Raw genomic sequence first — 498,823 nt, 5'->3', positions numbered from 1 at the left:
TGTTTTCAGGAGCGCCCTTCCTGGCTATCAGGGCCAGCTGGTCCAATGGCAGCTTTGGTCCTGGAATAGGCTGTGTGGCCGAGGATCCCAAGGGCTGTTGCTGTGCACAGGAGCACACATAGGACAGTACAGACTCAAGGCTCTAGGGACATCTGCAGCGTCTCCCCTGTATCCGTTTCCTCCCCACTGAGACTCAAGGTGGAAACTAGCCCAGAGGCCACCCCAGGGGAGGTGACGAAACAGAATCCCAGGACCAGCCTGGCCTCTGTGAGACTTGGTGGCCAAGCAGGGTGGCTGCCGGGTCTGCAGCCCCCTGTGACGTATTTGCAAACACGAGGGGGTTTGAGCTGCAGAACCATCCCATTCTCCGTGGTGCAGGCTCAAGTTCCCGCCCTGATTTTCTGGGCTTAATCCTCTTCCTGTGGAAATCAATAAGGACATTGTGATGGAATGATTCACGTTCAAGGTCAGGCCGGAGCAAATTGGAGGCGACATGCTGATTTTACTACCCTCACCAAGAGAGGAGCCAATCGGGCTCACAGAAGCCTTAACTCTTTCCATGCCACTCCTGTTAGCTCTATCGGCACCAGGCCCCACCCCTGGGCCTACCTCCCCAGGGCCTTGCACCCATCTCCCTGAAGCCTGCACCACACAAGGCCTGGGGTCCCACATGCTTTTGAGATGGTTTAGGGAAGGCAGAGGGCAAGTTCAGGAACAACTTCAAGTTGAACGTTCAATGGTACAGTCTCAGGAAATCTCTCTCCTGAGTTCCGGGTCCCCTCGTTCCTGCTTTCCCAAGTTGTCCCTCCTGGGGAGGTAGAAGGAGGGAGGGACCAAATTCCTTGTATATTTTTTCTTGCACAGCAAGTCAGATCTTTTCTGTAGTTCAAATATGATAGTTTATTCCTCCCCTCTAATAAAAGAAAAAGGCCAAGACAGATGTTTCTGAATATCTGAAACCTCGTGTTCAAAAATCATTCAGTGCTCCTGGCTCCTCTGTCTTGAGGCTACACTGCCTGCAGCACAAGCCTCCCAGCGTGGCCATGCTCTGGTCCACCAGCCAGTGCAAGTGGTGCCTGGAGGTGCTCTGGAGTTGGTTTTCCTCAGCTCACGCTGACCACAGGTGGCCACACCCAACTGCAAGGCAGGCTGGGGGATGTAGTCCAGCTGTATGCCTGGGAAGATGAGGAAGTGGGTCCGGTGCACAGTGTCTGCTCACCAGAAGTAGAGATAAAGCTGCCAACCAGAATGAAGTGAGGCAGGATGTAAGGTCCTGGGGCAGTTTCTTTGATTGACAGTGACTCAACCACAGGTCTTGGAAGGAGCCACTGGAGAAAGTAGGGCTTCGTGTGGTGGGAAACCCAGGGCTTCACTGGACCACAGCAAGCATGAGAAGGGATAGTGATGGATCCAGGCACCACTGGCTGGGAGGACCCCACCTTAGATCTACATGACCTCCGTGTCTCTAACATCCAACAGAGGGGAGTACAAGCATGTCTCTGAGCCTGAAGGAGAGGAGCCTGGACAGCAAGGAGTTAAAGGGTGCAGGGGAGCCAGGTGCCCCCAACATACTGTGGTGGTGCCAGTTAATCCCCTGCAGCAGGCAGGAGGCCTGCACAGCTGTCTCTCCCAAGCCGGGACTCTACTACCCCCGCCCTGCCCCGGCCCCTTGCCCAGAGATCCTGGCAGCCCAGGGATTGGGTGGGGGTGGTGGACACGGGCAGACAGCATGCTGGGTAAGCGGTGCAGCCCCTGCACCCGTGGAGAAGCCATTCCCAAGAGCTCTGCTACCTTCTAGGCTGCTACTTAGCCCCTACTTGCCAGGAAGACCCCACCTCCCCAAGCCGGCCAAGCTATTCACATCACACACCTCCTATTACTGTCTCTGTACCTTTGCCTAACCTGGAATTCTGCAGAAGCCCAGCCCACAGGAGCCCTGCTTTTGGCCTCTGGTGCCCCAGGGGCAAGGGTCCTGCTGGTCTGGGGCCTCCCAGGCCTGTGTCTGCACTCTGCTTGGGGAAGCAGGCCTTGCACCCTGGCTCCAGCCCTCCTTTATTCCTCACACGACATTCACCTTCCAACAGACGAGAAAGCTAAGGCTCAGAGATGGGAGGCAACCTGCACAGCAGGAGAGTGGAGGAAGCAGGACTGGAGCCCCACACTCCCGTGCTCCTTCTCAGCCAGAGAGGAGACCAGGATGGTTGCTGGGTGTCTGGGAGCTGGGGCTCAGGGGCCCTCCCTCCAGGAAGCCAGAGGGGGCAGTGGAACAAGGACTCTCGCTGCTCTTCAGCCAGTTGGCAGCTGGAGGACATGGGCCAACTCCAGTTCTCAGTGCCCGATGGCGTGGACAGGCAACAGGTTCTTCATTCCCGGTTGGCATGAGGGTCAAATGAGATCATGCATGGGAAAAGGGCTGGACAACTGCAGAAGCCATGCCTGTGTGCAAGGCTGCCCGGCTGAGCCAAGGGATTCCAGCTCAGCCAGGCCCAGGGCACGAAGAAGGCACCCCATACAGCCCCAGCCCACCCTTACCCAGCAGAATCCAGGCTCACAGCTAAGCCTTTGCCTCTCCTGTGCCACAGACACAGCAGTGCCTTCGCCTTGGTCCCCCCTGAACTATGTCCCCACATAGAGAGAGTGGGAGCTGAAGAGGGAGCAGGATGCTATGGGTCAGCCTGCATGGTGGGGTCAGGCCGCCTCTCAACAGCTGTGTGCCTGAGCACCAAGTCTCAGTTTCCTCGTTGCTAAACTGGGAACAAGGGTCTGGCCAAGTGGTGATGAGGACTTTTATAGATCAGGCCCCTGGCCTAGCGTAGGTATTCAATGAATGGTGCTATTGTTACCAGAACCTTAAAGATCATCTTCTTCAATCTGCATGTTGATCCAAGAGAGAGACAGTGACTCAGCCCAGTCCCACCACAAACTGAGCAATGGAAGAGGCAGCACCAGATCCCAAACCGCGTGCTCCCTCCACTGTCCTTGGTGGGGTGTCCTCCCTACACACGGCCTCTGCCATCTCCCGGGCCCTCTGAGAAGCCTGCTGTCGTCTAGGACAGGAGCCCCCAGGTAGCACCTGAGCCTCCTGCCTGAGCCTCCTGAGCATGGCCAGGAGCTATCACATGGGAGATGAGTGCAAGGTGTGCAGACCCAGCCAGGGAAGTGGATTCCTCAGGGGTCTCCTGGGCCAGCCGAGCTGGGTGACATCAAGTCCCAGGATGCAAGGAGACAGAAGTGAGAGAGGGAAGGGTTAAAGACTCGGCAGCTGGGACAGGCAGCGTGCAGACAGCCCAGCCCAGTGCTGGGAGGCCTGCACCATTCCATTCCTTTGCAGATCAGTTACACCCAGCTGTCTCCCTCCCCACTGCCAGCGCCCCTTGGATTAGGCGGGAAAGGCTCCCCGGCCTGCAGCCTGCACACGGCCCGTGGGGACCCGCGCCTGCAGCCCACGCCTCCACGACAGCTGCCGAATGTCAGGCAAGAACATAGATCAGCAGGATCCTGGCAGAGGTGCCCCAAGCCCAGACCCTGCCCCCGGACGAGAAAGGGGGTCTGTAAGGGATTTGGGAGATACAGGGAAGTGACTGCTCCCAAAAATATCTCCCCCGTCCATATGTCACTGTGCCTCAGATTCCACCATTAGACACCATAAAACTTCAGGTCTTCCAAAGACACCAGTTAAAAAGCTACCTCACGGAGTAGCCCTCTGATGCACTGTTGATAGAAGGTACTGGTAAATCGTATGCACGTTGCATTTTCTTTTAATTTTATAATTTAAAGTAAGTATGAAATCCCTAAAAAATATTTACCCTTTGTCTCAGCAGTCTCACTGAGCACTAAAGAAAATGCTTTCCAATATGGAAAAAGTATGGGCTATAGTTTCAAGATTGAACAAAAAGTTAGAAATGAAAAGACTAAATTTTAACAGCAGACAGTATCTGTCCCTGTTCTGAAAACCATGAACAGTTCCACCCAGGGGGCAGACACAGTGAGCTTCTAGAAGTGCCAAGCAGAAGACAGGGCACAGAGTGCAGGTTAGACAGACTGCCTGGGTTCTAATCCTGGCTCCTCACTCACGAGTTCTGCGACACTGGCAGACCACTGAACCTCTCTTAACTTCACCTTCCTCACCTGTGAAACTGGAATAGTAATTACAGTGGTTGTGAGAATTCTGTGAGGATTACAAGAGATCACGTGCGGGAAGCTTCCTTCCAATCCCACCACCATCAGAGGACCTTGATTACAGAAACCAACATGAGTGAGCAGTTTCAAGGGGCCCCCCACCACCCACCTATGCAGCTGAGAAAGCACACACAGTGCCAGTTCTGATTAAACTAGAATTTACTAAACATACTACTACCAGCCAATTGAAACTCACTGTCTATTTGAAAAGAATAGATACCCCCAAAATTGTGCCCAAGTGGAGATAGATGGCAGGCTAAATTTCTCTCAATGAAATACCATCAGCTGAAGAAACAGGAAGGACATGAACAGTACTCTAACTAACATGATGGGAGGATGACTCATGAGGATACCATATCCATAAAACAGGAGATGTATATATAAGGGCACAGTCAGAAAACATGTGTTGAGTTTGTTGCTGAATACTAAGATGCATATATGCAGGTGAAGAAATCCCTAAGACTGGTCAAAGAACTCCTGGGTAACAATAAACTGAGGAATTCCTGAAGCTTACACAGGGTTAGGAGACAAACTCCTAACATTCAAACCAGAGAGATCTCACTGAACATTTAGGACACTTACTGAGCCTGTAAAATGGTCACACCTTAGAAGTAGGACTAAACTAGCCTTTGAGCAAAAGCTACCCTTAATCTGCCCTACTAAGCTTTGAAACAAGCTTCAAACTGACCACACTGATACCCAAATAACTTCACTGCAAGACATAAAACAGAAATATTGTTTAAAGGAAAACTCTTCACACATTCAGCAGTGTTAATGTTAATAATGTCCAGAATTTAATAAAAGTTACTAGATAGCTGAAAAAGCTGGAAAACGTTACCCATGACAAGGAGAAAAATCAGTCAATAGAAACAGACCTAGAAATGACAAATCATGACATTAGCAGAGGAAGACTTTAAAATGGCTATTATAAATATGTTCAAGAATATAGTGAAATACATGAACATACTGAGCGGAGAAATGGAAGACATTTTTAAAAACAGAACTTATAGGGATGAACATATAAAGCTGTAAATGAACATGGGGTTAACACAAGATTTGAGAGGGCAGAAGTAAAGATGATGATCTTAAAGACAGCAGAGAAAGGTCATTTCAAAGAGGGCTTGTGGAGCTGTGAAACCAAGAGCTCTCAATGCTGTGACCAGAGACTGATGTTCTCCATGGGATGCTGTAGTCACCTGAAGTGCTGTGTTTTCCTGTGGAGGTATAAGGTTAAAAAAAAAAAAAGACAGCAAGAGAAAGTACCAAAAATGAATTACAGAGTGAAAAAAAAACCTGCTTTAAAACGTGACCAGCACTTCACTGACCCGTTAAACAATACAAAGAGATCTGTTTGAAGGCACAGAAGGACAGCGGAAAGGAGAGACTGTCCTAAGAAATAATAGCAGAATCCAGAATATACAGAGAACTCCGGAAATGCAACAACATCAACAAACAGCCCAGTTGAAAAATGAAAGAGGATTTGAATAGACATTTCTCTAAAGAATTTCTTCAAATGACCAGGAAGCCAATGAAAAGATGTTCAATACCTCTAATCGTTAGGGAAATACAAAGCAAAAATACAATGAGCTGCTACTTCCCATCCTTTAGGATGGTCATCATTTAAACAAACAAGCAAACAAAAATAGAATCTAACAAGCTCTAGTGGGAATGTAAAATGGCACAGCTACCATGAAACCAAGATATGAGTTCCCCCAAAACTAGAAGTAGAACTACCATATAATCTAGCCCTTTGGGGGCATGTACCTGAACTACTTGATGGCAGGAACATGAACAGGTACTTTTACAACCATGTGTATAGTGGCATTATTCACACTAAAAGGTAGAAACATCCTAACAGTCCATCAATACATGAATGATGAACATCACTATGGTAGAGACATACAAGAGAATATTATTTAGTCTTAAAAAGGAAGAGTTCTCTGACACATACTACCACATGGATGGCACTTGAAGACTATGCGATATAAGCCAGGCACAAGGTCAAATACTACATGATCATACTTATATGATGCACCTTGAGTAGGTAGCTTAGTGATCAGCCAACGAATGGAAGCTTATGTTCAAACACCTCAAAACCTAGAAATCGCCATAGTTTATCAATCTGTAAGACGGTTGACTTGTGCACTCAGAATTGCAGACATGGTACTGACATATGCGTAAACATAGACCAATGGAATAAATTGAAAGCCCAGAAAAAAAGTCCTCATGTTTACAGTAACTTGATTGTTGAAGAGTGTGGTAAGACAATGAAAAGGGGGGATAGAATAGTCTTTCCAACAAACAGAGCTGAAACAACTGGATACCTGCGGAAAAGAATGAAGCTGGGCCTATTCTTAAACTGTATTTACAAAAAAAAAATGAACTACAAGTGGGCTGTAGACCTAAATGTATGAGGTAAAATTATACAATTCTTAAAAGAATACATAGGAGCAACTTTTCATGATCTTGGGTTAATTAAAACCTTTGATGTCAAAATCCCAAGTGATAAATAAATACTTCAAATTTCATCAAAAATTAAAGCTTTTGTGCTTCAAATAAAATTAAGAAGATGAACAGAAAACTCACAGAATTGGAGAAAACATTTGTGAATCATATGATAATGGACTTGTATCCATCATATATAAATAATTCTGACAAATAGTAAATGGCAGCAAAATAACCCAGCTTAAAGGACAGGCAAAGGATCTGAATGGCTATTTCTCCAATGAACATACAAGCATCCAATAAGCACATGGAAAGAGGATTAACATCATTAGTCATCAGAGAAATGTAAATACAACCTACAGTGAGATACCACTTCACATCCACTAAGATGACTATAATTTTAAAAAAATCAAAGAATAAGTGTTGGAGAGGATGTGGAGAAATTAAAACCCTCATACACTGCTGGTGGGGATGTCAAATTATACAACTACTTTGGAAAATATCCTAGCAGTTTCTTAAAATGCTAAACATGAGACTACCAGATGACTCAGTGATTCTATCCTAGTATACAGCAAAAATAATTGGGAATACAGTTATCCCTTGGTATCTGTGAAGAATTAGTTCCAGGATACCTTCCTCCATGTACAACCACAAATGCTCAAGACCTTTAAATAAAATGGCGAAGTATTTAGTACTCATATTTGCATGTAAACTACACATTCTCCTATATACTTTAAATTATCTCTAGATTACTTACAATATCTAATACCATAAAGTTCTATGTAAATAGTTATTATGTTGTATTGTTGCAGTGTACTGCATACCTTGCACACATCTCCCAGTGATAGCTCCTGGCCATGCTCATGCAGGAGCAGGAGGCTCAGGTCCTACCTGGGGGAGGGGAGGGCTCCTGTCCTAGAAGACAACAGGCTTCTCAGAGGGCCTGGGAGATGGCAGAGGTCGTGTGTTCAGAGTAGGGAGGACACCCCACCAAGGACCGTGGAGGGAGCACCAGGTTTGGGACCTCGTGCTCCCTCTTCCATTGCTCGGGAAATAATGACAAGGGAAAAAAGTATGTACATGTTCAGTACAGATGCATTTTTTTTTTTGGACAGGCAGAGTGGACAGTGAGAGAGAGAGAGAGACAGAGAGAAAGGTCTTCCTTTGCCGTTGGTTCATCCTCCAATGGCCGCTGCGGCCCGTGCACCGCGCTGATCTGAAGCAAGGAGCCAGGTGCTTTCTCCTGCTCTTCCATGGAGTGCAGGGCCCAAGCACTTGGGCCATCCTCCACTGCCTTCCCGGGCCACAGCAGAGAGCTGGCCTGGAAGAGGGGCAACCAGGACAGAATCCGGCGCCCTGACTGGGACTAGAACCCGGTGTGCCGGAGCCGCTAGGAGGAGGATTAGCCTATTGAGCCACGGCACCAGCCCAGTACAGATGCATTTTTAAAGGAATCTTTGTTCCATGGTCAGTTGAATCCACAGATGCAGAGTCTTTGGATACAGTGGGCTGACAGTGAAATCCACACAAAAAATGCTCACAGATGTTTGTAGCATCACTATTTCTAATAGCTAACAGTGGAAACAAACCCAATGTCCATGGTCTGATGAATGAATAAATATAACTCCCCCTAATGGAATATTATTCAGCTATAAAATTGGATGTGGTAATAAATGCGATCACAAGGGTGAACCTCAAAGAATTCATGCTAAGCAAATGAAGTCAGTCACAAAAGACCACAGACTGCATGACTCCATGTATATGAACCGTTCGTGAAAAGGAAATCTATAGCAATAGGAAGTAGGTTTGCTTACAGCTCATGGGTGTTAAAGGAAACAGACAGTGACTACTAAAATGTACTTCTGGGATGAATAAAATACTCAACAACTTACTGTGGGGATGTCTGCACAACTCTATCAATATAACCTCAGGAAAACATAGAATGGTATAATTTAAAGGGACAATTTGTATGCTATGGGAACTATATTTCAATAAAACATATATATTATATATACTTACATACATACAAATATGTACTGATTGTGACTGGATAAGAAAAGAACTAATTATATTCTGGCTGCATGAGACAGAATTTAAAAGCAAATAAAAGGATGAAATTTTGTATATTATGCATATAGTAACCATGAAAGAGTTAGGCCATACTAGCTTAGAAAAAATAGATGTTAAGACAAGAGATTGTTCTGAGACAGAGAAAAATGATAAAACAGTAAATGAATCAAGAAAGTACAACAATCCTACATGTAAGAGCATTATTCAAAAAAGCCCCAAAATACTTACAGCAACATACCATTAATTGAAAGAAGTAGAAAATTAAACAGTTATAGTTGAAAATGTAAGGAACTAAAATTGATTCAAGAAAGAATAGAAAATATGAAAAAATATGTATCTCTAATTAAATAATTGAATTGATAATTAAAATCATCCCACAAAGAAAACCCCAGGCCCAGAAGACCTCATTGGTAAATTCCATCAAACATTCAAGGAATAAATAACCCAAATACTGTACAAACTCTCATAGAAGACAGAGAAGGAGGGAACACTTCCTAACTTATTTCACAAAGCTGGCATTACCCTAATAACAAAGCCAAAGACAAGGCAAGAAACAAAACAACATTCCAGTGTCTCTCATGAACATGGGCATAAAGCCTCATATTGAAATATTTGCAAACTTGGGGCAGGCATCAGCTGCAGTGATGAGTCGCTTGCTTGGGACCCCCACATCCCGTATTGCAGTGCCTAATCCTGATTCCCACTTCCTGTTGGTGTGCACTCTGGGAGGCAGCAGATGATAGCTCAAGCATTTGGGCCCCTGAACCTGCAAGGGAGACCCAGATTGAATACCAAATACCCAAGATATTTGGAGGGTAAACAAGTAGACAAGAACAATTTTCTACCTTCATCATCACGATCATTTTCTACCTATATTATTTTTCTATCATCTCTCTGCCTCTCAAATAAATAAATAAAAATTAAATATATATGCATACTAAACCCTGCAACAAAAAGTGAGGATGGTATGCTATTACCAGGTGGGGCATATCCTAATGATGCAAGGTTGATTTAACACCCCCAAATCAGGTAACATAACACACTGTATTAATAAAGAGAACAGAAAATTCCACAAGATCTTCTCCATAGGCACAGAAAAAGCACTGGCAAAATTCAACATTCACCCATGATTTTAAAATAAGTCTCAGGGCTGGTGCTGGGGCGTGGTGGGCTAAGGCTCCGCCTGCAGCGCCAACATCCCATATAGGCGTGGGTTTGTATCCTGGCTTCTCCTCTTCCAGTCAAGCTCTCTGCTGTGGCCTGAGAAAGCAGGGAAGATGGCCCAAGTCCTTGGGCCCCTGCATCCACGTAGGAAGCCTGGAAGAGGCCTCTGGCTCCTGGCTTCAGACCCACCCAACTTTGGCTGTTTGGCCGTTTGGGTAGTGAACCAGCAGATGGAAGACCTTTCTATCTCTCCCTCTGTCTGTAACTTTACCTCTCAAATAAATAAATAAAGTCTTTAAAATAAAGTAAGTCTCAAAAAAGTAAGAATAGGAGGAAACTCCATCAATCGGATAAAAGACATGCACGAAAAAGTTTACAGTTGGGGCCGGCACTGTGGCATAGTAGGCTAAACCTCTGCCTGCAGCATTGGCATCCCATATGGGCACTAGTTTATGTCCCGGCTGCTCCTCTTCTGATCCAGCTCTCTGCTATTAATTGGGAAACAGCAGAAGATGGCCCAGGTGCTTGGGCCCCTGCACCCTCATGGGAGACCCAAAAGAAGCTCCTGGCTCCTGAGCAATCTTGCTCCAGCTGTTGCAGCCATTTGGGGAGCGAACCAGCGGATGGAAAACCTTTCTGTCTCTCCCTCTCTAACTCTACCTCTCAAATAAATAAATAAAGTCTTAAAAAAAAAAGCTTAGAGTTAACATTATACTTAACAACAAAAGACTGGATGCTTTTCCATTAAGATCATAATTGTGGCAGAATTTGTGGTGTTATCACTTGTGAATGGTAGTTCCAGTTTCCTGAAAGTCCCCCTAACAATCAAGAACAAGAAATTAAAAGCATTGAGCAGAAAGACAAAAGTAAAACTGCCTTTACCCATAAACTACATGCTCATCTCTGCAAAAAAAAAAAAAAAATCCTGCAAAAACAAATGAAAGCTACAAGAACTACCAAGTGAATTTAGTCAGTTTATGCAATACAAAATCAATATGCAAATAGCAATTATATTTCCATATAATAACAAGCAACCTGAGAATTAAATTACAAAAAGAATTCTAATCATGCTGGTATAAAAAGGAATAAATATTTTGGAATACAGTTAGTAAACACTCAAGACTATAAAATAATTGCAATCATGATAGTATAAAAATGAAAAAATACTTTCAAATGCATCTATTAAGTATATAAGATACATATGCTGAAAATTACCAAGGGTTATTGAGAGAATTTAAAGAAATGAATGACTAGAGAGATAGATCTTGTTCATGGATTGGAGGACTCAATATTATTAAGCTGGAAATTTCTCCTTAATTTATCTATAAATCCACTGGAATTTTCTTCAAAATCCCAGCAAGATTGTCTGGTAGAAAGTGACAAGCTGATCCTAAAATATGTACATAAATATGAATGACCTAGAATAGCCAAGTACAAAGCTGGAGAACCTACACTGCCTTTATTGAAAACTTAATGCAAAGGTACACAATTAATTAAGACAGTGTGGTGGGCCTAAAGACACACACACAGATCAATGAACTAGAACAGAGAGCCTAAAAATACACCCACACAATATTCAATAAAAAGCTAAAACAAAAACCTAGTAAGTACATGAGCACAAATGTGAAATAACTGTTCATCAAACAAGATCTATGACAACAAATAGGCGTATGAAAGCACAAGGAAAATTCTAAGGAAGACCGTTGTTTGTCAGGGAAATCCAAGTTAAAACAATGAGATAACACTAAGCATCCGCTAGAACATCTGTTAAGACAGACCTACTAACTTTTGCTGAGAATAAATGGAATCCTCCCATGTTGTAGGTGAAATTTTAACTAGTAGAGCCCTTTCAGAAATCAGTTTGTGAGTCTTTCAAAGTGCTAAACACGTATTTTCTATAGGACCCAGGAATTTCACCTCTAGGCAGATACACACGACTGGCATGCAAAAGTTCACAGGAACATTATGCATCATGGCTTGAAACCAGAAACAGCACAAATGTCCATCAACAGTTAATAAGAATAGTATGCACATATAATGGATTTCTACTCAAGAATAAACAAGAAGTGAACCATGAATAGATGCAGTAAGGGTGAAGTGGAAAAACACTGTGTTAAGTGAAATGTTGCCAAATACGAAATGCTACATATTATTAGATTCTGCTTATATGTAATTCCTAGAAACACCAAAAACATAGATATAAATCAATGGTTATATGGAAAGCAGAGCAGTAGTTATCTTATGTCTGGGATGAGAATAGGATGACTGCAAATAGAAAGGGAACTTTTTGAAGTAAGAGACTTGTTCTAAAATTGATTGCGGCAGGTGCAGGCACTGTGGCGCAGCGGGTTAAGCCATGGCCTGCAATGCCAGCATCCCATAAGGGTGCCAGTTCATGTTCTTCTCCTCCCTGCTAATGGCCTGAGAAAGCAGGGGAAGATGGCCCAAGTGCTGGGGCCTCTGCACTCACGTGGGAGACCTGGATGAAGCTCCTGGGTCCTAGCTTTGGCCTGGTTCAGTGCTGGCCACTGTGTCCATCTAGGAGTGAACCAGAGAATGGAAGAGCTCTCTTCTTCTCTTTCAAATAAATGAGTAAAATCGTTTAAAAATATTGATGTGTCAATTATGGCAGAACTGTATAAACTTACAATGAGTAAATGTACTATTATCTAAATGATACCTCAGTGAAGATGTCTTTAAAAGATATTTCACTATTAAAGCAAAAATACCAATGTTTTTTATGGTAAATTATGCAGGTAGATGTGAAATGTATAACCCAAAGGACGGAATGGCGGTATATTATTGTAAAGTCACACACTGTACAATCTTCCCCAGCACATATACAAGAGGCTAGCATTATATGAATGTAGACTGACATATGCTACAAAACAGTGAAAGATGTTTATTTCAAGCCATTCTGCAGTCATTAAGAAAAGAGTTAAAGCAAATACAGAACTGGTAGAGACATTCATAAAAAAAAAAAAAAACAGTGGCAGAATACAAGGTAAATAAGAAAAAACAATAGTGGAACAAATATAAATAACCAAATGAGAGCTTAAAATCCACTTTTTATAATATGTTAGAAGTAGGACTTCCGGTTGAAAGTGGCAGAATAGGGAGAGAGCTCACGGCTCTAGTCTAGGGGAGGATAGTTTAAAAAAAAAAGTGGAGAGAGTGCAACCTCAAGGAAGGGTTAGGGAGAAAATGGCAGAGGAAACGCCACGCAAACTTGGGGGACACTGTGGACCTATGGAAAATTCCACCTGCAACACATGAGGATTATATTTATTCTCACCAAAAGTTAGCAAGTTCATCTTATAGATACTGTGCGGGGTGTCAATGCCCACAGCTAAGGACCCAGCAGCTGAGAGCCTCAGACCAGCTTTGGAGTGAGGTGAGAACAGACAGCAGCCCAAGCCACTGGCGACAAAGCTGCGGGAAGAGCCTGACATAGGCCTGGCTTGGAGCCCTATGGGAGACAATGTACCTGCCAACCTAGAGGGGGAAAACAGGGGCATGTTTCTCTCTCCCTGACTACACAGCACTGTCCTGTAACCACCCGAAAGAAGGCAGGCACCTTTTTGGACATACGAAACAGCTGCACCAGCTCATGTCCACACACCCAGCAGCCAGCCAAGCAGGGACTATTGAGTCTGGCTGGGAGAACTGACAGAGGGCAGAGTGCTCCTGACAGGGGTGGCACTGTGTGCTGTGACTGTGAAAACCCTGTGGCTGTGTGGGAGGGAAGAGTGTGGCTGGGACATTGGGAAGCCACTGTTGTGGCTCCACATGCTCGGAGCTCCCTAATTCCCTAATGAGGCTCATTGATGCAGGATCCATGTTCACACCAAGGACTACACGGATCCTTTGTATGTTTCTTGTGGCAATGCAGATGAAAAGTGAACCCCCTGGGGCTAGTGCTCAAGCATTGGTCTCCTGTGAGGAAAGAAGGTGAGCATGAGAATACACCAACAGAGCAGAACAACCTCCCTTCTGATTAAAAAAAGATGACATTTACCATGCCCAACTTAGGTGTCACCCTGGACACTCACTTCACCCTGGAGCACAGAACAGAGCTCCCTGACCACACCTAGCACATGCCTCTGGGTATTCATGGAAACACAGAAACATGGTCATCACTATGAACGAGGTGAAGGCAGAAAACCTCCTAGTAAAAGTACAAGGGAAATCCAAAGAAAACAATAGGAACATTCATGGAAAACACCAGGGCCAAGTGGTTACTTACCAATAGTCATGTTGAATGCAAATGGCCTCAACTCTGCAGTTAAAAGATACAGACTGGCAGAATGGGTTAAAAAACAAAATCCATCTATTTGCTGTCTACAAGAAACATATCTCACCAATAAAGATACAGGCAGACTGAAAGTGAAAGAATGGAAGAAGATAGTCCATGCCAACAGAAGCCAAAAAAGAGCTGCTGTAGCCATTCTAATATCAGACAAAATAGACTGTAACACAGAAACTGTTAAGAGAGACAAAGAAGGACACTATACAATGATCATAGGATCAGTTCAACAGGAATATGTGACTACTGTAAACGTGTATGCACCTAATTACAGGGCACCTGGCTATTAAAAGAAATGTTAATGGATCTAAAGGGAGATATAGATTCCAATACAACAGTAACAGGGGACTTCAATACTTCATTTTCAACAATGGACAGATCAACCAGACAGAAAATCATCAAAGAAACAGAGTTAATTGACATTACAGACCAAATGACCTAATACATATCTAGAGAACTTTTCATCCTATAGATGCAAAATACATTCTTTTCACCAGTGTAGGGAACTTTCTCTAAGATAGACTATAGGCTAGGCCATACACCAAGTTTCAGCAAACTAAAAAAAAAAAAAAAATCAAAATCAGAACATGCATCTTTTTTTCTTTTTAAGATTTATTTTATTTTTTTTAAAGAGTTATAGAGAGAGGCAGAGGCAGAGAGAGGTCTTCCATCTGTTGGTTCTCTCCCCAAACGGCCACAACAACCAGATCTTAGCCAATCCAAAGCCAGAAAGCAGGATCCAGGAGCTTCTTCTGGGTCTCCCATGTGGATGCAGGAGCCCAAGGGACTAAGACATCCTCTGCTGATTTCCCAGGCACATTAGTAGGGAGCGGGATTGGAAGTGGAGCAGCCAGGACTAGAACTGGTGCCAATATGGGATGCCAGAGCTGAAGCCTGGGGCTTTAACCTGCTGTGCCACAGCACTGGCCCCAACATGCATCTTCTCTGACCACAATGGAATGAAGCTGGAAACCAACAACTCAAGAATCTCTAGAATATATGCAAACATATGGAGACTGAACAACGTGCTCCCGAATGAACAGTAGGTCATTGAAGACATCAAAGGAAATCATAAATTTCTGGAAACAAATGAAGATGACAATACAATATAGCAAAAATTATGGGGGGATGGTGCTGTGACTTAGTGGGTAAAACCACTGCCTGTGGTGCCAGCTTCCCATATGGGTGCCAGTTCGAGTCCTGGCTGCTCCTCTTCCAATCCAGCTCTCTGCTATGACCTGGGAAATCAGTGGAAGATGGCTTTGCACCCCCGCACCCACATGGGAGACCCAGAAGAAGCTCCTGGCTCCAGATCAATCCAGCTTCGGCTGCTGCAGACATTTGAAGAGTGAACCAGCAGGTGGAAGACTGATTTTCTCTCTCTCTCTCTCTCTCTCTCTCTCTCTCTCTCTGCCTCTGTCTCTGCCTCTCTGTAACTCTGCCTTTCAAATAAATATTAAAAAAAAAAAACTTATGGGATACAGCAAAAGCATCCTTAAGAGTAAAGTTTATAGCAATTGGTAACTACATCAAGAAATTGGAAAGGCACCAAATAAATGAGCTATCAATGCATCTCAAGGACCTAGAAAAACAACAGCAAACCAAACCCAAAACTACTAGGAGAAAAGAAATAATTATTATTAGAATAAACAAAATTGAAACCAAAGAACAACACAAAAGATCAGCAAAATGAAGAGCTGGTTTAAAAAAAAAAACAAAATTGACACACCATTGGACCAAATAAACAAAAAAAGAGGGATAATACCCAAGTCAATAAAAACAGAAATGAAAAAGGAAATGTAACAACAGGCACCACAGAAATTACTACCCCAGTCAGGGCGCCGGATTCTGTCCCGGTTGCCCCTCTTCCAGTCCAGCTCTCTGCTGTGGCCCGGGAAGGCAGTGGAGGATGGCCCAAGTGCTTGGGCCCTGCACCCACATGGGAGACCAGGAGAAGCACCTGGCTCCTGGCTTCAGATCAGCGCGGTGTGCCAGCCGCAGTGCGCTGGCCGCAGTGACCATTGGAGGGTGAACCAATGGTAAAGGAAGACCTTTCTCTCTGTCACTCTCTCTCTCACTGTCCACTCTGCCTGTCAAAAAAAGAAAGCAAGCAATTTACAGATTCAATGAAATACCAATCAAAATACCAAGGACATTCTTCTTAGATGTAGAAAAACTGATGCTGAAGTTCATATGGAAACAAAGGAGAACCTGAATAGCTAAAGCAATCTTATACAACAAAAACAAAGCCGGAGGTATCACAACATCAGATCTCAAGACATACTATGGGGCAGTTATAATCAAAACATCCAGGTACTGGTACAAAAATAGGTGGATAGACCAATGAAACAGAATAGAAATTCCAGAAATCAACCCACATATCTGCAGTAACCAACTTATCTTTGATAAGGAAACTAAAGTCAATCCCTGGAGCAAGGACAGTCTCTTCAACAAATGGTGCTGGGAAAACTGGATCTCCACATGCAGAATTATGAAGCAACACCTATATCTTACACCTTACACAAAAACCAATCAAAATGAATTAAAGACCTAAATCTACAACTTAATACCATCAAATTATTAGAGACCATTGGGAAACTCTTTAAGACATTGACATAGGCAAAGAGTTCTTGGAAAAGACCCCAGAGGGTCCAATCAAATTGGGAAGCTTCTGCGCTACAAAAGAAACACTCAGCAAAGCGAAGAATCAACCAATAGAATGGGGGAAATTATGTGCAAACTATACAACTTATAAAGGATTAATAGCCAGAATATGTAAAGAGATCAAGAAACTCAACAACAAAACTGCCCACCCAGTTAAGACATGGACCAAGGACTTAAACAGACATTTTTTAAGAGAGGAAATCCAAATGGCCAACAGATACATGAAAAGATGCTCAGGATCACTAGCCATCAGGGAAATGCAAATCAAAACCATAATGAGGCTTCACCTCACCCCTGTTAGAATGGCTTTCATACAGAAATCAACAAACAACAAATGCTGGCAAGGATGTGGGGAAAAGGTATCCCAACCCACTATTGGTGCTAATGCAAACTGGTACAGCCACTGTAGAAGACAGAATGGAGATACCTCAGAAATCTGAATATAGACCTACCATATGACCCAGCCATCCCACTCCTGGGATTCTACCCCAGGGAAATGAAATCAGCATATGAAACAGTTATCTGTACCCCCGTGTTTCTTGCAGCTGAATTCACAACAGCTAAGATATGGATTCAACCCAAATGCCTGTCAGCTGAAGACTGAAGAAGAAATTATGGGATATGTACACCATGGAATACTGCACAGCAATATAAAAAATGAAATCCTGTCATTTGCAACAAAATGGACCAAACTGGGAAACACAATACTTAGTGAAATAAGCCAGTTCTAAAAGGGCAAATACCATATATTCTCTATGATCTGTGATAACTAATGAAGCACCTAAAAGGTAATCTTTAGAAGTGAAATTAACAACTTCAAGATGCAATGACTTTGAACAGCCCGTGTCTTGACTGTTGAGGAACAGGTCTTTCTCCATACAATCTGTTTAACTCTTTACTTAGTAATCGTATGTGTATACAGTTAATTGAAAATAGACATTAGTAAAAAATAAGAACAGGAGGCTGGCGCCGTGGCTCACTAGGCTAATCCTCCGCCTTGCGGCGCCGGCACACCGGGTTCTAGTCCCGGTCGGGGCACCGATCCTGTCCCGGTTGCCCCTCTTCCAGGCCAGCTCTCTGCTGTGGCCAGGGAGTGCAGTGGAGGATGGCCCAAGTGCTTGGGCCCTGCACCCCATGGGAGACCAGGAGAAGCACCTGGCTCCTGCCATCGGATCAGCGCGGTGTGCCGGCCGCAGCGCGCCTACCGCGGCGGCCATTGGAGGGTGAACCAACGGCAAAGGAAGACCTTTCTCTCTCTGTCTCTCTCTCTCACTGTCCACTCTGCCTGTCAAAAAAAAAAATAAGAACAGGAATAGGAGAGGGAGGAGGAAGAGTGGGTGGGAAGGCAGATATGGTGGAAAAGAACCACTATATTCCTAAAGTTGTATTTATGAAATACATGAAGTTTGTATTCCTTAAATAAAAGGTTTCTGGGGGAAAAAAGTAAATGGCAATAGGGCTGGCACTGTGGCTTAGTAGGCTAAGCTTCTTCCTGTGGCACTATCATCCCATATAGGCATTGGTTTGTGTCCCAGCTGCTCCTCTTCTGATCCAGGTGTCTTGTTATGACCCTGAAAGCAGTAGAAAATGACCCAAGTTCTTTGGCCCTGCACCCATGTGGGAGAACCAGAGGAAGCTCCTGGCTTTGGATCAGCCTAGCTCAGGCTGATGTAGCCATTTGGAAATGAACCAGCAGATGGAAGACCTCTCTCTGTCTTTCTAATAAATATAATCCTTTAAAAAAAAGACTGATTCATTTATTTGAGAGGCAGAGTTACAAACAGGGAGAGGGAGAAGGGGAGGGAGTAGAGGGAAGAGGTAGAGAGGAAGGGGGAGAGGAGAGGGGGAATCCTCCACTTGCTGGTTCACTCCCCTAAATGGCTGCAATAGCCAGATCTGAGCCAATATAAAGCCATGAGTTCCTTCTGTGTCTCCCACGTGGGAACATGGGCCCAAGGACTTGAGCCATACTTTGCTCCTTTCCCAGGCACATCGGCAGGGAGCTGATCAGAAGTGGGGCAGCCAGGCCTCGAAGCAGTGAGCATATGGCATGTTGGCACTTAAGGCTGGGGCTTTAACTCTGTACCACAGTGCCAACCTCATATGAATCAATCTTAAAAAAAAAAAGTAGGGGCTGGCACTGTGGTGCAGCTGGTTAAAGCCCTGGCACCCCATATGGGCACTAGTTCGAGTCCCAGCTGCTCCACTTCCTATCCAGCTCTCTGCTATGGCCTGGGAAAGCAGTGGAAGATGGCCCAAGTCCTTGGACCCCTGCATCCACATGGGAGACCCAGAAGAATCTCCTGGCTCCTGGCTTCAGATCAGCACAGATGTGGCTGTTGCGGCCATCTGAGGAATGAATCACTGGATGGAAGACCTCTCTCTCTGTCTCTAACTCTCTGTGTAACTCTTTCAAATAAATAAATCTTTTTTAAAAAAAAGAGTAAATGGTGCAATCCAATAAAGAAATTAAATTATTGTGCCGGCACTGTGGCACAGTAGGTTAATCCTCTGCCTGTGGTGCCGGCATCCCATATGAGCACTGGTTCTGGTCCTGGCTGCTCCTCTTCCCATCCAGCTCTCTGCTATGGCCTGGGAAAGCATTAGAAGATGACCCAAGTCCTTGGGCCCCTGCATCCATGTGGGAGACCCAGAAGAATCTCCTGGCTTCAGATCGGCGCAACTCCGGCTATTGCGGCCATTTGGGGGGTGAACCAACGGAAGGAAGACCTTTCTCTCTGTTTCTCCCTCTCACTGTCTGTAATTCTACCTTGCAAATAAATAAATAAAATATTTTTAAAAAGAAATTAAATTATTATGTTTTTTAAAAATAGCCAATTACATCTGCACAAGAATCACAGTTTAGGGCCTGGCGTCGCCGCACAGCTATTAAAGCCTCTGCCTGCAACACTGGCATCCCATATGGGTGATGGTTCATGTCCCAGCTGCTCCACTACCAATTCAGCTCCCTGCTAAATGCCTGGAAAAGCAGCAATGGATGACCCAAGTGTTTGAGCTTCGGCCTCCTGCATGGGGATCCAGAAGAAGCTCCTGACTTCAGCCTCACCCAGTGCTAGCCATTCTGGCCATCTGGGGAGTGAACCAGCAGATGGAATATCTCTCTGTCTCTTCCTCTCTCTCTGTAACTCTCTTAAACAAATAAGTTTTAAAAAGAAACAAACAAACACAGCTTAAAGATGCATATAAACTGAAAATCAAACAGTCTGGCATCGTGGCATAGCAGTTAAAGTCGCCACCTGTGACTAATAAAAATGAAAGTACAAAAATGAAAACCCAAATCAATGACATTGAAAAAGAAGTTATAAAGAAAAATCAGTGAAACCCAAAGCTTCTTTTTTTTGACAAGAGCAATAAAATTGATAAGCTCCTAGTCAATCAGATCAAGAAAAAGAGAGATGTTAAAAATGATCAATATAAAGAATGAAAGGACTTCACTACAGATCCTAGGGAAACTATAGATAAATAAGATATTATTATGAAAATAAAGTACCCATAAATTTAACCACTTAAAAGAGATGCAAAACATTCTTGAAACACACATACTACCAAATGTTATTCACCAAAGATGGGATAATTTGAGTAACACTGTATTTAAGAAACTCAGGACCGCTCAGTATGGAGCATCTCATCTCATCCTATCCTTTCACTTTCAGCCTATGTGAGTCCTTAGAGGTGAAGTGAATTCCTTCTAAGTAGCATATCATTAGTTGGGTTCTATTTTTTAATGGTCACTCTATGTCTTCTAATTGGAGAATTTAGTCTATTGACATTTAACATAATTGTAAATAGGTAAGGTCTTAACCACTGCTATTTTGGTGCCTGTTTTGTATTTTTATTGTAGTTATTTTTTTTAATCCCTCTCTTACAACCTTTATTCATGGATATGTGATTTTTCTGTAATGATATACTTCAGTTCCTTGCTTATTTTTGGTAATTCTGTTATAGGTTCTTGCTATGTGGTTACCATAAAGCTTACCAAAAAACTTTTGACTATAACAAGCTATTTCAAAATGATGAAAACAACAATGATTACAAAAAATAGTGCAAGAGTTGGGGCCAGCTTTATGGTACAGCAGGTTAAACTGTCACCTATCCCTTATGATCCACTTCTGATATATCCCCCTGCTTATGTGCCTACGGGGGCAGCAGAAGATGGCCCAAGTACCTGGACCCCTACCATCTGCGTGGGAGACCCAGAAGGAGTTCCAAGCTCTCTGGCTTTGGCCAGTCCCAACTCTGGCTGTTATGGCCATCTGGGGAGTGAACTAGTGGATAGAAGATCTCTCCCTCTCTTTTTATAACTCCCTCAAATAAATAAAATAAATCTCTTAAAAAAATATAGTGAGGCCAGCGCCGTGGCTTAACAGGCTAATCCTCCGCCTCACGGCGCCGGCACACTGGGTTCTAGTCCCAGTTGGGGCACCGGATTCTATCCCGGTTCCCCCTCTTCCAGGCCAGCTCTCTGCTATGGCCTGGGAAGGCAGTGGAGGATGGCCCAAGTGCTTGGGCCCTGCACCCGCATGGGAGACCAGGAGAAGCACCTGGCTCCTGGCTTCAGATCAGCGAGATGCGCCGGCCGCAGCGGCCATTGGAGGGTGAACCAACGGCAAAAAGGAAGACCTTTCTCTCTGTCTCTCTCTCTCACTATCCACTCTGCCTGTCAAAAATATATACATATATATATATAGTGAAAGAGGGGTTGGTGCTGTGGCGTAGCAGGTGAAGTCACCGCCTGTAGTGCCGACATCCCATTGGGTGCTGGTCCTCTTCCCATCCAGTTCTCTGCCATTGCCTTGGAAAATAATAGAGGGTGGTCTCTGCACCCATGCAGGAGACCCAGAAAAAGGTCTTGGCTCCTGGCTTTGGATTGACCCAGCTCCAACTGTTACAGCCATTGGAGAGTGAAGCAGCGAATGGAAGACCTATCTTTCTCTCTCTGCCTCTGCCTTTCAAATAAATAATCTTAAAAAAAATAGTGGAAGACAGGGCCCAGAGCCATGGCTCATTGGCTAATCCTCTGTCTGCGGCGCTGGCATCCCATATGGGCGCTGGTTCTAGTCCCTGCTGCTCCTCTTCCAGTCCAGCTCTCTGCTGTGGCCCGGGAGTGCAGTGGAGGATGGCCCAAGTGATTGGGCCCTGCACCCGCATGGGAGACTGGGAGGAAGCACCCAGCTCCTGGCTTTGGACTGGCGCAGCACGGGCCGTGGCGGCCATTAGGAGAATTGAACCAATGGAAGGAAGACCTCTCTCTCTCTCTCTCTCACTGTTTGTAACTATACCTGTCAAATAAATAAATAAATAAATAAATCTTTTTAAAAAATAGTGAAATACAAACAAAAAACTAATAAGGAATTCAAATAAGGAATCCATATTTGTGCTCCACTCCTCATATTTTGACGTTCTGATGTTACATTTTACTTCTTTTCAATATTGCCTCTTAACATTCTAGGGTAGTGATTTTAATTTTTTAGTCTTCAGAGTAGATATAACTTAAAATTGTGTTTACAAATAAGAGCATTCTGAACTTTATAGTTACTCCTACCAATGAGTCTTCTACCTTCTAATATTTTCTTCTTCCTTGCTAATATCTCTTTTAGTTTGAAAAAACTCCCCTTTAGCATATTTCTGTATGGTGGTAATAAATCCTCTTTTTATTTGGGAACATTTATACCTCTCCCTCATATCTGAAGGACAGCTTTTCTGGATATAGTATTCTTAGATGGCAAATTTTTTTCTTTGATACTGTAGAAGTCTCATCCCACTCCATCGTGGCCTCATCTTCCATCTTGGTTCTTATCTCCACAACTGACTTTTGTTTGCTCAGCCTGTGTCATTCCACCTTTATTAGGCCTACAAACTTATTTTATATTACAATTGCCCAAACAGATGAACAATGGTGTCTCTGGAAAAAAGAAAAAGTTTTTTTCTTGCTTTATGATCTGCATGCCTTTTATTTCTTTTTCTTGCCTTATTACACTTCTAGAATCTCCAAGATAATGTTGACCAGGAATGGTTAGAGTATTCTAGATTTGTTCTCAAATTTAGGGAGAAAGCATTTAGTCCTTCACATTAACTATGATTATATCTATAAGTTTTTTTTAAATTCCCTTTGTCCAGGGGAGGATATGGCTATCTGTTTCTAGTTTGCTAAGACATGTTTAAATCAGGGTTGAATGTTGGAGTCATCAAATACTTCACTTGTATTCACTGATATGACTGTGGGCTCATTTTTTAAATACTATTAATGCGGTAGAATATACTGACATTACTTAGCCATTTTTGGTATAAGTCTCATTTGGTCATGAGTATTAATTCTTCCATCAATGGACTAAATTTTAATGATAATTTCTGCAACTATATTCATGAAGAATATTGCACTGTATTTTCTCTTTGCCCTGCTTTGCAGCTAGCATAACACTTGCCTAATAAAAATGAGTATTTCCTCCCCTTCAAATATATGGAACAATTTGTGTAGAACTGGTATTATCTCGTTCCTTTTTTTTTTCTGCCTGTTGTTTAATACTGTCAGGATTTCATTTTATCTACACTATTATCTTATTATTTATGTTTTCTTCATAAATGATCTTGTGGCTTCAATAAGGTTTGCAGTACACCCATTTATTTATATACAGTATATTTTAAGTAACATTTTACCATTTTTCATGTATTGTAGGACCCTTCCAAGACTATGCTTCCAATAACTCCTTCCCATCTGTTATGCTCTTGTTGTTTGAGTAATTAAAAATAATTTTAATCATATTCTATAATTTAACAGAATTTTTAAAAATGTTATCTTCATTTACTTTTGGTATTTTCATTTAAAAACTGAAAGTCTCTCTGATATCAAACTCCTGTCTACAAAACTGTTTCTTTAAATAGTTCTGGTTTATCCTGTTGGCAATGGATTCTCCCATTTTTTCCTGCCTAAAAATGTTTCTTTTGCTTTCATTTTTGAAAGACCTTGGAATACAGGGAATAGGGGAGGGAGCTTACTGCTCTAGTCTAGGTGAAAATAGTTTTTAAAAAAAGTCGAGAGTGTAATCTCAGGCACGAGTGCCAGCTCCTGTCCGTGCGTCCAGCAACCAGCTGGTAGGAAATGACTGAGTCTAGCTGAGAGAATTGACAGGAGACTGGGACGGGAGCTTGTGACTATGGGAGGATTGTGTGCTGAGACTGTAAAATCATGGTGGCCCTGCGTGGGAGGGGGCAGGGTGTTGCTGGGATGTTGGGCAGTCACTGTGAGTGGCTCCACATGCTCAGGGCCACCTGATTCCCAGGTGAGGATCATTGCTGCAGGATCCATGTTTACACCGAGGACTGCAGGGATCCTTTGAGTGGTTCTTGTGACTACATGGATGAAAACAGTACCCAGTGGGGCTAGTGCCCAGGCATTGGTCTCCTTAGAGGAGAGGAGGTTAAGCATGAAAATACTCCAACAGAGCAGAACAAACCACCCCTCTAATTAAAAGGGGGGCCAGTTTTACCACACCCAACCTTGGTGTCACCTTGGACATTCCCTTCATCTTGGAGCACTGAACGGAGCTCCCTTGACCACACCCAGCACATGCTTCTGGGTAGTAAATGAAAGAGTAGACACTCCACTAAGCCACAGAGGTATAGTCCAAAGATAATAGTCATCACAGGGGGAAAAACCCAACAAGTATCACCATAAATACCTAAAAATAAATGCAGAAATTCAAGAAACAAGAATAAGGAAGGGGGCCAGCACTGTGGCATAGTAGATAAGGCTGCCACCTGCAGTGCCAGCAACCCACGTGGGTACCAATTTGAGTCCCAGCTACTCCACTTCTGATCCAGCTCTCTGCTATGGCCTGGGAAAGCAGTAGAGGATGGCTCAAGTCCTTGGGCCCCCACACCCACATAGGAGACCCGGAAGAAGCTCCTGGTTCTGCCTTCAGATCGGCCCAGCTGTTGCAGCCAACTGTGGAGAGAACCAGCAGATGGAAGACCTCCCTCTCTCTCACTCTCCTTCTCTTTCTGTGCAACTGACTTTAAATAAATCTTTAAAAAAATAAGGAAGACAACATGACACCCCTAAAAGAACACTTCAATACTAGAATATGAAGATGAAGAGACTGATGAAATTCTAGAAACAGAATTCAAAAAATCGATCATAGGATTACTCAGAAATAACCAGAAGCAAATTCATAAACTAAAGAAATCCATACATAACATGAATAAATTTTTCCCACAGAATTCAGATTTTAAAGAGGAATCAAAACAAAATATTGGAAATGAAGATTCAATAAAACAATAAAAATATAGGGAAAAGCCTTAAGAACAGACTCAAGGAGGTAGAAGAAAGAATATCTGAGTTAGATACAAAATGCTAAAAATTTTACAGTCAGACCAAAAAACAAAAAAGAAATTAGAAAACTAAAAAACAGTGTAGAGTTATGGGATACTATGAAATGATACAACATGTGGGTCTTTGGAGTTTCTGAAGGTGCAGAAAGAGAATTGGAGGGCCAGCACTGTGGCTTAGCTGGTAGAACCGCTGCCCGCAGTGCTGGCATCCCACATGAGTGCTGCTTCAAGTTCCAGAAGTTCCACTTCCAATCCAGCTTTCTGCTATGGCTTGGGAAGGCAGTGGAAGATGGCCAAAGTCCTTGGGACCCCTAATCCATGTGGGAGGCCTGGATGAAGCTCCTGGCTTTGTATGGGCACAACTCCAGCGCTGCTGCCATCTACGGAGTGCACCAGTGGATGGAAGACCCCTGCCCCATCTCTACCTCTCTGTGACTCTGCCTTTCAAATAAATAAACACATCTTTTTTAAAAGAGAGAGAGTGGATTAGAAAAACTTTTTAGTAAAATAGTTACAGAAAACTTCCCTAATTTGCAGAAAGAAAGGGACATCCAAGTACAGGAAGCACATAGAACTCCTAGCAGACATGATCAGAAAAGATCTTCACCAAACACATTGTAGTCAAACTCTCCTCAGTAAAACATACAGAAAAGATTCTAAAAAGTATATGAGAGAAAAACCAGATTACTTTCAGAGGATCTCCAATTCAACTCACAGCTGACTTCTCATCAGAAACCCTAGTCTAGGATAGAATGGCAAGAAAGATTCCAAGTCTTAAAAGTAAAAAACCTGTCAACCAGAATACTGTACCCTGCAAAGCTCTCACCGATGAATGAAGGCGAAATAAAGACCTTGAATACAGGTCCGGCACCGTGGCTCACTTGGTTAATCCTCCACTTGCAGTGCTGGCATCCCATATGGGAGCCAGGTTCTAGTCCCAGTTGCTTCTCTTCCAGTCCAGCTCTGCTGTGGCCTGGGAAGGCAGTGGAGGGTGGCCCAAGTGCTTGGGCCCCGCACCCACACGGAAGACCAGGAGGAAGCACCTGGCTCCTGGCTTCAGATCAGCGCAGCACCAGCCGTGGCAGTCATTTGGGGGGTGGGGTTAACCAAAAGAAGGAAGACCTTTCTCTCTGTCTCTCTCACATCTAACTCTATCTGTCAAATAAATAAAAAAGTCATTAAAAAGACCTTGCATAACAAACAGAAATTGAAAGAATTTGTCCCATTCGTCAGCCTTACAAAAAATGTTTAAGGATGTGCTACACACCAAAACATGGTCATCACTATGAAAGAAGTAGAAGGCAGAAAATCTCCCAGTAAAAGTACAAAGGAAATCCAAAATAAACAATAGGAATATTTATGAAAAAATGGCAGGGTCAATTTCTGACTTATTAATAGTCACCTTGAATGTAAATGGCCTCAATTATCCAATTAAAAGGCACAGACTGGCTGAATGGATTAAACTACAAAACCCATTTATTTGCTGCCTACAAGAAACACATCTCACCACAAAGATGCACACAGACTGAAAGTGAAAGGATGGAAAAAGATACCATGCCAACAGAAACCAGAAAAGAGCTGCTGTAGCCATCCTAATATCAGACAAAATATATTTTAACACAAAAAACTGTTAAAAGAGACAAAGAAGGGCACTATGTAATTATTAAGGGATCAATTCAACAGGAAAATGTGACTATTGTAAACATGTGTGCACCTAATTACAGGGCACCTGGCTATTTAAAAGTAATGCTAATGAATCTAAAGGGAGACTTAGACTCCAATACAATGGTAACAGGCACTTTAATACTGTACTTTCAGCAACAGACAGATCAACCAGACAGAAAATCAGCAAGGAAACAGGGTTAATTGACGCTGTAGACCAAACAGACCTAATAGATACCTACAGAACTTTTCAACCTACAGATGCAGAACACACATTCTTCTTAGGAGAGCATGGAAGTCTCTAGGATAGACCACATTCTAAGCCATAAAGCAAGTCTCAGCAAGTTCAAAAAAATCAAGACTATACCATGCATCTTCTCTGGCCATGATAGAATGAAGCTGGAAATCAACAACTCAAGAATCTCTAGAACATATTTAAATACATAGAGACTGAATAACATGCTCCTGAATGAATAGTGGGTCATAGAAGAAATCAAAAATTTCTGCAAAGCGACAATACAATATATCAAAACTTATGGGATGAGGCAAAAGCAGTGTTAAGAGGAAAGTTTATAGCAATTGGTACTATATCAACAAATTGGAAAGGCACCAAATAAATTAGCTATCAGTGCATCTCAAGGACCTAGAAAAACAACAGCAATTCAAACCCAAAATTACCTGGAAAAAAGAAATAACTAAAATCAGAGAAGAAATAAAATTTTAAAAAATAGAAAAGAGAAGCAAAATGAAAAGTGGGTTTTTTGAAAACATAAAATTGACACACCATTGGCTCAAGTAAAGAAAAAAAGAGAGAAGACCCAAATCAATAAAATTAGAGATTAAAAAGTAAATGTTAACAACAGACATGACAGAAATGAAACAAATCATCAGAAATTACTACAAAGAGCTGTAGGCCAACAAATTATGAAACCTAGAATAAAGAGATTCCTGGACACATACAACCTACCTAAACTGAGTCATGAAGACATAGAAAACCTGAACAGAACAATAACCAAGATGGAAACTGAATCAGTAATAAAGACCCTCCCAACAAAGAAAAGCCTAGGACTGGAAGATGTCACTGCTGAATTTTACCAGACTTGTAAAGAACTAATACCAATTCTTTCCAAGCTATTCAAAACAATTGTATTGGATGGGATCAGGGGCCAGTGCTGTGGCACAGTGGGTTAAAACCCCAGCCTGTTGTACCGGCATCCCATATGGGTGCCAATTCAAGTCCTGGCTGCTCTACTTCTAATCCAGCTCCCTGTTAATATGCCTTGGAAAGCAGCAGAAGATGACCTAAATCCTTGGGCCCCTGGCACTTATTTGGGAGACCCAGAAGCAGCTCCTGGCTCCTGGCTTTGGACTGACTAGCCTGGCAATTTCGGCCATTAGGGGAGTGAACCAGCAGATGGAGACGTCCCCTCTTCTATGTCTTAACCTCTCTCTGTAACTCTGTCTTTAGATTAAAACAAGATCTTAAGAAAAAGGGGAGAAGAAAATCCTCCCAAATTCCTTCTATGAAGCCAGCATCACCTTAATCCCTAAACCTGAAAAAGATACAACAGAGAAAGAGAACTACAGATCAATTTCTCTAATGAACATAGATGCAAAAATCCTCAAAGAAATACTTATCAATCGAATCCAACAAAACATCAGAAAGATCATTCACCCGAACCAAGTGAGATTTATCCCTGGTATGCAGAGATGGTTCAACATTCACAAATCAATGTGATACATCACATTAACAAGCGGAAGAACAAAAAACACATGATTATCTCAATAGATGCAGAGAAAGCGTTTGATAAAATAAAACACCCTTTCATGATGAAAAATTTAAGCAAACTGGCTACAGAAGGGACATTACTCAACACAACCAAGACAATTTATGACAAACCCATGGCCAGCATCCAATTAAGAAGGGGAAAACCTGGAAGCATTCCCACTGAGATCCTGAACCAGACTTGGATGCCACCCTCTTCATTGTTATTCAATATAGTCCTGGAAGTTTTAGCCAGAGCCATTAGGCAAGAAAAAGAAATCAAAGGAATTCAAATTGGGAAGGATAAAATCAAACTATCCTTATTTACAGATGATATAAATGGAAACCAAAAGACTCCACTAGAAGACTACTGGAACTCATAAAAGAGTTTGGTAAAATAGCAGGATATAAAATCAACACACACACAAAAAAACAATAGCTTTTCCACTGACAGAATGGGAGAAAATATTTGCAAATTATGCAACTGATAAAGGATTAATAACCAGAATCTACAAAGAAACTCTACATCAAGAAACTCCACAACAACAAAACAAACAACCCACTTAAGAGATGGGCCAAGGACCTCAATAGACATTTTTCAAAAAAGGAAATCCAAACGGCCAACAGACACATGGAAAAATGTTCAGCATCACTAGCCATCAGGGAAATGCAAAACAAAAACACAATGAGGTTTCTCCTCACCTCAGTTAGAATGGCTTACATACAAAAATCAACTAACAATAGATGCTGGGGAGGATGTGGGGGAAAAGACACACTAATCCACTGTTGGAGGGAATGCAAACTGGTAAAGCCACTATGGAAGATAGTTTGGAGATTCTTCAGAAACCTGAATATAGCCCTACCACACGACCCAGCTATCCCATTCCTCGGAATTTACCCAAGGGAAATTAAATTGGCAAATAAAAGATCTATCTGCACCTCAATGTTTATTGCAGCTCAATTCACAATAGCCAAGACATGGAATCAACCTAAATGCCCATCAATAGAAGACTGGATAAAGAAATTATGGATATGTACTCTATAGAATACTACATAGCAGTAAAAAAAAAAAAATGAAATCCAGTCATTTGCAACAAAATGGAAGAATCTGGAAAACATCATGCTGAGTGAAATAAGCCAGTCCCAAAGGGACAAACATCATATGTTCTCCCTGATCTGTGACAACTAACTGAGCACCAAAGGGGAAACCTGTAGAAGTGAAACTGACACTATGAGAAACAATCACTTATTCAGCCCTTGTCCTGAACTGTCAAGGAACAGCTTACTATTTTATTCTTTTTAGTATTTTCTTTTTCTACTTAATGCCATTGGTTGAACTCTTTGATTAACACACAATTATTCTTAGGTGTTTAAATTGAAAATTCATCCCTGTTAAAAATAAAGTGGGAATAAGAGAGGGAGGAGATGTACAGTTCAGCACACGCTCACTCAGACTTACCCCTAATGACTCTGGCCTAAGAATAAGCCCTTAAGGCATTTGGATCTGGCTAAAAAGCCCATGAGAGTTTTCAGCCATGGAAAGCCAAGACACTGTGGCAAAAAAAAAAAAAAAAAAAAAAAAATCACCTAAATGAAAGATCCCTGTGAGTGAAATCCAAGCAGAAAGAACGGGCCATCAAAGAAGGAGGTACCTTTCTCTGAAGCAGGGGAGAACTTCCACTTTGATTATGGCCTTGTCTAAATAAGGTCGGAGTTTGTGAACTCAAGAGGCTTCCATAGCCTTGGCAGCTCATGACAAGAGCCTCTGGTGATTACTGACACCATAAATAAGAGTTGTCAACTATTTTTTATATGTTAAATCAACAACAGGAGTCACTATACTTACTTCCCAAATAGGATCTCTGTCCTTAATGTGTTGTACTATGAATTAACGGTAAAACTAGTCTTCAAACAGTACTTTATACTTTGTGTGTCCATGTGGGTGGAAACTATTGAAATCTTTACTTAGTATATTCTAAGTTGATCTTCTGTATATAAAGATAATTGAAAATGAATCTTGATCAAGAATGGGATGGGAGAGGGAGTGGGAGATGGGATGGTTTGTGGGTGGGAGGGTGGTTATGGGGAGAAAAACTGCTATGATCCAAAAGTTGTACTTTCGAAATTCATATTTATTAAATAAAAGTTTTCTAAAAAAAAAAAAAAACAGCCTTTGTATATACAAACAACGCTATGGCTGAGAAAGAACTTTTAAGATCAATCCCATTCACAATAGCTACAAAAAATACCTTGGACTGGCCGGCGCCGTGGCTTAACAGGCTAATCCTCCACCTTGCGGCTCCGGCACACCGGGTTCTAGTCCTGGTCAGGGCACCGGATTCTGTCCCGGTTGCCCCTCTTCCAGGCCAGCTCTCTGCTATGGCCCAGGAAGGCAGTGGAGGATGGCCCAAGTCCTTGGGCCCTGCACCCACATGGGAGACCAGGAGAAGCACCTGGCTCCTGGCTTCAGATCAGCGAGATGCGCCAGCCACAGCGGCCATTGGAGGGTGAACCAACGGCAAAAAAGAAGACCTTTCTCTCTGTCTCTCTCTCTCACTATCCACTCTGCCTGTCAAAAAAAAAATTAAAAAAAAATACCTTGGACTAAATTTAACCAAGGAGGTCAAAGATCTCTATTATGAGAATTACAAAACTCTAAATAAATAGAAGAAATTAAAAAATGGAAAAAACTTCCATGTTCATGGATCAGAGGAATCAATATCATCAAAATGTCCACTCTTCTGAAAATAACTTAAAGATTCAATGCGATACCAATCAAAATACCAAGAACATTTTTCTCAGATATAGAAAAAAATGCTGAAATTCATTTGGAAACACAAGAGACCTTGGGTAGTTAAAGTAATCTTATACAACAAAAGTAAAGCCAGAGGCATCACAATTCCAAATTTCAAGACATACTGCAGGGCAGTTATAATCAAAACAGCCTGGTACTGGTACAAAAACAGATTGATAGATCAATGGAACAGAATAGGTATGCCAGAAATCAATCCAACCATCCACAGCCAACTTATATTCAACCAAGTAGCTAAAACCATTCCCTGGAGCAAGGATAGTCTCTTCAACAAATGGTGCTGGGAAAACTGGATTTCCATGTGCAGAAATATGAAGCAAGATCCATACCCTATACCTTATACAAAAATCCATTCAAAATGGATTAAAGACCTAAATCTACAACCCAATGCCATCAAATTAATAGAGAGTATTGGGGAAACCCTGCAAGACATTGACCTAGGCACAGAGTTCCTGGAAAAGACCCCAGAGGCATAGGCAATAAAAACCAAGATTAACAAGTGGGATTACATCAAATTGAGAAGCTTCTGTACAGCAAAATAGTCAAGAAAGTAAAGAAGCAACCAACAGATGGAAGAAATTATTTGCAACTGATAAAGAATTAATAACCAGAACATAGAAAGTGATCAAAAAACTCAACAATAGCAAAGCAAACAATCAAGAAGTGGGCAAAGGATTGAACAGACATTTCTCAAAAAAGGAAATCCAAATGGCCTACACATGAAAAATGCTCAGGATCACTAATGATAAGGGAAATGCAAAACAAAAACACAATGAGGTTTCTCCTCACCCCAGTTAGAATGACTTTCATACAGAAATCAACAAACAACAAATGCTGGTGAGGATGTGGGGAAAAGGTACCCTAATCCACTGTTGGTAGGAATTCAAATTGGTAAAGCCACTATGGAAGACAGTTTGAAGATTCCTCAGAAATCTGAATCTAGTCCTACCATACGACCCAGCCATCCACTCCTCAGAATTTAGCCAAAGGAAATGAAATCAGCAAATAGAAGAGTCATCTGTACCTCACTGTTTATTGCAGCTCAATTCACAATAGCCAAGAATCAACCTAAATGCCCATCAATAGAAGACTGGATAAAGAAACTATAGGATATGTACTTTATGGAATACTACACACTGGTTAAAAAAAAGAAAATCCAGTCATTTGCAACTAAATAGATGAATCTGGAAAACATCATACTTAGTGAAATGGGCCAGTCCCAAAGGGATAAGTACCATATGTTCTCCCTGATCTGTGATAATAGAGCACCTAAAAGGAAACCTGTGGAAGTGAAACTGACACTATGAGAAGCAATGACTTGAACAGACTGTCGAGGAACTGTTTATTATTTCTTTTTTTTTATTCATTTTTCTCTACTTAATACCATTTGTTGAACTCCTTACTTAACATAGAATTAATCATAGATGTAATAAGTCAATTGAAAAGAGATCCCAGTTAAAAATAAGAGTGGGTAGGGGCCTGTGCCATGGCTCATTTGGTTAATCCTCCGCCTGCGGCGCCAGCATCCCATATGGGTGCTGGATTCTAGTCTCGGTTGCTCCTCTTCCAGTCCAGCTCTCTGCTGTGGCCTGGGAAGGCAGTGGAGGATGGCCCAGGTTCTTGGGCCCCTGCACCCGCATGGGAGACCAGGAGGAATTACCTGGCTCCTGGCTTTGGATCGGTGCAGTACCGACAGTAGCGGCCATTTGGGTGCCATGGCGCGCTTGGTTAATCCTCCACCCGTGGCGCCAGCCACAAACATTGCTTTTGCCAACTTCCCAGTGGCAGAAACTTAGTTGCAAAGTCCCAAGTAAACTGCCAAACAAGCTGGAGATGTCTACACAGAAAGAGGATCGGTCTGATATTTTATGGCTATGATAGTCTCTCAAATTTCTTGGAGTACAATAATTACAATTCCAAGTTCTCCTTTATCAACATCACTAACTGTTTTTCTTGAGGTGTTACCTGCGCCTGTTTAGTTCAATGACTGTTTCTTGCTATTGAATCAATCCAATATAACCATATATTTTCCAGAAAATTCTTAGACTCCTATGCTATTGGTATTCCTTTCTGCTTTTCCAGATCTACTATGGTTTTGTTCTTAGTTTTTACATTTCTTCTGTCATTTTCATAAGATTTTGGCAGTAGCATGTTTAGTAGTTTATGCCAAGCATAAACTTGGCAGAGTATCATAACAAGAATAAATGACAACTTTAATAACCTCTAAATTGTTCATAAGTAATTTCACGTATTTGAGACAGGAAGCTATAATGTCACTTCCTTACAATAAGCTGAAATATTTTTTTGATCATGAGAGATCATGATTGATCTTAGATATTGCGCTCATTAGGGTTCACCAGAGAAACACAAAGAGAATTGACTCATGTGATTATAAAGGCCAAGAAAGTGTACCATCTGCTACAGAATCAGGAAAGCCACTGATGTCACTCAGTTCGTGTCTGAAGACCTGAGGACCAGGGGGCTGCTGGTGCAATTCCCAGAGTTCAAAGGCCAAGGACCTGAAGCTCCAGTGTCTGAAGGCAGGGGGAGATGAGTGTTCCAGGTTAAGAACAGAAAACCTGCCCTTCATGCACCTCTCTACTTCAGGCAGGCCCTCAGCAGACTAAATGGTGCTCATCCATATTGGTGAAGGAAGATTTTTCCCCCAGTCTTCTAATTCAAATATTAGGCTATTCCAAAAACACCAAATATACATATCCAGAAACAATGTATTACCAGCTATCTGAGCATCCCTTGGCCTATTCAAATTGACACATAAAATTAACCATGACAGACACTGAATTTTTTATTAAGGAAACTTCAGCTTAGTCCTCTATCTCAGTAGTCACAGAGCATAAGTTAGGGAATGTGAATAATAAGGCTTTATAAGAATGCTTATAGTACTTAGCTTAAGCCTTGCATTAAGATGAGGACTGTTGTGTTAATCTTGGAGTATAAGTGGAGCTACAACCAAGGCGGACACGTGAGACCAGATAAGAAATAGAGTGCCCAGGGCCTGTGCTGTGGCATAGTGGATAGAGCCTCCACCTGAAGTGCCAGCATCCCATATGGGTGCCAGTTCGAATCCCAGCTGCTCCACTTCCAATCCAGCTCTCTGCTATAGCCTGGGAAAGCAATGGAAGGTGGCCCAAGTCCTTGGGCCCCTGCACCCATGTAGGAGAGCTGGAAGAAGCTCCTGGATCCTGGCTCAGCTTGGTGCAGCTCCAGCTGTTGCAGCCATCTGGGGAGTGAACCAGCAGAGAGAAGACCTTCTCTCTGCCTCTGCCTCTACCTCTCTGTAACTCTGCCTTTCAAATGAATAAATAAATCTTTAAAATAGAGTACCCACCCAAACTAATCAAAGTATCTTAGAAATTAAATATAAAGTAGAGAAAAAAAATGTAAGACTCACAAAAATAATTCTGGTATAAAGGTTACAGTGAGTAGAACCTAAGTCAGCAAGCCATGAATGGGTAGTACCAGTCATCAGCAAGCCATGAGTGAGTAGAATCATGAGTCAGCAGAAGCCAAGAGTCAACAGGGACCCTAGTAAACAGAGCATATGAATAATTACATGAAAAATGATATACAAACTGGAGCATGTGGCGGGTAATGGCTAACATGGAAAAAAGCAAGATTTCTGGTGCTGAAGAAGTTAGCACATTACACCAGATTATGAATGATTTAGTACCTAAACTACTTTCAAGACTCTCTGCATTTCAGTAAATGGTTTTTTTCTTGGGTTTTTATGAGGTCTGACTACATGGATATCATTTGTGCTATAGCTGACACCGTTAGTTTCTACCCCAGCCTAGCAATCTTCCCTCTCACACAGAATCCCAGATTTAAACACGTTTCCACTTGTCCTTCTCACAGGCATGGGCTTTGGAGAAAGCTCAAATCATTCCCTCAAATTCAGAGGGCAGATCCTAGGCCAAGGGTTGGAAAACTTTTCTTTATAGGCCTAAGTAGCAAATATTTTATCCTTTGAAGTCTAGGAGTCAACATGAAAGTTATTACAAGGGTATTTAGATAACCTTTAAAATATAGCCATTTAGGCTCTACTCCCGACCTGTGGGTATTGATGGTCCTCTCCCCCACTTAATGTTGTATGATTGTTCAGGATTTCCTCCACAAACTCCTCTACCTGCAAAGTTGAGTGGCCTTTCTCCTGGTCTTGGCTGGGATCAGCTTTAAACCACGTCCATCAAACAGTCCTCACAAGGGTCCAGAGACCCCCCCTCATTTCCTCTCCTCTATGAAATCCTCTCATTACCTGGCTAATGCCACTCCTAGGATCATTGGTTGTTATTCTCACCCCGTCTTGTATACTACAGTGTCTGTTTAAGTGTTTACAGGAGTTGATAATGGAATGAACCAAGGCCTTCAGCAACCTGGTGGTCAATCAAATGCTACTACAGAGATATATTCGGCTCCCCACCCAGGAGACAGCGGCTTGAGACATCGCCCCATGCCAGCGAAGAGTACCTTGTCGCCCCATGTCAGCAGGAAGTAGCTCTAAAGACAGATCATCGTCCCTCTACCCCTCCTGGACTATTGGAACTAATGTAACCCCCATACAACTCCTGCTTTATAAAAAAACAAAAGGGGGAAATGTTAGTAAAATGGCGCAGTCTTTCTACACCCTGATACCATCCTAGGCTCTAGCCCCTGCCGCCATTTCTGGAAGCCAGATGGCCACATGGCCCAACCACTGGTGTCAGCCCCAGCCCCATCCTAATGGGATTCGATGTTCCTACTTCCCTGCCTGCCCCCCGGCGAAGTTTTTAAAAGACCTGTTCCTGAACATGTGTCTCTCTCTCTCTTTCTCTCCATCTCCTGACCTCTGTCTCTCTGTCTCTGTCTCTCTATCTCTCTCATACTCTCCTTCTCCCTCTTTTTCCTTCTTCGCCCCTTCCCTCCAGTTTGTTAGGTTTCCCCCAATAAACCCTTTCCCTTAAAAAAAGAAAGAAAGAAAGAAAAATATAGCCATTTAAAAATATAAAAACCACTCTTAGCTCACAGCCTGTAAACAAATGGCTGGTTTGGGACCCGGGACTGTAAGTTGCCACCCCCTAGTCTAAGCCAATAAGACTCTCTTTGTAACTACTATTGGTTCAGGGATGGACATGTGACTTTAAGTTGCCCAATTAGACTCAGAGAAAAACAAATTCCACAGTGAAGAAGAAACTATTTTTCCTCCTTCCTATTAAACTGAACAACAAAAAAGGATCCTCCTTTCCAGTCAGCAGTTGTTGGACAGCTAGAAGGCAGCCATCTTACGAAATGTAGTAAGGCAAAGCTGAGAAACAAGGAACCCGAGCCGGCGGTGATATGACTAAACCACTGCATTTGGAATTCTGGTAATGTGGATAAACAAATACTCTTCTTATCTGATTCAGTTTAAGTGGGGTTTTCTGTTAGACATAGGCAAATCTATCTTGCACTTCTATAGTCTTCCATTACTGAATGAATCTCTTCTTCGTGCAGAAAGAGGTAGACTCACATGGGAGCCGACCTAAGAAGCCTGGCCTCCTTGACATTTACCCTTCTCTCATTCCCTAATCCTCTTGAAAACTTGTCCCTCTTCTGCAATCTGTGGAACCCAGACCTGTCATAGGTATCTTTAGAACAACCCTGCCCATCACTGACTATGAACTCAACTCAGCCTGTGGATCATGACAAGTGTCTTCTACCACTAGACAGCTCCATAAGTGAGGGCCTGACTGCCAGGTTCTCACTCCAGCTCTGTCACAACTCCATGATCATTCTCCTCTTTCTGGGCTCTAGCATTCTTTTACATACAATAATTGGGATGAACTAGATGTCTCAAAGTCTGACATTCCGGGATTCCTCTACTCTGAGATACATCATACTCAACCTATTCTGGTTAAACCAACACACCACTTTGCATTTTGCAATGGTCCCTTGCACTGTATGATGACTGTGCAAAAGGGAAAAAAGAACAAGTTTCCAAAGTGCTTGGCCCATGGCCCTGGAAGTCCCTGATTTCAGGCATAACAGGGCAGCTTGTGTCTAGACTCACTCCTGAAAGACCAAGATAGTTGGTCTCCTAATCTGTGGAGACACCCAGGGGAGAAGTGGCAATGGCAGGCTATGGCTTCCAGGAACATGGGACAAATAAAGGACTAGGCTGAAGGATGGATGCTGCTGGAATATGAGGAAGAAAGGATCAGAGATCCCACGGGGCCAGAGTTGGTCACCTAAGAGATCCCTGATTTTCCTCCTCCCCTGGACGCTCTGTTGGCCAATTCCTCCTCCCGTCCCTCCCCACCAGCCAGAGAGGCACCCCCTCCCTCCCATTCTGAGCCTTGCTCCAATTTCAAAGCCTTCTCTGGCCACAGCTGGGTTGGGAAACCAAGGAAGGGAGAAAGCATAATTTTCAGTCCCGTTTTGGGGAGGGAGTGTAAAAAGGGGGTTGGTGGAAAGAGAGAAAAGAAGTGGAGCCTTTTGAAATGGAAGCCAGGCCAAGCCCATCAGAGATTAATGTAGGAAAAGCCTGCTTGTCTGATCGGGCCCAGATGGTGGGCAGACTTGCAGGGGCTGCTGACAGATCCTGATGGGCTACAGCCTGTCTCCCACTCATTGTCCTCATCCGAGGGAAAAAGATGCAGGTTCCCCTCAGGAAACCTGAGGCTGCCCCGGGGCTGGCTCCAGACCAGGTGGGGAGCCAGAGCTCTAACCTAGCGGCTCCATACTCCAGCCGCCTGCCCATACACACGGTGTGCAAGCATCCACAACATGCTCACACAGAGAAAGAGGAAGAGGACAGACAGGTGACCCAGGCGCTCTCGCCCATGAGAAGCCTGGCTAGAGGAGAAATATCCACAGCTAGGAAATTGGTGGGAAGGTGATGACAGCCCTCAACCCCCCAGTACCCTGTCACTGCTCCATCTCTTTCCTTCTCTTTCCAAACAAGTTCCTCACGAGTGTTGCCCCCACTCATTGCCTCCTTTTCCTCACCCTGCACCTACCTTCTGGCCGACTGTGTTCCACTCTCCACCGATGGAAACCTCCCTGTTCTGACCACTTCAGTACTAAATTTAATGGGCACTTCTTGGTCCCTACCTGCTTGGGCCTAGCGAGACCTTCAAATTCTCCAACCGCCCTCCCTTCCTTTCTTCCTCGCCCCAGACCACTGCTCTCTCCTGGTGTTCCTACCACTTCCTTCTCTTCTGTCTCCTTCGTGGGCTCCTCCTCCTCTGTTTCCCTTGACCTTCTTTCCCTTCCAAACAGGTAGGGACTCCTCTTGGCACCACCTTCGGTTCCTTCCTCCTCCTAACACACATTTCTTTCCCTCCAAAGGCTTGGTTCACTGACTATCGACTAAAAGGGCCCAAAGCAACACCAGCAGCTTCAATCTCTCAGAGCCCCTGATTTATCCACCCACCTGCCTCCTGGTACCTCCTCTCAGGCACCTAAAACTCAACACAGACCCAGACCACAGTCTTTATCTGACCCCAGCTTCTGCTCTTCCTGGGTTCCCCACATCAGTAGAGAATACCGCGGTCTACAGAAACCCGACACTCACCACATCCACTTCCTCTTCACCCACAGGGCCTCTCGACTCTGCCTCTCTCCCCGCTCAATGACCTCAGACTCACACGGCTCTTCCATTTCTCCTGGGCAACTGCTAGCCATTCCCACCTGGTCACTCGAACTCGATTATTACCCTTCCCTAATGCATCTTTTAAAAGCATCACCTGAACATCCTGCCATTGTTATCCTGTTGCCCCTCCCCAGCCTACCACACTCGTGGGCCAACACTGCCTACCCTAGCAACCAGGGCTCTTCACAGCTGACCCCAGTTCACTCTCCTGATTGCTGTCCTACCTCTCCTGCACCTCACCACCCCCACGTGCCCGGCAATCCCGCTACACAGAAGTACTGCCCTCTCCGTGCCTGAAATTACTTTCAAGCTTCTCCTCTGGAAAACCTAAATGGCACCTCCTCTAGGAACTCTTTGTATCCAAGAAAAATAACCTTTCTCTTCACTGGACTTTCATGACACCTTTCACAAGTTCCCAGTGGAGCACTTTGGGGACATCGACTTCCACCTCATCCCTTATATTTCTGCTTCCTCAGCTAAACTGAGGGCAGAAATAGTGTCTGAATCATACTTGCAGAGCCACTCCTTGGCCCAAGGCAAAGTGATAAAAAAGCATCTGATGAATGACTAAATGATCCCCTATCAGGGACTGTGGCTGCCTTCCTAAAAGTAAGCCAATGTAAGGCTCATTCCTCTGTCTCAATCCAGAACTCTGAGGACCAGGCTGGCTGGCCTGGGGTGGAGCACAAAGCTGAGCAATTATTCCCTAGACAGGTGTTTTCCAAGCAATGCTGTGGCGAACATCTCTGTGCATGGGATATTTCTATATTCGGGATTCTTTCCTCAGGACAAATAGAAAAGGACAGCAACCTGACTGCCTGGTTCTTCTGTAGGAAGCGATAGACACCCTTGGGAGGGGGAACCTTCTGGAGCTTACCACAAACAAGATCACTGACATCACATCTCATTAAAGTCACAGAATGTGAGCACCCAGGAGCCCTAAGGACAGGACGGGATGATTCCACTCCACTGTGGAATGGAATCCAAGGCTCAGAGAAGGAGAACAGCTGGTCCAAGGTAATCCTGATTCAGTTTAACTACTGTACTTAGTCTAAGGACCAGGGTTCCTGACTGCCCTATCTTGCTCTTACCCTGCATCCCCTGCCTACCCTGGAACTCCTGGCACTTAACAGATTCCGAAGAGAGGTGGTTAGAGGTGGTTTCAGGAATGAGCAGAGCGGGGGAGAGGGGAAGGTGGGGCTGGCCTCTTCCCTATCCGGGTCCCACATCAGAAGAAATCAAGATGTCCCATAGTAAGTGAATGAATGTGTTATTTCAGTCCTGAAAAGAAATGAGCTACCAAGTCATAAAAAGACATGGAAGAAACTTAAATGTATATTTCTAAGGGAAAGAGCCTAATCTAGAAAGGCCACATACTGTATAATTACAAAAATGTGACATTCTGGGAAAGGCAAACAATGGAGACAGTGAAAATAGCAGTGGTGGCAGAAGACTTGGGGGAGGCACAAGCAGGCAGAGCACAGAGGGTGTTTAGGGCAGGAAAGGTACTCTGTAGGCTATCACAGTGGAGGGTGCTTGGCAAAACCCATACACTTCCCAACAGTCGGAGTGCTCCCCAAAGAAGAACTATGGGCTTCGGGTGATGATGCCTCAATAGGCTCACCAACTGTAAGCCGTGCCATGCTCTGGTGCAGGGTGCTGATGGTGGGCACATGCGAGGGGGCAGGGATGGATGGCCACTGTGTTTACTGCTCAATTAGGCTGTGAATCTAAGTCTGCTCTTTGAAAAGAGCCTTTTTAAATATTTACTTATTTATTTCAAAGAGAGAGGAGGAGAGGGAGAGAGGTAGGGAGAGAGGAAGGGAGGGAGGGGGAGAGAGAGACAGAGACAGAGAGAGACAGAGAGATTTTTCCATCCACAGATTTACTGCCCAGATGGCTACAATGGCCAGGGCTGGGCCAGCCCAAAGCCAGGGGTCAGGAGTTTCTGCCGAATCTTCCACACAGGTGCAGGGGCCCAAACACTTGGACCGTCGTCCACTGCTTCCCCAGGTGCATTAGCAGGGAGCTGGATTGGAAATGGAGTAGCCAGGACTAGAACTGGTGCCCACATGGGATGCCAGCACTGCAGGCAGAGGCTTAACCTTCTACGCCACAGCACTGGCTCCAAAGAGTCTGTTTTTTAAAAAGATGGAAACACCTGGAGTGCGAGAATATATTGCTGCACATACATCCAACAAAGCATTCATATCTAAACTCTTACAAATCGGGATGGAAAAGAAATAATTTTTTTTAAGTGGCAAAAGCCTTGAACAGGTACTTCTGAAAAAAAATAAATCCAGGTGGTCAGTAAATGTATGAAACTGTGCTTACCTTCATAATTGTCAGGGAAGTGCAAATTACACCCAGCACCAATGCCACGTGATACCACTAAATGCCTCGGAGAAAGCAAAACAGCAAGACCTGATAATGACGTGGAAACAAGGGCTCTGTGGGCTGCTATATAAAACGCTATAACCACTTTGGATAACTCATTTGCAGGATTTATCAAAGATACATGCATACATACCCTAATACCCAACGATCCCATTTATTGGTTTATAACCATCAAAAATGCTTAGAGATAATACCAGAATGTTTATAACAGTAATCCATAATAGACAGAAATTGAAAACTATCAAAATGCCCACCAAAAATAGAATATGCAAATAAGTTGGGGGATATTCATGCAGTGGAATACAACCATGACAATAAAACAAATTACAGTGACAAGAATAAATTATGTCAACTTAATAGAAGAAAAATATACTGTCTCATGCCATCTAAAGTCCAAAAGCAAGTACTATTAAAAAAAAAAAAAAAACTACTGCTTTATTTGAGAGACAGAGAGGGAAAGCTGCCATTCTCTGGTTCATTCCCCAGAGTCAGCAATGGCCAGAGCTGGCCCAGGACAAGTCAGCAGCAGGGAACTCAATCCAGGTTTCTCACGTGGCAGCAGGAATCCAATCATTTGAGTCATCACGCGTTGCATCCCAGGGTCGCATTAGCAGGAGCCAGAGCTGGTTGTTGAACCCAGGTACTCTAACACGGACACAGGTGTTTTAACCACTAGGCTAAGTGCCCATCCCCAGGCAAAATTCTTTAGAGTGATTGGACATCTCTGTATCCTATTGTAGTAATGATTGGGTGAATCCATGTTGGTGATAAAACTTCATAGAATTATTCACCAAAAAAAAAAAAATGCATGCAAAAACTGGTGAAAGTTAAGGCATATAGCTAAGTTACTATTATTGTACCCACGAATTTCTTGGTTGATATTGTCTTATTGTTCGGTGATATATCATTGAAGGAAGCTGCTCAAGAGAACACAGGAACTCTGTATTACTTTTGCAACTTTATTCCAAAGAAAACCCTTAAAAAAATTGTTACGAGGACTCTTGGGAGAGCCCAAAGAGACAGAAGGAGTCACTGAGAGGCTTCTAGGGTGTGGCCATGCTCTATTTCTCAGGCTGGGGGCTAAATACACAGGTGTGCTCATATTGTGACAACCATCAAGGTGTACATTTATGTGCACTTTATGTATACTGAACCTCAAGAAAAATTTTTACTTTAAGCAAGGATATGCTTACAAAGAAAGTGGCACAGTGCTCAGCGCACTTTGTTGCTGTGCATTGGTTCTGAGAGGAGGAGCGTGGTGGGGGCAAGAGACGCAGAGTCACCACACAGACTCTGGGAGTTGGGTAAAAGTGGGCCAGAGGCGAGCAGCCAAGCAGCCGGCAGACTTGTTTATTTCAGTTGGTGCAGCAGCTTAAATAGCCAAGGCAGCCAATCCGGTCAAGGGGTGGTTTATGCCCTAACCAATCACAGCCTGTTGCCAGGCAGTATCCGAAGCCATCCGATCACAGCCTATTGCCAGGCAGGCTCCATTGCCAGATGGGTTTCGAAGCCATTCCTGAGTAACTGACTCTCACTTGCCGGTGGCCATCTTGCCATGGCCTTCTCATTCCACCACAACACTTGGCAGAAGTGTTTCTCTGTATCTGTGGCTGGCTCCTACCTCACTCTCCTGATTACATCTCATGCTGCCCAGGTGAGCACCTTTCATCAAGGAGGCCCTTCAGGGGCTGGCGCTGTGGCATAGCAGGTAAAGCCGCCGCCTACAGTGCCGGCATCCCATATGGGCACCGATTCGAGTCCCAGCTGCTCCACTTCCAAACCAGCTCTCTGCTATGCCCTGAGAAAGCAGTAGAAGATGGCCCAAGTCCTTAGGCCCCTGCACCCACATGGGAGACTCAGAGGAAGTTCCAGGTTCCTGGCTTCGAATCGGTGCAGCTCCAGCTGTTGCGGCCATCTGGGGAGTGAACCACTGGATGGGAGACCTCTCTCTCTGTTGCTGCCTCTCTGTAACTCTGCCTTTCAAATAATAAATAAATAAATCTTAAAAAAAAAAAAAGAAAAGAAAAAAGGCCCTTTGCCCATGAGACTCCAGGGTGGGAGTTCCAGGCAACTTTTCAGGAAATGGTAAAACCTTCCAGCAGGAAAAAAGAGACCCCAAGGTGAAGTTTATTGTGCCTCCTGCCAGCAGAGAGAACAATATAAAGCGCCTATTACCATAACCTGGGTTTCAACTAACCACCAATAATTTCATTGCTTTGATGCTTAAAACAAAATAAGCTTCATGGAAAAAAAATATAAAGTAAAAGTTAATAGTATAACAAACAATAATTTGTTGCTCTGAAGAACGTTTTACAAAGTACAAGGGGTATGCTCTGATTTAGCAATTCCTGGGCGGGGGGAGGGAGTGGGAGGTTCCAGCAATTTAAGCATTTTTCTTATTTATTTATTTATTTATTTATTTATTTATGGCACAGAGAGAGAGAGAGAAGAGGAGCGCCAGAGATTTTTCCATCTGCTGATTCACTGCCCAAATGCCCACATCAGCTAGGTCTAGGCTAGGCTGAGCCCAGGAGCCTGAGACTCACCTGCATCCCTGCCACCCACGTAACTTGGCCATCACCTGCTGCCTTGCAGGGTGCTCAGCAGCAGGAAGATTGAGGACTCAAAGCCAGGCACTCCAGTATAAGGTGTGGGTATCCCAAGAGTCCCAAGGTCGTAACTGCTGTGCCCTATTTGAGTCTTTTTGCTACACCCTCAAATGGTGCTGTCTCTTCTAGTTCCAGAAAGGGTCTGTATTTTTAATCTGGGGAAAGTCCATTCAGCCAAAGTTAAAAGTGATAGAAACTGTTGAACTTAAGGGTACACTACAGAAACAGGTGCTTGGGTGGCAATATTTCATGGTAACCATCCGCAACTTTGCTTTAATTTTTTTTTTTACCAGTTTGGCTTTTTAATGATTTTACACAAAGCGGCATCGATGATACTTTAGACGGTTACTTGAGAATTGTTTCCTGACCTTTGGTGTGTCTGCCACATTGGATTTTTCACCCATTTTTAGTGGAACTGGAGAAAGCAATACAAGCAAAGCCGGGAGTTGGAGCTAGCCTCTGAAATCTTGTGTCTCGATGGGCAGTTGCTGTATCAATTACAGGATGAAAAATGACGAACTATAATCCTTCCCCCTGAAGAACCCACAGATCAGAGAAGCAGCATACACTTCGGAGCACATGACATAGAAAGTTTTCAAGTATTATCCTTTCAACCAACAGGGTTTTACGATGTGGGAAATGTGATTTAAAACAGTTGGTTCTTATAAAGCCTTAGGACAGTGACATTGTCCACTGTATAGTTTGTAACTGGATTACAGTCAGATATGCAAGAAAATACAATGTTTCTTTTATTATCCCGTCTATGTTTTTATCCTGTTCTGAAGTCTCCAAGCGAACTGAAGGCAGAAGGAGGAAGAACTTCCATCCAGCTCTTGTAGTTCACAAAGCCGTTGAGTAAACTCCCCTTCTAGGAGCAGTTAATCAGGCCTGCAAGGCTCTCCCCGCTGACCCCTCCCCTCTTCTCCCCAGGGCTAGGGAAGAAGAGAGAAAGGATTGTGCTGCGCACCCATGGAAGGCGAGACCCTCTGGCCTCAGCCATATGGCTCCTGCTCACCCCCGGAAGGGCATAGCCCAACCTAGAGAGTCTCCAGCCTCCACCCATTGCAGAGCACTCTCGTGGTCTGTGCTCTCAGCACAAGCAAATCATTCTGTGACTGCTTCCCTACCTTGCTACTAGATTCCTGCTCCAGCTACTGACCCTCTGAGGCTCGGCCACCACCCCCACCTGGACCCCCAGCCCCTTGCAATGAGAATCTTCAGGCCTCCAAACCACGGGGGAGTCTTTGTATCTCCACACCACAGCAACCCTTAGCAGAATCTCCTCTGCTGGTCACAGCTGTGCAGAAGCTTCTGTATCTGCTCCACAGCACGCAAAGGTTGCTGCAGGCTATCCGTGTGGTCACAGCTCGCAGTGTGTGACTGGGACAGGGAGCATAAGCACTTGCAGCGTCTCCTTGAACCTGTTGGGAGGAGTATTCTCACCGGGGCATCTGACGCCTTTCCCTGCCTCTGTGTCCCTGATCTCAGGTCCTCCTTTCCTAGCTGCTGGGAAGCTCCCTGTGTCTCTATATCACCTCCTCCCTTCTCCTTACCTGCTCCAGTCCCATGGCCTTAAGGCTGATGAAAATGCCGTACAGCACAAACCCAGACATTTAGAGTAGGAAATTATACCGAGCGGTTTTTCTTTTTTTGAAGGGCAGAGAGACGGCAGCAAAGTGGGATCTCCTATCCACTGGTTCACTTTCCAAATCCACACGGCGTCCAGGGCTGAGTCAGGCCAAAGCCAGGAGCTGAAACTCAATCTGGATCTCCCACATGGGTGGCAGGGACTCAACTACTTGAACCATCACTGCTGCCTCCTAGGGTGCACATTAGCAGGGAGCTGGAGTCAGGAGTGAAGCCAAGATGAGCCAGGCACTCAGCAATGGGATGCAGGCATCCCCAGCACAGTCTTAATGGCTATGACAAACATCCACCCCAGCAGTGGTTTTTAAATTATATGTAGGGGCTGGTGCCATGGCACAGTAGGTTAATCCTCCCCTGCAGCGCCAGCATCCCATATGGGCGCCGGTTCTAGTCCAGGCTGCTCCTCTTCCTATCCAGCTCTCTGCTATGGCCTGGGAAAGTAGTAGAAGATGGCCCCCAAGCCCTTGGCCCCCTGCACCCACATGGGAGACCCGGAAGAAGCTCCTGCCTCCTGGCTTCGGATCGGCCCAGCTCTGGCCATTGCGGCCATTTGGGGAGTGAACCAGTGGATGGAAGACCTTTCTCTCTATCTCTCCCTCTCACTCTCTGTAACTCTACCTCTCAAATAAATAATAAATAAAATCTTTTAAAAAATTATGTGTGATCCCTGACACATAATCTGACCAAGTTTTCTCTATATCTTGAGCTAGAAGCAGCTGAGTCTCATAGGGCTAGCAACCACGACAGCAGCATTGCTACTGATGCTCACACAAACGTTCTGATTCTGCTGGCAAAGGCTAAGCAATGACCAATTTTCATAGACCTCCCAATATACCAGATTATATCATTTTGTACACACAAGTCCCACGCATAGTACAGCCTGATCCAAAGATTTTAGGTTAATGAATGCAGGAGAAACATTCTTTGACAAAATAAAGTCTGAATCCCCAAAACTCTTGATCAATACAGCAATTTCTTATGCCTCTCTTTGTTGAAAAAAAAATTGATGTTTTTATTTTTAGAAGTACAGTGTATTAGGGTACTTTGACAAGTCTGTGGAAAACAGAATTAAAAGACAAGTGTATTTTTGTGCTTACTAATTTGATGGCAAGGATGGAATGGGCTACATTAACAAGAGCTATTGAGCTCTTGTGTCTGGGCTCCATAGGCAGAAGCCTCATGCGTATTATGCATGTAACAGTGTGAAATTTCCATCAGCTTTTTCAATGTTTATTTTTTATTTTCATGTACTTGAAAGGCATGGTGAAAGAGAGAGAGAGAATCTATCTGCTGGTTCACTTCCCAAATGTCAGCAACAGCTAGGGCTGGGCCAGGCTAAGCCATGAGTCCAGACTCCATCCAAGTCTCCCACATGCGTGGCAGGGGTGCAAGCACTGGGGCCATCATCTGCTGCTGTCCAGGATGCACCAGCAGGAAGCTGGACTGGAAGTGGAGCAGCTAGGACTCGAACCGGCACTGCAATATGGGATGTGGGCCTTGCAAGTGGCGGTTTAACCTGCCGTGTCACAATACCTGCTCCCATTCCATGAACTTTTGAAAGTATCCTTGTATTTTGGTCTTGTACCTGCTTAACCAATTAAAGACTAGTAGGATGATAATTAAATGTTATTGGGCAACTGGCAGAAAATCACATTAAAAGAATAGTGCAAAGATGCATTGTAAACTACCTTAAATCTCACCTTGTCTGTTGTAGCAATTGTTAGATATCACAAGTGTGTTTGAAATTGGATCCTGTATCCTATACCTGAGTCCCATGTAAGTACGCGTTTCTTTCTTTGTTAACGGTTTCACACTAGCACCTAAATGCTGCAGCATATCGTGTAGACACAACCAATGCTCTTGCCGTCTCTGACTCTCAGAGGCACTGATTGTAATGCCATGTCCTTCTGCGCCCTTCTGCCCCTCCTGGCTCTCTGGCTCACTCCTGAAGTCCCTGCCTGCACCCTGTGAGGGCCCAGGCTCAGCCAGGACCTGGTGCTGAGGCTGTCCTCACCAGGAAGGTCGAACCACACCCACCACCAGGTGTGCATGTTGAATGGAACTGAATCTGTGGCCACCTGAGGACATGGCTGGGTCTCTATTCTTCAAATTCCCTTTTCTCTAAACACAGAAGAGAAATAGTTACCACTTTTTGAGAACTTATTTTGTGCCAAATATTTTTCTTTTTTTAATTATTTATTTACTTAAACGGCAGAGTTACAGAGAGACAGATGCAGAGAGAGAGTGAGAGAGAGAGAGGGAGGAAGGGAGAGGGAGAGAGAGAAGTCTTCCATGTGCTGGTTCACTCCCCAAATGGCTGCAATGACTGGAGTTGGGCCAATCTGAAGCCAGGAGCCAGGAGCTTCTTCCGGGTCTCCCAAGCAGGTGCAGGGACCCAAGGACTTGGGCCATCTGCTGCTGCTTTCCTAGGCCATAGCAGAGAGCTGGATTGGAAGTGGAGAAGCCGGGACTCAAACCGACATCCATATGGGATGCCAGCACTGCAGGCGGTGTCTTTACCCTCTATGCCACAGCACCGGCCCCCAAATATTTTTCATTCGTTATCTCCTTTCATCCTTACTACAAGTCTTATGGTGTGTACTATTAATATCCCTATATTATAGCCAAGAAAAGTGAGGTTTAGAGAAGTCAAGTACCTACTTGAGATCACACAGCCAGCAAACAATAAGGTTATAATTTGAAGACATCTAACTCCAATGCTCTTAGCTATTAAAGTTGGGGCACAGAAAAGCTAAACAGTTTGTCTACAGTTATAAAGCTAACAAGCAGCTAGGCTAGAATTCAAGTCCTGATCTCATCCAGCTCCAAACCTTTGTCCTAACGTTACAGGAGAGGGAAAAGAAATAGAACAGGAAGCTTCCAGATGGGTCTGTGAGAGTAGCATAGATTCAGATGATCATAGTGGTAAGCGCTCTTTAAATGAAACTGAATGGAAGGTTTATGACAGAGGGCCAATCAGAAGTTCACTTCTCTGACCAGACAGTAGAACCCACCTATCAGACAACAAGGTCTTTAGAGAGCATATGATGGGCCCAACCAATGAGAGCTGCACATTGTAATGGGTGGGGTAAAGGCGCTGGCCAATCAGTGACTGAGAAAAGGGAATTACTCCATGAAACTGACCAATCAAGGAGTCACAGCTAGGCCTGCGTCTCTGAGTTGGGAACTCGCTCCCTTGACAAGTAGTCTAACTTATGGCAAGAGGCCACTTTGGGCTCTGACTGGCGCCAGGGCTCCAGGAAGCAGGTCTGAGGCCGGTCCTGCACCAGCGGTCACTGCCAGCGCGCCTTTGCTCATAGATGAGCCATGAGGTCAACCGTTTGAGTGACTCACCTCGTGAAAATGAGGCAGCAGTGTCAGGCCTTACTGTTTTCTCTGGAAGCATTTAAATCAATTTTTCCAGCTGGTTAAATTCCCCCCTTTGTGTCTATACAGAAGCTTAGGATGCGGTTGGATATAAGGTCCAAAGATATTACCAGGTACAATAGCCCTCCTGCCCTGGGCTGTACAAGATCCAAATTCTGTGACACCCATGAAACTGGCTCCCTGACACTCTCTGAGAGTCACTGCCTGACACCGCTCCACTGAGCAACAGCCTGGAGAAGCTGCCATCAAGGGCTAGGGGACAGCCTCACCCCAAAACTCCTGGCGGAGTGATGATCCTACCCCTGCCACAAATCTCAAGAAATCACCTCTCTTTGGACCCTGGCAAACTACATGATGCTGCTCTTATGGGTAGAAATTTAGGGCCTCTGGGAATTTCACACGTGGAGAATCTTCAGAGGTGGAAAGGGGGTCCAGGCTGCTACATCTGTCACCATTTACCTTCTGTTCAAAGTTCTTTCCTACATCTGTCCCGTGTGCCACCTTCCCACCCCCATGGTGCTGCTCCCCATTGCACATAGCCTCCCAAGCACAACCCACCCTCCTGGTTGGTGATGCCCCAAAAGCAACAAGGACTTGTTGGAGATGGTCTACTTGGAAGGTGATTTGAGGGAGCGGAAGCACAAGGGTAGGAAGAGTGACGCAGGCAAGCAGGCAAACAAGCTGAGGCTGTTTCCTTGAGGTCATGTCCGCTCTCAGGTCTCAGAGCGCCTCCCCGAGGTATTCTCCTGACTGGAGTCTTCACCCACTCTCCTCTCGCCCTCACAGGATGAACACTGTGCCCGGGGAAGCTGACTGCCTTGTGCTTCTAGGCTGAATTTGCAGACTGTGAGCAAGGTGCTATGGCATGGGAGAAACTGAATCAGAGTCTGGAAGGACTCCAGCCCCTGCTTGAGGTAGGACATTGACAATGAGTCTGAGCTCACACAGAACTGTCCCCTGCGGTTGTGGCTGAAATCAGAATGGGCCAAGGCTTGTGGTACAGCACCAGAGACTATACACACTGACTGGAACCTTCCAGAACAATTTTATGAACTCTGATGGAGAACGGTAGGGAAGTAAACTCAAAGGAAGCAAGAAATAGGAACCTGTTTACCTTATCCACACTGAGGTATGTAGTATTCCAACTTCTACCCAAAAGGCACTGGAGGAAACCCTATTGGCTTCTGAGTCCTGCAAACTTGGGTTCAAGTCCTTGCTCTGTCACTTAGTAAGCTGGTAACCTTCGGCATGCCACCTGGCTGCTCTAAGCCACAGTTTTCAAAACATACAATAGTGATTGAAAACTCCCATGTTAAACAGTTGTATGCAGTGCACCTGGGGCAGGGGGAGCCCTTTCTCTGACTGAAGGGCAGGAGCCACCCCTGAGCTCCCGGCTGACTCTGAGGCCGTTTTGCCTGCTCTAGACAAGAGCTATCTGGCATCCTGACACTTGAAAAGCCAACACCAAAAAGCCAGATCATCTCGACTGTCCTCATCCAGAACACTGAAAGTCCTAGGGATTGGGCTTAAATCATTTAGGAGATACAAGGGAAGTGCGTCGGGTAGGATATGTCAGATATGAACACTTTTTTAATGGAATGATGTGAGAAAGACCAATCTTCAGAAAACTGCCTTGACCTTTCCCTCAGCAAGTACACAAAATGCAAACTTCCTCCCTCTGAGTTTTTCTGTTTCATAATCTGGGTCTCCATCCTGTCAGGTGAAACAAACAGGACGTGGTAATAAGCAAACTCAGGCTCCAGAAGAGAGGGCTGCTCTGTCACATGCAGCGGTCTGTCTGTGCTCCTGTACTGTGCTAGAAACTGGTGGTATCTACAAAAGACATTTTAAAAGCACATTACTGAGGCTGGCGCTGTGGTGCAGTGGGCTAGGTCTCTGCCTGTGGCACTGGCATCCCATATGGGCACTGGTTCTAGTCTCAGCTGCTCCTCTTCCTTTTTTTTTTTTTAAAGAATTATTTTATTTATTTGAAAGACAGAGTTACAGAGAGAAGCAGAGAGCTAAAGAGAGAGAGAAGTCTTCCATCCACTGGTTCACTCCCCAAATGACTGCAACGGTCAGAGCTGAGCTGATCCAAAGCCAGGAGCCAGAAGCTTCTTCCAGGTCTCCCATGTAGGTGCAGGGGCCCAAGGAATTGGGCCATCTTCTACTGCTTTCCCAGGCCATAGCAGAGAGCTGGATCGGAAGAGGAGCAGCTGGGACTTGAACCAGTACCCATATAGGATGCCAGCGCTACAGGCTGGGGCTTTAACCCGCTGCACTACAGCGCCAGCCTAAGTGCTTGGGCCTCTGCATCCACATGGAGACCCAGAAGAAGCTCCTGCCTCCTGGCTTCAGATCAGCCAAGTTCTGGCCATTGTGGCCATTTATGGAGTGAACCAGTGGATGGAGGACCTTTCTCTCTGTCTCTCCCTCTCTCTGTCTATAACTCTACCTCTCAAATAAATAAATAAAATTTTAAAAAAACAACATTTCAGGCATGGAAGGCCAAGATACAATGGCAGAAAAATCCTACATGAAGGACCTGGGTATGTGAGACTCCAGTGGAAAGAAGTGGGCATCAAACAAGGAGATACTTTTCTCTGAAGGGAGGAGATAATATCCACTTTGCTTATGGCCTTGTCTAAATACTGATGGAGTTTGTGGATTCAAAAGGGTTTTCCACAGCCTAGGCAGCTTATGTCAAGAGCCTTGGGTGGTCACTGACATCATACATAAGAGTGTTAACTGTTAAATTAACAACAAGAGTCACTATGCACTAACTTCCCATGCAGGACCTCTGTCCTCAATGAGTTGTATTATTATTGTGTCTAAGTGCTCCCAAAAGATGTATCATTCTTGGGTGCTTCATTAAAGTTAATTAAGTTTCTAAAAAAAAAAACAAAGCAAAAAAAAAGAAGTGAAATTAATGTCAAGCTGCAATGACTTTGAACAGCCCTTGTCTCAACTGTTGAAGAATATTTTTTTTTCCTGTGCAAATTGTTGAACTCTTGACTTAGTATACAGAGTTGGTCTTCTGTGTATAAAGTTAATCAAAAATGGATCTTAGTGGAGAATGGGACTGTGAATGGGAGAGGGAGGAGAAGGAGAGGTGGGAGAGTGGGTGGGAGAGCGGGTATGGTGGGAAGAATCACTATATTCCTAAAGTTGTATTTAGGAAAGACATTAAGTCTGTATTCCTTAAATAAAATGCTTCTTTTGGGAGAAAAAAAATTAAAATAAATAAACCACATTTCTGCCTTTACTTCAATTGCTGCCATATTTTCATTCCTACCACTCCTCAGATTTCTTCTTCAAATGACCTAGAATTTGATTTCTTTAATCTGAGTTAAAAGGATCATGTGCTTTGGTCCAAAACCCTCCTTCCCTTGACCTCCTCTGCCCCAGGGGCCTAGGGACAGAGAGGCGCCCCCATATGGACGCATGTGATATGCAGACAGTAGGTGGGCAAGGAGGTGGGGACAGCTCACGCTATTCCTCCTGCCAGGAACGGCAAGCCTGGGGCTCTGCCATGAACTGTGTGGCCGTGGGCAGGTGCCTCACACCTTTCCTCGAGGCGAGGGGCTGAGACATGAGGCACCCTGGGGTTTGCAGATCTCATCCTTGGAGCCTTAGGCAGAGGTCCCTGGATAACCGGGATTTTGCAAGCCCCGCCATGACGTGGCCAGCTTGCCTGAGGGCTCCCGCAGGGCAGGATCACATTGCCCCAGATTCCAGGACTGGCTGCGGCACAGGCCCAGGATCGGGTGACAGATCCATCCAGCCTGGACTGGCTCAACCTCGGGCTGCAGCCACAGCCATGGGGGCTGGAAAACCAGAGCTAATGCAAGCCAGCTGGAGGCCAGGACAAGATTGATGAAGGACAGGGAGAGGATTTGGTCAGGTTCAGAGGGGGTACTGGGGCTACAGAATAATTAGTCCTGCCTGCTTCGCTGAGGCCCCCACGCTGGGCAAACCTCATTAATTGGGAATTCCCAGTGGGGAATTCCTGCCCATGACCCAGAGAAGGAAGGGCTTGTTAGGAGTTAATTAATAGTGAAAGTGCCAATCTGGGAAAAGTGTTTAAACTATTAAATGGCCGAGCACCTGTTTACCTATAAACAACTGATATGTCAATTATCTGACTATCAAAGCAGATCCCGTATGACAGCGATTACCAACTTCAGGATATCCTGAGGGTTAACTGGGAACATTGTTCAGCATCAGTCTCCAATGCAGTGATCCTGATTGGTCAGCCCTGGTTGAGACTTGCTGCCCCACACTATCCAGTAGCCTGGGTTCTCTTAGCCCTACCCCTCAGCAGCATGAAAGAGGTGCTACTGCCTCTGGTCTTCCTAGCAACCACTCAGCGCTTACTACACACCAAGAACAACGCTAGGCTTGTGGGATGAATTGTCTCAGTGCTCACAGTCGTCATGTGTAGTAGGTGTTATCATCACCTGAGCTCCAAGAAAGGAAGAAACTCACTAGGTACAACAGAGTTAGGATGTGGCAAACATTAAATTCAATCCAAGAAATGTTGACCCCCCCCCCCCAAAAAAAAAAAATCCCCAAAGCCTATCCTGTCCTTTCAGGAGATTAAGGCAAGACTTTTTTAGCATGGTCATAGCATTGTTCAAGATATTCTCCATTACACAAATGGGGAAACCAAGTTCCCCAAGGGGGCATTAATTGCTTGAGAGAGTCCGGGTTATGGCTCCCATGCATGGGCCGTTTCTTGTTAGACAAAGCTATCACCTGGGATTGCAGACTGGAAGGGGGAAGGGAGCTGGGCCTCCCATGCTGAATGTCCGTGTACAGGCGCTGGAATTCAAGAGGATTTAGTGAGAAGCACCAAGCTCTCATCAGAGCCACACCACTGGCCTCAATGGTGAGCGGACACAAGGCACTGAACCTCTGTGAGCTCAGCCATTCTGTCAAATGGGAACTTCACTCTGGTCTGCCTTCTACCTTATGAGTGGAGTGAACAAAGTAGTCTCAGGCCATGAGCAATTGCTCTGACTGATGGCAAGCAATTTAGTGGCCTCTTGCATGACTAAGTGGCAACGTAGGGCTTGAGAAATGTCCCATTAGGCCACCTTCCCCTCCATGGGTGATGAGAAACTAAAGAAAACACTGACTTCTTAGTTTTCTCTAGGGAGCTGGCAAGATGGTCGCCTTCTTCCGGGGACCCCTGGGTTTGCCCTTATTGGCCAGACAGGCTCACGACCCTACCCCATAGACCGCGGGCAGCCTCCTCCAGAGGCACCCTCACCTAAGGGCCCCACCCGGATGCCCGCCCAGTCCCCTTCCGGCCCTGGCGGAGGCATGAGCCTCCCCCGCCGCCTGCTCGCTCGGTGCTCCTGGGCCGCCAGCCCAGCAGCTGTTGCCTCAGATCAGTGTGGACCATCTAATCCCCTCTCCAGAGCCCTGGCCCCCTCCTCAGGCAGTAAATTAAGGAGGATGTAAGAACACAGGGCACCCGCGTCAGCAGAGCGGCATCCAAAACATCCTCCCCCACCCGGCGCCTGAGTCATAGGGCCCCCGGAGTTGGCCCCTCTCCGCCTGCGGTGGGGGAGGAGGAGGAGACGGGGACAGCCCGGCCTGTGAAGAGGGGAGCAGAACCCAGAGGCGGGCAAGGGCTGATAGAAAGAACCCGGCCGTGTGTGTCTAGGGCGTGCTAGATCAGCTCCATTCCTGGAGCTCTGAGACCTGGGAGTGATATGGCCAGGGAGCAGTTGACTCCCTAGCTCTGCCTCTGACACGCCACACCCACCCCTGATGGCTGTGCCTCTATCCCTAAGACAGGCAGAGAGCAGTCAACTATCAAGGGTAGGAGACCTCCTTCCAGGTCCATCTCAGTCCCGGTGCTGAGTGGCTGTGGCAGCAGAGGCCTCACTGGCCGTGTGTGCACCTCCTGCCCCTGAGAATATGATCTATAGAGCTGACCTCCAGGTTTGTGACTCTGACTTACAAACACCAATGGAGACTCCCGATGCCGGTCACACATTGATGTTAAATCCAGCAGCTTCCTGGTCCGACTTCAGTCTACCAACACCCTGAAAATGGAGGAAGAGGGAGAAGGCTGACCATATCTAACTGGTATATGTAGCAGCCACAGATATGACCTAGAAAGAACGGCAAAGTAGGTTGCTGCCCAGCCTTTCTGAGATGTCAGCTTGGAGGAGGGGCAGGTGAATAGGACAGTGACATGGGACTCAGAGATCTGAGTAGGATCGTGAACCCCAGGAGCTGGCGATTTTAAATCAGCAAAACCAAAATCACCTGAGGAATGGGATGAACTGTTTAAAGTACACAAGGAAAATGTGTCGGTTCAGAGGGAACACAGGCAATCCCATATGTCGGAAACATCAACCCCTGGGTTTCAGTCTTACTTTAAACACTTTGTGTGCTGATGACCATCAAATATTCAGTCCAAATCTCTCAACTGAACTCCAGACTCCTACCTGTCGATCTACATGTCGGTCTATCGAATAGACCTCTAAAACTTAACCCATTCCAAACTGGACTACTGTTCTTCCCACAAACTTACTCTCATGGGCAGCTTTCCCCTCTCAGCTATGGCAACTGCACCATTCATGCTACTCAGACCAAAACCAAGACACTGAATCCGAATCTTTGTCTCCCCTCTCTACTCCCACCACATTCAATCTACCACAAGATTCTGTTGGCTCTACTATCAAATATTGTGTCAAAAAAAAAAATCCTGACTACTCTTACTCCCATCACCGCTACCATTGTGAATCAAGCTACAGTCATTTTGCCCTTGGATTACTTCTGTAGTAGAGCAACATCATCACTGTAAAACCTCTTGCTTCTGCCCTTGCCCCACCTGACACTCCCATCCCATCCATTGTCAGCACAGCAGCTAGAGGAATTCTCTTAATATGTAAATTAGCTCTCTTAACTCTTCTGCTCAAAGCTCCTCAAGACTTCCCCATTTCACTCAAACCAAAGCCAAAGTCCTGGCAATGTCTACAAGACTCTACAGGAACTTGTTCCATGAACACTTGAAACTCATCTCCTTGCTCTGCTCCAAGTACACTAACCTAATTATCCTGCCATAGAACCTCTGTTGTAATTGTGCCCCTTTACCTGGAAGGTTCTTCTTCCGGGTACCTATTATCAAGTCTTTGCTCTCAAATAAGTCTTGTTCAAGGAGGTCTCCACTGACCACCCTTTGACAGCAATGAAGTCTCCTTGCTTCAGCATCCTGATTCCTCTACTCATCTATTTCTTTGTGAATTTTATTTTATTGTATAACCCTCACACACTTAGAGTATGTAACTCACTTTTGTCTTATCTTTATGTCTGTTGGCCATCTCTCCACCTAAAAGGTAAACCTCACAGAATCTGCTGTCTCCTAAGTATCTGAGACATAACTTAGCCCATTCATGAACAAATTAATTCATCAATCAAGGTTGTAAAGCTCTCTTGGCTAGATTAGGAAATGGAGGGTTGAGATACTGAAGCGTGTCCGAGGATTTGCCCAACGACCTGATTAAGCAATGGTCGCTATCCATCTGGCTGCCCTGCTATAAGGGACTTGTGGCTAAATATCAAACATCAAAAACGTCGAGATACCTTTAATGCAGTCATACCTTTGGATGACCTAATAGAAAATGGAAAAAAAAACAGGGGCAATTTATTCCCAGTATTCCCCTGGTTCACATCATGCCTGCTGCCCTGTTTGTGCCTGTCCTGGTTCTTGATTAGCCCCACCCCTTCACATCGATAGCAGTCCAAGCCTGCCTTAGAATGCTGTTAATTTACTTCTTTGCCTGATCAACTCAAATAGAATATTTTTTTAATCAACTTTTGCCCCACTTCAACACCTGGGTGTGAGAAAGCACCCATATTCACATCTTACTGCTGTGTTAAAATTTACCATAAATTTGTTGGCTTAAAACAATACTCACTCAATATCAGTTGTCATTAGAGAATGCAAATCATAAGCACATTCCCACTGGGATAGTTCTAACACAAAAGAAAGATACAAGTGTTGGTGTTGATGTATTCCCACCACACATTTCTAGTGGGAGTGGAAATGGATGCAGTCTTACAGTACCTCAAAAAGTTAAACCACCATGTAACCTAGCAATCAACTCCTGGAGAGATAACCAAGACAATTGAAAACATACATTGGGTCAAAAAGTAGAAATAACCCAAATGTCCACCAATTTTTGACTCATAGGTAAATATAATCTAGTCTATGCATACAAAGGAATATTATTCAGTCATAAAAAGAAATGAAGTACTGATATATAGTACAACTTGGAGACTGAAAATATTGTGCTACTCAAAGACAGACCCAGAAGGTTACACATAGTATGTTTCCATGTATATGAAATTTCCAGAATAGACAAGTACAGAGACAGAAAGTAGATTAGTAATGGCCAGAGACTAAGAGAAAGGAAGAATGGAGGTGACTATTTAGTAAGTATGGGCTTTGTTTTGGCAAGAGTGATGAAAATGTTTGAAATTAAATAGCAATGTGGTTATACAACCTTGTGAATATATTAAAAATGAATTGTTCACTTTTTAAAAAGATTTATTTAGTTATTTGAAAGGCAGAGTGACAGAGAGAGAGAGAGAGAGCAGGAGAGCGAGAATGATGGAAAGAGAGAGAGAAGGAGATCTTCTAACCACTGGTTCACTCCTCAAATGGCCACAATGACCAGGGCTAGGCCAGGCTGAAGCCATGAGCCTAGAAAACCAGCCAAATCTCTCACATGGGTATCAGAGTGTGGAGCCCTTGGGCCGTTATCCACTGTTTTCCCAGGCATATTTGTAGGGAGCTGGATCAGAGGTGGAGCTGCCAGGACTTGAACCAGCACTCATACGGGATACCAATGTCACAGGCAGGGACATTCAGGTAGTCCCTGAATGTCCACTTTGAAAATATTCATTAATTAGCCCGCTATTCTGTAGGTTGGGAGTCTGTAGGCTTGGCTGGGTTCTAATGTCAAGGTCTCCTAAGAAATTCTGTATCCATGGAGGATGGGCAAGAGACATATTCCAAGAATCTGCTCAATTTGTTGACAGACGCTAGTCCTAACAGTCATAGGGCTTCCCTCTCTGTCTACAGCTAAAGACCCCCTGCATTCCTTCCCACGTGGCCTAATTTCAGACCTCGTATGCTCAGGAGGCAGCCACCATGCCACAAGCTGTCCCATGGAGAGTCCCACAGGGAAGGAGCTGAGGTCTCCAGCCAACAGCCACATGAGTGAGCTGGACATGAGTCCTCTGTGGTCCAGCCTTGAGATGACCACAGCCCTAGCCAAGCCCTGAACTGCAGCATGCGAGAGACCTTGAGCCATGCTTCCGCTAAGCTGGTCCTGGATCCTGCCCCATAGCAAACATGGAGTTATAAATGTTTAGTGTTCTACACTGCTAAAGTATGGGTAATCTGTTAGGCATCAGTGGAAAAGGAACACAGGAAAGAGTATAATAGATATAATAGTAATTATATATAATACTATATAATAATACTTCAAAATAGGTATAATAATGAATATAAAGTCTGTACCCAAAAATCACAGGCAGGACACACACCTGAAGTTGAGCCACACTGGGCTTCTAAGGGCTTCTGAGGTCAGTGAGGAAGGGACAGAATCTATGCGAAATGAGACTTGGCGAAACACTAAAGACAGCAGGAAAGGTTTTCCTGGGTTTTGTTCCAGACAAGAAGTAGAAGAAAGCAGGCTTCCTGCTGGGGCTGAGTGTGGCAGTGCAGCAGGGTAGCTCCCCAATCTCATGCTGCACCTATGGTGTCCACAGCGGTCAGTGAGCCGCAGGCTGTTTGGTTCACTTCGCAGGTATCTCAGATACTCAGGGTAGAATTAGATGTGTTTGGAGCCGACTGAAGATGGGACAGGAACCCAGAAGTCCATCCTAGTCTCCCATGTGGGGACTTGACCTCTGCTACGTGGTGCCAGGCTTGGGAGCGGGGGCTTCACTGGCTGCACCGCAACACAGGTCCCGGTGCACACGTTTTTACGGACCTACTTCTACTAGAAACCGTTCCAAGCACTTCCTATGGATTTTCTCATTTGACTCTCAAAACAATCCTACGAGACAGACCCTTGTTATAATCAGCTCCCTTTGACAGATGAGGTGCATGGAGGTTAAGCAACTTGACAAGCCCACACCGTTTGGATATCCCAGAGCCAGGACAGGCGTCTGGCGATCCAGACGTATTATCTTTGGCTCAACTACATGTTCCTGCTGCCACAGAGAGAGCAATGCCCACTCTCCCACCTGCCTTGACTTGCGTGAGCACGAAGCAGGCACCGAGGGGCGGCGTGCATGCAAACAGCCCTGTGTTAGAGCCTGTGGCTGCGAGTGCAGCGTGAATCTGCATATGCATGATATTTGTGTGCTGTGTGCTCCCAGCCAGCAAGTTGTTGGGAAAAGCTGAAGGGAAGGGGGCGGGGCACTGCACACACAGTGCCCAGGGTGCTGGGGAGTGGCAGGAAGTTGGTCAGTGGGTCAAGCAGCCGGTCACCCGAGCAGGAGGGTGACAGGTGGGCAGGGCTCTCAGGGTGACCGGCCGGCTCCCACCTGCTGGGGCTGTCCATCAGCACCAATGCTGCCAGTGCCAGAGGCCAGGACCCCCAGCAGCTCGGCCCCAGAGATGCACCCTTCCAGGGCACATCCCAGGGGGGCACAGACCCCTCACAGCCAGCCCCAAGTCTTGCCCTAGTCCTAGGCACTCAGGTTCTGCACTGTTCCCTGTTACTGACCATCACACCACAGGCTAGAGGCTGCTCAGCCAGCTCAGACCCTGAGAGCTAAGTGACAGGCTGGGATGGAGTGGGGACTAGCGGCCAAGGGGTGTCCTTTCCAGCCCCTCTGTTCAGATGCATGGAAGTCCACGACCCTGCTAATGTGGGAAAGGAAAAGGCAAAAGAATTCCCAGAAGGCATCCAAAGCACACCCCTTTGTTTTTCAGGTGGGTAAAACTGAGGTTCAAAGCATCCCTGGGAATGCTCCCCTGCTAGGATCCGGGGATTAGAACTCAAGTTTGGGGAGATGAGTCCTGCCTGGAATAGCAAAAGCAGGTGCCTGCATGGGGAAGTGGGGATCCTGGGACTTGGCGAATCCAGGTAGGGGAGAGGGTCAAGGCGGTACCTGAACAGGGCAGAGCAAGCACAGAGGAGGCGGCAGGCATGGAGGGTAAGGGACTTGGAGGGTCCAATGGGAGCGGCGCGGGGGAGGGGAGAGGGCCGGTAGTAAGGGCACAGGTGCAGAACAGGCAGGTGGGTGGGTGGCTTCTGGTGGGGTTGGATCCTGCAAGTCCCGCCTTGGAGAAGCTGGGATGGAACTGTGCTCTGATCAGCTTGAGGACACAGGTGGTGGCCGGCGCGCCAAGGGGGAGCCCCTGGGGGCGGAGCAGCGGGAGGAGACCGCAGGGCCGGAAAGCCTGGGGCAGCCCCGGGGCGGTGGGAGCCGGCAAGAGCGCCCGGGAGGGGCCGGGTCGGGCTGCGGCGAGGGGGTGAGGGGCGGCGCGTGGCCGGCCGCCCCCAGCTGTGGCGTCGCTCAGGCCGGGCTTAGCGAGGCCGGGGCCAGGGATTAGGGGCAGTGGCCGCACCTGGCGGGCCGGCCGCAGGGCTAATGCTGTGTGACCGCGGCCGCCCCGCCCGACAACTGGCTCCCTCCCGCCGCGCAGAGCTGCGGGCGCGTGGGCCCCTCGGCTCGTGCGCCGTGTGTGCGGCTGCGGCGGCGCGCGCACATGCGCCCTGGGCCTGCGGCTGTCGCCGGGGGCCACCGGCAGCGCCAGCCTGAGAGGGTCCCCGGAGTGAGGCTGCCGAGGGACCACGCCCCCAGGGTATCCTGCAGAGGGTCCGGGCTCTGAGGGTCAGGCGGAAGTGGCTGGATTGCCTGCCCCTGTAGGCAGGTGTCACTGAGGACGTGTGTTTACAACTTCCATCCTCCATGGGGCCTGCTGCCTGGGTTTCCGCTGCAAACATAACCTTTGGGGAGCAAATCCCCCACCGGCTGCCTACTTCCCAGCAGGGGGTCTCAGCCCTGCACCCTACAGGGCCTCAAATCCCTGGTGCTGACCTGGAGACGGAAGGAGGACGGTTCAGCCCTGTGTTCCTGCGCCTGCACAGCTCAGGCCTAGCTCAGGGTCCCCAGGCAAGCTTCACCATGCCCGCTGGAATGGCATCTGCACAAAGCTTCTGCCGGAGCTAAGAGCGCTTGTCCAGTGCCATAGATGAGCCTCCGGGCCTTTGCATCGCTGTTCCTTCTGCCCAGAAGGAGTCCCCCGCCCCATTCCTGGAGCTCAAGAGTCACATCCACCAGGATGCCTTCCCTGCAGCCACCCACCCCAGCCCACTCTGCCTGCCTGCAGAAGCTTGGATCACACCTGGCTTTGTCTGATCCGGTGCCACGTGTCTTCTGGTGAGAGCTGAGAAGACAGACGGGTAGGCAGGGCGTGTGATAACAATAGAGAATGGCCACTGAGCTGAGACACCAGGCAAGGAGAGCCCTCAGCCCTGCTCTTACCACTCACTGCTAGTGAGAGCCTAATGGGGGCTTCATTTCCAAGGGGCAGGAGAGTCTGGCCAGCCTAACTTCCACCCACTACACACACACACACACACATGCCCAGTCTCCTCCCCCTCTCTGGGCTCCTCAGCAGTCCGGAGCTGGGCCGGGCTGTCCTCACTCGCTCTCCTGGCCTCACCCTGGCCTTGCCCTGGCCTTGTCCTGTGCCAGGACCCACAGCAGGTGCCTGGACAGGCTTGGGGCCTGAGTGAGGACTGGGCACAGACAGACAGACTCTGGCCAAGAACAGGACTGAGAGAGAGACAAGTTCCAGGATCCCCCTCTTCCTTCTCCTCGCCCACTCCCTAGCTAACAGCTACCACTTCTTGGCTGCCTATTGTCTGCCTTTGCACAGTGCTGCACACGCCCTGTCTATTTAGTCCTACGTCAGTCCTGAAAGACAGTCATTATCACCCCCATCTTTCCGACGACGAGACAAGAGAAATGCAGTGAGGCTATAAGCCAAGGTCATCAAGATTCACACCCGGAACTTTCGTGCTTTGTCCGCCAGTGCTGACCCCGGTGCTGCCCTCCTCCCCTGAGTGGGGACTCCCCGCATTAGAGGGGAGCTGTGCAGTAGCAGGCTGTGTCCTGTCTGCCCAGCTGCCCTGGGAAGGCAGTGAGGAATGCTTCCTCGGCAGGTCGCTGGCACAGCACGGCACTTACGGCAGGGGCTCAGGAGCACAGGTGCCCGGGTTCGAGTCTCAGCTTGTCTTACTTGCTGTATAATCCTGAGATACTAGTCTGTCTCAGTTTTCCCATCTATAAAATGGGCTCAGCAGGTTGAACTGACCGAGGGAAAGTTCTTGCCCGGGCATGGGCAAGATGTCGGATGTTACTCTGATTATCTCCCATGGACTAGAGTGGGCCCTGGCTCTCTCTCCCCGCTGTGCCCTAAGAACCCAGCACTAACCAGGCCTGTAACGGGTCTTTCCATCTCCTCATGGAAAATGTGGCTGCCAAGGTGAAGGGGGTGTGTATTCAGTGTCCGGCACAAGGCAGAGGTTGGTGTCTGTAGTGGCAGCAGTGGGGGCTGGGAGCAAGGACGTGAGGTGAGGGGCCAGGCTGGGCTGTCCTGAACACCACCGTGTTTGCTTTTAGAAGCAGAGGCTGCACCGGGCACCATCTTCCTGCCCACAAGCCCGTGAGGCCTCGCTCCAACTGCAGCCCTTCCACCACGCAGAGCAGTCCCCGCACCAGCAGGGCCCCTGGAGCTAAGAGACCTCCTCTTCCCCTCTTCTGGGGCCTTCTCCCCAGGGCCCTGGCTGCTCACGGTTTGGGGAATGGAGTGAGGTGGACAGGGAGACACCCAGATCATCCAAGGTTTAACTTGTACATTTCACAGTGGAATCCCGATACACCACGCAGAGCAGGGAGACGGGCCATTTTGTTGTCATAAATCAATGGATAAGTTCAATTGTGTAACTTTCATTTTTTTGTTCTTTATCCAGTTCAGCACTATGCTCCACCAGCAGAGCCTGGCACACAGTAGGCATTCAACAAGTCGCTGCTGGGTAGATAGCTGATTGCAAGATCAATGAGGCTGTTTGGATGAATGCAAGTATGTGAAATGGGGGTTATGTATGGTCGCTGGAGAATCCCAGGAGCCTGAAACCCAAAGCCCGCATGGTTGTGTAGGGGTAGGTGAAACACAATTTGAAAGCTACTGGTCAGGGCTGGCACTGTGGGGCAGCAGGATAAAACTACAGCCTGCAGCACTGGCATCCCATATGGATGCCGGTTCGAGTCCCGGCTGCTCCACTTCCAATCCAGCTGCCTGCTACTACGGCCATCTGGGGAGTGAACAAGCAGATGGAAGATTTTTCTGTCTCTCCTTCTGGGGTCCAGAAGGCCTCCTTTGGCTGACCGAGGACCATAAAGCCAGCGGGTCGGTGACATAGCCTGGATGAAGCCCAGGCCTCCTCAGCATTGGCCGTCACTAGGCCTCCTGACAGATGCACTGTGGGCTATGGGCGAGGGCCTTCTCATCCATGCCAGTGACCCACCATCCTGCTGGGGGCATCCCCGTCGGCCTCTGCCCCGGGCCTGAGTCAGGCAGCGGCAGCCAGGCCCTGGCCGCTGATGCCAGGGTGGGCTCTGCTCCTGATACAAGGAGAGGATGTGTCATCCAGGCCAGAGAGGCCCATCACCCAGGAGCCTGCGTGGAGCTACGTGGCCCTGCAGGGCAGCCATTCCCAGTGAGTGCCCGATTGGCAAAGGTGGATGAGGAGCAGGGGCAGGAACACAGCCGCTGAGGGCCTGGGCAGGGGGAACACCCAGGACGGCCCCAGATCTTGGGCCCCACGGCGGCTGAGGGCATTTGTGGGCCTTCCTATAAACTTCTGAGAGGGTAACTTTATCCTGCTTCTTTCGGCCAACTATCCTCCTCCAGCAGCTGGTCACAAAGCTGCTTAATCTCCCAGAGTGCTCAGCTTAAAACCCGTGACTCGCAGCACAGCCAGTGTGGGGGAGGGGGCGGCTGCCTCCACAAAACGTGGCGCCCATGGTCAGCTGTTCTGGGGGCCTTCTCCGGTTTCTCCGACACAGGCCTGAAGTTGAGGGCCTCGTCTTCCTTCCTGGAGTCCTGTTTTTCCTTGACCCCTAGATCCAAGCCACGAGAGGTCCAGGCCCTGGCAGGAGGGCCAGTGCCAGGGTCTGGGCCATGGCCAAGCCCTCTGGCCGTCCCCAGGAATGGCCAGCAGGCATCGGCCTTCAAGGGGGGGGGGGCGAGGTTCCGAGTGTAAGTCTGGGTGGGGGTGAGGGTGGCCCTGAAATCGAGGCCCCGGCTGCACAAGCAAGACTTGGAAAAATCTCCTTCAGCTATAACACTCCCAGTAGCCCACACGGTATGTGTCACATGTCACTGTGTCACACATGTCACTGTGTGACGTGGCCATGTGGGGAAATGCTGAAGGGAGCTGATAAACACAGCCATCAAGCAGCCTCTGATCCGCGACCAGCAGGATGGCCACAGGCCTCGAAGGCAAAGTAGAGTACTGGCCTTGGAGCTGGAGAGACCCCGGTTCAAGTCCCCGCTCTGCTGCATGTGAGCTGAACGAATTCTCTGAGCCTCAGTTTCCTCATCTGCAAAATGGGGCCAGTGATCGCACTCACCTTGGTAAGTTAACGTGCGGCTCACATGAGATTTTGTTTTGCCTCCTTGGAAGGTGGGTGCTGTTGGTATTATCGTTATCATCCTCTCACGATTGCTAGTGAGGCAGGAGAGTCCATTTTCGTCTGTCGGGGACCCAGGTCTCTCTGGCGGGAGGGAAGCTGACGGTTTGAAAGGCTTTTAGTGACACCCTCATTTGACAGGGCTTCTACTCAGATGAAAATCACTCTGTAAATGCAAGTACTTGCCAACCTGCACACGGACCTTGTCAGGACTGAAGACCAAACCCAGGCAACCATGCAAGTGGATACGTGATGCAGGCCCTACCGGGAGCTCTGCTGAGCAAAGCCCAAGTCACGGGCTCGCCCTTGCTCCTGTGGCTCCAAGGTTTCTCAAACCCTCAAAGAGTCCGGTGGGTGGGGAGGAAATAACCACTTCATTCCTGTTGAGGGCCAGGCGCTATCTTAAATACTCCCTCTATTTAACCCCGTCTGCCCCTGGCAACAGCTCTTGGGACAGGTGTACTATTATCCCGGTGTGGTAGACCAGTTGCACAAATGGACCCAACCCTGCACCCCTCCTTGTGCCCAGGGTCTTTCCTGTGTGAATCTGCAGCCCCTCGCATCAGGAGGCCCATCGTGTGCTTCTCCACATCTCAATGCCAAGTGCAGCCACATAGCTTGTTTTAACCCAAGGAATGCTCAAGCAGAGGCGTAAGGAATGCTTCTGTGTTTCCCTTGCACTTTTGCACCACTGCCATCAGTGTGAAGGCATGCCCAGGCTAGCCCCCTGGAGGGCAAGAGTCCTGCAGAGAAGAGCTGAGTTCCCCGGCTACCCCAGCCTAGGCCAGCCTGGATCGGCCAAGAGCCGGTCCACCGCAGCCTGGAACTGAGCCCAGCTGGGCCCAGAACTCTTGCCCAGATGAGCACAGAACAGCCCAATTCAAAGGGCCAAAGTGCAGACTCACACACTCAGAACGGTGCTTATTGGTGCAGGGGTGGGGACCCTTGTTTACCGCCAAGGGCCATTTGGATATTGATAACGTCACTTGTGGGCCACACAAAATGATCAATTTAAAAAATTAGTCTGCTAATCATCGTATCTGAGTCCTACATATAGTTACCATGGCAGGGCCAGATCCAATGATTTTGCGGGCCCGGTCAGCCTGTAGGATGAATGTTCCCTACCCCTGGAAACTCACTGGGCTTGCAAGTGGCTGCTTACATAGCATTACCACAGTAATGGATAATAGATACAGACTTTTTTTTTTTTTTTTTTTTTTGACAGGCAGAGTGCACAGTGAGAGAGAGAGAGACAGAGAGAAAGGTCTTCCTTTTGCCGTTGGTTCACCCTCCAATGGCTGCCACGGCCGGCGAGCTGCAGCTGGCGCACCGCGCTGATCCGATGGCAGGAGCCAGGTGCTTCTCCTGGTCTCCCATGAGGTTCAGGACCCAAGGACCTGGGCCATCCTCCGCTGCACTCCCGGACCACAGCAGAGAGCTGGCCTGGAAGAGGGGCAACCGGGACAGAATCCGGCGCCCTGACCCGGACTAGAACCTGGTGTGCCGGCGCCACAAGGGGGAGGATTAGCCTATTGAGCCGCGGCGCCGGCCATTACAGACCATTTTTTAAAATACGTGGTTTTTAAACAGTTTTAGGTTCATAGCAAAATCAAGTACCATGTACAGTGAGTTCCCCAATCCCCCATGGTCCCCCGCACACATAGGCTCCCTGACTACGAGCATCCTGCCCCAGAGACCCGCATCTGTCACAATCTACAAACCTATGCTGACGGGTCTATCATCCGAACTCTATGCTGTACCTTAGGGTTCACTCTCGCTGTTGTACGTTCTCTGGGTTTTCACAAATGGAGAATGGCACATGTCCATTGTAGTATCACAAGGAGTAGCTTCGCTGCCTTGAGAATCACCTGTGTGCTGCCTCTTCATCCCTTTCTAGCCTTAACCCTTGGGAATGAATTGTATCAGCTGTCTTTTCCAGAATGCCATATGAATGGAATTACAGAGAATGTAGCCTTTTTAAGATGGGCTTCGTTCACTTAGTGTTGTGCATTTGAGCTTCCTCTATGTCTTTCGCATGGCTTGGTAACTCGCTGTTTAGTGCTGAATGACAGTCCATTGCCTGAGGCTACCACAGTCCATCCTTTCACTTAGTGAAGGAGGTCTGATTCCTCTAAGTTTTATTCTAGAAGTCATGAACTTTTTATTCCACTGTAGAGTATCCTGAAGGACCATGCCCTTTTAGATCTCTCTACTTTTGCTTCTTGTGGCCCCTAGATTAGAAATTTTTGTTCTGGCTGGCATCGTGGCTCAACAGGCTAATCCTCCGCCTTGTGGCGCCGGCACACCGGGTTCTAGTCCCGGTCAGGGCACCGGATTCTGTCCCGGTTGCCCCTCTTCCAGGCCAGCTCTCTGCTATGGCCAGGGAGTGCAGTGGAGGATGGTCCAGGTCCTTGGGCCCTGCACCCCATGGGAGACCAGGAGAAGCACCTGGCTCCTGCCATCGGATCAGCGCAGTGTGCCAGCCGCAGCGCAACGGCCGCGCCGGCCATTGGAGGGTGAACCAACGGCAAAAGGAAGACCTTTCTCTCTGTCTCTCTCTCTCTCACTGTGCACTCTGCCTGTCAAAAAAAAAAAAAAAAAGAAATTTTTTTTCTAAGATTTGTTTACTTATTTGAAAGCCAGAGCCACAAAGGCAGAGAGAGAGAGAGAGAGAGAGAGATCTTCCATTTGCTGGCTCACCCCCAAAATGGCTATAATGGCCAGCACTAAGCCAATCTGAAGTCAGGAGCCAGGAGCTTCCTCTGGGTCTCTCGTGCAGGGGCCCAAGAACTTGGGCTGTCTTCTACTGCTTTCCCAGGCCACAGCAGAGAGCTGGATCAGAAGCAAAGCATCTGGGACTCGAACCGGTGCCCATATGGCATGCCAGCACCTCAGGTGGTGGCTTTACCTGCTTCGCCACAGCACTAGCCCCTAGAATACTTTTTTTTAAAGTTTTATTTATTTGAGAGGTAGAGTTACAGAGAGAGGGAGAGACAGAGAGAAAGGTCTTCCATCCGCTGGTCCTCTCTCTATCTACGTTTGGCTCAAAGTATATCTCTATGAGACGTTTCCCCACGTCTCCTCACTCGAGCCAAGATTCACTGGTCCTTCCTCTGTGGTCCCACTTTGGCTCCTATTGAGGATCATATGGAAGTTCTTGCTGAGGCACTCCGCATCCTAAGATGCAAGCATTTCTAACCTGGTGGCTGAGACTCCATCATCTTAGAGCATGGAGAGTTTGAGGCAGAATTTTCTTTGGAGAGAGCTTTGAAGCTATGAAGACTCCCCTTCTGGGGTGGGTGGGTGGGCTGTGCTGCCCCCTTCAGCCCAAGCAAGAGGAGGAGCTCTCTGGAGACCATGTGGGGATCTTAATATGTCTCCCGCACTGCTTAGGGGACATGGTAGGCTGCCATCGGAGTCATACTTTAAAAAGCCAAACAGTGAGAAAATCAAATGACCTGGGGTTACAGGGTAGATGACTTATTGAGAGAGAGAGAGAGAGAGAGAGAGAGATCCCAGCAACGGTTCACGTGCACACGTGCATTTCCTATGGGCCATGCATAAGAAAGAGCCACCATGAGGTGTCTTCAGGCCTTGCCCTGGAGAGCAATGGGAACTCAACAGAAGAAAACTGGAGGTAGACCACCCGAAGCATAGAGTTGCAAGGGATGATGGGAATTGAAATAGCGGTGAGGAGGAGTCTCCAGCTTTGGAGACAGGGAGGATCTCCAAGGAACCCATGGGAGCACCCAGGAGTGAAAGAGTGAGTTGTGAAACACTTTTCACCCCTGGTGAGCATTGGCACCAGAATATTATAATGGTACCAGTCAGATAAGAACATTCCTGCCCTTCTCATCCCCTGCCCCCTGCCCCGTGTCCTGAGCAGCACATCTCATTGACTGCAGATTTCCTGTCCACAGAAGACCCAAGCTGAGGGCGTGGAGAGTAGCCTCCACTCAAGCCACTTTGCAGCATTTTGATCATGCCATGAGGCTCGACATTGTAATTTCTGAGTCACGACATTGTATACTTCTCTATTGCTGTGTGACGGACTTCCCAGCTTATGACAGCACCCAGGTAAACAGTTCACAGTTGTTTAGTTACAAAAAAAAAAAAAAAAAAAAAAAAAAAAAAAAAAAAAACAAACACCTGACATGGCATGATCTGTTGTTATGAGCAGCCCGAGTTGACGAATACACTTTATTTTCAAGTGAAAATTATATCATTATGTAAGAAAGTACAAATGAGTGACCTATCCTTTCTGGCAGGGACTGTCTCGGGCACTGGGGCCTGCAGCATGAATTAGGTACATCTGACACCCTGGGATGGAGGACTGAAGAGAAAACAGTGTCAGCAAGGACTGTGTCATGTGGGAAGAGACAACACATTGAACCACTTGTTGTGTTTGCTGTTTTACATCCTTTACCCATAGACGTTTTATTCAAATAATCCCTCTTTACAGGTGAAGAAATGACGGTCTGGGGGCAGAGAGAGGGCACGGGACCAGCCTGCAGGCCGGTGATGGAGGGCTGGAGTGTTAAAAAAGCTTTGTCAATGGGACCTTGAGCTGCGTCTTCCAGGACGAGTGACAGTTCCATGCAGCATGAAAGGAAGAGGGAGCATGTCTGGAAGAAGGAAAAGATGAGCCGGTCATCCTGTAGAAAGAGCCCACGATCCTTCCCGGGGACACTGGGCCACGTGGCAGCAGAATGTGTAGGGGCGCCTCCTGGAAGGCCTCGGATGCAAAGCCGGGACGCGTGGACTTTATTCTGGAGGCAGCGGGGCCCTGTGAGAGGTGGCCGTGCGGGACAGACACTGCTGGACTTCGGTCCTGGAGTCACCGGCCCAGTGGCAGGGTTGAGGTGGGGTGAAAGACACTGAGACTCAAGGCGGAGACTCCCAGGAGGAGGTTGTTGCAGTACCAGAAACGAGAACTGCGAGGGCTGCCACCACAGGGTGGTCAGAGTACAGAGAAGAGGATGGTTTGAAGAAATGCTTAAGAGGAGCAGGCACGGCGGCACAACTGATTAAACCGCCCCTAGGATGCCAGGGCCCACACAGGAGTGTCAGCCCAAGTCCTGGCTGCCCTGCTTGTAATCCAGCCTGCTCATGCATCCTGGGAGGCAGCAGATGATGGCCCAAGTGCTTGGGTCTCTACCACCCACGTGGGAGAACTCGATAGAGTTCTGGCCCACAGCTGGCTGTTGCAGTCATTTGGGGAGTGAGCCAGCAGATGGAAGATTTCTTTCTGCTCTATCTCTGCCTTTCAAGTAGATGAAAATAAACCTTTAAAAAGTGCTTAAGAAGGGCTGGTGCTGTGGCGTGGCAGGTACAGCCGCCACCTCCAGCACTGGCACCACATATGCACGCTGGTTTGAGTCCCAGCTGCTCCACTTCCTATCCAGCTCCCCGCTAATGTGCCTAGAAAAGCAGCAGAAGTGCTTGGGCCCCTGTACCCATGTGGAAGACTGGGAAGAAGCTTCTGGCTCCTGGCTTTGGATTGGCCCAGCTCCAGCCATTGCGACCATTGGGGGACTGAACCAGAGGACGAAAAATATCACTCTCTCTCTCTCTGTAACTCTGCCTTTCAAATAAATATTACAAAAAAAATGCTTAAGAGCTGCAGGCACCATGTTTGGCCAGGAAGAGGGCAAGAAGAGGCACCTGAAACAGCCCAAGAGGCAGGCTCAGGAGACGAAGACAGGGCTTTCAAGCAAAGCCGGAAAGAGGAGCAGGAGAAATGGGAGGTGCTAAAAGCAAAGGCCACGGGGAAGGGCCCCTTGGAAATCTGGCAACTGCAAGCCATTCCTTGTGCCCCCCGTGATGGTGCCGTTGACTCCTTTCCTATCAAAACAGCCGGATTCCCAGCCACCGCGTCATTTGCCACCCATAGTAAGAACGAAGTGTTTTAGAATTAAGTGTTATCTTGGAGCCTGTTGTACATCTACAAATCAACTTTTGTAAAAGCGTGGGGGAAAACACCATACTATGGCTCACGGTCTCCTGAGTTGTTTTCACTCAGCCATTGTTAGCCGTGAATTTCAAGTAAACCCAGCGGAGATCCCTTCCAGAGTCTGCTCTGTGATCTTTGCTCTCCAAATTCTGTGTTACCTGGAATTAGACCAGCTCATTGGAGAAAAAAATGCCTGAGAGATGAATCAGCGATATTTGATGACTGGTTAAGAGCCTTGAAAAAGCAAGAGATGGGCTAGCACCGTGGCTTAACAGGCTAATCCTCCACCTTGCGGCGCCAGCACACCGGGTTCTAGTCCCAGTTGGGGCACCGGATTCTATCCCGGTTCCCCCTCTTCCAGGCCAACTCTCTGCTATGGCCCGGGAAGGCAGTGAAGGATGGCCCAAGTCCTTGGGCCCTGCACCCACATGGGAGACCAGGAGAAGCACCTGGCTCCTGCCTTCGGATCAGCGAGATGCGCCGGCCGCAGCGGCCATTGAAGGGTGAACCAACGGCAAAAAGGAAGACCTTTCTCTCTCTCTCACTATCCACTCTGCCTGTCAAAAAAAAAAAAAAAAAAAAGCAAGAGAGGACATCCTCGCCCATAAGCTGGGTGGCTCCAGTGAATAAGAATAAGAAGAAGGACAGCCTGGCTTTCTGGCAAAGACAGGGAGCTCATTTGGGGACACAGTGAATTTGAGGGGCTATGAGATATCCACATGGAGGTGTCGAGTCCGCAGTTGGACACATGAGGCTGAGGCTTGCAGATGAGTTCTTGGCCAAGGGAAAGGACGTGAATTAGCTCATCAATGTACAGGCGGTGGCCAAGACTTTGAAATAAATAAGGACTCCACAAAGAGTGGGCCAAGGACAGAACCCGGGGGGACATCAGCACTTAACATGAGAGTGGACTTGAAAAGAATGACCAGCGGTCAGAGCCAAACAAGAGGATGTGTCTTGGAAGCCAGGGGGTAGAACACTTTGAGAAGAGGATATATGGGGGGTGGGGGTGGGGGGTGTTGTGGTGTGGCAAGTCAGATAGGGATGCCCACATTCCATATCAGAGTGCCCACTGCTCCACTTCCAATCCAGCTCCCTGCTAATGTGCCTGGGAAGCAGAAGATGAACAGGAAGTTCAAGTACTTGAGTCCATGCCACCCAAGTGGGAGACCTGGAAGAAGCTCCTGCCTCCTGCCTCCTGGCTGTAGCCTAACCCAGCCCCAGCTGTTACAACCATTTGGGGAGTAAATCAGTAATCAGTGGAAGATGTCTCTCTCTCTCTCTTTCTCTCTCTCTCTTTCAAATACATAATTTTAAAAGAGAGAGAAGACATAGTCAATGATACCTACATGAGTCCTACAAAGCAGGGAGCAGAACACCCCCAGCCCTGAGCAATAACAAGGTTATTGGTGGCTCTTTGCGTGAAGAGGCTAGAGCTTGATGAGAAGGCAGGAGGTAACAATGAGTGGCCAGCAAGTGTAGACGCTCTGCAAGAAACTCTGCTGAAGACACCCAGATGTTTGTGCCTGTGAGGGGAGAGCAGGATACAGCCTACAGAGCTGCCTCGCCCATGCAGATCAAGCTGGAACCTGCCCATGCCTCTGGGCTACCACCTGGGAGACAGGACAGAGGACAGGGAAACCACACCAAAGGGATGCAATCAGAGAGTGCCCATCTATGAGAAACTCTGCAACATGGACAACCCAGGGTTTTTATTTTTTTCCCCAATAAATAAATTGCATAGGAAAAAAAGGATATGTGGAGGGGAAACTTTTAGATTTAATGAGACTTATAAGACAGACCAACCAATCGCAATGCGTAGGCCCTATTGGATCTTGAGTAAAATGAAATGTATCAGACAATCAGAAATTGGACTGCTGACTTGATACTTGATAGTACAAGAAATGACTATTCATTTTTTAGTCCACTGATGATATTGCGCTTTATTATTATTTATTATTATTATTATTTTACTTTTCCCTTTTTATTAGTCTACAAATACAGCTTTTAAACTGCCTAAGAGAGAAAAGTCCACATTGGCAGAATCCCTGGGAAGGAACAAACAAGAGGACTAAATACAGAAAAATGTTGCCTATTCATGAACTACTACTACTTTTAGTACATTTGACAGTAGCTTAGTCTTTCAACAATGTTTAAAAAGTCATTACATGTTAGAAATATAAAGTCAAGGCCGGCGCCGTGGCTTAACAGGCTAATCCTCTGCCTTGCGGCGCCGGCACATCAGGTTCTAGTCCCAGTTGGGGCGCCAGATTCTATCCCGGTTGCCCCTCTTCCAGGCCAGCTCTCTGCTATGGCCCAGGAAGGCAGTGGAGGATGGCCCAAGTCCTTGGGCCCTGCACCCACATGGGAGACCAGGAGAAGCACCTGGCTCCTGGCTTCAGATCAGCGAGATGCACCGGCCGAAGCAGCCATTGGAGGGTGAACCAATGGCAAAAAGGAAGACCTTTCTCTCTGTCTCTCTCTCACTATCCACTCTGCCTGTCAAAAAAAAAAAAAAAAAGAAATATAAAGTCAAATATATCGAAATATAAAATCAAGTATATCAAAATATAAAATCAAGTATATCGAAATGAGTGGGTATGATAGGATGTCTGAAATGTGCTTCCGTACAATCTATGGAGAGGAAGGCAGCATCCAGGACATTAATGGATCAGGATGGGACATGGGCTAATAGCTGTCGCAGGTGGTAACAGGGATCATTACAGTATCGTGTCTATGTTTGAAATTATTCAAAGAATAGAGTGAAAAGGAAGGCTTGGCTAGGAAGGGAAGAAAAGACAGGTAGGGGGAGCAGATCTGATGGGCCCAGCAGGGCCCCAAGGCCTGACGTCTCTGTCTCCCCACTTCTCTGAGGTTACTGGAACAAACCCACTGTTAGCACCCATCCCGAGACAGCTGAGTAGGGACAGTGAGATCTAAGACTCTTCAGTTGGACTGATCCAAGGGCAGCTGTGAGACAGAAGTGGCCACCTCTTAACCACAGAGAAACCAAGCCAGCCCCCGTGGCCTTGGGTCGGCCCTTGCCTGCCACTGATGGGTGGCACCCAGGGCAAGAAAGAGGGGAAAGTTCATCCCTAAGCCAAGACTCTGTGGCAAAAAAATATTCTACACAGAGGATCTCTGTGAGACCTCAGTGGAAAGAAAGGGCCATCACAGAAGGACGCACTCTTCTCTGCAGGTGTCAGGTAGGAAGTCAGATATGAACTTATGTATGACAAAGGCCTAAAGAGTTGACATCTAGGTCCAACAGATGCATCTCAAAGTCATCCCAATAAAGTTTCAGGGGCAGCCCAGTATTTGCATCCTGCCCTGCCCCTTCTACCCAATAACCTGCCAGGTGGGGGTCCCCGCCCCTTCTGCCTGAAAATCTTCCAGGTGCAGCCCAGTATCTGCAGGATCCTGATCCTCCAGGGGGTCCTGCTCATCCTTCCTCTAACCCAGGATGGTCCCAGCCAGGCTTCCCCCTGTCTGATAATTTCAGAGGAAAAACTCAGAAAGGAATTTTTAGTATTTACATCCAAAAAGTCTTTTGTTTCAGGAGGAGAAGATGTGGAAGTCAAGGCCCATCCCCTTAAAAAAAACCCCAGCCTCAACCGGACTGCGCGGTCAGCCCTCTGCCTCTCTGCTGAGCCGCCCGCCTGGCCTGGCCAGGTGTACTCTCTCCACTCAACCATGCAACCTCGCTCTCCCCCAGTCTGAGTGACTGGGCACTCTCTCTCAGGTGCTGTCTGGAGAGTTGCCCATCCATTCTTACAGATGTTCCTACCCTAATAAACCTTGCTATTTTACTTTCCACTACTCTCTGTCTCACACCTGAATTCTTTCTTGCACGAAGACAAGAACCCTGCCATTCACTGGTAATAAAGAGAGGAGAGAACATCCACTTTGCTTATGGCTGTGTCCAAATACAAACAGAGTCTGTGGTCACAAAAGGCTTCCACAGCCTTGGCAGCTCATGGCAAGAGCCTCTGGTGATCACTGACCTCATAAATAAGAGTGTTAATTGTTAAAGAAACAACAGAAGTCACTGTGCACTTACTCCCCATATAGGACCTCCGTCCCTAATGAGTTGTACTATGAGAATCAACTGCAAATTTTGTTCCCAAACTGTACTCTATATGTTGTGTGGGGGCATGGGTGCAAACTGTTGAAATCTGTGCTTAACGTGGAGTTGGTCCTCTGTATATAAAACCAAACTAAAAATGAACCATAATGAAGAAGGGGATGGGAGAGGGAGGTAGGATGGGAGAAGCGGTGGGAGGGTGGGTATGGGGGAAAGAACCACAATATTCCTAAAGTTGTATCTATGAAAAAATGCATTCCTTAAATAAAAACTTAAAAAAAAGAAAGTTGATCCCTATCCACTCTAGGTGTAAAGGGACCTCAAACAGTGATCAAATGCATTCCTGAGCCAGGGCTGGGCTCCTCGAGGTGGCCAGATAGGAAGATTCAAGGGAGGTGCGTTTCCATCCCAGAGTCTCCGATCCTAAGCCCACGGGAGCCTGGGCAAGCGCTGTCACCTCTATGGGCAATGAGCACATATGGCGTGGCCTCCGTGGGGGCTGCCTCCCTGGGCCTCCCCGGCCCCTGCCCTGGCCCCGCCTGCACCAGCCCCTCTGCATCTGTCATCATCCAGATCTGCTCCCCACCCCCAGGCCCCTACCCCAGGCCGGGCTTTGTTCGGGGGCACTTGGCGGGCTGCCCGCGCACACAGTGGAGGGGGTGATGCCTGCTGCCGCAGACGACACTCCACAGCTGCATTGTCACCCACTAGGCCCTGCCATGGCCCCCAGTTCCAGGAGACCCAGAGCCCAGAACAACCAGACCCATCTCCCAACTGCCTCACCCCCCAAAACCTGCTTCTTTCTGGTAGTTTCTGCCCAGTGCCGGGGTGGGGTGGGGGGAGCAAAGGGTTGAAGCAAGGCAAGACCAATCTCAAAGTTCCTATTGTGTGCTATGGGGCAGGCAGGACACAGCAACACTATTCACTGTGACTATACAACCCTTATGAGCCTCAGATGTAGGTGCTGGAACCAGTCACACTTTGCAGCTGGGAAAATGAAGTCAGCTAAGGGGCGGGATTTACCGAAGGCAAGGAAGGGTGCAGCTAGCACTTGAGTCTGCCCTAGGATGAGCCCCAGTCTCACTCAGGCTCGCGCTCCACCCACTGTGGGGCTGACAGTGCCTGTGTGCACTGTCCCACATGGACGGGTCACAGGATGGGCTCCGGCCCTCCTGTGGGGAGAGGAGAGGCTGAGAGGCCCCAGCGAAGCAAGTACTCCAGCCAGACCCAACCTCCAGTGACTGCAGCCAGGAGTCCGGGGCCTCCATCCTGCACGTGGACAAAGGGGACACAGGGAGGGGCCTGAAAGGGCTCAGAGAGGGCGACACAGCAGGGTGCAGCACCGCAGGCCCAGGCTCCGTCCTCTGGTCCAGGGTTTTGTCTTCTTGCCAGCCGCCCACAGCTCCCCTGCACCCTGACACCCCCTCTCGTCTTGCCTGGAAAACTCAGGGGCTTCAGTTTAGACAGAGCCCATTCCCTCCTCAGAGTCTAAGGCAGTGGGTCCGAAATGATCAAGGAAACCTAGACACAGTGTCGGCCACATTGTCACATCTCCCAGCCTTTGCTCACACTGTTCCCTAAGCATGGGATGCTTTTCCCTCCACTCTCCCCTGGGGCTCCCCAATTCATCCCTCAGTCTGCAAGGAACGCCAAGGTTTCCTCCTGGGAGCCCTCTTCTCATTATCCCCTCTGGGCATCCCACAGCACCTCTCTCTCCCCACTAGAGGGAGCCCTCTGAGGCTGTGGGTGCCGTCCTGATTATCCTCTGATCCCGCCGCTGCCCCTGGCAGGGGCCTGGAAGCAGAGTGGGAGTTTAGGGAATACTGCAGGATGGAGGGAGATTATACCTTCGGGGTACATGAGTTGTAAGTCACTTTTCCAAGCCAGCAGGAAGCAGCAATCCAGGAAAACTTCATGGAGGTGGCAGGACAGCTTGTAGGGCAGAGGTAGTGGCAGGAGTTCCAGGCAGCCAGAGGATTGGCCGTGAGGCCCTCTGTCCCCCTGCCAGGAAACTCCTTTGTGGGTGCCACTGGCCAGGGGTGGGCAGGTTTGAGGCAGAGAATCAGGCTTCCTCTAGGCGCCTGACCTCCCCTCAGGGGCATGTGGCCAGGGCAGCTGCTGGGACAGCAGCTGGCGTCTGTCCCTGGAGCCCAAAGGCTGTGTGTGCCTTAATCCTAGCCCCTTGGAGCCCCACAGGCTGGCAGGTGGGCTGATGAGGCAGAAAGGAGGCAACAGGAGAGGGGTGGGGAGATGAGCACTCCTCCCAGGACCCCACAGCTGCCCACCGGACCCTGCCACGTGTGCTGTCCTCATCACCAGGCCTCCCCCAGTCCCAGAGCACTGCTTCCCTCAACCCTTGGTTAGAGGCTCCTCCAGGCAGGAAGACCTGGCGGGTAAAGCCGCCGCCTGCAGTGCTGGCACCCCATATGGGCGCCAGTTCGAGTCCCGGCTGCTCCACTTCCGATCCAGCTCTCTGCTATGGCCTTGGAAAGCAGTAGAAGATGGTCTAAGTCCTTGGGCCCCTGCACCTGCATGGGAGACCTGGAAGAAGCTCCTGGCTCCTGGCTTCGGATTGGCCCAGCTCCAGCCGTTGCAGCCATTTGGGGAGTGAACCAGCGGATGCAAGACTTCTCTTTCTCTGCCTCTCTGTAACTCTGCCTTTCAAATAAATAAATCAATCTTTAAAAGAAAGAAAAAGATAAAGATAAAGCGTGGACTGGAGCTGCAGAGAAGAGATGCATATAGCAGCCAAAGCATCCTTCTCCTTGGTGTCACTTTCCTGGATTGGGACTGCCAGGCACATGGGAGGAGGCCCACACTGGGACCAAGATGTGGACAAACCTGACCTAGAATATGGGCAGAGGGGACACAAGTGTACAGGGTATGGGAGGCGTGTTCTATGGGTGACAGACACACCACATAGGAGGAATGTGCACTGCACAAGGTATCCATGTGACGTATGGGACGTCACATGATGATGTGCCTGTGAGGGGTGAGATGGAGGACACCGAATGGAAGGTGTGCCCTGGGTGTGAGATGTACTCACGAGGAAGGGCACAGGCAGGGTATCAAGCATATGCACAGTGCCAGGTGTACATGACACTCAAAGTGTGTGTAATATGAGAGTTGCAGGCACGTGTGAGGCATCAGAGTGTGAAGTGTACACAGAGTGGGTGGGGCACGCAGTGTGATGGGTGCACACGCCTGTGAGTGACCATAGAGCATCAGTGTGAGCGCACATTGCGGATGATGTTCTGGAGATGTGCACGGGGTGTGAGGTGCATCAGGCATACACAGTGTGTGGGTGTGCAGTTTTGTTTAAGGTGTACATGGAGTGGAGTATGTGTACAATGAAAGACATTGTAAGAAAGTGTATGAGTCCTGCATTGAGTAGGAGAGGTGTGAGGCATGTGAGAGGTGTATACAGTGCATAAGGTATTCACAGTCTGTGACGTGTGTGTCACTCAAATGTGTGAGTGTGTGAGGTGCACACTATGTGAGGTGCATAGTATGTGAGGTTACATGGTGTGTACAGTGTGTGAGGTGTGCAGTGTATGAGGTGCACAGTGTGTGAGGTGTACACAGTGTGTGGGTGCACATTGTGTGAGGTGTACACAGTGTGTGAGGTGTGCACAGTGTGTGAGGTGTGCACGGTATGTGAGGTTATACAATGTGTGAGGTGTGCACAGTGTGTGAGGTGTGCACGGTATGTGAGGTTATACAATGTGTGAGGTGTGCAGTGTGAGGTGCACACGTTGTGTGAGGTGTGTGCATTGTGTGAGGTGCACAGTGTGTGAGGTACACAGTGTCTGAGGTGTGTGCAGTGTGTGAGGGGCACAGTGTGTGAGGTGTGCACAGTGTGTGAGGTGTGCACGGTATGTGAGGTTATATAATGTGTGAGGTGTGCACAATGTGTGAGGTGCACATTGTGTGAGGTGTGCAGTGTGAAGGTATGAACAGTGTGTGAGGTGTGCACAGTGTGTGAGGTGTGCACGGTATGTGAGGTTATACAATGTGTGAGGTGTACACAATGTGTGAGGTGTGCACAGTGTGTGAGGTATACACGGTGATGTGAGGTGTGCACAGCCTGTGAGGTGTGCAGTAAACCTGCGGTACTTGGGGGGGGGGGGGTGAGGATACACAGTGAATACACAGTGAATGAGGTATACACTGAGTGTGAGGTGCTCACAACTGTGACACACTCCCAGAGTGTGAGAGGAACAGGGCGGGAGCTGTCCACAGTTCTGCAGTACACGTGCCTGTGACACACTACCATGGCCCAACACTGCAGCCTTGCTGCACCTCATGTGGAGAACCCAGGCTGAAAAGACACGTGGACATCCCCTGGCTTCCCACAAAGCCTTGTATGCAAGAAGCTGACAGCCGCCCATGTGTCCCCCTGCCTGCGGCTGCCCCAGCCTAGTCATGAACTACGGGCTCTCTGGGGGATACTGAATATCGCGTCTTTTATCTGGTGTCAATCCCTCGTGCTGCAAGTTAAATTCAACTTTTAGGTTTTAGTCCTCTGATCCCTGGAGGTCATGAACTCTCCTTGCCCTCAACAGCCTGGGGTCCTTAGGTTGGAAGAACAGCGCATTTATTGCACCTGCCTGCTTTACCACTTGTAGGCACCAAGCTATGGTCGCCTTATTTGCGGTGCTTAGCAAACTGCCGTGGGTGTGCATTTGAGATCCCAGGAATCTGGGCCCACAGCGACCCCTGCACTCACCCACAGACAGAGAAAGACTGATTAGCCAAAGAATGGGCTTGCCGGAAAGGCTGGGAGAGTGCACTCCTCGGGTCTGTCCAGAAGCCAAGCCCAGCTGGCTCTCCCACTGGGCCTCAGCTTCCCCTGCCCCTGTCACAGGTCCAGGTCCTGCCATTTCTGCTTCCCTTGCTGCCCGGGACCCTGGGGAAGAAGCAGAGGTGACAGGCATTCGGAGGCACATGGCAAGGGTAAGGTGGGCACAGCCTGTGGGCCAGAGGGTGAGATGCTGGGCGGGTTCCTCTCCCATGGAGCCAAGCTCACTGTGGGTGGGCACAGCCCTCGCCCCCCACCCCTTCCCTCCACAGCCTCCCACCCGGAGCTGGGCAAAAGCTCCGTTCTCGGTGAGCCTGCGATTACAGTGAGGGATTTCATCCGGAGAAGCCCCTCTCGAGGGAAAGTGTTAGGTTTACTTGCTATGTCGGTGTCAGGGGCAGGATTTTAATAAACTCATTGAAGAGAGGAAAGAAGGCTCTAGCCCATTCGGCCAAATTCTCAAAGAATGTCTTGGGTTTGAAGAGATCCTCGCATTAGGAGTGACAAGTCACCCATGGCACCCCAGCCTCGGGCTCTGCCTCAGGCCAGCCGGTGCCCCTCTCCCAGCCCACGCAGCACCAGGCATGCCGGCCACACACTCCCAGGAGGGCAAGAGCCAGGTCTGTCTCGTCAGCCACAGGAGTTCTTGCTCTTAGCAGAAGGCATGTCCCCGAGAAGGCTCTCAATAATTAGGTCCTCTCCGCCTGGGCTGTTCCCCAGAGGGCCACTTAGCTCCCTCCCAAACCTCTTAACTCTGCTCAAATGCCGCCAGGTCAACCCCACCACTGCAGCTGGCCCCAGGCTGGTGCCCCAATCCCACTCATCCTGTTGTGCTTGCTCACCCTGCGGACCACCTGCTAACCTACCATAGAACGTGTGTGTTGTGTTTATTGTCGGGTCTGTGCTGTGCCCTGTTATATTCCCAGCACTGGAACAAACGCTTGTTGCTTGAGTGAACACCAGACGTTCCACATCTATAACCTGGCGGCTTCACAGCACCTCAACCAGTCCGGCCCCTGCACCATCTGCACCCCTGTGATGGGCAGTTTCAGGCTGCAGAGAGGAGGGTGAGTGCGCAGGGAGGGCCCAGGTACAAGAAGGGAAAGGCTGGGGATGGAGGGCCCCTGGGGTGGGTCCTGCCTCACTCGTGTTTTCACCCTCTGGCCCTTGGGCACCTCCCACCTCCTGGTCAGATCAGCAGCCTGTGCCAGCTCAAGGGCAGAGGCCACGGGTTCAGCCTGGGCAGGGCCAAGGGTGCTTGAAGCCCGGGGCAGGTGCAGCCTGGATTGGGTTTCCTGAGCTATATATATATAAAGGCTTCCAGGAGCCCCAGGGCCGGCCGCTCCCTGAGGGTGCGAGGCGGTGTGGGCTGGCCAGGCCAGCATTCCTGCCCAGAGGCCATTCTCCATTTATAGCCCCTAGGCAGGCCGGCCAAGGGAGCTGAGTAGAGAGGACTGGAAAGGGCAGAGGGAAAAGAAGGCACCCCAGGCAGCCCCCTTCCCCACCTCCAGCACAGGAGCCCCTCATGGCAAAGACAGGAGAACCAAGGCCCAGAGCCCAGAGCCCAGCAGTCTGCACAGGCCTCGGCTGGCCCAAGAGGGACCCGAGAACCCCACCCCACCCCCTAGCCCTTCAGGCTTTTGCCAAAAGTCTCTCCAGAGCAAGAGGAGGCTAGACAGGACTCTGCGGTACAAGAATACGACACTTTCAGCTTCCAGAATGGTTGCGGTTCTCTCTGCCCCTAACTCAGCACTAGGCTAAAGGGACGCCAGGACAAATCAAGTTCAAAACTGTCAAAGCAGCTTCGGTTTATAACCTGCGAGTCACAGTAAATATCTTTGATAAGTTCGAACACACAACATTTGCTTATTGTAAAGGCACCTTGATGACTGTCTCAGGGAGGTTTTTATGAACACAAAACACAAAAAAGCAAAGTTGCAATCACTTAAATCTCAACTCTCAACTTATTTCTATATTTCCTTTGCTTATGTTTGAGAAAAACCTAGATTAGTGTAGACAAGCGTTTTAGAGAGCTCACCTGAAAACCTCAGGATGCCATCTGTTACCTGGACTCATCCGTTAATTCACCCACCAAACATTTATTGAGTGCCTACCAGGCATCAGGCATTTTGTCGAGGCTCAAACAAATAGGAAGAAATACTTGCTGCAGTCTAAATAATTAATAGAACCATTATTTCCATTTCTCATTGTGAGTAAAAATCAAATGTAAAAACCTAAGCTCTTCCTGGGTGCCAAATCTCTCGACTGCACGCTACTACCAGACTGCAGCAGGCCGCGTGTCGTGGCACAGTGTGAGGGTGCCTGCCCCGGGCAGAGGGACCTGAGCTTTCTCTGGGTGACAGGGCAGATATGTTTAGTCATGTACGTGACTGTGCAGTTCTGAAGAAATATAACCACACTCATGCTGACACACGTCACAGAGTTCTCATATGAAGGGACTTTAAAAAGTTTGTGGAAAAGTGAAATTAAAAAAAAAAGTTTATTTGATTCAAAAAAAAATGTTGAAATGCACATTTTTTCAAACTACAAAGTTTCCAAGAACTTTCTGAAGATCATTCTTCTATGGGTAGAGCTCCAAAGTGCACGAGACCACCATTCATTCATCTGATACTCACCAAGTGGCTACTACGTGAATGCTGGTGAACCAAACGTCCTTGCCTTCATGGGGCCACGTCAATCAATGAAGAAATGAATAAAGGAGAGGGTTTCTAAAGGGGTGCATGTTGTGGTGCAACAGGTTAAGCGGCCATTTGGGAAGTCCACATCCCGTATCAGAGGGATTGGCTCAAGCCCTGGCTACTCTATACTTCTGATCCAGTCTCCAGCTAACGCACCTGGGAGGCAGCAGATAACAGCCCAAGTACTTGGGTTCCTGCCACTCACATGGGAGACCCAGATGGAGTTCCTGGCTTGCTCGCTCACTCTCTCTGCCTCTGCCTCTCTGAAACTCTGTCTTTCAAATAAACAAATCAATAAATCTTGAAAAAAAGTTTCACCAAAAAAAAAAAAATGCAGCCAGAATTCAACCACTTTTCTCCAACTCCATCGCGCCACTGAATTCCAAGCTACCATCCTCACTCACTCGGATGGCTGCAGCGACCTCCTAATTCATCTCCCTGCTTCTGCCCCTGCCCTCCAGAAATCGGCATGCTGCTGTTAACATGTGAGGTCAGGTTCTTTCCTTCTCCTAAAGCCCCCCCACCCACCCACGTGCGGCTTTCCATCCCAGAATACAATTCCTTCTCTCCCTTTCCGACCCCATCTCTCACCACCTCCCCCCTTGTTCACCCTGCTCCAGACAATCCAGCCTCTTTGCTATATTTCTAACTGTAAGATATAGCCCTGCCCCGGGACCTTTGCACATGCGGTCCCTCTATCTGGCCTCACATAGATGTGGCTTTCTGCTTCCCCTCTGGTCAGATGTAATCAGCCCACAGAGGCCTTCCCTGAGCACTCCACATAATGAAAGCATCTTCACGCTTTGCTTCCTGTTTCTTCCTAGAACCTGTAACCTCCTAACACTATGTCATTCTTTGCTTATTTATGTGTGATTTTTCACCTTGTCCTATAATGTAAGCACCATGTGAGCAGGGTCTTGGCTTTGTTCACTGCTGGATTCCCTACACCTGGTCCTATACAGAATACTCCATAACGTGTGCTGAATGCGTAAATGGAGGAGGTGGTATGAAGTGGGGGTGGGAGGTGAGGGAGGGCCCTTCAGCACCACTGGCAGGGTGGGAGATGCACCACAGTTAGGGTCCCAGAGCGCCTTCTTCCCAGAACAGCCAGGTAGGAGGCCTTCCCGAAGGTGGTGGGAAAGGCACTTCATACTTCAATGGCGGGAATCCAGAAGGGGTGAATGGTGGAGAGCAATTTGCAACCCGAGTAGGGAGAGGAAGGTGAGGACTGCAGATTCAGGAAGATGTTGTGAAGCCCCATGGGGGGCGGGGGGTGTGCTGAGGCTTGTAGGGGAGCCAGATTTGGGGCGGCTGCCTGCTCCTTCTGCTCCCAGCCTCCCCAGGAAGCCTGCAGGGGAGCAACATGGCTGAGGCTTCTGCAGGAGCCCAGCCTGGGGATTGCTTGGTGCTTCAGGGGAGAGCTAGGGAGCCCACCGGGCACACTGCTGCAGCAGGTGCTCAGGGCAGAGCAGGCCCTCTGCCTACCACGGCCCTGCACCTCGAACCGAGGACTTCTACATCCTTGGTCTCTCCAGCTTCTTAGCACCACGCAGCTGCCCCAAGAGAGTCCTCCTATCCCCATATTTAAGCAAATGGCAACTGAGGCTGGGGAAGGAGGTGTGGCTTCCACAGAATCACACCGCTTGGAAACTGGGGAGTTGGGTCCCCCCTGGTGGGCAAATGCCATTCTCAAAGAGTTCTCAGACCAGGTCCCCGCCTTGGGGACCTCTGCGAAAGGCATTTCCCGGGTCTGCGGGGGTCTGGAGCAGACTCAAGCCCTGAGCAAAGGGAGTTCACTTCCCAGCCCAGGAGGCTCTCAGCCTAGCCTCAGGGACACCCGGCGTCAAGGGCGAGGGTGGGCTGGGCGTGAGTCCACCTCGCTGCCTGCAGACCCCACACGACCCGAATTCGGAGAGAGGGGCTAGATTAAGCTCCAGCAGCGAGATCCACACCCGAATAGACGCAGCTCGGTTTCTCAGCGACCAGGAAAGACAAGCAGGGCCCGCGCAGCCCTCTGAGTGACTCGCAGGACAGGGACAGGGACTGGCCGAGTGGCTCTGCCCCCGCGTCCGGTGCGTCTCTGCCTGGCCCTGAACACTCCCCGAGCCTGTCTCTCGCAGCGCGCTTCTCCGCTCCTGACTCCAATGTTCTCCCCCTCCGACTCTGGGCCTCTTTGGTGGTGGTGGTGGGGTCTCGCCTTTGCACCATCTCAGCCCTAAGCGTGTCTCTGCCCCATTATTTTGCATCTCTCTCCAAATCTCTCCCGATCTAATTTCTGCCCCGGCTCTGCTCCTGGTTTCCCCACAAATACGGGACCGAGTAAGAGCCAAACTCCTCCCGGACGGCAGTGAGCGCCCAGGGCCAGCGTTTCCCGCGAACACAGGAGTCGCGTGTTGGAAAGGGTGTGCCTGGGAGCCAAGCGCAGCGGGTCAGGCTGCCAGTCCGCCATGCTCCCTGCTCGGGGAGGGACCGGAGTGTGCGCGCGCGCGCTGGTGTCCACGGGCGGGAGGGGGGCGGGAGGGGGGCCACTCTCTCGTCCTGGCGGCCACCCCGAGGACCCAGAGCTCCGCCCTCCTCTGTTCCTATTGGCCTCGTGCTCCCCCGCCCCCGCCCCCCTTAACCCTCCGGCTTGGGCTCCCGGGGCGCTTAGGCTACTACGGATAAATAGCCCGGGGCGCCTGGCGCTAAGCTAGGGCCGGGGAAGCCCCAGGGCACTGCCGCCGCTCTGCTCGCCGCAGGTCCAGCTGGCCAGGACGCGGCGGGGTGGCGGACAGTCGGGTGTGCCCTCAGACCCCCGGCACTCTGCCATCGCACGGCTGGGGTTCCCCAGCGGCAGAAAGTTCCGGGCAACCCCTGCCGCCCGGGTTGGTGAGGCCGGGCCGCGCCGCCCTGCGCTGGGACATGGAGCTGCTGTCGCCGCCGCTCCGAGACGTGGACTTGACGGGCCCCGACGGCTCCCTCTGCTCCTTTGCCGCAGCGGACGACTTCTATGACGACCCGTGTTTCGACTCCTCGGATCTGCGCTTCTTCGAGGACCTGGATCCGCGCCTGGTGCACGTGGGCGCGCTCCTGAAGCCCGAGGAGCACACGCATTTCCCCGCCGCCGTGCACCAGGCCCCGGGCGCGCGCGAGGACGAGCATGTGCGCGCGCCCAGCGGGCACCACCAGGCCGGCCGCTGCCTGCTGTGGGCCTGCAAGGCGTGCAAGCGCAAGACCACCAACGCCGACCGGCGCAAGGCCGCCACCATGCGCGAGCGGCGCCGCCTGAGCAAAGTGAACGAGGCCTTCGAGACGCTCAAGCGCTGCACGTCCAGCAACCCCAACCAGCGGCTGCCCAAGGTGGAGATCCTGCGCAACGCCATCCGCTACATCGAGGGCCTGCAGGCTCTGCTGCGCGCCCAGGACGCCGCGGGCCCTGGCGCCACCGCCTTCTACGCGCCCGGCCCGTTGCCCCCAGGCCGCGGCGGCGAGCACTACAGCGGCGACTCGGACGCGTCCAGCCCGCGTTCCAACTGCTCCGACGGCATGGTAAGGCCTGGACGCCAGGCGGGAGGAGGGGAGGCAGCCCTTGGGGCGGGGGGGGGGGGGGGATGAGGAGTGGGTGGGTCTGGAGCCTTTTCCGAGGGCGGGGATCTCGCCCTCGCGACAGGCGTGGGCGGACAGGGGCCCGACCCAGGGGTGGACTCGCGTGGCCCCGGCAGCTTGTCGCTGGGGTAGCCTAAGGCTTTGGAAGCACACAGGACGGGTACAATCGGCACGGCTGGGACGCTGTTAACAAAACTTGTTGAGGGATCTGCTCCTTTCCTCCATGGATCCCTGTTTCCAAAATGCAGATCTGCGAGTCCTCCCTCGTTTGGCTCTGCGCTCTGCGGTGCGCGGCTCCTGTCCACCCAGGACAGATCCAGGACCAGAAGCCCTCGGCAGAGTCTCGGGGAGCTGGGGAGGGGGTTGCTTCTGGGAGTGGCGCTCCGGTCCCGCGGGCCTGACGCGGTCCCCCCAACCTTTTGCAGATGGACTACAGCGGCCCCCCGAGCGGCGCGCGGCGGCGGAACTGCTACGACGGCGCCTACTACAGCCAGGCGCCCAGCGGTGCGTATCCCGCATCTCCTTCCCATGTCCCTCTCCCAGCCGCCCTGGCTTCCCTCCACCCAGGACCCCCCCAGCCCCGCCCCACATAGCCTGGCAATGGTGCGGGGGATGAAGCCCCGGCGGGTCGCCTGCCCTGCCGTCGTCCCACACCCTCGCTGGATGGTCTCAGACTCCCGCAAGTCCTCCGAAGCACACGGGGCTCGGGGTGGAGGAGGTAGCCGCGGCTCCACCCCTGCTCACTCCCCTGCCCTCCCCGCACAGAACCCAGGCCCGGGAAGAGTGCCGCCGTGTCCAGCCTTGACTGCCTGTCCAGCATCGTGGAGCGCATCTCCACGGAGAGCCCCGCTGCGCCCGCGCTCCTGCTGGCCGACGCGCCACCGGAGTCGCCCCCTCGCCAGCAGGAGGCGGCCGCCGAGAGCGAGGGCGAGCGCGGAGCACCCACGCCGGCCCCGGACACCGCCCCGCGGTGCCCTGCGGCCGCAAACCCCAACCCCATCTACCAGGTGCTCTGAAGGGGCGGGATGCCTCGTGCGAGGGCGCCGCTGCCTACGCGCCCGAGGGACGGAGCCCCTGGGGCTCCTTCGTGCCCCCAAGATTGAGCTTAAAGCGACCCTCCCGCCCCTCCTCCGCGGCGGCAGAGGTGGGGGAACCCGGCCCCCGGCCCCCGGCCCCCGGCCCCAGGGCGAGCTCACAGTGGGTGTCTTCCAAGCCGCCCCTGCCTTGGCCGCTGGGCGATCGCCTGCGAGCTGGGGATGATCCTTCCGCTTCCTCGACGCCTCCCCTGTGGGGGGAACGGGGTCCCAGCAGACCCACGCCCGGCCCCGCCCCCCTCCGTAGCTACGTCCTTTCAAGCTCCTCCCATCGCACCTGCGGGGTGCGCGCCAGTCCCGCAGGTAACCCACCCTCACCCCGCCCTCCGGTTCAGGACCACTTTTTATAATACTTTTTTGTAATCTATTCCTGTAAATAAGAGTTGCTTTGCCAGAGCAGGAGCCCCGAGGGCTGTATTTATCTCTGACGCATGGTGTGCGGTGCAACGGCGACTTTCTATGTTTATACGGCAGGCGGGCGAGCCGCGGGCGCTCGCTCAGGTGTTCGAAATAAAGACGCTAATTTATGCCGCGGTGGCTCCAGCTTTCCCCGGGGCTCGGGGGCGGGATCCGGAGGAAAACCCGCGAGCCGGGCCAGCTGTCTCGCAGCGACCCCTAGAGGCGACAGACAGATTGCAAGGAGGAAGGCCGCTCAGGGTCGAGGGAGTGGGGATGCCTCCAGGACACACGCTGGGGTTTCTCTGAGTTTGACCTGCATCACACGCAAGGCGGTGGTTCTCATGGAAGCGTGCACATCATATGGACAGCACTGGGTTAAAAGAATCCGTGCCTTGCCCCGCCCCCAGCCGCAGAGATTCTGATGAATGAATCTACTCCAGATCCCCAGGGGGCGCCCCCAGCTGATTCTGAAGGGTGTGCAAAGCTGAGAACGATGCCCCCCTGCACCCCACAGGATGACCCCAGGTGTCTCCCGAAGGGTCACGGAAAGGCGGTGGCCTCAGGTGCCACACGAAGTCCTAATGGAGTGCAGGCTGGGATGGGACTATAGGGGTGATGTAGGCTGCAGGGCCCCTCCAAGCTTGTCACCACAAGGGACAGCATAGCTAGACGAGCACGGACACCTCTGCTGAGCCAGTAACCCGGCGCTTGAGCAGCCTTGCACAGCCAGGTCTCATAGAAGACAGGAGCCGCCAAAGAGAGAGACTCGCAGGACCCGGCATGGCCACAGGTGGCGCAAGTGCTCTTGTCACACTAAAAAGTCTCTGAAAAGAGCAGGGGTCTGGAGGGGGTGCTCTCTGGAGGAGGTGCCCTTAGAGTGGCATCTTGAGAAACAAGAGTAGACAACGCACTTGCAATGCCCACCGACCCACACACACACACCTCGACCCCCAAGGCTGGTTCCCTGCTGGTTCCAACTCACATGTTGTCCCCCTACTCCCAACCCACATGGGAGGGGTACTTCAAAAAGTGTGTTGACATTGGCATTAAAAGAGTTTATTCTGGTGTAAGAAAAATTTTGAAACCATGCATAGTTTTTTCATACTGTGCATTTTCCACGAACTCTTGGAAGATCCTATGCATGTGCCACTGGGACCCAAGTATCTACCTTCCACCCTGCAGATCTGCTTCCTGAAAATCCAACATGCCCACTCTCAAGGGCTTTGTCTGGTGGGGGGCCCGCGGGAACGCAGGCAATGCATGATGCCAGAAGGCATGTCCTCATTATGTGTCTGAGGATCTGCGTTCCACCCTGAGCACGGCCTCTGCTCTCCCCAACACAGCGCCGCAGAGGAGCTGCCCAGAGCTGTTCTGGGACTAATGATCCTAGCCTGTCTGCTGGCTGCCTCCCCAGAGGTCCCTTGGGGTTTTTTACATGCCTCTGAGACCCCTGGGACTCAATCAGCACATGCCAGGTCCGAGGCCGGCTGCACACAGATACCACTGGGTGCGGTTCCTGCCTGGGAGATGCACCCAAGACATTTGGGGGAAGCAGCTGGTTGTATCACAGTGAATGCAGCGCTGGAGTTGGGTGTTTGTCGCAGAGAACACTGGGAGCTGAGAGGAAGGTGCCCTACCCATCTGGAGAAGTGTGGTCCAGCAATTGCTTATAGGAGTCTTGAATGAGCTGGCCAGGGGAGAGGGGCCCAAGAACAGTGTACCAGGCTGAGGAAATACCATATGCAAAGACCCTGGGGTAGAGAAATAAAACCGTGCCTTCATAGAATGGAAAATGCTCTAAGGTAGGCTAAAGGCAGGGGCAGAGTGACAGTGAATCTCATTTAGACTTTACTCCAAGGACAAGTAGGGAGCCAGAGAGGAATCTAAACCTGGTGTGTGTGTGGTGGGGGTGGGGGTGGGGGATACAAATAAATCTTTATTTTAGAAAGGTCAGTTTGGGCTGGCAGAGTGGACATAAAGGAACAAGACTTGAGACAGCACAACTCGCCAGGAGGTCACTGGGGTTGCCCAGGGGAGACAGGACAGGCCCTGGACTAGGGGCTTGCCTGGGGGCGGACACAGGCACAGGATTGGGGCTGGTTGTTGAGGCGTCAGTAGAAGCCGGCTGTGGGAACAGCTGTGAGACAACCTACTTAGTGCTGTGTTATAAATGGTGAGCTGCTCTCTAAGGGACAGCAAGGATGCTGGGAGAGAGTCATGGCATGAATGAGAAGGAAGTGGGGTGAAGAAGAATTTCTGCATGGAGAACCAATGGCATAGGTGAAGACGGCCCCAGATCCCTCCATGTGCAATTAGGAAACAATGGGAACCTGCCCTCCACCAGGGTTTTGGCCAGGCAAGCAAACAGCAAACGGGACTTCAGCCCCCACACGTCAGGCAGGTACATTTGTACAGTGAACAACTTGCACAATGGTTCACAGCACCTTGCTTGCAGAGGCCCTAAGGGAGTGAGGGGAAAGGAATTGTGGATGATGTAGGCTCTGCTTTGCTTGTGAGTAGGTGGTGCCGTTACAGAGGTGGGGACCTCAGGAGAAACAGTTTGGTGACACTTTTCAGTTTCAAGTAACAGAAACCCCATTCCAACCAGCTTAGACCCCACAAGGGCTGGGGACACCCAGGGCAGTGCCCCACAGCACCTATGGGCCCTGGCAGCTGGGCCTAGAGCCCCTCTCCTCATACAGGCTTCCCCCTCCTTGTCTCTACATGCCCCTCCCCCATCCACACTGATTTCCCCAGCCACTCCGAGGTTACTGTAGATCTCACCCTTGAACCCCAGTTAGAAGAACTCTCATTGAACCAGCTTAGGGCATGAGCTAGGATTTGAACCCAGACCCAGGATGAGCGAGCTCCAGAGGCTGCTGTCTCTGTGGACTCTGCAGAAATCAGGCGAGAGGAAGTGAGGGAGGGGGGCAGGTTGAGGTTGGGTCACACCATGGAGGATGGGATATGAGGTCCCTGCCTGGCCTGTCCCTGACCTCAGCCCCCCGGTGGTAGGGGTGGGGGTGGGTTGGCAGGGTGGGGGTGAGGAGTTCCAGCTAAGTCCAACTCCATTTGCAGTGTCAATGAAACATCCCTTGTTTGTGGGACCCTTTTTGACCAGGGTTGGATCTGAGGAAGTCCCAGGGCCGTGCACTCTACAGATACACAAGGAGCCCTCAAAAAGCTCAAGGAGGGGCTGGCGTTGTGGTGCACAGCGAGTAAAGACATCACCAGCATTGCCAGCAACCCATATGGCTTGGGTCCCCACTAATGCGCCTGGGAAAGCAGTGGAAAATGGCCCAAGTGAGCCCCTGCCACCTGCAGGGAGACTCCGATGAAATTGCAGGCTCCTAGCTTCAGCCTGGCCAGCCCTGGCCATTGCAGATGTTTGGGGAGTGAACCGGTGAATGGAAGATCTCTCTGTCTCTCTGTCTCTCTGTCTCTCTCTCTCTCTCTCTCTCTCTCTGAAACTGCCTTTCAAGAGAAAAATAAATAAATGAATATTTTTTAAAAAAAAGTAAGTTCAGGGAAAATGCTCATTATGAAAAAGCTGTCTGTGGGTTTCAAAATTTTTTTTTTATTTTTTAAAGATTAATTATTTATTTGAGAGGCAGAGTTACAGAGAGAGGGAGAGGCAGAGTTAGGTCTTCCATCTGCTGATTCACTCCCCAAATGGCCACAACGTCTGGAGCTGGGCCAATTCAAAGCCAGGAACATCTTCTGGGTCTCCCATGAAGGTGCAGGAGCCCAAGGACTTGGGCCATCTTCCACTGCTTTCCCAGGCCATTAGCAAAGAGTTGGATTGGAAGGGAGCAGCTGGGACTTGAACTGGCACCCATATGGAATGCCAGTTCCACAGCCAGAGGCTTAACCTACTACACCACAGTGCTGGCCCTGGGTTTCAAAATGTTTTACACCAAAATAAACTTATCTTTTAATTCCATTTTTCCAAAAACTCTTTATAGCACCCTCATATGAGATGTGCAAGACTTCTGCATACAAGGATACTTCAAAGGAGTCATAGAAAAATGGAATTAAAAGATACATTTTAGTGCAAAAAATATTTTGACATCCAGAATGGTTGTTCAGTCTTGCAGCTAAGACACCTACATTTTATTTCCTGGTCCAGCTCCTGACTCCAGTTTCCTGCCAGTGCAGACCCTAGGAGGCAGCCGTGATGGCTCAAGTAGCTGAATTACTGCCACCCGCATGGAAGAATCTGGATTGCAGTCCTGCTGCCAGCTTCAGCCTTGGCCCAGCCCAGCCTTCGTAGGTGTCTGAGGAGTCAACCAGCAGTTGGGAGTTTCCACCCTCTCTCTTTCTCTGGATATAGATAGACATAGATGTAGACATAGACATAGACATAGGTATAGATGTAGATATAGTTATAGGTATGGATATAGCTATAGGTATAGATATAGAAACAGGTATAGATGTAGATATAGGTATAGGTATGGATATAGACATAGACATGTAGATATATGCATATATAATGAAAAAGTATGCAAGGCTTCACTTTTTTAATTATTTGAGAGACACACCGAGACACAGATACATGTAGGGATTAGCATTTTTCATGAACTGTCTGAAACTCCTGTGTTGAACTTCAAAACTTTTTACACCAAAATGGACTTGTGTCTTAATTCTGTTTTCCTCAAACTTGCTGAAGCATCCCTGCATGTGCTCGCACAAGAGCACCGGTGTCCCCAGAGGGCCCCACCAGTGGCTGACCCCGTGGAGACAACCAAGCCTGCGGCACAGTGCCCCTCCCTTACCAGAACTCCTTCCAAGGCCCTGCGAGAAGCCTGGTTTCTTCCATTTTTAAAAAAAAGGAGTTATTCATTTATTTGAAAGGTGGGGAAGAGGGGGAGAGAGAGACACACACAGAGAGAGACAGAGAGAATGAATGTGAGAATCTTCCAACCTCTGGTTCACTCCCCAAATGACCATAATGGCTGGGGCTAGGCCAAGCTGAAGTCAGGACCCAGAATTCTACCTGGGTCTCCCCACATGGGCGCCAGGGTTCCAAGCATATGGGTTGTCTTCCTCTGCGTTTCCAGGCTTATTACCAGGGAGCTGGATTGGCAAAGGAGCAGCCAGGATTCAAACTGGTGCTCCAACATAGGATGCTGGCAATGCAAGTGGCAGTTTAACCTGCTGCACCACAGTGCCAGCCCGCTAGTTTCAGTTTGCCATAATAAATCCCCTTAGCCAATCTGTGATGATTATTGAATCTTCCTGTTCTGACTTCCTCTTGCACTGAGGGGCATTGATGGGGATGTTTGAGTCCCATCTACAGGCATAAATTGCACTGGAGTTTAGTGGAATCTATTTTAAATAAATGCAATTTAAAACAGAAGCAATAATAATGAGCAATTATATAAATTAAAATAATTCTGACATTGAGAAGACAATTGTAATCCAAACTATATTTAGATTATACCCAAAATAGTTTATTAAAAGAAAGAGATAACTTTCAACTGCTATTATGGGAAAGACTCTCAATATGTTTGCTAATGCAGTCGGTAAGGAATAGCGAATTAAGGGAGCACAGATTTACCTTTTTTGGTGTTTGGATACAAAATACTGCCATCAGCAGAAGATAGCTTTACAACTCCTGTTGTGCCACCATAACAAAACCTCAGCAACATCCACATAACGTTTAATGCAACTTGTCGATTTACAGTATTTCAAATATCCCACCACACCAGAAGGTCCAGGATGCTTTGACCTCTTGCAGCCCACAGATGACAAACACTTGACTGAGCACTTCCCAAATTTGACCCAAACCCTGACTAATGTGCGTGATGTTTGCCAAAGACTTGTGAAAGACGTTTCCCTAAATTATAAGGAAAACAGTACAAAATTAGTCCTGGTAGAAAGCCATTGTCACATGAAGAGGCAGTGGAAGAATCTGCCGTTGGGTGCATGCGGGAGGGGAGGGCAAGACCGAGAGATAGGAGAAAGGGGGAGCCAGAGGAGGGACACAGAGGGATGAGATGAGGAGGGAGACAAAGACGGGCAAAGACGGTGATGTGAGAATGATGAAGCAGCATCTACCCCACGTGCACGCAGAGCCCCGGCATTTAGAAAATTACATCTGAGACTGCAACACTTGTTCTTATGCCATACAGGGTCATTTGAGCCTAGTTCCCAAGTTTTGTTTCTTCAGACCACATTGAACGGTAGACTCCAGTTCATGGAGAACTCTTCCCAGGAGCAGGGGGAATGAGTCCCAGAATCTGTCACCGGCTCCAGGAGTCCCTGGAATCCAGGCCTGGCTGTGCCATTCACCAGCTCTGACAGCCTGGGGATGCGACCTAGCCTCTCTGGACTTCAGCTTTCTCTCTGGCTAATGATGTAGTGATTTTGAAAGGCCTGTGCCTTAAAGCGCTTCAGAGAAAGAACAAAGAAAATGAAGTGGATGTTTTACGGAGAAGAGGATAGGGACCAGGTTCATCTCAGCACAGACAAACAACATAACCTCCTCCTGAACTGCTCCCTTCCTTTTCCCCTCCCCAGAGTCTTACGGAGATATAACTTACATATCATAAAATTCACCCTATAAAGTGTGCCTTTCAGTGGTTTGTAATCTATCCACAAGGTTGAGTGCTATGATCTGAAAATCATTTGGTCCTTGGATGTATGCAGCTTAGTCCGCAGAGTCTCACGTTACTGGTTCTGGGAGGGTGGAAACTTAGCCAATTATGGTGCTTGGAGGCAGGGCCTTTGGGAAGGGTTCGGGTTGGGTTAGGGCACTAAGGTGACACCCCAGGACCCCATCCTGGTGGCTTTATAAGGAGAGGCAGACAGGCAGACGCACACCCACCGTCTCCTGCCGTGTGCTGCTCCAGGCCACCTGCAGATTCTGCAATCACCAGAGGCAGAGCTGCCCAATCTTGAACTTGAACCTCCACGACTGTGAGCTAAATCAACTCTCTTTCTTGATCAAGTCTGTGTCCTCGGGTATTGCATCATGGAAATGAAAAACTGACCAATGCGCTGTGCAGCCATCACCACTGTGAAATTCCAAACATCTGTATCACCCCCATTAGTAGTCACTCCCTACCCCCGACAGCCCCTCACCTTTCTGGCTGTATGGACAGTTTATAAGAATGTAATCAAACAACGTGTGGCCTTCTACGTGTGACTTTTTCACAGGGTGTTTTCCAGGTTCATCCATCTTGTAACATACATCGATACTTCCATTCTTTTTCATGGCTGAGTAACACTTCACTCTATGGCTACAACACATTTTGTTTATCCATTCATTAGCTGAGGGCATTGGGTTGTTTCCGTTTCTTAACCATTATGAACGTTCCCATGCAAGTTTTTCTAGAAACATGTGCTTCTAATTCTCTTGGGTATATATACCTAATATTGAAATCTCTGTTAATTTTTCAAGGAAATGCTAGGCTTTTGCAAAGCAAATGCGCCATTTTCCATTCCCATGAGCATGCACGAGGGCTCCGGTTTCTCCGGATCCTTGACCACCCTGATTATTATTGTTTTTTTTTTTTTTTCATTGTCGTCTTAGCGGATGTGAAGTATGACCTCGTGGTTCTGAGTTGTAGTTCCCTAATGACTAGTGAGGTTGGGCATGTTTTCATGTGCTTATTGGCAGTTTGTACATTTTCTTGGGAGAAATGAATATTCAGACCTTTTGTTCATTTTAAAATTAGGTTATTTGTGGGCTGCGCATTTGGTCTAGGGGTTCGGTTGCCTGTATGTCATGTCAGAGTGCCTGTGTACCGGTCCTGCTAACGCACAGCCCGGCAGATACCAGATGGTGGCCCAAGTACTTGAGTCCCTGACACCCCGTGTGAGTCTGAGACCTGAACTCAGTCCCTGGCTCCTCCTCCTCCTCTGGCCCAGACCTGGCTGTGGCAGGGATTTGGACAGTGAACCAGTGGACGGGAGCTCCGTGTTTCTCCCTCACTCTGTCTCTCTTTTGTTTAAAATAGGTTAATTGTGTTTTTCTTGCTGAGTTTTCAGAGCTTTTTTGTACATTCTAGACACTATTTACAACTGTTTTCTCCCACCATCTTATAATGTTCTTGATCATGTTGTTTTATTCTGCCGAAGTCCAATTTACCAATCTTTAGTCTCTTTTTGTTAGTGTTTTTGATGTCATGTCTAAGAAGCCATATCTAACCCAAGTTCTTCTAAGAGTCTTGCAGTTTCAGCTCATGATTTAATAATTTGATCCATTTTTAAGTTTCTACACAGTGTGAGAAAAGGCTCCAAGTTCAATCTTTGGGATTTCCAGTTGTTCCAGCGTTATTTACTGAAAAGACCATATTTTTCCTATTAAATTGTCTTGACACCCTTGTCAAAAATTAATTGCCGATAACTTCATGGTCTTGTTTCTGGATTCTGAATTCTATTCCAGTGAACAATGGACGTGTCCTTACACCAGCGCCATATGGTCCTGTGTACGGCAGCTTTGTAGTTAGCTTTGAAATCTGGAACCAACACTCTTGTTTGGCTTTTCTGAGGCCCTGGCATTTCAAGTTCGTCTCTAAGTAGCTCTGACCTGATGATACTTTCAGTTACATGACCCTTGCCTAGTACATCCTGGGAGCCGTAAATGTGCATGAAAATTTAAAATAGGTCTTTCTGGTATACAGGAAAGAAATGCTTATCTGGGGTAGGGTCCATGATTTTTCATTCTCAGTCATCTCTGATGCAGCTTATCAATGCTTTATCAACTGAAAATCATTCTGCACTTGCAAAAGGAGTTGTAACTGTTTTGGTTGTCAAAGTATTGTACCTAGTTTTCTCGGTGGTATTTGTCAACTTTTTAAAAATGTATATTTGGTTCTGATTTCTTTAAAATATTCACTTCTTCCCTTGCTTTTTATTTATTATTTGATTTCTTGCCTTCTATTTTGAAAAAGTCATGGCTTGGGACCCCTCCCACCTGCACTCTGCTGACCCGGCTCCCCCGCAGGCTGACGCACAACTCTGCACAGCAGGGGAACCACTAGGCTCCTCGGACAAGCCCTGGGGTCGCCAGGAGTCCCCAGCTCCTCTTGGGAGAGAGCTCGGTGGCCTCTGCCCAGTGCTGCTGGGGACACACTTGCAGAAGTGCCTGCACACCATCATCCCTACACACATGGACCCCTGACTGTGTTCACACACCTGCTCCCCTGCCTTCATCATCTCCCACCTCCCCACCTCACCCCACAGCCAGCCCCGACAGGCGGTGAGGCCCCGCCTTCTCAAAGACTAAGTCCAGGGGCGGGCGGCAGCTCTGCCCGGGACCCATAGCAACCCCCTAAGGCTAGGGATTGGCAGGGGTCTGCGACGGAGAGGTGGGGTAAGAGCTGGCTGCTGAGGGATGGCAGCTGGAGAGAAGCGGAGAGGAGGTGAGGCACTCTCCTGCTTAAACCCCATCGAGTATCACTCCCTTGCCACACATGAGGAAACAGAAGCCTAAAGAAGGAATGTGCCTGCTTCATTCAGCTAGTGAGCATCAAAAATGCAATTTGGACCCAACACTCTAGATCAAGGATTCTCTTAACCAGAGGAAATCCCCTCCCCCTCCCTCCGCCCCCAGGGGGCTTTGGCAGTGTCCATAGACCTTTGATGATACCGGCTGGGGAAGCGGCTTCTACTGACATCTAGTGGATAGAGGCCTGCTAAACATTGCACCTTGCACAGTCTGGAGCAAGCTCGAAAGCAAGCAAGAGTGTGTGGCTGCACACACACACACACACACACACACCGTTCTAAAGCGTCAGCAACACAGACGTTGGAAAAATCCTGTTCAAGACACCTTCCCAGACGATTCCTCACCTTGGCCCCTTTCTAGGCTTCCCATGGTCTAAGAGAAAACAGAATTTGCAAGCAGTAGCAGCTCTACCCCGACTCCTACCCCAGCCCAAGTTAGCTACCAGGGTCACTGCTCAAGCTCCTGATCCTATGACCAAGGTCATCAGTTTCCCACGGTGACACCTTGAGGTTCACTCCCCCCTGCCCATCAGAGGGAGGAGGTCTGGTTTGGGAAGCCGACGCCACCTGCTGTCCCCACTGCCTACCATCACAGCAAGTTATCCCACCAAGCCGACTCTCCCAGCACTCTGCTGATGGTAGCTTCCAAGCACGGCCGCGAGATGGCACCCCAACCCATCAGGAATGCAGAGGCTCTGGGCCTGGAAGAGCCATGAAGAATATGCCAACCTGGACAAAGGCCTGGGGGCTGGACTTGGACCAGGTCCAGGGCCTCGCACACCCAGATCTAAGGCCTGTGAGTGCTGGATGTGCAAATGGAGGCCACACTTGGCTTCGGGACTCTCTTCACCATTGTCTAGTTCACTGCCAGCCCCAGCTCCTCCTCCAGCCCCTTGCTTGCACACGGAGCTCCCGGGAGCCCGGCACATCCTCCCCTCCAGCCTGCACACAGCCGAAGAGCTGAGGATGTAGGCATGATGACTGTTCCCAACACCAACGGCAAAGAAACTGAGGCACAGAGAAGTTGCATGACTTGTCCAAGGTCACAGTTAGCTGGGATTTGAACCCAGGTGGTCTTGTGCCCGCATCTGTGCTTTAAGCCACTGCATACTGTCCTCCACCCCCAGTAGCTCATCACCTCCTCCCACCACCCTCCCCAACGCCCAAAGACTGTGTGGCATGGGACCACAGCCTACTCTGCAGGGGGAGCCGGGATAAAGGCGAGAGCTCAAAAGTGGAAAAGGGGTGAGGCTTTAGGGTCTGTGGTCAGTGTTTGTGACAAGCTAACTTCCCCACTCCTATGTCTCTGCTTCTTATTTTCTTTCTTTCTTTTTCTTCTATGTTGCCCTGTTGGTTTTTCTGGGCTTCTGCAAATGCCAGCCTTCTGTGTGAAGAGGAAGTGAGAGAAGGGACTTTTATGTGCCGCTTAGGATACAGAAGGGGTTATTTCTTGAGGCCTAGGCTGGGGGAAGGGCTGGTGTCACCAGGGCTCCAAGTGAGAATCCTAAAGTGGAATGTGTGGGTCACCTCTGCACAGCTGACTTCTCCCCGAGCCGCCTCTGCGTGCGGCCTAGGGCATTTTAAGGTGTGATGTGTGCCTGTCATGTTCTCGCTCCCTCCAGCCCTGGACTGCATCTCTTTTCCTAGCTCATTACCCAGGGTGAGGCCTGGCCAGAGCCCCTAGGCATCCACCTTTCCCCTTACTTGGGGCCCTTTGCCTCTGTCTCTCCACCTCTGGGTCTCACAGCAGCTCCCCATGAAGACTCCCCCATGGGGTCCTGGCCAGGGTGTGTTCTGTGTACTGACTTCCTAAAGGGTCCTGGGTAAGTCCCACTCTGGCCTTGGTAAGGGGCCCCGACTCCCAGTCTCTGCCACGGGGCTTCTTGGGTCCCAGCCCCTCTCCTGGCCTTTCCTGAGTCAGGGAGACCTCATTGAGCAGCCACTGCTCTAAGCACTGTGCAGGGAAGCACATGGGGAGCCCTGGAGGAGCTGAAAGTTGTTTTCGGGCAAAAGGATGAGCTGTAGAGAAGGTCTGGGAGCCGTCCTCTGATCCCCGGTGCTTCTGCAGGAGGGAGAGGAAGCAGGGTCTTCAGCCCTTAAGCAGCCATTGCAGATGTCTAGGGCAGGTGAGGGGGGAGTGGCTGGACATGAGGCTGGGGAAAAGGGACACTCTGGAGAGGCCTGTCTCTGGTCTCCCGGTCCCGATCTCACCATCTGGGCATGCGTGTGTGCCCAGCTCTCTGTGCCCCTTCCACTCTCCCTTAGGAAGTCTTGGGGCAGAGCTTCCTGAGAGCCTATGTCTTGGGGACCTGCGTATGAGCCAGGCTGGGCTACACCAGGCCAGGCCTCTTCATGGTCAGGAGACAGGTCTCACACAGGTTGTGGTGAGAGGGACACTCAAAGACATGCTCATCCCTGCATTGCTCTGAGACTGAGAAAGGAGCAGCTCCTAACTGGAAAAAAGCATGCAGACCAAGCTCTGGAGGGAGGGAGTGTGCACCTGTCCCCAGACGCCAGTCCTCTGTTCGTCTGTCCAGCTCTCTCTCCAGTTCTGAGTTACCATCCTCTCTCTCCCATTCTCCCTCCATCCGTCATCTCTCACCCTTCTCCACTCCTCCAAGCCCTTTCCCCACGGCACAAGGACTCTCTGTGGCTGGGTGATTTCCCTGGCCGGGTGATGGCAGAGATGGCCACAGCACTGCTTTTTCCCCAGGCCCGCAACAGCATCTGTGTGTGGGGCAGTGTGGAGGGACGGCAGCTTGCACAGTCAGCAAGTGCCAACAGGTATAAACAGGAGCCTCAGGTCTCCTTAATTAAATCACCCTTTGCCCAGGCAGCTTGTGTTCGATTGGGCTGGGCTGGGATCAATAAGCCGCTTTCCCAGCCCAGCTGCCCCTTGGAGCTGGGCCCGTCCTCCCGTGTCCTGCCCAGGCCCACCTACCCACCTCCCTTTCCCCTGCCCCCCGCCAATGCCTGGAGCCGGTGGAGGGCAGAGGCTGCGGCTGATTCGTCTCCTGTGCCCTTGTGCCTGGGACAGAGCCTGGAACAAGCAGGGAGTGGAGGAGTGAGGGCTGGGCTAAGGTCAGCGGGGGCACTGGCAGCAGGCAGCAGCCAGGAAGGCTGTGAGGTCCAGACTGCTACTCCCACCCCTAGGAGCCACTGTGAAGCTGTGGGCCTCACTGCAGGCAGCAGCTCCCACCCAGCCCCACAGGCAACACAGGGTGGCCCCAAAGGCAGCTGAAGCCCCATGGGGAGAAGAATGTCAACATTTAATGGGGCTTAGGAGCAGTATCCCCCGTGACCCCTGAGAGCACCCAGGGACCCACACTTGGCAGACCAGCGGACTTGGGGGGGGGCTCCCAGGAGATGAGGTCAGTCCCAAGCTTCCATGAGTCCAGGGCCTTTTGGTTTTGATTTTGGGGTGCTGGTTTTACATAATCTTTGAGCTGTTTATTAAAATGTGAAAAGCGGCTATGGCTTTCTGGGAAAATGTTGATCTGAGAATTCACCGAAATGCCAAGTAGTAAGCGGTGGCAGGGGGTGAAAAGCGGCCAGGATTGGTTGTTTGTGATAGTTTAGAGAACAAGGCGTGTGTGTGTGTGTGTGTGTGTGTGTTTGGAGTCCATGCAACGGGATAGCTATGGAAGCATCGCGGGGTTCCAGATTCCGTGCGAATGGTTGGTATGAAAGCGCTCCGTGGATCTATCTATCGCGCCGGATCCCGGACAAGGTGTCTCTGAGGACCCGCTGGGAGCGCCTCGCCTCACCAGGGGATCAGACAGTTCCGGGTTTGGAAGGAGAGGGGCGGGTGCCTACGACGCCCTTGTCACCTCAGTGTGACCCGGGGCCGCGGGCCCAGACGTCTCTGGGAGCCCCCGCCCTCCGAGCAGCGCTCCCTGGGGCGGAGCGTCGGCGGGTCCCCCGGGAGCAGCGGGAGCCGTGCGGGGCGGGCGCCCCCAGCGCTGGGGTGGAGGGAGGCCCGGCTCGCGCTGGGCTGGGAGGGGGGCGCGGAATCAGGGCTTTTTAGGACCCAGCGCGGCGCCTCCCTCCGGGGGCGAGTGCGGCTGCGCGCGCCGTGTGCCCGTGTCCGGAGAGCGGCGGGCTGGACGCGGACCGCGCGAGCGAGCGAGCCAGCCAGCGAGCTGAGCAGCAGCTCCGGCGGCGGCAGCGTCGCGGCGGCGGCGGCGGCGGCCGCTCCGCGCCTCGCCTCCCTGGCCTCGCCGGCCTCGCCGCGCCGCGCCGGGCCCCGCCACCCCCGCCTCCCGGGCCCGACCTCCGCAGCCCCCCGGCCTCGGCCGGCAGCGCCCACCGCCTGCCCGAAGCCGGGAGCGGAGCGCGGGGCGCAGAGGCACCGGAGCCAGTGCCGGCCGGCCCCGCAGACCAAACCCAGCCGGCAGAACCCCCGTCCGGCCCCACGCAGCTCCGCCACCGTCTGGGAGCTGTCCCTTCAGCACCGCCGCGGAAGCCTGAGTCCCAGCGCAGCCCAGCGGAGCCCAGGTCGAGCCTGAGCGCCCGGAGCGCGGCGCGCAGCGGCCGCCGCACCGAGCAACACCCGGGCGCCCCTGCCCAGGGGACCCGCCATCTCCTCCGGGAGGCGGGGAGAAGGAACGAGGAGGGCGGGCGGGCGCGCCCGCCGCCGGGGGGAGCAGGCAGCCAGGCAAGGAGAGAGGGGAGGGGGCCGGAGCCCGCCCTGCGCCCCGCGCTGCAGCCCCGCCACGCAGGGAGGAAGGCAGCCGGCATCCATCTCCCAGGCGCGGAGGACGCGCTGCGGCGACCACCGCACCGCGGAGCGCGCATTTCCCGGCCCCCTCTCCTCCCCTCCCCCTTCTGGGAGCTGGTCTCTATCTGCCTGGCCCCATAAGCTTTGTGTCGATTTCTCCGCTCTCCCGCTGAGATGGGGATGGAAGCCCGGCCCCCCCACCCTCTCTCCCCTCCTCCCGGGGCTCGCCGCTGAGCGCCGCCCCCCTCCCTCTCTCCCTCCCTCCCTTTTTCCTCCTCTGCCTCCTCCACAGCCAGACCAGCTCCCTCCCACATCAAGCGCCTGGAGACCCTTGGGATCCGGCGCGCACTTCCCTGGACCAAAAAGCGCCCCGAACGACGGGTCCCAGCCGCTCGCTGGGGTGGCCAGAGCCGCGGTCCTCTGTTCCCCCGACGGCTGGGGGGAGGGGGGAGGAGGCCGCGCGCCCCCCTCCCCGGCACCGACTCCCCCTGGCGGCCGCTCCCATGGGTGTCGCTGGGCCGCGCCATGCCTAAGGGGGCGCCGCGATGGGCCAAGGGGACGAGAGCGAGCGCATCGTGATCAACGTGGGCGGCACGCGCCACCAGACGTACCGCTCGACGCTGCGCACGCTGCCCGGCACGCGGCTCGCCTGGCTGGCGGAGCCCGACGCCCACAGCCACTTCGACTATGACCCGCGGGCCGACGAGTTCTTCTTCGATCGCCACCCGGGCGTCTTCGCGCACATCCTGAACTACTACCGCACGGGCAAGCTTCACTGCCCGGCCGACGTGTGCGGGCCGCTGTACGAGGAGGAGCTGGCCTTCTGGGGCATCGACGAGACCGACGTGGAGCCGTGCTGCTGGATGACCTACCGCCAGCACCGCGACGCCGAGGAGGCGCTCGACAGCTTTGGCGGGGCGCCCTTGGACAACAGTGCCGACGACGCGGACGCCGACGGCCCTGGCGACTCGGGCGACGGCGAGGACGAGCTGGAGATGACCAAGCGCCTGGCGCTCAGCGACTCCCCGGACGGCCGGCCAGGCGGCTTCTGGCGCCGCTGGCAGCCACGCATCTGGGCGCTCTTCGAGGATCCCTACTCGTCCCGCTACGCGCGGGTAAGTGGCAACAGAGCCTGGAGCAGAGCGGGCGGGCCGGGAGGGCAGCGAGCGCCCTCTGCTCCCGCGGGCGGAGGCGGGGAGGGGCTCGAGAGCCCAGGGAGTCCGGGCGGGAAGGGACGTATGCGAGTGTCCTGGAGCACAGCGGCGGCCCTTTGCAAGGGTGACCGGTTGAGTGCCCTGCAGGAGTCGCTGTCCCTCACAGTGAGTTAGTGCGGTTGGGTAGGAAGGGGTGTTTGTGTGTGTGAGTAGCTGGTGTGTGCGTATTTATGTAAGTGTGGTGGTGTGTGTTTGGGTGGGAGCGAGTGAGCACGAGCGTGTGAGTGTGCGTGAGTGGCCGTCAGCATATATCTGTGTCTTTACAGATGTGTGCTTGAAGGTGCGAAGTGCCCTCTCTAGATTTTGGTGTGGGGAGGGAAGCACCTCCCAGGTAAGGAGGTGCCTGGAGCCAGCCAGGGCCCAAGAGGGCCTGAGGCCTGCCTGGCTGCTCCAGAGAGACCACCCCTCTCCCCCGGAGCAGCCTCAGCTAAGGGGGAATCTTGTGAGGGCTAATTGGCAACTTGGGGGCTGGCAATCCCTCTGTGACCTGCTCCTGGGGTCAGAGCTTGTCCTGTTCTGTGCACAGTGATGGGTGTCTGAGTGGGTCACGAGGCTCACACCTGTGCCTCCTCTGGGACTTGGGGGCTCAGGGAGAGGGGAGCCCTCGGGGGAGCCTGCCAGGGTGAGGTGTGCCTGAGAGGTGGGTGTGTCTTCAGCAGCCACTCCCCTTTGGTGACAAGCAGCTTGTTGCTGGGGAGAAAGGACACCCTGCTTCTGACCTTGGCCCTCTCTGGGTTAGTGTCATCATCTGTACAGTGGGAGAGGGGGCTCCCAGGGCCTTTGCTGCTGACCCCTTGGTAACTGAGCCCAGAAGGGAGACTGGCAGCAGCCAGCTGGCCACCCTGGAAGAGACAGTTCCACCTTCCTGGGCTCTGCCTCCAGAGGCCTGCAGAGAGTCCAGGGCACCAGGGCAGGAACAGAGTTGGCAATATAAAGAGAGATCCCTCCCCAACCGTGAGCGGCCACTCTGCCCCCAACACACACGCCCACCCGAGAAAGCACTACCTCTGCCCTTGCTGTTTCCTGATGACCCTGGTTTCCCACTGCCCACTGGAGCCTGAGCCAGAGCCTGGGGCCTGGGGCCTGGGGCAGGGGGCAGGGGCAGGGGCAGGGGCAGGAGTCTGCCTGGGAGGGCAGCAAAAGGTCATGTGAGGCCCAGATGTGGTCAGATGGCATGGTGGAGGGGCAGCAGGCTAGAGACTTCCCCTGGAATCCTAGAACAGGTAGGTGTAGGCAGCGGGGTCCAAGAGGGAGTGAGCCTGGCCTCTGAATTTGCCCCTGAGCACCTTGCCCAAGGTCACCCAGGAAGCTGGAGGCTAAGGAAGACTTGAACCCAAATCCCCTGGGAGCTTCTCCTTCCTTGTGGTGGCCACAAACTCCCTGCCATTCCTAGAGTGGCCTGGGACCCCCAGAGGCCTTCCATACCCTTCCCCGACAGAGGCCAGCACCACGGCTAGAGGATTATGTAAGTGGGAGCTGTGCTCAGCTGTGGGGAGGGGCTGGAGCAGGGGCACTGGGGTGTTGAGCCCCAGTATGTTGAGCCAGTGAGTGCTAGGGTTGGGGTGGGGGACAGGCTGGGCAAAGGCCTGGGTCAGAGCAGCTGCCCATTCAGCCCACACTTGACCTTGGGCAGCATTTTCCGCCTGCCCCCAACCTTGGCCTGAGAAGCCAGGGAGGCCCCACTTCCTCACGGTGATCTCAGCGGCTCTCCCTGGCAGGAGGCTGGGTGCTCACACCCCTTTCCTAGGCTCAGCTTTTGGGCTCTTAATCAGAGTCCCTGAGTTCCAAGGCAGGCAGGGGCCCATGGGGCATGTCCCAGTCCCTCTCCTCCCACTGGACATTCCTGGGACGTAGGGTAGCTGTACCCAGTGCAGACAGTTGGGCCAATGGCTGTGGCTTGGGGTCTTGCTGGTGTACAAAACCCAACTGACAAGTCTTTAAAAAAAAATCTCTCATGCAAATGTCCATTGAAGGGCAGGCTGTCAGGGGTAAGTTGGGCAGGGGAAAGTGGTGGCGGGGCAGGGGTGCCAGGGCAGAGGTGGCTTCTGGCAGGAACCTGCCTCTTCCGATCTGGGCCACCATTTCCCCCATAGCCTCACAGAAAGATTGTCATCCCTTCCAACTCTCTTGGGTGACAGATGAGGACCCAGGCCCCCAGGGGAGCAAGGGAGCTGAGGCAGAGCAGGGCTTGGAACCCAGGCTCCCCGCCGCCCGCCCGCCGGCCGGCCTCGCTGCATTGCGCTGTCTCTCTGCGGCTCAGCTGCGCAGGGACCAGCCAGCTGCCTGTCCTCCTCCCGCTTTGCTCTGCCACCGCTGGCGCTGTCACCTTCGTCCACCCCTCCCCCACCCGGGGCCCCAGGCCTCCTGAATTGCTAGGTCTAGACTGCAGAACAGGCTGCTGTTGGGTGTGTGTGAGAGGAGGCTTGTGTAAGAGGTGCCATGTGTGTGCGAGAAGAGACAGACATGCCATGAGGCAGTGCACGCGTGTGCGTGTGTATGTGTGTGTGCTGAGACGGAGTCTGAGAGTTTGTAAGTCCTTGTGTCAGGGAAATCCTGGGTGAGTGTGAGACAGATTAGGGGTGAAATGCACTTTGTGCGCGTGTGTGTGTGTGTGTATGAGAGAGAGAGAGGGAGGGAGGGAGGGAGGGAGGATGAGACTGTAGGGGACAGTATATGAATAAGGAGAGGGACTGCGTGTGGAAGAGAGATGCTGTGTGTGCAAGACTAGGTGAGTGTGTCTGTGCAGGCCAAGTGTGCAGCTGCCTGTGGGAAGCTCTTTGCTGCCCTTGTGTGTGTGTGCGTGTGCATGAGGCCATCTGTGCAGAAGGCTGCCAGAGGCCCCCCGAGTGACCGGTTGTGCGTGCATGCTGCTCCAGGTGACAGTGTGTCGCTGGATAGGAGACACAGCGTGTGGCCTGGGTGTGCGTGCACCTGCAGGGACACGGAAGGCAGCAGCTGCCTGCCTGCCCCCTCCATCTCCCGGGACACCTGAGCCGCCTTGCCAGGGACACTTCCAGCCAGTGTGGGCGGGCAGGCCCAGTGGCGAGGTCACCTTTCCCTGAGGAGCTGCCACCCACCCAGGCCCTGGCACCGGCTCAGGAAGATGGGAGCCTGCGTGGCTGGGGTGGGAGGTCCCATCCGAGCTCATGAGGGGTGACAGCTGGCTCCTCGGCCTCTCTGTCCTGGTATGAGCTCAGCTTGCATTCTGGGTGGGAGTGATGAGGATCCCATGGGGTGAGGGGTGAAGGAGCTTCCTCTGCCTTGGGAGTAAGAAATTATCCCAGAGGCAATGGCGGGGCAGGCAGGAGGCTGGCCGTGCAGAGGGCAGGGGGCTGCGGTGCTCACGGGCTGAGTTGCAGAGGTGTGAGAACAGGTGTGGGGCAGCCCGTGGGAGCCCTGCTTGAAGCCTGCCCTCCTTCCCTCCTTGGGGGGGGGGGGGGTCCACTGAAGTCCAAGGCCCTCGGCTTTCGAGTGTGACTTGCACATTGTCATCAGGAGCATCGTTCCTTGACCCATCAGGGCCAGTGGTGGTCCCTAGGCTGCAGGCCAAACAGGGTCCGTGGCACAGGTGTGAGCGGTGATGTCTGTCCCCCAGAGTCAGTGACCTCCCAGAGGTCAAAGATGTGCCCATGACCCCCAGGCTGGGGAAGCCCCACTCCCGCCCACACACTGCCCGCCTCGCCACTGAGCGCTCGTCTCGTGTCTATCTCTTTGCCTTGTCTCCACCTCTTTGGGACCTAAAGCAGCCCTGAGTCCCCCTCTGCTCCCTGGAGGCTGGAGCGCAGAGCCAGCCCGAGACCTCTGCGCCTCCCTTGGGCCCAGGCAATGCAGGCTCATCTAGGGGAGGGCTGGTGGATGGCGCCGTCGTTGGAATCTTGCTCGGCCACTCAACCTCTTGTCTTAGGGCCCACCTCCTCCAGGCCAGCCCCCTGCGTCAGGCAATGAGTATAGGAGAGCCCTGGGCAGTGGAGAAGAGTCTGCCGCGTCCCCAGCCGCCCCAAGCATCCTCCTTCCTCCAGTCCTTTCACAGGGGAGCCCTGTGTCTCGGAACAGTACCCCTGGCCTCTGCCCTCCCAGTAATGAAAATCGCAAACCACGAGTCTCCCAGACAGAGGCCCTCAGCCTCGCCAAGGCTAAACAGTGGCAATGCTGGGCGCGACCTCCCAGCGTTGTTGTAGAGCCTGTGGGGGTGACTGTGCAGAGCCACGGGGCCCGGCACACAGTAGGTGCTCAGTAGCCGCTGGCTGCTCTAATTACTCCTGGTGGCTGCACGATCGACCTACCCCGTGCCCATCCATCTCCGTGTCTGCCCTCCGGCTTCAAGCCACCTCTCAGGAGCTCCCTGCCACCTCTTCCACCCCCAGCCCCTGGTCTCTATGCTTGGCAACCTCTGTGGTTACCTCTGACAGCTCACAGTCTGTCAGATCAGCACCTTGCCTGCTTAACACACCCTGGTGCTTCCCTGGCCCACACCCTGGCCTCTCAGGGCCTCCCTGTCTCAGTCTCCTCAGTGCTCACTGAACAGCAACCACCTGGCCTCTTTTCACTTCTTACATGGGCCAGGTTCCCTGCCTCAGGGCCTTTGCTTATACGGCTCCCTCTGGCGCACTCTTTCCTCCTGGCTCCACTCACCACTTCTCACCCTGCACATCCCCCAAGCATCCGTTCCTCAGTGATGCCTTCCTGGACTCCACCGGCTGGGGCAGGGTCAGGCCCAAAGTCCTTCCTTTCAAAAAGCTATCTGGTTCGTGATACAGTGCTCATCAGCGGCCTTGTGTGACTAGGTTTTGGTTCACTTGGGTCTCAGAGCTTCTTGCATAGGCGGTGTAATAGGAGCGATTATCATGACGGAGAGGAAACAGTGGCGCAGAGCAGAGGGCTTTACCCAGGGCCGCGTGCGAGCAGGCTGTTCAGCTGCCTGTGTCTGCTACCTCCGGGCTCAGGGCCTGCACCTGCTCCTGGACTCTGGGAAGGAGGGGCTTGGCTTGAGCCTCTTAGGGAGGTGGGTGGGCTGTCTCAGAGGTGGGGGAGGGCAGCTGCAGGGGGCCCGTTCCAAGGCCCACTGCGTGCGCTGGGGGATCTCGGCCTCCCACAGCAGCTGAATATAGTGCCTCTGGCTATTCTGAGCGGTCTCATGACCGGTGCACTCGCTCTGGCCCGAAAGGTCAGGGCCTGGGCCGCAGCCGCCCGTCGGCTTCTGGCCACCACCCTGGCCTGAGCGTCCCAGCCCTGGTGCGAGCTCAGGGGACAGCAAGGGCCGGGAGCCTCCGGGGACAGTTGCCGCGCATTCCCTCGGGAGCAGATGGGTGCTCCCAGGCCCCCACAAGTCACTGCTGTGATAAAGGAATGTATTCAGGGACGCGGCTCATTCATGGCTGTTGCAGTTGGTGCGGGTCGCAGTTGGTGCGGGAGCCGTGGCGGCGGGGTCTTGCAGCGGGCAAGAGGGGTTGCGCTGCACTCTGAATACAGCGTTGGCAGGTGCGACTTTGTAACCAGGGGCCAGGATTAGGGGTAGAAGATCACTGGGAGGAAATGTCAGGTTAAGAGGATTCTGGCTGCTGATCAGTCATCTCCTGGGGGCAGTGCAGGATGGGGAACCTGAGCAGACATCCAGGCAGAGTGTCCTGGCGTCACTGACTCCTCTTCAGGGCCCTTTGCTAGAAGTGCATTAGAAATAGGATCAAAGAAGGAAAGACACGTGCTCAAGAACACACAGGAATTTGTGAGACTCAAGCTCACAACACCGGCCTCTAGGTGCTGGGCCTGGCCCTGCGCATTTCTTTCTTTTTCTTTTCTTTTCTTTTCTTTTTTTTTTTTTTTTTTTTTTTTTTTTTTTTTTTTTTTTTTTTTGGCCCTCAGCTTGAAAAGAACACCAAAGCCCACCTGGGTATGCTTAGCAGTTCCCATTGATTTCCTGCCCAGAGGGAGGAGGCATTAACTGGACCTGCCCTCCAGGGGCCAGGCCTGGCTGATTGAGACCCTCTCACCCTCTTGGGCCAGGCAGCCGAGGCTCATCCCGAATCCTTGGCCTCCCCAGGCAGGATGGTCCAGAACCCCCTCCCATTGTTGACTTGTAACACTAATGGCTCCTAGAGACGAAGGCATCTACTGGGTGCCAGCCACTGTCTTAGGCTTGCTTGACGTATTCTCACCTAATTCACCCAAGGCTCTCACAGGGGGGCATTGTTAGTATCATGCCAGTGCACAGGCAAGGGTGTGGAGGCTCAGAGAGGCCACGCCACTTCCCCAAGGTCACTTAGCTCATGAGCAGTGGGGCCAGTACTGAGCCCCGGGTCTGTGGGACCCTGGAGCCCTGTGCATCACCACTCCTCCTGCTGGTGTCCCAGAGACAGGGACCTGGGGCCTGCCATGCCCTGGTGCTTTCCTTCCCCACTATGTGCCGCCTCAGGAAGTTCTAGTCCCTGGGGAGTGGCAGGTGCAGCTGGGGCTGGCCAGCTAAGCTAGTGCTCTCTGGCGGTTCCGAGAAAGAGGGTTTTGTGATGGGGCCACAGCTGCTCTCCCACCACATCTGTACAGCCCCTAGGCCCCCCGTGTGGCCAGGAGGGGAATGCAGGGGCACTGGGTGGTAGGGGGATCCCAAGCCCTCCTGTGTGAAGCCATGCATGGCGGGGATGCTGGCTGCCCCTCAGCTCGGCACTCAAGACCTACTGATCAGGGACGTGGCCCTGTCTCCTGGGGCTCCCTTCTGTTGGCCTCCTCCCTGGCCACCTCCTTGTCTCAGCTCCGATTTTAACCTCTGAGTTTTGCTCATATGTTCTTACTTGGGCATCCTCTCTGCTTCTAGTGGAGTGCAAACAGCCATCCCTGAGCTCCGTAACACTGAGCTGTCCTTGCCAACCTCCTCCTTTAGGACTGACGGCTCCAGTGGACACTGAGTCACCGCAGCTTGCACCGTGGGAGCTGGAAGCCAGTGGGTCAGCTATGGGGCCTGGGGCTGGGGGCAGGCAGGCCTCAGGATTCAGGACCTGCCCCGGGGTTGCGGAGAGCTGAGGCCCCAGACAAGACCCAGGTGAGGGCAGCAGGCACCAGGACCAGGGCAGAATCTGTCGCCAGGCCACTAGAGCAGCAGGGCTACCTTGGGCAAGTCCCTTGGCCCCTTCAGGCTGCAGTTTGTCCAGCTGTAAGGGACAGGGGCTGTTCTAAATGCACACACTCCCTGTGAGTGACAGAGCCCTGCCCTGCCCAGCCCTGGCATGCTGGGACTCCCAGGATCCCTGGATTGCAGTCTGCAGAGGAGCTGGGGACTCAGGCTGGTGCTGCCCTCGCTCTCCTACATCCCAGCCTCACTGCCCTCCAGGACGCGAGTGTGCTCCCCTGGCAAGGGTCCTAGCACTGAGTGGGCAGGAGGCCAGGGGGAGAGGGGCTGAAGAGCTTCCTCATCCGTTCATTCAACCCTTCTCAGTCTTCATTCATTCATTCGTTCATTCATTCACGGCATAGGAGTCTGAGCCCTGGCTAACAGGCTCACCCAACCCTCTGGCCAGCACAGAGCTGGGCAGCCACCTCTTCAGGGGGTGTGTGCTCAGGCCTGGGGGCAGCCCCCGTCCCCTCCTCTGCAGGTCTTTCTCGTGGCCATCCGTCCTCAGGGAGCTGCAGGAAGGCGCGCTCACAAGGGAGATGCTGTGCCCAGAGGGGGGCCAGCTTCAAAGGTGTGGGGGCTCCATGGACTGGAGTCCTTGGCTCTTTCCTGGGAGAATTTGATTCCCAGACGTGGGGCGTGGTGGCGGGTGAGAGTGTTTACTCCGCCCCCGGGTGAGGCTTCTGCTCAGAGAGGCAGAGTCAGTGCCGAGGAGTGTGGGGCCCCCAGACCAGCAGCCGCGTCTCCAGGCCCCAGTTAGCAGTCGATGGGTTTCAGCCCCACCCCAGCCCCAGACCTCTGGATTCAGAATCTGCCTTTGAAGGAGGCTGGCAGATGACTCATGTGCACCGGAGTTGGAGCAGTGCCTCCGTGGGCAGCGGTTCCCAGGCAAGGGGACAGACCAGGACGCAGGGGGTGCAGGTGGCAGAGTGCCCCAGATGCCTCTGACCCTGCCCCAGGGCCGTGCCAGTGATGCCAGGGTGATGAGGCCTGGGGGCAAGCCCCCGTCTCTGTCCTGGCCAGTAGCTCAGACCCAAAGCCGTGGGACTCCCTCTCCATTTCCCTTCCTCCACGCATCAGCGAATCCTGTTGTCTCCATGTCCTGCTGCCTCTCATCACCTCTGCCACTGCCTTCCTGGCCCGGGTTACTGCCCAGGCCTCCTAGCCATCGTGTGCTTGGAATCCTGGTAGAATGCCGGTCAGACCAAGTCAGACCTCAGCTCGCTGTGGCTCCTGGTGCCTCAGAAGAGAAGCAGAGTCCTGACAAATGTCCCAAGGGTCCCAGGAGTGCCCCTTCCCCTCCTTATGGCCCCCGCCTCTCTCGTGCCCACTGGCCCTGGCCCCCTTGGCTTCCTGCCTGCACTGCTACACTTCTGCCTGGGGCCATGGCTGCCACTGGCTGCCCCTGCCCCAGGCACATGTCCTCAGCCATTCCTCCCACCTCCAGACCTGCGCTCAGGTGCTGCTGGCTCCCCGTGCACCTCTGTGGACCCTTCCCCTGGGGCGCTTGTCCCCGTCTACCACTCGGCGGCTTTGGCCTGCCTGTCTTTTTGGCTGCCTCCCACCCCCCCACCCCCCGCCTGGAATGTCCGTTCCATGTGGGCACAGGTTCTTGTCGCTATCCCGGAAACTAGAGCAGCACCTGCTGCATAATGGGCACTCAGTAAATACCTATGATGAGGTAGGGTGGGAGTCAAGACTGGGGGCAGTCAGGGGCACCATGCCCTTGAGCTGTTCCTGGGGGACCTCCTCTTCCTCACCTCACCTGGGCAGGGTCCCACCTGTCACCGTCACCACCCCAGGCCACAAAGGCTCTTGGCATCCTGGCCCCATCTGTTCAAACCCTTCCTTCATATTGCATCAGCCCAGTCCCCCACAGGCCAAGGCGCCGTTGTCCCAAGCCAGGATGCACAAGCCCCCAAGCCCCACGGGGTCTAGCCCCACCCCCAGCCCCATGTCTCCCAGCGCTCTGCTTCTCAAGGCCTTCCCTCCCTCCTCCATGGTCCCCTTCCCCTGTCAGCTTTCTCTGTGGGGGATTTAGGCAGTAGTCATGGGCTTTCAAACCAGACTCCTGCCCTCGAAGGCCCAGGGTGAGTTTTTGTCCCAAATCCCTCTACTTCGAGCCCCGGGTCATGCACTTAGCGGGAAGTGAGTGGCCTCCACACCTCCCCCGAGTCCCCACCGCGTCCTGCTGAGTCCTGCCTTCGAGTCGCAGCCCCACCACTATCCAGCTGTGTGACCTTGGACAAGTCCCCTAGCCGGTCTGTGTGCCCAGAGAGGGCCAGGAATAGCGCCTGACTCACAGGGCTGCCGCGAGGAGTCTGTGGAGCACTTCGCCCGGAACCCGGAGCATAATAAGGACTCAGCTATTTGTGGGTTCCATTCCCTTCTCTTAAGTAGCTCTTCAGGGCTGAACCCTCACCTGTTCCTCACCTGTTTCCCGCCTGCTCCCTTCAAGCCTCAGCTGCCCCTCCCTCCCTGTGTGGCATTGGGCCTGAGAGCGAGGGCTGGAGGCCCCTCCGCCTGGCTGCCGCTGAGGGGGAGCGTGGAAGGCTGGCATCAGGCTTTGCTCGGGAGCCCAGCACAGGGACCTGAGACGCTGACCGATGTGCAGTGTGCTGGGGCTGGCAGCTGGGGCCGTGCATCCCAGCCCCAGGCATTGTAGCAGCAACTCGTTAAAGGGGCGCTCAGACACAGGGAGGGGCAGCAGCAGGGGCCAGGGCTGAGGGCTCCCATGGGTGCCAGTGCAGTGCCCACTCCACGGCTGGGCTGCTCCCCCAGGCCGACGCCAGGCTGGGTGGGGATGAGCTAATATTAGCCAGGGCGGCCCTGGGTAGCTGAGCTCATGCAGCCTTGCAAGCCAGCCTCTCGGGCCCAGGCTCAGAGGCAGCGTTCACCTGCACTGCTGTGGCAGCCAAATGAAGCCATCTGAAGACCGTGTTGGGGCTCAGCCTCCCCTCCCTCCTGCTGGCCTGGCCGCCCGGCTCCTGCTGCACGCTGGCTCTGCCCTGTCCATGCGCCCCCTGCCCCGCTGCCCACGACGTCCCCACCTCACTGCTTTTGTTCCCCATTCCGGCACTGGAAGGGCCTCCCCACACCCCTGCCCTGCACGGCAAGACAGTCTGAGCAGTGTCCCTGCCCGGGCAGCTGTTGGCCCTGGGTCATTGGTGCGTTCATTTTTCCCGTAAATATTTCTGAGCACCTGCTCTGTGGCAGGCCCGTAGTAGGCAAAGAGTGAAGCGGTCAGAAATCCCTGCCCTGCAGTCTGCCCTTCTTACACAGCGAGAACAAGCGGACAGCCAGGATACGCGGGTGAACGGTTCTGCTGAGGCTCAACCTCGCTGTTCTGCAGACAGGGAGCCGCGGATGGAGCCACGGATGGATGCCTCCTGGGATGCTCTGCCGTCCCTGGCCTTATTCCCCCGCAGCCTCTGAGATTGGGACCTACCTTCTCCCAACAGTGTGGCTGCAGCTGGGGAGACCGTGCTGGGGACCCAGGCGTGGAGCCCTGGGAGCCTTCCCTGTCCACCCAAGTGATCGAATGGGCAAGAGTGACTCCCTTGGGCCTTGTCACCCGGGCAGGGATGTGAACATACCTCCAGCCACAGCTCCCTGCCAGGGCCGGCATCTCATCGCTTAGAAATTAATATTTTATGCTCAACCTCAGGGGGTTCTCTGAGCAACTGTGAGGAACATGGTTACCCGCTGGGCCACCTGGGGCCACCGGAGCCCTGGGCTGAGGGCCGAGGGCCAGGCTCTTGTGAGCCCAGGTGGAGTCATCCGTTGAGGGCTGGCCCTGGTGGTGTGCCCATGCCCATGTTGGCCCCTGAGCAGCCCACGCACTGGCGCGTGGCCTTGGCGTCTCTGGGCCTTGGTTTTGGTGTCTATGAAGTGGGCATCCCTCAGGGATGGGGGAGGATCCAGTTGGACCAGAGGCAGAGATGTTTTGTAGGCCTCGCACAGGAGGGGACGGCATCTCTGGTGCTGGGGGCATATGGGGAGGGGGAGAAGGAGGGAGCACAGGTCAAGTGGGTCTTGGCCTCCCCCTGCCCTGTTGCAGACTTGGGCGGCGCCTCCCGCTAGGCCTGTTTCTCCACGTGCAGCCCAGGCATGACAGTTGCTGCTGCACGGGCAGGAGGAGTCAGTGGTGAAGCCCCCGACCTGGTGCCTGGCATTCACCAAGGGCCACGTCCACTGTCCCCGAGGCCCGGATTCTCCAGCTTGTGGGGAGGCCCTGGCCGAGCCACAGAGGCAAGGAGAGGCAGGCCGTGGAAGCTTCATCTGGTGGCCGCACAGCCCCGGGGGCCTGAACCGCCGTCACCGGTGACATATTGGGCCGCACGAGGGTCAGAAATGCCAGGCGCTGGTTTTCCTTCCAGGCGGCAGGGATGGTCTCTCCTGAGCCCAGCTGTCACCAAGCAGATCTCTTCTCCTGTCTGGTGAGCTGGGGGTGTGAGCACAAGTCTTTTTTTTTTTTTTTTTTTTTGACAGGCAGAGTGGATAGTGAGAGAGAGAGACAGAGAGAAAGGTCTTCCTTTTTGCCATTGGTTCACCCTCCAATGGCTGCTGCGGCCGGCGCATCTCGCCAATCCAAAGCCAGGAGCCAGGTGCTTCTCCTGGTCTCCCATGCGGGTACAGGGCCCAAGGACTTGGGCCATCCTCCACTGCCTTCCCGGGCCATAGCAGAGGGCTGGCCTGGAAGAGGGGCAACCGGGATAGAACCCGGCGCCCCGACCGGGACTAGAACCCGGTGTGCCGGCGCCGCAAGGCAGAGGATTAGCCTGTTAAGCCATGGTGCCGGCCTGAGCACAAGTCTTGGAGTTTGGATTCGGGGTGGTTTGTCCTGATTCGCCGAGCCTCCCCCTGTCCGTGGCCCTGCCAGAGGCCTGACTACTCCCCTCGGATATCCAGCCCTCCTGCCGTCCCGGACTGCCTGCCCTTGGCCCCCAGCACGCTGCAGCTCCCTGGCTCCCGGCCTTGAAGCTCACCATGTGTGGCACCAAGAATGGCGACTCACCCACCCCACACATCTGACTGGATGCTCCCTTCGGGGGCCCTGCTCTCTACAGTCCTTCCAGACCCCAGCACGAGCCTGCTCGCCCCTCTGTGCTTCCAGGAGGCATCGCCTGTCCCCCGTGGGCCCTGGATCCACTGACCCAGGGACGTTAGGTGTTTCTCAGCCTCAGCCGCAAGCTTGAAGTGGACAAGGATCCACTTGGGCCCGGCCAGCTCCTGTTCTATAGCAGGAAGCCAGGAACTCTGTGCCAGGGTGGTGCAGCTCACCACAGCCCCAGGAGCTGGAAGGCGTGGCTGTGACACCTTGCTACTGACGAGGGGAAAATGGCCCAGAGAAGAATTCACTTGTCTAGGCCCATTCTGTTAGTCAGTGGGAGATGGATTGGATACCAGGACGTCTTTTGGTGGACTTTTAGAGGGCTAAATAGAACTGTAGCAGTATTCCCAAATGCTCCCATGTGCTGCAATTCTTTTTTTTTTTTATTTGACAGGCAGAATTAGAGAAAGAGACAGAGTTATAGACAGTGAGAGAGAGAGAGAGACAGAAAGGTCTTCCTTCTGTTGGTTCACTCTCCAAATGGCCGCTACAGCTGGCATGCTGCGCCGATCTGAAGCCAGGAGCCAGGTACTTCCTCCTGATCTCCCATGCGGGTGCAGGACCCAAGCACTTGGGCCATCCTCCACTGCCCTCCCAGGCCACAGCAGAGAGTTGGACTGGAAGAGGAGCAACCGGGACTAGAACCCGGTGCCCATATGGGATGCTGGCGCCACAGGCGGAGGATTAACCAAGTGAGCCACGGTGCTGGCCCCGTGCTGTGGTTCTGTGGTCAGGAGCAACGTGGTCAGGGACAGCCAGTTGGCCTAGCGGTTAAGCTGCCGGTTAGGACCGAGGGCCTGGTTTCAGTGCTTGGCTCTGGCTCCTGGTTCCGGCTTCCTGCTAATGTGCACCCTAGGAGGCAGCAGGTGACGGCTCCAGTGGTTGGGTCTCTGCCATCCTTGTGGGAGACCTGGATTGAGTTCCCAGCTCCTGGCTTTCACCTGGCCCGGCCCACATCATTGCAGGCATTTGGGGGAGAATCAGTGAATAGGAACTGTTTGTTGTGTTCGCTTGCTCATTCGCTCTCTCAGATATTTCTTAAATTTAAGAATGCTATGGTTAGATGGACAAATGGATGAAAGCATGGACAGGAAGGTAGACCCGTGATGGGTGTGGATACATGGGTGGAAGGAAGGACACCCAGATGGATGGATGGACAGCAGGTGGATAACGGGTGTGGGCCCAGAGGAGCGTAGATGCCTGCTGTTGGAGTTGCTTGCCCTCAGGACAGGAGAGGAAGTCCCACCCCCACCCCCATTAGGGGAACCCTCCCAGAGGGTAGAACTTGGAAGCTGAGGCCTTCAGGGAGGTAGGCAGCGCAGAGTGGGATTGGGAGACGCAGGGGCGGGCTGGTGTGGGGAGTGAGAACTGGGAGCTGAGTTGGGACCAGCCCAAGAGACCAGGCTGTGCTGAGTGTTGAGAGGCCCCAGTGGAGGTGAGTGGGCGGGCAAGAAGTTAGAGGACAGCCATGTCATGGGGGAGCCTGGGCGAGGGAGAGGGTGCTGGCCGGTGCTCGCCAGGCAGCGCCAAGCACACCTGAAGTGTGTTCTGGAGCGGGAGGCCGTGGTTCCCCCTCAGGTCCTCAGCCTCAGCGAGGGTCTCTTCCACCGGCTTGGGCAGGGTGTGTCCCTGCGTGCGGTGCCGCTCTGCAGGCAGGGGAGACAGCCCGGAGGAGTAGGCCCTCCCCAGGCCCTGGGAGGCCTTGGCTCCGGGATGCAAGACCTGCCGTCTGCCCAGTAAACCCCAGGCTCTGGCCAGGAGCTCCAGGGGCCAGTAAAGAGGCCACAGGCGACGGTGGCCACTAGCTGAGCTTGGCAGGGCCTGGAGGCTTAGATGCTGCTGGTCTGGAGAATGCTCTTCCAGCTAGAGCTAAGTGAAGCTCTCCATTTGCACCAGGCACAGCGCTTTGAGTGCCAGTCTCCCTCCCGAAACCCTGCTCTGGCATTCCCCAGCACCAAGCTGCTCACTGCACCCCCCAGCACACACACTCACACACACACACACGCTGGCCCCGGAGATCTCCCTGGGAAACCAGGTCCAATGAGAGTGCCTGGTGTGCCGCTAACCGCTCATTACAGTCGCGGCTGCGGCGAAGTATAGCTGCAGCACACACAAGGCCGAGACAACAAGAGAGAGTCTTGCCTTAAAAAAGCCACACAAGCAAACATGCAGACATCTGCAGGCGCCTGCTCCCCACACCCATGCACCTTGCACCCAGATGGGCACACACTTGTACCAACACAAAGCTTCACTCATTCATTCACTCACTCAGTACGTGTTTGTCGGGGGTCTGGGAGGGTGGATAACAGCACGGTGCTGGAGCCAGACCAAACGGGGTCTCCAATTCTGGCTCCATCACTTCCCGTGGGTAACTTAACGCCTCCGAACCCATGGCCTTCAGACTTGGTTTGGGCTAAGTGAGATGGAGCGTGCGAGGGCACTTAGGATGATGGGTGTGGCTCAGGACAAGTGTCAGTGCACAGTAGGCATCTTCATCACCACTGTTGAGTACCTGCTCTGCCTAGTTCTGTGCTGGGAGCCTCCTTCAACTTGCTATTTCTGGAAGTGGTTGTGGACAGTGATGGTGGGAGCAGGTGTAAGACGCCCTCGGGATGTGGTTGCCGATGGACTGGATGGCCGAGTGAATGGTGGGTGGCGAGGTGTCCTTGGAGCTGTCTTCTTTCAGGAGGAATCCACTCTCATTTGTCTTGCATTCAGGCGGTGTCTTTGGAAGGATCTGGATGTCCTTGGGGTGACACAGGGACCCCAGATATAGAAGAAGAGCTTGAGGGTGTCCTGATTGTCCCTTATTTTATGGCAGCACAGAAAGGGAGCAGGGAGCCACATTGTCCCAGGCCACATAGGCAGCAGTCAGTGGCCTCCTTGAGCCAGCCTAGCACAGCGGCCTAGCGCAGCAGGCAGTGTGTGGTCCAGCCTCAGCCCCAGAGCCCCAAGCTGTAGCCTGCGTCATGGACCCCGGAGCCACTCAAGGCACAGCCCTGGTCGTGGCTTGGGCAGCCCAGGAGTCTCGCAGCCTCTGGTGAAGTCCTGGCTGGGCTGTCAGGCGGGCGGGGGCCTCAGGGCTAGCAGCCGGCAGGGTTCCCTGTGCTGGGCAAGGGGCCTGGGTGAACCTGAGTACAAAACAAGCTTCGGGATTTGGAGGTACTGTCACCGTTCCCAGCCTTTGAATAAACCGACCCCCACGTCGCCAGGTCGCCTGGGCCGTCTCCGCCCATCGCACCTCCTCAAAAAGAAAGTGACATTTCCTGGAGCTTTTTAAAGCTCAGGCTGGGCCCGGCCAGGCCAGGGTGTGGAGTGGGGAGGCGGGAGGGGCGGGCGGCCCTGGGAGCCACACAGCCCGCGTCTCTCCTCACCTTGAGTGATCTCAAGACGCTGGGAATAGGCATGGCCTCATCTCCTCGCCATGCGCCCCGGATTCCAGCCGCAGGGTCCAGATTCCAGCTCCCCCACTCCAGTGTGTCCAGGTTTTGAATTCCACATTCCACTGCCGGTTCTGTCCTGCGGGCCTTCTGCGTGAGCGCCTTGGGTTGGCCAGCCTGCTGTCAGGGAAGGGTATGCCGCCCCCTCTCTGAAAAACCGCTTGTGTCCACTCTCCATGGATGACCTGCGTCCCTCGTGTTCACGGCCGGTGGGGAGTCAAGTCTTTGTTCCACCAGTGGTGGCCAATGTTAGGAGCTGAATGTGTGTGTGGCTGCTGCCAGTGTAGACGTGAGTCTGCTGTCAGTGAGTGTCCCTGTTGCCTATGTAGACACAGGTCTGCTTCAGTCACTGTACCCGCTGGCAGTGTAACTGACTATCCTGGTGGAGACCCGTGCGTGCCTGTTGCCGACAATATAGCTGTGCCATCAGGGCCTGTGCCTGGGGCCAGTTGAGCGAGAGGTTTGTGGACAGAAATGATCCTTTGCCAGGGAAGCTGCTGCTAGTGTGGTTAAGCTTGAATGTGAGTGTGAAACCAACAGTTGGGTGCATTGCCAGTGTAGACGCAGGCGTGGTGTTAGTGACCCAGTGGTTGGGCACACTCTCCATGCTTAATAAAAGCAGACTCTGATGGGGCGGGCGTTGAGTGGGCAGAGTGCTTCCTAAGGAGGCTTAGGAAGTTAACTTTTCTACCCATTATGCAGGTAGAGGGACTGAGTATAGCACACGCGCTTTTCCCCACATCGGGAAGCCATTCTGGTGCTGAGCGGTGCTCCCTGGGGTCTGGGAAGAATCACCCCCGCCCCTCTTTCAGGCAAGTGTGTGGCCGGGCCACTCCTGAAGCTGTCACTCTAGATGGGGGAAGAAGCAACAGTGACCGTGAAAGCCGAATTCCACGGTGCGAGTGAGTCGCCCCGCTACTGCAAGTGGGCACGCAGAGTGACTGGTGTTGAGCCAAAGTGCACCGCAGGAATGGCGCGGGGAAGCTCAGGCGTTACAGGTGAGCCGTGCTGCCCGAAGAGCCTGGTTATGACTTCAAACCAGGTGGTCAGAGCAGGCCTTTGGAGACCGTGAGGGGATGAGCCCCGGCAGGGCTGGGAAGGGCATCGTAGGCAGAGGGAACAGCAGGATGAGGGCCCAATGGCAGGGCGTGTCTGGCATGTTTGAGGAATGTGTTTGGGGCTGCAAGTGTGGCTGGAGTGAGCCAGGGGGCAGTAGTAGAGAGGACATTGGAGGGGCAACGGATGCCCAGCTCCGGCAGGGATGTGCAGGCCACGGTGAGGCCCTTAGCTTCTCCTCTGGGGAACAGGGAGGTGACCCTGAGCAGAGAAGTGACACAAGTGGACTTACATTGCAAAGCATCCTTCATCTGGCTGCCCGCTGGGGACCCCCTAGGCACAGCCCAGGTGGGGTGAGATGGCGGGGATATGGGCGGCAGCCGTGGCGGGTGGCAAGGCCACCAGGATTTCCTTACAGATTAGATGTGAGGTGCGGCAGGATGGGGGTGTCGAGGGTGACTCAGGTTTCTGGAAGGGAGGCCTGGGGATGATGTCTCCTGCGACAGAGAAGGCGGCCGGCGGCAGGTGGTCTGCAGCTCCGCAGCACTGCTGGGACTCCTCCTGCAGATGCCAGGGGGTGGGGTCCAGGGCTGGGCTGTCTCGGGGCCTGGGATTGGGCCACGGTGTTGCAGTCACGAAGCTGGCTGAATCACCAGGGGAGGCAGTGGAGACGCAGAAGGAGAGCCAGCACTGCGCTGCGGGAGAAGCGGCTGACCAAGGGGCACGGAGCAGGAGCAGCAGTGAGGGACGAGGACCCTGGAGGCTGTGGTGTGGCCCGATGTGGGGGGGTAGGGGGGACGGCTGCTGCTGAGCGCAGGCTGTGACAGCGGGAGTCATCCCCTCGCTCCCTGCACCTGCCCCTCCCCAGCCTGCCCACTCCGGCCCCCCAGGGCTCAGCGTTAGATGCCCATCGATGGCCTTGTCACCTCCGCTGGGCACATGCTTGCCTGTGTGGTCATCTGGTAACCAGGAGCTCCGGCCACTTTCGCTCACTGCACAGCCAATGCCCTGCACAGGTCTGGGGTAAGACGGAAACACAAAGGTACTCCAGAAAGCTCACAGGAAATGGAACGAGGCTACTTGGGTACAAAATTTTCTCACAATCTGTGTATACAAATGATCTTGCAAAAGTTCATGGAAAATATGAATTAGGAAAAAAACTATGTATAGATTATCTTTTTTGCAGGGGGGCACCACAATTACTTTTTTCATTCTATTTTTCCATGAACTTTTTGAAGCCCCCTCCTATCTGTTGGAGGGACAGCAGGCGAGCAGCCCGTGGTGGTCCCACCCAGGTGTGTCAGCTGCTCTCAGTGGGGCCGTCTCCCCCCTCCCCGCCCCTCCAGCACACTCATATATACACACACCCATGCACATAGGGAGGCAGGACCCCCCACTCCACGCAAACTGACAGGTGGGCACCTGGCGGGGTCGGAGTGGGGGGGTGGGGAAGTCACCTAAGGATTCCTGGTAGCCTTCATTCCCAGCTCTTTCTTGGAGCTCAGAGCCTCCGTTTTCTCCCCTACCAAATGGGGGCAGTCCAAACCATCCTGCTGATGGTGTGCGTGCACGTGTGTGCACGTGTGAGTGTTTGCGTGTGCAGTTCCTATGTAGAAACATGTTGTGAAGTGAAGGCCCCTTGCTACCCTGGTTGGAAGACAAGAGTCTTCTTCCTAGGGTCGCCCGGGACGGACGGGGAGAGACCCGTGAGAGGAAGTGGCGAGGCGCGGTGGTTTCCAGATCGCGGCCCCCTTCCTTCCATCTGGAGTTTTCTGCACAGGTCTTAACCACCCTGAGCCTCGGTGTTCTTGTCCACAAAATGGCGGCAGTGATACCTCCCTCAGAGAGGTTCTTAAAGACGAATGAGATAACGTTGGAAAAAGCCCTTGGCCTCCAGCGAGCGCTCGGTGATTACTTTGCGGCCGGGGAGAGTGTGACTCGACGCGGACGTTAAATGCTCTGTGACTGAAGTGACTGCGAGGATTAAAAAGGCTGAAATGTGCAATCCTTTTAGCAATACACAGTGGGCGCTTAATAAAAGCAGGCTCTGATGGGGCTGGCATCGAGTGCTGGTGGTTAAGACGCCTCCCGGGACAGGCGCATTCCGTATCACAGTGCATAGGGGATTCAAGTCCTGGCTTTTCTCCTGCCTCCAGCTCCCTAACACACACTCCGGAGACAGCAGGTGATGTGGGTCCCTGCCACCCACGAGGGAGAGCTGGCTCCAAGCTTTGGCCTGGCTCTGCCCCGTTTATTGCAGACATTTGGGGAGTGAACCAGCAGATGGGAATTCTCTCTCTCTCTCTCTCTCTCTCTCTCTCTCCTCTCTCTGCCTCTCCAGTTAATTTAAAATCAATCAATCAACAAATAAGCAGTGAACAGGGGAGCTGGCTCAGGAAGGGAGTGTGAAGGAAGCCTGGTGTGCAGGAGGCGCGGCCAGGCTGCAGGAGGCGTGGCCAGGTGTGCAGCCTTAGGCTCCTCTGCAGCTGGGTGGGGCGGCTGTCACAGGAAGGGAAGGAGCAGGTGTGTTCTGGTGACCCCGGAGGGCTGACCAGCCGGAGGAAGGAGCAGGAGCTTGACTTAAGAAGTAACTGCGTGTTCCTGCAAGCTGTCCAAGGACAGGATGAGTGACCCTGGAGGCTCCGTGGCGTTGGTGACGGTTAACAGAAACATTTGTCTCTGGGTCTCAGTGGAGGGCAGTCCCGAACCGCCCCCTCGGGAGGCCTGTGTACCCTGTGTGGGCCTGCCTGCATCCGGGAATCTCACTCCCATAGTTCCTACTCCAACCTGTGGCTTTCTCAAAAACAGGTTTGAAGCACCCTCGTACACATGCAAGACCTACAATAGAACCCTTCAACATAAAGAAGAGAGAGGGAAAAAGGAAGACTAATGTGCTGTACAGAAGAAACAGCTGTGCCCCGAGCCCTGACAGAGCAAGAGAGGGAAGGCAGGCAGGTGCGGCAGGAGACACACCCTTGCTCTGGGGAGTTCCCAGCCCAGGCAGGCAGCCGCCCTTCTCCGGGTCAGAAATGCTAATGGGGGAAGGAAAAGGGAAGGGCAGGGGCAGCCCCTGTAGGATGCTGGCTCCTTCCTGGCAGGGGACACCCTGGGACAGCACAGCTCTGTCACCCTGAGGCCCCACACCTTCTGTGCCTGCAGGTGGCAAGGGAGGCCGGGTCACACCTAGGCTTCTGCCTGGAGGGGCTTCCAGGGGGCAGAGGGCTGCAGAGCTGGGTTGCCCTGGCCTGGTCACTGGGGATGCCAAGGCCTTGCGCAGGACGGTGGGCCGGGAAGTGAGCAGCTCTGTTCAGCCCACGTGGTGACCCTGGGGCCCCTTCCCTCCTGGGTCTCACTTCCTTTCCCCTGTGAACCCAGAGCATTGAGGACTGGGGCCTGTGAGTGTGACCCACCCTCAGGACTGCGTCCCTCCCTGGCTGGAGGCCGCAGAGGCTGGGCCCCAGGTGCCACCAGCTTTGTCTGCAGGAAGGAGGCCGACCGCTGGCTCCCCTAGGTCTGGCCCGCACTCCCTGGGCCCTTGGCAGCAGGCAGGCGGGAATGGGAGCAGAGCACATCAGGGGGAAACACAGAAAATGGAACACATTTCTCCCTTTCGCTGTTGCTGCTGCTCCTCACACCCCTCCCCCTGCTCCCCACCCCCTGGTAATTTGGGAAAAACACAAATCGAAAATGCTGCGTTTGGATTTCTGTGCAGGGAAGCCTCGGCCCAGCTCCCGGAATCCCAGTGTGCAGGGGACCTGGCAGCCTTGGGGGACTGTTTCTTCCCGCCCCAGATCTGGGGACAGCATCCGCCCCTGGCCTTCTCCACATGCCTCCCCTGGACACCACCTTGCTCCCTGGCGTGTGTGGTTGTCACGCCCACCTTCTGAGACTGATGGCATGGAGCTCCAGCAGGCTGCCAGGCTGCAGCCACACCGCTGCGGCGGGGCTGGGATTCGAACTCAGGCCCTTGCTCCTCCTACTGGGCTGCCTATTCCCAGCCCCTCATGGGTTTGTGGCGCATCACAGCTGCCTGGCGCCTGGGCCTCCTTGGCCTGTAAGACTCACACACCAGGACAGGGCTGGCAGTAGCACAGCCCCACTCCCACCCCTCCCCCTCCCCCACAGCACACAAATTCAAGGGAAACCTCTGGTCCCACCCATGACTACTAACCCAAGTCTTCAGCCAGGGAGTGGGGGGCGGCCAGGGACTCTGCATTTGCATCTCTACTCTCCCAGCACCTCCAGTCACACAGGCCGGTGCCCACATCCATCTCCTTTGCTTCCCACCACGCTCCTCCGGGGAGGGGTTCCTACTCCCAGCTCCCCCGGCCCACCCTTCCAGGGGCTCTCGGTCTGGCCCCCCACCCCCACCCCCCAGGTTTCCCGGTTGCTAAATCTGCAGACCTCTCCTGCAGCGCCGCCCCACTGGATCTCTCTGAGGCTGTGCCCTCACAAACACCTGCCCCTGTGCTCCAGGGCCTGGGCTGCCCCGCGCTCAACTCCCTGGGTCACTGCGCTGCTGGGGGCCTGCACAGGAGGTGACCCCAGCCTCACTCACGTCGCGTGGGCCGAAGGAGGGAGGCAGCGGCGGGGCTTTCTGCCTCGTCTCCCAGGGTCTCCCAGCTCAGTGGAACAGCTCCCTCCGTGACTGACGTCCCAGGCTTTCCTACATGGAGACACTGCGCTCCCAGGCGCTCCACTACGATGGGCCCAGGGCAGGAAGGCCTGGCCAGGTGCAGAGCTGGGGAGGCTGGGCGCGGGGACTGAGCGGTGCCTTTGACGCCGCTCCTCCTCCTTCCTCTCTGCATTTGGTTTCACCCTTAGGACCGCCTGGGAGGCAGGGCCGGGAGGGCTCAGAGTCCCACCTACAGCCCAGGCTGCTCTGACTTCAAGGGCCTGCCCTATCCGCTGTAGTAGCTGCCTGCTTCAAGGAGACTCACCTGCTTTAAAAGAAACTTTTTATGTATCTGTTCATTAGAGAGAGAGTCTGCTGGTTCACTCCCCAAGTGGCCACAGTGGTGGGGCTGGTTCAGGCCAGGAGCCAGGAACTCTATCCGGGTCTCCCACGTGGGTGCAGGGGCCCCAGCACCTGGACCATCTTCTCTGCTGTTTTCCCAGGTGCATTAGTCGTGAGCTGGATTAGGAGCCAGGAACTCGAAGCATTGCACATGGCAATTTAGCCCACCAGCCCCTGGAGTTGCTTTTGACGATGTGGGATCTGGGAAGCAGCCGGGAACCGCGGCTGGGCAGGGCTGGAAGTGGGGAGGAGGGGAGGTACGGGCTGCTCTGTGTGCTTTGTGGCATGTGATCGGGGGCTGGATTCCCTAGGAGATGCTCATCTGCTTCACCCCCTCCTTACTGCCTGAGCAACGGCTCTGCGTGCATTCATGATGATCAAAATCCCAAGGCTGACACTCCGTAGAACGGGGTGCCCATCTCTGGTCATCCTGAAAGCTCTCCCCCCCTCGCTGGGCCTCTACTTCTCCAGCAGCCTCCTCCGTCTTGGTGTTCTGGGGTTTTCTGATGGTCACATTTCCTCCCATCCAAGGCACCGTTGATTTAAGACAGGCCATTAGTTCAGTCTCGGCGTCCTGGGGTTACAGGAAGTAATACCATTTGCAGGATGGGCCACTGTATCACGTACTTGAACTTCCAGACTCAGCATTTGGGGTGGCCGTGTTTGGATGTGACCTAGGTCTGTGGTCATGAGAATGAACTCAGTGAGGCGAGCTGTTGCGTTTGTCTGGGCTCCTGAGCCCTTAAGCGTGGATGCTCCCTCTGCAGCCCTGGGTCCTTCCTCCCCAGGTTGGATCCCAGGACTGAGAGAGCCTGTGAGCACAGGACAGGCCTGGGCAAGTAAGGGGGAAGGGATTTGGAGCTGGACACAGCGCTGCCCCCTCGCTGCCCTCCCCTGGACCCTGTCACCCTCTTCCGCCCTGTCCGTCCACTTTCTCCCGCTCAGGGACACTTCCAGGGAAAGGGACATACCCCAGGGCCAGTATGAAAGTGTCCACCATTGGCATGGACAGGGCTCAGGGCCCTGGGCAGAGCCTCGCCTCAGAGAATGAGTGTCAGGTGTGCCCAGCCAGACTCGGATTTCCCTAGAAGGCCCAGGCATGCACACACACCACAGATCACACATGTCCCGATAGAAGCACACACACGTGCAAGTGCATATGCACACAATATCCCATACACAGTGTGCACATACCACAAACCACACGTCCCCATACATGCCCATGCGCACACACCACACTCCATACATCACCCAATACACACACACACCATCCCCTCACACACACACATTTGTTCCCATACACAGATACACACACATGCAGACCCAGCATCCCAAACACAGCCCCATACAAACACACCACAAACCATGCTTATTCCTATACTAGCACACACACACACACCATTCCATAATATCCCTGCCTCCTACATACCCCGTGCATGTTCTCATGAACATGCACACACACACACGCTCACGCGTGTGCTTGTCCTACTTGCGTGAATCACATACAAAGAACCTCAAAAGGTCACAGAAAATGAAATCCAAAGATAAGTTTGTTTTGGTGCAAAAAAATTTTTTTTTAGATTTATTTTTTTACTTGAAAAGTAGCGCAATAGAGAGGGAATGAGAGAGAGAGAGAGAGAAAGAGCGAGCTTCCATCTGTTGGTTCACCTCCCAAATGGCTGCAACAGCCAGGGCTGGGCTAGGTTGAAGCTAGAGTCAGGAACTCCTTCTAGGTCTCCCACAAGGGTGGCAGGGACCCATGTGTTTGGTCCATCTTCTGCTGCTCTCTCAGGCACGTTAGCCGGGAGCCGGATTGGAAGCACAGCAGCCGGGACTTGCTCTCATATGGGATGCTGGTGTGACAGGTGGCAGCTTAATCTGCTGCACCACAACACCAGTCCCACAAAAAAAAAATTTAAATCCACACATACAGGAGGTTTTCGCAAAGTTCATGGAAATGTGTATGTTTTAAAAGAAAAACTATCTCTGGATTTCAATTTTTTGAGCAAAATAAACTTATCTGTTAATTCCATTTTCCACGAACTTTTTTTTTTTTTGACAGGCAGAGTGGACAGTGAGAGAGAGAGGGACAAAGAGAAAGGTCTTCCTTTGCCGTTGGTTCACCCTCCAATGGCCGCCGCGGCCGGCACGCTGTGGCCGGAGCACCGCGCTGATCCGAAGCCAGGAGCCAGGTGCTTCTCCTGGTCTCCCATGGGGTGCAGGGCCCAAGCACTTGGGCCATCCTCCACTGCACTCCCGGGCCACAGCAGAGAGCTGGACTGGAAGAGGGGCAACTGGGACAGAGTCCGGCACCCCGACCAGGACTAAAACCCGGAGTGCTGGCGCTGCAGGCAGAGGATTAGCCTAGTGAGCTGCGGCGCCGGCCCCATGAACTTTTTGAAGTCCCTTCCTGCACCACATGCAGCAAACATTTACCCAAAACTCGTGTTTGGGCTGGGGTCAGGCCACCTGCACAGGTAACACCTTACATGCTCCAGCGCTGCACAGGTACCCACTGCCTCCCCCAGCACCGCCCCCAGCACGCAGATGCTCCCACACTGGACCTTGTGCTTGGCACTCACACACACATGCCCTGGCTCCCTGCTGCTTGTGGCAGGGGAGCTCCTGCCCACTGTCTCTGGGCAGGTGCTTGGTGGTGGGGAGTGTGAGAAGGAACAGTGGCCGGGGCCAGAGTGCCTGGGCCTCCTGGCCTTGATGGGGAGGCAAAGTCCACAGCAGGCACCACACACCTCCAAAGCCGCTTCCCCTCTCCTCCCCTCGCAGCCCTTGGCCAGCCCAGCACACCAGCCTGTGCCCAGCCCTAGGAAGCCCAGACAGTCTAATTCAGTTTCCCAGCCCAACTCAACTGACAATTTATTTAGGACAATTGGCCGTCCCGCCTGCTCTGCATCACTAACTCTCCATGGATTAACTCACACGCTCCACACTCCCGCTGGGCAGATTAATTGGGCGGAAAAACTGACCTGAAGCCTCTGGGGGCCTGGGGTCTGGACACCAGCCAGGGCTCCCCTGAGTGGCCGTCCTGTGTCCCCAAGCGCCGGCAACCTTGCCCTGCCTTGGCGTGCACAGAGGGACCCAGCCCAAGCTGTGCCTGACTCAGGATGAAATTGAGGCCCAGAGAGGTCAGGTGACTTGCCAAGGGCTCACAGCAGGTGAGTGGCCAGAGCAGAATGTTGGTCTTCACGCCATGTCACAAAGCATCTCCTTGTTCCCGAGATGCCAAACAGAACACAGATCCCCGCGGCGAGCCCCTGCACAGCCCTGAAAGGAAGCACATTTTTCTAAGGATGACTGTGACATAAATAATTCATAAATGAAAGTCATCGCACATATTGGTCATTTTAATAGATAGTAAATTGCCTTTGTGATTTATGGTTTCAGGGGCGGGGTTATGGTAAAAATAACTTGGCGATTTATAAAACATCTTCTTAAGTCAACAGATCGTTAGTAGGTTTGTCTGACTTTACAGCCAACTGCCTCACCACCCTGGTTGCCATAGAAATGGGATGCCTCGCTCTGTTGCCATAGCTACCACTTTCTAGAACACAATTGGTGGGTCTCTCACGGTTTGTGATTTGGTTCTGGAAAAAAACAACAGAAACTACAGCTTGAGTTTGTGCCGTATCACAGCTGATCTCGCCTGCATTGTCTTGCAATTTCACAGGGTGGCCACTCAGGTGGCCAGGCTGGGGGACAGTTGCCCTGGCACTGCCTGGCAAAAGCTCCTGTGCCTCACAGTTGGCCTGGATCCTGGGTGTGGCAGGGGCAGAGAAAGGAGACAAGGTCTGGCAGGTGACAGGAAGCCCCCAGATGATGGGCAGGGCCCAGGAGCCAGCATCACCTGAGCAGGTGGCTGAGGGCATCAGGGAAGGCCGAGGAGACAGAGGCGGGGCAGAGCCGTCCTGCGAGAGACGCAGGCACTGAGTCAGCCGCCAGCCGCTGGGCGCGGGGTGGGCAGAGGGGCTGACAGAGAACCGCCGGGGCAGGGGAGGGACTGGCTGGGCGGCAGAGCCTGGGCTCTATGTGTGCTCATGGGGGCGTGTGGGGTGGTCCCAGTGCTGGACTGCATGTGTGCTCTGGGTGGGCATGCACCGGTGCAGTGCACATGCCTCTCGGATCAGCCCTGCGCGGTGGTGTGTCTCAGTATGCTCTGTGGAGACCCCTGGCCACCTGCGTACGTGTGGCTGCCTGTGTGCCCAGTGTCTGTGCTTAGGTAATGGGTGAGGTGTGCAGTGGGTGTTAATCATGTGTGTGTCGCCAGAGTGACTGTTCCATGGCTCTGGATGATGGGGGATTGGAAGGCAGAGCTTTGGTCCTTGCCTGTGACCCCCTCCTCCCGCACAGTCCTGGAGGTGACAGCCCAGGGTTGCTCCAGCGGCTGTTCCAAGGTGTGCTGCCCTGGCCCTTCCAGTGGAGGTTCCCCTCCTGCCCGGTCAGCTGACCCAGGACCTCCCCATCCCTTACGCCCTCCTTCTGGCTGAGCAAGGTGGCAGGCCAAGGCTGCAGCCGGCGATAATTCCCTGAGCACAGCAGGTGCAGCATCCCCCCTCGAGGGGCTGCTCCAGCCCCATGTTGGCAAGTCCTGGGCAGTGAGGCCTAAGAACTTCTCCAGCATGGCCAGGCTCCAGCCAGTGGATCCGGTACCCTGCTCCTTCATCACTGGGGATGGACAGAACCTCCTCTTTAATGGAGTCTGGGCTGTGGGTGCCAAGCTCCGGGATGGAATCATTCAGACAGAGTCAGAGCCCTCTGCCCAGTGAGCAGCGCTGTGACTTCAGCTCCTAGAACTCTGGCGACTCAGTGGTGGAAAGAGTCCAGCTTCTAGACCTCAGTGATCTCGGGTCCCTGTCCCAGCTTCCTCACTGGCTGTTAAACCTTGGCCTGCTCCCGGGGCCCATCTGCATCTGGGTTTCCTTCTGGACGCAATGGGGACGTGACCACCTGCTTTGCCAGCTGGGTGCAAGGAGTAAAAGTCCCTAGCAGGTCCTCAACCTTCAGTAGCTTCTTCCTCTCTCCTTCCTGTGTTCAGCTGGCCCTGGAGGATGGACGGGAGGGAGCCAGGCCCTTGGGTGACCTCCCGCTGGTCTCCACGTGAGAGGGGCAGGGTCTGTAGCTCTCCATGTGTCCCCTGCACCTGGACATTCCTGGGGCTGTGCTTACGACAGAGAGAAGAGCAGAGCTTACAGCAGCAGAGGCTGAGAAGGCCCAGGTCCCACCCCAGGTTCGTGTCCGGCTCTAGACCTGGCTTTTGCCACCCGCTCTCTCTCACTCCATGGCACCGGGGCCCCGAGGGAAAGACTCTAGAAGGCTGTCCATTGACCTGCGAGAACCAAGGATTTTTCTACTGTAACCTGATAAGGCCTACCCTCTTGCTGGGGCCCCACTTGCACACCAGGATCTGTACTGTGACAGCGGCAAATGAGAGGAGAGCTCATAGGGCCTGGGGGAGCCCTTGGGATGAGCCAGAGTTGGAAACAGATCTGCTGCCTCCCTGGAGATGGATATAGAGACTCCTTGGTGGTCGTGGGGTGGGCGGATCCCTTCACTTGCTGCCTCCTAGGGGCTTCGCAGCTGCCAAGTGGAGCCTCACCCCAAGGGAAGGTCTGCTGAGCGGGCAGTGGAAGATGAATGGGGTTTTTCCAGACAAGACTGGCAGGAAGACTCTCGGGTGGAAGGGACAGCAGGTGCAAAGCCATGGAGACCGGGGAGACACTCTGGTCAGAATAGCAGTGTTGCATGCGGTAAGAATGTGGGGTATGTGTAGGGACAGGACGCCCAGGAGTCCAGGGAGGCCGGGGGATGGAGAGTCTTGTTGCCAGGCTGAGGGGTTAGGCTTTGCTCTCAGGGCAGCATGGGCAGAGCTGAATTCCTAAGGGCAGCTCCCTCTGGCAGCTGTGTGGAGGGTGGGCTGGTGGCCGAGACCAAAGCCTAAAACTTGCAGTAGCTCAGCTGAGAGAGAAGAGGGTGGATGTGGAGGTTTTAGGAGGGGGGATGTCCAGGCTGATGGGGCAGTGGGCCCTGCCTCTTGGCATCCCCTAGACACCCACAGTGTGTGTGTCCCTCTCCTCTGACACTAAGGCCAGGGCACAGGGCGTGGCTGGGGATGACATGACCTGCCTTTGGGAAGTCTGAGCTGTGAACCAAGCTCCAAGATACCCCACATACCCCACCCCCGCCCGCCCAGAGGGAATCAGAACTCGAAGGCAGGGATGTATTTCTTAGCTCCAAGAACTCAGGTGACCTTGGTGATGGAAAGAGCTCTGGAGCAAGGTGGACTTGGGTCAGCGGTGGTGGCCTCCTCCAGTTCCTCCCACGTGGCTTTCCCGGACTTCCTCTGTGGTGCCCTGGTTCTGAGCTGGGTGGGCCCTGAAAGAAGAGCCTTCTGGCCGCGGAAGGCCTGGCTTGAAGTTCCCAGGGTGCCTCTCTTCCCCCAGGGTGCACGCATCACTCTCACCCTTTCCCAATCCCACGACTTCAGAGGGTTGAGGGAGCTCAGCTGGTCAGTCCATGGCACTGTCTCTGTCCCTGTGTGTGTCCTTCTCCCTTAGCCAGGCAGGGGGTCCCTGGGGGCATAAGCTCGTGCCTGGTGAGGAGTGGAAGGAGGAGAGGATAGATGCACGACTCCATGAGTAGCTGGCCGGCTGGGTGACGGATGGATGATGGAAGGGGGAAAGGGAAGAAGACTGACAGGTGGAAGGAACAGAGTAGAGGAAGGGGAGGAGCTAAGGGGAACGCTGGGATATGGAAGGGTGGATAGGCGGGGAGGGAGGGAGATGGAGGGAAGGGTGAGTGGTGGACAGGCATATGAATGAAAATACGGATGACTGGGTGGAAGAGAGAGAGAGAGGAGGGAAGGAGGATGACGGCGGACCGCTAAGTGAAATGAGGGGTGGGCGAATGGAAAGACTGATGTGCTCAGCTTCCGGAAACTCCCACAGTGCTCCAGTGCCAACCGGACCGTCACCATCCTGTGATGGGAGACGGGCAGCTCTCTTCCTCTTGGCCCGCTCCTGGGCCTCGGGCTTCCCCGCGAGAGCAGTGCGGTGTCTGGGCCCAGGTCATCTCTGCAGGGCGCTCTCTGGCTGCCATTCTGAATCGCCAACCTGGCCTCTTCCCCCAACCTGGTTTCAAAGCCCGTGGAGTTCCTGCGAGGTTGGGGGCCGGCTCTGTGGCTCTACCAGGCTGTCCCCAGACGCCCCCAAGGGCCAGGGGAAAGCCCTCAGCGCGGAGGCCCGCAGTCCCTGGAGGCAGGGCGCCTTCTCCCACCGCCCCGCCCCGCAGTCCTTGATGTGACAGAGGGGCGCTGGCAGGCAAGCGATGCGCTCCCTGAGGGCCTGATCCGCTGAGGCTGGCCGCTCTCAGTTCCCTGCACACTTCAGCCGCCGCGGGGGGCCTCTCACTCAGGTAAAAGTTCAGTGAGGCACTGAGTGCGCCCCTTCCTTTCCAGGGAGGTTTTAGCCTCGAGGAGGGGGCCCTGTGCACACGCCTTCCCCCGGCACAGCCCCCTGAGTCGACCCACGCCCTGGGCGTCGAGGTCTCACTCTGACACTGTCTTTCTCCCCTCCTCCTTTCCCCTCCCCCTCCGGCAGTACGTGGCCTTTGCCTCTCTCTTCTTCATCCTGGTCTCCATCACCACCTTCTGCCTGGAGACCCACGAGCGCTTCAACCCCATCGTAAACAAGACGGAGATCGAGAATGTTCGGAACGGCACGCAAGTGCGCTACTACCGGGAGGCGGAGACGGAGGCCTTCCTCACCTACATCGAGGGCGTGTGCGTGGTGTGGTTCACCTTCGAGTTCCTCATGCGCGTCGTCTTCTGCCCCAACAAGATCGAGTTCATCAAGAACTCGCTCAACATCATCGACTTCGTGGCCATCCTGCCCTTCTACCTGGAGGTGGGGCTGAGCGGCCTCTCCTCCAAGGCCGCCAAGGACGTGCTGGGCTTCCTGCGCGTCGTGCGCTTCGTGCGCATCCTGCGCATCTTCAAGCTCACGCGCCACTTCGTGGGGCTGCGCGTGCTGGGCCACACGCTGCGCGCCAGCACCAACGAGTTCCTGCTGCTCATCATCTTCCTGGCCCTGGGCGTGCTCATCTTCGCCACCATGATCTACTACGCCGAGAGGATAGGCGCACAGCCCAACGACCCGAGCGCCAGCGAGCACACGCACTTTAAGAACATCCCCATCGGCTTCTGGTGGGCCGTGGTCACCATGACGACGCTGGGCTACGGGGACATGTACCCACAGACGTGGTCCGGCATGCTGGTGGGGGCGCTGTGCGCGCTGGCGGGCGTGCTCACCATCGCCATGCCCGTGCCGGTCATCGTGAACAATTTCGGGATGTACTACTCCTTAGCCATGGCTAAGCAGAAACTACCAAAGAAAAAAAAGAAGCATATTCCGCGGCCGCCGCAGCTGGGATCTCCCAATTATTGTAAATCTGTCGTAAACTCTCCACACCACAGTACTCAGAGTGACACATGCCCGCTGGCCCAGGAAGAGATTTTAGAAATTAACAGAGCAGGTAGGAAGCCTCTTAGAGGCATGTCGATCTGACCTTTCACCTCCGCCCTCCCGGTAGCGATGATTCCAGATTCGGTCAGACTGCTTCCTTAGTCCCGTGGGCCAGCCCGGACCCCGCACCCAGTCTCGAGGTGTGGAGCCTGGGGTGGGGGGCCCAGGGCGCTGCTGGGCAGCCAGAGTCAGAGGGCCGAGAGTGCCTGCTGGAGGAGCCCTCCCTGCCGGCCCCGGGGGAGGAGGCTGCGGCCGCTGGGGCTCGGGCCGAGCGGAAGGGACGGCGCGGCCGGGAGGCTGCCGGGGACTCTCGCAGCACCGGGAGCCGGGCGGCTGCTGCCGGGGTGGGCAGAGGCCGGGCGCGAGTCTCCGACTCAGCGACTGAGCCCGTGCTGGGGCGGGGCGGGTGCGGTTGGGGAAGGCCGGACAGCAGCTTGCTCCGGTCCTTAGCGAGGCTGCCTTCGGGCCGCGTGGACGGCGGACGCGGTGCGTGGCCTCCGGGCAGGAGGGGCCCTGCGGAGGCCGTAGCGAGGGTTCTCGCCCCCACCCCCGCTCGCAGTAGAGCCCGTCTCCGCAGACCTCCTGCTCCGACTTCCGGCTGCCGAGCTCCGGGGCCCGCCCCGGGAGCCACCTCGAGCCCTCCGTGCCGAGCACTTACCCCATAGCATGCCGAACCAACTCATCTTCCACCACCACCCTAGAGTTTAGCGTTTATCTTTAGGAACCTGTTGGAGTGACTCTGGCTTTCGCGGTGTCTGGCTGGGTTGATGGTCGAGTGGGCGTGTCCGGTGACCTCCTGATGGCAGCGGCTGGTGAGCAGCGGACCAGAGGGGAGCTAGGTGACAGCGCTCCAGACCGGCAGCCGCCCCTCCCCGCCACCGAGGCCCCTCCCCCACCCCGGCAGTAGGGACTGCAGCAGCAATACAGGACATCCCCACCGGTGTAGTCACCTCCCCGTGCACTCCCTGGGCGGCGGGCGCGCTACAATACTAGTCTCCGTGGGATATATTCTAATATTCCATGGCTAGTGGTTCGTTATGGGACTCTCTCAGTTTTATGAGAACCTGCACATAGCACATAAAGTTGATCATGGGGCTCTGGTCTGAAGATATAAAAGCCCGTAGTCTACCTCTACCCATGGAATGCCATCACCTTATTCTGTGGACACAGGCAACTCGGTGGGACGAATGACCCGGAGAAGAAGGGTGGCACTGAGCTGAGAAGGGGCACAGGGGAGCGGGAGGCTGACGTGAGAGACCTCGTAGCTCGGAGTCCGCCAAGGACGGCCCCGCGCCTGCCTGGTTCTGGCCCCCGGGGCTGCAGGCCAGTGCAGCTCCCAGTATGGACTTTCCCCCACCCCTGCTAGAGCGGCCTCCCCCAGTGGGTGCCTGACCTCCCTCCCTGCTGAGGAACTCCCTCTGACCCGCCCCGCCCCGCCCCGCCCCGCTGTGGCCAGTGCAGTGCCCCTTCTCTGCCCTGGGGACTTTGCAGCCCCTACACCCTGCTCCCTACTCTCCCCTTGCTGGGATTTCTGAAGGCACCTGAGAAGAGTGTGGTTCATGTGCTGAGCTGGGTGGCAGGCACCGGGGGGCAGTGTTTGGGGAGAGCCCTGGCCACCTCTGTGCTGGGGATTAGCTAACATTGACCTCAGGAGCCACCATCAGGGCAAGGAAGGTTCCTGGGGCTCTGGGGCAGGTCTGGGCTGGCTCCACTGAGCCAAAGCAGGAAGAACTCGGCCTGGCAGGCGTCACCATGGCTGTCCTTGACCCTTCCAACACGTCCTCCCCAACACTGGAGCTTTCAGGATTGGGGCCCCAAGCATGGGTGCTCCAGGCTAGCGCATCATGGCTCCCCAGTTCACTCTGGGCAGGCGGATTCCTCTGTACTCCCAGGCAAGACCAGTGTTTATCCGTGTCCTGAGGAGGGACACACACGTGCACACACGCACACATACAACAGGAAGGTGTTCCGACATGCACAGCAGCTCGTCACGAGGACACCAGCCGCAGCAGCCACACAAAGCCCCTGCATCGCCCCAGGCTCCACTGCTCCTTCCCCGCCTCGGCAGTGCCGTGCCCAGGGCCGCCCTGCCCCGGCTCCAGGTTTCAGGACCCAGAGAACACTGCCTTGAATGATCTCCAGGACCGAGGAGCCTGGATGTCCAGGGCCTCCTGCTCAGACACTCACTTCCCCTGGTGGCATTGGTGCTATCCTGATGTCCACACCTGCCCTCTCCCCCCAGCTCCGAGACCCCCAGCTAGTCTGAGCCCCATCCCTTACAGAGCACTCCTGCTTCCACCTGCTGGCCTGAGACCCTGAGGATCCACCACCGAGAGGTGTGGCCCACAGGGGCGTCCCCCGCCCCCACCTCCACACCGCTGGGTCCTTTCCCCTGTACTTCCTTTCTTCTTGTAGCTATGCCCTTCCTGGGCAAGGGCTTGGGGGTGAGTTTGTGAGAGAGCGAGGGGAAGGCCTTTGCAAGGCTGGCAAACATGAGGGTAGACCCCAGACCTGCAGGAAATGGGGGAGGTGAGATGCAGCCCCCTCCCCCCAAGGCTCTTCTAGCCTCACTGCACACTGAGAACAGCCAAGCAGCCTCGCACTCTGAGATTCTCTGATCCACCTTTCTGACCTGGGTAGGGGTCAAGTGCAGCCATCTGGGCCCAGAGGGCATCCCAGCCCACGCCGCCCCAGGCCAGGCAGCAGGACTGAGGTGGGCCTCCCGGTCTTGCCAGCAGCACCTCCCTCTCAGCTCCAGCCTGAGTCACTCCTGAGGTCTCTGTGTGTGTCTGTCCCCAGGACGATCCACGGCTGCTCTGTCCTGTGTTCGAGATCTTGTGTGTGTGTGTGTGGGGGGTGTGGGTCGAGGGTGTAATTCTCACCTGGCGCAGCAGCCCCGGGGAAAGCAAGGAAAGCGGCTTGTTTCCTGAAGGGACCCCCTCCCCTACCTCCGCGGCCCCCCGGAGCTCCCCCTGTCCTGCCACGTCCATCCATGTGTCTCATCCATCTCTACTCCTGTGATGTGGGTTGGTCCTTTGTGGTGCCGTGTTCAGGGCTGCCGGGGCTCATCTAGGTGAGCGGGAGGTGGTGGCCGGGTGGAGATGGGGGACTGGCGGCCAGACTCCCTTCCTCCCTGTGGGCACCGTGGGGCAGCCATAGAAGATCCCATAGAAGCTGCTCCCCCAAGGCGCCACCACCCGGGTCTCAGTCAGCTTTGGGGGCGGGGGTGGGGCGGTTCTCCCTGGCAGCAGCAGGGAAGTCCCAGGGGGCAGGGCTGCAGAGTTGCATGGAGCAGCCATGGTGTTGGCCACTGGGACCCTGAGTGGGGTCCTAGCTGCCCCCAGGTGAGCTGAGGGGGAAGCAGCAGACTCAGAGGGCCAGGCATGGGTGTTCTTTTCCGTGTTGTTCGCATTCTCACTTTCTCTCTCTCTCTCTCCACTAATCATGTTTCTCTCTCCTCTCTCTCCCTCCTCGTTTTGTTGCGTGACTCGTGCCGGTTCTCGTGGTTGTGTCTCTCCCAGACTGTCCCCATTTAACCCGGGACGTTTTTCTCTGAGTCCCCAGCTGGGCAGATCTCTTGGGATTTAACCCAAGGAACTGCCCAACCACCCCCCACCCCACCCCAGCCCTGCGTGCGCCCCGTGGCGCCCGCTGCTGGTGTGAACAGTAAGTACCTCGTCGGCGGTGCCTGGAGACAGGGGGGGCAGAGAAGCCAGCCCTGCTGGCTGAGGGCCTGGCCACGTGGGGTCTCCTTGCTCCAAAGTTTAAAAAAAAATGACCCCCTCCTCTCGGACGCTCATCTCAGCCATTTCAGAGCCTGGAAACCATCTCCGAGACGCTGCCCATGCTGCCATTTCACCATCGCAGGCCTGTGGGGCTAGGGGAGGCCTGGGGGCCCTGGGCCAGGTGAGGCAGGGCCCCCAGGCTTCTGGAGAGCAGGTGGGAACCAAGGCGCCTAGCTGCCATCTCATCCGAAGGCCGGGCCAGGGCAGGAGGGTGCGGGGATGGGTGAGTGTCTACCCCCGGCCCTTTGCACAGCTTCCTCGGATGTAGACAGTTGGCCTTCTTTGGTTTGTCTCTCTTGCAGCTGCCCCTCTGGATTCTGAGAGCTTCCCATACCACAGATAAACCAAGAGCCCGAGGAGGCCGGGCTTATTCACAAAGCGAGACTTAAACACCCCCACCCAATCACCGCCCCCTCCGCCAAGGTCAAGAGAAGAAGCAGGCTCTCGGGGAGTATCCTGGGAATCCCCCCAGGGAGGGTGGGGTGCCTGGCTCCCATTCCCTCCCCACCCCCCACGGGTGGGAGATCCCTGATGGCTACTCCTTGCCTCCTGCCTCTGCGGGGAATACCCGTGCTAAACGTGGGGCCCTCTGAAGGTTGTGGGAGCCGGGAGCCCCCAGGATAGGGAGGGCTGGTGGGCAGAGCCAGGGGGCGGGGACTCAGAGCCAGAGGAGGGACCTCAGGCTGTACCGTCTCCCTGGAGGCAGAGGCAGAGAGGGAGCACCCACCTTTGACCCTCCCCTAGGCAAGAACACAGGCTGCAGATTCCACCCCTGATGGGCGGTGGCCAGCAGAGAGACAGCAAGTGCTCACCCATCTCCTAGCCGGCTGCTGCCTGGGAAAGCTCATACAGGCACTGCAGCACCCCCCGGCTTCCACACTCTCCCTCCCCAGGACCCTCCTCCTTCAGCCCAGAGAGCTCTGGAAAGGAAGACAGGGGCTGACCAGAGTGGGAGGCAGGACGGGCGTGTCTGGGAGCACACGTGTGTGCCCGCAGACACGCCCCTAGGTGCTAGGCAGCTCCGGAATCCAGAGAGGCCCCAGTCCCAGTCCCATGGTGTCCAAGTTACTGGCCTTTCTGGTGGAGAATCAGTCGGGGAGCGAAGCCCCTGGGATTTGTCAAGAAACGCACTGTACGTGAAATGCTTTGCCACCTTGTACGAGAGACTTTTTTTTTTTAAGTTCCAAAATTATGATGGGATTTTTTTTTGGATTTGCTTTATGAATAAACCTGATTGGTCCATTTCTCTTTTGACTGACTGCCTCTTTGTAGTGACATGATGTGCACACGGGTGGTGATCCCGCCCACGTGCACGCCGAGGTGTGCACGCGGGGAAGGATCACTTCTGCGTGTAGTTACATGATGTGAACAGGATCACGGGAGAGCGTCACATGGGGTGGAAACTGTCCCCAGGCTTCTCTCCCCCATCACCCTCGAAAGCTGTCAGAGAGCCTCCCCTAACGTGGTCTCGCCCACGTTGGTCTCTTTCCTCCACAAAGGGGTTGCCCTTGAGGCTGTCGCCCTCGATCCACTTTCAGAGTTGGCTCCACCTGGGGAAGAAAGGGTCTGCATTGAGGGCAGAGAGCGGGGAGAGGCTCGGTCCCCAAGAGTCACGGGGCAGGGGCAGAGACCAGTCGGAGCTGCCTGGGAAAGGCAGCCAAGGCTCCCCGGAGCCGGGAGAGACGGGGCTCCTCGCTCTGGCCATGCTTTGCTGCCACGCCTTCTCCCGGTTCCTTCTCAGGCTACCGCAGAGGAAGACACCCGAATCTCCCCCGCCCCAGTCCATCAGCTGCTGTTGTCTTCTACACCTCCATTTGCTCTGCTTTGCTGGGGACACTGGCGAGAGGAGACAGAGGAACAGGAGTCCCTCCCACGTCCATGTCCCGCCGTCACAGCGTCATGCATACATCCCTGTTGTGCCTGTACACGCTGACCAAGCCTGCTGGGGACAGCCCGGGGGCGGGGAACAGAGCAGACTGAGTGGGCAGCGTGGGTCTGCGTGGAGAACGGAGCAGATGCGCTGGGCAGGTGGGGTCTGCATCGGGACAGAGACCACTGCGTGGCCGTGTGTACAAGCGGGTGGGGCATCAGAGTGGCCAGATCAGGTCCTTATGGGGACAGAGTAGACCGCATGACCAGGCCTGGTCTACACAGGGGACAGAACGTGACAGTGACCAGATAGGGTCCCTCTGGGACAGGGGAGGCTCAGTGACCAGGCTGAGTGTGAATGGGGGACAGAGTGAAGGATACCAAGGACAGAGCAGCAGAGGGGCCACACTGGGTCCATACGGGGATAGAGACTGCCTGGCAGTCCTGGTCTGTACAAGAGGCAGCACATCAGAGTGGCCACGATGCAGTGGTGGGAGTGGGGCAGGCTGAGTGACCGATGGCGTGTGTGTGTGTGTGTGTGTGTGGCGGGGTGAGGGGGTGGGGAGGTGGGGACAGGATAAACAACCCAGTGGTCAGATGGGATCCAACCGGAAGTGGAGTGCAGTTGGTCAGTGTTTGAATGCGGCTAAGGAAGCCTGCACAAGTGGCTGGGTGCGGATGTGAGGCAGACAGGCTCTGGTCAGCAGCAAAGGGGTCTGCAAAGGCCACCTCTCTGGCCTGGAGTGCTCCGCGTGTCTGTCTGTCTTCTCCCCGAGCTCTGTGTCTGGCCCCCTCCCCATGACGGCATCCACACCATCCTGTCTCATTGGCCCCGCCTTAGGCCCTGGGCCCAGCCTGCAGCACTGCACCTGCTGGACCCATCACCCACTCATCTTTTTGCAAACTTTGAGCAAACCCAGGAGTGCCCCCACCCCACCCCACCCCCAGCAGTGTGGGTAGCCCCCAGGCTGCCCACCTCCCAAGTCTCGAACCCTCCATGGCTCCCTTGTGCTAATGCCCTGTCTTTGGCCTGTTCCCTCCCTCCCCCCCCCCCCCAACAACTAAACAGTTTTCAGTGTCTCAATAGCTTCTGCTTATATGTTTGAAGATTCCAAACTGAATGGGGAGGTGGCGAAGGCCGCGCTGGCGAACGAAGACTGCCCCCACATAGACCAGGCTCTCACTCCTGATGAGGGCCTGCCTTTTACGCGCTCGGGCACCCGCGAGAGATACGGACCCTGCTTCCTCTTATCAACCGGGGAGTACGCGTGCCCGCCTGGTGGAGGAATGAGAAAGGGTATGTAGAGGAAGCTGGGGCACTGTGCATCAGCCGGGCCCGCCTCGCGCTCCTGCAGATGGGTGGGCAGGGCGGTGGGGGAGGGGCAGGCAGGCCCGCTGAGGGGGGCAGCCCCTGGGGGTCCATGTCCCGTCCCCCCAGTGGGATGTCAGGCTGGAGGACGGAACCTGAGGCCCGGGCAGCTGTGGGCTGGGACTGAGCTAAGGGCAAGATACAGGGGCTTGGCAGGCGGCTGGCTGACCTCATGCTATGGCCCTAAGGCAGGGGAGGGGGCCCTTGGGTATAGGGGGAGCCTTGACTCCCCCCAAGGCTGCTCCGGCAGATGGCAGGGCAGGTCCACAAAGCTCAGTGATCTCTTCTCTCCCTTGCTTGGGGAGGGCAGAGGGCTGGGCCTGGCCTGCCCAAGGCCATGTAAGCTGAACTAACGGAGGTCCTTGTTCAAGAAGAGGCATCCTTCACGAGGCCAGTGGGAGGGAGGCATGAAGGGAGAGCTGGCTCCAGAGCTTAGGGGAAAGGCCACCGCCGTTGCAGAGGGAAAGAGTGTGCCAGTCAGAACACTGCTGGTGGCAGGCAGCATTTTATGCCGCCTCTTCCATGCCTGGTGCCCACTGGCCACTGCCCTGGGTGCGGTCAGCGCCCCCTTGTGGCTGGTGAAGGCTGAGACAAGTGGTGGCCTCTGCTCAAGGTGGCCTTACAGTCAGAACTTAGGGCTGACTGGGCTGGAGAGAGGCTTCTAGGAGAGCTTGAGCTTGGGCTGAGGAGAGGCTTGGGGTGGGGTCCAGAACAGCCTCGCTTGAGGCTCCAGGCATTGGCCTGGGCCGGGAAGGCAGAGGCAGCCTTCCCGGTGCACAGACTGGCTGGGCGGCTCGTGCATGTCTTGGAGCAACTCACACGGATGCATGTTGACCTGGGTGAGCAGGCTGGGTCAAGCGAGTGGCCGGGGGTGTTAAAGGAGCTATAGCTGGTGGAGTCTGTGGCCATTCAGAACTGCTCTAGCGTTGAAGTGGTTAAACCATGCAGAAGGGAGACAGGGAATCCAACCAAGGCAAACCCAGCAGAGGAGAGGCAGCCTACACCGAGACGAGGGACAGACCTCAGGTCACCAGTGCTTAGCTAGGCGCCCCTCATCTAGGCTGGTCCCTGCTTCTCTGCCCTGCCACCAGGTCCCTTGGACCCCCAGTGCACAGTGAGTCATGCCCCACATGGTGCTGCACGATGGAGGGCTGCCGGCCTTGGGGAGGCGCCAGCCTCGGCACCCCCCACGGATGGGCCTGATGCTCCCCTTGGCAACTGGCTTTCCCCAGGGGAGGCTCTGGCCTGCCGGGGAACAGGGGCAGTGCTGGGGTGGGAGTGTGAAGCAGGCAGACCATTCCCCATGGCCCAGCCCTGCCCAGGGAGGTCTCACGGCAGCCTGTCTTTTTCCTTCGGAATGTTGGGTTACTAGGTGCAGCCCCAAACAGCAAGCAGGAGGGTCTTTTCTTCCTTGGCTTCCAGAAGCCCAGAGAATGTGGGACGGAAGCAGCCGCATCTCCCTGTAGTGGCTAGGAGACCCAGCGGCGGCACTGTCCACGGGTGACACCCCACCGCAGTCCCGCAGGGCTTCAGCACCAGTCTTTAGCAGGTGCCAAGGGTGAAGCTCCCCCACCCACATCCACTTGGCCGGCACTCCCACGGGGTCACCACGGTGGCCGAGGGCGTGCCTGTCTCCTAAGTCACTGCAGGCGTTGGAGTTCATGTGCAGAGTAGGAGAAGAGTTAGGGACGCGACCTGTTCCCCCCACCCCCCTCCAGGAGGGAGAGAAAGGCTGCGAGGCTGGCTCACTGCATGGGAAAACCAAGCCAGCTGGAGAAGACTCTGCCTGCCTCTGCATGCCGCTGTTCTGTCTTTCCTCCTCCTTCCTTAAAAAACTAAGTACCAAGCGGGACGGGAAAGCCGAGAAGAGAAGCTCAAGTGTTAATTGTATTCTTTACATACAGATCTTTGCAAAGAAAGCCCTGTCATTGCTAAGTATATGCCGACAGAGGCTGTGAGAGTGACTTGACCAGGCGGCTTGGCCGAGGACACTGGTGGCTATTAAGCATCTGGGTGGACCTGCAGCCCCTCCTCACCCTCGGACAGAGTAAATTCACGCCATGCAGTTTTGCCGGACGAGTCCGAGTGAGTGGCCCAGGCCCTGTACTAGGACGGACGTAGCTTTTTCTACGGCCAAATGGTAACTGACCGTAGAGGATTTCTTTTCCTTCTTTTCATTTTTAAACCTTTTCTTTTATTTGGGGAGGGGGAGGTGGAGGGGTTCCTTAGCATGACTTGCATGAAGTTCAACAGAAAACCCAGCCAAACCAAACCCACCACCCCCCTGCAACTGTATGCTCACCCTAAACGACAACAAGAACGGGAAGGCAAAAGTCCTCGATTTTCTTTCAAAACTCTTTTACTTTCACACACGTTGTTGGAGCCAAACTGTAACGGCGTTCCGTAGAATCCTGTACATTCCCGGGGGGGGGGGGGCAGGAGCGAGGGAGGAGGGGCGGGGAAGGAGGACGGATCGCTTCTCCTTTTGTACACATGCTGGAGAGCCAAGGTTCCAGAGAGGGCAGTCGGTCAGTCATCGGTCATATTGACCTCACCTCCATAGTTCATCTCTCCCGTGGAAACCGAGAACTTTGCTCCGAGTAGAATTGTGGAAGCCCGCACTGCCGCCTCCCTCCCTCTCGGTCTGCCACGCTCGCCACCCAGCGGACGCCTCCCCGAGACCCCTGACAGCGGCTAGCCTAGGTCGATTTCTCTCATCTTACCGGTGTGTAGCTGCGTGTGACCAGCTTCCATGACAACTCGTTCATAGTAAATCATCCCCACCGTGTGGATTTTCCAAGTGTTACTTTCAAACCAGGCTGTAGAGCACCAAAAGATCAGGACCCCGGGAGGAGCTCCCTCCTCCACCTTACTAAGGCACAACCTGGCATTGTATGCAATTTAGTACTTCCGAGTAAAAACCTGCATGCCCAATGTTATGCAAAGCGATTCTAGCATGAAATAAATTTTGCATCATGGTTTCTGTATAGTCTAAAGCAGATTTGTTTTCCTGAAGCAATTGGAGGTTTGCAGAGACACACTTCTGCATCTCGAATAAATATAGTATTTTCCCAACCGAAACAGAGGACAGTAGCTTGGCTTTGGTCTGATTCTAAAATTAGTGGGCGGATGGGGGGGTCGGGGGGAGGGGAGAAGGATAATGTTTTTGAAAAACACATGCTTGAATAGGGGAAAAAAATGCAACATCTCGAGCTTCACCGCAGCTCCCAACATTTCCTGGAAAGAGAGCGCTGCTGCTTTAGCTCAACGACCCCCCCCCCCCCCCCCCCCCCGGGCCCTGGCCCCTGATAATAAAAAGCTGACTTTGGAGATGAAGCTCGGACTTGGGTTTTTATTGCTTCCAGGCAGTGTCATGATTGGGTTCTGCACTCCACCTCCCCACCCTCCCCCACCGTGTCTCCGTGTGGGGGGAAAGCCAGGCCCACACGGAGAAGCTGCCCCCTGCAGGTTGGCTGGGCAGGGTGGCCCCTCAGTCTACAGGTTCCGGTGGCTGGGAGGAGGCGGGAGCTCTCAGAAGGCAGAGGGTGTATGGACCTGACCTAAGATCCGCACAACTTCTAGGAGCTTCCTGGTGTAGAGCCCTCTCTGTAAATCATGCCAGAGCTCCCTGCGACCTGTGCAGGTCACGGCCACCTCCACCCTGACACAGCTGGCTCTTGGATCTGATGGAGCCAGAGGCAGGCATCTGACTCAGGTCTGGGTGCCTTACTGGGCTGTGCCCTCGCTGGGACCAGTCTGGTGGACCACCTCAATGAATATCCCTCTCTCATCCCAGAAGGGGTGGAGCCCTCTGCTAGGGAGCTTGGGTTGCTTGGGTTGGCCCCTTGATTTTGGTGGGGGGTACGGTGGAGCCCTGGGGTTCTAGGTCCTTTCCTATCCATGGGAGACTCGAATGCTGGGTGGGAAGAGTCCCTGAAGGTCATGTCAATCGACCTCTTAGTGCTTTGCAGATAAGATGAGCCCCAGGGAGGGCAGTGGTCGGCCCAGGGCCTCCAACAAATGGGTGTCAGGCCTCCCCTGGTTTCCCTTCCCTTGACGCCAGCCCGCACAGTCTCTGAGTCCCTGATGGGATGGGTGGTTGAGAGACTTAATGTAGATGCCAAATTCTCACCTAGTGGCTTCTTTCACCCCCTCTAAGCATTTGACTCAATCTCTTGGTGCCCCGTTCCGTCCAAGAACCCAGGGCGTGAAGTTTGTGGAACCTCTGCATACAAGCCAAGCTGCTCGGCTCCTGCAGGGAGGGTAATGCTCATTCTACCTAGGGAGCCCCCTGCAAAGAAGTGCCTATGGTGGGCACAGAGTGGGACTCGACACAAAGCCATCTGGAATCCGGGTTTCTGAGGGACACAGTTGCGAATGGGGAGACGGAGCATCTACACCCGCAGGGCATCTACACACGTTGCCTTGTGCCGGCACACACCATTCGATAACCCCATCTTACAGGGGAGAGGACACGGCGCGGGGCGGTGAAGGGACCGGCCCAGAGTGAGAAAGCCGATTTATCCCAGGTGCTCTGACTGGGTTGAGTTGTCCCAAGCAAGCTGAGGGCTTCCTGGGGCTGGCCTTTACTTCCGGACCTCCTGCCCTCCTTCCGGAAGTGCCACGGGAGGGACAGAAGGGACCACTCTCTGCTGCTGAGACAGCTGGCTGCCCTAAGAAGCTTACTCCTTCACTTGGGCTGCAGGGCCCACCAGCCTCTCCGACTCCGCCTCTCCCCACGCCCACCTCCTTGTGTGCGGACTCCTCCTCTCCCCACTCTGACATTCTGAACTTGGAACAGCTACACACCTGCGCCTTGCAAGCGGGAACACCCTCCGACAGCTGCTTTCCCCACTAACTTTGAGAGCTAACCCCCAACTCCCATTGATCACTAATCACTTCCCGGAGAAGTGGTGGATGCCTGGTGCATGATGGGAAGGCTTTATTCTGAGCCCGAGGCCTGGATTCACCATTCCTGAGCACCTCTCATCTACGGTTGCTCTAATGGCCCCCACAGCCAGCCAGGGCCAAGGGCGGTGGGAGTGTCAAGGGAAGATGGGGGTGGGGGGGCACTGTCAGCAGGAGGGGAGAGGGAGTTGGCAGCTGGGAATGGACGCATCTCACCAGTGTCCACCAGAGCCGCCCCTGGGGCCAGGCCCAAGGCCTGTGAGCACGCAGTGAGGCCCCGCCTCCCTGTCCTTTTCCCTTTCTTCCTTTGTGCCCAGGAGGCCTGTGAAGGCAATTCACAGGCTTTGATTTTTGAAAAGGTGACTTTTACAAATGAGTGGGCATTTTCTCAAGTTAGCTCCTACGACATTAGCTAGGCAGGTGGATGATACTGACATTACCTGGCAGTCAACAGACAGTTCTCAAACATTTGTAAGAGGGATAAACGCAGAGGGTGGGTAGGAACGAGGGGATCATGGTGCTTCCTCTGGTGACCGAGGGGGGTACTGATGAGTTCATTCACGCACACTTACTGAGCACTTCTGTACCAGGTGTTCTTGGTGAAGTACTGGCCAAGAATACTTTCAGAATTGACCAAGATTTGGTCCCTTGGCTCTCAAAGAGCTCATGGTCTGTTAGAGGTGGTGGGGATGGGAGGGGAACTCAGACATCCACAAAGTCAGAGAATTGGTGGAAAAAGTCTAGGAGGCATTGTGGACACCTCACACAGCACCTGAGGACACTCGCAGGAAAGGTGGCCCGGAGGAACTCAAGGTGACGGGGCGGCCGGTGGTGTCTTCCAGCACCAGTTGGTTCTTCCACGTGTGCTTTGTGTCCTGCCTGATTCTGACTCAGCCCTGAGACTCTGAGGCTCAAGGGGTAAGGGCTGATGTACCCCCTGGCCCTGCTTCAGGAGGGAGGGGAGCCCTGAGACACTTTTTCCTGATGTTTACAGGGAGGCCTGGGAGAGGCGTAGGACTCGGCAGGAGACGACTTGGGATTTGGGTCTCTAACGGGTGCTGAAGGGGGCAGGAGCGTGTGGGTTCCTTGTGAGCAGAAAGTCCACCTCGGAAGTATAAGGCTTCAGTACCATCCATGCGTTCTGGCTTGGGTGTGCGATGTAGCCTAGCCAGCCTGCGGGACAGTGGGTAGAGGCAGTAACTCTGGGCTCCTCCTATGGGTGATCTCTGGGCCATCTGATTGCTCCAGCCCTGTCAGCTTGGGCATCTTAGCAGGACCAGCTCAGAGAACAGGGACATGAGTGTCTTCCCATCCCCAAAGCACTTGGAAGCTGTACTGGCATCTGTTGGTCCTGGGAGGTGGAAGACCAGGGGCTTTAACAGCCAGGGCAGACACGTCTCCAGAGTGCAATGTTGGGGGCAGGACTCCAAGCACTGGTGTTCAAGGTCAGCCTGCAACTGTGGGTGGTCTCTGGCTGCAGGCAGGGGGAGCTTAGTGGGCTCTCCTGGGTTGAACCCACTTCTGGTCCTGGGCCTACTCTATGTCGCCCTGCTCTGGCTTGGCCCTGGCTGGGTTACTTCCCAGTAAGGACCCTGGACCCAGGTGTATGGCCTTGAACTGGTCCCTTTATGCCTCCATTTTCCCACATGGATGATGAACATGGCGGATAAGATCAATGGCCTTCAAACTTTCTCAGGGATGCCCTTGTCAAATAAAATCTCATGTGAAACCCAGCATGTAATACAAGGGGTCTTCAAAAAATTCATGGAAAATGTATACCGTGACAAGGTGGCAAACTTCATGGTGTCATAATTGAAAAGGGTTTCATATTTTCTGCACCCAAAAAAACTTGCTGTTTAATTCCACTTTCTTACTAACTTTCTGAAGTACTCTCGAGCCGATCTGAATAGGTTGGGGTGGGGACCCAGGCCTCTGTGTACTTGGCCTCCTGTCCTCACAGTCCACAAGGTGGCTACTGAGTTGCCAGGAGCCTCCTGGGGTTCTAAAGAATGTAGTTTGGAGGCCTCTCCACTGAACGGTGATGAGGCCCTCCAGCTCTGAGCCTTCTTAAAGTCACGCACAGACCCAGGCTCTCTCCTGAGTCTCAAAGGAAAAGCGGGGGGGGGGGGGGGGGGGGGGGAGACAGGCCACAGGCCTCAGCTGCCTGGCTGATGACAAACAGCAGATGACAACCTGTCTTCTTTCTGAGGTCTGCTGACCAAGGGCTTGTGGTCAGTCACAGCAGAGAGAGGCACTCTGTCCCCCAGAACCACAGCTGCCCCCGGGGAGGCCAGGGTTCAGAGCTCTGTGCCCTGCTCCGGCAGAGGCCGGGCCTAGGGGGGAAGTCAGAGCTTGGGGCCTTTGGGCTGCTCCCCCTGTAGAATCCCCTTCCCATGCTGCCAGGCTGCAGCCTGGCCCTCGGGGGAACTACACAGCGTGGCAACTGCAGTCACACAAGTCTCGCCCCAGAGTGCTGCCGGCCTTAGATGAAGACACGTCTGACAGCGTCACTGGTTCTGGGCTCCTTTGTCTGTCAGGAGTCTCTTCTCCTGGGTCTTTCCAGAAGCAGTCTTTCTCCACTTCCTCATCCCCACTCCCTTCTACCCCACGCCAAAGCCGTCTCCCTTGGTCCTAGTCATCAAGAGCTCCTTCCCGTCCACGTATCCAGGCACAGTACCTCGACACCCTTGAATGAGCAAAGTATGAGTCCTGGGGCCTGAAAATAAAATACTAGGAGAAGCTTACGGCTGTACTAAGCCTGGCCTGGGAATGCTGTGCCTTGCTGAATCAAAGGGTATTGGACCAGGACAACCACAGGTGGGCTTCCTGTCTCTACCGGGCAGGGAGAGGCTGCGGTCTTCCCGCTGCTGCTTCGGCTTTCCTGGGCTCGGGTAAGGACTGGAGCCCTCACTCTCACCTGCTCAGTGCAGGGACAGCCAACTGCTTGGGCCCAGCAGAGACAAAGGCACTCTGTCCCCCAGGGCCCCAGTTCTAGGCAGGCAGCTTCCCCACCCTCCTGTGTCAGCCCTACCTTCAGGGCCTCCCGAGTCCTTCTTAGACCGGTCCCACAAAACAGCCGTGTGATTGTCTGGGGACATTCCTGCTGGGGGAAGCCACTTTATTAAAGGTTCTCTATCGAAGTTCTCCATTTCAAGACCCTTCAGGTCGGCTTTGGGTTGACGTTTCTGATTGTTTCCTTCTACTTTGCCTCCTCGTCCATGGCCTCTTGAGATTCAGTATCCTTGGTGGCATCTGGGGATGTGCAGGCGATCTCGGGGTCCTGGCCCAGTGCGAGGTGTGCTGGCAGCTGGCAGAGGGCCAGGGAGTGGCCGGCCCCACAGCCCACGAGGAGTCCCGATGCTGACCGCAGAACCTCCACGGGCTTCGGGGCCCAGACGTTGGCTTCGGTGCCATCCCCGCACATGCCATGCTCGTTCCAGCCCCAGGAATAACACACCCCACCTGTGAAGAAGAGGGAAGACAACTGTAGAAGTGGGTTTGGAGAGGAGAGCTGGAGCCTTCAGCCCATGGTCACGTGCAAAGCTCCGTGACCCTGGGTGGCCCGCTCACTGTCTCTGCCCCCACCCCTGCTCCTCGCCTGCCCCACAGGTGCTTGTGTTTCGGTGTTTCCTGTTCCCACCAACCCACACCTGCCCCAAACCTGGCTTGCTTCCGGGAGTCTTCCTCACTGTCACTTCCCACGTGTGGTCGGTCACCAGCACTTGCTGATTCCACCTCCTAGGCTGCTCCCTAGGGCACATGTCCAACATGACTGAGGAAAATCAAAAAGCTCCCCAAGGTGGCTGGAGCCATGTACACTGCCCTCAGCGTGGAGGTGAACCCTCCCCTCTCTCTTTGCCTCTGCTGTTCTGAGAAGCGCATCGACTAGTCTGCATTTCTCTGACCATGCTGAGGTGGGCCATCCTCAGCCCTGGAAACTGTCTGCCTATCTACACTCCTTGCCTGTTCGGTTCTTTGGGTTTGCTTTGTCCTTATTGGTTTGTAGGTTTTCTTTGTGTTCTCTTGTGTATATCATTCTTTGTTGCTATGTCTCCCAGAAGTCTGTGCTGTGTCTCTTTGTTTATGGTAAGTCTTTTGTTATACAAATGTATTTATAAGGGCTGCCTAATTGCCCATTATGGAGATTAAACTATTTACTTAACCTGTCTCCAATTATCGGATGTTTATGTTGTTTCTAATTTTTCATTATTTTGTATAGCATTGCTATGAACATCTCTATGCATGAATCTTTGTCTATTTAATTATTTTCTCAAATCGGATTCTTAGAAAGGAATTCCTGGTCAAAGGACGCGGACATTTTTGAGACTCCTGAGTGCTGTTTTGAATACTGCCAGAATCCCCCTCCGAAAGGCCACCTGGGTATAACTTCAGCCATCTGTGGACGGCTCTTGGCCCTCTTGCATTGTTAATATTTATTAGAATTGTAGTGGCTAACATCATCTAATTTGAAGACCAAAAAATTCATTGTCTTAACTTGTATTCTTTTATTACCATCGAAACTCAATTCTTGTACTTCTGATATTTGTATTTGTTCTTTTGTGTACCATCTGCTTCCTGTCTTTCTCCTGGTTCGTATAGAACACTCTAAGTGCTCAGACACACAGCTGGATGGCCTGGGTTCCAATTCCAGCTGTACCATGTATTAGCTGTCCCCTGGGGCAAGGGATTTAGCTTCTCTGTGCCTCGGTTCCCTCGTCTGTTAAGTGAGGATAATAATACTGCCACTCTCCCAGAGCTGTTTACAAGGACTAAGTGAGAAATACGTGCAGAATACTTAGAACAGTGCCTGACACCGAGTACTTCGCAAATATTTGCTATTGTTTCTTAATAAGAACTTTGCTGTTTTAAGATATTAACTCTTCCTCTGCCATATTTGGCATTCACACTTTTTCTCAGTTTAACTAAATGTTGTTTTAAATCTTTCAATTTCATGGATGTCTATGGTCTTAGGTAGTACCACTTGTGGATCTTTTGTGTTCAAATTCCTTTCCATTGTTTTTGACAGTTGAGAACTTATCCCTATCTAGACCACAGAATATTCTTGTTGATCTGCCAATCATGTGTAAGTCTTTATATGTAAATCATTATCCTGACAAACTTGTTTTGCTCTTCCCACAGAGGGAGGGGCTGGCTGGGCCCTGGGATTGCCCTTCCCTCTCCTTTCCCCTAGTAGGAAGGCATCCCTGGCCAAACACAGATGTCTGCCGGCTTGGCCCCCGGACAAGGAAACGCACACAGAGAGGATGAACCCCAGGCATCGCCTCCTACAGCTAAGCAGGAGTTTCAGCCAGGTCGACTAGAGGTACAAGGTGGGAGAGTGGAAGAGGCCGAGTACCTTTGGGCCTCGCTTGGCACCCGGTGTGGGCCTTGTGCCCAGGGCCTGGTGAGCGGCACCAGCTGACTGTCAGCGGGGATGGGGTGGGAGGAAGGCAGAGCTGACCTAGCAGCAGGACACGGCACAATGGGCAGCTGGCAGGTCCCTCTCCTCCTGCCAAAGGGGACACGCTCTAAGGAAGCCATGCTCGGGCCGGGGTAGCCAGAGGCCCAGAGCCAGGACTTTCATGCCCACTGGGTCGAGAGGCCTGGCAGAGGCCCAGACATCTCCTCTCTGATACTTGGAGAGAAAGCTTACCCAGGGCCGAGGTGCTCCATGTGCTTTACCTCGTCAAATCCCAACAACCTGTGTGGCAGCCCTGTTTGACGTAATGTTCTCATTTTACAGGGGTAAGACTGAGGCTCAGGCAGCCTGGCCAGGGGCTGCTAACCTCTGCACAGCATACACCAGGGCTTGCCAATGTGTTCTCTGAAGGGCAGCCAGGCAATAGCATAGGTTTGAGGGCCGCATCACGACTCTGTCGCGTGATCTCTTTCACCCTCTGCACACAGGAGCATATAAAAGCAGGATGCAAGTGAGGTTTGGTGGCTGCTAGCCAGCTCTGCATTATACAATGTCCTAGAGACCCTGCTGTCCTGGGCGCCACCTTTCCACCTGCTGCTTTAGTCCCCACCCACCTCCCAAAGTGCCCAACACATGGCGACAGCTCAACCCCACGGTGAAGCAGACCCTGGGGAGAGGGGGAAGAGGCAAGGAGGCCACACCAGTGCCAAAAGGCCCAGAGGAGAGGGAGGGCATCGGCAGATGGGAAGGCCTGGCGTGGAGTGGGGTTTCCAAACATGCTAAACAAACCTATAGGAAACAAAACAAGCTGCAGACCCCAGAAAGCCGGGGGTACCACCTGCACAGGAGGCCGTGTGGTGCGACAGCTTTAAGCGATGCACTCCTCTTATATTTGAGAAGTGGCTCCTGTCCTGCCATGCCCCCCCCCCCCACACACACACAGTTGCTCAGGGCCATCTTTGCAGGGCACAGGGAAGACAGAAGGGCCCTCTGGACTCGGCAGGGCACTGCCAGATGGGCAGCTGTCACGTGGAAGTGAGGGAAAATGGGCTATGGTGAGCCTGTCTCTAAGCCCAAGGGAATATGGGACATCCGTTTGGGGGTTTGACAGCACGCCCAGCACTGGCTGGGGCCTTGAGGTTGCGCACATCCCACTTGGCAGATGGGAGGTGGGGGTCAGCTCCACTGGCCCCAGGGTGTGGGGCCGAGCCTTGGATGGGAGACCGGGGAGTCACAGGGATTCCCTAGCCCCTCGGAGTTCAGGCTCCCTGTTCACGGGGCTCCATCTAGGCTGTGACAAGTGATGGAGCTCACGGCCCGGCATACGTGCGACAGCCTAAGAGCCCTGCAGGCAGCGGAACCTCAGCACTGGCAGGGTCTCTGGCACAAGCTGGGCACAATACCGAAATCTGTTCAGGCCTTGTGGCACCTGCTGGAGGTTTTTGGCAGCCTGGGTGCTCACGGGGCCGTATGGTGCTGGGACGGGAGCCCAGTGCTGGGGAAGAGGAGGCAGCTTCTCTGCCTGAGTACCTTGCCCAGGCGGCACGGACTCCTGGACTGCAGAATGAGGGGCCCATTTCCCAGCCTCTCTTGCAGCTGGGTGTGACCAATGAGGCTCGAGCTGATGGGACGCCTCCTTCAAAGACAGGTGGCAATGCCCTTTGTGACAGCTGGAATTCCAGCCACTGTCTCTGACCATGAGGATGAGGGCTACAACCTAGGGACAGTGCTTCTCGGCCCCATAGAGGAGTCCCCTGGATTCCCACAGCAGCCTCTGGGGTGGCCTGGGCTCGGCTTCACAGACGAGGTAACCAGGCCCAGGGAGCTAAAAGTGCTTGTCCATGGTCACATGGCCCCTCTACTTGGGACTTGAACCCCGCACTCTCAAACCTCAGGCTGTTTCACTAGTTCCAAGCCACGTGAAAGATGCTAATAGAATTGCTAAATTCGTAGGTGTAGGCCGGGCCCTGTGAACATCACTTGTAAGCAGGCTTCGCTGACCTTTCACACCTAACAGATGGCCTGCTGGATGCCATCTAATAGCATCCTCATTCTCCAAAGAGGGGATGTGAGCTGTGCAAGGCTACACAGCCAGTGAGCAGCAGATGGATGCAAACCCAGAAAGCACGGCTCCAGGCCTGCTTCTGTTGGTAAACTGTCCTCTCCTGCAAGCGCACTGCTTCCAGGTTGCAAGGGAAGGTACGGAGTGGTGTAGGAGGACAAGACCAGCGACGGAAGGCCAGTGAGAGAAAGTGCCATGCAGGAGGGCAAGAACCTCCTGGAGTCCTCGTGAGTGCTGGGCCTGAGGCCCAAGGAAGCTCTGCCCCTGCTGCCTCTGCTGGCGGTGGGAAGAGGAGGGAGCGATGCGTGCCAGAAGTCAAGCAGCTGCTGGATCCCCCTGTCGCACAGAACTAGCCCATCCCACGGGGCTGCTGTCCCCCAGGGCCAGGCCAAGAGGGAGTGAGCAGGGCTGTGGACTCAAAAAGCCAGCATATGCGAGTGGAGGGAGCTGGGCGAACTTAGGGAAGACCTCTGAGTGTCCGGCTGCCCAAGCTCACAGGGGACTCAGTTTTCCAGCAGCAGTTGGTGGGGTGCTCTCCAGGGACTTGCTGTGAGCAAGAACCCAGGCCTCCTGGAGTGCTCTGGGTCTAGGTAGTGACCTCAGGATAGAAAGAAGGGGTTCACACTCCTGGGAATCTACCCAAGGGAAATGAAATCAACATATGAAAGAGCTATCTGTACCTCCATGTTTATCTCAGCTCAATTCACATCAGCAAAGACATGGAATCAACCCAAATGCCCATCAACTGAAGACTAGATAGAGAAATTATGGGATATGTACACGATGTTCTACACAGCAGTAAATACAGAAAAAACAAAACAAACAAACTGATGTCTTGTCATTTGCAACAAAATGGATGAATCCGGAAAACATCATACTTAGTGAAACAAACCAGTCCCAAAGGGCCAAATTCTGTATGTTCTCCCTGACCTGTGGTAACTAACAGAGCATCTTAAAGACAAGACGCAGAGACAAAAGGGACACTTTGAGAACCAGTGATTTGGAAGAGCTCTTCTCTCTACTGTTGAGGAACAGCTTCTTATTCTACATTTTTATTTATCTTTTCCTTTATAATCTTTTCCTTCAGATGATTCATTGAATTCTATACTTAACAAAGAGTTAATCATATATGTATAAAGTTAAATATAAACAGATTTCTTTGGGCTGGCACTGTGGCGTAGCAGGGAAAGCCACCGCCTGTAGTGCTAGCATCCCATATGGGTGCCGGGTTCAAGTCCTGGCTGCTCCTCTTCTGATGCAGCTCTCTGCTATGGGCTAGGAAAGCAGTAGAAGATGGCCCAACTCCTTGGGCCCCTGCACCAACGTGGGAGACCCAGAAGAAGCTCCTGGCTCCTGGCTTCAGATCGGCACAGCTCTAGCCATTGTGGTCATTTGGGGAGTGAACCAGTGGAATGGAAGATAGCCTGAACCTCCTCTCTAGCTCTACGTCTCTCTGTAACTCTGTCTTAAAATACATAAAATAAATCTTAAAAATATACAAACAGATCTTAGTAAAGAATAAGAGTAAAAATAAGACAGGGAAAAGGAAGAGGGGGGTGGGGTGTGGGTGGGAGGGCAGATACAGTGGGAAGAATCACCAAGCTCCTAAAGTTGTAATTGTGAAATATATGAAGTTTGCAACTGCAATGCAGTATAGTCCATATAAATTCCCTACACACTTACTCCTAAGGGTACAGCTTAACAACTAGCCATAGGACTCTCAAATCTCTTAAGCTGGCTGACAAAAACAGCACTTAAGTGTTATAAAGATCAAATGTATAAGATTAAGTGGTAAAGTGACCATATTGATATGATCAAGTGTTAAAGGATCATATAAATAGGACTAAGTGTTAGAAAACAATAATATAATTAAAAAGGAGTGAAGGCTTCAACATGGGAAGCAGTCCATACAGCAGACTCATAGAATGACAATCGCTTTAAGTAGCACTCTGACTTCAGAATCAGCCATAAAGGCATTCCAGTCTGGCTGGAAAGCCCAGGGGGAGCATTTCAGGCATGGAAAGCCAAGACATTTTGGAAAAAAATGTCCTACATACAGGACCCCTGCAGGTGAGACCCCAGTGGAAAGAAATGGCCATCTAAGAAGGATGTACTTCTCTCTGAAGGGAGGAGAGAACTTTCACTTTGCTTATTGCCTTGTTGAGCCAGTGGATCCAAAAGGCTTCCATAGCCAAGGCAGCTCATGTCAAGAGCCTTGGGTGATCACTGATGTCATACATAAGAGTGTTATTTGTTAAACAAACAACAAGAGTCAACTGTGCACTAACTTCTCATACAGGACCTCTGTCCCCAAAGAGTTGTATCATGAAACTTAATCGTAAAACTTGCTCTCAAGAATCACTTCCATTTAGAGTATTACATGGAGGATAATATTATGTCTCATAAATTAAAGTTATGCCTAAGAGCTCATAAGAGATGTGCCATCCTTGGATTCTTCTTTAAAGACAATTAAGCTTCTGAAAGGAAAGAAGGGGGAGGAAGGAAGGGAAAAGAGGAAGGGGGAAAAAAAAATCACCTTCGAGAAGCAAAAACATAGAACAGCCCTGGTCTAGACTGTTGAGGAACAGCTCTCTTAATTTGTATATTCCATTCTTCCCTTCTTTTTTCCTTCTTTCTTTCTGTTACTTTTTCTTTCTTGGACTAAGTAGGAGAGGGAGGAGGAAGGGGGGGAGTGAGAGGAAGGGCGGGTATGGTGGGAAGAATTACTATGTTCCTAACTGTGTATTTATGAGATACCTACAAATAAAATATATTAAAAAAAAAAAAAAAAAGAAAGAGGGGGTTCAGGGCCTTACCTCCCTTGCCCGGGAATTGCAACAGCTACTCTACTTCTTCCTTTATGCTAATGCTGCAGGCCTGCAGGGGAAATTAGGCACAAACACATGCTGCACTAGGTCCTTACAAAGAACATTTCCTGTCTCCCCACTACCTGTGAGACCTCGGCCTCTGAGCTGGCTCACGGCCCTCTGTGGTCTGCTCTCTCTTTCTCCCAGTTCACTGTTCCAGCTCTCCAGGTCCACGGCATGCACCCTGCATTCTCCCAGGCCACTAAGGCTGTCATGCTCGGGCCCACACTGCGACCATTTCTTTCATCCTAGGGATGTCTTTTCTGGCTGAGGCCCTGTGCTGAGCATAAGACCCAGAGAAGAGGAAATTCTGTTTGTGCTCTCAGGGCCCCCAGCATGCGGGGGAGGGCAGTTCTGGGAGAAGACAGGGATGGGAATCAGTGGCACTTACAAAGGGAGACATCTGCAAATGCTTTCACTGCAGCACGGTTTGTAATCATGAGAGGCGGTGGGAACCCCGAAATATCCATCAAACCGAGGAGTGTTTTGAGAAATTAGAGATTGACCCCACTAGGAAATGGGATGCAGCTATTCCAAAAATGTGCAGTACAATCCTACGGTCTGACATGGGAAGATATCTAAGACACTTTCAAGATAAAATAGGTTTCAAAATAACATGCAGAAAGCACGACCCACGCTATGTCAAGCCCCTATATGCTTTTCTATGTACAGATTCCTAACAGTGTATCCCAAACTGAAAACAGTCATTGAGGAAGAGAGGCAGAAATGGAGGATGGGTCTTTATCATTTTCTTTGTGTTGTTCAAATATGTTAAAAAGCTGTAACACAGGATGACTAAAATAAACAAATAAATAAGTAACAGTGCAGGCAGTCTAGAAAGGATGACACGCTCTATGGGATAGGAGGTGGGGGTCACTGGAAGTGGCACAGGTTAATACTTAGCTGGGTTTTGAAGGACGAATAGGAGTTTACCAGTCTTCAACAGAGAGTCCTCATTAAAATGTGCCCTCTCTGAGTCACTGTCACCAACCCTGATGCTTTGTTTTGCTGCAGAAGGGAATGGCGTCTGTGTGTAAGGCTGGGTCCTGCTGTGAGATCCACTTGCTGTGAGCCCTCTGTGGTATGTGTGGGCACACACACCACAGCTTTTCTGGGTCTACGGGGATCCCTCTCTGTCTGCAGCAGTCTGTGAGCTGGGGGTGGGAGTAGGGGCCTGGGAGCAGAGCTGTTCAGAGAGCAGTTCCCGGACGCATGGGCAGGCGCTTTGGAAACAGCTAGTGCGTGGCTGAATATGGCTGTGCTTTTCCCCCTGCCCGTGGTCTCTGAATACCTTGTTCTGTCTGGAGGGGTGCGTGTGCAAACACACACACACACACACACAGAGCTGAGATCCAGGGCCATTGAGCCCACTCCTGTGCACCTGGATGGTTATCTTTATCCCCGTCTTTGGCCAGGGCCACCTGCTGGTCACAGGCCTGAAGAACAGAGTGTTGCAAGTCTGTCCCTGGGCCAGCGAGAGGCGTGGCTCCTACAGAGAACAGCCGTGGAAGGGCTGTGAGGACGATGGCCCCATCAGGCCTAGCTGCGGGAAGAGGCATGGTGAATGTGCTGCCCCTTCAATAATTAGCTCATCCATCATGCCAAAGGCCAATGATGCCCTCGAGGCAGGAGTGGAGGCAGCAGGAAGAAGCCATTCCAGAACCCGGAAGTGGGGCTGTTCACCCAGAGGAGGGTTTGTGGTGCAAAGTGCCTCCTGCACTTGGGAGCAGGCTGGTTGAAGGTCCTCTCCAGATCAGGATCCAGAGCAGCCCTGAGGTCTGGGTGAGAGGAGGTGAGGGCTGGAGGGAGGGAGGCCAGTGTGGAGGCTGTGGCTGCGCACCAGTGAGAAAGGTGAGGGCCTATGGAAGGAGGGCGTTCAGAAGGCAGTGGTCAGAAGGCAATGAGAATTCACTCTCACGGCCCCACTACCTCTCGCTGGTAGTCCTCCAAGGGCTGCCGACCTACTCCTGGGGCTGCCTCTACTGCTGCATCATCTATGCTCACACAGCAGCTTGAGTGAGCCTCTTAAAACCTAGTCAGATAGGAGACAGCTCCGTTCTGACCCCCAGTGGCTTCTCCTCTTATCAGAACACACAGCAGCCTCCAGCTCCCCTGGCAGCGAGTCCCGCCGTGGCCCGTTTTTCTGACACAGCAGCATTGACTCTGCTCGGGACCTTTGCACTCACAGCTCCCGTCATCTGGGGTGCTCGGGCGCCTGGTATCGACAGGTTCACTCTCTCACATTTAGTATTTGTTCAGATGTCACCTTATCGGAGAGACCTTTCCTGTCAATTCTCTGCTAAACAGCAATGCTCCCCTACCCCGTCTCAATCTCCTTATCTGCTTTGTTCTTCACATTTGTTGACTGTTTATTTATTACCTTTCCTTTTGACCACAAGCAAGCTCTGGGAGAGCCGGGACTGTTTGGTGGACTGCTGTATACCAGTCCCTGAGATGTACTCGGCATACACTGGTGCTCAGGACATTCTGTTGCATGACTGAACAGGTGAATGAACGAATGGCTCGTAAGAGAATGGAGAGAAGGTCAAAGAGAACCAGGCAGGTGGGAAGAAGGAGCCCCTGGCATGGCTGATTGCAGCTCCCTATCAAGAAGAACACTGAGCCGTATGGGAGGCTGCCCTGGAAAGCAGGGGTTACCCTGCTGGGGGTTCTGGGTCCCCAGTTGGTGAGGGTGGAGGATGGGATGAGACACATCAAAAGTCCTTCCGACCCTGGAGAACATGTATGGTGATGGGGTATGTATAAGTGTGTATAAGAAATGAAGAGAAGGGGTAGACATTTGCAGCATGTTAAGCCACTGCTTGGGATACCTGCATCCCATATTGGAGAGCTGGCTCAAATCTGGCTACTCTGCTTCAGATACAGCTTCCTGCTAGTTTGTATGGGAAGAAATGGATGGTGGCTCAAATACGTGCGTTCCTGTACCCATGTGGGAGACCTAATGGAGTTCCTGGCTCCTGGCTTCAGCCTGGTCCAGCCCTGGCTGTTGTGGCCAACTGGAGAGTAAACCAGCAGATGGAGAATTCTCTCTCTCTCTCTCTCTCTCCGTCACTTTACCTTTCAAATAAACAAACATTCTAAAGGGAAGAAGGAAGAGAAAGAAAGTAGAGGCAGAAGGGCAGAGTGGAGAAAACACTCCTCAGGGAAGCTCCTTCCAAACAGACAGAGGAATGGCCTTATTCAGGTGATGAACTTGAAGGGTTGGCAACCACAAGGTTGGGAAGTGCTCTAGAACTTCTTGTAGAACCCCATTGGTGGGGGCTGGGTATCTATCATAGCAGTCAAGAAGCTGGTTAACACATCCACATCCCATATTGGAGCACCTGGGTTCAAATCCAACACCAGTCCCCCCCTCCCCCCTTCAAAAAAAAAATTATTTATTTATTTGAAAGTTAGAATGAGAGAGAGATGTTCCATCTGCAGGTTCACTCCTCAAATGGTTGCCATGGCCAGGGCTGGGCCAGGCTGAAGCCAGGAGGCAGGAGCTTCATCCAGATCTCCCACGTGTGTGTAGGGGCCCAAACACTTGAGCCATCTTCTGCTGCCTTCCCAGATACATTAGCAGGGAGCTGGATTGGAAGTAAAGCAGCCAGGCCTTGAACCGGTGCACATATGGGATGCCGGCACAGCAAACAGCGGCTTAACCCACTGTGCCATAGCACCAGACCCCAAGCATCAGGTCTTGATCCTAGCTTCCTGTTAATGTGCAACCTGAGAAATAGTTGTGATGGCTCCAAGTAATTAGGTTCCTGATACCCATGTGGGAGACCTGGTTTGAGTTTCTGGATCACAGCTATGGCCCAGCCTAGCCCTAGCTCCAGTGGCTGTAGGCGTTTGTGGAGAGGACTAGTAGAAGGTAGGTCTCTCTCTCTCTCTCCATCTCTTGCAAGTAAATAAAAAACAAAAAAAATTAAGAATGATACTATTGTATGGACAGATGAGCGATGGACAAATAGATGGAAAAGATGGATTAAATCGTGGATTTGTAGATAGAAGCGGGTGAATAGATGGAAGGAAGAATTATGGACAGATGGACACACAGCTAAGTGGGTAACTGTTGGTCTCTCTGCCTTTCAAATAAAAATAACGAAAGAATCCCATTGCTCAAGAAGCTGTTCAGTTCTCGTTGTCAATTTCTTTCTCTTTTAAAAGAGGAAAGTGAATTCCACAGTGAGGCAATAAGGAGCCAAAGGTCTCCCTTCCTCTTCCTGCCCCTGCTCTCCTGCTCCCCACCCCCACCTGTGCGTCACTGCAGGCATCGCCCAGTGAGGCAGGTATCTGGAACAACACCGCGTGTTAGAGAAAACTGAGTCTGGGAGAGGTTCAGAAACAGCCAAGCGGGGAGAGGCAGAGGCCACCCCCCTCCCCCGCCCTCCAGGAGTAGGAGGCAGGGAGGCTGGTGTGGACACATTTCCCAGTCACTTGCGGGGAAAGCGTGCCATGGCACGTTGGCTCCACTGGGTGCCTATTCTTAGATCTAGGGAGCTAGGGATGACGGATTTAGAACTTACGAGGTGGAAACGTGTTGGCCTGTTTTATAAACAACTGAAATGTTCCCTACAGACTGTCTTTCTGGATTCTGTGTTCTCTGTTAGAACTGCTGGCTCTCAGGGCTCATCAGCAGCCCTGGGAACGGAGATGGAGACAGAAAATAGCCTTCTTCTGGGAGATCTCCTATGATCCCATGTGGTGCTACAGGCTGTGTGTAGGACCCATCTCGTTTAACACAGAGGCCCTGGGAAGAAGGTATTTTGATCATGCTCTTTGGATGAAGAAAGAGAGGCTGGGAGGAGTGCAGGAAGCAGCACAGCTGGGATGTGGCGTGAGAGCCAGGCTGTGGTCTAGGAGGTCTGATGTGGAGTCTGGTGCTGCCACGGAGAGTCGGCCCCAGCAGATGGAGCGGTAAAGGCGTATGTCCAGCACCTTTGGATTTAAGTCCCCTCAGGCATCTGCAGAGAGCTCTCCTGTCCCTAAGGTTTCTTCACAGCAAGTGATCCAGCCTCCCTCAGTACGACTTGGGAGCCTGTCCCTGCAGCCAGCCGGCGCTCCCTCCTCTCAGCAGGCCTCAGGTTGTCATCACCCTCTGCAGTGTGGTCCCCGGGCTGGCTGAGGGCATTAGCGATGCTGAGCCCATCAGGACTTACAAGTTGTCCAAGAGGTTTCCCCTCTGCTAGTGTATCCTGCTTTGGAGTCCACGTCTGCTGAAGTTTGCTGAACCCACAGATAAACTGCTTCTGCCTCACCCTGGGGTGGCCTGTGTGTGGGTGTTTCCCCCCTGGCTGGAACCTTCAAGTTGTCCTCATGAAGTACCATCTTAACAAAATCGCTGAGGGCTACCAGAAGAGGGCCAGAGGTACAGATGTAGCTCTGGGCCCAGGAGCAGCTACACTGTTGCCATTCCCAGAACCTCCTTACAGTGTTCTCCAATCCTGCTGGGAATTACCAGTGTGCAGGAGAGAGGAGGCTGGAAATTAGAGCAATGGTGGGGGTAGGGGTAAGAGGCTCTGCTCTGGAACCCAGTGACGGGTCCAGAAGAATCCACATGTTGGAAGAACATTGAGGTTTACTAGGGTTCACATGAAAACAAGTGACACAAGCCTGAGCTGGAATGCTCCCTAGGGTTTCCAGGCACTGAGTAAAGAGCTCCTGAGCACCTGCTTTGTGTGTGGCGCTGTGCCCCATTCAGTCCCATTCATTTAGTGTACACTGATCCCACACAGCACGGGCCAGAGCAGGGAGCACGGAAACACCAAACAGCATGTCTCTTATTTAGCTTTTTATGTTTTCAGACAGTAAAATTTTATTGAACTTTATGTGTGTGTGTGGGGGGGTGCAAAACAGGAAAAGACTAATAGAGTGATGCTTTTAATTTCCATCATTTTTTTTCCTTCCAAACAGGCTATTTTTTAAGAAAAAGTTTAGCTTCTCAGCAAAATTTAGCAGAGAATTCAGATGGTTCCCACTTACTGCTTGCCCCCAACACACTTAGGGCCTCTCCCACTACCAACATCTGGCAACAAAATGGTGCATTTGTTTCAATCGATGAACCTACATTGACACATCTTTATTGCTCAAAGTTCATAGTTTACATTAGGGTTTATTCTTGGTGCTATGAGTTTTGACAAATGTATGATAATGTCTAGCAACCACTACAATATCACACTGCCCTAAAAGTCCTTTGTGTTTTGCCTATTGATTTTTCATCTGTAGGAGTTGCTGAACAAGTGAGTGCAGAGTTACAGAGTGCCCTTAATAGTCCAGTGCGGTTCTAGTTGAGGGAATACAGCAATGGACAAGACATAAGGTCCCTGTCCTCCAGGGGCTTACACCTGAGTGGAAGAAGCAAGCAAGTAGACAACATACGAACAAGTGGATACCATTACTGGTCAGAGTCACAAAGAAAACAAAGCAGAGCACTCCAGTTAAGAAGGGCAGGTGGTCAGGAGACTTCTCCAGCAAGGTGGCTTCTGAGCCGTGGCCTGAAAGAAGAGGAGGAGCCAGCATACAGATACTGGGGGCAGAGCTTGCTGGGCAGAGAGGAGCAGTACAGAGGCCTGAAGGAGAAGGAGGGTTGCCCGTCCCAGGTGCAGCAGGGAGGTCAACCATGGTGTCTGGGGCCAGGGGAGCTGGGGGAGAGGCAGGCCTTGAGAGAGAAGGGGAAGCAGGGTCTTGGGGATGCCTGGTGAGGAGTCGGGACTTCATCTGAGCATGCAGGGAAGCCCCTGGAGGGCTCTGCAGCAGGCGATGAGAAGCTCAGGGCTGCTCTCTGACGGCTCCACTGCAAGGGCAAAATGGAAAGAGCCAGTTTCCCTTCAGGAGGCTACTGCATTGCAGAGCACCAGGCAGGGCTGGACAGTGGCTCAGCGTAGGCTGGTAGCAGCGGAACGGAGAGAAACAGAGAGACTCAGCATCTGGTTTGGAGGAAGGGCTTCTAGGACTGGCTGCTGGACTGCATAGAAAGAGTGAGAGCAGACAGGAATCAAGACTGATTCCTTGAGCAATGGGTGGATAGTGGTGTTCTTTATGAAGTGCAGGAGGCCTGGGAATCGGGATGAGGGCAAAAACTGAGAGTTCTGATTTGGACGATTTAAGGGGGACGTGCTAGGTACATGTGAATGAAGGAGTACATTCCCCAAGAAGCGACCTCTAGTGAACCTATGCAGTGACAAGACTGAGAGCTGGGAAACCAGGTAAATGACAAATGGTAGGAGCTGCCAGGTGAGTATGGGCAGCTCAAGAGGTCACGCTCTGCATATGGTCCAGTGGGACCTAACTGGGTACTTTTATCACTCTAGATCACAGCTTCCGTTTTTGTTTTTCTTGAATGAAGTGCATGACTGAGCTGAATGCATATTACATGGGCTAATAAATATCTTTTATGAGTGTACTGACTTCCAAAAAAAGTACATATGTTTGAAAGGAAATTGCCATTTTGGGTCATTATAACCATTGACCCAACTTCTCTTACTGATCCCATTGAAAACAGCATCCTTCCCTAACCCTGGTGAGCAGCCAGGCTGGGACACACAGGTGTCAGTGGGAGAAGGGGCATGCCCAGAGGGTGCAGGGTTTGTAAGACATTGCCTTTGGGGGCATTTTCTAATTCTGGGGAGTGTGAGGGCACCAGAAATGAAGTCTATGGGGTCAGCAGCCTGTGTGGCCCTTAAGCCCTGGCTCTGAGAAGAAAAACACAACAGAAGGTAAGGAAGCCCTTGTCCACATGACTGTACATGTCCCCAGCTGGGACTCCTCAGTCTCCCATGGACTCATCCCCAAAAAATAAGAGCCCCAAGTGACAGATGCTCCTCCCAGAGGAGGGGCCTGGAGGCTCGGAGGCTGAGGCCAGGCACACGACGCGGTCCCTCAGTGCAAATCGCCTAACAGCATCCTAACTCAGGAGAAATCCAAAGTGTGGGCCTTGGCCCATAGTCCCACACCATGTGGTTGCAGCCACCTCTCTGCTGCCCACTATGTCCAGTCTCCTGCTCACCCACTCCCCTGCAGCCACACTGGGCTCCTTGCTGGTCCTCCAACTGGACAGTCATACTTCTGGCTTCAACCTGTGCGTAACTTTTCCTGTGCCTGGAACATTCCTCCCGGATAACCATATGTTTCCCTCCCTCCCCTCATTAAGTCTTAGCTCAGATGTCATCCCTTCAGAGTACCTTTCCTCATCACCCAATTCCATCACCTCATACTGCTTCATTCTCCTTCTTAGCACAGAACACCCTATCATAGACTTTATAAAAATATTTATTTATCTATTTATTTATTTGAAAGGCAGAGTGACAGAGGGGGAGAGAAGGAGGGAGGGAGGGAATTAGAGAGAGAGAGAGATCTTCCATCTGTTGGTTCACTCCCTAGATGGCCACAACTACTGAAGCTGGGCCAGACCAAAGCCAGGAGCCTGGAACTCCATCCAGGTCTTCCACCAAGATACAGGGGCCCAAGGACTTGGGCCATTTTCTGCTGCTTCCAAGGTGCATTAGTTGGGAGCTGGATTGGAAGTGGAGCAGCTGGGACTTGAACCAGTGCCCACATGGGATGCACCTTAACCTGCTATACCACAACGCCAGCCCTCCATCATAGACTTTTGTCTCTATTCTCCAAGAATTAAAAGCTCCATGAAGGCAAACATCTTATTTTATTCAACTGTTGTATCCCCAGCACTCAGAAAAGAACAAGATGCTCAACGTGTACTTGCTTAGGAATGAATAGATGTTCACTTCCCTAGAGGGGAGGCCACATCAAGGAGCTAGGTAGGCCATCCCCAAGGACCACAATCCCTAGGGACTGTGTGTGTGTAGCTGGTGGAGCGGGCAGGTGGGGTAGCCCAGGCTGAAGGCATATTTTATAGGATACCTGCTGCCTCGGCAGTGAGGTAAGGGAGACACTGGAGCTCAGGACAGACAGACTCTAGCACTGGCTCTGGACCAATCCCGTCCTGGCAGGCCTGCCGTGGCCTAGTCCATTCAGCTGTTTGAATGAGCATCCATCTGTCTGCCTGTAAGGCTGATCCTCTCCCTCTAAAACAAGGAGCCGGCTGGGCAGTACATACCCCAGGTCCTCACTCAGTGGGGTGAAAATTTGGAAATGGAGGCAGGCAGGCTTGAATTTGATCCTGTTTTGTTACCTCCTATGCATGCATAAACCTTGCTTTCCTCATCTGAAACTCAAGACAATTACTCCCCACCCCGACCTTTTTTTAACAAATATGTAAAGCACCCAGTACACAGTCTATCACACAATACATGCTCAAGCAATACTTTCTCTTTTCACTATCTCCCTGTCTGCCACTGGGATGGTCCCAGGTCTCCTCTTCAGGATCTAGCTCCTAGCCCTGTTTGGTCCCATCTATTTCACTCCAGCTATTAGCAAATCTGGGAGAATTCCCTAATACAGGGGCACATGAAATAACATGCCATCCCTTTTCCTTCCTTCCTCCCTTCCCCAAGACCTCTTGCATGGAACAAGTAGGTAATATTTCACACAGTTCTAGCTGAGGGTTCAGATTCATGTTTGTCTGAAGCATCCTGACAGGCACGAGCCACTAAGCATTGCTATGGAAACCGTTTTGTTATTCTCTGCTGTGTCATTTGTTTTCTGGCTCAGCCGCAGTTGTGGTACGGGGGAAGGGCAGTGGATGAGGTACCCAAGGACTTGGACTCCTAGCGAGGCCTATCTCCTGTAAATATTGTGCTTAATTTCCTGCTTCTCCTTGGGTCTTACCTTCCCTAACACTAAGAAATAGGCCACTACAAATAGTTCTGAATTGGTGGCCTAATGGCCACATGTACTAGTTAACAGGCAGAGTCCTGGTACCCACCCCAGACCAACTATGCATCTGGTGATGCAGCCCAGAGTTTGAGAACCACTGCTGTGAGAATTAGATGAGCTCAATTGCTTCCAATCTCCCAGTGCACACACACACACACACACACAAAAAGGTAACACTAAGATACCTGGGGTTGGAACAGGGGAGAGGGGCTCAGAGTCCTATATGCTTAGCCTCCCACTACTCCCAAGGGGCTCCATGGAGCACTACCACTTCCCAGAGTATAGGCAGGAAATCATTGGACCAGATGGTTTCTAGAGCCTTCCTTAGGGGACAGGGACGGTCATCCATTCAGTCACAGATTTTTATTAGGTGCCTGTTTTTTCTTTAAAGTCAGAAGTTCTACTAGATGTGTAATCTTGGGTAAGTTACTGGGGCTCAAGTTCTAATTTAGAAAATGGGAAAATAATACTAGTTTCCTCTACCTAACAAGATTCTTTGAAGGGTCAAATAATCCAGTGAGAACATCTATGAAAAAGCAGTCTGTTTCTTGGAAGAGATTCTGAAATATCAGCAACCATTATTACTACTTTTAGTAGTAGTAACTTATCTATCTGAAGTCTGTAAAACTAAACTAAGTCCTTAGAGGCCTAGGTTGTTACTTGCCTACTCTCAGCAACTAAACTTCCAGAAGGTGTTGCAGGGATTGGGAAACATTAGGCAAAAAACAAACAAACAAAAAACCTATCTGAAAGCCATTAACCTTCTAACAGGGGTTTATCTGAGAGCTAAGAAGATCCCTCATTTCTTTGCTTTCTAAATAGAACTTGCCTCTATTATTCAATTTTTTTTCGATGCTGGTAACTTATATATAATAAAAAATATTTTTAAGCCAACACTGTTGAAAATACTGTCTGGTACAGTGTTCTCTAAGAAATTCTTCTTTTTCGGATGCTTTAAAATGGATTCAAACGAGGCACTCAGACCAAGGGCAAATGCGAGGCTCTGCAGGCGAGGCACCACGCCACAGCTAGCCCAGCATGTGGTCTCGGGTGAGCCACAGCTTCTCAGGGCCTCAGCTTCCACACATACGCACTGACAGCACCAGCTCTAGTGACCTGCAAGGGTCCTCCTGGCCCTGACGGCTAATGTTTCAGGACAATGGCATGTACTTTTCACCACACAGGCTGAGATTCCACAACACTTCTTCCCCTGCTGGGGTTACAGCCTCGCCAAGTTCAAGGCGGCTCGTGGAGACAACACTCCTCTTTTCAGTCTCCCATTTGGAGCTTCAGACTTTCCAAAGTACCCTCAGCCGCACCACAAACCGGAAGCAGGAAGATCAGAGAGTGAGCACAACACAAAAGTGGCTCACATAAGAGCTGCCAACTTGTAACTGATGGGTCATGCCAAAACTCAGGGAAGTTTGACTCCAAGGCCAAGTGTTCTTGATCTTACTGGATCACACCCTAAGAAGAACTGTGGACCCCCAAAGCCTTCATTCAGTGGGACGACCACCAGTGTTGGAGTCAGAAGGTGGGAGCAAGCCCCTCTTCAAGCAGTTCCTTCTGTGTGCTCTGGGACCAGCCACTCCCTGTTACTGAGCCTCAATGTCTTCATCCAGAGTGTGGACCATTACTCCTGATGATTCCAGTGCTACGGTGAGATGTGTGTGAAAGCAAATAGAAACCTTTTGTATATGGTTATTGGATGTGAGTCCCATGATATGATCATATACTGTGCCCAAAAGGAAGGAGGAATCTGCTCCATCCATCTGTCCTTCAAAAAGCTCACAGCACTGGGGAGTGTAAGTCCTGGGCAACAAGGCAGCTGGGTATGGGAGCTGAATGGGCAAGTCACAGTGCAGGCTGAGCTGTTCGGCCCAGACTCTCAGCCTGGCCTGGCTCCAGTCCTGCAGAGACTAAAATGCACCAATGCTAAAAACACTGGACAGGAGTACAGAACCCAAGAATCTGATTAGTTCCTTCTCCCCATGATTCATGCATCCATCCCATTAGCAAACATCCTTCTAATGTCAGTTGCAGATAAAGTGATATTCGGACGCTGTATGTATGCAAGGAAGCAGAAGGAGGAAGGAGCAAAGACGAATATGTTAGCCTCCATTCTTAAAGAAAACTAGACTCTTCCTATCTACCAGGAACTGTGCTGTACTGCTTCTCTTACCTCCCAATCCCCAGTAACCCAAAAGGGCAGGGATGTTCAGGATCCCCATTTCACCCACAGAAGCCGAGATTCAGGTCCATCTGTGCACCAAGTGGTGAGCCCGGTTCTTGGAAGGTAGGGTCTGTCCAGATCCCAAGTTCTTAACCCCCCAGGTTCCTGGACCTCTGTGTCTCTGGGTGATCTTAGACAAGCATTTTCCTCTCTGGGCCTCCATTCCACCTCTGAAAAGTAGAGGCTCTTTGATTCTCCTAGACACAGGAGATTCACAAACACCTGAGAGTCAGGACAGAAATGCAGAAACGTCCACCTTTAGTGAGGAGTGAGGTGCAGCAAGCAGTTGCTTCCTCTCAGATATAAATGAGGTGAAGACAGGATGGGCTTTTGCCAGATGTGGCTCCAACATGGGTTTCAGAGGGACATGGCTAACACCTGCTTACCTCCGTCAATGTCTGTTCTCCCACAATCACACTGCCCAGCCATCTACATGCTCCCCTCATTCCCACAGCTAAGCCCTTGTTCCTGCTGTGCCCCCTCCTTTTGCTCTACCTCCCCTTAGTTTTTTCTCCCCCAGGAGATTTCTTCTGATTCTGCAGATTTCCTGCAGTGGATTATAACAGACAGAAAAGCTTGAAGGACCTCTCAAATACTACGAGTATTCAGCAAGAAGCCCCCATAACAGTGGGCTAGCATTTTCCTTTAAGACCCTGGTCTTTGCTGAATGACTCCCTGTCTTCATAACTTGCTTTGTCTCTAATGGAAAAAGAGCAGTGGCCCTTTTCCATCTGAATCGTTCACAGCAGCAGATGCCAGTAAGGTTGCCTGGAGAGTTTGGAAATGCCATGTTGCCATGGTAACGGCAGACCAAGGTTCGGGATGCTTCATCCCTGATGAGTTGCCCTGGCAGTGCCATACCAGGCTGCTGGTGGAATCTTCCTTAACAAACCAAAAAAAGAAGAAGAAGGAAAAAAAGCATGGACAAGAAACTGCTTAGCACTGGCGTTGAGGCTCAGTTCCTGCAGACACACTTGTGGGCTACTCACCTAGTCCCTTGGCTGCTAAGGAGGCCAGGCCCCGGCTCTCTGTGCTGTGGCTCTCTCGAGGGTAATATGGTTTTTAACTGGCTCAGCCAACAAAGCGGGTCCTCCCCAACCCCAGCCCCCAAATTACCACTTCTCTTGTTTGATGCCGCCAACCAGGGATCTGCCGGCGTGGACCCTGGCAATTAGCACAGCATCCGCATTTGTTGGGGAATTAAGAGCCACTGATTAGCCTAATTCCATGCCATTTATAGACAGTGAATGTCAGCCTGAGATTGGCTTTTCCAAATGGTGACCCAGAGGGTAGCAAGTTCATAGCTTGAGTTTGAAATGGAAGCAAGGGCCTAGTGAGCCAGATTACTCTTTGTGTTTCTAGGCTAACATGAGATCTTTTCTCCACACATACTCCATCGCTCCCATCCTTTGGCTTCATCAGATGGTTGAACCAATGGGGTCTGTCCAATCATGGACTGTGAACCTCCAAAATCATGAGTAAAATTAAACTTCCTTCCTTTATAAGTATTGCTGTAGGTATTTAGTTATACTAATAAAAGCTAACACACCTATCCTACCATTGTAGGGACTAACTCCTAAGCTAATATTGTTCCCCTGGGTTTTTATCCTCTCCTGCCAATTTGCTATAAAAGGATCCAATCTGCTTGTATATATCACACATGGGTCATAATTGCTTGGAGTCGGCTAAGTGAATACTTGCTCACAGACACAGGGAACTTCCAGATCCCTTCAAGAAGAGGAAGTGCAAAAAGTGGCCTAAGGAAATAAATTTGGGATGATAGGTAGGGGGTATATCATTGCAGATGGTTCAGGAAATAGAATCTTCAAAAGGACTGAATAAAGATTTGATTTTAATCAGCATCCAATTGGAAGCCAATAAGGCTCTGGGCAAGGGAGTAGCAGAATCAGAGCTCCAGAAGCAAAATCTGGCATAAAAACAATCAACACTGTCATTGTTATTGTTATGATAGGTAACATCTGGGGGGCACTTATGCTAACCGAGGCTGTTCCTAAACACCTTCGACTGCATGTGGCAGGATGTCGCCAGGGAGGTCAGTTTGGAGGCAAAGCCCAGGACAAAGAGGATGAACAAAGCCTGGTCTCAGCAGCAGTGGGATGCCAAAGAGAGAGAGCAGAGAGGCTGCACTGAGAGATCTTGGCAGCAGTAAAGCTTTGGACACAGAAGGCTGAGAGGAGTCAGAGGGCCTACTTAGCTTGGAGCCTGGGAGGATGGAGGTTATACCTAGGTCTAGGATTTGATTAGCAGGCCAGGAAGATGAATCTGGGCTCCAACTCCAAGGATACAGTCAAAATATTCCTCTTATCACCCCAAGTCAGGAAAACATTTGGGGCAGAGCAGGCTATGAAACAGGGTAGCTTTCCCAGGAAGACTTATTCTTCAATATTCTGCTCTGGTCCTACCAACCTATAAGCTGCTGGTTGGAGTGATCTGACAAGGCCCCGGGGAGCAGGGAGCCTCTCCTTGCTCGAACCAGACTGCCTTCTTGGTGGTGGTCTTTCTGTCAGCATGTGCATCAGACTATTGGCTAGATAGGGAGGAAGCCCTGGCTTTAACCCACCTCATGTGCTTCTCTGTCCTGCAGGAACCACTGCGGTGGGCCCTAAGGTCCTGGGAACCTGAACCCTTCAGGTGAAGCACAGGGGCTGCCTGCTCTGGGACTGGCTCACACAAACCCTCTGCTCTGGGCGGGAGGGCTCCCCATCCGGATCCATCAGCAGCCTGTTCTCCATAGTCTCTGCCTGTGCCCAGACATCTTCCTCTGCACAGTCAGAAATACTCTCGTCCGCTTCCCCTGGACCAGTCCAAGCCCGAGGTTAGCCTTCACAGCTCAGCTCAAGTCCTCCTTCAGGAAGTCTGCAGCAATCGCTCCTTCACTGAACTAAGGGAAGTCTCAGAGCAGCAAGCAAAACTAAGACTATTGGCCCAACTCTCTCAATTCTGTGAAACAGGAATCTGAAGCCTAGTGAAGACAGAAAGCAGGGCTATGACTAGAACCCAGGTCTGTAGCATTCCCATGAACTTTATAGAACTGGTTATTTCACACAGCCACGTCAGGGACTGTGACGCTGTCTGTAGGGACAATGGCTTCCGCATCTGCTTATCCTTTACATTGCCTGGCACAGGGTCCTGGATTGAAGATGTCTCAGGAAATAGAATCCTCAATAGCCAAAGGCTCAGGAAGGCAACAAGTCCCAAGAAAAAGCAGGACACAGGTAAAGGGGAAAAAACAAACAAGCAAGCAAACAAACAAACAAAAAACCTTCCTTCCAGCAATTCTCCACTGTTCTGGGACTCAAGCCAAGCCCAGCCACTAGGCTGGGGGTGGGAATAGATCAGATGATGCATTCAAAGGAGACTTTTACATACGAAAGAGATTTCTGCATCCAGTATCAGTGTTCTAGCCCACAGTCCCCTGGGAGTGCAGCTTCCAGAGGCTGGCACAAGGGGTCATGCTGAGGTTACCTTCTAGCCTAGGGGCTTTGATAACTGTGGTGGTGGCAGCAGCTGAAAGAAGACTTTTTTAATAAAACTGAATCTTCAGGTTTTGGAAGCTAAAAGAACCTTCAGGATCACCAAATGCAATACCTGAATGTCTCAAACAAGGCAACTGAGGGCTTGCTACAGTCTTGATCAAGGTCACACAACACATCAAGGTCACAGCCAGGACCCAGCTCAAGATGCATTGTTCCCAATCAGGTTCTTTGCAGGACCACTTTCCTCACCTGGTCCTCACATGGAGTACTCAGGAGAGTATCCGGTGGGGTTAAATAAATGACCCCAGCAATTCTATCTACATTGCTGTGCAAAACGTCAAAGCCCGATCACGGATACACATTGGGTTTGACTAAGACTCCAAGTGAAGAAGCCACTTGCTTAAAATCACTTGCTAGAGAAAGGTGGAGCCAAGACTCCAGAACAGATTTGTCTGGTTCCAAAGACTCTCTTTTCTCTGCTGGCTTATCCTTCCACACTTGCTACACTTGCTGCCTCTTCATTCAGAATACAAGAAAAACGTTAGGACAGGCAGACATTCTGGGAGGTCCAATAAGGGTCCCATTGACACACACTTCCTGGTTGAGCTTCCTTTGCCCCAGGCCTACTGCTGGTGTTGGGAACACAAAGAGGCTATGAGATCGAGGAGTGTGGGCTCACGGGGTAACTCCCAGGGAGAATCTAAAAGAACAGTTATAAAGATTGGAAGGCAGACAAACTTAGTCTTTTGGATTCTTGAAAAAACGCGAATGGGAAACAGTACAAGCAAGGGGTGGTGTGACAGAACAGGCTGGCAAAGTCCTGCCTCGAGATGTGAGTGCCACCAGCCGCAGTCATCTTTCTACTTGCCGAGCTCAGCACAATGCCTGGCACACATAAGGCACTCAATAAAGACCTGCTGAGTCAGTGCACGCATAAATGGAACCAGTGTCCCAAAGGGGAGGGAGATTCAGTTCCAGTGCACGCAGAGAAGGGGTCTGCCCAGCAAGCGGGGTCCTGCCCTGTCCATCTGCAGAAGGGACAGGAGGCAGCTGGCAGGTCCAGAAACGCTGACAGAGGAGGACAGAGCTTCCAGCCCCAACCCACTTCTCCATGGCAACAAGCTGACAGAAAACTGCACGGGAGACTGAGAAACCAGTTTTAAAATAAAAACGCAAAACACTCTCCGCATAAAATCACACATGCAAAGCAATATCTCCTGCCTCTCAGCCCCTCAGGAGCAGCAGGCACATCTCGTAAGAAAGGGCCTCCTTGCAACCTGCCCATCCCTCTGCCAAGGGCCCCAGTGCCTCCTTCCTGCTGTGCACTCCAAGGAGAATTCCTCCTGCTTTGAAGTATGTGCTTCAAGGCACTGCATCAAATCTGACAAGCTATGGGAAAGGCTCCTCCAGGGTGGGGTCTGGCCAGGTCCCATAGCAGAGGCTATCCACAGCTGGCTTCATGTAGGCATGGTGTCCAAATGCTCAAATCCTGCTTCATCTTCCTGGGCTCAGCTATATTTGCTTCCATCTCCCCAGGATGACTTAATTTGCAAACCCAAAGCCCTCTGTTTATATTTCCCATATAAAACTGACCTGTCTACTTTTCATATACTTAGGCTTACTTATTCCGCCCCCTAGTAGAGAACCTGGTATATGATAAAGCCTCATCAAAGGGCCGGAGCTGTGGTGCAGTGTTAAAGCCCTGGCCTGCAGCACCAGCATCCCATATGGGTGCCAGTTTCTGTCCTGAATGCTCCACTTCTTCTTCCTCTTCTTTTTATTTTAAGATTATTTATTTATTTGAGAGGCAGAGAGAGAGAGAGAGAGAGAGAGAGAGAGAGAGGTCTTCCATCCACTGGTTCACTCCCCAGATGACTGCAATAGTCAGAGCTGTGCCAATCTGAAGCCAGGAGCCATGAGCCTCTTCTGGATCTCCCACGCTGGTACAGCGACCCAAGGACTTGGGCCATCTTCTACTGCTTTCCCAGGTCATAGCAGAGAGCTAGATCAGAAGTGGAGCAGCTGGGACTTGAACCAGGGCCCATATGGGATGCCCGCACTGCAGGTGGCAGCTTTAACCCTCTGCACCACAGTGCTCCACTTCTGATCCAGCCCCCTGCTAATGCACGTGCAAAAAGCAGCAGAGGATGGCTCAAGTCCTTGGGCCTCTGCACCCACATGGGAGACTCAGATGAAGCTCATTCTTGAGCTCTGTTCTTGAGCTCCTGGCTCCTGACTTCGGATCAGCTCAGCTCTGGCCATTGTGGCCATTTGGGGAGTGAACCAGTGGATAGCAGACTCTCTGTCTCTCTCTCTCTCTCTATCTCTATCTCTCTGTGTTTTTCAAATAAATAAAATAAATCTTCTTTAAAAAAAAAGATTTAAAAAAAAGCTTCATCAAATGTTTTCTGAATTGAACCAACAGCATGAGGGTAGCGGGAGACCGACCTCCTTCAGGTTACGGGAGTCCATTTACAGCTCCCTCCAAACCCTTGGGTGCTTTGAGAGGGTGAAGCCAGTGTTGTTTTTTCTCCTCTACTAGATGACTTTGCTGTTAACCCCAATGTGTGCTCTTTATAATAATCATAGACATCACTGTGTGCAGAAGGGTACAGAATAAGTTGGACTAAGAATCTGGGTTCAAATGAAAAAGGTGGCCGATGCATAAATTCACAAAGTGAGTTTCGCACAATCACACAGAGAGGTAGTGACAGAGCAGGGCTCAAGTCTTCTAATTGGTCCAGAGCTCTTTTCACAGTCTTATGCCGCCTTAGAGATTCCATCAAGAAATTCTTCAATTTGGGCAAAAGAAACTTCACATTCCATTAAAATCAGAAGCATTCTGGATCACCTGCATTTTAAATCCCTGCAGTGGAATGGAGTCCAGCTCCCTACTTCTGGGCAGAATGCCACTGGGGATATCTGGGCAGGGAGTTAACCCTTACTCTCCCACAAAGTCTTTCCCTTTAGTTCTTCAGGCACTGATAACTCACCCATGCCAAAAAGGTTGTCCTGGCAGTTAAAACTTTCTTGTTCCCAGGTTTTCTGATCTAACCTTAGAGAGAGAGAGAAAAAAAAAAAAAGAAGAAGAAAAAAAAAACAGGTGCAACACTGCAATTATTAGAGAAGCAGATCTGGAACAACTTGGCAGGATACAGAGGAGACCTGGTATGGTTTGGAGCACAGGCTTCTGTGGAAAACCACTAAGGCTGTCCTTGGGCTTGACTCAGGAGGGAGGGATACCACTTCCTGTGATGTAAAGCAAGTAGAAACAGATCTCAGAGAGACAGGAGAGACCCACAGGCCCACGGCTTGGGTTCTCGTGATTTCTGGGCTCATGGGCCAGGGCGGCATGCGTAAGGCTTCTCAGCAACACCTCCCACCAGGAGGCAGGGAGAGGTCTGTCGAGAACACCAGCTCTCACACAGCGGGATGCTCAACTGTGCAACAACCTGGCCGGCCCAACGAGAGCAGCTGTTTGGTCCGATTCTAGTGCGCAGCTTTCTGCTGGGGTATTTTGGATGTGATGAACGTTTACAACCAATTGCCTTTAAGGAAAGCAGATCACCCTCCACAACCTGAGTGGGCCTCATCCAGTCAGTTAAAGACTTAAAGCAAAGATTGAGGTTTCCCTAAGAAGAAGGAATCCTGTCTCTCGACCAAAACATAGTGTGGGAGCTAATTCCTTCCTCTCTCTCTCTCTCTCTCTGTCTCAGGTAGAGATATATGGTTCTGCTTTTCTAGAGACCCCCGCATGAAGTTGGGTACTTTCATACACTCCACCTAATTTAATTCTCCAAATGACCTAGGCAGGTAGACTTTGCTATTCTGATGCTTATTTTTCAGAGAAGGTAAAGGGAAGCTTAGGAAGTCGAGTCACTTGGTAAATGTGACTTAAAAGTCATGTATCAGTTTCATCATATGGCCATGAAGAAGTATAATTCCCCTGAAGAATGCTAGTTCAAAATTCCTGGCCAAAGCAAATGGTGCTGCTAATTCCTTTGAGTTCTCCTTCCCCTTGGGGATGCCATTTACACCAAAAGAAACCAGAGCTGTGAACAGTTTTGCTCATTCAAGCAGGAGGACTTGTTTTTACATAACAGAGTCTTTAGGATCTACATTCCCCCTGGGTTCTGTATCTGGACTTAGTTTTTTGGTTTTTTTTTTAAGATTTACTGAATAATTTGAAAGTCAAAATTACAGAGAGAGGAAGATATACATATATATATATATATACATATATATATATATATATATATATATATATATATATATGGAGAGAGAGAGAGAGAGAGAGAGAGAGAGAGAGAGAGATCTTCTATCCATTGGTTCACTCTCCAGATGGTTGCAACATCCAGGGCTGGGCCAGGCCAAAGCCAGAAGCCAGGAGCTTCATCCTGGTCTCCCACGTTCAGCGACAAGGGCCCAAACACTTGGGCCATGGTCCACTGCTTTCCCAGGTGCATTAGGGGAAATACTGGAATACTGGATTAGAAGTGGAGCAGCTGGGACATGAACTGGCACCCTTATGAGATGCCAGTGTTTGGGGGTGGTGGTCTTCCCAGCTATACCACAATGCTGGTCCCAGTTTTATTACTTTTAAACTTGACCCTCTGAGACAGGGAAGATGATGTTTTTGTCAACTAGTGCTCTTCATCTTGAAGGCAAATCCAGGCTGCAGATTGTTTCCTTTTGGCTCCTGCCAGGAGGTAGGAAGATTTTGTTCTCTGCCCAAATACGGGGCCTTTGAGGGGCTGCTCTGGGGAAGGTGACACCTACGCTCTGCCTCCTCCGGCTCCCTTGGCCCATGCAGGTGGTACCTCTTCCCACCAGGGCACCTGCTCAGGGAGGGGGGCACTGTTCTCCTAAGCCACACGTGTCCAAGGCTGGATGAGGCCCTCTTGTTCCAGTTTCCCTGCAGCAGCTGACACAGGCCACTGTTTGCAGAAGCGGATCTACTAACTGCCAGGGGGCAGCGCAGAGGAAATGACCACAGCCCTCCAAACACATGGACAAGCATCAAGGCCGGCAAGATGAGGTCAAGACTCTTTACCAACTTCTTTCTCCAGAAGGCTGGAATACACACCTGCAGCCGCCTTTGCTCAGCTTCCACGTGGCTACTCTCTTGCTTCCTGCAGCAAAGGCACGCCACCCAGAGCAGAACTGTGCAACATGCAACTTACTTAACGTAAGGCACACATAAAAATGCTAATGTGGGAGCAGCATTCAGTCCAGCAGCTAAGACAACCACATCCCACATCCAAATACCTGGGTTTGATGTTGGTCTCTGGTCCCTGACTCCAGCTCCCTGCTAAAGCTGACTCTGGGAGGCAGTGGAGATGGCTTTAGTGATTGGGTTCCTGTCACCCACAAGGCAGACCCTGTTGCAGGCTTTTGGGTGTGAACCAGCAGATGGATGCTTGCTCTCTCGCACATGCTCGCTCTCGCTCTCTCTCTCTCTCTGCATCTCAAATAAATAAATACTTTTAAAAAACTAGTCAGTGTGTGGCATACTGGTAAATGGCAAGGTAAGCCAGCAGTGTGACACTTCTGGCTCCTGCCAGCCTAGGCCTGGCCTGTCACTCCAATGTGCTGAGGTGAGCATTACCTTTGCACCCTGGCTGGGAAATGCAGAACCCTGTCCCCTTGTGGCCCAAGACAAGGAATCTAGACCCAACTCTGCCTCCCACCTGGGCTAGCCATGCAGTTGAGGGTTCTGGTCTGAAGGCCATGTTTTTCTTCAGTTAATGGGCTGGAACGTGACAACGATGACTTCTCTTTCAGACGCGTGCTCAACCCAACAGGGAAACAACCTTACATGGGGTAGACCCAAGGGTTCTTCAAGGACCAGAAGTGGTCTGTTCCCCCGGCAGCCTGTCCAGACAGGCACATTATCTCATTGCCTGCCAAAGACCAGGGATCCCTCTCTAGTGCTGCTGGTGCCAGTGTGTCCTAGACCCCTGCATGTCTACACAGCTGCTGGAGACTGATCACCATGAGGTGGCACTCCAAGGAGAGGGAAGTGTTAGTGGCTCTAGCAACACTAACATTGACTGGGAATGTACAATGTATAGTCACTACTCCATGCACTTCACGTGTACTAACCTATTAATCTTCATCACAACCCTTAACGTTAGGGTTGTACAAGCAACAAGTTAGGATCTATCACTGTGCCCATGTTACCGACAAGAAATCCAAGACATGGAGAGATTAAATTACCTGCCCAATAGTGCATAGCTAGTATGTGGTGGTGCAGGGATTCAAACCCAGTCTAGCTACATATCGTTTAATCCACACAACAGCTCTACAAAGTTCACACTAATAATTCTGTGTTAAAGGTGGAGGAAACTGAGGCTCAAGCACTCAGCTACGAACCACACAGTTGGCTGCATCCTTTCTCAAGCTCTCCCGGGAAGGACTGTATTGTGAACACCCCAGGCTGAACTCAGGTGGGCTGGCTGACCTCATTTGTCCTGAGTTGAAAGGCCACAGGACCAGGAATGGACGTCTACAGCTATGAGGAAGGCTCTTCCAGCAAGTGGCTGTGGATGGGTGGGCTTCCAAAGTACTTTATACATCATCTCCTCTTTCCCTGGGAGGGCAGCCTCCTGCCCATGTGAGGGAGCCCAGACACTGTTGGTATGGCTTTCTGGGTGTCCACTCTGCCCCATGTGCTGTGCTACAGGTGATCTCATACATGAACCTACTTGTCACCAGGACAAGTCACCAGACATAGGCAGCAGCAGCTGCCAGCAGAGAGGGCAAAGGCTCAGAGGGGTTCAGCCCTGCCATCCACTACCTGTGAGAATTTAGCAAGATTTTACTTTCTAGAAGTGTCAGTTTGCTTATCTGTAAAGCCAAAAAGCAAACAAAGAAATCCTTCCTTTCAAGGTGCTTATAAGAAAAAAAAAATAGAGTAGTACATTTACTAAGTACCTATAATATGCCAGGCTCTCTGAGTATGTTTCATTTATATTTCACAAAATGCCCATGAGATAGACACATTATTTTATATCCGTTCTACAGATAAGGAAATTGAGTACTTAGGTCCCTGGACTGGCAGGTAGCAGAGCTGGGACTTCAGCCCAGGCTGCGTTAACCCCTGAGATCTCGAGCTTCGATGCGCCGTGTGAGCCCCACTCCTCCCCCATAGACTGCAGTTCCGTCTCACGCTACAAAGGCAGTGATCTTTATAAAAGGCCATCACTCCTCCACATCTTTCCTCAGCTCCCCTGCTAGGGAGATCTTCGACTCTTTAGCACGGCATTCAAGGCCTGGCCCTGACCCAGCTCCTATCTCCTTTTCTGGTCTGTCTCCCACCCCACACTCCTCTAAAACCCAAGTCCTAGCCACCTGGACTCAGAAGCTGCTGTTCCCCATACCTGCAGTGCTGTCGCTGCAAATGAGGGGGACTCCTACTCCTCTGACAGCCTGGCCCAAGTATCGCCTCCTCCTCCCCAGATTTCTCCAGCCGGCTTCTCTGGCTTTCCTCTATGCACTGTAAGAGCTCTGTTCACCCATAATTTGATTTGTCAGTTGGTATCTCTGTCACCCATGCTACACCAGTGGTTGTCAACATATTGGAATCTAAGGACTTTTTTTTTTTTATATATCTGGGAATTTCAGGATCTTTCCATAGATACCAATCAGAGCAATGCTTAAAGCAAAAAAACAAACAAACAAACAAACAAAAACCATGAATTCAGTAAAGCTTGTGAATAAATCTGTATTTGAGTGAACAAAATACCCTCTCTACATAGCTGAAGGCAGTGCTGTGTGAGATGCACCTAGGGATTTGAGGGTCTTGCTACATACATACTCAATGGACTCTAAAGCTCTAGAGCCTTCAGTCTGGAAATCACAGCTCTGGCTCAGAGAGTAAGAAAAGGAAGTAACATTCATTGACCCTATTACATTTAAGGGCTATGCCAGTCACTTTTCATTTTTTATCTCCTTTAAATCTTGAGAAAAAAAAAACTCATTATTTTCCAAATAAGGAAAGAGGCTTGGGGCCAATATTGTGGTGCAGTGGGTTAAGCTGCTACCTGCAGTACCAGCACCACATGTGAGTGCAGGTTCAAGTTCTGGCTGTTTCACTTCCAATCCAGCTCCCTGCTATTGTTCCTGGGAAAGCAGCAAAGGATAGTGCAATGCTTGGGCCCCTGCCATCCACGTGGGAGACAAAGATGGTGTTCCACGCTCCTGGCTTCAGCCTGGCCCAGCCCTGGCTGTTGCAGCCACTTGGCAAGTAAACCAGTGAATGAAGAGTCATTCTCATTCTCTCTCATTCTCTCTCTCTCTTACTCTCGCTCTCGCTCTCTCTCCTCCTATCTCTGACTCTGCCTTTTAAATAAATAAATAAATAAATCTTTTTAAAATAAAAGTTTAATTAAAAGAAAAGCTGGCTGGGCCGGCACTGTGGTGCAGCGGGTTAACGACCTGGCCTGAAGTGCCGGCATCCCATATGGGCGCCAGTTCTAGTCCCTGTTGTTCCTCTTCCAATCCAGCTCTCTGCTGTGGCCTGGGATAGCAGTAGAAGATAGCCCCAGTCCATGGACCCCTGCACCCACATGGGAGACCCGGAAGAAGCTCCTGGCTCCTGGCTTCAAATCGGCGCAGCTCTGGCCATTGCAGCCATCTGGGGAGTAAACCATTGGATGAAGACCTCTCTCTCTGTCTCTACCTCTTTCTGTGACTCTGTCTTTCAAATAAATAAAAATAAACCTTAAAAAAAAAAAAAGAAAAGAAAAAAGAAAAGGTGGTATTGTGTCATGGCAGGTAAAACTGCTGCCTGCAATGTTGGCATACCACATGGGCTTCGGTTTGTGTTCCGGCTGCTCCACTTCTGATCCAGCTCCCTGCTAATGGCCCGGAAAAAGAAGAGGAAGATGGCCCTAGTGTGTTTGGGCCCTGGTGCCCATGTTGGAGACCCAGATAAAGCTCTGGCTTGGCCCAGACCTGGCCATTGTAGCCATCCAGAGAGTAAGCCAACAAATGGAAGACCTCTCTCTGTCTCTCTCTCTGTACCTCTGTCTTTCAAATAAATAAAATAAATCTTTAAAAAAATTATCATATTTCATCACTAATCTCCTTCTTGATGCCACTTGCATAAGAAACCAAGCTTTGGGGGAGTGGAACCATATCTGACTTGGTCATTATTATAACTCATATTGTCATAGGGACAAGTCGATGGTAGATGCTCAATACAAATTTTTAAAACACTGAATTACAGTTCCTCAGAAATACTATGTGACGTCATGCTTTCATGTCTTTGCCCTTGCCTAGAATGTCCTCCTTGCTCATTCCCCTACACTCATTACTCACCAACATTTTACTCAGACACCACCTATTCTCACGGGGCTTTCCCCTTCCATACAGATTCGTCTCTCCCTTCCACACGAATACTGTGCCATGTACACTGCTCTGATACATCATGTCTTACAGCTACTCTGACGACATGTTGTCAGTCTCCTGGAAGTGACTGGAGGTTCTCGGAGGGTAGGGACTATACATGGTTTACTTCTATATCCTCAGCACCCAAAACACAGGGCAAGCGACACACGTGTAGTTTCCCCTCCTTCTCTGCATCCCAGCACTGAATGGACAACTCTCTCCACAAAGGGTGAATCTCCTCAGCGTGGGGCCCAGCGAGAAGCACACAGGCTCTGAAGAGTCCATGAGCCCTTGCAAGACCTGGTTCCAAACTCCCTCTGAACAGAAGTCTCGGAGAGAACCCCAGGACTACAGAATCCTGGGGATGATATGGTTTAATTAAACAGAGACTCAAGTCACCAGCGTCTGGCTGAGGCTGGGCCTCTGGGACCTGAGCAGGCAACATTTCATCATTAGGAGGAAAGGAGATGACAAACTCTTTCCTGAAAGAACCCAGCAGGCAGTCAGAATTACTGGATGTGGATAAATAAAGCCATTATTTCCAAATACATATCCCAGGCAGCACTAAATGCATTCTCCGTATCACAGGCGATACTAAATTTAGAACTGGCACTTTGAGTCATATGCTGATTCCTAAAGAGAAAGACTGAATTCAAGGAGGAAAATGAAGTGAAATATGGAAATAAAAATGTACTCTTAGTCGATAAGAGCAAGCTGTCAAGAGAGGTAAGGGGAAGTTTCCTGCGAAGAATTCTGGCTGCAAAAGAACGCCACGTGGGGAGCGGTGGGCCTCTCCAGGCCCTGCAGCAGCAGCTGCTGCTGGAGCCAGCCTCCCTGTGTGGGACTCGACAGGCAGCAGTGGAACCTGCATTTGAGCAACACTGTGGGAAACAGCAAAGGCCATGCAGGGGCTGAGGCTCCTGTTTCCAAAGGACGTCACCCATACTGTCTCACCGCGGTCTTCTCGGTTCCACAGAGAAGGTGGCCTCCTTCAGTTACTGCAAAGCGAGCCTAGAGGGCTTAAATGCCTTGCCTACTTCATACCATCAGTGAGCCCGAGAAGAGACAGTGTCTTTCATAAAGTTTCAGGGGCCGGCATTATGGTATAACAGGTTAAGCCTCTGCCTGCAATGTCAGCATTCCATGTGGGTGCCAGTTCACGTCCTGGTTGCTCCACTTGTGACCCAGCTCCCTGCTAATGCACCTGGGGAAAGAAGTAGAAGATGGCCCAAGTGCTTAGGTTCCTGCATCCATGTGCGAGATGCAGAAGAAACTCCTGGTTCCTGGCTTTGGCCTGTCCAAGCCCTGGCTGTTGTGGCCATTTGGGGAGTGAACCAGTGGATGGAAGATCTCTTTGTCTCTTCCTCTCTCTCAATGAAACCCTGCCTTTCAAAGAAATAAAATAAATTTTTTTAAAAAAAAGCAGGTAAGACTCAAAATTCAATTTAAAAAAAGAATATGTGCAGATTTACAGAAAATTTGAAAAGATAGTACTGAGTTTCCCCCATTTACCATAGCATGTTCCTAGCACTGGTACATGATGATGAACTACACACCACTTGGCTTGGATGTCACAAGCTTTTCCTAATGTCCTTTCTAGGATCCTCTCCTGGACACCACATGACATTTACTTTTCACATCTTCTCAAGTTCCTCTGTTCAGTTGTAGTTTCTCCAACTTCCCTTGTTTTTTGTGGACCTTGGCAGGCTTGCGTACTGACAGGTGTTCTGTAGGGTGTTCCCCAATTTGAGTCATTCTGTTTTTTTCCACATGGTTTGATGGGAATTACAGGTTTGTGGGATGAAGACCACAGAGGTGAAGTGCACTTCTCATCAAGTGATATCAAGGAGCCTACCGTCAACATGACTTCTCACTGGTGATGTTAACCCTGACCTGCTGGTCAAAGTACTGTTTCCCAGGTTTCCCCACTGTAATGTTATCCACCTCACCCCCCAACACACACACACACACACCCACACACACAACTCGTACCCCTGCCATGCTCTTTGAGAGCAAGTGAGGTATTTCCAGGAGGAAGAGTTTGGGCTGGACTTGGAAAGACAGGTAGGATATTAAGGTGTCAAGCCAGTCCAGGCAGAGGCAAGTGGAATGCAGGCAAGAACAAGCACATTCACAGAGCAGAGCTGGGGGCAACATACTGCCTAGCAGGGGAAGAGAAGGCCGGGAAGCTGCTAAGCCCAATGTGGGCAGCACCCTACAGTTAGACAGGAAGCCTGGACTGTTCTATAGACAGGGACAACCACTTCCCCTCCCCACTCTGCTAAGGTCACTGCTCAGGCTTTGAGAGGTGGGACTGTCCTGTGTGAGTGACAGGCTGACTCTTCCAGCGACTTTATTCCCCAAACTACTCAAGCTTTTAGAGGCACAGACTTCTGGACATCACTCAAAACTCATTCTTCCCCTCTTTCCTAGTAACAAATCTCAAATTTTATTTAGGGTAGCCATGTGCCCAGCTCAAAGATTAATTTCCCAGCCTTTATTTTACTTAGATGAAACTACACAACTTGGCTCTGGTCAATGAGTTCTCAGAGGACATGGCTGGGCAGCACTTCAGGGAAAGTGCCTTAAAGGAGCCTCTTTCTGCCCTTTCTCTCCTCGGCCTGCTTTCCACCTGAATATGGACACAATGGATACCTCTAGTAGCTCTCCTAGTCCATGAAAAAAAACCCTGGAGATGAAAGCCTCTGTTAAGGACAATGAAACAGAGAAAGAAATAATTGAGGTCCTTGAGGGCCTTGAAATTATTACACCAGCCATGGGCTGAACATCACCAGACCTCTCATGTGTGAATATGTTAGTGTGTTGGTCTGCCATAATAATATACCACAGACCAGGGACACAAACAACAGAAATTGCACTAGGCCTCTATCCATGGCTTCCACATCTGTGTATTCAATCAACTGTCAATCAGAAATATTCAGGAAAAAAAATGTGTTTGCACTGAATATGAGCAGATTTCATTTATTTATTTGCAAGGTAGACAGAAGGGGCTGATGCTGTGGCATAGAAAGTTAAGTCTCTGACTGCAATGCTGGAATCCCATATGGGCGCCGGTTTGAGTCCTGGCTGTTCTACTTCGGATCCAACTCCCTGCTAATGCAGTGGAAGACGGCCCAAGTGCTTGGGCCTCTTTGCCTATGTGGGAGACCTGGAGGAAGCTCCTGGCTCCTGGCTTCAGCCCAGCTCAACCCTGGCCACTGAGGCCATTTGAGGAGTGAATCAGCAGATGGAAGAGCTCTTGCTCTTTTTCCCCCTCTGTATCTCTGTCTTTCAAAAAAATAATCTTAAAAAAAAAAAAAAAAAAGGTAGACAGAAACAGACAGAAAGAGATCTTCCATCTGCAGGTTTACTCCCCAAATGCCTACAACAAATCAGTCCTAGCCTCCCATATGGCAGGGATCCAAGTGTTTGGGCAATTGCCTGCTGTCTCCCAGGGTGTACCTTAGCATGAAACTGGAACTGGAAGTGGAGCTGGGATTGGAACCCAGGCACTCCCATTTGAGAGGTGGGAGTTCCAAACACCTTCTCAACTGCCACACAAAATACTCACCCCCAGACTTTTTTCCTTATTATTTCCCAAACAATACAGTACAGCAACTATTTACATTGTGTTAGGTATATTGGTAATTCAGAGATGATCTAAGGTATAAAGCAAGTTGTGCATAAGTTGCATGTAAATACTATGCTACTGTGTATAAGGATCCATGGATTGTGGGTGTCCTAGAAGCAATTCCTTGTGGGACTTTTTATAGTTCTAGAGGCTAGAAGTCCAGTATCAAAGTGCTATCAGGGTTAGTTTTTGGAAAGACGCCTCTTCCTGGCTTGTAGATGGCTGCCTTCTTGCTGTATCCGCTGAGGACACAGGGGGAGTGATCTCTAGTGTCTCCTTCTCTTCTTATAAGGACAACAGAATATCAAATTAAGGCCTTACTCTTATCACCTTGCTTGATCTTTATGGCCTCCTTTTAGGTCCTATATCTAAATAATCTAATATTAGGGGTCAGGCCTTCAACCTATGAATCTGAGGAATACACAATTCAGTTCACACCAGTGAGAGAAAATGGACTTCTCTTGTTTAAGTCACTATTATTTCTGTATCTATTACTAACATATGTACTTAATTCCTTAATGGTAGATCCCCAAGGTCCAAGGAACACCTTCTAAGGCGTCTATCTTGATGGCCTTCTGAACTCAAAGTCCAAAGGCAAGTACCAAAGATGCTACCCTTTAAGTCATTTTGAGTGTGAATTCATTAATATGTTTCATTCATTCACATGACAAACATTTATTGTGTACCGACTACATGCCAGATACTGAGCTATGTGTTGGAATCACTACAAGAAATGAACACTATCTGTGACCTATAGACACTTAAGTGTCTTTACTGGTTTTCTTACTCTGAGTTCATCTCTTTCCAAAGCTCATTTTTATGATATAGTAAATAAAACAGAAATGTACATTTGAGACATTAGAAGGAGAATATTCAAGTGTCAGCTCTGGAAGTTGATATACATACTATAAGTGAGCACTGAAGTTGACTTTGACCTTCCAAAAAGCAGAAAGAGTGACTTGGTTCTTGTTTATTGAAAAAAGAACAAATTCTAATCACTCATGGAAGTCAAATGTAGGCTTTTTTTTTTTTTTCCTGAACAAATTCTGCTAAGTGCTTCTGAGTGCCTTGAATGTCTTCGGAACCACCATTTTCTGATCAAACCCCAATGGATGACTGCTCTAAATTCTATGCACAGTTCATTAGCTCTTAGATACTCATCAAATAAAGCATGGTTTGCACACATAGTTTCAGTTTCCTCTTCTGAAGTACAGAGTTTACAAAGTCTGAGTGATCACCTGGTACAGAGAATGAGGACTGGCCAATGCAGAAGGCTCTCAAGGCTTTTACAAGAAGAAACAGTGAGGAGATAGTACCCCACAGAAAGGCCAGGTTAGATGGAAAGATGAAATACTGGGAGTAAAGTCAGCATGACTCCCTCACAGAGTTCCTTTCTTGATATATACCAATAGGCAGCATCTTATGAAAGAAAATACGAGTTTGAATCCCTGCTACTTATTAGCTGTGTAATAGGGGAGTATTACAAACCCAGAGCCTCAGCTGTCTCAGGGAAAATAAAGATGATATCTACCTACTGTAGGAGATAAATACCAAAACATACACAATGTCTCTGTCATGTTGAAAAATAATAACAGCACAAATATAAATGCTTTACCTGCGCTGGGTATTGTACTACACATTTAACATACATTTTTTTAACCCTAAGGAAGATGCTATTGAAGAATTCAAAAAGCATTGGTCTCTCCCTAAACTATGCCAAGTCATGTCCTTTGATATTTTGGGAAGGAATGTACCAGTCCTTGGAAGGCTCTTTGCCAGATCTATGCCATGCAAAGCAGCTGTGTTGACACCATTTTATAACCATCTGCAAACCCTAAAGTTTGCTGCAACTGCTTTTAGAGCTTTAACTCTTTGGTTTCCCAAAGGAATTTTGAATAACTCAAATAAAATCCTTTCAAGAGGGCTCTTTTCAACCCATATTTGTGGTGCAAAGAAATACACAGAAGAATTGAAGCATGTTACTCAAACAAAGTGCCAGGCTTTGGACCAGGCTTGGAGAGAGGGTAATGATGGGTCATTGTTTAAGAGTACAGAGTTTCAGTATGGGAGGTTGAAAAAGTTATGGAAATGGGTGCTAGTTATGGTTTTATGACAACATGAATGTATTTAATGCCCTTGAACTATATGCTTAAAATGGTTAAAATGCTATATTTTACTATAGTATTTCACTACCATAAAATAATAATAAATAGAGTAACCAGTGTGATGAAGAGACCTAAAAACCACATGTTGGAGAATATCTAGAAAAACTCAGGTGTTTTGCAGGCAAATGTTTGAAAGCCTCTGGTTTTTAGGATTATGATAATATTATTCATTACTTATCACATGTATTACATGAAAGATCTTTAAAATGTTCATGGAAAATGTGTATTAAGAAAGAACTATGCATGGATTTTAATTTTTTTGTACCTAAAAATAAGTGTATCTTTTAATTCCATTTTTCACAAACTTTTGGAAGTGCCCTTGTATACTTAGGCACTTTACCCACATTCTCTTATTATCCAGCAGAGCCTTGCAAGGCATTCCCTACTTAGAGTGATCAGGTGACCAGTCCAGGGTCGCACAGCTAGAAGGTGGTAGAGACAAGAGTGAACCCAACTAATGCTCTTCTTTCTACACCACGCTGCCTCTCCTTCAAATATTGACTAAATGTCTCAATGAAAACCTGCTGAAGATATCTTTCAAGCCTAAGATTTTATTATTCTGAATGGGGATGTGGGAGGTAGGAAGGTCAGATGTCCATTTTCTTGAAGGCTCCCTGCACTGCCAGGGCACACAGGTAAATCTGAGCCTACTGAATAAGCACTATTCTCTCACTCCAGGAGCAACCACTCAGAAAAGGAAATGGGGAGACCTCTGATATGAGAACCAGAGGCAATGCTAGGTTGATGCTACAAGGGAACTGTGTGAGTGCCTATGGATCACAACTGGCTCCCATGTCTGGGGAGAGAGCCATCAGTCAAAAATGGGTAAAGCTGACGCCTGTAGTGCTGGCATCCCATATGGGTGCCAGTTCGACTCCTGGCTGCTCCACTTCTCATCCAGCTCTCTGCTATGGCCTGGGAAAGCAGTACAAGATGGCCCAAGTCCATGGGTCCCTGTACCCGTGTGGGAGACCCAGGAGAAGCTCCTGGCTTCTGGCTTCAGATGGGCACAGCTCTAGCCAGTTGCGGCCAGTTGGGGAGTGAACAAGCAGATGGAAGACCTTTTGCTCTCTCTACTTCTCCTCTGTGTATCTCTGACTTTCAAATAAATAAATAAATCTTCAAAAAAAAAGGGAGAGAGAGCATACATAGCAAGCTCCAAATACATCAAGAACCACTGAAAGTAGTTCTCCTCACAGTATAGTCACCACAACCCCAAAGAGAAACTTTAGAGTGAGAAGAAGGAAGAAGCTGAAGTATAGGAGATATCAGAGCTGGCTGAGGGGGCTCTGAATCCTGCAACCTCTGTTCAATCCCCAGCCTACTGGTCTGTGGGTAAAAGCAGACTTTCCTCAACTCCGAAGCTTGGGTACAGTCTCATGGCTGCCTTGCACACCCTCAGAAGTCCTGTGGCATCACCTTCTACTTTTCCATGCCCTCTCTCCCATCACAGAATCATGCCCTCCCTGGAAAAATGGATTCAGGGAATGGCCTTCAAGTCTAATTCAGTATTTCAAGCATCTAGACAACAAAGGTAACAGCCAGAGTCAAGGGGTGGGTGGCAGGGAAATGGGTTTTCTGTAAGGTTGGTTATTGATCAAAGATCCCCAAGACACTGACTCTGCTTTTTCTCCAGTGGCCAAAGACGTAGATTTGCTGTCCATGACTTTGCTTCAAAAAGTAAAAGAGATTCTTGTGGGAGAGATGCTTATAAGCATTATTTTGAAATAAAAACAGAAATTGTTGCATTCTTTAAGATGAGGAGATAAACTCAGAGAGAAAAAGATGTGTGATATCACAAGTGGCTGATTCCTGGATGCAACAGAACCCTACTCTGCACAAACAGTGCCACCAGCAGCTGCAAGCTCCATTACAGAACCAGGGGCTGGTGAAAGTAGGGTTGAGATACCCTCCATCTACTCCTGTCCTGCCTGGGCTCCTTGCTTCCAGTAAATGCCTGAATCTTGAATAATTAAGTCAGTAACTCCATGTATTCTTACAAATGGTGTGTGCATGTGTTTCTGGTCTCTTGTCACCAATCCACAGATTCCCACTGCATTTCTCCCACTTGCCTTCAAGAATCCTCTCTTTAACTCGATAAGCTGAGGCCCATCGGTATGAGTTACAAGGCTGTCCTGTACCAGAAGCAGGAACTACTTCTTGAGAAGGGCCCTCGGAGTTCTGAGTAGACCTGAGACTGACCAGCTCTGCCATGTGGATCCAGCTGGAGTCAGCTGTGCTGCACTCCACAGTGCTTGGCTGTTGCCTGCTCACTTCAAGTCAAGGATTCGGTACTTATTTTAGGGCCTTATAAATAATACATTTTGTCATCTTGATTCTTCAAGGCATTCTTTGAAACTATTTTTTCCTCTTTGGGAAAACCACTTACAAGACAAAGTTGTTCATAAATCAAGAGGAGTTCCAAGTGACCAAAGCCTTTGTTTCTGCCTTTAGAAGTGGGCAGCCACCAAACCTGACTAGACAAAGAAGCTAGCCTCACACAAGATGAAGATCTTACTTTAAGAATGTAAAAAATGGGGGCCAGTGCCATGGCTCACTTGGTTAATCCTCCGCCTGCGGCGCCGGCATCCCATATGGGTGCCGGTTTGAAACCCGGCTGCTTCTCTTCCAACTCAGCTCTCTGCTGTGGCCTGGGAAAGCAGTAGAGGATGGCCCAAGCCCCTGGGCCCCTGCACCCACATGGGAGACTGGGAAGAAGCACCTGGCTCCCAGCTTCAGATTAGCACAGCTCCGGCCATTGTGGCCATTTGGAAAGTGAACCAATGGACAGAAGACCTTTCTCTGTCTCTCCCTCTTACTGTCTGTAACTCTAACCCTCAAATAAATAAATAAAATCTTTTTTAAAAATTATGTTTACATTGGCCTTTTTTCTTTTTTTTAGTTGTATTTATTTATTTTATTTGAAAGGCAGAATGTTGGAGACAGACAGGCAGGCAGGCAGAGACCAGGAGATCTTCAATCCACTGGCTCACTCTCCAAATGCCTGCCAAAGCCAGCATTGGGCCAAGCTGAAACCAAGAGGCTGGAACTCCTTCCAGATCTCCCATGTGAATGACAGGTACCCAAGTACTTGAACTATCACCTGCTGCCTCCCAAGTTACACATTAACAAGAAGCTGGATCAGAAGATGTTCAGGGCCTGGAATGCAGGTACTCAGATAACCCAAGAGGTACCAACTGCGTCAGATGTCTGTCCCTTAAAGTCTGACTTATTACATGTTGTTTTATTTTAAAAAGCAAAGAAGGCCATTCTTTACAAGTCAGTTTAGATCATGTATTAACCCTTGATTCTTTATAGATAAGAAAAATAGGGATTATTTATCTGTTAAAATAATAAAGGCTGGGGAAAACCAGTTGTCAACAATTCTCTCTCATCCCAACCCCCAAAATGACAACTAACCAAGAAAGCACACCACCTCTCCTACCAACCAGCTGATGTAAAAAATAAGCACACACACAAATAAAGTCCCAATAGAGCTTAAACCCATGTCAGATTAAAGCTTTTGGAGGAACCATGTAAACCATATCCCTCCTCAGAGGAGCAATGTTTAAAACCCAAGTGTTCATGACTAAAGCTACGTGTTGACTTAAACTGTGAAAGCAGGTTTTGCTGGGTTGAAGGAAAGAAAGCCAAGAACATTGAGTTCCTGAGATTAATTTGATGAGGCGGAAGGAGAGGAAACTGAAGGGAGTCTTTAATGGAATGGAAGAGAGAAGCCAGCGACAAGGACTGTGAAAGGCGTTATCCTCCTTGGGATCGTCCCAGACTCCCGGGCTACCACCTTGGTGACAACTTTCCTGACAGACCAGACAGAGCCGGTTCCTGCTCTTGCTGCCAAAACACCGAGGCCCACCCCTCTGGCCACCCCGGAGCTGGTACTTATTACCCTGTATTGAACAGTCATATTGATCTCCAAGCCCTTCAGGTCAGGGACCATCTCTTATTTATCTCTGTCTTAGCCTGGCACAATACCTTGGCCCCTATTAGGCACTCAGGAGTGCTGCTGATTGAATGCAGAAGGGGATGGATATTGAAGTGAGAGTTGAATGACCTTTCCCCAGGGTTTATCTTTCCTGGAGGTGTTCATTCTTAGACGCATTTACCCAGGAAGCATTATTTTCCCAAGTGTGAGCACTCAGATCTTTCACCAGTTTTCAGTGTGAAAAGTGATTCACACTTTCTTGATCCCAAGATGGTGCAGTTAATAACACACAATAATTATATGTGTGCATGCATACTTATAGCTTTTCCAAAATGCTTTTCTATATTCACAGCAAGTTGGAAATATCATTTCCCTGTGTTCAAACAAGAAATTGAGGTCTCAAAAAAAAAAAAAAGTTAAGTAACGTAAGGCAGAGTCTCAAAATTTAGGTAAATAAGAATCACTTGAGGTACTTGTCAAATGTACAGATCTCCCAAGAGTGTCAATTTATTAAGTCAACAACAGGAGTCACTGTGCACTTACTCCTCATGTAGGATCTCTGTCCTTAATGTGCTGTACATTGTGATTTAATGCTATAACTAGTACTCCAACAGTATTCTTCACTTTGTATTTCTGTGTGGGTGCAAACTGTTGAAATCTTTACTTAGTATATACTAAACTGATCTGTATATAAAGAGAATTGAAAATGAATCTTGATGTGAATGGAAGGGGACAGGGAGCGGGAGATGGGAGGGTTGCGGGTGGGAGGGAAGTTATGGGGGGGGGCATTGTAATCCATAAGCTGTACTTTGGAAATTTATATTCATTAAATAAAAGTTAAAAAAAAAAAAAAGTACAGATCTCTGACCCTACCTCCAGAGATTCTGGCTCAGTGGCTATAAGACGGAGCCCAGGAACCTGCACTTTAGTGTTCCCCAGGTCATTCTGAGGCAGGTGGTCCAGGGATTCATAGAGAGCAAAGTGCAGCCTGGTGCCCACCCTCAGGCTGAGTGCCTGGCCCATTCCGGAGCTCAGCGTGCACTGGAGGTCATCTCAGGGCTTCCGTTCCAAACCTAGAGCCCTGGGATGGGAGGCAAGGGACCCATATAGCAACTTCCTAGGGCCTGGCAGGGAACCCAAAACCAGGAACACTCACACGACGATGACAGTCCAAGAGGCCGTGTGCAAAGTATGAAGTCAGGGTGGTGCTGGTAAATGGATCACATTTCGGGGGACTGGGGACCTAGAAGGCCAAGTTCTGGAAAATGATTAGGTCTTCAAGACAAGAGGAATAACAACAGACTACAAAGAGGCTCAGCTTGGGAACTGCTGAAGATGTGTGATGTGTTTACTTTGGGTTTATACTTCTTCTTTCCCACTTTGAGATACGCCTGCCAGAACCCAGTGGGACAATTTAGCAAAGAATATGCACAGACAGTTCAAGTACACGTCTCCCTCTCATCTGCCTCCCCTCCCAAGCCCCACTCACTAAGCTCTGTGTTCTGTTAGCCCCCTCCTTGCCTGTAGATGAAGACCTCCTGCATGGCTTCCAAGACTTTCTCTGTGTCTGGCATCTCCTCTCCCTGGCTGTCTGCATCCCTTAGAAAATCTCATGAATCTTGCCAGAGCAAAGATCTCATCATAGAGTATAAAAAGACCATTGTATGTGAAGGCAGATCTGGGTCTGACCCTGGCTCCATCAGCACCATCTATTACTAGTTGTCTACTCCTGGGTTAGTAATTTCCTCTTTTGGGTTCAGTCTTGTGTGTGTGTAGAGTGCTAAACTGGGTCATATCCAAAGTCTTTTCCAACTCTAAGACTTCATGCCAAACTCCTGTTTAACAACCACATTGCCTACAGAATTAAATATGCAAATATCATATCCCAGAACATCCAAGGAGACCTTCTGTGATCTGGCTCCAACATTTTTTTAATAGATAAATTTTACTTATTGATTTATTAAATTTGGAAGGGGAGAAGGGGGGGTAGGGAGAGAGAGAATGCATGTCTATGAGACTGATCTCTCATCGCTGGTTCTCTTTTCAAATGCCCATAAAAGCCAGGGCTAGGCCAGGCCAAAGCCAGGAACTGGGAACTCAATCTAAAGTCAGGCCTTCCAAATGAATGTGAAGGAGCCAGTTACTGTAGCTCTCACCTGCTGCCTCCCAGGGTATGCAACAGCAGGAAGCTGGAACGGAGAGCACAGCTGGGGCTTGAACACAGGCACTGTGTTATGGGCATTCCAAGTGGCGGCCTGATCACTGTGTCCAGTACCTGCCGCTGGCCCCAACTTTTTAAAGCATTATCCCTTTAGTCGCACTGAAGTATTCCCAATTCTCTAAGCGCACTTGGAGCTTTCTGCTTCCTTAATACCTTTGTCGTTATTTTACCTTAGAAAACATGCTACACCTGCTTTAATGCAGATGAGCCCTATACTTTTTAAGGTTCCAATCACAGATTTCTTTTAAGTTTTCCTTTGTGCCCCTAACCTGAAAACAAATTCTCCACCGACACCTCTAGTACTTCTCACACCTGGGTAGTTATGGCTCCCCCTGGGCTGGTTCACATTGCTCCTTAGGGCAGGGCCTGTGTGTGTCTCCTACTCGTTTAACACAAGGTCCTGCAAACAGAAGGGTTTGACAAGCAATTGTTGGATAAATACCGGAAGGCAGGTGATCCCATTTTAGTTAGGTCCTGATTTTCAGTGGCAGCCAAGGCAAAAAGAGTCAGTTTCCAGTCTTAAGAAGGAATACAAATTCCTGTTACAGGGGACAATGTTTCCTTAAAGTCAATCCCCAGAATACAAGCCATAAAGAGGTGCCACCGAGCCTAGCAGAGCAGTGTGCACACTGCTCCTGCTGGCCAGAGTCACTTTGTGCTGCCCACAACTTAGACCGAGATGCTCAATGTGGTGGCTGCAGAACGAACAGGAGCTCTAGTCAACCACAGAGCACATCGTCATGGTTGCAATGGCTCCATCTGACTGTTGAGCCCTTTAGGGTTGTGGTAAGAGGTAGACGTCCCACCTGTAGGAGGTACTTGGAAGAGATTTCCTTCTCTGACCACTCCTAGCCTGGAATCTGGACTGTCTCAGCTTATTCGCTGTCCAATCGGAGCACAATCAAATGAGTGCATGTTTTATCTCTAGATCGTCAATTCCTGCCTGGAAGGATCTGTTCCTTGTTCATCTTCCTCTCTTTCTCATGCTTAGCACAAAGCTCTGCTCATAGCAGATGTCAATAAATTGTTCTTTGGATAGATGCTCAAATTTAGATCAAATTGACTCAAATTCCAATTAGAATCCTCAGTCAGGAAGACAAGATTTAATTCATTTTTTTCCCCTACAAAAAGGACAATCTTACTGTTTAATATTATCTAATACATTTTCTTCACAACTCACAGACAGACGCAGGTTCCGTTTTTAGAAGGCATAGCTGAGATTTTGGAAAGTACTAGTGGATTTTGATATTTTATTCTGATTAAATTTGAGGCATATCAGAAATGCATGATAATATGGCTTGTTCTGAACCATCCTATTCACCATCCTCACACAGCATAATATGAAGGGCCTTAAAGACCCTGAAAGACTGAAACAAGTGAAACTCAAGAGCAGGGATTAGAACGCAGGTTGGATGGGTGACTGCTTGGTTGGAAAACTGGTTAATTTCTCAGCCTTGTTCATTTATTCAAAAAACCTCACTGAGCATCCATTACGTGCCAAGTTCTGATACAGAACTGGCAAGGATAATCGCAGCCATCTCCCAGATTCCTCAGCTCAGTACACTCTACTTTCTTCAAAGGAGCTAAGCTGTCTCTTTGACAGAGCTTCCTGGGGAAAAGGACCAATGTCCACCGGACAAGGACTTGCGTTCAAAGGAACATACACTTCCCTACAGGCCAAGGGCCTATTCGAGAACTACTAGGCTGGGCTTCCTTAATAGCCTTTTACTTTCTGCCTCAGTATTGCCCCTTTCCAATCCATACAATCACAGCTGCACTCAAGAAAATATCCCTACTGACTGAATTATTATTTCCCCCTTGCACGGTAGCCACTCACCCTTTAATACAGCAACACTCTTCTTACTGTTTGTCATCGTGTCTTACACAATGGAGATCATGTGTCCTGTGGCTAACGAGACACTCCTTTAGCAGGAGTTTGGTCCTAGAGCCCTTCTCTTTCTAAACTCACTCACAGACTCCTCTTATTTTGGGAATGGCGAATAGGCTTCTTTCTCTGCCAATTCTGGTTGACTGGAAGTGACCGCCTGGAATGCTGTAGTGAGAACATTTCTGAGGCTGCATCCAGACTCAATAGGAAATGAGGATTTGATGGGATAGTATTCTATGGGCCAGCTATTCGCTTTCCCTCAATTAGAACCCAGCCCTAAGGGGCTGGTGCTGTGGCATCTCCTGAAATGCTGCCTCCTGCAATGCAGGCATCCCATATGGGTGCTTGTTCCTGTACTGGCTGTTCCACTTCCAATCCAGCTCCCTGCTAATGTGCCTGGGAGGGCAGTGGAAGATGGCCCAAGTACTCAGGCCCCTGCACCCATGTGGGAGACCTGGATGAAGCTCCTGGCTCCTGGCTTCTGTTGCGGCCATTTGGGGGAGTAAACCAACTGATAGAAGACTTCTCTCTCTCTCTCTCTCTGCCTCTGTCTCTCCCACTCTGTAACTCTTTCAAATAAATAAATTTTAAAAAAAATAACTTGGTCTTAAGGTCTCTATTTATTTCTAGATGCCTAAAGGACTAAATCCAGCACCCTCAACCATGGCCCTTCACAATGTAGTCAACAACTTACATACCAATCCCCACACACACTCCATTCCACAGTCAGAGATATTTTCTATTTCTTGAGGACACTCCTTTCAGGATTCTGGGCCTTTGCTATCCCCCTTTTCTGGAATGCTCTCTTGTCTAACCCTCTTCTGAGGCCCAGTTTCTCTGTGAAGAGTTCCCTTATTTCTTCTAAGAAATGTTAAGCCTCTCACTTAAATCCCCACTTCCCTTATACTCCCCTATGCCACTACACTGGACTCACTAAGATTCATCCATCTATGTGCCTATGTCCCCCAAGAGATGGGAGGTCTGAAAGAGCAAAGCCCAATATTATTTACAACAGCATAGTACCAGCCTCAGATAAAGCACCTGCCAAAGGACTGTTGAATCTCTCCCTTTTTCACTTCTCTGAGTTGTCTTTTAAGAGCAAGAACTTGGGATGGGTGTTTGGTGCAACGGTTAAGACATCACTTGGGGGCCTGTGCTGTGGCGCAGCTCATTAAGCCATCTCCTGCAGCACTGGCATCCCATAAGGGTGCCAGTTTGTGTCCCAGCTGCTCCACTTCCAATCCAGCTCCCTGGTAATATGGCTGGAAAAGCAGCAGAAGATGACCTAAGTCCCTGGGCCCCTGCCACCCACATGGGAGACCAGAAGAAGCTCCTGGTTCCTGACTTCAGCCTGGCCCAGTCCCAGTGGTTGTGGCCATTTGGTGAGTAAGCCAGTAGATGGAAGCTCTCTCTGTCTCTCCTCTCTCTGTAACTGCGCTTTTCAAATATATATATATATATATATATATATATATATATATATATATATATATTTTAAAGACACCAATTGGGAGGCCCACATCCCATATTGGAGTGCCTGGGTTCAAGTCTCAGCTCCACTTCTGATTCCAGCTTTCTGCTGATGTATACTCTGGGAGGCAGCAGGTAATGGTTCAAGTGGTTGGCTCCCTGCCACCCACACTGGGAGTCCAGATTGAGTTTCCGACTCCTGGCTTTGGCCTAGCTCAGAACCAACTCTTTGGGGAAGGAACCAACTGATGGAAGATAGATCTCTCTCTTTCTCTCTGCCTCTCAATTTTTTTTTTTTTTTAACAAGTAAGAGTTATAGACAGTGAGAGAGAGACAGAGAGAAAGATCTTCCTTCTGTTGGTTCACTCCCCAAATGGCCCTACGGCCGGCGCAGCACCGATCCAAAGCAAGGAGCCAGGTACTTCCTCCTGGTTTCCCATGTGGGTGCAGGGCGCAAGCACTTGGGCCATCCTCCACTGCACTCCTGGGCCACAGCAGAGAGCTAGACTGGAAGAGGAGCATCCGGGACTAGAACCTGGTGCCCATATGGGATGCCTGCGCCTCAAGCGGAGGATTAACCAAGTGAGCCATGGCTCTGGCCCCTGCCTTTCAAATTTAAAAGAGTAAAGGTACAAGAACTAACCTCTCCCATCCAAGTACTAATCAGGCCCAATCCTGCTTAGTTTCTAAGATATGACAAGCTAGTTCAGAATGGTATGGCTACAGCCAAGAACCAGCCTCTATCTGTATCTCTCAAACCACAGAGGCACATCCTGGAGTTAGATTGTCACCTTGCTACCCACTGTCAAGAAAGCCCACTACACTTTAGTAACTAAAACTATGTATTGCTTTGACCTACACTAAGTATTGACTAGATTAAGCAGAATGGATTCCTATTCTAACATTACATCAAGTCTTGTTGTCCTAGCTTTACCACTAATTACAAATCTTTCTGCCTCTCTAGCTCCACTGTCATAACTCAGTCCAGGCCATTGTAAATTCTCCTGAATAACTACAACAGCCTCCTAACTTGGTATCTCTGGTTCTCTTTTTATATTTTATAATCCATTTAGCCACCTCAGTATGTTTAAGATCATGTCAATCCCTTGTTTAAAATTCCCTCATTGATTCTAGGTAAAAACACAAAGTCCTCTATGGCCTCCAGAGCCCAAGCCATCTCACTCCTGTTTATCTCTGACCTGATCACCATTTCCCTCTGTGACTGTTCCAGCCAACAGCTTCCATTTCACTCCTTGAATGACTGAGCTCTTTCCACCTTTGGATCTTTGTTCTCATTGCTCTCTGTGCTTACAATGCTCTTGCCCTAGCTTCTTATTTGAGAGCTGTTATGGTTTAATGTGTCCCCTCAAAACAATGTGTTGGAAGCAACACAGTTGGGGGTAGAGCCTAATGAGTCAAGAGAACTCCACCTCATGAAAGGACTAAAAAGTCTTGAGGCTGCAAATTCAATCTCTTGCTCTCTCTTGCGCTTCCACCATGTGTGATGCAGCAACAAGGCCCTTGTTAGTCGGTGTTGCAGCCTGGTGGGTAAAACCACTACCTGCAATGCTGGCATCCAATATGGCTGCCAGATTGAGTCCCAGCTGCTCCACTTCATATCCAGCTTCCTGCTAATGGCCTGGGAAAGCAGTAGAAGATGGTCCAAGTGTTTGGGCCCCTGCACCCATGTGGGAGACCCAGATGAAGTTCCCAGCTCCTGGCTTCAGCCTGGCCCAGTCCTGGCTGTTGTGGCCATCTAGGGGAATGAATCAGTAGATGGAAGATCTCTCTCTCTCTGTCTTCCCTCCCACCTCTATAACTCTGACTTTTAAATAAATAAATCTTAAAAGAAAAAAAAGAATGACTTTGTCAGTGCTGGTCCCTCAATCTTAATGTCTCAGCCTCCAGAAATAGGAGAAAATAAACTTTTGTTCATTATAAAATAGTAAGTTTCTGGTACTCTTTTATAGTAGCACAATATGAACTAAAACAAGAACTCAGCTTAAAATGTCACCTGCTCCTTCTCTGACCACCCTATCCAAAGTACACAACCTCCCAGTTACTCCCTATGCCAGGGCTCTAATTATTGCTTTCATAGCATTTCTTTTATTTTTTTATATAGAAAACTTTTATTTAACAAATATAAATTTCAAAAGTACAACTTTTGGATTATAAGAGTTCTTCTCCCCATAACCACCCTCCTACCTACAAACCACCCCATCTCCTATTCCCTCTCCCACCCCATTCTTCATTAAGATTCATTTTTAATTATCTATATACAGAAGATCGACTCTATACTAAGATTTCAACAGCTTGCACCCCACAGACACACAAAGTATAAAGTACTGTTTGAAGAGAAGTTTTACTGTTAATTCTCATAGTACAACACACTAAGGACAGAGGTCCTGCATAGGGAGCAAGTGCACAGTAACTCCTGTTGTTGATTTAAAAATTGACACTCTTATTTATGACATCAGTAATCACCTAAGGCTCTTGTCATGAGCTGCCAAGGCTATGAAAGCCTCTTCAATCCACAAACTCCGACACTATTTAGACAAGGCCATAATCAAAGTGGAAGTTCTCTCCTCCCTTCGGAGAAAAGTACCTCCTTCTTTGATGGCCCATTCTTTCCACCGGAATCTCACTTCCAGAGATCTTTCATTTAGGTCATCTTTTGCCACAGTGTCTTGGCTTTCCCAATTTCAAAGCTGAAATTATCTTAGTGATTTACTTGATTTTGTGACCTTCTTCACACCAGAATGCAAGCTCCATGAATGTTCCATGAAAGGTAGACTTGTCCCCTTCACAGCCATTTCCAGTGTCTTACGCACAGTCTGGTTGATAGCAAGTGCTAAGTCAACAAACATTTATGGAAAGCCCAATGACTACATTGCTAAGAATCTCCAGGGTGTGGCTCCTGTGTTCTTCCATGACAACTGCATACTCCTCTTAAATATTAAATAACAGTGAGCTTCAGGGGGACAACATTCGAAGTCAGAAGACCTGGGTCCAGGTCTCTTCCCTGCACAGTCCCCCATGAAGGATGATGTCATAATATGAAGGAGTCCAGGTGAAATGACAAAATAAAGGAAACAACCTGCATTTGCCTTCCAGAGTCAGCAAAGGGGAGCGCCCTGTGGCTGGAGCTGCCAGGGCGGGCTTTAGCGTTCCAGAACACAGCTCAGGGCAAATGTCAGGGGTGTGATGCAGCATGCCAGGGAAGGATGATGTTTCCTGAACTGGCACAATACGAAACAGGCAGCGCCTGGCAGCGAGCTCAGACCAGAGACTCGAAGTGGCCTCTGGGGGAGGGAGTGAGTGTGACAAAGAAAGCAGTGGAGAGAACTTAAGGGTGACCTCAACTTCTAAATGCATTCAGTGAGGATACAGCAGAAAGACCACTAGATTAGAGATCAGAGGGGGATCTAGAGAACGGAAACGCCACCTCCCCTCTCCCAGGCACTGTGTGGGGCAGTTTACATACATTACCTCATCAGTCCTCATCATCACCCTCCTAAGGAGATATTAATATTTTCCTCTAGTTCTTCTATGGAGAAACTGGGGTTCAATCAGGGAAAGTCACTTTACTGCTCCCAATTTCAAGATGCTTATCTGTAAAATAATAGTAAAACCCCCTGACAGTTCTAGTAGGAAAATGCAATGAGATATAGGGTAGGCCATCTACCACTATGTCAGGTCCTTTGTAAATTCTACTGGTATTAATATTAATAACCACATATAATAGAAATAATCAACTTGCCCAAGGTCACTCTGCTCATGAGCGCTCTAGGTAGGATGCAAATGTTGGATGGTTTTTTCACTATGTCAGGATGCATCTTAGAAGACCAGGATTTGAAACACAGCTCTGTCAATAATTAGCTGTGTGACCTCGGACAAACTATTATACCTTGCAGAGCCATGCTCTTTTAATCTGGACAAAGTGGTCACTAACCCGGCGCTGCAGAGGCTGCAGGAATGTTAGCTGGAGAAAATGACATTGTATATTGCACTGACTGTACACAAATTGCATTGTTTGGATGCACGGAAGCTGTGACAACTCTGGTGGATACCCTGAACAGTGACTTGCACATATCTTCAGGTTGGCGTGAATCAAGAATGCTGGAATTGACACATGAAGCTAGAGCTTTGCCTGGAGTGTCAAGGATTTTGCAGGAAGCAAGTGGTCTTTAGTCACAGTGCCAGGGCCAACAAAAGGCTAGTCTATATCTTGTTAATGCTTACTCGGAAAATAACAAGTATGAACCTTCTAAGGTACCATCAGAAATATATGTCAGGGTCTTATCCAACACATTAGAAGAATAATTTCTCATAAAACCAGCTTTAGAAAGGAGCTTCCTACAGGGGAAAGGGATGTGGCCATAGTGCTCCTGGAGGTCAGACTGCAAGCAACATACCACCGTAGGCACCTGAAAAGATCCCTCTGTAACAAAGACTGGGTTCTGCAGAAATTAAGCTTGGTGGGCTGTTTGCTGAGAGGGTGGCAGTCCTCAGGCAGAAGCAGGACAGTGTGTCCTGGCCCCTCCCAGCTGACACATGCCTGGCATTTGTGCTCTGGGGAGCAGTGAATGTTCTCCCTGTGCAGAGCATGCACGGCTGAGCCACACACACGCCACAGAGCTGCCAGCTGCCAGGAACACTGCAGGCTCCCCCTCCTCACATCCTGCAGTGCTGGCTGTTCGGCTTCACTCAGCTGGCTCTCCTGCACACAGAGCCCTGCGAGATTGTCTGCATCCGATTTTACAGACTGCGATTAGGATGTTCAGAGAGCAAGTAGCTCAAGTCACAGAGCTACCAGAGGTGGAGCTGGGTTCTAGCCTTGGTCCTTCGGGCTTCAAGGACACAACAGTTCTTGGCAGATTTGCTTCAGGTAGACTTATTTTTCAAAATGAACAGTGAAGCCAAGAATCCAAGAATCTTAGACTTGTGATTCCCAGCCCACCGTTCTGCCCTGGGAATCCCTGTGTCCTACCTGACACACGGTCATCCAGCCTCTGCAGGAGCACCTGCCCTAACAGACGCTCACCATCTGCTCCAGTCGTAAGAAGTTCTTTTGTTCCACTGTCGCAGGGAATGCCAGTTTTCCCTGAGTGCCTAAACTGGCATAAATAGGTTCCTCCCTCAGTGCTCTGCATGCTAAATATACTAGAGAATTTTAAAAGGCTATCATGCTCCCTTTTGTGATGGGAACCACTGTTCCAAATTAGTGTGGCTCATGAATTTAGATTTTCACAAGGCAAGTGTTATTAGAGCACACATCTATTCCACATGGGTATTCACAGATCCTACCACATGCTGCCAGGACTGGATGAGTCACTCCTCTGCCCATCCCCCTTCCTGCAGGCCAGCCCAGCTCTCCTCCATTCTACAGGAGGACACAAAGGCTGATCTGACACTTCCCTAGCCCTCACCTGCTCACCTGGACACACAGAGATGCTTTCAGAAAACCAGAACACGTGACAGTGGGGGTGGGGGCTCAGACTGTCCAGCTGAGCCCTGTTCAAAGTGGAGAACTGGCACTGATGTAGTTACCACCTGGGGAGACTGAAAAACACAGGCCCCCAGAGACACACTGAGGAGTCACAGCTGCAGAGGGAGCCCCTGACAATCCAGTCCTCTGAACTCCAGGACGTGTCTCCTTGATAAAAGTCAACAGCTCAGCATCCTGGAGATTTAATATTCAGAGGAAGGGCAGCCCCCTGCATGATTTCTCTAAGATCTTAAGAACAGCAATGCCAGATGGGTTCTGGGAATATCACTTCTCAAAGAACCGGAGGTCCTTTGTGACAGATCCTATGCCTGTCACATAGCAGACACCTATACATCTCTATACATACAGGTGTCGAATATTTTAATTAGTAAATGAATGAAAAACATTATACAATCTATACATGTATTGAAAAAATATCACCTGACACCTATAAATATTTATAATTTTCATGTACCAACTAGAAATAACAGTAAATGAGTGAATAAATAAAAAGGAGTGCACATGAAGGGAAAAAAATCATATAAAAACCAATATCTCACCCACAGATTTCGAAAATAAATCTCAAACAATGTGCATGAAGAAATGAACTCTTATGCCTAAAGAAGCCAGCTCTCTCCCTAGACTGTTCACAACTCTCCTTAGGCTGAATCCTCCTGCAACATCCCCTTTTAGAATATTCTGGTAAACAAACAGAACCATGAGGGGAAAGGGAGGGAAAGCAAACCCTGAGTCCTCAGACCAAGTGGACTAAAACAAGTCTGACCCCCAGGGAGGCTGGGTCTGGATCACACAGCCCAGAGGCATTCCAAGGCCACTGTGTCCTACCCTTGCTGACCTTGGGCACAGAACATCCATACTTGGATGTATAAAAGGCACCACAAGTGTAATCTGCTCAAATTCAGATCAAGATCCTTCTACCCACACCTCATCACCGGCCACCTTTTCTTTTTAAACCTTAGTGAATAACAAAAGCAGAAGCCACCCAGATTCCAGGAACCTAGGGCAGTCCTTCATAGATTCTCTTTTCCCACAGTTATATCCAGCGCATCACCAAGTGCTCAAGTGCTGCCAGTCTTCCCTCCAAATGTTTCAGATGTCTGTCTTTTCATCTCTCCTGGCACTACGTTAGCCCTATCCACTGTATTTCTTACTGGAACAAATGCAAAAGCTTCTTCTTAACTGGTCTCCTCATTCTTGAACGCTTCATCCATTCCCAAGGCCACTGTTGATCTCTTGTAAATACCAAACGGAGTATAGAGCTCTCCACATGTGTAAAACATACACACACACACATAGACACACTCAAACACACCCACACTTCTGCTCTAAATCCTTCAATGGTCCCCATGAGCTTAAAATAAAGAGGAAAACGTCCTTAATAAGGCCTCTTACAAGCCTTTTTCTCCCTCTCCATTCCTTTCTTTCCTCTCAAGTCGCACTGACCTCAGTTCTTTGAAAGCACTAAGCTGCCTCTCACCACAAGAGCCATACTGGTCCACAGGTCTAGAAAGGTCTTCTCTCCTACCCATTCCTTTTGCCTCATTAACTCCTAACCCTCCTTCAGATCTCAACTCTCACTTCCCTAGCAAAGCTATCCCTGCTCACCTGAAGTAAGCCAGAACACATTCTTCATGTTCTCATGGCATCTTATTCCTTTATGTCACAGCATTTAGCCTAGTTCATAATTATACATAGCTGGTCAAATTGTGTTAATAGTGTTTGATTCTCCCCCGTTAGACTGGAAGCTCCTTGAGGGCAGGGATTCTGTTTTATCATCACAGTATCTCCTGCTTTTAGTACAAGGCCTGACACATAGTAGGTGGCCAATAAAAATTTGCTGAATAAATAAAATTCAGTTCTTCTCTGAGTTTATTCCAATCAGTCGTACCAGGTCTCATTCTCATATCATTCCTGAAGTTCTCTGGAGCTTCCCTTAGGCTAACAGAAAACTGTTGATTTGCTGCCATCGCTCCTCACTCCTCTAGGATCCATTCTAGTTGCATAACTTCTATAGATGAGATCATGGTGTTGCCAGATCGTCATCGTCATCACTACAGTCACATTTATTAAGAATTTCTTACCATGCAATGGGCTCCATGCCAAGTACCACATGGGTGGTATCCACTTAATTTTCATACTACTATGAGGTATATGCTACAAACCTTATTTTGCAATAAAGAAAAATTTGCTAAAACATGCTGGGGCCGTGTTTGAATTTGAACCTTTCTCAAACTCTATTATCTTAACCACAACCTACTGTCTATCAAATAGGCTAATAATACCCACTCATAAAGATGCCATAAGGACTCAAGCACAGTAGGCACTTGGCAAAAGGTGGCTGTTATTATTGTGAGGCTGGGGCACTGAGGGGAGGGATACGCATTTACCATTCTGCTTAAAAGAGAACTAATCTGGCTATCCTTCTGGGGTTGAAACAGCTGGACTTGTTGTTAGAGAGAGAGAGAGAGGGAGAGAGACAGACATTTAATAAAAATCAGCACGCTGCAGCGGCTCCAACACACAATGTGTGGAGTGGGAGGCTGAGATGCTAACAAGACCCATGCGAAGATCTCTAGCCTTGGGAACTATCCATTTGGAATGAACTTGGGTTTTTCACGGAAAGCTTTGACATCAGTCCTGCAATAGGAAATCAAACTTAACAACAGTTCCTTGAATTTCTTTTGCTATTTATCTTTATAACTCCTGGCAGCACACGGTAAAACAGAGAACATGGCACATTTGGAGTCTGGAGTTTTAAACCAAGAATTGACAATGAATCCCACTGCCATTCTCTGTGGCCTGGCTTGCAGATGACCCATTTTCCATATGTTTAAAAATTATTCCAAGTAATTTGATGGAACCGATTCAGAGGTCAGGCAACTAAACTCACTGATCTATCCCCTTCACTTGTGAGAGCAGACGGGACAGAAGGGAACATGACTATAGCCCAGCGACACATGAGTGGGCCAGTGCTTCAGACTCAGGCAATCAGCTCACAAACAACTTGAAGCCACTTTTTAAAAACTACAACTATTTTATTTTTACATATGACATATACATGTATCAGTGCACATGTGACATTTTATGTACCTGAAGTAGGTAGTGCTTTAAGGATAATGTTATATGTCTATTGGAAAATTATTTTCTACAAATGGGAAACATGGGAAATAACAAATCAAACTAGGAGACTAAAATTATGCATGATACACAGACTGGACCCAGGTTTTTATAATCAAGAACAGATTCTCATTGCCTCCTACCTCTGACCATCTCCTTCCTAGATAATCACTATAGGGCACAAAATCTTACTAATTAATCAAGGACAGTGCTTGCAGGTGCTCGCTGGCACTCAGGCTGTGATGAAGAGAAGACTTAAGGACAAGTAGGCATTTTAGTTTTGCTAAAGCCTTGCTATCCCCACCCAGGGAAGAGATGTTCAGGTCACTAAAAAAATGATGGGCCTCCTGGTACCAATTTCTATTCATTAATTCATTAATTCATTAATTCATTAATTCATTCAATCAATTTTATTATTTGAAAGGCAGAGAGAGACAGGGACAGAGATAGAGATCTTCGATTTGTTGGCTCACTCCTCAAAAGTTCTCTATAACTGATTTTCTTTAAATATTTATTTATTTATTTATTTATTTGAAAGTCAAAGTTACATAGAGAGAGAAGGAGAGAGAGAGAGAGAGAGAGAGAGAGAGAGAGAGATGAGAGATGAGAGATCCTCCTGCTGGTTCACTCCCTAATTGGCTGCAACGGCCAGAGCTGTGCCAATCCCAAGCCAGGATTCAGGAGCTTCCTCTGGGTCTCCCATGCTGGTGCAGAGGCCCAAGGACTCAGGCCATCTTCCACTACCTTCCCAGGCCATAGCAGAGAGCTGGATTGGAAATGGAGCAGCTGGGACTCGAACCGACGCCCATATGGGATGCTGGCACTGCAGACAGTGGCTTTACCTGCCATGCCACAATGCCAGCCCCTCCAAATGTTCTCAATAGCCTGGGCTGACCCAGGCCAAAGCTGAGCCACTAAATGCAGGTCTCCCACATGGATGGCAGGGACTTAACACAAGGGTACACACTAGCAGGACTGAATCAAAAGCAGAGGATCTGGGTCTTGAACCCAGGAACTCCAATATGGGATGTTCCAAGGTATTCCAGGCAGGGTTTTAACCAGCATTCCAAATGCTTGTCCCCTGCTGCCAATTTCTCTGCAGTGGACTCAACTTCCTTGCTCACAAGAAGATCAGAAAGGTCCTGTGTCTTTCCAGCTCTGGATTCCTTTCCCTGGCCACATGTAGGCGAGGGACGAGAGCCAGAGCCATAGCAAGGTCCTGAGCCAGTACAGAAGTTCACTGAGCAGCTCCTGTCAGTCACCTCCCCCAGGTCCCCTTCCTCTGCAGCTTCACCGTGGTTTGCCTTGGTATCTGCATGTTTGCTTGGGAAACCTGACAGCAAACTCTGCATGCTCTATGTTCAACTTGTTCATGGCCATGTGTTTGGAAGTCTTGGTGCAATGAGTTTCAATGTTATTTATCTTCTGAGGCTTGGCTATCAGAGCCTGCTTCTTCCCCTTCTGCTCTCAGGCCACAGCAACTGGGGCTGGTAAGGGTGTCCAAAAGCAGAAGTTAGAGTTCTAGGCAGGCGAGACTTGAGACAGCTTCTTGACAGAGGCCAAATGTCGCAAGAGTCCCCAGTATGGGCTCATGAGCAGCGCTGTATGAGAGCAGCCTCAGAAGGGCTGGAGCCGAGCCTGGGGCTCAGGGCTTTCCCATCCTGGCTGTATGGCTGATACCCTGGCAAGTCACACCTTTCTTTTAGCCTCATTTTTCACATTTGTAAGTGAAGAAATTGGATTAGTCTGTGTCCATGGTTCCCATCCAGATTCTGAGATCTGAGATATTCATTTTTTTTTCCCTTTGGCATTGGCTACAAATGACTAAGACCGACACTATGACTCAATTATAAATGTTTATAATCCAGAACTGTGGATTCTGAGATTTTAGAGCTAGAAGAAACTGATCGATCCAATTCTTCCCTACGCATGTGATGTTAAGGAAATCAAGGTCCAGAGAGGGACTAGAAGTTCCGTGAGGGCAGAAACTAACTGCCTGGTTCTGCACTGCATGCCTGATACATTTTCAAAAATAGTGAATAAATGAATGAATGGGCAAATCTCCCTCCAAGGTCACACAGCCTGGGGGCAGGGGATACACCCTCACTCCTAGCCTGGAGGTGGAGGTGGGGAGCAGATCAGACAGAAGCCCCAGGCTGTTCCTGGCCCCTCCAGCTGGGACGCCACAGCAGAGCCAGGAACAAATTCTCAAAGCTGGTGGTGCCAGCGGCACTTGGCCGCAAAGTGGGCTTCTCCTCGAGTCCTCCGTGCTGTGCATAATGAATTACGATGTCAATTACTGCGTTCTGTTAACAAGCTTGTGCCCGCCTGGGCATCACCAATGAATGCCCTGCAATTTGCCACAGATCTGCAGCTAATATATGGCAGAGCGAGCGGGGCTGGGGATTTGAAACACTCCGGGCCCAGGGAAACCAGGTGGCTGGTTTGTTTTTGGCAACTACCGGCCTCTGTGATTAGGCAGCAGTATGCAGGATGTACTCTCTCCTCTCTGGGGACAGGGTCTACTTGGGTGCCCTTGACTGTCCTGACTCTGAGAAACCCAGATGCAGAAAGCCATTTTTGTACCCTTTTTCTCTGAATTATTTAACAAAATGAGGCAGATGCAGAGTGGTTGTGTTAAAAATCACTTCCAGCATGCCTTGGTGGGGTCCAGTCATCAACACAGGATTCAAAATCTGGCTCCGCTATACACGCACTGTGTGATCTTGAGTAAGTCTCTTAACTCCACTTGTCTGCAACTCCACTTTCACAGCAGCAAAACTCAGATAATAACACTGCAAGGATTAAATGAGATAATGAACACCGAGCCCGGAACGGTGGCTGGCACGTAGCAGGGATACAATGCATGAGCCTCCTGCCACGTTGCAGACGTTTCAAGAGACTCCAACCTCCGAGTGAAGAAAATTGGGGCCGAGACCCCAGGCAAACCGAGCCCAGAGCCTCTGTGTCTTAGATGAAGTGTGTGGCCCCTCCCTGTGGTTCTATAGTGATGATTACAACTACAGTCATGTGGGGAGGTCAGATCTGCCTTCTTCACTTCCACACTGGCTGTGTGAGAAGCTGATGGGAACAGGCCTCCTGGTGAGAGGGGAGGCTGCTCATTTCTCCAGCAGCGGCAGCACCGCTGTAGCCCCTGACCTACTTTCTTACTAAAAATAGTCCTTCTGAGGTCACTGCCACAAACTGAATTCCACTGCTTCACTGCACCCTGTAAGCAGGCGGGTGGGCGCCAGAGCACGTTTGGAGCCTCCGCTTGCCTTTGGAGGCATCGCTGCCTAGTGGGGATGCTGATCCCCCAGGCCTGAGCAGAGCGCACAGCAGCTCTGCACACGCAGGGTTGTACCTGGCCTGGCTAGGACGCCCTTGTTTGAGAAAAGGTAGAAAGGGGCAGCAAGGGAGATTCTGATTTCATCTCTGAAGTCTAACAGAACTGAACTGAAATATAGGCTCCATTGTATTCTTGTTACTTGACCTTGGGAATGTTGTCACCTTTCTCCTCAGTTTTCTCATCTGTAAAATGGAGATAATAAATCTGACTTTAAAGCAATGTTGTACAGATTAAAAAGATGTTATATATAAAGCAGTCCTAGGCAAGAAGAGATAGTCAATAAGGCAATGAATACAGTTACTCTCCCACACTTTCACTGGCTGTTCCACAGGCCCTCATCCTAAAGCACAGACAGTAAGAGCGAGGAGGTCAATCTAAGACACAGAAAGACACGAAGTTAAAAGGGCCTTATAGGGACTTAGATCACAGATCTTGAGACATGGCCGAGCATCCCAATAACCAGGGTGCTTTGTGGACAACACTGCTTCCAGTTCTTTATCCTGGGGGTTGGGCTTCAAGAAGGCCATTATGGGGCCAGGCAGTCTGGTGATTCTGATGCACGGCCGGGTCTGAGAAATGTTGAGGTAGGCCAGGCACCTCATTAAAATAAATACATTTTTTTCTTTTTAAAAATTTTTTTGATAATTTTCTTTTTTTTTAAATTTTATTTAAGTTATGCAAGTTTCATGAATTTCATATATGGAAATTTAGGAACATAATGGTACTTGCTACCCTCCTTCCCTCCTTCCCATACTTCAACACTTCTTCCTCCTCCCTCTCCCATTCCCACTCTTAAATTTTTTTAAAGATTTATTTGTTTATTTGAAAGGCAGAGTTACAGAGAGGCAGAGAGAGAGAGAGAGAGAGAGAAGTCTTCCATTCACTAGTTCACTCCCCAAATGGCTGCAATGGCCAGAGTTGTGTCGATCCAAAGCCAGGAGCCAAAAGCCTCCTCCTGGGTCTCCCACATGGGTGCAGGAGTCCAAGGACTTGGGCCATCCTCTACTGCCTTCCGAGGCCATAGCAGAGCGCTGGATCAGAAGTGGAGCAGCAAGGACCTAAACTGGTGTGCATATGGGATGCCAGCACTGCAGGAGGCAGTTTTACCCACTATGCCACAGTGCTGCCCCCCACTCTTAATTTTTACAAAGATGAATTTTCAGTTTACTTAATGATCATAAAGTTAGCCCCACATTAAGTAAAAGAGTTCAACAAATAATGTAAAGAAAAAGAAACCATTGTTTCTCAACAGAGGCGACAAAGACTGTAAACAATCATCTAGTCTCAAAATGTCCATTTCGCTCCAATACATTACATTTTAGATGCTGTATTAGTTACCTCAGATCAGGAAAAACATATGGTATCTGTCTTTTTGGGACTGGCTTTAAATGAATTTTTCTTCCATCATAAACACAATGGATTGCCATTATAAAATATACAAAAAGCATGGAAAAGCAAAAAATAAAAAGTGAAGATGCAACTAATATGCATTGAGTGCCTACTAAATGCCAGCCCTCTGTTAGGTACTAGATTGTTGAAAACATGGTCCTGATCCTCAGGGAGTGCCCTGTCTGTGGACAGAGACAGAAACAGGCACGACTGTAACATAAGACAAACGTGAATAGGAACAGGAATGACTGATTCTTTTTTAAAAAATTGTATTTAAGGTATACAAATTTCATGTATACAGATTTAGCAACATAGTGATACCTCCCACCCTACTCTAAGGAATGACTGATTCTATCTAGTAATTCAAGAAGACCTACAGAGCTGGACCAGTAGAAGGTGTGCACTTGCTGGACAAAGGAGGAAAAGGTATCTCAGAAGAAGGAACAAGACGTACAAAGGTGTACAGGGTCTCTCTCTCTCTCTCTCTTTCTCTCTCTAACTCTTCCACCTGCTGGTTCACTCTCCAAACACCCACAACAGCTGGGGATGGGCCAGGCCAAAGCCAGGAGCCTACAACTACGTTAGAGTCTCCCATAATGGTGCAGGGACCCAAGTACTTGAGCCATCTTCTGCTCAAGTGTTTTCCCAGGCACATTCCCAGGGAACTAAATCAGAAGGGAAGAATCCAGGACTTGAACCAGTGCCCTAATGGGATGCCAGTGTTACAGGCAGTAGCTTAACTCACTGTGTCATAATGCTGGCCTCCAATAAATAATTATTTTAAAAATATATTATATGAAGGCATACAGGGGCAAAAGATGTTTGTTAGGAAAATGTGCTAGGGTCACCATAGTGATCACCATATACAGTAAATAGAAGTGGCACAGAAAGGGATGGTGTGGATGGCTAAGACTAGATAGGGAAGAGTCTGGATAACACCAACATTGCCTACATAGGAAAGTATGATTCTTCCTGGTATGTTTTTCTTAGATGGCTCTTTGTTTTTGTTTTTGCAAGACCAATGCTATTACTCGTGAATACAGTGTTACTTAGTAAGCGCTGTACATTACTCAAGGCCACAATTTATTCAACCCCAAAAGAAAGGACAGTCTGGTACTTCCTAATTTTAATAAAATTATAAAAATATTATGATGACGGCTGGCGCCATGGCTCACTTGGCTAATCCTCCGCCTGCGGCGCCGGCATCCCGGTTCTAGTTCTGGTCGGGGCACTGGATTCTGTCCTGGTTGCCCCTCTTCCAGTCCAGCTCTCTGCTGTGGCCCGGGAAGGCAGTGGAGGATGGCCCAGGTGCTTGGGCCCTGCACCCGCATGGGAGACAAGGAGGAGGGACCTGGCTCCTGGCTTCGGATCGGTGCAACATGCCGGCCGTAGCAGCCATTTGGGGAGTGAACCAATGGAAGGAAGACCTTTCTCTCTCTCTCTCTCTCACTGTCTAACTCTGCCTGTCAAAAAAATATATATATTATGATGAACATCTTTAACCATAAAGCTTTTCCATATTTAACATCTTTCCTTAGGAAAGAATTTGAGTTAATAAACAAATGAAATTGGATATCTTCAAGCCTCTTGATAATAGCACCAAAAGGCTTTCTAAAACTGGCGGCCATTTGGGGGGTGGACCAATGGAAAAGGAAGACCTTTCTCTCTCTCTCTCACTGTCTAACTCTGCCTGTCCAAAAAAAAAAAAAAAAGAAAAGAAAGAAAGAACATAATCAAGCAAAGGAAGTTTTATCCCCATTCTCCAGATGAGGAATGTCACGTCTGACTCAGAAATCTATGCTGTTTCCTGCTTTACAACACTATGACTCGGCAAATGTCTTTTCAGTTTCAGCTCTGTCATTAACAAGATACGTGATCCCACACGGGGCATTCATGTTCTCTGACTGCAAGCCTGCTCACCTGTGAGGCGGGGAATAATTCTCTTCCCATCCTGTGCCTCATTTCCAACACACACATACACACGGGGCCGCTGCTGTGACTAAATGATATAATGGATGTCAGAGACCCAGACAGACATGTGGGTTGTTATTAGAGTCCTGAACATCATGACTGATCATTCTGGTGGTGACAGGACACCCAGCCAAGATCCTCTGTGATTTCAGGAGGATTTAATTAGACTCAAAAGACAGCCCCTTCTAGCATCAGAAAAGTGAATGGCTGCAATGCATTTCATAATGACTTTCGATAAGACCTGAAACCAAGAGGTTAAGACTCTGAGAAAATCCATTAACCAAATGCTGCATTCCTGGAGCACTCTAGGGAATCATGATTCTCCTGAATATTTTCCTGCTCCTTCATTCTTTTTTTTTTTTTTTTTTTTTTTTTTGACAAGCAGAGTGGATAGTGAGAGAGAGAGAGAGACAGAGAGAAAGGTCTTCCTTTTTGCCGTTGGTTCACCCTCTAATGGCCGCTGCGGCCGGCGCATCTCGCTGATCCGAAGCCAGGAGCCAGGTGCTTCTCCTGGTCTCCCATGCGGGTGCAGGGCCCAAAGACTTGGGCCATCCTCCACTGCCTTCCCGGGCCATAGCAGAGAGCTGGCCTGGAAGAGGGGCAACCGGGATAGAATCCGGCGCCCCAACCAGGACTAGAACCCAGTGTGCCAGCGCCGCAAGGCGGAGGATTAGCCTGTAAGCCACGGTGCCGGCCTTCATTCTTAGGAATGCATTTGTGCACACACACATACACACAGACATATCTCACCAGCAGGCTCTGTAGGGAAAACAGGATTCCGCCACAGAGAATGGATGTGGATCCCACCACCAGGGGGCCAGTTAAATAAATGGGTGTGGGCACTGGTTCTAGTTTTCCAGAGGACACCTGGCTGAGGGGTCAGGAGACCCTGGGGTGCAGTCCAGATTCTACTGCTTACTGGATGTATACATTGGACAAGGTGTTCGACCTTTCAATACGAGTTTTCTTTATATAAAACAGGGATAACACCTATCTAGGCCAGTATTTCCTCTGCTGTGAGACTGATGTCAGTTACTAAGTGTATGTTCACACTGCACGCTGGCCCTGTGCTGAGGGCTTTATTCCTCTTCATAGTCCTGGGACGTGGGTCCTATACTGCCAACTGATAGATGAGGAACCTACACTCAGAGGGGCTCTGTAATTTGGTTCAGGTCACACAGCAGTTAAGGTACAGAGTCTGATTTGAAACTCTGTGTCTTAACCACTAAATCATATTCCCACCTACCAGAAAGGAAGAAATGAAATCACATTTATTATTATGTGCCTCCTGGATGCCTGAGTACAAGGAGGTGCTACAGAGCCCATGGAGACAAGGTTGCTCTGTGGCTGTATGGCCTGTATGGATCTTGAGAAGGGAAGGGAGAGCTCAAGTAGGAGAACATTTAATGCTGAACTCCGCAAAGTCACAAAGCCAGCCATGTTGTGAACATGGGTGGTGGTTCCGAATGTTGTTTTCAATTTTATTTATTTCATTTTAGGTGAGAAATGGGGGGCGGGGCAGGGAGAGGGGTGAAGAGGAGAGGGGGAGAAGGGGAGGGGGAGAGGGGAAGAGGAGAAGAGGGGGAGAGGGGGAGAGGGGAGGGGGGAGAGAGAAAGTATCTTGAAACTCAACTAGTTGAGCCATCACCTGCTGCCACCCAGGGTGTGCATTAGCAGGAAGGCAGATCAGAAGCTGAGCAGCCAGGATTTGAACCAGGTACACTGACACAGGATGTAGGCATCTGCACTGGCAACTTAATCACTGCCAAACACATGCCTCTGTAGGAAAGTTTTAAAATTAGAGTTGATGGGGCCAGCGCTGTGGCATAGTGGGTAAAGCCAGTGCCTACAGTGTCGGCATGCCATATGGGCACCGGTTCTAGTCCTGGCTGCCCCACTTCCAATCCAGCTCCCTGCTAATGCACCTGGGAAGCAATAGAAGATGGTCCAAGTCCTTGAGCCCCTGCACCTGCGCGGGAGACCTGGAAGAAGCTCCTGGCCTCTTGGCTTCGGATCCGCCCAGCTCTGGTCATTACAGCCATTTGGGGAGTGAACCAGTGCATGGAAGATCTCTCTCTTTCTGCCTCTGCCTCTCTGTAACTCTTTCAAATAAATACATGTTTAAAAAAAAATTAGAGAGTTGAAGGCTGGTTTGGCAGTGAAAAAACCTAGCTGAAGACTAGAGTAAAACACTCACAGCCATGCACGAGCACGGATTTCCGTGAAGTTGACGGTCTCCAAGGTGACAGTGCTGGACACTCACGAGGAGAAAGATGCGACTGTAAGAGCAGGAGTACTCACCTGCAGAGAAGCTGGACCATTCCCTGCCCCCACCCCACTGTTCTCCCCTCCGCCCTAGCTGCTTACACAGGAAGGATGAAGGGACATAGGAAGAAGCCACATTCTTAAACCTATGCTGCACGGAACTAAAAATAGAGGTGCAATTCAAATGTCTGTTACTGAGGGATCTGCCTTTGCACCCTGGAAACCAGACTGTTTCACCCCTCATCAACTCTACCTCCCCAGGTGCTCGTTCGCACAGCTTACAGACGCAGGGAGGTCAGAATCCCTGAGAAACCAGGGAACACCTGGCACCACGCTGGGCCCTTTTCACCCATGTTTTCATCGGAGCTGCACACCAACTCCGGGAAGCATTTTACAGACAAGGAAGCAGGCCAGTTGGACGAGATGACTTGCCCAGGGTCCTTCAGCTAGTAAGTAGCAACAGGGGAATGAAACAACTCCGGTGAGTCTGACTCCAGAGCCCAAGCTCTTTCAAAGTACATAGCCTGATACATGTCACAGTAAGAAGCGGAGCTTTCTTTAAGCTCCATGAGTGCTGAAAGCAAGCTGCCCTGGGATTTACCTTATGGCTCTGGGAAGAACCCAGCAAAGCGGCCATTTGCATGACTCATCCCTGTGACTGACTGACAAGGACACTTCTCTTGGCTATGGTTTCAGCAGCTGCTAAGTCTACTCACCCTACCCCACGCCCCTCCATTTGGCTCCAGGAGGTGGAAATCACTTACGTAACAATTTCAGTGGTCCCTTGCCTCAAGGGATGATTATCACAGACTTTTAAATGACCAAGGTGTCACAGATCATAATAAAGGACAAAAGGAGCCAGGTCAAGGGAGAGAAAAGGAGAGAGGATATTCTGAAAAACAGAGGAGGCGGCACAGATATAATAGAAGAACTCCCAAAGTTAATTCCTAGCAATTTCTTCATCTAATGCTCCTAGATTTCCACTTTCAAGATGAAGAATGTGAGGGTCAGAAAGGTTAAGATCCAAGGTCCAAGGACAGACACCAGCTGGGCTAAGAACCTAAATCTCCTAATTTCCAACTGGGCTTCCCCCAGCCCACTCACTCACTCAACTGTGGACAGAAACCTGTGAGAGCTGTCAGGGAGAGAACTCTGCAGCCTTGCTCCCCTGTATGGCAGGGCCAGGGAGGAGACAGGTGCTGTCACAGTACCAAAGAGAAGCACTGCTGATTCTGGAACGGTGGGTTGGGGGATCAGGACACTTTTCATGCCCTACCTTAAGTATCTAATTGCGTGACCCTGAGCAAGACAATCTCTCTGCCTTGACTTTTGCAGCTGTAAAATACAGTTAACACTAGTATCTAACTTACATGGTGGTTTTGTGATGATTTAGTAGAAAAACAACAATACCAGCTGTGCAGTGCTTAACACAATGGCATACACTTGGTAAGCATTAGCTGTCACTGTCATCGTGAAGGTATCTGACACACTGTGCGGTGCAGGGAAGGTGTTCAGTGAATGTTCTCTCCTTGCTCCAAACCTCCCAGGATCTCGAGCCCTCACCCGTTACCTGTAGATCTGTTGAGAGGAGGCCTCAGGTTGGAAACTGCAAAAGCAGAGTACTTCTTCCAGGCAGGGCAGCCTGACCGGGCTGGCCTTGTTCACTGGGGCAGCAAGCTGCCCTGGGAAGTTATTATGCATATTTTGTGCTGCACGCTTTGAGGGTACTCCCTAGAAATCAGTGATTCCAGCCTGGGTTTTCCCAGGGAGACAGAACCTTCACATGTTGGGGGTTCCTACTGAGGACCCAGCCCTTGAAATGGCTTCCTGGTATTTAGGGAGAAAGTCTACCAGGAGGCATTGATCCCTGCCAAAGGTGGCAAGGAAAGCAGTCTTTGCCCTGGACCAAATAACTGCAGCAGCAGGAGTCATCACCACAGAACAGTCACAGCAGTGGAACATCAGCACAGGCATCACAGCACTATGCCCTACAGCCCATAGCAAGGCCACTTAGTGGAAACATTATCCATGCATACATTAAGAAAAAAACCATCATTAAGTAGATCTGCTTTACAGAAACAACTCTCTGGTCTTTCTACAGAGTTAAAAATCTTCAACCTCCTACCAAGTAGTTCTATTTGGATATTCTGTAAGCATCTCACACTCAGTTTTGTTCAAAAATAAATTCATCAGCTTGCCCGAAACCAATTCTCTCCTCTCTCCAAGTATTATTCCCTGAGAACCTATAGACCGGGTCTACCTGACCCCTCAGCCAGGTGTCCTGACATTTCACCAGAAGCCTCTGGAAAACTAGAACCAGCGCCACACCCATTTATTTAACTGGCCCCCTGGTGGTGGCATCCAGCCACAGAGAGGCTGGATGTGGATCCCACCAGAAAACTGGGTATCACACCCTTGATCCTGCCCATTTTTTCCCTTCTCTTCTCAGCTCTGTTCACACGAAACCAGTTAATCCCAGTAAACCAAGTTCAGTCTTTACCTCTCTTCCCTACTTTCTGTCTGCTGCTCCTGGCCTAATTCAGCCCTCTCTCTTGTTCCAGATTCCCTACTCCCCGCTCTGCTTTCACGCTCCTTCCTGTTTAACTCAGCCTTAATCCTGTCCCTAGAATGACTTTCTTAAAATACAGGTTGGATCATGTATGGTCAGTTTTACATGCCAATTCGCACCTCATTACTCAAACACTAATCTAAGCTGCACTAATGCTGTGAAGGCATTTTGTAGCTGTGAATGACTTTCCGGAAAGGAGACTATTGGGTGAGCCTGATCCAATCACCCAGAAGGCCTTAGGAACAGAAGTGGGGTTTCCTAATTTCTGCCTATTGACTGCAGCATCAGCTCCTGTCCCTGTTTGCAGCCTGCCTTGTGGATTTCAGACTTTCCTAGCCAGTCACCACAGCCAGGTAAGCCAATTTGTCACATTAAATATCTTAATTTATGTCTCCTACTGGGTCTCTTTCTCTATCTGGACCTATCTGTGAAACAAAAAAAAAATCATTCTGAAAAAGCCTGTTAGACTGATAAAAATTGATAGCTGGATCATGCCAAGTTTTGGCAAGGATGTGGAGCTACAGAAATCTTTATGTACTGCCAGGGTCATGTGTCAGGCATTAATAAGCCCAGTCTTTTACATATATTATCCAACTGACTTGTCAAAATAACTCAGAGTTTTCAACCTCTTTATCTACATAGGGAAACTAAGGCTTCGGAGGTTACAATTCACTCAAAGTAACATGGCTAGAAAACAGCAGAGCAAGGTTCCTTCATGAGGTTAGTGTTCTCCCTCCAAATTCATTTGAGAATTATAATACAAGAATATTTATTTAAACTAGGATATTCCACACTGCCTTTTATGTAAGACTATGACCTTTCTTTTCCAACCATACTGAAACATTTTACAATATCAGAAAAGCTGTGTCAACCAAGGTGGGAGTGGAGAGCTCCCAGATTATTGTCTGTTTTGTGTGTGTGTGTGTGTGTGTGTAGATGCTAATTAGAGCCTGCTCTGGTTTGGATATGGTTTGAGTGTCCTCTAAGACTTCATGTATTGAAATGTCATTCCTGGGATGGGAGAGGGAGTGGGAGATGGGATGGTTGCGGGTAGAAGGGAGGTTATGGGGGGGAAAAGCCGCTATAATCCAAAAGTTGTACTTTGGAAATTTATATTTATAAAATAAAAGTTTTAAAAAAAGAAATGTCATCCCTGCTGTGAGATATTAAGAGGGTGGAAACTTCATGAGACGATGGTGTTTAGAGGTGGGGTCTCTGAGGATTAAGCCATACTTTAAGTTTCTCAACCATTTAAAGTGTGTGGTTTTATGATCCCAGGAGTCTTGCATCAGATCAGCCAAGATTCTCCCTCAGAAAGGCTGTACCTTCCCACAGCAGAAGCTGATAAACCTTCTTTGGCCATCCTCTTCGTTTCGCAAAATTAATTTTTTTTTTTTTTTTGACAGGCAGAGTGGACAGTGAGAGAGAGAGGCAGAGAGAAAGGTCTTCCTTTTGCCGTTGGTTCACCCTCCAATGGCCGCCGCGGCCGGCATGCTGCGGCCAGCTCACCGCGCTGATCCGAAGCCAGGAGCCAGGTGCTTCTCCTGGTCTCCCATGCGGGTGCAGGGCCCAAGCACTTGGGCCATCCTCCACTGCCTTCCTGGGCCACAGCAGAGAGCTGGCCTGGAAGAGGGGCAACCGGGACAGAATCCGGTGCCCCAACCAGGACTAGAACCCAGTGTGCCGGCGCTGCAAGGTGGAGGATTAGCCTATTGAGCCGCGGCGCCGGCGCAAAACTAAATTTTTAAAAAGCATCTTTCCAAGAGCTCTCCATACTTTTTTTTTCTTTTTTTGCCTTCTTGCTATGTAATATCATTTACCGAAAACTTCTCAAATCAGTTCTCAATTGATCATAATAAATCCCACTCATATACAGAATTTATCTCTGTGGTACTACCTAAATAAAATGAATAGGCTCAGGGCCAGGAGGTTAAGTGGCTACCTGTGTTGCCAGCATCCCATGAGTGCCAGTTCAAGTCCTGGCTGCCTGCTTCCAATTCAGCTGCCTGCTGATGCACCTAGGAAGGCAGAAGATGCCCCAAGTACTTGGGCCCTGCCACCCACATGGGAGACCTGGATGGAGTTCCAGGCTCCTGGATTTGGCCTGGCCCAGCTGCAAAAGTTGTGGCCATATGGGAAGTGAACCAATGAATAGAAGATCTCTCTCTCTCTCTCTCTCTCCCTCTTTCTCTGTCACTCAGCCATACAAAAAAAAAAAAAAAAATATATATATATATATATATATATATATATAGTTTTTGAAAAAGTCTTAAAAAATGAACAGACTCAGAAAGCTCACAATAAGGCCACAGTGCCACGGCTCCAGCTCTGGTGGCTTTCCTTCTGTCATACCGTACAGTGATACAACTTCCAGCCTGCCAAGAAGTCTCTGGGGCCACTGTGTGCCCACTCCCTCCATCTTTTTTAGCTGTGGGCTACCCAGAGTTGCTAGGAACTTCCCATTAACTAGGAAAGACTAAGTCCAGGCCTTTATCTCTAGAACCTATTAAGTCAACCAAGGAGTAAAGGTGGTGTGAATCCACCAAGAAAGGGAGACTGAAAAGGGAAACAGCAGACAAGACAGCCCAGCACATTTCAGATGAGGACCAGATGGAGGAGGAAGCAGACATCACAGAGTGATGGAGGCTGCAGCCCAGGGCCGCATGAAGGGAAGAGTGTGAGGGGAATGCAGACTCTGGAAAACCTCAGGCCTGGACTGGCACTAGGTGCCTTTGAAGGTCAGGTAAGGATAGGGCTCAAATCAGAGGCTTGGACTTCAAGTGGATTTATGAGGTAGCTGGAGGCCCAGATTCTCCTCAACACACACAATGAGGCAACCTACTTCCTGCTATCCTAAGGGAACACTAGACATTTATGATCTGCAAAAACCGACCCAGGGAGGCCTTGGACTCAGAAAAAGAAGACACACTGGTGGTTGGGGGTGAGCAAAACGACAAAACAAATGGATAAAATGAGTCTGCATACGGAGGCTAGGATACCAGAGACCTCCTCCCTTCCCTGTATCTTGCTCCAGAAAGCCAACAACTAGGCATATATACGCCCATGCAGGAGATAGAAAAAAATGTCCATAAATATTCACCTCTGGAGACCTACCAGTGAAGCACCTTGCCTACTCCCCAGTCCAAACATTTTCCAAGGAAGTCCAGGAGCCAAGACAACTCTCTATGCATAGTCTCACTTAGGATCTCAGCTGAACACACAGCTGAGGATCACCAGCCCTTTAGAGGCCAAGCTCTGTATCCGTCAGGGTCTCAGCAGAAGGCAGCACCTCAGACTGAGTGGCTGGGGAGTTTCATAGAGGAGCCATCTAGAGATACGGACAATGGTTTCTATCCCAGGGCTATGAGATAAAGCTAGAGCATTACAACCTAGGAGACTGAAGAAGTAAGGGAAAGGAGCAATGAGCGGAACCAAAGAGGGAGGAGTCACAGAGCAGCCTGACTGGGGCTTCGGTCCCTGATAGGACTCAGCTATGGCAACCACAGAGGAAGGAAGCTGGAGAGTGAGTACACCGACTCCACTCTTTTTCAATCTTCACATCTGCTGTTCCTCTCACCAGGGGAAGCCAACCAGAGGCCAAGGACAGGGTACCTGCTGACGCAGGCCATGGAGAGGGCAGCCTCCTCAGGGCACACAGCAGGGTGAGAATGGGTGGAGGGTGTGTCTGGAACAATCAGAAAGCACCCAGCACAGTCAGAACTCCAAAGACACAGAAAAAAAAAAAACTGGAATAAACAGACACAAATATAAAGAGCAAAAGAAAACATTTTTTAAACTATAACATCCTTACAGAAATGATGGATGGCATGGCCATAGGGACAGTAATAGCAAATGTTTTTTTTTGTTTTTTGTTTTTGTTTTTTTAAGGACTAAAGAAAAAGAAAGAGCCCTTGGAAATTAAAAATAACAGAAAAATTAAAATTTCCTCAAAAAGGTTGGAAGATCATGTTAAGGAAATTTCCTAGAGAGTGCTAAAGAAAGTAAAAACATGAAGAGGAAAGAAACTAAGGAAATTTGAAGATAAGTTCAGGAGATCCAATATACATCTAATTAAAGCCTCAGAAAGAGAGGACAGAAAAAGGTAAGGAAAAAATATCAAAGAAATAATTCAAGGAAAAGTTCCTACAGCCAAAGGGCATAAGTCTCTGGACAGAGCAAATAAGTATCAGAGCAATGAATAAAAGTCAAACCATACCAGGAACACTATCATAAAATTTCAGAGCACTGAAGATAAAGAGAAGTTCCTAAAAGTTTCAAAGAAGGAAGAGGAAAAAACCCGGACACACGCAGAAGAAAAGGAATCAGAGGGAGCAGGGGACATCTCAGCAGTAACTTTAGAAACCAGAGGACAACAGAAAATGCCTCCAAAACTCAGAAGGAAAGGAAGGAGGATTTTCGAGCTAGTATCTTACCCAGCTAAACTATCAATCAGGTATGGAAACAGGGTAAATATATTTTCAGAAACTCAAGGAATCAAAAAAAATTTATCTTTACCTACTTTCTCAGGAAAATACTAAAACATGTGCTCCTCGAAAAGGAGACAAACCTAAAGGAGGAGGAAGGTAGGGAAGAGGGACTTAACACGGGGGAGTGGCAAGCAGAAACCACCAGGCCAGTGACTGTGCACGTCAAGAATAACCATTTCAGGCTGGGACAGGAGGGCGGAGCTCCAGAGTGGGGTGGAGAGACTGATGGAAGCGTTGATGTATTTGACAAAATTAAAAAGAGGATCAGGAAATGTTTTCCAGATGTAGTATGCTACATTAGTTGGCTTAGGAGTGAGAAGAGTTTTCACACTGGCCACAATAATGGAATCAAGATTTAATTATAGTTGGGAAAATGGAGGGAGAGGAAATGGAGGTGGTAGTATAATTAAATTTTATTTATATTAAGAAATCAATAGATAAAGTGTATTTTATTAAAATTGATACTGTAAATAAGCATTTGATTTAGAAATACAGAGGTAGGTACCTGAAAATAATTCAAAATGGTTGCCTCTGTAAATGGGACCAGGGAATAGGAAAAACTAAGGCACAAACTACCATAATGAACCCTTTTATCTTATTTTTTACCATTTAATTATGCTCATATACTCTTCTGTAATAAATAAAAAGTAATCTAATAAAAAAGTTGCATGCTAGAGTCAGATAACCTGGTTCAAATCCTGGTCCCACTGAACGCTAACTGTCAGATCTGAAGACAAGAAGATGTCCAACTTTTCTGAACCTCATCTTTCTCACTTGTAAGACAGGGCGATGCATCATAAGCGTATGTGAGACGTGCAGATACACGGTGTAACAGCTCAGGGAGACAGTGAGCTATTGTAAAATCTCAGCCTGGCACTTCGCACACAGTCCCCTCGGGAGGAAGAGGAGCTGATCAGGACTGCAGCTAATGGCTGGATCTCTCTCAGGTCTGTTTCAAGAGCAAAGACCAGAGTCCACCTGTCCCAACGAGACTGAACAATCAGGCAACAAGCAAGGTGCAGGCAGGCGCAGTGTCACATGCCCTTTCATCCCATCCACACGGCCCAGCCCTGTACTGTGTAAATTGTGATGTTGACTGTAGAATAGAGAAGCAAGAGATGGCAAAATGGGCCACGTGGGAAGCAAAGTGAAACACCAGAAAGAGCACTGAAGTGAGTCAGAAGAATCCGAAACAGACACGCCGAGAACCGACTCTGGGCCACGAGCTGTTCCATAAACTACGTAATTCGCTCCAATGCCAAGCACTTACAGAACTGATCATTACCTCCATCTTCAGAGATAAGAAACCTTGCCCATGGCCACACAGATACCGAGCAGCAGAGCTGGAAATGAAACCCGTGACTTCCCAACTCCGAGGCCTCACGCCACTTACACTGTATTATGCTGCTTGGGGCAGATCATGCGACCCTGGCAGTCTGTTTCGTCACTTATACAATAGACATTGTCCCTTCCCTGGGAACTTCAGAGTTACTGCGGGAATAAAAGGAGGTGATGAGTGGAAGCTCCTCATATACAACAGTGATCACATACAAGGGGCTTCTGTCATAGGCAGGCAGGCCACTCTAGGACTACACTGTGGAGCTTCCTGACCAAATAAGCCTATTGGCTTGGCTGACATGGGAAGAGGAACACACTAGCCTGGGGCAGGGCCTGGAGTTGCAAGTACAATGAGGAAAAATCTGGGCCAAGGATTCTGATAAGGATGCTGAAGCTGCAATCAGACTTCTAAATTATGATGTCCACTGTGCTAAGGGTCAGAAAGTCAATAGCATCTTTCAGGTCTCAGATGAAAAGCACACATGTACCAAATTAGTATCTTACAAAGCCACAAGATCAAACCCACTGCCATTCCTCCCGGATTCCTCATTGAACAGTCACTAGCTTCTGAAAATAGATTACATTAAGTCATTCCTGTGCTTTGAAACCCTTTCTGCACCATTATCCCACAGGGTGAAGTCCCAGCTGCTTAGTCTAATGTTCAAGGTCTTCAGCATCTAGCCACAGACATCCCTGAAGCTTTGCTCTCCCACTGCTCTGCTCCCATCCTGATACCTTCATTTTCTCCAATTTGCCATGCCTTCTCCATGCTTTTGTCCGTAAGATCCCACTTCCTGGAAAGCCTTTCTCTTCCTCCTACTCATCCTACCTCCAACATCCTCCCTCCCTATCTCTCTCTCTCTCTCTCTTATTTATATATTTGAAAGGCAGAGGCAGAGAAAGAGAGAGAGAGGTCTTCCATCCACTGGTTCACTCCTCAGTTGGCTGCAACTGCCAGAGCTATGCCAATCCAAAGCCAGGAGCCAGGAGCTTCCTCCAGGTCTTCCATGTAGGTGCAGGGGCCTAAGGATTTTGGCCATCTTCTACTGTTTCCCCAGGCCATAGCACAGAGCTGGATCAGAAGTGGAGGAGGGGGGCTGGTGCTGTGGCATAGCAGATAAAGCTGCCGCCTGCAGTGCCAGCATTCTATATGGGCACCAGTTCAAGTCCTGGCTGCTTCACTTCTGATCCAGCTCTCTGCTATGGCCTGGGAAAGCAGTGCAAGATGGCCCAGGTCCTTGGGCCCCTGTGCCCATGTGGGAGACCCAGAGGAAGCTCTTGGCTCCTGGCTTCAGATCCACACAGCTCCAGCCGTTGCAGCCAACTGGGGAGTGAACCAGCGGATGGAAGACCTCTCTCTCTCTCTCTCTCTCTCTCTCTGTCTCACTCTCTCTGCCTCTCCTTCTTTCTGTGTAACTCTGACTTTCAAATAAATAAATAAATCTTTAAAAAAAAAAAAAAAGTGGAGTGGTTGGGACCCGAACCAGCAGCACCCATATGGGATGCTAGCACTGTAGGCGGCAGCTTTACCTGCTATGCCACAGCGCCTGCCCCCAACATCATCTCTTTTGAAAAGCATTCCTAACCCCATGTGAGGGTGAAGGTGTGAATTTACGGATGCACAGAACAGTCTCAGAAAGTGTGAGAGCTGAAGACACCTTGACTATTACCTTATACAATTCTCTGGTTTTATTCATAAAGAAAAGAAGGCTCAGAGAAGGAAGTGACCAGCCAGTGGTGATTGCAGCTTGTCTAGTTAGTTCTCGGTCTCTTGACCTGGTCAGTGCTCTTTCTACTACAGGGCACACATTCTTAATGAATGGATACATCCGTGAATGCCAAATAGAATGTTCCTGAAGCCCCGCCCAGAGAGAGCACTTTGAAGTGAATAGTTGCAGCTGTTCTGCATTCCAGGGCTTTAGGTGCACCCAGGAGGAAGAGATAAGAGGAAGCAGGAACAGCAGCCATAGGGCAAGTGGTAGAGAGGGGTACTGTGCAAGCTGAGGCCTGTGGGAGTTGAGGGCAGCACTGGGGGCCTTGGAGTTCAGAGAGAGAGAGAGATGACTGTGCCGCCCAGGCTCGGGGGAGCTTGCTTCTAAGGAAGGACAGAGCAGTTTCATGAGCCAGACTGCTTGGCCTCTGTCAAAGCTGCCCAATGCCACCCAGTTGGTCCCCTGGCGCTATGCTCTGAGGATACACACATGGACAGAGCCTAGCCTCTGCCGCTCCAGACAAGTACTATCAGTACTGCTAGCTCTGCTGTGGCCTTCTCCTGTCCTCCAAGGTCACAGGTATACTAAAAGCTCAGCTGATGCTGCTTGATATGCTAATTGACTGATTTCTAACCTCTGGAAGGAAAAGCACAATGAGGGCAACGTGCAGCATGTGTTAATTTGAATCCTGGGCTCCATTTCTTTAAGTCTCCATTTTGTCATCTGGAAAACAGGGACAACTCTTATCCACTTTCTACCTAGCATGGTGATGACTGAATGAAATGTCATATGTTAAATTCTTAGAATGGTGCCAGCATTTAGTAGGCACTCAACTACTGTCACTTTACCTGTATTCTATAAAAGGCATTCTCTTTTAAAAAATAAATGTTGTATCTTTTGTTAAAATTGTCGACTTGTGAAATATCTTCCTAAATAACCCATAATAGCCCCACACTGTCAATGCCCTTTAGCTTATTATTGGAGACTTGGCCCCATATGACCCTAAGCTGTCTTGCTGGTTAACATTTGTCCCTCACTCATGATTCACACTTTAAAGCCTTCCTTACCTCTGCTCATGTTGACCCCATGGCACAGAATGCTGTTCTTTGCCCTTCTGCTCAGAAGTCATCTGTTCCATGAGGATTTCCCAAATTAATCATTCCTTCCTCTTCACTCTTTCTTCTAACTCCCATCAGTGTCTACTTTATATTTATTCATTCAGTATTTAAATGCATACTATGTGTCAGATTGAACTCATAGCTCTCTCCCATTAGATATGATCTCCATGAGGTGACAACCATAAATGCATTCCCTCACAGCACCCACAATGCTACCAGGCACACTGGCAGCCACTAGTAAGCTGAAGGGAGGGAATGAGGACAGCATTGCACATAATAATCATTCAGCACATAACAAACACATGAGGCATCTACTGCATGCAAGACAAGTAGAGACAATTCAGGTCTATTAAGATACACAACACAGTGTACGGTCATGAGGACAGAGAGAGAGAGAGAGAGAGAGAGGGAATCTTATCTTCAGGTTCACTCCTCAAATGCAGGCAATGCTTGGGGCTGGGCCAAGTCAAAGCCAGGAGCCAGGAACTCAACTCAGGTTTCCCATGTGGGTGGGCCAGGAACCCAATTACTTGAGGTATCATTGCTGCCTGTATTAGCAGGAACTGAGACCAGGAATTGAACCCGGGCATTTAGTTATGGGATCCAGGCAATCTAACCAGTAGGCTAAATGCCTACCTCAAGGACAGACTTTGACAAATGCAACAGACTTAAGAATTGTCTAGTGCAGATCCTAAGGTCTCACAGACAGTAACTGCCTAGGATCACACAGAGATAGTGGCTGACGGAGTTGGGACCAGAGTTTAGCCCTCAACTGCAGAAGGTTGCCTCTAGCTTATTCTAACTCTGAATTTTTCATCTTGAGTTCACTTTAGTTACATTGACTTCTACAAAGCTCCAAGCCTCTTGAGTATTTTTGAACAAGTCCAGTGGATCAAACGATAGTTTCTGCTAGTGTAAGCAACCTAGAACAAGGAAAGCATCAAGCTAACATAGTGGTCACTTGTGTACTTGAAACAACTAGCATGACAGAGTGAGTCATTTAGCAAGTAGAAGAGCCTCCTCGACAGCCTGGCATCCTCACCCTGTGATGTCACAGACAACTCCTGTGGAGTGCGATAAATGTTGCTTTTTAAGGAATAATCGTGAAAAAAAATCTATCTTTATTGGGAGCCAAAAAGGTACACCTTGGGATATGAGGCTATGCCTTGAAAACATGACTCAACAGAAATGTGACTTAAATAATAACCAAATTTTGTAAACAGATCTCTGTGTTTATTATGAAACATCTCTTCTGAATGCAAAAGATTTAGCTATGCTTCTGGACTAGTGGAGAGAAAACTATGGGATATCAAGTGACCAGGTAAGAAGATACAGTCGGTCCCAGAGCTGAGGGAGGCAGGACCTGGAAAGATCAATGGGATAGAATTAAAAGAGGCTGCTCTGCCTGGCAAATAGTCCAGGCAACTGCTTGAGAACCAGCCCCCAGCACCTGTCTGAGCAGCATGAGCTGGACCTGAACTCTAGTCTCAGCTCTGCCACTGACTCACTGTGCAATTTTGGGTTAAGTCACTTCCTCTCTTGATGCCTTAGGGCTCCTCTGGTAGCAACGGGACACAGGAAGACAGCCAAATAATTCAATCAACAATATTGAGATAATTAAGCAGCCATCTGGAAAAATAATGAAGTTGAATCCACACCTGACACTATATACCAGGCTAAATTCCAAAAGGATCAAAGATTTATGTGTTAAAAAAAAATAAAACCATAGAAGTCCTAGAATGAAATATGAGGAAAACCTTTTATACTTTGGAGTAGGAAGGGTTTCTTTGACTTACAATTCAGAAGTCACACAAAAAGACTGATAGATTTGGGGCCAATGCTGTCGCACAGCTGGTTAACGCCCTGGCCTGAAGTGCCAGCATCCCATGTGGGTGCCAGTTCGAGTCCTGGCTGCTCCACTTCCGATCCGGCTCTCTGCTGTGGCCTGGAAAAGCAGTGGAAGATGGCCCAGGTCCTTGGGCCCCTGCACCCATGTGGGAGACCTGGAAGAAACTCCTGGCTCCGGCTTCGGATCAGCACAGCTCCGGCTGTTGCGGTCAACTGGGGAGTGAACCATCGGATGGAAGACCTCTCTCTCTCTCTGCCTCTCCTCTCTCTGTGTGACTCTGATTTTCAAATAAGTCAATAAATCTTTATATTAAAAAAGACTGATAGATTTGATCTACAAAGAAAAAGTTGCATGGCAAAAACAATAAGGACAAAATAAAACAAAAATATCATAAGAAAAAGCAAAAGCCAGCAGATCTGGTGTCTGGTGAGGGCCTGTTCTTCAAACACAGTGGCTTCTTTGTGTCCCTCACATAGTGAAAGGAGCAAACAAGCATCCGCAGGCCTCTATCACAAGGGAACCAATACCATTCAGGTAGGCAAAGCCCTCATGACCTAATACCTCCCAAAGGCCAAAGGGAGATTAAGTTTAAATATATGAATTTCAGTGGGAAACAAACATTCAGACCACAAAACAAGGACAAAGTATACTATGGCAGGAAGAATAATGGTCTCCCAAAGATGCCTATGTCCTAATTCCTGGAGCCTGTGAATATGTCATGTTTTATGGCAAAGGTGAACTGCGTGAGCAGGTGGAATTAAGGATGCCAATTAGCTCACATTAAAATGGAGAGATTATACTGGATTATCCAAGTGCATCTAGTGTAATCACAAGGATCCTCAAATGTGAGAGAAGACAGTGGAAGAGTCAGTGTCAGTTGTGCAGCAAGAGAAAGGCTCACAAACCATCGCTGGCTTGGAAGATGGAAGGGGCCATGTAGCAAAGAATACAGGTGGCTTCTAGAGGCTGGAGAGGGTAAGAAAATGAACTCTGCCCAGAGCCTCTAACAAGGAGTGAAGTCTGCCAACACCGACTTTAGTCCAGTGAAACCCATTTTAGACTTCTGACCTCATCCTCTAAGGTAATACATTTGTGTCATTTTAATCAAGTAATTTTGTGGTAATTTGTTGCAGTAGCAATGTAAAATGAAATAATTGGGGCCGGCGCTATGGTGTAGCAGGCAAAGCTGCCACCTGCAGTGCCGGCATCCCATATGGGCACCAGTTTGAGTCCCAGCTGTTCCACTTCTGATCCAGCTCTCTGCTATGGCCTGGGAAAGTAAAAGATGGCCCAAGTCCTTAGGCCACTGCACCCACATGGGAGACCTGGAGGAAGCTCCTGGCTCCTGATTGGCACAGCTCCGGCTGTTGTGGCCAATTGGGGAGTGAACTAGCAAATGGAAGACCTCTCTCTCTCTCTGCCTCTCCTTCTCTTTGTGTCTAACTCTGAATTCCAAATAAATAAATAAATCTTCTTTAAAAATGAAATAATATAGGTATGAAAAAGCCTTTCATAAAAAAAAAATACAGGAGCCAGAGTTGTGGTACAGTGGGTTAAGCTGCCACCTGTGATACTGGCATCCCATATGGGTGCCAGTTCTTGTCCTGGCTGCGCCACTTCTGATACAGCTCCCTGCTAATGAGCCTGGGAAAACAGTGGAAGATAGCTCAAGTGTTTGGGCCCCTTGCCACCTACAGGGGAGACTCAGGTGAAGCTCCTGGCTCCTGGCTTCAGTCTGGCCCAACCCTGGCAATTGCAGCCATTTGGGGAATGAACCAGTGGATGGAAGATTTCTCTGTCTCTTTCCCTCTCTCTGTACCTCTGCCTTTCAAGAAAATAAATGGATCTTTTAAAAAACGCAAATGGCTCTTGTACATAGGAAGATAATCAACTTCATTTATAATAACTAAAATTAGATTAGAAAGGCAACAATAATCTTAAAGAGGAATAAAGTAGGAGGGCTTATGATACTAGACATCTAGATTTATTATAAACTATAGCAACTGAGCTAGTGTAGTACAATTGGAAAATATGATTAGAAAAACAAATTAATGAAGAAGAAAAAATCCAAAAGCCACTCACAATCTCCTGGTTTATAACGAAGGTGGAAGAAAGGATGAACTTTTCAATAAGTGATTCTGAAATAATGTTTTAAAATAAACTAATTTGGGCTGGCGCTGTGGCACAATAGGCTAAGCCTCCACCTGCAATGCCCGCAACCTACATGGGTACCAGTTCATGTCCTGGCTGCTCCTCTTCTGATCCATCTCTCTGCTTGTGGCCTGAGAAAGCAATGGAAGATGGCCCACGTGCTTGGGCCTCTGCACCCGTGCAGAAGACCCAGAGGAAGTTCCCTCACCCCTCTGTCTGTAATCCACCTCTCAAGTAAAAAAAAAAAAAAAAATCTTAAAAAAAAAATAAACTAATTTGAGATAGATTTTAGGTCTAAATGTAAAAGACAAAATAATAATAAAGTTTCACAAAGAAAACTTAGGGTAATATTTTCATGATCTTGGAGTGGGTAAAAATGTCTTCAATAGGATGCAAATCCCTGAAACCATTATAGGAAAGATAATAAACTGGACTTCATTAAAATTAAGAGCATCTATTCATCAAAAGACATTAAGAAAGCAAAAGAGTGAGCAGTTGACTAGCAGGAGATGTTTACAATTCACATAGGCAATATAGGACTGGAACCTCTCAGATGTAAAGAATGCTTACAAATCACTAACAAAACCATAGATAAAACCCCCTCTAAAACAATGAGTGAAGACTTTATATCTTTGGATTTGACCCCAAAAAAGCTACTCAAGTGGAAAAAAAGGTGCTCCACATCTTTGTTATGAGAGAAATGTAAATTCAAATCAGTAAAATTGCATATTGCACATTCATTAGTGTGACCTAAATCTATAAGACTGAAAATATCTGGCAAAGATATGGAACAAGTGGAAATCTCATCAAGCGGCCTTCAAAAAGTTCACAGAACATGTGTATTCTGAAAAAAAAACTATGCATGGGTTTCACACTTTTTTGCACCAAAATAAACTTATCTTTTAATCTCATTTTTAAAAATTTTCTAAAGTATCCTTATATATTGTCTGTGGGGTATACATTGGTACAACTATCAGAAAACTATTGAGCAGTATCTCAAATCCTGCTTTCAGTTATGCACCCAAGAGAAAAAAAATACGGCCACCAAAAGGCACAGCTAAGAATGTTCATAGCACCTTTATTTACAAGCTCCAAACCAGAAACAATCAAGCTGTTCAATAGTTAAATGGTTAAGTTGTGCTATATTATAAGAGTGGAATATTACCAAGCCAAAAGCAAACTATTGCTCCACACAACACTGATGACTCTTATAGACTGAAAAAAGGAAGTCAAACAAAAGAGTACACACTACATGTCACCAATTATGTGAAGTTCAAAAGCAGGCATACTTCATCCTCCATGGTAGAAGCCAGAACAGTAGTTGCCTCTGGGGTAGGTTCTTGACCGAGATGGGGCTTGGGGTAGTCTTCTGGGGTGCTGGAAATGTTCTGAACTTACTCTGGGTGGGGTGTGGTGTTTCCTTACCTATCTATCTATCTATCTATCTATATATTATATATATATGCACAAATTCATCAGTTTGAGCCCTTAAGATTTATGCACATTATAGGGCAGGCATATGGCCCAGTGGTTATGACATCCACATCCCATACATCTGAGTGCCTAAGTTGAGTATGCAGTTCTGCTCCTGACTCCAGCTTCCTGTTAATGCAGACCCTGGGAGACAGTGGTGATGACTCAAGTAATCAAGTTCCTGCCACCCACATGGGAGACCGGGATTGAGCTTCTGCCTCCCAGCTTTAGCCCTGGCCCAGCTCTAGCTGTCAGAGGTATTTGAGCAGTGAACCAGCATATGACAGCACTCTCTGTCTCTCTTTCTCTCTCTTTTTTTTTTTAAAGATTTATTTATTTATTTGAAAGTCAGAGTTACACAGAGAGAGGAGAGGCAGAGAGAGAGAGAGAGGTCTTCCATCCGATGGTTCACTCCCCAGTTGGCAGCAACGGCTGGAACTGCGCCAGTCCGAAGCCAGGAGCCAGGAGCTTCTTCTGGGTCTTCCACGTGGGTTCAGGGGCCCAAGGACTTGGGCCATCTTCTACTGCTTTCCCAGGCCACAGCAGAGAGCTGGATCGGAAGACAAGCAGCTGGGTCTAGCGCTTCAGGCTAGGGCGTTAACCCACTGAGCCACAGTGCCGGCTCCTCTCTTTCTCTCTTTCAAATAAAGAAAAAAGTTATAAAATATTTGTGTACTTTACTATTCAAATGGTCTTTAAAAATCCATAGAAATGCATATTATGAAAAAATTATGCATGGATTTCAGAAATTTTTCTTACCAAAATAAATCTTTTAATTCAGTTTCTATGCATTCTGAGAAATACATATAAACACATGAGCATGTTACACTTCTTTTTAAAAAATAAAAATAAGACAAACAAAAAGTACCCTGAGTAGTTGTCCACCTATCAGATTGGGAAATATCCAAAAGTTTTTTTTTTTTAGACATACTCTTGAAAGCTGCAAGAAATAGGCACTTACGTGTGGCTGTGGCAGTGAAAAGTGGTATAACCCCTGTGTAGGCCCATTTTTCAGTATCTTGCAATGCTACAAATACTTTCATTCTTCAATACAGAATTTCACTTCTAGGAATTCATCTTTAAGCTACAGTCTTTCACACATGAAATCACATATATACAGTTATTCACAACAACATTGCTTATAATAGCAAAGGACTGGAAATGGAAATGATCTAAATGTCTATGAACACGGCACTTATTAAACAAATAAGGTAAACAGGAATATGGGAATATAATGTAGCTATAAAAAAGAAGTGGGGAGGTTTTCATACTGGCACAGGAGGAGCTCCCAGATAAATTGCTGAGAAAAAAAAAATCAAACACTGAAAAGTATATTTGGTATGCTACCATTTACATAAAAAGAGGGATAAAAACATGGTTTAGTATCTACTTAAATATGCAGAAAATAACTAGAAGGATACGGAAGAAATGAATAGAAGGCACTAGCTGCACATGGAGTGGAAGTGGAAAGATGGGACATACGTAGGAGGGAGGTTTTTCATTTTAAATATTTTTATGCTTTAAGTTTTAAATATGTACATATACTGATTACTCAAATATTAAATAGGTAAATTGACTTATTTAAGTAGAAAAGGGCAATGGAAGGAGGAAGAATCATCCTTAAAGGTGCGGCTTTCTAAAATAATGTCGTGAATCGCACAGTTTTATCTGGCTGTCATGCAGGGAGTGGCTTAGTTTGAAGCAGAAGAGATTTAGGCTGGATGTATAGAACTGGTCAGTATGAAGGGGAGCTAAATGTTGAAAGAGGTGAGATCCTCTTATCTGGTGCCTTAGAAACAGGCTGGACGTCAAAGGGTAGCAGCCGCAGGATCTAAAGTTGGACGCCTGAGTTCAACAGTCAGCACAGACAGTCCTCTGAGAGGTGTAACATGGGTGAGGTAAATCGCTCACCCTAAACTTCATCTTCCCTTATCTAGAAAATGGGATGAACAATAAAAAGTGCCAATCACCGATTTGCTACAAAACTTAAACAGGATGATACAGTTCAAGCGTTTACATTCAGCCTGTTACACTGTGCATTGGAACAAACAAGTCTGTACCTGCCTCTAAGCTCACTACAGGCCCTAGAGTTTGAAGGTACAGAACAGCCTCTCAGAAGAACAGCCAGTGCTACATATAGAGTTATTTCTCACTATTAAATTTTTCTCTATATTTAATTCTTACAGGACCCTGTTCAATGGGTTGCAGGCCAAGGTCAGATGTTCTGCCATATGTATTAAAAAGGCACAAAAGCTCAACAATTGGAAATCATCAGTGAAATAAAAAAAAAAATCTGTGCATAAATTATTGCTCCCATTTAGTAAAAGAACTGGCTTTGCTCAGAAGAGGAGGAGGAGGCACCACACTTCCCTGCCAACATCCAACCCTTTCATAATGCCTGCCTGGCAAGCCTGAGTGCTCCGGGAAAAGGCCACCAATAAAATCCTTCCAAGGGTCTGTGTGGAGCAGAGAGAGAGGAAACATAGTCAGCTCTTTTTTCTCTGCAGGAAGGAAAGACTGAATAACTGTACATCAGGAGAGAAGGCAAACAAATTGCCCTTTCAAGCCAAAATAAGCTGCTTCTGGGGGAAGCAAAACAGCTGGAGACAATTCAGGCCGACATGGAGGTGAGGGACCTGGAGTTACAGTAGAATCCAGAAGCGCCTGCTCCAGGGGGCCCTTAGCACATTGCTGCTGACCTCAGCAGACGTCCACGAATGGAAGCCAGCCGCCAAGCTCTGTCAGATGTGGAAGGCAATCCTGAGAGGAAAGGAAGGAAACAGACTGCTGAACGAGCCAAGCAAGCAAGCACCTGCTGAGCACCTATGAGGCAGCAGGCACAGAGCAGGACAGACGTGCCACTGGGAAGAACAACTTCCGGTGGTGGGTATCACAAGATGGGGATGAGGCTCTGTGAAGCAGAGTGACTGTACAGGGCACATGGAGCAGTGGCCAAACCAGCCCTGGCCAATGGCATCAGCTCTCTCCTTCCTGGTTGGCACCTGAGTTTTGCTCTGTCCAGACCCAGCAGCTCTTCCCGAGTGTTAAGCAGGAGCTCATACCACCTCGTCATGCAGTCTAGCCATTGAATGCCTGACAGCAAACACTAGTCCTGACGAGAGAAACTCACCCGAGAAACTGAGGGAAGAACTAAACCACACTGCAGAAGAAGTGGGGCTTGGGGAGGAAACCTAGAAGCTAATGAAGTAGCAGAGTAAAATTTCCATCCTTGGAGGACACAGTAATGTGGCTGCTGTGGGGTGAACCCCAGGCTGCAGCACACGGGGCCCGAGTCCCACTCCAGAGCGGTGGACGACAGAAGTCTGACCCAGAACAAATCTGGTCTAGTGCTGTTCCCCGAGCTGTCAAGATGTCCAGACCCCTCAGGCTCCAGTTGCCACATCCATTCTGCAGCTATGTCAAGATCTTGCCTGGGACCCTGACAGCCTTCCCTGTCTAGCTCCTGAGATTCCCACTGGGCCTCGGGCCTTCTTGTGGTCAGATTACAATTCCTTCCTTGAGGTTTTAATGCAATAATAACAACAGCAGCTGACATTTATTGAGCCTTTACTTCTGTGCCAGGCACTGTTCTTAGCACTTTACATAACAACCCTGAGGTCAATAATATGTCTCAAATGAGATGATCAAGACTCAGAGAGTTTAAGGCACTTACATAAGGTTGCACAGCTCATAAGTGCAGGAGGCAGAATTCGAATCCAGGCAATCTGACTTCAGTGCCTGTGCTCTTAACCACTACTTACTTCTCCAGGCCACAAAGTACGCTAGAATGGGAGAGTCTTGGGGGTCAGGCAGACAGCTCTACTGCTTACAGCTGCTTATCCCTAAGCAACCCTTTTCACCCATTTGACTCTCAGTTTTCACCTCTGAGTCTCAATGTTCTTCTCTATAACACTGGTACAATAAATCTACTTTGTGGAGTTGAGCCCATCCCCTAAGACAGAGCTTAGAGAGTGAGACTGCAGGCAGGGAAACCCCTCTAACGTGGGCAATGGCAGTAAGATTCAGGGGAGGAGCTGCCTGGGAGAAACAGAGCTTTGAGCTGGCAGGGACTCTTCTCCTCCAGCTTGACTGCCTCTCGCTGGCCTCCTGCCAGGGTTAACAGGCAGCTTCTTGTTGTAAAGCTTGTACGCTGTGGGGGCACCGCTGTGGGCTTCGCGCCTCCAGGGGCAGGGAGTCTCTGCTCCCAGCTCCAGGGGGGAGACGTGCAGAGTCCTGCGCTTGGTCCACCCTTCCTGACCCTGGCACCGTTCATTCAGCAGACTGTGAGCTTGGCCCTAGGCACTGGGGACAAAGTGGAAAACAACAGGTCAGTCCTCCAGGAGGTCACCAGGATGCCCCATTCTCCCACTGCCTCTATGGCTCCCTCCCTTGGGTAATGCTGGACACACCTTTCCAGAATGTCATCATTTCTCCCTCTCAATAAAGAAATCCTTCACTACAACAGTTACACCAACAAACAAGGATCCTGTCCCCTACTCTGTCCAAGGGAAATGAAAAACAAACGGAATATACACATGCTGGGCATTTCACAAACACCCTTTCACCTAACCTCCACGATGATCCTGCAAGGCGAAATTACTAACCCCATTACATAGGTGGTGGGGAGTGGGCGGAACTGGAAGCTCACACGGAGACGGAGCCGGTCTGAACCAGGTTGTCTGCCTGCAGAGTCTCCGCCCTCTCTACAGCCCCAGACTGCTGATGTCAGCTCAGCCAGCAGCTCTGTTAGCTCCAGCCATCCTTTCATCTGGACTTTGGGCTTGTGTTTAGATTCCTTGCAGTCCTCTTGTTTGTGCTGGTCCCAGGGGAAGCCAGCCTCTTCCAGTCCAGTGACAGCAGCAGCCACGGTAACATTCTAGGCACTGCCTTTGATTATCTGATTAGCTTGTCTTAATTACACCCAGGCTGGAGTATATAAAGTATCTGGTAGCCTGCAAAACGTGCAGCTTTACATTTGCTGTTACATTTTCTTCCAGCTCCTTCTCTCACTCCAGCCCCTTTTACTCCTCACCCCCTGCTGCTGGCAGCCTCCTCCTCTGCTATCCTGGGTTCTGCTTCTTTGCACATCCATTTTGGCCTGCGAAGTAGTGATTCAAACTACCGCCACCCAAGGCAGCTGAGCCAGTCTAGCTCAATTCAGAAAAGAGAACTGAGTCTCTGGAAAGACCCAGACTCTGTTCTGAATGCCAGGAAAAGGCAAGAAAGGAGAGGAAAACACAGGGGCCCTGTTCAGAAGGCCAGAGTCAGAGGCTAGAAGAGAGAAGGACACAGGAACAGAGATCACCAACACAAACCCAGCAGTGGCAGGGTCCTAACTGCAGTCCTAACATATTAGAGCTTGAGATAAACTTAGTTTTCCATTTTAATGTCTCAGTTTTACACACGGGGGAACTAAAGTCCAGCAGACAACAATTACTTGAGCTAAAAACATAAGATAGGGACCAGTGCTGTGGTCCATGAGGCTAAGTCACATCTGTGACCCAGGCATTCCATATCAGAGCACCAGTTTGAGTCCCGGTTGTTCTGCTTCTAATCCAGCTCCTTACTAATGTACCTGGGAAAGCAGGGGAAGATGGCCCAAGTACTTGGGCCCCTGCTACCCATGTGGGTGACCCAGATAGCGTTCCAGGGTCCTGATTTTGGCCTGGCCAAGCCCCAGCTGTTGAGGCCATTGGGGAGTGAACCAGCAGACAGAGTATCTCTCATTCTTTTCTTCTCTGTCACTCTGCCTTTCAAATAAATAAATAAATCTCTTTTAAAAACAAAAATATAAGATAATAACAATATTATGAAATCCCTTACTGGGAGCTAAGCACCATTCTATGTGCCTCATGTCCATTAACCTCATGACAACACTGTGAGGTAGGCACAGTTTTAAAGACAAGGTGGTCCAGCAGGTAGGGTCACTGCCTGTGACACTGGTATCTCATATGGGCTCTGGTCTGAGTCCCACCTGTTCTACTTCCAATCCAGCTCCCTGGTAATGTGCCTGGTAAAGCAGCAAAAGATGACCCAAGTCCTCAGGCCCTTGCAGCCATGTGAAGACTTAGATGGAGTTCCAGACTCCTGGCTTCAGCCTGGCCCAGCCCTGACTGTTGCAGCCATTTGGGGAGTGAACAAGCAGATGGAAGATCTCTCTCTGTCTCTGTCTCTGTCTCTGTCTCTGTCTGTCTCTCTCTCTCCCTCTCTCTAACTCTGTCTTTCATATATAAACAAATAAATCTTTATAAAAATAAATGAAGACAGGGGCCGTCACTGTGGCGTAGGGGGTAAAGCCACTGCCTATAGCGCCAGCATCCCCTATGGGCACCGGTTCGAGTTTCGGCTGCTCCACTTCTGATCCAGCTCTCTGCAATAACCTGGGAAAGCAGTAGAAGATGGCTCAAGTTCTTGGGCCCCTGCACCCATGTGAGAAGACCTGGAGGAAGCTCCTGGCTCCTGGCTTTGGATCAGCACAGCTCTAGCTGTTGCGATCATCTGGGGAGTGAACCAACAGATGGAAGACCTCTCTTTCTGCCTCTCCTTCTCTCTATGTAATTCTGACATTCAAATAAATAAATAAATTTAAAAATAAATAAATGAAGACAAGGAAAATGAGGCACAGATGGCTAAATACTTGTTCACGCTCATACTGCTAATAGCAGGAAGGCTGCATTGAACTCAGGCAGTCTGGCCCTACATTGCAGTCTCTTTCATGTACTGTCAGATGCAGACTGAACCTACCTGTGGAAGAAGGCTTCTCAAATGACTTACAGATCTAATTATGAAAAGACCAAACTTTGGTTATCCAGAGCCAACTAAGGGGAAGCCTCAATTAACCAGAGACTTAGATCCAACTTGAGTTTAAGGCAATGGGGGCAGTGAGCTGAGCCTCGAGTTTCCAAAGAGTGGGCTAAGAGGAAAGAACTTCATAGAAGGGATTTACTCAAAGAACCACAGCAGTCCAATCCACTCCTTCTTTTTCTGTATATCTTTCCATACATAATGCTCCTCAGCCTGTGAGTTCTTTAATGTCTTCAAATGCCACTTCCTGGGGCAGGGAGACCTCAGGCACCTAAAAAGATGCTCGATGATATGGACTGAAATTTTCAGAAAAGGGGCTTCTAATAAAATCTTGGACAACTACAGTCTTCCATTCTCCAAATCCAGATCTCGCCCCCCCCCCCCCACACACACAGAGGCTTCTAGTTTACCAAGAATCTTCTCTAATTCTGCCACATGGATTTTAGAATATGGTTATCAGTTTAAAATTACTTACCAATTACTGCCAAATTATGCTCTGAGCCACAAGAAACCTGGTAAGAAGAGGAACATAAGTTATAGTAGAGAAAGAAAATGTGTGCTGCAGCCAGTATATTTAATGATCAGTTACGTTTTAAGGACACATCCATTTTTGACAAATTTTAGAAAGGAAATGGAAATACCTGCTACAAAAGTTAAAACTACAATTACAACATCCTCACAGCTAGATAAAAAAAGTGAAAAAAATAAAACATTTAATAGAAATACACCAAGAAGTTAGGGAATTTGTCTTTAGCCAGTTGGGCCATCAGTGATTTTTAAATCCTTTCTTCTTTTGACTTTTGCTGTGTGTGTGTATTTTCAATCTTTCTATAAAGAACATATGCTAGTATAAAAACAGAATGATAAGGCAATAAAGATAACAGTTTTTGAAAACTGAACTAAAAAGACAATCACTCTCATCTGGACTGATAAAATAAGCAAAGAATTCAGTGGAAACAGACATGTTTAATTTTCCACATCTGCCCTCTTTCTCTTTCTCCTACAAAATAAATAAATAAATTTTAAAATAAATAAATAAATGAAGACAAGGAAAATGAGGCACAGATGGTTAAATACTTGTTCATGCTCATACTGCTAATAGGAGTATGAGCTAAAAGCTGCTTTCTGCAGCTCTTTGACTATGTCCTGTTCTCTCACACTTCCAGGCCTTTGCACATGCTCATTCCTCTACCTTTTCCTCCTGCCTATGTAAAAACTTTCTGGGGGTTGGCATTGTGGCAGAGCGGGTTAAACCATTGCCTGTGACACCAGCAACCCATATGGGCACCAATTTGTGTCCCAGCTGTTCCACTTTCCTGCTAATGGCCTAGTGCTTGGGCCCCAACCACCCATGTGGGAGACCCAGATGAAGCTCCTGGCTTCTGACTCCCAGCTTCGGCCTTGCCCAACCCTGGCTGTTCTGGTTATCTGGGGAGTGAACCAGCAGATGGAAGATGGATCTCATTCTCTCTCTCTCTCTCTCTTTCAAATAAATAAACAAATTTTTTAAAAATTTAAAAATAAAAACTTTCAACTCATTCTTGAAACTCTCAAAGCATCTTTCGATCTTTGCTGCTGCTGCTCCTAGGCAGACTCAAACACTCCCATCCTCATTAGATCAGGCATTGTTGCAACCTTCTTGTTGCCTTTGAACGCTCTGTTCCTGTTTCCTCATCAGACTGCAGGCATCTTGAGAACAGGGCAGAGCCTCATCATGCCTGTATTGTACAGACAGATTGCCCAAGGCCTGGACCTCACTTAGCATCTGCTAAATGAGAGAATGAATGGAAGAACAAAGTACGGAGAAGAACAAATATCTACCACATAAAAGGCAACCCTTTGGGGTTCTGAGTCCGGTGTCCCCAGCCAGTGAGAAACTCTTACCTTTCAGCCTCTGCGTGTTCCAATTGCTACCACGAGGCAGGGACTGGGGCTATAAAAGCATAAATGGTTCCCCAGGCACTAATTAAGAGGAACTCTAGACTCTGGAGAAACATCCTGTGATCTTTATCAGGATGTTCATTTTAGATCCTGGCAGGAGGAAAGTTTCAGGTACTGTAGAATGTTAATGCTTAAAAGAGCCCTGGAGATGATCTATATTACAAGGAGACCCTTGAGGCCTGGGGAGGACAAATAATTTCCTCCAGTCCCAGAGCAAGTCTGGGTCAAAACTAAGACTACGGCCACCATTCTGTTCTCTACTTTTGCGAGATCAAATTTTATCATCCATTTGAATGATTCCATATATGACTGTGATCATGTGGTATTTTTCTTTCTGTGCCATGCTTATTTTACTTCACACAATATCCTCCATATTCATACATATTGTCACAAAGGATGATAGTTTGAAACATGCAGGGGCTGGTTCTGTGGTGTAATGGGTAAAGCTGCCACATTGCAGTGCTGGCATCCCATATGGGCACCAGCCAGAGATCCGGCTGCTCCACTTCCAATCCAGTTCCCTGCTAATGTGTCTGTGAAAGCAGTAGAAGATGGTCCAAGTGCTTGGGCCCCTGCACCCACATGAGAGACATGGAAGAAGCTCCTGGCTCCTGGCTTCATATGGGCACAGCTCCGGCCATTGTGGCCATTTGGAGTGTGAACCAGCAGATGGAAGACCTTTCTCTTTCTCTCCTTCTGTCTGTAATTCTGCTCCTCAAATAAATAAATAAATCTTTTTTTTAAAAAAAAAGCACTGAATTCTTGAAAAATACTAATAGATTTTAAGTTTCCTCACCATAAAAAATGACAACTATATTAGATAATACGTACATTAATTAGTTTTGTTTAGCCATTCCAATATATAAAAACATCATGTTGTATATAATAAATTTTATCTGCAAATTTTAAACTAAAGTGAAAGACATCCAAGACTAGAGTCACTCTGATTCTCACACAAGTTCCTTTCTTGACACTTTCACTCTTTCCCAGTGAAAACCACTTGGAATCAATATTCAAAGGTTCTTAGCACAGGCTCCTGACATTTAAGCAACAGACTCAGAAAGTGTTTGAGCACTGGAGGTCAACATGCATACTGGGAAGAAGAGATGAACAGCAGGACTTCCTAGGCCATTTGCTGAGCTTCCCAAACCCCAGCTTCCAGAGCGAAGAGGGTGACCCACACTTTCACAGACTCCCTGACAGTGTCTGCCAATGACTTACCTGTGTATTTACCCCCCAGTAAATATTTCCAGCCTTCCTAGCTTCCGAGCTCCTTGGAGGTTGGCTCTGGGTCTGACTTACCTGAAGGCTCCCACTACGCCTCACCTAATACCAAACACATGGTAGAAGTTCATTATATGTTTCCTGGCTGTATCATGGCTGCCTCTCTAGGTCCATGATAGGAAACTACTTAGATTGAAAAATTAGAAAATAATGTGCTGTCAAATCAACAACAGGAGTCACTGTGTACTTGCTCCAATGCAGGACCTCTGTCCTTAATGAGTTGTACTATAAGAATTAACAGTAAAACTTGTCTTCAAACAGTACTTTATACTTTGTGTGTCTGTGTGGGTGCAAACTGTTGAAATCTTGACTTAGTTTAGAGTTGGTCTCTATATATAAAGACAATTAAAAATGAATCTTAATGAAGAATGGGATGGGAGAGAGGAGCAGGAGGTGGGACAGGAGTGGGGGTGAAAGTGGGTATGGGGGGAAGAACCACTATATTCCAAAAGCTGCACCTATGAAACATATTTATTAAATAAAAGCTTTCTAATAATAATATGCTAATCATAAGAGTGCTTATGTAAATTATTGCAGAGCCATTGGATGGGCCACCATGCAGCCTTAGCATGCAGTGCTTATAGTAACAAGGAAATACTCATGATACTATGTGAAATGGAAAAAAGCAATAAAAATTGTACATGATCTCAACTCTATATATGATCTCAACTTGATAATAGAACATGAATAAAAGCAAGTGGAAGGAGATACATCAAATTGTGAACAGTGACTACCTCTGCGCTCGGGATGAGCTTGGCAATATGAGTATGTTTTGTTTCTTTCTTTTTCTATACTCTCAGATAGAGCTATTAAAAATGAGAAAAATAAATGTAATGCAGTTCCTAACACAGAGGGGAAAAATTATACCAGGCTACAAAATATATAAGATATAAAATCCAACATGTTTAGAAGTAATGAGGGGGACCGGCGTTGTGGCGCAGCGGGTTAAAACCCTGGCCTGAAGTGCCGGCATCCCACATGGGTGCTAGTTCTAGTCCCGGCTGCTCCTCTTCCAGTCCAGCTCTCTGCTATGGTCTGGGAAAGCAGTAGAAGATGGCCCAAGTCCTTGGGCCCCTGTACCCACATGGGATACCTGGAAGAAGCTCCTGGCTCCTGGATCCAGATCGGCACAGCTCTGGCTGTTGCGGCCATCTGGGGAGTGAACTAGTGAATGGAAGACCTCTCTCTCTGTCTCTACCTCTCTCTATAACTGTGTCTTTCAAATAAATAAAATAAATCTTTTTTTAAAAAAAGAATATGGGAAAAGTTGAAGGAAATATAACTAAATTATCAGATTATCTCTATCATAGTGGTAGGATTAGATAATATTTTTTCTCCTATTCTCTATTTTCTGAATATTCTTGAACTGTGGGATTAGTGGTGGCAGAAATACAAGTGGGAATTAAAGCTACCACATATTGAGGACTCAAATGTGCCAGACATCACGCCAAGGCACTTTCTAAACATTATCACCTTTTACCAGCAACAACTGCCTTTTCAAATATGTTTGACATGGCTCATCTTAGTGATAAGGAGACTGATATACATACATATTAAATAAACTTCATAGCTAGTTAATTGGTAGCAGCAGAATTAAAACCCGGGTCTACCTGATCTCAAAGCCAGTGTTCCTTATTACTACATCATGCTACCTTTGATTTTATGGGGTTTTTCTTTAAGTCATTTCATTTTACAAAATGCAGACAGTGAAGGACTTGCTTCTGGCTGCCAAGGTTCACCCTAGGGCTGAGGATTGCAAAGCTGACCAGTTGAGGACAAGGGGCTTCCAGAAACAAGCCACTGACATGCCAGTATCAGGCAGCAGACGCTGCTCTGAATTAACGAGTGAGACAATGATGAATGGATATTGTCAAGCCAATGTAGACCTCGACGCTCATAGTTCCCTGCTGCTTCTTGCTGTCTGTGTGTTGGCATAAAGGTTAGGAGCTTGAACACCACAGGCCACAAAATCCCAGAGCTATGCTCCTTCAAAGACATTGTATCAATGACCATTTGCCTCCTATTGCTCCTGTCGGTGGCTACCCACTGCCCAGCTGCAGGCAGTTTTCTAGAAAATTCTGTTAACGATGGCAACGTGCCCAGGAGAAAGAGATTCAGAGCCGAAAGCCAGGTGAATCCCAGGTCCACGCTTTCTGGCTGTGAGACCTCTGGCAAGATGTTTCACTTCTTGTTCTCGGATATGAAAAGTAGATAACAGTGCCTGTCTTGTCTGTCTTACAGAACTGCTAGTGGGCAAATAAGACAATGCATCTCCTTCCAGCCATGCCCATCATCTTCCTTATATACAAGTCTGACCATGTTATGCTCCCGTATAAACCTCGTCACAGGATCCCAGCATTGATAGGTCAAAGTATGGCTTGCAAGGCCCTAATGAGCAGGTATCTACCTCACTGGCCTCAACTCCTCCGTCTGCAACTCATAATCCCTGAGCCCCAAATAATGAATTCTGTTCCATTCAGACTCACATTACCTCCTCTCTAAGAACATCATGTTATTTCAGGCTTTTATTTTGCATGCTATTCTCCTTGACTAGAATTCCCCTTCTTCCACTGTCTACGTAGGCAAATTCTTCCAGATTGCTCCTGCCCCAACTGCTCTGCCAACTGATCCACCCTGGTCACTACCACAGCACCATGTATCACGGACCATATCTCACCTGGGATGTGTATTCACAGACTGTGCACATGTCAGACACAGTGTGTTTTGCCTGCCTTCCCAGTAGTGTTTCTGCCACACAGCCCACGTGCAGGACGTGGGCATAGTACAAAGAGAAAGGAAAGGTGAGGTAGGGTAAGGTACGGTATATGATCCCAAAGCAAGGGCAAATAGCAGTGTGGCCACTCCAGCCCAGCTGGAGACAGGCCCTGAGATGCATGGTGGGAGGAAAGGGATTGCACTACAAGAATACAGTGTGGAGATGCTGGGAATATTAAGAGCGTAATGGAGTTGTTCCTGGAACTCCAGCACAGCGAAGCACATAGGATCCCAACAAAGGTCAGTTCTAGGAAACAGAGCCCCTGGACTATAGAGAGAGCAGGTCCAGGTTGCCAGTTGGGGCCGTCAAGAGAAGGGCATATACCTCCCCAAGGGTGAGGGCTGGGGAGCAGAGGTGGCTGTGGAAAGCAGTCCTTTCTCAGCGCTGCCCAAATGCCAGAGGCGTCTGTTCTGCTCCGGGACCACAGCCTGAAAACCACAGCCGCAAACAATTCCCAAACTCTCACCTGCCAGTGGGAGCAGATCTCCCATCACGCACCCACCCCCCTCCCAGGCTGGCCTTCGTCAGTTCTTGTGAGGAGAGCTACAACCCTCCTGGGGCTGGATCTTATGAAATACAGCTGGACCGGAGCAAGACCTGACTGATAGAAGACGCCAGGAAACACATGCTCAATGTGTTAATGGGCTAAACAAATGAATAGGAAAAACTCTAGCCAACGTGAAAATATCCATCAACTGTGCGTGTGAGTCCTTTATTCTCAGCAGGGCAGTTGTGCCGTTGCTAACAATACCTCCCTGACCCTAGCTCGGGGCTTACCTCCAGACACCTGGGACCTGCTTTGCTGTATTATCTCATTCGAACATACATCAAAATCTTACAGATTCTTTTCTTACAACCGTTTTACAAATGAGGTAACTGGGCTTCCGGGAGGTCATTTTTGCCCAGTGTCTTACAGCTAGAGGCTGTGCAGGATTCCCTGAGCCTTAAGATCGAAGCCTTCTGTCCTCTCAACAGTTTAAATTTTTCCTTTACACATTTCGAACGGAAATAAACCACCCACGCAGTTCCCTACATCTGGCGACCCTGTGCTAATTTTAAGGGATCTTCAGCTGAGAGAGCCCTAATGCAAACATCTTGCCGGGGGCCAGGAGCGCCCACTTCTGGACTGATAAAGCAGCAGCTCTAGGGAAATTTGTTTTATTTATTTTTCCCCCAAAGAAGCCTTTTACTTAATGAATACAAATTTCATAAGTACAACTTTAGGAATATAGCTGTTCTTCCCACCATACCTGCCCTCCCACCCACATTCCCACCCCATTTCTTGAGGGGTTGGCTGTTAAGTGGCAACAAAGTTTTGTTCCCTCCCTTCCCCTCCCCAAGGGAGTTGTCACTTGATAGAACTCCGCCAGACTTTCAATTCTGCACAGGACAAAAATTAGGCTTCGGGGAACAGTGCGGGTGAGAGTTGGACACGGTTGCGACTAGGACTCAGGGGAAAACACACTGGGATGCCAGGGAGGGAAAGCGGGCTCAGGCCAGAGTCGCAGCACAGGCGGGGACCAGCCGCAGCCCGGGGCCATTCACTGCACCCGGTCGACGGAGGGGCCCGCTGATTGGCTCCCGCCCCTCGCCAATAGGCCCCGGCGCTTGCAGATGCTATGGCAACGGGACGCACGTGTGGAAGCACGTGACAACCTGGCACCGGGTCGGAGGGGTGGGGGGAGGAGGGCCTCAAACGTGGGGATGCTGTGGGGTGGGCGGGTGGCACTCCGCATGGACACTCCGCACGTCCTTGGCTGGCGCAGCAGCCCCGGTGGGAGAAACGTGACGGAAGCAGCTCAGAATGGCAGCCCCGGCTGGTGGGCAGCTTGCCTCCGGCAGGGGTGACAGGACAATGGGATGGGCGCCTCACTGCCACCTTTGCTAGAGCTCCGCCCCAAACAGCTGCCATCTGTGCAGAACTCTGGGGTGACAATCAGGATTTCCTGTTAGAAAAGCAGGACTAGGGGGCTGGGCAGGCTTTACAGGCAAACTGCAGTCTTGTGAGCCAACGAAGTTCTACGCCTAGGCTCAGAAATAGCCCCAGATGAGGAGACCAGGGCGACACCATGACAGCAGCACGGTTGCTAGCTTCTGGAAGTACCTAGACTTTCAAAGATACTTTTAACTCCCTCTGTTAGGGATTGAATTTTGACTGAAGCCTAGATACCAAAGGAGACCAAAAGGGGGGGGGGGGCCTCCAGATCCAGACACTGCATCTGTCAATCATCTCAAAATCGAGGGGGAAGGACTCATGAGTCCCTATAAGCTAATTTCTTTCTTTTTTTTTTTTTAATGTTTATATATGTATGTATTTTCATCTACTTGAAAGGCAGAGAGAGAGAGAGAGAGAGAGAGAGAGAAATATCTTCCATCCACTGGTTCATTCCCCAAATGACCCTAGGAGTAAGGGTCTTGCCAGGCTGAAGCTAGGAGCCTAAAACCCCATCCAGGTTTCCCATGTGGGTAGCAGGGGCCCAGGATGCAGGAAGCTGGATGGAAAGCAGAGTAACCAGGACTCAAACAAGGAACTATATGGGATGCCGGCATCTTAAGCTGAGACTTAACCTACTGCACTGCAATGTCTGCCCCAAGCCAATTCCTTACACACACATACACACATCCCTTCATAAGGAAAATGAGACTTGAACTGGGTTTTCTACTCCAGAAAGGTCGGGGTGGGGAGACAAGAGAGCTAAAGTTTGTTACGGGCCTGGATGCCAAGCATGTGCCATGAGAGAATTTCATCCAACCTGCAGGACCTCCTATCCTCAGTGACCCTGAGTCATGCTCCATACTCACCTGGTCAGCAAGACTACTCAGGAGTTAAATCGCTAGTCCCAGAGCACACTGGGCTATAAACCCAGGCCTCCTCACTTCAAAGCCACTTACCTTGCCCACTATGCATACTACCCCCTCTTCTGATACTGGTTCTGGACTGGCCCAGCCACTAAGGCTCAAACTCCCAAGTGACAGCTCTCTGACTCCTAGCCTTATGTTTAGTCTGTCTCTAGGTCCTGTTGATTCTGCCTTCCCAGCAATTCTCAAATCTGTCTTGATTTCTTCAGCCCCCTTCACTTCAGCCTGTGCTTTCAATAATTTGGGCATGGTATAGGGCATGCCACCCTAGTTTGTGTGGGTTAGCGGAAGGAACCCTGAACATAGAGCCAAAGAGCCTGGATGTGAGTCCTGGTCCTGCCTCTTTCTGGCCATGGGACCTTGGGCAAACTTCTTCTCTGGCTCTCAGTTCCCTTATCTGTAAAATGGGATTTGAGGCTACTTCAAAAAGTTCATAGAAAGTGGAATTAGAAGTTTATTTTGGTTCAAAAATTTTAAAATCCATGAATATGATGGGTCTTCAAAAAGTGCATGAAAAATATGTATTATGGAAAAGATGCATTAATTTAAAAACTTCTTGCATCAAAATAAACTTAGCTTTTAACTCCATTATCCATGAAGTTTTTGAAGTTCCTTTGTACTAACAACCAGGCATCTCTCTTACACATCCTAAAACTCTTCCAGACACCTCTCTCTGCCCTCCATCCCCTGATGTCTACAGAATGAAATTCATTTTGAGTGTGACCTTGTTCTACAGATAATATTTGCAGGGCATTTAAATATATAATTTGGGAACATACAAAAGAAGACCATAAGCATTAGAAACTGGCATAGGTTCACTATACACTGTTCTACAATATAAAACAATTCATTTCATTTTTCAAATTATTGACAAATAAGGAAAGGCTTAAAATATCTACTGAATAGAAAATAACATACATAATATTTGCAATATACTATGGGCGATTAAAATAGCCAGGCATTCAGAATGTTTGTTTTTCCCATGGTTCCTTTCTTAGGGAATGCTTTCCTCATACATTGCTATAATCCTACTTCCTACGGCCACACATAATTGGACTGTCCCAAAGTGTGTTAGTGCATTGATTGGCCATAACCTGTGAAGTAGTTTAGTGTGAAAATTCTGCCTGCAAAAGGTTCTCGGGGGTGAGTCATCTGGTCCATTTAGTAGCTGTAAGAAATAGACACAAGTTATGTTAATGTAAGGAGCTACAGGAAAGACTTCAGAAGCAGTAGGAACAGCAGAGAAGAACAGCTAAGTCACTAGAATATGAGAATTCTAAAGGAAGAGGCACTAGCTCCTTCTGCTGAGAGCCCAGGAAGGCCTTGTGTTCTAAATGGGTTTCCAGATGTTCTTTTATGAGGCATTTGCTTTACCAGTTTTTCTTACGCTAATGTACAAACATGATCCTTGCAATACTAAAGTTACCTGAAAATATTTCTGATCCTGGCAGACTGAAAAAACCTAATACAATAGCACATGGGGATCTCAGTAAAGATACACTGCTTAGTTACTTAAACCCTGGGAACAGGATGGAACCACAGAAGTTGAACAACCACACTCAAAGACTTGCAATTAAGGGCTTCAGTGTAGGGAAACATCCTCTAGAATGCTTCTCCAAAAAGTTAACCCCTACTCTTACAGACTGAAATGAAAAGACTGCCAATACCAAGTACTAGTGAGGATGCAGAATGACTAGAAACTCTCTTACATTGTTAGTAGAGTAAAAGATTTAACACCTGCTTGAAAAACTGTTTTTCAACAGTTCCACCAAATGTCCAATGTGATCTACTAACATATGCATAGACTTCAAAGTTCTTTTTTGCACCAAAATAAACTTATCTTTTAATTCCACTTTCTATGAACTTTTTTAAGTACCCTGATATGTTCTATTAAAGTCAAAGGCTTTATATATGTATGTATGTGTGTTATCTCTATATGTACATACCAAAATATTCTTCATGAATATGATCGGTTATTCATTTTTTATTTCATAAGAATAAAGCTGCTATGAACATTCTTGTGCATGCCATTTGTTGGATATAAGCAATAATTTTATTTCAGGTACTTGGGTCTCCTAGTATTTATGTATGTATCAGTAGGAATTTACAGTTTTAAGCGCACACACACACACACACAGGTTGAGTTAAATCCATATGAAATTGCCTAGAAGCAATGACATTCAGCAGCAGTGAGTTCACTTGGTACACTGGTCTTGGCTTTTAAGTACTATTTAAGAGAAATCAGAGCTCCTTGGAGACATGGCTGATTCCAGAGTTAAGACGTGGAAAAACAAATTGAGCCTGGAACATCTGTGCCAAGAAGTAATCAGAAAACGTTAGGGACATGTCACAAGTAATTAAGAGCCAGTTTTAAGGGGGTCCCACTAGCTAAATAAGAGAGAATTTGAACAAAAAATGAATAATGAGAGTAGTAGATCATAAGCCATTGAATACAATTAAAATCCTTGAGTACGTATTAAATAATTATTACATAGGGGAACAAGGAAGCTCTTCCATATAGTGGGATGCCAAAAATGATAAATGTAAAAGGAATAACTGAACTATAAAATGGTTTTGCAACCATTAGTAATAATTAATTCAAGCAAGAATCATTAATTTACTTGAAACTACTGGGCAAAAAGTCTGAAGAGCAGATATTTACATAGTCTGAACGTGTCTCTTCACTCATCACTTGTTAATCACAAAATCATAAGCGGTAACTTTATAGAAGAGAAAGGAGGCAGACACCACCACACACAAGTGGTCAACGTTGGCATCAGTAAAAATGGGGTAAACTGAATCAGGCGCCGCCTCACATGATGCATAAAGACAGACACAACATAAATTACTTAGCATTCCTGTCAAACGGCACACATGAAATCCAATCACGAGAGGAAATCAGATAAAACCAATTGAGGGACATTATAAAAAATAACTGTCCCATACCCTTAAAAAAATCAGTGTCATAAAAGACAAAGAAAAGCTAGATTAAAGGAGGCAAAGAGATATGACAACTAAGTCCTGGGTTGGATCCTGGATCACAGTGAAAAACTGTCAAAAAAGATAAAATCGAGACAACAGAGACATAGGAAGAAACTCTGTAGATTAGAAAATAGTGTTTTATCAAGGTTAAATTTTCAGCAGAGAAACAAAACACAAATGTGGCAAAAATGTTAACATAACTTGAATCTGGATGAGAGGATTTGAGGAGTTTTTTAATTCTTTTTTTAAATAAAAAGATCTATTTATTTGTTTGAAAGTTAGAATTACAGAGGAGGGGAGAGAGAGAGAGAGAGAGAGAGAGAGAGAGAGAGAGAGAGAGAGAGAGAGAAGCAGAGAGAGAAGCAGAGAGAGAAGCAGAGAGAGATCTTCCACCTACTGGTTCACTCCCCAAATGCCTGGCTGGGCCAGGCAGAAGCCAGGAGCTCCATCTGGATCTTCCATGTGGGCAGCATAGGCTTTTCCCAGGTCATTAACACACAGTTGGATTAGAAGTGGAGCAGCCAGGACACAGTCAGAACCAGCTCCCATACAGGATGCTGGCACCTCAGGTGGTGGCTTTACCCACTGTGCCACAATTCTGACCCCCCTTTTGTTATTATTGCAACTGTTTCATAAGTTTGGCATTAGTTTGAAATAAAAAAGTTAAAAAATAAGCAAAACTCAATCTATAGTAAGGGTTTAGGATGGTGGTTCTCTTTAGGTAATACCTGGGAGATTTGCTGCAGGATCTAATTTAGGTAATTTCATGGGTGTATACAAATATAAAATTTCATTGAGTTGAATACTTAAGATTTTACCATTTTACTACATATTAGTTATACTGCAACCAAAACAAACAAAAATATTTTTTAAAGATAGCCTTTCTTCATGCCTTCTTTCCTTCCTGAATAATTTAATACAAAAGCCTAATTGAGGAAGGTGACCAAGCATTGGAGCTCACATGAGAAAAGTGGCTAGGCAGAGGCCCTGGGGGCTCAAAGACTAGCTGGCCAGCCGTGGCCTAGTGAGGAATCGGCCTGTGCAAGGAAGGTAACCAGCAGGACTGTGGTGCAGTGGATTGCTTTCATACAGGGGGACTGAGCAAATAAGTAAACATATTGAAAATCATGGGAGCCAAGTTTCTTATTGTCTGAAAAATGAATTACAACAGAAAGTGGGAGCTACAGAATGAACTCTATAGTGTCGGCATTACACTTAAAGAGATTGGTATGAATTCATGATTCTTCAAGATAGACAAATAGATCGACACAAAAATTAACATATATATATGTGCATGTGTGTGTGTGTGCGCGCGCATGCCCAACAAATACGTTTTCAGGCTTTGTCTGAGAGGGCCCAAGAACAGCAATTCCCACTAAACAGTTCCAAGACTTCTTGTAGAAATGGCTGATTCTAGAAATAAATGCAGGAAAATTTTTGTAAGAGTACAAAAGTGCTCCAGGTATATGACAAAGGATCCAAAAGCCAACTTAAAGGGGTTCCCACTAGCAAAACATGGCACAGTTGGAGCATCAAAAGAAATAATGATACTAATGGAATAGAAACCAGAGACTATAGTAAGAGTTCCCTGCAGGTTGTGATAGACTCCAGGGTTGGGTTTTTCTTTCCTTCTGTATGAATCTCTGACCTAGAGAGAGGTATCTGGTGATACCAGGGGATATGGCCTTCAATCTGGCCTATTTAAACTCTGAATCAACAACTTGAATAGAGACCAGAGGTTAGCTAAATCAATACATAAAATTTACCATGTTTAGAGAGGCAGCACTGAATGAGAAGCTCCAAATTCAAGTAGATAGGGAAATGGAAGCAAATTGGTTATAATTCAAAATGTGAATTCCTACACTCAGATTCAAAAAATGAGTTGTGGAGCTATAGGACTGGTGAGAAATGACTAAATAGCATTTTTCGTGGAAAAAAAAAAAAGACCTGTACTTGCAATTTGAGTCAGCAGTGTGACATAGCCTTTAAAAAACAGGATCTAGGCTACATTACTAGAAAAAAATATTGCCTACAAAAATAAACTGAACCCAAAGTCCCCTGTGTTGGTCACATCACATTGGGAGCACTGTGATCCATTCTGGAGCACCCCCACCCCCATCACCACTGCACATTTTAAGATACTGATTTAAGATATAACTAGATTAAAGTAACTAGAAGAGTAAACCATCTAGAAATTACATCATGGTCTGCTGAAGGAAAGATAGATGCTTATCCTGGGGGGGGAAAAAAAACTTTGTAGGAAAGTGGTGGGGAGAGGTGCCTGTGCCTCCCCACATAACTGAAGGGCGGTCAGTGCGGTCCAACATGCAGAGGAGCCTTTTAACACAGAGCTCTTCTAAAAAGGAATGATCTGTCCTGGAAGGTGGCAAGCTCCCCATTATGGGTGGACGGACACATTTAATTACAAGCTGGGTGCCTGCCCTCAAAGCTAATTACTGAAGTCCTTTCTGATGCTGAGTTTCTGTGTCTGGTCTGCTACCGTTACTAAACATTTCTTCTAAGCCACCATCTTCTTTGGGTTCCTTGATTATCACTTAGGGTCTTTTTTCCAAAGTGAGCAAAGCTTCTGACACTAAATATTTATACATGGGTAAATTCTGGAGTAAGACTTATGCTTACAGTGAGAGAAGGGGGAAAGGGAAGCACACAACTTTTCCACTGTGCTTCCAGAAAAAAACTACAGAAATTAGGAAGAAAGCTAGGAGCACTTGGGGAAAATTATGAAGCACTTCCAAAAGATGGTTAAACATAAAAGCACTATTCTAAGCTGATTATATTAATGTTCCCAATTCTTACTCCTCGTATCCACATTGTTTGCCCTGAATAGCTCTACCACTCTGGAGAGAGTTACTGTTCCATCCTTTGACTCGGCATTCAGCCATGTGCCTTGCTTTGGCGTTGAGATGTTAGCAAATGTTTTGACACAAGCAGATATTTTAAAAAGTATTTGTGTATTTTTGCTCATTTTTTGCCCTTTGCCTTCTGCCACTGCCATGAGAGCTCACGTAGGCTAGCCTCTTGAATGATGAGCTATGTGGAAGAGAAATAAACCTCTCAGCTGTTCTAGTCAAAGACCTACCGACACCCCGTCATGAGAGCAAACCCTGCCAAGACCAGAAGAACCACTCAGTGGAGCCCAGACACACACACACAAATAACTGCTTATTGTTTTAAAACACGTAGTAATGGGGGATTTGTTAGGCAGAATTACTGTGGCTGTTGATCATCGATAAAAATACCATGGGAGACCAGGATAAGTACCTGGCTCCTGCCATCGGATCAACGCGGTGCGCCGGCCGCAGTGCGCCTACCACGGCGGCCATTGGAGGGTGAACCAACGGCAAAAAGGAAGACCTTTCTCTCTGTCTCTCTCTCACTGTCTACTCTGCCTGTCAAAAAAAAAAAAAAAAAAACCAACTAACATTTGCATGGCACCAAAATTTCCAAAGTATATCAACTGCCCTCCAGCCTTGACTACCAGGAACACATGTGTAGTCAAAAAAAGTAGATTCATTGCTTGTTGCCATGAAGAACACACACTATGGGGAACCACGGAGCATCTCAAGTGGAAGGTAAATTATTCCTTGGTATGCACAGGGAATGGGCTCCAGGACCCCCTTCAGATACCAGAACCCATAGATGCTTAAGTCCCACATATAAAATGGTGTAGTATTTGCATATAACCTACACACATCCTCCCATATACTTTAAGTCATCTCTATCTTATTTATAATACCTAACACAATATAATGCTGTGTAAGTAATTGTTATACTGCATTGTGTAGGGAAAATGACCCCCCAAAAAGTCTATACATGTTCAGTATAGACACATTTTTTTTCTTGAATATTTTCAATCCTGGTTGGTTGAATCCACAGTTGTGGAATGCATGAATAGAGAGGGCTGACAGTATTAGAAGGGATTTATGAGATTTTGGCTTTGGTTGGGTGATTTTAGGGAGGGCCCAAGGAAGTAAAGGCTTGCTCTGAATTAGATTCTGTCAGAAAGCAGGAATGATTCTGATCGGGTATCTCAATAAATCTTCACCATTACAGAAGCAGACTAATGTGAGGCTAGAGCTGTATTTGCCAAAGCAGCATCTGTCACTCACGTTAGACAAGAGAGGAGGGAGTTTGGTGTTCTACAGCTTGGACAATGTTCATGTTGTGTCTATGTTCAGGCAGATCATCTTGATCTGTCATGGTCACACAGTGGCCTTGTCTGATGTCAATGTCCTATAAAATAGTTTCAGTTCAATAGAAGAACATCAAGACTATCTATGAATATCTGGCCAGCAACACCACGCCCAGCAGCTAATAGTACCATGCCAGATCCTGGATGTCAGGGGATGCTTTTCTCTTTTTCATCTAGGCAGCATCTTATTTTATCTATAAAACAGCCCTGGGAATAGATTTTACTACGATTTTTATTTTATAGATGAGAACATTGAGGTTCATAGACATTAAAAACCTGGTCCAAGGTCTAATATTTGCAAGTCATCTCACCTTGGGCCAAGGACTAAACTTACTGTTACTCTGCTTCTTCTTTGTCAAATGGGCATAGTGCTATATGTCTCATAGGATTGAGAAGATTAAATGGGATCAAATATACCAAAGAATCCAGCCTAGCTTAGTACTTTGAAGTCATTCAATAAATGTTATTACTTCTATATTTCCATCTCCCTTGATATCCTCACTCTTTTTATATTAAAGGGTCTTTGGCAGACATGTCTTTATATGTGCTCAATCTCAAAGTAGTTTTCATTGCTGTGATTTTAAATACTGGGCATTTCTTCAGAAGGGCTCCCCTGCAACGAAATTATTTCATATTTCAGCAGGTTCCATGGCTGTACAAGCCATTGGTGTCCATGTGCAGAAAGGTCTTGTGTATGAGAATGCTCAACTCCCATACAATGCAATGACCATGGTGAAAGGGCTGAGGAGGTCAGAGGAATGGCTTGTCTTGTCTTAGTCTACCTCTTTTTTTTAATATATCTTTTTTTTTTACATTTTTATTTAATGAATACATTTTTACATAGATACAACTTTAGGAATATACTGGTTCTTTCCCCCATCCCTCCTCCACACATCCCCCCCCCCAGCTCCCATCCCACCTCCCATTCCCTCTCCCATCTCATTCTTCATTATACATCATTTTTAGTATGACTTTATACACAGAGGACCAACTCTATGCTAACCATAGACTACAATTTGCACCCATGCCCACACACAACACTTAAGGTACAGTTTGGGGAAAGAATTTGCAGTCGATTCTCATATTACAATTCAGGAGGGACAGAGGTCCTACCTGGGGAGCAAGTGCACAGTGACTACTGTTGTTCCTTTAACAATTAACACTCTTTTTTATGACTTCAGTGATCACCCGAGGCTCTTGCCATGGGCTGCCAAGACTATGGAAGCCTTTTGTGACCATAGACTCTGTTGGTTTTTGGACACGGCCATAAGCAAAGTGGAGGTTCTCTCCTCCCTTCAGAGAAGAGTGTCTCCTTCCTTGATGACCCTTTCTTTCCTCTGAGGTCTCACAGAGATCCTCTGTGTAGGATATTTTTTGTCACAGAGTTTTGGCTTTCCATGCCTGAAATGCTCTCGCAGGTCTTTCAGCCCAACCAGGAAGCCTTAAAGGTTGATTCTGAGGTCAAAGTGTTATTTATTGTGAAAGTCATTCTAGGAGTCTGCTGTGTAGACTGCTTCCCATGTGGGTCCTTCCTTCCTTTTTAATTCTATCATTTTTACCAGGTACTTGATGTTATTTATATCGTCCCTTTTAAACTTGGACCGGATCTATCTGTTGCCTTTAACATTTAATATGATCATTTTAACAGTGAAGATGGCATTTATCTCACTGATTCTCATGGGTTTGGAACCCCATGTTAGTCTACCTCTTGCCTGAGTTCTACAGCAGCTTAGAGGCGCTCCTCTCCCTAGTAATCTCTCCCTGCTTAACCAAAATGCTTGTTCAAAAGTACATGTAGATCATTTTACTCTCCATTGTCAAGTACCAGATTCTTTTGATGATTTAAGAGCTGCCATGATTAGAACCCAATACAGTTTTCTAGCCTCTTTCCCCAGGGAATTGCCCACAAATACCTGCATTCCAGTCTCATCAGACCCCCACCCACAGCATTCCACCATCCCACTCCTCATCATGCCCCACTCAGCCTGTGCCCTCAGTTCAGTGGAACCTTCGCCACTCATCCTTAAAGAAGGAGGGAAAAAAGAGAACAGGATTGCTGGCATTTACTGACTATTAAACCAAGTTTCAGGTCTTTACATGGATTAACCTATCATATATTCATTTTAATAGATTAACTGAGGAAAAGGATGGTTAAATACCTTGACTAAAAGTACATAGCCAGTAAATGGCCAGAAGTAACTGCCTGATTCTCTGGGCCCTGCTATGGAAACAGTCTTTACGCCACTTTTATTAAGTGGTTTGCACATCTGTCCCTTCCTAGTTCACACAGATTTATCTTCGGTATGTATGAGGACTGCGTCTAATTTCTATCTTCAGTGCCCTGCAAAGTATCCTGCATAGGGTAGGTCCTAATCAGATGTTTGCTGAGGTCACTCTATGTAAATTCTACCACTCTTGGTGGACAGCCTGACATAGTAGGTACTCAGGAAGTGCTAAACAAATGATACTAAATTTATCTCTAAACTTCCTCTGCTCATTACAAAGATCTTGGGAAAGATTTGCACTGTGTAAATAATGGTTGAATGCAGACACTAGATGATCCTTCAGAGTTGAGAATGAGTCACAGAACAAGAAAGGGTGGTGAAGCAGTCAAAGCCGTTGCCTGCGGTGCTGGCATCGCATATGGGTGCCGGTTCAAAGTTTGGCTGCTCCATTTCTGATCCAGCTCCCTGTTAATGAGCCTGGAAAAGCAGCAGAAGACAGTCCAAGTCCTTAGGAACCTGAACCCACATGGGAGACTCAGAAGAAGCTCCTGGTTCCTGGCTTCAGATTGGTCCAGCTCTGGCCATTGTGGCCATTCAGGGAGTGGACCAGCAGACGGAAGATTCTCTCTCTCTCCCTACTCCCCACCATAGCTCTGCCTTTCAAATAAAATAAATACACCTTGGAAAGAAAGAAAGGAAGAGAGAGAAGGAGGGAGGGAGGAAGGAGAGGAGAGAGAGAAAGAAGAGAGAGAGAGAAGAGAGAGAGGAGAGAGAGAGGAGAGAGAGAGGAGAGAAAGAGAGAGGAGAGAGGACAGAGAGGAGAGAGAGAGGGGGGAGAGGAGAGGAGAGGAGAGGAGAGGAGAGGAGAGGAGAGGAGAGGAGAGGAGAGGAGAGGAGAGAAGAGAAGAGAAGAGAAGAGAAGAGAAGAGAAGAGAAGAGAAGAGAAGAGAAGAGAAGAGAAAAGAGGAGTCTCCCAAAACATGAGCAATGTCACAGGCCTGAGGAAAAGCCAAGTGGTGATGCCGCAGGGTGGGGACATTAGAAAGTGGGCCTGTGTTGTGCGGAGGAAGGCAGCTCAGCCCTTCCTATCTGGATTCTATCCCCAACAACCAAAATAAAACAACAGTGCATCCGACTCTGAGCCCTGTTGCCGCTACACAGCAGCGCCTGACTGAGCACTGCCAGGCATGAGGCGGGAGCACCAGAACATGGTCCCTTGACCAAGAGGCCCTCTTACATCCCAGAGTCCCTCACACTGAAGATGGTCTTTGCTCTTTGGATTTAAAACACAACAAAATCAAACCTACTGAGGCCAGATCCTAGAACTTTATTCTGTCTGGGTTTAAAAAGTCCAGAATGGCGAGAAGATGCCCCTGAGATCCAACGAAGTGTGTGTAGCAAACGAACACAGCAGGAAGAATGGTGAATGTTTCTGTTGCAATGGATGGATGCCATGGGACCAGCCTGACTGACTGTCCTAGCACAGCCCTGCAAGTCAGCAGACTCAGGCGTGCTGCTGCTCTGTTCCCAGGCGATCGATCCACTGCCTGCGATCCAGTTCCTAGCTGAGTGATCTCACAGTACCTTCCTGATCTACCAATGTGACTCTGCAACTTTCCTGGTCCAAAACAAAATTGTAGACCACTCTGAGCTCCAAACACATAGACAAAATAATAAGGAAAACAAGAAACATCTATGATCCTACTGTCCACCATTAACATGTGGTACATTTCTTTTGACTACTTTTCCTATCAATATTTGTCTATGTGTTAACAAAATGTATATAATTTTAGAAACAGGTAGGGTCACACTAACTATTTAGCTTCATAACATACCTTTTGTGCTTAATATAATGTTTTCTTTCACACGTCACTGTTTTCAGTATCATGTAATTTTTTTGGCTTTGTAGCACCATAAGAACTTGCCCAATTTCACTATTTCCCTACAGTCGGGTACTCAGGTTGCTTTGGATATTTTGCCACTGTTAGTTGTGATGAACATTCCTGAACAAAAAACTTTACCTTTATCCATGATTATTTCCTTAGGTTAAATTTTTCAAATGTAGAATTATTGGGAAAAAAAAAAAGGTTTATGAACTCCTTTAAGACACCTATAAATCTGGATAGCATATTTTATTAGGATAATTAACAACATAGGTAATATACAGAGAAACAAAGAAAACAGGGAAATGGTGATAACATAAAAGTAATAATATTGGCTAACACATTTAGGTGCATATAATGTAGAATCGTATGCTACAACAGCCATAGGACAGGACAAAGGCATCTGGGTAGCAAGAGTAAGATGGCAGAAGGATGATCAATGGGTAGAAATGCTTAAAATGTTAAAGTAATGAAAGGCCATTCTAAAAATGCAGGCTTACCAAAAATGGAGAGGCTGTTTCCAAGTAGACAAAGTCTGATCACATATACCTAGAAGCACTGAGCTTTCTTTGGCTGATAGTGGGAGAATTCAGGAAGATTGGAAGCACAAGAAGGATCCAAGGCACCACTCTGGCTTTGAAGGTGAAAGTCATGTGCAAGGACTGAAGGGCAGCATTTAATCACTGAGAACAATCCCAGGCTAACAACCAGCAAGGCAACACGGGCCGGGGTCCAACAATCTCAAGGAACTAAAATCTAACAAGCTGAATGGGTTCAGTACCAGATTCTTCCCTAGAGTCTCCAGATAAGAATCCAGCTCAGCTGACACTTGGACTTCAGCTTTGCGAAATCCTAAACAGAAAATCCAGCTAATCCCACCCAGACTTCTGGCCTACAGAACTCTGAGATGACAAATACATGCTGTGGTAAGCCACTAATTTGTAGTAATTTGCAATGCAGCAAGAAAAAACCTAATACAATGATTAAATGGATAAAGAAACTACAGTACAACAATATAATGGAATAATACTCATCAAGAAAGAAGGAACAACCTACTGATACACATAATATGGGTGAATGTCAAAAACACTGTGCTGAAAGAGGGAGGCTATTAAATGAAAGAAAGCATTGAAGAGTAGATACTATATGATTTCACTAACATGAAACTCTAAGAAAGACCAGTCTGCTGTGTAGTGATAGAAAGCAGGTGACAAATCTACAGGGATAAGAAGGCTGAAGGTGAAGGTGAGTGTACTGTCTCAACCCATCCACTTTCAGTCCGATTTTTCTGTCACTCCCTGCAACATGAACCCAGCACTGAAGTCAGGGAGGTTCTCTCGTAAGACACCATATCACACATTCATTTCTTTCTCTGCAGCTCTAATTGGCCCAAAGGCCCCCTATTAACCCTTAATGTGGGTAAACAGTCTACCAAAAGCACAGGTTAAAACCTTAAAACACACTTTGTAAAAGGGAATAAAGTTTTCCAAAAAAATAGGCTACACAGATTTCTCTCGTCAAGTTCCTTCTACCAATATATCCCATTTATCAAGGGCCCACACTAGAACTGCTGAGTGTTCACGATAATTTAACACTATGTTTTTAGAAGAATTTGAAGTAAGTAGCAGGCAGCAATGATGACTAAGGAACTTGGATATCTGGACTTGCTCCACCTGTAAGTAATACAGAAGTCAAATATTGTTTCATGAATTGCTTGTTTTAGGAGCTCTAATTGAAAGTGTGAACATAAGCTTCTACCCTCTGCCACATGCAACAAGAAGGCTGTGTGGCAGGAGGAAAAGGGCACGGGTTCTGCAACCGCAGATGGTTAGCAACAGTCCAGGTGAGAGAAAGTTCTGGTTCTATGACCTATTCTGTGAACTTGGCCATGTTGCTATGACTTTTTGAGTTTCAATTTTTCATCTGCAGAATAAGAATTATAGTGATAATTCAAAGGACTATCCTGAGGATGGAATTCAATTCCCTAGATATATTTAGTATCTTGGACAAAGTAGATGTTTGTATGCAGGTTCACTTACCTCTCAGTCCACAGGATATCTAAGAGCCCAGAGAAAGAATAGAGGAAGTATGAAATCGTTAAGGAGTGGGCAAACATTTTTCCCCTGCATTATTTTTATCTTTCATTTAAAAAAAATGAAATTCATGCAAAGTTTTTTTCATAGTATGCATTTTCATGAACTTTTTGAAGACACCCTTCTATGCATGAATTTCTAAATTTTTGTGCCAAATAAACGTATCTTTTAATTTCACTTTCCACAAATGTTTTGAAGTATTCTTGTATAATCCAACATTTATTGAGTGCTATGCAACATTCAATGCTAAATATTTTACAAGTATTTAAACCTCAATAAGCTCTTCCTAGCAGGTTCCATCATTACTTTTATTTTTCAAGATGATAACACTGAGGTTGACAGAGGCTTAGCAATTTGTCCAGATTTACATTGGAAGTGGAGCTGGATCACCTCACTATACTTCTGTGGAAAAGAACATGTCTAGCAGCAACAAAAGGAATGCATACTAGAAGAATAAAAAGCATTATTGTCCCCTTCACTTCCTAAAAGATTAGGAAAAGTGACCTAGAAGGATACTCATTCATTCAGCAAATATTTAGTAAGCACAAACCATGTATCAGGCATTGTGCTGGCACTACAGATTCCATGAGAAGACTATGCCCCTTTCCTCCAGAAGTTAAGAATACAGTAGACTAGAGTTTTCTTTACATGCTATTTCAAGGCTGGTTGAAATATCGCCAAGGGCCAGTATGCAAAGGGGCTAACGATGCAGCTTAGAAAGAGAGCTCCTCAGTCTGGATCCCGGCTCTGCCATATCTGAGCTGTATGACCTTGAACAAGTTGCTTAACTCTTAAGTGCCTCAGTTTCCCCATCTGAAAAACAAGAATAATAGTTGCTAGTTTGCTAAGTTATTATGAGATTTGAGTGAACTGCTATATGTTAAATCCTTAGAGCAGTACCTGTACCAAGTTAAGTACTCAACACATGACAGCAACTCCTAATAACCATAAGACAACAATCTCAGCATTGATATCATCCTGAATATATTTTTAAATTTGATCATCCCTTCTAACAGAGTCTACTCACTTATAGCAGCTAAAAATCACCCTGACTTTCCTATTTGGTATATGCTAATGGCTTCAAACTACATTTGTTATTAAACAGAGATCTATGACTTATTCTCTATTAATCTTTTTAACTTACTGAGTCAATGGTCCAGTGATCCTACCTAGGGGGTTGGCAAGGAAATGCAACACATTTACGATCATTCCAAGTGCTCTTGGACAAAAAATGTTCATATTAGTTCATTACAACCACCAGGTGTCAGTTCTAACCACCAGATGCTCATCTCACACATACAGGTGTACTTATGTGTATGAGGGCACACGTTGGAGAGATTGGACTTGGGAAACACTGAATGGCAGAAATTCAAAGATAAACAAGGTCCACTTGAGGGCTTCACTCAAGCACATCGTCAAAGGCAGCCAAAAGTTTGCTTAATAAAGAGGCAGGGCAGAAGGAGACGGGGAATGGCTGTAGCAGCAGAGATGAGCACTGTGCACAGATGTGAAATAGGTAACTCATTTGCACTTCAAATTCAACCTGCACAAAACAGAACATACCACCTACTGTGACACCCCTTTCCAACCCCAAATCTGTTGGCCTTGCCAATCCCCTCTATTTCTGTTAGGTGCTGCCATCACCATCTGTCACCTTGGAATCATCTCTGGCTCCTCCCTCACTCCCCAAGTCCAGCCAATCACCAACTCCTATAAATCCACACCTCTGGCTCTGCTTTCCTGTTGCCTTCTTCTCCAACACCACTGCCGCTCAGCTAGTCCAGGACCTCAGAACATCTGCCCTGGACAATGGCGATGGCCTCTTAAGTGTTTCTTTTCTCTGCTGTTTCTCCTCTCTGCAATTCATTGGGTACCAAAGATTACCTCTCTAAATCTCGGCTCAGATTAACAATTGCCCTGCTCAAAATCTACTAATGGTTCCTCTGTGCCTATGGAACAAACCATGAATCTTTCAGCCAGACAGGTAAGTGTTTATGTACGAACAGGCCACAGCTCATCTTTACAGCCTTGTATCCTACTGCATCTTCCCCGACAAGAACCCTGTGTTCCAACCAAAGCGGACTATACACTGATCAGCTCTGGGAACACCTAAGATATGCTAGCCCCTCCCTTGCCATCCCAGGCTCTAAGCTCCTTCTGAAAAAATACTGCCCATCCTCACACTCAGTGGAAATCTAACTTCTCCATAAAGTGTTCCCTAACTCTCTAGCTAGAGGAAATTTCATCTTCCGAATTTCTGTAGCACCACAAATATAGTTTTCAGGACAATGAGCATTTTCCTCCGTGACAGCTATTTATGGGCATGCCTTATCCCTCTTGCCAGTCTAGAGACTTTAGTTCCCACCTACCACTCCACCTCAGGCACCATGTCTGCAGTATAGCAGAAGAGCATGGATTATTTTTTCTCAGACCCTCAGTTTCCATATCTGTAATATGAACATAACTTAACTCACAGGAATATCACATACTGATTAAATAAGATAAATATATGCAAATTACCAACACAGTAGATAGTTACCAAATCCAAAACCCATTCTGCCATTTCATGTAGTAGAGTACTTGTTGAGCAGATAAAACTTCACATTGCTTTATAGTTTGCAAAAAAAAAAAAGTTATATTTTTAACGGAAGGAGGGAGGATGGGGGTTGGCACTGTAGCATAATGGGTTAGTATCTGCCTGCAGGTAGATACTGGTTTGAGTCTTACTGTTCCATTTCCAATCCAGCTCCCTGCTAATTCACCTGAGAAAGCAACAGAAGATGGCCTAAGTACCTGGGCCACTTGCCACTCACATGGAAGACTTGAATAGAGTTCCAAGCTCCTGGCTTTGACCTGGCCTTGGGGCCATTTGGGGAATGAACCAGCAGATGGAAGAGCTAGAGCTCACTCTCTCTCTCCCTCTCTCGCTCTCTCACTCTCTCTCTCTCCCTTTCCCACCCCACAATCTCTAAAGCAGGAGGATAGAGGGACAAAATGAATAAAGAATCACTAAATATGTGGAGACACGAGTAGCCTGGTCTGACTGGTATGGACAATTCTTACTGGGGATGGAGGGTTAGATTGTGAAGGAGCTAGAACGTTAAAACCGATAACTCCAAGAGATTTTAAGCTCAAAACTAGGCAGTGCCTGGAGTCTAATGGTCTGCATGATGGATGAAGGACCAAGTACTAGGAGATCACTAAAAGGTTGCTGCAGTGGTCCAGGAGAGAGGGCACCAATTCCAGCTGTGACGGCAGCCACAAAGCAGACAGGAGTGGCTGAATTTGCCAGGCAGGTCCAAGGAAAGAAATGGCAGACTCGGGAGTGCTGGCCATCCAAATGCCAGATAAGTCTTGTCAAACTGAGTCACAGAGCACTCCAAGCCGGGGGACTAGAACAGATGAACACCTGGGAGAACAACGGCCTGCTAGGAGGCAGGGAGGTGCAGGGAGAGCAGCACATGTTGGAAGAACCAAGCTGACTCTTTCCACTTCAGGGGAACACAGGCAGAAATGACAAGTTAGTGGTTTTAGTCCTGAGGGGCTGAGACTCCACTTTACCATCGAAAAACATCCTGGCGTACATTAGGACCTACAAGGCTTCCCTGAACAAGGAGCATGTGGGACCAGAGCTTTCTACGTGCGGATTCCATGTACTCTCTGGCAGACAAGTGACAAAGGATATCTGCCTATCCACCAGACATCACCTGCCTGTGACGAGGCAGAAACTGAAAAGGTGGATCTTAATTTGTTTTATCCACAGGCCGGTGCTGTGGTTCAACAGTCTAATCCTCCGCCTTGCGGCGCCGGCACACCAGGTTCTAGTCCCAGTCGGGGCACCAGATTCTGTCCCGGCTGCTCCTCTTCCAGGCCAGCTCTCTGCTGTGGCCTGGGAGTGCAGTGGAGGATGGCCCAAGTGCTTGGGCCCTGCACCCCATGGGAGACCAGGAGAAGCACCTGGCTCCTGCCTTTGGATCAGTGTGGTGCGCTGGCCGCAGCGCGCCGGCCGCGGCAGCCATTGGAGGATGAACCAACGGCAAAGGAAGACCTTTCTCTTGTCTCTCTCTCTCTCACTGTCCACTCTGCCTGTCAAAAATAAATAAATAAATAAATAATTTGTTTTATCCACAAGGAGAAATTCAGAGAGTTGATGCCTTCTCCAAATTAAGAGTTGGGTTGCCCAACTCTTGTTGTGACACAGCTGGTTAAGCTGGGCAATGCCAGCATACCGTATGAGCACCAAGTCCTGGCTGCTCCACTTCCAATCCAGCACCCTGATAACGCACCTGGGAAAGCAGCAAGTCATGGCCAAGTCCTTGGGCCCCCGCAACCGTGTTGGGGGTGAGGATGGATTTCCAGGCTCCTGGCTTCAGCCTGACCCAGCCCCAACCATTGCAGCCATTGGAGAGTGAAACGGCAAATGAAAGATCTCTCTGTGTCTCTCCTTTTCTCTTTCTCTTGCTCTACTACTCACCTTTCAAATAAATTAATTAGTTTAAAGAAAGAGAGAGAGAGAGGGCTTGCCCCAAGAAGATAAAGGATATTTACAGCCTAATGTCTAGTCTGGCATTAGGATCCCAAATTTATTAGCTGAGTGGCCTTGGGTTAGTCACTTACACTCTCTGGGTCTCAGAGGTTTTATTTGTTAAGTATAATAATAGTATCTCATGTGCCAGAAAGGACTAGAAGATTTCAAGAGGTCTCTTAGCTCTTAAGATCTATGATTCGGTACCCAATCTAAATCCTGCAGGTCAGGCTCCAATCTCTCTGCACCCCTGGACTGTGACTCACTGCTGAGGCCTACATGATATGGAGATGATGAGAAACCTGGCAAAAGCACAGAGTCTGGAGTGGGGGCAGAAATTCCAACTGCCAGGCCCCAGTCACAGGGAGATAACTGCTAGAATATTAAAGCTGGCCTGGGGACAGGAGATAATTAATCTTCAAGGCAATAAAAATATTTAATTCATTCATCTGAGAGAAATGACAAGAAAGAAGATAGATATTTGCTTTTTCCCTCCCTGTTCTGACAAGGTTGCTCTGGATGGATCGTAGAACATTTAATGAACATTTAATATAAGAGCCTGAGATGCAAACCAGTAAAAGATGAGAGGCCTGGGCAGCAAGCAGTGGAAGTTCACATTGTAGAGGCTGCAGCCAGGCCAGACATTTCCAGAGCAAAACTGTGCGAAGAGAAGCTTGTTTGGAATCATTCAGGCAGCAAAAGAAGGGAAGAGATAAGAGGAAAACTGCAGGGGTAAAGCCACAGGATTTGATAATTGATCAGACAGATAAGAAAGGAAGGAAGAGACACGCTGAAGCTACCCCAGCTTCCTAACAAGCATCAGAACTGAGGAGTCACCAAAGAAGGCATCCGCAGTGAACACTACAATCCCTGCCTCATCTCAGCCTTGTAGGTCTTAAAGGCACAGACCAAAACACCAGATCAGTCGGCCCTCCTCTGCTCTGTGCCTAAAAGAAGACTGGGTAGAGAGGACCAGGGGAGTGCATTCAGAGAAATGTTCAGGGGTTGGCATTGTAGCAAAGCAGTGGGAAGAGGAGAAAACGTAAGAAGCCAACTGCCTTATATGTTATGCTCATTCTGTGCCTATGAAATAAATAAATACATAATTTTTTTTAAAATAAAATATTTGGGACCTGTGTTGTGGTGTAGCAGGTAAATCTGCTGCCTGTGATGCCGGCAGCCCATGTGGGTGCCAGTTTGAGTCCCGACTGCTCCACTTGTGATCCAGCTCCCTGCTAATGCACCTGGGAAAGCAGCAAAAGATGGTCCAAGTACGTGGGCTCCTGTGCCCATGTGGGAGACCTGGAAGAAGTTCTTGGCTCCTGCCTTCGGTCTGGCCTAGGCCTGGCCGTTATGGAGTGAACCAGTGGATAGACAATCTCCCTCTGTCTCTCTCACTGTCTAGCCCTCTCTCTCTGTAATGCTGTCATTTAAATAATAAATAAAATATTCAAGAAAAAATTGCATCTCTGTTGAACATGAACTTTTATTTCTTATCCTTATTCCCTAAACTATAGACCAACTGTTTACATAGGATTTACAATGTGTCCAGTATTATAAATAATCTAGAGAGGATTTAAAGTAAATAGGAGGTTGTGTATATGTTATACCCAAATTCTATACCATACTATATAAGAGACTTGCGCATCCATGGATTTTGATATTCAGAGAGTCCTGGAACCAGTCCTCCACAGATACTGAGGGACAACTGTAAATAGAAATTTCTATGAATATGTCAGTCTCTAAGCGGACCTTTGCCCAGGTGCCAACCATATCATTTCTCCTCTCTGTCCCTCCTTCTCTATCTTTTAGCAAACACCAACTAGATGCAAGGCCAGCCAATTTGCAAGTGGTTATAACCTTCCAAGACCAGGGAAATTATTTTGAGGTATTTGAAACCACCTGCAATGATCAAAAATACAATGCAAAACAGGAACCTGTACTTAAGGAGGACTGGACCTCTTCTGCTTACCTGACTCTGGGGATTATCAAAGCCTGATTTTCATAGTCTGAATGTCTTACAACAATTCTAATGGGCTTGTTGTCTGTTCACTCCACTTAGCTCAAACCAGAGACTACTTGACATTTGAATTATCAATGGTCTTCCAAAACATGTTGGACTTGAAGTTCACTTTTTTTTTTTTTTTTGGTAAGGTTATTTGAAAGTCAGAGTTACAGAGAAAGGGAGAGAGGGAGAGGGAGAGGGAGACACACACACACACAGAGAGAGAGAGAGAGAGAGAGAAAGAGAGAGAGAGAGATCTTCTATTTGCTAGTTTGGGGGTGGGGGAGAGAGATCAATCTTCCATCTGCTAGTTATTCCCCAAATGGTCACAACAGCCACAGTGGGCCAGGCCACAGCCAGGAGCCAGGAGCTTCCTCCAGGTATCCCATGTGGGCACAGGGGCCCAAGGACTTAGGCCACCCTCTGCTGCCTTTCCAGATGCAACAGTAGGGAGCTGGATGGGAAGTAGAAGAGCCCAGAATTGAATTGGCACCCATATGGGATGCCGGTGCTGCAGGTGGTAGCTTAATCCACTATACCACAGTGCCAACCCCCTTGAAATTTGTTCTGAAAGATCCTGCACAAATGGTTCATCTGACTAGCAAACTTTGGTACATCTATCAGAAAACAGACACATCCTCTGCATTTCAATTGTAACATCAATATATGGTACAAAGGCAGCACTCCTGATTGAACTGAGACCATCCAAAACATCCAGGGTATTATTCCACCCTCTGGTTTCTCCTCTAAAGGGAACGAGATGCTGTACAGAATTAAAATTAAAATACTCTAACAAAAGTTGTCTTCAAAGTAAATTTCAGTATAATTGGTTGAAAAAAAAAGTTGTCAAAATGAGCCCAATTTTCTCACAGAATAACACACAAGCATAATGGCCTGGGTTCCTGCCCCACAGGTTTTCCAACTGTGAGAGTCTGAGCTCAGCTCTCAGGCAAGACCTGCTCCGAACAAGCATTCTTATAAGGCACCAGCCCTGGTGAGCAATGTGAACTAGCCTGACCTGGCTTGGTCTGAGGAAGGAGATGGATGTGGTTGTCCAGCAGGCACCTGAGAGACCTCGTAGCCCAAGGCTAACAGGACTCAGTGCTACGTCCCCGAGAGTAGAGACCATTGGGTATCTCTGAGTTCACACGACAGGAGTCAGAAAGAAGAGGGCAGAAGTGAAAGCCAGAGGAGGAAGTGGATGTTCTGAGTCCTAGGAGAAATGAGGACAAAGTGCACAAATGAGCATGGAGTGGTTAAGAGCAGTGGGCTGGCTTCGTGTTCCAGCCCCTTCCTCTGTGCTTTAGTCTGCCAATCTACAAGTAAGAAATCTGAGTAAACAGATCATTAGGGAGGATCCCAGTCAGCCTTGACACCCAGAGATGATTCCAGCCTCGGATTACATGGAAGCCTTTGGCTTCCACAAGTCAGTGCTGAGCCCCGCATGGGCAGGGCAGCAGCATCTTTCCCTCATCTCTTCCTGTCTTGACTCAACTTTTCACTCAAAGCCTAGCTCATTGAACACCAGTGCCATTAGGAAGCTCCCCCTGAGCATTCTAGCAGGATCATTGACTCCTCTATCTCCAAGTTCCTGATTTGTCTTGGTGTCTCAGGGCTGGGACTTCCAGAGATATGTATGCAATACAATGGTGGAAGGGTGGGTAGGAGAAAGGAAAACAGGAAAGAGGCAAAATGAAACATTACTGACCCTTTCCTTATCACTGTGTAGAATTCTCCAGCCCAGTTGCACACCCCGACAAAACTAGCTCTGCAGACTGAAAAGACTCCCTCTGTGGTTTGGAATGCCAGTGACTAATGAAGAGTCAACCTGAATTTGTCTTGCACTTTTTATTGAGAAAAAGCCATTCCTGAACTGGCAGGACAAAAGCTTTGCAGTCTGGAGAGAAACAGAAGGCAAAATGGCCACAGGAACAATCACCTGCAATGGTAGGGGGAGGGGGGATGGGGGGGCTGCAGCAGAGCTAAGCGGGGGTGGGGCACTCAGGAGCTCAGGCTCTAGGAGACAGTGCCATGCTGTGGCCACCTGCCGCCTCTGCGCCGCCTTCCGCAGCCTCTGCAGGTACAGGCCTGTTTCCTGACCCAGTTTTCTCCCCAATCTCTATTTAGCTGTTCGCTAGTGATGCTCCTGGCATGCCAATCAGATACTGCAGCCGGCAGTGCAGTTTGTTACAACAAATTCACAGTTCCTAGTAAATTCAATGGAAAAGTACTGTGTCAAGCAGCCTAATTAAACTGACGTAATTTCCACAGCTATACACTTTCATCAAACAAGAAAAAGACGACACTTGGGGGGGGGGGGAGAAATCATGTCTTTAGGATCTTATGAAATCAACTGTAGTCATAGTACCTTTACAGAATCAATCTGTTCAGTATCCTTGGAGCTGAAGCTGTCCACGTCTTGGGCCCTGGGTGAGACTCCGGAGCACTAGGCTTCCCATCTGCAGGCCCATCTACCCCTCAGTCTCTGTGACCTTGGACAAGACACTTCCTGTCTCTCAGGGGAAAAGGGAATATCAACTTAGACTGTAGAACAGCTTACAGGTCTTACTCTCCAGACTGCCAAACTGTCAAACTTACCCCCAAAGATCACGTACTCTCAGCGGGCTAGCGAAATAAGAACTGATCCAGGAGGCCTCCATTCCAGTCCCACTTCTGCTACTAGCTGTGACCTTGAGGAAACCACACCATCCCTAGAGACTTCCAAGTCTTCATAAGCAGAATGAGGACGATGACCTGGATGAACTCTAAGGTCTCTACTAGTGGTAATGCTCTATCCTATTCGTTCCATAAAAGATGAAACTGGTCAGCACTGCCATGAAGAGGACAGTGCTGCATGTCCAACCTGCAGCAATTCAACCTTCCCGCACTGCGCTTTCTCTTCTCTTGATGGAAAAGAGTGGTCTGTTCTTTCTTGCTGTTTAAATAGCTTCTATTCTAAAAATAAAAGACAGATACTTGCCTCTTTCTCCTTTTGAGCTAACTCAGTGAACAAGGTCACCCCTTTCCTAACTCCACCGCCCGGGAACTACTCCCAGAAGAGGATGGCATCATCCAGGAAGTGAGAGTTACCCAAAGGGACACCAGCAAGTATTACCCAGGCTTCCAAATGAAAATTCAAAGGATGTCCTGGACGTTGATTAGATGCTAAAAGCAGGGATAACCCAAGGGAGATCTCAGAGCAGGATGAGGTTGTGGAAGGGGAATGGGTACACAGCACAAACAAGGAAACCACATCAAAGTTCTCTTCTGACAAAGAGAGAGACAGACAGACAGACTGCATGTAGGAGATGGCAAAGGTGAGAAAAACAGAGCACGCTTCCCTTTAACTGTATGCTATATGACCAGCTAATCAGCTACTAGTCCCAGAAATTCTATCTCCCTGACATTCTGATTCTCCACTGTCACCACAATAACCTTAGTTCAAGTTTACCTCAACTAAGACCTCAATCACTGTCAATGTTATTACTTACCTCTTACCTCCCTCTTTCCCCATCCATCCTTTACTCTGCCACTATGGTTATCTTAATGAAACAGTATTCTAAATAAGTCACTGTTCTACTTCAGATCTGTCAATGGCCTCTCATCATCTTCAGAATGGACAGTCCCACATATGTCTGTCTGAATTCTCTCTCTTCCTTTATCCCCTACTGTCCCTACAATCTCTGCTCTGGTCAGCCTAAAAGTGCTTGCTATCCCCTGAACATGAAACTTCGGGGGAACTCTGTCCTCCTCATTTCTCCCCCAGTCACCACCACCACCACCATTCTCTTGCTGTAAGCCAACTTCCACCATCTTAGGACACATTCAGAACCTGATCTCTTCCAAGATATCTCTGAACTCCCAAATCTGAATGACACATACCCTCTCCTATGCTCTCACAACCGTTATCACATTGAGTTGTAAAGATCTCCTGCTTCCTCAGTTTTTTTAGCCATGTTTTAACATGTTGGGACCTTCAGTGCCAAAATATAGTTTCTGGACATCCACACTCAAAAAATGGTTGATGACTTGGTGAAAGAATAAGTAAATTAATGAATGTAGGGAATTGAGCCTACCTGATAGGAGGAAGACTTAGTCCGTCCAAAAAGCAAGGCTGACAGAAAGAACAGAGAGAACCATGGCATAAATTAGGGGACAAAAGCAAGGCCTAAACAGCAGAGGAGGACAAACTTGACAGAGGAAAAACAAAAGTAAAAACCAGCTGGCGCCGCAGCTCAATAGGCTAATTCCTCCGCCTGCAGCGCCGGCACACCGGGTTCTAGTCCTGGTCAGGGCACCGGATTCTGTCCTGGTTGCTCCTCATCCAGTCCAGCTCTCTGCTATGGCCCAGGAGTGCAGTGGAGGATGGCCCAAGTCCTTGGGCCCTGCACCCCATGGGAGACCAGGAGAAGCACCTGGCTCCTGCCTTCGGATCAGCGCGGTGCACCGGCCGCAGCTCACCGGCCACAGCGGCCACTGGGGGGTGAAACAACAGAAAAGGAAGACCTTTCTCTCTGTCTCTCTCTCTCTCACTGTCCACTCTGCCTGTCCAAAAAAAAAAAAGTAAAAACTAGCAGGAGCTCTTGCCAAGGGACACAGCTAGGGTGCTACAGTCAGCATGGGAGGCCACAGAGGAATCTCAGGGTCTGAGAGGAATTCATTCCTGCTGGAATCTATGGAACTCTCCCAAGATTAAAAAGGAATAGAAGCAGCAGAGAAAGTAATAAATAGGTTAGCCTGGAATCACAGATAAAAACCTGGGTCTAAAGCCAGAATAAGCCTAGGCAGATCAAAAAGAAGATGCTGGTAGGAGGAGTCAGAAGATACAATGGAAAGAGAACAGGGTTTGGAATGAGGCAGCTCTACCACTTCCCAGCTCTGTGACCTTCAGCAAGCCAGGCCATCTTGTTCCTCTAGGAATTGTAGATTCTTTAATGGTCAGATGGGAACATTTCTTTAATGGTCAGATGGGAACATACTATCTATTTCATGGAACTGATTAAAAAGACATGTGAAGCATCCCATACTTCGTAAGTGGAAGGAACAATGCAATTGGCACCTATTATTATGAGTGTTGACTCGAAGCTGTGTCTCTTCTATCCCACGGCATTCCGTTCCTTGTGGAGAGGAATGATTGCATGTTGATAAAGGAACAGACTCTAAGAAATGAGGGAACCAGTATGTTAGCATTCCCTGTGGGAGAAGATGCTGGAAAGAGCAATGGTTAATCCAAAGGAACAGCAGTAATAATGATGACCATGGAATCTAGAGCAGGGGATGGCACAGAATGATGCACTGCCATGCGTGAGCAATGCATTGTGTCTTCTTGATGACATGCCTACGATGTCACTATTCGATCTGAATAGAGCACCAAGGAGTGGGGTGCCAGGAATGTCACCTGAGTGGTGATCACCTTGGACAAAGGGAATGTGTATGCAGAGGACTAGAAACCAGGTTCTCCAATCTTGGACACAAAAATATCAGACAGCCAAGAAAGAGCCCACGGGCAAAAGTTTTCTGAGTAGACTTTCCACAAAGGCAAGAGGTTCCAGCTGTAAAGCAGAAGTCCAGGCCAGAGTCGAAGAAGCTGCACCCATCCCTTAGAGCAAGAGGTTGAGGGTCCTGGACTGAGTAAACCAGGCTGCTTCACATTTCTCCTCTTTGCTTAATTCCCTATGGCTTCCCCATTGTCAGCAGATAAGACTCAGAGTAGTGCCAGCCTGCCTCACTGGCTCGGGGCACTCAGAGAAGGCTGGGTCCCAAGTGGGGCCAAGGAGCTAAAGAAGACTCAGGACCCCAAAGAGAAGCTGAGGTCAGAGGGACAGAACTGGGACCACTTGCTACTTACACTTAGAAAGCTTTCCCCCAGGGCTACATTTTATAAGTTGTGTGTGTGTGTTTAATAATGAACAAACCGATGGGGAATTGTCTTATTGTAGGAAAACTTCCTAATATTTTGTGACTCAGATACCACTCAGTCCTTCCTCATTTACTGATCACCTACTTTACACCCAGCGTAGGCAAAGAGACGTAGAAAAAAGTCAGAAATGACACATGCCTTCAGAGGTCTCCGACACAGATGCAGAGGAAAGCTGTACACATGGGGGGCTGGCACTGTGGCTCAGCAGGTTAACCGCCTGCCTGTAAAGCTGGCATTCCACACCAGAGTGTCAGTTTGAATCCTGGCTGCTCTGCTTCTGATCCAGCTCCCTAATGTGGCTAGGAAACCCAAGGAGGGCCCAAGTAATACCACCCTTGTAGGAGACTCTGAGGGAGTTCCTGACTCCTGGCTTTGGCCTGGCCCAGGCCTGAATAATGCAGTCATTTGGGGAGTGAACCAGAAGATAGAAGATCTCTCGCTTTCTCTATCTCTCCCTCTCTCTTTAATTCTGCCTTTCAATTAAATAAATAAATCTGAAGGAAGGAAGGAAGGGAGGGAGGGAGAGAGGGGAGGAGAGGGAGAGGTGGAGGGAGAGGAAGAGAGAGACAGGGAGGGAGGAAGGAAGGGAGGAAAGAAGGAAGAAAGGAAGGATGGAAGGAAGGAAGAAAAAACCATGAAACCACTTTGGAAAAAAAGACAACACAAAAAATCTGGCCTTGAAGCAGCACCAAATGCACAACTGCAAAATACAACAGTGCTGGCCGGCGCCGCGGCTCACTAGGCTAATCCTCCGCCTTGCGGCACCGGCACACCGGGTTCTAGTCCCGGTCGGGGCACCGATCCTGTCCCGGTTGCCCCTCTTCCAGGCCAGCTCTCTGCTGTGGCTAGGGAGTGCAGTGGAGGATGGCCCAAGTCCTTGGGTCCTGCACCCCATGGGAGACCAGGAGAAGCACCTGGCTCGTGCCATCGGAACAGTGCGGTGCGCCGGCCGCAGCGCGCTACCGCGGCGGCCATTGGAGGGTGAACCAACGGCAAAAGGAAGACCTTTCTCTCTGTCTCTCTCTCTCTCACTGTCCACTCTGCCTGTCCAAAAAAAAAAAAAAAAAAAAAATACAACAGTGCTAAGGAGGGGAGGGTGGTGAGGAGGGTCTTGTGGGCTTAGGTGGGTGGACAAGGCTTCACGGAGCAGGTAGGACCTGAGTGGACCTTAAAGAAGCAGCAGCATTTGGATAAAAATCAGGAAGAGAAAATAGCTACTCAAGACTCGTATCACTCATTCAATAATCCAGCACTTATCAAACACCCATTCTGTTCCAGACCTGGTGCACTTGAGATACCTAAGAAAGAAAAAGAGAAAAAAACAGCAAACACTTTTAGAGAGTTTAGGATGTGCCAGGTACTATTATTTTAAGTACTCTGCCTGCATTAACCACTTAATTCTCCCTAAGATTCCATATGGCAAACTGCTGTTAATATCCTCATCTCACAAATGCGGAAAATGTGGCGGAGGGAGGATGAGTAACTTGTCTTGGTGGCAGAGCCAGAATTCAAAAGCTTGCGCTGCCTGGCTCTGGGCAGTTTTGTTTTGTTTTGTTTTTAGCACTTTTATTGAGGTATAATTGAATATATTTATAATTGGATGCTTTCACACATGTATATACCCAGAAAATTCCTATCACAATTAAGACAAAGAGCATTATCTATCATGAAAAAGTGTTCTCATGAGCCTGGGGCAGTTTTAACAATGACTCGCTGACAGAAACATGGAGCAGATTGGCAGGGCACTAGTTTAGGATTTAAAAGTAATATTTAGAGTGCATGTTGTGGCACAGAAGTTTAAGCTGCCTCTTGGGATGCCCGCATCCTATACCAGAGTGCCTGGTTCAAGTCCTGGCTACTCCGCACTTCGGATTCAGCTTCCCACTAATGCATCTGGGAGGCAGCAGATGATTCAAGTGCTTGGGTTTCTGGATCCTGACTTTGGCCTAGCTTTGCTCTGGCTGCTGTGACCACCTGAGCAGTGAACCAGCCAACGGAAGATATTTCTCCCTCTTTCTCTCTCTCTCTCTCCCTCTGTCATTCTGCCTTTCAAATAATAAATCTCTAAAATATAAATAAAATTAAAAATGGTTACTTTTGGATATGATGAGTTAGAGCTTATATTCAGCAAATAGCCAGAAATAAGGAACTGAATGGAGTTAGGAATACTACTAATTTCAGAATCATCAGATAAAGATGAAAGTAGTATTAGGGGAAAGGCATTTAGCCTGGCCATTAAGACATCTGTGTCCCACATCAGAGTCATGGCTTCAGGTCCTGATTCCAGCTTTCTGATGATGGCCGAGGTAATTAGGTTCCTAACACCCTTGTGGGAGACCTGAATTGAGCTTCTGGCTCTGGCTTCCATCAGCCCCAGCTGTTATGGGCATTTGAGGAGTGAACCAGTACAGATGGGACAGATCTCTCTCCCTCCCTCTCTCTCGACCCTCCTCTCTCTCTCTCTCTCTCTCTCTCTCTCTCACACACACACACACACACACACACACTAATAAATTAATTTTAAAAATATTCCACCTGAGGCAAGAAGAGAAGAGAAAAGGAGATAGAGAAAATGTAAGAGAAGGAAGAGAAACAGGTAACATTAGGGAAACCAGTTCTAGAATGTCAGATGCCACAGAGAAGTCAAGTACAATGAGGACACTGCATAGAGCATTCAGAACTAGAAAAAGTTAAATAAAAAAAAAAAACCACTCAAGAATAATCTAGTCTAATTTTTATCTACATAAGGTTAGGAGTCTAGTTAACAAGAGGTATTCAACTAATATTGATTTCTTAGTTTTGATATTGTGGTATAGTTATTTAAAATTCTACCACTGGGGGACACAAGGGAAAGGGTACATGGAATTATCTGTATCTGTTTTCCTGATAGTCTACAAATATTTCAAGATAAAAAGTTTCTTCAAAAAAGGAATTAAACATCTAATATATGGCCGGCCTTTTAGTGTACACATTCTTTAAAAAAAAAAAAAACTTTTATTTAATAAATATAAATTTTCAAAGTACAACTTTTGGATTATAGTGGTCTTTCCCCCCATAACCTTCCTCCCACCCACAACCATCCCATCTCCTGCTCACTCTCCCATCCCATTCTTCATCAAGATTCATTTAAAATTATCTTTATATACAGAAGATCAACTTAGTATATACTAAGTAAAGATTTTAACAGTTTGCACCCACACAGACACACAAAGTATAAAGTACTGTTTGAATACTAGTTTTACCGTTAATTCACATAATACAACACATTAAGGACAGAGATCCTACATGGGGAGTAAGTGCACAGTGGCTCCTGTTGTTGATTTAAAAATTGACACTCTTATTTATGACATCAGTAATCACCTGAGGCTCTTGTCATGAGCTGCCAAGGCTATGGAAGCCTCTTGAGTTTACAAACTCCGACCTTATTTAGACAAGGTCATAGTCAAAGTGGAAGTTCTCTCCTCCCTTCAGAGAAAGGTACTGCCTTCTTTGATGGCCCATTCTTTCCACTGGGATCTCACTCACAGAGATCTTTCATTTAGGTCGTTTTTTGCCACAGTGTCTTGGCTTTCCATGCCTGAGAAATTCTCTTTTTTTTAGCCAGATCCGAATGCCTTAAGGGCTGATTCTGAGGCCAGAGTGCTATTTAGGGCATCTGCCATTCAATGAGTCTGCTGTATATCCCGCTTCCCATGTTGGATTATTCTCTCCTTTTTAATTCTATCAGTTATTATTAGCAGACACTTGATCCCTTTGACACTTAATCCTATCTTCATTATCAATTATGAACTTAAACTGATCACTTTAACTAGTAAGATGGCATTGATACATGCCACCTTAATGGGATTTGGAATCCCATGGCACATTTCTAGCTCTACTATTAGGGGTAAGTCTGAGTGAGCACATGCCAAACTTAGTGTACAGATTCTTAATAAATGGTCATTTTAATATTCAAACAGTCATATTGAATAGATACTATACACCCATTTAATAGCTGGGGAAAATGGAGATACATAGTAAAGGACTTGCCCAAAGTTGCCCTCCTGGACAAAGAAGGAGCCAAACACGAACTTCTCCTATGGCAGTGTGTAGATGTTTCATCTAGAGCAGCCCTGAGAAGTAGCCTCTGGGCTCCTGCTTGAACGAATCCCAACCTACATGTCTTACATCTACATCTACTTTATCTCATACTAGTCCCAGCTTTCTCACCAATAAAGGAAGCAATAACTCCTGTCCTAATTAATTCACAGAATTGCTGTGAGATTCCAGTGCGTAAAGGGTGTGAAAGCATCTCGCAAGCTACAAAGTCTGTGCCTGTTTCAGGGGCTAACGTTCTGAAGCAACTGCCTGTGAATAAGGTCAGCACTGGCTGAACAGAGGGAAGGAAAAAGATCCGCACCAGCAACTCTTGCTCGCCTGTCCTTCTAGGTAGTATATAACCCTGGGGATGCACCAGCTACAGGCCGCATCTGGCCAAGGGCGTGCAGCCCTCTCTGCACAAGCCTGTATCAGCAACACTATACCCAATCACCACGCTCCTGCCACCAGCCGCCCTTTCTCTCAGCCTCACACACATATGGTATCCTTGCCTAAACAGATGCCCTGTGTTCCCCGAGAAAGTTCAGCTCTTTTTAAATTAACATTCTGCTATGGGGCTACTGGAATACTCCCTGACCTCTAGCCCCCAGCCCTAACTCGGTCCTACTGAAGGCAGGGGTGTCCTCCACATTCCCAGAGCTGCAGAAATCTGCAGCTCCAGATACTAGGACAGCTAACAGCGCTTACAGTGCTGGAACTCATTGAGAAGAAGCAAAGACACATTGTCCCATTAATCTCAAAAGTAGCTGGGGATGATATGGAGTTCCACTCATAGACAAGCTTCTCTGGAGACAGTGGCCTACCATTTCAGGAAGGAGGCTGGCTGCACCATCAATTCATCCGTCATGCGGAGGAACAAGTTGCACCAGGGATGCCAGTGCTCTTATCACTGCAATGCTGGTGACTGCACCAAGAGAAGAGACCTATGGCTAAGGGTGGGCAGGCCTCACAGGCCGGTTGTACGAGGCTCCACCCCAGCCCTTCCCTCCAACACCCCGATGTAGCCCTAGCTGAGTCTCTGTTAGGGTACACAACGCCCCTCCTAACTGGTCTCCCCGTCCACTTCCATGCCATCCTCCACGCAGGCCAGAAGAGAATCTGATCCCATCCTTGCTTACACTCCATTCACAATGATCACTGACTGAACCACATGAAGCCCAGGTCCCATGGCCTGGAAGTCAAAGCCCTCCTCCAGCTGGCCCTCATCCACCTCTGAAACATGGCCTCAACCATTGCCCTAGTGCTGTTCAGGCGTTAGCCCTTGCTGATGCTGCACCTCAGCCTGTGATTCTGTACTTTGTTCATGCTTTGATCTCCATCTGGAACGCTTCCTTCTTATCCAAATCCTATCTGATTTTCAAGCCAGTTCAACTGCTACCTCCTCCATGAAGCTTCCTTGATTATTCTGGCTCATATTATCTAAGCTACAAATGACGGATACCTGGGGAGCTCCTATAAAGTACTGATGTCCAAGCATCATCCTCAGAGATTCTGATTTAATCAGCTAGGGGTAGGCCCAAGGCAGCTGATTTCCAAGGTGTTTCTTACTTTCCTAAGTATTTATTTATTTGAAATACAGAGTTACAAAGAGAGACAGACAGAGAGAGAGAGAGAAACGGACAGAGAGAGAGAATCTTCCATCCACCAGTTCACTCTCCAGTTGGCAGCAACAGCCAGGGCTGGGCCAGGCTGAAGCCAGGAGCCAGGAGCTTCATCCATGTCTCTCATATGGGTGGCAGGGGCCCAAGCACTTGGGTCATCTTCTACTGCTTTCTCAGGTCATAAGCAGGGAGATGGATCAGAAGTGGAGCAGCCAGGGTTCAAACCAGGGCCCATATGGGATGCCAGTGTCACAGGCAACAGCTTAGCCAGCTATGCCACAACACCAGCTCCTCTTTTAAAGAAAAAAAATTCATTTATTTTTCATTCAAAAGGCAGAGTTACAGAGAGAGGAGGAGAGACAGAGAGAGATCTTCCATCTGCTGATTCACCCTGCAAATGGCTGCAACAGCTGGGGCTGGGCCAGGCTGAAGTCAGGAGCCTAGAATTCCATTCTGGTCTCCCACAAGCACTTGGACCTCTTCTGCTGATTTCTCAGAACAATTAGAAGGGAGCTGAATCAGAAGTGAAGTAGTTAGGACTTGAACCAGCATTCACATGGGATGCCAGCATTGTAGGCAGTGGTTTAACTCACCGTACCACATCAGCCCCAAAAACCACTTTCCTATTTAGAAGAGATCTCTCTCTCCCTTCATTCAGACCCCCTTACACTCTACCTATATATCTTTTATGACACACAATTTCTAGCTTCTTTTATAAACACCTTATTGCTAAAATGTTTCATTGACTGTTTGTTTCAGGTGCTTACGTAAGCACTGGAATATGACAGTTACCCAAAGTCCCTGCTCTCATGAAACTTACATTCTGATGGGGAGACAGACACTAAATAAGTGTTAGGTGTTATTAAAAGCAGAGTAGTGGGATGAAGAATAAAAGGAGGAGTCTTCTTTAAGGGAGAATAGTCAGGAATACCTTTACTAATTGCTACTGCATCTGCCCTTTTGACAGAACATTGCCTGCCAACAGAACTTGTGTCTATCTAATTCATCTTGTACCTGTCACAGATTTTTGCATAGCGCCTGGCACATAACGGGTGTTCAATAGATTGTTTTATGAGCCTAAGAATGAATGAGTGGACAGATCAGTGTGTCTTATTCATATCTACGCCCAGAATGGTGCTTGAAATACACCAGATGCTCAATAAATACTGGCTGATTAGACAACCTTGCATGCATTTTGGGATAAGTTATTGTGACAGCACATTTCTTGGGACTAGGTCACCATAAGATCACAGAATACCAAGCTAATCCTGAGATCAGAAGCCCAACCTCCTCATTTTAAGGGCAAAACTGATGCCCAGAAAGATGTTTACCTAAGTGTCCAGGATCACAGAGGAAATCACAAGGAGAGCTGCCCTGAGTCCCCAGCTCCAACATTTTTTCCATTAGCATCAAATAACTGTTCTGAGAGCTGTTAACTCAATCAGCTCAAGAAGTAACTCAGATTAGCGTAGTAACACTAAAGGAAACCTCAATTTTCTTTAGTCTCAGAACAGCTTTTCTTGAGGGCTCAAACATAATACTCATCCACTGAATCATTCCCAAAATGCCTGCAACAGTTAGGGCCAGAATCAGGAGTCAGGAACCTAATCCAGGTCTCCCACATGGATGACAGGAAACCAATTACTGAGTCATCACTGTTGATTCCTAGGGTCTGCATTAGCAAGAAGTCGGAGTCAGCAACAGACCTGGGAATCAAACCCAAGTCCTGTAATGTGGAACATGGGTAATTTAACTGGTGTCTCAACCACTAGGTCAATGCCTGCTCCAACATGATACATTTAATAGACAATCTCATCCTGGCTGCATGCACTGACCCACTCCACCACCTCCCATCAGGCAGGAAGACAGGAACTCCCAGAGCAGGCAAGGGTTGGTGAATTTCCAACTATACATACAAGTCTGAATCCTTCCCCTTTTCCATCCTTTGTCATAGTTTCAGGAAAAACAGGCCAAACAGGAAAGGCCACACAAAGAAGACATTGGCAGGAAAACCAGAGAGGAGCTAAAGGGCCTGGCCATGTGATAGAGAGCAGTAGGTGCTGATATTGTTGACTTAGTGATGAGGCATGCTACAAGCAAGTGGTTGAGCCCTGCTGGCCGAAGTACACACAAACATTGTAGCCCAAAGAAAAGCAAGCTATAAGTTTTCATTTCTCTTAAAATCCCACAGAATCAGCCGGCACCGCGGCTCACTAGGCTAATCCTCCGCCTTGCGGCGCCGGCACACCAGGTTCTAGTCCCGGTCAGGCACCGATCCTGTCCCGGTTGCCCCTCTTCCAGGCCAGCTCTCTGCTGTGGCCAGGGAGTGCAGTGGAGGATGGCCCAAGTGCTTGGGCCCTGCACCCCATGGAAGACCAGGAGAAGCACCTGGCTCCTGCCATCGGATCAGTGAGGTGCGCCGGCCGCAGCGCGCCTACCGCGGCGGCCATTGGAGGGTGAACCAACAGCAAAAGGAACACCTTTCTCTCTGTCTCTCTCTCTCACTGTCCACTCTGCCTGTCAAAAATTAAAAAAAAATCCCACAGAAGCATATAATTTTTCTGGATACAATGAAGACCAATGTCCTAGAATAATGTTCCAAATAAAATGGTTAAGAGAGTTGAATGTGGGGTGGTTGTTGGGACACAGAAGGTTAAACCTCCACTTGGGACACCCACATCCCATACAGTAGAGCCTGATTTGATTCCTAGCTACCCCTCTTCTGATCTAGCTTCCTGCTAATGCTAATGTCCATTCTGGAAGGCAGTAGATGATGGCTAAAGTACTTGAGTCCCTGCCACACACATGGGAGACCCAGATGGAGTTCCAGGCTCCTGGTTTGACCTGGCCCAGCCCTAGCTGTTGTGATATTTGGAGAGTGAACCAAAAAATGGAAGATCTCCATCTCCATCTCCCCCCCCCCCTTCTCTGCCTTTCAAATGAATAAAAAAAAAAACATATTTTAAAAAGAGAGAGCTAAATGTTATATGGTTGACATGGGTTCCTTGGCTTTATGGTAAACAGAATGCTCTATCACCTATCTTTTCTGTACCACTACAGTCCAGGGATGGTAAAAATGGGGCCTCTAGGGGCTGGCGCCATGGCGCAGTAGGTTAATCCTCCACTTGCTGCGCCAGCATCCCATATGGGCACCGGTTCTAGTCCCGGTTGCTCCTCTTCTAGTCCAGCTGTGGCCTGGGAAAGCAATAGAAGATGGCCGAAGTGTTTGGGCCCCTGCACCCGCACGAGAGACCAGGAAGAAGCTCCTGGCTCCTGGCTTCTGATCGGTGCAGCTCCGGCTGTTGTGGCCATTTTGGGAGTGAACCAACGGAAGGCCTTTCTCTCTGTCTCTCTCTCTCTCTCACTGTCTGTAATTCTACTTGTCAAATAAATAAATAAAGTCTTTAAAAAAAATGGGGCCTCTAAGGATTTTGGAAATCCTAAAAGATTTTTTTTTTTATTTATTTATTTGACAGATAGAGTTAGACAGTGAGAAAGAGAGAGAGAGTGAGAGAGAGAGAGAGAAAGGTCTTCCTTCCGTTGGTTCACCCCGCTAATGGCTGCTACGGCCGGAGCTACGCTGATCTGAAGCCAGGAGCCAGGTGCTTTCTCCTGTTCTCCCATGCAGGTGCAGTACCCCAAGCACTTAGACCATCCTCCACTGCCCTCCTGGGCCACAGCAGAGAGCTGGACTGAAAGAGGAGCAACCGGAACTAGAACCCCGTGCCCATATGGGATGCCGGCACCGCAGGCAGAGGATTAAGCAAGTGAGCCACGGTGCCAGCCCCCCTAAAAGATTTTTGAATCATCAAAGAAAAACTTGTCTGAGTGTGAATTTTTAATGTCAAATATACTGTGTTATGCTGATAGGTTACTTCTTTGAAATTGGCACTTTGTGTTGGGCATAAATGAAGGAGAAGCAGAGCAGCCGATGAACTACAAGAGATTTCCAGCTTTAGCTATCATATGAATTACCTGGGAGCACTGGGCCCACCAAATTAGAATCAAGATAGAAACCTAGAAATCTGTCATTTAAGCAGACACAACAGTGACTCTTAAGAATTAGTTACTGCGGGAAACCACAAGCTAGAAAATCACAGATCTACTTTGTGTGATTACTATCAGAGTTAAGTGGAATTATTGGGAAAGGGGAGATGTTGCTCAAAGAGTCAAAGTTCCAGAGAGACAGGAAGAACAAGCTTTAGTGATCTATGACAAAGAATTGTAATTTTAATAAATAATGCATTGTATATTTCAAAATTGCTAAAAGAGATTTTAAGTGTTTTCACCATTAAAAAGTGGCAAGCATGTGAAGCAATGGATTTGTTAATTACTTGATTTAATCATCCCATACTTTAGACATGTATCAAAACATCACATTATACTCCATAAATATATACAAGATGGTTTGTCAATTAAAAATAAAATTTTTAAAATAAATTTTAAGGGGCCGGACTTGTGGCACAGCAGGCTGAGCTGCCACCATCACACACAGGAGTTCTGGTTACAGTCCCTGCTGCTCTGCTTTGGTTCCATCTTCCTACTAATGCCCCTGGCAGACGATGGTCCAAGTACTGGAGCCCTGGACCCCTAAACAGGATACCCAAATAGAGTTCTAAGCTCCTGGCTTCAGCCTAGTCCAGCCCTAGCTGTTGAGGCCATTTGGGGAGTGAACCAGCAGATGAAGTATTTCTCTCTCTCACTCTCTCTCTCTCTCTGCTTTTCAAATAAATAAGTAAACCTTTTTTAAAAAAATACATTTTAAAGAAGAATTAAATGGACCCATACAAAGCTCTTGGCACAATGTCTGGCACAAAATAAGTGCTCTGTCAGTATTGGTTATAGTTATTTAATTACTAATAAGACATTCCAGAGCCTGGTCAGATAATACTTGTATGGACAAGTACAATTTTAAAAGCAGAGGGGGGTACCAATATACCAGAGTAGAGCAAGTACTGTCATTTACATCTTTTTTCTTATTAACTTCCTCCCGGTTATCCCCCTAGTATAATAGTTTTCAAAGTGTGGCCCTGGAATCAGCAGCATTAGGATCACCTGAGAAATGATTAGCACTGCCTTCTCAGGCCCCGGTCCAGACAGACTATATGAGTACATCATTAGAGATGGAGCCAAGAAATCTCTTTTAACAAGACTTCCAGGTGATTTGGAAGCAGGCTATAGTTTGAAAACTATTACCCTAACATCTCACTGCTCAAAGTCTGGTCCCTGGATCAGCAACATAGGACTGTTAAAAATGCAGAAATTCAGTCTCTATCCCAGACCTACAAAATCAGATTCTGCATTTTTATGAAGTCCACAGGTGATTCATATGCACAGTACTGTTTAAGAAGCCTTCTCTCAGTCCACAGTAACTTCAGAGATGCAAAGGGAACTAAATTTACTATTCCTCTGACTGTGGTTAAGCGGGATTTAGAAGTACTTAGGAGGTACTGTCCTTTATACAGGCCACCTTGTTCATCCTCATTAAGGCTCCCAATAGGTATTTTTACCCTGTTTTACAGATTCTAAAACTGAGGTTTGGGGCCAGCATTGAGGAATAGTGGGTTAAGCCTCTGCCTGTGATGCCAGCATCCCATATGCGTATATCCAGCTCCCTTTAATGTGTCTGAGAAAACAGTAGAAGATGGCCCAAGGGCATGGGTCCCTGTACCCACATGAGACACCTGAAAGAAGATCCTGGCTCCTGGTTTTGGCCTGGCCCAGCCCTGGCTGTTGCAGCTATCTGGGGAATGAACCAGCATATGGAAGATCTTTCTGTCTGTCTGTCTGTCTGTCTCTCTCTCTCTCTGTCTCTTTCTCTCTCCCTTTCACACAAATAAAGAAATCTTAAAAAAAAAAAAAATAGTAATAATACTAGGGCCGGCACTGTGGAGCAGGTTAAAGCCCCGGCCTGCAGCGCCAATATCCCATATGGGTGCCGGCTAGAGTCCTTGCTGCACCACTTCCAATCCAGCTCCCTGCCAATGTGCCTGGGGAAGCAGCAGAGGATGGCCCTAGTCTATGGGCCCCTGCACCCATGTGGGAGACCCAGAAGAAGCTCCTGGCTCCTGGCTTCCAATCAACCATTTGGGGAGTGAACCAGCTGATGGAAGACCTCTCTCTCTCTCTCTCTCTCTCTCTCTCTCTCTCTCTCTTTGTATCTACCTCCCTCTGTAACTGTCAAATAAATAAATATTTAAAAACAAAACAAAACTGAGGCTCAGATCAGTGATATAATTTGCTGAAGGTCACACAGCTAAGAAGTGCAGTTCATCATTGCTGTGTGGTTCAAACTCTATGTTCCTGCTCCACCCCATGGTGCCTGTGGGTAGGGTTTGATAGCCTGTGAGTTCAGCAGACACCACCTGCATGTTGGTACAAATGGAGCACTTCAAAAAAGAAGCAATCCCCAACTTAGGAGTGAGTGAGCCTCCAAAAGTATGTTTCTAAGTCAGGTGTTGGGAACTACTGCTGGTTTGGAACTACTCATAGAAACTGTTTACATCATGGCTGCCCTACAAGAAACCATATTCTTAGTTACAGCACTGGACGGCGGCAGCTCACTGCAGGGTCAATGCATCTGGGCTCCAGGAACTTGCTGGAACTGCATTCATAGCAGCAAAGGAGAAAGCACCTTCAAGGCAAATCCCTCCCTGGATACGATGGCGTGGGAAACATCCATCCATTCACACACTCAAAGATTTATTGACTGCCCTCTACGGAAACGGTTCTGTGCCAGGTGCTACTGGTGCTAAAAGATGAACATGATCTGGCCTCAAGGAGTTCCTAACCCAGTAAAGCACATCAAGCAAGAACACATGTGCACACAAACATGCACACACGTACTACTACCTAAAATCCAAGATTAAAAACAGGTGACTGACAAGCCGGCGCCATGGCTCAATAGGCTAATCCTCCGCCTTGCGGCACTGGCACACCGGGTTCTATCCCGGTGGCCCCTTTTCCAGGCCAGCTCTCTGCTGTGGCCAGGGAGTGCAGTGGAGGATGGCCCAAGTGCTTGGGCCCTGCAGCTGCATGGGAGACCAGGAGAAGTACCTGGCTCCTGCCTCCGGATCAGCGCAGCGCGCTGGCCGTGGCGGCCATTAGAGGGTGAACCAACGGCAAAGGAAGACCTTTCTCTTTGTCTCTCTCTCTCACTGTCCACTCTGCCTGTCAAAAATAAATAAATTAATTAATTTTTAAAAAAGTATAAAAAAAAAACTGGTGACTGACAAAAGAGACGTGCCACAGAAGTTCAGAGAAGGGGGGATTGCTTAGGACCTGGAGATCAGGGAAGACTTCCCACAGAAGTACCAACTAAAGCTGAGTCTGGAAGGATAAGCAGAACGTGGACTAGCAAAACCGACACTCCTGGCAGAAGGAGGAGTGTGAGCAAAGGCTATTGAAGTGTGAAAAAGAAGGTCATGTTACAGAACTGCAAGTTAGCCCCTTGGTTGCAGCAAAAGATTTACTTAACTTGGATGCAGGAGATAAAATTAGAAAAGCAGGTCTATGCCTAAACTGGGAAGACTCTAAATGCCAGGTTGAGAGAGAACTTCACTTTGTGCATTTGGTGAGAGCTGCTTCATATTACTCATCATCTTACATAATAAATCATTGAACCCCAACTCCTTTCTGAAGCAAGTTAGGGTAAAAACAAACATTTCTGAATTGGGATTATAATTATGTTCAAGTCTGTTTCCTCCATTAGACTAAATTCAAATGACTAAGCATTCGTAGATGTTAAAAAGATGCTGAATATATGAACAGCTGAAGGGTTATGAGCAGGAGAGGGATGGCCCAATGTTGCATCACAGCCAGAAAAGAAGGGGTGATGGGGAGGGATGGTCATGGAGAGACTGGAGGTAACAGATCTAATGGTTAGGAGGCTACTGTGATTGAATGGGCAGGCAGCTACCAACTCGGTTAAGGACAACGGGACGGAAGAGAGGCACAGTTACATGACAGAACAAATGATTGGCAATGGGGGTAAAGAGAAGCAAGACATCTAAGTCTCACCAAAGTTTCAGGGAGCCTGGGTGACTGGGAGAGCAACCGCACCATTGTAAAACTGCGGAAGTAGAATGGAATAGCAAAGTGCTTTAGAGCTAACGCATCACCAAGTCCTCACCCCCCTGGAGATATGTTATCGCCACTACCTCTCACACTTCATCTGTGATTCTCTTCCATGCCCATTTTGCTTGAGTCACGCAGCTTCCTTGCTGCTTCTTGAACATGTGAGACCTGCTCCCACTTCAGGGCCTTTGCACTGAGACACTCTTCCCCAGGTATCTGTGTGCCAAGTCCCTCACCAACTCCACATCGTTGTCACTATCTCAGTGAAGCCTATTAAAATCCACAACCCACACTTCCCCATCTACCCTCCAGAAGTCCCCAAATCCCTTACTCTTTCTCCTTTTTGTTCTTTTTATTATTTTTAATACTTTCTAACACACTATATAATTTTCTTATTTATTATACCTAGATTAATATCTGCCTTCCCTCACCAAAATATAAATCCCACAAGAATAAGGACTTCTATTTCCCAAATGTCTTTAACAGTGCATGGAACATAAGAGATACTCAAGAAATAAATTGTTGAATGGGAAGCGGGATACACAGCAGACTCATAGAATGGCAGATGTCCTAAACAGCACTCTGGCCTCAGAATCAGCCCTTAAGGCATTCGGATCTGGCTGAAGAGCCCATGAGAGTATTTTAGGCATGGAAAGCCAAGACACTCTGGAAAAAAAAAAAAAAAGAAGAAGAAGAAGACCTAAATGAAAGATCTCTGGGAGTGAGATCCCAGTGGAAAGAATAGGGCCATCAAAGAAGGAGGTACCTTTCTCTGAAGGGAGGAGAGAACTTCCACTTTGACTATGACCCTATCAGAATAAGATCAAAGTCGGCAAACCCTAAAGGCTTCCATTGCCTTGGCAACTCATGACTAGAGCCTAGGGAGATTACTGACGCCATAAACAAGAGTGTCAAATTGTTAAATCAACAACAGGAGTCACTGTGTACTTATGTCTCATGTGGGATCTGTCCTTAATGGGTTGTCCAATGTGAAGTGATGCTATAACTAGTACTAAAACAGTATTTTTACACTTTGTGTTTCTGTGTGGGTGCAAACTGATGAAATCTTTACTTAGTATATACTGAATCGATCTTCTGTATATAAAGATAATTGAAAATGAAAAAAAAAAAAAACCTGGTGTTAAATTGGAAATTGCATAGAAAATTAATCAATTTTAAAAAAATATCATGTAGGATCTGTCTTTAGTGTGCTGTACACTGTTATTTAATGCTATAACTAGTACTCCAACAGTATTTTTTCACTTTGTGTTCCTATGTGGGGGCAAATTGTTGAAATCTTTACTTAATATATACTAAACTGATCTTCTGTTTATAAAGAGAATTGAAAAATGAATCTTGATGTGAATGGAAGGGGAGAGGGAGCGGGAAAGGGCAGGGTTGCGGGTGGGAGGGAAGTTGGGGGGGGGCATTGTAACCCATAAGCTGTACTTTGGAAATTTATATTCATTAAATAAAAAGTTAAAAAAATGAATGAATTATCTCCATTTATAGATGAGGAAATGCAACTTTCAGTGAAAAACACAATTGTTAGTGACGGGCATCAGAATTCAAAAACAGATCTTTCCAACTCCAACTTCTACTCTACTGGGCTAAGGCTCACTTTAGGAAGGACAGGACTAGGGGACAGTGGCCTTTCTGGAAGACAATAATGTGAGATTAGAGCCAAGGACAATCATCCCCATAAGACAGTGGACCTGTCCTGGCTGGAGCAAGTCCATGCCTGCAGGTATCAAGCTGCCTACAGCCTGAGAAACAGGCACTCAGACCCACGAATCACCAAGAGAATGAATGGCTTCATTTTCCAGATGCAAGTTTGAAAAATCAGGCCAGCTTCTCCAGTGAAGCAGCTCCTAATTTTTTCAGCTGCCTAGATTGTCAAATTACAAAGTTATCTTCGGGGGAATGTATTTAACAAAAGGACATGTTCTATTTCCCTTTTTACCACCCAGCCAGTGGATCTGCACTTGGTTTAATTGCCACTCCGATCCCCCCACATAATCCATACATCACAAGGCTTGAATTTACAGTGTAGGGCATTAACACGCTGGAGCTGCTCAAAATAAACGGGTTTGGCAAAGTGTAATTATTTCCAGCAAAGAGTTGATTCTGCATTTTGACAGTCATCTGATACATTACTGTACTCGATGCTAAACTGTGAAACTGCAAAATTAAAAGAAAGCGTTTTTTTAAGTTTCAAAAGTACTCATTATTAAATTATAAAGCAAGTCATTTATGATGAGTCAGTCCAAAACCAGAAGGATAACAAGGAAAGGCTGCAGGGAGCCTGACTTCTTCATATAACCCCTAAGATCCACAGGGCAAGGTTGTTGTGGAAATTAAATGAGATACCACCTATAAAAGACCTAGTTCAATGCCTGGGATATAACAGGTCCTCACTAAATGTCGATTTTCTTCCTTAATTATTATCATTTTCTCAGCAGCAGAATTACAAGCACCTTAATTTGTTCATTTGTTGATGCATTCCATGATTCCCTCACCCCAAGAGCTCTCAGTCCACTGGGGAAAAAGGCAAATAATCAGATTAACTCCCACATGGCCAATGATGCTGAGAGAGGTCGACACAAAGGGCCTGGGGGTGGGGATTGGGGGGTTGTGCAGAAAAAGCACCCTTAACCCAAGGACAGCAAGACCTGAAGTGAACCGCAAAGGAAGGCAAGGTCAGCAGTGTGGGACTAGGTGAGACAGAGCCAGAGCCAGACAGGGAGAACACCATATGCAAAGGCCTGGGAGCCAGGAGGAACACATGATTTTGGGGCAACTGCAATTAGAACTGGCCCAGACCAACCAGTCCAGGGCAACATCACGGTACTAAGATGGGCAATGGCCCCCTTTTTGGTGTTAAAGTGGTAAAGTGCACTGACTCTTCGGCACAACAGGAGGCACCGAGAGTGTCTCTAGAGCCCACCCTGCCTGGCCGAAATTCCCAGTTGGGTGATCTCCAGCACCAGCCACTGAGCCTCATGTGGTTGGTCTCACAGACAAGACAAGAGAGATGTCTCTTTAAAAGAGGACTTGGCAAAATCTAAGCTCCCCAGTGGCAATGTCTGAATTTGCTGCATCAGCCGCACTTCAGCACAGAGAGCGTCCTTGGAAAACATGGCGTATCACTTACACACAGCAAACTGCTCCTGTCCACCAAGGACAAACTGCAAAACGTTTAACGAGGGCCTTCAATTATTAAACGAGCTCAAATGAGCTCTGGCAGTAAGACAGATCACACACGCTCTCATAGAGGGCTCCGTCAGGCCAGCCTAAATTGCCTTGGGGTTATTCATCAAGCCACCAGCATAGAGCGGAAGGTGGAGGGACCTTTCAGAGACTGCAAGGTCATAGGGCTGCTACCCAGAGCTTGGAGTACCCCAGGAAGGGACAGCCATGCTTAGAGCAGAGACTAGGAAGTCAAAAGAACCTGACTCTTTGCAGAAAACATTGGGTTTATTTCTAGGTGTGACACACTCCAAGCTGGCAAAGATCTCATTCACAGCTCTTTGCTTGTTGGTTGGCACTTTCACCCTGCTCAGTGTTTACTCTCTGTGTGGTACTTAGGAACTCACTACACTGTCTCCCTGGGGAGGTGCAGTCCCCTGAGAATAAGCAGCCTGCTGAGGTGAAGCTCAGGCATCACACCTGCTCCACATCCTCTCCTATTTTCTATCTACCTGACTACCAGCCTCAGTTTCGCCATCTATAAATGCAGATACATGGGGCTGTTGTGAAGGCTAAATAACATACCATGAATCTAGCACAAAGCACCCAGGAGAGGCTCACTAGTTGTTCCCCACTCCCTTTGCTCCTTTTCTTTGTGCCCTGCAAAACTGGAATGGTTTCATAACTGGGCAATGAGTTCACCTCTCTTGATTTCAGATCAAACTGTTATTCTTTGGCGTCTCTGCCTGGTTTGACACTAACTTCCATCTGAGAGTTACCCTAATAGAAAGAAATTCAGGTAATGATCCTGGGGCCAGCCTTTTCACACCTCTCCTTATTGTCTCCTCTGACAGTCCCAGCCCACCTGGTTATCCCTCAATTTGCACACCTCTCTAGCTGACCCATCTGTAACATCTGCCTGCTTCCCTGTCCCTGCAACCTTCTTCTCCTCCCATCTGTTGGTTGCTGTCTACTGATCCAGCCCTGCCATGGGCCCAGGAATCACCATCCGGGTCTAGCCACCCATCTGCCCCACCCCTGGTTTGGGCTGCTGGATCCTGAGCCCCTGGGCAGCCAGGCCACGCCTCAGAGCTTGCGGCTCTGCAAGCAGCACAGAGCAGAGGCTGGCCAGAGCTGGTGGGGTGAGAGGGACACAGTGCCAGAGGGCCCAATCCTGAGACATGTTCTTAGAAGTTCTGTCTTGAGGCCAAGAAAAAATTCCCTAGGATGGAAACACTCCAGGAAGCCTAGGCAATGACAAACGAGCCAAGCACAGGCAACCTCCAGAGACTTCTGGTGCTCCAGAAACCTTCACACACTCTCATGCATCTCCCTCACACGCTTGGAGCAGTTTATGTGAACGGGGCTGGACCAGGGTGCAGGCAGAACAGATTCTACACCTGCTGGAACGAAGGTGCACCAGATGCATTGGGAATATAGAGAGTGAAGGAAAAAGTGGCTGAGATTTTGAGCGCTGGTCATAAGGGGAAACAATTTAACACACCACTGAGTGCAATGAGAGGTAGGTGTGTGCCCAGCCCAGCCCTTCCTCGGGATGTCAGCCCCCACCCCTCGGCTCCCACAGCTTCTCAAACACCCAACACCCTCCTCACTGCACCGAGCATACTGGGTTGATGCTCTGGCCTACCTGTCTCACCTGCTAGGCCACACGCTCCTGGAAGGAATGGACTAAGTAACATTGGACTTCAAATCTGTAGCATCTAGCATGGTGAATGGCACAAATCCCAGGTCTACCAAGAACGAGCTTTGCCAAATCACTTAAAGTCTCTGCCTCAATTTCCTAGTCCATAAAGTGGAGGTGATAATTGGCTCAGCACCCAAGGAAAAGGAAATAAGCAAATGTACATAAAGTACTTAATTAGCCCACTGCCTGATGAAAAGTCATCAAGTCAACAATGGTACTAGTGAATGCACTTGGGATAAAAAAGAGGGATAAACATTCAAACAAATGATTGCAGAATTATACAATAAACAATATAGTAGGAATACATATGAATACCAAAAAAGTTGAAAGGAGAGGAAGTACCTAATTTTGCCCTGAAATACATTTATTAAAAAAAAACTTCACAGAGAAGGTAATACTTGAACTAAAAGCTAAAGAACTAAAATGAGGCCAAAGGCACAGAGGCAGGAAAGAGGACCTGGTATGTGCAGGAACTGTGTGTCTGGTTTCATTCTGGGTCTGTGCAAGAAGTGGTGGTGACACAGAAGGATGAAGAGATCAGTGGGAGCCACAAGCTCCCTGCAGCTCTGCCACACGGAGAGAACACATTCCTAAGGGCCGGTGCAGGGCCGGCAGGAAGGGAACATGTGGCCCAGGCACTCTGGCAGCTGTGGGAAGGCTGGACATGGAGGCAAGACTGGGGATAAACATAGGGCAGTGCAGGTGACAGATGCTGGGTTCAAGAGATGGAAATGGGACAAAGGGTGGCGAGGGGAAAACTGAAGCTAGCCAGCTCAAGAAGGTGGGCAGAAACAGAGCCTCAGATATACTGCCATCGGCCCTTGGCTCTCCCTTTTGCTCTTTCACATAAAGTTTGAGTCTAGGAATAAAATCAATCACTTCTTTCCATGTTTGCCACCTTTACAATCTGTGCAACAACAACAGAGCACAGCAAATATGGAAAACTCCAGCTAAAAGCTTTGACCAGAGTGAGTAGGCCCGGAGGTCACTGTCATCACTGACAATTGCATAAAACCACCTACAACAGGCCTGGGATCTGAGCCAGCACTTTTTTTTTTTTTTTTTTTACAGGCAGAGTGGATAGTGAGAGAGAGAGACAGAAAGGTCTTCCTTTTTGCCGTTGGTTCACCCTCCAATGGCCGCTGCAGCCGGCGCATCGTACCAATCCAAAGCCAGGAGCCAGGTGCTTCTCCTGGTCTCCCATGTGGGTGCAGGGCCCAAGGACTTGGGCCATCCTCCACTGCCTTCCCGGGCCATAGCAGAGAGCTGGCCTGGAAGAGGGGCAACCGAAATAGAATCCGGCGCCCCAACCGGGACTAGAACCAGGTGTGCCGGCGCCGCAAGGCGGAGGATTAGCCTGTTGAGCCACGGCGCCGGCCTGAGCCAGCACTTTTCCACTCACTGGAAAACCTGGGGCCTAAGCAACAAAACCTTCCAGGTGTACTTTATTTTTAAGCCATTTACAGGAATCCAAGGTCTTCCAAGTTCTTCAGAGAAATTTCTTATATTTAACTTTTTGTTAAAGAAGAAACAGCAACTTTACCCAAGGAGATCAGACCCCCAGATACAGTAACTTAACAAGTCTCTAAGGTCCCAGTGGCCTGGCTGTCTTACACACACACACACACACACAAACTCACACAAACCTGCACACGTGCTTCAGGCAAAAGAGATACATTACTATCCTGTGAAAGGAGCTACATCCCAATGGGCTTCTGGAAGGTAAAGAAAAGGAAGGAAGTTCAAGGCCATACATATAACCACTCCTGCTAAACACAAAATGGTTGCCTTTGCCACTTCCTTTCTTAGTTTCCATCTAATCAGGAAGAGCTAATGAGTAGGCAGCAACAGTACTTGGTTCAGCTGTCGTAGACCCTAGTGCTTCTTCCTTATTAAAAACAAAGAGACCTAAGGGCTCAATTTGGTAAAAATACACAGAGAAGCACTTTTCCTTTCAAAAGAATGTCCTGCATTTAAAAAAAAAAAAAGAGAGATCTGGAGTGGGCACTGGGGCACAGAGGGTTAAGCCACTGCTTCTGATACAGTTTCCTGCAAATATGCATCCTGGGAGGCAGCAGATGATGGCTCAAGTGCTTGGGTCTTTTTGCCGCCCATGTGGAAGACCCAGATAGAGTTTCTGGCTCCTGCCTTTGGCCTGGCCCAGCCCAGGCTGTTGCAAGCATTTGGGGAGTGAACCAGCAAATGGAAGATAGATAGATAAATCTCTCTCTCTCTCTCTCTCTCTCTCTCTCACTCTCTCTGCCTTTCGAACAAATAAAAATAAATATTTTTTAAAATATCTGTTTAATAAGTACCAAAACTCAAATGTATAACAGCAAGACCCCCAGCAGTACCTGCCTACCTGCCTGTATTTTCAGAAGTGTCTTCAAGCTAGAACATGAGAGCAAGACCCAAAAGACCTAAGTTCTAGTGTCAGCACTATTTACTCGCTGTGTGGTCCCAGGCAATGAATGTCACATCTTAAGCCCCAGCTTATGAGTATAATACTCTGCCTATCTCACAAAAATCTGGGGGAAAGAATACATTCAGAAGCGTTTTATAAACAACAGAGCACTTTGCTAAGACCTACTTTGTCAACAAATATTTACTGAGGGCTACTAGGTGCAGGCATTGTTCTTCTTCAACTATTAAGGTCATTACCAATGTTGCACCTCTTCCAGCTCAGTCATTAGATGTCAATTTCAAATGTAGACTGGTTTGTAGTCTCAGGACACTGGTATAACGGGTAAAGAGGTCGCCTGCAGTCCTGGCATCCCATATGGACAACTGGTTCGAATCCTGGCTGCTCCACTTCCTATCCAGCTCTCTGCTATGGCCTGGGAAAGCAGTAGAAGGTGGCCCAAGTCCCTGGGCCCCTGCACCTGCGTGGAAGACCTGGAAGAAGCTCTAGGCTCCTGGCTTCAAGTTAGCCCAGCTCCAGCCATTGCAGCCATTTGGGGAGGGAACCAGCGGATGAAGACCTCTCTCTCTTTCTTTCTCTCTTTGCCTCTACTTCTATAACTCTGCTTTTCAAATAAATAAATCTTAAAAAAAAAAAAAGCACCAGTTCACCAGCTTTTTCCTAAGTGAGGCATTAGTCACTTCCTCCAACAAGAGATATCTAATAACATGCTGCTCCAGAGGGCCTGATCCTAAGAAGCTTCCAGAATCTCCCTCTCCATAACACAGGAACAGGATGGTTCTCATAAGCAGAGCCAGAGCAGGGCAGAGTAAGACCTTTACCTGCTGACTCAGCTCTATCCCAGTCCTGTCCTCAAGTATGTGAGGTTAGCAGCTCAAAAGCGAGGTCAGCATGCTGTCATTCCTGCCCTATCCTTAGTTTTTGGTTTTCATTGCTTGGCATCTGACTTATTCTACACACCATGCCCAGCTTTGAGCCAGAAGGTCCAGCAGGTATGATCCTGAATTATTTCCCCTGAATCCTACCTAATAAACCCTTGCATCAAGAACAAAGTCATGCCTTGTTCTTATTCCAAGAGATTGTCTTGACGCAGAATCCACCTGCGAGTGTCTGAGACCAGAGCTCTGGAAATTCATCTCCACACCCCCCAGTGCACACCTCAGCACCTGGCATGCAGTAGGCACACAACAAATATTTACAGAATAAACGGGTTGCACGGTTGCCTCAATCACTGGAAACTGTCTGCCTTTCTGCCTCTCTCCAACTCACAGGACCTCCTTCATGGCCACACCATTGCCATGTTCTCTGGCTTCCTTGCTATTCCCACAACTCCAGCATCTGACTCAGTCTCTGTGCCAACAGTGCATCCCCTTGGCCACTTAGCATATTCTAAAAGCCAAAGTGCTAAGCAAGTTCTAAGTCTTAAGGCTGGATCAGTGTCGCGGATCTACCTTTCATTCCTGGAATCTGAGTTAGCCCAATCTAAAGATGCAGTCTGGCCATCTGGCACCTTGTGGCCCCATCCACTTCTCCTTGTCCAGCACGGAAGAACCTCGAGGCCTGTTAAGCATTATGGAACACCAAGCCTTATATTGGTGAAGCTCTGCTTACTACCCCAAGGTTGACACAGGAAATGAAAGAAGGGCTCCAGGTGAGCCTAGACGACCACATGTCTGACTGTGGTTCTGTGAGGCTGCTCGAAACCTGATAATACAGGTAGGAAACCAGATCTGCAGAGGACAAGTACACATAGAACACAAAAGGAAAGTGATGACCTCGGATCCAGTTCCAGTCTCTTCTACTAATTTGTGGTGTGGACCTCAGGCAAGTTCCTTTCTTTCTCTGGATCTCTATATTCCCCTTTGGAAAGTCGCAGGCTTAGATTTGGTGAGGCATTTTGAAGGCCCCTTCTGTGTCTGACAGTTGACAATTTTTTCACCACCGAAAGGGCTAGGCTCAGACCACAGCACTGGCGCCCCAAGGAGCTGATTAGACATACAGTAGACCGCTGACTCAGTTCTATAGAATCAGAATCTGCATTCTGACAAGATGCAATGTGACTGCACAGTGAAGTTTCAGAAACTCTTGTACAGCTTCTCAGAAAGACCCAGACCGACCTGGAGCATGACATTTTCTACAAGCTGTTGGAAGAAGCATGCGGCCGTCGCAGGACTCCACTGAATGTGATTAGAAGCAGCTGGTCAGTAGTAAGGGCTGGGGAGAAACCAAGATCCTTCTAGCTCAGCTGTGATCCATAAAATGTCTCTCAAGCATTTAGAGTCTCTAAATTTGAAGTCTTTAGATAAAATGACTTAAAAATACTAATTATGCACGGAAGTCTAACCATGAAGCAAGCATTAGTGAATCCAGAGCTCCGACTGCTGCCAGCAGGCACTGAAAAGACCTCTAAAATCAGCACCAGAGGTCACCTCTGAAAACACAGCATCTCTCCCAGCCTCACCTCCTTGCCTACCCAAACTTCAGTCTCAGTTGGAATCCCACAAACAGGTCCACACTCAAAGGAAGGATGGCCCGAGACAGCAGGGCAAGGGTGGGAGAGGGCTACACCTCCGGGTTCACGGACCCACACAGAGTCAGTTTCATGGAGCAGGAAGGGAAGAAGGGGAGAAGCAAAGAGAGGAAGCAGCACAGACCAACAAACCTATTGGTAGAGACCTCTGCTTCCAATTCCAAGGAAATCAGTTGCTGATTTGCTGACCATCCAACTGAGAAAGTCTCATCCAGCCAATGAGGCTTCGAGAAAGGCTAAGAAACCAGCCTGAGCCCCGGGTTCCAGTGTCAGCTCTACACTAGTGGGCTGTGTGACCCCAGACAGGCAGCCTTCCTGAACTTCCCACCCCTTACTGGCTCCCCTGTTAATACTAATCCTGACATGGGATTCTACTGCACATTGTAGAACTATTCATCTTTGTGCACATGGTCATATCACCCATTATGCAAGTGCTATAGCTAAATTGTTATCCTGGTAGTGGAGGTGACAGGGCGGGTAGGGGGTAAAGAGGGAGCTTGTCCTTAATGACTGTGCAGGTCATTGGCAAGTTGGAAAAGTGTCCCTTCCGTGACCAGTTCTCTATATCACAGTGCCCATTTTTCATTGCCAATGCACTGCGAAAGAGTCCAGCTCCCAAACTCCTTACTGCACTAACAGCTCCTATTCTACCATAATGGTTTGGGTATCACACAATAACTACATATATTGGCGGGGAATTCTTTTGACCACCTGATTTCCCTCCACCAACTCTGAAAGAAACCTCAGGTGGAGAGGTGAGTGTTTCATCCCACATCCAGGGATCTGGGTTTGATTCCCAGCACTAGCAACTGATTCCAATTTCCTGCTAATGCAGACTCTAGGAGGCTATGGTGATGGCTCAAATAATTGGGCTCCTGCCACTCACATGGGAGACCTGAAGTGCATTCCTGGCTCACAGCTTTTGCTCTGGTCCAGTGTAGCTGTTGCAGGAATTTGGGAAAATGAATCAGGCAAGAGCAGTTCATGCTCTCTTGCTCTTGCTCTCTGTCCCTCCACTCCCCATGTGTATGTATCTCTGCCTCACAAATAAACAACTTTTTCTAACAAAACATGCCTCAAATGGAAATTTGATTATAAAATTCTCTATAAGCTATTAGCTACAGCTATACTCAGCCTCCAAAAGTCAATCTTCACAATCTGAAAACTCTACACAGAACCTAAAGAAGCAAGGTAACAGGACTTGTGACACCCTGCCTAACAAGCCTACCCTTACTAGGGTCGGGGATGTGGGCGAGACTACCTTGAGCATTCCAGAATGAGCTACAGCAAGTCCCCTTCCTCACTGCGGGAGGCATGAGGGCTCGCCTTTGGGAGTCATCCCTGACAGCTGACTCCTGGTGGACTTCTAAGGTTCGCTTTCTCCAGGATACCTTCCAGACCGCCAGAGTTGCATGGGTGCCCACATCAGTACACATTTACATGCTCTATCTCAGATCACATACTCTTATCTATCTCATCCATTGACTGTGGGCGTTGTGAGGTCAGGTATGTAAAACTCGTCTCTGTATCTGTGGTGGACTGCATGCAGGAGTCATTCAACAAATGCTTTATGAGTGAACGAATGAAAACACGACTCAATGAATAAAGCCAATCAACAATCAAAGACCAAAGATCATTCATTCCATTTTATCAGTATCAATCAAGACTGTCCTTCAGACTCGTTGTGAGCTAGACCTATCCCTCCATCCAGGAGCCAAATCAGAAAGGACTTGATGGGGACTGGGAGATTTAAATCTGGAAAAAATGGAATTCAAACTGGTTTGGAGTTTTTTCTGGACCAATGTATATGGTACTAACAAGTGGGCTATTTTTACCTATTCCAGGTTCTGCAACATTTTGTGCTACTCTTATCAGAACTTTCAGAACAGAAATGTATTCTTTAGAAACTGGATGCTATGTTTATTTTTGTTATTAGATGTTATGTGAAAGTACCCAGCACATTGTCATTGTTTAAATTAACATTTGTTTGAACCTCAAACAATAGAATTCAATTTCTCTATGTCATAAAGTAGGGATATTGCAAAGAGCGGAGTCACAGAACTACTCTGGGCCACTCGCTTTTGGGAATATAAAACCACTTAAGTAAGGCAAGTTGACTTTGGTGGAATAGCCTCTATTTTTCATTCACTTACATAACTCTGCATTGTTAAAGTGCACCAATAACTGGTGCTGTCATCTCTCATGCCCCCAAGAAAAAACTCCTTTGGGGCTCTTTCTACATTTATTTTCAATTGCCAGATCCCCAGAGGAAAAAATCAAATCACTGACGCTATTTCAAACTTCATGCTCAAGGCAACCACTAAGAGGATAATAGGGCAGCTCAGTTTTTGCTCTCTTTGAGGCAGGAAGACACCCCATGGCTATGAAGGAAAGGCAGGACACGTGTGTGGACATTCAAAATATAGCAAGGAAACCCAAAACAACAGAAAGACAAGAGCTGAAGGAAAAAGCTGCTTGGAACTCTGAATCATTCCAAGGTAACTTATTATGTATTATATAAGAAGCAAAATGAGCTTCAACATTGCCTTTCATTCATTGTTTCAGCCATTCATGTACTCATTCAGCAAACATTCCCTGGATACCCATTATATTCCAGGCACTGTGCTAGGTAGGCAGGCAGTATGAGAAGGATTTCAAGAAGCAGAGTATCAGCCCACTACTGCTCACTATGTTCCTGGCACAACAGTCTTTCTTTCTGCACAAGGTTCTCTCCTGCATGCTTCAGTATGGGTCTCCGTGTAAATGTTTCTTCCTGCAGCAGGTCTTGCCTGATTTGTACTCCTACCCACTCTGGACTAGATTAGGCCTGCCTGTTGTGTACGAGCATGCCACCCCCTCTTTTAAACATTACACAGATTATTGCTTTGTCTTCTCCAATAGATGGTAAGCTTCAGATGAGCGGCCTCAATGATAATTTACTGGAAAGGAATAACCTGGGGTTTAGGGGCAAACTACAGACCCGAGAGGTACAGTGAAATAATTGTGCGGTTTGGAGCTCAACAGATTCAACTCATTAGCTGGGTCACCTAAAGCAAGTCCCATGGTCTCCCCGAGCCTTGGTTTCCTCATCTGTAAAACAGAGATAATGCTGCATACAGGTGTGGTGAACACTGAATAATACGATATTTGTATCATATTATTTGCATGATTTGCATAAAATAGATTCTTCTATTATCCTTCTGTCTTCCTCCCAACTCTCCTATTGTTAAGGAAAAGGTGTTAAAACTAAGCCAGGCATGGAAAGCCAAGACATTCTGGAAAAAAAAAAAAAAAGAAGAAGAAGACCTAAATGAAAGATCTCTGCTAGTGAGATCCCAGTGGAAAGAACGGGACCATCAAAGAAGGAGGTACCTTTCTCTGAAGGGAGGAGAGAACAACAACAACAACAAAAACTAAGCCAGGTCCCAATCCTACAGAAAGTTACCATGACAGGATCCAGACTAATAAGACAGGAACCTGGCCAGGGCAGGACAGGGATGGTGACCCAAATGACATCCTACTGACCCCCCATATTGTGAACTCAGCTCCTTCAATCTTTCTGACCAGACCCAGGACTAAGCCTACAGATTGATGTCAAATGGCTGCAGCCATGGAGAGAAGACAGAGACTGAGCCCACTCCCCATGCCAGAGAATGGTCTCTGAAGATAGAGACTGAGCCCACTCCCCATGCCAGAGAATGGTCTCTGAAGACAGAGACTGAGCCCACTCCCCATGCCAGAGGATGGTCTCTGAAGACAGAGACTGAGCCCACTCCCCATGCCAGAGGATGGTCTCTGAAGATAGAGACTGAGCCCACTCCCCATGCCAGAGAATGGTCTCTGAAGACAGAGACTGAGCCCACTCCCCATGCCAGAGAATGGTCTCTGAAGACAGAGACTGAGCCCACTCCCCATGCCAGAGGATGGTCTCTGAAGACAGAGACTGAGCCCACTCCCCATGCCAGAGGATGGTCTCTGAAGATAGAGACTGAGCCCACTCCCCATGCCAGAGAATGGTCTCTGAAGACAGAGACTGAGCCCACTCCCCATGCCAGAGAATGGTCTCTGGAGCTTTCAGACAGACAAAAGCATGCAAAACTCTCTTCCCCTACTATGTTGTCCATAGGAAACTAAGGGACTTCAGAGGTCTCTCTGGGCTAAGTAAGACCAGAGAGGGGTAAAGCAGCCAAAAGTAATGGGAGGGGCACTAGGCCTAGAATCAGAAGACAAGGCTTAAGTGCAAACCCTGCCACTTACTAGACGTGTGATGTGGGACAAGTCTTTCTCTTATCTAGGTCTCATTTCATCATTTATAAATTGAAGGAACTGGACTAGCGTTCTGGCTAAGGACTTTTAAAGTGTTCAGGATCTGAGAGTCTAGATGCATGTCAATCAGCTATAACAGGCGGGCACACAGAGAGCTCTTCAATCACGCACATTCGGCTGCACTGCTCTCAATTAAACAGCAGCTGAAAAGGTCATAAGGAAGAGCTCACGCGGTCTTTCCCGTGCCTATTTAGTCTCCCAGTTCAGTACTGCACCTGTTCCTTCTGCATGAGCGATTATGAGATAATATCATAATGGGCACTCCTTGAAGCAGCTACCGTTTGTCACTAGCTTGGGTATGTTATATACTCTTTATTTTAAAAAAAAAAATAAACTAGCTGGAGTACTACGAATACTCATCAGTAAAATTGCCAAATAACATTTCCACAGAAAACAACTGTCTCCTTTCTTTATTTCCACTGTAATGACAGCAATACTTTTAATGAATTACTGACCCACACTAAAAATCAGACAACTACCAGATGGGACACAGGAGCAAAAATATAATGCCTACGTCACAATCAAGCAATACCATACAGAATAATGTAACCAACTCACAACCCAGAAACAATACAAATGATCCTCATCAATCCAGGCCTGCTGCCTTGCTACCCACCCCAATCCCATAAACGTGCCTGGCATTCACTAAGTACCACGTAATCGGTTCTAGCCATTCTTCTTAGGGCTAGAGAAACAGAATAAAACAGGTTTACTGTCCATATACATAGTCTGAGCCTAAAATGGCCCCAACTATGAAAGGAAAAATAACAGACTAGAACCCAGTCCACATGCCAGAAATGGCTTCTGCGCACAACTAGGCCAAAGAATGGACTGCAACGCATCGCCCAGTATCTACACGAGAGAGCGCTTCATGACACTGGGGCTGTGAGGCTCAAAGTGGGGTCCTAGACCAGAAGCACCTGTCCTGCCGGGAACTTGTGAGAAATCAAATCCTCAGGCTCACCTCGGATCTACTCAGTCAGGAACGCCAGGAGCAGCACCCAGAAATCTGGGTTTCACCAAACGCTCCAAGTGATTCCAGCACACACTTAAGCTTGAGAATCACTGTCCTTAGGGCATCCAAACCACTGCCTGTCAACAGTAAAAATAGTAGGAAACCAAGTTGTCCATTAAACCCAAGAGAAAAACAACAGTGTAAAAATAGAATGTCAAAATTTTAAATGTATCTTTACTAATTTGGAAACAAAAAAACAAAAACAGGTTTGTTAGAGACAGAAATGCCGGCTCTGATGCAGCAGGGGATGCCAGTGCATGCTCGGAAGCCACGGAGGCTTCAGGCCCCAGGCCTCTTCCGGTGCAGAATTCATTTCCACATAGAGGCCTTTTGTTTCCCTTCAGTGGAGAGCCCATCACTCCAGGGAGTGTTCCCACAAGTTTGCTAACGGGGCTCTCAGACTTTGCAACCCCATTTAAGGCTACGATTTTTTTTTTCTTTTTTGGACTAATAAATAGAAGGATAGAAAATAAAAGCAGAAAGAGCAAAGAATGTTCCAGAGCTTACTAAATTAAAGAATAAAGGGAGGACCAAAGGGAAGAAGGATAAATGTATGGTTACACATGACAAAAAGGGGTTCACTTAATGTAGGATTTGCTAAGCTCTATAATGAGAGAGACAGAGACAGAGACAGAGAGAGAAAGAGAGAGAGAATCAGTCCTAGGAGAAAAGATAGTGAAGGAATATTGAGTCATTTTTTGGCCTCTGCCAACAGATGGCGAAATCCATCCAGCACAGCTTGGTTTCTGTCCAGAGCTATTATTTTGTCTTTTCTTGTTTTGTTGTTTTGGGGTAGTAATGGAGATGCAGAGCAGCTTCCAGTTGTGTGGTCGAGGACAGGGGCATCATGATGAGCAATGCATTATTTTCATGCATATTAATTCAGAGGTCGTAATTAAAGAGTATTAAAAATGAATGCGCAAACCTTTAAAGAAAGGTACTCATGAAGACAAAGGTTACCCTAAGCTATACCTTAATGTTTTATTACAACTAAGTTTTAAAATAATACATTTGATTGGCCAGCGCTGCGGCTCACTAGGCTAATCCTCCACCTGTGGCGCCGGCACCCCAGTTTCTAGTCCCGGTCGGGGCGCCGAATTCTGTCCTGGTTGTTCCTCTTCCAGTCCAGCTCTCTGCTGTGGCCCAGGAGTGCAGTGGAGGATGGTCCAGGTCCTTGGGCCCTGCACCCGCATGGGAGACCAGGAGGAAGCACCTGGCTTCTGGCTTCGAATTGGTGCAGAGCACCAGCTGCAACGCGCCGGCCATAGCGGCCACTTGGGGGTGAACCAACGGAAAAAGGAAGACTTTTCTCTCTGTCTCTCTCTCTCTCACTGTCTAACTCTGCCTGTCAAAAAAATAAAAATAAAATTAAAATTAAAAATAATACATTTGATTTTTAAAATACCTATTTTCCTAAAAAAAACTCAATGTCAAGTTAGCACTGATTTTATGCTCTAAATACAATTTTCCTCCAGCACACTACAAAATGTTAAACACTAGGAAGACAAGAATAATGAAAAGTCAGCTGTATTGGCCGACAACACGGCTTACTTGGCTAATCCTCCGCTTGCGGCATCGGCACCCTGGGTTCTAGTCCTGGTTGGGGCGCTGGATTCTGTCCCGGTTGCTCCTCTTCCAGGCCAGCTCTCTGCTGTGGCCTGGGAGTGCAGTGGAGGATGGCCCAAGTGCTTGGGCCCTGTACCCACATTGGAGACCAGGAGGAAGCACCTGGCTCCTGGCTTTGGATCGGCACAGAGCCGGCCATAGCGGCCATTGGAGGGTGAACCAACGGCAAAAGGAAAACCTTTCTCTCTGTCTCTCTCTCAATCACTGTCTAACTCTGCCTGTCAAAAAAAAAAAGTCAGCTGTACTGTAACAGCAAATTTCCTATACAGATGATCTTAGGTACTATAGGTCACAAAGGAATAGACACACAGGGTTAATCATAAATCCATCTAAAGATAGTTCATTTCTGTCATCTTTCATTTTAAATGGAGATTTAAACAACTCTCTGGACTTAGAAGGTTGTAAATTTAATAATGTTGTTCCAATTCACTACTAGCTCCCATTGATTTTCTCTCATTTTAATCTATATTGATTGATCAATGTCGTCTTCTAACAACCAAATGTCAAACTGAGTGGAAAAAAAACGATACACATGGAGTTGAGCCACTGCTGGAAATACCACGCATCTGGGAGTGCAGAGACCTGGGTTTCAGCACTGGGTCAGCTGCTGCTCCCCACCTTCCCATAGGAAAGCCACTGCATCTCTCTGGGCTTCAGTTTCTTCAGTTTCCCCATATACAAGATGAAACAATCATGTTTGCCGTAATTTACCAAATTGCTGTGATGAGCAGGTGAGAAAACAAGGAGTGTTACTGTGAGAATTACCTAAATTCCCCTAAGTTCAAACAAACTAACAAACTCTCCACCCAAGAATAATCTACAGTTGGTTCTCTATGCACACATGTTCCATATCCACAAATTCAAGCAACTACAGATCAAAAATACTTTAAAAAACTGAATCTGTACTAAACATGTACATATTTTTTCTTGTTGTCATTCTCTAAATAATACAGTAAAAGAACTATTTATATTACATTTACATTGTACTAAGTATTTTAAGTAATCTATAGATGATTTATAGCATATAAGAGGATATGTGTAAGTTAATTGCAAATATCACACCATTTTACAAAAGGAACTTGAGCATCCATGGATTTTGGTACCCACAGAGAGTCCTAGAACAAACTGCCCACAGATCACTTCCAAATGCCCACAATGAAGCCCAGAGCTGGGAACTCATGCCAGGTCTCCCACATGGTGCCAGGAACTGAGTCTCTTGTTATTGTTGCCTCCCAGAGTCTACATTAGCAGAAAGCTGGAGTCAGGAACAAGAATCAGGGTTTGAGCCTAGATTAATACTGGGACATGGGTGTCACCTTCTAGGCCAAATGCCTGCCCTGATCCATACATTTTATATCATCAAAGTACCTATCTTTGGAAAAACTAAATTTGAATAATTCCAGATGTTGCTACAGTTACCATAGCATCCGACAGGAAGAGGCAGTTGGACGGTGAATAACAGCCATCCACAAGTGGCCATGCTTTTCCTATGACAGCCACAAGGAAGTTTCTACTAAAGGTGATACTCTCTGCTTCTATGAGGTATTTCAGGAAGTTCAGGGAGAGTGGAATTAAAAGATAAGTCCATTCTGTATGGAAAAGGCAGAAATCCATGCATAGTTCTTTTAATAATATACAATTTCCATGAACTTTTTGAAGATTCCTTGTATAGATGGATTTCAAAACTTTTGCACCAAAATAAACTTATCTTTTAATTCCATTTACCACATATTTTTTGACTCTCTTCCAAAACAGTGTCAAAATGACCAATGAATTAACAAGTTTCAAGTGGTTTTCAGAATAAATTGAATAGTAAAAACACTAGTATTTTTCCTTTTTAAAGTACTGAGATCCTTAAATGAAAAATAGTCTATATATATATATATATATATATATATATCACTGCTATTCTTTAGGAAGAAATACCAACCAAATGAGTCTATGGACAATTTAATCTGAATGTTTCTTTAACTGCTATATTAATAAAACGTAATATAATGCATGGTAAATATGTATTCAACAAAACAAGAGATTTCAATCTCCCTTGATTATTATTGGATACTCAAATTCAAACAAGCCAAATCATCCCTCAAACAATTCCGATTACAAAGCTAAGCAAATATTAGCCTAGCTTGCTTCCCAGCTGGTAACCCAGACAGAGTTAATCCAGTTATACATTGAGGAGAAAAGAAGCTGCCTTTGTCACTTCTCTTTAATCCACTGTCCTACTGAAAGTATCTGACAACTCTGCTCAAGGTCTGCCCCATTGCTTAGATATTAGTTATACCATGAACTCAACAATGGGCCCTGTAAATGTGATATATGACTGTAATGGGAAAACCTCAGAGAGTCCTTAATCCCCTAGCAAATCCCAAACAAAGAGATCTCGAGGTCTCATGCTACAGTTGTACCCATGGAAGAGAAAGAAACCATGGACCAAAGTGTATTGAATAACCTCACCAGATGAGTTTCCTATAAAATCATACAATTAAAAAAATTACCCTGATTTTATTTTTGCATAACAATATGAAATTATTTCACAAAGCAAAGCTCAATCTACCTTTCTACCACCTAATAGCAAACTACATTTTTTTCATTTCTCAACGTTCCTTTCAAATCCATATCTGAACACAAATAGAATTTTACTCAGAGACATGATCCAGACCCCATTTTCTCATTTAATTTAGAGAAAAGTTTTTCAAACTAAGTCCTATAGAGCCCTTGTGTTCTCTGAATGTGCCTCAGGAGCCACCCCCAAAAAGGGACTTGCCAAGAGGCAGTCAAGTAGTGAGGGTTCATTTTCCCACTCTGCTTTTCTATCCCTATTCCCAATTCAATCAGAATAGTTACACTTGCATGTTTTAGATTTTGAGGTTCTGCATGAACTTTTATTTGATGATAAAACAAAAAATGGTTCTAACACTGTTAAGCATTTAAAAACTAAGAACAGGACTGGCGCTGTGGTGTAGTAGGTTAAGCTTCAGCCTGCAGTGCCGGCATCCCATACGGCTGTGTCCTGGCTGCTCCACTTCCAATCCAGCTCTCTGCTAATAGCCTGGGAAAGCAGTAGAAGATGGCCCAATCACTTGGCCCCTGAACCCACATGGGAGACCTAGAAGATGTTCCTGGATCGTGGCCTCAGATTATCTCAGCTCCAGTGGTCGTGAACATTTAGGGAGTGAACCAATGGATGGAAGACCTTTGTCTTGCCCTTTCTCTGTAACTCTGCCTTTCAAATAAATAAATAAATCTTTTAAAAAAATTAAAAACATATAGAATCATGGTATTTTAGAGTTAGAACCTTAGAGAAGTTCCTGGCTCCTGGCTTCGGATCGGCACAGCTCCAGCCGTTGTGGCCATCTGGGGAGTGAACCAGTGGATGGAAGATCGATCTCTCTCTCTCTCTCTCTCTCTCTCTCTCTCCCCCCTCTCCTTCTCCTTCTCCCTCTGTGTAACTCTGACTTTTAAATAAATAAATAAATCTTTAAAAATAAAACTATTTGGTAAGTGCCTTAGAAGCATAAATGAGCATGAAATTAATTGTTGTACTTTGTTAAGAAGCCAGGAATGAGATTTAAAAAGAGAGGGGGAGAGAGAGGGGAGGGGTGGGGGAGAGAGAGAGAAAGACCAGGTTTATTCTACTGGGTGAAATTAGATAAGATGATTAGGTCCTCTGAGCCTCAGCTTTCTTAACTGTAAAAGACAGGGGGCCAAAGCAGATCATCTCTAATGGTCCAAGTTGTCATTCAATTATCAAAGCTTCTAATGTGCCAAAAGCATTCTGTAACACTTGGCAATCATATCAGCATTATTATTGGAATCCAAAGTAACCCTATTGATAACACATTACAGTTATAGAGTTCTTCACACCTTTCAATGCGTTTTCACATGCATTATTCTCATCTGACAAGTAACAGTAACAACAGTTTTTTATTTCATTTAAGGTATACAAATTTCATGTATTTCATATATACAGAATCAGGAACATAGTGATACTTCCCACCCTACCCTCCCTCCTGCCCACGCTCCCACCCCTCTTCCTCCTTCCTCTCCTGTTCCAACTCTTTAATTTTTACAAAGATCTATTTTCAGTTTACATTCATAAGATTAACCCTACACTAAGTAAAGAGTTCAACAGTTCGTATGAAGAAAAAAACATTGTTCTTCAACAGTCGAGACAAAGGTTGTAAACAATCATTGAATTCAAAATGTCCACTTCACTCCTATACATTACCTTCTAGGTACTCTATTATTACTACAGATCAGGGAAAACATACAGCCATTCCACGGTAATAGGAAGCTTTCTGCTCTGTAGGGTCTACAGCCTGAGTGAAGCTCTGGCCCCGGAAACCAGCAAATACCTCTGAGACAGACTTGCAGAGGCAGGAGTGCCAACCAATAGGACTGAGGATGGCAAGAGCACGTGGAGCGCAAAGTTCTCAAATGCGGTACTTTGGACACTCAAGCACCTGCCGTTATATCAGTAAGGACCAGAAGGCAAAGTTTAAGAGCCAGCGTGGTGGTTCAGTGCCTTTAATACCTATATCCCATATGAGTACCGGTTCAAGTACTGGCTGCTCCACTTTTGATCCAGCTCCCTGCTAATGTGCCTGGGAAAGCAGTAGATGGCCTACATACTGGGAGACCTGGATGGAGTTTCAGGCTCCTAACTTTGGCCTGGCCCAGCCCCAGCCATTTTGACCATTTGGAGAGTGAACAGTGGATGGAAGACCTCTGTCTCCCTCTGTCTCTCTGTAACTTTGCCTGTTAATAAATAAATAAATCTTAAAAAAAAAAAAAACACCACACACACACTTTAAATTCTTGCCATAGAAACTACATGTCAAAAGCCTCTAAAGAGGCCGGCGCCGCGGCTCACTAGGCTAATCCTCCGCCTTGCGGCGCCGGCACACCGGGTTCTAGTCCCGGTCGGGGCACCGATCCTGTCCTGGTTGCCCCTCTTCCAGGCCAGCTCTCTGCTGTGGCCAGGGAGTGCAGTGGAGGATGGCCCAAGTGCTTGGGCCCTGCACCCCATGGGAGACCAGGAGAAGCACCTGGCTCCTGCCATCGGATCGGCGCCCTGCGCTGGCCGCAGCGCGCCTACCACGGCGGCCATTGGAGGGTGAACCAACGGCAAAAGGAAGACCTTTCTCTCTGTCTCTCTCTCACTGTCCACTCTGCCTGTCAAAAATAAAAAAAAATTAAAAAATTAAAAAAAAAGCCTTTAAAGAGTCTTTATCTTTTCATGAAAGAATCCTCATCCAAGAAATTCTTCCAAAATAATAAGCAGATTTGATTAAAGATTTAAGTACAAAGATGGTGATCATTTTTTAGCAGCCAAAACTCATAAACAACCTAAATTTCCAAATATAGTCACATACATTGGGGCATATCTAAATCACAAGATATACTTTTAAAAGTTAAATAATCGGGGGGGGGGGGGGGGCGGCTGATACTGTGGTGCAGCAGATTAAAGCCCCAGTCAGTAGTGCCAGCATCCCATATGGGCAGCCAGTTCGAGTCCCAGCTACTCCACTTCTGATTCAGCTACCTGTTAATGCACCTGGAAAAGCAGTAGAGGATCACCAAAGTCCTTTGGCCCCTTCACCCATGTTGGGAGACCTGGAAGAAGCTCCAGACTCCTGGCTTTAGATCAGCTTAGCTCCAGCCACAGCAGCCATTTGGGGAATGAACAAGTGGATGGAAAACTTCTCTCTCTCTCTGCCTCCATCTCTCTGTAACTCTGACTTTCAAATAAATAAATAAATATTTTTTAAAAAATAGTCACAGATTATTAAAACTATTTTTAAAAAGTTAAATAACTGGGGCTAGAGCTATGGCATAGAGGGTAGAGCCGCTACCTGTGGCACCGGCATCCATACGTGCACTGGTTTGAGTCCCAACTGCTCCACTTCCTATACAGCTCCCTGCTAATGCACCTGGGAAAGCAGTGGATTACAGAAGTTCTCAGCCCCTGCACCCACATGGGAGAACCGGAAGAAACTCCAGGCTCCTGACTTCAGACCATTACAGCCATTTGAAGAATGAACCAACAGATGGAAAATCTCTCTCTCTGCCTCTCCCTCTCCCTTTCTCTCCATAGCTCAGCCTTTCAAATAAACAAAAAAAATTTTTAAGATATTTTAAAAGATATTTTTAAATAATTACTTCAAATAATATTCACATATTTAAATAATATAGGAGAAATGTTTCCAATATAAATATAGGTAGAAAATCTGGATATACAGTAAACAACCTATGTAGAATATCTCATATCTTTTTAAAAATACCTGTAAAAAGGGATAGGAAAATGAATGTTACAACTAGATTTCTCTAGGTTGTGAAATTACAGATAGTTTCGGTGTTCTTCCATAATTCTACAATGAGCATGCACTATTTTCATAACCAGAAATTCAAAATTGTTTTTTTAAAATCTCAGTCCTACTTACTTTACAAAGTGGTGATAAAAAGCAATATAAGGATAAGCTTTCTAACAGTAAGAACTATCCTAAAATGGAATCCCCAAGGAGAGGTTCCAATCATCACCGTGTGATCACAAGGCCCTGATTCGGTTAGACTTAAGGACCCTGGACTTCTAGAGCCTTCTGCAAAATTCCTCTACCCACAGTATAGGTCCTACACTGTCAGTAAGGCAAACTGAACCCATGCTTCCTGCCTAGTGCCCTTATGCTCAGCAGCAGGCATTATTGGGGTGAATTAAACAGTACCATATGGGTACCAGTTGGGGTACTGGCTGCTCCTCTTCTGATCCAGCTGTTTGCTAGTAGTCTGGGAGGGCAGTGGAAGATGGCCCAAGTGTTTGGGCCCCTGCACTCACGTGGGAGATCCGGAAAAAGCTCTTGGCTCCTGGCTTCCAACTGGCCCAACTCTGGCCATTGCAGCCATTTGGGGAGTAAACCAGCAAATGGAAGACCTCTCTCTCTGGCTCTCCCTCTCTCTCTCTAATTCTGCCTCTCAAATAAACAAATAAAGCTTTATGGAGGAAAGGGGCGGGGAAAGGGAAGGAGAAGGAAAGTGACACTTTGGAGGCCACACAGCAAAGTTACTGGCAAACTGGATCTAAAACCTAAGTTTCCTGACTTCCAGTTCAATGTGTTACATTATAGGCCTACTGGCTGACCAGGCATCCTAGTCCCTAAAATTGGGAGGGGCTCCAGACTCTTCCACCTCTTACAGGTCTCTCCACCCATGATTGCTGAAGAGTTATTAAGTTTCAGTGACAGAAACTGGGGAAACATTAAATTTATACTTGGGAGTCAGGAGTAACTGACCACGGTCAAACAGAAAGATAGGATATCCTAAGAAAATACAGGTCCACTGTGTAATATAGAATCAAAGTTCTGAAAAGAAATTGAACAAATAGCATCTAACACTAAGTAGATGCATGAACAAAGCTATAATCATCCACAATGCTCCTCAGAAGAGATAGGCAGACACTCCCAGGGGCTTAGAAGAGGCGAAAGTGATAGAATGAGTGTTAGGGAAGGATAACCAATTTCTGCCTTGTTTTCTTGGTCTACCTTGACCTGGCTGGAGCCTTGTTCTCATCAGACAGTAAACTGTTATAAGAAAGGGAATAATAAATGTGATAAACTTTGAATGAGTGAATGTTACATTTTGCACTTTGTTTTTTTTTAAAGTGTGTGTATGTATGTATGTGTGTGTGTACAGAGAGAAAGAGAGAGAGACACACACACACAGAGAGACAGAGAGAGGGATCTTCCATTTGTTGATTCAATCCCCAAATGGCTACAACAGCTAGTGCCAGGCCAGGCCAAAGCCAGGAGCCAGGCACTCCATCCTGGTCTTCCACATGGGCGGCAGGGGCCAAGTATTCGGGCCATCTTCCACTGCTTTCCCAGGTCTGTTAGCAGGGAGCTGAATTAGAAGCAGGGCAGCTGGGACTCAAACAGACCCTCTGATATGGGATGCTGGCAGTGACTTAATCCACCGCACTGCGATGCAGTCTCGCTCTTTGATATAGTGACTTTATTAACCAGGAAAGGGGGAAGGAGTCTGGTGTGCTGTATTTTTTCTACCACCCCATATTTTCATATTCTCAGAAAACAAATGATAAAAGGGTAGAAAGTGGGGCAAGGACAGGAGGAAGAAAGAGTTGCAGGACAAGGTAAGAGAGAAAGGAAGACTGGGGCAGAGGAAAAGACTAGAAGAGCATATTTTAATAGTAAACAAGTCATGTGACAAGCCTGGAAACATAAGCTTTTTTACTCCTTGTTTAAAAAGGAAAGTGAACTTCATTATTCTGACTTCTGTCCAACTACCAACCTGTCTCTACTTCCTCCCCTGGCCTGCAGGCTTTGAAAACAATGAAGTATCAGGGTAAATCAGGTGGAAGCATTTGGCCATGGACAGAGAAGGCCACCCCTCTCAGCCCCACCTCTTGCTAGGGAAAACTCAGAACAGCCTGTCTTGACTCTTCACTGGGGGGACTGCTAACAGTGGTGAATTCATTTGGGTGTTCAAGGCACAGAAGCTGAGGGGCCACATCGCTGCATGTGGAGGGTGCATATGGCTTCCTCTGGATCATCCAGGTGTGTCCAGGCATCACAGGCAGTGTCACTCCCAGGAGGTGGGGTAGCTTTTGCAGGGAGGCAGGAGGAGGGCCAGGGAGCCCGCAGGGAGGCTGGGTGGAATCCACAGCCCAGTAGAACGCTGTCCGTCTGGCAGCAGACACCTGTTCTATTCTAGACGTGGCCACTCCCTGGGGAAAACCTCTTTGGTACTGGTGTTGTCAACCCCTTTCTCAGTTTGCGCCTAAGTTTAGACATCATCAGGGCACACGACCAAGAATGCCGCAAAGATTCTCAGTAATATTTGGAAATTAGGATCAGGTATTTACCTGTTTTATTTTTAATTAAAAGTGTTAATTACAGAGGAAAGAGCCCCAGAAAGCCTTTCTAACAAAAACAGTTAGTGCATTCTCCAGTCTGGCTTCTCCTCCCTCTTCCAGTCAGGTAAACAGGACAGCTGAATGTGGAGACAGTCGGGAAGCCAACAGAATCCACTGTAGTAAATTCAACAGAGAAATTGGCAAATATTTTCTATTTTCTGTTGTTGTTGTTTTTTTCCATAATAGCCATCCCGATAGGTGTTGGGTGGTATCTCACTATGGTCTTGATTTGCATTTCCCTAATGAGTAGTGATGTTCAGCAATTTTTCATATGCTTGTTGGCCATCGGTATTTCATTTTCGATAATGCCTATTCAAATCCTTATACTTTCTTTTACTGGATTATTGAGCGTTTTTGTTGTTGAAACACTATAATTTTATAGCAAATCTTTTTTTAAGATTTATTTATTTATTTGAAAGGTAGAGTTACAGAGAGAGAGGCAGAGAGAAAGGTCTTCCACCCACTAGTTTACCTTCCAAATGGCTGCAATGGCCAGGCTGATGACATGAGCCAGGAACTTCTTCCGAGTCATCCACCTGGGTGCAAGCTCCCATAGACCTGGGCCATCTTCCACTGCTCTCCCAGGACCATTAGCAGAGCTCTGGATTGAAAGTGGAGCAGCCAGGACTAGAACTGGCACCAATATAGGGTGCCAGTTCTGCAGGCCACAGCTTAACCCATTGAGCTATACAGCACATCTTAAAGTCAGGTAATGTGAATCTTGCAACTTTACTCTTCTTCAAGATTGCCTTGAATACTTATAATCCTTTATGTTTCCATGTTAAAATTAACTTATCGAATTATACTTAAAAACACTGCTTCTGGAGATTTTGATTGGGATTGTTTTGAATCTACAAATCAAGGTGAGGAGAACAATCTAACAACCATGCACAGAATTATCTTTCGCCATTTAATGTCTCCCAGAATTTTTGTGCAGCTTCTATGTACAAGTCTTGGACATTTTTAAAGTTTATATCTAAATATTTTATGCTTTTAATATAATTGTAAAAGTACTGCTTTTCAAAAATTTTCCAATTCTTTGATACTTCTACATAAAATATACAGCGAATCTTTGAATATTGACTTTGTACTCTGATAAACTGCCTTCTTGGTTCTAATAGTTACTTTATAGAATCCTTAAAAACTTTCTGTCTCAACAATCATTTCATCTGTGAATGGAAACAGATTTATCTTTTCCTTTCTGATTGTTAAGAAGACTTATAGCTTTTTCTTGTTTTATGACACTGGCTAGAACCTCCATCCAGTATAAAAAGGAATAACAGTATGAGGACATACTTGTTTTATTCTGATTTAAGGGAATCACATTAAATATTTCACTATTAATTATAATGTTAGTATTTTATAAATGCCCTTTGTCAGACTTCATAAGCTCCCTTCTACTCCTAATTTGCTATAAGATTTTTCTAATTACAAGTAGGTACTAAACTTTGTCAATGATTTTTCTGCATCCACTGAAATTATTACTATGGTTTTTCTCCCTTATTTTGTTAATACAATGAATTACAATGATTTTCAAACGTAAAAGCAAGCTTTCATTTCTGGGACAACATAACTTATTCATGATATATTGTCCTTTTAAATACTGCTGAATTTGATTTGCTAGTATATTGTTCAAGATTTTTATGTCCTTCTTCGTGAGGGATACTAGTCTATAATTTTCTTTTTCTTCTATAATGTCTTTGTTGGTTTTAGCATCAGCACTACACTGACTTCATGATGCAAGGTGGGAACTGACCTCTCTTCCTCTATTTTGTGAGTGATTTTCTGTTTAAAAAAAAAAAAAAGTGTTTTTTTCTCCTTAAATATTTTATAAAGTTTACAAGTGAAACCATCTGAGTCTAGTGTCCTTTTTTTTTTTTTTTAAAGATTTATTTATTTATTTAAAAGGCACACTTATAGAGAGAAGGGAAAAGACAGAGATCTTCCATCTGCTGGTTCACTCCCCAAATGGGCACAACGGCTGAGGTTGGGCCAGGCTGAAGCCAGGAGCTCCATGTGGGTCTCCCACACAGGTGGCAGAGGACCATGGACTTGAGTAATTCACCACCTTCTCAGGCCATTAGCAAGGAGCTGGATCAGGGACTCAAGCTATCACCCACATAGGAAACCAGTGCTGCAGGTGGAGGCTTTTACCTGCTATACCACAACATTGGTACCAGCCTACAGTTCTTTAAGGGATAGGAGTTTTTGATGACAAATTGATTTATTTACTAGATTATACAAATAGTCAGATTTTCCATTTCATCTTGTATCAGTTTGAGTACACTGTATTTTTTTTTCAAATAAATGAATACATTTTGAATGAATCCACATTGCCAAATTTATTGGCATAAAGTTGCTTGCAATATTTCCTTATATCCTTTAATGTATATAGAATCTGTATCAACATACCTACTTTCAATCCTAAAATTGGTATTTTGTGATCTCTCTTTTTTCTTGATCAGTTAAGCTCAATCTTAATCAATTTTGCTGATATTTTGAAGAACTGTTTTTGTATTTTAATTCTGTTTTCTATTATTAATTTATACTTCTACTTTTTATCATTTCCTTCATTTCTAGTTATTGGGCTGGTTTTTCTCATCTTTTCCCAACTTCTAAAGGTAGAATCTTAAGTGAATTTATTTTTCTCCTTTCTAATATATAAACTTCTCCCAAAAAAAGTACTGCTTCAGCCACAACACACATGTTAATGCATTCTGTTTTCATTATTCAGTCTGATGTTTTTAAAAAATCTTTTTATTTTGAAATAAATACAAGTTTACAGAAAAGTTACATAAACTATATAAAGATCTCTTATTTACCATTCATTCACATTCCCCAAACATTAACATTTTACTATCTTTGCTCTATCATCCTTCTTCTCTCTTTTTTTTTCCTTAACAATCTCTGAGCAAGTAGACAAACTGATGCCCCATCACTCCAAAATATATTAGCATGTTTGTCACTAAAATCAACAATTCAAAGATAAACATTTTCAAAACCATTTCCAGTGAAGCTTCAGACTCCATTTCTGTTGCAGCAACTGTCCCAGTGATGTCCCTTGCAACAAAAGGAACCAGTCCATAATTGCACATTTCATTTAGTTGCTATATCTCTTGCAAACCCTTTAATGTAAAACAGTTACTCAGTCTTTCTTTGCTTTTTAAGACCTTGACACTGTGAATAATGTGCCTGCTTTAGTTCAACCTCCTGTCCCATCAGGCAGCTGTTTTTTTACATTTTGTGTGAGTTTATGGTTGTTCTCTATTGACAGTTAGTCTGATAGGAACTATTCAACCATTACTAGAAATGGGGTAAAGATGGGATTCAATAAAATCAGAGATGAAAAAGGAGATATAATAATAGATACCACAGAAACAAAAAGAATCATCAGGAATTACTACAAACAGCTATATGTCTGACAACAAACTGGAAAATCCGGAAGAAATGGATAGATTCCTGACACATACAATCTACTAAAATTAAATCATGGAGACATGCAAGGCATGGAAAACCTAAACAGCCAATAACCAAGACAGAGATTGGATCAGTAATAAATTATGCATGCAGACATATGAAACAAGACCTGTACCTTACACCTTATACAAAAATCAACAACATGGGCAGGAGGGAAGGTAGAATGGGAGGTATCACTATGCTCCTAGACCTTTATCTGCGAAATACACGAGATTTGGTCACATTAAAATAAATAAATAAAATAAGGGGTTGGTGCTATGGCAAAGTAGGTTAATCCTATGACCACGGTGCCGGTTCTAGTCCTGGCTGTTCCTCTTCTGATCCAGCTCTCTGCTATGGCCTGGGAAAGCAGTGGAAGATGGCACAAGTGCTAGGGTCCCTGCATTCGTATAGGAGACCTGGAAGAAGCTCCTGGCTCTGGCTTTGGTTGGCTCAGCTCCGGTCTTGGTGGCCATCTGCGGAGTTAAACAGCAGATGGAGGGGCTACTGCTGTGGCATAGCAGGTAAAGCTGCCGCCTGCAGTGCCAGCATTCCACATGGGTGCCAGTTTCAGTCCTGGCTGCTCCACTCTTATCCAGCTCTCTGCTTTGACCTGGAAAAGCAGTGAAAAGATGGCCCAAGTCGTTGGGCCCCTGCACCTCCATGGGAGACCTGGAAGAAGCTCCTGGCTCCTGGCTTTGGATTGGTGGAGCACTGGCCGTTGCGGCCAACTGGGGAGTGAACCAGCAGATGGAAGACCTCTCTCTCTCTCTCTCTCCCCGTCTCTTCTCTCTCTGTGTAAATCTTACTTTCACATAAATAAATAAACCTTTAAAAAAAAAAAAAAAGAGGGGGCAGCACTCTGGTGCAGTGGGTTAACGCCCTGGCCTGAAGCACCGGCATCCCATATGGGTGCTGGTTCGAGACCTCGCTGCTCCACTTCCTGTCCAGCTCTCTGCTATGGCCTGGGATAGCAGTAGAAGATGGCCCAAGAATGTGGGCCTCTGCACCCATGTGGGAGACCCGGAAGAATCTCCTGGCTCCTGGCTTTGGAATGGCACAGCTCCGGCCATTGCAGCCATCTGGGGAGTGATCCATCGGATGGAACATCCCCCCCCCCCCCGCCCCCGCCTCTCCTCTCTCTGTGTAACTCTTTCAAATAAATAAATAAATCTTTAAAAAAAAAAAAAAAAGAAAAGAAAGAGTGGATGGAAGACCTTTCTCTCTGTCTCTCCCTCTAACTGTAACTCTACCTCTCAAATACATAAATAAAATCTTTTAAATAAATAAATTAAATTAAATTCTTTTAAAAAAGATAGAATTCAGGAACTGGCACTGTGGTGCAGCAGGTAAACCCTCTGCCTGCAACACCAGCTTCCATTTGGGCACCAGTTCGTATCCCGGCTGCTCCACTTCTGATCCAGCTCCCTGCTAATGGCCTGGGAAAAAAGCAGCAGAAGATGGTTCAAGTGCTTGGACCCCTGCATCCACATTCTGTCTCTCTCATATTCTCTCTCTCTCTCTATCTCTATCTCTACCTCTCCCTCCCCCCACCCCCCTTTTTCTGTAGCTCTTTCAAGTAAAGAAAGAAATCTTTATAAAAGAAAAAAAAAAAAATGATGGGATTCAATCCTCTTCTGACCACAGATCCCACCTAGAAGAGCTGCCTCTCTTCTGGCATGAGTTTTCACATCTACAAAACAGGAACAGTTCTATTATGCAGCCTTATAACATTTCATAAAACTTCCAAGTATCCATTTTATTATTATAATGAAGATCATATCATATACAGTTAAAAGATCTAATAGTAAGAAAGTTACAAAATGGATAGGAAAAATCCCTCGCTTAACATTCAAAGAATTATCTAACAAGCAGAGTCTCTCTGTTCTATGCTTGGCACTCCAGTGATGGGAAAACTAAAGGAAACTTTGGCTGAGAATCAGAAGATGTAAGTTTCCAATCCTGGTTCTACTGCTCCAAAAATGGATTTAGAGAACTCATTTTATTCACGCAATAATATTTACTCAGCTCCTAGTAGTATATTTAACTTCTTTGTGCCTCAGTTATCTGAGAAATGCACATAGTACTATCCATCTTTTCTATTGCCTCAAAGGCAGTAAAAAAAAGAAATGATGTAACAGTGTGTGTTTAAGTGTGCTGAAAGCACCACACAAGTACAATAATACATCTGGAAAAACCAACATGATATTCAGAAACCTTGTTAGAATGTAAGAGACAAAGAAAAAATATGGAATGGAAGAATCTATACTTTATCTATATTTCCACTGTATGATACAATAGCTGCTAGCCACATATGGTTATTGTATTGAAATTTGAAGTAACTAAAATTAAATAGAATTTAAAACAGCATCCTCAGCCACACGAGCCATGTTTCAAGTACTCAGCAGCCACATGTGGGGATCAGCAACTGTACAGGACTGACAGGCCATTTCCATCATCATAGAAAAAGTTCTACTGAACAGCATTTATCCCTACTGTTCTAGGCTATGTATTTTCTTAATTGCCTGGTTGTAACATTATTCCTGTAGAATTAATACACAACGGCTAGCCTAACACCATAAAACAAAACAAAACGAAATCTCAAATCTGAAAAGAAATCAGTCTCCAGGTAGCTAACCAAGCTAGAATGGTACTGGCCTTAGAACCTCGGAAGAAACTCTGCTACGATTTCTCATTAACCAGACTAGGAACGCTGAGGCCCAGGAAAGCAAAGGCTCTGGTCCCATGTTCCTTAGAGAGAGTTCGCGATGAAATCCTGGTATTTAATAGCATCGGCTTGACAGCAGGATATGGGTTCTACAGCAGCTCTGTCGCTTACTAGCCATATGAACTTGGACAAGCGACCACCTCCAAGTCCACTCTTCTAATCTGCAAATCGAAGAATAATCATCCCAACTCTGCTGAGCCACCATGAGGATGGGAGAGACGGTGTCTAGAAAATGCTTAGCAGAGAGCCTGGCAAGCACCCAGACTTGGTGAATGCTACCTGCTGTCATCATTAGTTAACACATTGCTCTTTCCACTGCACCACAAACTTTGCTCACGGAGGTTGCAGCTACCAGATGTATCATCATGGAGCTGGTGAGCATAGGAAGGAACAGGGAAAATATGCAGCTTGGCAAATGTGCCAGGGGACAAAATGATAAATGCATTGTACAGCAGTAACTACAGAACTGCTCCCACAAGTCCCCATGCAGCAGCAGAAATTTCACCTTGAGAGGTGCAAAGGGAAATGTACCATTCGCGTGCCTCTGTACTCTTACCCTTAAATAGGTGTCTGAGGAACGGAGCAATGCACACTGAAAAATACACTTACACTTCTACGACCCTCGCGCCGAGATTATTGGAGGAGTCAGCATTCTGTTTTTGTTTCTCTCAATGCAGAACTAATATATCACAACTCTGTTAGCAACCAACATAGCTATCCCATGACAGACCTCTGCAAGCCTGCTTCCAAGTGGGTAGAGTTGAAGCCTCCAGGGCTTCTCCGAGTGCCTGCTGTGGGACCCAGCCTCTCACTCCCTGCCGCACAGGGTATGATATTCAAAATGTCAGAGGACGTAGTGCTCCTTCTGCAGCATCGTCTACTCTTCTCTGGAAGAACACCACACACGAGACAATCAGATGTTGCAAAACAATCAAATACTAATAAGTGAGTCAAACTCTGAGGAAGATTTCCATTCTATTCGATATCAAATCTCAATCATTTGCTTTTTGATCATCACTGTAGTGAGGCGCAGCCCCAGTTAAGATACAGCACCTATCTTCAAGTAGCTTCTACTTGAAGGGGCAACTGAAGTTGTCCAGGAAGTCAACTGAACAAGCTCTAATCTAAGCCTGTGGAGTGGCACAATTTGGATTGGCAGGTGACGGGGCTGGGATTGGGATACTCCAAAACTCAATCTTGCTGCCACTGTGAATGGAAACAGAAGCCCGAGAAAGAACAATGAGGAACTAAAATATCTTTTCTCCAGTCTTCAGAGGTACTCTTCTCCATCCCAGCTCTGACGTGACAGTTTGCAGAAGGCAGGCCTCTCGGGGGGCTCTGCTTACCTCTCCAGTCCGTGCCTGGCACCAATGACAGGAAGAATGAACTAGCACAAGCTCTTCCTCTTTTTGGCATCATCCTGATTTCTAGGGGGTAGGGCTTGGGTGAGAAATATTTCCCAGTCACCTCTTTGTCCTCCATCCTGGAAAACAACCATCAAGTCACCTGCATGTCATCTACTCCACCACATGGCCACTATGTTAGTTTTGCTATTTCTTAACTTTGTCCTTAGACAAGTTACTTCCCCAAGTCTTTGTTCCCTCCTCTACAAAGTAGGGATAAAATAGTATCCTGCTTCATAGGAATGTGTTCAGAATTAAAAGCAATGTTTATAAAGCCCTTAGCACAATGCATGGTACATAGTCAATGCTGAACAAATAGGAACCATAATTATTATTTCTAAAAAATTCTATGGTTCCCAACCAAGTCTTTCTAACCTCACTTTCCAACCTCACTGCTCAAATCCAAGCCTGCCAATCCCAATCCCAGGCTTACTGCCTCAGAATGATCCCATTCCCATAGAACCTTCTAGAGCCTAAACGTTTTATCTTCTCAGCTACAAAACTCACACAGCCTTCATTCCTTTCCTCTAAGAAACTCTCCCAAAGACATAAGAGACCTGGCCAACAACGCTTTTGCCTGACACTGCCTCTACAGCTCTCTGCTCACAAGCCCAATAACACCTCATTTAGAATGCTTTGAGACTCTGTGTCCTCCCTGTCATGTTCCAAGCCCACGTTCCTTATGTCATGAATGTACCTTGAATATTCAACAAGTACCACTGGATAAAGAACTCCAGATCTATGATAAATGACAATGATTTCCAAAAAGCTACAAGAATGAAAGTTTCCTGAAAACCCACAGAAGAGGGGCCAGTGCTGTGGCGCAATAGGTTAATCCTCCACCTATGATGCCAGCATCCCATATGGGTGCCAGTTCTAGTCCCAGCTGTTCCTCTCCCAATCCGGCTCTCAGTTATGGCCTGGGAAAGCAGTGGAAGGAAGATGGTCCAAGTGCTTTGGCCCCTTCACCTATGAGGGAGACCTGGAAGAAGCTCCTGGCTCCTGGCTTCAGAACGGTCCAGTTCCAGCTGTTGTAGTACCCATTTGGGGAGTGAACCAGTGGATGGAAGACCTTTCTCTTTGTCTCTCTGTCTCACTGTAACTCTACCTCTCAAAAAATAAAATCTCTTTTAAAATAAAATAAAATGGCTAAAATGGTAAGTTTAAAAAAAAAACTCACAGAAGAAATCTACTTACACATATACATTTGTTTATTGCCTCCTAGTTTGTAAAATGCTTTCATATTCATGACACCATTTTGACAACTTGGAGAGAGAAACCTAATAAGGATTGTATCTACAAGGCTACTTCAAAAAGTTCATGGCAAAGTGGAATTAAGAGATAATTGTATATTTTCCACAAATTTTTATAGTACTTCTATATTTGACAAGTGCAAAATCTGAAGCTCAGAGAAGGAAAACAACTTGCCCAAGGATGAAGCCACACTATAGAACCTCTTAACTCTTTCCAGCTTTGCCCCTGTTTTTTGCGCCCTCGTGCATACTGTACCTTCAAATGAAGGGAATGCTCCACGTTATTTATAAGAAAATCACAGGGTTGACATGGTGGCTTAGCAGGTTAAGCCACTGTTTGCAGGGCTGATATCCCATGTGGGCACCAGTTCAAGTCTCAACTGCTCTATTTCTGATCCAGCACTCTGCTAATGTGCCTGGAAAAGCAGCAGAGGAGACCTGGAAAAAGCTCCTGTTCCTGGCTTTGGCCTGTTCCAGCCTGGCTGTGGTGGCCGTTTGGGGAGAGAAGCAGCAGATGGAAGAGCTCTCTGTCTCTCTGACTTTCAAATAAATCTTTAAAAAAATTAAAATAAAAAAATAAAGAAACCACAAGGGAAGGAAAAGCCACAGGGAAGGCACTCAAGAGTAACTGAAACACACATTGTTTAGTACCCATGAGCTCCCTTCCCCAGGCAGCTGGGTTCCCTGAGGAAGCACAGGAGAGGGTTCCTGTGAGAACCACAAGGGGCCCTCTGGCACTGCTGCCTCCTGCTTTGCTTTCTTCTGAGTCCAGAGGTTTCACAATTGATTGTGGTAGTAACTGCTCTTTTTCCTAAGATATCTCTGATTCCTTCCATTTTTTTTACCCATGGCCAGTCACTCCCAATCTTGGATTTAAAAAAAGAACTCTTCCCAACAGCAATCTACAGATGCAGGAGGTGACTACCACCACTGGCAGTGGCCCCATACAAAGAATCCCTGCATTGGGGCCAGCGCTGTGGCGCATCGGGTTGAAGTCCTGGCCTGAAGCACCGGCATCCCATATGAGTGTTGGTTCTAGTCCCAGCTGCTCCTCTTCCCATCCAGCTCTCTGTTATGGCCTGGGATGGCGGTAGAGGATGGCCCTAGTTCTTGGGCCCCTGAACCCACATGGGAGACCCAGAAGAAGCTCCTGGCTCCTGGCTTCGGATCGGTGCAGCTCTGGCCATTGCAGCTATCTGGGGAGTGAATCAGCAGATGAAGGACCTCTCTCTCTCTGTCTTTACCTCTCTTTATAACTCTTTCAAATAAATAAAATTTTAAAAATCTTAAAAAAAAAAAAAAAGAATCCCAGTATCACACACAGGAATTATGTAACTATATAAAGGGTAGATTCTCCCTTCTAGTTACAGTTCAGTGGTCGCTCTCTCCAAGACCCAGATCTTAGAGTACCTGTACCCCAAGGGAATAACCTGGTTTTGCTTCCCTGGAAGTGACAAGAGCAATGTTTTCTCTTTATCTCCCTCAAGGGACACTTATTAGGCAAGGCCCCAATGACTCAGTACATTTCAGGCAAAGAAGAGACTACAACCAGATGGGAATAATGCTTGGAAAGAAAGGTGACTACAGAGCTGGCTCTTCAAGGCAGCCATCCAACTTAAAGTACCTAAAAATGCCTGGCAAACAGAGGCTCGAGTCAGGCCAGTGCCAACAACAAAAAGATCCCATTGATCGGAAAACCTCCAAGCAGGAAGCTCTAAGCAGCAGCAACTCTGAATCAAGCAGATGGCATTAGACTTGGGAATCAGCTAATCAGAACAAGGTCCCAGTGACCAAATATCCAAGACAGACACTCCAACTCCCCAGCAGTGGGATCTGCAAAATCCAGACCCTGCTCAGGGCAGGATTTTTATACAAATGGAACCAGCAGAGAGAAAGGAAAAGAGAACCCAGGGTTCAACCTAACTTATAGCCAGGATGCCAAAAGCCCAACAAATTCCAGACCTGAACTTTCAACAGTATCAAAAACAAGGGAGTTAAAGGGAGGGTAAAAAAGAGCTTAGGGACAACAGCTCAACAGAGCCAAGAAATGTGGATAAGGACATCAAGCAAAGAAAAACCCAACAGAGTAGAAAAGAAGAGGCATGACTGTCCGGCTGGACAGCAGAAATAACAGGATGAATAAACATCATGCTAGTTATCTGCTGGTGAGTGGGTAGGCATTTTCCAAGCAGCCAAGGGCGAAGAGATGAATCAGCATGTGCAAAGATGCATCGTTTCAAACAACATGATCCTTGCATTGGTTCAGCATGGATGAACTGCAGAATAGAGAGAGACTGGTAGAAGGTGATACTGGATATTTTGACAAGAGCTGGATCAAAAGGAGCTTCTTATGATAAGGCAGCGATATGGACTAAATCCAGGATAGGATGCCTTTAAAAACTAAAGGTAGGACCAGCACTGTAGTGTAGTGGGTGTGGCCACTACTGGGTACCAGTATCCCATATGGGTGCTGGTTCCAGTCCTGGCTGCTCCACTTCTGATCTAGCTCCCTGCTGATGTACCCAGGAAAGCAGCAGAAAATGACCCAAGTGCTTGGGCCCCTGCAACCACTTGAGAGAGCCAGAGGAAGGCCCTGGCTCCCAGCTTTGGATGGACCCAGCTCTGGCCATTGCAGCCATTTGGGGAGTGAACCAGTGGATAAAAGACATCTATCTCTCTCCCTTCCTCCCTCCCTCTCTTCCTTCCTCTCTCTCCCTCTCACACTCTCCCTCCTTCCCTCCCTCCCTCCCTCCCTCTCTCTCTCTAGCTCTGCCTTTCAAATAAATAAATAAATCTTAAAAAAAAAAAATAGGAGCCAGCGCTGTGGCACAGTGGGTTAACACCCTGGCCTAAAGGGCTGGCATCCCATATGAGCGCCGGTTCAAGACCCAGCTGCTCCACTTCCTGTCCAGCTCTCTGCTATGGTCTGGGAAAGCAGTAGAAGATGGCCCAAGTCTTTGGGCCCCTGCACCCACATGGGAGACTGGGAAGAAGCTCCTGGCTCCTGGCTTTGGATCAGCACAGCTCCAGCCGTTGTGGCCATCTGGGGAATGGAACCATCGGATGGAAGACCTCTCTCTCTCTCTGCCTCTCCTCTCTCTGTGTAACTCTGACTTTCAAATAAATAAATAAATAAGTCTTTAAAAAAAACCTAAATTTGTTGCGCACCTATTGTGTGCTGGGCACTAAAGACAATGAGGAGGCAGTGGTGCACAAGGCCAAGAACAATCCTGGAGCGTAGGCTCTTTACATACTGGCTGTAAAGATCACAGGTCATGTTTCTCCCATTCCTTGAGAGCAGAGGCCTGGTCTTATCCTAGACAGTTTCCTAAAAGGTTGTCTAATTTCTATCCTTATAGTTGATGTCCAGTAAATGTTTATTGTGGGAATAAATTTTTCTGTATTTTCTAAGAAATTTTAAAAAAACATAAAGAGCATAGCATGATCGGATTTATATTTTAGTGCATTACTTTGGCTACTGGCTGGGTATACTGGGGTGAGGCCAGATTAGAACAAGAGGTGAAACAACCACAGGTCGTCACTGTAGTCAGGCAATAGGTAATGGAGGGCCAAGCAAAAGGAATCACGGTGGGCATGGAGGCAGTCTTAGTACCCTGGACAACCAATTCAGGCAAAGCTCTCTCAGGCTTCACAGACCTGGCACTTCTCTCATCAGATCACCAGCCACCTTCAAACCCTCACTGCCTCCTGTTTTCACTCTAAACCTCTGCATGATTTATTTTCACCCTGGGACAGCCCAGCTTTCAAGGTCAAATGTAACAAAAGACAGCTGGTCAGTTTCCGGGGGACCCTGGGTGAAGCCCGGGGCAGTTGTACTCCTGCAGAGCGTGGTGGCGACACATCAGGTCACCGGGGACTTTAAATCAGGGCTGATGAATGTCCTCTGTTGTTGACAGAAAGCAAGTCAGAAACATCCTTGCCGTTGATGCTGACAGCCGCCTCAGCAGGAATTCACACGCTGGTACTGCGGGAAGACTGGCTGCGATTACCAAGTACCTGGGCGCCACTATTTTCGCTGGCTCTGATTTTAAGCAGATCCAGGACAGCTCTGTAGCTCCTAAGATCTCAAGTGACTCAGACAAAAAAGAATAGTTCTGACCCGTAGTCATAACTAAACCTGGATCTGAAGCATAAAGTGGCTCATATGACATGAACCCAACAATAGCCCTTCCATACAGCACTTCACAGAAGTCCGGCTTTACCTTATTTGCATCTTTCAATAACCTGTGGGTAAGGTAAAACAGATACTTTACAGCCACATCATTAATGAGAAAACTAAGACTGGACACGGTTTTGAGTGACCCAAGGTCATACTGATGATTGGCACACAGTATAAATTCCCACGCAGGTCTCATCCCACATTCAGGACTGTTTCCATCAGACCTCCAGCTCCAGCTGGTACTATTGTTTACCATAATCATGAGTTAACTTCACTGTTACCTCACGCTGCCTTTGCTTGCTGCTTTTCCTCAGAAGACATTAACCTAAATTCCAGAGAAGGACGCCAGATCTCACTAGCCCCAGTTGCCACCATCACAGCCAGAGCCGGAGGCCAGGACTGCATCCTGATCAGATCTGCATTGAGAGGAAGCTGGTGGTGAGATTCAAGTTGAGAGGAAGCAGAGGCCAGGTTCAAGTCTGAGTTCTGCCAGGCACTGTGTAACTACAAGGTAGAGACAGCTTTCTCACTGAACTTCAGTTTCCTTCCCTCGGGAATGAGGCCAGGAACAGCTGCTCTTACCTCCCAGTCATCAGAGCCATGTCCCATCAGTCACCAGATGGTGCTGAATGTCCTCACAGGAGAGCAAAACAAACTAGTCGCTCTCTTCTGGCCTCCCTAGCCTAACCTCACAGCTCCAGCAGATCAGTGGCTTTCAATCTAACCAGGAGGATTTAAGCCACTGAACTTGAGCTCACACGCTTTTTTTTTTTTTTTTTCCAGCACACTTCTACTGATTATTTATTTTGTACCAAGCCTGGCCCTAATCAGACAAAGATAAATAACACAGTGCTTGCCCTCAAAGAACTCAAAGTCTGATTTAGAGATGGACATATTAATTAACTACTACCTCACTAATAAATATTCTAATGCAGTAGTGGGCAAAACTTTGTATTTAACTTGTGAATTCTTGATGCCTTGCACTGCACATGGATTACAGTGGCTCACAGTAGACATTTGTTGAATAAATAACATAATATAGAACCCGATGACAAAGGATACACACAGTGGAATGAAAATACCCTCTATTCTATCTCCAAACATCTATCTTCACGTATCCCTTTTTTCTGTACCCCTGTGTTGTAAGAAAGAAAAAGCGTCCTTTTTTCTTGTCACAACTAACCCCTTCACTGTGATCTCAATTCTACAAGGGAACTTCAAGAAGCTCACGGAAAGATGGAATTAAAAGATAAGTTTATTTTGGTGCAACAATTTTGAGACCCATGTACATGAGGGATCTTCAAAAAGGTCATGGAAATGATGTATTATGAAAAAAAGCATGCATTTCAAAAATGTTTATATCAAAATTGTCTTTTACCTCCATTTTCCCACCACATTTTGAAGTACTTTCATTTCTCCCACCTCCTTAGGGGCTTTGCTGCAACCACTCCCCCTCCCTCTTGCAACTTTACTCACCAGCTTTCTCCCCCTCTCATGCTCTCTAATCTTTTCCTTCTCAGCCTTCTGACACACTCTGACTTCTCAGTGCTTACAAAGCTAACTCGAACCAAGCTCCCTTTTCAAGGCACTGAGTTTATTCTCGCCCTCCTCTGACGGCTGCATCCATAGAAAGCGTCACTCACCCCTGCAGCCTGCATTTGCTGCACCCATTCACTTGCTGTGCCCCTACTTTAGCTCCCATCTTGCCACTGAAGCTGCTCTCAGAAGTGGCACCACAGCCTCCCTGACACCAAATCCAATGGGCTCCTCTCCAGCCCCAACCTCTTGCCGAAATAGCCTTAGCCTCTATGACACTTCTGTGACACACGTCACGTTTCTCTTCTCTTGTCAATACTCCATCTCCAGCTGACTCCTCATCCCTACTTTCCTCTTACATGCAAATTCTGGCCAAGATTCCCCACCAGTTACTTTACTTTAGCTCCCTTGAGAACTAATTTAATGTTAAAGGCTTCCAATTCAGGAAGCCTTTTCAGTCACCACCTCCCACCTCAACCCCACCACCACCACAGACCTTCAGAATCCAACAAACCACAGAGACTAGAAATACAAGAGGGAAAAGGTCCTCACGGATATAGAAAGGGGCAGGATCAACAGGATCACCGCCCCCAACCCCAGCCTAAGCACCTATGGGGTACTGGGGACAACCTGAGACACTGAGAACATGGCTTTGAACAAGATATATAGCAGGTTAAGTTACTGTCTGTGATCCCAGAATCCCATATGGCCACCAGTTTGCGTCCCAGATGCTCCACTTCTGATCCAGCTCCCTGCTAATGCACCTGGGAGAACAGTGAAAGATGGTCCAAATGCTTGGGCCCCTGCCACCCAAGTGGGAGACCCAGACGAAGCATTTGGGAAGTGAATCAGTGAATGGAAGATCTGTGTGTGTGTGTGTGTCTGTCTGTCTGTCTGTCTCTCTCTCTCTTTCTCTCTGTAACCCTGCTTTTCAAAATAAATAAACCAATCTTTTAAAATAAAAAGGATACACAGACCTTTGTTCTCTTGGAACAAGGAAGAGCAAGATGACAAATATAAACAAACAAGAAAACAGCAGATACAGCATACTTTTGCCATCTCTCTCAAACATAACAGCCCTTTCTGGCTCTTTCTTCCAAGTGTTCACATGGACAAATCCAGTCCACTGCCTTCAGATTTGTTTTGTGTTATTTCTACCCTCACTACGTCAGCAGCTACAGCACAGATGTGGGACCTTACAATCTCCGGTGAAAGACCAGCAATCACTGTTGAGTAACAGATTTTAAGCACTGCTGTCCCATTTGGGCTCTAAAACATTGGCCTCAGCTACACTTGCAAGGTTTGAGCTGCCTGGAGCGCATGGTGTCAGAAATCTCCCACTTCTCTAGGAAAAGCACCAGTGTTGTGGGTGACTTACCACAGAGCCACTTGGGAACGCTTTTTCAGGTTGTGTTCAGTTCCGTCAGAGCCCTCCAGACTCAGCTGACTGCTGGTGGTAGATTTCTGTGTTATTTAGGGCACCAAAGTCCCACAGTCTTGACACAAACTTAAAATTAGAAATGCATTAAATATAGGAAAGGAGGAAGGTCATTCAGGAAAGGCAGCCTTCTGAGGGAGTTGTAGGACAAAGACGCCCTGGAAACTTCCAGGTCCATTAATGGGTTTTACACAGCATTCAAGAGGTATTTCTCCTTCAGATATACCACAGTGGGAAGCATAGGGGACTGGCTCAAATCTCAGCTACCACAGCCGAGTGAGTGACTCTGCAAACTAAAAATAGATTCTTTCCTACTCATTCTGACAGATTTCACTTGGACCCTCTGCACAGGTTGATCCTCCAGCAGTTTTAGTCCTGCAGCAAAATGAAGTCCAATGATGTTCGAGCTTCACAATTACCCAGTCTCTGGTACAACTCTTGTTTATTTCCACATTTCCTGGTCCTGCCCCAATGGCTGTTTATGTGCACACGTGCTCACATGTACAGTGGGCTCCCTGGCTTGAACTGAGTGCTCCTCAACCAAACATGAGCAGATTTTAAACCATGAACATGACTCAGGCTGTGGCTGCAGACTGAGCCCATAACAGGCCGTCAGAGACAAAGCAGATCCAGCTCTTTGACTCGGAACCTCTCTTAATTCCTAGTTTTGGGCCTCAGTTTCCTCAGTTATAAAAACAAGACTAATTATCGCTATCTTGGCCTATTTCACGGCATCTCACTGGGACCAAGATAATGTACACGAAAGTTACTTAGCTTCACTAACAAATGAGGTGAGGGCCACAGACAGGACAGGCGGCCAGATTGCAAAACTAGGCTCCCACTGGAATGGGTAGGCAGCGTGATTGCCCCAGCAGTCAAAAGCAGATCCGTATGCACAGTTTCAGTTCATGCTGATCCTTCTGCCAGGAATGTCTTCCTTTTTTAAAAAAATTTATTTATTTACTTGAAAGGCATAATTACAGAGAGGGAGAGAGAGAGAGAGAGAGGTCGTCTATCTGCTGGTTCACTCCCCAGATGGCTGCAATGGCCAGAGAGCTGCACCAATCCGAAGCCAGGAGCCAGGAGCTTCCTCCAGGTCCCCAATGTGGGTGCAGGGGCCCTAGGACTTGGGCCATTTTCTACAGCTCTTCCCAGGCCACAGCAGAGAGCTGGACTGGAAGTGTAGCAGCTGGGACCTGAACTGGTACCCATATGGGATGCCAGCACTGCAGGTGGCAGCCTTACCGGCTACGTCACAGCACCAGCCGCAGGAATGTCTTTCTATCTTTGCTGAACTCCTCACTTTGAAGAACCTAGTCCAAATACCATTTCTTTTTGTTAGTGTTTTCTGAATTAATCATTTCATCCCCACTGCCCCCTTGGCCTTTTGCACCTAACTCTGATAACATTTTTCACTTACATATCTGGAAGTTCACATACTTTTTTAATCTCTGTAGCTACCTCCCTACCTACCACCTCTATGCAGCCAACACTGGCACATGGCAAGTGTCAACCAATGTTTATGGGGTTGAGCTCAAAATCAAGAAGGAGGTGAACATCAGAGAGACCCAGGAAAGCAGAAAAGGTGGGACAGCAAACTCACAGAGCCAGTGGAGCGGGTGGAGGGCAATGAATCCAAGAAGGCAGTGTCCCCCAGGTCTGTCCCTAACAACGAGGACACAGCCAGAGGAACGAGGGTGACCACCAGACTGCAAGTTCCGAGGAGACCAGAGAATTGAAGAGTGAGTCAGGGCAGCCTTCTGAAGTCCAGGGACTACGGAGCAGGGACACTGTACCAAGTCCCAAAACTAACTGGAACAGGAGAGTTTGAGGACAAGAAGTATGGGCAGAGAATAGAGCCAAAGAGTCAAAGCAAGGTTGAAGTGTTACTGAAGCCTGGACCTTCTAGACTAGTTAACACCCCAGGGCTGACAAGGTTGAGTTAGCAGCTAGGATTAGTAAGTTTGGCTATGAAACTGAGGGGCTCCAAAGGCAGGAGGCCTTGAAAATTTAAGCAGTGATTATGTCTATGAAATAAGAATTAGAGATGGCAGAGACCCTTAAATGTAAAAAAAAAATTAGGAATCATCTGGACTAATATCCCCAATCCACATACAGGGCAACTAAGAACCCAGGAGGAAAGGGGGGTGGGGGGTGGGGGGGGCTAACCAAACTCACTTTGTAATGGCAGAACCCAAGCTAGAGGCCAGCTCTTCTAACTCCCACTCTAGTTCTTTCTTGTCCTTTCAAAGGCTATTTACCTCAAATCAAACGGGTCTCCTGATGGTTCTACTAACATCCCTGGTGCCAATCCCTGCGGTTTCAGAATCTTGAGGACCCCCAAGGATACCCACGGAATGAACACAAGCACTACTGCCCAACTGCAAATGCAGGCTTTCACCTGTGGTGGACGTTAGAACAAACATGCAACAGGAAATGTGCAAGCAGCAGCCTCACCTGGGCTTAGAAAGAGAGAAAGCTGCTGTGGTTCATGTTTCCTGTCATGGAGCAAAGTTGTTTACATACACCCTGTCCTGACACATGCAGGAAGGGATCAATCCTAAAATCTTCCAGGAGTGACCAGGGTGGCCTAGCATCTAAAGGAAGCTGACAGTACATGTCTTCACCACCAGAAGAACACTAAAACGATACCTTCCAGGTTTAAAATCTTGAAAAAGTATCTATCAGAATAGAGGTGACACATGGCTCAGAAGACAAACATGGCTGTTCTCAGGGACTGACAGACCCTGACTCCAGCCTTCAAAAATTTTCATCTAGGGCCGGCATTGTGGCAGAGGGGTTAAACCACCTCCTGCAATGCCAATTCCCATATGGGTGCTGCTTTGTGTCCCAGCTGTTCCACTTCCCATCCCACTCCCTGCTAATGCTTCTGGGAAAGCAGTGGAAGATGCCCAAGTCCTTGGGCCCCTGCACCTATGTGGGAGATCTGGATGAAGCACCCGGCCCTGGCTTTGGCCCGGCCCATCCCTGGACGTTGCTGTCATTTGGGGAGTAAACCAAGGAATGCAAATTCTCTCCCTCTCCCTCTCCCCCCCACCCGCCTCCAACTCTGCCTTTCAAATACATAAAATAAATCTTTCTAAAATTTTTTCTCATCTAGGAAAGTATATATATGAAAAAGGACATGGAAAATTAAACCTCGGACTAGTGTTGTAACACAGTGGGTTAAGCCATTGTCTGCAACACCAGTATCCCATGTGGGTGCCAGTTAGTGTCCTGGATACTCCACTTCCAATCCAGCTTCCTGCTAATGTGCCTAGGAAAGCAATAGAAGATGGTCCAAGTGCTTGGGCTCCTGCCACCCACATGAGAGACCCAGATGATACTCCTGGCTCCTAGTCTCGACCTGGCCCAGCCCTGGCTGTTGCAGCCACTTGAGAAGTGAACCAACAGATGGAAGATCTCTCTCTCTCTCTCTCGGCCTCTCCCTCTCTCTGTAATTCTAACTTTCAAATAAATAAATAAATAAATCTTTTTAAAAATGAGTTTCAATTTTACCTCATACACAGAGAAAGTATGTGAGCCTTTTCAAATACTTTAATTCAAGCCTCAAACCCAGTTTGAAATCCATGCATAGTTTTTACATAAAACACATTTTCCATGAACTTTTTGAGGACCACTGATATTCATTTGGTACACATTTTTCAAAAAATTTTTGTACCAGAATGAATGTGTCTTTAATTTCATTTTCCACAAACTTTGTAAAGCACCCTCATAGATGCCTGGCAGGCCAGATTTGGACATCAACAGGTAGAGAGAATTCCCACACCCAGTTGACCAGTGGGTAACAGCATGGAATCTAAATCTGTAGGAAGACCAAAGACTACTCGGAGACTTAGCAGAGAAGGGAGGCAGCCCTGAGATGAAGCTGCCAAGGGGCTGAAGATTCAAGTCCACTCCTCCCTTTGCTCCCTTAAGTCAGGCTCTTGGGCAACATGTTTGCATTGGACATGTCTGTCACCATGCTGCAAACTGTGGCCATCACAGGACATTAAAAGGCCTCAATGGGGAAGAAGAAAAGAAGAAACAGCAGTTCCTGGGTGTCCACAGGATGCCATGCACTTTGCACATTATCCTCACCAATATCATTATTGCCCTCATCTTGTCAACAGAATCAGTGACTCTATTAAGTTCTGTGCCTCCACTACTATGCCAACCAGCCACAAAGTCTAAAATGACCCAAGAAAGACAATAAAAAGCTAAAGCATATAAAGCAGTATGTATCAGGCTGTCAGAAACTTAACTCGCTAAGCAGACAATACTCTTTTAAATACTGCGTTGGTTCATTCACTGCTGGTAGAGTCAATTTCCTCTGAGAGAATCTAAAGAAACAGAGCAAAAGTCATAAAGATGCTTATAGCCTCTGCCCTTCTGATGTCATCCAAAAGAACACGTGGTAAGGAAACAGCTCATGAGGGGCTTACGGCAGGGGTCACAATTGTGACCGACAAAGAAAACAAAAGAGAAAACGATGGTCCAACATCCAAAGAACGGTTTGAAAATCCTAGAACTTTCTCATTATTTAACTCAATAGTATAGTCATTTTAAGTGATCATTTTAAAGACTAACAAGAAATAAGAATTTGTGATAAAATAAATGAAGACTGAATATAAAACATCATAAATGCTATCACTATAATTTTGTAAATGTACATGTGTATATGCAAAAAAATAATGTGATTATGCTAGGGTGATAAGATTATGAATGGTGGGGCTGGCGCTGTGGCTCAGCAGGTTAAAGCCCTGGCCTGAAGCGCTGGCATCCCATATGGGCGCCGGTTCTAGTCCCGGCTGCTCTTCTTCCAATCCAGCTCTCTGCTATGGCCTGGGAAAGCAGTAGAAGATGGCCCAAGTTGTTGGGCCCCTGAACCCATGTGGGAGACCCAGAAGAAGCTCCTGGCTTCAGATTGGCACAGCTCTAGCCGTTGCGGCCAATTGGGGAGTGAACCATTGGATGGAACACCTCTCTCTCTCTCTCTCTCTCTCTCTCTGCCTCTCTTCTCTCTGTGTAACTCTGACTTTCAAATAAATAAATAAATCTCTAAAAAAAAAAAAAGATTATGAATAGCTTCCTTATCGTTATCAGTTGTAAAGGGTCTTAGTGGTATTGCTTAGTACCTTTTTGTTTTGTTTAAAGACTTATTTATTTATTTGAAAGGTAGAGTTACAGAGAGAGAGGAGAGACAGAGAGAGAGATCTTCCATCCACTGGTTCACTCTCCAAATGGCCACAACAACAAGGGCTGTGCCAAGCCAAAGCCAGAAGCCAGGAGCTTCTTCTGGGTTGCCCATGTGGGTGCAGAGACCCAAGCACTTGGACCATCTTCCACTGATTTCCCAGGCCATTAGCAGAGAGCTGGATCGGAAGTGGAGCAGCCAGGACTCGAACCGGCACCCATATGGGATACCGGCACTGCAGGCCACAGCTTATCCTGCTAGGCCACAACACCAGCCCTTGTTTAGTACCTTTTCAATTAAAGAGATAAAGAGAGGAAAAAACAAGAGCAAAAACAAAAAATAACAGTCCCAACTCAGCACTAAGAAAGGACCCAGGAGGACCAGGGCTGAGATGTGAAACAGAAATTGAACCCCGTCCTACATACCCGGAAGGAGGAGGCCAGGCCTGCCCCAGGGGAAGGGGAGCCCTCTAGGTATGGACAGGGTTGTAATTAGTCTGATGCTAATTACAGAAGTCTCACTGGTTTATTAATTTTGGGGGGGTGGGGAGCAGACTCTGAATGAAGACTGAATTCCTTCATTAAGCCAACGTGGGTTCAGAGGAACATTTCCTGTGTGGCCATCCTTATTGTTCTCAAAAACCTAGTCTTTTCCTTTCTAAGGACAGTAGTAAAACAAAATTTAGCAACAGAAGCATATACCCTGGAGAAATTAAGGCTCTCGCCTTCAATGTAGAAATTGAAGACATTTCAGAGAACCAAAGGGGCTTGAATAAGCAACTGAACTACAAAGTTTCCTACACTGGGAAATATAAACAGAAGTGCAAAATATTTAGCTCAGTGTAAAAGGCCTCCTCAACCAGCGTCCCACACGCATTTCTGGTATTACCTCATAATTACCCCTGCGGACACTCCAAGCTCCAAACTCAACTGCAAGTGGTCCTCAGAACATCTCCTTCCCATTCCTACCCTCATGATTCTGTTCAAGCTGTTGCACCCACTGAAAGATCCTCTTCACCCTTGTAACTGCTTGACCAGTTTGACCCATCAAGACATAGCTCAAAGCCACGTCATTCTCAAAGCCTAAGCCAATCCCTGTACCCCGAGGTCATATCTCATTCTTCAGAGTAGACCAGAGTACGTACTTTGAACCTCTCTTTAATGAGTTTCACACTATCTGCCTTATGGTGTAGTTATCTGGAGAACTGACCTTTCTACCATGTTAAACCATGAGCTCCTTCAGATTGTCACGTGGAACCAAAGACAATGCCCAGCACTCAGCAGTGCTTCACTGAAAGACGAGGAAAAGAGAGCCATCGCCTCTGTGCAAAGTCCTACCTCAGTCGCTCCCATTAAACAATGCAGAGATGAAGGTATGCTGTTCCATGGTCTGGAGCAGGGCAGGGATGGGTCCTGATGTTCTGGTTTCCAGCATTCGTGAGACTCCAACGTCCTCCCTAGTTGACCATAGTCTGCTCGGCCCCAGGTAAACACCTTACCAGTTTCTAAAAACAAACATTATTTGAATTAGGTTTACATTCCACAGTTGTGTTCTCATTGGTAGGCAATGAATTATAAGAGAAAGTGGGAACATTTATTTTAGCACCAACCACTCTGCACTAGTTGCCTTCCCCATCTTCCTGTAAATAAAGCATGAGAACTCTCATTTTCACAGATGTGGGAACTAAAGCTCAGAGAAGTTAAATAACTTGCTCCAAAATCAAACAAGTGGTGAGTACTAGCGCTAGATTCAAACAGAGGTCAATCCAAAAGCCCACGCTCTTGCATTTTATATAGACGTAAACATGGGTATGACCACAAATAAAACTTCAGCCATGCTTTATGGCCTACCTACCCTGTCCCCTCCTCACATTCTCCTTGTGCTTTGCCCAAATATTTTTTCTCAGACTCTTTGCCTGACTCAATCCAGAGCCCCTTTTGCCCCCTAGGAATTCCCCATGCCATAAACACTTAAGGTCTTACTCTGAGCTCAATTATTAGCCAATTTTGCATGTTTTCTCCTACATGTCTTTCAGAGTCTAGGCTGTTACCCAAAGGAGCAATTCTAACAGCCCCAAGGCAAATGCCCATGTGTGCTGAAAGAAAGGGAATGTAAGAAGGGGTGGAAAAAAGACAAAACCTTCTGGAGCCAGAAAAGTATTCAGTCCTCCAGCCCCCTCACAGGAAGCTAGCCAGTGCTGAAGATGCTAGGAGAAAAATGAAGTCTGGAAAAGAATAAATGGCCTTTCTTCTACCAGATAAAATTCACCAAATTCATTCAGTTGTACCAAGTGCTACATTTGTTATTTCAACAGAAATGCAAAATCCGATGAGGCATAGATTATTAACAGATTCTCTTCAATAAATATGCATAACCATGTGCGCTGTATAAATTCTTTATACATGTTTATTTTAACAAAGAAAAACTTTGCTTAAGAGACAAAACACCAAGTATGCATATTAAATTCTAGACAAATCTACTACATACTCTATGTTTGGTATCAAAGCTTCATCTGGCCCCACATTCAACATATGGTTTATAGTGTCAGCTAAAAAGCACCCATAGACTCATGGGTAAATGTCAGAATATCACAGAGTTACAGGGCTCTGCAAGAATGCTGTCCTCAGGGTCAGCCTGCTTACAGACACTGAGGTATAGTCAAAGCAGTTCACAGCAATCTGACTTCTGAGCTTCCTCAAAAGGGAACAAAGTCAGCGCAGCCCACAGGGCACCTGGTATATTACAACTGGGAGCGGGTCCACTGCGAGGCGCTGTTTCATCATTCAGTGGATGCTGTTTCTTTGCTGTGGATGCCCTTCTTACCTGGTAAACTGGCGCAACCCTTAGAGTCCAGCACATGGACCACAAGTTCTGTGAAAGCTTTCTGGACTCCCCAACACTCTGCAGAAAGGGTAAAAGCCACCTTCCTGCACGCCATTTGGGTGTGTAGGATTCTGCATGTGTGTGTTTGTGTTTCTGTGTAGGTAGAGATGCTCATTCTGTATTCTGCCTGTAAGGTTATCTTCTTTCATCCCTAACCCACCACAGCTGTCATTTTGTAATGTCATCCCAACGTGGAGAAGACTTGAGTTCTCCAACTGGCACTTTTGTCTTTTTTATTACCTCAGTGAACTCCATCTGACCAGTTGATTCAGAATCAGGCAAGATCCCCACCCTTTGAGATATCCAGCGAAAGGCCAAATGGCAAGTCCAAGTGAGTTTTAAATTTTAATTAATCACCCTTTATTTTTTACACTTGAGAGTGATTGTAATCAAGGCTGTCATGAATAAACTTGGTTCTACCTTAAAAAAAAAAAAAAACAGCAGTGATCACCTACTATGTCTCCATTTTTGTTTTGTTTTGTTTTGTTTTGGACAGGCAGAGTTAGACAGTGAGAGAGAGAGACAGAGAGAAAGGTCTTCCTTTCCGTTGGTTCACCCCCCAAATGGCCGCTATGGCTGGCGCGCTGCACCGGTCCAAAGCCAGGAGCCAGATGCTTCCTCCTGGTTTCCCATGTGGGTGCAGGGCCCATGCACTTGAGCCATCCTCCACTGCCTTCCCGGGCCACAGCAGAGAGCTGGACTGGAAGAGGAGCAACCGGGACAGAATCCAGCGCCCCAACCAGTACTAGAACCTGGGGTGCCAGCACCGCAGGCGGAGGATTAGCCAAGTGAGCCGTGGTGCTGGCCTATATCTCCATTTAACAGGTGAGAAAATTAAGACTGGGAGAAGTGACCTGCCCAAGGTCACACGACTAAGGTATTTTTTTTTCTACTACCCCATGCTACCATTGCACAGGTTACGACACTGGTCCACGTCACTGCATGATCACAACACTCTTCCTTCACTTCCACGGGACTAGATTTTTAAAAGCCCATGTGCCCAGGACCTACAAAGCATCCAACACTGGCAAACTGTCCCTCTGTCTGAGCTGCCTAGGACTGATAGCCAAACTGCCTTAGCAGGAGACTCCCAGGAAACAAGAAGATGAGACTGATTTTTTCTAAAATGACCCTAGCATTTCCTCTGCTGGGAAGAAGTAGGAAGTTAATATCTGTAAGACTTCAGAAAGGCTGTGTTATCACAAATCCTACAAAGAATCCTGTCTTTCACGTCAAGGAGAACAGCTTAGAACTTTGTTATTGATTACTGATGTCTAAGACAAGCAAGACTGCCAGTGGATGGTGCCACTATTATTATATCTCCAAAAGCAATTCGACCATTCCCCTTACGTAGCACTCTTCACCTTCAAAGCACTTTACAAAGATTAACTAATTAATCCTCATACTCCCCAGGGAGGCCACAGACGTTCGAGGAGAGACAAGTCCAGAAACCAGGCCAACCGGATATTCAGTCTCAGGCTCAAGCCTACGTCTGATACACTCTCTGAACCTGGCTGGCTGCTTCTCCTCAAAACACACCCTGCAGAAGCTTCACAAAGGACAAAGAGACCCTCTCACTTCCTCTTTGAAACCAACATTTATTGACAACCTCTCAGGTACCCAGCACGCTCATAAACTCTATCTCAATTAATCTTAATAATAACTCGATGACATATACATGATTACGCTTATTTTACAGATGAGGTTAAATGACTTGAGAGGTTAAATGACTTTATTAAATTCAAACAACCAGCAACTGGTGGAATCAAGATTTAAACCTGGTTTCTGACTCCAAGTCCAAATATCTCTCTAGTGATTGTACAGCTGCTATTGCAAACCGATGAAACTTAGCTGGGGAGACAGCCACTTGTACAATGTTTGAGTTTGGGAAAAGCCCAGATTAAGTGGATATGCTCTGTGTACCATTCAGCTTTCCTTGCTAGAACAACCTCCTTCCCAGGAGGCTATGCAGAACTCAGGACTATACATGCTGAAATAAAGGCATTAAGTACATGGATTACAGAAAAAGACCAAAAAATGGATTAGAATTTTATGTCACCTGAAGAAAAAGAAAATAACAAATCCACATTCAAAAAAAGTTCATTAATGCACTGCAGATAAATGCCTCAAGCTGAAGCATGCTGTCATATCTGAGGGCATTCAGATCCCAAATTTAAGAAATCAATCTTTTCCTTAGAGTAAAGAATTATATATGACTGTGATTAAAAAAAAAAAAAAGATTAATGTCATCCAAAAAGTCTATACGGGTATGTGTCTCGAGATAAATGATAAATGAGAGAAATGACAAAATAGTTCAAAATAAAGTCAGCACGTGAAATATAATTTAAAGCACATCCATGAAAGAATTAACACAGAGTAACTGCAGATCCAAGGAGTACACATTGCAAAAGGTCTCGATGCAACACAGAAAACAAGAGGGGCCAAATGAGCACTGCTAACAAAGAACATCTAAGGAGCTTGGAGGAAGAACATCAGGCTAAAACTGCCCTGGCAGTCTTGATGGAACAAGTAGCAGTTAAGGTGAACTTCTGGATACGAAAATGAGAAAATGAGGGGCTGGCGCTGTGGCACAGCAAGTTGACGCCCTGGCCTGGAAGGCCGACATCCCATATGGGCGCCGGTTCTAGTCCCAGCTGCTCCTCTTCCAATCCAGCTCTCTGCTGTGGCCTGGGAAGGCACTGGAGGATGGCCCAAGTCCTTGGGCCCCATGCACTCACATGGGAGACCTGGAGGAAGCTCCTGGCTCCTGGCTTCAGATGGGCACAGCTCCAGCCATTGCAGCCAATTGGGGAGTGAACCAGCAGATGGAAGACCTCTCTCTCTCTGCCTCTCTTCTCTCTGTGTAACTCTCTGACTTTTGAATAAATAAATAAAATCTTTTTTAAAAAAACAAGAAAATGAGGGAGGATCCTGCAGGAGCAGGGAGGGGGATGAGCAATGACATGGAAATCAGAAGGCGCAAAGGCAGGAAGGAGAGTGAACGAGAGTCACAAGGGCAGAGACCAAGAGAGGAATCAGGTCCGCCAGGTTAGGCTCGCTATGGTTGGAGCGCTTCTTCCAGGGCAGGAGGCTTCAACTTGCTCTCCACTAGCAGGAAAACATTGTTTAGCATTATACCAATTTTGTGCTTTCATCTGTTTATTAAAATATGTGCTTGTATTATACACAATTATAAATGTGTGTGCCCTTATTGAAAATATACAGCATAGCCGGCGCCGCGGCTCACTAGGCTAATCCTCCGCCTTGCGGCGCCGGCACACCGGGTTCTAGTCCCGGTCGGGGCACCGATCCTGTCCCAGTTGCCCCTCTTCCAGGCCAGCTCTCTGCTGTGGCCAGGGAGTACAGTGGAGGGTGGCCCAAGTCCTTGGGCCCTGCACCCCATGGGAGACCAGAATAAGCACCTGGCTCCTGCCATCGGATCAGCGCGGTGCGCCGGCCGCAGCGCGCCTACCGCAGCGGCCATTGGAGGGTGAACCAACGGCAAAGGAAGACCTTTCTCTCTCTGTCTCTCTCTCACTGTCCACTCTGCCTGTCAAAAAAAAAAAAAAAAAAAGAAAGAAAATATACAGCATAAAACATAAAGAAAAAAATAGAGAAAATGTAAAAGAATGGGATAAAAAAAAAACACACATTTAAAAGCAGTTACCGTACTTTCTTCTCACACCCTGATAATTCATCTGGCACGTCCACCATGAGGACTACTGCTAACTGAACCAAGGGGCTGCAGGCTTTTGAGCAAGGGTGGGGCCTGATGGAAGAACTTTGCTGGGAGGGGGTTAACACCTAACATCTCTGGCAAAGGACTGGAAGCAGGCAGAAGTAAAAATATTCATAGCCAACACTTCTGCGGTACCTGCTATGTGTCAGGCACTCTTCTAGGCATTCTCATGGAGCATCCTGTTCATCCCTCTAGCAACCTTCTGGGAGAGGCACTGCCACCATCCCCAAACTACCGACAGGGAATAGGGTATTCCTCCAAAGTCACAGAGGCAGTAAGTCAACAGGGAAGAAGAGAAGGAAACCACTATGACAGCACAAGCCTAAGATGCATTCAGGGCCTAAGCCAGGGTTGAGGGCATAGGGAAAAAATATACTGCATAGTTTCAGACACTAAAGTTCAGAGCAGGAAATGTAGGAGAGGTCTAGCCCTTCACTGTGTGGATGGAGAAGCTGGATCCCTGGAAGAGAAGAGACTTGTGTAAGACCGTGTGTCTTAAAAGACAAACCAGGGTTAAGGAGGCGGTCTTGGAAGTCTCAGGCTACATCTTCCTCTCTTCTCCAACTCACCTTTCTTCAGCTCTCTTCTCCATTGCTCCCTTCTGTACTCTTCTTTCTTCCTACCTTTAATTAATTTGTATTACATGCCAGCTTCTATGCTTGAATAATTAAAAAAAAAATCCAAAATTCTATGTCAGAGCCTTCGATGCTCTTCCTCCTCTTTGATTATCATTAGATATACTGACCCTAAGACACTGGTAGGTGGGAGTTGGCAGAGAAGATCTGACAAATTGGTAGACTGTGGGTGGAACCATGGAAATCCTTGAAAAGGCTGATTGTTCATTTTGGGAGAATTGGAGTATAGTGGCTAGCATTTACCACGTGTGCCATATACTTCATGCAAAAAGTATCCTTGCAACAACAACCCTGCAGAGGAGATGCTATTATCCCCATACCACAGATCAGATTTAGAGATGTTGAATAACCAACAGATGGTTAGGTTTAGTAAGCAAGGGTAGGTAGGTAGGCTGGCATGCAGAGAGATGGTTAGATTCATTTGTTCAATTGGGCAACAAATACTTGTGGAATAACCTACTTTGTGCTGGGCATCATTCTAGGATACAGGGGTGAACAAAGACAAACCCCGCTGTCTCTGAAGGAGGAGATGGAGTTAACTGAGCGGTCCTCCAAGATGTGTACATTCTGTGAGTTAAGCGTTCCCAAAGTGAGGAGTGTGGTTCTAGGAGACCGCCACACAGGAGACTCTGATCTGGGCTCAGGAGTCATCAGCTCTGAAGTGAGTGGGAGTTAACTAGGTAAACAGGGTCAGGGTAGTAGAGAAGCTGAGGATAGGGGGAGCCAATAGAGAGGCCTGGCACATGCTGCAGGGAAAACCGCCCACTTGACTGGATAGTCTGTGAGTTTTAGAAAAATTTCTGAAGTTTCCACAGTCATATTGTGAGCAATAACACATTATAAAGGTTGAGAATTCAAATTAATACAGGAATAAAATCTCTAAACGTGGGCTACCCAGCTAAAAGGAGGAGAGAAAGCCTGCAAAAAGAGTGAGCACAAGGGTGAGGGACTGAGAATTTGTTTATTAAGTGATTCTATGGAAACCTCGGAGGCACTGTCATTAAGTGATATCATTTAATTAACTCGGAATGATTGCTGTGAAGCCCATTTTACAGACAGAGAAATAGATCACAGAGGCCAAATGACTTGCCCAAGACCACAAAACCATTAAGTGGCAAAGGTGCAATGAAAATAAGAGCTAATGTTCTGAGGACACTCATTTCGCTCTGAACTCTCCCCCATGGCTTAGCCCATTGACAGAAACACAAGGAGTAGGCATGATGATCCTCAAATGACAGATGAGAGAACTGATGCGCACAGAGGGGCTGAACTTCAGGCTTAGAACTGGCTGCTACCAGAGGCACCCAACAGCCTGGCACCAGAGTCAGTGCCTCTGTCATCATTCTGCAGAGGACACACAGGCCCATCCGACCCCGGCTTCACTTTCCACTTGGTCACACGCTCTCTTCAGAAGTGCACATGCCCAGGGACTTCCAGGGGTTGTTCAGTCAAGGGACACACGTGGCCTAGAGGCACAAAGAAAGCCTGGCTGGTGAGCAACTGAGTGAGCTTCAGCCTGGGTCTGCACAGCAGGATCAAAGTCCCAAAACACACAGGCATTCCACACGGCTGCTCCATTTTCACCACTGCCCTTATTAACTACCAAGTCAGGGGCACCCGTGATAGAAGCCAAGACAGACTGTACCCTCAGGAGCCCTAAATTAGCTACAGGACTATCTGCAACATGCAGGGTTGGGGCTTCCTAGACAAAAGCTAGGAGGGAGGACTCAGACTGGTTTCAGGAAGCCCCAGTTCCAGCTGGCTTTGTGGCTCCCTCACCTTTCAAGCAGTCCTTCCCTCAAAGCACCCATGATCTCTTAATGCTGCCCCTTTGTCAAGAACATACCCACTCCCTCCCCCCGAGGCCTCAGGGTATCGCTGTGACCCAGCCTCCTTCCCCCACCTACAGAACTCCTTCTACCTTTCAGGGCCTAACTCAAATGCCACTGTCTCCCAGCATTCCCTAACCAGAATAAGCCACCTCTTCTTTTAGCAGCCGCTGGCCCAGTGCTTGTATCAGTTTCAACAACTATTCCATTCTATGCGTCCACAAAGGGTTATTTGACTGCGTATCTTCCATAGCCCACTACACTATGCAGAACAGTGGTCTATTCTTATTCTCACTGTATTCCCACAGCACCTAGCATAGGGCCTGACCCAGAGCCATGTTCAGGGTTTTGTGAGAGTAACAGTCACCGATCTTACCACTGACTTTTCTATGAAAGACATCTGAGACCACCCTGTCCAACTCCCCAGAGAACAAAGCTGAAAAAAAAAATAAACAACTTCTCTAAGCCATACAGCCCACGTGGAAAGAGCCAGGTGTGCGCAATATTCAACAGTTACTGAGCACTCACCACACACCACATGCTGTCCTAGGTGCCAGAGGCCTCAACATGCACAAAAAACTCCCCTCCTCGTGGAGGTTATATTCTAATGAGAAGAAAGGCAATTAACAAATAAACACACACAACGCATCCCATGGCAAATGACTATAAGTAATACAGAGGAACTTAAAGTAAGGAATGGGGACAGCAGAGCTAGGCGGGGAGGGGAAGGCCAAGGACCAGCATCCGGCTCCCGATCTCTACCTGGGCTGCTCCTCTGCGGCACAACACCTTTCCTAAGTAGGACTCACGGACTTCAAAGTCTCCGCCAACTCATGTAAAGGCAATTAAACGTCTTCTAACCACCTCTCAGCACAATGATGGAAAGGCAGGCAATAAACATGAAAGCACTCTGTAAACTCTAAAGGCAAGTGTTAGTGCGGCTACCACTCTCCAAGGCCGGCTGTGAAAGAACCGTGCCGACAGGCTGGACTGCGAGGCTCTGCTCTGGGCCGCCTGCTCCTCCAGGGGTCCAGCACCACATGCAGCTGGCTGCTGGTCGCACCTAGAAGCCTTCGGCACCCTGAGGATAGTTCCTGATTGAGGCCAGTGCCTCTGCAGATGTTTCCCAACTCATTTCACATTCAAACTCCAAAGCTTCTTTGAACACTTTTAGAGTCTTATTAATAACACTTTAAAATGTAGATTGCTGCCTAATCTTAGCTGCGTAATTAAAAAAAAAAAAAATAATCCTGCTTCTCTCCCTCCCAGCAAGAAAGGAAACTATACCCACAGGGCTTCTGAGCTAAGAATCACATCCAGCAAGAAGCGAATCAAATCCCTTGCTTTTAAAGAAAATGAAGATGAGGCTGAAGGAAAGGGATAGATTTGCCCAAGGACACAATTTGTTTTAGCGGAGCCAGGACTCGGATCCTAGCTTCCTGCTTCCCAGCAGACTCACTGCTAGTGGGGGAACGAAAGGAGAAAGACAGACTGTCGGGCCTTACAGGGCAGGGATCACGTCTATGTGACGCTCCTCGCGCAGGAAACAGGCCGCTGGTCATCTGGAGTAAAAGCTGTAGGTTTCAGATGCTCAAGATTATGGGAACAAAGTTATCTGCATCCAGTTCAACCTCACAAACTATCAGAATGAGACAAGATCTCAGAGCATCGGTTACCCGATCATTCTAGAAAGCAAAATAATTTATTTACCCAAAGTCAAGTCATGAGTTTGAAGCAAAGCTAAGAAAACCCAGGCCACTCTGCACACCCTGTCTACAGCTTCTTCAAAAACTACCAGCCAACTTCTTCAAGCGTCCAATGCTACCTGCTTCACCAAAGACTTCTTGGGCTCCGTGGCAGGAAAGAGCAGGCAGGTGAGGTCCGCTTGGTCCCTCACTGCCTACATCCAAGGATGGCTTCTTGGAAGGCCCAGAGGTTGAGTAATGGAAAGACACATTTCCCTACTGCCATTTCGCCCCAATCCAGAACTGCCTTCCCTAGCCCTGGACATCATTTTCCGTTTTCACAAAAGATCCTCAGCAGTTTCCACCTCTGCAAAGGTACCAGAAAGAGAGAGGAAAAGAAAAAAAGCTAAGGATTGCACCCAGCTATTGGTGTATCTTCCGCTGAGGACAATGATTCATGCGGCCTGAACTGAAGGCTGGAGATGGGAATGTGACTTGGGAGACTGGGCACAGCCAAGGGAAAACTGCGGTTCCCAAGCACGCCTGGGCCTGCAGAGAGGAGCTTTAGTTCCTCTGGAAAAAATCCTAGCTCCTGGCCTGGGAACACAGCTCCCCCTGCAGACCTCCCGAGGCCATAGGAGCAGGACCAGACACTGGAGCCAGTGAATCCTGCAAAGCCCATCCGTCATATACAAAAATGATTTTGCTAGGAAGCCAGGGTCCCCCCTGTGGAACCTCAGAGAGAGATTCCACCATCCTCCAGATATACTCTTTGTACCCTTGGGTTCTAGAAAGAAGATGGCTTTCAGTAAATAGGAGGCCCTGATTAAGACTTTCAAATAGGGGAGAGAACCTGGCTCCCAATCTCTGTGTGGGCAAATAATTCACTGAGAGGGAGGGGTGGCAGCCTTCCCAGGGGTGCCAGTTTGTGGTCAACCAGTGAGAATGCCCTCGGACATGACTTCGGATAGTGCCTCTCAAATTTTCTATAAACCTACCTGAGGGAAATTATTCCAGGTTCTTCAAGAGAGGGGGGCATAAAAGACCTCCTAGGCAGTGAACAGGCAATAAACTAAAGGGTTCTACTAGAGATGCACCCACTGGTAGGGGAGGACTCTCGCACTCCTAGAGCGGAGGACACTGCAAGGTGGGAACAGAGCAGCAGGAGAGGTAGGGAAGATTCAGCAGAGGTCATGCTCGCTCCACTGCTGGTGGTTTGGAGACCTGCCACTTGCATCCAGCAGTGGCTGTAAAGAGCATTACCAAAGGAGGCTACTGAGGTCAACCCATTATTTTCAAAGGACCCGCCAGGAAAGGGCAGATAATTGGGAGGGCTGGAGTCTCAGTAATGTCAGAGGAGGTGCTTCAGAGTGTCTTGAGATCAAAATCCACTGTCGAGGCTGCTGGGTGGTATGACAAGCGCTGCAATTTTATTCACGTGGCTCAGAGTGAAGCCCATGGCCTCATGGTATAGAACAGGAAGGGTCACCAGGGCAGACCCATGGTGAGACATCATGTCCTCCCCGCTACATCTGCTATTCTTCCTACTGCTCTGCTCCCTGCTCCCACCTGTCCACTAGACCCCAGAATAAACAAGCTTTCCTAGGAATCCTCATGCCGAGAACCACCAAGTCAGCACATGACTTTTGTGAAATCCTGACATGATTAAGACCATGTCCCACAGCATTCACATTTAGTCCCACCAGCAACAATGAGCCCAAAGTGCCTTCCTTGGAGAGGCTGACTTTTCCGTGGCCAGGGACCGGGAGAGGCATCTGCTACTCAGGGTTTTTCATTTCATAGGCTCAGCTCCAACCAAATCAGCAAAGCACTGTTACTATGGACCATCTGCCAGGACCCGGAAACAGCCCTGTTACATAAAGGGACTGGTATAATGAAATTTATTAAGCTGGATTCTTCCTCCACAAAGGAGAGAAAGCACTGTAAGTCTCTCTTAAAAGAGGCAGCGTGGGGCAGTGAAGAGGCCCAGGACGAGGGCCCACTGGGTTCTAATCTTGGCTGTGCCACCACGGGAACAAATTTTGTGTTCCCCCAGGGCTTCTGCTTACTCAAAATTCAAGTAAGAATGATATGACCCCTTCCAGCATTAAAATTCCATGACTTACTATGATTTTCACCAAAATAGCAAAAAAGTAAACTGACACTGATGCTAATTTTGCACTATAGGGTTAATTTTCCAAAAAAAGAACAGTATCTTCAAATCTGTGGGCTTAATTGACAGCTGTAGTGAGCAGAGGCAATAGCTCTGGGGCTGGCAGGAGGAGGCAGTGCACAGGCAATAAACTAAAGGTGAGAACCTTCCATCAGCCCAGGCAGGGAAGGCCCAAGCGAAATCCGAAGCACGAATCTGGCTGGCAAGAGAACTACTGCAGACCCCTGCCTGTGCACACAGCACTTTCCAGTGTACAAGGAACTTTCCCATCCATGACCTCACCTGATCCTCACAACACCCTCCAGGTGGACCAGGAGATGCTGACCCACATTTCAAGCTGAGCACGGTATGGCTAAGTACCTAGACAGAGTTAGCCCGTGTTTCTCTCGTCAGTTCCTTCATATGTTAGGTGTCAGTGAACCTTACTTAGTAAAGTTTTTGTATGGATCAACCAGATGATGCTTGTAAAGCCCTGGCAAAATGCCTGGCCCGAATATGTCCTTGATACAGTGAGTGGTCCCTACCTCACACACCTCAGGGAGGTAAGGGGAGAAGCCCCAAAGCTGTTCATTCTGAAGACCTTAACAAATAGCTCAGGAGACCCACAGAATACCTGGGCTTGGTTTCTGGCTCCAGCTCCTGACTGCAGCTTCCTGCTAGTGCAGACCCTGGGAGGAAGCAGTGAAGATTTAAATAACTGGGCCCCTGTCACCCATGTGGGGAAACCTGGATTGAGTTTCTGGCTCCCAGCTTCAGCCCTGCCCCAGCCCCAATCATTGCACACATTTGGGAAATGAACTGGTGGAAGGGAATTCACTCCGTCCAGCTGTCTCCTTGCCTCTGAAATAAATAATTTTTTAAATGCTTCAAGATGAAAGGCAACATGATGGCTTATTAAGGCCAATGAGCTGAGTGACTGCAGTCCCTATCCCTCTCTGGGACTCAGTCACCTAGCCGCTGGAGGAAGGGGCTCCCCTGAGAGTCCAGCGCATCTCAGTCTCTACTAGGGAGATGCGAAATGAATGGAAGAGCTGCGAGAGCCACTCTGAGGCAGGGTCCTTCCTTTCATGACTCATATTTATCAGCCATCCCTACCCCACCTACAACACACACACACACACACACCTTCAGCTGCTCCTTGTACCGCTCAGAGACTAAAGCCTAACCAAGGACCCACTCCTATCATCACCAAACGTTTCCAGTCTCTTCTCACTTTACCTGGCCCAAGCTCAAACAAACTACATCAGGGTGCACTTTGCACTTCTACAGGCTTGTTCACAGTATTCCTTCTGCCTGCAATGTCCTTCCCTCACCTCTGTGTATACAACAAATATCTGCTGAACAAAAAAGTGAAGGAATTAGGAAGCAATTGTGAATGAGTGAACGATACCCTGCACCCCTCTGAGGCAGACAAGTCAGGGAGGCATTGTGATCCTCGTTGTTCTCCTCCTGAGAAAATGCAGGCCCAGACTAGTTGACTGACTTGCCCAAGATAACACAGTCAGCAAAGAGCCAAATTAGAACCTGAACCTAGCTCTTCAGGGTCTTTTTACCAGATCAGTTCTTAAGGTAAAAAGCCACTCTCAGATTGGGAAAGAGCTGCTTTTTCCAAGATTCCTCAAAACAGGCCACTTTCATCTTGGCACACATTGAGAGCACTTTGAGGCACTGGTTGTCCTTATGATTATTAAAAGCTCCCAAGTGACAGGCAAGGTCCCCTGAGGAAGGGCAAACACAGTGTCATCTGTCAAGAACCTACAGATGATGGCAAAGCTATTGGCCGGTCATTTAACACGCACTTGTAGAGAGCTCCTGGAACAAATCAATCCCCACCAGGAAAGAAGAGGATTCCTTGAATGGAAACTGAGCCCTCTGCCAGGGACCTCTGAGCCCTTCCCAGAATCATCTCGTGAGCTCGCAGCACGGCTGGTATCCCCTCCCCTACAGTAGACAGGTAAGGAAGCCACGGAGCCAAGGCAAGGCCTTGCAGTTGGGCAGGAGCACTGCTGGGGGAGCAAGCATCACTGTCAGGCTCAGAGGTGGGGAGAGGGTAGAGCCGTACGCTGTCTCCTGAGCACAGCCCCTTGGAAACGGACAGCACCCACAGTCTCTAGTTGCAGCCATCCCAGACCTGCCACTCGCTCAGCCTCTCCTCTATGCCAGGAGAGGTCCAGGGCTGAGTCCCTAACCTGGTGGGGCTCACATCCACTGAGGAGACAGTGACAATAAATAAGTAAACAAGTAAGGATACTCTGGTTTCGGGCAGTGAAATCTGCTATAACGTAAAGGAACGCAGGGAAAGGAATACAGTGCGAGAGAGGACATTTTGGCAGGGAGCAATAGAAGTGAGGCAGGAGCTATGTGAGAACCCAGGGGACGAGCCTTCAAGGCTGAAGTAACTTCTGGAACATGGGTGCAGAGATCAAATTTGCTCAAGCCTCTCTCAGAGCCTTTACGTCACCAGCCCCCATACCCTCACCTGCTCCACAAATAACTCCCGTTACTGAGTCAAAGGCCTCCTGCTGCCAGCAGCCCACCACCCCAACTCCCCATAACTTTGTTCCTCCCTGCCCCAAAGCCCAGGAATCCATTGCAGATGGACTGTTTGTGTCCTTCCAAACTTCAGACGTTCAAAATCCTAGCATGGGCCGGCGCCGCGGCTCAATAGGCTAATCCTCCGCCTAGCGGCGCCGGCACACCGGGTTCTAGTCCCGGTCGGGGCACCGATCCTGTCCCGGTTGCCCCTCTTCCAGGCCAGCTCTCTGCTGTGGCCAAGGAGTGCAGTGGAGGATGGCCCAAGCCCTTGGGCCCTGCACCCCATGGGAGACCAGGATAAACACCTGGCTCCTGCCATCGGATTAGCGCGGTGCGCCGGCCGCAGCGCGCTACCGCGGCGGCCATTGGAGGGTGAACCAACGGCAAAAGGAAGACCTTTCTCTCTGTCTCTGTCTCTCACTGTCCACTCTGCCTGTCAAAAATAAAAAAAAATAAAAATAAAAATAAAAAAATAAAAAAAAAAATCCTAGCATGGGGATGATTGAGAGGTAGGGTCTTTGGAAGACAATGCGGTCATGAGGAGAAACCCTGGTCGATAAGATTGCGACCTTAGCAGAGACCCTGGAGAGTTCCTGCAGCTTCCCACAAGGCGGGCACACAGCGAGAGAATGGCTGTCTACATGGAAATGGGCCCTCGCCCCATACCAGATCGGCCAGCGCTTTGACTAGGACTTCCCCGCCTACAGAACTGTGAGAAATAAATTTCTATTGTTTAGAAGCCACTCTGTGATACTTCACTACAGCAGCCCAAGCTCACTAAGATGACATTTGGTATGTGCCCAGTGAGGTCACTTTGAGGGAGGCAGCATGACAGAATGAGGTGAGTACAAGCTCCGGCATCAAACAGAGCAGGGTCCAGTGACTGCTTCTCAACCAGCTGCACTGGCTTGCACAGGCCACTCGGCCCCTCTCAGCCCCAGCGCTCTTGTAGAGCGCAAGGCAAGTGAACTCCACCCTGCTGGGTTTTGAGGAAGATGTGGGTAGCAGCACCTGGTAGAGCACCTGGTACTCAGTAAGCGCTCAGCCAGCACTGGTTCCCTCCCCCAACTTGACCTCCTTGACCACAAATTACTGTGGTTGCTATTAGTCTTACTACATTGTGCCTCTGGCAAGGCCTTGGGCCTGCCCATCTGTTGGGTCTGGGGACAGAGGGACGACCTCTAATTCCATCCACAGCGCAACCTGAAAGGAGACCTTGGCTTAGAGGAGAACCCGGCAAGGCAGACGGGAATAAAAAGACAGTGGACACTAGCCTTGCTGGGGAGGAGGGTGGGGCCCTGGGAGAAATCAGGCTCAAGGCAGACAGTCCATTGCTGCCCAATTCCCATCCAACCTTTGGCTCACTGGCCCAAGGCCCCATCTCCTGGCTGTCCTATGAAGCAGCTACTGGGGGCCAAACCAATCTCAGTCCCTCTCACAAGCAAGCACCATCAAGTGTTAACTCACGGTGAGACCTCAGGCAGGCCCCCTTCCTTCTCTGGGCCTGGATGACCTCTAAACGGTCATTCCAGCTCCGACCTTGCTAATTCTGACTCTGGATCTGGCCCTACCCACTTCATCTCCTGCCTGCCCACTGCTGCCCTCTGGTGGTCTTAGGCCCCTTTAAGCCCAATGCACTCGTTAGAAAGGGCGAATCTTGCTCCTCGTTCAGGTGGGCAGATCCACCTTGTATCTCTCTGGAGCATGGATCAGTGGGTAGTCACTGCCTAACACAAAACTAAAAATAACGCCAGAACCTCCTCTGTCTGCCAGAGATGACACTGCTGCGGCTGAGAGCCGAACCTTTCCTCCCAAATAAAGAAAATACCGCACCAAGGTGACAGAGCTGCCTGGCTCCCAGACCAGGGCACAATTCCATTTTACCACAATGTTCAGGGCTGGTGGGTTCCTGCAAACCAAAAATAAAGTCAGCCCAGAGCCGATGACACAAAGGTTTTAGAAGATGGGAAACGAACTGTCAGAATTCCTTGCAAACCTCAACAAATGATAAGACATGGGCTGTGAACAGGTCGAGGACTGCCTGCGGAATTCACCAGAAATAACAAACTAGGGTGTCTCCCTAAACTGGGAAGTCATCATTCACAAGGACACCTGTAGGGTCCCAAGCCACCACCACGGCCCGGGTCCTAGACGAGGCAGACCACCAAACTGTGGAGAGGACACACTGGGGTAGCCCACATGTCTGCATGCCCTTTCCCCTCCAGACATGAGGTCCTCGGGGAAAGGTGGTATCCATCTTTTCCTGTCTACACCTGGCCAGGGGAGCACAGTAAAGGTGTGTACAGGCAGATCCCTTGGATTGCTACACAGTCATGGGACTTGCTCACTCTTTGTGTCCTCAACTGATCACACCCTTGGCTCGGTCTACAGCCTTCTTCTAAACCCTATCTGCAGATACTGAAAAAACATACTACCTGACTTTAAACAGGACGCTTGCCTCTATCATCTCACATCTACAACATAATGGGGTTCTCCTGGATGATCTTCAGACTCTTTTTAAATCTAAAATGTTAGCATTTGAAACCCCCAGACAAATCAAGGCTATGTTTTACCTGTGCAGAGATGAGACACAACAAGGAAAAGAAATGTAATTAAGCAATGCTTCCCTCTAGTGGCTTAACACTATCACTACATGCTCCAGGCTGGGAGCATCATTACTAAACTCCCACTGCATCCCCCCTACCTTAATTCTAAGTGGGAGAAATCAGCCAGCAACCAGTGCCAAGTGCAGAGTAGTTGGAGAAAATGCAAGGAGGCCAGGCTAAAGGAATCAATGAGGTCCCTCAGTCAGTTCCACAACAGTAGAAAAATTCTCCATCTTTAGGATAAAATATAATTTGGCCGGCGCCACGGCTCAACAGGCTAATCCTCCGCCTTGCGGCGCCGGCACACCGGGTTCTAGTCCCCGTTGGGGCGCCGGATTCTGTCCCGGTTGCCCCTCTTCCAGGCCAGCTCTCTGCTGTGGCCAGGGAGTGCAGTGGAGGATGGCCCAAGTCCTTGGGCCCTGCACCCCATGGGAGACCAGGAGAAGCACCTGGCTCCTGCCATCGGATCAGCGCGGTGTGCCGGCCGCAGTGCGCCAACCGCGGCGGCCATTGGAGGGTGAACCAACGGCAAAGGAAGATCTTTCTCTCTGTCTCTCTCTCTCACTGTCCACTCTGCCTGTCAAAAAATTTAAAAAATATATATACATATATAATTTGGAGCTCAAAAGCTCTTTTTTTGTTGTTCAGTTAGTAACTTTATTTAAATTATTTCCTTAAAGAAAAAAATATGTTATAGTATAGTAGCTTTTCTGTTTTCCTTTTAAAAAGTTTCTTAGTATCTATAATTGTACATTTTTCTGAATTAGTGTGACATTTCAATACATGTATACAAACAGGTACCAAATCAGGGTTAGATCAAAGGAAAACATCCCTAGCATAGTTGAGTGACAAAAGTTCACTAAACCTAGTATATACTTCATGCACAAATAGAAGAAAGGAATTCCAGGCCTCCAACAACAAAGTAACATCAAAGAAGGAGAAACGTTGGTTACTCTGGGTTGATCAAAGAATCTTCTCTGACCTCTAATTCCTCTTTTCCGATGAGGAAACCAAGGCTCAGAGATGCTCAGAAGTGACTTGCCCAAGGTCACAGCGCTGACTCATCACTGAGCCAAAAATAGATGCGTGCGTTCCTTCCACCTGCTACACACTCCAGTCTCTTTCTCATGTGGCCTCTCAACTAAGGCCCGTGGAAGTGACTGTGAAGGACATCCACACGGGAATGGACGGTAAAGGAGCTACTCCCCTGCACTGAGGGGTAAGCAACTTTATTCATTAACTTAAAAGTAGCATTCATGAGAGAGATAATCAGAATGCAAATTATATGTTCAGCATGGAAAGAAAAAATGAAATTCATTCATCCCACAAGAGATAATATGCTGGCATATTGCCTTCTGGTATTTCCTATGCAATATCTTTTTCTAAAAAAATTAAGAGTTGTAATATAGTAACTTATTACAATCTACTCTTTTCACTTACTATACCATCAGCATACTCCTGTCATTAGATAGCCTTCTAAAGCATTGTTTAGTGATTATGCTGTAGAACATCCCTACATAAGGCTAACCCATAATTTATTTAACCAATCTCCCATCAATTTCATTCATTTGCATGCACTTGTTTTTGTCATTACAAATGAGGATGCAGTGGATGACATTATACTTAATCTTTGAACACATCCATGATTGTTTCTGTAGGCCAGTGTTATTTTTTAAAGACTAGAATTTCAGAGCTAGAAAGGCCCTTATATATCAAATGTTTACAACTTTCCATTGGCTGGCTGAGAGAAAGGGAGACAGAGAGTTTAAGTGTCTGCCAGAGGACAAGAGAAAGCAACAGAACCAACTCTTAAACTCATCACCTACTAAAATGTGACCTTCCCGAAGCCCAACCACAATTCTGCACCCTTCCCTGACCACTCTCACCCACTCTCATCTCTCCTTCCCTTGAAACTCGAGAGCCCTCAGTGTCTGGGCCACTCCTTTTCCTTCTGCCACGTTCTTTTTATTCTTCTACTAAATATTAAATTTGTTCCTCCAACCACAAGCTTCCTGAAGGTAGTCCTTGATTTTCTATTTCCCTATATTCTGTAGCACAGTGCTGCACATGTTTAGCTTAACGTTCCACAAACACCCAACAAAAGGCACAGATAACTAAGAATTTCCTTCCTCGTTGCTTGGGAGGATGTAATACCACTGGCAAAGTTGAGGAAAGACTCTTCTTTGGGGAGCAAGTTTTTCACTTGGTGGTTAAGATTACAGTTTGAATGCCCATATCCCATATCAGAGTGCCTGGATTTGGGTCCCAGCTCCACTCCTGATTCCAGCTCCCTGCTGAGGCACACAATGGGGAGGCAGCACAGGGGGACCTGGGTTCAATTCCAGGCTCTGGGCTTCAGCCTGGCCCAGCCCCAGCCATTGCAAACATTTGGGGGAATGAACCAGTGGATAAATGTGTTTCTCCCTCTCTCTCTTCTCTCTCTTGTGAACAAGTGAACATCTCTTTCTCTCTCTCTCTCCCTCCCTCCCTCCCTCCCAGATAAATAAATAAGGAAATAAAAGATACTTCTTTGACGAGTAAGAAGTTTAATTCACTTTTATTTTTCTATTTATCTGAAAGGCAGACACCCAAGTGCTCGAGCTATTGCCTGCTGCCTCCCAAGGTGCACACTAGCAGAAAGCTGGATCAGATACAGAGTGGGGGACTGGAACTAAGGCACCCCAATACAGGATGTGGGCATCCCAAGCAGCGTCTTAATGGCTGTACCACAACACCCACACAAGAGTACAAAGTTTGTAGTTAATGTTGCAAGGATAGGAGACCTTTTTTTCTACCAAGGGTTATTTGGATATTTGTAACATCATTCACGAACTATAAAAAAATTATCAAGGCTGGTGTTGTGGCATAGTGGGTAAAGCTGCCGCCTGCAGTGCCTGTATCCCATATGGCTGCCGGTTCGAGACCCAGCTGCTCTACTTCTGATCCAGCTCTCTGCTGTGGCCTTTACTGTGGCCTGGGAAAGCAGTAGAAATGGCCCAAGTCATTGGGCCCCTGCACCCATGCGGGAGACCCGGAAGAAGCTCCTGGCTCACGGCTTCGGGTCAGCTCAGCTCCGGCCATTGTGGCCATTTGGGGAGTGAACCAGCAGACAGAAGACCTCTCTCTTTCTCTCTCTCTCTCTCTCTCTCTGCCTCTGCCTCTCTGTAGCCTGCCTTTCAAATATAGAAATAAATCTTTTAAAAACATTATCAACTTCAAAATTAGCCGGGTATAGTTTTTTTTATTTATTTGTTTGTTTGAAAGAGTTGCAGAAAGACAGGGAGAGACAGAGAAAGATCGTCCATCTATTGGTCAGGGTTTGGCTAGGTACTTCATGCGATCTCCCAGGTGGGTGGCAGGGGCTCAAACACCTGAGCCATCCCCCGCTGCAGGGAGCTCGATCAGAAGTGGAGCAGCCGGGACATGAGCCGGCACCCATATGAGATGCCAGCATCACAGGCGGTGGTTTTACCTGCTATGCCACAGTGCTGGCCCCAGCCTGCTATGGATTTATTGAATTTCAAGTCCTGCTTGTGGCGGTCTTGGCAGGACCAGACCAGTTGATTTTATGGACCTCATACAGTCTGAGAGACGGACATTTCCCATACGCACTGAGCATTCCTAGATACATATGGTTTGGATTAGAATAGCAGGCTTGGGGACAAACAACTGAGTTCAAGTTTAAGCTCTGCCCATCCACATGACGCAGGGCATTGCAGCTAACCACCGCCAGGCTCATCTGTGAAGTACGGATCATTACACTCATCTTCCAAACTCTGACAAAATTTTATAGTGATGAAGGTGCTATGGCTGCTGCAGCATATGAAAATGGACCTGCTTCTGTGAATCCCAGAAGGGCCACCTACATCTGCTCCTGGTATACCAGTTCCCAGTTTTTGTTTCATACAAATACCCACCAGGAAATCAATCTATGGCTGCACTCTTCAGCTAAGAATCAATGTCCTCTTGAGGTGGATCAGGTTCCTGGGTTTGACTAGCTCACTCATCTACATTTTTCTGGATGGAGTGTGACAAAGCAAAAAGAACACTGGACTTAGAGTTATGAGCCACGAGTTCTGGTCTGGCTCCTTCACCTTCCCCTGGTGCCTCCTCTCTTTAGTCCTCAGTTTCCGTATCTCCAAAGTGAAGAACTCAGACCAGATGATCTCTAAGCTCCCATCCATTCCTAGCATCCTAAGGAGTCTAAGACAAAAAGGAATAACTTTAATAAAAAGCAAAAGGTTATTTTCAAAATAGTTTTTTGGGTTCAGTTTGACTTTCAATCATTGGGTTTTCAAAGTCCTAACACCCAAACATCATGAATGTCAAAGCACCCACTTTAAATAGAACCCACAAGATCAGAATCTCCCAAAGCTTGGTTAAGGTTTCATGATATATGGCCCCAAAGACGACAGAGTAATATACACTGTCACCCTATTCTAGAAAGGCTCTTGGCCCCAAAACAGAAAAATCAGCATTAGGTATATTTATAAACTCTGTTTGGGGTGAATCAATGGCTGTGCTTGGGTTTCACTAATGCTTAGACATCAAATGCAGTACAATTTTCTTGGTTTGTGACACTTGAAGAAAAGAAAATGCCTAAGAGCTGCTCTCTTCCTATGTACCATGCAATTCCTCCTAGAGAAACAGTAGAATAAAAAATACCTCAATAAAAAGGAGATTACCAGGAATCAGGAAGGCAGTGGTGGGAAGGAAAAAAAATTACTGAACAGTAGAACTGGATTTCTAGCTTATATGTAGCCTAAAGTCACTTTCTCTCTTCTTGATTTAGTTTTCTCATTTGCAAAGGGAGGAAGTTGCTTATTCCATCTCTGATTCTCTAAATCTTCCACGATTCTAGGACTTTCTTAGGTGACACTGAAGGTAAAGACATCAAAGAGCTCTGCATTGGTCTCTTTTTCTCAATCCATATCCCTGTGAGACCACAAGGCTACTTTGGGATACTGCAGGGTTCAGGGAACGCTTCCAGCATCCGGAAAGCAACCAGATTCTAGACATCCTGATCAAACCCACATTAAGGTTTGTACCTTGTATAAATCACTCCCCTGGAAGTCTAATAAATCACCAGCAACTAGCACTAAGCATTTTTTTAGACATTTCTTTCTATACCCTTCAGAACAGTCCTGAATCAACCTGGAGATGTTCACATCCAGCTCTGCAAAGACCTCTGCTAGAAAGAGAAGAAATGGGAAGATCTGACCTCTGGGGTTTCCACAAGGGCAGAGGAAACTAATCTGAGGGGCTTCCAAGGGTCTGTGGAAACATGGGATTAAAAGATAATGTGAGGCAGGCATTTGGTGCAGAAGTGAAGATATTGCTTAGAATGCCCGCATCCCACATCACAGTGCCTGGGTCCCAGTCCTGGCTCCAATTCCAATTCCAGCTTCCTGCTGCTGTGCATCTTGGGAGGCAGCAGGTGATGGCTCAAGTAGTTGGGCCCCTGCCACCCTCAGGGAGACATGGATTAAGTTCCAGACCCTTGGCTTCAGCCTGACTCAGCCCCAGCTCTTGTGGGCATTTGTGGAATGAACCAGTGGATGGGAGATCTCTGTGTCTGTCTCTGACTCTTAAATAAATTTAAAAAAAAAAATTTTAATGTGAATTTTCCATGAAAATTTCTTTTTGAAGTCCCCTAGTATGTACTGAACAGATACACAAGCCTAGTCCTATGCTGGATGTCTTAATACACCATCTCATTTAATTCTCATGCTAGGTCAGTATAATACCCCCGTTTTCCTACGGATTGTAAATAAGCTTAAAGAAGTGTACTCATCTGTCTGATATGCACTAAGTATCCACCTTGTATGTGCCAAGTATTTTACGAAGAGCCTCAGTTCAATGGAGAGTGGACACCAAGCATGGCTGCTGCCCTCATGGAGGTTATACTTGAGTCTAATGGCAGGGGGAACTAGTCAAAGAATTCTACAAAAAAAGTTTCACAAAGGAGACATTTATGCTTCCCTGGAAATGGATGAAAGGGGAAAGTGACTAGACAACTATGGTGGTGACAATGAAGATGGAGAGAAGTAGAACGGCCCACAGCCCCACGATCAGTAAGGTGACAGAGCTGAGAGCCAAACCTTGGTCTGTCTGACATCAAAGCCCAGGTTGCTTTCTACCTTGAGGCATCCACTCACTGAGCAAGTAGTTACTGATCACCAACTACAACTGTGCCAGGTGCTGAGGACACCAGCATGGACAGACACTGCTGACATGAGATGTACAGTCTAAACCAGGAAAAAACATGAATATAAATAGGTGTATACAATTGCAACTGGAATGAATCCTGCGAAGGAATGATTTTAACAGGTAAAATTACCTATACCACAAAATCTTCCAAAGTGTTAATAATATGAGAGAACCACTTTCCAGGGGTCAATGCTGTGGTGTAGAGGGTTAGGCCTCTACCTGTAGTGCTGGCATCCCATGTGGGCTCCGTTTCAAGTCCCAGCTGCTCCTCTTCTGATCCAACTCCCTGCTGGTGTGGCTAGGAAAAGCAGCAGTAGAAAGCCCAAGTCCTTGGGCCCCTGCACCCACGTGGGAGACCCAGAAGAAGCTCTTGGCTCCTGGCGTCAGCCTGGCCCAGCTCCAGCCACTGAGGCCTTTTGGGGAGTGAACCAGTGGATGGAAGATATCCACCCCCTCCCTGAATCTCTGCCTTTCAGAAAAATAAACAAATCTTTTTTAAAAACTAAAAAAGAAAGAAAGAACCACTTGCATGCAGCATGTGAACGGAAGCCTTTAAGAAAGTTTGCCAGTCAGCATGGTATACAGAGCAGCCTGGCCAGCTCATGAACCCAAAGGACAGAGCTAGTGTGTCTCAAGCTCAGCACAGGCCTTGTTGAAACAGACATTTTTCTAAAAGCAACTACTAACCACTGATTTATGTACATATCCCAAGCTCAGACAAGCAATGCTTTTGTATGCATTTTATAATTAGTTGGCATCTTTCACACAGATTCATTCATTCTAACCTCACAGCAGCACTATGTAGAATGCAAGCAGATTTTAATACTTTTCTTTTTAAAAAAAAAAATTTATTTCATTTATTTGAAAGGCAAAGTTACACAGAGGCAGAAGCAGAGAGAGGGAGAGAGAGAGAGAAGTCTTCCATCCACTGGTTCACTCCCCAAAAGGCCGCAACAGCCAGAGCTGGGGCTGATCCGATCCGAAGCCAGAAGCAAGGAGCTTCTTCCAGGTCTCCCACATGGGTGCAGGGGCCCAAGGACTTGGGCCATCTTCTACTGCTTTCCTAAGCCATAGCAGAGAGCTGGAGTGGAGCAGCTGAGACTCAAACCGGCGATACCAATACAGCAGGCAGCGGCTTTACCTGCTACACCACAGCACCGGCCCCAATATTGTTCTTAAGAGATGAGGAAATTGAGGCCTACAAAGGTAAAGTCACTTACTCAAGGTCACCAAGCTAGGAGGAACCCAGATCTGCCATGCAACTCTCCGTGATGCACCTCCAGTCAGGAAATCATGAATCTCAAATGAGACAGCTGCAGGTCACCGAGCCTGGGTAAAGTCACCCAGGAGTCCCATGAAGTTCCTGAGAACAATGATCAGGGACATTAAGCAGCTTGGGAAAGGTTTCTAGAATGCAGTGCCACCAGCCTGAGACACAGCTACCCTTGCCAACTCTCCCAGATTAGAACAGGTTCTCTTGGACTCTCTCCAAGTGCCTCTGACTAACAGAGAAAAGTATTTTTCCATTGCAAACACTGTAGGCAGGCACCAGACTCCTGAGATGGGAGGGCAGACAACACATCCCATTTTCCCATATAGACAATCTGTAAAGTTATGCTGACACCATGTGACTGCCCCAGCTAGGCACCCACCACCGGGGATGTCAGGCGTGGGCAGCGTTTCTCAACCCTGACACTACTAACACGTGGGGCCTGGATAATTCTGTGCTGTGGGAGGCTGTCCTTGCATCGCATGATGCTTAGCGGCGTCCCTGGCCTCCACTCACTGGAAGCCAGTAGCACCCCCACCCCACCCCACCCACCCCACTGTGACAGCCAAGTATGGCTCTCTAACCATTATCAGTGTCCCCTGAGGGACAGAATCGTCTCTGGTCTAGAGACTACGAAGAAGTCTCATCCCATCCTTCCTCTCATCCCATCCCATCCCATCTTTCTGGCCAGATGTAGGATCACCGTACATAAGCCCCTTTTTAAATTACTATCACAACTGATGCCTCCCACAACAAGCAGCCTGTATGCTGATGTGGCCTGCAAGCATGCCCCAGGAACATTCACCACTGGAGCTTGTGAGAACGACTAGAGTCAAATAACTCCTTGTTCCATTAATGAGCTGCTTCTGACCCTGTGAGGAAATCTTGTTCCCATTAATGTGAGCGCTGAGTCTGATTAAATGAAAGCCCTGGGCGTTTCTTCTCAATGACAATGAGCCAGGGCAAGGGCTTCCATAGCAGCTAGAAGGAACACAAAACTGGCGAATCAAATGGCAAGAGGATCCAATTTACCCAAAATTCAGCACAACTCCAACATCCCAGCTTTAAGCCATTCTGGACTTAGGAGAAAGGAGAAAGTGACAATGTACATAAACAAGCGATCTGAATTAACAAGCTAATTGAACAGCTGAAACGTTACCAACAACTCCTGCTCTCAAGTGGAGGTGGAAGCCTGAAGCTGAGCTCCAGAGCAGCTGGGGTGACTCAGACAGTCAGGGGCGTGGGTTCCAACCTCCCACCCCCAGGGCTTGGCTGCTGGGACTCAGCCTCGTCTACAGAGCTTCAATGCTAAAGTCAAAGCAGCATCTTTATGTCTTCCACTCGTCAGCTATGTAAGTAGTAAAGGGTTTACTGAAAAACTCAGGCAAACTCACTGTCGTTTGGTAGTAAGTGTATTTTACTGCAATGCAATTCTTTGAAGACTGACTATGAAACACCTTCCTGTTCACACCTAGTTACGCAGACTACTGCTGGTTTCCTTGCTACTTTTGCAATTTGTACTTGGCTTCACTGCTGCCCACTCGTAGCAGAATGCTCTGAGATTTCATTATAGATTTGTCTCCCCTAGTGGGTTAAGGACAAGACTTATGTCTAGTACAAGGCATGGTACATAAACAGACTTTCATCATTTGCAGCCTGGATAGATAGAAGGATAGATGGATGGATGGATGGATGGACCGACAGAAAACTTTTCCATCTCTGTATTCTTAAGACTTAAGCCTACCTACACATTCTAGTGAGAAGGTATGGCCCCTGTCTGTCTCTTTCATTTCTCTAAGGACTAGAGCACATGGCTCAACAGGTGGCCAACAAACACCTACTGAGTGGACTCCTGAATCCAAAAAGACAATCTGAAGACTTCTGTTCACGAACCAGTGAGTCCCAAGACAGAGGTCATAAATCGTAGCTGCCTACCCTGCCTTCTGTGCATTTGACTGTGCTCAATCTCTTTTAACCAGAAATAATTTGACACAAGAAAGTTGGGAATATTCTCCAGTGATAGCAGAGACAAGAAGTGAGCGAGGCTAACACAATGCTTCCCTCACAGTTTATCATCTGGAGGAAAAGGCAGGTATCAACAGTTACACAAACGAGCAGCTCCCCTGTTCAGTACGTCTCTTTAAGTAAGGTCTCTGTATGAACCCAACTTCAAGCACTCGAACCTCTTTGAGGAAAGTCATGATTTCCCCCCATGTGAATGACCGGGTTTGCTTACAGTATCCTCTGAAGAGATAATGAGGAAAGTTTATTACATGCCTTCCTCTACTCCAAAATGATCACAAAATTTTTTTTTTTTTTTTTTTTGGACAGGCAGAGTGGACAGTGAGAGAGAGAGTGACAGAGAGAAAGGTCTTCCTTTTGCCGTTGGTTCACCCTCCAATGGCCGCTGCGGCTGGCGCGCTGCGGCCAGCGCACTGCGCTGATCCAATGGCAGGAGCCAGGTGCTTCTCCTGGTCTCCCATGGGGTGCAGGGCCCAAGCACTTGGGCCATCCTCCACTGCACTTCCTGGCCACAGCAGAGAGCTGGCCTGGAAGAGGGGCAACCAGGACAGGATCGGTGCCCCGACCGGGACTAGAACCCGGTGTGCTGGCGCCACAAGGCGGAGGATTAGCCTAGTGAGCCGCGGCGCCGACAAAATTGTTTTAAAGGTCAGTTAAAAGTATCATAGATACACAAGTCTGCATTTCAGTAAAAACATGTACATGGGGCCAGCACAGTGGCATAGTGGGCTAAGCCTCCACCTGCAGTGCCAGCATCCCATATGGACACCAGTTCAAGTCCCAGCTGCTCCTCTTCTGATCCAGCTCTCTGCTATGGCCTGGCAAAGCAGCAGAAGATGGCCCAAATGCTTGGGCCCCTGCACCCACGTGGAGACGTGGAAGAAGCTCCTGGCTCCTGGCTTTGGATCAGCCCAGCTCTGGCCGTTGTGGCCATTTAGGGAGTGAACCAGTAGATGAAAGACCCTTCTTTCATCTCTCCCTCTGTAACTCTGCCCCTCAAATAAATAAATAAATATTAAAAAAAAAATAAGTGCAGTATGTATGACTTACCAAGGATAACTGAAGCTGACCAAAATGCTGCAAAAGCCAGAAACTCCTGGAATCTCAATCATGGGGTATTTGGAAGACTAAAGACGTACGTGTAGCTAGCAAGGACAGGAGGAGACAAGGGCACTCAGGGCTTCTCAGAACAGATCTCAAGAATTACAGTGATAGCTAGTATAGCTTCACTCTCCTCACCAACTATTTACAATGTGCTTGGGTTACTGACAAAAGAAAAACACTATCAGCATCAATATTTAGCAGCATTTTTAAAACACAATTTGTTTCATGAATAAAAAGCTTACTTATGCTATTAGTCTAGTTTTTTTTTTAAAAAAAGGAATTACAAAATTATTAGGGGAAGGGAGGAACTCTGTAAATTAGCAGGAGCTCTAGGAGGGCAGGAATGGAGAGATCACAAAAAACAAACTTCATGGATCAGCATGGTGGCGTAACAAGTAAAGTAGCCACCTGCAATGCCAGCACCCCATGTGGGTGTGCCAGTGCGTGTCCCAGCTGCTCCACTTTAAATCCAGCTCCCTGATAATGACCTGGGAAAAGCAGCAGAAGAGGACCCAAGTGTCTGAGCCCCTGCCACCCACATGGGAGACCCACATGAAACTCTTGGCTTCAGCTTGGTCCAGTGCTGGTTGTTGCTACCATCTGAAGAATGATCCAGTAGATGGAAGATTTCTCTTTCTTTCTCTCTCTCTCTCGCTCTCGCTCTCTCCCTCCCTCCCTCCCTCCCTGTTTCTCCCTCTCTGTAACTCTGACTTTCAACATAAATAAATAAATCTTAAAAAAAAAAAAAGTCAAGGGCAGGTTTTGTAGCACAGTAGGTTAAGTCACTGCTTACAACACACACGTCCCATATAAGAGTACAGGTTCCAGTCCCAGCTCATCTGCTTCCAGTCCATCTTCCTGCTAATGTTCCTGGAAAGGCAGTTTGATGGCTCAAGTCCCCCCCCCACACACACACCTACATGGGAGACAGACAGAGTTCCAGACTCCAGATTTCAGGCATTTGAGGAACGAACTAATGGATGGAAGGTTTCTCTCTCTCTCTCTCTCTGTGTGTGTGTGTGTGTGCGTCTCCCCTTCTTGCTCTGTCACTGTTTTTCAAATGAAGAAATCTAAAACAAAACAAAACTCAAGAACAGAGTCAGAAACATGAAGGCTGGGGAAGGTGAACTGTCCTACAGGCAACATGAAGACTCAGAGGAAGATGAGGACGCCAAAAGCTGCATGGCATGATACGTCACCATCTCAGGGAACACATGAGATGTCTGAATCAATGTACATAGTATGTTAGCCAATCCAAGTGTAAATCAGAATACTATGCCAGCTGTGATTCAAAATAATGCTCCTGCCTCAATCTTGGAATACTTATCTTTAACTTAACATTTTCTCTTGTTTTTAATTTAGATTCAAGTGGAAATGCAAATACAACCAACTCTTCAGCTATGACAAGGCAAGGACTGCCCAACAATGTGGACAAATTTCTGGGCAATATTTGTTGCAATGGACTCTTTCTCAAAACCTCTTAGAACCTGAAGAAGTTAACTTAACCCAGCTATCTTTTGGAGTGCAAACCTGTGATCCAGAGAGGAAAAGCCCAAAGCCACATATCTGACATACGGTAGAACTAGACCCCAGGGCCTCCCCTTTCCAGTCCTTAATTCTTTTCATCAATAAAAAATCCTTAATCCTACCCATTCATGTCTGTTTAGACAGCTGTCCCCCAGTTGCTCTCATCATGAGTTCTCTGATGCTGCCTCACCTGTCTGAGCAACCAGGTGTGTCCACCCACTCCAGATGGCAGTGACCTTTTCATTCTGAAAACAATGCACGTCTATTTTCTGAGGCACAGGAAGGAAAGCAGCTTGGGTAGCCAGTTGCCCATGCTTGTTGCTTCCCCAAACATACAGTTCTCCTGCATCTGAAATAAACAGAAGGAAAACAAGAGGTGGAGACACATTAGTCCAAAATAATAGAAAATAACACGTGTGATAAAGAAGTGGTTAAAAGAACTCATTTTGTACTTACACTACAATGTTGAGTGCAGCCAGGCAGATTACAAAATTCATGTACAGCATAATAACACATAAGATGTTTAAAAATTCTATACTTGGGAAATAAGGCCAAACAGTCTTAGTAGTTTAAGGACTAAGAATGCATGATTATTCTTCATTTACGCATTCAACAAATATTTATTCAATATCTGGTATGTGTGAAACAGTTTTCTCTATTTTTCTACATTTTAAAATATTTGCTCACATTCCCTTTTGTTAGGAAATAATGTTTTAAGTTATAAAACAACAGGTTAAGATAGGGGTGGGCATCCGGCCTGGCTGCTGTGAGGCTGAGTGAGGTGCTCACGTCCCACATTGAAGAGCCTGACTTTGATTCCTTGCTCTGACTCCTGATCCCAGCTTTCTGCTGCTACAGATCCTGGAAGGCAGCAGGTGATGGTTCAAGTAGTGACGTCCCTGCCACTCACGTACCCACACAGGAGACCTGCATGAGCTCCTGGACCCCAGCTTTGGCCCTGGCCCAGGCACATGGGGAGCTAATCAACAGATGAGTGGCCTCATGCTTGCTTGCTCACCCTCTCTCTCTCTATCTTTCCCTTTCTCCAACTCCTTCCCACTTGAATAATCAAATATAAGCAAATATATATTATTTATGCTTAAACTTTTTTTTTTTTAATTCAAGAGGCAGAGACAAAAAAAGCTCCCATCCACTGGTTCACTATGCAAATGTCCAGAAAAGCTGGGATTCAGCCAGGCCAAAGCCAGGGGCCAGAAACTCAACCCAGGTCTCCCACATGGGTAGCAGAAATCCATCGACTTGAGCATACTGCCTCCCAGAATCTACATTAGTAGGAGGCTAGAGCCAGAGTCAGAGCCAGAGCCAGGTATCAAACCCAGAAACTCCAACATGAGATGTGGGCATCTTAACCACTAGACTGAACTAAACAACTACCCCCATCCCTTAAACTTTTTAAACATATGACTATTTCACTGCATGTTCACTTTAGCAGAAAATACAATGTAATCACATCACATCTGTGTGACATTTTAGTTCATTTCAACCTCGCAGTAATCCTATGATATAAACAGGAATGTGACTGACTGACACGGTGATCTAATAGAAAAAGAACAAATTCCGAGTCAGGGGAATCTGGCTTCTCTTCCTGGATCTGTTAACTAACTGTTGACCTTGGACAAATCACTCACTACAAACCTTAGCTTCACCATCTGAAAATTTGAAGGGAAGGCAATTGGCCTACAAGAGCAGACAAAATGACTGATGACATTGGTAACAAGAGTGACTGGCAGGTTCTGCTGTGGCAGACCAGAGGGCCCATGCTTGTCTAAAAGCCATTCAAGTTCAAACATTTTTTTAAATGAAAGCCAAATAGAGCCAAGGGTTATCATTTAGCCTGTGGGTTGTCAGTTTTTAACATCTCAGAGGAGCTCTAAAAGGTTTTTTAACCTAATAGTCTAAGGTTCTACAACAGTACCGTCCAGTACAGTAATCACTAACCAGGCACTGCTATTGACATTTGAAATGTGGCTATTCCAAACTGAGGGACTTCATAAGTGAGCAACACAAAATGAAGTACAATGTCCTAGTGCAAAAAAAAAATAAGTCTAGCTTATTAATAGTTTTCATCTACTTCATGTTGAAATAATATTTTGGGTAAACTGGGCTAAAAAATGTATTATTAATTTCACTTGTTTCATTTTACTTTTTGTAAAGGTGGCTGCTATTATATTTCTGTTAGCACAGCTCTAGAAGATAATCAAGATTGGAAGATGTTAAATGACTTCTCAAGATCACAAGGTTAGTAAGGAGTCAAATGGGAATTAAAAAATTAGAAACCAGGTCTGCTTCCACTGTATTTTGTAATATTCCAAAAAAGCTCTTTAAAAATATATTTATTTATTTATTTATTTATTTACTTGAAAGGCAAAGTCACAGAGAGAGAAGGAGAGACAAAGAGAATCTTCCTTCCACTAGTTCACCCCCAAAATTTCCATAAAAGCCAGGGGCTGGGCCAGGCTGAAGCCAAGAGCCAGAAGCTTCTTCCAGGTCTTGCACATGGGAGGCAGTGGCACAAGGACTTGGGTCATCTTCTGCCACTATCCCAGGCACATTAACAGGAAGCTGAATATGAAATGAAGCAGCCAGGACTTGAATCAGTGCCCATGTGGGATGCCAGCATCACAAACAATGGTTTCAACCACTGCACCACAGCACCAGCCTCCCAATAAAGCTTTATAGTACTTCCCTCCATAGGGCAATCTAGAATATTCCTCAAAATCAGTCAAAAGCCAAAAAGGTTCATTAAAAGGCATCAGACCAAGTTTCAGGAGTCCTAGTTCAAGTCCCATCTGCTACATATGGCTTCATATTCTGGGCCTGTTCCCTCAACTTCTTGTCACTCAGGTGATCCCACAGTACTGACACTCTACAGGTCTATGAAGTAACCTTGGTATATTTCACACACAGAGAAAGAGGGCAAACTCAGGGTGTGTGAAGTATAAAAACCTCTACCAGAGCAAAGAAGCCCCCTCAGCAAAGGATCACTGCCATGAAGGGAGCCATGAAGATGCCACTGATGAAAGCTGTGTTGGTACCAACACTTCGTTTTTCTTAGGACGTCTAAACCATCTTGTTGAAAGACAAACTGTCTTCCACATGAGGATCATTGCACGGTTGCATCAGCAGGTAAAATTAAGCTCTGCTGCAAAGCCAAATAGTTACATAATCAACAATGACTCCGGAGAAAAGGTCTAAAGAGCACTGAACAAAATCAAGTGTGTGACAGCTTGAAGCAGACAAGGGGAGAAAACTACTTTCAAAACATCAAAAACCAATTTGCTTTGGGACCACACAAAAGCACTAAGTTCATTAAATAAAAACTTAAAAATAAATAAATAGCACTGAATTGTGTATTTCTAAATGGTGAACTTCATATACAAATTACATCAATAAAAAAGTCAACATCTTTATATGAAAACACCACAATAAAAGTGGCCCACAGGTCAAGTAGTAAATGCATTTATCATTTTTTTTTTAAGAAATTGATGCTAGCAAGCAATTAGGCAATCTCTAGGTTTACATAACATCAGTCATTTCAAATTAATTAGAACACAGGAGAAAAACTTCCTAGTCTATTATCTTCAGGGGAAAAAAAATGCCTTCCCCACCCCTCATTGACTATGGGCATGAACAAGTCACTTCTCTAAAAGCAGACAGGTGGACTACATGCCCAGTAAAGTCCTTTATAACTGTCATTCATTTCAACTCAATGCTCTTAACAAATATATAAATCCGCCTAAGACATAAGCTAACAGCAGGTATTTATCTTGTTAGTTGCTTGCTTTAAACTCATTAAATCATAAATTATCTCTACCTCAGAGTTTGGTTTTTCTGCTCTGCAAACAGTAACAGCTCCTCAATTGGAATGCATTGCAAATCTGATGTTAAAAAATGCATGCTGTGGCACAGCAGGTTAACGCCCTGGCATGAAGCACCGTCATTCCATATGGGCGCCAGTTCTAGTCCCGGCTGCTCCTCTTCTAATCCAGCTCTCTGCTATGGCCTGAGATAGCAGTAGAAGATGGTCCAAGTTGTTGGGCCCCTGCATCCACGTGGGAGACCCAGAAGAAACTCCTGGCTCCCAGCTTTGAATCGGCGCAGCTCTGGCCCTTGCGGCCATCTGGAGAGTGAACCAGCGGATGCAAGACCTCTCTCTGTCTCTCTCTACCTCTCTCTGCTAACTGTCTTTCAAATAAATAAAATAAATCTTAAAAAAATGCATGTCACCATCAATTTACATTTCTTATTTACACGTGAATTTCCACATAAAACACTAAGTAGGGAAGTTCTTCCTTTTTACTTAAAATTTTAATGCATTCAACTCTGTGTGAGAGGCCTTACTAAAAAAATCGCTCAGAGGTATTGTCACCAATCTATCCCTGCCAGCAGGGGTCAGAGCAATCTGAGTCAAAGGGATGAGACAATTGTCTCCACAGAAAAAGTCATGAGGAAGTTCACACTGTATTGGTTGGGTATGTCAAACAGTTGTACAGGCACACAGCCAAACAGAGAAATAGAATGTAAGAGAAAAAGACAGATTAGACCCAAAAATGGTCAAACTAAAGAAATCGAACATTGAGAGAAATTAGAGAAATAAAAGAGTACTTCAAAAAGTTTGTGGAAAATGGGAGATTCAGAAGAAGCTCCTGGCTTTGGATTGGCCCAGCCCCAGCCATTGCAGCCATTTGGGGAGTAAACCAGTAGATGGAAGATATCTATCTCTCTCTCTCTCTCCTTCTATCACTGCCTTTTAAATAAATACATCTTTTTTTTTTTTAAAAGAAAAGTAAAGTAATCTAAGATCATACCAGTGGCACCTCAGAATTCTGGCTCTGAAGTCTATGACTTGCATCTGTATCACGGAATCACCAGTTTGGGAAGTCATATACAGAATTCTGAATAATATGTGAAACTATGAAGAGCTAGTACCCACCATTTAATGAAGCTGAATGATCCAAGCCAGCAAGAACACATATTGCTTTGGAGTTCTCTAGGCCTACAAAAAAAAAAAAAAGTTTTCTTTTGAATCACATTACATAGAACAAACTGGGCAGAGAGCCAGTACCACCTGGGTCAGGGGGAGAAACTGCCAACCAGTGCAGGTGGGTCTGAGCCGGTAGCACTGGCCAAGAAGACAGCTGGCACAGTAGGGATATTGGTAATACACCAAAGAGTGAACAAGTAAGTAAATATATTGAGGGTAAAGGAGATAGGTTCCTCACTATCTCAAGCATGTGACATTAGATTGTAATTGGAGAATCAGTGCAAATCATGGAATCCAGTAAAGGTAGATAAGCAGATATAAGTGTGTGTATGTAAAAATATGTGTAAATGCATGCATATTTCCCAGTTCTGTCTGCTCAGTGGTCTGGAAGCAATGATATCTCATGCATTCAGCTATTATCATGTGCAAGTACTTACATACAAACCCAGGTCTCCTAACAACAAACAGACAGAACTAGAATTTGAACTGGTCTTACACCTCCAAATCTAGCACTTTTCCTCCCTTACTGATGTGGTCTTCACTGACAAAGTGAAATCCCAATCAACCTTCTAGACGTTGGCATAACCTGTCATGACAGGTGTTGTCTTGCACTTAAATGCAGTCTTACTCTGTAACTCTTTTCTCTCGTACTTCTAGCTGACTAACTAGCCTCTTAATAAAATGTCCTCACACCTTCCAGTATCCTGCAGAATGACAAAAAGGGGTCGGCACTGTGGTGCAGTGGGTAAAACTGCCACCTGCAGTGCCGGCATTTCATATGGGCATAAGTTTGAGTCCCAGCTGTTCCATTTCTAATCCAGCTCTCTGCTATGGCCTAGGAAAGCGGTAGAAGATGGCCCAAGTGTTTGGGCCCCTGAACCCACATGAGAGACCCGAAAGAAGCTCCTGGCTCCTGGCTTCAGATTGACCCAGCTCCAGCTATTGCGTCCATTTGGGGAGTGAACCAGCAGATAGAAGATTCTCTCTCTCTCTCTCTCTCTCTCTGCCTCTGCTTCTCTGTAACTCTGCCTTTCAAATAATAAATAAATCTTTAAAAAAAAAAAAATGACAACAGAGCAAAGAAGATGCTTCCAGTCACATTCACCAGAGAGGAAGAACTCACCCCCTAGTGGCCAGGTGAAGAAGAGACAGCCAGGGATCCAACTCCAGGATCTGTAGCAATGAGGGAGGTGAAGATGGGAGAAGGAAAAGGACTTTGAGGGCAGGAAGTTGATGACCCATTCAAATTCTCATCCGAAAACTCTAACTCAACTCTGAATCTAAGCTGTGCCCCAAGTGAAACCCAAACAGGTTGTTTAAATCAAATAAAATTTTTAAAAAAAGTTTTCATTCCTTCCAGATACAGTTCCTGTGCTAAAATAGAATAGAATGACACATAGTTCATTAAAAAGCTCATAATCTTTGGCATATAAGAAAACATACAAACAATTCACAGTAGTACAATACACTGTACAACCAATGCACATAGAGAAAATGCAATGGAGGCTAGAAGAGGAGCTAGAGCTTGAAAAATTTTAGGAGTTTCCCAAAGGGAACAGAAAGAAAAAGACAATTCAGGGAGAGGTCACAGTTTGCCCATAGCATAAAAGAATGGGAAAGCAGGATACACCTAGGGATCAGTGCATATCTTAACAAAGGAGAAAAAATGTTTGGGAAGTATAAGCTTATGCTATGAAGAGTTTTTGAAAATATTTATTTTACTTATTTGAAAGAGTTACAGAGAGGGAGCAAGTGAGGGAAGGAGGGAAGAAGGGAGGGAGGGAGGGGGGAGAGCGAGGGAGAGAGAGAAAAATCTTCCATCCACTGATTCACTCCCTAAGTGGCCATGATGACCAGGGCTGGGCCAGGCTGAAGAGCTTCATCCAGGTCTTCCATGTGGGTGGCAAGGGCCCAAGCACTTGGGTCACTTCTGCTGATTTTCCCAGGCCATTAGCAAGGAGCTGAGAGCTGGATTGGAAGTGGAGCAGCTGGGAAACAAACCAGCACCCAAATGGGATGCTGATGCTGCAGGCAGAGGCTTAACCCACTATGCCACAAAGCCAGCCCCTATACTATGAAGGTTTCCAAGTAGACTACCTGTCCAGCATCTAAAGCCTCCTTCTCCCTTGCTAAGAGTACACTACCCAACTCAGCCCCTGAGCTTCAGGAAAACTAACACCAAACCCAGCAAAGCAAACAGCCTCTAGGACTTAGAAGAAACAGAACAACCCCAACACCCATGTACCTCGTTCCCACGCAGCCTCCCTTCCCTCCCCCACCCCTTCTCTCCACTATCAAAAATCCTTCATTTGTACTGAACTACAGAAGAGCAGTCAGAGGTCTCCTGCCCAGGTTTCCTGGGCCACAAAGGAAGAAGGTGTGAGAGAAAGAACGGGAGAAGGAAAGGAGATAGAGACCTGATACTATATTCACAGAAAACCTACAGAAGAGGACAGAGCAGGGACAGAGGGAGAAGAGGGAGCAGGGGAGGGGAAGAGAGACAGAGGAAGAGAGGGAGAGAGGGAGGGGAAAGGGGACGGAGAGAGGGGGGAAGGAGAGAAGAAGATGAAGACACAGAGACAAAGACAGGACAAACACAAAATTAACCAACAAGCTAAGGACAGAATATTTATTACCTACTCCTCAAGTTGTTATGTAAAGAGAGCTCCCTGCAGGAATACTTCCCCGCCCTTCTCTCTACATCCTCACTCACTTTTGCTTCCCTTCTAGGAGAAGGAACTGGGCATGTGCAACACAGTCCTTCGGAGTTCTTCCTTTGGGGTCTGCCTGCCCGTGGAGAGAGTGAATCCTCACATGCTCCTGGCCATGTGGCAAGCTTAGCAGGGCTGACTAGAGATGTGGCTGCCGTAGCACCTGCTGGGTAAATTCAGCCTGGGTTTCAAAACTCAGAGGCTCATTATTGCTACACATTGTTTCCAAACACCTAAATCATGTTTTCCAAACCAGATTTTAATAGTTCTATAATAAAATTACCACTTTCATCTCCCTGACTTGTATCTATCTCTCAAAGGGTTTCAAACTCGGGCAGCAGAGAATTGCTTTGACTGGGCCCACAAAAATCCCACCAAGACTAACAGACCAAGCAGCAAGGAAGCTAGAGAGACCAAAAAAACAGAAAAAGTGAGATATCCATTTACCCATTCTCTTCACTTTCTGACAAAGAACAAATATAAGACTAAGAAGATACAAGGGTCCCACCTGTCACTCTGCTTGGCTCCTTTGCCGTCAAGAACAAGGGGAGAGTCTTCCCGGGGCACAACCGTCGTCCAGATGATGCCAAACCAGTCCCCCACTGGAACACCATGCCACTTACTTCCCAGTGAAGTAGAGGAGAAAACAGAAAAAGCATATCAGGAATGACCAGAAAAAGCATTTCAGGAATGACCAGATTTCTCACTGAACCTCACTGCTATGGGAAATTCACAATTCATCCTCAAATAACCTAAGTATTATGAAAAAGTTCAATTGCTTCAAAGGTCTTAGGACTGATCATTGAGATTACCATCAAGCCAATTACAAATCTAATCTTCAGGGCAATCTAAGGCCATGAAAGTAATTCCAATGTAGTAAAATTTCCTCCAAAAAGTTCTAAGATATGGGGCCGGCACTGCGGCTCCTTTCGTTAATCCTCTGCCTTGCAGCACCAGCATCCCATATGGGCTCCAGGTTCTAGTCCCGGTTGCTCCTCTTCCAGTCCAGCTCTCTGCTGTGGCCTGGGAAGGCAGTGGAGGATGGCTTGGGCTCTTGCACCCGCATGGGAGACCAGGAAGAAGCACCTGGCTCCTGGCTTCGGATCGGCCAGTGCTCCAGCAGTAGCAGCCATTTAGGGGGTGAACCAATGGAAGGAAGACTTTCTCTCTGTCTCTCTCACTGTCTACGACTCTACCTGTCAAATAAATAAAAGAAATAGGGAAAAAAAAGTTGTAAGATACCCAATCCAGAGTCAAATCATTAGAATGACACCTTGTTTGGGATAGACCTGCAAGGAAAACTCAGACTCCAGACCAACTGGAAAAGAATGTGGAAGGTCATCAAGGCTGTTGCTCACGTTTACTGGATGAGAGAACTGAGCCCCTGAATAGAGACTACGATTTCTCCACGGCAACACAGGGAGGCAGTGATAGAGAGGACGCTAGGACTCAGTTCTCTTCATACCTAATGCAGTGCCTTCTCCATTACACCAAGATGAATTCAAAGAGTCCTAATTGCCAAATAAATACACATTTATCATTATAAGATAGCTTCCTAATAGCCATGAGTTCAGTGGAATGGCCTTTTATTTCCATGTCCAGTGACTCTAATTCAGTTTACCCATGGTTGAACTTCATATAACACATAGATGAAACTCTATATATTTGATTTACAGTCAAATGTGCATGTAACTGGGATCCATCAACCAACAGCAGTTCCCCTGGATGTATCTTATAACTAGTAATAGTCCTTTAGGCTATAAATAGACAAGCCAGTTTTCTGAAAAATAAACTACCATACTGAGCACAATGTGAGCAAAGCACAGTTTTGCAATAAAATACAACTTACAATCTCTTCAACAAATAAATTACAAAGAAAAAAAGAAAATTACAGATTAAAAGAGAATTCAGATATCTTAACAACAACAACAAAAAAGAAACCTGGGCAAAAGACTTGAATAGCCATTTCTCCAAGAAGATATATGAACAGACAATAAACACATGACAAGATGTTCAATATCACCAATTATTGGGGAAATTAAAATCAATACCACCATGAGATACTACCTCACATCCATTTGGATGCTACTATAGGAAAAAAAAGAAGAAAAAGAACAGAACAAGTGGTGGTGAGTTTGTGGTGAAACTGGAATCCACGTATGCTACTGGTGGGAAAGTAAAATGGTACAGTCACTGTGGGAAATGGTATTGCAGTTAACTAAAACATTAAAAATAAAATCATTCTATGATCCCACAAGAAATATTTATATACCCATATTCAAATCAGCATTATTTACAATAGCTAATTCATAGAAGCAATCTAAATATCCACAAACAGATGGATAACCAAAATGTTACATATATACACATACACAATAGAATATGATAAACCTGAAGAAGTACAGCAATGCTGGCATATGCTACTCCACAGATGAATCTTAAAGACATTATGATAACTGAAATAAGCCAGTCACCAAGAAAGGACAAATACTGTATTACTCCACTTATATGAGACACTCAGAGTTGAAACCATAAAGATAGAAAGTAGAAGAGTCATTGCCAGGGATCGGGGGAGAAGGACTGGGGAATTACTGTTAAATGGCCACAGTTTCAGTCTTGCAAGATGAAAAATGTTCTAGACATGGATGGTGGTGATGACTGCACAAAGACATTAATGGATTTAATGCCACTAAACTATACCCTTAAAAATGGTTAAGATGGGGAGCCAGCACCATGGTTCAGGGTGTTAAAGTCCTGGCCTGCAGCACCAGCATCCCACATGGGCACAGGTTCGAGTCCCAGCTGCTCCACTTCAATCCAGCATCCTTCTAATGCACCTGGGAAAGCAGCAGAAGATGGCCCAAGTGCTTGGGGCCCTGCACCCACATGGGAGGCCTTGAGGAAGCTCCTGGCTCCTGGCTTTGGTCTGGCTCAGTCCTGGCTGCAGTAGCCATTTGCGGAGTGAACCAGCAGATGGAAGACCTCTGTCTCTCCTTTTCTCTCTCTCTCTGTAACTCTACCTTGCAAATAAATAAATACATCTTTTTAAAAAATGGTTAAGATGATAAACTTTATGCACACATATTTTACCACAATAAAAAAATTCGAAAAGAAAAACTAAAATTTTTAGAAACACATTTAAAATTCCTATTAACCAATTTCAATATAGTAGACAAATTCAAATCCTAACTCAAACAGTTTTAAACAAATATTTTTGACACAATCAGGGAAATTTAAACACTGACTAGATATCTGATGATATTAGTGAATTACTGTTTAATTTTCAGGTTGATGCTGGTATTATAGTGGTTTTCAACCCACTCAAAATGAATTAAAGACCTAAATACTATCAAATTTGATGCAATACCATCAAATTATTAGAAAACATTGGAGAAACCCTGCAAGACATTGGCACAAGCAAAGAGTTCTTGGAAAAGACCTCAGAGGCCCAGGCAAACAAAACCAAAACTGACAAATGGGATTACACCAAAGTGAGAAGCTTCTGCACTGCAAAGGAAACCTTCAGCAAAGTGAAGAGGCAATGACAGAATGGGAGAAATTATGCGCAAACTATACAGTTGATAAAGGATTAATAGCTACAATATATAAAGAGATCAAGAAATTCAACAACAACAAAACAAACAACCCAGATAAGAAATGGGCAAAGGACTTAGACATTTTTCAAAAGAAGAAATCGACATGGCCAACAGATACATGAAAAGAATGCTCAGGATCACTATCTGACAGGGAAATGCAAATCAAAACCACAATGAGGTTTTACCTCACCCCCATTAGAATGGCTTTCATACAGAAATCAACTCAACAAATTCTGGTGAGGATCTGCAGAAAAGTTACCCTGTCCACTTTAGTGGGAATATAAACTGGTAAAGCCACTATGGAAGACAATATAGAGATACCTCAGAAACCTGAATATAGACCTACCACGTGACCCAGCCATCCCACTCCTGGGAATTTACTCAAGGGAAATTAAATCAGCAAATGAAAGAGTTATCTGTACCTCCATGTTTATTGCAGCTCAATTCACAATAGCTAAGCTATGGAATCAACCCAATGCCCATCAACTAAAGACTAGATAAAGAAATTATGGGATATGTACACCATGGAATACTACACAGTGGTAAAAAAAAAAAATGAAATCCTGTCATTTGCAACAAAATGGATGAAACTGGAAAGCATACTTAGTGAAATAAGCCAGTCTCAAAAGGACAAATACTGTATGTTCTCCCTGATCTGTGATAACTAATAGAGCGCCTAAAAGGTAATCTATATAAGTGAAATTGACACTTTGAGATGCAGTGACTTTGAACGGCCCTTGTCTTGAGGATAAGGAACAGGTTTTTTTTTTTTTTTTTTTTTTTTTTTTTTTTAATACTAGTTGAACTCTTTACTTAGTATAGAATTAATCGTATGTGTATAAAGTTAATTGAAAATAGACCTTAGGTGCTGGCACTGTGGCACAGTGGGATAAAGGCCTGGCCTGCAGAGTCAGCATCCCATATGGGCGCCGGTTTGAGTCCTGGCTGCTCTACTTCTGATCCAGCTCCCTGCTAATGTGCCTGGGAAAGCAGCAGAGGATGGCCTAACTTCTTGGTCTCCTGCACCCACATGGGAGACTCAGAAGAAGCTCCTGGATCCTGGCTTCAGATTGGCTCAGCTCCAGCCATTGCAGCCATTTGGGGAATGAACCAGTGGATAGAAGATCATTCTCTCTCTCTCTCTTTCTCTCTCTGTAACTGTCATTCAAATAAGTAAAATAAATCTTTTAAAAAAGAAAAAGAAAACAGACCTTAGTTAAAAAAAAAAAAAAAAAAAAAGAATGGGAATAGGGGAGGGAGGAGGAAGAGGTGTGGGAGGAGGGGTGGGAGGGCAGGTATGGTGGAAAGAATCACTATTTTCCTAAAGTTGTACTTAGGAATTGCATGAAGACTGTATTCATTAAATAAAAAGTCTCTGGGGAAAAAAATTAAGTATTACAAAAAACATTACTTATCTTTTAGAAATGCATGCAGAAACATTTACAGATTAAATGGGAGAGAGGGCTTATAATTAATTTAATCAAGGGCATGATGGAAGATGTTACTTTGTAATTGGATAAAAATGAACATACATGACCACCAATTCATTCATCAGTGTTTTACAAACCATGTATCTGATAGGCAGTTAACTTCTAGAGTATATAGGAATTCCTATAACTCAATAGCAAAAAAATTATAAATAGAAAAGGACTTGAACATACATACAAGTGGCCAAGGGTATATGAAATATGTTTAGGGTCAGCGTTGTGGCACAGTGAGTTAAGCTGCCACCTGCAATGCTGGCATCCCATATGGGCACCAGTTCATGTCCCAGGTGCTTTACTTATGATTCAACTCCCTGCTAATCTCCTGAGAAAAACAGCAAAAGATGGCCAAGTGTTTGGGCCAGTGCCACCCATGTAGGAAATCAGGAAGAAATTTGGCCCAGCCTGGCTGTTGCAGCCATCTGGGAAGTGAATCAGCAGATAGAAGATCTCTCTCTCTTTTTTTTTCTCTCTCCCTCTCTCTATGTAACTCTGACTTTCAATAAATAAATCTAAAAAAAAAAAAAAAAACACATGTTCAGTAACATTAATGATAAGCAAAATGTAAATAATAAGATACCATCTCACATCTATAAGAAGACTATTTTTTTTTTAAGTGTTAGCAAGGATGTGAAGAAATTGGAACCATTGAATACTATGGTGGGAATGCAAAACGATTCAATGGAAAATTACAGAAGTTCCTTTAAAAATTAAAAATAGAACTACACTAAGATCCAGCAATCCCACTTCTGGGTATATTGAAAAGGACTGAAATTAGGATCTCAAAGAGATATCTGCACTAATGTATTGACTGCAGTCAAGCCATGGAAACAGGGCCTGGTGTTGCGGCATAGAAGGTTAAGCTGCCGCCTGCAACAGCCACATCCCATATCAGAGTGTGGGTTCCACTGGCACAGCAAGTTAAGTTGCCACTTACAATGTCCAGATACCATATCAGAGTACTGGTTCAAGTCCTGGCTAGTCTGCTTCCCATCCAGCTTCCTGCTAATGCATCCTGGGAGGCAGTAGATGATGGCTCAAGTGCTTGGGACCCTGCCACCCATGTAGGAGACCCAGATGCAGTTCCTGGCTTCAGCCTGGCCCAGCCTCGGCTGTGTAGGCATATAGAGTGAACCAACAGATAGAAGATCTCTCTCTCGCTCTCTACCTTTGAAGTAGATGAAAATAAATTTTAAAAAGAAATTTAAAAAATAAACTATAATATAAACATTCAATGGAATATTATTCAGCCCTAAAAAAAAAAAAGAAGGAAATCCTACCACTTGGGATAACACAGATGAATCTGGATGACATTACTCTAAGTAAAATAAGTCAGACACAAAACAAACACACCACCTATCACTTAAACAAGGTATCTATAAAAGTCAAAATCATAGCAGCAGAAAACAGAATATGGTTCCAGGAGGCTGGGGAGTAGGGGAAACTAAAGCAGTTGTTCATTGGGTATAATGTTTCAGCTATGCTATGTGAGTAAGTTCTAGAGAGTTGTTGGACAACAATGCCTACAGCTATAACAATTTTGTGTACGTCAACATTTATTAAGAGGGTAGATCTGTATCATCAATATTCTAACTACAAACTACAAACACATATATAAACCAAAGGGACACAAGGACACTTTGCGAGGTACTGATTATGTCTGTTATCTTTATTGTGGAGATGCTATCATAGGTAGGTCCAAATCCATCAAACTGTACACATTAAATAGGTGCAGTTCTTCACATACCAACTTTACCTCAATAAAGCTAAAAGACTTTTAATTAATTACAGGGTCCAGTGTTGTGGATCAGTGAGTTAAACCTCCCTTTGCAATGCCAGCACCACACATCAGAACACCAGTTTGATTCCTGACTGCACCACTTTGAATCTAGTTTTCTATTCATGTTCCTGGGAAGGCAAAGGATGATGGCATAAGATCTTGGGCCACTGATACCCTGGGTTTGGCATGGTACAGCCGTGGCACACTGAATCTGGACTTTCAGCCTCCCGAATGGTGAGAAAGTGAATTTCTGTTGTTTAAGCCACCCAGTCTGTGATATTTTGATAGGACAGCCCTAGTAGACACTATAATGGTACATCCATAGGAACACGACTCAGAAACAAAAAATTATGAGTTATTGATCAAAACAAATTGGATGAATCTCCAGGGAATTATGCTGAATGAAACCCAAAAAACTATATATTTACTATATAATTTATGCATAATATTTTTATAGTGACTTCCTAGAAATGGGAAACAGGAAATTGTTGGCAGGAACTAGGAAAAAAATAGGGTAGGAAGTACATGTGGCCATAAAAGAGCAACAGGAGGGGTAATGAACTGGTTCTGTATGTTGACTGGAGCAATGTCAATATCCCAGTTGTGCTAGATTGCACTATAATTTTACAGGATGTTCCATTGTAGGATGTCGGGCAAAGAATATGTGAGGTTGAGTTCATTTTTTACAACTGTTTGTGAAATCTACATTTGTCTCAAAATAAAAAGTTGACTTTTTTTTTTTTTTTTTGCCAAGCAGAGTTAGACAGTTAGAGAGAGAGACACAGAGAGAGTTATAGACAGTGAGAGAGAGACAGAGAGAAAGGTCTTCCTTCCGTTGGTTCACCCCCAAATGGCCACTATGGCTGGCACGCTACTGCGATCCGAAGCCAGGAGCCAGGTGCTTCCTCCTCATCTCCCATGTGGGTGCAGGGCCCAAACACCTGGGCCATCCTCCACTGCCTTCCCGGGCCACAGCAGAGAGGACTGGAAGAGGAGCAACTGGGACAGAGTCCGGCACCCTGGCCAGTACTAGAACCTGGGGTGCGGGCGCCACAGGCGGAGGATTAGCCTAGTGAGCCATGGCACCGGCCTAAGAGTTGACTTTTTTAAAGAACACATCCTCAACACTAAGTCCCAGGAGACCATCTGCACGGTGCTGCACTGAACTCTTCCTCACCTGGTCTCTCTTCCTCCACTCCACAACTGGACTCACGTAAGCACTTGAGCCTTGGCTGCCACAGCCGATTAGTACTGTCCTTCAGCCAAAAAGGAGGGAGAGCATAAAAATGAACAAGAGACAGATAACAGTCACTGCTCTCAAATATACCACCTCCCCTCTCCACCTCACACACACGGGACAGGAGACAAACTCATTCAGCATTTGCAAATTAGAAAACAGCAAAATCCACTAGGAAGGCAGTGTAGTTCACTGCAAAGAATGTAGGCCTTGGAATCCAGACTTTCCTAAACCGATCCCAACTGTACCTCTTACTACGTTCTTCCTGTGAAACTTTACATAAGCACTTTACCCCGCTAGGCCTCAGTCTCTCCATATGTAAAAATTTTACATCATTCTTGGTTGTGAGGATTAAATGAGGGGAACCTAGCACTATGTCTAGAACATAAAAGCCTGGAAAACTTCATTTTATTCCTCCGTGCCTTCTAAAGGCTTTCCCACGTGACTTATCCTTATGTTCTATGCCTTATGTTCACCCCTTTTAATCAGAACTATACTCCAGCAAGACCCTGCAATACTCCTTAAAGGGTTTTTCCTCCTATAGCTCAGTTCTTCCTTATTACATGTCTATTTGGAAAACAAAGGCAAAACCATCACCTGTAGCGGCTAATGCATGTCTCAGCCCAGCAGCAACACAGACAACCTTCTCTCTCAGGAGCTGTCAAAATAAAGCAAAGGGTTTAGACCTCAGAATCACCCATCCACAAAATCTGATGTAAAATGCATGCCCAAATACAATGCAGCAGGGTCTTCCTTATTAGTCTGACTGGTTTAAAGTGCCCCCTCCAACAGCTCCACTCACAAATAACTCTACATTTAGCCCTAAATTTAATAAAAAAAAAAAAAAAAAGGTCTTTTTAAAATACTATATCACAATGCCTGTCAGCGCTGGGTAGGGCTCCCCAAAGTCACCCAGTCCAGGCGTTGATAAGTGTTTTCTGTGAAGGGCCAGATTTTAGTATTTTAGACTTTGCAGGCCATATGGCTCCCGTCACACTACTCAGCTCTGGCATTCTAACACAAAAGCAGCTAGACTATACATCAATGAAGGAGTATGGCCTTGTTCCAATTACACTTTATTTACAAAGGGCTCTTAGTTTTCCTGCTTCTGTTCTAGCTCAATCCCTATGCAATGTTAGAAATCCCTCCACAACACCCTACCAAGTGCTCATCTGACCCCTGCCAAACACCCCCCTCCAGTGACACAGGGCTCACCCCCCACCCATGTGTCTGTTCCACCTTTGCCCTCTTCCACTTATCTCTTTAGATGTAGCCAGAACTATCTGCCTGAGGCTTCCGACAATGACAACGCTTTCCAAATATTTGAAGACAGTTGTCATGTCCTCTCTCAGACATCTTGTGGTGGTTTTAAAAATAGGTCCTCCACGTCTTTGATGCTCCCCCCTTCAAGATGTGGAACTTCACCCCCTCCTTTTGTGTGGGCAGGACTCAGCGACACACTGGCGATGAAAAGAGCGCGGAAGCAGCAGGTGACTCAGAGACGAGGCTTCCCGCTTGCCTTCGACCCCCACCCCATCACTCCGGGGTAAGCCAGGTGTCACTGTGAACACTCCTGCAGAGCGGCCCACAGGACAAGGAATCAAGCCTCCTGGAAGTGGGTCCACCCGCCCAGATGAGCCTTCAGAGGCTGCGTACAAGCCCGGCTGCTCCTAGGTTCCCAACCCTCCGACCCTAACAGCAGGTAATAAATGCTTGTTGCTTTGAGCTGCTAATTTGGGGCGTGATTTGTTACACAGCAACAGAGAACTGATGCAGAGCTCTTCTTTAGGCCAAAACCCCCAGTCCCATCAGCCACCACTGGGTTTTTCCCCTTCCTGGTTTCTCTCTCCTAAATATGCTGTTTTTGTTCAACTTCCGTCTTTCAAAGGGAATGTATATGCATCGATCACAGCCCCTATGGGGCTTTGTCACATTTATTTATTGACAGGTCCACTGTGCCTTTCTGAACTTCAGAACCCGCTATGGCAAGGCCTTTATGTGCCTGTAAGCCCAGGGCCCAGGCACCAAATCCAGAACAGAACACAACATGCCAGTGCAATGACCAGTACAGAGGACAGAGTCTGGCCTTCCTTCTTCCAGAGACGTTCTTCTCCTGTCAGTGGAGTCCACAACCACATTAGCTTTGGGGATGCTCAAATCTTATTGCTGATACAATCTGAACATACTATCTGTCCATCTCAATTCTGTTTTCTTACGTTTTTTCTCCCCAAAACTAACTGAAGAGCTTTACATGTGGATTCTATCTCATCAGCACCATTCATCTCCATCTCTTCCTCTCCAGCCCCACTGCTGTTACTTTCTTTAGGGCCAAGATTATTTCTTGTCTGGATTGTCAGCAAGAGTTCCCTGAGTAATCTTCCTTCAATCCATCCTACCCTCTGCCCTATCTGGCCCTAACACACTATTCTTACCATCTGTCATGTGATACCACCCTGACTACCCCCTCCCCACCCACATTAGCCTGGCACTTCCACCATTTCCCCATATTCTAACCATACTGAACTGCTTACAGTACCCCAAACCTCCTGTTTTATGCTTCTACAGCCTTGCCTGTACAGTTGCTTCTGTCTAGAAGAGTCTTCCTTTGAATCCTACTATTCCAAACCAGGTCAACTTCTACTCAACTTTTTTTTTTTTTGACAGGCAGAGTTAGACAGTGAGAGAGAGAGACAGAGAGAAAGGTCTTCCTTCCGTAGGTTCACCCCCCAAATGGCCGCTATGGCTGGCATGCTGCGGCGATCCGAAGCCAGGAGCCAGGTGCTTCTTCCTGGTCTCCCATGCGGGTACAGGGCCCAAGCACTTGGGCCATCCTCCACTGCCTTCCCGGGCCACAGCAGAGAGCTAGACTGGAAGAGGAGCAACTGGGGCAGAATCCGGCGCCCCGACCGGGACTAGAACCCGGGTGCCGGCACCACAGGCAGAGGATTAGCCAAGTGAGCCGTGGCGCTGGCCTCTACTCAACTTTTAAGACTAGTTTAAGCCTACTCTCATCCACCTTCCCCCAAGCAAGAGTGCAGTACTCTCTCTTCAGGGCTATATATGCACCTATCATAGTTCTAACATGGTACTACCTTTAGGTATTTATGTTTCTGTCATGTACTACAAAAAACAAGACTGTCAAATGCTAGCACAAGTCTTACTCACTTTTGTCCTCCCTTCCTAAACAAAATTCCTATACACAATAGTTGCCATTTTAAAATGGGTGAATTTCTATTATATTTCACTCTGGAACATCCCTTCCATTGTTCCATAGGACAGAGCCTGTCAAAATTTTTTTTCACTTCCTAATTCTGTCATCCAACATATTTTAACCATTCTTCCTTTCTGTCTTTTTAACTATACGAATTACAATTAAGCTAAATTAATTATAACATATATGTAGATTCTTACAATTTCTCTGCAGTTGGGAGCTATAGTATTTCCTACAACAGAGATTACAGAGCCTAAACTTGTATGTATACCATGAGAACCATTACCCCAAATAACACCCTGCAGACCAGTGTCCGAGCTCAGCAAGATGAGAAGAGAAGACCCACGCTCCCACCAGTGAAACAAATCTCCCACTCTTAGTCAAAGTTTAGGGAAATTAGATAGGAGTAGGCCAGCTTAGGTGGTGAAACTCAGTTTAGAGTCCAGCATATTTTTTTTCAAAATTCCATATTCTTACAGTGACAAGATTAAAATATACTTCACAAAAATGTGTGCATTTAAAATATGATGCAGTGAAAAGAACCCTGAACTTGGGCCAAGAGTCTTCCCTAATACAGTGGTCCAATATGGTAGCAGCTGCACCTGGTCAGTAAACACCTGAAATGGGATTAAACTGAAACATGCTTGATTAAAATATGTGTATCAGTTCTGAGACTTAGCACAAAGGAACACAAAATATCACATTAACAAAGTTCATATTGATGACACACTGATATAGTAATAGTTTGGATATACTGGATTAGTTAAGAAATTATTAATTTCACCTACATGTGGCAACATGAATAAAACTTGAAAACATTACATGAAGAAAAAGAAGTCAGACACAGAAGGCCATATGCTGTATGATTCCACTTATATGAAATGCCTAGAACAGGCAAATCCAAAGACACTGATAATACATTAGTGGTCACCAGGGCTGAATGGGGAGTGACTACTATTGGGTACAGTTTCTTTTGGTGGTGATAAAAATGTCCTGTGAGGGGCCGGCACTGTGGCATATCAGGTAAAGCTTCCACCTGCAGTGCTGGCATCCCATATGGTCACTGGTTCATGTCTCAGCTGCTTCTTTTCGAATCCAGCTCTCTGCTTGTAGCCTGGGAAGGCAGTGGAAGACCTCCTAAGTGCTTGGGCCCCTGCACCCACATGGGAGACCAGGCAGAAGCTCCTGGCTTTGATCTGCCCAGCAGACATTTGGGGAGTGAACCAGCAGATGGACGATTCTTTCTCTGTCTATACAGCTGTCTCTCAAATAAATAAATAAATCTGTAAAAGAAAAGGTTCTGTAACTAGATAATGGAGACTGCTGCTCAACTCCATGAATATACTAAAAATTATTGAATTATACAATTTTTTAAAAGATTTATTTATTTATTTGAAAGTCAGAGTTACACAGAAAAAGGAGAGGCAGAGAGAGAGAGAGAAAGATCTTCTATCTGAAGGTTCACTCCCCAATTGGCAGTAACGGCTGGAGCTGTGCCCATCTGAAGCCAGGAGCCAGCAGCTTCTTCCGGTCTCCCACGCAGGTGCAGGGGCCCAAGGACTTGGGCCATCCTCTACTGCTTTCCCAGGCCATCACAGAGAGCTGGATTGGAAGAGGAGCAGCCGGGTCCCAAACCAGGGCCCATATGGGATGCCAGCGCTTCAGACCTGGGCATTAACCTGCTGCACCACAACATTGGCCCCTGAATTATACATTTTTAAATGGTGAATTTTATGATATGTGAATTACATCTCAATAAAGCTGTTATTTAAAAAATTAAATTCATAGGGGGCCAACACCATGGTGCAGTAGCTTAATCTTCTGCCTGCGGCGCCAGCATCCCACATGGGCACTAGTTCTAGTCCCGGCTGCTCCTCTTCCGATCCAGCTCTCTGCTGGTCAAGGAAAGCAGTGAAGGATGGCCCAAGTGCATGGGCCCCTGTACCCACATGGGAGACTAGGAAGAAGCTCCTGGCTCCTGGCTTTGGACCGGCACAGCTCCGGCAGTTGAGGCCATTTGGGGAGTGAACCAAGGGGAAGAAGACCTTTCTCTCTGTCTCTCCCTCTCACTGTCTATAACTCTATCTCTCAAGTAAATAAAAAATAAAATAAAATAAAAAATCTTCAAAAAAATTAAATTCATCTGTTTCTTTCATTTTTTAAGTGGGGCTAACAGAAAATTTTAAATTATATATATATGGTTTACATTATATTTTTACTAGACAACACAGGCCTATACCATTTGCCTAGCTTATGTCTTTGGGCAAGTAACTTCTATCTGGATTTATTGCTGGTACTGTTCCTATTATTTCTCACTTTAGAATTGTAAGATTTTGCTAATGTCCTTATGAGATGTATTACCCTTATTGTTTTCAGACAAAACTTTACAACGTGTATGAGAACTAACAGAGGTTTTTCACACAATCTAATTCTTCCCAGGAAGACCTACTATTCAACAAATTCTCCTACCCCATGAGTCTTCAGGGTCCCACACAGCCTTGTATTCTGTAATACCCAGGAAACACTTGAAGAGGACATGGGCAAGCTAAACATCAGGGTCCTCACCTCAATGGGCTGGGGAATCACACATCTTTGAGGTCCATGAGGAACTCCTAATTGGCCAAAGGAGTTGGATCCACATGACAGAACTTGACCATTTTCTGAAAAAGACGTGTAATTAAATTAAAATCTAAGAAGTAAGATGTCGGTGATCACTGAGCAAATGCTGAAAAGTGAGAGGTGTGAAGGAGATGGGAGGAGGCAATGGCGCTCTTGTGATTCAGTCCATCCAGATCACACATCCTACTTTTATTCCTCTACTAACGAAAACACTGGGCACCAGGTTCAGTGTTCTACACAGGTTATCTCGTATGCTATCTCATCAATGACAGACTATCTGTGTACAATACTTAGTGCAATGCCTGGTGCTGGAATGGGAGGATACTTATTCCCCAGTTCTCATGTTTCCATGTGACAGCATTTCCATTATGGTAACACTCCAGGCCTTTCTCCCTGCCCTTCGCCATGCTCACTGCACTCACGTAGCCAGTTGGTGAGTCTAGAAGAGAAAGGACATGTGGCTTGGCACCTTCCTCTCAAGCATTCTAGGGTGCCACACAGTAAAGTTTTCCCATGTGGGAAAGGCCTAGAGTTTGGCCCAAATGAGTTGTAGGACCTCTTGGCCTCATAATTAACCCTATGCTCCAACTTAGCTTGTGTCAGTACACAGCTGGTGGCTTGATCTCCAACTCTGACTGCTCTGTGAACCGGAAACTGGGTGTTATTGACGGATTCCCTGCAACCCCATACAGGCCCATAATCAACACTTCATAAATGACAGCTGCCATTTAGAGTCTTCTAATTACAATGAAATTCAACACAGAAGAGAAATGGTAACACTTGAGCAGGGTTTTAAGGATAGGATAAGAGTTTATCAAACACATAAGAGAGATCTGCTTCAGAGAAAAAAGCATGTACTGCTTGTTATCACTAGAAAGAAAAGTATAGGGGGTTAGAGAACAAAAGACAAAGCAACGGAGACAGGAATGAATTACAGAAAGCCATGTGCTAAAAACCATGAAATCTGAGGTATGCATGTAAGAACACACAAAGGTTTGAGACAGGAGAGTGACATGGTCAGAGGATGCTCTTGCTAGGACTATGACAAAGAGGGAGCCTGGTCAGACACCACAGTTGGTCCCTTAAGTCTAGAATAGCCAGTTAGACAGGACAAGCTGAACAGAGAGTATAGACTGCTCCAGGGAACAGAAGTCAGCTGATACAGTAACTGCGGCCAGCTTCTCCCAGGAGCATTACGCATATAACTTTTTGATCCTATTCCTCTATATCCATCCTGCTACCTGGCTTCACACAGAACAACAGTTCTGTCCAACAATACTTATGGGGGGGGGGGGTGGATTTCTTCAGTGGGAAAAAGCTGCCATCCCTGCTATGGAAACTTCTGTCTCCTCATTATTTCCCCACCACAATCCCCTGGGGTAAACTCTTAGTTGGCATCACTGGCCAGCTAGCCTAGGCACCATGAACTTGTGGGACAGGAAGCAGCCATTAGGAATGATCTAGTCCATTTCCCAGTTTCTAGTAAAAGTTTTCTAGCCCAATCATAATCTTCCTTTATAGTAAAACTTTCCTTTAGGGGCTGGCATTGCGAGCCGTGGGTTACATAGCAGCCACCTGGGATGCCAGCGTTCTGTATGAGTGCCAGTTTGAGTCCTGGATGCTCTGCTTCCAATCTAGCTCCTTGATTGTGTGCCTAGGAAGATAATAGAAGATGGCCCAAGTACTTGGGCCCCTGTTCCCCATACAGGAGATTAGGATGGGGTTCCTGCCTTCTGGCTTCAGCTTGGTCCAGATCTGGTTGTCGAGGCCATTTGGAGAGTGTATTGGCAGACGTTAGATATCTCCCTCGCTGTCTCTCCCTCTCTTCTCTCTGCCCTTAAAGTAAATAAATAACTTTCCTTTAGGGGCCAGCATTGTGGCATAGCCAGTAAGCCACCACCTGTGACACTGCACCAAATATGCACACTGGTTCAAGTCCCAGCTGTTCCACTTCCAATCCTGCTCCCTGATAATGGCCTGGAAAAAGCAGCAGAAGATGGCCCAAGAATGTGGGACTCTGCCACCCATGTGGGAGACCCAGAAGAAGCTCCTGGCTCCTGGCTTCAGCCTAGGCCAGCCTTGGCTGTTGCAGCCATTTGGGGAGTAAAGCAGCAGATGGAAGATCTCTTTTTTTTTTTTTTAAAGACTGATTTATTTATTTGAAAGCCAGAGTTACACATAGAGAGGAGAGGCAAAGAGAGAAAGGGGGGGGGGGTGTCTTCTATCCAATGGTTCACTCCCCAATTATCCGCAACGACTGGAGCTGCACCTATCCAAAGCCAGGAGCTAGGAGCTTCTTCCGGGTCTCCCACATGGGTGGCAGAGTCCCACATTCTTGGGCCATCTTCTGCTTTCCCAGACCATAGCAGAGAGCTGGATCAGAAGTGAAGCAGCTGGGTCTCGAACCGGCACCCATATGGGATGCCAGCGCTTTAGGCCAGGGTGTTAACCCACTGCGCCACAGCGCCAGCCCCAGAAGATCTCTCTTTCTCTATCTCTCTGTCTTTCTGTAACTCTAACTTTTAAATAAATAAATAAATCTTCAAGAGAAAAAAAAATAACTTTCCTTTAAAAGGCACCCTGAATTTTCTTTGATGAACACAGAAAACATCTGTGTGTGTGTGTGCTTTAACGACAAAGAAGCTTTTATTTAACCCATGACCACCATCAGCATGATGCTCTCACCCAAAGCCGTTGCAGTGATAAAGATTTACCTAGGAGTCAACTCACCTGTGAGTAGAATGGTAAAATCCCAGCCACAGGCCACCTGTTGGATGGGACAACCAAGGAGGGAGTTGCAAGGGGTAAAATAGAGAACATCCTCTGTGTGACCAAGTCCCAGTTGCCCATCTTTGTTCAGGCCACACACAAAAAGGCCTCCTCCATCTACAAAATACAGAGGTGACAGTGGGCACAGAGAAAGCAGCACCACCAGAGCGAGCAAGCATCTGGAGTCACAGACCAATACCTTTTTTTCCACACCAGTTAGCAAGCTATGTATGTTAACATGTCTGGAGCCAAATGACAGATCAACCGCCTCAGATCTAGTATCCAAATGGAAACGCTAAGTCCTGGAGCAGTGGCCCTTCCATCACCAAACTAAGCATCTGCTGGACCAAGGAAAGCCAACATGCATTCAACACGTAAGAATGTGCCAAGTCCTATTCTAAGAACTCTATGTGCAGAGCCAATTTATCCTTTAGACACAGTGTCCACAGCCTACAGTACTTTTAGAGGCTCATGGGAATGAGTTAATTTTAAAATTCTTTTAAAATGAGCAAACATAATGGTAATGCATTTATGATACTAAATCCAAGCTGGCTTATACTCATCTTTATGCTGGATACAGATATGAAATAAAATTTTAAAGACTTCTTTTATGAAAGAAGGGGTCTATAAAGACAAAAGTGCCAAGAAGGAAAGTCATAATGCAGCCCCATTAGCTCAATGACTCTCTTCATCCACTATGATTATCCCTAGGTGACAAATAAGGAAACTGGCATGCAGCGATCATCTGCCCAAGGCCATGCAGCTAATGATTCCCAGACCACGCAGTTGGATTCCAGAGCTCATGTTCTTAACCAGACGCAATATGCCCTCCTTTGCAATACTGTTGCACTTGTAGCACTTGTTAAGCACTATCCTAGGTGCTCTGAGGGAAGATTAACAGAATTACAAGGTTCTTATTCTCAAGGACTATTTAACCTATTTTCAAAGACTTCTAATTCACAGATGAAAGTTGAATAGTAACATATGGTATAAAATGGTATATATTGTAACTCTTCCATTAACTTGTCTTGTGACCTCAAGAAACCAGTGTTCCTCTTTAAGCTTCTTTTTATAAAGGCAGGTGGGGGGTGGAGGGGAATATGGCCTAAAAGATCTCTGAAGTCCTAGGCCTGAAAATCTAGGATACTCCAATGGTAATTTGGCTCTTTCTCAAAAACATTTTCCTCTGCAAAATACAAAAGGATGAAAGATGGCAATATAGCATCCCATGAGAAAATGGCTAAACACACACACACAAAAGGAAAACCAAGAGGCTACGGGCTAATAAGGGAAGTTACCTGTGACAACTGCAGAATGGCCGCCTCCTCCTGTGATCCTCCTGATGCACTTGGATTTACAGAAGTCATTCAGCTGCTGGGGCAGAAGCACATCTTCCTTATGGCCAAGGCCAAGTTGCCCATAACTATTTGCACCCTATGGATAAGAGAAGTCAAGGATGAAAGAGTGTGGGAACCACAACCATCAACATCTATCGACCTGTCTCTACCTCCCTCACCCCGACATTCCTCCCGAATCTCTAACAGATGCGGTTCCAGAGGCACATTCTCAGAGGCTGTTGTAAGCGCCCCACATTTAGATGGTGGGTCCATGCCTAGAACATCCTGATTTCCATGGAGGAAGGGTGCTCAGCATCCACGACTTATCCTGTGATACTCCTCAACGTCTCCCTCGCGATGCTCCACCCAGCTGCCACTGGGAGACAGGGTTTCTGCTGATAAAAACCAACTACCTCGGGAGGCTAAGGGAAGAAAAAAAATGAGAGAGAAAGGGGCACACAGTGGGTAGGAAACACTCTGGAGCTGGTTCTTATCCCTTCTCCCCACACCTCGCTGGGAAGATGGAGATGTGTTTCTGTAATCAAAGCTAGGGAAGGATTTGTGTCCTCAGGCAAGGTGCACCATTATCTCAAAGGTTTGCAATGATCTCCAAGGGCTTCTCCAAGTCCAGTGTTGTGTGACTCCAAGAATTCCTGTCAGGAAACAGATTTCCCCTTGATAGGCAAATATCTACTGTTTTTATTATATAAAGAAGTCCATAATCCCTAATCTGACACCCTTACAGCCAGAGTCAGAATTTCATAATTTAAAAAATATGGTGTGTGTGCATATATACACATACATATGTATACACATACACACACATCAAATATACTGCAGCAAGGTCCAGAGGCAGCATCCCATAAGCAAAACAGGAATATTTCTGCAGTAAAAAGTACAAACATAACAAATGGGTAGAGATAATAGTCTTATGTCCAGTAAATTTAGACTTGATGATAAGAGATCGGGGACCTGCAGGGAAAATCATACTAATATTTCAGAAATCTGGGACTGACCTTGTGGGTAAAACCACTGCCTGCGACACTATTATCCCATACTGGAGAGCCGGTTCACGTCTTGGTTGTTCTGCTTCTGATCTAACTCCCCGCTAATGTGCCTGGGAAGGCAGTGGAAGATGGGCTCAGTGTTGGGCCCCTGCCATGAGGCCCAGATGGTGTTCCAGGCTCCTGACTTTGGCCTGCCCCAGCCCTGGCCATTGAGGGAATGAACTAGTGAACAGAAGATCTCTTTCTCTCTCTTTCTCCTTTTCAAATAAATTTTTAAAGAAAAGATTTCAGAAATCTTATAATGTTTTCAAGTATCTCCTAGCTGATTCTTCCTAGAAACGAGCAGCAAAACTTTTACTATCTTTACTAGCCAGGAGTTCCTGGCTCCTGGCTTCAACCTGACTTAGTCCTGGCTGTTGTGGAGTCAACAGTGGATGGGAAATCATCCTCCCTCTCCTCTCTCCCCTCTCCGCCATTCCCCTCCCCCTCCTTCTCTGTGTGTATGTATATGCCTTTCAAATAAATAAAATAAATACGTAAAAAGTTAAAGTTAAAATATGTTCTTGGGAGTGGACTTTTGGCCTAGTGATTAAGATTCTAGTTGGGACACCCGTGTCCCATAACACAGTACCTGCATTCAAGCCTCAGGGAGGTGAAGTACCTTTCCATTGTTACTTGGTCAGCCCTGAAAGCCCTATGGCTACCCTGTTACCAGGGTTGTAGGTAACAATTAGGATACCCTGCTCCTTTCACTAATCCCTAATGTGTCTCTAAGACAAAAGAAAAAAGGGGGCTGGCACTGTGGCATAGCGAGTAAAGCCGCTGCCGCCTGCAGTGCCAGCATCCCACATGGGCGCAAGTTTGAGACCCGGCTGCTGCACCTCCAATCCAGCTCTCTGCTATGGCCTGGGAAAGAAATGGCCCAAGTCCTTAGGCCCCTGCACCTGCATGGGAGACCTGGAAGAAGCTCCTGGCTTCAGATCAGCGCAGCTCCGGCCACTGCAGCCAAATGGGGAGTGAGCCAGCGGATGGAAGACCTTTCTCTCTCTCTCTGCCTCTCCTTCTCTCTCTAACTCTGACTTTCAAATAAGAAAGAAAGAAAAGAAAAGAAAAGAAAAGAAAAGAAAAAAGAAAAGAAAGAAAGAAAGAAAGAAAGAAAGACAGGCAGGCATAAAAAGGGCATATATGGTGAAGCAGTCCAGGTTTTACCTAGTGAGAGACTAACATGACCCTATCTAAAATAGCACACTGCCATCACTTTTTCCCTTTTCTAGTTTTTCTTCCTAGCAATCCTTGACATCACACTATATGTTTACTTACTTACTGTCTACCTCTCTCACTGGAAGGTAAGCTCCATGCAGGCAGGAACTCTGCTCACAGCTACTTCCCCTGCATCTGAAACCAGGCTGGCCCCAGGGAAGAGGTGCATTTGTTTATATGGTAAATGAATTTTATAAATGAATATAAGACCTCAGGAGCCCCTACCCTGGAGAGATACGACTGCGGCATGGCAAGAAGTGTGTGTGAAGGCGCAGCTTTTCTCAGCCAGCCCTGAGATGTCTGTGGCTGCCCCACTCCCAGGGCTGCAGGCTACTGAGGATGTGACGGAAAAGTGAGACACGGGGCACTCTGGAACTCAAATTATGAAATGCAGCAAGAGATTCTAAATCCAGGATAAAGCAAGACGAAGAAAGAGTTAGGGTAACCTATTTAAATGATGTTTGCCTCCCTTCCTTACAAGTATTTCAGTCGTGTCACACACCCACAAGCCCAAAATGAGGTAAACCATCTTGTTACGGACTGTACTGGGTGCCCCTAAAATCTGTTTGTTGAAGTTCTAACCTCTAGTACCCCGGGATAGGACTGTATCTTGAAAGAGGGCCTGGGCCAGCACCGTGGCTTAATAGGCTAATCCTCCACCTTGTGGCGCCGGCACCCCGGGTTCTAGTCCCGGTCGGGGCACCGGATTCAGTCCCGGTTGCCCCTCTTCCAGGCCAGCTCTCTACTGTGGCCCGGGAGTGCAGTGGAGGATGGCCCAAGTCCTTGGGCCCTGCACCCCATGGGAGACCAGGAGAAGCACCTGGCTCCTGGCTTCGGATCAGTGCGGTGCGCTGGCCGCAGCGCGCTGGCCGCGGTGGCCATTGGAGGTGAACCAACGGCAAAGGAAGACCTTTCTCTCTGTCTCTCTCTCTCACTGTCCACTCTGCCTGTCAAAAAAAAAAAAAAAAAAAAAGGAAAGAGGGCCTCATTAATGAGGTAGTGAAGGTTAGAAGACGTCATAAGGGTGGGGTCCAAATCCAATACAACCGCCAGCCTTCAAAGAAGAGACACAGGGGTGCTCAGGCCTCAAGAAGAAGCCACGTGAGGACACACACCGTGGGAAGGTGGCCATCTGGAAGCCAAGAGAGAAGCCCTAGGAGAGACCATGCCCAATGACACCTGGATCTTGGGCTGCTAAGCTCAGGATTGCTGCGGCTGAAGCCTCCCAGACTGCCATGGTTTCTGCAGGAGTCCTAGCAAAGGTACACACCCCCACAGAGTGATTACGCAGCAGCAAGAACACACACCATCAGGCCTCCAAGCTCAGCAGCTGGCTGAGTTCTGCAATATTTGCATTGCAGAACAAAGCCGGATCTGAAAGGGTTTTTTTGTTTTTTTTTTCTGTCGGATGTTTCATTTGTCCACACAGACACCAGCCAGTGTCTCGGCCGCAAACAGCCAGAGACAGCACACATGCGATCCCCAACAGCTGAGTGCCACTCGGCCACTCAGAGACGCTCAGCCAGCCAGACTGCCTCGGCCACACCATGTGCTCTCTCCCTTCTGCCAACTTCTGCCTTACACTCAACAAGTGCCACCTTGGGCTGACAACTACTTTGGAAAGACTGGACAATAAACACGGATTCTGACAGCAATATAGGTGTCCCTCCCCGACACAAGGACCGAAGTCTCATTCTTGTGTCTTTGCCAAACACGAGCTGGACACACATTCATTCATTTGTGAACAAATGCTTACTGGGGACATACAAGGGTGCCAGTCCCCAAGCGAGGTCTTGTGAACCAGAGACAGGAACTCCTGTGCGACGCGGACATCCTAGCCAAGGAGCCTGTACAGCTGGGATGCGCCCTATGAGGAACCACAAGACGTCGCCAGTTCCCATGCACAAAGCTTCCTCGCTCCGGCGCACGTAAAGATGACCCTGCCTCTCCCAATGCACCAAACCAGCGCCACTCGAACTCCCACGCCCCCGCACAGGCAAGCTCCCATCGCAGCAGAGCATCGGCCCATAAGCAGGGTCTGTGCAGGCCTCACACCCAGAGGATGCTCCAGCGTGGGCTCGGGAAGGGCATCATCGGTCCTCCAGGCCACGGGAGGGCGGGGACACAGGCGGGAGTGGGAGATCCTCTCTCCACCGAGCGCTCCACGCGGTCCTCCCGGGCGCTCCGCGGGGAGACAGCTCTTCCAGCCGCGCCGGAGCGCCTCCGTGCCCGCCCCACCAGCCTGCAGGCCCTGGAGTCGCTCGCCCCGCGAAGCCCCATCCCTGCCCGCCATCGCCCCAGCCCCAGCCCCAGCCCAGGATACTCTGGCCCGGGGTCCTCCAGCCCAGGGCCCGGCTCGGACTTCAGGCGCCCACACCCCCGCACCGCCCACGCCGAGGCCAGCCGCTCCCAGGTCCGCGCGCCCCCCAGTCCCTGCCCCTGCCCGGGGGCGGAGTCACGTACCCAGGCGAAGAGCGCGGCGGCTGCGGGGGGAGCCTCCGAAGCGCGCCACTCGCGCTCCATGCAGGGACGCTGTGCCGGCGCTTCCGGGAGGGACGGCGCGGGGGCGGGTCCTCCGGGGCGGAGCCAGCGCCGCGGAGACCCCGGCGCTCCCGGAAGCGGGGGCTGGGGACCCTGGGCAGCTAGGGGAGGCCGCTCGGGGATGAGCCTGTGGCGGGGAGGCCCCGCCGGCAGCGGCTTGGCTGCGGGAGGGGGGACGAGCGGCCGCGCCCTCGGACTGCGGGGACCTGGCGCGGGCGGAGTCCCCGCCCCGGCCTCCCGTCGCTGCCGGCCGCTCGGCCTCGCTCCCTACCCTCACCCTCCCCGTTTTTAGCAGTGATTCAGATTCCCTGCGCTCGGTAGCTGACACGGGCCCTCCACGGTTTTATCGCACAGCCTCCAGAGGGTCCGACCAGGCCGGGATAGGTGTCACCAGTTGCTGCGGGAGGGAATTGAGCCTGAGGCTGTAGGAAGGTTCCTGCCGGTGTCTTGGGGGAACCGTCCCGAGCGCGCTTGGCTGTGCATTTGCAAAACCCGAGGGAGCCTTTGGGAGCGAGTGTAGGGTCTCGGGTAGCCGGCATCGCCCGCCGCTCGGGCTCCGGGCGGGCGCTGGGCCGAGGGGGCCGCTTCGCGCGCATTCCTGCAGGCGGCTAGCACCTTCGCCCTCTGCGCAGGGGTGCCGCCCTGCCCTAATTCTGATGAGCCACACGGGGTCGTTTTCACCCACCAAAGATTTTCTTGAAGAAATGGCTTCTTGCCAGACGCCGGCAGCGCTGCTGGTTCAACAAGTGCGGCAGACTCTTCCTGATGGGCAGCGTGGCGATGCGGACTGGGAAGGCGCCTTAGACCTGGGAACACATCGGGGCCCACCGCGGATCCTCTCCAGCACCCCGGAGCCCTCGGCCCGACGCTGACCCGGGCCTCCAGTGGCAGCGCCCTTCGTGCCTGCCAGGCCCCGGGGAGGGTCTTAGATGAGCCCTTACTGGGTTCTTTCCTGTTCTTTCCTTCCGTGACTCCTCCGTGATTCTGCCACTTGGTGGCAGTCCCCTGGGAGCCCTGACATCTTCAGAATGTCCATGATCATGCTGGGAAAAATGCAGAAATCACCCCCCACCCCCCTCACCGCCCTCAGAACAGAAGCAAAGCCCCTGGACATTCTGCAGAAACCTTGCGTGCATAAGTACTAGGTACACTGTTTGTGGCTAGGCTTTTTGTACCTTTCTCTTTTCAAATTTTTAATAAACAGATTAAATTGTATGTATTTGCCTTGCACAACGTGATGTGATGACTCCTTTTAAATACATGTAATAGGATGTAAAATGGAACCCTTCCCATCTGAGTTTTGGCTGAGTCCCCAAAGCAACAAAATGCCAAGTTACTCTTGTCTTGGGAAGTGAGGTGCAAGACCACCAAAGCAGAACTTGCAAAGCAGATGTCTAGAAACCAGCGTGTGACTTCCAGTCGATAAAACAGGCCAGAGATGCTGAGAGGGAATTCTAATAGGATATGTGGCCACAGCTGTCCATGTGGTGTGAGGCCTGCCCATCTCATGTCTAAGGAAAGGCGTTCAGCAAGGCTGCTCAGAGAGCTTGGTGTGCGTCCCTCCAGACTGGGGCCTGCCTAGGCTGCTGTTCAGTTCAGTTCTCGCTGAGAAATCCAATGACTTGTGGCAGAATGGGGACTCCGACGGTTGAGAAAAGAGAGACAGATGCTTTGGGAAAGTCTTCAGCGCCCAGAGGTTTCCAAGATAAAGAAATTCCAAGTATCTCCAATATGAATGTTGAAGCAAACTGGGAGACTGAAAGTCTCCGACCCCTGTCCAAGGGAATTTCTGGAGGGGTGAATGACACCCATGGAAGAACTGACCACTGGATTCTCAGAGGCTGAGGGCAATGAGTTCAGTCAAAGAGATATATTTATCCACATCAAGAGATCCTGAGAAATAAAGTGAGAAATCTTCCACAGTATCCACAAGAGAATGCAGCCCCATGAAACACTTACCAAGCACAGAAACCACTGCTGATGCCAGTTCATAGCGGTATCAGACCAAAAAAGATGTTTTCTATCCCTTATCTCTCCTCCCCACTGCCACTCCTCAGCCAAGTGAGAGGCAAGTCCAAGGCATCCCAGTGAGAGGGGAACAAGGAACAAGAAATGAAGAAGCTAAGCACACCCCCTCCTTTCTCATTTCTATAAGACAAGTGCTTTAACCATAAAGTTTGATGTTTTAAATTTTTTACCCAGGACTAGGATTTTAAATGCTGAAATGAGAAGTTGTGTGTATGGGTGTGTGAAAGAGAAAGGGAGATATTAGGAAATAAGGATGTTTTCCATTTGTGAGGGAAAAGGTCAAGGCAGCAACCTGAGTTCACCCAAAGGTCCCAGGAAGAACTAAACCTATGCAGCCAGTCATCGTGGAAAGAGTTTGTTTGGTTTTTTTTTTTAAATAATTTTACCCCTTAATGTACATCAATACTTTAACTACAGTTGTGTTATTAAGTTATACCCCTTAATAAAATTTCCTGGAAGTGTTGAGATGTTGCAACTATTTCATCTGTATACATGCCATTGACTAATTCTTCCCCGGAGCAGTCTGGTTGTGTCACAGTTCTTGAAGAGACTGGATTGAAACTATTTGATAATGGGGCTGGCGCCATGGCTCACTTGGTTAATCCTCCACCTGCGGCGCTGGCATCCCATATGGGCACCGGAGTCTAGTCCTGGTTGCTCCTCTTCCAGTCCAGCTCTCTGCTGTGGCCAGGGAAGGCAGTGGAGAATGGCCCAGGTGCTTGGGCCCCTGCACCCGCATGGGGGACCAGGAAGAAGCACCTGGCTCCTGGCTTCGGATTGGCATAGCTCCCGCCATGGCGGCCACTTGAGGGTGAACCAAAGGAAGGAAGACCTTTCTCTCTGTCTCTCTCTCTCACTGTCTAACTCTGTCTGTCAAATACAAATAAAAAATAAATAAAGAAAAAGAAACTATTTGATGGCATCACATTCAGATACCTTGTCTTTCAATAAGAGAGAAGTGTAAAGTATTGGAGACCATACAAACTGTATTTGATCCTCCCAATACTACTAGCATAAGTATTATTAGAATCATTATTTTATAGATGAAAAAACTGAGGCTCCAGGTAGTGAAATGATTTACTCCAAGGTCAAATTTTTTGCTTTTGATAAAGAAAAACTAGCTAACTGCTAACCAACTCTCGCACCAAGAACAACTAGAAAGCTGGCAGAAAATATTTTTTTTAAATCTGTCATTGGATCTATGAAAGCAGCAAGAACTGAGTGATCCTTCTAGCAATCTTACAGGGGTTCAGGGAGAGGGGGTTTTAAGAGTGAGAGAGATGGGGCTGGCGCTGTGGCACAGTGGGTTAATGCCCTGGACTGAAGCGCCGGCATCCCAAATGGGCGCTGGTTTGAGACCCGGCTGCTCCACTTCCTGTCCAGCTCTCTGCTATGGCCCGGGAAAGCAGTAGAAGATGGCCCAAGTCTTTGGGCCCCTGCACCCATGTGGGAGACCCAGAAGAAGCTCCTGGCTCCTGGCTTCGGATCAGCACAGCTCCGGCTGGCCGTTGCGGCCATCTGGGGAGTAAACCAGTAAATGGAAGACCTCTCTCTCTCTCTCTCTCTCTCTCTCTCTCTCTCTGCCTCTCCTCTCTCTGTGTAACTCTTTTCAAATAAATAAATCAATCTTTAAAAAAAAAAAAAAAAAGAATGAGGGAGAGACAAACGTAGGAGTGCAAGTCCCCCAAAGAAGCAATCTTGCCGGCGCTGTGGCTTAACAGGCTAATCCTCCACCTTGTGGTGCCAGCACACCGGGTTCTAGTCCCGGTTGGGGGCGCCGGAGTCTATCCCGGTTGCCCCTCTTCCAGGCCAGCTCTCTGCTATGGCCCGGGAAGGCAGTGGAGGATGGCCCACGTCCTTGGGCCCTGCACCCGCATGGGAGACCAGGAGAAGCACCTGGCTCCTGGCTTCGGATCGGTACGATGCGCCGGCCGCGTCGGCCATTGGAGGGTGAACCAACGGCAAAAAGGAAGACCTTTCTCTCTGTTTTTCTCACTATCCACTCTGCCTGTCAAAAAAAAAAAAAAAAAAAAAAAAAGAAGAAGAAGAAGAAGAAGAAGAAGCAATCCTGTTACACACGCATAGCTTTCTCCTGGGGTTCCTCAAGGACTACAGCCTTAGCACGGAGATCAGCTGAAAATAGACCAACCACCCAAATGACTTAAATTCATCTTCTCATTGGCTCAATCTCTGATTGGACTGAGCTCTTCCCACACATTATGTGTATGCTGCCTGCTAAAAGCAAAAGTGAATCCCTCTAGAGGAACATAAAGTCATGAGAAGCTATGGGGCTCTCTGATTGGAAGTGAGATTATATTAAATATTCTTTACACATAGAAAACAAGGTTTCTTTTTACAAAGTCCTCTCGCAACATACTTTCTCCAATAATCCAGTGCAAAATAGACTTATTTCAACAGATGAGGTATGTGAGATTAAGACTTTACCAAGAATTTTAAAAAGCAGTAAGAAGCTCCCAGATATGTTTGGTTTCTAGTATATCTCATAGCCATTGGCTTTTTAAGAAGTATGAAGATGTGATGGAGTTCTTAAGCTAGTAAAATTGCTAACATCGATAAAAATCCATTTTAACATGTTTGACAATAACACTCATTGAGAACATGAATTGTACGGTTATTTATTAGTTGAATAACACACTTGCAAATCATAAATGTACATTACATAGTAAAACAAAGCAGACTAAAATAGACCACAGTATCTTTACATTTAGAAATTGAAGTATGGGTTCTATTATATGTTTTTTTTAGAAAATTCTAGTTTTTTTCAATTTGGATTCCAACTTTAAAATCTAACAATAATTCTGTATATGTTGGTGTGTGGTTACTATATGTATAACTCCAAATGATGAAATGTAGGCATTCTGACAACTAGGTTTTAAACTTTCTTCAAAGTTAGAATGCCTGTGAGTAATGATATACTGATAAAGAATTATGAACCACATTTTAGTTCAATTTTCTCAGGTTTGGATAAATATTAACAAGCTCCTAGATGCTTTGAAGACATACTTAAAATACATAAGAATTAGAAGATTTCTAGTTTACCAAATATCACAAAGGTTAGAAGAAATTCATTATTAAATATTTTCATTGTTTGACATTATGGACTATAGGAATGTATGTATCTTTAACCTTTATTTTGGTGTGCTTCAGTCATAGAGTAATTTTCAATATATTGCTTTAAAAATTAATAACTGATTCTTCACTATGATCAAAGTTATATGAAAACAGGCCTTATTTGCTGTTATTTGCTACATATTATAAGATTTCCTTGCAAGCACACAGACTAATTATAAACTAGTCAACCAATATTTCAAATGATTTCAGATTAACTAGCAGATCCATTTACTGACAAATGTTTACTTAACAGTTAATTAACTGTTAAAATTTATAAGTAAAGATCTGAAACAGCATGAGTTACACTTCTAAATTCTATTTCCTTGTATAACATAAAATGAAACACATTTTTTAAAGTTTGTTATAATTTCTTTCCAGGTCTAAAAAGGTTTAAAAGGTCTGGTAGTCTCTGAAAACTAAACAAGTTAAGTGGTATACAATTTGACAATTAATGGGGGGGGGGGAGCACAGTTTTTAGGTAGCTGATTAGCCATAGAAAACTGACTGAGAACATGACCCTTGTTATATCATTAATAGAAAGAAGCTGCAGGGGTGTAACATTCAGGTGCTCCTAAGTTCTTTTCAGAACTGTCAAATTTGAGATGCTTGGCAGGTCTGGTATATTGCACAACTTTATTTCATTCTGTGAGTGGTGTCAAATGAAACTGTACAACACTGGTCTCATTTATGGGAAATCAAGATGGACATATCCAGCAGGCAGTTGGAATTAAGAAGCAAACATTCTAGAAAGATGCCAGGGTGAGAATTGCATATATAGGAGTCATCCAAAATAGGAATTGAAATCATGGATGTGGCTGACATTGCCCATGAATGGCAGAGAGAGAAGAGGGCTGAAGATAGAAACTTAAGAATCATCTTCCGGCCGGCGCCGTGGCTCAATAGGCTAATCCTCCGCCTTGCGGCGCCGGCACCCCGGGTTCTAGTCCCAGTTGGGGCGCCGGATTCTATCCCGGTTGCCCCTCTTCCAGGCCAGCTCTCTGCTATGGCCCGGGAAGGCAGTGGAGGATGGCCCAAGTGCTTGGGCCCTGCACCCGCATGGGAGACCAGGAGAGGCACCTGGCTCCTGGCTTCGGATCAGCACGATGCGCCGTCCGCAGCGGCCATTGGAGGGTGAACCAGCGGCCATTGGAGAGTGAACCAACGGCAAAAGGAAGACCTTTCTCTCTATCTCTCTCTCTCACTATCCACTCTGCCTGTCAAAAAATAAAATAAAATTAAAAAAAAAAAAAAAGAATCATCTTCCTTTAGTGGATGGGGCAAGGGGTAGAAGGAGCAAAGAAGACACAAGCATGTATTGGGGAGTTCTGCTTCACTCATATAGAACTACATTGCTGAGGCAATCATTGTGGGGTAGTGGGTAAAGCTGCCACCTGCAGTGCTGCCATCCCATATGGATGCCGGTTCATGTCCCGGTTGCTCCATTCTGATCCATCTCCCTGCCAATGGCCTGGGAAAAGCAGCAGAAGATGGCCCAGGCAGGTTTGGGCCTCTGCCTGCCACCCATGTGGGAGATCCGGATGAAGCTCCTGGCTCCTGGCTTCAGTCTGGCCCAGTCCTGGCCATTACAGCCATCTGGTGAATGAACCAGTGAATGGAAGATCTCTCTCTGTCTTTCCCTCTTTCTCTGTAACTCTGACTTTCAAAATAAATAAATAAATAAATAAATAAATATTTCTTTTAGAAAAATGCTACCCCCATCTTAAAAAGAGAGAAAAAACACTGCATTGCTTACTCCCTATGTTTCAGCTGACACCACATAAAAACCAGTCCTTGTAACCCTTTGCATTATTTACAATCTCAATCCTAAACTGCTTTCCTGACTTTCCTGATCCATTTCCTCCCCTTGTCCCCATCCTCTGCCCTCACTGCTTACCCTGGAGATAAAGTGCTTGGCACTGCTTTTCCAACCTTAACTTTGTGTTTCTCTTATCTCAGTCTGAACCCTCCCTTTGACCACATTACCTCCTGCTAGCCAGAGGACAATCCCATTACAACATCTGGGACTGCATTGTGAGTACAAGGCTTTCCAGGTGGCACCCATACCAATTTCCTCTTCTTTTTTTTTTTTTTTTTTTTTGACAGGCAGAGTGGACAGTGAGAGAGAGAGAGAGAGAGAGGTCTTCCTTTTGCCGTTGGTTCACCCTCCAATGGCCGCCACGGCCAGTGCACTGTGGCTGGCGCATCAAGCTGATCCGAAGCCAGGAGCCAGGTGCCTCTCCTGGTCTCCCATGTGGATGCAGGGCCCAAGCACTTGGGCCATCCTCCACTGCACTCCCGGGCCATAGCAGAGAGCTGGCCTGGAAGAGGGGCAACCAGAATCTGGTGCCCCGACCGGGACTAGAACTCGATGTGCCAGCACCGCAGGCAGATTAGCCTATGGAGCTGCAGCGCCGGCTCAAATTTCCTCTTGTACTCGTGAGGAAGACAGATAATCTAGGACAAAGCCAGCATTATATGATGTCATAGAAAGGAAAGTGAGTTTCAAGAATAGTCATTTGGAAATGGGCCCCCTAAAATTATTAGCCTGAAGGCTTATGCCCCAATCAACCTTTCCAGACATAGCTACTCTTATTTCCCTGTAAAATACTACACTTGAAACTAGACCACCAACTCTTTACTAGGTATGCCCTGTGTACAAAGACCTCTATAATTTTGCTCATGCTAGCAGTAGAAAACAACTGATCTATTAAGTTGGGTGTGTGAATGTCACTGAGCTTGGCACAAATTCAGTAATAAGTAGCAAATACTTTATAAATAAGGGGATCTCAGGTAACAATATGAGTCAGAGCTCTATAATACTCATAGAGATCTAAATAATCATAAAAACCATCTTATTCAGGAAGAATTTGAGACAACAGGCCCAGACTAGTTCCATCCATTGGGTCAAACAATTTACTACTAAAAATGGGTGGTAAATTGTATGGTATGTGAATTGTATTGCACTAAACCATTACCAAAAACAAAAAACAAAAAAAATGATTAGCAGATAAAGTATCCAGGTGCAGTTTTAGCCTAGTGATTCATTATGGAATGGGATTAGAGAGTATCATTTAGCCAGAGGCGGCTATCCTTCCATGATCAGGTCTTCACGAAAAGCAGGGCTGGCCCACCAAGGCCTCTGAATCGATGCTCGGACGGTGTCTGAGTTAGGACTGGCAGCCGTCAGACACTCAGCTGCCTGCTGACCTTCCCAAGGGCGTCGCTGACAACGTCGAGATCATGCCGCAGCTCGTTCATGGCATTCGTTATGCTTTTGGCGTCTTTCAGGATCTGAATGCTCCGTGTGTAGGGATTATATTTCACTCCAAAGGGACGCTTAATTGTTTTGGTAAATTCTCTATTTAGGAAAACAAATAAGAGGCCATAAGTTTGTAGGGGGGAAATGGTGGAAATTAAATAACATTATATATATTTCACACCCTGGGCAAAAGACAAATCTTTATTAGACATGCAGGCAAACAACAATCTGACCTGCTTCACTACAGGCCATGTGCAGAAGTCCCCGGGAATCTCCCAGAGTGGAAACTCAAAAGTAAGCACGGACATCTCTATCCCAGTATCACTAGGGAAAGATCCTGTAGATGACTCTGTTAATGATTTATTATTGCTTTATATGTCTTTTGACTACAATAAAGAGACTAACTTTATCAACAGACAATAGCAGCATGACCCCATAGTAACAGGTCCCTCAGTGACATAACTAAACCTATGTTCACATATACACAAACTCACATATGCAGACACACACACACACATCCTCAGTGGGCTAAGAATAGTCCTACCTCCTGCATATGTACATTCTTTCTGCTTAGAATGTTTTCCTCTAGCCTCCTCTCAAATGACCTAAATCTTACTCTTGCTCCAAGCATTAAAGTTCTTCCTACTTTATCAAGCCAACATCTGAACCTTGCATTTGGCACCCCTAAGAAAAACCACATTCAGAACCCCTGTGAATAACTGTGCAGCTGAGGACAACTGCACATGATGCGCAGGGGCTGAAATCCAGATTGGTTGCCATCCACCTGGTCTACCCAGAGGGCACTCTTTTAATCTGCAAAAAGATGCCTCGTGTGATAGAGAAGGTCCTGCTGGTATTGTTCTTTGGGTCTGTGCACAGTCTAATTCCACCACAAAAGTTATATCTCTGGAAGATAAGGAACATGCCTTCAACTTCAGTCTCTCCTCATCCTTGAATGTGACCTCGTGGCCCCTTCCATCGAATGCTGCATTGTTATTCTGCTTCTGTAGTCCTTTCCTTTCCTATGACCTCTGTCTTTATTCAGGCTTTAATTTTCATCTGAAGTTTGTAAGAGTCTCCTAAAAACTTTCTCTGCCTCCAATAAACTCCTTTCTTAACCACACACTTAGCTGAAGAGTTAAAGCACAGCTTTGCCTCATACATAACTCTTAAAATTTTCAACCTCCTTATCTTGTTTCATGTCTCTCAGACTGTAATTTGACATATCTAACTACTACGTATCCTTTCTCAAATGACATTAAACCTTACCTGTTCCCCTAACTGGAATTAATTGCTTTTGAATAAAATGCAGAACAATGTTCCATTCGTAAATCTTTTAGGCTCTCGTCACTTGCCATGTTGTTACAAAGTGACTTTGTATGTTTTTTTCCTATTAAACCATAATCTCTGATGACAAGGACCAGGAAGAAACCAATTTCTCAGCATATAGATTCATATTTGCAACCACCTATCATTATATGCAACATACTCTGAGTATCTGTTCTGAAAGAGAGATGTGTTGGCAGAAATCCTCTAGTGGGCTCCTAATTATCTAGCTTCTGTGACATTATCATCATTGAACCTGCCTTTTGCAGAAGAAAATGAGGACATCAGAAAGATATACTTTACCTCATCTTCTCCTTTGCATCTTCAAAGCTTTCAGATACAAAGTAGACATCCTGAAAAGTTGTGATGAGGCATTCTTGTTTACAGGTAATCTTGGGATCAAAAGGCTTTACTTTGGCATGTCCAGAAAGCACATGCTGGAGAACAAAGAGTCAGTGGATCAGGTAATATCTATTTTCATAACTCACGCAACCGTCATAATTAGCATACTTTTGAATGATTCACATATGTAATGGCCCCAACCTACATTTCCAAACTTAACACCCTTAGCTCTAATTAACCCACAATATTTTCCAGAAACACAAATACCTTGCAGTTTCCCACAGGTGCTCCCAAGATAATCCCAAGGCTGTATTCTCAGTCTCTTCTCCATGTAGAAGGCACTCAAAGATGTTTATTTGTTCCTGCATTGTAGCAGGTATTTTCTAACCAGCACATTATTCTTATAAATGAGTTATATCCACCACCAGGGGGCAGGCTCCTTGAGAGCAATACAGTACCTTGGACAGTTCCCACTATCCCTCCACTCTTGTTTTTATTTAATGCGTGCATTTTTTCATAGATACAAACTTTAGGAATACAGTGGTTTTTTCCCCCATACCCACCCTCCCCTCCGAACTCCAATCCCACCTCCCTCTCCCTCTCTCATCTCCATCTTTCATTATGGTTCATTTTAGTTTGATTTTATATACAAGAGGACCAACTCCATGCTAAGGATAGACTTCAACAGTTGGCACCCACTGCACACACACAATATATAGAGTACAGCTTGGGAACAAAATTTGCAGTCGATTCTCATAGTACAACTCATTATCTCCCTCCACTCTTCCCATTCTTCCCTCCATCCCTCAACTGTTAAGTTCATTCACTCACTGGATAAATAATAAATCTCAAATAATTCCTAGAAATTATAAAAGTTGCTGCTAGCATATCATACATAGTGAGTAAACAGAAAGACTTTGTAAGCAAAGCTTTAAAATACTTTTTATTTACAAGAAATTACATGTTGAGGCTGGCACTGTGGTGTAGTAAGTTAAGCATCCACCTGTGGTGCCAGCCTCCCATATGAGCACCAGTTTGAGTTTTAGATGCTCCACTTCCATCCAGCTCCCTGCTGATGGCCTGGGAAGCAGTAGAAGATAGCCCAAGTGCTTGGTCTACACACCCATGGGAGACCTGGAAGAAGCTCCTGGCTCCTGGCTTTGGATCAGCCCAGCTCTGGCCCTTCCAGTCATTTGGGGAGTGAACCAGCAGATGGAAGATACCTCTCCTCTTTCTCTCTCTCTCTCTCTTTCTCTTCCTTTCTTTCTCTGTAACTCTGTCTCTCAAGTAAATAAATAAAGCTTTTTTAAAAAGAAATTACATGTCCATCTATATACACATAAACTAAGGTCTTCAAAAAGTTCATGGAAGGTGCATATTATGAAAAAAATTACACTAATGATTTCATTTTTGCATAAAAATAAGAATATCTTTCAATATCTTTTTTCTCCTCTTTTTTTTTTTTTTTTGACAGGCAGAGTGGATAGTGAGAGAGAGACAGAGAGAAAGGTCTTCCTTTGCCGTTGGTTCACCCTCCAATGGCCGCCGCGGTAGCGCGCTGCGGCCGTCGCCACCGCGCTGATCCGATGGCAGGAGCCAGGTGCTTATCCTGGTCTCCCATGGGGTGCAGAGCCCAAAACACTTGGGCCATCCTCCACTGCACTCCCTGGCCACAGCAGAGGGCTGGCCTGGAAGAGGGGCAACCGGGACAGGATCGGTGCCCCGACCGGGACTAGAACCCGGTGTGCCGGCGCCGCAAGGCGGAGGATTAGCCTGTTGAGCCACGGCGCCGGCCTCAATATCTTTTTGTATTCATACGGTGAATAATTTAAAACTTGGGAAATAAGGGGAAATGCCTTCGAGAGTGTTGACTGCTGCCCCCAAGCATTTTCCATAGTAAGCTCTTGTTCAAATACAGAGACCATTTCAGGTTGCATCTGCTATTTTAGGGTGAATATGATTCTGTGCAAAGATTTACAACTCTTACTTTGAGTTCACTGATAGAAGAAAGTAAGCCAGCGCCGAAGACTCGTAACTGTCCGTCTTGTTTACATAGACCAAACTCCACAGTAAAAAAGTAGCACTGCAAAAGGACATCAATATTACTTTCACAAGCTGAGTTACTCCATTTAAAACACATTTCAACTCTTAGTCACTGACTCAAAGCACAGAATAAAGCCCAAGATCCCAGCCCGGTTCACAAGTCTCATTTTAAACCAGCACTTCTCAAACTTGTGTTCTGAGGATTCCTACATACAATGACAAATCACTAAGGCCTCCAAAGTTCTATTTTATCATAGGTTATAGCTAGTTGTATTAACCATGCTGAGAATTCAAGGTTAGAAAATTTTTAAATTGCTACTAACTAATCGTAAAATATAATAAGCCCATTTTATACTAACATAAATCAAATTTTTAGTAAAACAATTATATCATACACAACAAAAAAGTGAGAAAAGTAGCATTGTTTTACACTGTGAGAAATATAACACTGTGAGAAAGCATAATCATTTTTATTATGTATTACTGATGTTATTACACTGTAATGTTTGGCTCAAGCTAATTAATGACATTATTACAAATCTTTTTAATGTCTGGCTAGACTTTAGCCAATGTCTGGTTAGAACACAGATGGACTGTTATATCTGCTTCCATATTTAACCTGCCGCAATATGTTGTTTTAGCTGAAGGAATGTGAGGAAAATTCAGCTCCGTACAATAATTAATTGAAAAAGGGTTGACACCACGCTGCATTGTGGAATCTGAACTGTCTGCTACATTAAAATCCACTTTGCACTTTCAATGGATCCTTTGCAGACACCCTGTGAAAGGCTCTCAGAGACCCCAAAGGTCCCTGAACTGCAGTTGGAGAAGCACTGTTCTAACCACCCAGTCTATTTTACATCACCTCCTCCACCCTCACCCTGTGTTCTGGCTTCTTCTTTTTCCCTAGACACACCGAACAGCTCCCTGTCTGTCTTTCCTGGTGTGCCCTCATCCTGACATGCTCTTCTTTCCTAGACGTATTAAAACATTATTCATTTCCATCATCTGGCCTAGATGTGTCTTTTATATGAAAACTTCCCTCAGATGGTTTCCTGCATCCCCAGAGCACGCACTTCTCAGATTTTTATCTCATTCCAACACAACTGTCACCTCATGTGGTGTATAAACTCCTTGAAGACAGGAACCAAGCCTTACTGATCTTTGTAATTTCAGCACAGTGTCTTGTACTAAAAAGTCACTTGTCTTGATACGAAAAAATATTTTAGCATCATTTTTTGGAACTTAGCATTTTTATTGGAAAATAGAAGATACACAACCTATTGACACTATCGTAACCTTGTGTTTTCTCTACCTTGTTCAATCTCCCTTTGTAAATCCTTAAAATTTACATTTAGATTATTTAAATTAAATATTATGTGCACAGGCAAAATTTCTACTATTTTGCTTTGTAGTTTAAACTTTTAAACTACATCAATATTCATGCATCCCATTCCAATTGAGAATTATGAATCTATAGAGTTATTTCCAGAACGCTACCGTTGCCAGTTTTTGAACAGCCTCCTCTGAAGCTCCAAGGGAAGCCAGGCCAATTTCTTGGGAGAACTGAGCAAAACTTGGCTCAGCCAAAAGGGGAACGTGACCTAAGAGTTCATGGCAGGTATCCCTGAAACAGAGGAACAAGTTTGTCACACTCTGGTGCTGAGCACAAATGCATAATCAACCATTCACTCAAATCAAAATTCAGTCTTAACTTTTTTCTAGTTGATCAGGTGGTTTTGATTTGGTAATAGATCACAAAGGCCAATAATCAGATAAAGAAATGATTTTGGCTCAGTATCTTGACTGCTCACTGACATACACATGTAAGTGCATATCAGATATATTTCAAATGCTCATATCCCCCAAACCAGGTCTCTGTCAAATGTCACCTTCTCAGCAAGGCCTTTCCTGATCACCCTTTGCAAGACAACAATGTCCCACAACACACCTCTATCCCCTTCCCTCTTTCTATTTTTTTTTCCTTGACAGTCACTACCTTCTTACATAACACACACATGCATTTACTTATTTGGTTATTATATTTATCTCCCAACTAGAACACAAGCTCTATAAAGGCAGGAATTATCATTTTATTTTTTCATTACTATGTTCCCTGTGCTTACTATAGCATCCAGCAGCTAACATGCTGTCAATTACCAACAACAGTGATAAAGATGAACGTGTTGGGGCTGGTGCCGTGGTGAAGCAGGTTAAAGCCCCAGCATGCAGTTCCAGCATCCCATATGGCTGCTTCACTTCCAATCTAGCTCCCTGCTAATGCACCTGGGAAAGCATCAGAGGATGGCCCAAGTCCTTGGGCCCCTGCACCCACATGGGAGACCTGGAAGAAGCTCCTGGCTCCTGGCTGCAGATTGGCTCAGCTCCAGCCATTGTGGCCATTTGGGGAGTGAACCAGCAGATGGAAGACATCTTTATCTCTGTCTCTACCTCTCTCTGTAACTCTATCTTTCAAATAAATAAATATTAAAAAAAGATGAAAGTCTGGCCACAGCGCGCTACCGCGGCGGCCATTGGAGGGTGAACCAACGGAAAAAGGAAGACCTTTCTCTCTGTCTCTCTCTCTCTCACTGTCCACTCTGCCTGTCAAAAAAAAAAAAAAAAAAGAAAAAGAAAAAAAGAAAAAAAAAAGATGAAAGTGTATAGCACTTGCAACACATAATATGTGTCAGGCAAGTCTTCGAAATGCTTTACATGTGCTAATTCATTTAATCTCACACACACACACACACACACACATGATAGGTACCGTTATTGTAAATAACCATTTGATGAATGAAGGGCTGAAGGAGAAATACTCACGGCTCTGGGGTATAGAAGGGGTCTGAACTGTGTCTCACATATTGAGTGCAGTGAAAAACTCGAAAGGCTAAACCTGATAAGAAATCTCTTGGTGATAAGTAACCAGCCACAGGACGAATGGAAAAACCTGTGCGCTCTGCAAAGCAAAGGTGAAAACAGAGAAAATCTTACCAGAACAGATGTAGACCATTTTAACTCTACTAGTGACACCAAGTAACACAATGCGAGGGCATAGGAAGCTAAAATTAAGCATATGTGTACCAGGGGATCTAATAATTTTTAAACACTTACCATAGCCAAGCAGTTAGTTCTTTTTAAATTTCGATTTATTTATTAATTGAGAAGCAGAGAGAGAATCAGAGAAATACAAAGAGTCAGAAACAAAGGAAAAGTGAGCTCCCATCCACTGGTTCATTTCCACCGCACCTGCCCACCCACCATGCCCACAACAGCTGGGGCTAGGCCAGGCCAACGCCAGGAGTCCAGAATTCAAGCCAGTCTTCCCACGTGAGTGGCAGGGACCCAGCATCTTAAGTCATCACCTGCTGCTTCCCAGGGGGCACATTAGCAGGAAGATGGAACTGGGCAGAGCCAGGACTTGAACTCAGTTACTCCAGTATAGGATACAACTGGCATCTTAACCACTACACCAAACATCTGCTCTGAGCTAGATGAGCTAAGGGGTTTTCTTCTATTGTGACAACTATAAAACTGATGTTCTGCAACTCAGTATTGTTCCCAAGGCCATGTAGAGAATGATAAAGAGAATATAAAACTCTAGGCCACAGGGTTTGATGCAGTAAGACATCACTTGGGATGCCTACATCTCATACCAAAATGCCTATGTTTAAGTCCCAGCTCTGCTCTCCTTTAGCTTCCTACTAATGCACACCCTGGGAGACAGCATGTGATAACGCAGGTAGTCAGGTCCCTGCCACTCACATGGGAAACCTGGCTTGAATTCCTGGCTCCTGGCTTTGGCCTGACCTAGCCCTGGCTGTTTTGGGTATCTGATCTGGGGAGTGAACTAACAGATGGAAGAGCGCTCTCTCTCTCTCTCTCTCTCTCTCTCTCTCTCTCTCTCTCTTTCAAACAAAGAATTTAAAAAAAAAAAAGGAACTAAAGTCTCCTTATACTATACTTTTCTGTCTCCCTAAAGAGTTTAGAATCTCACCTGAACAGTTGTACTTCTTTCTTCTGAAAACTTGCTGACAGAATCTATTAATTTAGGTGAGAGCCATTTGTTTAATCTATACCATTTTAAACCAGTACTATCTCTTGTAAAATACTCTGTTTTATCTAAACTGAATGGTGCTTTTCCTAAAGCCAACACTGCAAGCCTCCTGGACAAGGAGCCAACCACGAGGCAGGCGTGGGAGGCCTCTGTGAGTCCCAATCTGGTCCTGAACTTCAAACCATCACAGTTCTGGTATTCCCATCCCATCCAGTTGTTTGTACTTGGATGCTCACACTCTCATGGGCAGAGGACACTGTCCAGAAGAACTTTCCACAGGGATAGAAATGCTCTAAATCTGTGCTGCCCAAAAGGCCACAGTAGCCACAAGTAGTTAAGGAGCATTTGTGATGTCACTAGTGTGATGGAGGGACCAAGATTTTGGTTGAAATTCAGGTTAGTTATTTAACATATAAAACAACCACATGTCTAGTGGCTATCATATTTGACAGTGCAGTAACCCCTTCCAACTGATTTTTTTTTTTTTTGACAGGCAGAGTGAACGGTGAGAGAGAGAGACAGAGAGAAAGGTCTTCCTTTTCCGTTGGTTCACCCTTCAATGGCCGCCGCGGCCATTGATGTTTTGTTTGAACTATCTTGTCATTTTAGTTTCTCTGACACTTGCCTGTAAAACACATTCTATAACTGGACCCCAGGTGAACAGCTTTCAGCCTTGCATCCAAAATATTTTCTCCAATTCTCACACAGATTGAATTTTACAACAATTTTGGTAGCACATATTTGTTCATATTTGTAAGTCCAGTGAGGTCACATGTGTTGATCTCTATTATCCTTAATCACTAGTTGTTTTTAATTGTCTGGCTTTTGTAGGAACAACTTAAGAATTGGGGAACTGAACAGCTAACGTACATTTCTGTTAACAGTCAATGTAAGAAACATAAAACAATAATTTCAGACTACAATGGAAATAAACTCTCTGAGTCAAAAACATTTTCACTAACATTCTAATCTGCTATGATAGAGAAGGATACATATTTTTCCTAAATTTTGTAAACCCTGGAGATGAACCATCACTTCACTTCCTATAGTAGCTAGAAAAAACAGAGACCTGAACCAAATCAAAGTTCTCCTTTTAGAAGAACCAAGTGAGGCCGGCGCCATGGCTGACTAGGCTAATCCTCCGCCTGCGGTGCCAGTACTCCGGGTTCTAGTCGCATTTGGGGCGCTGGTTCTGTCCCAGTTGCTCCTCTTCCAGTCCAGCTCTCTGCTGTGGCCCAGGAAGGCAGTGGAGGATGGCCCAAGTCCTTGGGCCCTGCACCCGCATGGGAGACCAGGAAGAAGCACCTGGCTCCTGGCTTCAGATCGGCGCAGCACGCCGGCCGTAGCAGCCATCTGGGAAGTGAACCAACGGAAGGAAGACCTTTCTCTCTGTCTCTCTCTCTCACTGTCTAACTCTGCCTGTCAAAAAAAAAAAAAAAAAAAAGTTATCCTTGCCCTCGGTTAATGTCCCTACTAGCACATCATCTTTCTTGGGAAAATATTAGAATCTTGGTGTGGAAAGGAGCCTCAGCGATCGAACGCTCCGACCTTGCTCAAGCTGCTTGACTGTCCTCTGCCACGGCCCTGACCAGCAGGTGTGCAGCTTTTGCATGAACAGCTCCCAGCTCCCTGGGAGGGAAATGCACCAGGTCATGAGCCTGTTCTGCTTTCAAATGGCTCATTCACCAAGGAAGGCCTTCTCCATTTTCAGCCAGCAGCTTTCAGCTTCAATCCAACCGTACTTTACTTTAGGGTCCCTCTATCACATAAGATGGCTTTTAAATATTTAAATAAAGCTACAGCATCCTTTAAGTCTCCAGGTTAAGCACCCTAAGAGTCCTTCAGTTTCACTTATGTGACATACTTTCAAACCCCCTTATAATCCTGTTCACTTTCCTCTTCTCTTTTTTCAGCTTAAGATGATTGCTCTTCGAATGTGGTGCTCAGGCCTTGACTGGATACTCCAGGACAGAAAATAGGAAAAGGCTGGCCTTCCATAGACATTGTTCCTCTATGAAAACTGTTGTCATGGGGATGGTGTTATGGCACAGTGGGTTAAGCCACTGGTTCCAGTCCTAGCTGCTCCACTGCCCGTCTAGCTCCCTGTTAATCTGCCTGGGAAAGCAGTGGAAGATGGCCCAAGTGCTCAGACCCCCGCACCCATGTGGGAGACCTGGAAGGAGTTCCTGGCACCTGGCTGCAACCTGATCCAGCCTCAAAAGTTGCAGACATTTGAGAAGTGAAACAGCAGACAGATCTCTCTCTCTCTCTCTCTCTCTCTCTCTGTCATCCTGCCTTTCAAATAAATAAAATAAATCTTAAGTATGTACATTAAAACAATTAAAAATTTTTAAAAACTGTTATTATGATCAAACCAGAATTCAATGTTCTCCTTACAAAAAGTTAATTTGCTTGTTACCTTTTAAAAAGTTTGAAATGTCTTCCAGCTGTGGGATATTGTCTTCCCGATATCCACAATACTTGGAAAGCAGAGGTAAATTTTTGAGATACTCTCTGCAAGCATGGGTCGGATAGAGTTTGTTGAGCTCCCGGAATACGGTTCCCCAGGTCTTAATCTCCTCTTCCGTGAATTCAACCTTAGGAATGGGGTCTCCACTAATTGAGGTAGAGGGAAGGAGTTATTTTTAAATTAGCTTTCAATAAATGGTAGCACTAATTTTGCTTTCTCTTTACTAAATGAATATAATTTACTCTATTTTAGTATCTCAAAGTATATATTATTTTATGATATACTTACTATTTATAGCTCATAGCCAAGTCTGCAAAGTACTTTCGTCTTTTACGGTAGACATTGTCTTTGAAGCCCTAATAATCAAAGATAAGTTTTTAAATATCCACATAAAAGAATACGCGAAACATTTCCTCAAGCTACTATATTAAAGGACTACATAACGGTTATTATGAACAAGCATTGATTAGAGTTTTATGATCATTTTTATTTTAAACTCAATGCTATATGACAGTTTTATACTCGAGTGGCTACAAAGATAAAAGACACTATAGCTACAAAGATACCACAGAGGCTGCAAAAATAAAATAAATTGAAGAATAAGGAAAGCACTGCCCTAGTCAAATATGCATGGCTCTTTTCCAAACAATAGGGTTTGTTTTTTAATCATTTGACTACATCACCAGTAACCTGAAATAGTAATTAAAAATAAAACAGTAATCAATAATATCTGAAATAGTGACAATAAAATCTAGCCTTAGACTTTATCACAAAATGCACACATATTCATCATTTGAAGAAACAAGCCATAATAAAAAACAGAACAGTAATGTTTTTTGTGTTTTTTTAAAAGATTTTATTTATTTATTTGAGAGGTAGAGTTATAGATAGTGAGAGAAAGAAACAAAGAGAAAGGTCTTCCTTCTGTTGGTTCACTCCCCAAATGGCTGCTACAGCCGGCGCTGCGCTGATCCAAATGCAGGAGCCAGGTGCTTCCTCCTGGTCTCCCATGCCGGTGCAGGCGCCCAAGCACTTGGGCCATCCTCCACTGCCCTCCCGGGCCACAGCAGAGAGCTGGACTGGAAGAGGAGCAGCCAGGACTAGAACCAGTGCCCATATGGGATGCCGGCACCTCAGGCGGAGGAATAGCCAAGTAAGCCACAGCACCGACCCCTACAACAGTAATGTTAAAACTCATGCTAACCAGGGGCCAGCATTGTGGTGCAGCTGGTTAAGCCACTGCTTGCAATGCTGGCATCCCTTATCAGAGTGCTGGTTCAAATCCTGGCTGCCCTGCTTCTGACCCAGCTCCGTGCTGCCTTCCCAGGATGCACCACAATGCCAGCCCCACTGGACATTCCATATAAAAGGAACCATACAATATGGGGCTTTTTGTGATTTGCTTCTTCAAGGTTCACCCATGCTGTAGCACATATACAAACGTCACGCCTTTCTATAACACATAATATTCATTCATGGATATCACATACTTTATCCATTATTCAATTGGACATTTGGGTTCCTTCTATTTTTTTGCTGTTATGAATAGCACTGCTATGAACATTTGTGTACAGGTTTTTATATGGACATATGTTTTCAGTACTCTTAGGAACCTAGGAACCACTGGTGATTTTTAGGAGAGAAGAGGGATAATGGTCATACTGAGGTGTTAGCTCACTCTGATGACTGTGAGGACGAGTTTGAAGGTGGCAAGGCTGGAGGTAGAGAAACCAGTTAAGGCCGGCGCCGTGGCTCAACAGGCTAATCCTCCGCCTAGCGGCGCCAGCACACCGGGTTCTAGTCCCGGTCGGGGCGCCGGATTCTGTCCCAGTTGCCCCTCTTCCAGGCCAGCTCTCTGCTGTGGCCAGGGAGTGCAGTGGAGGATGGCCCAAGTGCTTGGGCCCTGCACCCCATGGGAGACCAGGAGAAGCACCTGGCTCCTGCCTTCGGATCAGCGTGGTGCACCGGCCGCAGCGCACCAGCCGTGGCGGCCAATGGAGGGTGAACCAGTGGCAAAGGAAGACCTTTCTCTCTGTCTCTCTCTCTCACTATCCACTCTGCCTGTCAAAAAAAAAAAAAAAAAAAAAAAAAAAAAAAAAAAAAAAGAGAGAGAGAGAGAGAAACCAGTTAAGGGATAATAATGGGGTGAGTAAGGAGCAAATCTCAGAAACATCTGGGAAGTGAGAATCAGCAGGATTTGTTAAGAGATCAGTAAAACTGACGTCCTCACCTTTCCATAAGTAGGACCCAGATTTTCTTGCCTCTGAACCTTTGTTCACGTTAATCCTTCCTGAATCTTCCTTCCTCTCCGGCTCTTATCTGCTGAAACCTTTTGAGGCCCTTTCTCTGGTCTCTGCAGCTAGAGGTGTTTGCTCTCTTGTGTATATTTCAAAGCAACTGGTTCTAATCACTCAGGGCACTTTTACATTTCATCTTGTGCTTACTTCTACATGTGTGCTTTAGCTTTTCAACTAGACTGCAAGCTCCTTTAGGGCAAGTCCTGTAATTTATTACAATGGTTATTCAAAGAGGTTATAGAATAAATGGACGATGGGCTAGTGGCTGTCTAAAGTAGTATAAGGTCACAGCCACGTAAGCCATTAAGTGAGAAAAGCCAGATTAAAGCCCTGGTCTGTGCAACTCCACAACGGCACTTTCTTCTCCTCTCCCCTCCCAGGAACCTAGAGCCCCTTGAGCAAGCTTAAGCCCTGGATTTATGGATTCCCCAACTCTTGCCTGTACTGTACAGCTCGCTAGTTCATCAACTGTCTAATAAATCAATCATGGTGGGCAACATGGGTGATCTTAATTCCCCGCTCCAAAAACCCATGACCATTCTTACTACAAACTGACTGGGGCCAGCACTGTGGTGCAGTGGGTTAAGGCCCTGGCCTGAAGCACCGGCATCCCATATGGGCACTGGTTCTAGTCCCAGCTGCTCCACTTCCTATCCAGCTCTCTGCTATGGCCTGGGATAGCAGTGGAAGATGCCCCAATTGCTTGGGCCCCTGAACCCACGTGGGAGACCTGAAGGAAGCTCCTGGCTCCTGGCTTTGGATCAGCACAGCTCCAGCCATTGCAGCCAATTGGGGAGTGAACCAACGAATGGAAGACCTCTCTCTCTCTCTCTCTCTCTCTGCCTCTCCTCTCTGTAACTCTGACTTTCAGGTAAATAAATAAATCTTTAAAAAAAAAATACAAACTGATTTCAGATACTGTGTTCATTTTATTACAACAGTTGGAATAGCTCTTCAGAATAGGGGTGCCAAGTACTGGACAGATGTCTTGGAGCCAATGAAATTAGATGCTTTTCAGGCATTTAAGTCATAATTCCACCAACATGGGCATCTACTAAATGCTTCCTGAAATCCAGATCAAAACATGGTTCCAGGGGCTGGTGTTGTATAGCCTGTGAAGTCACTGCCTGTGATGCCAGCATCCCATATGAGTGCTGGTTTTGAGTCCCTCAGCCCCAGTTCATAACCAGCTCCCTGCTAATGTGCCTGGAAAGCAGCAGAGGAAGATCCACATGTTTGGGGCACTGCCATCCACATGGGAGACCCAAATGGAGTTCCTGGCTCCCAACTTGAGTCTGCACCAGCCCTGGTGGTTGTAGCCATTTGGGGAGTGAACCCGCAGATAGAAGATCTCTCTCTCTCTCCCTCTCTCTCTGTCTCTCCCTCTCCTTCTCTCTGTAATTCTGCTTTCCAAATAAATAAATCTTTTTTTAAAATGGTCATGATAGCCTAGTGATTAAGACACCCACATCCCACACTGGAGTGCCTGGGTTGGACTCCCTGCTCTGGCTCCTAACTCAAGCTTCCTACCAGCACAGACCCTGGGAGACAGAAGGGATAGCTCAAGTATCTGGGTTCCTGCCATCCATGTGTGAGACCTGGATTGTGTTTCTGGCTCCTGGTTCTGGCCTTCATGGATATTTGGCAAGTGAATCACTGGATGGGAGTGCTGTGTATGTGTGTGTCTCAAATTTATATATTTTAAAAAAGGTCCTGTTTAGAAAAAAACACCTTTTCAAGCAATGTTGTTCTTAGAGCCAGGCATTTGGTGCAGCAGTTAAGACACTGGGACACTGCCTCCCGTGTTGGAGTTCCTGGTTCAAGTTCAGGCACCACTTCTGCCTCCGCCTTCCTGCTAACGTGTACCCTGTAAGGCTGCTGTGATGGCTCCTGCATGTGGGAAACCTGGATTGAGCTCCAGGCTCTGGCTTCAGCCTGGCCTCGCCCCAGATACTGAAGGCAGGCATTTAGCAAGTGAACCACTAGAATGAAGATTTCGCTCTCTCTTTCACTCACTCTCTCTCCACCCCTCCCGCCTCTGTCTTTCAAATAAATAAAAATAAGTAAATAAGTTTTAAGTTGTCCTTAATTTTCATTTGTTTTACATTATTTTCATGGAAATAGTCATTAAAAAATATTTACAGGATGGTCTGCATCTAGCTCAGATCCATACATCAAAACTCGGTTAGCACAATGGTCCAGGTCTGAAATCTTCTTTGGAAACCAAGGAACACTCTCCATGCCTGAAAAACACAAAAACCACTGAAATTGGAAAAGATGATCTTAAATAAAGCAATGGGGAGACAAAATTAAGAAATAACATGCAGCTGGATGAGATTTTTAATTTTAGCATGTATATTGAAAATCTAAGAAGTAAATTCTATTCAAAATTTTTAAGCTATAAAACCTTTTTATGGTCTTCAGGTTGATTTCTTAATTACTGGAGAAATGCTGTAGGCTAGTAACAGATCAAAAGTAAGAAAAAATTGTAAGCCACATATTTATCTACAAAAGCAGAATAAGGCAGTAAAGTGTGTTTACAGATCAACATGTAGATTTAATTAGCACTTTGAATTTTTATTTTTGCTGTTGAAAAGGATCTTAGAAATCATTAATGTCTTTGTTACTGTGATCTGACACCAGTCTCATTCTCTGGGCCCTCATAAGACCTGGGGTTTTTGCAACCGCTGTTCCTCTGCCTAGAATACATATTGTGCTCCCACTCCTCACCCCACCACACCCTGCTGGCTTCCTGAGAACACCCAGACCTAAATATAATGAGAGCTTGGCCAGCGCCATGGCTCAACAGGCTAATCCTCTGCTTTGCGGCTCTGGCACACCGGGTTCTAGTTCCGGTCGGGGCGCCGGATTCTGTCCCGGCTGCCCCTCTTCCAGGCCAGCACTCTGCTATGGCCCGGGAGTGCAGTGGATGATGGCCCAAGTGCTTGGGCCCTACACCCTATGGGAGACCAGGATAAGCACCTGGCTTCTGCCTTCGGATCAGCACGGTGCGCCGGCCGCAGCGGCCATTGGAGGGTGAACCAACAGCAAAAAGGAAGACCTTTCTCTCTGTCTCTCTCTCTCTCACACTGTCCACTCTGCCTGTCAAAAAATATAGGAAAAAAAAAATAAATAAATATAATGAGAGCTCCTCATTCCAGAAAGCCTTCCTGGATGCTGTAGGTGGATCCTTGTCCTCTGACTTCCGGAGACACACTGCTTCCAATCCTCCATGTGCTTTTATTATGTTCTATTACAATGCATCTGTTTGTCTTACAGAAAGCACTAGAACAACTGTAAGGTAGGAATTATATATTTTTGGAAGCTACTTTGCTTAGTAGAAATATCTGGCCCAAGTTGGTATACCCTAAATATCAACTGAACCATTTAGCCATCTAGAAAGCTCCTCATTTTATAGATGAAATAACCAAAATCCAGCAAAGAAAAGTAATTTGCCCAAGGTAACTAATTTCTAATGGAAAAGAGAGGAGGACTAGAATGCAATCCTTCTTGCTCCCGTGTACCACTCTTTCTAATGTACCCAAGAGTCATAATCAAGATTTAACCTCAAAAACAACCTGGATATCAATCACTCAAAATATACACCAGCAGAGCTCTAGGCCCCTGCTCTGCCAGTTGTTAACCCTTTAGCTGTGACTGGTAGGCATGGGGACTATGGCAAGCCTCTCCAGCAACAGAAGTGGGAGAGGGGATTGGAATAAATGCTGTACATAGCAAATTTCACATTACAGTTCTCAGCAGCTCTCAACTTTTTCAAAAAATTTAAAATATTCATTTAGCTAGATGCTAAACTCTGTGAGCATTACTAAGAGCTCAGAGGTTGTGAACTGGTGGTTTGTGGAATCAAGAGATACTTGGTGATTAGAAAATTAAGACATAACTTAATCTATTTCTAAACATTCTGAGTTCTTTTTTTAAAAAAATTATTTATTTATTTGAAAGTCAGAGTTACACAGAGAGAGAAGGAGAGGCAGAGAGAGAGGTGGGGGTCTTCCATCCACTAGTTCACTTCCCAGTTGACCGCAACAGCTGGAGCTGAGCCAATCCAAAGCCAGGAGACAGAAGCTTCTTCTGGGTCTCCCATGTGCGTTCAGGGGCCCAAAGATTTGGGCCATTCTCTACTGCTTTCCCAGGCCATAACAGAGAGCTGGATCTGAAGTGAAGCAGCTGGGATTTGAACCAGCGCCCGTATGGGATGCTGGCACTGCAGGTGGCGGCTTTACCTGTTCCACCACAGCGCCAGCCCCTGAATTCTTTCTTATGCTCAAGATTTCCTTTTCATTTCTCCCACATTTGATCAAACAGTGTTTTATAATTTTTCCTTAGCAATTACATTTTTAGGAATTACATTTTGTGTCACTTCACTACAAGACTATAAGCAATTTGTACAGATTTTTATTTTTACTCTCACGTCTTCAAAATGGGTAAGACTGGACATACACCAGACACCTGATTTTCTAGGTAATACTTTCACATTTCAAACTTACCATCTTCCTTCATAGTCAAATTATCTGGTGGAGTCACAGAAAGAACATTGGTATGAGACTTCAGAAGATGAAAAATATCATTCAATTGTTCTCTGTTGGTATCACAGTCAACAAAAATCTCAAACTCTGAGTTTCTTCTCTTAGATTTTCGGGACTCAATATGTAACAGGTTCACATGCTTCTCCTGTGTAAAGCAGAGAGTAAACAGCTCCTGTAACTGTCTCCAGTGGTAGTAATCTTTGAGCAGATTACATTCATTACCGCCAAATATCAACCTCACACTGGTCATAGTAGCCACAGGTGAAAAGGCTGTTTTAGTGTGGCAACAGCAAACTAATTCCCACTTAGCTATTATGTACTATTCAAAAAAGTTTGCAAAATGCACCATACTCTCAAGAAACTAATAAGATTACACCCATTAGAGGTTCTTCAGACTGTCAGAATAAATTGGTAATTAAACTTTGCTACTTTTAGTTTGCAAAAAAAAAAAAATAATAATAAATTGGTATTAAGTAAAAATACCAAATCTCCTCAATACAAAGAATCTTTTGAAAATTCTCACAAATAAAAACCAGATTCAAATTAATGCTGGTCCTTGGAAAAGAAAAGTTTCTTTCAAAAATGCATTTAATAGGGGCTGGCTCCGTGGCGCAGTAGGTTAATTCTTCGCCTGCGGCACCAGCATCCCATATAGGTGCCGGTTCTAGTCCTGGCTGCCCCTCTTCTGATCCAGCTCTCTGCTATGGCCTGGGAAAGCAGTAGAAGATGGACCAAGTGCTTGGGCCCCTGCACCTGCATGGGAGACCAGGAAGAAACACCTGGCTCCTGACTTCAGATCGGCACAACTCTGACTGTTGCCGCCATCTGGGGAGTGAACCAACGGAATGAAGACCTTTCTCACTGTCTTTCCCTTTCACTGTTTGTAATTCTACCTCTCAAATAAATAAAAATCTTTTAAAAAATGCATTTAATAAAACTAGGGGAACGTCTTAGACAGAGTTTAATGCCTCAAATCTCATAAGCCACGAACTTAGTAACCAGCTCAATTAGATAGCTTTTTTTTCCCTTAAGATTAATTTATTTGTTTGAAATGTATAGTTAGAGAGAGAGAGAGAGATCTTCCCTCCACTGGTTCATTCCCCATATGGCTACAATGGCCAGGGCTGGGCCAGGCCAAAGTCAGGGGCCTGGAACTCCAACTAGATCTCCCATGTGGGTGGCAGGGCCCCAGATACTTCCCAGGTGCATTAGCACAGAGCCATAGAGGAAGCGGAGCAACCAGGACTCAAACTGGTACTCAAACGAGATGCAGGGTTGCAGGCAGCAGCTCTCCCCACACCAGCCCCCCAGATTGCTTCTTCTGATGTCTCCCCATACCAGCCTGAGCTGTGGGGCCCATGATATACTCCTGAGGGGAAGGGTATCATCTCCTAGCAATCTGGGTAGCTAAGGAAAGCACTGAAGACAACATTGAACCATGAGAACCAAACACACAATGAGCAAATGATCTCCAAAGCTAACCAGTTCATCCTAAAACAACTTAATGAACACTTGTGTAGTCAGGTAGGGACTGTGAAGAATGCAAAGAAGGGTAAGACTCGTACACACCAGGGGTCTTCCAAAAAGTTCATGCAAATACATATTATAAAAACAACTATACATGGGCTTAAATTTTTTGCACCAAAATAAACTTACCTTTTCATATCACTTTTCCATAAGCTTTCTGATGTTACCCACATATAAGGACTTTACAATCTAATTGACCAACACACGAATGACAAACAGAAAACTCAAAAAGTAAGTGTCCAGGTACAGACATGTTGTAAAGGAAAAAACCATTATGAGTTTAAAAAGTGAAGGTTTTGTGGAGTAAAGGGGAAATGAAATGAATCTTAAAGAATGGGCAGAACAGGAAGATGGAAGGGAAGAAGAAGGGATCCAAATCAAAGGAAATGTACAAGCTAAGGCACCAATGACAATAGAATTATTAGGTAACATGAGCCACCCAAGAAAGAATTGTGTTAGAGGATGCTAGGAAATTGGAATAGGCAGGGTTTATCTTGTGGAAGAGAGAATTTATCATAGAACTAATAGGAGGAAGCCAGTTACAAAATACACTGCAGGGGCCGGTGCTGTGGTGTAGCAGGTAAAGCCGCTGCCTGCAGTGTTGGCTTCCCATATGGGCACCGATTTGAGTCCCAGCTGCTCCACCTCTGATCCAGCTCCCTGCTAATGTGCCTGAGAAAGCAGTGGAAGATGGTCCAAGTCCTTGGGCCCCTGCATCTCTCCCTCCTCTCTCTCTCTCTCCCTCTCTTCCTCCCTCCTTCTCTCTGTATCTCTGCCTTTCAAATAAATAATAAATGAATAATTAACAAATTAATTTTTTAAATAACTTGAATTTTTTTAAAAAAGTGGAGCACCAGGGACTCAAATTAGCACCCATATGGGATTCCAGCACTGCAGGCGGCAGCTCAACCCATTGTGCCACAGCACTGGCCCCAGTGATATGTGATTAGGTATACCATTAAGTAATATTTAAAGTTTAACATTTTATTTAATTAAAATTCAATACTCTGAAATCTATGAAATGCATCTTTCCTTGTTTCCTACGAGCTATTTGTATCTGCTCTTCCATAAATTGTATCTCTTGCCCATTTATTAGAATTGATCAATATTTTAGAAACTTAAGTTCTTCAGAATTTTCTGTAGCCCATCTATGAAAAATTTACAATAATTTTTGTTTTAAATGTAAACTTACAAACTCATTTTCAGAAGAGCTTGGAAGCTAACTGGTATTTGATTATATATTATGTACATATTTTTTTCATTCTGAACTTGGAAATGCTTTTCAGAAGATATTAAATATTTGTAAATTGTGTTTTTAATTAAAAAAAAAAAAGAAGAAGAGCTTGTGCACAAATATGGAGACTGCTTACCTGGAAGATTTTCAGTGCTTTTATAAGTCCTCCAACTTCATTCTTTAAGGAAAAAATGAGAGTCGCTCTTCCTCTTTCCAAAGAATGGTCTTTGTTCTCTTTATTATCTTCAATCATGATGACTTTGGAGTAATTCTCTAAAACTAAAGTATGAAACTACAGAAAACAGGCTAAAAAAGAAGTTGCACAATATGGATAATATTCAATAACCAAAGGCACATTAATTTACCCAAGCTTCACTTTCCTGAAAGCTTAAAACTTAATTGTCAAAAACGTAAAACTCAGATAAACTGCAACGAGACTAAATAAGATAGCGCTTTCCTACCATCATGCCTAGAATAACCAGTAGCTGTATTACTAGTTTCCTTTTCTTTTTTTCTAAACCCATCCTTCTTTCAGGACGTGACTCAGCCCACTGGGTCCTTGCGGTCTCCCTGATGAGTATAGCCTGATACTGGGTGCTCTTCCCCCATGAAGTCCTACCTCCTTCACCCACAATTTCAGTACGCCATTATACACATCCTGAATGGCTTCCCCAAATGTTTTATCCGTATGTGTCTTGACTTTGAACGGGGCAGCATCTTTAGAGCAAAAGCAAGCCCTTCTGCTTGCTTTGCAAACTCAAAGCCTAGCCAGCTCTGAGCACATGTGGACCAGATGGGTAAATACTAGCCAGGAGAATTCTGGTTCCACTCTCTGCCCATAGAATTCCTTGGCCACGGGTCCTGAATCTTTTTCAGTATTGGCCTACAAGTACTACCTGTACATGTGTTGGAGGTGAGGATATTGTGGGTGTATAGTAGGGTAGGATATCTTTTCATTGGTGGCTGTCAGCTGATTCACATTTGAGAAATAAGATTTGGAGTAATCAATGAAAACAGCATTTAAGAATGTATTCTGAATCATTTCCCTTTGGTTATTAAGCCAAGTTCCATATTGTAGTCCTAGTGGAATTAACTTATAACAATTCAAAATGATATGACTGATTTCACTGTCTTTCACTTGTTCTCACTGATCGATCCAAGCCCATGGCAACCACTCAGAACAGATACAGTGGTGACTGTGGGCTTGGAGCCAGAGAGACTCTGTTCCAGCCTACCACAGCTCAACACTTTACTCCCTGGTGGAAGCTTTCCCTGCCCTCCCAGGTCAACCCTTTACTCTTGGTTATCATAGAACCATATACCCCCCTTGGGGCCGGCGCTGTGGCTCACTTTGTTAATCCTCCGCCTGTGGCGCCGGCATTCCATATGGGTGCCAGTTCTAGTCTTGGTTGCTCCCCTTCCTGTCCAGCTCTCTGCTGTGGCCTGGGAAGGCAGTGGAGGATGGCCTAGGTGCTTGGGCCCCTGCACTCACATGGGAGACCAGAAAGAAGCACCTGGCTCCTGGCTTTGGATCGGTGTAGCGCTGGCCGTAGAGGCCATTTGGGGAGTGAACCAATGGAAGGAAGACCTTTCTCTCTGTCTCTTTCTCTGTCTATAACTCTACCTGTCAAATAAAAAAAAGTAAAATAAAATAAAAGAACCATATACTTCCCATTCACAACAACAGTCACAGCTGCAGTTGTGACTTTGCCTCAGTGAATATTTGGTTATGTCTGTCTCTCAAACTAGACTGTGAACTCCATGGGGGCAGAGATCACATTATTATTATTATTATTATTATTAACAAGTGAAGCAGCCGGGACTTGAACTGGCACCCATAGAAGACGTTGGAGTTGCAGATGGCAGCTTAACCTGCTGCACCACAGCGTCAGCCCCCAGGGATCATATTACTTTAACTCACCATTTGTATGCTCAGCATCTTCATAGTCCCTAAACATAATAATACTGTATAGATGCCACTAAATGAATAAATAAGTTAAAAACGCATTAAATATATGATTCCCACCCTCAGGGAACTGAGGGTCTGATAAGGAGAGCATGACAATGCAAAAGGGTAAAAGCTGTCATGAGAACAGATGGTATCATGACAGCGGTAACTAGATTAATTATTCTGTCCTGTTCAGAGAGGCTTCCCTTGAAGATGTGCTTTAACATGATCTTAAAAAAAAAAGGAGGTGATGGGAAGGAGTACATGTGGAGGTGAAAGAAGATGAGGAAGCGACCAACCACTACAGAGCAGTGAGAGGCCACGTGGGCCAGGTAAGCAGGGACAGACCCTTCAAAAGCTTCCACCCAGACAGTGCAGGGGCATTCGGACTTGATCTCCTATGCCCACCCAAATGCCAGTCTAAGCATCATGTCACAGCCAGTCTGACCCAAGGTTAAGTGAGGAAAATAAGGCAAGGTAGTTTTCCACTAAGCTAAAGTCCTGGCTTGGAAAAACTTCTCCATATTTTGTCAAGTTCACAAAACCACTTAGATTGTTTGAGTTGTGCCAATTTATTCTCTAGAAATAAAAGTCACGGAGTGCCGGTGCCATGGCTCACTAGGCTAATCCTCCACACTGATCCGAAGGCAGGAGCCAGGTGCTTCTCCTGGTCTCCCATGCGGGTGCAGGGCTCAAGCACTTGGGCCATCCTCCACTGGCGCCCCAACCGGGACTAGAACCCGGTGTGCTGGCGCCGCTAGGCAGAGGATTAGCCTGTTGAGCCACAGCGCCAGCCTCCATATATAATTTTCCTTAACCCATAGTATGTGGGGCCGGCGCTGTGGTGCAATAGGTTAATCCCCCACCTGCGGCGCCGGTTCTAGTCCCGGCTGCTCCTCTTCCAGACCAGCTCTCTGCTATGGCCAGGGAAAGCAGTAGAGGATGGCCCAAGTCCTTGGGCCCCTGCATCCATGTGGGAGACCCAGAAGAAGCTCCTGGCTCCTGGCTTCAGATCGGTACAGCTCCGGCCATTGCAGCCATTTGGGGAGTGAACCAGCGGACGGAAGACCTTTCTCTCTCTCCCTCTCACTGTCTGTAACTCTACCTCTCAAAATAAATAAAATCTTAAAAACAAAACCCATACTATGTAACATTTTGGGGCCCCTTATAGGATAGGTGACAGCCCTGAACAGTGCCCCCTGACTTGAAAGAGGGTATAAAGTACCAAAATGGCTCATAGTTATTTTCATAAGCAATAACCAGATACTAAATGCACCTGCTGAATTTTCTGCTTCAGCATTCAGTCTTTCTGATACCTTTAGAATTTATTTTGTCAATTATTTATCAGGCATGTACTATTGGAAGGACTTCTGTGAATAAGTTCAAAGAGTATGGAGATAAGGAAAAAATAATTCTTCCCTCTACTGACAAGATTTTGTCCACTCTTAACAACCCAAGAAGTAGGTAAGGGAAGTATATCAAATGTCTGTAATGCACTAATATTACCCCATTTAATTCCCATAAGCTTTTGTGGGAGGAGATAGGAATTATATCTATTTTGTAAAAGAGAAAACTGAAGCTTACAGAAACTAACCAGCCTGTCCATGGTCACACAGCTAGAGAATGTGAGCACACACATTTAAAACTGGGTCTGTGCAAATGTGAATGGTAGCATAGAGATCTGTTTTCTCCAAGGTTATCTTGAAAATGTTGAGAGAAGCAGAAGATAGAAACAAAATGTGGCTTCTATTTAGAAATTGTCTTCTACTTTGACATCTTGTCACTACCTATTTACACTGCAAAACAGTGTAAGGAGACATGTGGAATGTAAAACCTGACATGTGTGACCACTGATCTGAGGTTTATCAGTTATGACCTCAGGATGCTACACAAATTTTGAATATAGCTAAGTTCCCAAACAGCTGACATGAACTCACAACATCCAAAACTCTTACACATTCTGAATGTCAGAATACGATGTGGTGTTCTGAAAAAAGAGACTGAGATATATGATTCAAATTTTAACAAGTATCAATTTATTGTGCTTAAGTCTCCAAAAATGCTTAGATATTTTTAGTTGTGCCAATTTATTCTCTCAAATTAAAATAATCTCAATTTCAAATGCCTAGAAATTAAGTGGCCAGTAAACTTAATAATAGTGTGGGTTTTTCTGTGATCCGAATGATTACAAATGGTATGAGGAGGCATTTGGCCCAACGATTAATATACCATTAGGGAGTGGGCATTGTAGGGCAGCAGTTTAAGCCACCACTTGGGACGCCTGAGATTGAGTCCCCCTGTGCTTTGGATCCAGCTTCCTGATAATGAGCACCTGGGAGGCAGAAGGTGATGGCTCAAGTACTTGGGTCTCTGCCACCAGCCTGGGAGACCTGGACTGAATTCCCAGCTCCTGGATCCAGCTGGGCCCAATCCCAGCTGTTGGAGGCAATTGAGGAGTGAAGCAGTAGATGGGATCTCTCCCCACCCCCCCTATTTTTTTCTCTCTCTCTCTTTCAAATAAATACATAAATTTCTAACAAATGATTACTAATGGTAGAAGTAATGAAATTTCAATCCAAGCACAATGACATGTGTAAAGCACCATAGTCAGTGTTAGGACAGCAAACATTTAAAGATAGCTTGCTTCTAAAGAGCTCACATACTTGGGGATGGGCAAGGAAGATGAGGGGACACACTTCCCATTAAGTGTAACTCAGGAGAAGAGAAGGGTCCGTGCAATCCCAGCTGTGGGATGGCTGAGTACCCCTACTCACTTCCCCTACCCCCAGGATCATTATTTTGTGAGATTAACTGAAGAAGCCTCCGACAAATCCTCGAGTCTTCGCTGAGAAAGGATTTATGGATGAGAAGCAAGATATATTACAAAAGAGTTGCAGCTTCAAAGGAATTGACTATTTCTTAAGGTAAACTTAAGAATATGCTGGAATTCTAGATGGTGGCTCTGGAGCTGACATCAGGGATGGTCTCAGCTGTGCATTCTCAAAATACTTTTAAAGATGTGGAAATTTTTGGCAACATTTCTTGTGTGTCTGCTTATAATTCAAAGATGGACTTTTCTTTTTTAAAACACAATATGGGTTACCCTGTCCTATAGAAGCAGATACAAACAATAAGAGACACAAAATAATATAAGTAAATCAATCTAGGCAAGTTATAATATTTATGTGCATCAACTTCCTTATTTGTGAATTTGGAGGAAGAATAATGAACATCTATTTCATGGTTCTATGAGATTAAATATATAACATACATGGTGTGAGAAGGATTAATGGAATATAATATATATGAAACTTAGATCAAATGTGGATCTACACTAAGTACTCAATCAATATTATCTCTAATATTGGTGAATGCATCCCACATTTTCTAGTCTTCAAAAAGGAGAAAATGTTAAGTGTAATGAAACTGACATTCTAAACTCTTCTGGTTAAGCAATTTTTCTTGCCCTGAGAATTAAACATTTTATAAGATGGTTATTAACATATTTCTTATAGTAGCAAACACATGAGAAATATTTTATGACATAAATGCAAGTATTCTTTTGAGGCAAGATGACTTTCGTTTTTTTGGTTTATGTATAATGAAATCCCTAAAATGTGTTAAATTCCAAATTTCAAGAGATTCATTTCGTGAATCTTTTACAAACAACAATTTAGTGAGTTAACCTACATTTATTATTTATTTTCCCTACATTGTCACCATGACATGCAGAAGGAAGAGAATTCTGCAAGCATTACACTATATTTTAAAATCACTATTTTCATAATATAAGTAAACAAACTGGGAGCTAGGCTCAGAAAATGGCAAAGAAAAGGGATTTAGGGAAGTCAGTGGTAGCACTGACAAAACTCTAGGTTTCCTGGCAGTTTGCCCTTCAACAATCTTAGAGTTTAGAAAAAAATTATTAATTATAAAACTGTATAAGGATTTCCTTTCAAGTTTCAAAACTGGCCCTTGGGTTCCCCTGGAAACATCATTGTGTGAAGATACTAACAGTCACGACTGACCTGGCTCGAACCTTTAGAGGTTCATAAATCTCATTTCTTTTCCTGATCCAAGAATGGATCTAGTTTTTCCACCAGCATTTCCTTAGTGGGTGCAGGCAGATGTCAGTGAAGGACACGTTAACTGAATATTTATGATATAGAAGGCATTTGATGTTTTTATTTATTTAGAGATATGAATTATATTAAGATTTGGACACCTACCTATTCTTGTTTAAGGCAAGATAAGAGTGAAGGTTCTCAAAAGGAACCTTTCCTAAGAAACTGGAAGAAGGGCCAGCGCTGTGGCGCAGCGGGTTAACACCCTGGCTTGAAGCACCGGCATCCCATACGGGTGCCAGTTCTAGTCCTGGCTGCTTCTCTTCAGATCCAGCTCTCTGCTATGACCTGGGAAAGCAGTAGAAATTGCCCAAGTCCTTGGGCCCCTGCACCCACGTGGGAGACTTGGAGAAAGCTCCTGGCTCCTGGCTTCAGATTGGCGCAGCTCTGGCCATTGCTGCCATCTGGGAAGTGAACCAGTGGATGGAAGACCTCTCTCTGTAACTCTGTCTTTCAAATAAATAAAAATAAATCTTTAAAAAAAGGAAGAAACTGGCCAGCGCCGCGACTCAATAGGCTAATCCTCCGCCTTGCGGCGCCGGCACACCGGGTTCTAGTCCCGGTCGGGGCACTGATCCTGTCCCGGTTGCCCCTCTTCCAGGCCAGCTCTCTGCTGTGGCCAGGGAGTGCAGTGGAGGATGGCCCAGGTCCTTGGGCCCTGCACCCCATGGGAGACCAGGAGAAGCCCCTGGCTCCTGCCATCGGATCAGCGCGGTGCGCCGGCCGCAGCGCGCCTACCGCGGCCATTGGAGGGTGAACCAACGGCAAAAGGAAGACCTTTCTCTCTGTCTCTCTCTCTCGCTGTCCACTCTGCCTGTCAAAAAAAAAAAAAAAAAGGAAGAAACTGGAAGAAAATTTCCCCCCTCTTCTCTGCCCCCCCCCCCCATAAGCTTACAGGTAGGGCTTTGATTTTTACTAAAGTTTGGCTGAAACTGCCTGGCTGACAGTTTATGAGGCATTAGTTCTTTTTTTTCCCCTTCACTGAACTTCTCTAAACCTCTTTCACAGACCTCAGTATCTTCCTGGGCTCCTTGTTAGTCTTTCCTTCCCTGTTTAACCTACCTACCCTCCCTTACTCCTTCAAAGAAAACTTAGTGAGATAAAAGGCCATAAAATGACCACAGATCACACTTGCTTGAATCCATGTCTCATCAAGATTTATTTGTTTTCGGCTGGCGCCTCGGCTCAATAGGCTAATCCTCCGCCTTGCGGCACCAGCACCCAGGTTCTAGTCCCGGTCGGGGCACCGGATTCTGTCCCGGTTGCCCCTCTTCCAGGCGAGCTCTCTGTTGTGGCCCAGGAGGAGTGCAGTGGAGGATGGCCCAAGTGCTTGGGCTCTGCACCCCATGGGAGACCAGGAGAAGCACCTGGCTCCTGCCTTCGGATCAGTGCGATGTGCTGGCCATTGGAGGGTAAACCAACGGCAAAGGAAGACCTTTCTCTCTCTCTCACTGTCCACTCTGCCTGTCAAAAAAAAAAAGATTTATTTGTTTTCTTCTTACAGCAACACTGATGAGCCAATGCGAATTGGTACCCTTTTCTCATGAAATGAAGGCTGTCATTCTCCCACCCCTTCAGGCGGGTGTGCAGAGCCGGCCAGGGGGATAAGGAAGACACTCTGAGAAGGCGGCAGAAGACCCATGGCTGCCTGAGAGAGTTGAGGTTGGGGTGTTTACAGTGACCAATTCCTGTCTCCCCTCAGTTTAGCCAATAACAAGTGTGGTTCAAGTTTATCTGACCCAGAAGCACAAAGCACTATTAAATTCCAGTCCTTTGAAAGCACGGATGCTGCTTGACGACAGAACTACGAGCTGCTTGAGGACTGGTTCAGAGGGAGAGAATCTTCTAGAGAGTCTTGATTTTCTTGCCTAACAGGAGTAGGGGTGGGGAGGGGATGGGAATGAGGATAAAAGTGGAGATGAAACACAAAAGAAAACATTGCCCTTGAAAAAACGGTATTCTAGGAAACCAAAGCCATAGCAGACACAACGGAAATGGAAGACACATTCCAACCGGAAGATAAGTTAATAACGGTAATAACCTATGCACAAATGAGCTCCAGTGACCAAATTCGGGAGCGACAGAGATCATGTTTACAGAAACTTACACCCAGAATCTCATCGCGACAGGCACAAACTTTCACTGGGTTAGGAAGTTCAACCTTGGTCTTTTCTCCCCCCAAGGCAACTAGCATAAACACCTATGAGCTCATTTGAAACCTCTGAAAAACCCGTTAAAGGCAAAGCGAAGCTTAGCTGTCCTATTGGTGGCTCCACTGCCACCTTGCACCAAGCAAACCCAGACCTCTGCTGGGGCTGGAGGGGAAGCGGAAGGGGTGATGCTACGAGGCTTTGTACCTGAGGATCCCTTTCTTTGAGGGTGTATCTTATGCCAGGAGAAAGGGCAAGGGAAGAGGTGTTGCTCTTCGATGAAGAGGAAAGAATATATCCGTTATTAACATAGAGGAGGCGCCCAGACGGGTTCCGCTCGGAACCCGTTTCCTCATAGGGAGAATGAAAGAAATATTTACCTCCCAGGATTTGTTATAAAGGTGAAATCAGATGAAGTAAAAACAGCCTATTTCTGGCACACAGGACACCCACCAAAATACTGTCTTTTCTCCCCTAAGATAGAAAGAAAAGTGATCGCCCGCGGAGGCACAAGGGCATCCTCTCAGACCTGGCTCCGAACCAGCATTTACCTCCCAGGAGGGTGCCGCGACGCCCGCCCCGCGCCGGCCGAGCGCCGTCAAGCCCTCCCCGGCGGAGCCTGGTGTCCGCGGGAACTGGCGGTGCCACTCACCTGGGCGCCACCAGCGGGAAACCGGGTCTGTTCGCGGTCCCGCGGGGCCCGCCTCTTATAGAAGCGGGCGTCGGGGCGGGCCTATAGGCAACCGAGGCAGCCGGGAAGTGACCAATGAGAAGGGAGAAGCCACAGGCGCGGCGTTGGGGGTTCTCCTGCGGGCAGCGTTAGCCGCCGGCTGACCTCCGCGGGGTGCTGACGGCGCCCGCCCGATTGCGCCCGGAGACACGCACGCCTTAGCTTTCAAGTGTATCTGACTGGTGTTTTAATTAAGCTAATGTTAGGCCATCCTTGATCTCAGACTTCTAATACTAAACAAACAATCCAGAGTTGGAAATTCGCTCCCAACCTGGGCGACATCTATGATTTACCTGCTGAGGGTTTGCACTGCTTCTCCCCTGCTGGGGACCAAATCAGGAATGTCCCACCCAACCCCCGCCCCATCCCCGAATCCCCATCTCATAGCCCAGTCTTGCCGCATCCTGCGCTTGGTTCCTTGAGGCAGAGCAATCGCTAAACTTTTAGAAGGTGTGTGAAAATGCTTAAGTTGCAGGCAGATGGGCGTGCTCTGTTAGCAGAAAATCAAGTTACAGGCTCTGTGACGACATGGCACAGACTTGGAATAGGTTATTTATGGGTTAAGTGTTCGGACCATTAAGATGGTCTCCAAAAGGGCTAACCAGCCCTCCTCAGTATCCACAGTGGGTTCCCAGAGCCCTGTGGATACCCAAATCCAAGGATGCTCAAGACCCTATAAAAAGATGGCCTGGTACTTACATCGAACCCATGCACATCCTCCTAATGCCTTTAAATCATCTCTAGATTATCTAGAGACTATTATCTATTACCTAGGGATGATCTAGGTTATCACTTGTCATACAACGAAAATGCTATGGGAATAGCTATTGGATTGTATTGTCTAGGACATAATGACAACAAGAGTCTGTGTTCGGCACAGGCACAATTTTTTTTCTCAAGTATTTTTCTTTTCTTTCTTTTTTTTTTTTTTTTTTTTTTTTTTTTACAGGCAGAGTGGATAGTGAGAGAGAGAGACAGAGAGAAAGGTCTTCCTTTTTGCCACTGGTTCACCCTCCAATGGCCGCTGCGGCCGGCGCATCACGCTGATCCGAAGCCAGGAGCCAGGTGCTTCTCCTGGTCTTCCATGCGGGTGCAGGGCCCAAGCACTTGGGCCATCCTCCACTGCACTCCCGGGCCATAGCAGAGAGCTGGCCTGGAAGAGGGGCAACCGGGATAGAATCCTGCGCCCCGACCGGGACTAGAACCCGGGGTGCCGTCGCCGCAAGGTGAAGGATTAGCCTGTTAAGCCACGGCGCCGGCCTGAGTATTTTTAATTCTTGATTGGCTGAATCCCCACATGTGGAGTCATGTGGAGAGTGTACCTCATGTGTCACACACTCTATTGCAGGACATTCTTTTCTCCAAGTTTTTTTTTTTTTTTACAGGTAGAGAGAAAGGTCTTCTTTCCGTTGGTTCAACTCCCCTAATGGCCACCACGGCCTGCGCTGTGCCAGTCCAAAGCCAGGAACCGGGTGCTTCCTCCCAGTCTCCCATGCAGGCGCAGGGCCCAAGGACCTGGGCCATCCTCCACTGCCTTCCCAGGCCATAGCAGAGAGCTGGACTGGAAGAGGAGCAACCGGGACAGAACCCGGCGCCCCAACCAGGACTAGAACTCGGAGTGCCAGCGCCACAGGCAGAGGATTAGCCAAGTGAGCCACGGCACCAGTCACTTTTCTCCAGTTTTTGAAGTCAGGTTTATTGATGTTCAATTTACATACAGTGATTGTCACCCTTTTGAGGTGTACATTTTCTGAGTTTTGACAAACCTATAGTCTGTAACCACCAAGCAGTCAACATATGGAACATTTCCATCACTCCAAAAAAGTTCCCTGAACAAAGCCCTCTCCCCCACACCCAGACCCTGGCAAACACTGGTTGGATTTCAAACTTGCCCCTATGGTTTTGCCTTTTCTGGAATGTTATAGGAATGTGTTTTAATAGAAAAATTTCTGACTTTTAATAATGGGATTTAACACTTGTATATCATGGATATATTTAATCTTAAAATGTTTGATTTCTCCTTTTCTCTCTCAACTTGAGTCTTTGCCAGTGTGATTAAATTTTCTTTAGTACCTTTTAAAGAATCTAGTGGTGAAGCTGGTGCTGTGGCCTAGCTGTTAAAGCTGCCTTACAGCTTTAACAGAAGTGGAGTAGCTGGGATTTGAACTGATGCCCATGTTGGATGCTGGCGTTGCAGGCAGTTAAGCCACAATGCCAGTCCAGCCTTTGTCATTTTATATGCTACCTTCGAAGAAAAAACAATGGTACAATATTTTATATGATAGTAGTTTGATGTGCATGTATTGTGGAGAAAAAGAAGTATTTTCAGCTAAGACTATGGGCTGTACCTATAGTGAGATCATCTGGAATTCAAATTCCAGTCTTTCATTTACAGTCCATTGACAAATTTCCTAACCTCTCTGAACGCTTGTGGAGATATTATCTTCCTTGTGAGTTAATCATGAGCTATACAATGATCTGCACAAATACTGTGTAAACATTATAGTCCTAAGATGTTACCCCCAAAACAGCAAAAGCCATGTTGAATTTTTAGTGCTGTCATTAAGCAACATGTCAAATGTGGGGATAAAATGTATGGAGAGGATGGAGAAGAACTTTCTCTGTTTTGTTCAGTTAGGCCCAAACGAGCTGTCGCCTTGCCACACAGGGCATGTGCCTCGGGGAGACTCCTTGGCAAAGGTACTCTCTAGTTATCCATAGAGATTTTAACATATGCTATCCATAAAAGAGTCCAAGATGCATGCTAATTCTCTTGTGACTGGAGACTAGGGTAAAAGAGAACTGTTTTGGACATCACAATGTGATTGTGCATACAATTAAGAAAAAACCTGGACAGGCATTGAGACAGGGTGGGTTAGGGCAGTTTGGGATGCCCACATTCCATATCAAGGTGCCATGGATTAAGTCCTGGCTACCTTGCTTCCGATTCACTTCCCTGCTGATGTACACCTTGGAAAGCAGCAGGCGACGGTTCAAGTGCTTGGGATCCTGCAAACCACATGGCAGACCCAAATGGAGTTCCTGGATCCTGGTTTCAGCCTGGCCATTGCAGGCATTTGGGGAATGAACCAGCAGATGGAAGATCTCTCTCCTGCTTGCTCTTACTTTCTTGATCTCTGCCTTTAAAGTAGATGAAAACACACCAACAAGCCTTTTTTATTTAAAGAAAGAAAAACATTCTTTCAGGACTAGTAAAACCTTTCAGGAAAAAATGAAGCCCAAGGTAAAAGTTGTGATTATTCTTTACTGGTATCTTGTTGCTGATAATGGACACAAAGCAAGATGAGGCTTTCTTACATTACTGATAATCTCTTAAATTTACAGTGCTTTACATTTTTTGAAGTACTTTTATTTGTACTGCTTACTGTGGTCTATAATGTAACTGAGACTCAGAATGGTTCAGGGACTTGCCTGAACTTATGTGCTTGAAAATGGCATTAACACAAACTTGAACCCAGTTGTTCCCACAGCCCTGTGCTACCTCCTCTAAGGGGAAAGTTGACTTGCACTTCAGTGAATGAGGATGTGGCCATTTAACTGGGGGAGCTCCCTGAAGCAGGCTCCCCCCATCCTCCGGAAAAGCACAATCACAGGAGGGGCGCTCCCTGAGCTTACTTCTGTCCACAGCACTGCAATCGTGTGTTCCCTTGTTTCTCTCCTTGACCAGAAACTCCTTCGGGACAAGAACTGTGCCTTTCATCTCCAAGGCCCGGGATCCAGCACAGTGCCAGTTACACAGAAAGAGCTCCAGGAATAATTATTCAACATGCACTTATTGAGAAGGAAGAACGAGTGCAAAAATGAGCAAGTCTATGGGAGAGAGATGAAAGAGGTGAGACTCTGTAATTCTTAACTACAAGATCAAAGCTCCATTAATGCATCTATGAGTACAAAACAAAGGCTGCTTCTGCAAGAACTCAGATGCTAGAGGCCATATGGGATTCCACCCAAGTTAAAATGGAAATTAATCTCATGAAGCAAAGAGATGGAGGGGAAAGATCAAGCCAGGACATAATCTCCTGAGTCCCCAAGATCCAGATGGACTAAATCTTCCTCCACAGAGCACAGTAATCTTCCCAACACGACGCCTTCAGTGGGCATTCGCCCCAGCTAACACCGGAGCAGCTTTAGGGGAAGAGCTGGGGACAGACCTGTTTGCACACTGCCATAAGCAAGGTCCACTATAAATCTGCTTCACTTCTCAGTTACACTTCTAAAAATCACAATTGGATACACTGCTTATCATTTGAAACTTCTTCAACACTCCAGCCAGAGAAATCTCATTACCTTGCGAGCATTTCAGGCACATGAACAAAGCAGCCCAACCAGTACAGGGCATGACAAAAGACTGCATTTGTCATGCCCTATGGCTTGCCTAAAATCACAGCAACAGGCAGGGATCAGAATCCAAGATCTCCCTTATCCCATGGAAATTTTCACCTCAGTGGATCACAAAATTTCAAAAAGTGGATTTAAGATCCCAAAGGACTCATTTCATTTTTTCAAGGATTTTAGATTTCTTTAACTTTGGATTCAGAATCATACAGAAACCTCTCGATTCAGCAAATCAAAACAATTTGCACCAAAATAAGTTTTAATTCCATTTTCCATGAGCTTTTTGGAGTAGGGAGTAAAGCAAACAGTGCGAGGGAATGCCAGTAACCATGGAATTACAGAGCACTCAGAATCATTAGGAAACACTGGTTATTCTGATTTTTACCATGAGAGGGACTGTGTTGCAGCATGAGAACAACTGCTTGGGGAAATATGTCCCATTGCTCAGGCACCCTTGGTTTCCCCCAGTATCTGCTTTTACTGTTTGCTTTGTGCTGTTTAGACAGGCATTATCACCCTTCTCATTCAGTGCAACTAGTCATTTCACTTACAAGTCAAACAGTATTTGTTGGGACCATGGAAAGCAAAGCCAGTACCCTTTGTCTAATTAGCAATCTCTGAAGCTTTTATGAAAGGGTATTACTGAGTTTACATCAGGGTAGTGAGCAAACTTGATGATTAACCTCCCTTCTTGTTTCTACAACAGAGCTCAAGGCAGTGTGCTTTCACAGTAATCAGGAAGTTTCTGAGAAAACCCAAATGGAACCACCTGGAAGAGCCACGGAAAGAAAATACAGCATGTGGAGACACCAGGAATGCCAATTCTGGAGTCCCAAACGGACAGATGGGAGACGCCATCCCCTTGGTTTGGGAAAATCCTATCAATGTGGCATTAATTCCCTGGACCCCACCACGGAAGGGGTTAATCCAGGGCACCTTCTCACAGGTTCCAGGTATTAGAAGGCTTTTCAGGCTCCACGGTGGCCAAAATTAATCAAATAAAGCCCCATCTTTCTCTACAGAGCAGCAGCACTGCCCTTAATCTGCCTTTATTCCTCACTAGGGGTTGGAGGAGTAGCCTACAGCTTATGTATTACATAATGCTTTCTTCAGTGGGCAATCCAGTCAGTGGTAATCAGATGCAAACATAAGCTGGATGTGACTTCCTAAGTGTTTGCTACACGGAAGGGTCCCAGAGGAGTCACAACAAAGTGTGTCCAGGAAAAGGAAACCTCAGAGGACCCTGGAGCAGCCTTTGTCCTTTGCAGATGATATGGGGAAACACGTCTTACACGGCCACTTAGCAAGTTCAGAGCCACTACAAAACACAGCCGAGAGCCTCATCAGCTCCTGTAGTGAGGTCCAGCCTTTCCTCTTGGTGCTCATCTCACTGAGAGTCAAGGAGACGCCCAGGCGTGCAGCTGGCCAAAAGCAGAGAAGAGGAAGTGTCACACGGAGCCCTCTGGTCTACCAACTGGCTCCCATGTGCAGCAGAAATGGTTATTGTCTGTCTCTGTAATAAAATCATTCAATACATTTTGTGGAGCTTTAAATCAACCTCGTAAGTGTCACCAGGCAATTTTTCCCAGCAAAGTAGGAGAGCTGGTGAGGTATGGAACTCCATGAATACAGAAAAGGACTGCAGTGTGTCTCTTGAAAAGGCTTTGCATGGGAAATGTTATGGAATAAAAAACGGTGTTGACCATGAAATCCATTGAAAAACTCTTACTAAAATTACGGAACTCTGCCCCTGTAGCAACAAATTTTCTGCTGCATCATGGATTTCTTCCCCAAAACACTGTAAAACTGTTATGAGCCAAAAAACAAGAGATAAGGCCACAAAAAGTGAAATCTGATCCCTATACTGGTTTAGCTTCCAGGTGGTGGTAGCCATAAGCAGACTGTTAATCTCCATCTTTGGCCCAGTAACACTTCTGGAAAGTTCGTGCTGGCTAAGGAACCAGATGACTGCACTCTGCCTGCCTCCTGGGTGGCAGAGTCACATCTGGGTTTTGGGGCACCTGAAGCTTTGTATTTGTGACTAAACATTTATTTTCATTTATTTGAAAGGCAGAGGACAGAAAGAGACAGCCAGAGATCTTCCAACCACTGATTCATTCCCCAAATTCCTGCAACAGCTGGAGCTGGGCCAGACTGAAGCCAGGAGCCAGGAACTCCATCTAGGTCTCCCACGGAGTGGCAGGTACTCAAGTACTTCAGACATCTCCTGATGTCTTCCAGGGCATGCATTAGCAGGAAACTGGATCAAGAGAGGAGTAGTTGGGCCGGTACCATGTCTCACTTGGCTAATCCTCCGCCTGCGGCGCCAGAATCCCATATGGGCGCCGGGTTCTAGTCCCGGTTGCTCCTCTTCCAGTCCAGCTCTCTGCTGTGGCCCAGGAAGGCAGTGGAGGATGGCCCAAGTGCTTGGGCCCTGCACCTGCATGGGAGACCAGGAGGAAGCATCTGGCTCCTGACTTTAGATTGGTGCAGTGCACCGGCCGTAACAGCCATTTGGGGGGGTGAACCAACAGAAGGAAGACCTTTCTCTCTGTCTCTCCCTCTCACTCTCTGTAACTCTACCTGTCAAATAAATAAATAAATAAAAAATCTTAAAAAAAAAAAAAAGAGAGGAGTAGTTGATTCAAATCCCAGCACTAATATGGGATGCAGACATTCCAAGTGGCAGCTGATCTGCTGCACTACAAGGCCTTTCTTGGCACCTAAAGTTTGTTCATTTCAAAGACCCTGTTCAGGAATACAAAATTGCAAACTCAAACTTCCTAGATACCTCTCAGGGTCTTTGAAGGAGCCCCAGAAAGTAAGAGGCCTTTAAACCAGTGGTTCCAAACTTTGCTGAACATTAGAAGGTGGTGAGCTTTAAAAACTCATGATGCCCAGCTCTCAGCCCATACCAATGAAATCAGTCTGGGGGCAGGAGTCAGGCATCAGGATTTTTTTTTTTTTTAAGATTTATTAATTTACTTGAAAGTCAGAGTTACACAGAGAGAGAAGGAGAGGCAGAGAGAGAGAGGTCTTCAATCTGCTGGTTCACTCCCCAAATGGCCACATCGGCCGGAGCTACACCGATCCGAAGCCAGGAGCCACATCGATCCGAAACCAGGAGCCAGGAGCTTCCCCTGGGTTTCCCACACAGGCTCAGGGGCCCAAAAACTTGGGCAATCTTCTACTACTTTCCCAGGCCACAGCAGAGCACTGGATTGGAAGTGGAAAAGCCGGGACTCGAACCAGCGCCCACATGGGATGCCAGTAGTGCAGGCAGCAGCTTTTACCCACTACGCCAAATCGCTGTCTCCAGCATCAGGATTCTTAAAGATCTCTCGGTGATTCCAATGCACATCCAAGTTTAGGAACAGCCTGAAACTTAAGCTCTATTAGCTTCAGCCAAGTCAGCCTCAGGAATGGGGGCATAGTTTCATTCATTCATTTAATCCTGTGGAGAGTGCTACACTATCCCTGGCACTTAGCATGGTGTCTGACATGTGGCTGGCAATCAGTAAATGCTTGCTGAATGTACAAATGAATCTAGTTATGTTGTCTCTCCTGTTTCCCACTGGAGACTGGAGACTGGATTTGGCATTCTCCACCTTATCTTTTCCTTTAGCTGTGTCAGCATTTTAAAGGGTATACTCAAAATAAAGGCACTCCATGGCTCCACCACATATACTAGGTGGTTCCTGTGGATTCTTGATATAAAAGTCAGTCGAGGGGCCAGCAATGTGGCATAATGGGCTAAGTCCCGCATGTGGCGCTGGTATCCCATATGGTCCGAGTCCCAGGTACTCCACTTCAGATCCAGCTCCCTGCTAATGTGCCTGGGAAAGCAGCAGAGGACAGCACAAGTGCTTGGGCCCCTGCACCTGTGTGGGAGACCTGGAAGAAGCTACTGACCCCTGGCTTTGGATTGGCTCAGCCCTGGCCATTGTGGCCATTTTGGAGTGAACTAGCGGATGGAAGACCTTTCTGTCTATAACTCTACCTCTCCAATAAATAAATAAATAAATAAATAAAATATTTAAAACAACAACAAAGTCAGGGTGGGGACTGTGGTGTAGCAGGTAAAGCCACTGCCTGCAGTGCCAGCATCCCATATAGGCACCAGTTCACGTCCCAGCTGCTCCACTTCTGATCCAGCTTTCTGCTATGGCCTGGGAAAGCAGTGGAAGATGGCCAAAGTCCTTGGTCTCCTGCACCCACATAGGAGAACTGGAAGAAACTTCTAGCTCCCAGCTTCGGATAGGCACAGCTCCAGCCATTGCGGCCATCTGGGGGAGTGAACCAGTGTATGGAAGACATCTCTCTCGTTCTGTCTCTGCCTGTGCCTCTCAGTAACTCTGCATTTCAAATAAAATAATCTCAAAAACCTTAGTGTCCTCCTCTTTGTCTCCTTGGAAATGAATCTACCTGTGGGGCAGAATTGAGTGTGCCAAAACAACCTGGAAGAATTCTCAGTTACCTGCTAAAACCTGAGCAACTTCATTTCCTCTCACTTTCCCCATGCTGCGGGTCTCAAAATTGCACTCATGCAGTTACTCGACGTGGAAAGAAAAGGTAACAGCTTCATTTTGCCTGTAATGAATCTGAAATTTCTCTGTAGTCCTTCTCTGTTCATAGCAGGAAAATTAATAAAGCAAAGATGCAATTCAGTTTAGCTTTATTATGGTCTGATAATGTAACTCGATTTTTAAAGAACTGCTCAGACTCTCAAGTTAAGTGTCTTAAATAGCTTTTCTCCTAAGATGGTGTCTGAGTATGGAGGAGAGGTGTAGCTGGGCCCACGTGGAGGACGTGAAGATGATTATGTTCTTTCCAGGTCTGGCCTCTTGGCTTCCAGAGTGTTAGCTGCTTCACTGCCACTTGAGGCCATCTTGTAGCTCACAAATGCAAGATGCTGTTGGGTGCTCCCTGAGTGACCCAACCCGGCCTCATCTCAGTTCCCACTAGCAACAAACCCTTGACTCTCATTCCCACAGCCTTCTGGACCAGCACACCCTCTTCCTACTGCTATGGTTTCACTGTGCCCTGCCATGGTGGGCTTGTTGGCATATCCACTAGCTATCAATTCAGCATTGATACTCTATGGTAAAGCATAAACCCAGAGCCTCCTCTGCAGATGGGATATCTAGATTGGAATAGGAGCATCCTGAGAGAAGAATTTATTTTTTTTAAGATCTATTTATTTATTTGAGAGGCAGAGCTACAGAGAGAGACAGAGAGAGGTCTTCCATTTGCTGGTTCACTTTGCAAATGGCTGCATTGGCTAGAGCTGGGCTGATTCAAAGCCAGGGGCCCAAACACTTGGGCCATCTTCTACTGCTTTCCCAGGCCATAGCAGAGAGCTGGACTGAAAGAGGAGCAGCCAGGACTCCAACCAGGAGCTTCTTCCTGGTCTCCCATGTGGGTGCATGGGTCCAAGCACTTGGGCCCTCCTCCACTGCTTTCCCAGGCCATTAGCAGACTGCTGGACTGGAACCAATCACCCATATGGGGTGCCTGCAACGCAGGAGGCAGCTTAACCTACTACACCACAGCACTGGCTCACATGAGAGTTCTTCGTAAAATCCCAAGAGGGATGGGGACAAGCTTTTTTTTTTTTTTTTAATTTTTTTGAAGATTTATTTATTATTTGAAAGGCAGAGTTACAGAGAGGCAGAGAGAGAGAGAGAGAGAGAGAGAGAGAGAGAGAGAGAATCTTCTATCTGCTGGTTCACTCCCCAAATGGCTGCAACGGCTGGAGCTGGGCCAGTCTGAAGCCAGGAGCCAGGAGCCTCCTCTAGGTCTCCCACATGTGTCCAGGGGCCCAAGGACTTGGGCCATCTTCTACTGCTTTCTCAGGCCATAGCAGAGAGCTAGATTGGAAGAAGTGTAGCCAGGACCCCAACCAGTGCCCATGTGGGATGTGGGCACTGCAGGTGGTGGCTTTACCCACTACACCACAGCACTAGCCCCGGGGACAAGCAGTTAACTGTTGCCCTTAACTTAGGGGTGGAGAGGTGGTATCGGGCCTACATATGAACGACAGGGAGGCAGCTGCGCAAAAAAGAGCCTCTTACAGTGCATAAGCCCTGAAAACCCCAGATCTCCCTCTAGCATGTAATCTGGAGTCAATATACACTGCTCCAGGGGAAATGATCTGAACCTTAACTTTCAGAAGGTGACAGAAGAGATCTCTCCCTAATCCTGATGTCACCTCATTAGTCCCACTAGGCATGGTGTGTAACACACAGTAAATTCAGACCACAACACACTGTGAAATCAATGTGTTCAACTCCTATTCAGTTTCTCTCTTCCTGGTTCAACAAACTCCAAAAAACCATGTGGTGATCACTTAATGGAAGTTGACCTCTGACCAAAGACAGGACTCTTACTAGAACCTACGTTTTATTAACAACTTGATTCTCCCAGAGGACCAAATCTTCTGCCCACTGAAACTCTCCAAGGACCAACAATCACCTTACAGAAAGTGGTGCTTGCAGATTGAGAACAAGACAAAGGTAATCACAAGGGCTTAAAAAAAACTGAGTTCAAATTTTAGAGCCAGAAAAGAATGAGCTTATTTTAAGCAAAGGTAAGTATTTCCCTAACTCTAGGAGGTGGCACATCCTCTGTAGCAGAAATACACAAAACTTCCCAGACCAATCCAGTTCTGATGACAATCACTTTTCTGCAGCCTCTGTGCTTCCTCCAGGACCAGATGCCTAAGGTTCCCTATGACAACTCTCCACATGTACACTGGGTCCACTGCCCACTGTCTCTGCTCCGGCTGCAATTATTTAGGCACAGCTGTACCCCTCTTCCCATGCCTACCTCCTCTCCACCATCCAACTGCTTTCTTCTGATTCTTTATATGCAGAATTGCAAAGCAAACTAACTATCTGGGCTCTCATTGACAACTCTTGAATCTCCTTCCCATCACTTCTCTAGATGAGAGGCTTGGAGAGGAAATAAGAGAGGAAGAATTTTTTTTAATCTTTTTCAATTAACTTCCATTTCTTTCACGTCTGAGTAAACTCCAGGCCCAGAACCAGGATGATATGATTATGGAAACTATTAATCTCTCCATCAAAGGAGGGCCGGCTCATGGTTACGGAGCACTTGGCACGTTCCTCTAAAGGGCTTTCTGCAGGATGATCCAGTTTCCCTTGAAGCCACAAGCGCTCAGGGCAACTTCCTAAAAGACAATATTTTATTGAATACTTTGAATTGTTCTGGGAAATTTCTTTTGAAATTACTCTAAAGGAATAACAATCACACAATACACGTTCAAATAGAATGAAAAAAAAAAAAAAAAACCCTAACATTTTCAGATCACTCAAGGGTCATCTGAAAATGTGAAATCTGGATCTTTAAAAACCGTTCAGAAAAATCCTTTGCCCACTTAATGTGTGCAAAAGGTGCATTTGGAGCTAGAAGTCTCCAAACTGCTTTAAATATACCATCTTAAAACACTGAAATAATTTCTAGAGGTCATTTAAGGACAAACAAGTTATCTGACTTGTCCAAACCTAAAAATAGAGAATTTAATTTAGGAACTTTGTTCAGGATCTGTATCGACAGCTTTTCCTTTTCTCCTGACAGAGTACAGACTTCTCTGTGATGGGAGAGGTAAAGGACTTAAGAGCTATTTGAGGGGCCGACGCTGTGGCGTATGTTAAGCCACTGTCTGCAGTGCCTGCATCCCACATGGGTACCGGTTCCTGTCCTGCCTGCTCCACTTTCAATGGACTCCCTGATAACGCACCTGGAAAGCAGTGGAGGATGGCCCAACTGCTTTCCACATGGAAAACCTGTAAGAGGCTCCTGGCTCTCGGCTTTGGATTGGCTCAGCTCTGGCTACTGTGGTCATTCTGGGAGTAAAACAGCGATGAAAGATCTTTCTCTGCCTCACTGTAACTCGGCCTTTCAAATAAATAAAGAAAAAAAAATTTTAAATAGGATTAAGAAAAAGTTTCCTTGAGAAGTCCTTGCTGACAGGCCAGGTGAATACTTGTTTCTGAGTACAAGAGGAAAAAGTCCCAAATCAGTGAAATTTTGAAGAAAACCACACACATGGATTTTCAAATGCCACCAATCTTCCTAAATAGAGTCCAAAAGGAAGAAATTGCAGAGATGTCAAATTCCTCAAATGATTTGGGGTAAGGACTTAAAACATAGTCCTATGTTGAGTGATATAACACAGCCATGCATTCACCTGAATTATGGACTGATTATAAACAATCACACCCACCCTCTGTGCTCTCAATACATACTTCCTGGATGCAAGCCTTTACCTCAGGAAGTCAAACTCCTCTAGAACACAGAAAGCCTCTGTTCTCTGTTCCCACAATTCCATTGTTGCAGCCTGTATGCACTTAGCCTGAGCGGGAAGGTGTCAATTCTGAGAAGAGACTGTTCTCAAAACTTCAATTTCTCATGTAATCATATAACCCAAATGGTAAGGGACAAAACCCACAAAAGTCTTTACAAACAGATCCCATGATGTCAAAGGAAAAACAGCTGGAGAGGGACTTCAATAAGCAGCCTTCTTTTATTACAATAGGGTTGACGTCATTGATTATTATTTCCATCACTAAAACACAAAGCCATGTGCTTCACTGCAGACCAGGATGAAAAGGATATGTGGACTTTCCTGAGTATTTTAATATCCTCTTATTGACAGAAGATAGAAGATCTGAACAAGGACTGGGAACAGGAAATGATTTTAGTGATTTCATTACAGTAATAGAGAAACACACTTCCAATGGCGGTGTTTGGCAGATGGTCTGATAAGGTTTCAACTTCTAAATAGCCTGCAGGTCAACAAGCCCAATATTGATACAAGCCTAGTACATAATTAATGAATTGCCCTACCAAGCAGAAAAGTTTTTATAAATATATGTTGTAGCCTTAGTAGTGGAACATAGAAAGCTGGTGTTTAAAAGTTAATCCAACCATTTCACAAGGGACTTGGAGGTAGCAAGTGGGATATATATATATATATAGAGAGAGAGAGAGAGTCAGACTGTAAGAGCTCTTGTTGTTCCAGTACAAACCAGATTCGCAAGGAAACACTGAGTACAGCACATCTTCATCTCTAGTGAAAAGCAAGCACAGTTGTAGAACTTTCAGATTTTTTAGCTTTTTTCATCTTGTTCAAGAAAACCTAGTTACCAATCAATTCATTTTAACAAGCATCATCTTGCTGAGGCTCCCTTAGAAACTGATTTCCATGGAACAAAACGTCAGTGTTTGGGAGCTCCTTCATAGATTTGTACAGTGCTCGACAATTCCCAGTGATTTTATATGTACACAGTAATCCTGTAGGGGAGGCATCATTTACCTCCATTTAACCATGAGGATGATCAGAAAAGCTATTTGTCAAGCTCACAGTAACTCTTGATCAATGTTTTTCTCCTTTTCACCATTAATATGTGATCTATTTCTACTCAATACTCTTTGCATGATACTGTAATTAAAATCATACTTCATATACAATGTGTTGGGTCCTCCCTCTTTTTCAGGTGTGCTTTCCACTATGCTTTGCCTGCTCAATCATGAGTTTGAAAAATAAGATCCTTGTAAGAAAACCTTTTTTAGGAGGCTGGTGCCTTCGAGTGTCCAAAAGTCAATCCATCACCAAGTGATGGGCTGTAGGTAGAGCAGCTACTTTTAAAGATGAGAATGGTGGATTTGGAGTACAGCTTCTCAATATACTATTTCCTTGTGATTCCAGTCATTTACAGGATGTGAAATTCTCCCAACGTAGTCCATGTCTTCCTGTACAACTCCCACTTCTCTTGTTGACACTGTTAAGTCTTATAAATGTTTATGCTTGGGGCTGGCACCATGGTGTAGCACCAGTTCAAGTCCCAGTTGCTCCTCTTCTGATCCAGCTCTCTGTTGTAGCCTGGGAAAGCAGTAGAAGATGGCCCAAGCCCTTGGACCCCTGCACCCGCATGGGAGACCCGGAAGAAGCTCCTGGCTCCTGGTTTCGGATCGGCGCGGCTTCGACTGTCGCAGCCAATTGGGGAGTGAACCATCGGATGGAAGAGACCTCTCTCTCTCTCTCTCTCTCTGTGTAACTCTTTCAAATAAATAAATAAATATATCTTTAAAAAAATTTATTTATTTGAAAGGCAGAGTTACAGAAAGAAAGATCTTCCATCCATTGGTTCACTCCCCAAATGGCTGCCAAGGCCGAAGCTGATCCAATCTTTTTTTTTTTTTTTTTTTTAAGATTTATTTTATTTATTTGAAAGAATTACAGAGAGAGGTAGAGACAGGAGTGGAAGTAGAGCAGTCGGGTCTCAAACTGGCGCCCATATCGGATGCCGACACTTCAGGCCAAGGTGTTAACCTGCTGCACCACAGCGCTGGCACCAGTAAATAAATCATCTAAAAAAAAGTTTATGCTTCTTGGAGCTTTTTTCTAGGTTCTAAATCTATACCTCTGGCCTCATTCTCTCATCAGAGTTCCAGGTCTGTATGGAAACTGGACAGATAAAGTTTGTTATATATTAATGTTAGCCGTCACAAAACACACCGAACACCGGAGTAAGGGAAAGGGTTTATTGGGGAACACCCAACAGACCAGAGTGAAGGGGCGGCAAAGGGAAAAGAGAGAGAAAGAGAGTATAAGAGAGAAACAGAGAGGAGAGGAGCTAGCAAGGAGAGAAGAGAGATGAGAGGAGCCAAGAGAGAAGAACCAAGAGACTAGAGGAGGAGGCTAGAGAGAGGAGCCAAGAGAGCTCATGTTCAGGAACAGGCCCTTTTAAAACTTTACCCGTGGGCAGGCAGGGAAGCAGGAGCAGCGAATCCCATTAGGATGGGGGTGGAGCTTGACAACAGAGGTTGGGCCATGTGGCCGTCTGGCTAAAACTGTGCCAGTTTCCTAACAAAGTTCAATGTTAAAACTTAACAAATCTCCTATTCACCTCTCATACTAGCAACTCCTCATGAGTTACTTTCCTATCACACTGAATGATACCATCATCCATTCAGCTGCCCAGAAGTCTAGAATCAGCTCTTCATCAAATCAGTGACCAATTCCTATTGATTCTCTCTACATCAATCCCCTCTTCCTTCAGAAGGCTTTCAGAAAAGCTTTAAGCTTTTCATTGCCTTTAAACTCTGCAAGGTGCATGTCACTGCAGTTCACACACAACTATCCTCAGTCAGATAACAAGTGTGTAAGTTCTTTAGGCACACAGGCACTCAGTTAACTCTTCACAACCTTATATCATGGATAGCTTGCTACTCATCCAGAATTACAGATCATTCATTACCCTACCATTCTGTAACCCCACAGACTCACATTTCCTTGGTCTGTTATTTGTGACCTCATTCCTTGAACCATCTTTTATCTCAATTAAGAATGGGAATGTAAATGGAATTCATTATAAGTGAAATTTACTTGCAATGGGGACATGGGGATCTATCACACACACCTAAAACAGGAATTACTGCTGAGACTCATGAGACTGACATGAAGTTGGAAAACAGATGAACACCAAGGCAGCCACTCTCTCAAGCTGCTTCGGCAAGCTATTATGTCAATAAAGCTGTGTGACAAACCACCCTAAAAATCAATGACTCAAAACAACAAGAATTTAGTTCCTGCTCACTGTTGTGTAGGCTGACTGCAACTCAGGCCAAGGCAAGACTCCAGGTTTCTGGCTGCAGCCTGGGTTTAGGTCTGTTCCACATTTCTCTTCCTCCACGAATCAATGACTATCAAGGTAATTCTCAGGGTGAATGACAGGAGTACAAGAGGCCAAACAGGGGGCCAACTTTGTAGTATAGTGGGTAAAGCCACTGCCTGCAGCACCAGCATCCCATATGGGCACCAGTTTGAGTCCCAGTTGCTCCACTTCCAATGCAGCTCCTTACTAATGTAGTTTAGCCATTAGCCTACTAATAGCCAGTTTAGCCACTTCCTTTGGCACCAACATCCCATATGTATACCAGTTTGAGTCCTGGCTGCTTCACTTCTGACCCAGCTCCCTGCTAATGCACTTGGGAATGTAGCAAAGGAAGGCCCAAGATTGGGGCCCCGGCATCCATGTGGAGAACCTGGAAGAAGCTCCTAGCTCCTGGCTTCAGCCTGACCCAGTTCTGTCTGTTGCAGCCATTTGGGAAATGAATCAACAGATGGAAGATTTCTCCCTGTATCTCTCCCTCCATCCCTCTCTGTAACTCTGCCTCCCAAATAAATAAATGCTTTTGTTTTCATTTAAAAAAAAAAAAAAAAGGTCAAATAAGCACTTACGTATCCTGCTTATATCAGCTCAATCAACATTCTACTAGCCAAAGTGATTTAGCTAAACTCAAAAGTCAAGGAACTGGGAAGTACACATCACCCACCAAGAAGCTATAGCAAGGGAATGGGTATATTGAGGTGAAAAGCTCAAACTAATGATCCCATCTGCTACAGGATGCATGATCTCTTCTATCCCTCTATGCATACACTCTTCCTCTGTTCTAACAAAGAACCTCAAGAATGCCAAGTCCCATTAGGGAAGAATATTTGTTTGCTTTATTCACTGTAGTAGATTCATTACACAGTTTCTGCTAGTTTTGGTCACTGCTATCTTCCTAGTGCTCAATGCAATGCCTACATAGTGGACAATAAATGACTGACTGTCCCAAACAGTGCCTTCAGTCATGCAAATCAAATGATCTTTAGAATCCAAAGCTCCTAGGCCAACCTGATTTGTTCAGCTGGAGTAAGACTCAATCCCTTGTTCAACCTCACTATACCCAGGGCAAGAATATATTTAGTCTTGCCGGCGCCGCGGCTCAATAGGCTAATCCTCTGCTTTGCGGCGCCGGCACACCGGGTTCTAGTCCCGGTCAGGGCGCCGGATTCTGTCCCGGTTGCCCCTCTTCCAGGCCAGCTCTCTGCTATGGCCCGGGAGTGCAGTGGAGGATGGCCCAAGTCCTTGGGCCCTGCACCCGCATGGGAGACCAGGAGAAGCACCTGGCTCCTGGCTTCGGATCAGCGCGATGCGCCGGCCAAAGCAGCCATCGGAGGGTGAACCAATGGCAAAAAGGAAGACCTTTCTCTCTGTCTCTCTCTCTCACTATCCACTCTACCTGTCAAAAAAAAAAAAAAAGAAAAGAAAAGAAAAGAAAAGAAAAGAAGAAACAGTTCTCAGAGATAAGCAGATATCCTGGCTGTATATTCCTTATGTTATATAAGACCCATCATGATCTGGCCCATGACCACCTATAGGATGCAACCATATTAGCATGGTGAAAAAGACCTGATTTAGGGCCAGGTAGGCAACTTATTTAACCATTCTGAATACTCACATCCCCATCTATAAAATGGTAACAGTTACTTTACAGAATTATTGTAGAATAAAATAAGATAATATATATACAGATTAGAATGCCTGGCACATAGTACATTGCTGCTGTGGATTTGTTCTGAGAGAAGTGTGGTCGGGGCAAGAGGCGCGGAGTCACCACACAGACACCAGGAGCCGGGTGAAAGCAGGCCAGGGGCAAGCAACCTGCAGACTCGTTTATTTCAGTTGGTACAGCAGCTTATATAGCCGAGGCAGCCAATCCGGTCAAGGGGCAGTTTATGCCCTAACCAATCACATCCTGTTGCCAGGCAGTTTCCAAAGCCATCCAATCACAGCCTGTTGCCAGGCAGGCTCCGTTAACAGCAGCCATCTTGGCATGGCCTTCTCATTCCACCAAATCTTCAATAAATGGTGGCCATTTTTGCCACAGATGTAAACCTCTTTTCTTCCACACCAGTAGGCAAAAATATTTTTTTTAAAGATCCATATATTTATTTGGAAGGCAGAATTAGAGAAAGAAGGGGGGGGGGGGGAGGAATCATCCATCTGCTGTTTTACCTCCCAAATGGCAGCAATAGCCAGGGCTGGGCCTGGCCAAAGCCAGGAGCCTGGAACTCCATCTGGGTTTCCCACATGCATGCAAGGGCATAAGCACTTGGGCCATCTTCTGCTGCTTTCCCAAGTGCATTAGCAGGGAGCTGGATCAGAATGAAGCAGTCTGGACTCAAACCAGTGTGCATATGGGATGCCACTGCCAAAGGCACTGGCTAAACTGGCTATGCCACAATGTTGGGCCCAGTAGGCAAATTTTTTATCACATTCTATTCACCTTTAGTCAAATGCATTAGGAGCCCTAAGTAGCCAAACCATGATGGTCAGCAGCATGGGTAATATGAATATTTCCTACCCTCCAGGAATGGTGTGGCTCAGTCCTAGAACGTTACATGGCCGGGTCCTAAGGCATAAAAATTAGAGTAAAACAAGAAAGCTTACTGCATGATCAAATTATGTAAGTCTCATGAGGGGCCGGCACTGTGGCATAGTTTATAAAGCCACCACCTGCCGTGCCAGTTTCAGTCCCGACTGCTCCACTTCTGATCCAGCTCTCTGCTATGGCCTGGGAAAGCAGTGTAAAATGGTCCAAGTGTTTGGGCCCCTGAACCTACGAGGAAGACCCAGAAGAAGCTCCTGGCTCCTGGCTTCAGATCAGCACAGCTCTGGCCGTTGCAGCCAACTGGGGTGTGAACCAGCAGGTGGAAGACCTCTCTCTGTGTAACTCTTTCAAATAAATAAATAAATCTTTTTTTTTTTTTTTAAAGAAGTCTTATAAGCATGGTCTCCTAGGAAAAATAATTGTTAAGAAAGGGTAGTCCCCAGGGTCTAATAATCAAGGTATAAGGAATAGCCTAATATTCTAAATCTTTGAAACTAATTAGTTTTTTAAAAATTTAATTTAGGGGCCAGCATTGTGGCTTATTAGGTTAAGCCACTGCTTCTGATGATGGCAATCCATATGGGTGCCAATTAGAGTCCTGGCTGCTCCACTTCCCATCCAGCTCCCTGCTAATGTGCTTGGGAAAGCAGTGGTGGCCCAAGTCCTTGGGTCCCTGCAGCCACATGGGAGACCCATATGTACTTACTGGCTTCTGGCTGTGGCCTGACCAAACCCCGACCATTGCAGCCATTTGAGGAGTGAACCAGCATATGGAAGATCACTGTCTTTCCTTCTCTCTCTCTGTAAGTCTGCCTTACAAATAATAAATTTAAAAAGAAAAGAAAAAAGGTAAAGATCTGCAGGAGAAATCTCCTTGGCTTCTTTGTCCTTTCCCAAATGTGGAGGGAGGCTTAGAGATGATGCAGCCCCTTGACCATGAGACAATCAACACAAAGGTCTATGTCACAGACCATGAGGAAAGATGAAAACTGTCAAGGTTCCTGAGCCACTATGTGGGTCTCAACCACCTACTTCTGGACTTCTTATTACCAAAAGATATACAATTAAGCTACTAAAGCAGGACTTTCTGTTACTATAGTTGAATGCATTTGTGGAAACAAATATAAAATTCTCACAAAGAAATCAAATTAAGAGTTATGAAGAAAATCCTTACCAAACTCTCCCATTTTCTAAAAAGAACCTCAATAATTAGCTTGCATTTTTACTTTCTTCAACTAAAGGTGATAAATAACACATAACTAATATAAAAACCGGAAGGAAAGTCACAGTGGTAAAACTCTCAATACCAAACAAAAGTGAGATGACACAGGTGGTATTGCCTAAGTGCAATACCAAGAAATTGTGCACTAAGATGGGTTTTATCTAATATTTCTTTATGTCAATTTCCACTGTGAGGAAAATAAAGTTTATTTCTTAGAAAAAATCCAATTCAGTTTTTAAGTCTGAACCTTCAAACTTGGGAAGTTTTCCTCCAGGTAATCAGCAAGGACATTATCAACTTCATGAAGGATTTTGATAAAGTCTTCCACCTATGAGTCAAATGAAAGAGTCGAATTAACATAGTAGAAAACAATGTCATTTAAGGCATTGACTACCAAAACTGCTCTACCTAAATATTCCAATGGAAAAGCAATACTAACAGATCTCCTCATGACAGTAACAGAACTTGCTGAACAGTGCCCCGAATCAGCATCCGGGCATTCTGTCTTCCTCCTGAGCACTTCTCCTCCACTGCTTCCACTTCAGGGTCCATTCCCAGAGTTCTACTACCACCCCGTGCTGAGATGCTCCCTCATGCCCCACCACCTACATTTCATTTTCCTAAAACAGTCCTTAGTTTGAACTACCTCCAGTGGTAGCAAATGTGAAGAACCATAGTTGAAGAACCATCAAAAACTACTGACTATTCCTATATAGGAATATTGTTTTTGTTAAATACAAGGGTATTTCAAAAAGTTCATGAAAAATGGAATTATAAGATAAATAAATTTTGGCATATGAGGGATTGTCCAAAAATTCATGGAAGATAAGCAACTACTATGAAAAAATTATACAAGCAACTCAAAACTTTTTTTTTTAAAGATGTATTTTTTCAGGCAGTGCTGTGGCGGAATGGAAGCCTCTGCCTGTAGTGTCGTAATCCCATATGGGCACCAGTTCAAATCCCATCTGCTCCACTTCCTATCCAGCTCCCTATAATTATCCTGGAAAAGTAGTGGAAGATAATCCAAGTCCTTGGGCCCCTGCCCAAGCAGACTGAGAAGAAGCTCCTGGCTCCTGCCTCTAGAGGCCTCTCTGCAATTCTGCTTTTCAAATAAATAAGTAAATCTTTCAAAAAAAAAAAAAAATTATCTATTTATTTATTTGAAAGGCAGAGTTACAGAGAGGGAGAGAGACATAGATCTTCCATCTGCTGGTTCACTCCCTCAAATGGCTGCAACAAAGAGACCAGTGATGGGCTGGGCCAAGCTGAAGCCAGGAGTCAAGAGCTTCTCTTGGTTAAGTGCAGGGGCCCAAGCACTTGGGTCATCCTCCAATGCTCTCCCAGGTGCACCAGCAGAACGCTGGATAGGAAGCTGAGTAGCCAGGACTCAACCCGGCATCCATATGGGATGCTGGCATCACAGACAGTGGCTTAATCCACTACATCACCATGCCAACCCCTCAAAACTTTTTTTGCACCAAAGCTTATCTTTTAATTTCATTTTTCATGAACTTTTAAATTACCTTTATGTGTATGCTGTGTACATCATAATACAAAGGGATACAATAAATTCACTGTTGAGTCCTTCCTCTTAAAATTAGAACTGTTACCAGGACAGCACGTGATTTATCTAGTGATAATCTTTCTCACAAACACAATAAATAATAGTAATTGTATATACTATCTTTCTTAACTTTCTTGACAACAGCCTCAAAAAGATGAGGTGCTTACTTGAAGACATTTTAATAATCCTGTGCAGTTCAGCCACCTATTTGTTTACCCATACTCACCACAGGGCCATACAAAGGAAGAAGGTTTTGAAATACACAGGAACATTTCTGTTTGCTTAACTGGCCCTCCTTTAGTCCCTGAGCCACAGTCTCCTAAAACAAACACACAAACCAAAAACAGATTTAAGGTCAAAAGGGAAAGATTTCTAAATAAAGCTCTTCTCTGGTGAATAAATTCAAGTCAGTGTATAATTCTCCACAAATCCTATGGGTATTTCAAATGTCCCAACCAAACCAACCATCATCAAAGGAGGCTTGCATATCCCAAACCTGCTCTATTCCACTGCAGACCTTATTTTAGTGAAAGGTGGTACCCCCACCCACTTGCTGCAGCAGCCAGAACCCTGGAGCACAGCCAAGACTTGTGCTTACCTCCCGCTGCTGACTATCCCCACTGCAGTGTTCAGTTCTGTTCTACTTAACCTCTCTCATCCATCCCACCCCTCTTCACCATTCACACTTCAGTCGCCTAGGCTCTCATCATGTTTCAGATTACTCTGGATTATCAACCAAAGAGTCCATCACTGGTCTCTTTGCCTCTAGCCTCAACTCTTTCTAATCCCTTTTCTCTATTGTTTTGGGTGTAATCTTTCTAAATTGATATTACTTGAGGCTTAAAAAAATCTTTAGTATCTCCTCAGTTTCCTCAATATTAGGACCAAATTCCCTAAATATAGCATAATAAGATTTTCATGATCTTGTCTTCAGTGTGCTGTCACCCATCTTCTCTCTAAATTCCTGCCACTTAAAAACTAAGGCACCTCAGTATCCTTCCCTCTAAAAAACAAAAACATTGGTAAGTAAGGAATACTTGCAATGAATAAAAAAAATTATTACCCAAGAAGTACAATCAAAATGAACAAATCTATAAAACAAGAAATATAAAAAATTTGGAAACATGTTCTAATAAAAATCAAAATCAAAATAAGATACAATTTATCATCTGTTGAATTGTACTCGATATAAAAATTGTAGTGCCCAATAATAGGGGTCAAGTAAAACCAACATGTCAATAGCACTTTGGAAAATGTAGCCATGATGCCTCAGTAATCTTCATATTTACTTGCATATAATGAATGCCAGACCTAGTTATCTAGCATTTTTTTAAATTACTAATTAATTTATTCAAAAGGCGAGATGAGAGGCAGGAAAAAAGTGAGAGAGATCATCTTCCACCTGCTAGTTCACTCCCCAAGTGCCCACAACAAATGAGGTTGGACCAGGCAAAAGTTCCAGGATTTGGGGGTAAAGTGTAGCAGGTAAAGCTCCTGCCTGCAGTGCCAGCATCTCATATGGGCACTGGATCAGGCTCTGGCTGCTCCACTTCCAATCCAGCTCTCCGCTCTGGCATGGGAAATCAGTAGAAGATGGCCCAAGTCCTTGGGCTTCTGCACCCATGTGGGAGACCTGGAAGAAGCTCCTGGCTCCTGGCTTTGGATCGGCACAGCTCCAGTTATTGCGGCCAATTGGCAGACAGAAGATCTCTCTCTCTACCTCTCCTTCTCTCCCTGTGTAACTCTTTCAAATAAATAAATAAATCTTTATAAAAAAATTTTCTAAAAAAGTTTCAGAATTCAGGAACTCTATTTAGTGGCAGGGACTAAAGAACTTGGGCTATCATCCACTGCCTTTCCAGGCATTTAAGCAGAAAGCAGATCAAAGCAGAGTAGCTGGGACTGGAATCAGGACTCCAGGATGGTATGCTGTTATTCTAATCAGCAGCTTAATTCACTGTGCCGCTTTGCTTGAAACTCATTTATTTTCTAAAACCCTTTACTAAAGTAACAAACTTAAATCTGGAAAATACAACTACAGAAAAGGAAAGCAGGATAATTCACTAAAAACAAAACAAGGGGCAAAGCAGACAAAGCCTCCGTCTGCAGCACCAGCATCACATATGGGTCATGGGTTCAGTTCCTGGCTGCTCCACTTCCAATCCAGCTCCCTGCTAGTGCTCCTGGGAAAGCAGTGGAAGATGGCCCAAGTGCTTGGGCCCTTAACCCACATGGGAGATCTAGATGAAGCTCCTGGCTCCTGGCTTTGGATCAGTCCACCTCCAGCCATTGGGGCTATTTGGGGAGTGAACTAGCAAATGCCTCTTGTCTCTCCCCAACCCTGCCCATCCACCGACTAAGCCTTTCAAATAAATAAATAAGTCTTAAAAAAAAATTCACCATACAGAAACTTTTTCAAAGCAATATTCTCGAGTAAGACATTTAACATGGCAGTTAAGGTGCTCGCATTCCATTTCAGAGTACTGGGTTCCAGCCCCACATCATTTTCCAATTTCAGCCTATTGCTAATGTGAAACATCTGAGTGGCAGCAGACAATGAGGCTCAAGTATTTGGGTTCTTGCCTCCTCCGTGGGAGACCATACTGAGTCCCAAGCTTCTGCCTTTGACCTGGCCCAGCCATTGTAGGCATCTGGGGAGTGAATAAGATGGACGATGTCTCTCTTTTTCTGCCTCTCTTTGCTTTTCAAATAAATAAATAATTTTCAAAAAGAAGTCATCTTCCAGGAAAAATTCAGTGAGTATGAATATATTCTGTATAGTTATACTCTATCTCTGTAACTCTCAAATAAATTAATAAGATAAAATAGTATGTGAAAAATCTATATATAAATTTGTCAAACTATGTAAGTTGTTTTTTTTTTCCCCTAAAGATTTATTTATTTATTTGAGAGGCAGAGTTACTGAAAGAGAGACAGACAGAGGCCTTCCATCTGCTGGTTTACTCCCCACATGACCGCGAACAGCCAGCGCTGGGGCCAGTCCAAAGCCAGGAGCCAATGGCTTCCTTTGGGTCTCCCATCTGGGTGCAGGGGCCCAAGCACTTAGGCTGTCTTCCACTGCTCTCCTAGGTCTTTAGCAGAGAGCTGGATCTGAAGAGGAGCAACTGGGACACAAACTAGCACCCGTATTGAATGCCAGAACCACAGGCAGAGGCTTAACCTACTATACCACAGCGCCAGCCCCTAAGCTGCTGTTTTAAGATTACAAACCTATAATAGAAGATTTTTATTTTCTCATATTTAAGCAACAGGGTTATACAACTTTTATATTAAAAAAAAAAACACGTATAAACTTTGAGCACTGAGCAATCTACATTTTCTTTTGCTAAAAAAAATTTATTTCCTACCTTTGTTAATGTCTGAAAAATACTAGAAAGAAATTCACATGAAATATCCTTTAAGATTTTCAAATGGAAATCATCTTGGGTTAAATCAATCTTTTTAGTCTCTTCTGTGTTAGACGCTGTTGAGTTCTCTGGTTTCTTCTGACAATGTTCCATATTTTGCAAGACCCGAATCAGGCTTTCAATTAGAGGAAGCTCTGTGATAAACAAATCAAGAGACATGGAATCAGCCAGTTAAGTTGGGTTTTTCACTCCTTCATTCACTTTTTTTTTTTTTTTTTTTTTTTTGGACAGGCAGAGTTAGACAGAGAGAGAGAGAGAGAGAAAGGTCTTCCTTCCATTGGTTCACCCCCTAGGTCGGCACACTGCGCTGATCTGAAGCCAGGAGCCAGGTGCTTCCTCCTGGTCTCCCATGCGGGTGCAGGGCCCAAGGACCAGGGCCATCCTCCACTGCCTTCCTGGGCCACAGCAGAGAGCTGGACTGGAAGAGGAGCAACCAGGACATAACTGGCGCCCCAGAACTAGAACCCGGGGTGCCAGCGCCACAGGCGGAGGATTAGCCTAGTGAGCCTCATCGCCAGCCTCAAACAAATATTTTATTTTTTTTAAAAAATCATCCTGTGGAAGAATGTGTTGAAAAATACTCATTTTATATTTCTAAATAATAAAAGTTGGCTGAAAGGTAGGATATAAAAATATATTATGTGGGGCTGGCTCCGTGGTGCAGTAGGTTAATCCTCTACCTGCGGGGCCAGCATCCCAAATGGGCGCCTGTTCCAATCTAGCTCTCTGCTGTGGCCTGGGATAGCAGTAGAAGATGGCCCAAGTGCTTGGGCCCCTGCACCTGCATGGGAGACTGGGAAGAAGCACCTGGCTCCTGGCTTCGGATCAGCACAGCTCCAGCCATTGCGGCCATCTAGGGAGTAAACCAACAGAAGGAAGACCTTTCTCTCTGTCTCTCCCTCTCTCTCACTGTCTGTAACTCTACCTCTCAAGTAAATAAATAATATCTTTAATATATATATATATATTATGCATGTGAATGTGTAGTTATCTCTAGATAGTAACATTACACACAGTTTTTTGCCTTTTATAAATATTACAAAATGTTTTGTTTGTACATAATACTTTTGTAATTAAGGGAATAAACCAATTTTTTAAAACTTATTTATTTGAAAGGCAGAATTACAGAGAGAGAGGGGGAGATGGACAGAGATCGACCTCAAAAGCCATTAGCCTAGGACTCCATCCCGGTCTCCCACACGCATGGTAGGAGCACAAGCACCTGAGCCACCTTCCACTGCTTTCCCAGGTGAGCTGGGAAAGTGGAGCAGCTGGGACTTGAATTAGCACTTACATGGGGTGCTGGCATTAATACTGCACCATGCCACTACAGCACAACGCATGCCCCAGTAAAAACATTTTTTTAAGCGGGAGAAAGAAACCAAGTGAAGAATAAACACAAGACTGGCTTTTAACACCTGACAGACTACAGTTAAATTTAGTGAACAAAACAGTACTTACCTTTTCCTATCCTGACATCCTCCTGTTCAGCCTGTGAAGCATAGATGGAAGACAACACTGAAAAAGCAGAGGCTAGCACTGTTTTCTGCTCTTGTAGTATGATGGGTGGATCATCGGACTGGCAGAATTCATGGCAGACCAGGTCAAAAAGCAAATTCCAAGTGTCTTTTCTAGTATCAGGACACTGTACTTAAAAAAGATGATAAACAAAGTAGCAATTTAAAAACAGCAAACAATTAAATGAATTACTATACTGTGCCTCAATTAAACACCTTACCAATTGCTTGAATTCCGTCATCCACCGTGGTAAGCAGTTGTAAAATATGCATGTAAACATCAAGCCATTCTGGATTTTCAGAACTAAACACAAAAAGCAAAAGCATTGAATCAATAACTTTATAGGGAATTGCAATCACTCATTCGTTCAACAAATATTTTTACTCTGCTAGCCACTGCTATAGGTGCTGAGATAAAACAGGAAATACAGCAAGGTCTCTGTGCTCATCAGAGTTTATATTCTAATAGGGGAAACAGCAGTAAACAAATAGCAAACACATCACACAATATTATATCAACAAACACAACACAAGTCAAAATTCTTTTTAGCTGTGTCTCACACAAGCAACAATTCAGAAATTTAGTAAACACATCATCATTCTGGTTTACTTCAATAATCAGAACAAAGAACAAATGAGACTTTTATAGTACAAATGTAAAGCCCAGTGCTCCAAGCACTGACAAAAATGATGCTCTCAGGGCTGGTGCTGTGGCGTGATGGGTAAAGCCACTGTCTGCCATGCCAGCATCTCATATGGGCACTGGTTCAAGTCTTGGCTGCTCCACTTCTGATCCAGCTCCCTGCTAATGTGTCTTTGGGACCCTGCACCTACATAGGATACCTGGAAGAAGCTCCAGGCTCCTGGCTTCAGATAGGCCCAGTTCCGGCTGTTGTGGCCATTTGGGGAGTGAACCAGCAGAAGGAAGACCTCTCTCCCTCTCGCTCACTCTCTCTGCCTATGCCTCTCTGTAACTCTGCCTTTCAAATAAATAAATTTTTTTAAATGATGCTTTTAAAACTTCACAGGATTATCCTAGCCGCCTAGATGAGAATTCAAAAAATTATGTAATTCTTATTAATAATTTGGATTCTCAGAAATGCAAAATCTTAGTTCTTGAACCAAACAAGTGAAAATAGTGAATAATTAAAAAGACAGTTCAGAAAATATTTAAGTACTTATTATTTTTAGGTACTATGTTAGGGGCCAGGAAAACAGAGTTGTGTAAGACATTATCCCTACCTTCATAAAGTTTTTAATCTAAAAGCAAAGAAGATATCTAGTGGGGAAATTATAATAAAATGATATGAATGTAACACTACAAGTCCCAGGTGCTGGAAGATCACAGGGCAAGTAGGCTTACTTTAGTCTGGAGGGTCAAGGTAGTGGCTGAAGATACAAAGGAAGTTCTGAGGCAGAAGAGACACACTATGCAGACAGAGGCTTGGAGGCAAGAGAGCTTGACTTCACACGGTTGTAACACGAAGCTCAAGAGCAAGGACAGAAAGGCGTTGTGCAGGGCCTTACGAGCCACGTGCTTTTAAAACTCCAGACCTTATCCTAAGGAAGGTAACTGAAAAGTCGGTGTGTTCTGTAAAGATGGCTCTGAAGTTTAGACTTTAAGGGACAAGTCTAGATGCAGGGAGCTCGGGGAAGAAAATAAAGCAGTTGTCCAGGTAAGAGACAACAGTGGCCTGGTTGGCATGAATGGGATCCACAATGCCTGCAGGCTGACTGACCACGGGAAAGAGGGAGGGAGGGAAGAGTCAATAATGGCTTCCCGGTCTCCTCCACATCATCTGAAGGGGACAATGCATCATTTACTAAGAATACTGAAGAAGCAGGTTTGACAGAAATATGATGAGTAAAAATCCTCATTTGATAAAGGACACAGAATTAGTAGGTTTTACTATGTCTTATACTAAGAAGGCACTACTGACCACTAAGAACAATACAAAAATTAATTTTTTAGTGGATAACAATAAACTGTTTCAATAACCTGTAAAACCTATTAATCTCCCTTGGTAAGACTTCAAAATCCCAAAACAAATCACTCATCCAAGCCTGGCATATACACAGAAGGAGTAAGAAAACAAATGAAATCCAAAATTAACTGACAAATTTGCTAAATGTTCAATGCAAAATAAAGCACAAAAAAAGCCTCTCTTTTAAATTTAAATATCATAAAATTACGGATACTGTTAAGACAGTAACCACAATTAATGCTGAATAATCTCCTATAGCTAAATGATATTAGAACAGGTACTCTGTAAGTATTATAATTGCCAAGAGTAAATACCACAAATATTAGCTAGCAGTGAATCAAATCTAACAAATGTAGGCTGTATGCTTTATACTGTTGAAAGGCTACTAAGAATTTTTATATCTAAGGGTAGTTCTAGCAACTGAATTTTCCCCAAACATTCTGCACAAAAGAGCTCACCTACCGTATCTGTTTGGCAGCTTCAAGTACACAGGACACAATCCTAAATGCTGGCTGCTCTTCAGAATTCTCCTGGGCTTGGTCCAGAGGCTGAGCAGGTGCATTTCTAATCCATTCCAACATTAGTTTCTCATCTAAATCAAAGAGCTTGTCCACAACCTCTCCCACCTTCACCAGCAAGTCAACTGCAGAGAACAAAGCAGATACCAAAATAAGAAACAAAATGCCTAAAGCAATAAGCTTAAGGAAAATTCCTAAAACTATTGCAGGAAAGCCAAATCTTGCCAAAGCAGTCTTACTCCATAGGTGATTTGTTTATCTCTTATGTTTAAATTTGCTTATATTCCCTTATTTTAAAGTGAGGGATTTATCAGCATCCTGGGAGTTTCAGAAGAAATTTTATATACTGAATCAAAATACTTTCTCTTGTGGCCAGAGTAGTGGCATAGTGGGTTAGGCTGCCGCCTGATGCCAGCATTCCATCTGGGCACCGGTTTGTGTAACAGCTGTTCTATTTCCGATTCATCTCCCTGCCAATGGCCTGGGAAAAACAGTAGAATATGGCCCAAGTGCTTGGGCCTCTGCCACACCAGGTGGGAGATCTGATGAAGCTCCTGGCTCCTGGCTCCTGGCTGGCTCAGCACTGGCCATCACAGCCAGTTGGGGAGTTAACCAGAGGATGGAAGATCTCTGTCTACTTCTTACTTTCAAATGAACAAGTATATCTTAAAAAATGAAACAAAACCTTTCTCTTTCACTTAGCCTTTTTTAAGTTTTATTTATTTATTCATTTTTTTGGAAAGGCAGACGGAGGCAGGAACATAGAAACAGATCTTCCATCTATTGATTCACTCCCCAAATGCCCATGATGAGCAGCTGGGCCAGGACAAAGCCAGGGGCATGGAACTCCATCCAGGTCTTCCACATGGGTGTCTGGGATCCAAGTACTTGAACCATCACTTGCTATCTAAAGAAGTACACATTGTCAGGAAACTGGATCTGAAGCAGAATGGAGACTTGACCAAGTACTCTAATATGGGAAGTGGGTGTCCCAAGTGGTATCCTAACTGCTGTGCCACACATCTGCCCTTTTTTTTTTTTTTGGAAAAAAAAAAAAAAAAGGATTGAGGGGACCGGCTCTGTGGTGTAGCATGTAAAGCTGCCGTCTGTAGTACTAGCATCCCATATGAGCACCAGTTCGAGTCCCCGCTGCTCCTCTTCCAATCCAGCTCTCCGCTGTGGCCTGGGAGGGCAGTAGAAGATGGCCCAAGTCCTCACATGAGGGACCCAGAAGAAGCTCCTGCCTCCTGGATTTGGATCAGCTCAGCTCCATCTGTTGCAGCTACTTGGGGGGGTGAACCAGTGGATAGAAGATTTCACTCTCTTTCTCTGCTTCTCTGTAACTCTGACTTTCAAGTAAATAAATAAATCTTTAAAAAAATATTTATTTGAAAATCAGAGTTATAGAAACAGCAGGAGGGGCCGGCGCTGTGGCACAGCAGGTTAATGCCCTAGCCTGAAGCGCCAGCATCTCATATGGGTGCCGGTTCAAGTCCCGGCTGCTCCACTTCCAATCCAGCTCTCCATTATGGTCTGGGAAAGCATTAGAAGATGGCCCAAGTACTTGGTCCCCTGCACCCGTGTAGGAGACTCAGAGGAAGCTCCTGGCTCCTGGCTTCGGATCAGCGCAGCTCCAGCAGTTGTGGCCAACTGGGGTGTGAACCAGGGGATGGAAGACCTCTCTCTGTCTCTCTCTGCCTCTCTTCTCTGTGTAACTCTTTCAAAAGGAAGGAAAAAAGGAGGGAGGGAGGGAGGGAAGGAAGGAAGAAAGGAGGGAGGGAGGGAGGGAAGGAAGGAAGAAAGGAGGGAGGGAGGGAGGGAAGGAAGAAAGGAAGGAAAGAAAGAAGGAAGGAAGGAGGGAGGGAGGGAGGGAGGGGAGGGAAGGGAGGATCGGAAGGGAGGGAGGGGAGGGAGGGTGGGAGGGAGGGAGGAATAGCAGAATAGACGGAGATCTTCCATCTGCTGATTAAATCCCTAGATAGCTACAGTGGCCAGGACTGGGCCAGGCCAAAGCCAGGAGGCTGAAGCTTCATTTAGGTCTCCCATGTAGGTGGTAGAGGCACACATAATTGAACTGGCACCAATATGAGATGCTGGCATTGCAGGCAGCAGCTTTACCCATTACACCACATCAGCGCCTGACCTTCTTTTTAAAAAGTAACTTCTAGAAAGTCATATAGCTTCCAAACATAATCTAAAATACTTTCTTCTAGATTACATGTACATACCATTTGTTGAACTTGACATGATGAAGCAAATGCTATCATAAATAGCTGGATGTTCCCGGATCCTTTCAACCCAGACACTGGCCACTTCTGTCTGGGAAAGGCAAGTAAGCAACAACCTATAAGATAAATGTGAGCTTAGTATCTTTTCAAAAAAAACAAGGACATTTGAGAATGAAGATTTATTTTCCTAGATTCCCAATGGGTTTTTATGGGGTAGAGAATTCATAAAAACAGAAAAGCATACCTGCTTGTTTCCAGCAGAGTAGGAGGGTCTGAATCATACAAACAGTGTAGTAACACCTCCCTACAAAAACAACAGAGTTAAACCTTAAACCCTACTTTCCTGATTTCAAACATCAGAGTTTTCGTTTAAATATTTTGTGAAATATTGTATACATGTAGAAAAGCCTGTAAAATACAAATCTATAGTTAATAAACAGTTAGAAAGCATTCACATTTCTACCAAACAGAACAACGCAACAGTGTTGCATCTGCATAGCCCCAATGTATCCACTCCAAGTTACCATTCTCTTTCCCACCTAGAAATGAATGCCATCCTGACTTATCTAGCAATCATTTTTTTTGTTTTGCTCCATACTTTTACATTTTATATAGTTTTGGTTTTGCTTTTAAAGTTTATATGAAGTAAATTACATACTGCATTTTTCTCCTAAAAATGCCTTTGGTTATTACTTATCCTTTTTTTTTTTTTTTTTGACAGGCAGAGTTAGAGAGAGAGAGACAGAGAGAAAGGTCTTCCTTTTCCGTTGGTTCACCCTCCAAATGGCCACTATGGCAGGTGCGCTGCGGCCAGTGCGCTGCGCCATCCAAAGCCAGGAGCCAGGTGCTTCCTCCTCATCTCCCATGTGGGTGCAGGGCCCAAGCACTTGGGCCAAGCTCCACTGCCTTCCCGGGCCACAGCAGAGAGCTGGACTGCAATAGGAGCAACCGGGACAGAATCCGGTACCCTGACTGGGACTAGAATCCGGGGTGCTGGCGCTGCAGGTGGAGGATTAGCCAAGTGAGCCGTGGCACCAGCCTATCTATCCATCTTTGTGTCTGCTGACACATAATTGCACTACTGATTGGGTCCAGTGAGATGTTTAGACATATGTTGGTGTATTCCTATGAGTCTTATTTTTTTGTATAAAACCACACATGTAAGCTCCATCCAGGTGTTCCTGTAGCTGTTCTTTCATTCATTGCTGCACAGGCTCCTCATGCGAACATAACATTTTCTTTAGCCTACTGCTGATGGACATTTGGGCTGACTCCAGTTTGGGGCCATCTCAAGGAATGCACCTATAATAACCTTTGTCTGAGTATGCTGCTGAGCATGTGAGGTTGCTCTTACCATATATATATATCTATGTAACAGGGATGGGTCATGGCTTATGCATATCTTTTTTTTTTTTTTTTTTTTTTTTGGACAGGCAGAGTGGACAGTGAGAGAGACAGAGAGAAAGGTCCTCCTTTTGCCATTGGTTCACCCTCCAATGGCCGCCGCGGCTGGTGCGCTGCGGCCAGCGCACCGCGCTGATCCGATGGCAGGAGCCAGGTGCTTCTCCTGGTCTCCCATGGGGTGCAGGGCCCAAGGACTTGGGCCATCCTCCACTGCACTCCCTGGCCACAGCAGAGAGCTGGCCTGGAAGAGGGGCAACTGGGACAGAATCCTGTGCCCTGACCAGGACTAGAACCCGGTGTGCTGGCGCCGCAAAGTAGAGGATTAGCCTGTTGAGCCACAGCGCCGGCTTTTTTTTTTTTTTTTTTTTTTTTTTTTGATAGGCAGAGTGGATAGTGAGAGAGAGAAACAGAGAGAAAGGTCTTCCTTTGCTGTTGGTTCACCCTCCAATGGCTGCTGCGGCCGGCGCATCGCACTGATCCGAAGCCAGGAGCCAGGTGCTTCTCCTGGTCTCCCATGCGGGTGCAGGGCCCAAGCACTTGGGCCATCCTCCACTGCCTTCCCGGGCCATAGCAGAGAGCTGGCCTAGAAGAGGGGCAACCGGGATAGAATCCGGCGCCCCAACCAGGACTAGAACCCGGTGTGCTGGCGCCGCAAGGCGGAGGATTAGCCTGTTAAGCCACAGCACCGGCCAGCTTATGCATAACTTTTAGTCTGACTAGAGAATGCCCAACTGTTGAAAATGAACCCTATTCACAATATAAATTGTTCCAAATTAATTTTAAGATGAGCATTTCAATGAACTTAACATTTATGAGGCTTTTGATAGAGAATATTAGGGACAAAATATACTCCTGAATATTTATTCCATAAATGATTGTAAATTACTAAGGATTAAACATCTTGGGGCCGGCGCTGTGGCACAGTGGTTAACGCCCCGGACTGTAGCGCCAGCATCCCATATGGGTGCCGGTTCAAGGCCTGGCTGCTCCACTTCCCATCCAGCTCTCTGCTGTGGCCTGGGATAGCAGTAGAAGATGGCCCAAGTCCTTGGGGCCCTGCGCTCGCATGGGAGACCTGGAGGAAGCTCCTGGCTCCTTGGCTTCGGATTGGCACAGTTCCAGCCACTGCGGCCAATTGGGAAACCATCAGATCAAAGACCTCTCTCTCTCTCTGTGTAATTTTTTTTTTTTTTTTTGGACAGGCAGAGTTGACAGTGAGAGAGAGAGAAAGAGAAAGAAAGGTCTTCCTTTCCCGTTGGTTCACCCCCCAATGGCCGCTCCAGCGGCATGCTGCGGCCAGCGCACCGCACTGATCCGAAGCCAGGAGCCAGGTGCTTCCTCCTCGTCTCCCATGCGGGTGCAGGGCCCAAGCACTTGGGCCATCCTCCACTGCCTTCCCGGGCCACAGCAGAGAGCTGGACTGGAATAGGAGCAACCGGGACAGAATCCGGCGCCCCGACTGGGACCAGAACCCGGTGTGCCGGCACTGCAGGCGGAGGATTAGCCTAGTGAGCCGCGGCGCCGGGTGACTTTCAAGTAAAATAAATAAATCTTTTATAAAATAAATAAATAAATAAACATCTTGAACTAGGATCTTAAAGTCCCTCTACATCTGGAACAGGTAAATACCTCTTTTTAGAGACCCGGTACTTGAATTCTGTGATAAACCTTCATGGTCCAAGCACTGACAATTACCTAAAATACTTTTCTTTATTTGAGACTTTTGAAAAAATTTATTTCAAAGGCAGAGTTACAGAAAGAGGAGGAGAGACAGAGACTAAAAGACAGAGAGAGATTTTTCCAACTGCTGGTTCACTCCCCAAATGGCTACAATGATCAGGGCTGGTCCAGGCCAAAGCCAAGAGCCTGGAGCTTTTGGGTCTCCCACATGGATGCAGGGGCCCAAGCACTTGGGCCATCTTCCGTTTTTTTACCAGGAGCATTAGCAAGGAGCTGGATTGACAATGGAGTAGCTAAGTCTTGAACCAGTGCCCATATGGGATGCCCACATCACAGGCAGAGGCTTAACTTGCGATGCCACAACTCTGACCCCTAAAATAGTTTTCTTAAACCATTTGGGGCACAGATTTCTTTAAGATTCTGATTAACAGCCATGATGAACACTCTGTCTAGTAAATGAGCAGATTCACAGAATGTAGCAAGTAATCTCAGGGTACTCTCAGACCTATAGGGGTGGGGAGTGTCTGGCCCATGGGCTGTATAAGGTCCACAAACCATTTGGTGTGGCCCTGCAAATGTAACCACAGGCAGGGCTCGAAATTCAACAAATCTATTGCAGGGTATTTTAAGTTGATTATTTTGTATTGCCCGTAAATGATGCTATAAATATCCAAATGGCCCTTGGCAGAAAAGGGATCCCCATCCCTGTACCTAAAGCAACCATTAGGGTTTCTAACACTAAAAAACTCTCTGTTCAAAACTTCCCTGCATGTAGAAGAGAACTAGCTTCCAAGCAGAGGTGATCTATATTGTCTAGTCTGTTGGCAAGTACTACCCCTGATCAAAGCAGCTCTCAGGATGACACTATTTAATGACTCTAGTTGCTCTAGACTCTAGTTCTCAGAGTCTCTGTGTCTAAACTGCTTGGGATTCTGGTGAGCTGCCTTCATCTCCAGGTTTTATGACAGTGGCTCTTCCTCTATTAGGCTTACCACAGAGGACACTCTGGTCCCTCTGCCACTGAAGAAAACAGGCTAACATGCTATTCATGCCCACACATAGCATGGAAGCCCACAGCTACCATCAACACAGAACCAAGACCCCGGAGAGCATCTGTTAGGACAAAGAAGCATCACATTGCACATTTCCCTATCTTTCCTGTGTACTGGGATTTTCTTAGGTATAAAATATTAATCCATTAAAAATAATTATCACGTAACAATACTTACCCAAGATTTTTATCATTGCTGATGGACACACATATCTCCTGGAAACAGGCCATATTGCCCAAAATTCCAACACAGATTTCCTGCCAAGTCAAATTTCACAGGTCATAATGGTTCTGAAGTAAAAGTCAAATATATAAAAATAACAACCTGAACAAAACCTTTCACTGAACCAAGTTTAGGGGTGGGGAAATAAGGCAGGTTACAGAAATACACTGCCTGTACCCCAATGCTGACAGGCTTACAGTATCTGAGAAAGAATGAAAGACACAAGAAAAAGAAAGATCAAAGAGAGGATTATGGGATTAGAAATTTTTAAGATTGATTTATTTATTTTGGAGGTGGAGTTACAGAGAGAGGGAGAGACAGAGAGAAAGGTCTTCTATCCACTGGTTCACTCCCCAAATGGCCACAACAGCCAAAGCTGCGCTGAACTGAAGCAAGGAGCCACATGCAGAGGCTTTGCCTACTACACCACAGCGCTGGCCCTGGAATTAGAAATCTTATGGAGGAAATGAGCCTTAAATGATGGGTAGAACTTAAGATACTCAAGCAAGAAGATGTCCATATAATGGGAAAGGACCAGAGAAGGCAGGAAGGGACGATCTATACAGTTGGCACACATCTACCTAACAAAAAAGCACCCTGCAGTGGCACAAAGTGGGAAAAAATTAGGCAATAAATATAGCAGATGCACAGGATCCGTACTAAGCACTTGCAATGCCATGGTGAAGAGGTCAGACTTAGCCTGGGAGATTATCTGGAACCATGAAGGTTCTCAAAGAGGGCAGACAATACACTGAAACAGCATAATGCATTATAATAGAAAAAAGTTTAAAAGACTCTATCTCAGTAATAGCAGTCGTTGTTCATTAGCACTCACTATGACCAGGCACCACACTAAGTGCTCTTAGGGAGAACTGTGGGTCAATACATCTAAGAAAAACCCAGCAGAAAAGTCATAGAACTATCAAATCTTTATGTTACTATCAACAGATGAAAAAGGGTTCATCTGACCCCAATACAAGTGGAACATTCTACTACACAAAAACTTGGCTTTATTAAAACATAGTACTGGGACCAGTGGTATGGCGCAGTGGGTAAAAGCCCCAGCCAGCAGTGCCAGCATCCCATATAGGCACTGGTTCAAGTTCTGGCTGCTCTACTTCCAGTCCATCTCCCTAACGTGCCTGGGAAGGCAGCGGAGGATGGCCCATGTCCTTAAGACCCTGCACCAACGTGGGAAACCTAGAAGCTCCTGGCTCCTGGTTTCAGAATGGCTCAGCTCCAGACACTATAGCCACTTGGAGAGTGAAACAGCAGATAGAAGACCTCTCTCTCTGTTACTCTTTCAAATAAATAAAATAAAATCTTTAAAACGTACTACAGAATTCTCCATAATCTCCAGGGAAGAGGCAATATAGTATAGTGGTTATATTGAATTATGGCCCTGGTTCAATCCCCAGTTCCATTTCTTTACTAGTTGGGCATTCCTGGACACTGATTTTAACCTGAGATTTGGTTCTTTCATCTATATAGAGCATCTCATAGGAGTAGTAAAAACTAAATATCCAGAAAAAAAGCAGTTATTCATAATTACAACTATTCAAGAGACCTTTACTAATCTTCCATGATGTTCACAGCATATGGCAAATGAAATGGCAACAAAGCATAGAGTACAGAGATCTCAATTCAGTCTTCATCCACTGTTCATGCAGCTAACTATCAGCAGTGATCACTGAGCATGCACTTCTGTGGGAAGATGTGGAGAAAAAGTACACCCTGAGAAACAGATGTGGTACTGAGAGGGGATGGAAGGCCACTCAAGGGAGGCCCAGAGATGGCAGTCACAGTAATCTGACGAGAGGGAAGAGACAGGCCTGGCTAAACCAGGAGGACCATCTAGAAGGTAGATTTTATGCTGGAAAAGATAGTTTAGGTTCAGACTGTAGAAGTCCTGAGTAACAGCTGAGTTTTCTGAATAAAACAGAGAAATTAAATGAAAAACAGGATGTTTCATGCACTGATCCTGCTCTACTATAGATCAGCAGCATAACTCTGCTTACACCTATCTGGTTTCTGTTAAATGAAAAGTATTGGTTTCCCTCATCCAGTCCAAATCTATAATTCTGTGGCTCTAATAATTTCAAGTAGCACATTACCTAGCACCTGGCAATGTTCAATAAACATTTACAGACTGATATGTGGATTACAGCCAGGAAAACAATCAAAGTGAGAAAGAAACACCATTCCAGCACTATCTGGTATTATTGCTCCAAAGAGGAAAGCTTTAGAAATGTACACACTTCCTTTTTTTTTTTTTGACAGGCAGAGTGGATAGTGAGAGAGACAGAGAGAAAGGTCTTCCTTTGCTGTTGGTTCACCCTCCAATGGCCGCCGCGGTAGGCGTGCTGCGGCCGGCGCACTGCGCTGATCCGATGGCAGGAGCCAGGTGCTTCTCCTGGTCTCCCATGGGGTGCAGGGCCCAAGCACTTGGGCCATCCTCCACTGCCTTCCCAGGCCACAGCAGAGATCTGGAGTGGAAGAGGAGCGACCGGGACAGAATCCGGCGCCCTGACCGGGACTAGAACCTGGTGTGCCGGCACCGCTAGGCAGAGGATTAGCCTGTTGAGCCACAGTGCTGGCTAAAAAATGTACATACTTACTCTTAACCGAGGGCACTTGGATTTAGCCAGTACTCCCATGAATATGTCAGGAGCTTTAAATTCTTGGAGAAATAAAGCCACATCCTGAAAACAAAAAGGACCATTAACTTGGATGCTCAATATTTCTCTTTAAACCCATTAAAAAATTGTTAACTCCACATGCATATGCTCACATACCTCCTTTCAGACACAAGGGGGGAAAACAACAAAGGTTAGGAGTTATGTCAACAGATAAAAGTAGTGCAGGAGAGTCTTTTCTGGCATCTGGTCCCAAGACAATGTGAAGGCTCCTTAACTAATCTAAACCAACTAATGTATTCCAGAGGGTTGTCCTCCTCTTATTTTGTCCTGAATATGTTTACCTGAACAGATTTTATACTCACCAGGGATACTTATTAAAGTATTCAGACACATCTGCTGATTGTCAGGTATTACGCTAGAAGCTGAGGATACGAGAAAAGAGTAAAACTCTTAATTCCTGTCTTCTAAGAGCTAACAGGAACTGCTATTGGGCCATGCCCAAAATCACTTGTTTTCCAAACTTTCACGGCAAAAACATCTGATCACACCATAACTGTGACAGACTCACATCTTCTTCCATTAGCATTTGCCCAACTGCAGTACCTAAACAGGCATACTGCACAGGTGAATGAACCTAAAACATGTGGCCCCAAGTGGGTCAAACCTTGCCTAGGAATGCAAGACACACAAACTACATCAGGTAGCTGTAGGGGATGTGTACTATAAAAAACAGACCCAGAATTATGTTTCAGTTTATGATTCCAGGAGTAACATATGTGTGATCTAACAATACCAATAATAATAATAATAATAATAATGTCAGCAATAATTATGGCAATTAACATTTAATGAACAAATATTAAATGCCAGACACACTGAAATGGCTTGCATACTATCTCATTTAATTCTCAAAACAACCCCATGAAAGTCATTATTCTCTGCCCCATTACACTAATAAACAAAAGGGCCACAGCACCAGCCCCAACATTAAGGTTTCATGAGAGGAAACAAAGTAATGGGGCCAGCATTGTGATGTAATGGGTAAGGCTGCCATCTGTAATGTAACGAGTTCAAGTCCCGACTGCTCCACTTCTGATCCAGCTCCCTGCTAATGCACCCGGGAAAGCAGGAGAGGATAGCCCATTTGAAAAACACAGATGAAGCTCCTGGCTTCAGTTTGGTCCAGCCCCGTCCATTGTGGCCATTTGGGGAGTGAACCAATGGATGGAAGCTGTCTCCCTTTCTCTCCCTCTCTACGTAACTCTGCCTTTCAATTAAATAAAATAAATCTTAAAAAAACATACAAACATAAAAAGCAATAAAACTAAACAAATCCTCACACACAGAAAACTCTAAGCCCAGAGAGCTTTGCAGGTGAATTCCACTAACTATTTAAGGACGAGATAACATGAATTCCACACAAATCTTTCCTGAAAATCAAAGGGAAAACTTTCCAACACAATCCATGGGACAGCATTACCTTCATTTGAAAACCAAAGGCAACAAAATGAACATCTTTCATGAACACAGATGCAAGATTTCTAAATAAGATTTAGCAACTTGAGAAAAGATCAACACAGTTTATTATATTACCTAAAAAGTAAACCCACATGATTATTTCATTAGACTTGGGAAAAGCCTGACAAAATTTCAAACCCATTCCTGGTAAGACTCTCTCTCTCTCTCCCTCCTCCCCTCCCTCCCTGTAACTTTTTTTTTTTTTTTTGACAGGCACAGTTGACAGTGAGAGAGAGAGACAGAGAGAAAGGTCTTCCTTCCATTGGTTCTCCCGCAAATGGCCGCTACGGCCGGCGCACTGCACTGATCCGTAGCCAGGAGCCAGGTGTAATTCTTTCTTAAATAAACAACAACAAAAAAAATCATTTCTGCCTCCTCATCTTAAGTCTGTTGTTTTCTTTCCCAATCTCGTACCTCATCCATCGACATATCCCAAACTCTGCAGATTTCATTCTCCACTTCTTCATCAAGCTCCACCTGCGGCTCCTCATCCTCTGAGCCAGACTTGGCGTTTTCTGGGCTAACGATCTTCAGAAACAAAGAAAAGGGATGAACAGAAGTTGTCAATGGTACTCCCAAGACACGATATCACATAATCATCTAGAAGTCACAAAGACACTGTCCCCAAAACACCTTCTCTTATAAAAGTCTTGTTTTAAAAAATGAGTGCCTTGAGTGAATCATTCAACATTCACGCAATGTATACTGTTGCTAAGCACCGGGGTAGAAACACAAAGATGAATCAAGTATAATCGCCTGCTTTCCAGCAGTTTAGGATCTCTTGGGGGGAAGCAGGCTGCCAATTGAAAGAGAAAAGGCAAAGTGACTCAAATAAACTGGGAAGAGTCGTGGTGGCAAAAATAATGGGCCAATGACCTGTTCCTGAGGCACGCTAGGGAACACTTCTGCACAGATGTGATATTTCGGTTAAATCTTGGAGAGAGAGAGACCCGTTTGCCTTGTGACCAACCGCAAGGTACAGGAGTAGTTAGGAAAGGCTCAGCAGGTCAGGAGAAGGGCGAGTAGTTTAGTATTGATGGAACACTGAAGTCCAACCCCGTCACCCGCTCTGCGACCTTGTAGATCTTGTTTGTCCTACCTGCAGATACAATAACACGCGCAGAGCTACGATCACCTTAACGAAACTGAGACAGAAGCCTGAGCGGTTCCGAGACCTGCCCAAGTCACCCGGCTAGTAGGTGGAGCAAGCTGCATCTGCACGAGTCCGGAGCCACCATCGATCGCAGTACAACAAAAGTCCCCAAAATACGGGGACATAAACCCGGACCTGGGCTTCAGAAACGACAGAGCGAGCTATCTACATGGTCGTCCGTTTTCAGAGAATTCACGAACGTAAAATATGATTAACTGCAAGCATTCCAGCATCCCTGCGGCTACACTGCCCTGGGGGCTGAGAGGCGCCCGGGGCGGGGGGCGAGCCTTCCGCGGGCGCCAGGGGAGGCGTGGTCGCGGGGATGGCGGCCGGTGGGGCAGGCGCCGCCGCCAGAGGCGGGCCGCCGGGCCCGAGGGCTGCTTCCACACCTGGATAAGCCCGCTGAGGACGCCGAAGAGCCAGTGCTTACTGTAGACCGTGCTCCCTACGCAGTCTCCCCCAGCCACCGCATCCTCCCCGTTGTCCTCACTCGGCGGCGGCGGCGAGGGATTGCGGTCCATGACTCTGTCGCGCGGGAAACGCGCCGGAAGCCGCGGAGGAGGCGAGAGGCGTCCTCGCGCCAGAGCGCCCGGAGCGCGCTGCGCGGCTCCCGCCACAGCGCCTCCTGCTGCCTGGAGCGCGCACTGCCTGAGGGCCAGTCCAAGCCGACCCTAAGGAGCGGTCCCGGCCTGTTTCTCCAGTCCTCTTGTCCTCACTGAGCGGACAAGCTGTTTCTCCAGTAGCTCCTTCCTGACTGGAGGAGGGGAGTCAGAGAACAGGCCGATGTCTTTGGTACAAAACCTAAAGAGAAGACAAGAAACTATGGGACCCATTCTAAATGCCTTCTGGTCCTGGAGCCCGCATTGCCATTGCTGAAGAGCTTGGTAAGTTCTCATTCTTCTCCCGGGTGTGGAGTCCTGGGTGCGGTAAGACGCCGGTAAGAATGCGAGGATTGGCAGCTGGCGGTTGGCCTTGTGACTAAGGTGCCAGCCTCCCCATGTTGGAGTACCTGGGTCCCAGTCTTAGCTCTGGACTGCAACTTCCTCCTCGTGCAGACCTTGGGAGGCAGAGGTGATGAGTAACTGAGCCCCTGCCACCCGTGGGGGAGACCTGGATTGAGTCCCCGACTCTCGGTTTCAGCCCCAGGGAGCGGCTATTGCCTCCATTTGGGAAGTGAACCAGAGAATAGGATCTCTCTCTCTCTACCGCTCAACTTGGAAAAAAATTAAAATTCTGAGGTAATCCATTAAGTGCAGTTAGGTCCTATCCATGTTTTTCAGCTATGTGCAGGTTGTTTTTGTTTGTTTGTTTGTTTTTTGACAGGCAGAGTGGACAGTGAGAGAGAGAGAGACAGGGAGAAAGGTCTTCCTTTTTGCCGTTGGTTCACCCTCCAATGGCCGCCGCGGTAGCGCGCTGTGGCCGGCGCACCGCGCTGATCCGAAGCCGGGAGCCAGGTGCTTCTCCTGGTCTCCCATGCGGTGCAGGGCCCAAGCACTTGGGCCATCCTCCACTGCACTCCCTGGCCACAGCAGAGAGCTGGCCTGGAAGAGGGCCAACCGGGACAGAATCCGGCGCCCTGACCGGGACTAGAACCTGGTGTGCCGGCGCCGCTAGGCAGAGGATTAGCCTGTTGAGCCACGGCGCCGGCCTATGTGCAGGTTTAATGGGGACTGAATTATGAAATTTAGAGATTCCTCGTTTAGGAAAAGCAATAAAACATAAATATTAAGTTAGTTACAATAGTAAATAAGAGAAATTACAAATTTTAAATAGTTGACAAGTACCACACACATCATAAAAATCAAAATAATATCCAAATATTGTTGTTAACAAACACCCTAACATGCTTCTGCAATCTTTTAAAAAAATTTTTTTTATTTGAAAGACAGAAGAGAGAGAGAGAGAATATCTTCCATTCCCTGAGAATATCTTCCATTCTCTTTCGTTTCTCCAAATGCCTGTAACAGTCAGGGCTGTGTCAGGCTGCAGCCAGGAGCCACGAACTCTATCCAGGTCTCCCATGTTGGTGGCAGGGACCCAAGTACTTGATCCATTACCTGCTGCCTCCCAGAGTTCACATTAGCAGGAAGCTGGATTGGAAGTGGACCCAGGACTCAAACCCAGGCACTCCAGTATGGAATGGAGGTGTCCCAAGGGGTGATTGCCCACTGCACCAAATATCCACCTCTAATCCTTTATTAAACATAATTTTTGCTGAGATTTCTTTGATCAACTTTCTATATGCCTTTGACCTTGTAAGATCATTTCTGTATATAAAAAATAGATAATTCTGTCTTTAGCTTGACTGATTGACTTATGTTATTGTTGGTAGTTTAGGAAAGTTTTATTTTAGGAGTGGGCATTTGTCATAGCAGTTAAGATGCCTCTTCGGACACCCTCATCACATATGAAAGTGCCTGCGCTCAAGTCTCACGTACATTCTCAATTTCAGAACACTCTGGAAGGTAGCAAGTGATGGCTTAAATGTTTGGGTCCCTGCCACCCATGAGGGACACCCAGATTAAGATCCACCCTCCCAGATTCAGCCTGGACCAGTGCTGGCTGTTGTGGTCATTGGATGGAGAATCTCTGTCTCTGCTTTTCAAATAAGTAAAAAAAGAACATTTTCTTTCAGCTTCACAATTCCTTGTTGGTAATACTGTGAATTTTTGACTGTTGTTAAATTTGAGAAACCTCTGTCAAAGGGAGAACTCCCATTTTGACCAGCATTCAGTGAGCACCAAATCTTGCACTTCCAGTTTTACAGTTACATGTCTGACTCTGTACATTTCAAGTATATTTCTCACCAGTTACCCATATACTTCTGGACTGAGCCCTATGGGATGTGTTCATGTTTCCCTATGTCTCCTGACCCTGCACCTGTGAATCCCTGCCATAAGTAGTAGCAGCAGCCTACATAAAAGCCATTCCTCCTCCAAGATAGCAAACCACTTATATTCCCAACTCAACCTGTCCTTAGTCAAATCCAAAATGCCTGTAACTCCAGTGTCACTCAACCCAGGAGGAACTATGATGGTGAGGAGGTAGAGTGGACTGAGTAAGAGGCATTCACACCCTGCAGTTAAAGTAGCTTTCTTTTTTTTTTTTTTAAGATTTTATTTGTTTTATTTGAGAATTAGAGTTACAGACAGTGAGAGGGAGAGACAGAGAAATGTCTTCCTTCCGTTGGTTTACTCCCCAAATGGCTGCAATGGCTGGAGCTGCGCCGATCCAAAGCCAGAAGCCAGGCGCTTCTTCCTGGTTTCCCACATGGGTACAGGGGCCCAAGGACTTGGGTCATCTTCTACTGCTTTCCCAGGCCATAGCAGAGAGCTGGATTGGAAGAGGAGCAGCCAGGACTAGAACCGACGCCCACATGGGATGCCGGCACCGCAGGCAGAGGATTAACCCTCTGTGCCAGGGTGCTGGCCCCTAAAGTAGGTTTCTTTTGTACGTTTTACAGAGCTGGTTGACCATGTGAACACTTTGCTAGAATCTTTCCCAGGGACTTAGAATGATTCCAGAGCAGGGAAGGGCCCTGAAGCTTAAGCTTCATCAGGTGCACAGGGGTCCAGCAGCACAGTACAGAAGTCCTGCAGGAGGCAGGGTGAGTGAGTGTGGCACTATTGTGAGATGCCTGTATTTCTGGGCCATCCACTCAATGTCCCTCAATCATTGTGCCAACCAAAATGTCTCCCGAGATATGCAAGAGCTGGGGTGAAAATGAAGGTGGATGCAGTACTGTCCATGCTGAGAACCGAGTTTAACTCCTTATCCCTGGAGGAGATACATTTTGGGAACTATGCTCCTGCCATTCTCTAAGGAAGTGGCCAATTTAATAGCATCCCTCATCCCTCAAGGTCTAATTCAGAACTTTGCACTGCAAAAGAGGCACAAAGGGAAACCTGCTGAGAAATCTTCCTTGACGTCTTGTGGAGTATGGTTTTCTGGAGCCAACTGACTTCTGGAACCATCCTTTGGAGGACAGGTGGGGTGTAGGGGACTGATGGCTCAGCTGAACTGTGTGTGTTTTACAGGCTGCTGTTGAGTGTTTTGCTGAGTAGTATATCTTTTGCAAAGTAGTGTGAGCTGTTTTTGTAGAAGAAAAAAACTCTTGGGCAATTCTGTTGTAAGGATTTGATTTATTAACTGAAATTTTGTATTTAGTTGTGATTATTTATCACCTGATTTTAAAATGTTGCCTTCTGGGACATCTAGTAAAAGATTTCTCAAACAAACAGGTCTGTGATCAGTCTTGCAGTTAAGAATGGGCCTTCCTGGGATGAGATGCAATGTGTGGCTGACTGAGGATGGTCACAAAAAATAGGGCAATTCTGAGCAGACCTGTGGAGGAAGTGTCTGAAAGATGAATGTACTGATTTTCATTCAGAGTTACTAACTTAGCGATAGGAATTCCAGGGGCCCCTGGATAGGAAAGAAAAATATAGCAAAGAAGAACTACATGGTGTAAGTCTCTAGGAGCTCTGAGGGAGGGGGACACTGAGGGAGGATGTGGGGGGAACATATACAAAATGTAATCTACAGATGTTGTTGAGTCTGCCCAACAAACCTGATTGAACACTATGCACACTTCTGTGCAAAATAAGCTACTCCAATGTCAGTTCCCTGGTTGGTTCATATAGCCTGCCTCATTAACATACTGCCTTCTAATTAGTTGGTATACTGCCCTCTGATTGGTTGTTACCCCTGCCTTCGGATTGGCTGTTACTCTACTCATCCTCTTATTGGTTAAATCTGGATCCAGTTTTAGAAAGGAACCAATCAGAGAGAGCCACTTTGTGTATAAAAGAGACAGTGCTGGTAAGCTTCTTTGGCAACTCTTCCCTTGAGTCCCCCTCCTGAGTGCTGTGGCAGGAAGGTTTCTCACTTTAAGTAAATCTTGTTTTGCTCACTGTTCCTGTCCACATGGAAATTCTTCATTGTGAAACAAGAACTGAGATTACCTCGTCATTCTGCAACATTACTGAGTCAGGAAAATCAAGGAATATTAATAAGAGCCACAGAATATTTTAATGGTAGCCATTTAGTCACTGCATCTATATACATCTATATATAGAGAGAGATATAAATTTATATAAATTTACTCAACAGATCTTTATTTAGCGTCACTATCTCATTGGAAACATAGGCATGAGGAAGGTAGACCAGAACCCTGATCTCAATTAACTTGGGCTAAGGGAGAATAAGGCAAGAAAGAAGTAAATAGCTGGACAAAATCATTTCAGTGATAGGTGCATGTATTATTTTTTTAAGTTTTTATTTAATGAATGCATTTTTTCATAGGTACAACTTTAGGAATATAATGGTTCTTTCCCCCATACCCACCCTCCCACCCTAACTCCCATCCCACCTCCATCTCCCTCACCCATCTCCTTCTTCATTATGGTTCATTTTCAGTTTGATTTTATATACAAAGGACCAACTCCATTTTAAGCATAGATTTCAACAGTTTACACACACACACACGACATGTAGAGTACAATTTGAGAACAAGTTTTGTAGTCTATTCTCATAGTACAACTCATTAGGGATGGAGGTCCTACATGGTGAGCAAGTGCGCACTGACTTCTGTTGTTCCTTTAACAATTAACACTCTTATTTATGAAGTCAGTGATCACCAAGGCTCTTGCCATGAGCTTCCAAGGCTATGGAAGCCTTTTGTGACCACAGACTCCATCAATATTTGGACATGACCATAAGCAAAGTGGTTGTTCTCTCCTCCCTTCAGAGAAGAGTACATCCTTCTTTGATGCCCCATTCTTTCCACTGAGGTCTCACAGAGATCCTCCATGTAGGATATTTTTTGCCACAGAGTCTTGGCTTTCCACATGCATGTATTATAAAGAAAGTGAAATAGGGTGATATGATACAGCATGCAGACTTGTCTCGCGAGGCCCGTGCACTGTGGGATGGTGGGGCAATGGCAATCTTTTTTTTTTTTTTTAAGATTTATTGATTTATTTGAAAGTCAGAGTTATACAGAGAGAGAAGGAGAGGCGGAGAGAGAGAGAAATCTTCTTCCACTGGTTCACTTCCAATTGGCTGCAATGGCCAGAACTGCGCCTATCCGAGGCCAGGAGCCCGAAGCTTCCTCCAGGAATTCCACATGGGTGCAGGGACCCAAGAACTTGGTCCATCTTCTACTGCTTTCCCAGGCCATAGCAGAGAGCTGGATTGGAAGTGGAGCAGCTGGGTCTCGAACCAGCGGACAGCATTCTTCAACAAGAAGCACTGGAGACAAGTTTCAGTGAACATTAACCATAAAGCAGCCTTTTAAAGGGCAGGCAGAAAGGGCTTAGGTAATTCAAGGCAACACTGATTCTGTAGGATAGAGCAAATATTGGTGCCACTATGCTTCTCCAATCAGCTTGAAAGTCAAGTAGGCTAAGGTAGCCTTCCTGATGGGCCTGGATTACCTGATTGGTTGGGGTGGAGGAAATGTACCTGGGGCTCCTGCCGCCTGCCAACAGTCAGGTTGACCCCCTGTGTGGGCAGTCTCCCAACCAGGTACAGGATCACCACATAGTGTTTGAAGGGGCTGGGAATTTATTCGGATAGGTGATGGAGATGACTCCTCTGATGAATTAACTTACACTTTGACACGGCTGAGAACAATTCATTTTTAATTGAAAATGAAACTCGATAAAGGGCGGGATGGGAGAGGGAGAGGGGAGGGCCACGGGAGGGAGGGAGGTGGGGCGGGGAGCCATAATAATACAAAAGTTGCACTTTGTAAATTCACATTTATGAAATAAAAAAAAAAAAAGAACATTTACCTTTTGACAAAACGACCAAAGAAACAGCCTTGTCCCCCACCTGCCACCCTCATCACTGAGCTTGTCCTATCTCCGACTCTCACCTCCAAGGGTCAGGTCATCATCCAGCATGAAGGAGATTCCCAGGCAGAGCAGATGAGACCAAGAGCAGTCACCCTGCATTTCTACAGAGTGAACACAGCTGAGCAACAGGTAACAACCCTCTCTGGCAGCCATTTGTAAGTTTATGTGATGCTGCCTGAAATGAGAGTGTTGGGAAGCATCACTAACACCCCCAAAAGCCATCCTGCAGGGAGCTGCCACACCCTAACACCTCCTTCACAGACCTGTGGTGAGAACCAAAGGAGATGACCTAAAGACTTGGAAAGCAGAGCTCTTACTCACCTCTGACCCCACTTGAAATAAGCACCAAAGATTCTAGAGACAGGCCTCTCATCTTCCGATGTCTGCCAGTAAATACAACCTCTACCTGTTAAAACAAGGTTTCATGAAACAATATATCTGTGTTTGTGTATAACTAAAAATGGGGCTGGGGCTGGGGTTGTGGCGTAGCAGATTAAGCCATTGTCTGCACTGCCAGCATCCCAAATGGGTGTTAGTTTGAGTCCGGGTTGCTCCACTTCCTATCTCTCACCCTGTCTCTCTTTGTCTCTATGTAATTTTACCTTTCAAATAAATAAATAGATCTTTAAAAAAAAATTGTGTGAAACAGTGCTAATCCTTGATATAGAGCCTCTGATATTTTCTCTCATGGTCTAGTTAGTTGGTTCTGTGTCTTTTGAAAATGTTGGTAATATCCCCTAGATTGATTTCAAGCTCAATAATGGAGTGCTACTTTAAAAATGAGAGATCTTATCAAATTGTTCTGCAAAGTGACTGTGCTACTGTGAAACTCTCCTTCAGTGTGCAAAACTTCCCATTTCTCTACAGTCTCATCTATACTTGGACTTGTCGAGTTCAAAAGATTTTTTCAGACTTTGTAGAGTTGAAATAGTAATTCGTATTGGTTTTATTTTATATATCTCTGATTTTTAGTAAATCACAGTTGAGTGTTTCTTCATATTTTTCCTTCTGTTTTATTTCTTGTTTTGTGTCTGTTCCTATCTTTTGCCCAATTTTTCCTTTCTTTCTAATGGACTCAACAGGACTTTTTATTCTGGGTACTAAACCCATATGAGTTCTGCATCACAAATATCTTCTAACATGAAGCTTTACTATTTACTTATTTATTTTTATTTATTTGAAAGGCGGAAAGACAGAAAGAAAGCTCTTGTCCTCGGGTTCACTCCCCAAATGCCCACAACATTCAGGGCTAGGTCCAGCAGGTTGAAGCCAGAGCCAGGAATTCAGTCCAGGTCTCCCGCGTGGCAGGGGTCCAAGTACTTGAGTCATCACCTGCTACATCCCAGGGTGCACATTTAGCAGGAAGCTGGAATGGGGAGCAGAGTCCAGAATGGAACCCCAAGAGCTTTGATATGGAATGTAGGCATCCCAAGCTGCATCTTTTTTTTTTTTTTTTTTTGTATTTGTATGTACCTCATAAATACAACATTAGGAACACAGTAATTCTTCACACCACCCCTGTCCTCCCACCCATCCCTCCCCTCCCCCATTTGATCCAAGAAAGAAAAAAGAAAAGAAAAAATGGAGTAAAAAAACAGAGAACCGGTCCTCAGCAGTCTACACAAGGACTGCTCTTTGTTATTGCCAAGCTGCATCTCAACCACCGTGCCAGTGCTCACCCTTATTTACTTGTGACAAAGGAGACAGTAGGAATGGAGAGTTCCCAGAAAGAAACTGCTCCCTCCAGAAACAGTTTGCTAGGGCTTTCCAGAAAGGATTAGGAGATGTCTGAGATGTAGAAAAGTGGGAATGGAAGGGCTTTTCTCTTTTTCCATATGCTTCGTCATATGTTGCATATTCAAATATATGACTGGAGGAGGGGCATTGTGGTGTAGCAGATTAAGCTGCTGCTTATGATGCCAGTATCCCATACTGGAGTGCTGGTTCGAGTCCCAGCTGCTCTACTTACCATCCAGCTCCCTGCTAAGGTGCCTGGGAAAGCAATAGATGATGGTTCAAGTACTTGGATCCCTACCACCCATGTGGGAAGTCTGGATGGAGTTCCTGACTCCTGGCTTTGGCTAAGGCACAGCCTTGGCTGTTGCAACCACTTGAGGAGTGAATCAGCTGATGAAAGATCTCTCTCTCTTTCTCTCTCCTACTCTTTCAGATAAGTAAGCACATCTTTATTTTATTGTTTTTAGATTTATTTTATTTGAAAGACAGAATTACAGAGAGGGAGAGGGAGAAAGAGCGAGAGAGAGGTCTTCCATTTGCTGCCTCACTCCCCAAATGGCTACAACGGCTGAGGTTGGGCCAGGCCAAAGCCAGGAATCAGGAGCTTCTTCTGGGTCTCCCATGTGGGTTCAGGGGCCAAGCACTTGGGCTGTCTTCCACTGCTTTTCCAGGCACATTAACAGGGAGCTGGATTGGAAGTAAAGTAGCCAGGACTTGAACCAGCACCCATATGGGATGCCCATGCTGCAGGCAGCTGCTCAACCCACTGCATTGCAATGCCAGACCCTGTAAGTTGTTTTTTTTTTTTTAATAAAGAATTATTGATTTAAAAGTATTCTTAAATTTATTTGAAACTAATAGAAAGACAGAGATTCCTATCTGCTGGTTGGTTCCCCAATGCCTACAACAGCCAAGGCTGGGCCAGGCCAAAGCTGGGATCCAGGAACTCAATCTGTGTCTCCTGCGTGGGTGGTAAGGACCCAAGTAATGGAACAAAGACATAAGCCTCAACCTGAGTCTTGGGTTTCTTGTTGCCCCTGCCTTCTTTCAAGAGATGAGTTCATGAGTTCCGTCTCACACCCTGTATTGTTCCCCACCCGACCCCCTGCATTCTTCCTCAGGTTTGGAAGCCAGTGTGCCAAACCTGAAGAACCAGTATGGAGAAGCTCATCTCTGCCTACTGCCCACACCCCCACCCCTAGCCCACCAAAAATATAAAAGCCTGCTGGGGTTGAGGCCTCTGGCACGTGTTCATACTTTGAGCCTAATGGCAATTGGTCGACCTCTGTGGATTTATTTTCTCTGAATAAATTCAGTCTGGCTGCGAGTTCGTGGTCTGTATCCTCTCTGTTCTGCACTGCTTTTCCTAACATTTTGGTGCCCTGTGTGAAGAGGCACCAATCTGCACTCTTTTCCTAGCACCAAGTGCTTGAGCCATCACGGCTGCCTCCCGGCAGGAAGCTAGACTGGGGAGCAGAACTGGGACGTGAACCTAGGCACTCTGATGTGGGATGTCGGCTTCCCAAGTGACATCTTAACTGCTGCACTGAGCACCCTCCCAGAATTTGTTGATTTTTATCTAGTTTTAAACTTTATTGCTAAGGTTATTCATAGATTCTCTTACTATCATTTCCATTTTATGGACCATATAAGTATAGACTTATGGTTGGCCCATGTTACGATTCATATAACATGGTCTATGTATGGATAATTTCTTCCCCAGTTCCTACTATTTTTTTTTTACTAGTGCCTCATCTCCATCTTTTTTAAATAAAAAAATGCCAATGGTATAGACCATGCCCAAATTCCCAGGAAGACTGTCATCTGCTATTTCCAGAATCCAACAACAAATTTGATTTCACAAGCATTTATTAAGCAATTTTATACGTTCTCTACCAAGTGCTAGAGATACAGAATTCTACTTCAGCAGTGTCCCAGCAGGCTCAGTTCTCCTGAGCGAGGTGGGAGCAGGGAGCTCAGTATTTGTCGGGCAGGCCCTTAGGTCTGAAGTGATTGGGGTCGTTGCCACTGCGGCCCCATCGGTTGGCAGCCTGGTCGGCTTCCGTGTCCTCTGCTCCACGGCCTATGAGTTTCTGATAGTTCTCTCTGGCATCGCTGGAATTGAGGCAGAAATCGAGTGGTCACCAGGTTGGTTACCCCAAGTCCTCCTCTTTCCAAGGGCAGGCTCTGAGAGCAGCCCAGCAAGGTACAGGCAGAGGGGCTTCGGCACTGACCCTGCCTGGCCTACTCAGTCCCCAGAGGCCCTGCCGAGCCCAGGCTGCTTATCCTCATGCGGATGGACAGCACCAGCTGGGGACGGGAACTGCGCATTGCCACCAGCCACCCAGAACCACACTAAGCCCAGAGAGGAAGCATGGGCAAGACAGGAGCAGTCACAGCCTCTAGAGCACTCTTCTACAAGGCAGTCAAGCTCTGTTCACCCAACCCTGCCCTCCCCGGGAGCCCAGTTACCTGATCACTTTGGCAGCCCAGACACCCCCAGGGCCCCTTTGGGCAGCGTCATAGTTTCCCCGGGCATGGAAGTACTTGTCAGAATTTTTGTAATTGGCTTCTTTCATGTCGGAGTAGGCTCTCCACATGTCCTTAGACCCTGGGAAGAAAGAGAATGATGAAGATGATCACATCTTGGCAAAATAGAGGAATAAAGGACTTTCCTCTTCCCAGCTCTAAAGATGTCAACCTTTGACAAGGTCCTTGGTTGAAATGAATATTCCTTTACTTTTCCCTTCCCTGGGCTAGTGTACTGGGACTCATACTGGGTGCAAGCTGTATTCTATTTGATTCCATCCTAAGTCCCAGTTCACAAATCCCGGCTCCTCACCTTAGGTCACTCTTTTGTTTTTGACCACATGTGTGATGCATGGAAGGAAGACATGCATTGGTTGTTAAGGGACATTTCACTGTGCAATGAGTCTTGACCTGCAAAGACCCAGGGAACCTTCTGTCCTGAGCCCGAGAACACAGAGGCTTCCCAGGGAGGCTGCAGACACACCACGCTTCCAACCTTGCCAGTGGGAGAGATTCATCCCTGTGGTTAGAGTCAAGGGTAACTCAGGCCTGCACACTTTTGGACATTCAGGGAAATGTTTGAAGCTGGCCAACCATCAGGATTGAATCAGCAAGCTCTACAGAGAGTGCTAAAGAAACTGGGAGATCGGGTGCAGCAAAAGGGCAACTGACCCACAAGTTCAAAACGCTGAGTGTCCTTCCCAGTGAAATGGAAGAGTACTTCCCGCCTCATGGTGGTTGTGCAGAAGAACTGAGAAAATTTGAGTGTGGTGTCTAGAACATCCTAGGCACTCAATAGTTCATTGCTTCACTTCCCTGGTCCTTAGGAAAAATGAACAAGAAAAGAAAAAGGAGTGTCCTAAGGTGAGGAGCCGGGATTTGTGAACTGAACGAATCTGATGAAGTTAGAGTTCAGTGACCCAGACCTTTTAAAATTAGCGGGTCAAGAAAAGGGGGAAATCGAACATTGACTTATAATTGTTTACATAAATTCTCTGAGATAACTTATCTCCATGATATGTATGCATTATTTCTGGCCCTTGGGTGGATTAATTTATTGAGAGTTACATATTTTGCTCCACTAATTCCCTCTGAGTTCCTGATTTAGATGGATCCTGGGCATCCACACTGGCTTAATAGATATTTCCAAATTGCCTTTCATCTTTTAGCACTTGCAAAGCAGCAAAGCCAGAGGGAGCAGTTGTCAATATTTACAGTGTGTAACAATTCAGTTGGGTATTTGATAAAGGCCAGATTGCCAAACTCCTACCCCAGAGACTCTGACTCGTGGAAGGGGAGTGTGGGGTAAGAACCTACATTTTACAGAGCTCCCAGACCCCCAGTGATTCCTCATGCAAGTGGTCCTAGAACAACCCTTTAAATCATTGACCTCAGGAATGAAAGTTTTAGCTGGGTATGTGAGAATATAGATAGAATTAACCGAAAATCCTTAAAACAAATATTTTGAGACTATATCAGGAAAATAATAATATCTGGAATTTCAAACAGTGCATCCTGAAAATGAGAATTTGCCACTTAGCCATTGCTATTGGTTTCCTGGCCATGTCCCAGCCCCAGCAGATCTGCTGCAAAGGTAATTCATTGTATTTTTTACAGTGGAAAGGAAAGCTAGAAGTGCCTCCCTAAGACACTATATCATGACTGCTTGCCATTCCCCCAGTAAAGAATGCAGTGGGTGGGACTGGTTTTGTGGCATAGTGGGTAAAGCCTATATAGGATGCTGGCCTGTGCCGCAAGCGTCCTGTATGACCACCAGTTGAGGTCCCGGATGCTCCACTTCTGACCCAGCTCCCTGCTAATGGCCGGGGAAAGCAACGGAAGATGGCCCAAGTGTTTGGGCCCCTGCACCCATGTGGGAGACCTGAAAGAAGCTCCTGGCTTCAATCTCGCCCAGCCTTGACCAAAACAGTCATCTGGCTTATGAACCAGTGGATTGAAGCTCAATAGCTTCTCTCTCTCTGAACCAGTGGATTGAAGCTCAATAGCTTCTCTCTCTCTCTCTCTCTCTCTCTCTCTCTCTCTCTCTCTCCTTTTCTCTCCCTCTCTCTCCCTCTCTCTCCCTGGTAACTCTGCCTTTCAAGTAAATAAAATAAATCTTTCTAAAAAATAGAATGGGATATGTGTTCAAAATCCCTCCCTGTGTGGTTAAGAGTGAGGTCTGAAGAGCAAGGCTACTTGGGTTCAATCCTGTTCTGCTTTGGGATATCTTAGGTACCTTAGTCTATTTGTGCCTCAGTTTCCCTACTAAAGACTAATACTGGTGCCTGAATCACAGAATTAAAGGATGAAAATTCATTCATTCAGACACGTAAAGGTCTTTGAACTGTGCCTAGCACAGATCACAGGCTCAGTTATCTCCGTTGTGGTGAGACTGGGGACTGTGCTATTGTGTACGTGGTTGGGAACTGTGCTGGCTCTGTTCAGGCTCCCTGTGAACAGTATCCACATATCTGATGCAACCATTTTATGGCCACCCAAGAGGCACAGAAATGAGCTGTCCCTGAGTCCCACTTATATGAAGGGAACCCACATCCCTGAATTCCAAGTCTCTCTCACACTAGTGCTGAAAAATTGTGACTCAAACCGTACGTGGCCTGAGACCTGGAGTCCTCCTAGAAGAATGTCAACACTGAGCAGAAAAGCCAGGGGGAACTCCTGTTAGGAAAAGCCATCATCCTCCTCTTTCCATTTGTAGCTTCACTAGCGCCTTTGCCCAGTGAGGATGTGACCTCTGCCCAGGTGACTCCTGGGGACAGCCAGATGAAGCCTCCTGTCTCCATTGTGTGGTCCTTACCTTGACCAGCTTCCTTGAGGAAAGTTAACCATTCACGGCTGTTGACGCCCAGGATCAGGAAGCAGAAAATGATGCTGATGGAAAGCTTCATCTTGCTGTGGAGCAAGGACGAACAAACAAGAATGATATGTGAGTGTTTTTCTTTTTTTTGTAATGTTGACCCATTCTTGTATTCAACGAATAAAACACACTCAATTTTATAGACACACATGAGTGTACAATAAATAAATAATAATACTGATTCAGAAGACCTAATTCTCCATTTCCACTTGTTTAATTGGAATCCCAGTATCTGAGAGACTGCAATGAACCTGTAGTATAAACCACTTCCCATTTCAATTTTTCCTTATCAGCCCTGAAACCCAGTGGCACAGGAAGTTTCCAAAGAAGTAATTGGAGACCTTGTGACCAATCTATGCAATTACTTGAGTTAAACAATCAACACCTATTTGTAGAATGCCTACTTCATCCATCACTGACCTGACACAGCAGAAGCACAGAACAAAACCCCTACTCAAAAACTGGTTCACATCTGGTGAATTTTAATGATCAGAGTAGCAAATCAAGTGCAGATGCAGAGAGAGCTGAGAATGGAGCACGAGAACGCTGGAGGGAAGAGAATCTCCAAAGACTGAAGTTGTTGGCAAGTTCCAGCGGCTTACCTCTGGCTGTCAGATCCTGCCCAAGCCTCTGGTGAAGATGAGCTGCCTGAGCCGCCTGCTGGAGAGAAGCGGCTGGTGCTATATATACTGGCACTTTGCTGAATGAGCAAACCTCTCCTACTCTTGTGCAATCCCTCAAAACATGAGGGTTTCTCCTGAGACAGACTTGGTTTTCCCAGATTGAGCAATGTGGTGAATTTCAGGACTGTAGTAAGTTAGAGTTTTCTGCCTATTTCCAAAACATTTCCTCTAAGGGAAAGCCCTTTCACAACAATGCAGTGACAACTTACTATGAAGGAAGTCAACATTAGAAAAAGAGATTTTTTTTTTTAATTTAAAAAACAAAACAAGAAAAGGAAGAAATGACTGTGTGTGCCAGTTTTGCTGCAAATATAGTGTTTTGTCAGACTTTGTGTTAAATCTTTGTTAAGCAAATTGTTAAGAATGATGTACTATAATTTTAATGATCTGTGGCTATTTTAAAATTTATTGTATAGGGGCCAGCACTGTGGTGCAGTGGGTTAATGCCCTGGCCCGAAGCTCTGGCATCCCATATGCTGGTTCTAGTCCCGGCTATTCCACTTCCGATCCAGCTCTCTGCTGTGGCCTGGGAAAGCAGTAAAAGATGGCCCAAGTCCTTGGGCCCCTACACCCATGTGGGAGACCCGGAGAAGGCTCCTGGCTCCTGGCTTCGGATCGGCGCAGCTCCAGCTGTTGTGGCCAGTTGGGGAGTGAACCATCGGATGGAGGACCTCTCTCTCTCTCTCTCTGCCTTTCCTCTGTGTAACTCTGACTTTCAAATAAATAAATAAATCTTAAAAAAAATTTACTGTACATGGGTGAAACTTACATCATTCCATTTGATTACTGTTTATTGCCTGCATTCCTATGGAACTACAAGTCTTTTTACTTTTTATTTGTTGATCTTTTTATTTAGTGGCCCAATAAACCTTTGACTGCAATGTAAATGAAAAGCTTGTTATCTCAAAAGTAAAATAAATAAAAATCCTTTTAAAAAGAAAAAGATTTTCTTGTCTAGAGAATGTGAGACTGCAGGACAAATGGGATGTCTGAGCTGGATCCATGGCAAGTGTAGCTCAGAATGAAGCTGAGACCTCAGGGCACAAGAGCAGGATGGAAAGGAAATGACAGCCCTGGAAAATAAACCTTGCAGCGCTCATGTGAGCAGACTCAGCCCTGGAAGCGGGAGTCCTTCAGGTTCAAGCATATGCGTGGTCCATTGCTACTATGGTCATAGGGCAGATTATGTTGGGGGATGATGTAATCTAGGTATGCTGGATTATAATATAAAACTTTATAGGGCTGGCGCTGTGGCATAGTAAGCTAGACCTCTGCCTGTGGTGCTGGCAATCCATATGGGTGCCAGTTTCTGTCTCGGCTGTTCCTCTTCCAATCCTGCTCTTTGCTTTGGCCTGGAAAAGCAGTAGAAGATGGCCCAAGTTCTTGGGCCTCTGCACCCACATAGGAGGCCCAGAGGAAGCTCCTGGCTCCTGACTTTGGATTGGCTCAGCCTCAGCCATTGTGGCCATTTTAAGATCTCTCTGTCTCTCCCTCTCTCTGTCTGTAACTCTACCTCTCAAATAAATAAATACATCTTTTAAAAAAAAATCTGGCTCCAGGGGCCTTGCGTTGTGACTTAATGGGTAAAGCCACCACTTGTGATGCCGGCATCCCATATGGGCTTTGGTTCATGTCCTGGCTGCTTCACTTCTGATTCAGCTCCCTACTTATGGCCTGGGAAAAGCAAAAGAAGATGGTCCAAGTAGTTGTGCCCAAGCACCTGGCTTCTGGCTCCTGGCTTCAGCCCTGGCCGTTGCAGCCACTTGGGGAATGAACCAGCAAAGGGAAGACCTCTCTGTTTGTGTCTTTCCCTCTCTCTGTAACTCTGACTTTCAAACAGATAAGTAAAGCTTTAAGAAAAATAAAAAATTTTTAAAAACTTGCTCCAAAGAAAGAAAAACAGCACAGATAAAGATGAGCAGGAGACCCGCTGGCTGCTACACTGAGAGAATAGTTGACTCAAGAAGAAAGGAGCATGAAGTGATAATACTAGACAAGGGCACTGGGAGGGTGAGATGTTCCAGAATAGTGATTTTACCCAGAAAACCAAGATTGTGCTTTATCATGTGAGTTAAGATTATCTTAGCGAGAAACTGCATGAGGCGTTATCAGGTTTCAGTCTCCTCACCTGCTCCCTCCCTGCCTTTTCACCCAAAAGGAAAATCTCAAAGAATAAAGGAAAAAAGCACCCTCCACCCCCAGGTCATTGTGGCACGCTGGGTTAGCTACCACTTGGGATGCCCACATTCCAAACCAGAGCACCATCAAAGCATCATTCCCAGCTCCTCTGCTACAGATCCTGTTTCCTGCTAATGTACCTAGGAGATAAGGTGGCCCAAGGGTTTGTGCGCCGTGCACCCATATGAGAGACCAGGATGAAGTTCCAGGCTCCTGACTTTGGCCTGGCCTAGTCTTGGCTGTTAACAGGCTTTTGGGGAGTGAACCGGCAGATGAAAGGGGTATGTGACTGTGTGTGTCTGTGAGTCTCTCTCTCTCTCTCTCCTATTCTCTCTCTCTCTCTCTCTCTCTCTGTGACCCTCTACTTTCAAAATAAACAAATAAATCTTCAGAAAAAAAAAAGCTAGGATGCATGTGTAATGTGACAGAGATGATGGAAGAATCCACAGGGCAACAGATCTACTTTTCCCAGTGCGATTCTGAGCTGGAAGCCTGAACAGTAGAGGAAATAAGATCTAGCCCAGGGGCCGGCACTGTGGCGTAGCAGGTAAAGCCGCCGCATGCAGTGCCAGCATTCCATATGGGTGCCAGTTCAAGTCTCGGCTGCTCCACTTCCAGTCCCACTCTCTGCTATGGCCTGGGAAAGCAGTAAAAGATGGCCCAAGTCCTTGGGGCCCTGCACCCGCATGGGAAGACCTAGAGGAAGCTCCTGGCTCCTGGCTTCAGATCGGTGCAGCTCTGGCCGTTGTGGCCAATTGGGCAGTGAACCAGCAGATGGAAGACCTCTCTCTCTGCCTCTCCTTCTCTCTCTGTATAACTCTGACTTTCAAATAAATAAGTTAATCTTAAAAAAAAAAAAAAAAAGAAGAAGAAGACTCAGCCCAGGTTATAATAGCTCAGGATTTTCCCCCCAGAGTATTTGCTTATTTGCTCACAGAAGCGGAATGTGAGCATTGCATTAGAGATACGGGGAATTAATCCCCAAGACTGATGTGAGTCAATCCTGGAGACTGGGTAGCAGAGATGAGAGATGGCAACACCAGCCAGGCAGGAGATGGGGCCTGTGCTCAACTACTAACCCAGAAAGGAACAAGGATGAGACCGCCAATCTTTTTATAAAACGTTAGGGAGTAGTAGTCAGATATTGGGAAGTGATGACCCAGGATTTAGCCAATGAGGGAAAGGTTGTACTATGTTTGGAAATCACTGTCTTAGATTGGAGCCTGCCAAAATTAGGAGTGATGCCTTTCTCTGGGTTGGAGCCTTATGTGTTTATTTATTTATTTAGGCACAGTGGGATGAAAGTTAACAGCACAGATGGCTGTCAGAGGATGTCTGTGTCCTTTGCCTCTTATCCAAGGCAGTACCAAACAACATTCAGATATTCTTCATACCTAACTCCTATTCCTTGGGAAGGATGGGGTTCCCTGAGGTTCTCGTGGTGTCTGAGTGACTGGGCTCTCTTGGACTGGGAGTGGATGGCAGAGCGAGGTGCAGACAAAGGAAGCTGGGTCCGGGCACGCTTGGGGAAATGCTCCACAGAGGAGGCCGTGTGATGTCCAGAACCCTTTCTTGCTACTTTCCTCAGGAAAAAATTGTGGGTCTGTGATGACATCTCGTCACAAGTGTTCTACTCTTTGTGGGACTACACGATGCCAGACGTCCTCTGCTCACTTTCTCACCACGTTCAAGTCATCCCCTTCTCTGATGGGAATTCCGAAAGGGAACAGGTGCACCTTCTAGAACTGCATGTCTTCATCTTTTGTGTATTCTGCCTGCTGGGAAGGAACACACAGCTCCTTTCTGTGCTGTGCTTGAAACAACAGGAGTTGTGGCAATCAGCTATTTTCATTGTTTCCTTTGAAAGATTTCATTCTCCAGGATTTAAGGGAATTTTCCCAGAGTCTCCTACAAGTGTATATCCTGGTTTGCCCTGTTGGCACTATTGTATCAGCTTAATTATTAATAATGGCACCTCCTTTTACTCTCAAAAAATAAGCTACTGGGGCCAGCACTGTAGTGTAGGAGGTAAAGTTGCCACCTGCAGGGCCAGCATCCCATATGGGTACTGGTTCGAGTTCCTGCTGCTCCAATTACAATCCAGCTCCCTGTTAATGTGCCTAGGAAAGCAACAGAAGGTGGCCCACATCCTTGGGCCCCTGCACTCACATGGGAGACCCAGATGAAACTCCTGGCTCCTGGCTTTGGCCTGGCCCAGCCCTGATCATTTAGACCATTTGGGGAATGAACCAGCAGATGGAAGTCCTCTCTCTCTCTCTCTGCCTCTGCCTCTGCCTCTGCCTTGCCTCTCCCTCTTTGTAACTCTTTCAAATAAAATAAATCTTTTTTTTAAAAAACTGCTTTGAGTAGCAAATTAGATAATAACTCTACTTTAATAGTGAAGTGCCTGATGAACGACTACCCCCAAAAATCAGAGACCACCAGAGTCCAAGGTTGAAGCAAAATTGCAGGGGTCGTTTATTGCGAGTTCAAACTCGGACCCTCCTTGCCTTCCCAGTAACAGTAGTACGGCAAAGGAGAGCCCCCAGCCCAGTTTATACAAAGTTTATATAATTCAGTACAAACAGGTGTATATGTAAGCATTTTCTTATTCCCTATTTGGCTTTTTTTATGAACCTAAGCATTTTATTGGTGCTTTTAAAAGTGAAAGCTACTGGCCGGCACCACGGCTCAATAGGCTAATCCTCCACCTTGCGGTGCCAGCACACCGGGTTCTAGTCCCAGTTGGGGTGCCGGATTCTGTCCCGGTTGTCCCTCTTCCTGTCCAGCTCTCTGCTGTGGCCTGGGAGTGCAGTGGAGGATGGCCTAAGTGCTTGGGCCCTGCACCCCATGGGAGACCAGGAGAAGCACCTGGCTCCTGCCTTCAGATCAGCGTGGTGCGCCGGCTGCAGTGCGCTGGCCACAGTGGCCATTGGAGGGTGAACCAACGGCAAAGGAAGACCTTTCTCTCTGTCTCTCTCTCTCTCTCACTGTCCACTCTGCCTGTCAAAATAAATAAATAAATAAATAAAAGAAGTGAAAGCTGCTGTCTAAAAAAGAGGAAGTGAAGAAGTAATCTTAGACAATAAAAAACTGTGATATGCACTTGTGGATCACCATTTTTCATTTGCAGGAATTTGGTCTGTAACCGGGGGACTTTTGGTCTGTAACGGGGGACTTGTGAAACCAGGGGCAAGCAAGTGCACAGGAGCTAAAACCGCATTGCAAAAAAGGTGGGGCAAGCAAGCAAGCAGTGTTACAGAAGCCAAAACCGCAAGGGTGCTGGTTGTGAAGTGCTCTTTCAAATAGCTATGAATGACCAGGCTGTTCAAGAGACCTAAAAGGCCATTTTTTTTCTCTTATAATTGATTTAAGTGGAAAAGGAGAACATCAAGGCTTAATTCTAGTATGGTTTAGGACAACAAAGCTGAAAACATGCTAGTTTGTCATGACTAACCATGACATCTCAGACCTACCTATGCCCTGGCAGGAAGGAAACAATGGTACGTGCCGTGCAGGGTCACTGTGAGAATTAGATGATTAATGCGAATGGGGCACATACAAAGCACTCAATGAGCCAAAAAAATACTTATTTTGTACTTTCCAGAGGACTTAAAGATTAATTAAAATATTACTATCAAGACAAAACATTATTAACATTAATAAGTGATATTACCAATCAGAATTACCATTTTAATGATTGTTGACTTTTACTGCATGTAGCAGCTATCTCTGTACTCTTATCTTGCAGGATCCTTTGTTAGAAATAACTTGTAAAGATGTGTTGGTGATGCAGAAACCAGCCTCATTTCTTCCGGCCACAAGAAAAGAAGGGATATTTCTTGCTGAGACTTCTTTCACAAGCAGTTGGGAAGCATGGAATTCCAGCTGAGTTAGGGTTGAGTCCTGGAATTCCAGTAGATAGCATTGAGAAGATGAGAAATCAGCTTGAGAAGCTCCGAACTTTCCACAGCAGAGTAGGAGCTTGACCTAGTGGTTAAGACCCCCTCTTCCCATATCCCAGTGCCTGGGTCAGAGTCCCAGCTCTGGCTCCTGATGCCAACTTCCTGCTAATACAGACCCTTAAAGAAGCAGATGAGAGCTCAAGTAGTTGGGTCCCTGCCAGCCACATGAAAGAACTGAGTTCCTGCCTCCTGACCTCAACCTGCCTGAGCCCCAACTGTTGTGGGCATTTAGGAGTGAACCAGTCGATGGCACCTCTCTATGCACTGGGTCTGCATCTCTCTCTCTGTGAGGAGTCAGATGGGTCAGTAGACAGGTTGGTCTCAGTGGAAAATGAGGGAAGGAGAGTCCCCCTAAGAGGATGCAAAATGCTTGCCTCTCCCAAAAGTTATCTTTAGCAAGACCAGGGTGCTGAATCCTACTGCATGTTTCTCCCTAAAAGCTGCCTTTAATAAAAGTGCCTGTCTCACTCCTTGGGAGGTTTCAGTTTTATGAGAATATATCACTTTACAGTTAAATATTTTAGTCATTCCTCAAGCAGTCCAGGAAAGCACCATTATCACTGAACTTTTGTTTGTTCCTCCTCTGGCTGCATGCTCCTCCCTACTTTATCTTCAAGGTCATCTCCATTCCACAGTTTGTGCTTATTGTTTCCTTGCTGTTTAGAAATTGTTCTTTGTCATATATGTGTATCCATAAACAAAATATTATTCAGGCTTTGCCTATTTTTAAACTTTCCATAAATGGAATTAAATAGTATGGATTTGCTGATCACTTGTTTATTTTGAACAGCGATGATTTTCAGAGGTAGACATGTTGATGTGTGTTGTTGTAGTCTTTCATTTTCAAGGCTTCCATCCGCTGGTTTCAGACTATTCCAATGTCTGAATAGATCACAGCTGATTTCAACTTTTGATTGTTTCTTTTCTTGCTGTTACAATGATGCTTTCGACAATCTTGCACATCTTCTGGTACAACAACTTCTATGGGCACAGACCCAGGAAAGGAATAGAATATGATTGTGTTCAACCTTAGTTATGATGCCAAACTGATTTTCCAAAAATAATTGTGCCAATTTATATCCCCATGAGCAGTCAATGAACACCCCCTTGCTCCACGTTCTAGAGCATACCTGTTTTTCTCATGTTAAGTTGGACAGTAATAAATATTATCACATTTTATTTTCTTGATTATTAACGAGATGGATCATTTTTACATATTCATGGGTGATTTGTGTTCCCTTCTCTGTGAAAATCTACTCATTTCTTCTTTTTTTTTTTTTCTTTTTGTATTTATTTTCATTTGAAAGGCAGAGAGAGAGAGAGAGAGAGAGAATCTATCTTTTATCCACTGGTTCACTCCCCAAATGCCTGAGGACAGCTGGGGCTGGGACAGGGCTGAAGCCAAGAGCCTGGAACTCCTGCAGGGTCTCCAACATGAATGGCAGGGATCCAAGCACTTGAACCATAATATGCTGCCTCCCAGGGTGCACATTAGCAGGAGGCTGGAATTGGAAACAGAGCCAAGAAGCTGGGTAACTGCTGCAGCACAACACCTGCCCCTGTGGTTTTCCATTTGATGTTTAAGCACTCTTTATATACTTGATACAAAACCTTGTGTTATGTGTGCTGCAAATATTTAACTGAATTTGTAGGTTTTTTTTTTTAAGATTTATTTATTTATTTGATAGAGTTACACAGAGAGAGAAGGAGAAGCAGAGAGAGAGAGAGAGGTCTTCCATCTGCTGCTTCACTCCCCAGATGGCCACAATGGCCGGAGCTGCGCCGATCCAAAGCCGGGAGCCAGGAGCTTCTTCCAGGTCTCCCACACGGGTGCAGGAGCCCAAGGACTTAGGCCATCTTCTATTGCTTTCCTAGGCCATAGCAGAGAGCTGGACTGGAAGTGGAGCAGCCGGGACTCGAACCGGCACCCATATGGGATGCCAGCACTGCAGACGGTGGCTTTACCCACTAGGCCACAGTGCCGGCCCTGTGGTTTTTATTTTCATTCCACTTTTCTAATGTAATGTATCAAGGAAGGAAATGTGCAGGACCCCACAGAGATTTATTCCAGGTTCTTGTCTCAAGTCAAAGTAAGTTGGACAGTAATAAAAGTGTCACATTTTATTTTCTTGATTATTAATGAGATTGATCATTTGTACATATTCATGGGTGATAAAGTGCAAGAATGGGAGCAGGATTTATTTAAAGAGATAGCACATTCAGAAGTGAATGCGGACAGCCTCAGAGGGGGATTGCCCCCATGCCAGTTTGGCTGCCCTCTTCATTGGCTAGGAGGTGACTACTTAATGCTACACTGGAACTGGCTCATACTAGCTCAGAGAATCAATTATTAGGTTATCAGGGATCTGGCAAGCCAAGTGTTAAGTCACTTGCAATTTGAAATAAACCATGGTAAGGGTATTGACACCACGGAAATTGCCAAAGACTATAAAAAAGGGCTCTATTTTTCCTTCTGGAGATCCAGATCTCTGCATATACTTGAGACTACCCCCTTTTAGTTCAAAATTCTACGAATCCTTTCCTTTTTCCTTGTAGGCATAGCCATGCCAGTCTTTGAAGAATGTGTGCCCCTAAAATTTCAACACATTGAGTTTTTAAGATATAATTAGCTTTTATTAACAGTTCATGAACTGGGCAACATCCAGTTTACAAAATAGAGAGGAGCTCCACGTTTGGAAGAACGATTGGCTTCTGTAAGGCAGCTTTAGCAGGACAGGAAAGAGCACAGTGGGAAAATGCGTCAACTGTCATCTCTGTGTGGGTCGAGCAGAGGGGACTTCCTTATGCTTGCTCAGGTGGGCTCCGCCTGTCTTGGTTGCTGTGAGTTTCCTGGGGTTTTTGTTAGTTTGTTTCGGAAAACCTGGCCTGTTTTCAAGTTCAGTTTGACTTATGTAGCACCACGCATGGGTAACTTGATTCTGGTCTGGACTGGGCCAGTAGCCCTAATGCAGGAGCATCTTCTCTAAATCTTATTTAACAAATGAATGAGCAAATACTTCAGGTACACAGATTTCAGTACCAGAAAGTATGGACTTCCCATTCTCTATCCTTCAATTCTATCACATTCAAACAATTAAAATGTTATTAGAGGGTCCAGCACTGTGGCATAGCAAATAAAGCTGCCGCCTTCAGTGCCAGCATCCCAAATGGGCGCCAGTTTGAGTCCCGACCACTCCAGCTCTCTGCTATGGCCTGGGAAAGCAGTAGAAGATGGCCCAAGTCCTTGGGCCCCTGCACCTGTGTGGGAGACCGGAAGAAGCTTCTGGCTCCTGGCTTTGGATCGGCACAGCTCCAGCAGTAGTGGTCATTAGGGAGTGAACCAGCAGATGGAAGACCTCTCTCTCTCTTTCTCTCTCCCCTCTCTCTGCATCTCCTCCTCTCTCTGTGTAACTCTGACTTTCAAATAAATAGATAAATCTTTTAAAAATGTTATTAGAGGGGCTGGTGCTGTGGCATAGCAGGTAAACCCACCGCCTGCAGCACTGACATCCCATATGGGCACTGGTTCAAGTCCCAGCTGCTCCATTTCTGATCCAGCTCTCTGCTATGGCCTAGGAAAGTAGTTGAATATGGCCCCTGCACCCGCGTGGGAGACCCAGAAGAAGCTCCTGGCTCCTGGCTTTGGATCAGCACAGTTCTGGCTGTTGCAGCCATCTGGAGAGTGAACCAGTGGATGGAGAACCTCTATTTCTGTCTCTGCCTCTGCTTCTCTGTGACTCTGCCTTCAAATTAATAAGTAAATCTTTTTAAAAAATTGTTAGATTCTTAGATAAGTGTTAATTATATGGATATATTTTCTTCCCAATAAAGCAAACAAGAAAAATGTATATACCAGGAGAAAAATACTTTAATTAAAATTTGCATTTTTAATCAACAAATTATATCTATGTTATATATATATATATATATATATATATATATGGGGTATGATAGAAAACTTTGATATATGTACCCAGTAAGCAATGTTTTTATCAAGGAAATTAGTATATTCATCAACTCATATCCATATCTTTTTTTCCATTGTGGGAAAATTTAATCTTTTTCCAGTTTTGAAAGGTACAATACAGCTTGGAAATTCCACCATTTGTGACAGCATAGATGGAAGGAGGACATTATGCCAAGAAAAATAAGTGAAGCACAGTCAGGCAAATCTGAATGATCTCACTCCTATGTGGGGTCTAAAAAAAAGCCAAACCCCTGAAAGTAGAGTACTGGTTACCGGAGGCCGGTGGATGGAGGCAGGGGCGTGGAGATGTTGACCTCCTGTCACTTAGACAAGAGGAGTAAATATTTGTTATTTGTGGAATTTGAATAATTTTTTGTGCACCATAGTGAACATTGCTAATAATATATTGGATATTTCAACGAGGGCAGGGCCTTTGCCTCTCTTTGTCCTGTAGAGGGCAGCAGTTTCCTACCCATAGGCCAGGCAACCTGCAGAAGCAGGGGTGGCTTTGCTCTCCAGAGCTCCTCACTAGGCCCCTGGTCCAAGAGTGTGGGAAAACGCTCCCCCACTGGATTGCAAATGTCATAAAGAAAGATGACCAACTTCCTTAGAATCATATACAATTCTAACCTATCAACACTAGAAGCAATCATTTCAGAGAACTAATCAAAACTGAAAGTTTGTGGGGGTCAGTGCTGTGGCGCAGTGGGTTAAAATCCTGGCATGCAGCGCCAGCATCCCATATGGGCACCAGTTCAAGTCCCGGCTGTTCCACTTCCAATCCAGCGCTCTACTAATGCACCTGGGAAGGCAGCGGACAATAGCCCAAGTCGTTGGGCCCTCCTGGGAGTCCAAGAGGAAGCTCCTGGCTCCTGGTTTCGGAGCTGCTTAGCTCCCAACGTTGTGGCCATTTGGGAACCAGCACTTGAAAGACCTCTCTCTGTCTCTGCCTCTCTCTTTAACTCTGTCTTCCAAATAAGTAAAGTAAACCTTTTAAAGAATTAAAAATTTGTTTTTAGAGAATAGGAAAAGACAATGTCTGAAATCTGGCAAGGGATTCATATCTTACATATACAAGGAGTCAGTTAAAAAAAAGCCAATAACTTCAATAGAATATGAATAAAGGTTGTAAAAAGACTTAGGTTCCTGACAATTCCCAATAACTAATAAGCACACAAAGCAATGCACAAATCATAGTAACAAGAAAAATAAAAATAGGCCACAAACTGCGTGTCATGTTACATGTATCTGACAAGCATGTACACCATAAGGAGGACAGTCCTGGGCCTGCACACCCGGATGTGCACTCCCATGTGTCACACTGCTCTCCGGGGTGCTGGCTCTTCTACACATGCACCAGCAGAACATGAAGATTTCTACAGCTCCCTGTCCTTGCCAACACATAGCATGATCCAGCTGTCAGCTTTTCTAGCCTAATGAATTCCATCAAAATAATAATTTTGTTTCAAAGACACAGATTAATGCCCAACTCTTAAACACTGTAGGATTGCTTTCCTAGGGCACAGGGATAATCTCTAAGTCTGCTTTGTTGGTGCTGTCGTTACTGCTGTTTTACAAAACTCCTTGGTTGGGAATTAACGTTTGTCGGTACAGCATTTATTATCCCAGGTGCTGGTCTTGCAGTGGCAGGACAAGAGGGAACATGTTCTGTTTGTTTTTTTTGTTTTGTTTTGTTTTGTTTTTTTGTTTGTTTTCGTTTTTGACAGGCAGAGTGGATAGCGAGAGAGAGAGAGACAGAGAGGAAGGTCTTCCTTTTTGCCGTTGGTTCACCCTCCAATGGCCACTGCAGCCAGCGCATCTCGCTGATCCGAAGCCAGGAGCCAGGTGCTTCTCCTGGTCTCCCATGCGGGTGCAGGGCCCAAGGACTTGGGCCATCCTCCACTGCCTTCCCGGGCCATAGCAGAGAGCTGGCCTGGAAGAGGGGCAACTGGGATAGAACCTGGTGCCCCAACCGGGACTAGAACCCGGTGTGCAGGCGCCGCAAGGTGGAGGATTAGCCTGTTAAGCCACGGCACCAGCCAAAAGAGGGAACATGTTCTAACCTTGAAGAAGGTTCTGTCACCAGAAACTAGTAGGGCCTCTAGTTTTCAAGGCCAAGTGCTGGAATCCCATTGACTAACCCTATAAGAGTTGCAGGCCTGAGAGAAAATATAATCACACTGAACAGAAAATGGTCCAATAGAATTATTAACAGATTGAATATGGAGCACATTTTATTATAATCCTTGCTGATTTGTATTCATTATTTTTTGTGTACCTGTGTGTTTGTACGTTGATTGTTGTATGGGAGGGGTGCACATTGTGTTTGTGTGTGTGTTTGTGTGTATACAGAGAGAGTCATATATATGTTAACCATATTATGAACAAAACATTTGTTCTGTTTCATTTTCTCAATACTGGAATCTCAATGTTGAGACAGGAACTGGGTTGGCGGAGTTTTCACCCTGGATAATTCAGTGCCTGGGAAAGTGCCCACAACATAGTCTGCCTTAACGAATCTTAGTTGAATGAATATGTTTGCTGATAGAAACTTGAAAAATATACCATAAATGTGAAGACAAACATGAAAAGCTATTCTGATTTTATCAGCCAAGCCTGGGTGAAGGGGTAGGGAGACCCACTGTAGGAGCTTCCTGTTTGGTTTCCAATCTATTCTTTTTTTTTTTTTTTTTTTTTTTGCTATCAATACGATTTTATTGGAATACAGAATGTAAACAGATGTTTCAAACAAACAATTTAACCTTATAAAAACGTATGGCATTATTAAATAGTTAATAGAGAAGTCCTAGAGTGTGATGAGGGGGCCACTTCTAGCACTAGGTCTACCTCTAGCCTAGATGTTAGGTCCCCAGAGCTGCAGCAGGGCTAATGGTAAGGTAAGCCCCAAAATGCTATCAGCCCTATCACTTTTTAAAAACAAAGTCTGCTTCCTTTGCTAATGTGAAGCTAAGTTAGCACAGTGGATCATCGGAAGCTTTAACACTTGCCCCGGGGGCGCTCCCTCTTTCCCCAAGCCCCTCTACATGCATCTCCTCTCAGGCGCCTGAGTTACAGGATGGCCTTGCCCACACAATACCAGTACCTGCATGCGAGAAAGACTGATAGTGGCCATCACATTCAAGTATCATCAGAGCTGACAAATGCACA

General features: G+C 47.2%; 6 protein-coding genes and 1 non-coding gene across 14 annotated transcripts; 3 read left to right on the top strand and 4 right to left on the bottom strand.

Annotated features, from left to right (window-relative positions):
- Positions 1 to 5,281: 5,281 nt before the first annotated feature.
- On the top strand, positions 5,282 to 5,409 carry LOC133764962 (small nucleolar RNA SNORA25). The gene has a single exon (XR_009866528.1). It is a non-coding gene; the product is annotated as a small nucleolar RNA SNORA25 (small nucleolar RNA).
- Positions 5,410 to 85,274: 79,865 nt separating this feature from the next.
- On the top strand, positions 85,275 to 86,974 carry MYOD1 (myogenic differentiation 1). The gene is made up of 3 exons (XM_062198091.1): positions 85,275 to 85,901; positions 86,384 to 86,462; positions 86,724 to 86,974. Exons 1-3 carry the CDS (start codon positions 85,275 to 85,277, stop codon positions 86,972 to 86,974), a joined length of 957 nt encoding a protein of 318 aa, XP_062054075.1.
- A 15,198-nt stretch (positions 86,975 to 102,172) lies between these two features.
- Positions 102,173 to 142,092, top strand: KCNC1 (potassium voltage-gated channel subfamily C member 1). The gene is made up of 4 exons (XM_062198089.1): positions 102,173 to 102,742; positions 132,177 to 133,110; positions 139,863 to 140,051; positions 142,028 to 142,092. The coding sequence occupies exons 1-4, from the start codon at positions 102,173 to 102,175 to the stop codon at positions 142,090 to 142,092; spliced, it is 1,758 nt and encodes a 585-aa protein (XP_062054073.1).
- Positions 142,093 to 147,577: 5,485 nt separating this feature from the next.
- Positions 147,578 to 392,917, bottom strand: SERGEF (secretion regulating guanine nucleotide exchange factor). Of its 4 annotated transcripts, XM_062198086.1 has the most exons (11): positions 392,834 to 392,917; positions 388,065 to 388,200; positions 386,728 to 386,883; positions 383,944 to 384,038; positions 378,765 to 378,825; positions 370,579 to 370,692; positions 367,309 to 367,371; positions 362,545 to 362,703; positions 333,474 to 333,640; positions 237,195 to 237,231; positions 147,586 to 148,493 (listed from the first exon to the last, which is right to left on the bottom strand). In XM_062198086.1, exons 1-11 carry the CDS (start codon positions 392,891 to 392,893, stop codon positions 148,231 to 148,233), a joined length of 1,311 nt encoding a protein of 436 aa, XP_062054070.1. In that variant the 5' UTR covers positions 392,894 to 392,917; the 3' UTR covers positions 147,586 to 148,230. The 4 variants fall into 4 exon arrangements, with proteins under 4 accessions (XP_062054072.1, XP_062054069.1, XP_062054071.1 ...); XM_062198085.1 differs by lacking the exon at positions 237,195 to 237,231 and having other exon boundaries at positions 147,582 to 148,493; XM_062198087.1 differs by lacking the exons at positions 237,195 to 237,231; positions 392,834 to 392,917 and adding an exon at positions 392,127 to 392,150 and having other exon boundaries at positions 147,582 to 148,493.
- An 8,332-nt stretch (positions 392,918 to 401,249) lies between these two features.
- Positions 401,250 to 421,426, bottom strand: TPH1 (tryptophan hydroxylase 1). The gene is made up of 10 exons (XM_062196418.1): positions 421,310 to 421,426; positions 418,374 to 418,557; positions 416,008 to 416,108; positions 411,857 to 411,924; positions 411,518 to 411,714; positions 407,865 to 408,000; positions 406,542 to 406,668; positions 404,986 to 405,081; positions 402,960 to 403,093; positions 401,250 to 401,429 (listed from the first exon to the last, which is right to left on the bottom strand). The coding sequence occupies exons 1-10, from the start codon at positions 421,424 to 421,426 to the stop codon at positions 401,255 to 401,257; spliced, it is 1,335 nt and encodes a 444-aa protein (XP_062052402.1). The 3' UTR covers positions 401,250 to 401,254.
- Positions 421,427 to 421,437: 11 nt separating this feature from the next.
- Positions 421,438 to 471,418, bottom strand: SAAL1 (serum amyloid A like 1). Of its 5 annotated transcripts, none has more exons than XM_062196415.1 (13): positions 471,251 to 471,418; positions 470,123 to 470,236; positions 468,170 to 468,253; positions 465,507 to 465,586; positions 461,438 to 461,497; positions 461,194 to 461,309; positions 458,910 to 459,090; positions 456,684 to 456,766; positions 456,407 to 456,595; positions 454,886 to 455,079; positions 451,744 to 451,836; positions 450,198 to 450,278; positions 421,438 to 421,479 (listed from the first exon to the last, which is right to left on the bottom strand). In XM_062196415.1, exons 1-13 carry the CDS (start codon positions 471,380 to 471,382, stop codon positions 421,453 to 421,455), a joined length of 1,434 nt encoding a protein of 477 aa, XP_062052399.1. In that variant the 5' UTR covers positions 471,383 to 471,418; the 3' UTR covers positions 421,438 to 421,452. The 5 variants fall into 5 exon arrangements, with proteins under 5 accessions (XP_062052399.1, XP_062052401.1, XP_062052397.1 ...); XM_062196417.1 differs by lacking the exon at positions 421,438 to 421,479 and adding an exon at positions 442,987 to 444,565 and having other exon boundaries at positions 471,292 to 471,383; XM_062196413.1 differs by lacking the exon at positions 421,438 to 421,479 and adding an exon at positions 442,990 to 444,565.
- A 9,891-nt stretch (positions 471,419 to 481,309) lies between these two features.
- LOC133763142 (serum amyloid A-3 protein) lies at positions 481,310 to 485,550 on the bottom strand. The gene is made up of 4 exons (XM_062196412.1): positions 485,465 to 485,550; positions 484,803 to 484,897; positions 481,931 to 482,069; positions 481,310 to 481,573 (listed from the first exon to the last, which is right to left on the bottom strand). Exons 2-4 carry the CDS (start codon positions 484,891 to 484,893, stop codon positions 481,435 to 481,437), a joined length of 369 nt encoding a protein of 122 aa, XP_062052396.1. The 5' UTR covers positions 484,894 to 484,897; positions 485,465 to 485,550; the 3' UTR covers positions 481,310 to 481,434.
- Between the last annotated feature and the right edge of the window lie 13,273 nt (positions 485,551 to 498,823).

This window comes from Lepus europaeus, chromosome 7, assembly GCF_033115175.1.
Source record: "Lepus europaeus isolate LE1 chromosome 7, mLepTim1.pri, whole genome shotgun sequence".
Classification (NCBI taxonomy): Eukaryota; Metazoa; Chordata; class Mammalia; order Lagomorpha; family Leporidae; genus Lepus; species Lepus europaeus.
The sequence above is the reverse complement of the archived record's forward strand: the minus strand, read 5'-3'. Positions and strand labels throughout refer to the sequence as shown.

Excerpts from the sequence above, each read along its gene's own strand:
- MYOD1 (XM_062198091.1), top strand. The coding sequence starts at position 85,275 with ATGGAGCTGCTGTCGCCGCCGCTCCGAGACGTGGACTTGACGGGCCCC. Across the intron at positions 85,902-86,383 it reads CCAACTGCTCCGACGGCATG|ATGGACTACAGCGGCCCCCC; the intron begins GTAAGGCCTGGA and ends AACCTTTTGCAG. Across the intron at positions 86,463-86,723 it reads CTACAGCCAGGCGCCCAGCG|AACCCAGGCCCGGGAAGAGT; the intron begins GTGCGTATCCCG and ends CTCCCCGCACAG.
- TPH1 (XM_062196418.1), bottom strand. The coding sequence starts at position 421,426 with ATGATTGAAGATAATAAAGAGAACAAAGACCATTCTTTGGAAAGAGGA. Across the intron at positions 418,558-421,309 it reads AAGCACTGAAAATCTTCCAG|GAGAAGCATGTGAACCTGTT; the intron begins GTAAGCAGTCTC and ends TGCTTTACACAG. Across the intron at positions 401,430-402,959 it reads GATGCAAAGGAGAAGATGAG|AGAATTTACCAAAACAATTA; the intron begins GTAAAGTATATC and ends TTTCCTAAATAG.
- KCNC1 (XM_062198089.1), top strand. The coding sequence starts at position 102,173 with ATGGGCCAAGGGGACGAGAGCGAGCGCATCGTGATCAACGTGGGCGGC. Across the intron at positions 102,743-132,176 it reads ACTCGTCCCGCTACGCGCGG|TACGTGGCCTTTGCCTCTCT; the intron begins GTAAGTGGCAAC and ends CCCCTCCGGCAG. Across the intron at positions 133,111-139,862 it reads TTTAGAAATTAACAGAGCAG|ATTCCAAACTGAATGGGGAG; the intron begins GTAGGAAGCCTC and ends ATATGTTTGAAG.
- SAAL1 (XM_062196413.1), bottom strand. The coding sequence starts at position 471,382 with ATGGACCGCAATCCCTCGCCGCCGCCGCCGAGTGAGGACAACGGGGAG. Across the intron at positions 465,587-468,169 it reads CCAAGTGCCCTCGGTTAAGA|GAAATCTGTGTTGGAATTTT; the intron begins GTAAGTATGTAC and ends TTGACTTGGCAG. Across the intron at positions 456,767-458,909 it reads GAAGCTGCCAAACAGATACG|TTCTGAAAATCCAGAATGGC; the intron begins GTAGGTGAGCTC and ends TTTTGTGTTTAG.
- LOC133763142 (XM_062196412.1), bottom strand. The coding sequence starts at position 484,893 with ATGAAGCTTTCCATCAGCATCATTTTCTGCTTCCTGATCCTGGGCGTC. Across the intron at positions 482,070-484,802 it reads CCTCAAGGAAGCTGGTCAAG|GGTCTAAGGACATGTGGAGA; the intron begins GTAAGGACCACA and ends CTTTCTTCCCAG. Across the intron at positions 481,574-481,930 it reads TGGGCTGCCAAAGTGATCAG|CGATGCCAGAGAGAACTATC; the intron begins GTAACTGGGCTC and ends CCTCAATTCCAG.
- SERGEF (XM_062198085.1), bottom strand. The coding sequence starts at position 392,893 with ATGGAGCGCGAGTGGCGCGCTTCGGAGGCTCCCCCCGCAGCCGCCGCG. Across the intron at positions 388,201-392,833 it reads CCGCCGCGCTCTTCGCCTGG|GGTGCAAATAGTTATGGGCA; the intron begins GTACGTGACTCC and ends TCTTATCCATAG. Across the intron at positions 362,704-367,308 it reads TCATTCAGCTTCATTAAATG|ATGCAGGAGAACTGTATGTT; the intron begins GTGGGTACTAGC and ends TGTTTATTTCAG.